The sequence below is a fragment of the Rattus norvegicus genome, chromosome 13, assembly GCF_036323735.1.
Source record: "Rattus norvegicus strain BN/NHsdMcwi chromosome 13, GRCr8, whole genome shotgun sequence".
Lineage (NCBI taxonomy): Eukaryota > Metazoa > Chordata > Mammalia > Rodentia > Muridae > Rattus > Rattus norvegicus.
The window spans coordinates 63,179,827-63,756,542 of NC_086031.1; the positions used below are offsets into that span (position 1 = coordinate 63,179,827).

Consider the following 576,716-nt stretch of genomic DNA (forward strand, 5'->3'; position numbering starts at 1 on the left):
AATGGATGAAGCAAAGAAGTGCAGGCCGACAGGAACCGGATGTAGATCTCTCCTGAGAGACACAGCCAGTATACGTCAAATACATAGGCGAATGCCAGCAGCGAACCACTGAACTGAGAATGGGATCCCCATTGAAGGAATCAGAGAAAGGACTGGAAGAGCTGAAGACCCCATATAAACAACAATGCCAACCAACCAGAGCTTCCAGGGACTAAGCCACTACCTAAAAGACTATACATGGACTGACCGTGGGCTCCAACTGCATAGGTAGCAATGAATAGCCTAGTAAGAGCACCAGTGGAAGGGGAAGCCCTTGGTCCTGCCAAGGCTGGCCCCCAGTGAACGGGATTCTTGGGTGGAAGGGCAGTAATGGGGGGAGGATTGGAAGGGGAACACCCATATAGAAGGGGAGGCGGAGGGGTTAGGGGCATGTTGGCATGGAAACCGGGAAAGGCAATAACATTTGTAATATAAATAAGAAATACCCTATTAAATAAAGATGGGAATAAAAGAAATATAATAATTTGATAAAAAATAAAAAAACAACCTCTATAGTAACACATGAAAAAGTTGTTCCTAGTAGTTTCTCTGGAAATAAATAGTACTTTTTATTTACTTTGTGTATGTGTTTACATGGCAACCATAATGTTCATGTTTGTAGACCAGAGGACAGTACTCTTCCTCTATTATGTGAATTGCAGTATTGAAATCAGTTCATCAAGGTTGGTCATAAGCGTCTGCATGAGTTTGAGTTTTACTGCTGGAAACAGACACCATGAAGAAGGCAACTTTTTAAGGATAATATTCAATCGAGGCTCACTTACAGGTTCAGAGGTTCATTCCATTATCATCAAGGTGTGAGCTTGGTACCATCTAGGCAGACATGGGACTGAAGTAGTAGAGAGTTCTACATCTTCACCAATGGCCTCTCCTGGCATCTCACAGTGCTAGCCTCAGCTGCTCTCCAGGACTCACACATACTTTCAAAGCCAGTACCACCTGAGTGATCCCTACATATTACCAAGTCCAGGTGTGGGATGAGGTATAACCTTGGCCATCTCTGGAACACAGCTTATTGTATTTTCAGAAAATTAGTCCCAGAATGTTTCACCTCAGTGATGCTGGTCAGTCTCTTCATAACCACTTCTAATTTTTTCTTTTCTTTTATTCCATATTTTCTTTATGTACATGTATTCCTTTACTCCATTGTGTAAATGTACTCCATTTTCTGTATTCATTCCTCTGTTGAAGGGTATCTGGGTTCTTTCAGCTTCTGGCTATTATAAACAAGGCTGCTATGAACATAGTGGAGCATCTGTCCTTGTTATATGTTGGACAATCTTTTGGGTATATGCCCAGGAGTAGTATAGGTGAATCATCAGGTAGTACTATGTCCAATTTTATGAGCAACTCCCAGAGTGATTTCCAGAGTGGTTGTACCAGTTTATAATCCCACTAACAATGGAGGAGTTTTCCTATTTCTCCAGATCCTTGCCAGCATCTATTGTCACCTGTGTTTTTGATCTTAGCCATTCTGACTGGTGTGAGGTGGAATCTCAGGGTATTTCCCTGTTGACTACAGATGTTGAAAATTTCTTTAGGTGCTTCTTGGCCATTAGATATTTCTTAGTTGAGAATTCCTTGTTTAGCTCTGTACCCAACTTTAATAGGGTTACTTGACTCTCTGAAATCTAACTCCTTGAGTTCTATAGTTCCAGCTAACCACCATCAATTTGTCCCAATAGTACCTTCATTCTGGATCCTAAAGTCAGAGTTATGCAGCCAAAACTGCCAAGTTCTAATACTTACTGGGCCTGGTACATGTCCCCCACTGCTATTCTATTATCAGCTTTCTGTTTTCCAATTCTCACACTGCCTGAGTTTGACTTTCCTGGTACTCCTTCTGTAAATTTGCTCTGTCGATTGATCTTGAACTCAGGGATATGCATAGCTCTTCTCTTGGAATTAAATGTGTATACCCACCACCATATCTGAAACTAAATATAGCTGGGTGGGATCTTGATCAAAAGTCCCACTCCCTTAATCTATTATCTTCTAGGGATTCAGTTCCATTTTATTTCCATTGCACCTTTAATATTTGAGCCATATATTTTGTATTTTTCATTCCTCAACTTGCTTCTTTTCACCAAATTGCTCTTCTTTTTTTCTTTTTTGCATTTTTATTGGATATTTTATGTGTTTACATTTCAAATGTTATCTTCTTTCCTGGTTTCCACTCCAGAACCTCCTTATCTCATCTCACCTCCCACCCACCTGCAGCCAACTCACTGCCCTGGCATTCCCATACATTAGCCTTCACAGGAGCCTCTCCTCCTACTGAAGCCAGGCAATGCCATCCTCTACTAAATATGCAGCTAGAAGCATGGGTCCCTCCATGTGTACTCTTTGGTTGCTGGCTTAGCCACTGGGAGCTCTGGGGGGGGGGGTCTGGTTGGTTAATATTGTTGTTCTTCCTATGTGGTTGCAAAACCCTTCAATTCCTTCAGTCCTTTAACTCCTCCATCGGGGTCCCTGTGATCAGTGCAATGGTTGGCTGTGAGCATTTACCTCTGAATATGTCATGCTCTGGCAGAGCCTCTCGGAGACCGCTATATCAGGCTTCTGTCAGCAAACACTTTTTGGCATCTGCATAAGAGTGAACCTTAGTAAACCCAAAACAGTATTTATACTAGGCTATTTTGAGACATCATTTTTCAAATAAATTAATCTAAAAATCTTAACCTTAGTCTCAAGCAGATTCCTCTGTCAATGGCAAAAGCAGCCACATTCTTCACCAAACTACCACAAAACACTCTCTTGATCACATATTGAAATATCTGTCCACTGAAACCTCTTGGACCATGTCTGTACAGTTCAAACCATTCTCACCAAAAAAAGTTGTCCACATTCTACTAGGATAGTCCATTAAACCCCACTTAAATGTTTCCATTGCTTTCCAAATCCAAAGTCCCCAATCTACATTCTTCTAGACAAAAGCCTTGTTGGGCATATCACATCAATACCCCACTCCTATTACTAACTTTTGTCTTAGTTTGTGTTTTACTACTATGAACTTGATACCATGGCCAAGGCAACTCTTATAAAGATAATATTTAATTGGGAGTAGCTTAGAGGTTCAGAGTTTCATTCCATTATCATCAATTTGGGAGCTTGACAGCATCTAGGCAGATATCAGTCTGGAGGAGCTGAGAGTTCTGTCTCCATCCAAAGGCAGACAGGTGAAGGCTGGCTTCCAGGGAGCTTGGATGTGAGTCTTAAAACCCATGTCCTTAATGACATACTTCCTCCATCAAGAGCATACCTAATCCAAAAAGGCCTTAATACCTCCTAATAGTACTATTCTCTGGGCCAAGCATATTCAAGCCATCATAACATCTTTATTGCTAACTCACCTCTCTAGCTTGGAATGAGGCCATAATGGATAATAAGTATGGATACATAAATAATAACTTAAAATAGGTCATAGATTTGAAGACTTGAGGAGAGACTTCTAAGGAAGAGAGCAAGGAGGTGAAAATTATGTAAATAGGTTACTCATGTATATACTTCTCAAAATTAAAAATTTTATAGTGTTTAATTCACTATATGAGAGAAATAGAATAACAGTACTATGAGTGCTTATTACTCATAGCTAAAATGCATATCTAAATATCAAATTGAACATCTAAAATTATTTTCTGCTAGTTACAATGTGATTTTACCCCCAATTTTTGTCATCACCTTTTGAAGAAAATGTGTTTATTAAATCTTTTACTGATTTTTTTTGTGTTTTAGTAGTAGTGATTTTGTATATTGTATGAGACATACTGTTTGCAGTATATATTATATGCCTTGCCATATCTGCATCTAAATGTTAGTTATATTTTATACAGTAGAGTGTTGCAAAATAAGTAATTTGAAACAATGAGAATTCTACAGAGGTTTTTATTCATCCACTGTAGCTATGGGATACTGGTCATCATCACATTTCAATGGTTACATTTAAGATCTTGAAATAATAAGATTAAAGGTCGTTAAAAATGCTGTAAATACCTTATATCTTTCTGAGGATTGTATCAGATAGAAATACATCAAATATAAGCCTAGAGTGCAGAAGAATAACTGGAAGCTAGCTTGGAGAATAAACAAGGAAGAATTTTGTGAATGCCAGGCAATCCTGAGTGGCACAGAGAGTTTCAGGCCAACTCTGATCACCTATTAATACACTGTCTCAAAAACACAGAAGCAACACTGAGAAACTTATTTGGAATTTATCCACTAGGACTTACTCTATATGATCTCTTCTGATTTTTTAGCCATTTACCATATTTCTCTATTGCAGTAAAATTAAGAGTATTTCAATAGGGATATGTGATAAATTTCAGGACTGCTTAGGCAAGTAGAATATTTTCAAAGCATCAGCACAAGCATGAATATAGTAATGTATTCCTCCCTAAGACCATAGCCCACTTTAATTAATTCCCATAAACTTTATTATATGTGGTCAGGAAACATAATATTCTATGACACCTTGGATATATATATATATATATATATATATATATATATATATATATACATATATATGTATATATATATTTGCCATATGATATGAGGTCATGTATTTATATGGTTTGTTAACAATCAATCACATAAATATTTGCAAGGGCAGTAAAATTTTAATACTAGTTTTTTAAAATAGAATTTCAATACCAATGAAATAATTCCAGAATTTAAATTTTATCCTTTATTTTATATTTCTAATGTACATGTAATCTTTTTAAGAGTCTACATTTTACAGTTTTTTAACATAATCTATACCCTCCACAGAGCATGTAGTCATATGTACAGAAACATCGCTTGATTGCCCATATTTAAAACTCCAGAAAAGCTAGCACGCCTTTGTACTATGTCATATTCAGTAAGATTTTAACTGTTCTATAAATCAGATATATTCTAGATAGAACCTGTCAAGCATATAAATTATCAAAAATAGTGTTTTAGCAAGGAAGTAATAACTAAGCTTTTTTTTCTGACTATGAAGTAAATTAAAGCAAATTTTGCTAATTAAATATAACATGACCCTCCCACCCAGCATTAAGAATGCAATTACTACTCTAGGAGACAAGCAGAATGGCATCATTTATTGAATCAGAGTAAGGAAATCTATGTTGCTGTAAAATAAATGAGAAGCATCAGAGGGTTAATAACCTTCCACTGCTTCGTATGGACTTATCTAATATGGTTAATAAGAACTTTGTTTCAAGATTTCTTTATACCCTCAAACTGCTCCACTGTGAACTTCATGAATGGTTGATGTAGTCACTAGAAATAGAAAGGAGGTAAGAGATTTTCAAAGAGGATGTGTACAGAAGTTTCTAGAAAGCGAGTCTTTTTCTCACTATACCTTACTGGCCAGCATGCAGTCACATGACCTGTTTGCAGTAGCCTGACAAGTCAAATTGTTTCTAATAGTATAAGAAAGAAAGTGACATAGATGGACTAATACAAGACTGTGCCATTGTTTCTGCAGGTGACGTGGCTCTTGCCGTCAAGATGAAGAACCTTCGCTGATTCCTAGTGCACACAGGCTTACAGTGAACCAATGGCTGCTCCATTACTTATTTTGCAACACTCTACTATATAAAATATAACTAACATTTAGATGCAAGAAAGAAAAGTTACTTGAACTGTTAGGACTATGTCCTATCTAAAGAGAGAAGGCCAAAATTTGTGGAAAAAGAAAGTAGATTTTTTACATGTCAATACGGCAGGGGTAAAGGACATGCACAGACATTGGGGAGCTTCCTCTCAGACCCCCAATTATGCAAATATCACACTCAAACATCTATCTCACAAAGAGTTCCATTTATTAATCAAGAAAAAAAGTAAAAGCAGCTGCTTTCTGACTTGGGCAGAAAAAGAGCAGCAATGACCTTGCCGATTTTCTTATTAATTATTTGTTCTTTCATTTTTATTGGATATTTTTTATTTACATGTCAAATGTTACCGCCTTTCCCGTGTTTCCTGTCTGTAAACCCCCTATCCCATCTCCCCTTCCCATTCTTGTGTGCGGTTTTCCCCCACCCAACCACCCACCACTTTCTGCTTCCCTGCCCTGACATTCCCCTACACTTGGGGAGTTCAGCCTTGGCAGGACCAAGGGCTTCACCTCCCTTTGGTGCCCAATGAGGCCATCCTCTGCTACATATGCAGCTGGAGCCATGGATCTGTCCATGTGTACTCTTTGGACGGGTTAGTTGCCTGGGAGCTCTGGTTGGTTGGTAATGTTGTTCTTGTGAGGTTGCAAATCCCTTCAGCTCCTTCAATCCTTTCTCCAACTCCTTCAGTGGGGACCCCGTTCTCAGTTCAATGGCTGGTTGCAAGCATTTGCCTCTGTATTTGTCATGCTCTGGCAGAGCCTCTCAGGAGATAGCTATATCAGGCTCCTGTGAGCATGCACTTCTGGGCACCAGCAATATTGTATGGGTTTGGTGGTATTTGGGCTGTATCCCCAGGTGGGGCAGGCTCTTAATGACCATTCCTTCTGTCTCTGCTCGAAAGTTTGTCTCCATTTCACCTATTATGAGTATTTTTGTTCCCCCTTTTATGAAGGACTGAAATATCTGCACTTTGGTCATCTTGAGCTTCATTTGGTCTGTAGATTGTATCTTGGGTAATTCGAGCTTTTGGGCTAATATCCACTTATCAGTGAGTGCATACCGTGTGTGGGTTTTGGTTTTTTTTTTGTTTTTTTGTTTTTTTTTTTGTTTTTGTTTTTGTTTGTTTTTGTAATTGGTTACCTCAGGATGATATTTTTTAGTTCCATCATTTTGCCTATGAACTTCATGAAGTCATTGTTTTTGATAGCTGAGTAGTATTCATTGTGTAGATGTACCACATTTTCTGTATCCATTCCTCTGGGTTCTTTCCAGCTTCTGGCTATTATAAATAAGGCTGCTATGAACATAGTGGAGCCTATGTCCTTGTTATATGTCTGAGCACTTTTTGGATATATGCTCAAGAGTAGTATGAACTGGTCCTCAGGCAATACTATGTCCAATTTTCTGAGGAACCTCCAGACATGGGTGTTATCTTTAAGGGGAGAAAAATTGGGGCGGGGCCTGTGTTAGAATGGGCTAGAATATAATGATATATATGATTGGACATGTTAATTATGTGAACTAAAGTGGGATTTTGATTTGTGGACTTTATTAGTCAGCCTCAGGAATGAGTCTGGCATAAGAAAGAAAATTTCCAAATAAGGAAGAGAGTTCGATGGATGGCTGTATGGATGCTTTTCCTGATGTAGATGACCTTTTTGTCAGATTATGGGAGGTTCCTTCTATGCAGAAATCCCTTATGAGATCTGCTTTTTAAGTAAACAGACACTATCTTTAGACTTGTTTATCTAATACATCACAAACGAAGTCTCTCTGTTTGGGACAATGTCACCAATGGCTGCCACTTGGGATCTAGGAGGATTTTAATTAACTCCTACTACCCACAAAATAGAGAGACACAATTCCCATAGGAGTCTTCAATATCCAAACGCATCCCATGGTATGCACATGTGCATACACATAAACAGGAGCAATTAAATAAGTGCCAGCCCTATATATGCAATAGAAAAAATTGTGTTGTCACTGTCAAAATGAGGTTTAAAAAAAAGTGACATTTTCTTTTAGTAAAGTATACCTGAATTATACTTTCATTATAATAGCAAAATATTAATGTTGTAATTATATATCATTTGAATATCACACATAGACTCAGGGATTGAATACTTAATTCTAAGCAGGTATTACTATTTTGGGAGTTCTATAAACTTTAAGATCTGGAGCCTAGTTTAACAAAGTACATAACTGGAGATGGGGCTTTGAAGGTTGTGCCTGGTCCTTGGCCTCTTCTTTACTCTCATTCTAGTGTTTCCCTGAAGTGGAGCTCTACTGTCTCACACTGTGACTTACCATAGTGTTCTATTGAATGAGGACCCAGAATTTATACAACTAGGACTGCAGGCTGAAATATCTAAATGTATGAGACAAAAAAAAATAAATCTTATTCCAACTGACATCTTTTCCTCAGGTATTTTTCACAATGACACAAAAGTAACATAAAAAAGCTTTGGGTTGGAAAGATACTTCACTGAGAAAAGGAGTTTAGCACCAAGGGGAAGGATGAGAGCTGGCTCTGCAGGATGCACATCACTGAGGAAAAGCACTAACTCCATGTGTTGCTCTCCTACCTCCACACATGTAATAATGAAAATAGACCTGAGGTGTTTGTTTATTTGTTTGGTTGTTTTCAGTATATTAGAGTTAAGATTTTATCCTGAATTTCAATGGAAATTTGAACATCAACATTTGAGCATTGGTTGGCTTTTTAATTATTTTTTTTTATTTAAAATGGAAACAGAGTTAGACTGTTGATCTGACATTGGGTTTGGTTTGCAGGGAGGAATCTGAGAAATGCTGAAGTAGCAGTCTATAAGAAGCCCAAAATGCTACAGAGTTTCTTGGCTGATCCAAGAGGCTGTTCAGAATCCAGAATGCTGACAGAAATGCAAGGAAATGGAGCCTGGCTCATGGAGTTACACATGAGAGAAAGAACTCCATTAGAAATTATCTAGAGGCCATAAATGTTCATTTCTGCTAAATAATGTGCTTGCATGATGTCTAGGACTTGAAGGAAATGGAAGAAAAGGTCACATGAAGTAATCAGGGAGGTTAAAATTTTCATGCAGTCCAAAAGTCAATGTGCTGTATGTTTGTCCTTACTTCTTAATGTAGATATGTGGGGAGAATTACGGACAAGAATGAAAGTGGAAAGACTTTAAAAAAATTGTACGTGAGTCCTAAAAGGTTTTATCAAGTTGGAGCTATGTAAGTTCAGGTTTCTGAAGAGATTGACATTATTAAAAATAAACCACAGAGATTGCATTGGGAAAAGAGAAGAGATACCTTTAGGGCATCTCATGTACTCTCTAGACCCTCCTTGACTATGGCCAGAGCTTATTAAATAGTAAATTTGTGAAATACTTTCCCCTGATAAAAGCTTCTTAACACCAGGCTGCCTAGGAAAATCTTTTCTTCAAGATGCATTTAATCACTTTCAATTATAAAGGTATACAGAAATATGCAAAGATAGATAAATAAAAATAATCATGTTTCAAGGCACTTCATTACTATACGACTTGGTGTCAGACATTGACCTGGTGCATGCAGTGCTCATCTTCTAAGCTCTAGAATGCAAGATACAAATTTACAAAGAGGTGAACAGTCTGTGTTACATACAGTTCTCCAGATGTCTACCCATATTTCAGTGAACTATCTGGGAGATGAGTCAATATATAATTGCAACACATAAAAGCACAAAAGTGTAGCGTGAGATGACATCTATAATGTGAAAGATTTGGAGTTTCAAACAATGAGGAATATCTGTCAAGCAAGGCTGTACGCAGTAAGAAGGTCAGCCAGGAATCTTGGCCATATGGGTGTAGCAAAACCGTAGGGACTTCCTTGGTTGAGAACTAAAATTAAACAAACTACATCAACAGGATGCTTGACATGGGTTTAATGTTTGACCTGCTGGTTTTCAGTTCCATTCCTGGCTTTACCCTTCCTGACTATTCTCTTATAACCCATGTTTGCAGTGGAAGTTCTATTTGGGAAGCATGAAGATTGACGTTTTTATTTTAAAATTTCTCATCTATAAAACTTAATGTTTGATTTACTTTGAACTAAGCAACTAAGAACTTAAAACTAAGAGGTTCTCTTTTTTTTTTAATTTCAAGGTAAATTTTAGATTTAAACCACTGACTCTTAAAATACAGGGACTTATGGAAATGGACTAAATATCCTTGAACCATGAAGCAGCCATAAAACTTTTGGGACTGGGATGAAATTATATTTTAATTATTAAAAATTACCTAAAGGCATATAACTGAACACTGTTTGCACGTGATGGCACTTTTTAGAAAGATCTTGGAATCTCTAGGGACATTGGACTTAGTAAAAAGGTGACTGGCGGCATGCCTGTGATGATGATCGTTCCTCTTAAGTCTATTTTCAGTCATCTGTGCACAATCTATCAAGAGGAGAATAGCCTCAGCCACAAGTTGTACCCACATGATGTGTCACCATACCGTGAACTTAGATTTAGTGCAATCAAGAACTATAGACTGAAGTCTCTAAAGACTTAAAGGTAATTCAGTCACAGACTTAGCATACATAAAGCAGAAAGCAGTAGAGTCAGTTTCTATCAACTTCATGTATACCTGCCACATTCATGCACTATTTATATATATGCACATATACACACATACACACAAATTATATATATATATATGCATATGTACATGTACATGTATATGCATATGCATATTCACACACAAAGTATTATTTTTGTATGTGAGTGTGGATAATTTTTATAATTTTATAATGTCACTTTGATCGCTACAATACTTTTCATAAAATGAAACATTTTTTTTTTGCTCACAGTCTTAGGAAAGAAGAAGGAGGGGGAAGGATAAGAAAAATGAAGAAAAAACATAAGCGAAATGAAGTTGTCACATAACACCACATTGTAAATGCATATTTGAGAAATGAAGCAGAGAGAGACAGAGTGTTGTGTGCTAAGAAAGTGCCTGTAGATACAACCATATGTCTGAGACTGATTCTATAATGAGATTTCAGGAGTGTGAAGAAAAGCACATGGGTGAGCAGAGCTCTGTTACAGTACACTATAAAACGATGAACTGTTAATTTAAGAGTTTTGCATGAATGTCTACTGTTTTCCTGAAAGACTAGTTTTTCCTGAACTAAAATGATAGATAGGAAATCATTAGGGAGGAAGGTAAGCTAATCCCTATCAGATACAAGGTATCTGCACACCATATTGCACATGAATAAAGATAGCAGGCTTAGTTTCTACAGGAAAATATTAGCACTTTCACAAGTTAACTAATTCTTAAAAGATAAAAGAATCAAAGGAAAATCTTTCTTAGGAGTCAGGAATTCAAAGTTGAATATAATACTGACTTGATTTTTTTTTTTGTAATGAACTAATAGGAGATAACCATCTTACCAACATGAATTGCTTCATATTTAATTACTCATTATCGTGATTTTTAGTTATATTCTCAGGGGAAAGACTGTTGAAAGTGGCTTCTGTAGCGTATTGAGCTTTTGGAATGCAAAAATATTTTTTTTTTTTGTTGACAGGTGGAATAAGCAGTCAGATTCCTTTTAATGAAACTAAAATCCCACATTGCTGAGTCAGAGACATGATTACATTGCGTATCTTCAGAAAGGAGAGAAAACAGCTAGGAAATGTATACAGATAAGGGGAGGCTGTTCATTGTTGATGATACATTTCGATATAGGAGAGACTCAAAGCTGGGAAGCCATTTTTCCCTTTAGGACATAACTAAAAATGCATTTTTCCATTTATTTGTTAATTAAAATTTAACAACATTATACTTTATGGTTTTTTTGGTTTTATAAAATAAAATACATGAGGGAAATAATAAAGCAACTTCCACAAAACTTGCCATGGTCTGCAGTTGTGATAAATGTATAAGTGCCATGGTGGAGGAGAATCACCTGCTGCAGCCTCTTTATTCCCAGCTCTGCTGGGAGGCTGTGGAGGGGAACACAGACATGGCACAGGAAAGCTTTGATCAAACAAACAGACAGAGAATTTGTAGAGCCAAGCAAGATTTAATGCCTTTGAATCTCAGTAGAACTAACAGTTGTTTTGAGTTTGACTTGAACTTAGCAAAATGGGGTTGGAAGGGAATCTCGAACTTTCTCAGGGAACTGCCATTGTGTTTATTAGGTAAGTGGCATGTGTCCTGCATTGAGCCATGATTCTCACAACTCCACCCAAAGACACAAAGACACCCAAGAACTGTACGTTGCTTCCCATCATGTGTTGAGAGATTGAACTGTATGGAAATGTGCTGCACCACCTCAGTCCTTTGGAGAGGAACAGATCAAAACATTGGAAAAGTAAGATTACTAGTTGACTCTTAACAATTGAGGACAATTGAGATTGTGGAGAAATGAAAATATCTGAGGACCGCTGTCAAGAAAGCAACACAACACTGTTGTCAAATTTTTTTTGGTTCTTTTTTTCGGAGTGTTGTCAATTTTTTAAACTACCAGATACGTATCCCAATTAACTTTCAAATGGTCATGTACTTACTTCTACATGTATAGTCACAGCTGCAGTGTTTTATGTAAGCAAAAAGTACAAACAAATTAATTGTCTGTCAGTAAATATATTGGTAAACAATGTTTGCACATGTGACAGAATATCTTTTAGCTATAACATGAATTAAAAACAGAAGTTGTGCTTAGGATGAACAACACCAATATTATAATTGTGAATGCAGACAAAATTAAAGATTATGTCTTATACTATGTAATTTTGATAGACCTGCAATACATAGTTTTTCTTATAGATGAAAATCATATTAGTGGCTGTCCCATGTCTAAGACTTTCAGTTGTGACAATACTGTGAGTATGAAGTCAGGAAAATTATGTTGTCTCTTTGGTAGCTATGAACTTATTTGAATACTGCTACTAGGAAACTCCATGAAGCATAAGAAAGGCAGTGCTATATGAATATATGTTTTGTACAGCTTGGACATAGGCAAAGTGAATGAAGTTAACTTATGACAATATATCCTGAAGTCACAGAGAAGAGGATTGATGTTAATACTATGTATCAATGGGATGTAAAAATCCAATCTGTGTGTGCAAACATGTGTATATATATATATATGCATTCCTATTATTATTGTAGAAATTTAGATAAAGTTTCTTATTCATACTAGGCCAGAGTTCAGTCCTGAAGCCATCCATGGTTATAAACAATATAGAGGTTTACCGAAACTTTCTAAAGGGGAAAAAAAGTAACATTTTTAGCAATTGATCAGAAACTACTTGTCAATATAATCTCATGCCTAGATAGACAAGATCACTGATAGTATCACTAGATCACTATAACTAGTATTTATAATAGGCTGAGGGACCTTTGATTCTGATTATATATGTAGAAAGTAGACATACAGATGAATGTAATTCTTTTATTTTGTTTGTTTTAGTTATTGCTTTTGAATCCATTCACTTTTAAGTTTTTATTCTTCATTTCTCAGTGATTCTTTTATTTTGGTTCATATGTGTGAAGAATTATCAATCATGTTCTTAGTGGCTTCATATAATCAAAACCTCCTGCATCTGAGTCTGTGTGACCTACATGCAGACATTATCATTCTGATTTGCAAATTTGTTCAGTATTCCATTCAGAATATGGTTATGCAGACTTTCCTTATATCTCAGTCTAGATTGTCAATCTATCTTCCTGTCAAAAGAACAGTGGATCTGAACTTGTTCTCTTAGTTACAATGTGAAATACTTGAAGTAAGTTTCTGTCAGTTAATTTGAGCAATATAAGGCACAATGGGAGCTCCTGTTTGTAGGTTTCAGATTCACAAGCTATTAATTTTTGAACATTCAAGTCAACCAGTCTATGATCTGTTGAAAACTCCTAGAAGGTTCCTTAGTGGCTATCAGGAAAGCAGTTCAACTTAAGGTTTCTGTTTGTGTGTATGTGTCTGTTTGTGTGTGTAAACAATTTATGCAAAGTCTTCTGAATGGCATAGGGAAAAAGGCTATGCTTGTGCATATTTTCAAATGAATCAGTTATGGTTCTTGGGTCCTCAGGTCAACAGCAAATTACCAGGCAGTGAGGGAGAAATAAGGGAAGCACATTCTTTCAAAACAGATGAGTAATAAGAGCAAGAGGAAATGATTCACCCAACTGAAGGAAGTGTAAATAGAAGCATCAGGTATCAAGCAAACAGCTTTGAATATAGAAGACTTGGTTAGAACCTCAGATCCATTGTGCATAATAAGAAAGACCTTATTGAAACCTATACGTCCATCCATTTGAAGACATGTATGTAAAATAGGCCAGCTCACAGTTATTTCAGAAAAAGTTTACATCTTTGTTACACTTCTACTGCTGTGAGGAGACACCAGAACCAAGGCAACTGTCACTTTTTTTATGTTTTTTTTTTTCTAGTCAAGGTTTTGTCTATATAGTTCTAGCTATCCAGGAACTCATTCTGTACACCAGGCTGATCTCCAACTTAGAGGTACTCCTGTGTCTCTTCCCCTCAAGTCCTGAGGTTAGACGTGTACAACGAATGATGCTATACTTATAAAATATTGGTACATGTTGACTATAGAAAATTATTCTCTTTTCAGTTCATCAGATTAATTTCCTATGAATTTGATGTGAATATTGAAATGATTGACATCAACTATCATATACTCCAATGAGTTTTATATTAAAAATAAGTAAATACGATTTTTATGTCTGACAAAATTCAGATTTTCATTCTAACATTGCAACTGTGCAAGGTATCAATTTAAAAATGGACATTTTTGAAAAATCTTTTAAAATTTCCAAATAGATATTTTTCATAAAATTTATATTTTTCCTAAGATCTTAAGTCCTTCTTTTAAAAACGTCTATCTTAGAGCACCTTTGTGGAATTTTATGAACCCCTGTGTTACTTGAACAATTTACAATGGCCCAGAAGAGATTGTAGTTGAAGTTGACATTGGCCACAACAGAAAGCACAGTAGAGTAGGTTCACCTGAAGTAGCACATAAAGGAAGTTCCTCTCTCCAATAACAGAGCTGCAGGAGGAAACCTTTAAAACAGTTGCTCTTCAATTAGGCAAAGGAAGAGAGAAGGGTTGTAGATAACATGGTGATATCAGAATCAGAGGCATACACAAAACCTGCTCGTGCCAAGTTGGCTGAGGTATTCTGAGGCAGAAAATCCTCTACAGAGATGTGTCTCTGAAGCAAAATTCAGGACAAGTTGAAAAGGGATAGTAATTAAAATCTGGGATCCAGTCCAAGGTTAAAAGGAAAAAAAAGATTGATTATTATTAAAATTCATATGAAACACATGGATGATATTTTGCACCAAAGGTTTAGTATTGTATCTATTGTATAAACTAGCCTTTCCCCAAAATATTTCTCCCTGTTTCCTCTTAAAAATCTGTTTTGTATAAGCTATCGTAATGTTGTAATTGAATCATAATAACAAATACTAGGGGAACAATGAATGCAGATGTAAAACCCTAGATCATAAAAAGCAAACAGTTAATGTAACAGTCATTAAAGAGACCAAATGGCCATTTGTGAACATTTATATTCTGGGTGCAATAATTTTTAAAATAGAAAAAACAGAAGCTATAGTACATAACAGCCAATGAGTTGTATCACTTAATAATGCATAAGTTAACTGTGAGAGAAATAGATGAAATATAGATAGACAGACAGACAGATAGATGATTGACAGACAGACAGACAGACAGATAAATGTATTGGTGAATTGTTAATCTGCTCTGAGCTCCCGGTGGTAGGCAATCTCAAATGAAAAGATATGTGCCTGCGCATGTGCAAGTACACACACACACACACACACACACACACACACACACACACACACCCTTTAATTCTCTACATTTCTATATTCCTTGACTAGCTCAATGACTGGGTACCTCCAAACTTCCTGGCAGCTAGCAAATACTCCCTTCTGGTATTCCTTTTTTAAAATTTTTTAAATCGATATTGTGTCTTTTCTACCCTGTTACCTTCTGGCAGCCCTCCCACAGGGATGCTTTCCCTTTGCACGTACATTTCTGGTTGATTTCTCTCCTGCAACTCTTCACAGTCAGAGAAACTTCTCTAGTAACGAACTATAGAAATGATCCCTGAAAGTATAGTCTTCTCCTGCAACTCTTAACTCTGATCTCTCCTTCCATGTTAAGGTGATTCTGATTCTTTTCTCCTCTGTGTTTCTTGCCTGGGAATCTCCAAATCCCAGCCCTTTCACCCTGCCCTAACATTGACCATTGGCTCTTTATTGATCAATCACAAACCAATTAGGAACAGGGACCCACACCATCTGGACATGCAGATTCTTATGTAATCTTGGGAGACAAATTAAGACAAAGCATTGGAACCAATTCCAAACACATAGATTAGATACACAGACAGACAGACAGATAGGTGATAGAGAGATAGACAATTGGAAACATACATACATACATACATACATACATACATACATACATACATTTCTGGATAATTGATTAGAGTTTCAGAGAGAAATAGAAGCTGAGTCCATACTCTAATTATCTGTAGCAGATTGAAGTGTGATAATAATAGATTTTATAAAACAGAGAGAGGATGTCATGAATTATCATTCTGTAAATCAATTTTCCATCAAAGACAAGTAGCTGCATTGTATATCAATAAAATTCTAATGAAATTATTATACAGCAAAGTTTTCTCAAAAACATTTTTCTGGTTAGAAAGGACATATCAAAGGTGTATAAAAGTATGTATCAAAGAAGGTTTATGTCACAAATAATAGACACCTTTTTTGTATAAAAAAGAAAACATTGGCTGGAAAAATGGCTTGGAAGTTAACTAATCTTACACAGAACTGCAGCTCACAAACACCTATAATTCCGTCATAGGGGATCTAATGCCTTTTTCTGGCTTCAGCAGACGCCACACTTATGTTCACAAACCTGTACATAAAACACGAACACTCATAGGTAAAATTTAAAAAAAAATAAAAGAGGTCAAATTTCTCAAAAGTCTGCCCTGTAAAATTCAAATTACCTATAATTTCCTTATTGTACATTAATTTTCCGTTATAGTTCTGGGATAGTGAAAATGTTGTTTATTAACACCACCCACTATATTATGGTTATAACCCACAGTGTAATAAAATGACATCAGAAAACAACCGCAAGCAGATGCAACATGGAAGCCTCCCACAATGCCAGGGCTCGGCTTTCTTCACTTTACATGGGAATTGCCACCTGCGTTCCAACAGTTGTAATTAATGCCAATAATCACATACAAATCATCATGCCTGCTGCCTTTTCACCTACATGCTGATCATCCTGTGATCTGTCTTGCTGTTTTGTCAACCTGATAAGTGTATTGCCCTCCAGATACCCTGCCCACCTGTTCATAATATATTTCCAGCATTTCATCCTTGACTATTTGAAATAAAAAAAAAACTGTGAAAATGATCACTTTTAATCCTAGGCTTATACTATTACACGTACTTTGACTGGTTTGTCCTAATTCACTAATGATGGCCTTTAGTTCTTTCCCTTATTTCTTTTTTTACAAAGCATCCTTTCCTCTTGTGTGAAAAGACTAATTGTTCTTACCAATGTCCTTCATAAAGTACTTCAAGAGTATATTCTCCAGATACGAAGCTGCTTCCTCTCTGCAAATGCTTCTGGGACTAAGAACAAGAAAAATGTAGCAGGTGCACTGAGGGCCAATTAAAAATCAAATCTGCACTAACTGATGGGTAATCTGCAGTCAAGTCACAAGTGACAACACCAGATGCCTGGGGAAAATTGACATTGACCAGATCTGTTTATGGCTGGAGGGCTTTGATTCATCGGCACCACGCAGCTGCTGTAAAGGTGAATGCCTTGTGCTCCCATTTTCTGCCTTTATGAGTTTGTTTTGTTGTAGCACTCTCAGCGTTGCCCTTTTTCTTTCATCCAGGCTTCTAATAGGTCAGCTGTTAGAATTTTCAAATAGCCCTACCATCTTTCATCATTTTCCAGAGGCCCGAATTTACAAGTAGATAAACTGCTGCATTTGTGTTAATCACACTGCAGATTACTCAATGGTTTGAATGGAGTTAATGAATGCACATTTACCTAAAAGAAGGAAGAGGCAAATTAGAAGAACATGAGCCTTTGACCTATTCTCCCCAACTATAAAAACGTAATTCCAGTACAAGTTGCTTTTCATATTTGAAGTTGACTCTCTTACATGCTTTATCTTTTACGTAGGTCATAGGTCATGGCCAACACACTGCCACATAGACTGTTACTTATTGGTGTAAGCAGACACTGCAATATTTATTTCTAATATGTGCCCATGTTAATGCATTACAATCAATGTCCTTAAAGTATAATTCCTTCTATTGTATTAAATATAGTATCATGTATCTGCGTCTCTGCCAAATGTCGCATCTGTATACTCGGTGTAGTATCCAGATTGTATAGAAATCTAGAATGCTACAGTAAGTATGCTGAAATGTTCAACACAGCTTTTAATGAACAGTAAACTAAACACCATAATGAAGCCTGACTGAAGTGTTAACTCTAACGGTAAATTCAAAACAACGGCATCTATTTTAGTTTGAATGTGATGAAGATGCAGCCCAGGCAGCCCAGGAAATCTTTCTCATCTAGCCGTTCAGAACACCATTAAATGCAATCGATTCAAAATTGTGTAGATTATTACATTACATAACTTACAAAATCCATCTTGGAAATTCGACTCTCAAGTCATCTTCTGTGATCCTATAGCTCATGGGATCTCAATTGCAGTACGAATTATATAAACCAGCATGAGACTTTCTCAATGTGAAGAGCCAATTTTTCTAAATTTCTGTAGCTTTGAGATTTTGATTTTTCTAGCTGCCTCAGCCCCACAGGATCTCATTTCTAGACCAGGTTAGGCTGCCACTAACAATTCACCACTTTAATCTAGTTTCTCAAGTTTTACCATCAAATCTTAAAGGATTTTGTTTGGTTAAGAAATTTCCCCATAAGAAGAATAACAATATCAACCAACCAGAATCCTCAGAGCTCCCAGGGGAACCACCATTCCAAGAGTACAATGGGATGGACCAATGGCTCCAGTAGCATATGTAGCAGAGGGTGGGCCTTGTTGAGCATCAATGGGAGGAGAGGGTCTTGGTCCTGTCAAGGCTTGATGCCCCAGTATAAGGGAATGTGAGGGCGGGGAGATGGGAGGGAGTGGGTGAGTTGGTTGGGGAGAACCCTTATCGAAGCAGAGAGAGGGGAGATAGGATAGCAGGTTTCTGGAGGGGAACCTGGGAAAGGAGATAACATTTGAACTGTAAATTTAAAAAAAATCCAGTAAAAATATCAAGTATGGTAAAAACAAAAGTTTCTATTGATGGTCACCTAAATGATCCATGCATAATAATTGGAAACATTGAAGCATACCTTTCTTATTTCCTGATGCTTTCTCCAATCTCATACAGCTTAAAGGTATTTATGTATTTTTCTTTATCATAAATCCTAAAAACGCATCATACTTTCTTTTCTTTCTTTCCCTTTTTCTTTTTTCTGTAAATACATATATATGTATATGTGTGCCTATAATATATATACATATATACATATATATGCATACATTTATGTGTGTGTGAGTGTGTGTGTTTGAGTGTGTGTGTGTGTGTGTGTGTGTGTGTGTGTGTGTGTGTGTATTGTCCTCACCGATAGGCTTGTCTCAAAATCTCATTTCTTCTGTCTCAAGCATTTCAGTTCTAGAATTAGAGGTGGACACCACGGCATAAGACCTATCCTTGTACATTATACACTCCAATAACCATCCCAGCCATTTCTGAAAGCTTTAACTCTTACTATTCCAACACGTCAGTTATGCTGTACTATTCTTAATAACCACTCAGTACTCATTGCCATGTTCTTTTTGTCAGAGTCTCTCCACTCAGGCTCCCATTAATCATCAGGGATACTTCATTTTTTTTTCAGGTTACAACATCTGTTGTTCAAACTATCTGATTTCCATAACTAATTTGATGTAAGTTTTTATCCTTATTATTAGAAATATACTCATATTCATTTTATAAATAATAAATATATCTAAATAATAGTATTTCTTCATTTGATAATTGAATTAATTTTGACCAAGTAATAGACTATTAACAATAATAGCTTCTTTATAAAGCAGTTAAAACGTGAGTGCACACAGTCCCAGCTATAGAGGAGTATAATCTCAATGATACTTTAAACAAAAAAATATACATGTATTTTACAAGCATTTGTTTAATGCAATACCTTGTGTTTTAGACTTCTTGGCAATGTTTTCAAAAAGAGCATGGATTCTTAAATTGTCTTTCCCCTCTACTTTTATGTATTTTATTTCACTGTTTCAGTTCATTCTTATATGAAATAATAAATTATGATAGATAAAGAAGACACCAATGACTTCCAGTTCTGTCTGTGCCCAGAGCTAAACTGGTCCCACAGCTCTCTATACTCAAATCCTGTAGGGGAGAGAGCTGGACTTTCAGATATGCAGACAATCCTGAGAGCTCAGAAGAGACAAATACTTCTGCTTACATTCCTGGCCCAAGAGAAATATTCCTAATGCCCTCTGTGCCTTCGGGGCACAGAAACCTAGGAGTAGTCAGGGGCAGGACCCTTCCAGTTTCTGTCTGTGCCCAGAGCTGAAATGGTCCCACAGGTCTCTGTACACAGATGCCACTGTAAGAAAACTACAGAAGTGCTGACACACAGGCTTACAGGAGGGTGAAGGCACTGTCACAGACAGTAAGACAAGCTAACACTGGAGATATCCTGGTGGCAAGAGAGAAGTACATTAAATTAAGCAACAGAAACCCAAACTACTTGGCATCATCATAGCCCGGGTCTCCCACCAAAGCAAATACAGGATTTCCAAATACACCGGAAAAGCAAGATTTAGATTTAAAAACATATCTCATGATGATGATAGAGGACTTTATAAAGGACATAAATAATTCCCTTAAAGAAATACAGTACAACACAGTAAACAAGTAGAAGTCCTTTAAGAGGAAACATAAAAATCCCTTAAAGGATTACAGGAAAACAACAAAACAGGTGAAGGAATTGAACAAAACCACCCAGGATTTAAAAATGGAAATAGAAACAATAAAGAAAGCAATAGAAAAAAATAAAGAGAGACAACCCTGGAGATAGAAAACCTAGGAAAGAGATCAGGAGTCATAGCTATAAGCATCACCAACAGAGTAGAAGAGATAGAAGAGAGAATATCAGAGGTAGAAGATACCATAGGAAACATCAACACAACCATTAAAGATAATGTGAAATGCAAAAAGCTCCTAAACCAAAACAGTGAGGAAATCCAGGACACAATAAGATCAAATCTAAGGATAATAAGTGTAGGAGAGAGCTAAGACTCCCAACTTAAATGGCCAGAAATATCTTCAACAAAATTAAAGAAGAAAACTTCCCTAACCTAAAGAAAGAGATGCCCATAAACATACAAGAAACTTACAGAACTTCAAATGGATTGGACCAGAAAACAAAATTCTTCCTGTCACACAAGAGTCAAAACACTAAATGCACAAAAAATAAAGAATATTAAAAGCAGTAAAAGAAAAAGGTCAACTAACAAATAAAGGCAGACCTATCAGAGTTACACTAGACTTATCACCAGAGACTATGGGAAGCCAGAAGATCCTGGACAGATGTCATACAGACCGTAAGAGAACACAAATGCTAATCCAGACTACTTTATCCAGCAAAACTCTCAATTAACATTGAAGAAGAAACCAATATTATTCCATGACAAAACCAAATTTACTCAATATCTTTCTACAAATCCATCCTTACAAAGGATAATAAATGGACAACTCCAACACAAGGAGGGAGACTATACCCTAGAAAAAGCAAGAAATTAAATCTCGTTGCAAGCAACAAAAGAGAGCCATACATACAATTTCACTCTAACAATGAAAATAACAAGAAACAATAATCACTGTTCTTTAATATCTATTAACAATGGACTCAATTCCCCAATAAAAAGACATACACTAACAGCCTGGATATGTAAAGAAGAACCAGCATTATGCTGTACACAGGAAAATACCTTAGTGGCAAAGACAGACACTGCCTCAGAGTAAAAGGCTGGAAAACAATTTTCTAAGTAAATGGTCTGAAGAAACAAGGTGGAGTAGCCATTATAATATTGAATATAATCGATGTTCAACCAAAAATTATCAAAAAGATAAGGCAGGACACTTCACATACATCAAAAGAAAAATACACCAAGATTAAATCTAAATCCTAAATATCTATTCTCCAAATATAAGGATACCTACATTCATAAAAGAAACCTTACTAAAGCTCAAAGCACACATTGTACCTCACACAATAATAGTGGGCAATATCAACACCTCTTATCAATAGGCAGATCATGGAAACAGAAACTAAAAATAGACATAGAGAAATGTACAGAAGTTATGAACCAAATGGATTAAACAGATATTTATAGAACATTCTATCCTAAAACAAAAGGATATACCTTCTTCTTGCCACCTCATGGTACCTTCTCCAAAACTGACCATACAATCAGTCATAAAACAAGCCTCAACAGATACAAGAAAATGGCAAGTATCGTATGCATCCTAACAGATCACCATGGACTAAGGCTGGTTTTGAATAATGACAAAAAGCTACAGAAAGCCCATATATACATATATGGAAGCTGAACAACTCTCAACTCAATGATAACTTGGTCAAGGAAGAAACAAGGATGCTAATTAAAGACTTTTTAGAATTTAATAAAAATGAAGGCACAACATACCCATGTTATTGTAAAATTATAATAAAATGAAGCTGTCTTTTACTCTACTAGATCCAGCACCACAGTGCCCCAAAATATCTGCTAGATATCTTAAGTTTCATTCAGCAAAGCCTCTCACCCACGTTGCTCCATCCCATATCATACTGGTGAAGGCCTCTCTCTTGGCCTGGTAGCAATCTATCTACCTATCTACTTCCCAAGGCAGGTTTCCATGCCAGAAACACACATCCTAATTCCATAGTGGCCCAGTGTCTCAGCCTGCCGCACACTTTCACTTAAATCACTACATGAAAGACAACAACACAACACAATAACTTTTTTTTTTTCGGAGCTAGGGACCGAACCCAGGGCCTTGTGCTTGCTAGGCAAGCGCTCTACCACTGAGCTAAATCCCCAACCCACACAATAAATTTGATCCAATTGATAAGATATAATTGCCCACCTAAACTTACAAAGCCCTGTAGACATCCATCCTTTAAGAACATTTATAACAACCTGTATAGGTACAGTGTGGAATCTTAACATCAGCTTCCATATTGTCTCTCACTGCCGCGGCTTCTATGCCTTCTTCTTTCTTCCTCCTTTCCATTCCTGTCTCCTCCCCTTCTCTCAAACATTTCTCCTGCCATCTTTCCTTCTCATCCAATGACAGGTCTCATTCTATCTTATACCTGTCTCACCTCTGATATCATCCCACATACCTAAACTTATGGGACAGAATGAGAGCAGTGCTAAGAGGAAAACTCATAGCTCTGAGTGCCTCCAAAAAGAAAGTGGAGATAGCATACATTAGCATCTTGACAGCAGGCCTAAAAGCTATAGAAAAAAAAAAGAAGCAAATACACCCAAGAGAAAGAGATGGCAGGAAATAAACAGTCACAGGGATTAAATCAACGAAGCAGAAACAAAAAGAACTATACAAAGAATCAACAAATACAGGAGCTGGTTCTTGAAGAAAGTCAACAAGATAGATAAACCCTTAGCCAGACTAACCAGAGGGCACAGAGGTTATTTCCATATTAATAAGATCAGAAATGAAAAGGAAGACATAACCATGGAATCTGAGGACATTAAAAAAATCATCATATCCTACTACAAAATCCTATATTCAACAAAACTGGAAAATCTGGAAAAAATAGAAAATTTTCTAGAGAGGTACCAGGTATCAAATTAAATCAGGATCACAAAAACATCTAAATAGTCCCATAACGCCTAAAGAAATAGACGCACTTATCAAAAGTCTCCCAACCAAAAACGGCAGAAGGCCAGAAAGGTTTAGTGCAGAATTCTATCAGATCTTCATGGAAGACCTAATACAAATACTGTCCAAATTATTCTACAAAATATAAACAGAAGGAACCCTATTCAATTCCTCTTATGAAGACACAACTCCTCTTATAGCTAATCCACACACAGACCCAACAAGGAGAACTTCAGACCAGTCTCCCTTATAAATATCAATGCAAAATATTCAATAAAATTCTGACAAGGTGAAAGCAAGAACACATCAAAAGTATCATCAATTATCCTCAAGTGGGCTTCATCCTAGGGATGTAGGGAGGGTTCAATATACAGAAATACATCAATTTAATCCATATGTAAACAACTCAAAGGCAAAATAAAACACATGATCATTTTATTAGATGTTGAGAAAGCATTTGACAAAATTCTATACCCCTTCATGTTAAAAGTCTTAAAAGCATCAGGAATTCAAGGCCCATACATAAACATTTTAAAAGCAATATACAGCAAACAGGTAGCCAACATCAAACTAAATGGAGAGAAACTTGAAGCAATCCCACTAAAATCAGGGATTGAACAGAGAGCTGCCCATTCTCTTCCCATTTATTCAATATAGTACTTCAAGTCTTAGCAAGAACAATCAACAACAAAAGGAGGTCAAAGGGATACAAATTGTAAAGGAAGAAATCAAAATATCACTATTTGGAGATGATATGATCATATAGTTATGTGCCCCCAAAAGTTTCACCAGAGAACTACTAAGCCTGATAAACAACTTCAGCAAATTAGATCAATATAAAATTTACTCAAACAAATCAGTAGCCTTCCACTTCTCAAAAGATAAACAGGCTGAGAAAGAAATTAGAAAAATGACACCCCTCACAATAGTCGCAAATAACATAAAATACCTCAGTGTGACTTTGACCAAACAAGTAAATATTGGTATGACAAGAACTTCAAGTCTCTGAAGAAAGTATTTGAAGAGGATCCCAGAAAATGAAAAGTCTTTCCATTCTCATGGATTGGCAGGAATAACATAGTAAAAATGGCCATTTTGCCAAAAGCAATCTACAGATTCAATGCAATCCCAGTCAAAACTCAAATTTGATTCTTCATAGAGTTAGAAAAAGCAATTTTCAAATTCATTTGGAGTGACAAAAAAAAAAGATAAGGAAAACTATCCTCAACAATAAAAGAACTTCTGGGGGACTCACCATCCCTGCCCTTAAGCTGTATTACAGAGCAATTGTGATAAACACTGAGTGGTATTGGTACAGAGACAGGCAAGTAAATCAGTGGAATAGAACTGAAGACTCAGATACTCATCCACACACTTATGGTCACTTGATCTTTGACAATGGATCTAAAGCCATTCAGTGGAAAAAAGATAGCATTTTCAACACATGGTGCTGGTTCAACTGGAAGTGAGTATGTACAAGAATGCAAATTGACCCATTCTTATCGCCCTGTACAAAGCTTAAGTCCAAGTGGATCAAGGACCTTCACATAAAACCAGATACACTCAAACTAATAGAAGAAAAAAGTGGGGAAGAGTCTTGAACACATGGGCACAGGGGAACATTTCCTGAACAGAACACCAATGGCTTATGCTCTAAGATCAAGAATCAACAAATGGAACCTCATAAAATTGCAAAGCTTCTGTTAGGCAAAGGACACTGTCATTAGGACAAAATGGCTACTAGCATAATGAAACAATCTTTACCAATCCTATATTCTATAGGCAAATGGATTGAACTCGAAAATATCATTCTGAGTGAGGTAACCCAATCACAAAAATCCACACAAGGTATATACTCACTGATTAGTGGATATTAGCCCAAAAGCTTGAATTACCCAATACACAATCCACATACCATGTGAATCTCAAGAAGAAGGATGACCAAAGTGCAGATGCTTCAGTCCTTCTTAAAAGGGGGAACAAAAATATTAGTAGGAGGAGATACAGAGACTCATTTTGGAGCACAGACTGAAGGGATGGCCATTCGGGCCTGCCTCACCTGGGGATCTAGCCCATATGTATAAAGCCACCAAACCTAGAAAATATTGATGAAGCCAAGAAGTGCATGCTGACTGGAACCTGATATAGCTGTCTCCTGAGAGGCTCAGCCAGAGTATGAGAAATACAGAGGCGAACGCTAGCAGCAAAACATTGAACTGAGAACAGGATCCCCACTGGAGGAGTTAGAGAAAGAATGAAAGGAACTGATGGGGCTTGCAACCCCATAAGAACAACAAAACCAACCAACTAGTTTTCCGAGGGACTAAACTACTTCCCAAAGTGTACACATGGAGAGACCAATGGCTCCAGCTGCACATGTAGCAGAGGATGGCCTTTGGTCCTGTCAATGCTAGACCTCCCAGTATAGAGGAATGTCAGTGTGTGGAGTTGGGAAGGGGTTGTGGCTTGGGCAGGGTAACAACCTTATAGAAGAAGGACGAGGTGAATGGGATAGAGGGCTTATATATGGAAAACTGGGGAAGGGAATAATAATTTGAAATGTAAATAAAAATATCCAATAAAAATTAAATTGAAAAAAAAAGAAGGCACTGATTCCAAAATTTCAAGACGCAAATGAGTCTTATAAAAGCCTATGTATGCAATGCCCCAAATGGACTGTAAAAGATGTTCCCACAAACTAATTCTCACTCATCTGGTCAAGAAACACTGCCTTTACAAGTGAAATCATGAGGGTGCATGCTGTTGGCTTGACTATCAACTTCTCAATACTATTTTATAAGGAGTTGTAAATATTTACAGAATATTTACTATTCTATAAATTATTTAGACCCCAAATGACATTGTCAACATAGCTTGTATATGGCTGTCATAATTTACCTCAAAATGTGCCAGTCTTCATTGTGTTAGGCTTTTACATTTTTTTTTTAATTTTTTTTTTAAACATTTTTTTTTTTATTAACTTGAGTATTTCTTATATACATTTCAAGTGTTATTCCCTTTCCCGGTTTCCGGGCAAAATCCCCCTCCCCCCTCCCCTTCCTTATGGGTGTTCCCCTCCCAACCCTCCCCCCATTGCCGCCCTCCCCCCATAGTCTAGTTCACTGGGGGTTCAGTCTTAGCAGGACCCAGGGCTTCCCCTTCCACTGGTGCTCTTACTAGGATATTCATTGCTACCTATGGGGTCAGAGTCCAGGGTCAGTCCATATATAGTCTTTAGGTAGTGGCTTAGTCCCTGGAAGCTCTGGTTGCTTGACATTGTTGTACTTTTGGGGTCTCGAGCCCCTTCAAGCTCTTCCAGTTCTTTCTCTGATTCCTTCAACGGGGGACCTATTCTCAGTTCAGTGGTTTGCTGCTGGCATTCGCCTCTGTATTTGCTGTATTCTGGCTGTGTCTCTCAGGAGCGTTCTACATCCGGCTCCTGTCGGTCTGCACTTCTTTGCTTCATCCATCTTGTCCAATTGGGTGGCTGTATATGTATGGGCCACCTGTGGGGCAGGCTCTGAATGGGTGTTCCTTCAGTCTCTGTTTTAATCTTTGCCTCTCCCTTCCCAGCCAAGAGTATTCTTTTTCCTCATTTAAAGAAGGAGTGAAGCATTCACATTTTGATCATCCGTCTTGAGTTTCGTTTGTTCTAGGGATCTAGGGTAATTCAAGCATTTGGGCTAATAGCCACTTATCAATGAGTGCATACCATGTATGCCTTTCTGTGATTGGGTTAGCTCACTCAGGATGATATTTTCCAGTTCCAACCATTTGCCTACGAATTTCATAGACTCGTTGTTTTTGATAGCTGAGTAATATTCCATTGTGTAGATGTACCACATTTTCTGTATCCATTCCTCTGTTGAAGGGCATCTCGGTTCTTTCCATTTTCTGGCTATTATAAATAAGGCTGCGATGAACATAGTGGAGCACGTGTCTCTTTTATATGTTGAGGCATCTTTTGGGTATATGCCCAAGAGAGGTATAGCTGGATCCTCAGGCAGTTCAATGTCCAATTTTCTGAGGAACCTCCAGACTGATTTCCAGAATGGTTTTACCAGTCTGCAATCCCACCAACAATGGAGGAGTGTTCCTCTTTCTCCACATCCTCGCCAGCATCTGCATTTTAAGAAATACATTTCTTTGGTTTGCCTTAGTCCTGGATGTCTATCCAGACTAATGCCCACCTTGGTGTTCTCTTCTCCTCCTAACTTAAAAACTCTCTCCTTTAAAACAGCCATGGTTTTCAGAATTACTTTCAAATATTTAACTATTTTACCTGTGCTGGTTTTTTGGGGTGGGGGTTTGTCTTAAGTGTTCTGTGATGTGAGTGTGGAGGTCTGTGAAAACTTGTGACAATTGGTTCTTTCCTTATACAATGTGGAGTCCAGGGAGTATGACTAATGGTCATTCTTTGTGGCAAGAATTCTTAGCCACTGTGTCATCTCACAGTGCCATAGTTAATTTGAAAACTGGCTTCTAAATCACATGTTAAATTTTCCTCAAGACAGTACTTTTTCAGAACACCAAAAGTTTTGGTGAGAAAAGGCAGCATGGGCATGGGAGGCAAAATATAGTCTCAGCTCTAAAAAGAAATTACTTTGTGATCATGATGGTTACACACACACACACACACACACACACACACACACACACAGTATAACACTGTATAAAGTTGTTTTACAAATGCTGGATAAAAGTTTTAAGTTTATTGTTTCCTCATCTTGAAACTATTCTTTGTGGTATATTTGTCTCTCTCTGTCCTCTCTATGCAGCACACAATTTTTAGTTTCTCATTCTGGTTACAGAAGGTGAAAACTAAGTCTCTTTCTTCTTTAATCAAAGCAAGCTTCAGCCTGGAAAACTCCTGATATGTTATTTTAGATGTTATCCCACCCTCACCCCCAGGACTATAGACTCTGTGGCCTAGGGGGAGAGTGCTGTTAATTGAGAATGACCAAAAACTACTGCCAATTTGATCCAGCAAGTCCGAGAACTTGGAAAGAGCTAAAAAGGCTATTCTCCTTTGTATTGATCCTTCTATGAAGCACATTTACAGGTCGCCAGCAGTTTTTCCTTCTCTTGTTTAAAATCAGATGTAATTTACTGTTGACAAACAGCAGTGTAAGGTCTGTTCGATTGGAGGTCACTTTTCTCCACTCTCCACTTTGATCCTATATTGAACACACAACAAATGCTCAGTTATTTTTAGCTGACTCAGATTGTACCAGCTTTCCTTAGGGACTTTCAGCTTTACCTGGAACTCCATTTAATACCTACCTGTAAATAACAAAAACACAGCTGCAACCCGAAAGCCTTTCAAAGATAGCAGTTTCTATTATGTTCTTATAAAGATGGGAACATAGGTATTGAAGATTGGGGGAATTAATTTAGTGTTTAGGATTATTTCCTTAAATGCCTCTTACATTAGGAAGAAAAGTTTAGAAGTTAAATGAAGAAAATAAATAAAAGAACACCTTTGTAAAAGGGTATTATATAATTTTCATATAGGAGACAATTTAGAAATTAAAATAGATAAATAAAGAAAAAGGATCATGTGGTAGAGCTATCAAACAAAGATAATGCTGTCATTACAGTCTTCATGAGGATAAACAAACTTTTCCTGATTTAAGAAAGAAATGGCTTGTTGAATCAAAAGACTCCTGAACATTGAGTTTTTAATGACAATGTTATAAATGCAACTTTGTGGGGAATAGGTATGGGTGCATCATATAGTCAAAGTTTGTCTTTAGGAGTGGAGACCAGTTAAATACAGGCAGCGTATAAAGTAGTCAGTGTAATTCACTGAAGGAAAACGTACAAACATCTAGGGAGAAAAATACATTCGAAAGTGTATTTAGAGTACACACTGCAAAAGCAATAATATATGTCAGGAGGACTGAGGAGACACATAATATGTTATTGGATAATAATAATAGTCAAATATCTCAAAAGCTTATATGAACACCACTCTTTTAAGTACCTTCCATTTATTATCTCATTTAATCCTCATATTAACCTTATGAAGCAGTCACAATCATGAGTTTTATTTTATGAAGAAGTGAACCAAGACTTGGAAAGGTGAAATAATTAACTTGTCAAGGCCTCAGAGGTAATAAGTGCAAGAACTCATACCAGAAACCTTTAGTCCAGAGCCTGCACATTATTAATCCCGACTTGTTTCCAAAGACAAAATATAACATACTAAATTTGTCTTTGATAAACATTACATAGGTGACAATAGAAATCGGATATTGATTAAAGGCATCTGGAAACATAGTGAGGCAGTTAGAATGAACTGGTATTACATAAATGCTAGATAATGAAGACATAAAATTGAGAAATGACTACAATAAGAGATATTATAGAGAATATTGAGAAATGTATGTGACAGTTGATTGAATATCTAATCCTCTACTAAATTCTTCCGTTGAAGTCTTAACTTATATCTTGACACTTTGAAGACAGGCCCTGTGAAGAGGGTACAGAGGCTTAATTGCTGATAAGACAGATGATCTTATAAGAAGAGGAAGAGACCTTGTTCACTGACTCAGGCCTTGTGGTGCTGCACAGCATGAGGACACTGCAAGAATCTGCAATCTGCAGCTAGAGTGAGAGTTGCTATGGAACTGAGTTGAACTTTACCTTGATCTTGGAGCTTCCAATCCTATAGAAGGTGACCAAATGCATTTCTATCATTTCATCCACAAGGTGCATAATGTCTATTATGATGGCAAAACAACTAATACACCAATTAATTTCAAACTGTAAAAGATGAGAGACAGCAGTGTTCCTAGATTTCCAGGTAGACTAGTTGCATGTCCTACAGTATGAACGACAAGAGATAAACCTATTACATGAGCAGTGTTGCTCTTGGAGATTTCTAATAACATAGACAGCTCTGGAAAAATCTCTTTAGACAGTTTTCTGATGGGAAAATACAGGTATGTGAATTAGGAAGGTAAATTTTGCATTCTTATGGATGAGTGATACTCATAATCATGTCTTTTTAAAGGTGCAAGATACTGCACCTTTGATATGCATACCATATGTGCATTTGATATACACATATGGACACACACAAACACATACACACCTTTCTTTACCATGTGTACAAAGATGATAGAAAAAAGTAAGAAGAGTATAAAATAATTTCCAGTTTCTATTGAATAAATATAACAAATGACTAACACAAAACTGATTTGTCATAATTTAGACCGGGATTTTAAATAGTTTGGTAAATTTTCTGCCCACTTTATCAATGTTTTAAATATAATCACTTATTGATAGACTGTCCTCAAAATTTTCACTGATGTCATAAAATTATGGTAATTTCTTTGGTAATTTATCTTTAATTCACCTCTCTTAGTTCCATATCACGAATATGATTTCATCAATGGTTCACGAAGCAAAGTGACCGTGATGTCATACCAACTTCTGACAATATGGGAAATAGCAGCTGAGATTCATGTCATCATGGTTGGACTACCCCAGTGTTTCTGAGTACTCAGTGAGGAGTTCCAGCGAGAAGTTAAACTATTTGCCAATTCTCCCATATTTCTTTCATCCATTTTTTTACACTGCTCCTATAACTTTCTGAGAAGCAAACCTCTATGCATTCTAGTATTTCATTATGAGAATTGTGTTTTCTCATGTTGATGAAATAGATTATTACCAGCTTTGCCCTCAAATTGATGCCACGGCTTTGTAGTAAATATTAACATTTATAAAGTTCTTTTCTGGTACTAACTTTTCAAAATTTTAAGAATAATTGTGGCTGAAATTTTAAAATTTAAAATTAAAATTAAAACTTTAATTTTTATGAAAACTGGAGGGGATAATATGTATTCAGTGCTTTAACACTGCAGAACTGCTCTTCCCTACAGAGAGAGCAACAAAGGAAAGGAGGTAAGTCACAGCAGGCAACTTCTTAGTATTGAGAAAAGCTCTAATGTCTCTTAGGTTTATGTGAATTTGGAAAATAGAGATCCCAAGGGCCAGAAAAGTGGCCAGATATCAGTAGAAACTGCATATTGTGATCCAAACTACAAAGATTAGGCCAGGTATCCCAGTCATTGAGAAGAGGAAGGAAAAAATGACTGGTGAGTTAGAGAGTTCCTTCAGTTACAGAGTGAGAGCTTGTCTAAACAGAAAATAAAATAAAATAAATGAATGAGAAAATAAAGGAAAGAATAAATAATAAGTTAGTATACTGAAGGAAGACAGGATATTACTACTATCTTGTTTCAGTGGAGACAAATTATATCAAAAGCTTCCATGAAGTTAAAGGAGTAGAAACCTAAAAAATGATTATTGGTCTAAGTGACAAATGAACATGCAGAAATCCTTGCTAAGTATGAAAGGCTTAGACTTGAAAGTGACAAGAGGATGTAAAATAGAAGAAACATGAAAGAATTTTAAGAAGCTCCTAGGAAAGGGGAAAAAGATTTTGCCATAGAAATATAAAATATATACTCCAAGTGTAACGTTAGAAAATAATAATAATAATAAATGTCAATAAAGGAGTTGCAAGTTTAAATAATATGAGAATGCTTCACAGATGCATTCTGTATTTACACAGGATGAAGCTGAAATTCAGACAGACACTACTCACCCCTTTGATAGTACATTATTATGATGATTCACCTCTCTTAAAGAGAGGTGAAACTTTGCAATTGTAAATCAGCACTTGCTAATCATTCATAAAAATAAAGAAAGCTCATGGGCTGGAAAACAGCTTACAATGTAGGAGCATTTACTGAAAATTTGAGGTCCTAAGTGAAAAATCTCTAACAACTAGTATAAAAGCAAGTAGGGTAGTAGTGTTCAAATGTATATCAATAATTCATGTAGGACTACATGTGTAGGACTAAAAGGAAAACTTATAGATCAAGTTTGGAATGATTGGAAACATAGAAACTATCAAGCCACACTAGAGAATCATAATTCAACAATACATGAAAAAAGCCAATGACAGAAAATCTACCACATCAGAGATGGCTTCATTGCTGTTATTCAGGAGTACAGCACACACATATATTTAAAAAATAAATCACAAGATCATAACATTAACCAAGTGTCCCTTCATAACAAAAAAAAAACTAAAGAAATTAGGAATTAGAGAAATGTATCTCAAATTAATAAAACAGCACTTGATAAACCTATATCTAATGTAACACAAACAAAGGAAAAATGAATGTAATTTCTACTAAAGTCAAGGAAAAAAAAACAAATGTGATAACTGTACTCATTCATTCAATATAATACTTCAAATATTAACCAGAGAAAGAAGGGAAGGTGAGAAAAAAAAAGAACAAATCTGGAAAGGAAGAGGTTAATTATTCTCATTTTGTACCCAATATTCTGATCTGGTGAAGAAACACTCAAAAATTAGGTTCAGTTCACAGTCTGGTGACTGTAGACACCAGTATTCTGGGGTGAGCATCTCATTTCAATGGGAAGTCTCCAGACAAGGCCAACCACTGCAGCAAACCACTCATCAAAAATAAGTAAGCAGCATTGAAGACAGCCATGAACTACTTCTAGGGAACATGTGGTCCATCATGAGATCTGTTTGGGAACTTAATAACAAAATTTAACAAATTTTGATAAATGATGGCTCAGAATACAGAGTTCAACCCAAGTGGATGGTTTAAATAAATCACGAAATGTATAAACATATGCATGAAACATTTACAGGTCTGTGCTCCAATAGTAACCATGTCTCTTCAACAACTTCTGCAATGAAAATGCTGAGCAGGGAGCAGACACAAGAGGAACAGGTAAAGAATAAAATGGCATATATGAAAAGGCAGAATATTTTGTTTGGCAATATTCCATTAAAGAAAATGTGGATAAAGTCTCTGGAGGCAAAAGCCTTTTGAAAGTAGACTACCCAACCTGAAAACAAATCAAAACAAAGGTACACAATAGTACCAAAGACAGGAGGTTAATACTGACAACAGTTTCTTCCAGGAGATTTAGTAAGGGTGATTTCTAAAGGGAAAGTGTTTAACAACATGCTAAACAGTTCGAGGAATATTCCTCATATGTTTTAGTTACTAACAGACTTAAGTGGTTCAATCATATCATAAATGTATTACCCTGCAGTGTGTCAATGAATCTAATTTTTTGCAGTACACAAGATATACAACATATACAACATCAAGGCAAAGAGTACAAGGTCATTTTATTATACATTCAATATAATATTTCCTCAGAATCTGCATCAACACATCTCTGGGCATTACTTAAAGCACTGGTGTGAGATGGCGGGATTTTAATCTTCACCCCGTCCTTCAGTGACTATGGATATAGTTAACTGTTTAAGTTTTCCAAACATAATTTCTTAAAAGAAATTAAAATCATCAGGATTTAAGGGTTTCTGGAAACTTTGTAAATTTTATCAGATGATCTAAAAGAATAGCTATATTAGAAGCATTTTAAGTATTTTGCAACTTTTATTATGAAATGAGGTATTTATTACATAATTAGAAAATGATTCTCAGGTCATCTAAAAAAAATAACAAGCTTAAATCTGACTTCAAAGGAAGTAAAAGTCAGTTCATTCTAGAGTCAGATGTTAGTGAATGCAAAGCAGAAATACAAATTCATGTTTCCTCAAATTTCATGTTCCCACTTGATAGCAGTTTTATGAAATTTTATACTAACATAATAAAGAAAATCATACATAAAGTTTTTTTTCAAGTTGTTGTTTGAAACATTATGTAGACAGGTTCCAGAACAGTGGAGTGATCTCAGCTGAAGACTCAGATGCTATGTCACCTCATTCTTAGTCTTTTGATTTATACATTCAAAAGTACTTACCTAATAGTCCCACGACAGTGGGTCACAATCAGAGGAAAGTAAGAAGTAGATAAAAGAGGCTTAAAGGAAGCCCAAATATACATCTGAGGATGCATGATTCTCACTTCGAAGGTGGAACAGAATGCTTAAGAAAGTTGTTGCAGGCAAGGAACTGGGTGGGAGGCGGGATCAGATCAGGAAGAGAATGGTGAGTATTCAGTGTCAGTGGAGAGGGACAGCAGGGATGGCCAAATGGACATTAGAAGTAATGGAAATCTGCCACTGACTTGGCAGGGTGGGGGTGGGGAGACTCTAGGAAGAGAAGGAGATGTGGGATAGGGGAGGCACCTAAGAATCATTGGAGAGTGTCCTTACCCAGAAACTCACAGCATTGGGGATATAGAGCCTAAGGAGGCTGCCTCCTGCAGACAGACAGGATCCCCAGTGGAGTGAGAAAGACACCATCCCATCCACAAAACTTTCGACCCAAAACTTATCCAAAAAATGCAGGGATTGGGGATGGAGCAGAAGCTTAGGGGACAGCCAACCAATGTCTGGCCCAACTTGAGAAGCGTCTAATAGACAAGCACCAATCCCTGACACTACTAATGATATTATGTTATGTTTGCAGACAGGAGTCTAGCATGCATATCCTGTGAGAGGCTGACTCACACAAATGCGGACAACCACAGTCAAATAGTGAATGGAGCATGGGAACTCATATAAAAATGGAAGGTTTGCAGCCTCTAAGGGAATATGAACTCCATGGGAAAACCAACATATTCAACTAATATGGACATTTGAGGCTCTCAGAATCTGAACCACCAACCAAAGAACATACACAGACTGGCCCTAGGCCTCCCTGCACATATGTAGAAGTTCAGTTTGGTCTTCATTTGGGCACCTAACAACTGGAGCTAGTGCTATCCCAAAACCTGTTCCCTGTATGTGGGATATGTTCTTCTAGCTGGACTGTCTTGTCTGGCCTGAGTGGGAGAGGATGCACTTAGCCTCATAGAGACTTGATGTACTAGGTTGGGGGATACACAGGGAGGTTCCAAACACTCAGAGGAGAGGGAAGAGGGATGGACAAGAGATTTTGGGAAAGGATGATGGTGGGAGGACAGTGAACAGAATGTAAAGTGACTAAGTAGAAACAACAATGATAATAATCATGATAAAATAATAAATAAACAAACATCAATAACAACAAAGATCACCCAAGATAAATAATAATTAGACACTGGACCTGCAACATTCCACCCTCTCTACAATCATTAAAGTTCTACTCAATCAGCCTTGTAAAATGGGCATTTCTTTTCAGGAACCTTATTCAAAGAAGTCTCTTTATTCAGCTGTTTCCATTATTCAGCGTTCAGACAAGAAAACAACTGTGATAGAATGAATGAAGCATTTTCAGAGCATGGAGAGAAAGCTCCCGTGCCTTTGACTTGCCTCAATAAATGCCCACTACCTCAAGCAAAGCAACAGAACTCTTCGCTTTGTTAACACAAGCAGGAAAAGAATGGAAGGAGTCTATGAATACATGATGAGAACAAAGATGAAATTTCATTAACTGGATAGTAATTGGTTTCACTGATTAAAAAAGAAGAAAAAGAAAAGGTTTTCCATTTTAACTTTCGCCTACACTCTAAAGAACCAAGAGGTTTTAATCATAATCGCTATTGGAAAGCACACAAAAACTAATAATCTGGCTAACTCAAATCCTTCATTTTGGTGCTACGATAGAACGCATCAACAGAATAGCAGAAGAGCATTGGTGTATGACGTCCTCTGCCTGACGGACTGTCGCATTTTAGAGTCATGTTATTGCTCTCTGCATTTCAAACACACCCAGAGAGACATCCACACAGATAGACACACATGCATAAATGTTTTCATCTCAAGGGATTTTAGGCTATGATATGATAAAAGCACATTTATGAGATGTTAAATTCAGTTAGATTGCAAATGTTTTATTCAGTTAGATTAAAGTAAACTTAGACATTGAATATTCAAATCAGGACAGTTTAAATTGATGGTCACATTTCCTGTGGCCAGAATTCTATTTTTCAGAGGATCATTTCTTGAATACTTTACACTGAAACAACAATAATATTTAAGGAGTATTTACGTCTAAACAACTGTAGCAAATTACACATGATTTATCTTAGAAAAAACTTAGAAGCACATCACTTTCATTTTTATTTATAAATATAATTCAGTCATTGGCTTTGGCATTTTTGCCAATAATAGAATCATGTAAATTCTGTAGCAGTTGAGAGCACACTAGATATTTATTTATTTGGGATTTTGCTTGACATGGTGATGTGCACTTTGTAATTACAGGTTGTTTTCAACTGGAAAATTCTTATCAATTAGTCCAAAAAATATGTCAGCCAGAAACTTCTTTTTAAAAATAGATTCTCTTCACAACTCATGATTAAATACAGATTAAGCATCACTCTTTATCCCATTGAACATGCTTTTATTTGTGGTCTATTTACGCTTCAGCCTTTTTGTTGTGATAGATTTTTGAATATAACATATACAGAATAGCTTTACCTATCATTTCCTTGGAAGATATTAGAATAAACAAGGACAGGCACCTTCATCACAAGGAGAATGTTTTTTGTTTGGCTCCAATCAGATAAAAACCAACCAAATCATTTAATATACAATGGCTGATACTACAGAATGCTGATCTACAATTGACTACAAAGGGAATTTTAGAGGAAAAAGGTAGAGCTTTTAAAATTGTTTCTTTTAAATAAAATTAAAAATATTAACATTAATCTGAGCAAAACCTAACACACAGGTATTAAGAACCAAGAAAAGGCACAAGAGTTAGAGATCCATGTATTGGCACACTCAGGAATCCCATAAAATGCTAAACTGGAAGCTATAATAAATACTCAAAGGCCTGCTGCAAACCAATCCAGGCTCTGTGTATCTGGGAGTTCACATGAACATTAAGCATGTTGACTCAGGGGGCCTTCTTTTCTTGGTGGTGGCAAATCCTCACATTCTAACATCTTTTCTGCCTTCCCTTCTTTGAGGTTTCCTGAGGTCTGAAGACAGGACTTTGGTGAAGATCCTCCTGTCTAGGGCTGTATGGTTGAAGGTCTTTCATTCTCTGCATAACGTCTGGCTATGGATCTTGGTCTTTGTTTCCAACTGCTGCAGAAGGAAGCTTTTCGGACTATGACAGAGTAAGGCACTGATATGTGAGTGTAGCAGAATGCTATTAGGAATTCTTTTATTGCTACCTTTTATTATCATTATTACTATCATCATCATCATCACCATCACTACTACCACCACCACAACCATCATCACCACCACCACCATCATCATCACCACCACCACCATCATCATCACCACCACCTCCATCATCATCATCATCATCATCACATTTATTACAGTAGTAATTTTTGTTACCCTATGTCTATGTGCTCTGTAGTCTCAGGTTCTTGGCCATCTAAGTAGAGCTGGATATGGATAGCATCTCCTGTAGTGGGATTTAAATCATTTTACATATCCACTGGTTACTCTTGCAAGTTTTGTGCCACCCTTGTCCTAGCATAATGTCCAGACAGAAAACCATTGTAGATTAAAACGTTAATATCATCACAGAAGTGAATTCAGTTCATAGTTATCTTCATAAGTCTAGGATGCCATTTTATCATGCACTTACCTATGAATTTAATGTTATGTTTTAAAATTGCTGATTAATAATCCATTGTATAAATGTACCAAAATTTCTTCACTCATTCTCCTCTTTGAAGAAAATATAAGTTGTTTCTGAATTCTGGCTATTATGAATTGAATAGCACTGAATATCTATGAGTTAATTTCCCTATGGTAGGGTAAGTATCCTTTGGGAATAAGTTCAGTAGGGTAAAGCTGGTTCTTAGATTGATTCCCATCTTCCTAAGCAACCAGCACATTGAAAATTGTAGTGACTGTAAATTTTACAGTCCCAATAGGAATGAATGAATCTTTCCCTTACATCACATTTTCACTCGCATGAGCTGTGACTTGTTCAATTGGTTTTAGCAACTCTTAAAGGTTTTAAATGGAATCTCAAAATAGTTTTTATTTCCATTTCTCAGATGATTAGCAATGTTGAATGCTTCTGTAAGTGTTTTAGGACCATTTAAGTTTCCTATTGAATTGAAAATTCTTGGTTTAGAACAACACCCCATTTTTAGCTGGATTATTGGTTTTCTTGATACTTGGTTCCTTAAAGTTCTTTATATATTTTGGATATTACCACTCTATTGGCTGTGTAGTTGGAAATAATCTTTCCCAATTCCATGGATAGCTTCTTGGTCCAAATGACAGTGTCCTTTGCCATACAGTAGTTTTTAATTTTCATTTAGGTCCTACTTATAATTGTTAATATTAATATCTGTCCTAATTGTGTCGTGCTCAGTAAGTCTTTTTCTACACTAATATGTTCATGGCTATTTCCCAGTCTCATTCCCATCAGTGTATCCAGTTTCATGTTGAGGTTTCGGGGTACTTGGAATTGAGTTTTGTGATAAGCATGACTATATTTGGATTCTACACATGACCACCAAGCTTCACCAGGAACTTTTGTTGAAAATGTCATCCTTTATCCAGTGTCTATTTCTGGCTTCATTATCAAAAATGAAGTACCCTTATGGGTGTGGATTTAATGGCTGTGTTTTTAATTTAATTCCATTTTCAATGTCTGTTTTTTGCCAGTTTTTATTAGAGTTCTGCAGTATACCTTGAAATCTTGTATTGTGGAGCCTCCAGCAGTCTTTTTATTATTCTGGATTATTTTATGTATATATTGAGTATTGTGTTTTCATATGAAACTGAAAAATGCCCTTTCAAGATTTATAAAGACTCAGTTGGAATTTTGATGAGGATTGCATTAAATCTGTAGGTTGCTTTTGGTTGAATGGCCAATTTTACTATGTTAACGCTACCAATCCGTGAGCATAGGAGATCTTTCAATTTTCTAATAGCTTCTTCAATTTCTTTCTTCAATGCCTGGGAGTTTTGAGCATAAAAGATTTCACTCATTTAGTAAGGGATATCCCAAAATATTGTATATTATTCTGGGAATATTGTGAAAGATGTTGTTTCCCAATTTCTTTCTCAATCCATTGCCTTTTGTGTGTAAAGGGTTCCTGAGTTTTGGGAGTTAATTTTGTTTCTAGCTACTTTGCAGGAAATGTTTGTCAGCTGTAAGGGATACTTGGTAGGATTTTTTTTTAGGGTCATTTAGATATACAATCATATAATCTGGAGAAAAAGATAATTTGTCTTCTTTCTTTCCAATCTGTATACCCCTGACCTCCTTCAATCATCATATTGCTCTGGCTACTTATTTTAACTATTAAATTAAATAGCTATGCAGAGAGATGACAAGTTTGTCTTTTTAACATTTTACTGAGATTGCTTTGAGTGTCTCTTACATAAGTTAATGTTGAGTATTAACTTGCTGTAACTGTTTTGTTATGTTGAGTCATGTTCTTTTTATTCCTAATTTCTCCAGAATTTTCATCATGAAGTGTGTACTTTGTCAAAGATCCTTTTTGTATATAATAGCATGCCCATGCAGTTCTGTCTGTCAGTTTCCTTTTGTAATGGATTACTTTTATTGATTTACACACGTTGCATGATCCCTGCATCAATAGGATGGAGTGTATTTCATCATGGTGAATCATTCTTTAATTTGTTCTTTAATTCAGTTTACCAGTGTTTTGTGATATTTTTGCATCTATGTTTATAAGGGAAGTTGGTGCATCATTCTCTTTCTTGGTGGGGCCTTATGTAGTTTGGGTATCAGGGTAACTGTGTCCTTGGAAAACAAATTGGACAACATTGTTGGTTGACTACATTCTAGTTGATGGCTTCATGCTCAGAAATGTATAGATATAACAAATTGGAACTAATGAGTTATTGATTTATGTTCAAAAGACAGGAATGTGAGTCATAAGGAAGATGTAAAGAGATCTGTGATCCCACTAAAATCAGGGAATAGACAAGGCTGCCCACTCTCTCCCTACTTATTCAATATAGTTCTTGAAGTTCTAGCCAGAGCAATCAGACAACAAAAGGAGGTCAAGGGGATACAGATCAGAAAAGAAGAAGTCAAAATATCACTATTGGCAGATGATATGATAGTATATTTAAGTGATCCCAAAAGTTCCACCAGAGAACTACTAAAGCTGATAAACAACTTCAGCAAAGTGGCTGGGTGTAAAATTAACTCAAATAAATCAGTAGCCTTCCTCTACACAAAAGAGAAACAAGCCGAGAAAGAAATTAGGGAAACGAAACCCTTCATAATAGACCAAATAATATAAAGTACCTCGGTGTGACTTTAACCAAGCAAGTAAAAGATCTGTACAATAAGAACTTCAAGACTCTGAAGAAAGAAATTGAAGAAGACCTGAGAAGATGGAAAGATCTCCCATGCTCATGGATTGGCAGGATTAATATAGTAAAAATGGCCATTTCACCAAAAGCGATCTACAGATTCAATGCAATCCCCATCAAAATACCAATCCAATTCTTCAAAGAGTTAGACAGAACAATTTGCAAATTCATCTGGAATAACAAAAAACCCAAGATAGCTAAAACTATCCTCAACAATAAAAGGACTTCAGGGGGAATCACTATCCCTGAACTCAAGCAGTATTACAGAGCAATAGTGATAAAAACTGCATGGTATTGGTACAGAGACAGACAGATAGACCAATGGAACAGAATTGAAGACCCAGAAATGAACCCACACACCTATGGGCATTGATTTTTGACAAAGGAGCCAAAACCATCAAATGGAAAAAAGACAGCATTTTCAGCAAATGGTGCTGGTTCAACTGGAGGTCAACATGTAGAAGAATGCAGATCGATCCAATGTTATCACCCTGTACAAAGCTTAAGTCCAAGTGGATCAAGGACCTCCACATCAAACCAGATACAGTAATAGAAGAAAAACTAGAGAATCATCTGGAACACATGGGCACTGGAAAAAATTTCCTGAACAAAACACCAATGGCTTATGCTCTAAGATCAAGAATCGACAAATGGGATCTCATAAAACTGCAAAGCTTCTGTAAGGCAAAGGACACTGTGGTTAGGACAAAACGGCAACCAACAGATTGGGAAAAGATCTTTACCAATCCTACAACAGATAGAGTCCTTATATCCAAAATATACAAAGAACTCAAGAAGTTAGACCGCAGGGAGACAAATAACTCTATTAAAAAATGGGGTTCAGAGCTAAACAAAGAATTCACAGCTGAGGAATGCCGAATGGCTGAGAAACACCTAAAGAAATGTTCAACATCTTTAGTCATAAGGGAAATGCAAATCAAAACAACACTGAGATTTCACCTCACACCAGTGGAATGGCTAAGATCAAAAACTCAGGTGATAGCAGATGCTGGCGAGGATGTGGAGAAAGAGGAACACTCCTCCATTGTTGGTGGGATTGCAGACTGGTACAACCATTCTGGAAATCAGTCTGGAGGTTCCTCAGAAAATTGGAAATTGAACTGCCTGAGGATCCAGCTATACCTCTCTTGGGCATATACCCAAAAGATGCCCCAACATATAAAAAGGAAATGTGCTCCACTATGTTCATAGCAGCCTTATTTATAATAGCCAGAAGCTGGAATGAACCCAGATGCCCTTCAACAGAGGAATGGATACAGAAAATGTGGTACATCTACACAATGGAATATTACTCAGCTATCAAAAACAATGACTTTATGAAATTCGTAGGCAAATGGTTGGAACTGGAAAATATCATCCTGAGTGAGGTAACCCCATCACAGAAAAACACACAAGGTATGCACTCGTTGATAAATGGCTATTAGCCCAAATGCTTGAATTACCCTAGATGCCTATAACAAATGAAACTCAAGAAGGATGATCAAAATGTGAATGTTTCACTCCTTCTTTAAAAGGGGAACAAGAATACCCTTGGGAGGGAATAGAGAGGCAAAGATTAAAACAGACACAGAAGGAACACCCATTCAGAGCCTGCCCCACATGTGGCCCATACATATACAGCCACCCAATTAGACAAGGTGGATGAAGCAAAGAAGTGCAGGTCAACAGGGGCCGGATGTAGATCGCTCCTGAGAGACACAGCCAGAATACAGCAAATACAGAGGCGAATGCCAGCAGCAAACATCTGAACTGAGAATGGGACCCCCGTTGAAGGAATCAGAGAAAGAACTCGAGACCCCATATGAACAACAATGCCAAGCAACCAGAGCTTCCAGGGACTAAGCCACTACCTAAAGACTATACATGGACTGACCCTGGACTCTGATCTCATAGGTAGCAATGAATATTCTAGTAAGATCACCAGTGGAAGGAAGCCCTTGGTTCTGCTAAGACTGCACCCCCAGTGAACTTGGTTGTTGGGGTGGGGCGGCAATGGGGGGAGGATGGGGAGGGGAAACCTATAAAGAAGGGGAGGGGGAGGTATTAGGGGGATGTTTGCCCGGAAACCGGGAAAGGGAATAACACTCGAAATGTAAATAAGAAATACTCAAGTTAATAAAAAAAAAAAGAGATCTGGGGTGAACAAGTTCTCCAAACAAAATTCTCAAAAAATTAATAAATTTAAAGTGAATGTCTTGATCAATCATTGCTACTACAATAGTTTAAATTATAATAAATACGATTTATCAGCACAGGGTACATGCATATGATTTTACACGGAGAATGTGAGTTTTTTTCTTTTTCATTTCTGTCTGTGAGAGGAGAGAGCATGTGAATATGCATTATGTAAATTTTTCAGTGTATGTGTTTGTGTGTATGTGTGTGTGCACACGCACGCACACACACCCACGCATATGTGAACCTTTGTGTGTTTATATGCAGGAAAATGTTTGTGTGCAAACAAATAGAGACCAGAGCTCAATACCTGGTGTTGTCTACTACTCCCAACTTTGTACTTAGAGACAGAATCTCTCTGTGAACCTGGCGTTCCTGGATGACTAGAATGGTTGTCTGTGGAACTCTAGTGACACCTATGCCTGTTCCTTCCAGCATCACTATTGCCATAGCTCACCATCTGGTTTACTGTTTGCATGCAGACATAGGTCCTGAACTCACATCCACATACTCATGTGTCAGCCACTTTGAACATATCCCCAGCTGCCATCTATTTTGGAAACTCTTTTAAAGCGACAACTGTATCATGGGATTTGATTTCTCTTCTCCATAGATAAAATATGATTGAAAAGAATACATATAAGGGAATTTTGTATGTACTTCCTGATCTATTAGTTTTTCACTACTGTTTCTAAGTGGGAAACAATACTTGCTTTGCTTAACATAAGTGTTGTGAGGCCACATGCATCGCCAGATACTGATGGCGCACTTCTGTTCAGTGTGTTCGAATGTGGGCAGGAGGAGATAAAACGCAGCTGGAGAAAAGAAAGGGGCCCATTCCTACTGTGTTATTTTCACGGAGCTATACAAGTTGACTCTTTTTTTTTCAACACTGCTTCCTAATTACTGATTTGAATGGTTCTGCAGATTAAAAATAAAGTTCTTAATTGAGTATAAATGAGTTTGGAAAATAGCCAACTAGCAAAGCTCTCCTCTTCTAACATTTATTAGAATCAAGATGCTTCCCGTTTGGAGAAGCTTTGCATCACAATAGGTTGTCCAGGCTTACATGTTTACATTTCGTGAGAAGAAGCCCTGAGATTTAGTGTGTCGTTTGGTAATTAAAGCAGAGTATATGTAAATATACCAAGATACTCTCAGAACAGATTTTTTAAAATCAAATTAACTACTTCAGTACTTGAAGACTCCTGAGAAATTTCTCCCTTGCATGACAACAGCTGTTAGAAGGTTTTCATTCTTAAATACATTTAAGACAAGTAATCAAAATGCCTCAGTCAGCTTCAGGCCATATGTGTACACGGCTGTGCAATAAGTCTCACTACAGAACCAGAGGCATCTACTCTCTACTTCTTTAATGGGACAGGCAACCAATGCTTTTCACTTTGATGCTTGAGTATGAAGTTCAGCCCCCCTTTTAAATAGGAAAAGACAATGTCAAGGAAATGGAGTTGTGTGTCTAAGTACTATCATTACCCAGTGACTAATAATGAAACTAGTGGCAGAAGCATTAGTTAATCTTGCTTTCCTAAGCGTATGTTTCCTGTTGTACCTGTTTATTCTCAGCAGAGGTGTGATGACAGGAAGGCTCTCGATGTCTTTCCCTAACAACTTTTTAGACATTCTCATTTATGAAATGTGGTCTCTAGTCAGAGCTTCAAGGCAGACCCTTTAGTTGTTAGATTGTAATTAGGGTAGATTATTAGACTGTTTAAAGTTATATTTTAATTTATTTATCACCTGTGTTTGCACACACAGGTGTGTACAGGTTCAAGCTTCAAAATGATGGAAGTCAGAAAATAACCTGTTATCTCCTTGAAAAGTACTGGTCCCATATGTCAAACACACAACTTCAGATTTCACTGAAATTGTCTTTCTGTGTTGAGCAATCTCACTATACCCAGACTTTGTTATGCATTTTTTTGAGAGCACATGCTGTAGTCCCATTCAGATGTTCATGTTTATAGAATTAAATGTGTGAACAGTGATACAAAATAAAGTGAAAGGTAAAGAATGTGCTCCAGAAATTATGAAAAAATGAAACAAATAATATGCTTAGGAGTCCGTCTTCAATAATTGTCACAGGAACAGAGTATGGGTTACTAACCTACTAGTCTCTTATCAATGGGGCATTTAATGAAGAGGAACAGTTAGTGCTTGTAATCATGTGGAGGTACAAATCCATGACTTATCTGACCTCATCAAGTCATCTTAAAAGTTCTTTGAATAATAAGTTCTTTTCTGTGGATTGGCATTGAGTCTGAGTGGTGTGAGAGTTCCATGGTTATTATCATTAGCTTACAGACTGCAAGCATCAACATTCACACACCATTTTGTATACTCATGAATATTGTAGTCATATATTTACTCATTTGAAAACAACTTGGCAAGTCCCAGTCTCTATTCACAGCATTTATAAATGTGAGCAAAAGTGGCCTTACGTTGAACTCAAAGTAATCTGTGCATGCTAGAGATTAATTTGTGGCATGGAAAATGACCCAGCATATTTGTAAACTTTATAGTATAAGTCTGTCTTTCCGATGATGTCATTAGACAGCACTTTGTCAGTCAGGCATTTTCAAAGACATGTTCCCACTAGAATCTTTTGTTCTTTCTCAGATAAAAGCATCCTTTTAAATTCCATCTAGTTAACATTCTAAGTAGAAAACTAGGTGTCATCCCTAATTAAATTCAGTTCTTGCAGAAGCTTTACTCAATGGCTTATTTTAATTCTTCTGTTGTTGTATGAGTGAGTGAGATTGGCCTCAAAGCCAGAATCCAAAGCAAAGTACCAGAAACTGCACTGTGTATACAGAAGAAAATTTCAAAAAACATGTTATATGATTAATTACCAGCTTTTAAAGCTTAACTCAGTTGCCAGAGTTTACTGGTTAGACTCCTGTTTCCCCAATCCTATTTCTGTAAACTTACTGGCATATTGTGACATTAATAGGCATTGTTAATTATAACTTAAATTTTTATTATAAATGATGTTTCAGTGAAATGTACTGTGCATGCTCCTGTGTGTATGGGGCGGGTCCTTATGGTCTTAACATTTCACCTACAGCGAAATCTGTATTAAATTGTAATACTGGAATAGGCTAGAAAATCATCTGTACCATTACCATTATTATTTTGTTGTCTCTCGTAGGGACATCAGACATCTGGTTTCAAAGATAATGGCAGTAACAATTATTTGCATCATAACCCTAACTAACTAGACAGGTGAAAGCATCTGCTATGATCTTCAGTTTCTCTAACCTGTCCCTGGGGAGACTTTCAGAGCCAAAATATTCTGTTTTTTTTTCCCATTTCTATCTGCAACAACATTTTGCACAAGATGGCTACTTAGGCATATTGACTATATTGCTTTTTTCTATCTATGAGTTAAACTAGAGAGGACTAGTAAAAAGAAACTTCCTGAAAAATATTTCATGACAGGTAAACTTTTAATCTTGTGGTTGTGCTGAGTTATCCCTTAAACCATGGCTATCATTTTCTTCTGGTATTTTTAAAGAGAAATAATTTGCTTTTATTGGGATCTGAGTTTATTTAATTAATAGCTCTACATTTGCATAGATACATAAAAACCTAACCCTTCCTTTCTATACACTGCACATGAGTCTGTTTGCAATTTGAGTGCATGCCTTATGCAGATGAAATTAGAAATGACCATTTCTATTTTATACTTGAAATATAATTTTTCTACTCCTTACATTATTTCCTACCTTATGTCATTTTCATTTTTATGACAGTTTTACTCATTTGTTGGCTTTAGAGTACTCCATTTTGTTTCGTAGGCCTCTTCTGTCCTCTGGTCAGACACCTATGCTGTCAACCATCAGCTTCTTACTCTATCAACTACTACCTCTCAGAATAAATGTGGGTATAGTTACTTATTTCAGCCTGACTGAGCATTAATAATTGATAAATAATTATTCAGGGATCCATTCAATCTACGAGGGCCATGGAAACTTATGGAAGAAGGTATGCTTTAATCTCTTCAAAATATATTTTAGCAATATAATTAAGTTCTTAAGCATGAAATCTTTCTGGCCTTACCCTATATTCTCACTGGACTAAGCTTTGTGCTTTTGAGGGAAAATAAATATGTAAGTCATGTGGTTTATTCAAATGCATGGATTCCAATATTACTGAAGAATACTAGGCCATCGAAGTGATTAGTAATCAAGATAAAATGCAAATCTCAACTCTAGAATATTAAGTAACTGTCCCCAAAAATAAATCTGTGCCAGCCAAATAAATTTGTATCAGCTAAGTTGATAGAACAGAATGTTCATTCACTGATAATAGTACATTTCATGAGGATAACAAATCAGCTTGACCCACAGGGGCAGACATTTAATATTCTGACTGAACCACCCCCCCAAAAAAAACAAACAAAAAATAAACAACAAGAATGAAGGACTAAGGGGAACATAGAAAAAAAAAGGCTCCATCATCTACTCCTGCTCTTCAAATGGGCGAAATGTTTGTAGTTGAAAAGGAAGAAATACAAGGTCAATGGCCTTTATCATGCAACAGTTAACAATTCAAGGAGAGGTTCAGATTCTCTTGAGGATGGGTGGGAGGTCCGGTTGATAAAAGAAGAAGCAATACTAGCCTAGAAACAAAACTTGTGCAACATGTAGTAAGAAAAACTGTTTATACTAATTTGGGGACATTATGTAAGTCTAATATTTTGAGAATTTCAATGCTATAACTGAAGTCAGAGAAGATCCAAAAAGCACTGAGAAAAACAGACTGAAGCCTGTCCCATACTAGCAAAATCTGCAGTATAATATCCATGAATGATTTTTATGACTGACTATGAAGAAGCAGAGAAAGAAACCTGAGATATTCACACTGTGCAAGAAAACTTTGCTTAAAGATCATTCTCAATTTCTCCATCTGAAGTATGAGAATTAATTATTAAAGTGACTTATTATATTAGATATTTGTCAATTCAGTCCTATACTTCAATTAAAAATTATATCAGAAGACACAGACATTATTCAGTCACAAGTTGTATTGAAATAAAAAAGAAGGAATCATCTTGCAGCATAATATTTGTTTTCTATTTGAGTTATTAGTTATATTTGGGAATGTTATCACCAAATTTTTGGTTAATTTCCAATTATTTTTTTTTGTTCGTGGACAGGTTCTGGATATTTCATTGTATTAAAATATTTTTTTATTAACTTGAGTACTTCTTATATACATTTCAAGTGTTATTCCCTTTCCCGGTTTCCGGGCAAACATCCCCCTCCCCCCTCCCCTTCCTTATGGGTGTTCCCCTCCCAACCCTCCCCCCATTGCCGCCCTCCCCCCATAGTCTAGTTCACTGGGGGTTCAGTCTTAGCAGGACCCAGGGCTTCCCCTTCCACTGGTGCTCTTACTAGGATATTCATTGCTACCTATGGGGTCAGAGTCCAGGGTCAGTCCATGTATAGTCTTTAGGTAGTGGCTTAGTCCCTGGAAGCTCTGGTTGCTTGACATTGTTGTACTTTTGGGGTCTCGAGCCCCTTCAAGCTCTTCCAGTTCTTTCTCTGATTTCTTCAACGGGGGACCTATTCTCAGTTCAGTGGTTTGCTGCTGGCATTCGCCTCTGTATTTGCTGTATTCTGGCTGTGTCTCTCAGGAGCGATCTACATCCGGCTCCTGTCGGTCTGCACTTCTTTGCTTCATCCATCTTGTCTAATTGGGTGGCTGTATATGTATGGGCCACATGTGGGGCAGGCTCTGAATGGGTGTTCCTTCAGTCTCTGTTTTAATCTTTGCCTCTCCCTTCCCTGCCAAGGGTATTCTTTTTCCTCATTTATAGAAGGAGTGAAGCATTCACATTTTGATCAACTGTCTTGAGTTTCGTTTGTTCTAGGGATCTAGGGTAATTCAAGCATTTGGGCTAATAGCCACTTATCAATGAGTGCATACTATGTATGTCTTTCTGTGATTGGGTTAGCTCACTCAGGATGATATTTTCCAGTTCCAACCATTTGCCTACGAATTTCATAAACTCATTGTTTTTGATAGCTGAGTAATATTCCATTTTGTAGATGTACAACATTTTCTGTATCCATTCCTCTGTTGAAGGGCATCTGGGTTCTTTCCAGTTTCTGGCTATTATAAATAAGGCTGCGATGAACATATTGGAGCACGTGTCTCTTTTATATGTTGAGGCATCTTTTGGGTATATGCCCAAGAGAGGTATAGCTGGATCCTCAGGCAGTTCAATGTCCAATTTTCTGAGGAACCTCCAGACTGATTTCCAGAATGGTTGTACCAGTCTGCAATCCCACCAACAATGGAGGAGTGTTCCTCTTTCTCCACATCCTCGCCAGCATCTGCTGTCACCTGAGTTTTTGATCTTAGCCATTCTCACTGGTGTGAGGTGAAATCTCAGGGTTGTTTTGATTTGCATTTCCCTTAGGACTAAATATGTTGAACATTTCTTTAGGTGTTTCTCAGCCATTCGGCATTCCTCAGCTGTGAATTCTTTGTTTAGCTCTGAACCCCATTTTTTAATAGGGTTATTTGTCTCCCTGCAGTCTAACTTCTTGAGTTCTTTGTATATTTTGGATATAAGGCCTCTATCTGTTGTAGGATTGGTAAAGATCTTTTCCCAATCTGTTGGTTGCCGTTTTGTCCTAACCACAGTGTCCTTTGCCTTACAGAAGCTTTGCAGTTTTATGAGATCCCATTTGTCGATTCTTGATCTTAGAGCATGAGCCATTGGTATTTTGTTCAGGAAATTTTTTCCAGTGCCCATGTGTTCCAGATGCTTCCTAGTTTTTCTTCTATTAGTTTGAGTGTGTCTGGTTTGATGTGGAGGTCCTTGATCCACTTGGACTTAAGCTTTGTACAGGGTGATAAGCATGGATCGATCTGCATTCTTCTACATGTTGACCTCCAGTTGAACCAGCACCATTTGCTGAAAATGCTATCTTTTTTTCCATTGGATGGTTTTGGCTCCTTTGTCAAAAATCAAGTGACCATAGGTGTGTGGGTTCATTTCTGGGTCTTCAATTCTATTCCATTGGTCTATCTGTCTGTCTCTGTACCAATACCATGCAGTTTTTATCACTATTGCTCTGTAATACTGCTTGAGTTCAGGGATAGTGATTCCCCCTGAAGTCCTTTTATTGTTGAGGATAGTTTTAGCTATCTTGGGTTTTTTGTTATTCCAGATGAATTTGCAAATTGTTCTGTCTAACTCTTTGAAGAATTGGATTGGTATTTTGATGGGGATTGCATTGAATCTGTAGATTGCTTTTGGTAAAATGGCCATTTTTACTATATTAATCCTGCCAATCCATGAGCATGGGAGATCTTTCCATCTTCTGAGGTCTTCTTCAATTTCTTTCCTCAGTGTCTTGAAGTTCTTATTGTACAGATCTTTTACTTGCTTGGTTAAAGTCACACCGAGGTACTTTATATTATTTGGGTCTATTATGAAGGGTGTCATTTCCCTAATTCTTTCTCAGCTTGTTTCTCTTTTGTATAGAGGAAGGCAACTGATTTATTTGAGTTAATTTTATACCCAGCCACTTTGCTGAAGTTGTTTATCAGACTTAATAGTTCTCTGGTGGAACTTTTGGGATCACTTAAATATACTATCATGTCATCTGCAAATAGTGATATTTTGACCTCTTCTTTTCCGATCTGTATCCCCTTGATCTCCTTTTGTTGTCTGATTGCTCTGGCTAGAACTTCAAGAACTATATTGAATAAGTAGGGAGAGAGTGGGCAGCCTTGTCTAGTCCCTGATTTTAGTGGGATTGCTTCAAGTTTCTCTCCATTTAGTTTAATGTTAGCAACTGGTTTGCTGTATATGGCTTTTACTATGTTTAGGTATGGGCCTTGAATTCCTATTCTTTCCAGGACTTTTATCATGAAGGGGTGTTGAATTTTGTCAAATGCTTTCTCAGCATCTAATGAAATGATCATGTGGTTCTGTTCTTTCAGTTTGTTTATATAATGGATCACGTTGATGGTTTTCCGTATATTAAACCATCCCTGCATGCCTGGGATGAAGGCTACTTGATCATGGTGGATGATTGTTTTGATGTGCTCTTGAATTCGGTTTGCCAGAATTTTGTTGAGTATTTTTGCGTCGATATTCATAAGAGAAATTGGTCTGAAGTTCTCTTTCTTTGTTGTGTCTTTTTGTGGTTTAGGTATAAGAGTAATTGTAGCTTCATAGAAGGAATACGGTAGGGCTCCATCTGTTTCAATTTTGTGGAATAGTTTGGATAATATTGGTATGAGGTCTTCTATGAAAGTTTGATAGAATTCTGCACTAAACCTGTCTGGACCTTGGCTCTTTTTGGTTGGGAGACCTTTAATAACTACTTCTATTTCCTTAGGAGTTATGGGGTTGTTTAACTGGTTTATCTGTTCCTGATTTAACTTCGATACCTGGTATCTGTCTAGGAAATTGTCCATTTCCTGAAGATTTTCAAGTTTTGTTGAATATAGGTTTTTATAGTAAGATCTGATGAGTTTTTGAATTTCCTCTGAATCTGTAGTTATGTCTCCCTTTTCATTTCTGATTTTGTTAATTTGGACACACTCTCTGTGTCCTCTCGTTAGTCTGGCTAAGGGTTTATCTATCTTGTTGATTTTCTCAAAGAAACAACTTTTGGTTCTGTTGATTCTTTCTATGGTCCTTTTTGTTTCTACTTGGTTGATTTCAGCTCTGAGTTTGATTATTTCCTGCCTTCTACTCCTCCTGGGTGTATTTGCTTCTTTTGTTCTAGAGCTTTTAGGTGTGCTGTCAAGCTGCTGACATATGCTCTTTCCTGTTTCTTTCTGCAGGCACTCAGCGCTATGAGTTTTCCTCTTAGCACAGCTTTCATCGTGTCCCATAAGTTTGGGTATGTTGTACCTTCATTTTCATTAAATTCTAAAAAGTTTTTAATTTCTTTCTTTATTTCTTCCTTGACCAGGTTATCATTGAGTAGAGCATTGTTCAATTTCCACGTATATGTGGGCATTCTTCCCTTATTGTTATTGAAGACCAGTTTTAGGCCGTGGTGGTCCGATAGCACGCATGGGATTATTTCTATCTTTCTGTACCTGTTGAGGCCCGTTTTTTGACCAATTATATGGTCAATTTTGGAGAAAGTACCATGAGGAGCTGAGAAGAAGGTATATCCTTTTGCTTTAGGATAGAATGTTCTATAAATATCCGTTAAGTTCATTTGGCTCATGACTTCTCTTAGTCTGTCGACATCACTGGTTAATTTCTATTTCCATGATCTGTCCATTGATGAGAGTGGGGTGTTGAAATCTCCCACTATTATTGTGTGAGGTGCAAAGTGTGTTTTGAGCTTTAGTAAAGTTTCTTTTACGTATGTAGGTGCCCTTGTATTTGGGGCATAGATATTTAGGATTGAGAGTTCATCTTGATGGATTTTTCCTTTGATGAATATGAAGTGTCCTTCCTTATCTTTTTTGATGACTTTTAGTTGGAAATTGATTTTATTTGATATTAGAATGGCTACATCAGCTTGCTTCTTCTGACCATTTGCTTGGAAAGTTGTTTTCCAGCCTTTCACTCTGAGGTAGTGTCTGTCTTTGTCTCTGAGGTGTGTTTCCTGTAGGCAGCAGAATGCAGAGTCCTCATTGCGTATCCAGTTTGTTAATCTATGTCTTTTTATTCGGGAGTTGAGGCCATTGATATTGAGAGATATTCAGGAATAGTGATTATTGCTTCCCGTTATATTCATATTTGGATGTGAGGTTTTGTTTGTGTGCTTTCATTCTCTTTGTTTTGTTGCCAAGACAAGTTTCTTGCTTCTTCTAGGGTATAGCTTGCCTCCTTATGTTGGGCTTTACCATTTATTATCCTTTGTAGTGCTGGATTTATAGAAAGATATTGTGTAAATTTGGTTTTGTCGTGGAATATCTTGGTTTCTCCATCAATGTTAATTGAGAGTTTTGCTGGATACAGTAACCTGGGCTGGCATTTGTGTTCTCTTAGGGTCTGTATGACATCAGTCCAGGATCTTCTGGCCTTCATAGTTTCTGGCGAGAAGTCTTGTGTGATTCTGATAGGTCTGCCTTTATATGTTACTTGACCTTTTTCCCTTACTGCTTTTAATATTCTTTCTTTATTTTGTGCGTTTGGTGTTTTGACAATTATGTGACGGGAGGTGTTTCTTTTCTGGTCCAATCTATTTGGAGTTCTGTAGGCTTCTTGTATGTCTATGGGTATCTCTTTTTTTAGGTTAGGGAAGTTTTCTTCTATGATTTTGTTGAATATATTTACTGGTCCTTTGAGCTGGGAGTCTTCACTCACTTCTATACCTATTATCCTTAGGTTTGATCTTCTCATTGAGTCCTGGATTTCCTGTATGTTTTGGACCAGTAGCTTTTTCTGCTTTACATTATCTTTGACAGTTGAGTCAATGATTTCTATGGAAACTTCTGCTCCTGAGATTCTCTCTTCCATCTCTTGTATTCTGTTGGTGAAGCTTATATCTACAGCTCCCTGTCTCTTCTTTTGGTTTTCTATATCCAGGGTTGTTTCCATGTGTTCTTTCTTGATTGCTTCTATTTCCATTTTTAATTCCTTCAACTGTTTGATTGTGTTTTCCTGGAATTCTTTCAGGGATTTTTGTGACTCCTCTCTATGGGCTTCTACTTGTTTATTTATGTTTTCCTGGAATTGTTTCAGGCATTTTTGCGATTCCTCTCTGTAGGCTTCTACTTGTTCTCTAAGGGAGTTCTTCACGTCTTTCTTGAAGTCCTCCAGCATCATGATCAAAAATTATTTTGAAACTAGATCTTGCTTTTCTGGTGTGTTTGGATATTCCATGTTTGTTTTGATGGGAGAATTGGGCTCCAATGGTGCCATGTAGTCTTGGTTTCTGTTGCTTGGGTTCCTGCGCTTGCCTCTCGCCATCAGATTATCTCTAGTGTTACTTTGTTCTGCTATTTCTGACAGTGGCTAGACTGTCCTATAAGCCTGTGTGTCAGGAGTGCTGTAGACCTGTTTTCCTCTCTTTCAGTCCGTTACGGGGACAGAGTGTTCTGCTTTCGGGCGTGTAGTTTTTCCTCTCTACAGGTCTTCAGCTGTTCCTGTGGGCCTGTGTCTTGAGTTCACCAGGCAGCTTCCTTGCAGCAGAAAATTTGGTCTTACCTGTGGTCCCGAGGCTCAAGTTCGCTCGTGGGGTGCTGCCCACGGGCTCTCTGCAGCGGCAGCAACCAGGAAGACCTGTGCCGCCCCTTCCGGGAGCATCAGTGCACCAGGGTTCCAGATGGTCTTTGGCTTTTTCCTCTGGCGTCCGAGATGTGTGTGCAGAGAGCAGTCTCTTCTGGTTTCCCAGGCTTGTCTGCCTCTCTGAAGGTTTAGCTCTCCCTCCCACAGGATTTGGGTGCAGAGAACTGTTTATCTGGTCTGTTTCCTTCAGGTTCCGGCGGTGTCTCAGGCAGGGGTCCTGCTGCTCCTGGGCCCTCCCCCACGGGAGCCCAGAGGCCTTATACAGTTTCCTCTTGTGCCAGGGATGTGGGCAGGGGTGAGCAGTGTTGGTGGTCTCTTCCGCTCTGCAGCCTCATGAGTGCCCACCTGACCAGGCGGTTGGGTCTCTCACGTCTGGGAGCAGAGAGCTGCTGTGGGCCGGGATCCGCGGGTGTGGGACTTCCGGTAAACACAGAAAGTGCCCAGTCCTAGAGGAATTCTGCTTCCGTGTGTCCCAAGCTCACCAGGTAGCTTTCTTGCAGCAGAAAAGTTGGTCTTACCTGTGGTCCCCAGGCTCAAGTTCGCTCGTGGAGTGCTGCCCACGGGCTCTCTGCAGCGGCAGCAACCAGGAACTTAAAATATTTTTATATGATCTAAACTCTAAAGTTAAAGCTATATTCTCATCAATATTTATGTATATATATTGTATATGATATTATGAATTTAAGGACTGATTAGCATTAAAAGTAATGTTAAATTGTTATATAATTCTTTCATATCACAATATTTTAAATGTTAAGGTAAAAATGCAAATAATGTGTTTAATTAAACAAATTACCTTTTATTTCCTCTCTACCTACATTCATGGCTCTCTTTTTTAATCTTTTAATGCTGTGAGAGTTTGATGAAGCTCGTTCTCATTTTATAAATGTTCCTGCGATTCAACCTGATGTGAGCTTAGGTGAGTATAATTGAACACAAGAGGATATTTTAAAGTGCAAGAAAAAAATAGGGCAGAGAGAAAACATATGGTTTCTTATTTATGCTGAACATTCTTTTCATCTGTTTTTCTCTCTCATGTTTTTCTCTCACAGCCTACTTGTATCACATAGCAGGCTTTATACATGGAGAAGTAGTGACATGACTGTCATTGTGGAAAATGGGCACATCAGTTGTGCATTCTTTTCCATAATGGAAAATATGGAAGTTCCATGAAATCTGGAAGTTTCACCAAAATTATGTCAGCTGAAGGTTATCTGATAAGTGGCCAGACTGAGGCTAATTTAAGGAGTCTTAGTATGAAGGATTGGCTCCAATAGAAATAGTTGTGCATAAGCAACATGATTTCATGGGGGAAAGGTCTAGAGTTAGCACAAAATCGAAATTGTAAAGGGCTTAGAGACACATCAGTGTGTAAAGGGGGTTGGCATGAAAATCTGGTGACCTAAATTCAGTTGTAAAATTCACGTCAAGGAAGGGAGAGATCATAAAACAAAATTGTCCTCTGATCTATCAATTGTGACTGTGGCACACACATTTCCCATATGCATGTGACATGCAAACACACATACACGCACACACACACTCACACACAGACACTCACACACACATACACTCACACACACACAGACACACACACACTCACACACACACACACACACATACACTCACACACACACACAGACACACACACACTCAGTAACAATAAATAAAATAGACCCATTAGAACTTTTTACTTATTTTACTAATGTTTTATTTTCATATAAAATGACTGAACTATTACTTTGTTTTATAGACTTGTCCTTCATGAATCTGTAATACTGTAATATTTTAAACTTCACAATAGTAAAATTCAAATTTAAATTGCTGAATTCTGTATGTCCACTGTGTGAGTACAAGTTATCTATAGATTTTTGGAGTTTCCACATAGGTCATTTTCCCAAGTTTTAAACTTAAGAGAACATCTTTAAAATCACAGGGAAAAAAATCGAGTGGAGACTGAAGGAAAGGCCATCCAAAGACCACCTCAACTTTGGATCCATCCCATCCACAGACACCAAATTCCTACACTATTGCTGATGCCAAATAGTGCTTGCTGACAGGAATATGGTTTGGCTGTCCCCTGAGAGGTTCTATTAGCACCTAATTAAGACAGATACAGATACCCCCAGCCAACCACTGTACTGAGACCGGAGACCCCAATAGAAGAATTAGGGGAAGGACTGAAGGAGGTGAAGGAGCTCCAAGAGACTACCCTACCAAGCGAAGAATACAAACGGGTGGGTCCATGGCTCCTGCTACATATGTAGCAGAGGCCTGCCATATCAAGCATCAATGGGATAGGAGGCGCTTGGTCCTGTTCGGGCTTGTTGCCCCAGAGAAGGGGGATGATGGAGGGATGACACTCGAGTGGGTAATTAGGTAGGAGAGCAACCTCTTAGATGCAAAGGGGAAGGGAGGAAGGAATGGGAGTTTTGCTGAGAGGAAAACAGAAAGGGGTATAACACTTGACATGTAAATATATAAAATAATTAATTAAAAAAGAAAAGAAATAAAGAAAGCACACTCTAAAATAAAAAAAAACAGGAAGATATAGGATTACAAGGTATAAGGTGAAATATCAGTCTGTACAGTTGACTTTCAACCAATTTACCTTAAAATATTATGTATTCTAATACTATTTCTTTTTCTTTTTATCTGTCAAAAAGTGGTTATACTTATCTATGTATGATGAGATTTTTGACATAGCACTCATAAAACTGTGGATACATTACATATCCACAATATGATACAAATTAATTAAATGACAGCAAAAAATGTGTCCATAAAAGACATTCCTTAAAAGAGAAATTAAGTAAGTGAATGGAACATTAAAAACAATCCTATACAAACCTTAAATATAAATGATATTCATATGAATAATGGGAATTGAAAAAAATCTTGTAATTTATATCACATTCTCTTTTTTTTAAACAATATTTATTGATATGTGTGCTGTCCTCACACCTTCTATAATCAATAATATTTACAATGGGATGTGGAGAGCATATACCAAACCAATGTAGTTCAGAAGAAAAAAAATCTTAGGAGACCAGAGTCACTAATTGCCATCTCTACTGATTATAATATTTTGTTCATATCTTTAATAGTTTCATTAGGCACTATGACTTAGAAATCCCAAAAGACTAGAAGAAAATATTTCTATTTGCATTGGAGGGAGAATTGCTTTTCTGTATTTGTATTAACCCACACACATTAAACAGAAATCAACATGAAGTGTGTCTTCTACCAAAGTGTCCTTATACTGCCCTTCACAGCTGTATAAGCATTAACTGCTCTGAAACACAGAAACTGAGGTGAGAAATAGAATTATACTCAGTGTACAAGTTTGTTCCTTAATAGTTAAAACTAAAGATAGCTGTATAGAGCATCTAGGGAAATCTTCTGATTTAAAGATAGAAATTATGATTAAAAAAAGATAAATGATTGTGCAGGGCTTAACGTTATATAACGAGCATCTTGATTGCAATTAGAGACCAGGTCTCATTTTTATCTAGGTCTTCTTTTCAGCACAACTTAAGACTATGCTTATTTATTGTATAAATCAGCAGCAATGTCAGGAAGCCATGCAAATTGAAGTTGTTCTTGTGATAGCTATTCGTTTTGTCAACTTGCATACGTCTGGAATTTACTAAAAACCCAAGTTCCTCAACGTATTTGCGAGGAAATTTTAGTTAACTGGGTTATCTGAGGTCAGAAGACACACCCTAAATATGGGCCATACTTTCTCATAAAGCCCATTTAAAGGACATTGAAGAAAGATGTGTTCAGCTGAGTCAGTCAGTCTCATGGACTGACCTATACTGGATTCTTGGACTTCCTGGTGGGAAATGCACATTGTTAGAGTAGCTAACTGGAGCACAGCATTTAAGCCAATCTAGTAAATGCCCCTTTTTAATAAATTCATTCTATCAGATCTGAACCCTGACTAATACACACCAGGTCTTATTTTTGTCTAGACCCTTCTTCAATACAATCTAAGACCGTACTTATTCACTGAATAAATAACAATGCCAAGAAACAAAGTTAAACGAGGGGCTCTGAATATCAAATGTATAATAAAGTTTGAGTGTAGTAAAAGGGTCTACACAGAAAAGTTCCTTTACATACATAAATGGTTCTCCCCAACTTTAACTTTCTGCTCTGTTATGTATGAGAATGTAGGAGATTTAGAATGGAGGAAGCAATATTGCTAGTCTAACTGATTATTTTCTGAGTTATATGACCTCACTAGCTCTGGTTAAAGTGACTAGCTTTAGAGTACCGGAATAATTTCCCTCTTTGGAGTGGGACTTAAGTCCAATTAGGCAGCTGTTGGTTGTGTCTGATAAGTAAGTGCCACTTATTGCACCTTTATGCATACTTTGCCATGCTATTAATTATTATGGTTCATGCATGTAACAACTGGGTAGGACTGCTTAATTGCTTTCCTCCCATAGCAGCTTGCATAATATTTTTATGCACAATTATTCTCAATATTAAGAACTCAAGAGGCGACTTGTGTTTACAAGTATTCTCCAGAGGACCTAAGGTAAGTTCCCAGAACCAAATCCTCTGTAAATCTAGCAATAGATGATGCGACCAATTTTTCTGGTGCATCGAGCATGCACAAACACATGGCCAATACACAGGCACATAAACACAAATAATATAGTTATGAATAAAATATTAATGATGCTGCTATACATTGGAGAATAATGATTATTCTATTGGGCATCTTTGTGTTGATTGTGAAAACCGAGTTTTGGTTTAATTAATATTCATACATATATTAAATTTAAACTTTCATCAAACTCCTCTGAATGTAAAGGTTTTTGGACATTCCCACCTCTCTGTGTCTGTCATTCACAGCAAATATATTTCATCTCACAAGTTCTACCCCACAACTGCTGTCCTTGGTGGACACCCCACTTTCAGATACCTCCAATTTCTCAGGACATTGCTGCAATTTAGGCTTCTTCTCTTTGCTCCTGCCCTCTCCTGGCCTGACCTCGGGTATCAGAAGACAGTCCAAGGTCCTCTCCTGACCTGGCATCAGCTATCAGAACATGGTCCAGGAAGGTATTCCCGTGAGGAGGATTCTGAGAACTAAATGTCCTTTTCTTCACAACATAGAATTGTTATTGAAATGTATTTTCGTGCTCTTTCTAGGTATAGTGGATAGGAATGAGTTTATTTCTGAGGCTCTGAATAAAGTTGGCTACTACATGAGACTTTGGTGCTCCTCATTTATTGCCTCCATTCTCGTAGGTTCTGCCTTCTCTAAAGCAGTAACACTCAGGGAGACTCCAGCTCTGCCACAGTGTGTCAGGCTTCAGCAGCCCTTCATGACCCTTTCATATCTTCAAAACAAGTACCACCAGGGATACTCTTACACATGACCAAGGCTTGCTGCCACCTCGAGATACAGCCATGACCTCTGTGACTACAGATTCTGTGTGCTGACCCTGAGAAAATACAACCCAGATTTTTACCACAGTAGTGCTGCTCTTGATCTTTTTTTTCATTAAATTCGTTTATGTATTCACTTTACAACCAATATTATTCCTTCTTCTCCTCCCAGTAACCCCTCACATAAATCCTGGAAACCTGTCTCTGGGTAACAACCTCCCCATCCCCTCCCCTTTCCAGTGCTAGCTTCCAGTTGTTTATAGTATTTTTTATTTTGTGACCTTTTCCTAACATTGTTTGGGTCACATTCTGATCACTTGAAATGTTTAATATAATCTCCTAGTGTTTATACTTGATCACATACTTCAAAGTCACTTTTGACAAGAACATAAAAGAGCAGTGAATTCTTGTGTACTTTTGGGTGTGAATATAAATTGCTTAGTCACATGTAGGAAAAATAGGTATAGACTATGGAGGCTCTTAAAAATGATAAAAGGAAAATTAGCATAAGTTTGAGTTTTCCTACATCTGTTGTGATTTGGCTCTAAAATGTCTCCCACCGGCTAATGCTTTGTTTGTTTGTGTTTTTTTTTTCCCAGCTAATGGTACAATTTTGAGACACTGAGAAAACTTTAATAAGTAGATCCTCATTGGTACAAACTAGTCCCTATAAGTGGTCCTTTAAAGGCTACAGGTGTCTCCTGGTTCCCCCATTTTTCTCTGATTCCTAACTTGTTATATTGAGAACTGTCTTGCTGCCATGAAGCAGGCTGTCTTATCATGTCTAGCCCATCATGGTGGATTCTCTAAGACCACCCTGGAAAACATGTTATCCTCTCTTAAATTCTTTAACTTATGGGCCCCCCATGAGATGTAGAAATAACTAACAAGTAGCTAACAATAGACCTAATTGTGTGACTTATAACCCTTGGAAATGGGTTTGTAAAGCAATTTGCAAAAACATGGAGAGTCTTTGTATAGAATTCTTAGAATGTTAAGAGCAGACCTCAGTGAGAATTAGTGTGAGAGTTCAGAAGGCTGTGATTCCAGAAGAAACGTTGCCAATAAAGCCTATATTCCTGTGTTTTCTGATGAGCGCAATGATTCTACGTTAAATTGGCCTAAAAGTATTTTTGTGCTGCATTCTGGCAATTTTAAATATTTTGTTCATATTGTAAAGATGTAAGTTTTGAAGGAATAAAGTAATTAATTTGGGGAAGAAGATTTCAGAGCAGATTAGTATTGAAGGTTTGACATAATTATGACTGAATTCATTTAGCAAGATTTACAACTAGCATAGAGCACAAATTGGCTCAAATATTTCTAGAAAACATCCTTGCCACCAAAAGGAACTTTTTTAAAGTTGTGAACAAAACAGCTCTTAGCAAGATTAAATGGCACTATCAAAAAGATATCAAAAACTTTGCAATAGAACTGTAAGAAGGATACATTAAGGTCATATTAGGAATTACCCAGAATATACCCCAAAGGCTCACATTATAAATCTGCAAATATGGATGATTGTCTTTAAAAGGCTTTCCCCTTAAAGGTGTCATGTTCAAATAGAACCCACTATGGAAATCTTTTTTCTGATAAAGATATTCAGAGTAACAGAAGCCAAGATTGATAAAATTGAAGGAAACTTTCTTCTTTTCTAACTACCATCAACCCTTGGTTTTATCTGTGTTTGTTCTCTCTGCAGGCATACAGAGTTAAAGTGCCATTAAAGCCTCTACCAAATTTCTTGAGAGGACTAACAAGCAAGTTGTGTAGAATCTCGGTTAGGAACTCCTGATAATATAATAAAAAGATTTTTTATGGATGTTGTTTACATTGCAGTGGCAGCAACAGAATGATGGAGAAGGCAGGGAAATGAGCCATTAGTTCAACAAAACACATTGCTACAGATGACATTGCAGGATATATATATATATATATATATATATATATATATATATATATAATCTGTGTGTGCCTGTGTCTGTGTGTGTATGTGTGTTTGTGTGTGTGTGTGTGTGTGTGTGTGTGTGTGTGTGTGTGGTGTTATGTGCCAGGTATCATACAAGTTTGCAGTGTTAAATTTCAAGTATTTTTTGTATTAATATTTAATACATTGTGCATATTTATAAGTTATATAAAATGTAGAATGAAATACTAATGATGTTACAATAGAATATCAAATATGCACATTGGCAGCAGTATATGTTTTTAGAGAATTGAAATACCCAGAGATCATACAAATGTAGACTCATGCCAATTGCAGTAAAATGCCTACCACTTTAAGAAACAAAATATTCACACTGTAGCTAGGTTCTGATATATACTTCACAACCATAAGTGTACACCATAATACTGAAAGAGCTTTTCAGAAATCAATGCTTATTTATCTTCATGAATTTTCTCAAAAAATTTACTCTATTAAAAGGTGTTTCTCAGTAGTATGTTAAGCTTAAGGTCTAGTCATTATATCTCCCTTCCTTTTTTTGATTAGAAAAGAGGAATCGTATTAAAAATCAAAATATCATGCTCACAGTGATTGAGACATTTAGGAATGCTGCCTAAGTGTATCATTGGTATATTTAATACACTGATACATTTAAATGGCTTCATAATTATTGACAAACATGTAACCCCCAAATATATGGAATATTGCAGTCAATCTTTTGACCATCTTTCAAAGTCAATTGTTAAAGTTAATAAGTTTTCAAGAAATTAATCAACAAAGCTTACAGTTGGCTTAACAATAAGCAACAGTATATGATGTGATAAAACTATAGTGCAAACTAAATTTTATAAAACAGATTTATTAAGTATAAGAAAAACATGCAGTGCTATGAACAGAAAGAAAACCTCTATTTTGAAATATAATGCTAATACTATAGAAAACATCTAATTCTCTCTTTAATATTTTGTGTTGAGTTTTAAATCTAAGTTTCAAGCATGTCAGCACATTTAGCGACATTTGCTTGTATATGGCATTAAGGTATTAAGTCAGCATAAAATATAACCTCAGAGAATAAGGAGAGGGAAAGAAATCACTTATTTTCTACTAAGTAGAGTAAAATGTCCTTTTTAACCTTCTTAAAAGCACCCTCCCTAGTTTTAAATTGAGTCATTCTGAGTACCTGAGTTTCATGTTTTATAGTTTCATAATTTGTAACGTCTGGCAAAGATCAAGGATTCTCACTTTCCACCTCACAGATGTCCTTGCAGCCTGGAACACTATTTAAATGGTTTACACACATATATTACTCCATTAGTGCCTAATTAAAAGTATGTCTGACAGCTGGCAGACAACGAGGTGTTTCAGATAATCCAAGGGAGCTGATCAAGGAGAGAAAATTGTTCTTGTTCTATTTATAAGATGAATAGAAAAAATTTGGGGTTAATTTTAGAAATGTCTTATTTCTCCAAGTTGTATTTCGATCCAAGTTGTCAGTGACACATTTGTGCTACATTGAGATTAAAGGCAATTTTTTTTCTGCAGAATTATATGCTTTGTTTTTCGATTCTCCTTAGGTTGAAAAATAAAAGGATGAAGAGTCTTTTTATGCAAGAAAGGAATTTTGATCCTTTGTCTACATAGGTCTGTCTTCTGCACATGTCACTGTTGTACTTGGTCCTTGCCTTTGAGTATTTGTCTAGCTGCACTGCTAATGAGATAGGGCATTGCCATGGTCACCGTGTTACACAGGATACTCCAGAGAAATGGAACAACAGGATGTGCCAGTGCATACATTTAGAGATTTATTTTAAGAAATGGCTCATATGATTGTGGATCTGGCAGATACAGTGTTGGCTTGGCAGGCAGGAGACCACGGGAACAGCACTGGGGCAGTGGAGGCCCAAAAGCAATCTGAAGGCAGACTTTCCCCTTCCTCCGGTGACCTCATTCCTTGCTCAGACGGCCTTACATGAAGGGATGCTACATTATGGATGATAACATAAATATTTTTAGCTCCACAGATATAGGATTTAAATGTTAATCCCACACAAATTATAATTTGGCAACAAAATCTATACCTGCATTTAGACAAAATCCAGGTACATGAGACTACCTAGGTTGACATCACATTAACATCGCACAAAGAAGAAAATAAACATGTCAAAATTCAGAAGCAAAATATATAAACTATGCAGTATAGAACATTTATGTAGTTAGATAATTTTGGAGTCAAATAAATTGGAGAGTATGGAAAAATCTCTGTGTGGTTCAGAGATGTGAAAGCAACTCCTTGTAGAGTTTACATAAAGTCAAGAATGCTCTAATACTCTCCTACGTCATACTGCTCTTTCTCCCAACATCTATTTAGATCCTCATTCCAGAAATATCTGTTATCCCAGAAGTCACTTACAGACAAAATGTCTTCATCTATATACCACAACATGCACTGAAGATAAGAAGGTAAATTGTCCCTGGGAACTTTGTGGGGTCTGATTGGTTGATACTGTTGTTGTTCCTATGGAGCTGCAAACCCCTTCAGCTCCTTCAGTCCCTGTCCTAACTTCTCCACTGGAGTCTCGGTACTCAGTCCGATGTTTGGCTGCCTGCATCCGCATTGTCTTGGTTCCACTCTAAACCACCAACCCAAAAAGTACACATGAAGGGACCCATGGTTCCAGCTAGATATGTAGCAGAGGACTGCCTTATAGGCGTCACTGAGAGGGGAATCCCTTAGAGGTTCGATGACCCAGGGAAGGAGAATGCTAGGGCGCTGAGGCAGGAGTTTGTGGGTGGTGAGAGAGCACCCTTTTAGTACCAGGGGGAGGGGAGGGGATGGGGGTTTTATGGAAGGGAAACTGGGAAGAGGGTGAACATTTGAAGTGTAAATAAATAAAATAGCTAATAAAAATGAAAAAAGAATATAAATTCTACAGTTAATATGGGAAAAACCCTTCTATATAAGGTACAAGCAAACTCAGTGACTTCAACTAAACTCTAAATATCTAGAGCTCTAAGTTCATTTTTAATATTCCATGAAAAGAAGCTTGATCTTATTATAGATGCTACTTTCCAGTTTTATTATTGCAACACAGAATCTGAAATATTCACTATATTTTTCAAAGTGGTTAAAATCCAGCTGGATCATAAGTGTTAGTTAGAAAGAAAATGACTGGGTTAAACTGCCTGCAGATTTGTATCCTTTTGTGAGTATTAAAATAGGCATTGATTAAATATCTATGTTAGTTTCATCATTGATATGTATCAAAATATAGGCATTGCATATTAAATTATGTGCAGTAGTTATGTAATGACATGGTTCAGAGAGCTGAAAAAAAAGGAGAAAGAGAAGGGAAGGGAGAGGGGATGGGGAGGGGTAAGGGGAGAGGGAGGGGAAGAGGAAAAGGGAGGAGGAAGAAGAAGAGGAGGAGGAGGGGGAAGAAGAGGAAGCAGAAGTAGCAGAAGCAGAAACAAAAGCAGAAGCAGAAACAGAAACAGAAACAGAAGCAGAAGCAAACCGCCACCCTAAGAAATCACAAGCATCTTTTTCCCCTCTCCCTTTAGGAGTAAACATATTTGTACTATGACAAGTGACAAATACATATTAATTTATAGGTGCTGTATTAGTACTCATCTCGTTGTTTGGACAAAACAAGTGATGAAAACAATTTAAGGAAGAAAGGGTTTATATTGTCTCAGAGTCATAGGAGATATACCCCAGCATGGCAATTATGGCCGCAGGCATGAGGAAGCTAATCACACTGCATTCATACATAGGAAGCTGAGAGAAATGGATAGATTTCAATATTTATTTTTTAATGCACTATGGAACCTCATAACTTGGAATGGTGCTGCTCACACTGAGAGGACCTCTTCCCATCTCAGTTGAACTGATCCAAATAATCCCTCACAGATACTGCAAGAGGTTTGTCTCTAGGGATTCTAGATTCTGTCAAAATTATCCATCAGAGTAGCCAGGCACAGTGAGGCAAGCCTTTAATCACAGGATTCAGGAGGCAGAGGCAGGTGACTTCTGTGAGACCAGGACCAACCTGGTTTACATCCTGGGTTTCAAGAGAGCTTGAGCTACATAATGAGACCCTAGTTTACAAAACAAAAACAACCAAGTAAAGAAACACATAGAGTCAATGTGAACTATTGCAAATCTACCAGGTTTAAATGAAAACACATACTGAGAATTTAACATTACATAGTATGATGCATATTGATGATTTCTCTTCCACATACATTGTTAACAAATAGAATCTGAAATTTTTGATGAAGATGTAGTTAGGTCAAATAAATATTTCCTTGTTACACAAGTAACCACTGTTTATGGTTTTGTCTCCAACTTAAAAGCTACATTGACAGATTATTCTTATTCCTCAAATTTGGCTCCTTGATCTACTCTAGCTATGCTAACTAATGTCTCAAATTAAGGATTGTAAATATCAGAATAACTGTGTTGAGGGTGTAGGTTGTGAACCCTGTGAGATCAGTTTGACTTTCAAGACGGAGAATGAGGGGAGACTGTCTAAGCCCAAGGACCAGTATATTATATCAATCATACCTGTATAGTGAAGCTTCACTGAAATCTCTGGCAAATGATGTTCATAGTAGGCTTCCTAGTTAGCAATCATCATGCCTTTTCCTCTCTATTGATTTTTTTGGAGAGTGACACATCATGAGTCATAGATAGCAGAAGTTGAATGTTAAATCTGAAGTCCTATGAGATCTCACCCTATAGTTCTCATTTTTTAGGCATGCCTTTCATTCTGTTTTAACTATAATAAAACCTTAATCACTAAGTATAGTAGTGCATATGTACTGAACCCACAGTTGTTCTAAAAGACAGTCAAACCTAGGGGGAAAGTGTATAATGTGGCAGAATTCACATTTTTCCTTATCTATTGTCAAGCCTAGGGAAAAACTGAGAATAACCTTACTCAACTTTTTGGTTAGTTGGTCCAATATGTTCAGTCTTTGGGATATCCCAAGCTCCTCTCTTTGGGAGATCTTTGTGATTAATTCAGTCAAATCATCTGGATAAAACATGAGTATCCAGTGTCATAATTCCATTACAAATCATACTCTTGTGGGTAACAGAACATATATATTAGAATTATGTTAACATTAATTTTCAATAGTAAAGAGTAATATTTAGTAATATTTTTGCATTTAAAATATGTTCTCTCCATTTTCTATGTAAATTCATGTAGTATATTCATTTAAAATGTATAATCAATAATTAAGTCGAGTTGGTATTGGTTGTACCATGACCTTTATTTTGTTGTTGTTGTTGTTACTAAGAACATTCTGTCATGGATAGCCTTGAATCCTGAATTTTTATCTTTTATTAGGCAAAGCATGGGGAGTCTTGTTGCAGACTCAAGATTAGAAATGAGAAGACACAGCCAGAATACAGCAAACACAGAGGCGAATGCCAGCAGCAAACCACTGAACTGAGAATAGGACCCCCGTTGAAGGAATCAGAGAAAGAACTGGAAGAGCTTGAAGGGGCTCGAGATCCCATATGTACAACAATGCCAAGCAACCAGAGCTTCCAGGGACTAAGCCACTACCTAAAGACTATACATGGACTGACCCTGGACTCTGACCTCATAGGTAGCAATGAATATCCTAGTAAGAGCACCTGTGGAAGGGGAAGCCCTGGGTCCTGCTAAGACTGAACCCCCAGTGAACTAGATTGTTGGGGGGAGGGCGGCAATGGGGGGAGGATGGGGAGGGGAACACCCATAAGGAAGGGGAGGGGGGAAGGGGATGTTTGCCCGGAAACCGGGAAAGGGAATAAGAGGTCAAGGACACCACAAGAAGGCCTAAAGAGTCAACCAATCTGGGAACATAGGGGCTTATAGAGCCTGGACCACCAACCAGGGAACATATATGAACTGAACCTAGACCGCCTACACATGTGTAGGAAATGTGCAACTTGGTCTTCATGTGGGTCCCCTAAGAAGTGAAACAGGAGCTGTCTCAGTCTCTAGTCTTTGCCATTGGATCCCAAACCCCTACCTGGACTGCCTGGTTGGGTCTCAGTGGAAAAGGATGTGCCTAGTCTTCCTGGGACTAGATGTCCCATGTTAGGCTGGTACCCAAGGGGGCTCCCCTTATCCGAGGAGAAGAGATGGTAATAGTGGAAGGAATTTGTAAGGATACAACTTGGAAGAGAGGATAGGGAAGGTTTGTGATAGGGATGTAAAATGAGCAAAAGGAAATAAGAAAAAAAAGAGGTCATGATATTCAGAATATACAAGATAGGGTATCTTGGCAGTATTAGAAGGAAAAGAAGGAAGGAGGCAAAATATGTGATTTTAAAATTAAAAATTAGCGCAAGGCCCTAGGTTCATTCCCCAGCTACGAAAAAAAAAAAAAGAAAGAAAGAAAGAAAGAAAGAAAAAAAGAAAAAAAATAGAAATAGATATTTTTAAGTTCCTTTTTTCTCTGTATACTAAAAAGTTATTTGATGAATTTTGGATACAATGTTAATAAACGATTTCTTTTTCCATTTGACTTTCATTAGAATGCCTCTTCTGAATTATCTGATAGAATACCATTACCAAGCACAGACTTGCACATTGAGGAAATTTTCTGTAAATGATTTTCATTTGATTACTGTATTTTTACCTCACAGAATTGGCAAAGCTATGAATGAGTTGAATGTCATAGAGGAACTGCACCAAACGGACAGAAGTTCTATAGCACAAGGTGTTACCTAGGACTGCACAGGTGATGCAGAAAGAAAGTGCTCGAAGGAAAACTTAACCACTGAGGCCAATGTGGAAGGTACCATTAAAAATTGACTTTTTTTTAAATGAGACTTTAAAACTATGAATGGATTTAAAGATATGAAGTAGTACTTTAATTCAGATGAGAAAATGTAATTTTATTTGGAGTTTAATATGCACATTTCATAGTCTACGAATGACTTCCTTTGGCAATGTAAGCCTAACTGTAGCTGGACCCGTGATTTATACCTTATCAGGCCAAATTAATTGCTGTACTTTGCCAAGTTCAAAAAGAGTTTCCTTTTATTTAGCTCTCAAGTGGAAATATTAACCTGCTCCAGGTATAGCTACCTCTCCCCACAAAGAGGGATAAAAATGTGCAATTAAGTTCAAACATTTTCTTAGAAAATGTGTATCCTACTGGGCAATTTCAAGGCAGCAAGTGCCCGATACATTTCTTCTCACCTGAGTTTTAGTTCCTAAAAACATTCTTGGAGCTTTTCAAATCCTTAAGTAGAAAGGTGCCTCTCTCTGTTAGAAAGACTGTTAATGTAATCTCTGAGACGAAAGCTTATAAATGTTCAAGAACTGGGGCGTGCATGATCAGGTTCAAAAGCTTATCCTACTGTTGAACTAGCCCTACAGATTTGCAGCTAATAGAAACTCCTGGATCCATGTGTAAGGAACGGCATAAGAACGGGACTGAAGCAAGTTTCCAGAAGAAGATTTTTAAAAATGTTCATTTTTAACGGTCATAAATATCCCCTTATGCTTTAGTTTAAAATCACTAGGTTATGGTGTTTTTTAATGATTTATTTATAGGTTTCACATTGCTTACATGTACATTAAAGATAATTGAGGAGAGTTATACTTAGTTACTTTATGGGATTTAGCTGTTTATTTGATGTGAATGGAGGTGTTTCTTTGTTTTATGTTTCGTTTTTGTTTTTGTTTTCTTTTGTTTTGTGTTTTCTTTTTGCCTGCAGGGATGCCTGTGAACCACATGTACTTAATGCCTATAGAGACCAGAGGAAGGTATGGGAATTATAGCATTGTAACCTGGATTCATTGGCAGAGCAGGTAGCTCTTTATCATTGAATCTCACAAGCCCCTTAATTTATGTTTATTTGACTACTGAAACCATTTATCATCATAGATAATTTGAAGCAATGGCTATATTTGTTTTCTGTGACTTTGAACTGACCTCTAGTGAGCAAGAGTAAAAATGACACAACTTTATAATCATTGATACGTTAATGAAGGCCATCCAATTCTCCTTTTTGATAAAGATAATAAACATTGAGAGAAATTCCTACACATTTTTGGCTTATCCCTCTCTAAAAGGCCTTCCAGCCGATCACCATGCTGGACAAAGACCTGTAGAGCAGGGCTGAACACATGTGAGCACTCTGTTTAATGTCTGAGGCTAATCCTACCAACATTTGATTATCACTCACATGATAGCATATGTATCAGACTTCCCAATGCACAGGCATAAAATACTCTAATTCCCAGTCTGCCAGCCTGAGTCCCAGGTATCTTAAACTACAGAACACTATCTCCTCCACAATATCCCACTCCACCCCAAATGCAAACTCTCATTTGTTAACATAGCATCTTGGAATTCTATGCACCTCAGTTCTGTGGTGATATGAGCTATAGAATCAAGAGTGAAGACAAGTTTTATCCACTGGCTTTTTTATGACAATCTTGTGGTGCATAAACTTTATTGAACTTTTTTTATTATGTATCACTATAAAAACAAATCTCTGAGGCTATCGATGAGAGCTTATTTTATTAAGTTAATTAGGATTGAATAAAGCAAATGAATTATGGTTGGAAAGCCACACTAAATATTGTCAGCACTACTCTTTGTTCTAGTGTCTCAAACTGAGTAAAATTGATAAATCAAGATGACCAGACCTGTCCATCTCTCTCTCTCTACTTCCTTTCTGTAGACACATGAGATATTCTCTTTCTGCTGCTACATCTTCCCTAGGAAGCATAGCATAATCAAAATAAACTCCCTTTCTACAATTACTTTCTCCAGGTATTTTTCCATAGTACCAATTCAAGCAACAAGTATAGTTAAGAGATAGACTATTTATCCACAACCTAGGCAACAGTCTCCCAACATCTTTTAATCATCTGTGCTATTCTTTGGTCAGTTTATTTTTAAGTTCTAAATTCTACTATATTTCAGCTAATGCAATTTGAACATAGTTAGATATTTAATATTTTGCATTCTGTAATATTAACCAATATATTTTGTCTCACACAATTTTGCTGTCTATAAGAATATGACTTTCTCTGAATAAATATTACTATTGGAATACTGCATCATTGTATGATATCTCAAGTGTTTTAATGAACAGACTAAAATTCTCTAAACTGAAGCTACTGGGTTGAGGTAGCTTTGTCCAATTTGACTATACAGTCATTGGCTCCTAACTTGCACTATTGTGTTAGCTTTAAGGTTCATATACTATACATATGTTATGTATAACATATATTGTAATCTCTCATGTAAGTTCACATTTTTTTTTCTCAAAATGTTTTTTTTTTATTAACTTGAGTATTTCTTATATACATTTCGAGTGTTATTCCCTTTCCCGGTTTCCGGGCAAACATCCCCCTCCCCCCTCCCCTTCCTTATGGGTGTTCCCCTCCCAACCCTCCCCCCATTGCCGCCCTCCCCCATAGACTAGTTCACTGGGGGTTCAGTCTTAGCAGGACCCAGGGCTTCCCCTTCCACTGGTGCTCTTACTAGGATATTCATTGCTACCTATGGGGTCAGAGTCCAGGGTCAGTCCATGTATAGTCTTTAGGTAGTGGCTTAGTCCCTGGAAGCTCTGGTTGCTTGGCATTGTTGTACATATGGGGTCTCGAGCCCCTTCAAGCTCTTCCAGTTCTTTCTCTGATTCCTTCAACGGGGGTCCTATTCTCAGTTCAGTGGTTTGCTGCTGGTATTCGCCTCTGTATTTGCTGTATTCTGGCTGTGTCTCTCAGGAGCGATCTACATCCGGCTCCTGTCGGTCTGCACTTCTTTGCTTCATCCATCTTGTCTAATTGGCTGGCTGTATATGTATGGGCCACATGTGGGGCAGGCTCTGAATGGGTGTTCCTTCAGTCTCTGTTTTAATCTTTGCCTCTCCCTTCCCTGCCAAGGGTATTCTTTTTCCTCATTTAAAGAAGGAGTGAAGCATTCACATTTTGATCATCCGTCTTGAGTTTCGTTTGTTCTAGGGATCTAGGGTAATTCAAGCATTTGGGCTAATAGCCACTTATCAATGAGTGCATACCATGTATGTCTTTCTGTGATTGGGTTAGCTCACTCAGGATGATATTTTCCAGTTCCAACCATTTGCCTACGAATTTCATAAACTCGTTGTTTTTGATAGCTGAGTAATATTCCATTGTGTAGATGTACCACATTTTCTGTATCCATTCCTCTGTTGAAGGGCATCTGGGTTCTTTCCATTTTCTGGCTATTATAAATAAGGCTGCGATGAACATAGTGGAGCACGTGTCTCTTTTATATGTTGAGGCATCTTTTGGGTATATGCCCAAGAGAGGTATAGCTGGATCCTCAGGCAGTTCAATGTCCAATTTTCTGAGGAACCTGCAGACTGATTTCCAGAATGGTTTTACCAGTCTGCAATCCCACCAACAATGGAGGAGTGTTCCTCTTTCTCCACATCCTCGCCAGCATCTGCTGTCACCTGAGTTTTTGATCTTAGCCAATCGCACTGGTGTGAGGTGAAATCTCAGGGTTGTTTTGATTTGCATTTCCCTTATGACTAAAGATGTTGAACATTTCTTTAGGTGTTTCTCAGCCATTCGGCATTCCTCAGCTGTGAATTCTTTGTTTAGCTCTGAACCCCATTTTTTAATAGGGTTATTTGTTTCCCTGCGGTCTAACTTCTTGAGTTCTTTGTATATTTTGGATATAAGGCCTCTATCTGCTGTAGGATTGGTAAAGATCTTTTCCCAATCTGTTGGTTGCCGTTTTGTCCTAACCACAGTGTCCTTTGCCTTACAGAAGCTTTGCAGTTTTATGAGATCCCATTTGTCGATTCTTGATCTTAGAGCATGAGCCATTGGTGTTTTGTTCAGGAAATTTTCCAGTGCCCATGTGTTCCAGATGCTTCCCTAGTTTTTCTTCTATTAGTTTGAGTGTGTCTGGTTTGATGTGGAGGTCCTTGATCCACTTGGACTTAAGCTTTGTACAGGGTGATAAGCATGGATCGATCTGCATTCTTCTACATGTTGCCCTCCAGTTGAACCAGCACCATTTGCTGAAAATGCTATCTTTTTTCCATTGGATGGTTTTGGCTCCTTTGTCAAAAATCAAGTGACCATAGGTGTGTGGGTTCATTTCTGGGTCTTCAATTCTATTCCATTGGTCTATCTGTCTGTCTCTGTACCAATACCATGCAGTTTTTATCACTATTGCTCTGTAATACTGCTTGAGTTCAGGGATAGTGATTCCCCCTGAAGTCCTTTTATTGTTGAGGATAGCTTTAGCTTTCCTGGGTTTTTTGTTATTCCAGATGAATTTGCAAATTGTTCTGTCTAACTCTTTGAAGAATTGGATTGGTAAGTTCACATTTATATGAACACCTAGACCTAATCTAATAGATTGGAAAACATTGATGTCACATTTACCCTTTTCTTTCTTCATCATTTCAACTTTTTAAAAATAGATCAATTCATTTCCTTTTATAGTTGTCTGTTATACCCAAATCCTGATAGAAGAGAAGAAGAAAATATAAACAATAATGAAAGTTGTATCTTAATTTTACAGGGCACAAAGAATGTGGAAATTTTTAGCAGTGCAGGATGTAAATGTGAATTCTGTGTATATGTGTGCACACACCTGTGTTTCTCATATCCAATCAAAATAATGAAATCGTGTATCTATGAAAATACAAACAACTAACCAAAATTTCTCACCAAACTTACTGGCCTTGATAAATATGGCATGTTCATGCAAAATTTAAAAACTTCTTAGCAAATCTATTTGAGTGATATAATTTCTGAAATGTTATTTGATTTTCTAATTCTTGTCTGGTCCTCTCGTTGTTTATGATCAGATAGCTATTTTCTCATCTCCTTTTTGACAAGACAGTTCTTTGACAAATACAGTTGTTCATTCTTTCTTCCAAATGTCCCAGAAACAAAAGCTGTAAACATACTGACAAAAGTAAAGACCAACTCTGTCCTGCTGTTAACGGCCCTTGATGTCGGCAATAAACTGATTAAAATTGTTTTACTGCTGAATCAAGAAACAAGCTATTTAAGGACAGACATTATTTCAGCACCAAGAGTTTGCAAATTTGCAGTTCTGGTTTTTCACATTAATATAATGTAAACAGCTACTTGGATTAAAAATGACCTGTCATAGCAAAAAACAATTTAGGAAAACAGCATGATTACATGAAATTATAATGACTTGTTTCCTCCATTACCAAAGAACTTGGGAATGCAGTAGTTTTTAAAGAATATTATGTGAATCTAATGGAAATAGTTTCTAAGAAAGATTCTTGGCTTTTGTTCATTATGTTTCCATTTTATTAGCCGTTGTTTCTAGTTAGAAGGCAAATTGAAATTAGTTTATTCTGTTTCGGGGAGGGAACAACCTACTGTTCTAAATAATGAGTTGTAAAACAGTGTGTGGGTTACACATAAAATGATAAATACATGTAGCAAGCATTAAATAGAGAGCTGGAAACCATTATTGCAATTTGCCAATCTGCAAACAGTTTTCTTTGTTCTATTCATTAGGGTAAATCTAGAAATAAACATAAACATGATTTAAAAACCATCAAAGGAAAGCTATTGCTTCAATTAGTATCGTTATTCTAGGGAAAGAAAAATGATCCTCTTTTTACTGCAAGCCTAAAATCTCACAGCCCTGACATGTATTTCAAGGGGTTAAGAAACCAACAATAGCAACAAAAGCTAACGCAAATGCAGAATAAAAATGTAAATGTAGTAGAAAGGACCACATGCATTCATATATATTATAAAATGTTAATAAAAGATGAATATACCACTAGATGAAATATAAAGTGACTTTAGAAAGACACAAATGAATCTAAGAACAGTAACTGGAGATAAGAAACTATATAAAAGAAAATTTTCAAAAGGGCTCATATTCTTTAGGGGAGGCAGCTGAGGAATCAGAATGTAAATAAAGCATTGTCCTTTAGCATTTATTCCACTCTTAAAAATGCTAAGATAATCAAAACATTGTATCTATTAGATTAAGGCAGTTAATTATCTCTGAAACTAGTCTACTTAGAATGCATTTCACATTCTTTAAGAGAAAATAACCATGAACAGAAATAATACAACTCAAACTCCACAAAATGAAATTTTATGATAAGAAAAGTTTATGATCAATTGCTGAGGCCAGTGAAATGTAGGAGAGATAAGCTTGACCTATAGTTTAGAACATGGATTGAAGTTGAAGAAAGGGTTCTGCCTTCTTTCTCTTTTTCATTTTCTTTCATTTTATCTACTTGAACTACTGGGAGATAGATTCTAGATCCCAGAAAGACAGGGAGGAGGACCATGAAGACACAATAAAGAAGGCAAACTTCTGACTTTTCCTCATATTCTTTTTTTTTAAATTTAGAGAATACTTTATTAGTTTTTGTAATCAAACCCACGTAGATAAGACCTTACATATTTAATACAGTGTGTTACCCCTGTACAAATGGAAAAAATTTAAGTTCAACATTTCTAGACCAATATGGCTGTTAATTTCTGTACAGTGCCAACTCAACACAGTAAACGGGGATACTTTTTTCCAAAGTTGACAGCACAGCTAAAGTTTCAAAAAATTCAAATTATATATCTGTATATATATATATATATATATATATATATACTTATATTTATATAAAAAGACCAATAATAGCAGTGTGTTATGCATCAACAGCAGCAACAGCTTTTCCAGGTTCTGCAGTCATCTGAACAAAACTGTAGAGACATCCTGCACACTCCATTAAAAAAAAAGTAAAAAAACAAAACCCGAGAAAACAGCACAGTTCTGTTACTCTTGTGGTACCTGGCACCATTTTTTTTAAATTAGCTTCTCAATCATCATCTGGAAAGAAAACATTCTGAGCAACATCATTAAAAACAGCTCTGATAAAGCACGGTCACTACTACGTATCATAAAGCAGGTACAAGCTATTTTACATCCACAGAGTTATGATACAGTACTGTCCTACATCTATAATACTAGAGGATACAATTTAAAAGGCATTATTTGAGACTTGATTCTACTTTTCCAGCAGAGGGCCCAAAGGATGGTGTGACACAGCTTTGTAAAGAAACATACTCTAGACAGGATTTCCTTTCACTAGTGGCACAGTTCTAAGGATTCATTCTCTCCATGAATGTCAGCTAAAACCGTTATTAAAAAAATGAAATATCCCTAGAACAAAACCGTATAACCACCGGATGCACATGAAGATGACCTAGTGGAGACAAGCTGGACCTCACCTTACCAACAAGCTATCAAATCTGTTATGTTTAAACAGTGAGACCTCCAAGGAAGGAGATGCCAAGTAGTGCTTCAAAGCTTCGGACCACAATCAAACACAGCATCCTTTTCAACAGAAGCAGAAGCTCATCTGAATATGCTCAAGGATGCTGACATCAACATTTAATCATCTCCTCACTCATCCAGGAAGAAGGGGAGATCAGTTACTACTGTACTTTATTGTGTTCAACCAAATCACCATGTTACAAAAATAGCAAGCTGCCATAATAAAAAATAAGGCTCCTCTATCCAGCACCAGATAGCATCATTTTACTTTCAAGCCTAGAAATTGCACACTTGTATATAAACCAACCGAAGATGAGGATTGAGAGTTCATCTTGGTGGATTTTTCCTTTGATGAATATGAAGTGTCCTTCCTTATCTTTTTTGATGACTTTTAATTGAAAATTGATTTTATTTGATATTAGAATGGCTACTCCAGCTTGCTTCTTCTGACCATTTGCTTGGAACTGACTTTTCCTCATATTCTTTACCTGAGAAAAAGGCCTGTTGCAGGATATTTGATGACACTGTGAACCTCGAGATTGTATACTGAAAAAACTTGCCTCTCATTGTGGTGTGGCTTAGCTCTATCACACAACTTTAATCTAAGAGGTTTCTGTTTATTGTAAACAAAGTTAAATAAAGTCATCCATAGGTCAAGAGGCAGAGCAAGCAACTAGTCAACAGAGAGTAGGCATAGGAAAAAAAGCATAGAGGAAGTCAGGAAGATGGATAGAGAAATACACAGGAAGTAGAACATGCAGTTGAAAGGATTTTTAAAACAATGTGAAGACGGTGAACTCTCTCTTTCCTTGTGGAACATCAGTTGAGGATGAAGGTCAGCTGAGTGCTTTCTCTGCTTCTGACCTAGCAAGCTTTCACCCCAGCATCTGACTCTTCAGCTATCACTTGGTAAAATCTAACATGATTTTGTTTGCTTTCTCTGCACCCAGTAGTTCCCAACTGAGAGTGGACTGGTGCTAACATTCAAGACCAGGTCAATATGAATTTATGCCAGAGTTGTGGGTGTGTTATCAGTTTAACAGTCTTTGTTGAAACGGACAAGCCCTAAAGTAGGGAAAGAAGACACCTCAAAGACTTAAACCATCCAGTCCTCAATGAAGGACTGTACCTGAGGCTACTGAGTCTCCCATTCTATTCTCTCTCTCTCTCTCTCTCTCTCTCTCTCTCTCTCTCTCTCTCTCTCTCTCTCTTTCTCTCTCTCTCTCTCTCTCTCTCTCTCTCTCTCTCTCTCTCTCTCTCCTCTCTCTCTCCCCTCTCTGCATTGCTGAGTGGCTGAATATGTTTTTTTTTCTTTTTTACCCCTCTTAAGTGCCCTCTTTTCATAGCTCGATTCTGTCTGGTATGCCTGAGATTTGTCCTGTAGATACCCAATGAATCCGAGATTTTCTTTTCATCCTTTCAATGCATTAACTTGAAGAGATCATGAACATGATCAAAGATGTTAGACCCTAACATCTGTATTTCCTTCCAATTCCATTTAGTCTTTTCCCCTTCACTTGCCCTCATGACCCCTCCTTGTCTTCTTCCTTTTTTAGAGGAAGTTGAAATGAAGCAAATGCCACATATAATTATTCACCATTTAGTACACCCATCTGACATTTCCCCTACTTATTTGCAATGTGGCAAAAAGTAGAAGCAACATTTTATACACATAGAATAGTCTTGCTCGTCACATTCCCAACACATGACATGCTCAAATAGATTGTGTAGTTGTTGAGGAGAAAATTAATTAAAGCCCTAGAACAACACTCTGGAGGCAGCATTCATGCCACCAGATAAAAACTGATATGGCTAAAGGATGCTATTTATGAATGTTCTAACAAGAAACAAAAAAGTTTAGCACTTTATGCATACAATAAGATGTGTTTTTCAGTATTCCAATTATTTCTTCCAATCAACCTTATTTTGTCTATTGAACAGTAATACATTTCATTGTATAAAATACATGTAATTATATTTTTCAACAAAATCAAAATATCATGATGGGAGAGAGGAAGATTTATTATGATACAGTGGACAAGTATAAGTATTAAAAGGTAATCACATACCTTTAATTTAATTAATCACATAATTTAATTTAATGTGGTCTCTACTATACAATATTAATTAAGCAATTGACCACTTTTCTCACTCATAAAATGATGCTAAAGAAGTATATTTCACAGAGTTTCTATATTAACTGAGATAACAAATACAATAACCTACAGAGTCTAAAAGGCTTGCTTAGAATCTAGGTCTAGGACTGGATTTGTGCGTGTGTATAAATCATGGAATACTTTCTATATACCAGAATTGTTATGAAATATTGTGTGTAAGGACTTTATAAACTTATTGAACAGAAACAAAGTTGTAGTAGATGAATGGCAATGGTAGAAGGAATAACAAAACCTTTCCAACTGTACCTATTCTGTGAAAGTGTTCCTCATAAAGCATGATGACATATTTTCAGTAAATTTCATCTCCCCTCATTATACACACAATAAAGGTAGAAAGTGCTTTAACTCAGGATGCTGCTAGAGAAAGAATGTGATTCCTAATACTCATCCTGAGGATCAAGCATAGTAACTTCTGTAGGTGGTCTATCGATGGGTGTTGTTTTGAAACATCACAGCTATTTCTTTCTGAAAGTCCTCATATTCCAGCAGAAAGAGTACCAGAGCCCCCAGATCATAGTTACCTTTCAATGCAACACTCTCATCCATTGTATCCCTAGAGGGGATATGAATAATTCAAAGTGTTTCAGAGGCTGTATAAAGCAAATATCAATTGTAAAAATTGGGGCTTTGAGTCACAATGTAGGTAATCTCTCTAGGTCTGCAGCATTCCACTGTGAGGAAACCAGAACCTAATATATGGACAAATATTTAAACATAATAAATAAATTTCTGGAACTTTGAATTTTAAACTGCTATATCTCTCTTGAAATATGTCATTCATTTTTTATTGATTGATTTTTATGTTATGTGTATGAATGTTTTGTGTACATGTTTCTCTGTGCACGACATGTGTGTCTGATATACACAGAGACCAGATAAGGATATTTTATTTGTCAGAACTTGAGTACAGAGGGTTATGAAACATCGTTTGGGAACTGGAATGGCCCCACTGAACTACTATTAACCTTCTTTCTCCCATACTTATGGTCAGTGGGATAGAAGGTAGGTTGAAGTGTTTAAGAACCCTAAATAAAGTAGGTTTAAAAAAATTCTAAGTCTATATGTACATATCTCTTTTGGTACCTGCACAGTATCTTAATGTGTCAAATACAGTAGAGCCTAGGGGTGAAAACACCAGTTTGTTATCTGTTATGTGGGTGTTTTCTTCGCCAATAGCATCTTGCTGTTAGTTTGTGAAGTGCAACCTAAGCCATATTTACAGCACCTAATGTGTGTGTATGAGTGGTGTGTGTGTGTGTGTGTGTGTGTGTGTGTGTGTGTGTGTGTGTGTATGTTTACATTACCTATGGAAACCACAAAAGGATACTGGACACCCTAGTGATAGAGCTACAGGTAGCTGACTGTGAGCTCATATATGGGTGTTAGGAAATTGAACTCAAATTCTCTACAAAAGCAGAAGACCCTTTACCACTGAGCTGTATCTCCAGCCCCTTAAAGGTTCGGATAATATAGAATATGTGTATATTTTTTCTTATTGAACATTTCCGTCAATCATAAAACAGAAAGCAACTTATAAAATGCAGGATTGGTGGTCCATATACATATATATCATGTCAGCTTTGGGGTTTATACCATCTGCAGTTACACACTGACTTGATGGCCATCCTACATCCTAAACTATATGAGACCGAGATCTCAGAAAGTCCACTTGAGAATAAGCAGAAAGAAAGAACTTCAGTGGCACTCATCAATTTCATTGAAGCTGAAATAATTTAATTAAAATATTAACTTGAGGGTTTGGGGATTTAGCTCAGTGGTAGAGCGCTTGCCTAGGAAGCGCAAGGCCCTGGGTTCGGTCCCCAGCTTCGAAAAAAAGAACCAAAAAAAATATTAACTTGAAAACGAAGGAATAAAGGAAGAAGACAACTACAATTGAGGTATATTTGAGAGATGGTATGAAAATCTAGTAGAATGAAAAACTTCCTAAAATATATTAAGGCTATCCTAATGAAGTTGAATCTTCTAGTACCTGGACTAGGATACATCTAATTAATTTATTGGCCAAAGGGATCTCCTAGAAGTTCCCTTTCCAAATTGAGGCTGTTGCCAAGGCAAATATGTTGCCCTTCACAAACTGACAGCAGGATTCAATCGGTGAAGAAAACACCCACATAACCCATTGAGCACAGTGATAACAAGCTGGAGCTTTCATCCTAGGCTCTACTGTATTTAGCACAGTAAGATACTGTGCAGGTACCAAAAGAGATATGTAAACGTTAGCCAAGCCACAAAACTTTTGATCTTTATTTCTTTCCAAACTAAAAATTATACTAGGGCAATGTTGGCAGAAAACTTGGGAACATGATATTTGACTTAAAGCCAAGTCGATGAAATGGAAAATACATATTTCAATGCTTGAGTGACAAAAACTAGAAACTAAATAGCCCAAAGACCTATATTAAAAGCAATACTACTGGTACTACAAACAAGCAAAAACATTAACAATGAAAGGACCCCTAAATATATTTTACTATACTCGTAATCAATGACTTATTCAGACATCAATAGAGGAGCTTTTTTTTTACAGCAGATGAGAATGAATACATAGACCAAATATTAAGCAGAGGGGGGGAGGGAGGGAAGGAGGTAGGGAGAGACAGAGAGAGAGAGAGAGAGAGAGAGAGAGAGAGAGAGAGAGAGAGAGAGAGAGAGAGATTGGAACACAAATCTCTAAATGAGATATCTCCATTAATTCTCTCTCCTCAGACTTCATTGACCTCCACAGAAGAAGATGAAAAAGTGTGGGATTCAGAAGGGACAGAAGGGATTCAGAAGGGCCTTTTAAATCAATTGAGCAAAGCTCATAGGAACTCACAGAGACTGAAGCAGCAAGAACATGGAAGGTTCATCAGGTTCTCTATAGGTATTATGGTTTTCAGTTTAGTATTTTTATGAGACTTCTGAGAGTATAAATGAATGGGTCTCTAATTTTTTGTTCATTTCTTGGGCTCTTTTGTTTTGTTGTTTTGTCTTGTCCAACTTCAGTATAATGGTGTTTGTTTTACATTATTATTTTTATTTATTTATTTATTTTTTGCTGCTATCACTTGGAAACCTGATCTTTTCCAGTGAGAGACAGAAAGAGAGTAGGGATGGATAGAAGAGCTGGGGAGGAGCAACTGGGAGTAATAGAGAAAAGGAAAACTGCAATGAGGACATATTGTATAAGAAAAAATCTATTTTCAATTAAAGAATTAACAAAATAGAAATTATATTCTAAAGTATGACATACAGTGAAAGATATTTTTGATGTGATGTGAATAAACCCAGTGTAAGGAGTCATATTAATGTCACAAAATACAGAAAAGTCTTAAATACTATTAAAATGAGAATATTGGTAATGGCTTGACTTAAGTAGCCTCAATCTATTAAGTGAACATAATTTTGTGGTGCAAAAGAAAACTCTATAACAAAAAATAAATTAGCTTTCCAGGAAGTTTATTATTTCATTACTTCAGAATGATCTTTGGAACTAAACTGTTGGCTGACAACTTTGGAAAATTATTTAACTCTGAATTTGATTATTTTTTGACGGAAATTAAGTAGTAATGTTAAAATATTTTCTTCTTACAGCTATTAAACATTTAAAGTAATCAACCTAAATTCATATAGCTCACACATATTTATCATTAACAGCACTATTCATCATTCTTTTAATAAGAATTTTAACATCAATATGAATAAGATGTCCTGAAGTATGTATTGACCAAAATGAAGAGGCTCACAATAGTTGGTAGAGTTGACCAAATACAAAAGACAGAATCAGTAATGATTTTGAAATTCACTAAAAAATGCTTTGATAGTAATTTGAGAATTATTAATAGCTTTGTGTTGAAGAAATATTTCATGATCTCATGTAAACCATCCTCTAAAATCCAGCAATGAGCAAGATTAAGATTTTCATTCATGGAAGGTGTATCTAAATGAAATTAATAGCATATTTTAGAAACAAAGTGAAATCATATAGAATGTCCACTTTTCTAACAATAGAATCAATAGGTTGAAGGGAAGAGATGAACCAAGAAAACATCTTTAAATAACGCAATCCAGAAAGAATCCTCTAAAGAGATGACATTAGGGCTTTCAGATGAGGATGAGATTGAGACATCCAAACAGTTAAGCTGAAACTGTTGAAAATGAAGGACGCAGATACCCATACACATGGAAAACATACTCAATTGCCATCATCCACAAAGAGGAAGGAGAGCTGGCATTTTTAGGTGAAGAATAATCCCATAGTAACTAGAGTACAGGGATGTAGATCATTGTCAAGAGTTTTGATTTAATCTTCAAAGTGTCAAGCAATCTTTGTAAGACAGAAGCAAATAAAAGTGAAGTAGTTGGAATTGCTTTCTTGAAAATGAACTGGTGATGTACACATTGGAAGACCTGAGAATAATCTACCAAAGCTTCTGATCATGATAAGGCTGTGAGCAGGAGTGTTAGATTTGACATGGAAGGAAATGGCCTTGTGAACTATTTAAGGAAGGTGGGATTAGCAACATCACTCAAGGACTTTTGTTTGGGTAGTGAAAACAAATATCTAAACTGTTCCTAGTATGAGAAATTGGTGGATGTGGATGAGCTTTATTGTGATAAGATAGGATAGAGAGGTGAGAATGAATAGGCCATTTATGGTCTATTACATTGAGATGATCGATAGACACTCAAGAGGAGATAAAAAACTGAAGGTTATTAATTCTAGATGTTTCATCTTTTATACAAGTAGAGAGGTGACTACAACCAGTTCTTTTGAGGAAGGGGGCACTGCTTACTGAGAAGATATCTTTCTTTTCAATGTAATGAAAATGAGTCTCTGCTTTTGTATACTTTCTGAAGTTAACAAGTCAGTCAGCATTCATTCCCTAACAAAATAAGAAGTCAGTGCCAGGCATGCTACTGCAAATCCTCAAATTTTGCCTGTGAAATAAGATACAATTATATTAAAATTACAAATATTGTTTGAAATCAATGTTAATCTTTTATCATTTTGACAACTCAATAATCACTAATATTATTATTTAAATCATAATTCTAGTCTCTATTTAAATCATAAAATACATAGTCTCTTGTATTTATGCTCTTTAGAACATTACTAGATAATTATAACTCAGAAATAATTGATTTGAAAAATAAGCATTTTTTCAGGGGGCTAATAAAACCACAAAATATTCAGTGAATTTTAATGGCTAATTAGAAGTAGAAATTCTACATCTAAATCTGACTTACTTTCCTTTAAGATTTAAAGAACATATATTTCCTTTTTTTCCTTTTGTATGTTTTATGGAGCATAAGAGTCAGATATTATCTAAGGTCTGGTAGATTAACATACAAGCTCATGGAATTCATTCATGCTATAAAACTTGAAGATATAACACTTTTGTCCTTTTTACTTAGGAACTGTTTCTTATTAGAAGAAAAGTATAAATGGACTCCTCTGTACTTGTTTCATATCTTTAAATGATAGTATGAAATTAAAACTCTGAAGCTGCCCAGGAAGTACACTTTCTACAAAACTTACTGCTGAAAAAATTGAATTTTTCAATGAACTTATATTCCCTAGAAACTATAAACTAATATTTATCTATAACCAAGGAAAAAAGAAATGTGTGAGAGTGTTGTTCATGGATGTATGCTATTTAAATTCAAAACATTTCTGGCTTGCATATTGACTATAAGTAATTGCCATTTGTCCACTTTATACCTTAATAATCATGGTAAAAACAAGCAAAACATTATTTTTATTTTTATAACAACTGTAAAATGGTATTTGCTTTATGCCAAATGATTCTCCGTATGATTCTCAATTTTCAATCAGAAGTATTGCACAGAAGTACAAATAATTCTTCCCTCAATGTAATATTAAGAAAACTCAGGGATGTTTGTAGAGGTGAGGGTCAAATTTGATCACATTCCTCACTAACGTATGGGTTTCTTACAAAACAAGGTAAGAAGATGAAGATATGCACAATGAAATGGAGATTAGGAATGATACTAATATTTTCAACAAAAAGCTCTAGTCTAAAAAAGAATATTAGTCATGAAAATGAAAGTCAAGGCCAATGGGATGGTTCTGTGATAAATGCTCTGGTCACCAAGACTGACATCATGAGGTCAATCCTGGGATACACGATGAAAAAAACCAACCAATTAACTAACCAACAAACACCCAAACAAACAAACAAACAAAAACATCCTGTAAGTTGTCCTGTGAGAATTATATACACATAAGAAAGCTTATGCAGCTCCCTTGCACATACACACCAACAGAGAGATGTGGGGAGAGACAGAGTAAGAGCACAAAGAAGAGAAAGAAGTGAACAATTTAATAATTTTCCTATTAAACTGAAATTCGGTATTTTTTGTTTTGACTCACAATGAATAATCTCAACATTTGTAATGCTAAAGGAAGATGATTACCAGGAATTGGAGATCATCCTGATCCACACAAAGAGTTCATTCCCATATGGACTGTAGAGTAAAACTCTGTCTCAATCCACAGAAAATAAGTCAGATAGACAGTCAAGAGAAGAGTGCTCATACAGTTGATATTCTGGTAGATATTTGTACTGAAACAACAACCAATGGGCGATAGACCAAAAGCACACCACAACGTCTGTGATAAACAAGTGTCTCTTAAATGCTGTTTAAAGGTAATGCCAATGGACGTGTGAATGTGGGAGGGGAAAATATTCATAATGCCCTCCTGGACCAAAGAAGGAGAAGCAACTAATGACTACAGGGGAAAGAAGCTCTCTCAGGAATGAGCCCCCTTATGTGATGTCCAATGAATAGTGGTTAGGCAAGAAAATATAGACACACAAATAACAAATATGACTCAGTGGACTTTACACACACACACGCACGCACACACACATGTGTGTGCATGCTCGTACAAGTATATATGTATATACACAAGTTTATACGTATATATGTGACATGCATACATATGTAAAACAATGATAATCAAAGAAAAAGAGTCTATGAACTTTAAGCTAGAAAGGGATATCTAAAGGATTGGAAGAAAGGTACCTGAGAGGGGCTAGAGGGATGAAGGGAGAAAAGACAGAAGGCAAAGAGATATAATTCTATTTCAGTTAAAAAATATAAAAGTAAAAAATTAATGGTACATGATAGTTGATTAAATATTATTCTTTATTATTTCTATAGAAAAAATGAGCAAAACTGCATGGAAATAACACTCTCTGGCTTCAATGTAGTACTTTGAGTTATCCAAAATCTGTGCCATATACAGTAAACAGAAATAAAACCATGATCTCTGTAGTTAATTTCTTTATCAAAGAAATACAGCAATTTCTTTGGTTGATGAATAAAAATAATAAAAAAGATCAAAAGATTTCTCTTCCAACTATGGACCCAATCTATTTGAGAAAATGAAAGAAACTTAATGTGACACTCTGAATTACATCGTAGGTTTCTGTGTGGCAGGATTGTTCCTGGGGAGAATTAATACAGACCTGTATTGACTGCTGATAGGCACATGATAAGCCAAACTGTGGATCACACTAATATGCAATACATAAATCAATGAATTTTATTGGTCTTACTAACAGAAACATTTATAGCACCCTGAAGGTAAGAGTCAGTTTTTGTTTATATTTTTCACAGTGGTGTGATTTATTTTTTAAATTTAAAATTTTGTATTTAATATTTTATGTGGCCCAATGTGATAATGCATTGTATAATATGTAAAAATCAAATCAGGCCAAGTAGCATTCTATATCCATAAATATTTATTGTTTCCTTTTGTTTGAAGACACTGAAATCTTGTCGCCTAATATTTTATAAATTACAAAGTAATTTATTATAAACCATAATCATCCTACTGTACCATCTAACACTAAAATGTTTACTTCCTATTTAACAGTGTTTAAAACCTTTTTTCTCTTTCCTCATACATCTGGAGTAGCACCTAGGGCAAACTCAAGCATACTTAAGACATAGATTTCTACTCCATATTGAAACTATTCCCAATATCTCTAAGCCTTACAATCACAGGTGCACTGTGGAGTATTTTCCAGCTTGCTAAGTACTCTACATCCATTTCACCAAATCTTCAGAACTCTCTAATATTTTTGATTATTTTAAAAATAACAAGTTTCATACACACCACTTTTTTTATTTCTTAGGAGTAGGTGTCTGGGAAGAAAGAAAACCATAATAAAAATGTACTGAATGCATGTACAAAATTCCCAAAGTAAGTATTTATTTTGAATATACATATAAGTATTTTAAGTTACCAGAATAACTAAACTAAAATAACATAACTAAATAAATAACTAAAATAACATAAGACATAGAAACTAATTTTTTCCACATTTAGTTGCAGGGATACATAAATGAATAAAACTCTGAATTGGTATTAGAATTGCTTTTTCTCTTTCAGTTAAGCATGAAATTTACCAAATACTCATCTGTTGAATAACATTTATCTCAAGTTTGAAAGACTCCATCCTTCAACGGGAGTGCTTGTTAAATGAGAACTTAAGCAACTCAAAGTACATATTGGAAGTCACCGGAACTGACCAGTTCACTTGGTCCATCCTTGCCAGAATAACCAATAAAGGGTGAGCTTCTTCTTCCGAAAAACAAAGCTAAAATTACGACTCTAAAGAGACCAGATCAGCTGCCTGAAGAAACAGAAACCAGCTGAGCTGCCTGAAAGAGGGTGAAATCAATCCAGGAACTTCAACAGAACATTCTCCAACCTGTTGAGCTATCTACAGACTATGCATTGTTCTCTAGATTCTCAGCTTTATGAGCTGCCATCTGTCCTGAATCTCTTGTTAATGCACCTGTCGATGAATCATTTTTGGTCCTGTAAGGAAACTCTCACCATATTCACTAGCTAACTATAGGTAACCCCGATAAAACTCATGGTTCATCAAGTTCAGACTATGGTGGTATCCATACTATAGTGAGCTCCCTACCTGGGGTGAATAGATGTTTGTGTTACTTAAGCTCAGGAAAGGTTTTGTCACATAATAATCTTGTATGCTGTCCTTTGCCTAGAGTACCAGTGTCCTGCATGCTCAGGTTCTTTTTTAGGCTGTCTGTGTAAGAGAAGCTTCAAACCTATAGAAGCTTGGGAAACTTGTCAATAGTTAGGATATCAAAGATTTCTTATATATTTAAGAAATTCCTCCCTAAAGTGCCAGTAAATAGAAGACCACAATTTCTCCAGTATCTATTGTTTTACCTCCCATCTGGAGTTCCACACTATTTAGACTGACAGTTTTAGAGAACTTTGGGAGCATGAATGAAGACAAGTCACTTAATGTCCCTGAGCATCACACTCTAACTTGTAAAATGGAGTATCAGTGGCAGTTGTGCCATTGGCTTGTGAGTAATTAGTGCATAGCATTTAGAATGGCTTTTAGAACCTAGTAATTCTTACTAGGCATTAATTATTATTTTTCATTGAAAAATAACATAAAAAATGTTAGTCTACTGCAAATATTTCCTCTGCCTAGAATATCAACCAAGTACCATGACAGGGAAAGTAATCATAATCACTCACTATGTTGTACTGGCATTTGGATAAATGTTAGATTCCCATCAGCACTTGACTGGAATTTATCATTGTTGAGTAATAAGCAGAGTAAATTGGATCAAGTTAGAAATCAAACCAGGTTGAAGTATACACTAATTCTACTCAGGACTGTTTCAATTCAGTAGTTCCATATAGGGGAAAAAGTTAGTTTCATAATGTCAAGGTTCTGAATGTGGTAAAGAAAAATGGAAGCAGATAATAGACAGTGCTTAGGAAACTATTAAGAGGAAATACCCAAGACAAGAGATGATATTCAGGCCCAAAGGCACAAATTATTCCTCCTGAAGTCAGGCAAGCATCACCAGTTCTTACTATATAGGGAGGTGGTATATAGAATATAAAAATACATAAACATATGCCAAGGGCATTCTGACACCAAAATTGTGGTTGCTGCATTGTAAATCATCAGGATCCCAAATAAAATTGAGCAAGACAGAGATGAAAAGAGAATCCCCCAATCTTCGCTCAAATGAAAAAAAAAAGATTTCAAAAAAGATGCACAGACTGGTTAATCTTTAACACAAACACATACACACACACTTCTGAGTATATCTCACTAGAATTTTCATTGTGTATATTCATGACTCATTTCTTATACAAGACTTAGCTCAGCAAAAAGAACTTTGCACACATTAGGTAATGAGAAAAAGAGAATGGACATGAAATGGTATTTAAAAATATTGTAAGCAACAATTAGGATAGAAAAATATTTTCTCCCTAACAACATGTTCCCATGGTGTTATTTGAAAATATTTTCACCTGTGTTGATAAGAATGTGTGGATTGTTTCTCCAGAGCAACAGCAAATGGAAGAGACACAACAATGTTGTAGTCTGTGTCAGCACATCATAAGATGATAACAACATGTTCTTGGAACTGACTATAAATTAGAAGGGTAAAAGGCAGGCTCCTTCAGACGTGACAAGGAGAGTGATTAAAAGAAAGCTCACAGGATGCACATGCCAGAGTCATAGATACAGAGGATCTTAAAAAGATCCCTTTAGGACAGGAACTAGGGCCTAAACAAATAAAATGTCTTCTTTTGGAAATGGAGCCATCTCTGGGTATTTGAAAATATTTCATAATTGCTTCAGTATCAATCACTGCTGCTGTGTGATTTCTACCATCTATTAATTTCCTTTCCAGATAGGAGTAGTCCATGCAGGGATTCTGCCTCACTTTCCTTACTGAACTTTCCTGTGCCATTTGTAAGTCTTCAGAACAGGGAACCTATGTCTGGTCATAAGGATGAACTCCTGACTACAAGTTGCTAAAGGTTATACTTGAGTTCACAGTACATAAAATACTTGTGGTAGTTTTCCCTGGGAGGAAAAAATATATATTGCAAATATAATTGAAGAAAGAAATTGTGGTTATTTCTTGACAAAGAAAAATAAATGAGTAAAATGCTTTAAAAACAATAGAACAACAAATAAATCTAGTAATCATTCAACTGCTACTGTAAATGAAATAATTTAAAATTGTAAATGTAATTTTTATTCACTGATTAGGATTAAAGGTGTATGCTAAGAGTGTATCTGTATTCCAGACAGATCACACAGACATGGAATGTCTTTTAATGTATCTCTTACAATAGCAGCCATGTTTCTGGATTAAAATTTGTCTACATCTTCTCCTTTTCTTTTGAAGCTAAAAAGAGTACAGAGTTCCACTTTTACTACTAAACCAGTTACCGATTCAATAAATTTAATAGTCCAAGTATCCTTTTGAGGATCTGTTGATGCAATGATTCTTCATAACTGTAGTCCTGATCATCTGTCCTTCTGCAAATGTCCATTTCAGCATGAAGATTTTCAGTCTGTCAATCTGATGAATGATCTATCCTTCTTCAGCTGGTGTGTTAAGGTCTACACGTGCAGGGAGATGAACTTTTTATGCCATCAGCATTGCTGTCTTTCTGTGTCTCTTTCTTCCTTGAGTGGTGCCTTTTATGTGAAATCTTCTTTTACTTAGATCAGATTTTTATGAATTTTGATGAAACCCATAGTCTTTCATCACAAGTGGAAACTTAGAGAAAACTTCTTCCCCAATATAATACATTCTCTGACTTACATTCTGATATTAAAACATTTTTAAAGCATACAGGTGGATCTCATTCTACAGTATTTTTACAATCCAGTGTCATTGCAGTAATCTTATTCCCTTTTTCATTTATTGAGGTATACATAGGTATTTGAAGCCACACATAAACTAGACACTTAAAAACTAGCATTATCTGCTTGAATCCATGCTAGTGTTCTGGGATCCTCACATATTTAAATGCAAAAACAATTATACCAAATTAAACAAGGTTTTAATATACAGTGTCTCCAAAGCCTAGTTTAGTTTTCTCTACTTGCTCCGTGGATTGCTGACAGGAAATGTGTATCTCCTGTTGTTCGCTGCTGGGATAGGAACTAACACCTTAAGGGATTACCTAAATATCTTTTGCTGATCTGCATTCAATAGTCTAATGCCCACACTTATCACACCTTCTACAAACCTGGAAAGTTGAGGTCTTCTAGAAAAGTTGCTACAAATGGTTTTTCTTCAGTGCCTTCTCAAATGACATTGACTCCCACAGTCAAAACAACGGTCATTCTGATATCTAGGAATATTGGAAACTGCTTGTCTAATTACATAGTCATAAGGGCATCATCCATGTGTATTGATCAAGCTTTTAAAAATTGAATAAAATTGACTTTCAGCCAAGACTTATCAAGTATAAAATTAACTCAAAGAAATCAGTAGCCTTCTTCTACTCAAATGGTAAACAAGCTGAAAAAAAATTAGGGAAATGACACCCTTCACAACAGTCACAAATAACATAAAACATCTCAGTATGACTCTAACCAAGCAAGTGAAAGAACTGTATGACAAGAACTTCAAGTTGCTGATGAAAGAAATTGAAGATATCAGAAGATGGAAAGACCTCCCATGCTCATGGATTGGCAGGATTAGTATAGTAAAAAAAAATGACCATTTTGTCAAAAGCAATCTACAGATTCAATGCAATCCCCATCAAAATTCCAACTCAATTCTTTATAGAGTTAGAAAGAGCAGTTTCCAAATTCATTTGGAATAACAAAAAACCTGTGATATTAAAAACTAACCTCAACCATAAAAGAACTTCTGATCTCCAGTTGTATTACAGAGCAATAGTGATAATGACTGTATGGTATTAGTACAGAAATAGGCAGATAGATCAGCGGAATAGAATTGAAGACCCAGAAAGGAACTCATACATCTATGGTCACTTGATCTTTGACAAAGGAGCTAAAAGCATCCATTGGAAAAAAGATAGCATTTTCAACAAATGGTGCTGGTTCAACTGGAGGTCAGCCTATAGGAGAACGCAAATCAACCAATTCTTACTGTCCTGTACAAAGCTCAAGTCCAAATAGAACAAGAACCTCCACATAAAACCAGATATACTCAAACTAATAGAAAAAAATTAGGGAAGATTCTTGAACACATGGGCATTGGGGAAAATTGCTTAAAAAACATCAATAGCTTATTCTCTATGACCAATAATTAATAAATGTGACTTCATAAAACTACAAAGCTTCTGTAAGGCAAAGAGCACTAAGAAAAAACAACAACCAACAGATTGGGAAAAGATGTTTACCAATCCTACAATAGATGGAGGACTAATATCAAAAATAAACAAAGAACTCAAGACATTAGACTCCAGAGAGCCAAACAACACTATTAAAAATGGGGTACAGAGCTAAGCAAAGAATACATAGCTGAGGAATATCAAATGTCTGAGAAGCACCTAAAGAAATGTTCAACATCCTTAGTCATCAGGGAAATGCAAATGAAAACAACCCTGAGATTCCACGTCACACCAGTCAGGATGGCTAAGTTCAAATACGCAGGTGACAACAGATGCTGGTAAGGATGTAAAGAATACTTCTCCATTTTTGGTAAGATTGCAAACTAGTACAACCATTCTGGAAATCAGGTTGGAGGTTCCTCAGAATTTTGGACATTCCACTACCTGAGGATCCAACTATACCTCTCCTGGGCATATGCCCAAATCAGGCTGTAGCTTACAACAAGGACACATGCTTCACTATGTTCATAGTAGCCTTATTTATAACAGCCAGAAGCTGGAAAGGACCCAGCTGCCCTTCAACAGAAGAATGGATACAGAAAATGTGGTGCATCTACACAATGGAGTACTACTCAGCTATCAAAAACAAGGACTTCATGAAATCCATAGGCAAATGGATTGAACTAGAAAATATCATTCTGAGTGAAGTAACCAACCCAATCACAAAAAAGCACACATGGTATACACTCACTGATAAGTGGATATTGGCCCAAAAGCTCAAATTACCCAAGATGCAATCCATAGATCATAGGAAGCTCAAGAAGAAGGATGACCAAAGTGCGGATGATTTACTTCTTCTTAAAAGGGGGAAAAATATTCATAGGAGGGGGTATGGAGACAAAGTCTGGAGCAGAAACTGACAGAATGCCCATTTATATACAGCCACCAAACCTAGATAATATTGATGAAGCCAAGAAATGCATGCTGACAGTATCCTAATAAGCTTTTCCTGAGAGGTTCAGCCAAAACATGTCAAATGTAGAGGCAAGTGCTAGCAGCAAACCATTGAACTGAGAATGGGGTCCTGTCGGGGGAATTAGAGAAAGGATTGAAGGAGCTGAATGTTCTTCCAGCTCCATAAGAACAATACCAACCAACCAGAACTCCCAGGGATTAAACCACTACCATAAGAGTAAACATGAACAGACCAATGGTTCCAGCTGCATATGTAGCAGAGGATGGCCTTGTTGGGCACCAATGGGAGGAGAAGTCCTTTGTCCTGCCAAGGCTGGACCCTCCTCCCCAGTGCAGGGGAATGTCAGGGAAAGTGGGAAGGAGGGATGGCTGGGGAGGGGAAAACCTCATAGAAAGGGAGGGTGATGGTATAGGGTGCTTACAGCTGGCAAACCAGGAAAGGGAATAACATTTGAAATGTAAATAAAAAATTCAATAAAAAACAATAAAGATTAGTTAAGTAATAATAAAAAAACGTTTTTACATTCTGCATTTACATTTTCAAAAGCTGGTGTTTCAATTAATTCCTGTCTCAAATCCTGATTTAATGCTGCCTTGTTTACAGCAAAGTTTAGTCTATATAAGAAGTTAGTCAAAGCCTCTCTGGGATGTTGTGTAATCTTTCTGAAGGTCAGAGACCATTTTCCTGTTTCTTCCACCTTAGCACAGGTTCGTAGAGTTACTAAAGAACATTGTTTCTAATAGAGTCATCAAATTGCATCTGCTGTCTTAAATCAGCAAATTAACCTTCACCTAACAACTGCTCTTTCGTGATATTAACACCTTTAGACCTATTACCGTTTTCCATAATTGCAGGTTATTTTGGCCACAATGTCAACCACTGTAATTGAGAACCAGCTTCTAGTACAGCTGCTACTAAATCTTTCCAGTCTTGGGAGATAATCTTGCTTTGGGTAGATGAGGTATTTAACATCTGTCTCACATAGAATGAGTATATTCTATACGTTACTACTTAATTCATAAAATACTTCAGATATTTTAACAAGATTCCAGACTTGTTAATTTTTCTAATTTTCACCATTTTCTGGATTTTCCCCCCATATTACTAGTAAAGTTAGTGAAGGTGGTTGTCTTTCTTCATTGTATTAAAATGTAGGGTTGTGGGTTTAGTGGGCTATCTTGATTTTTCAATTTCAGTAGATGGTATAGGTTCACAGTTAGAAACTTGATGTTCTATTTCCGTTGCCTCTTGTCTCTCAAGCCCTTTTATTATTACAGCTAATTCTTGCTGTACAGTTATTTTTAATCATTTAAAAAGGAAATACGTAAAGATTGCAATTAAAGTAGGGGGGGTTATTCTGGTTTTCACAAATGCATTATGCACCGCAATCTTTATTTCAAGAAATGTTTCTATATCCTCAACTCCTTCTTGGTCTTAAGGGATCTGAAATCGAGTTTTCTAGTTTTTAATACATAAAAAGTCTGTCTACATAATTAACATTGTGTTTTGGGGTTACTTACTATTATTCTCTCTCAGAGGCTCCTGCTTACTTCCTTTCTCTATTCATGAGGCTCCTACCACTTGGGAGCCTCCTGAGTGTCTCTGGGCATCAAGCCAAACTTTAAGAACTGATGCTTTCTCTGGAGATGATTCCAGGCAAATTTTCTCCTCTTCAGCTTTCTGTCAAATGCCCTCATTTTTCTGCAATGTCGGTGGCTTTCTACTTCTCCAATCATATTAGGCACCCTACGTAAAAGTAACTACGTAAAAGTAACTACTTGCCAGATGTATTTGTCATCTCAGAGGGTTGCTGCTGAATAAGATCACCCTTCTACTTCTTTTTGAATTGTGCATAGCTCTTTCAATCGGCTGTTCTGTCTCCAGCTCCTTTTATTATTATTATTATTATTATTATTAACTTGAGTATTTCTTATACACATTTCGAGTGTTATTCCCTTTCCCAGTTTCCAGGCAAACATCCCCCTCCCCCCTCCCCTTTCTTATCGGTGTTCCCCTCCCCACCCTCCCCACATTGTCCCCCTCCCCCCAACAATCTAGTTCACTGGGGGTTCAGTCTTAGCAGGACCCAGGGCTTCCCCTTCCACTGGTGCTCTTACTAGGATATTCATTGCTACCTATGAGGTCAGAGTCCAGGGTCAGTCCATGTATAGTCTTTAGGTAGTGGCTTAGTCCCTGGAAGCTCTGGTTGCTTGGCATTGTTGTACATATGGGGTCTCGAGCCCCTTCAAGCTCTTCCAGTTCTTTCTCTGATTCCTTCAACGGGGGTCCTATTCTCAGTTCAGTGGTTTGCTGCTGGTATTCGCCTCTGTATTTGCTGTATTCTGGCTGTGTCTCTCAGGAGCGATCTACATCCGGCTCCTGTCGGTCTGCACTTCTTTGCTTCATCCATCTTGTCTAATTGGCTGGCTGTATATGCATGGGCCACATGTGGGGCAGACTCTGAATGGGTGTTCCTTCAGTCTCTATTTTAATCTTTGCCTCTCTCTTCCCTGCCAAGGGTATTCTTGTTCCCCTTTTAAAGAAGGAGTGAACCATTCACATTTTGATCATCTGTCTTGAGTTTCATTTGTTCTAGGCATTTAGGGTAATTCAAGCATTTGGGCTAATAGCCACTTATCAGTGAGTGCATACCATGTATGTCTTTCTGTGTTTGGGTTAGCTCACTCAGGATGATATTTTCCAGTTCCAGCCATTTGCCAGCTCCTTTTTAAGCTGACTGAATCTAACTGGCTTCTCTCAGCTCCTCATTGATTTGTTCTGCTTGGCATCAAACTAACTCTGGCATGTAGCAATAAATATCTATTAATAAATTAATCCTAGTTCCCCAGTGGTTTATGTTCCAGAATGAAAAACATACACACACAGCCTTTACATTTTAATATGTCTTAATCAGCAAAATAGGTGGGCCACAGACTAGTCTTCATGCAGTTATTCTGAATTATTAATTAACGATTCTATGTTCTATCTTCGATGCACTAGACCCATTTGGGCAGCACTCTAGGTCACACCCCTTTGGCTCTGTCACATGGCAGCTATGCCTCTCTTTACTGTACTCTTCTTAAGCATAGTTTCTCTTCCCTCCTCCACACTCTCCAGGCACTGTGGATCTCCCTTCTTTCTCCTCTTCCTGGTCCTAATCCCAGGAATCCTAAAATCCCTCCTCTCTGTCTCCTCCAGTTATTGATTGTTGGCTTCTTTATTTACCTGTCTGAACCAATGGAGGGCAGGTTCCCATAAGCTATGTGCATTCTCCTGCAAACAGTTTTTTTTTTGGGTACATAATTTGCATTAGAATCGAAGCAACTACACTAGCAATTTGTTCTAATCTTCTGGCTTTTCATTCTCTGGCTTCACCTGCCTCTGCTGATCTGTCCTGCACAAGCTGCACAAACTGAACAGAATGCACAAATGAACTCAACTGCAGTGCATAAACTACACTGACTGATCAACTGAACTCTAGAGCAGCGATTGAATTGCACTCACTAAACTACCCTCTTCTCTGTCTCTCTGTTTCTGTCTTTGTCTGTCTCTGTCTATCTCTCTCTCTTTCTCTTTGCACTACTCTCTTAAGTCACCTCTCTTTCCTGTGCTATTCTTTTAACTAGCCTCTCTCTTTTGTGCTGTCCTTATGAGAGTGGACCATGTCCTATCTCTGACTCATTTTGTCAAATCTTTCTCTGATTCATCACTTTGTGTGCCTCTTAATTAGACTTTCAAACAGAGCTGTTTCCTTGTACAAACTAAGTTTACCTCTGTTTTCTGTAACTAAATGTGTGTACTAAGGCAGCATCTGTATTCCAGTTGGTTCACACAGACCCAGAAGGTCTTTGGATCTGATCCCTTGCCAGAGAAGCCATGTTATATTGATGGATTAAAATTCTGCTACATACATTTCCAAGTTCAAAATAAAATTTATGAAATTGTGAGGTCATTCTCATTTGAAAGCAAAAAATAAATAAATATTAGACTATTTAAAGTTTAAATATAGAATAAAAATAAGTTACATATACAGCCACCCAATTGGACTAGATGGATGAAGCAAAGAAGTGCAGACCGACAGGAGCCGGATGTAGATCGCTCCTGAGAGACACAGCCAGAATACAGCAAATACAGAGGCGAATGCCAGCAGCAAACCACTGAACTGAGAATAGGTCCCCTATTGAAGGAATCAGAGAAAGAACTGGAAGAGCTTGAAGGGGCTCGAGACCCCAAAAGTACAACAATGCCAAGCAACCAGAGCTTCCAGGGACTAAGCCACTACCTAAAGACTATACATGGACTGACCCTGGACTCTGACCCCATAGGTAGCAATGAATATCCTAGTAAGAGCACCAGTGGAAGGGGAAGCCCTGGGTCCTGCTAAGACTGAACCCCCAGTGAACTAGTCTATGGGGGGAGGGCGGCAATGGTGGGAGGGTTGGGAGGGGAACACCCATAAGGAAGGGGAGGGGGGAGGGGGATGTTTGCCAGGAAACCGGGAAAGGGAATAACACTCGAAATGTATATAAGAAATACTCAAGTTAATAAAAAAAAAGTTTCTATAATTTAGAAATATAGAACATAAGAATATAGAATATTCTATAATATTGAATATAAAATATTTGGAAAAAATTTAAAGAAAGGAATATGTAGTGGAAATTGTGCTATTCCTTACTGATTTAATTTTTAAAAGAATATAGTTCTTGGTTGAGAGTGCATTCAAGGACTTTAGTTATTTTTTCTTCAGAGATGGCCACTATTGCATAAGGTCATCTAGCTTAAGTCTCACATTGCCACATCTATTGACTGGCAGCTCTAACTGTCTAAGTGATTGGCTGGCTCAACTATGTTGGAATGACTCTTAAGAAGGGGATAGGGGAGTTGTGGAGGGAAAATTGGAAAAGGGGATAGCATTTGAAATGTAAATTAATAAAATAACCATTTTAAAAAATGAGAAATAAAAGAAAAAATAAAGAAAGAAACATTGTAGCTCCAAACATCTAAAGTCATCATTCTTGCCTGTTACTGGACTCACGGCAAATCTGCTTCTTTTTTTATTTAACCTTGTTCCCTTTCTCTCACCCACACAAACATGAAGCACAGTGTTCTTCTTAATGACTGTTTCATGTCCTCACTGCATGTCAAAAAGTGATCTCTGATAGAACATTACATAGGAAGCCTGATGGCTAATGTTTGTCAACCTGACACAAATTAGACACCTAGGAAGAGGAAACCGGTTTAGAATGGCCTCCACCATTCAGACTGGCATGTCTGTGGAGGAATTCTTTAGTTCGTTTTTGTTTATTTGTTTGTTTTTGATTAATGACTGTAGGTGTTGTTATGTCAGTGCAAATGGTGCTGGGTTTTATAAAAACAAAACAAGCAAGCTATGAAGAGCAAGCCAGTAAGTAGCAGTATTCTATGATCTTTATTCAGCTTTCATCTTTAAATTCTTACCTTGAGTTCCTTCCTTAGCTTCCCTACGTGATAAAAAGTCTAGGAGACTAGATCCTTTCTACCCCAATTATTCTTACTCATTGTCTACACATCGCAAGAACAGAAATGCAAATTGTCATTACCAAGGAATGTCACTGTCATGAATCTGCTTTGTTTGTTTGTTTTTTGTTTTGTTATGTTTGCTGGAAAGATCATGGAAGGATTTTTGGAGCTTTGGGCTAGAATAGGCCATTGAGTGCTCAGACCTTACTAAACTGTTATGGAATATGGAAAACATAATGTTCAGAGATATTCAGGTGGAGTCATATTATTGTAATTTTCAAAGGGATATATTCATTATCAGTGCCATTTATGCTCTGTGTATTTTTGATTATGAATCTATTTAAGTAAAATCTTTGCCTCTATGCTTCTGCCTTGTGCTACTGGCCTGGCTTCAGTAGATAAAAGACTGTAACTTGTAAGGTAAAAGGCACCTTTACCTCCCTGTGGTGTTCACTACAGAAACACAAAACCAAACTAAGCAGAAGATAAAACAAAATGAAAGTATTTTGTTTAGCGAAGACTCATCAAAAGCAGAAAGGGACTATTTATCAGAAGAGCTGACATGTCCAGTAACAACAAAGGCTGAGGTCCACAGAGATTGAAAAACACACACACATAATCATCATCCACATCGGTGGTATGTTACAGGAGAAATAATAAAGAGTTAATAAATCAAGAAAATAGCTCAGAAACAGAGCTTTCTCCCAAGACTTTTGTCTATTAGACACACACACACACACACACACACACACACACACACACACATGCATACATACACATACACACAGACACACATACACACACACACATTCACAAACAAGCATACACACACACATAAATACATATATGAGAGAGAGGGAGAGAGAGAAAGAAAGAGAGAGAGAGAGAGTGAGAGGGAGAGGGAGAGAGAGAGGGAGGGAGAGAGAGAAAGATTTGTACATTTTGCACATGGTATTTTGTCTCAGGTATTGAAAGAGAAACTTTTGTTTTTGTTTTTTATTTTTTTTTTCTATTTTTTTTCCCGGAGCTGGGGACCAAACCCAGGGCCTTGTGCTTGCTAGGCAAGTGCTCTACCACTGAGCTAAATCCCCAAACGAAAGAGAAACTTTTGTAAGCATAAAGTAAGAGCTGATGATATATCTCCATGATAATGCTAAAATATTTTATGTAGATTGGATTTTCAATGAACTCATAAGTCAAAGTTCTTGCGGATCCTACATATGTTAATAAGCAGACCTCAGATATTCTGCTTAAAGTGTTATGGATAAGGACCACATAAAACTGTTTTCAGCAGAAACGCTAGAAAGTTTACCAGGAAAGGATTTAAGTTATTTCTTTATATTTAAGATGGCCAAACCAATGTCCTTGTACAATTCCCATCACAGAATTTATTTACATCTCTTCCATTCAGGTAGAACAGGTAAGATTGTAAGGATAAAAGGAGGCAGGGAAGCTGAAAAGTCTAATAGACTGTCTGAGAATTAGTGAGGTGATGGATTAGAATTTCTTCTATGTCATAGAAAGATATCTAGTACAAACCTAAAAATTGTTTTTATAAGGAAAAAGCATGTGTGGATAATTGAACAATGGTTCTTCTTCTAATATATTATATCATGTGTGTGTGTGTGTGTGTGTGTGTGTGTGTGTGTGTGGTCTGTCATGGGTTGTGGGTAGTTTTAGTGCCACATCAGTGTGCATGTGAAGGTTAGACAACAGTCGTTGTGTGACTGTTCTCTCTTTCTACCATATGGTGCCTTTAGTGCTCCCCTCACCATGCTAGATAGCAACTATCTTTAACTGATGAGTCATCTCACAGGCTCTCTACTTATCTTTCTTATAGTCATTGGTTTTAGTTAACTTAACAATATGTTACCTGCATCCTTGGAAAGAGAATGCTCAGAAACCCAGAGAAGTGTGTAGATGAATCAATTTAAATTTATCCCCATTTAGCTTACAAATGAATGAAACTCAGAGTATGGCTATTTTATTTGACTCTGACAAAGTAGGGGGTAATCCCTAGTCTACTTTTATAACTGTTAGCCTGGCTACTTCCCCTGCAGTATACCCCCCCACCCCAATACCTGCTGTTTCTCCTGGCCATGTGCTCATGGTCCATTTCCTGTCAAGACAGCTTTCTTCTTTCTCCTCCATCCTTCTGCTCCATCTCATCTCTGCAACTCCTCCCCCAAACCCTCCAATAATTCCCTGTATGATTTTTATTTAGCCAGTAGTTTTAAATTAAGGAACAATGATTCCACAACAAAAGATGGTAAACTTCAGAATTCATCCATTGGTCACTAGACATTCAGGTACAGAATTTAGCACTACAATACATAGCAACGGATCAAACATCAGCAAAACAGTATTCTATACAGAAATCAGATACTTAGTATTTCTGGATCAGACTACCATTACTATTCATTTTCCATTGATGCTACGCTAAATTCCATAATCAGACAACAGGAGATAGACAAGAGAAGAGAGACATTTGTTACGCTGCAAAAAAAAGAAGAAAAAATCCTGTTACTTTTGCCATAGAATATCAATGTAAGCCTTTTAAAGTGAAATCAAAATATGACCAGCAAGCACATGATCAGTAAAATGGTAAAGACACTGCCTATAACCAAGCTTACAATTGTAGGGAACCAGAGTAAATGGTGGGACTAATTAAAATATAACTAAAAAAAAACATTTTAAATGTCCTAAGTCAGAAGATCACTGTTATGTTAATAAATTGAAATAAAGGACTTATCTTTATCATATGCAACTGTCGAAAGCAATCTGATCATCAGGTGAGACAAATAAAAAAATAATGAGTAGGGAAGTCTGACATGTAACACCAGAAAGGCAAATATTTAAATATGAAGCACTACAGATGATCAGGGTGCTTTGTACAATTCAATACTTAATTTTTATATGAATATACTTTGAATTTATACACTTAGGAGAGGAAAAGAACACATTACAAATGCACAGGAGACATTGAATATATATAAGTGAAGCCACAAACAAAGCTTAGTTTCGAAGGCAATAATTCATTAAAAGTGTGATCCTTTACCACATTAGAATTAAAGAATTAAATCACCAAAAGGAGAAATAGGTGTCTCCAATTTTCACCAAGCCAATCAATGGAATGTGAAGCATCTGAGAGGCAAGTAATAAATGTCAATGATACAAATTCAATAATTTTTGAATTTAATAAATATGTCACCTGTTCATCTTAAGATTTTATATCTTTACATTCAAATACATATATAAATTCTTAGAATCTAAATTAAAAACATGCAGATTTTTTAAATTTTCTTTATATTCTCTTCTGTCTCTGTCTCTGTCTCTGTCTCTCTCTCTCTCTCTCTCTCTCTGTGTGCGTGTGTGTGTGTGTGTGTGTGTGTGTGTGTGTGTGTGTGTGTGTGTGTGTGTATGCATGCCTGCCAAAAAAACAAAAAAAAAAAAGAAAAGAAGGTAATCAATCTTTTATACCTGGTCTTACAGGCAATTGTGTGGTATCTGATACAAGTCATTTAAACGACATTTGATTCTCCTGAAAAAGCAACATTTGATCAAAATCAATAAGTTATCTTTCTATGGCCTGGGAAGATACTATTTAAGTTGAAATACACAAGCATATACTCCCAATTCAATGATTGTCAATACAATTTAAAATGAAAATATGATTGAAGAATTTAAATTTAGGTACTTAAACTATCTTTTATCACTAAAAATCATGATGAATAATGATCATATAACACATACAAAGATTATTATCAACACACACATACACACATATAAACACAATATTTTATACAGGATATAGAAACAGGGATGCTTAATTACTGCTGGTGAGGCTAGAAATTAGTACAAGCATAAATTGTGTTTCCTTGAAAATATAGTAAGAATGCAATATAACATAGCTGTCCCACTACTGAGCATAAAAATATAAGGGGGTGGGGAAATGGTTCAGTAGTTAAAAGAACTTCTTATGCAAAGCATGATAATGAGAAATAAAATAACATGTTTACATACATTCAGGCAATTATGGCGGTCTGCCTCCAACCTATTCTCAACATTAAAGTATTTCTGGGGGAATAACTATTACTTACTTCAAGCTGTATTACAGAACAATAGTGATAAAAACTGTATTGGTACAAAGACAGGCAGATAAAACAGTGGAATAGAATTGAAGACCTAGAAGTGAGCCCACACAGCTATGGTCACTTGATTTTTGACAAAGGAGATAAAACCATACAGTGGTAAAAAGACAACCTTTTCAACAAATGGTGCTTATTCAACTGGCAGTCAGCATGTAGAAGAATGCAAATCGATTCATTCTTATCTCTTTGTAAAGTCCAAGTGGATCAAGGACTTCCATATAAAGCCAGATACACTGAAACTAATAGAAGAGAAAGTGGGGAAGAGCCTCAAACACATGGGTATGGGAAATTTTCCTGAACAGAAAAAAAATCGCTAATGTTTTAAGATCAAGATCAACAAATGGGACCTCATAAAATTACAAAGCTTCTGTAGGCAAAAGACACTGTCATTAGGACAAAATGGCAACCAATAGAATAGGGAAAGATCTTTATCAATCATACATTAAATGAGGGCTAATATCCAATATACACAAAGAACTCAAGAAGTTAGACTCCAGAGGATCAAATAACTCTATTAAAAATAGGATACAGAGCTAATCAAAGAAATCTCAACTGAGGAATATTGAATGGCTGAGGAGTAACTAAAGAAATTTTCAGTGTCCTCAGTCATCAGGGAAATGCAAATCAAAGCATTCCTGAGATCTTACCTCACACCAGTCAGAATGGTTAAGATGAAAAACTGAGGTGATATCAGATGTGGGCAATGATGTGGAGAAAGAGGAACACTCCTCTGTTGTTGGTGGAATTGCAAGCTGGCACAACCACTCTGGAAATCAGTCTGGAGACTCCTCAGAAAATAGGATAGGTACTATCTGTAGATCCAGCTATACCACTCCTGAGCAAATATCCAAAAGACGCTCCAACCTAAAACAAGGACACATGCCCCACTATGTTCATAGTAGCCTTATTTATAATAGCCAGAATGGAAAAAACCCAGATGACCTTTGACAGAATAATAGATAAAGAAAATGTGGTACATCTACACAAGTGATTGCTACTTAGCTATTAAAAATAATGATTTAATGAAATTAATAGGCAAATGAATGGAACTAGAAAATATCATCCTGAGTGAGGTAACACAATCCCAAAAAACAAACATGGTTCACACTCACTGAGAAGAGGATATTAGCCCAAAAGCTTGGATTACTCAAGATACAATCCATAGACCACATGAAGCTCAAAAGGAAGGAGCACCAAAGTGTAAATGCTTCAGTCCTTCTTAGAAGGGGAACAAAAATATTCATGGGAGGTGATATGGAGACAAAGTTTGGAGCAGAGACTGAAGGAAAGGCCATTCAGAGCATGCCCCACCTGGGTATCCAGCCCATATACATAGAGCCACCAAACCCAGATAATATTGCTAATAACAAGAAATGCATGCTGACAGGAGCCTGATATACCTGTCTCATGAGAGACTCATGAGAGCATGACAAATACAGCAGCAAATGCTCACAGAATACGGTCCCCATTGGAGGAGTTAGAGAAAGGATTGAAAGAGCTGAAGGGGCTTGTAACTCCATAAGAAAAACAAAGCCAAACAACCAGAGCTCTCAGGGACTAATCCAATACCACAGACCCCTGGCTCCAGCTGCATATGTAGCAGAGGATGGCCTTGTTGGGCAACAATGGGAGGAGAAGACCTTGCTCCTGCCAGGGCTGGACTCCTCCCCTCCCCCCTGTGTAGGGTAATGTCAGAGTGGGTAGACTGAAGGGGTGGGTGGTTGGAGAGGAACACCCTCATAGAGGAAGGGGGTGGGATGGATAGGATAGGACGTTATTGGATGGGAAACCATGAAAGGGGATAACATTTGAAATGTAAGTAAAACTTATCCAATTAATAAGAAAAAGGCTGAAAGAACAACAAAAAAAACCTCCAAAAATAATGCCTTGATTTTAGCCTGAAAATATATGTAGAAAATAATAACACATTTTAAGGCAATAAGTAAATAAATAAATAAATAAGTATCCCAATCCAAAAAAAAAAAAAAAACAAAAAAAAAAAAACAAAAAACAAAACAAAACAAAACAAAACAAAAAAAACCAAAAAAACAAAACAAAACAAATAAAAAGCCAAGGACCAGATATTTTAGTACAGAATTCTATCAGACCTTCAAGGAGGACCTAATAACAAGACTCTTCTAACTATTCCACAAAAGAGAATCAGAAAGAACACTGCCTGATTCATTGTATGAAGCCACAATTATGTTTATACTTAAACAACACAAAGAAAAAGGACCTCAGACAAATTTCCCTTATGAAAATAGACACAAATTACTCAATATTATTCTCACAAACCAAATCCAAGAACACATCAAAACAATCATTTATCATGATCAAATAGGCTTCATCCCAGGGAAGGAGGCGTGATTCAATATATTGAAATCCATCAATGTAATCCACTGTATAAACAAACTTAAAGGAAAAAAGGTACATGATCATCTCATTAGATGTTGCAAAGGCATTTGACAAACTATTGATCTATTCTTACTGCCTTGTATAAAGTTCACATCCAAGTGGATCGAAGACCTTCACATAAAACTGAATACATTGAAACAAAAATAGGTGAAAGTGAGTGAGAGCGTTGAATACATGGGCACAGGGGAATGTTTCCTAAACAGGACCCCAATGTCTTCTGCTCTAAGACCAAGAATCAACAAATGGGACCTCATAAAATTGCAAAGTTTTTGTAAAGCAAAGAATACTGTCAATAGGACAAAATGGCAGCCAACAGATTGGGAGAAGATCTTTACCAATCCTATATCTGATAGAGGGCTAATATCCACCATATACAAAGAACTCAATAAGTTAGACTTCAGAGAGTGAAATAACTCTATTAATAAAGGGGTACAGTGCTAAACAATGAATTATCAGGTTTGGAATATTGAAAGACAAAGAAGCACCTGTAGAAATGTTCAACATCCTTAGTAATCAGAGAAATGCAAATCAAAACAACCCTGAGATTTCACCTCACACCGCTCAGAATGGCTAAGATCAAAAACTCAGTTTACACCAGATGCTTGCTAGGATGTGGAGAAAGAGGAACACTCCTTCATTGTTAGTGGGATAGAAAGCTGGTACAACCAGACTGTGCAAAAAAGTCTGGCAGTTCCTCAGAAATTTAAACATAGTGCTACCTGAGGACCCAACTCTTCCACTCCTGAGCATATACCCAAAAGATGCTCCAACACATAACAAGGACACATGCTCCACTATGTTCATAGCAAACTTATTTATAATAGCCAGAAGCTAGAAAGAATCCAGATGTTCTTCAACAGAGGAAGAGACAGAAAATGTGGTACATCTACACAATAGAATACTACTCACCTATTAAAAATAATGACTACATGAAATCCTTAGGCAAATGTGTGGAACTAGAAAATATCATCCTGATTGAAGTTACCCAGTCACAAAAAACTTACATGGTATGCACTCACTGATAAATTTATATTAGCTCAAAAGCTTGGAATACCCAAGAAACATTTCACAGACCATAGGAAGCTCAAGAAGAAGGAAGACCAAAATGTGGATGCTTCATTCCTTGTTAGAATATGGAACAAAATATTCACAGGACAAAATACAGGGACAAAGAGTGGAACAGAAACTGAATGAAAGGCCATCCAGGGACTGCCCCACTTAGGGATCCATCCTTTATGCATCCATTAAACCCAGTCACTACTGCTGATGCCAAGAAGTGTGTGTGCTGACAGGAGCATGATATGGGTGTCTCCTAAGAGACTTTGCCATAGTCTTACTGATACAGATGAACATGCTTGCAGCCAACCATGGAACTCAGAATGGGGCCACAATGGAGGAGTTAGGGATAGGATTGAAGCTGAAGAATTTTGCAACCCCATAGGAAGACCAACACTATCAATCCACCAGACATCCCCAAGACCTGCCAGGAGCTAAACCACCAACTACATGGAGTATACATGGAGGGACCCATGGCTCCACCTGCAAATGTAGCTGAGGATGGCATTTTCTGGCATGAATAGGAGAAGCCCTTGTTCCTATGAACAAGGTTCATCTCCCCATTGTAGGGGAATGCCAGGGTTTTGAACTGGGATTGGGTAGGTGGTAGGCACAGCATCCCAACAGAAGCATGGGGAAGTGGAAAGGTGGGAACTGGGAAAGGGTATAACATTTGAAATGTAAATACATAAAATATCCAAAAAAATCCTACATGTGCACCACACGAACACACAGACACACACACACACACACACACACACACACACACACACACACACACCACCTGTACATACACCCATACATACCACACAAACTTAGAGATGCAAAACAAAATATTCAATAAAATCAGTGTGTCAGAAAAATCTCTGCACACATATTTACTACAGTGCTGTTTATTTTTGCTGTGGCATGAAATCATTTTCAATGTACATGGACTCATGTAGAAACATACAAATATGTAAGGATAAGTGAATAAAAATTGTTACAATTTGAAAAACTTAGTGCAATAATCAGCTGTAGGCTTATGTGGCAGGGGGCTGGATGGTGAGGGGAGCATCTTATAGAAAGGGAGGAGAATGGGTTAGGAGGTTTATGTCCAGGAAACGGGTAAAGGGAATAACATTTGAAATGTAAATAAAAAATATTCAATAAAAGAAAAAAAACAAAGTTAGAGTTGAAGAAATGGATCAGACTCTGTAGGAACCCACACTCACATGTCACTTCTCTACGCACAGAGAGGGGGGGGGAGAATCAAGACTAAAATATATAAATACTGGCAGGTTATTCAGCTGTTAATTACAAAATTGTTTCATTTTCAAAAGCTTTTAAAGGAATACAAAAGATATGAGTTAGTGTTAAGGACACATTGTTTTGCCAGAAAATCTGCTTCAGTTCCTAGCACATATATGGTGGCGAACAACTTCCTCTAGCCTGGATTCCAGCAGATATATTGCTCTCTATGTCTTCTGTGGACAACTGTATACAAGTAACGTGTATGAACTCATACAGAGTCAGATAAGTATACACAAATAAAAAGGAAAAAATGGTTAGAACCAGAAAAAAAATTAGTGAAATAATCAGGTCTAGAAAAAAATTATAGACATTCTCTCTTATAAGTAGTAACTAAAAACTTATAAAAATTAAGGACTTGCTGGAGTGGCTCAGAGAGAGAGCAGAAGGCATAAATGCAGACACAAATGGTAACAGAATCAGGGCTACAACTGAAAAAGAAGGACTTTTAATATTTCCTGTCATGGTAAGGAAACTGTGAGGTACAATAAATATATTTTCCAAAAGAGCAAGTGTGGACAATTTTTATTATGTCAAACAGGAAAAAATTATAAATGGTTGAGGTAGTAGACACACTAACTATCTTGATATTATCATAAGATATTGGGTACATGGTTGGAATATCACAGTGCTGCACAAAAACATTGAAGTTAAATGCCAATAAGAATTTCCACGCATTTTAACTATTACTGGGAGAATACAGTACTTGACAGTATGGCATTCATACAGTGAAAGAATAGTGACCCAGAAAAATAGAGGATGAAGTGCCCCACCTAATTTAGTTCTTTGCAATGCTCTGGTGAGAACATAGAATTTTCAGTATAATTCGACTGTTAAGTCTCCATATTAATGGCAGAACAATATTATTACCTTGAGATCAGTAATGACTTTACAAACATGTTCTAAAAGAATCAGTGCTGAAAGAAGAACTGATAAATTGTACTTCATTAAAGTTAATTGAATTTCATTCACCAAAATGCATTATTGAAAAGACTATAATAAGTATAATTTCATTATTTAGTTATCAAATTTATTGCATGTGTTCAGCAACTTCAATCTGATTGCTTCATACGTTGTATGGGCAATAATGAATCATGATACAATTCTGACATATTTCTGTTATATTACCATGACTATAAATTCTTGACAGCTTGAAAGGGAAATTAATTATCTTAGAAGTATACGTTGAGGAACACAGAAGAAACTAGGGCACTATGTTAGCTGAGATAACCTAGGCAAAGTAAGAAACACCAATGTTAACAATTCCCCTTTGTTTGTGAAACTTGAGTTGTCCCAAATGAAAATTGTTTGTGATAGTTTTTGTTGGATTTAAACAGAATTTTCTGTAGGTAGGAAGTGTGTTCATATCAAGCAACTTCATTTATGTGTACACTTAATATATATTATAGAAATATTAAAATAATAATGGGATAAAATGTGAACAATTGGGGAAGGGTCCCATGTGAAAATATAGACAAAATCTAAAACAGAAATTGAACCACTAGAAATAAAAATTGGAACTAGCAGTTTGAGGGAACAACCATCTCCAAAAACTATTTGCATTCCCCATCATGATCTTAAGCTTTTAAGAAAAAAACTCCTTAAAACCAGTGTCAAGATTTTAATAAAACACTTTAAATCTTTATAAAAGTGTGCACTCAATTCTCAACAGAGAATACTGGGCTTCTAGGGTGCTGTGTTGCTGGTTGTCTCCCACTACAGAGTATAGCACTAGGTTCTTAAAATATAGATTTCAGAAAGGCTCCCACAGGAGAGCACAGAGAAATCCAGGGTGAGTGAGATAAGAGGTAACAGCCCATTTCTTAACAAATACAACAAGAAATCCAAGTTTAGCTGTTTTCTTCCTCCTCCTCCTCCTCCTCCTCCTCCTCTTCTCCTCCTCCTCTTCTTCTTCTTCTTCTTCTTCTTCTTCTTCTTCTTCTTCTTCTTCTTCTTCTTCTTCTTCTTCTTCTTCTTCTTCTTCTTCTTCTTCTTCTTCTTCTTCTTCTTCTTCTTACATATTTAGATCAAGTATGACTACAAATATTGCCAGAACTATTACTTAAAAATTAAAAACATTGATGACTGTTCAGGGCTCTTCTCCACCAAACCTGTCCTGTGGGTCCAGGGTGGGCTGAGCCCAAGTTCAAGCTTGTTAATAAAGATTCTTATGCAATTACATCGGATGCACTTCTGACTGATGATTTGGGGTTCAACACCTCCTTAATATTACACACTAAAAGTTATAGAAAATTAAAGCTTCTATTCCTGTTATTTTACCTCACCTTAATTATTTTTCATGAAATACACACATACACACACAGTGTGTGTATTCTGATATATATATATATATAATATATGTATATATATAATAAAACTGAACAAAAATCTTTATGGATACAAACAAAGATACATTCAGTGCATCTAAAGGATTTCAATATAATTTACATTAACAACAAAGAAACAAGGAAGATCTCACATGGTGTGTCTCTGTCTTTCTTTCCCTCACACTGTCCCAATCTATTTGTTTGTGTGTGTGTGTGTGTTAAATTGATCTTAGTAAAATGGTTTTAAAATGTACATGAGTAGATATAATAATGCAAAGCATAAATTCAGCCAAGTTTTCCCAATACTATACAAACCTTGCAGTGTACAAATTAAAATACAATTAAGTACATAACTCTCTCACTGGACAAACAGATTATTCTGCTGACACCAAATGATTCTATTTCAGGATTTCTATGGGAGGTGTCTTGAGAATTCCCACTTATGTCAAAGTTCAGTTTAGCAATTTTAATCTCAGATGATTCAAGGACCATATTATAAGCTCACATCTAGATACTGATGGCTCCCTGAAAGTGGTAAGAGAAGGTGGTGTATTAAAGAATATATATAAGGTGTACATTATAAGAAATGTCAATATTAAGATAGCCTTTTATACTTTAATTTACATATTTTGTATTGGAAACAGTGGGCTTGGAACACTGCAAATGTTGATTCTTGTCCTGGGAGTGTAGTGTAGGACAACAAGATTCAGTCTTCGATCTGGACAGGAAAGTGATGCATATACTGACTTAAAACTACATCTGGATAGGAAAATAATGCAGATGTTGACTCAAAAGTACCTAGATTATTAAAAACATGTTTTAGTCAGAGGAGAGCTTTCTTTTGGAATAGAACAGGTTACAAACCAGAGTTAGAAACAGTTGGAACTGTCTCAACTGTTGCTAATCTTACAAGGACACATGTAAAAAATAATATATATATATATATGTACACACATACATAAGCATAAATGAATTTAGTATATCAAAGAATCTAAGAGCCACAGAGATCTTTATGTCTTCATATTTGTGTGTTTTTCTATCTTCTGTGAATGTACACTGTGGTATGTGTACATATGTGTGAGTGGGACTAAAAGATGACATGAAATCATTTATTTTTCGGTTTGTTTGACTTTTTTTAAAATAAACTTTCGGTTATAATTGTTTTTATGTATTTCTGATTTTCCCTCCCAATATTACTAATTAAGAGTCTTGGTACATTGATAAAAAATTCTACTTTCTTAAGAGAATAATTCATAATTGTTTTTTCCCAAGACACTCCCAAACACACACATTCACATTTCACAGATTGTCAGTATAATGATCAAGTTTATGGACTCTAGAGTTATGGGTTCTGAATCCTAGAAGTTCTAATTGTCTTATGACTTTGGACTAGACTTAATTATTATAAAATTCAGCTTCTACTTTCTGTGCAGAGTGGTCATAATAATAGCTTTTTTGAGACCAAGCATTGTCAGCTTACAGGCAATTTGACTAGAGACCTAACAACAGCTTACATCATCACATGCCATCACCACCTGCTGTTGCAGAGTGTACCAGGTGTGAGCTGTGTATAAAAAACACAAAACAACAACAACAACAACAACAACAACAACAACAACAACAACAACAACAAAAAGCCTGAACGACCTGCCCACCTGCCTCCATTCTAGGCATTCTATCTTCCTTTCTGTCTTCAGAGACCCTCTTTTGGCATCCATAGCTTGCTTGCCTGCCTCTGATCTTTCCCATGTCGACACTCCTCTCCCTTCCCCCAATACATCCCTTTATATCAGGTCCGTTGTATGAAGTAATTACTCAGGGTCACACTTCGCACGGCTGCACCAGTTTCCTTCCCTCACGATATAATATTTTGAAACAGGTTTATCGCTGAACCTGGAGCTCATTGATTAATCGGGATTAACTGGCACAAATAACCTTAGGTTTCCTACCGCCTGTCTCTACTTTCTCAATATTGGTATTTTATGTTCACATTCCCACACCTGGCATCATCATGGATATTGGAACTAACTTAAATCCTTATGTTTGTGATGCAAAAACGTCACATATGTCTCTCTCTCTCTGTGTGTGTGTGTGTGTGTGTGTGTGTGTGTGTGTGTGTGTGTCTGTGTTTGTGTGGTGTGTTTGTGATTGTGGATATTTGTATTATATGATGTGGTTTACTGAGCTGGTGTTTCCCAAGTCAAGTTTTAAAAAAAATAATTGTCCAATTATGGGTTATATTTCAATTTTGATATCATTTCTAGATGTTCTACTTTGGAGCATCAGGGTTGACTATGATACAAATTTGCATAATCCCTTTATACATCAATTTTTCATGTGTAAAAAAGTAGAAAATTTCTCCAGTGCCATAACGAAGACTATGCATCCTTCACATAAAATATTTAATTGTGTGATTATTTCAAACCCAGCACTTATATAAAGAGGGAAATAGTAAATGTTTTATAGAACTTAGCTATCTAAACACCTCTCCCTCTGACGTGACTTAGAAACATCCTAAGGCATCCATGGAATCCATCTGTCCTCCTGATTTACTCACTAAATAAATATGATGATTTTGTTCCTTCTAAGAGAATTACTTGGAGTACTTTAAAAATTATTCTTTAATTCTTACCTTCTTATAACACGAATGTTAGATTTTACTAAACATACTTTAACCTCTTCTTTGCTTCCAGAAATTTATGAGATATCTAAGTTGATTATTCACCAGTTTACTTCATATTTTAATGTATTTCAACTGTTTCCCACTTGACTTTACACATAATTGTTTTTATATTTTTATTTTAAAATTGGGTATTTATTTCTTTACATTTCAAATGATATACTTTTTCTTGATTTCCCCTCCAGAAACCCCCTATCTCCACCTCTCTCCCTGCTTCTATGAGGGTGCTCCCACTAACCACCCACTCGTGCCTCCCTGCCCAGACATTCCACTACAGTGGGGCATCCAGCCTTCACAAGATCAAAGACCTCTTCTCCCATTCATGCCATACAAGGCCATCCTCTGCTGTATATGAAGCTGGAGCCGTGGATCCCTCCATGTGTACTCTTTGGTTGTTGCTTTAATCCCTGTGAGCTCTGGGGGGTTCTGGTTGGTTGATGTTTTTCTTCCCATGGGGTTGCAAACCCCTTCAGTTACTTCAGTCCTTTCTCTAACTCCTCCATTGGGGTTCCAGTGCTCAGTCCAGTGGTTGACTGCTAGCCTCTGACTGTCTTTTTCAGGCTCCTGTCAGCAAGCACTTCTTGGCATCTGAAATAGTGTCTGGGTTTGGTGACTGTATGTGGGATGGATCCCGAAGTAGGGCAGTCTCTGTATGGCCTTTCCTTCACTCTCTGTTCCACACTTTGACCCCATATTTCCTTTAGAGAGGAGCAATCCAGGGTTAAAAATTTGGAGATGAGTCAGTGGCCCCATCCCCCCACGAGGGGCCTTGCCTACCCTATGAATAAAGCCTCTACAGGTTCTGTACCCTTTGTCAGGAATTTCAGCTAATCTCATCCCTGGGTCCTGGGAGCATCTTTCTTTCTTGGCATCTGGGACTTGCTGGTGGCTGAACCCAGTTCCCCATTCCCCATTGCTACCTACCTCTGTTCAAATTCCTGACCTTCTATATATCATCCCCATCCTACCATACCTATCCTGCTACTCCGCTTTCAGCCTCCCCCTCCTCTCTTCCTACCAAACCCTCCCATCCTCTACCTCCTTTGAATATTTTGTTCCTTTTTCTAAGAAGGACTGAAGCATCTACACTTTGGTGTTCCTTCTTCTTGAGCTTCATATGGCCTGTGAATTGTACCTTGGGTATTCTGAGCTTCTGTGCTGATATCTACTTATCAGTGAGTATATATCATGTGTTCTTTTGTGACTGGATAATCACAAAATAGCACTCAAGATGATATTATTTAATTCTATCTGTTTGTCTAAGAAGTTCATGAAGCCATTGATTTTAATAGCTGAGTAGTACTCCATTGTGTAAATGTACCAATTTTTCTGTATTCATTTCTTTGTTGAAGGACATTTAGGTTCCTTCCAGTTTCTAGCTATTATAAATAAGACTTCTATGAGCATAGTGGAGTATGGGTCCTTCTTGTATGTTGGAGCATCTTTTGGGTATATGCCCAGGATGGATCTAGCTGCATCAGGTAGTACTATGCCCAGTTTTCTGAGGAATCACCAGACTGATTTCCAGAGTGGCTGTACCAGCTTGTAATTCCACATTGTTCTTTCTCCACATTGTTGCCAGCATCTGCTGTTACCTGAGTTTTTGATCTTAGCCATTCTGACAGGTATGAGGTAGAATCTCAGGAGTGTTTTGATTTGCATTTTCATGATGAACATTTCTTTGGGTGCTTCTCTACCATTTGATACTCCTCAGTTTAGAATTCTTTGTTTAGCTCTGTACCCCATTTTTAATAGGATTATTTAATTCTCTGGAGTCTAACTTCTTGATTTCTTTGAATCTATTGAATATTAGATCTTTATCAGAGGTACGATTGCTAAAGATCTTTGCCCAAGCTGTTAGTTGCTGTTTTGCCCTATTGACAGTGTCCTGTGACTTACAGAAACTTTATAATTTTATTTGGTACCATTTGTCTATTGTTGATCTTAAAGCATACAACACATTGTTGTTCTGCTCAGGAAAATTTCCCTTGTGACTGTGTGTTAGAGGCTCTTGCCTACTTTCTCTTCGATTAGTTTCAGTGTATCTGGTTCTATGTGGTGGTCCTTGATTTGCTTGAACTTGAGGACCCCATTTTTAAAGGGTTATTTGGTTCTCTGGACTCTACCTTTTTTATTTCTCTGTATATATTAAATACTAGTCCTTGTACTGGATGATGTCAACTTGACAATAGTTGGAATTGTCGCAGAAAAACAAGCCTCATTTGAGGAAATTACTCCATGAGATCCAGCTCTAAGGCATTTTCTCAACTAGTGATTAAGGGGAGAGGGTCCAGACTATTATGAGTGGTACTGTCCCTGGGCAGGTGGTTCTGGGTTCCACAAGAAAGCAAGCTGAGCAAGAGAGGGGAAGCGAGCAAGTAACTAACATCTCTTTCTGACCTCTACATCAGCTCCTGATTCTTGACCTGCTTGACCTCCAATCCTGAGTTCCTGTGGTGATGAACAGCAATGTTCAAGTGTAAGCTGAATAAACCCTTTCCTCCCCATCTTGCTTCTTGTTCATGATGTTTGTGCAGGAAGAGAAAAGCTGACTAAAACAGCCTACTATTGGATATAAGATTAGTAAAGGCCTTTTCCCAATCTGTTGATTTCCTTTTTTTCCTATTGACAGTGTCCTTTGCCTTACAGAAGCTTTGCAATTTTATAAGATCCTATTTGTCTATTGGTGATCTTAGAGCTTAAGGTATTGGTATGGTGTTCAAGAAATTTTGCCCTGTGTCCAAGTGTTCGAGGATCTTCCCCACATTCTTTTCTTTTCGTGTCAGTGTATCTGGTTTTGTGTAGAGGTTTGATCCACTTGTACAAGGAGATAAGAATGGATCAAGTTGCATTCTTCTACATGCTGACATGTAGTTGAAGCATCATCATTTGTTTAAAATGCTGTCTTTTTCCCCCTCTGTATCAATTTCGCTTCTTTGTTAAAGATCAAGTGACCATAGATACGTGGGTTCATTTCTGGATCTTCAATTCTAATTCATTTATCTACCTGCCTGTCTCTGTGCCAATACCATGCAGTTTTTATCACTATTGCTCTGTAATATGTCGAGTTCAAAGATGGTGTTGCCCCCAGAAGTTATTTTATGGTTGAGAATAGTTTTTGCTATCTTGAGTTTTTTGTTATTCCAAACGAATTTGTCAATTGATCTTTCTAACTCTATGAATAATAGCATTGGAATTTTGATAGGAATTTCAGGGCTTCTGTAGATTGCTTTCAGTAAGATGGCCATTTTTACTATATTAATCCTACCAATGAAGGAACATGGGAAATCTTTCCATCTTCTGAGCTCTTCTTTGATTTCTTTCTTTAGATCCTTGAAATTCTTTTCATACAGATCTTCCAAGTGCTTGGTTAGAGTCACGCTAAGATATTTTACATTATTTGTGATTATTATAAAAGGTGCTGTTTCCTTAATTTGTTTCTCAACTTGTTATCCTTTGGGTAGAGGAAGGCTACATATTTGTTTGAGTTAATTTTATTTCCAGCCAATTTGCTAAAGTTGTTTATCAGATTTAGGAGTTCTCAGGTTGAATTTTTGGTGTCACACTCTCATATCATCTGCAAATATTGATATTTTGACTTCTTCCTTTCCAATTTATATCCCATTTACCTCCTTTTGTTGTCTAATTGCTTTGGCTAGGAATTTGAGGACTATATTGAATAGATAGGGAGAGAGTGGGCAGCCTTATCTAGTCTCTGAATTTAGTGGGTTTACTTCAAGTTTCTCTCCATTTAGTTCGATGTTGGCTACTAGTTTGTTGTATATTGCTTTTTCTATGTTTAGGTATAGGCCTTGAATTCCTGATCTGTCTAAGACTTTTATTTTGAAAGGGTATGGGATTTTGTTAAATGTTTTTTCAGCATATAATGAGATGATCATGTTGTGTTTTTCTTTGAGTTTCTTTATATAGCAGATTATGTTCATAGATTTCCATATATTGAACCATCACTGCATCACTGGAATGAATCCTCCTTGATCATGGTGGATGATCATTTTGATCAGTTCTTGAATGTGGTTTGAGAGAATTTTATTGAGTATTTTTGCATCAATATTCATAAGAGAAATTGGACTGAAGTTCTCTTTCTTTGGTGGGTCTTTGTATCATTTAGATATAAGTGTAATTGTGGCTTCATAGAATGAATTGGGATGTGTTTCTTCTATTTCTATTTTGTGGAATAGTTTAGAGAGCATTGGTATTAGTTGTTCTTTGAAGGTCTGATAGAATTCTGCATTAAACCCATCTGTTTTTGATTGGGAGAGTTTTAATGCCTACTGCTATTTCTTTCTGGGTTTGGGATAATGTTTAGATGGTTTGTCTGATCCTGATTTAACATTGGCACCTGGTGTCTTTGGAAAAAATTGCCCATTTCATGCAGACTTTCCAGTTTTGTTGAGTATAGGCTTTTGTAATAGGATCTGGTGATTTTTTGAACGTCCTCAGTTTTTGTTATTATGTTTCCCTTTTCATTTCTGATTCTGTTAATTTGTATATTCTCTGTGCCCTTAGTTAGTCTGGCTCAGGGTTAATCTATCTTGTTCATTTTCTCAAAGAAACAGCTCCTGATTTTGTTGATTCTTTGTATCATTCTCTTTGTTTATACTTGGTTGATTTCAGCCTGAATTTGATTATTAACTACTGTCTACTCCTCTTGGGTGGATTTGCTTCTTTTTTTTTTTTTTGTATCAGAGCTTTTATATGTACTCCCAAGCTGCCAGTGTATGCTCTCTGTAGTTTCTTTTTGGAGGCACTCAGCTATTTTTTTTATATGAGTGTGTGTGTGTGTGTGTGTGTGTGTGTGTGTGTTCCATAAGTTTCGAGTATAGTGTAATTTCATATTTATTAAATTCTAAAAAGTTTTTAATTTCTTTTTTATTTCTTCCCTGACACAGTTATCACTGTGAGCTTTGTTCAGATTCCATGTATATGTGGGCTTTCTGTTGTTTTTGTTGTTATTGAAGACCATCTTAAGTCTATGGTGATCTGATAGGATGCATGGGATTATTTTTATCTTCGTGTATGTGCTGAGGCCTATTTTGTCACCAATTATATGGTCAATTTTGGAGAAGATACCATGAGATGCTGAGAAGAAGGTATATTTTTTTTGCTTTAAGATGAAATATTATATGATATCTGTTAAATCTATTTGGTTCATAACTTCTATTAGTTTCATTGTGTCTCTATTTAGTTTTTGTTTCCATTTTCTGTTCATTGATTAGTGAGGTGTTGAAGTCCCCCACTATTATTGTATGAAGTGCAATGTGTGCTTTGAGCTTTAGTTAGGTTTCTTTTATGAATGTGGGCGCCCTTACATTAGGAGCATAGTTATATTCAGAATTCAGAGTTCATCTTGGTAGATTTTTCCTTTGACAAGTATGAAGGGTCATTATTTTTTTTAAATCTTTTGCCTGAAATTTGATTTTATTCTATATTAAGATGGCTACTCCAGCTTGTCTCTTCCCACCATTTACTTGGAAATGTTTTTCCACCCTTTTTCTCTGAGGTAGTGTATATCTTTGTCACAGAAGGATGTTTCCTTTATGCCGTCAAATCCTGGGGCCTTTGTATGCATCCAGTCTGCTGGTCTATGTCTTTTTGTTGGGGAATTATGTCCATTGATGTTGGGAGATAGGGACCAATGATTGTTGTTTCCTGTTATTTTGGTTGTTAGTGGTGGAATTATGTTTCTGTGGCTATCTTCTTTGAGTTAGTTGTAAGATTACTTTCTTCCGTTTTCTACGGCATAGTTTCCCTTTTTGTGTTGGAATTTTCCATCTATTTTCCTTTGTAGGGCTGAATTTGTAGAAAGATATTTTATAAATTTGGTTTGGTCATGGAGTATCTTTGTTTCTTCATCTATATTAATTGAGAGTTTTGCTGGATATTGTAGCCTGGACTGACATTTGTGATTGCTTAGGGTCTCTATGACATCTATCCATGATCTTCTGGCTTACATAATCTCTGGTGGTGAGAAGTCTGATGTAATTCTGATAGGTCTGATTTTATATGTTGCTTGACCTTTTTTTCTTACTGTTTTTAATATTTTCCTTTGTTTTGTGTATTTGGTGTTTTTATTATTATATGATAGGAGGAATTTTTCTGGTCCAATCTGTTTGGAGTTCTGTAGGTTTCTTTTATGTTCATGGGCACCATCTCTTTCCTTAGGTTAGGAAAGTTCTTTTTTTAATAATTTTGCTGAAGATATTTCCTGTTCTTCTAAGTTTAAAATCTTTGCTCTCTTCTATACCTAATATTCTTAGGTTTGGTCTTCTCTTTTTGTGCTGGGTTTCCTGGGTATTTGGAGTTAGAATTTATTTGCTTTTTGCATTTTCTTTGATGGTTGTGCCAATGTTTTCTATGGTATGTTCTGCACCTAAGAGTCTCTCTTCTATTATTGTATTCTATTATTGATGCTTCCATCTATAATATCTGATCTCTTTCCTAGGTTTTCTGTCTCCAGGGTTGTCTCCCTTGTTATTCATTGTTTCTATCCCTATTTTTAGATGGTTTTGTTCAATTCTTTCACCTGTTTGGGGGTGTTTTCCTGTAATTCTTTAAGGGACTTTTGTGTTTCCTTTTAAGGGCTTCTAACAGTTTACTTATGCTCCTGTCTTTCTTTAAGGGAGTTTCTAATGTCCTTCTCAATGTCCTGTATCATCATCATGAGATGTGACTTAAAATCCAAATATTTCTTTTCCAGTGTTTTGGTGTATCCAGGGCTTTCTGTGATGGGAGAACTGGGTTCTGATGATTCCAAGTAGCCTTGGTATCTGTTGCCTAGGTTCTTCACTTGCCTCTAGCCATCTGGTTACCTCTGGTTTTAGTTGATCTCACTGTCTCACACTGGACTTTGTCCCTGATGTGAGCCTATAAGCCTGTGATCTTTGGCATGTCAGCACTCTTGGGAGACCAGCTCTCTCCAGGCTGTAATGGGTGCTAGTTGCTGTGGTCTTAGGTGTGCCAGCACATCTGGGAGACTAGTTCTCTCCAGACAGGATTTGGGTTTGGATAGTTGTGTCACAGGGTTAGCTAGGGACACTGTTGGAAACTGGAAGGATCCCGTCCCTGGTTAGTATGTGGATCCTGTGCCCTGTGGGCTCCTGGAGGGTCCCTCTTTGGTCAGTTATTAGAGCAAAAGTGGTGCTATCGCCTTTGAATTTAGGAGTGACAACACTTCTCAGAGACCAGCTCTCTCTGGGTGGGGTTTGCATAGGGAGAGCTGTGGCACAGCCTTAGCTCTGGTGAATAGATGGAGACCTGGAGACTAGAAGGAACTTTTTAACCTTTTTTAAACCTTCTTTTACTTTTCATTATTTCTTTAATAATTTCTTCTCCTATATTCAATCCTTAATTGATGGGTTGCCTCTGGATCTAGTCTTAGATAGTTTTTTTTCTTTCTACATTAAGTCATGAATGATTCTATTCAAGACCACCATGACTTTAAAAAATAAAAACCTAAATAAGAAAATATAATTTTCATTTGTTGATTTATTTCAAGATTCCAATTTCAGTCAGAGAAGATGCACCTAACCCTGAAGAGACTGCAGGCCTCAGAAAGCATAGGGGTCTGTGTGGGAGTGGTCAAGATATCCTCATGGAGACAGGGAGGGGGTAGTTGCCGGGGGTGGGTGTGGGTGGGGAAGATACATGGGATGTGGAACATTCTGGTGGTAGACCAGGAGGGGAATAAAATCTTGAGTGTCAAAATAAATAAATAAATAAATAAATAAATAAATAAATAAATAAAAGTTTAAAAAAGAATATAATTGCATAGTGCATATTTAATTTTTCCTACTTCAATATCACCCAGTGCTAATATGAAGTATATTATATGACATACAAAAATTATGCCAATCTTGATAAATGTTTATTTAACTTATTGAATTTTATTTTCAATTTAAAATGTTATTTCAAGATCATTTTTTTCTTTTGTTTTTTTTTTTGTACTACAACTGAATGCTAGTTCTTCATTGTTAGGTCATGGTCCAGCCTATTAAAGGAGCCATTCAGTGTAAGTGGCTAGATCATATGACCTTAAATATCAGGTTTTCACTTTGCCTATTCTCTGTATCTGAAAGAAAGAGTTAAAATGTCATTTCCTTGTCAAAGATTGGAGCTTGGTGGTCACTAGACTTAAAGTGTATCATGAGATCATTTTTCAGTGAGGGGACTAATAGATGCAAACATGGCAGATAAGAACATTCATCCTAAGGATAAAATCATCATGAATAAGTATAACATTTCAATGTCTATATGACAAATATGGCATCTTTAATCTGACACATATAATAGATGCATAGAGGACATGGTACAGACCAGGATAGGTCCTGTGCTGTGACTTCAGACTCTGAGATCATATGATCAGTTGCTTTAAAAGGCTAGTTATCCTGATGTGTTCAATCGACTCCAGCTCTTATACTTTCTCTGCCTTCTCTATTGTGGGGTTCATGAGCTCTGCAGGGAAGGATTTAATGGAAACAGCCCATTTAGGGTAGAGTGTCCCAAGCTCTCTCTCTTTAGCTAGTGTCTTGCTATGGCTTCTATATTTCTTTTTATCTGCCTCAGGATGAAGTTTCTCTGATAATGGCTGAAAAAAGCAGTGATATATGAATAAAGCAGAGTATCATTAGTAGTCATTTTATTGTTATTGTAAAAATAAAAGTAGTATTTGGTTTTACCCTTGGACTCTAAACTATTTGGTCTGATTCTTGATCACCAAAGGGGCAGGATGGGTCAGGTATGGATTGCATCCCTGCGGAGTGGGCCTCATATCAAATCAGATATTTTTTGGTTACTCCCCTAAATGTTGTACCTCCCCTCCATTGCCCTACTATATTTTACAGGCACTACAGATTGTAGGTCAAAGATTTTGCGGCAAGCTTGGTATTGAGATTTCCGTTTTAGGAGCCTAAGCGTACTTTCCTGCACCAATGATAGTAAAAGTTGGGGTAAAAGTTCTATGTGGGCTCTACTCCCAAGTTCAGTGAGTTGTGTTGGTGTTTTCTTCATCAATGGATCCTCTCATTGGAGGAGAAAACCTATCTTTTTGGTAATTTTTTGGGGGTAGTTTGGGGGTTTCCACGAGAACCCTTGACCAACAACTCAATTGCTTGTAATCTTGTCTTGGTACTGGAAGTTTGTGTTGGTACCCAGAGATAACAAGTTGGGACTCTGTCTCCTTCATTAGTTGGAGACCACTAGAGTCATCTTCGTATAGTTGACTGAATTTCCACTGCACTAGGTTTTCATATCATCTATAATATGTCCCTTAATTCTATCTCTTTCTCCCTGAATTTCTTCTTTCAACACCATCTCCATTTCCAGCATCTGGTATTTCTTTTCCTTTCTCCCCTTTATCAGCAGTCCACCCACAAAATCTACTGTATTTGTCCCTCCCAGGATGATCCATGCATGCTCCCCAACCCTTCTTCTGTACCTGACATCTAGGGTAGGGCAGATTGTCATTTATTTAACAGCTTATAGTACATATAAACAAACACATAAGTTATTTATCATTTGGGTCTTGAGTATCAGGACAATTTTTCTATTTTTATTCATTTACATGAAAATTTTACTACTGTAAGTTTTAAAATAGCTCAATAATATTCCATTAAAGAAACATACTATACTTTCTGTATTCATTACTCTGTTGAGGGGCATCTAGGTGTTGTCCAGTTTCTAACTATTATGAATTGAGTAGCAATAAATATGGTTGAGCAAATTTCCTTTCAGTAGGATGAAGCATCCTTTATTATTCCCAAGAGTAATAAAGCTGTGTCTTGAAAAAGATCAATTCCTGAAGAACCATCACACTGATTTTCATAGTGAATATACATGATTGCACTCCCATGTGCAACGTATGAGGGTTCTCCTTAGTCCACATCGTTGCCAGCATTCCCTTATGATCATAAATGCAAAAATGTTCAATAAAGTACTCCCAAATTGAATCCAAGAATGCATCAAAAAGATCATCCACCATGATCAAGTCATCCTAGAGATGACAGTTCAATATATTAAAATTGATTAATTAATATAATTTATCATATAATCAAACTGAAAGAAAACTAAACACATAATCATCTCAGTAGATATAGAGAAGGCCTTTAACAAAATAGAACACTGCTTTATGATAAAAGTCCTGGAGAATCTAAGGGCATAAGGGACAAAACTAAAAGGAGGTTTGTAGCAAGCAGATAGCCAACATCAAATTAAATGGAAAATAACTCAAAGCAATTTCACTAAAATCAGAAAGTACAGAAGGCTACCACTCTCTCCTTATCTATTTAATTCAGTACTTAATGTTTTAGCTATAGCAATAAGAAAACTCTAGGAAATCACCGGGATACAAATTGGTAAGAAGTCAAAATAACTTTATTTGCAGATGATATGATAGTTTACATAAGCAACCCTAAAATTCCATCAGAAAACTTCTACAGTTTACAAAAACTTCCAGTAAAGTAACTGGATAGAAAATTAACTTACAAAAATCAGTATCTCCCTATACAAGAAATGAAAATGGACTGAGAAATGAGAGAGAAAAAAACATAGAAAAAAGAAACAGCATAGATGCCAGTGATATAAAATATTTAGTATAAGTATAACAAAGAACATGAAAGACTCATATGATAAAAATTCAAGTTCTTGAAGAAAAAATATATCAGAATTTATTGGAAGATGGAAAGTTCTTGCATACTCATGGACCAGTAAAATTAACGTAGTAAAAATGGTCATCCTACCAAAAGTAATCTACAGATTCAATGTAAATCCCACCAAATTCCAACACATTTGTTCACAGAACTTTAAGGGACAATGTTCAGGTTCATATAGAAAAAAACACTAAGGATAATTATTACAATCCTGACCAATAAAAGAACTGCAGGAAGCATCAGCATCTTGCATTACAATACTACAGGAATAAAAACAGCATGGTATTGGCTTAAAAGCAGACACATCGATGAAGGGAATCAAGTTGAAAACCCATACAAAAATCCACATACCTGAGTGAGGTAACCCAATCACAGAAAAACACACATGGTATGCACTCATTGATAAGTGGCTATTAGCCCAAATGCTTCAATTACCCAAGATGCACAGAACACATGAAACTCAAGAAGGATGACCAAAATGCGAATGCTTCACTCCTTCTTTAGAAGGGGAACAAGAATACCCTTGGCAGGGAATAGGGAGGCAAAGTTTAGAACAAAGGCAGAAGGAACACCCATTTAGAGCCTGCCCCACATGTGGCCCATACATGTACAGTCACCAAACTAGACAAGATGGATGAAGCAAAGAAGTGGAGGCCAACAGGAACCGGATGTAGATCTCTCCTCAGAGACACACCCAGAATACAGCAAATACATAGGCGAATGCCAGCAGCAATCCACTGAACTGAGAACGGGACCCCCGTTGAAGGAATCAGAGAAAGGACTGGAAGAGCTTGAAGGGGCTCGAGATCCCATATGAACAACAATGCCAACCAACCAGAGCTTCCAGGGACTAAGCCACTACCCAAAGATTATACATGGACTGACCCTGGGCTCCAACTGCATAGGTAGCAATGAATGGCCTAGTAAGAGCACCACTGGAAGGTGAAGCCCTTGGTCCTGCCAAGACTGAACCCCCCCACCCCCCGTGAACGTGATTGTTGGGGGGAGGGCGGTAATGGAAGGAGGATGTGGAGGGGAAGCCCATCTAGAAGGAGAGGGGGAGGGATTAGGGGGATGTTGTCCTGGAAACCTGTAAGAGGAATAACAATCGAAATGTAAATAAGAAATACTCAAATTAATAAAGATAAAAAAATCCACATGCCTATTGATTCCTGAGTTGTTTGAGAGGGAAAAAAAGGTAGAAATACATACTGAAAATCCGAAGAAAACAAAAACCAACCAACTAAAACCCACATCTTCAACAAATAGTGCGGAGCAGAATAGATGTCTGTATGTAAAAGAATACAAATAGAAAGAGAGTCACCCTTGATCTCCTTTTGTTTAGTTATACCTTTGCTGTGTCTTTGCCAATTTGCATTTCCTTGATCTCTTTTTGTTGTCTTGCTGTGCTAGCTAGCACTTTGAGTACTATATTGAATAGATATGGAGAGAGTGGCATCCTTGTCTTGTCCCATATTTTAGTGGGATTGCTTCAAGTATCTCTCCATTTAGTTTGATGTTGGCTATTTGTTTGCTGTATATTGTTTTTATTATATTTGTGTATGGACTTTAATTTCTGATCTCTCCAATACTTTTAACATGAAAGTGTATTGTATTTTGTCAAAGGATTTTTCAGCATCTAATAACAGGATCATGTGGGGTTTTTTTTATTAAGTTTGTTTACATAGTGGATTGGGAGAATTTTTGATACAGAAAATATGGTACATTTACTTAATTGAATACTACTCAGTTATTGAAATCAATGTCTTCATGAAATTCACAGGCAAATGGATGGAACTAGAAAACATCTTCCTGAGTGAGGTAGCCCAGACACAATAGAACACACATGATATGTACTCACTCCTAAGTGGATAATAGCTCAAAATGTCAGAATACTGATTGTACAATCCACAAACGATACGGACCATCAAAAAAAGGAAGACCAATCCCACACAGAAGGGGGATACAAAATAATCACAGGAGGTAGGAAGAAGGGACATGGTAGGTAGAGAGTAGAGGGAGGGAAAATGGAGGAAGCACCAGGTATTGGAAGGGATAGGAGAGAATACAGAGGGTCAGGAAATCAATAAAAATATATAGCAGTGGGAGATGAGGATGTGGGTGTAATGCCAGAAAGCAAGAGGTTCCAGGACCAATGGGAAAGACTTTAGTCAAAATACCCAACAAAAAGGAGATAGAACCTGTAAAGATCACCTCCAGTAGTCACAAATCCCAGTTGAAGGAATGAGCCACCCACCCATTTTTAATTCAGCAATGTTCCTGCCCAAAGACAATACAGGGACAAAAACTGGAACTGAAGGAATGGCTATCCAGAGACCACCCCACCCAGGGATCCATTCTATCTGCAGATATCAAACTCTAACACAATTGCTGTTGCCAAGAAGTGCTTGCTGATGGGAACTGGGTATGGCTCTTCCTTGGATGCATATATTCACAGTCAATCATCAGACTGATCACAGGGACCTCAATGGAATACCTAGGGGAAGGTCTGATTGAGATGAAGGGAATTTTAACCCCATAGGAAGAACACTATCAATTAAGGAACAACCAGAGCTCCCAGAGACTAAACAACCAACCAAAGAGTATATTTGGAGAGAGTGATTACTTCAGATACATATTTAGAAGAGGATGACCTTATCTGATGTCAATGGGAGGGGAGACCCTTGGTCCTGTGGAGGTTTGATGCCCCAGCATAGGGGGATGTTAGAATGGTGAGACAAGAGTGGGTAAGTGGTTGGAGGAGCACTCCCATAGAGGCAAACAGGAGGAGGGAGAGGGCAGATGGGAGGAGGATTGTGGAAGGGTAACCAGGAAGTGGGATATCATTTGAAATGTAAGCAAATAAAATGATTAATAACGTTTAAAAAGAGATAGAAACAGACAACCTCAGGACATAGGAGGTGGGGGACCCTCTAGAATTTACCAGAGTCCTGGGATGTGACTCACTCTCACAACTCAAAGGGAGAAACATAAGATAAAATGCCCTACAGTAGAGAAAGGGAACTTGAAAAGTCTACCTCCAGTAGAAAGACAGAACATCAAGTGGAGGGACAGGGTTGCTACCCTACAGTCAAAAACTCTGACCTAGAATTGTTCTTGTCTAAAAGGACTGCAGGAACAAAAATGAAGAAAAACCTGAGGGATAGGAGGCATGGTAACTGGTCCAAATTGGTTTCCAGGTAAAGGGGAGGCCCCAAGGCCTGACACTATTACTGGTGCTATGCTATGCTTGTAGACAGGAACCTAGTGTGGCTGCCTGCTGGGGGAAGAACAGGCAGCTGAAACGATCAGATACAGATACTTAGTCCCTACCAATGGACAGAAGCTGAGGACCCCTTTGGCTGAATTAGTGAAAAGCTTGAAGAAGCTGAGGAGGCAGGTGACCCCATAGGATGTCCAGAAGTCTAAACTGAACTGGACCCCTGAGATCTCTCAGACTCTGAGCCATCAACTAAGCAGCATACACTAGCACGTATGAGTTCCCTGACACATATACAGCAGAGGACTGCCTGATCTGGTTTCGGTGAGAGAAGATGCACCTAATCCTTGAGAAACCTGAGACCCCAGGGAGTGGGGAAGTCTGAGGGGTGGGTGTCTGGGATTAGGTACATCCTCTTAGAGTTGGGGGAGGTGGTATTGGCTGAGGAGCAGTTTGAAGACAGACCTGGAGGCAGATAGGAACTGGATTTTTAAAAAAAGGTTAAATACATACATACATAAATACATACATACATTTATACATACATATATACATACATACATACATACAGGTATTCATACTAATTATAATTTAATCTTGAAATAAAGATACCACACTTGAAAATGGGTCTCAGTGATAGAGTAAATCTGGTTATCAAGGATAAGGTAATTCTGTTTGAATTATTCCACACAGTCTTAACAAATGCTTTTAATAATTTATGTTATACTTACTTAAAATATTTTTTAATTTAGGCAAGTTATTTTAAAAAAAACTGTGTTGTTCATGAAATCTTTCTTATGTTAAAATAATGAGGGATTGGACAAATATCTTAATGATTGAGAGTGTGTATTGCATTTGGATATGATCTGGGTTGGTTCCTAGCAAACATTTAATGGTTTATAACAGTGTGGGACTTCAGTTCCAAGGAGTTCAATGCCCTCTTATGGCTTCTAGGAACTCGAGGAATACAGCAGTGTTCATATATACATGCAGGTATAACATTCATAGATATAAAATAAAAATATCTTAAAAATAAATAAAAAGGAAGATATGCTAATAAAGCTATACAAACTAGCCGTATCTGCTATTATGTTCTCCCTAAGTAATGTATCTACATTTGGGGAAACATTTGATATTAGATATTGTACACTTAGTTCTAATTCTAGGTTTGCTCAGTATGAAATAAATGGCTATTTTAGTTAGTAACTTTCATAAAAGTTGCTAGATAGGAGATTTTCCACATCAAAGTAATTTCAGGACTTTGATTCTTCATATTAATAAAGCACATAAAATTTTAATGGGAGCTTCATACCAGATAGTCAGTAGAAAATAATAACAAAGTTAAAATAATGAGTTAACAAACATTTCCTTCTTTAACATTTTTAAATGGAAAAATATATTTATACTCCAAATTCACTATTATTTAAAGTTGTAAAAAAAAAACTGAAAGAAGCTTGCAGTGTTTTACATATCACATATTACATAATTTCTAATTCTTCTTTTATGTGAATTGTTTATAACACTGTATTACTTCTGTATTGCAAAGTTTCATAATTTTACAAATTTGGCAAGAATAGCATGATACTTAATACAATTACATCATAGCATTGTTGTCAATGATGACAAAGTTTCCTACATGTGAACACCATGGTTTTCAGTGAGGTGTAGTCTGGAACTTTACAAAATTACTCAAAACTCTTAGAGCAAGAGTGTATATTTAGTGTAAGATTTATTTTCTACTGCTTTGTTGATTAATTTATTCCTGAAGCAAATGCTCTCTTGGATTAGTTAGTTGAGGATGAATAGGTCAAGCTAAGGAGGGAAGCCAGAACAATGAAATTCCTTATCATCTGTAACACAGAAGGCCACAAATCCCTCTAAAAAAAGAACTGCTTAAAGATTCACTGGAAGCATTTAGTATTGCCTTGAAATAAATGTTTTCTAGTGCATAGCACACACTGAAATTCAAGTGTGTTATACTACAGTGTGCGGCTCTTACACTAAATTATTCATTAAACTTCAATTTCAATAATTCCTGAAGGCAAACAAGTAAAGGAATGAAATAGGATTTCATCTCTTGACTGTCTCAAGAATTACAGAAAAAAAAGTAATTGTACAAAGAGAACTTGATATGATTGGAAAACAAACTTATAAGTGAGAATATAATCAATGTTAAGTTTACTATGATAATTACCATTAAATACACCGTCAAACATTTCATTCTTCTAAATTTAATATTTTAAACAATCAATGCTAGCATTTGTTAAGCCTAAGCATATATGTTTCTTAAATATACTCATATATGTATTTTCAATAAATACTGAGGGGATTATATGTTAAACTTGTTAAATAATGCCAAGGTTTCAATAAGCACCTAGTAATAATATAATTTTATATATCAAGGAAATTACACCATGATAACAAATTAACTTGAAATATGTTCATATGCCTGTTAAAATCACACTAACAAATCATTTATTAACAATTTCATATTAGCTCCTTATATATTTTAACTTTTATTTTGCTGGATATTTTCTTTATTTACATTTCAAAAGTTATCCCCTTCCCACTTTCCCCTCCTGAAATCACCTATCACATCCCCCATACCCTATTTCTATTAGGGTGTTCCCAGACTACCCAAACACACCCTCCTGTTTCCCTACCCTGTCATTTCCCTACTGAAACATCTAGCCTTCACAGGACCAAAGGCCTCTTCTCCCATTGATGCCTTACAAGGCCATCCTCTGCTACACATGTAGCTGGAGTCATGGGTTCCACCATGTCTACTCTTTGGTTGGTGATTTAGTCCCTGAGACTTCTGGGAGCTCTGGTTGGTTAATATTGTTGTTCTTCATATGGGGTTACAAACCCCTTCAGATCCTTCAGTCCTTTCTCTAACTCCTCTTATGTATTTGTCAGGATCTGGCAGAGCCTCTCAGGAGACAACTATATCAGGCTCGTGTGAACATGCACTTCTTGGTACCCTCAATAGTGTCTGGGTTTGGTGAATGTATATGGGAAGGATCCCCAGGTGAGACAGTTTCAGGATGGCCTTTCCCTCAGTCTCTGCTCCATACTTTACATCCATATTTTCTTATGTGAGTATTTTGTCCCTGCTTCTAAAAAGGATTAAAGAATTCACAATTAGGATTTCAATCTTCTTGAACTTCATATGGTCTGTGAATTGTATATTGGTTTTCTGATGTTTTGGGCTAATATCCACTTATCAGTGTATACATTCCAAGTGTATTCTTCTGTGATTGGGTTACCTCACTAAGGATATACTATAGTACCATCTATTTTCCTAAGAATCTCTTGTAGTCATTGTTTTTTAATAGCTGAGTAGTACTGTATTCTGTAAATGTACCACATTGTCTGTACAAATTCCTCTATTAAAGGACATCTGAGTTCTCTCCAGTTCCTGGCTGTAATAATAAGGGTGCTAATATGGGTCTTTGTTATAACATCTTTTGGGCATATGCCCAGGATGGTGTAGCTGAGTCCTCAGGTAGTAGAATGTCCAATTTTCTGAGGAACCTCAAGACTAATTTCCTGTGTGGTTGTACAAGCTTGCAATACCACCTAAAATGGAGGAGTGTTCCTCTTTCTCTACATCCTTGCCAGGACCTGTTGTAACCTGAGTTTTTGATTTTGGCAATTCTGACTGGTGTGAGGTGAAATTCCAGGGTGGTTTTGATTGGCATTTCCCTGACGACTAAGGATGGTTAACTTTTCTTTAGGTTCTTTTCAGTCATTCTTTATTCTTCAGTTGAGAATTCTTTGTTTAGCATTGTACAGTATTTTAGTAGGGTTATTTGATTCTCTGTAGTCTAACTCCTTGAGTTCTTTCTATATATTGGATATTAGTCCTCTATCAGAGATGGGATTGGTAAAGGTCTTTTCCCAATCTGTTGGATGCTTTTTTGTCCTATTGACAGTGTCCTTTGCATTACAGAAGCTTTGTAATTTGATGAGGTCCCATTTGTCTATTGCTAGTCTTAGAGAGTACAAAACATTGGTGATCTGTTCAGGAAAATTTCCCCAGTGTCTATGTTTTCGAGACTCTTCCCCATTTTCTTTTATTAGTTTCGGTGTCTCTGGTTTTATGTGGAGATCTTTGATCCACTTGGACTTGAGCTTTGTACAAAGCTCTAAGAATGGATTGATTTGCATTCTTCTACATGCTGATTGCCAATTGAACCAGCACCATTTGTAGAAAATGCTATCTTTTGTCCACTGGATGGTTTTAGCTTCTTTGACAAAGATCCAGTGACCATAGGTGTGCAGATTCATTTCTGGGTTTTAAATTCTATTCCTTTGATCTGCCTGCCTGTCTCTGTGCCAATACCTTGCAGTTTTTATCGCTATTGCTCTGTAATTATCCTGAGTTGAAGGATGGTGATTCCTCCTGAAGTTCTTTTATTGTTGAGAATAGTTTTCACTATCCTGAGTTTTTTGTTATTCCGAATGAATTTGCAAATTGCTCTTTCTAACTATATGAAGAATTGAGTTGGAATTTTGATGGGGCTCCTACATTCATAAAAGACACTTCACTAAACCTCAATGCACACATTGATCCTCACATAATAAAAGTGCCAGACTTCAACATCCTAATCTCAGCAATGGACAGATCATAGAAACAGAAACTAAACAGATAAATGGTGAAATTAACAGAAGTTATGGACCAAATGGATTTGACAGATATCTACAGAACATTTTATCCTAAAACAAAAGAATATATCTTCTTCTCAACACCTCATGGTACCTTCTCCAATAGTGAATATGTAATTTGTCACAAAACAGGCCTCAGCAGATACAAGAAGATACAATTGAGCCTGTGCACCCTATCAAATCACCACGGAATAAGACTGGTCTTCAATAATAACAAAAACAACAGAAAGCCCACATGCACATGGAAGCTGAATGATGCTCAACTCAATGATAACTTGATCAAGGAAGAAATAAAGAAAGAAATTAGACATTTTAGAATTTAGACATTTTAGAATTTTAGACATTTTAGAAAGACATTTTAGAATTTAATGAAAGTTAAACATGATGTACCACAACTTATAGCACACAATGAAAGCAGTTCTATGAGGAATACCCATAGCTCTGAGTGCCTCCAAAAAGAAACTGGAGAGAGCATACACTAGCAGCTTGACAACACACCTAAAAGCTCTAGAATAGAATAAAATAAAATAAAATAAAATAAAATAAAATAAAATAAAAGCAAATACACCCAAGAGAAGAAGACAGTAGGAAATAATCAAACTCAGACCTGTATTCAACCAAGTTGAAACAAAAAGAACTATAGAAAGAATTAACAAAACCAGGATCTGGTTCTTTGAGAAAATCAACAAAAAAGATAAACCCTTAGCCAGACTTACCAGAGGCCACAAAGACAGTATACAAATTAAGAAAATCAGAAATGAAAGGGGATACATAAAAACAGTAACTGAGAAAATGCAAAAGCAATTATCAGATCCTATTACAAAATCCTATCCCCAACAAAACTGGAAAATCTGGATGAAATGGACAATTTTCTGGACAGATACCAGATACCAAAGTTGAATCAGTATCAGATAAACCATCTAAAACAGCCCCATTATCCCTAAAGAAACATAAGCAGTAATTAAATATTCCCCAACCCAAAAAAGCCCAGGGTCCAATGGGTTTAGTGCAGTATTCTATCAGATCTTCAGAGGAGACTTAATACCACTACTCTTTAAAACTATTGCATAAAAAAGAAACAGAAGAAACACTAACCATTTTTTCCATGAAGCCACAATTATGCTTATAACTAAACCAGAAATGGACCCAAAAAAGAAAGAGATCAATTCCTCTTGTGAATATCAATGTAAAAATACTCAATAAAATTCTTGCAAGAACACAACAAAATGTCATGATCAAGGAAGTTTCATCGCAGTGATGCAGGGAAGGTTCAATATAAGGAAATCGTTCAAATTAATACACTATATAAACAAACTCAAAGGGAAAAAATACATGATCATCTCAATAAATGCTGAGAAAGCATTTGGCAAAATTCAACACCTCCTCTTGGTAAAAGTCTTAGGAAAATTAGGAGTTCAAGGCTCATACCTAAACATAGTAAAAGCAATATATAGCAAACCAGTAACCAACGTCAAACTAAATGGAGAGAAACTTGAAGCAATCCAACTAAAATTGAGGACTAGAAAATTCTGCCTTCTCTTTCCCTACCTATTCAATATAGTACTTAAAGTCCTAGTCAGTGTAATTAGACAACACATGGAGGACAAATGGATACAAATTGCAAAGAAAGAAGTCAAAATATCACTATTTGCAAATGATACGGTAGTATATTTAAGTACCCCAAAAATTCCACAAGAGAACTCCTAAGCCTGATAAACAACTTCAACAAAGTGGCTGGATATAAACTTAACTCAAATAAATCATTAGTTTTCCTTTACTCAGAGGATAACGGTTGAGAAAGAAATTAAGGACATGACACCCTTCTCAATATTCACAAATTATATAAAATACCTCAGTGTGACTCTAACCAAGCAAATAAAAGATCTGTATGACAAGAACTTCAAGTCTCTGAAGGAAGAAATTGAAGAAGATCCCAGAAGATGGACAGACCTCTCATGCTCATGGATTGACAGGATTAATACAGTAAAAATGTCCATCTTGCTGAACACAATTTACATATTCAATGAAATTCCCATCAAAATTCCTACCTCCTTACAGTTTAAGAGATTTTTGATAAAATGCATACCTATGGATATATGTTACTCATCTAATTAGAGATCTGTGGTCTTCTAAGTTTATCATTAATTTTTTGATACATATTCTACTTCAATTATCAGGTATAAAGAATGCAGTTCTGGAAATGATGGAAATTCTGTTTAATCTTAGCATAAAGGATTAAGCATGTTGGTGCTAAGTTCCAGCTTGGAAAAGATAGTAAAGGAAACAAGGTATCCAAAAACAAAGAAAAAATATCCATATTCTTATTCATATCAATACCCTAATGCATGTTTAAACAATACAGGTCCTTTAGTCTCAGTTATTAACCTAAAAACAAAATAATTTAAAAAAATAACATAATGAACAGAGGAAAAAATGGTTCTTGAATGATATCAAGACTAGAAACAAACTAAATGTTCCTGGACCTGATCTCCTCAAGAAGGGAGATAATGGAAAGCTCTGAAGTTCTTTTTTTTTTCACATTCTAAACTTTAATGAAGGAGTAGAACAGATACTTTATGAAAACTTTCAGTTCTAAAATGTTATGCTGTGTTAAGTGAAGCGAAGTGTTTTAAGGTGTGACTTCATAAGAGCCATTCTGGTTGAATATGATATTTGGAAATGTCAAGAGAATCAAAGTAATGTTTCTGTCTTTTTTTATTTACATTTCAAATGTTATTCCCTTTCCCAGTATCCTGGACATAAGCCCCCTCTCCCCTCCCTCTCCCCTTCTTCTATATGGGTATTCTCCTCCCCATCCACCCCCTCTTCCCTATATTCCACTACACTAGGGGCTCCAACCTTGGTAAGACCAAGGGCATCTCCTTCTATTGTTGTCCCCAAAGGTCATCCTCTGCTACATATGCAGCTGGAGCCATGGGTCAGTCTTTGGGTAGTGGTTAAGTCCCTGAGAGCACTGGTTGGTTGGCATTGTTGTTCTCATGGGGTTGTAAACCCCTGTAGCTCTTTCAATCCTTTCTCTAATTCCTCCAACAGGGTCCTGTTCTCAGTTCAGTGGTTCCCTGCTAGCATTCGCCTCTGTATTTGACATGCTCTGGCTGTGCCTCTCAGGAGACATCTATATCTGGCTCCTGTCAGCATGCACTTCTTAGCTTCATCAATCTTATCTAGTTTTGGTGGATATATATATATATATATATGTGTGTGTGTGTGTGTGTGTGTGTGTGTGTGTGTGTGTGTGTGTGTGTGTGTGTGTATTCAAATATATATGTATGGGCCACATGTGGGGCAGGCTCTGAATGGCCATTACTTCAGTCTCTGCTCCAGACTTTGCCTCTATGTCCCCTCCTATGAATATTTTTGTTCCCCCTTTTAAGAAGGTGCGATGCATTCATACTTTGGTCATCCTTCTTGAACTTCATGTGGTCTGTGGATTGTATCTTGGGTAATTTGAGGTTTGGGGCTAATATCCACTTATTAGATAAGTATGGATATAAAGAAGAACAAACACAAGGAAAGGGAGGGAGAAAAGCCTTGCTGTTCTTGAAATAGTTCACACAATCTCTGTGATGAGAAAGAAGGATCAAGAATAGAAAGAAAAACCTTGGAGTTTAGGAAGTGTAGCTTAGACTGACACAGACAATATAAGGCTATGGTGCTGTCTGAAATTTGAATAGGACATACTAAAATTTTCATGTATTTTGAAATTTAGGATGAACTGGGAAGTGAAGAGAAGTATAAGTGTCCACCCAGAGATCATCACTTTATCCAGGTATAAAAAATACACTTTGTAGTGTTGGTAGTTAGAGCAAAGAATTAGGAAATTGCAAATCAATTTAAGGAATTGAGCTCTGGAGAAAAGTTGCTTATCTATGAGCTGAACAAGACAATAACAATAGAAATGCCAAAGTTAATGAAGGAAAGATATCTGGGCCACAACACTGTACAAAGAATGCTAGGGAACTAAGGAATGCTGAGAGCTGGTGCAAAGAATTTTCCAGGGAGGAGCAAACCACTTGATTATCCAATACCAAGTGATCAACCCTGAAAGCACACATACAAGTAACAATGCATAAACTGTGCAGATTATATTTAAGAATATAAATGTATACACGTATTATGAATATAATGACAGTCAACGAAAGACTGCTCATGAATTTGAAAGATGGCAAGGGCAAGTGTAAAGGAAGGTTTGGAAGTGGAGACGGAAGTGAAAATGATGTCACTATAATATGACAAATTAAATTAAAGAATTAAACTTTCTCCACTTAGTATAATTCTATCTATTAGTCCAGTATTAATGACCAAGTAAGATCCAAGACAACATTAAAATATGATCCAACTGAGTTTACTCTCATAAATGATTAACTGTGACTCTTGGACATGGACCTATTTCCACTTGAATCAGACTTAAAGTTTTCTAGCAGGAAGTCAAAATATTACTCATCGAAAGACTAAGGGAACAAAGGAACTTAGTCTCCTGACCCTAAAATTTTCTCTCCTATAGCATGGTCTTAGTAGATAATAGTAACAAGTTTTGGGGCTATGCATAGAATGCCTGTTGAAAAGAAAATTAAAAATGTAAGTATCTATCTGTGAATACATATATTTTAATTGCATAAGGATAAGGTGAATTCACCTTATGAGAAGATGATTGCATTTGAGACTACTACGTACTTGTAAAGAAACCATTTAACATTTATAAAATGATCTATTCACCTGACATAATTGTCATCTTCAATGCTTACTGATGAATAAGTTGACCCTTTCTAATTCTTTCTGAACTCTGTCTGTCTGGTTCAACTCAAATGTTCTTGCATAAAACTCTCCTGCTGAAGGGATGAAATGAGTGTCATACTCGGCTTGGGTTGAGACTAGAGCTTTTATTTCTCTGCTCTAATTATTCCTAGGCCTTGGAATGGAAGCTTCCAGCCATCATACAATTTAATCTTCCAAGCTGACTGTTTCATTCTAACTTCTCCCAGATCATTATTGAATTGTTCTGCTTGAACAAATTGGCTCTGAACTCCATGAACTGTGACTATATGAACCAAACAGAACTAAATGAACTGAGATCAATGCATTCAACTGAGTTCCTACAAACTGAATTCAACTGACCCATGTTGTTCTTTTAAGTCTCCTCTCTTTCCTATCCTTTCTCTTGAAAGTTAGGTATATCCTATCTCTGACTCATTCTGTCAAATCTTTCTCTGACCTGTCACTCTTATCTGCTCCTCAATTAGGGATCATTGTTTTGAGTTAAAGGTGTGTATTAGAGGATTCTAGTCAGAGGGATTAAAGGTATATGCTAAGGATGTATCTGCAATCTTGCTGAATTAGGATCTCACAAACCTATAAGGTTTTGGAAATAATAAGAGAAGCCATGATGCAGAAACAAAATTTCTCTACAAAAATTTAACTAAAAACATAGTGTTACCCAGAAATAGATTTACAAAGCAAAACAAGTCAAAAGATAGGGAGAAAATTCCAAATAATAAAAAAACCTATAAACAGTTATGAGAGTAAAGTAGAAATAACAGATTATACAGTTATTTTTTGATCAGAAATAATTTTAGAGAATAAGACTATTATTATAGGAGTGCTGGTGTCTTAAATGATCTGAAGAAGATATCAGAAATTGTTGAGAAGAGAATGAAAATAGTAAGAAAATAAGTGAATATTAAATTCTACTAAAATGGAGACTGCATACAGGTTGGAAAGACTAAGAGAAGAAGCATATGAGATTATTTATTCATAATATAAAAAAGCAAAAAATTGAATTATGAGTTTAGTTCTGATTTGTGAAATCCTTTATATGATATAATAATGTTTCTGCATTTCTGACAAAGTAAACACATTTTTCTGAATGATGCTTATGAAGAATCTACCAGTCTTTGTCTTTTTGATGATCTTTCATCTTTGTAATGGATTTGATTAATTTATAGAGTTCATAAAGTGTTGTTTGCACGGTAGTGCACATACACACCAAGTTAACAGAACCTGTCACCTATCCTTAGTGGTTTTCCTCCAGCACTCTCTAAAACAGGAGGGTTAGCTTGGTCTGCTTCGGCATCTGTCGTGTTATTGGCATATTTATTTATTATTATTTTCAAGGAACATTCTTCACAAAGTTAATTATAATTTCTCTAATTGACAATTAAAAATACCTGGAGTCTAGTTTAGGCATCATAATTATGCATCATATTAGTCTCATCAAGCCATACTCTAAAGTCCTCCATCCATATAACCTAACTCATAACAAAACAGAAATATATAGATATAGATTGATATATTAGCTATTGCATATGTCTAAAGACTGTTCTTTAAAGAAATCGGGGTTACGTTTGAATCCAAGGAGCTTTTTTTAAGAAACAAGAGTCTATAATTTTGTGAAGACTTGCAAATGAGCAAAAAAATCCACTCCTAGTGTATTTAATCTTATACCTAAATGCATTAAGATACATCCATTTAGGAAGTATTTAAGTTAATATAAACATCTAAAGGTTTTATAAATACAAAGAATATCATAGAAATGATGGTGAGGACAAACAAAGGGAGAACAAAGAATCACATAAACACAAAAATGATGTCATAGGAGAGAATCTTCAGTTAGAAAGCTTTTATTTGGCAAAGCACTAAGGTCAAAAAATAAGTGGAAATGTACCCGTCCTGAGGAAATATTTATCATGATTGAGCTATAACATTGTGAAGATACAAAACCCATCAATCAGAATTTAAAGTGTCAATAATGAGAGGATTATTTATCCATGTAAACAGTAAGAAACCTTGCCTCTTGGAGAAGCATCACATAATGAATGCCAGGGATAAACACGATGCTAAAAGATGTACCAACACCTGACAGAGATAAATTCCATCTCTGTGACATATTTGATTACTGATTATACTGAAGGAAGAAAAGCAGCCCAGGCATCTGGGGAACTAGCCTATTGCGCTCAGCACTTGATGATGTTACAAGGTCTCCTGGCACAAATGAGCTTTGCTTTCCTTCTGTTAAATATCAACCTTCCCTCCACAAACTAACATCAGGTTAGTGTAACCGGTGATTGTGATGAATCAAGACAAAAACAAGGCTACTTTGTCATAATCCAAATTCAATACACAAAGAAAACATAGCTCAAACATAGAAATGAGCCAAACATGTTCCTCCTGTGGCTAACATAAATGACAGGTACTTTTAAAAATAGCTTCATATTTGCCCTCTTATTTTCTCATGAAGAATTGATAAAAGAAGCAATGACAGAATCACATCTATTTCCTGGCAATATCCAGCTCAGAGCAAGGCCCTGATATCTTTTCCCTTCTTCAAAATACCCTAATCAAAGAATTAATCTTAGGTTGTTTTTCTAATGTGGTTTGCTGACCATCTCTCTCTGTTAGTGATACACAGCCCTCCTTGGGAAAGTAAATAACCCCTCTGGCAACGACATGTATTGCTCATAGTGTGGTAAGAGCATTGAAAAACATGCAGTCATTTTCTCATATAACATTCACCTAGTATGGTACGTTTATGATCAGTGTAGAACTGTCTTACAAAGTCAACTTATTTTCATCTACTCATGTGGAAATATTTATATACAGAGCTTGAAAGATGATCAGGGTACAGGCCTTCCAGGACCACAATGTTGCTGTCTAAAGACAGTCTCACAAGACCATGGAGGAATATAAACATGAAAGATAGGTGCTAGAGCGAAAACAGTAGTGAAATTTGGCCAAAAAGTTTATGCTTATAGATCTTGGCTAGACACTATACAGTACAGAAGCTAGCCTTGTTAGATATTAAACATAACGATGACAAGTAGCCTAAACTTACTTGTGTTCTCCTCTGACTGAAACCTACATACCATTGGATTGCTCTTGTTTGTTTTTTTTTCTCCAAAAATTTAACTACTGATCCACAAGTAGCAATGTCCTTAGTGTGTGTGTGTGTGTGTGTGTGTGTGTGTACATATGTGTAAGTGTGCATGAGGATGTGTGTATGTGTGTTTGTAGAGAAGGAAGTGTAAAATCATAATCAATAATTATTCACTAACGTGATTTCAGTAACTATCAAATAATGTTAAGAATTTTGTAAAGAACAGTCGCGTTCCATGTTTGATCATGTGAGTGACCATTTTTTCTACTGAAGACTATATTGACAGCTTCCCTGTTGGAGGAATTAGAGAAAGGTGTAAAGGTGATGGAGGGGCTTGCGACCGGGTAAGAACAGCAAAGCCAAGCAACCAGAGCTTCCAGGGACTAAACCACCACCCAAACGCTATACAAGGACTGACCCCGGGCTCCAACTGCATAGGTAGGAGTGAATAGCCTTCTAGGCACCAGTGGAAGGGGAAGCCCTTGGTCCTGCCACGGCTGGACCCCCGTGTAGAGGAATGTTGTAGATGTGGGCGGTAATGGGGGTGGATGGAGAGGGGAACACACATAGAGAAGGGGAGGGAGGGTTAGGGGTCTGATGGACAGGAAACCAGGAAAGGGAATAACATTTGAAATGTAAATAAGAAATACCCAATTTAATATAAATAGAAAAAATTTCTCTACCTGTTCCAAAAAAAAAAAGAAAGAAAAAGAAAGAAAAAAAGGAATTATAGTATTGCTATTAGGTCTTCTCTGAAGAACTGATACAATTCTCCACTACACCCATCTGCTCCTGGGCTTTTTGTTGTTGTTATTGTTGGGAGACTTTTAATGACTGCCTCTATTTCTTTAGGAGTTATGATAATGTTTGGATGGTTTATCTTATCCTGATTTAACTTTGTTACCTGGTATCTGTCAAGAAAATTACACAGTTCAACAACATTTTCCAGTTTATTTGAACTTAGACCTTTGTCGTAGGATCTGAGGTTTTTTTAAATTTCCTCAGGTTCTGTTGTTATATTTTCATTTCTGATTTTGTTAATTTGGATGCTCTCTCTGTACCCTCTGGTTATTCTAGCTAAGGGTTTATCTATCTTGTTGATTTTTTAAATGAACCATCTCCTAGTTTTGGTGGTTCTTTGTATAATTAATTTTGTTTCTACTTGGTTAACTTAAGCTCTAATTTTATTATTTCCTGCACTCTACTCCTCTTGGGTATATTTGCTTCTTTTTGTTCTAGAGCTCTCAGGTGTGCTGTCAAGCTCTTAGTATATGTTCTCTCCAGTTTCTTTTTGGAGGCACTCAAAGCTATGAGTTTTCCTCTTAGCACTGCTATCTTGGTGTCCCTGAAGTTTTGGTATATTGTGCCTTAATTTCCATTAAATTCTAAAATGTCTTTAATTTCTGTCTTTATTTCTTACTTGATCAAATTATCATTGGGTAAAACATTGTTCAGCTTCAATGTTTATGTGGGCTTTCTGTTGTTTTAGCTTTTATTGAAGTCCAACATTAGTCCATGGTGATTTAATAGGATGGATGCAATTTTTTCTATCTTCTTGTATCTGTTCAGACCTGTTTTATGATTGATTATATGGTCAGTTTTGGAGAAGGTACCATAAGGTGCTGAGAAGAGGGTATATTCTTTTGTCTTAGGATGAAATGTTCTATAGCTATATGATAAATCCATTTGGTTCATAACTTCTGCTAATTTCTCTGTGTCTCTGTTTAGTTTCTATTTCTATGATCTGTCCATTTGTAAGAGTGGGGTGTTGAAATCTCCCACCATTATTGTGTGTGGTGCAATCTGTGCTTTGACCTTTAGTTAAGTTTCTTTTATGAATGTGGGTGCCCTTGCATTTGGCACATAGATATTCTCAATTGAGAGTTCCTCTTGGTGGATTTTTTTCTTTGATGAATATGAAGTGTCCTTTCTTATCTTTTTTGATAATTTTTGTTTGAAAGTTGATTGTATTAGATATTAAAATAGCTTCTCCAGCTTCTTTTGGGGAACTATTTGCTTGGAAATAATTTTTCCATTTTTTTTCCCTCTGAGGATGTGTTTGTCTTTGTCACTGAGTACAGTGGACTGCTAGGTCCAGTTTATGTTTCCAGTCTCTTAGTCTATGTCTTTTTATTGGGGAATTGAGTCCATTGATGTTGAAAAATGTTAAGGAATAGTGATCATTGCTTCCTGTTTTTCTTGTTGTTAGAGATGGGATTATGTTTGTGTCTCTCTTCTTTTGATTTTGTTGCAAGAAGTTTACTTTCTTGCTTTTTCTAGTGTGTAGTTTCCCTCCTTGTGTTGGAGTTTTCCATTTATTTTCCTTTGTAAGGCTGGATTTGTAGAAAGATATTGTGTAAATTTGGTTTTGTCATGGAATATCTTGGTCTTTCATCTATGTTAATTGAGAGTTTTTGTGGATATAGTAGCATTGCCTTGCATTTGTTTTCTCTTAGTGTTTGTATGACATCTGCCCTAGATCTTCTGGCTTTCATAGTCTTGGATGGGAGGTCTGGTGAATTTCTGATAGGTCTGCCTTATATGTTTCTTGACTTTTATGTGGCAGGAGGAATTTCTCTTCGGGTCCAATTTATTTGGAGTTCTGTAGGCTTCTTGTATGTTAATGGACATCACTTGCTTTAGGTTAGGGACGTTTTCTTCTATAATTTTGTTGAAGATATTTACTGGCCCTTTAAGTTGTGAGTCTTCACTCTCTTCTATACCTATTATCCTTAGGTTTGATCTTTTCATTGTGTCCTGGATTTCCTGGATGTTTTGGCTTAGGTGCTTTTTGCATTTTGCACTTTCTTTGACTGTCTTGTCAATGTTTTTTATGGAATCTTCTGACCCTGAGACTCTCTTGTCTATCTCTTGTGTTCTGTTGGTGATGCTTGCATCTATGGCTCCTGGTCTTTTTGCTAGGTTTTCTATCTTTAGGGTTGTCTCCCTTTGTGATTTCTCTGTTGTTTCTATTTCCATTTTTAAATCTTGGATGGTTTTGATCAATTCCTTCACCTGTCATGTTTTGTTGTGTTTTTCTGTAATTCTTTAAGGGACTTTTTTGTTTCCTCTTTAAGTGCGTCTACCTGTTTACTTGTGTTATCCTATGTTTCTTTTAGTAGTTATTTTTGCTCTTTCTAAAGTCCTCTAATACCATAATAAGATGTGATTTTTAAGTCTAAATCTTGCTTTTCCTGTTTGCTGGGGTATCCAGGACTTGCTGTGGTGGGAAAACTGAGTTCTGAGATGACAAGTGGCCTTGGTTTCTGTTACTTAGGTTTGCACATGCCTTTTGCCATCTGGTTATCTCTGGTGTTAGCTGGTCTTACTGTCTCTGACAATGGCTTGGCCCTCCTATAATTCTGTATGTCTGCAGTCCTGGAAGAACAGCTCTTTTCCAACAGGTTCCAGGCCCAGAGAGCTGTGGTCCAAGATTGTCTTTTTCAATATAATTTTCCCATTATGTGCATAATTGACTTTTTGTCACTCCTGCCACTAAAATTTACCAACCAAGAGGAAGATCAAGTAAATACAAAAAGACAACATTAATAGGTGCAGGTTATATTTTTTGCTCTAGATTGTTTTAAAAATAACTTTAAATATCAATACCATGTATATAGCAATGAAAGAAGATCTTTTAGCACTATTCTCTCAGGGACATGGTTTAATGGCAATGAGTAATTTCTCATGTCCAGGGTATCTAAGTTCAAGTCCTGAACCCATGTCAGGTGACTCACAACCACCCCGTGATCTGTTATCACTGGCCTTTGTGTGGTTCTCTTAACACATACATATTCATATCCACATGCACATATAAGTTAAATAAAAACACCTTTAAAACTATGTTTTATACAGAAAATATAAAACTGGACAAAAATGAGAATCAGTTCCTTTACAATTCTGAAAATTAAACAAAATCTTGTAATAAATCCCCAAACTTTTAAGGGAAGTGTTTTAGTCTTGTGACCAAGACAAAACTTTGTATAGTTGCACCATATTTTATTTGAACAGCAATATGCATTATTAAAATAAAAATAACATCCTGACATCCTAGTTGTGAACCTTGATAAGATACTACACACACACACACACACACACACACACACACTTACCAAGGTATACCATTTATGTATTCTTAGTAATTTTCTTATTGCTTTTTCAACCTTGTAAAAGTATTGCTGGACTTCTGTGTTATTAACTAAGTTATACTGAAAAGCTCAGTAAACTGAAACAATAATGATAGAAAACATATCAACTGGAATAATTTCTCCCATTTAAAATTATAGACTATCAAATGAAAGAACAGAACTAAATGTCACATGAGTTACAGAAAAGATAAACAAGACCATGCTGTAGGCTTACTGCTTTAAAGTCCAGTTAAGCTCCTGTTCCTTAGCCAATACAGACTAATAAAATCTTCACAGTATGATCAGTATATGAAAATCCAAGTCTTTTTACAAAGGCAGGTGCTTGCAGTCAACTACTAAACTAAGAAGTCCTTAGTAGAGGAGTTAGAGAAAAGACAGAAGGAGATGAAGGGGTTTTCAACCTCAGGAAGAAAAACGATATCAACTAACTAGATCCCCTCAGAGCTCCCAGAGATGAAACCACCAATCAAAGAGTAAACATGGAACAACTGATGTCGTCAGTCACATATGTAACAGCTGATGGCCTGATTGGGCATCAATGAGAGGAGAGGCCCTTGGTCCTGTGACAGCTCTATGCCTCTATATAGGGGGAAAGCCAGAGTGGAGAGATGGGAGGGATTGGGTAGGTCAGTGGGGGAATGTTCTCATAGTGTCAGGGGGAGGAAGGAAATGATAGGAGAACTCCAGAGGGAGAATTGGGAATGGAGATAACATTTGAAATTTAAGTAAAAAAAATTTCCAACAAAAAAAATTAGCTAAAACTCACATCTGCATACTGGGCATACTAGTAAAATAAAATGATAAAAGTTAAAAGAACATCTTTTATGATGAAGATTTTTCTTATTCATTAATTGAACCAAGGTATTGAATTATGCAAGCAACCCTACTCTGTAATAAAATTTGGGAAATAAAAAAAATCAGAATATTGATCTTCAGCACACAAGTGGCTTGCTCAGTGAGGAAAACAAGTCCAGAATGGTATAACTGCACTGGAGAGAACATGTCTCAAAACAAATGAAACTTTCCCATTCAAATTGCATTATGTCACTTAAGAGACTGGTTCGTTAATTTTTTTATGTCGATGTTTTTCTCTTTTCTGGTATCCCTGAAACAATCGCTCTGTCAATGAGATCGTGACTCAGTTGCTGCCTAGAGCACAGGTTCAAGTCTTTCATTTTTCCTTACATTTAAATTGTGGGGTCATTCAAGTTCGTCCTTCATGTGTACCTTATGTCTTGCTCTTGGCTCTTTCATTTGCCCGTTCTTACATTTAAAATTCTCTCTGAAAACGAAATCATTCTTTCTCACTTTTGTTAGTGTTTATATGCTTGCCCTTGTAACACTTATCACTTGAATGATTCTATTTATCTATATGAATATAGGAAATATATATAGTCACATATAAATATAAGAAATATCAAGAGTATTATCATTATGTGTGGTAGCAATAAAAGACTATAAGTTGAATACCCCTTTTACATCTTTAGCTTGCTTTAAATTTCAAAGACCGAGCACTGTAGGTGAACTTCTCCAGAGCCACTCTTAGATTTCAAAAGTCAAAGTCCAGCTGCAAAATCTTCCAAAAGGTCTTTTATGAAATTTCTGTTTTTGATAGCTTGAAATCATTAAAGGAAATGAATAAAATGTCACTTCGGTCTATTTTCTCCTCAAAGCAAAAGAAAACCTAATGACTTTTCAAGTAAGTTCTTTTATAGAGGTAACTCAAAAACTTTAAAAAATGGTCTGGGAAGTGTCAGAATTTTTGACAGATCATTACAATGTTTAATAATCTACAGAAAATAGCATAGCTATACAGAAAATGAAACAAACATTTCATTAAAAAGAAAGCTGTGCTTTTCATTCTGAAAGTTATCAACACCTAATCAAAATTAAATTAATAAAATTAAATTTCATTTTGTAAATATATTATGCCCTACAGAAACATGACACTTATAACAATTTTCTTTCAGATGAAAAAATGCTGTGAATTTTCTGATAAAACATTAGAAAAGATATTTTGTTAAAATTGTATTCCTTTATTTTATATTTAAGAACTGCATTTTTCTATAAATTAAAAATGGAATTGATATTCTTGCAAAGATAATTTTACAAATATTTTTGATGAGTTAATGTATTTTGCACTGGTGGATTCAGAGCAAAGATAATTACATAAGTGGCTAGCACCTCGGGTTTTACAAGAAGAATAAAATAGATTATTTAATAAAGAATAAGATAGATTATATTGGCCTTCAACTAAATATAACAATAAACAAAAGCTACATTCAGCCTTAATTAGAACATCATTTAATTGAATGGCAGAAAAGTTAACGGAGGGGAGGCTGTAGACTTCAACATGAAAAGCTACTTTTGTCAATGAGACAGTTGCACATCTGATCTCAAAGTGGTTGTAGCATCTTGTGCAAAAACTGTGTAAGATCAAGGTAGACAAACATTCCAGAATGTGGGACTAAAGTTTTGGCATGAATACTTACCAGCCCTTAATATTTCACAGGTACTAGGAGAGGAGGTGTTAGGTTTTCATAACAGTGTAACTCCTGGTAAGTCTTCCACAATCCCAAGTATGGCCACACACACAGGAATACTTAAGCAAATCAACCTGGAATTGAAGGGTTACGGAACGAAATAGTAGAGGCAGTAGTTAAGACATAGACCAGGAAACTGGAGATAGATCTGGATTTAGATAGTGAGGTACAACCATGATGAAATGCATTATATGAAATTCTCAAGTAATAAGATATACTTGATGTAAAGTGAACAGAATATTAAAATACATCTTCAAAAGTGCAAGGGTTTTGATATTTGTAATTTGTATTAGACTTGATATTTTCACAGGTGGAATTCAAACACATTTGAAAATTCATATGCTTAAAATGCATCAGTTTCATTAAGAACATTTCAAAATTTATAAATAATACAGAAGATTTATAAATCATTTTCATAATTTCATTTGTAATACATTAGTAAATACACTGACATTTAAATGCATTTAGTATTGTATCCAGTAGTGTCTATATGGGAATGTATTTACTGAAGGTACCACTTTCACCTAACGAGTGAGATTCTAGAGAATTATATTTATGTGAAATATATTTCTTCCTATTTTATTTTATCAGCTTCCACAACACCAAATTTTGAACAAATATTTACAGAATTTTTTGTGAATTTGTATTTGTAATGAGTAAATTAAGAATCACACAGATGGGTTCTTTTTTATCTTAGGTCTCTGGAAAAAATTTTGGATATGCATACTTAAATATGAAATTAGAAAATTTATAGTATCACTCAGGGTTGTTTTAAACATTAGTTTTAATAACTATACCATTAACAAATTATGAAAGACTGTGACCTAATGCATATGTACTAAAAATAAGGTTTCTGTGAATTGTAAAATAAATAAGTAAATAAATAAACAAGGGAAAAGTGAAAGACTGTGACCTAATGCATATGTACTAAAAATAGGGTTTCTGTGAATTGTAAAATAAATAAGTAAATAAATAAACAAGGGAAAAGGTGACAGTATTATATCAGATTGTTCTATAAGACTTTTGTTTCTTAAATCATAATGATTAATTTTATAGTGTGCAATGAGCAGTAATGGAAGGAAACACAGTTATAATTCAAAGGTAATAATACTATATGTTAGTTTTGTGAAACCTGCAGTCCAAGTGTTAAGGACATCCACATTTGGCCAAGGAGGACTATGAATGAAGCCCAATGTAAAATTGTAACATAATTAAATACTGACAATTTTAAGATTGATTTTTTTTTATTATTCATCACAAGGTTCTCACATAGTAACTTTTCAACTGACAATGTTACATCACAACGTCAAAAGGTTCATCACCCTTTTAAGTGCTAAATTCTCAGGAAGAGAAGAAAATAGGTTTTTACTTCTAAAAATACTGTTTTCTTACACGGTGGTAGTCAAGTGTTTGAAAATCCACCTAGCAACCTGCTCAGAAACAATGAATAAGAGGTGTAATATATTCTAAGTGCATCTGGGGATCAGATAAAGCAGACAGTCTGATGTGCTATGAGAATTAAGAAATAATTCTTGAGCTGAGACTTAGGGAATGAACAAAAGCCAAGTATTGCAAGTGGCAAATGACATTATCATAGTTCTTCCCCACTACTCCCTTGTCCCTCTATTGTTGTGAGAGTTGAAAATTGTTGCTAAGCAAATACATAAGTGTATTCTCTTCTGGATAGCAAAATGGTCATATTCTAAACTTTCATTACTTTGTCAAACTTTGCTGACCCTTCTTTTATATACACCTTGGTTATTTGGTTGTGGACTAGGAAGAAGAAATAATTAGATAGTTTTTCTGTTTACTTATCATGATTTATTGTAATTAATGTGGCTATTGTTCATTTAAAAAATTAAGACCATGTAAGGTAATCATAAACACACACATGTATTGTTTTCTAATTTATTTAAATCATCATTTTATTAATCATAATTTGTTTTATTTAAATCCAAAATAATCTCTTTAAGTGGACTTGTAACTTCTGATTTCATTAAATGTTTCATTTTTACATACTCTTATTTTTTTATCATTTGATTTTGTAGAACTAGTGATTGACCATAAAGCTTTACACAGGCTGGACAAGTGCTCTGTCGCTAAGCTGTATCTGTGTTTTTATTGTTCAGAGATGTTCTAGGATTCTCTTATAAAGTCTCTAGCTCTGAAATAAGCTAGTTTGATTGATTTTTTGATCGATCGATTGACTGATTGATTGATTTTAAACATGGTTTCCATTAGAAACAAATATCTCAAAGTCTTAATGTGCATAGTGGGAAAGTTTATTATCTTTACAACCAACTACTTCTTTGAAAGAGTTGCAATATGCACATTCAATTTTTTAAAATAATGGATTTCATGTATTATTCATACTTATATTTATGTTCAAATCCTCCCCTTGGTTGGACCTCAAGTACAACCAAACATTGGTGACCACTCCCACATGTTCAGCACAGCTGACAGGGCAGATTGTAGGTAGAGGATTTGTGTCTGGGGAAGTGTCCAGGCTTTCCTCTGGTTATGGAGTACTTTATCACTCCAAAGAGACTAGAATATAGAGGTGGAGGATCCATGCCTTCAGCAGCTGTACCTTTCTGCATTCAATATGCTGAGTGAAAGTTGTACTCCACTATGGACCCTTTTTCCTGCTTTCAGAAGATGCCCTTCTGTCCTGTTCAGCCTGGGTTGTTGTCCCTGTAGGACTTCCTCAACCAACAACTCCATTTAATGTAACCCAATCTTACTACTGGAAGCTTTAGCTGGCAATAAAAGATGGCCAGTTCAGACTCTGTATCCTTTACCATTAGGAGGCCTCACTAGGCTTACTGACTGTCATAAATTCTAGAAAACTTCCACTGGACTAGGATTCTACACATGCTCCCCAATTCCAGCTGTCTCTTTCTCCCCGCTCTCCAAATTCTCTACCTTCATTCCTCCACCTGATTTTTCTTACTCCTTCCCAATCCCCCACCCCAAGTCAACCCTCTGTTTCTATCTGATTTCCCCTTCCCAGGGAGAATCTGGCTTCCTCCCTATAACATTCTTCTTTACCTACCATCTCTTTTCTGAAGATTGCAGCTGATTATCTTCTACTTAATGTATTATATCCATTTTAAACGAATACATACAGTATTTGTCTCTCTGGTCCCAGGTTACTTCATCTATGATGATTTTTCTTTATTTTAATTAATTAGTTAATTAATGAATTTACATCCCAAGTGTAGTTTCCTCTTTGCACGTACCCCCACCACACCTCAACTCTTCCATTCATTCCTCCTCCATATCTCTGCAAAAAAGGGGAGGCTACGCATGGATATTAACCAGCCTTGGAATATTAAGTTGCATTAATACTAAGCATGTCTCCTATTGAGGCTAGACAAAGCATGCCAGTAGGAGAAATGCATCCTAAAAGTGAACAACTGAGTCAGAGACATGCCCTGTTCCTGCTGTTAAAATTCCCACATGAAAACCAAGCTACTCAACTATAACTTATGTCCAGAGAGTATAGGCACTACCCTGCATGCTCCCTGTTTGGCAGTTCAGTCTATGTGAGCCATAGTAGGCTCAGTTTAGTTGATTATGCAAGTTTTCTTGTGGTGTTCTTGGCCCTTTATGCTTCTACAATCCTTGCTTCCCTTTCCCCCCAGGATTCCCTGAGATCCATCTAATGTTTGGCTGTGCATCTCTACATCTGTTTGTATCAGAGATGGATGAAGTCTCTCTGATGATGTTTATGCTAGACTCCTGTCTCAGCACATCTTGTAAACAGGACTATCACAACTGCAGCCACTTACAAGTAGTTGTAAAGAGCTGGGAAACGTAACCACTTGATGTGTGTTTTTTGTCTTATGAAGAAAATTCAATTAGAAACGATCTAAATCACACAAGCTCAATGAATACACTGACAGGAGGATACATGGACTAGTTTTTGAAACACTAACCACTGATCATACTAGAATAGCACTTTTGTATTCCCAAGAAGGAAGGGTTTGTGGCTTAGACTATACATTTATAAATTGAACCAATCACCTCATGACAGCTATGAGGAGGGACCCATGGCTCTGTCACATATGTAGCAGAGGATGTCCTTATCTGGCACCAATGGGAAGAGAGCCCTTGACCCTGTGAAGGCTCGATGCACCAGTGTAGGGAAATGTCAGGGCAGTGAGGTGGGAATGGGTGGGTTGGTAGGTGAGAACCCTAATAGAAATAGGGAGAAGGGGGATAGGATAGGGAGTTTGCAAAGAGAAAGCAGGAAAGGGGATAACATTTGAAATATAAATAAATAAAATATCAAAAAAAAAAAAAACCCAACCAAACAAACAAACAAAAAACCGATCTGCTCCCTTAGAGTTCTGTTTTCAATACCAAAAGAGACATGTGGATGTTGTTCTTATTTTGTTAGTATTCTTTCTGCTTACGTTGAACAAAAAACATTTGGTTATTGAAACAGTATTTAACAGTTAAATAAATCTAAATATATAAATAATAAACATTTATTTTAAATATTAAGTAAAATGCATTCCTAATTTCTCTTTTCTCAATTTACTGACTTCTATTTTTAATAAATTGCTAGATTTATCAATATTTTATTTCCACATTTAAACAATGCAACTATACATCAAACAGAAAATAGAGACATATTTTCATTTTTAAAAATATTACAAGATTCAGAGGTAGAGTAGTGAGAAAGATAAATCTTTCTAACCTGAATCAGGTATAAGAAATGAGGATCATCATAAACAGTAATAATTTAAGACAATGGTTTTATACTTATATTAAACTATTTCCTATTTATGGTCAGTATAAATTAAACATATTTCAAAATCAAATTTTATAATTCTTATTATATTGTTATTACATTTCTAAATTATATCGAATGATAATCACTAACCTTGCTCTATCATTTGCATCCACAGTTAAAATAAAATTGAAGTTGTTCCAGTCCCCCTTTTCCAGATACAAACACAATTAAACATTAAACAAAAATTTTATAACCTTTTGGAGTTTTTACCTATTATTGTAAAAATGTTAATTTTTCCTTTACCATTATTCTCTCCATTCTTTTATTCTTCATAGGCATACTTGCTAGGAGCATCTTCTTTAAAGTTATACCTAAAATGAATATAACCTTAATGGGCACACTGTGGTTAAAGTTTCTAATAGTCCGTTATAATTGTTTTATGATTATATATTGTTTACTTTCATGCATTAGCATTTTATTTATATCATTTTCATTCTTTCTTCTTTCTCCCCAAGGCCTCCTAGCCCCTAGTTCCCCCCTAAACTCATGACAACTTCTTATTTAATTATATGTTTGTGTGCATATACAGATACATAAATATAGACTCCTCAGATCATCTATTAATTTTAAATTCTCAAAAGATTTGAGTGTCAAAAATTAGATTCTGTCTTATTTCATAACAGTTGTGATGCATGCTTCTTTTCATCTTGTATGGAATTTAGAATGGCACTTTACTTTTCAGATATATACTGAAGAAAGCTTTGTGTTGACGAAGGAATGAATAGCTTGTAAAGATGCTGGAGAGTGATTGTGTGTGTTTATTGCATAGAAATATGTAGTTGCTCATGACACACCAAGATGCCAATTATTATTCAAGCTTAACAGCATAGAATATTGATCAATGCATGGTTAGTAATAACAAATAATTTCAAGAATTTTGATTTTCCTTCAATGGGATAATTCATAAATAAAGAAAACATGTTGGGCGCACATAAGAACTAATGTTGAAAGCAATAAAATGAGTGCATGAGTAAAGACAGCAAAAATTGTAGTAAATGTACAATAAAAAGAGTGCGATTAGAAAATTAAAATCATAAACATATACTAGGTAAACTGACAGCTAAACACACACACACTCACACACATACACACACACACATATGTCCACTACAGAATAATCTGATTGAATGGAATGTCATGGCTCAAGCAAGCTATAAATGTCAAATTACAAAATGAACACAAGTTTTGCACAGGTCTGCCTAAAGGAAAAGGAACAGAGCCTTAACGTGAGGAGCTGAATTGTCTTGAAGGGGGATGTCCAGTGGCTTTTCAGCTGTCATTGACTTCAGGGAGAGAAGAAGCTTCATATTAATTTCAGAAAGCAGAAAAGTGGATTTCCTCATTCACATTTCAGGGTGTTACATAGGCTTGCCAACCTCCACACATAGTAAGTTTTCTTCTGGAAAAGTGATGTCAATTGAAAAATAAATTCTGACATAACCTATTTTTTTAAGATTACCAGTTGTCAATCACTGAACTTCCTTAGTTCAAAGTTACTTCAGTGTTTTATTTAAAAAAAAATGTTGCCTCAGTATCTGTTCTGTAACGAAATTCTGTGTCAATGGCTGTTTGAGTTTTGGACATGAGAGTTGTTGCTGGAAGTTGACGTTCAGTGAGTTGTATTATCTGATTTAAGGAGATTATAAAGCTTTGAATAAATGATGCTACTTTTCAGTGCAAACAATTCAGTTCCCAAGTATCCTATATTTTGTCCTATCATAAACTGCATCACTAGATATCCCTAAAGAGTTGTTTTCATATTACTTAATTAAGCCGTGTTATTTTGGTAAACATTACAATTATTGTACACTTGATCTTAGCCAAAAGGCCGAGAAGGGAACATTACAATTATTGTAATGCACATTAATTATATTTCATATTATTTTGGTGTAAAATTATTAATTTAATAATTATGAATTTTCCTTGTTTTTCTCTCACCCCAAATTCACCAAAATTATAGGATTTTTCCCTTCAAATTCAAAACTAACAGGACTAATTATGCAGACATTAAAAAGCTGGAGCTTACTGTCTTTAACTGATCTGTAATCATATCTAAGTCTTGCTTCTACACTTTAATATTCCTAAAACTGTCATGAAATGTATAAATTATATCTAGAGGTATTGTCTTAAATCCAAATTAAACTCAGTAATAAGAGTAAAGCAAGATTCATTCTATTATATGCAGTGAGTTTCTAGTAAATTTGTCAGATCCTTCAAGCGTTGTTACATTAAACTTGCTTTATGTGTTATTATTTGTTGACATAAGAATATTTGATTGTACATGAATCAGAAATCCCAAGGAGGAATTTTTACTAAGTTGGACTCTGAATAAAGGTGAAACTATGATTGAGGAAGCCAGCAATACTACCTGATCATTCAAAATCAGTAAGAAAGTGTGCACCGTAACTTACCATTAGTCTTGGGGTTGAACACCACGAGGACAAAGCTGTAAAGCTAATTTTGACAATGCTAGCGTGTCCTAACATATTTATTTCAAAGTGTTTAAATGTGAATGCATGTCTATTGGTATTATCTTTTTATGAAAGCAGACTTCTGGATTATTGATCATGTATGTACTGCTTAGTCCTGACAAATTGTGTATAAGGAACATATTATCTTCTGGCTATACTACCATGCCAATATAAATTAAGCAAATGTATAAATTTATATTAAAGTAAGTCCACAAGGGTTTTATTGATCATTTGAGAATTTCTTACACATAGATAACGAGTTGCAGTTATATCAAAACATATTTTTTTATCTAATTCCCTATAGATTCTCTAACACATTTTCTTCCCAGTTTCATGTTCAGGTATATATAGATATATACGTATATGAATATATACACACATATACATATTTATACATATGCACATATATAATGTATGTATTATATACATATATGTATATCTGAATATATAACTAAAATAATAAACAACTATATTTAAAGAAAATAGGTATGATCAAGGTTTTAATGTTATGTATCAGTAATGTTTTCGTGAATTAACCAACCAAATGTTAATACATTAAAATATATAATACCTAGAAAACTCTTTGGAAATCCTTTCTAGAGTCAAAGTTTCCCTGACATTATTGCTGCATTTCTTTCTATTGTTAAAAGGCAGAAGCAGATCTTCAAGGAAATCAGATACAGAATGAGTTTGTCTCTTTTATTGGTTGGACGGCCCTGTGAGCTGTATCTAGTCTGTGGAATTAAGAAGCTGTATTCTGTTTCCCTTGGTTATCCATGAATTTCTGTACTTTTTCTACTACCTTTTCTTCCAAGTTAGAACTGTTATTGGTTGCATAGAAAATAATACTTGGGAATTTTTAAATGCTTACTTAAAAAGAAAAATATCACAAGAGAGAAGAAGAGAGGAACAAGAGAATGATAGAGGAGAGAAGGGGGAGGGGTAAAGGGAGTGAAGAGGAAGCAGAGGGGAAGAAGTGGGAGGGGAGAGGAGGAAAAAGTCTAATCTTCATCATTTATAAGCAGATGTCTTTAATTTGGGTCAGATATTTTGTATGTGACCCACTGTACTTGTATATGCAATTAACCTTGAGTGCAGTTTGCTTTCAAGAACATTTCTAATCAGGAATAATTATGTACTTTTAAGTTGGTAGTTTTCTGTTGTTGATGTTATTATTTTGTTTTATTTTTCTGAGCAGCAGATCTTTATTCATTTGAGAGTGCTTCCTCACAACTATATTTGATAACTGTGACCTTAAAATAATACAACATCTTAACTATCAGTTATGCAGCACTTATCGTATTCTATTTTCTTATGACTGGCCATATTACATTATAGTTTGCTATTGTACCTCAGGGGACAAATTGCAGTTACCATGAAACATGAGTGGATATTTTTATTTAAAAATCTAACCTGTACTCAAATGAAACAGATTCTGCTCTACTGAATAAATAAAAGGAAAATTGGTGCCCACAGTCTGTGTTACAGATTTGGTCAAATGCCACTGGCTATACGCCTAGACTTCTAGTTCAATAACTTATTTCAAGTCAACTGATATTTTTGACAGTTATTCTTTATAAAATCTGAGACCTTACCAATGAGATTTGCAAAGGCATGGAGCATATAAAATTGAAAAAAAGACATTTATGGTTCAAATACATTACAAAAACCTCGACCAGCAGGTCTCAAATAGTAAGAACAGATTCACAATATCAGAGCTTATTATCCAGGCAAGAATCCTGCATCTAATACTTGATTAATGTCACCTGTGTGAGCGAAGAAGAAATGGAAAGAAAAAAGAGGATATAGAAATAATAAGTTTAAAAAGTTGGATTATTGAATCTGTTAGATTAAAGACTATTAACAAGTCATGTATTTTACATTTGATATAGAATACTGTATATTGATGCAATATAGTTATTTTTGCTATAATATATTGCATATATGTTTCTATACTTGCTTGAATATTGTACCTATACAACTCAATTAAAAATGCAATGGGAAGTTCTAGTCCTTTTATAAGCTACTGTTACAAACTGTTTAGGATAATTAGGAAATTCACATTACTAGTCAATCAAACTTGCTGTACTTGTTTAGTTATTTACAGAGTAAGCTTTGTTTAGTGTCATGTAAAATTTTCAAAGTTAAACAGTTACTATATAGAATAAGCAATATTTGCCTATTTAGATAGATGATAGATGATTGATAGATAGATAAGTAGCCTTCAAAAACCTCAGAGATATAGAATGTAATATTTAAGAGGTTTTAAAATAATCAGACTTTTATTTTTTTTACTGTGAGACAACTCAGCTCCTGGAGTCACCCCATTTACTTTGAAGAAGTCAATGGGCATCAAAGAACCTCTTTATGGAGTTTGCTTCAAATGTGGCCATCTAGCTACTGGCTGAGAAATTGCCTTTTCCTCAAATACAGACAGTATGCTCTATAATCTGCAGACAAGCTGGAGATAGAAAGAAATCAACTGCTGGACTTTGCAAGGACAAGATATGCAAATCCTTCTTAATTCCTGCTTCATAGAGAAGAATCTCGTAATCTGGGCCAGGAGGGCAAAGATGGATGCGCCAATGTTGGAGCGAAAGCTGAGAAAGTCTAGGCACCTAATTGTCTCTGGATTTCTATAGTTTTGGATGGTGCATGCTCTATAGTTCCTGTTTACACATGTAATATTTATTCCCTTATAGTCTCACAATTAAGCTTAAATTGTTGAGGATTTAAAAACACATTTTAATATCTAAAAGAGGTATTTATAGGTTAATAAATGCAAGTTGTGATAGAAAGTGATTTAAATACAGAACTCCGAAATCACCAAGATAAATAGATAGCTGAGTATTTTTCCACCAAATACAAATAGGGATGTTTTGGGTGTAATTTTACCTGATAGTATTTATTATTGTTCTATTATATTTAATTTATTAATGTAACAGAGAGAGATTTTTATTGGACTAAAAGTGGAAGATGTTGATAGATGTTTTTATGCACTGGGTATTTGAATTCTGAATTCTGTACCAGGAAATTTGGTTTTAGTTTGGCCTTCAGTATTGTCATTATGATGCATTTATTGACTCAATATTTTGTAAAATATTGTTCTCCATTATCTTCTGTTTGGCCTATATTTGGACAAGAGATGCAAAGGTAGTCAGGGAGAAAGTCTCATGTGAGATATGGAGAGTTGCACTTGGGCACAAATGAAGAAGGAGACCAGGGTGAAAGCAAGATAACTGGGCAATGCAGTTAGGATGTAGACCAGGCCATCATAGTTGTGCTAGCATAGCTCAATCTTATTAAGACATGTAAAACACTCTAGTTCCTTTTTCCAGAAAAAAGAGAGGTCCCAGAAAGGCATCATATTTTACAACCAATGGAAAGCATACACACACACACACACACACACACACACACACACACACACACACACATATATGTGTGTATATATATATATATATATACATATATATATATATATGACAGTTTTTAAGTACTGGAGATTTGCTTTGGAGCATAAAAGTATATGACCAATGTTGAGAATATGCTTTTATGATGGTTTAAAAACAAACTTGGGAAAATAAAAATTAAAATAAACCTTACACTTTAAAAATGAGTTGGTCATTGAAAAGAAAAGGGAGGGTTGGGAGGGGAACACCCATAAGGAAGGGGAGGGGGGAGGGGGATGTTTGCCCGGATACCGGGAAAGGGAATAACACTTGAAATGTATATAAGAAATACTCAAGTTAATAAAAAAATATAGAAATAAAATAAAATAAAATAAAATAAAAGTATTCTACTAGACATAGTGATCCCCTTCTGTATTTTCAGAGCTATGGAAGCTAATGCTAGGAAAGATTAAGTACATAAGAAGACCTTATCACAGATAATCAAGACCGGCAGCAGTAGTATTGAGGGTGAAGTATTTATGTCTTGAAAACTTTTCAAATATTATTTTTAATTTAAAAGATGATACAAACAAATGAAATGTAGGTTTCAGCTACCTTTTTTTCTGTTTCAGGTAATTACAGCTTCAACCCATTAATCGTAACAGAAATACAAAATGTGTTTAGTGGACTAAGAAGGCAAACCAGTATGAAGCTTCTTTCTTTCCTCATGAAAAGCAGTTTGATAAACTATAGTTGTTTAACCAGCTCATGTTAAACATAAATCTATTATCTGTATCTAAATGCTTGAATGACATCCAGCATGCTTGGTCTTTCACTTCTTTTAACATGGAAGATAAGTATATTTTAGACACTAAAAATCAATTGACATTGCTGATACTATCATCAAATGCAAATGATTTCTATGGACTAAGAAGGAACTCTTAAGAATCAAAGAGTTAGACAGAACAATTTGCAAATTCATCTGGAATAACAAAAAGCCCAGGATAGCTAAAACTATCCTCAACAATAAAAGGATTTCAGGGGGAATCACTATCCCTGAACTCAAGCAGTATTACAGAGCAATAGTGATAAAAACTGCATGGTATTGGTACGGAGACAGACAGATAGACCAATGGAATAGAATTGAAGACTCAGAAATGAACCCACACACATATGGTCACTTGATTTTTGACAAAGGAGCCAAAACCATCCAATGGAAAAAAGATAGCATTTTCAGCAAATGGTGCTGGTTCAACTGGAGGGCAACATGTAGAAGAATGCAGATCGATCCATGCTTATCACCCTGTACAAAGCTTAAGTCCAAGTGGATCAAGGACCTCCACATCAAACCAGACACACTCAAACTAATAGAAGAAAAACTAGGGAAGCATCTGGAACACATGGGCACTGGAAAAAATTTCCTGAACAAAACACCAATGGCTTACGCTCTAAGATCAAGAATTGACAAATGGGATCTCATAAAACTGCAAAGCTTCTGTAAGGCAAAGGACACTGTGGTTAGGACAAAACGGCAACCAACAGATTGGGAAAAGATCTTTACCAATCCTACAACAGATAGAGGCCTTATATCCAAAATATACAAAGAACTCAAGAAGTTAGACCGCAGGGAAACAAATAACCCTATTAAAAAATGGGGTTCAGAGCTAAACAAAGAATTCACAGCTGAGGAATGCCGAATGGCGGAGAAACACCTAAAGAAATGTTCAACATCTTTAGTCATAAGGGAAATGCAAATCAAAACAACCCTGAGATTTCACCTCACACCAGTGAGAATGGCTAAGATCAAAAACTCAGGGGACAACAGATGCTGGCGAGGATGTGGAGGAAGAGGAACACTCCTCCATTGTTGGTGGGATTGCAGACTGGTACAACCATTCTGGAAATCAGTCTGGAGGATCCTCAGAAAATTGGACATTGAACTGCCTGAGGATCCAGCTATACCTCTCTTGGGCATATACCCAAAAGATGCCCCAACATATAAAAAAGACACGTGCTCCACTATGTTCATTGCAGCCTTATTTATAATAGCCAGAAGCTGGAAAGAACCCAGATGCCCTTCAACAGAGGAATGGATACAGAAAATGTGGTACATCTACACAATGGAATATTACTCAGCTATCAAAAACAACGCCTTATGAAATTCGTAGGCAAATGGCTGGAACTGGAAAATATCATCCTGAGTGAGCTAACCCAATCACAGAAAAACACACATGGTATGCACTCACTGATAAGTGGCTATTAGCCCAAATGCTTGAATTACCCTAAATGCCTAGAACAAATGAAACTCAAGACAGATGATCAAAATGTGAATGGTTCACTCCTTCTTTAAAAGGGGAACAAGAATACCCTTGGCAGGGAAGAGAGAGGCAAAGATTAAAACAGAGACTGAAGGAAAACCCATTCAGAGTCTGCCCCACATGTGGCCCATGCATATACAGCCATCCAATTAGATAAGATGGATGAAGCAAAGAAGTGCAGACCGACAGGAGCCGGATGTAGATCGCTCCTGAGAGACACAGCCAGAATACAGCAAATACAGAGGCGAATACCAGCAGCAAACCACTGAACTGAGAATAGGACCCCCGTTGAAGGAATCAGAGAAAGAACTGGAAGAGCTTGAAGGGGCTCGAGACCCCATATGTACAACAATGCCAAGCAACCAGAGCTTCCAGGGACTAAGCCACTACCTAAAGACTATACATGGACTGACCCTGGACTCTGACCTCATAGGTAGCAATGAATATCCTAGTAAGAGCACCAGTGGAAGGGGAACCCCTGGGTCCTGCTAAGACTGAACCCCCAGTGAACTAGACTGTTGGGGGGAGGGGGACAATGGGGGGAGGGTGGGGAGGGGAACACCGATAAGAAAGAGGAGGGGGGAGGGGGATGTTTGCCCGGAAACTGGGAAAGGGAATAACACTCGAAATGTATATAAGAAATACTCAAGTTAATAAAAAAAAAACAAAAAAAAAAACAAAAAAAACAAAAAAAAAAAAAGAATGATCTCTATTTTATAGCTCTTTTTGACTGATAGTGTGGACTGAATGATCATTTATCCTTTAAACCTGTACTTTAATTCATACATAGAAAGATTAGAAAAAGGCAATATGTAAAGTTGTATCACTACTTGTCAAGAGACTGAAAATAAATTCAGAGAAATCTGATACTTAAATATAAAATTATGGGTGTCCTAATTAGAAAATAATTACTATAGGCAGAATATGATTGCATAAATAATTGCCTGGGGAAATGAAGCACTGCAGTGAGAACTTGGCCCATCGAGACAACTCAGATTTCCTAGGAACCATCCCAAATTGAGTTAGAAGAGAGAATACAGTGGCCTTTCCAGAACACGCCCTTAGGGGATGAGGTCTTTTTTTTTTTTTTTTTTAATTAACTTGAGTATTTCTTATATACATTTTTTTTATTAACTTGAGTATTTCTTATATACATTTCGAGTGTTATTCCCTTTCCCGGTATCCGGGCAAACATCCCCCTCCCCCCTCCCCTTCCTTATGGGTGTTCCCCTCCCGACCCTCCCCCCATTGCCGCCCTCCCCCCACCAGTCTAGTTCACTGGGGGTTCAGTCTTAGCAGGACCCAGGGCTTTCCCTTCCACTGGTGCTCTTACTAGGATATTCATTGCTACCTATGAGGTCAGAGTCCAGGGTCAGTCCATGTATAGTCTTTAGGTAGTGGCTTAGTCCCTGGAAGCTCTGGTTGCTTGGCATTGTTGTACATATGGGGTCTCGAGCCCCTTCAAGCTCTTCCAGTTCTTTCTCTGATTCCTTCAACGGGTGACCTATTCTCAGTTCAGTGGTTTGCTGCTGGCATTCGCCTCTGTATTTGCTGTATTCTGGCTGTGTCTCTCAGGAGCGATCTACATCCAGCTCCTGTCGGCCTGCACTTCTTTGCTTCATCCATCTTGTCTAATTGGATGATGAGGTCTTAAAGTTTCAGTTTAACTTCAAGAATACTAGGTTTGGGAGGGTTATTAAATAAGACTACATAATAACTATGTGATCAGGAATTTATGACTGTGCAATGGTGTTTCCTTTGGAAAATCCGTGCCTTTTATATAGTTACAGTGAGTGAACTAGGGAGGTAAAAAGCCTGAGAGAGCGAAGAGCACTGATTTTCCATTGACTCTTTTTTTTTTGCTTTTATTTGTTCTCAACATCTCAACATCATCTTGAAATGCATACCTTTGGAAGAGTTTTAATCCACCAACAATGTAGCTCTGGCAAGAGATTCTATCCAAAGTCTGTGTAACCTGACCGGAAAATAGACATGCCACACACCTTTAATCTCTCAAGCTTGAATACAGACATACGTTTAGTCCACACCTTTAAGGTAAATTTAGTTGGTAGAAGGAAGAAGACATCTTTGAAGGTAATTTAGTAATTTTTTCTTTGAAAGCAAAATGATGAATCAGAGTAAGATTTAACAGAATTATTCAGAGATAGGATATGCCCAAATTTCACAAGAATAGCACAGGAAAGAAAAGCTATTTAAAACCAGTGCAGGAAGAGAGATTTGGTCTGCTGGGGGTCAGCGCAGTGAGGGCTGTGCAGTAGAGCTGACTTCATTTGTGAGTTCCTGCAGGTTACTGCAGATCAGCAGAAGCAGTTGAAGCAAGAAAATAAGAAGGAGCCATAAGAAAAGAAAAAGTTGCCAGAGTTAGTTTGAAACCAAACAGAATAATTCAGTGAGAAGCTAGAATAAGCTACAATGAGTCAGTCAGCTTGGAGGGGAATTTGAGCCGTAAGAGCTAAATTGAACCAGCCACCCAGAATTCAGAAAGAACTCAAAATGGTGAGCTTATTCAGCAATAAGCGTCCCAGATGCCACGAAGGTAACTTTATAGAACGCTGGAATTTTAGTTCTTGGAAAATATTAAAACCTCATGGAAAAGTATGGTAGCATATATGTTTATCATAATTAACCCCTGCAACCACATTTTACAACAGAAACAATTATCAATCCCACAAATTCAACAGTTTGACTGTTCTAAAATTAACAGAGCAAATGTCCTGATGAAGATCTGTTAATTGGTGATTCTTCATAACTACAGTCCTGATCATCTGCTACTTGGGAAACATCCATTTTCCAGTAAGCCAGTCTGATGAATGAATTGTTCTTATTCAGCCACTTTCTTGATCTTATCCTATGCATGCGAGGTCAGCTTTCTGTGTCAGCTGTGTTGCTAGCAGTTTGTGTATTTTCCTTCCTTGTGCTGGTTTGTGAGCTCCAAAAGACCACCAAGGAGCCAAATCGGATGCAATAGCGATAGGGTCGTTTTATTCAAGCACAAGCTCACTCACTACCTACTTGGACACAGCAGTAGATCCGGTAAAACCCTGAGCCCTCAGTGGGACAAGGTTTTATGGGAAATGGTGAGAAAGCAAGGGGGGTTTCCAGCCTAGCAAGCATCTAATTGTATGCTGACAGATGTGTGCTATGAAAGAAAATGATGAACTATCACAAAGAGTCTGAAAGTACATTTGAAAATACTAGTCGAATCTTGATTGGCTGTTGCTAGGAAGTAGCTAGAGAGTAACTCTGGGATATGGCCAAGGACAAGCCATAGAGTCCTTCTTGGTAATTGGATGAAGCTTGGTAATTGGGTTCAGCTGCTTGTCAAGTTCTTAGGTTCTTTTTTTTTTTTTTAAGATGGAGTAAGTTTGATCTACCAGAGTCATACCTTTCATGCAGAAGCTTCTTTTTTCTGATTGGATCTTTATAAATTTTGATGGAATCCACAGTCTTTCATCAACTGTGTAAATATAGACAAACTTATCCCTGAATGAAACGCATTTTTTAATTCAATTTTCATGTTAAAACTTCTTAAAGTATACAGATTAATCTAATTCAGCAGGGTTTTTTTTTCTAAAATCCATTGTCTTTCAACATAATCTTATCCCATGTTTCTGTTAATCAATACATAAACTAGACACTTAAGTATTCCTATTCCATGCCCATTGCCATGCCAGTAAGCTGGGATTCTTACCCATTTAAACACAGAAACAATCAAGTCATAATACATAAGATTTCAAAATATAGTGTGTCCAATTCCTACTTTAATTTTCTCTATTTGCTCCATGGGTTGATGACAGGCCCTGCCTTTATTGTGTTGTTTGTTCCAGGGAACCAGCTAGCCTCCTTAAGGACTTTCCCATATTTATAGGATTATCTAATAGGGAGTTTCCTATCAGTCAGGGATTACCTTGCTGGTGTATCTGAATTAGTACAGAACCCACTCACCACATCTACAGATCTCAGAAGGCTAAAGTTTTCTAGAGAAGGACTATGAATACCTTGTCTACAATCCCTTTGCAAATGACCTCATCTCCTGTAGTCAAGACAACGTACATTTCGATATATGATTACTGGCCATTGCTTATCCAATTACATAGTTATTGGTGTCACTATCAGCACGAATTCTAATCCATTCATTCACAAGTAATAGAGCTTTTAAAAGTCTAAGAACTATTTTACACTCTGCATTTAAATTTTTGAAAGCTATGTTTCAATTAGTACCTATATCATATCTGTAATAACTTTTTCCAGTTTAAAGCAGATATCAATCTATGTAAGAAGTCAGTAAAAGGCTCTCTGGAGTCTTGCATAATCTTTGTGAGTGGTATAGACCCTTTCCATTTTTCCTCTATCTTATATCGAGCTCTGAAAGCTACCAAGGTGCATTGTGCAATAATAGAGCCATCAAATGGCATTTGCTGTCTTAAATCAGCAAATTTACCTTCACATAACAATTGGTCTTTCATAATTTTAACACCTTTTGCCTATTATAATTTTCCATGATCTCAGCTTCTTTCTTACCACCATGTCATCCATGAGAACCAGCTTCCAGTTCAGCTGTTGCTAAATGTTTCCTGTTTGGGGAGACAATTCTGTTTTGGATGACCAAGGTATTTAACATCTGTCTCACATTGCTTGTGTGCATTTCATAAGTTACTATTAATTTTGTAAATTCTTTAAGATCTTATATTTTTAAAAGATTATAGACTTGCTCATTTTAAAATTTCCACCATTTTCTGGCATTTGATCCTAAAGAAACTGGGAAGACTAGTGTGGGTGGTGGTCACCTTTCCTCAATTTCATTAAGCAATAGTTATGTATGTGCATCAAATTCTTTGGGTACCATGGGTTCACATGTGCTACATGTATTGTTACTTTCTCTGTCTTTTGCCCACAATCTTTTCTACTAACATAGCTAATTTTTCAGGTTGTACAGCTATTTTCATTCTTCTTTGAGAGGAAATATACAGAGATTTCAACAGAAAGTAGGTAGGGATTTACTCCAGTGGTCACAATTACAGTAAATACTGCAATGGCTTTTCCAAGTAACATTTCTATCCTCTCAACTTTTACTCTTGATGCTAAAAGATCTGAAATGAAGTCCCCCATTTTTAATGAGAAAGTGTCTCTCTATATAATTGAAACTGTCTTTGTAGGGTGGCTTGTGGTGATTTACTGTCTCAGAAGTTCCTTCAACATCTCTTGCTCTGGCTTTCAGGTTCCCACTGGTTCCAAGATTCTCAAGTCTCTGTGGGCATTCAGCTGGAGGTAATCCCAGTCGAATTTTCCCCTTTGCATTCTGCCAGATGTCTCCTATCTGCTGGGATATTTCTGTCAGATATCCTCTACTTTCTGAAACATTGGTGGCTTTCTCCTCCTATCACATTGCATGAAAGAAGTAAAAGTGTCTTTATCAGAGATGTAATTGTCATGTCAGAGGCTTACTGCTGAAGAAACTCACCCTTTCTAGCTCTTTCTAACCTCTACCTGGCTAGTTCAACTCAGCTGTTCTGTCCCAAACCTCTCCAAGCTGATTTATTTAGGCTGGCTTCTCTCAACTTCTGACTGAAATACTCTGCTTGGCCTCAAACTACATCTGATCTAATCATCTGGCACCGTCTCATTCTCTAGCTTATTCTGTTTTCACCTGCAACTGGTCTCTTTAAAGATGTACAAGTAAATATTATCATGAATAAGGTAACCAAGAAAGATAAACATGGGATACCTGACTCACTTATAAGTGGATATTAGTGATAAAGTATAAGATAACCATGCTGTAAAACATGGGACCAATGAATCTGAGTAACAAGAATCATCCACAAGGAGAGGGTCTTTGAGTCTCCTTGAGAGGGGTAAATAGATTAGACATTGGGAATGGCTGGAGGGAGACATATGGGTGTGAATTGTGGGAATGGGAACACGAATGATGAGTTGACAGAATTGAGAGAGAGGGAGATTAGGGTAGCATCTCTGAGGTAAACTAGAAATCTATGACAATGGAAAGTTCCAGAAATATATGAGAATGACCATAGACAAGACTCCTAGCAATGGTAATATATGGAGCATGAAGGGACCTTCTCCTGTAACCAGGCAAGACTTCTAATGGAGAGATTGGGACACCAACCCAGCCATAAAACCTAAGGCCTGCAATTGATCTTGCCTATAAGATGTGCAAGGGTAAAATATGGAACAGAATTTGCGGAAAGATGCATTAAGATTGGCTCAGCTTGAGAACTATGCAATGAGAGACTGTCCATTCCTACACTATGATATACTGAAATACTTATTGACAGAAACCTAGAATAACTGTCATCTGAGAGGCTTAACTCAGGAACTGATGGAAACTGATGCAGAGAACCACAGCCAAGCTTTATTGGGACCTTGCAGAAATCTGTGGAAGAAGAACAAGGATTGATGAAGCCAGAGGGGTCAAGGACACCATAAGGAAAACTACAGTATCAAGTAACCTGATACTGTATATGAGCTGATAGAAAATGAACTGTATGGCAGTTTCTCAGAAACTGAGACTCTGAGGACCCAGATATATCACTTCTGGGCATATACCAAAAAGATGCTCAAACATATAACAAGGATACATGCTCCAATATGTTCATAACAGTGATATATATAAAATGACTTCACACAATCTACTCCTCTTGGGTATATCTGCTTCTTTGTGTTCTAGAGCTTTCAGGTGTGCTGTCAAGCTGCTAGTGTATGTTCTCTCCAGTTTCATTTTGGAGGCACTCAGAGCTATGAGTTTTCCTCTCAGCACTGCTTTCATTGTGTCTCATAAGCTTGGGTATCTTATGCCTTCATTTTAATTAAATTCCAACCATCATTAATTTCTTTCATTATTTCGTCTTGACCAAGATATCATTGAGAAGAGCATTGCAGCTTCTATCTCTATGTGGGCTTTCTGTTGTTTTTGTTTTTATTAAAGACCAGCCTTAGTCCATGATGATCTCATACGATGCATGGGATAACTTCAATATTCTTGTATCTGTTGACACCTGTCTTTTGACCAATCATATAGTCAATTTTGTAGAAGGTACAGTGAGATGCTGAGAAAAAGTTATATCCTTTTGTTTTATGGTGAAATGTTGTATAGACGTCTGTTAAGTTCATTTGGCTTATAACTTCTGTTAGTTCCATGTGTCTCTGTTTCCATGATCTATCTACTGCTGGGAGTGGAGTGTTTAGGTCTCCCATTATTATTATGTAAGGTGCAATGTGAGCTTTAAGCTTTAGTAAAAATTCTTTTATGATATGGGTGCCCCTATCAAAATCCCAATTCAATTCTTCACAGAGTTAGAAAGATCAATTTGCAAATTATTTGAAATAACAGAAAAACCATGATATGGAAAACTATATTCAACAATAAAATAACTTCAGGGAAATCACCAACCCTGACCTCAAGATGGATGACAGAGTTTTAGTGATAAAAACTGTATGGTATTTGTACAGAGATAGGCAGGTAGATCAATGGAATAGAATTGAAAGCCCAGGAATGATCCCACACACCTATGGTCACTTGATTTTTCACAAAAGAGCTAGAAACATTCAGTGGAAAAAGATATCATTATCAACAAATGGTGCTGGTTCAACTGAGGGTCAGCATGTAGAAGAATGCAAATGGATTCATTTGTTTCTCCTTGTACAAAGGTAAAGTAAAAGTATTTCTTGGACCTGCACATCAAACCAGATACACTGAAACTAATAAAAGAAAAAGTGGGCAAGAGTCTTGAACACATGGGCCCTAAGGAAAATTTCCTGAACAAAACATCAATGGCTTATGCTCTAAGATCAAGAATCAACAAATGGGACCTCATAAAATTGCAAAGCTTCTGTAAGGTAAAGGACACTGTTAATAGAACAAAGCAGCAACAGACAGATTGGGAAAAGATCTTTACCAGTCCTACATCTGATAGAGTGCTAATAATATCCAATGTATACAAAGAAGTCAAGAAGTTTGAATCCAGAGAATCAAATAACCCTAATTAAAAAATGGGGAGCATACTTAAAAGAAGAATTCTCAAATGAATATCAAATGGCCTAGAGCACATAAAGAGATGTTCAACATCCTTAGTCATCAGGGAAATGCAAATCAAAACAACACTGGGATTCCACCACATACCAGTCAAAATGAATAAGATAAAAAAAAAAAAGACCTCCGGTGACAACAGATGCTGGTGAGGATGTAGAGAAAGAAGAACACTACTCCAATGTTGGTGGGAATGCAAGCTGGTAAAACGTCTCTGGAAATTAGTCTGGTGGTTCCTCAGAAAATTGGACAGAGAACTACCTGAGGACCCAGCTATACCACTCCTGGGCATATACTCAAAAGATGTTTCAACATATAACATGGACACATGCTCCACTATGTTCATAATATCCTTATTTATAATAGCCAGAAGCTGGAAAGCACCAAGACGACCCTCAACAAAGTAATGAATACAGAAAATGTGGTACATTTACATAATAGAGTACTACTCAGCTATTAAAAGCAATGACTTCATGAAATTCTTAGGAATATGCATGGAACTTGAAGTTATCATTCTATGTGAGGTATCCCAATCACAAAAGAACACACATGGTGTGTACTCACTGATAAGCAGATATTAGCCCCAAAGCTTGGAATCTCTAAGATACAATTCACAAACCGCATGAAGCTAAAGAAGAAGGAACACCAAAGGGTAAAGCAGAAACTTACAGACCATCAAAGACTGCCCGACATGGAAATACATCCCATATACAGTCATCAAACTAAGAGAATATTTTGGATGCTAAGAAGAGCATGCTGACAGGAGCTTGATATAGCTGTCTGCTGAGAGACTCTGCCAGAGCCCCAAAAATGTATAAGTGGATGCTCAGAGCCAACCATTGAACTGAGAACAGGATCCCCAATGAAGTAATTAGAAAAGGATTAAAGTATCTGAAGGGGTTTGCAACCCCATAGGAAGAACATAATATTAACCAACCAGATGCTCTAGATCTCCCAAGGATGAAACCATCATCCCAAGGAGTACACAGGAATGGACCTATTGCTCCATCTGCAATCTACAGACCATAAGGAAGCTCAAGAAGATGGATGAACAAAATGCAGATGCTCCCACTCCTTCTTAAAAGGGGATATGGAAGCAAAGTTTAGAGCAGCGACTCAAGGAACAGCCATTCAGAGCCTGACATAGATGTGGCATACATATATATATATACAGCCACCCAAACTAGATAAGATTGATGAAGCTAAAAAATGCATGCTGAAAGGGACTGGATATAGATCTCCCCTAAGAGACACATCCAGAGCATGTCCAATACAAAGGTCAACACTAGCAGCAAACCACCATCCTGAGAATAGGAACCCCTTGGGGGGAATGACATTTGAAATGTAAGTGCAGGCCGACAGGAACCGGATGTCGATCTCTCCTGAGAGACACACCCAGAATACAGCAAATATATAGGCGAATGCCAGCAGCAAACCACTGAATTGAGAATGGGACCCCCGTTGAAGGAATCAGAGAAAGGACTGGAAGAGCTTGAAAGGGCTTGAGACCCCATATGAACAACAATGCCAACCAACCAGAGCTTCCAGGGACTAAGCCACTACCCAAAGACTATACATGGACTGACCCTGTGCTCCAACCTCACAGGTAACAATGAATAGCCTAGTAAGAGCACCAGTGGAAGGAGAAGCCCTTGGTCCTGCCAAGACTGAACACCTAGTGAACGTGATTGTTGGGGGGAGGGTGGTAATGGGGGGAGGATGGGGAGGGGAAGCCCATATAGAAGGGGATGGGGAGGGGCTAGCGGGGTGTTGACCTGGAACCGGGAAGGGGAATAACAATCGAAATGTTAATAAGAACTACTAAAGTTAATAAAGATTAAAAAAAGAAATATATCTAATAAAAAGTACAAAAAGTGAAAAAATAACAAATGGAGTGCAATGCTAAACGAAGAATTCTCAACTGTGTAGTATTCTAAAGAAATGTTCAAAATCCTTCATCATCAGGGAAATGCAAATAAAAATATCCCTAAGATTCCACCACATAATAGTCAGAATGGCAAAGATCAAAAAGTCAGGTGACAGCAGATGCCGGTTAGGATATGGAGAAAGAGAAACACTCCTCCATTGTTGGTGGGATTGCAAGCTGGTGCAACCACTCTGTAAATCAGTCTGGAGGTTCCTTAGAAAATTGGACATTGCACTACCTGAGGACCCAGCTATACTATTCCTGGGCATATACCCAAATGATGCTCCAACATACAACAAGGGCACATGTTCCACTATATTCACAGCAGTCTTATTTTAATAACCAGAAACTGGAAAGAACCAGATTTCCTTCAACCGAGGAATGTACAGAAATTGTGGTACATTTAGCATTACTCAGCTATTAAAAACCAATGACTTCATGCAATTATTAGGCAAATGGATGGAAGTAGAAAATATCATCCTCAGTGAGGTAATCCAATCACAAAAGAACCGAGGTGATATGCACTCACTAATAAATAGATATTAGCCCAAAAACTCAGAATATTCAATATTCCATTCACAGACTACATGAAGCTCAAGAAGAAGGATCACCAAAGTGTGGAAACTTCAGTCCTTCTCAGAAGGGGGAAAAATATACTTACAGTAGGAAATATGGAGACACATTGTGCAGGAGAGACTGAAGGAAAGGCCATTCAGAGACTGATACAACTAGGGATCCTGTCCCTTATACAGTCACCAATCACAGACATTATTGTGAATGTCAAGAAGTGCATGCTGAGAGGATCCTGATATAGCTGTCTTCTGAGAGGTTCTGCCAGAGCCTGGCAAATACATAAGTGAATGCTAACAGCCAACCTTTGGACTGAACACGGTTTGCCAATGGAGGAATTAGAGAAAGTGGTGAAGGAACTGAAGGGTCTTGCAATACCATAGGAAGAAGAGAAATATAAAATAACCAGACCCCCAAAAGTTCCCAGGGACTAAACCACCAACCAAAGAGTACACATGGAAGAATAGCACCAGGTGCATTAGTAGCAGAGCAGATGGCCTTGTTGGCCATCAATGGAAGGAGATGCCCTCGGTCCTGTGAAGGCTTGATGACTCAGTGTAGGAGAATGCCAGGGCAGGGAGGCAGGCTAGAGGGAGTGGGTGGGTGGGTAAGGGAGCACCCTCATAAAAGTAGGGAGAGGGAAGATGGGATAAGGGATTTCCAGAGGGAAAACAGGGAAAGGGGATCAGATTTGCAATGTAAATAAAGAAAATATCCAATAAAAGGAAAGAAAAAAAAACCTTTCTACCAGAAAGCACACGTGAAAGTGACCTCGGCCTTCTGCACATTTGTACCAGTTGAGCAACTGTCTCCTCCTAAAGCAGGAGAACGGACCGTCTCTGACTACATTGCCTACCTTTTCATCCCTTTCCCCTCCCTGGGCTACCTTGTTTAGCCTAAATGAAGGAAGGTACACCTAGTATTGCTGAAACTTGATGTATGCCGTTTAACCATGTCAAGGTTGGTTGATATCCATTAGATGCCCCCCATTTTGTGAGAAGTGATGGAAGAGTAGATGGGGTGAGGGATACAAGAGGGAAAGACTGGGAGGAGACGAGGGTTTGGAATCTGAGTTTGGAATGTAAGGTAAATAAACAAGTTAGTTTTTTTTTTTTAAAGGAGGCCATGAATAACATACCACTATGGTACCCCTCCCTGAGCTATCCAGGTTCCCCCTCTTTCTTTGTTTCTTTCTTTGATTCTTTGAGTCTTTTCCTTCCTTCTTTCTTTCTTTCTTTCTTTCTTTCTTTCTTTCTTCCTTCCTTCCTTCCTTCCTTCCTTTCTGTCTGTCTGTCTGTCTGTCTTCTTTCTTTCTTTCCTTTTCTTTCTTTCCTTTTCTTTCTTCACCTTTCTTTCACTTCTCAAAGTTCATTCAGTTTGTTTTACACATAATCCCCAGCCCTTTCACCTCATAATTGGTAGGTAGAAGAGAGAATAACCCCCAAAATTGGAACTATAATGCTATAGTGTTTTATAAAACAAGGTAAAAGTTCTTTCCTTTTTTATGTTTACCGGAACAGATGAAAAAAAATCCCCAAGAAAATTGAGGTATACTACTTTTGCTTACTTTTTCAAAAATGTTTGAAATCTAATTATCCTCAGCAACTACAAAGGACACTGTTCCCAATGTCCCATTATTGCTACTGACATATGACTGCTCATTTCTCTTTCTAGCAAGCCACATTTCATATTTCACTGTCGCATAAGGATATTAAATAAATAGATTCCATCTATCCCCCGGGCAATCTAGACAGAATAAGAAAGTAGGCTATTTTTTTTCCCTCTCTTTGCTGACTTTGACCTGCATGCTAGTAGAACCAAAGTCCTTCTATGGCTCCTGCATTCTTCCCATTAGTATTTCAAAAGGAAAATGCCTGTGATATTTGAATGCCTTTCCATCTCCATTCATTCTTCTGCTCAATTTAATGTGCTTAACCTATGTTTCTCTCTCTGGGGGCTCTTTTTGACAGCTAATTATCTAATTGAAACTGATATGACACCGGGTTGTTAAACCTCCCAAGTCATTTACTTTGATTTAACAAAGAATTTTCTCAAGGCCATGTAGTAACTCAAAGGAATTTTAACAGAGACTTACCAGGGACATAGCCAAATACTTGGCTTTTTTTTTTTTGAGTTGTTAAGGACAACAGTTTTTTACTCAAAATCTCCAATACATTAAAAATAATGCTTTTCATGTCTGACATGGCCCCCAAGAATGATTGTTTTCAGTGTCATTGACCCAGTAACTGGAATTTGAGGGAAACAATAGTTCATTTGTTATCATAAGCCTCATTATGCTGTTATTGTTGTGGTTTTATCATTAGTGAGTTGAATATGTAACCAAAATTCTATTTAATTTTCTTACTTCATGATGGTAATGCTGTAACTACCTTAGACTGTATAAAGAACCTCCTTGATATTAAAATAATCATCGACCAAAACATTGTTCAGAGTGCACACTATTACATCATAGGGCTTATAATGAGTCTATAGTACTTAAAGAACAGGTCACTAGCAGCAAAAATGTAACCCTATGTTATTTTACATTTTTTCTTACTTTACACTAAGTTGTTGCTAAAGTCAAGTCTCCATAAGTGGGACTATAAAAATTTTCATGGAGAAAAAAATATATGATTATTTGCTTATCTGACTGCAGTCTGCTAAAATAATCTAATTCCACTTCCAATTTTCTTAATCGCAAAGAAATACATAAATGGAATTACAGTAGGGGAAAAACATATAAAGAAGCAAAGTAACAGACAAGAATCTGTTTTTTTTTTGAAAACAGAAATGTAAGATATTAGATGAAAAGCTGTTCACTTTATACCTGTCCTCCCTTTAGCATTAGAAACTCTCTCCTTCCCTTTCTCTTCTCCTGCTTCTTCCTTTCCTTTTGTCTCTGTTTTCTTTTATTTCTTCCTTCCTCTTGATTGCCCTTTCTGTCACAACACTAGGCTTAAATCCGGCTTTGAAAGAAAAGTCTTGTACTATGATCATTAGTAACACAAACCATAAAGGAAAATAAGAGGTTGAAGCCGCATATTTTATCTAATTAACAGTCTGTCAGACTCTTGCACAGGATATGGTGCCAACTTTCACTGTATCAGGATTTAGGCTCTACACAATTTTCTTAACTCCATTTAAGTGAGCGTGGATACTTGTACATTACAGAATAATTTCAATTCCTCATTAAACTTTCTTTGTTGAATCTGCATCTATCATAGCAAGGAGCTATGCTTTAATGGTTTTTACAGTGAGCAACAGTTAAATCTGAAGTCCATTTTAAAGACCAAGGGAATAAGATTTACAGAGTCAAAGTTCCTGTAAGTCACAGACATAAGGTATATAGATTGGAGGGAATCAAAAATTTCTGGACTTGTTCCACTAGATCTGGATGCTTGACCAACTGGAGAATGGTGGCAAGCAAGGATTGTAGAAACACTTTTGAGAGCCTTTCTGATGTTCAGTCTTAAATTTATAATAATGAAGTCAGCTAAGTGTTTAGACCTGTCAATGTGATAAACTTGTCAGGATGATAAACTTGTTACTTTCACGCTTTTCTTCATTCATAGTTGTTTGTGTTTTTATCTCTCCCTCTCACTAGAAAAAACACAAGTAAAATAAGGGGACTCAGTTCAGCCCACATGTCAGTATCTTCAGGTTGCTTATATTTAAGCAAGTAGACAGATCAAATTTAACCATCGAAAGTAATTGGTTAAGAAGTGTTTATGGATTTCATTATCTATATTTCCCCACAAATAAAAGTCAATTATAATTGTATAAAAATCCTTTATTAGCTTCTTTCTGTATTCTTTCATCTATTTATTTACTTATCTATTTACCCATTTGTTTATTTATTTATTTAGAACTCCATAATATTTCTTTCTAGGTAAACTGAAATATTTTAGACCATCTCAACATGGGTTACATAAAATCTATAAATGACATTGTAGAGTAATTTTAATCCAGCAACATGGCTGCTCTGGCAAGTGATAACATCCAAAGACCTTCTAGGTCTGTGTCATTCAGCTAGAATACAGACAAACCCTTACTATACACTTTTAATCCCTAACAATAATGGGATAGTTGATTTATAGAAGAACATAGCTATGTTTGCAAGTGACATCTAATTGAGAGACACACAAGGTAGAAAATCAGAGAGATTTGACAGAATGAATCAGAGATAGGATATGCCCAACACACAGGAGAACAGCACAGGAAAGAAAAGGTACTCCATATAAAACAGAGAAGAGAGGAGAAGAGAGGAGAGGGAAGGAGAGGAGCGGGGAGGAGAGGAGAGGAGAGGAGAGGAGAGAAAAAGAGAGGAGGGGAGGGGAGGGGAGGGGAGGGGAGGGGAGGGGAGGGGAGGAGAGGAGAGGAGAGGAGAGGAGAGGAGAGGAGAGGAGAGGGGAGAGGAGAGGAGGGGAGAGACAGAAAAGATAGAGAGACAGAGACAGAGACAGACAAAAAGATAGACCCACAAAGAAAGACAGAGAGACAGAGAGACAGAGCAGTTTTAAAGGGAGAGCTTTACAGAGACAGTTCACAGGTGAAGACAGAAGGAGCCAGAGAATAATGAGCCAGAAGATTAAAAGCCAGTTTGAATCAGTCAGCTTGGAGAGGAGTTTTAAGCCAGAAGAGCTGAGCTGAGTCAGCCAGACTGATTTCAGAAAGAACTAGAAAGAATGAGCTTATTCAGCAGCAAGCTCTGAGATGACAACTACATCTAGTGAATAAAAGTTTCTTTCACTTGAGTGTATGATGTGATCAAGAGAATTCCAAAGTTAACATTTTATGTCAACATTTACTTTAAATATGAACTCATCCTTTTAATAGAAATGAAATAGCATTTTTGGATTGACTTCTAATTTATTCTACTCATTTTTTCCTACTTTTGTGACTTTAGAATTAGCTACAGAGATCATTTTATTTAATTTTATAACAGCTACAAGAGGCAGTATTTTTTAGTTTTTTATAAAAAATAACTCATTCATATATATTGATGAATGTTATATGTACAATTTAATAATATAGTCTGAAAAGACTATCTACATGGCTACTAATATAAATAAATTAATTAAATAAAGAAAACATTATTATTTGAATATTTCATCACAGTTTTTCAACTTCTTTATGCTCAATTTCAACATTGTTGGTATAAATACAGATTATAAAAATCCTTACCATTTACAGATCAAATTAAACTAAAAAATACAGGTTTTAAATCTTATCTATTTAAAAAGAGTATAGTCAGTCTATGCTTTCTGCTTTTTAAGGGTAGGAAGTGGCAATGGCCATTTCAACTCTCTTAGAATATAATAATAACTCATTATAACTGAAAGGTCATTTCATGAACAAAGATGCTAATATAAATAAACTAATAACTAATTGCAGACATTTAGCAAGTTAAATCTGCCATCTTGGTAGAAGATTTTTTTATGGTCATTGAATTGCAATTCCAAATAATCGATTGCATTGTTTATTTAGCCACATCTAATCATTGGTGTACATCACATATTCCCACATATATTCAAGAGAAGTATAGCTAACAGTGTAAGCATTGCTTCCCTCCAAGACAAGACACAGTTCACTTCCAGTTTTTATAATTTATGAATGAAGCCAGCCATATTCATGATGCAATAAACATGATTCCTGGATGCAAGTTTAGCAGTGTGGATACCATAAATAATAGCCTTTTTATATTTATAAAAAATCATGAGAGACTTTTCATACTTATAAATGAAGGTATAAGTTACTTTTCAAAGAATAAATGAAATAAATGTGTTAGTAATAATATTGATAGAATACTTCACTGGTCTTTCACTCTAATCTACTAAGTGTTTCTGGAGGTAAAAATACTAAAAAGATACAAGAAGCTAAAATGAGTCACTTGTGGTATTGGAGAAATACAGTTCATTTCCCCTGTAACCTGTTTCTTTTTTTTTCTTTTTTAAGTCAATAAATTCTTTTTATGAATTGGTTCTGCTTTGACTCATGCAAGTTATCTCTTTCATGAGCACTTCCAATACAGTTTATGAAGAGTGGCTTTCACATTATTTGTTATACTATACAGTATTATTATAGAGAAGTGATTGAATGCATGTGTGCATGAGTGTACATGTATTTTCTCTTGAGTATTATACTTTAAAACTTATGAGTATAAACTTTTATTCATTAATGTTCATTTTATTTCTAAGGTACATGAATACACACACACACACATAACTTGGCTTGGCTTATGTCAAAATCTAATTCTTCTTTGTATTAAAATTTTTGAGAAAATCCTGCAAAATATAACTTCTGCTTTTCATGATTTGTCCATTTAATAATCTGCTTTCTTAACATTATACTGAAAAGGTTATAGTAAAATAATTTATAACCCAAGGAGGATATTTAACTCATAATTCTGGAAGTTCAAGGACACAGTACCAATAACCACTCAGTTATGGTGAGGTCCTTGGGGTGGAGAATGCACAATGTCAGAAATCTTACCCAGATAAAAATATGGACAGAATTTAGGGCTTAACAAGACATTACTTAAAACACAACAAACAAAACAACAACAACAAAATACATGTACTTATGAGAAAGAACTCAAAGGCACAAGAACTACCTTAATCCTTTCCAAGAGAAAAGACCTTAGTGATATAAGCAAGCCTCACTTACTGAACATTATGAACTTTTAAAATTTTTGATAGAAAAAATCACACAATACATAGAATAGGGAATATGAATTATAGTTAATTAGCTTCTGAGTTATATTGCACTCAGGATGTTTACTCTAAGAATAGATTTTTATTAAAATCATGATATTTTAGAACTCTCGCTTCTCGGCCTTTTGGCTAAGATCAAGTGTAGAACTCTCTCTTTAAAAAGTAGCAAATTACAGCTTCAGTAACTAGAGGGGTGATAGCCTTAAAAGAAAGTTAAGATATAATTCTTAGTTAAGAAATTTTTGTAGACAAATGCCTATTTACAAATGATAGTGATCAATGATTATTCCTCAGTATCAAATGCATTATTTTTATTTTTCTGTATATTATATTTATTTTTTGAGATTAATAATGTATGGTAGTAAGGTATAGAAAAGCCATATAGAGCTTCATGAAGGTTAACATCACAGAAAATATGCAGTATGCACATAAAACTGTTACTGTGCAATGAAGACATGGAAATTCAACCCATGCTTCATTTATTAAACTGGGTATAGTAAGGAGACTATAAGTTTCCACTTTAAAGATATGTTATAGGCAACAAAAATTCAAAATGACTTACATATAATACCTATTAGTATCTTATCAATCTTAAATACATTATATAAAAAATTGTACTAATTCTTGAGACTATCTATTATTACCTGTATAAACTGTTAGTGTTTTAGCTTTGTTGTAGTTGTTTATGTCATTGTGACATACATGAGAAAAGTCGTTTGAAAAGAAAGGTTTATGTTGGCCCATATCATCAGTCAATATGAACTTATTTCATTGCTTTGAAGCCTGGGATAAAGGAGAGAAACAATAATAGAGAGGCACTAAAGAAGAACTGATCATCAAAACAATCAAGCAGCAGAATGATTTAGATGGGCTTGGACAGGTATAGTCTACAAGAGTGTGACTCAAGATAATACTTCGCTAACTATGTCTAATCTTCAAAAGTTCTTTAGTATGCCATCCAATTTGAGTCCATCAATCTGTTAAACTGCTAATGAGGTTAAAGGTCAAATAGTTCATGAGGAATCACCTCTCAAAGATTGGATTCACTATTTAGAGGTAATGTTTCAAAGATGAGTTTTGCAAGGCACTTTACATTAGTGAAGGAAAGTTCTAATTTTCAGGTTGAGTATTAGGAATCAATTGGTTCCCAAGCTTCTGGGAACTGGCAAGAGTGATTTTATGTAAATATGTATGTATGTATGTATGTATGTATGTATGTATGTATGTATGTATGTATGTATTAATTTATGTATTACATATTTTTCTCTTTCCATTGGGAATAGATTTTTTTCACCAGATACACTGAATCTAATAGAAGAGAAAGTGGGGAAGAGCCTTGAACTCATGGGAATGGGTGTAGGGCAGGTGGAATTTACTAAACAGAAATGTAATGACTCAGGCTAAGATAAAAAAACAGACTTCATGAAACTGAAAAGTTTCTGTAAGGTGAAGGACAAATCAGCAACCTACAGATTGAAAAAAAAATCACTAACCTCACATCCAATAGAGGGCTAATATCCAAAATACATAAAGAACTCAAAAAGCTAACTTTCAAAACACCAAACAATTCAATTAAAAAGTGAGAAATAAAACTAAACAGAGAATTCACAAGAAAAAAATCTCAAATGGCCGAGAAGCACTTAAAGAAACGTTCAAAACTCTTAACTATCACAGAAATCAAAACAACCCTGAGATTCTACCTTACCCCAATCAGAATGATTAAGATATAAAACTCAGGTGACAGCACATGTTAGCAAGAATGTGGAAAAGAGGACCACTCTTCACTTGCTGGTGGGATTGCAAACTGGCACAGCCACTCTGGAAATCAATCTGGAGTTTTCTTAGATCATTGAAAATAGATCTACCTGAAGACATGGCTAAACCATTGTTGGCATATATCCAAATGGTAAAAAATGCCCCAACATGCCACAGTGGCACATGTTCCAATATGTTTATAGCAGCCTTATTTGTGATAGCTAGGACTTAGAAACAATCCAGATTTCACATAACAGAAGAATGGATAGAGAAAATGTGGTTCATTTACACAGTGGAATACAGCTATTAAGAAGGACATCGTGAATTTGCAAGCAAATGGATGGAACTAGAAAATATCATCCTGAGTGAGATAACTAAGACCCAAAAGGACATGCATGTCATATACTCACTAAGTGGATATTAACAAGCAAAGTACAGAATACACAGGATAAAATCCACAGAACTCAAGAAGGTTAACAAGCCAAGGGGACCAAGTGAGTATGTTTCAACCCCATTGGGAGGAAGAAGAAGCAGAGGGATGGAGGTACCTGGGTGGCAGAGGGAAGGGGCAGGAGGAAAGGGGAACATAATCAGGTATTAGTGGTCAGGGGACAGGACTGAAACCTTGAGGGCCAGCAGAATGAATGAAAATATGCAACCTCAGGAGATGAGCCTGAGGGGTTGGGTACTCTCTAGAGTGTCCCAGAGACCTGAGAGGTGAGAGAATCTCAGGACTCAAAGGAAGGAGCCTTAGATGAAATGCCCAACCACGGGAAAAGGGAACTAGTAGACTCTACCTCTAGTAGAAGACAGAACTTTACATGGAGGCAGGGTGTGGCCATCCCCCATTCGAAACTTCTGACCCAGAATTGTTCCTGTCTAAAAGAACTTCAGGAACAAAAATGGAGAAGAGACTGAGGAAAGGAGATCCAGTTACAGGCCCAAATTGGAACCCACTTCAAAGGGACACTCCAAGGCTCGACACTACTACGGATGCTGTATTATACTTACAGACAGGAGCCTAGCATAGCTGCCCTCAGAGAGGTCCAATAAGCAGCGGACTAAGACAGATACAGATACTTACACCCAACCAATGGATTGAAGCCAGGGACCTCTGTGATTGAATTAGGGGAAGGCTGGAAGAAGGTGAAAGGATGGCAATCCCATAGGAAGACCCTCAGTCTCAACTAACCCCAACCCTTGAGATCTCTGTCACTAAACTACCAACCTGGCAGTATAAACTATCTCGTTCAAGGTCCCCGACACATATGCAACAGAGGACTGCTTGGTCTGGCCTCAGTGAGAGAAGATGAGCTTAACCATTGGGACACTTGAGGTCCCAGGCAGTAGAGAGGCATGACAGGGCGTGGGTTGTGTGTATGTGTGTGTGTGTGTGTGTGTGTGTGTGTGTGTGTGTGTGTGTGTGTGTGTAGGGGCCTCTTGGAGATGGGGGAGGAGGAATGGGATGAGGAATTGTCAGAGGGCAGAACAGGAGGGGATAAAAATTGGACTGAAAAGAAAATTAAAGATCATAATAATAGAAAAAAATACATTTTTTCACAAAATATATTCTGATTATAGTTTCCCCTCCCTTTACTCCTCCAAACTTCTGCCCAATACCCCTCCCATCTAGATATACTTTCTCTCATTAGAAAAGGAACCCCTCCTAAAAAGCAATATTAAAATACAACAAAATAAAATATAAAACAAACACCATCACATCAAAATTTGGCATGACAAGTCAACAGAAGAAATATAGTTCAAGAGAATGCAAAAGAATAAGAGATACATTCACTCACAAACTCAGAATTCCCATGTCGCTAAACTGGAAACTATAATTATATAAACACGAGTACAGACTGGTGCATTCTGTCATTATGAGATTACATGAGCTATGCTCATGCTGGTTTAGAAGATGTCTTGGTTTTGATTTATTTTTTATTTTTTTCTTTTTTATTTGGCATTAGCAATTTTATGAAAAATAAAATGTACTAAAAAATAAATGCTTGAGTGGCATTATTGGTAAATGATGCACAAAAATAGGTTCTTTTTCCCTTCAAGACAATCAGTAAGAAAGCAGTGTTTTCCTTCTTCAAAACCATTCTACCTCATTAGCATTCAAGCTAGTTGTGGCTCTGATGATCATGTAGCAGAGTGTGAGAGCACTGAGGAGGCCAAAACTGGCAATAATAAACCATTCTTTTCTTACTGCAATGTAGATTTCACCTGTTCGAGGAGTGAGCTCCCCGGATCTTGAGGAAGAGGCAATATCCCCAAAGTTCTCAGTGGCTCAAGGCCAAGGGAACTGTCACTGGCAAGGTCACGGAGGGCTGATCTTCAGTTAACTGCCTGGGTTCTGGTGAGCCTCAATCCCTTCTGTCTCTCGCACTCTTTCTGCCCCCTCTTCTGTGGGATTCTCTGAGAGGAGGGGTTTGATGGAAACATTTTGTTTAGGTCTAAATCTTCCAAAGTGTCTCTGCGTAGTTTCTGACTGTTGGTTTCTGTATTCGTTTGGATCTACTGTAGAAGGAAGTATCTCTAATGATTTCTCAAAAAGAAAATGATCTACAACTATCTCAAAATACCATTCAGAATTACCCTAGATCCCTAGAACAAACGAAACTCAAGACGGATGATCAAAATGTGAATGCTTCACTCCTTCTTTAAATGAGGAAAAAGAATACCCTTGGCAGGGAAGGGAGAGGCAAAGATTAAAACAGAGACTGAAGGAACACCCATTCAGAGCCTGCCCCACATGTGGCCCATACATATACAGCCACCCAATTGGACAAGATGGATGAAGCAAAGAAGTGCAGACCGACAGGAGCCGGATGTAGATCGCTCCTGAGAGACACAGCCAGAACACAGCAAATACAGAGGCGAATGCCAGCAGCAAACCACTGAACTGAGAATAGGACCCCCGTTGAAGGAATCAGAGAAAGAACTGGAAGAGCTTGAAGGGGCTCGAGACCCCATATGTACAACAATGCCAAGCAACCAGAGCTTCCAGGGACTAAGCCACTACCTAAAGACTATACATGGACTGACCCTGGACTCTGACCTCATAGGTAGCAATGAATATCCTAGTAAGAGCACCAGTGGAAGGGGAAGCCCTGGGTCCTGCTAAGACTGAACCCCCAGTGAACTAGACTATGGGGGGAGGGCGGCAATGGTGGGAGGGTTGGGAGGGGAACACCCATAAGGAAGGGGAGGGGGGAGGGGGATGTTTGCCCGGAAACCGGGAAAGGGAATAACACTCGAAATGTATATAAGAAATACTCAAGTTAATAAAAAAAAATACCATTCAGAGTCATTTTATCATTATTTGTTTTTCATTTATTTTTCAATCCAGCAGTGTTTGGTTTTATCTGGGTGTCTGGGATATCTAGTCTCTGTTTTTGCCACCTAAGCAAGGTTGGGTGTTGGTCCCATCTCATGGAGCAGACCTTAAGTACTTAAGTAAGATCAGTTCTTAGCTGGTTACTTTCATAAACTTTATCCAATCATTGACCTTGTATAATCTTGGAGGGAGTACAACATTGTAGAACAAAGGTGATGTGGTTGGATTGTTGACTCCATTTTTTTTTTTAACTTTCGGGAGCTTGCAGAGTACAGTCCTGTATGAAAGAAATTAGGATATAGGGATGAAGGCTATATTTAAACAACAGCTCTATTTCTCCCTGTTTAATGGATTGTGTAATTGTTGTCTTCAGCAATGGGGTTTTGCTATCAGATTTTTGGAGAGCGACTTGTAGTCTGGGCAATAGCCTGGGTTATTTGGAAATTCACCTGTGACCCCTTGGGCCAACATCTCAATTAGACATAATTAATCCCTGGAAGGAAAATTTTCATTTATTGATGAGAGATGACACTCTGGGACTCAGTCTCCCCCTACATTGGGTGATGTGATTTAGATTTTCTTCAAATATGTATATATTTTAGAAAATTTCTATTATATTTTTTCCATACTCTTCCTCAGTGTCCTGTAATGTTAGCTACTTCTCCCCATTTTATCAATTGCAAACCCTCTCCCTGCCCCCTCAAAACTCCAAACCAGTCACCATCTATCCATCCATCCATAATTATATCTTTATTTCCATTTTCTAATATATCTATCTCTTCTTGAGGTTTGAATGTAGAATGAATATCAGCAGCTTGCCAGGAATCTTGATGGAATCCACAACCATATTGGGACTCTAAGGCATCCTGCCTTGTGGTCTCTAGAACAACTCTAGAAGTCTCAAACAGTTACTGTTGGACTATTCTGGCCACATTCTGGAGCCAGTTTAATAAGTCTCCTCCATAATATAGGGAGCAAACCTTTATTCTTCAGTTCTATTCCTTTATAGAACCCTAATACTATATCCAAATTATCATGTTTAATGATTATTAGATAATTTTAGTAGCATGTTAAAGGAGTTTTCATTGGAAGAATATATTAAGGACCTAATGACTTTTGAAAACTACCAGAAGAAAAATATATATAGTTATATAAATTTACAAATCACAATTTTATCATTAAAAGTATTTAATGATAATTTTAGTACTTAGACATTAAGAACAGTAGAATCATTAACAAATGTTTTTGTATAGTATTTTGTTTATAATATGATGAAATCATAATACTTTAAGTATAATATGTCTCAAAAATCTTCACATATACCATATACATACATCATATTTGTAATACAAAATGAAATGTAAATTGATTAACTAAAATTTATTTGAAATGATAAAAATAGCTAAATCTAACAAAAATTAAGTTAAAATATCATGGCTCAATTAAATTAGCAAAAGAAATCTTCAAAATATGACACTGCTTCAATAAGTAATACTTAGCTTTCATCTTTATATTTTGTATGATTAATGTCTAATGATTTATGCCCCTCAAAAATTCATAAAACTTTGCATTTCAAAATTATTAAAACAATTTTACATTACTAATGACTAAGCATGAAAACTGAGTAATAAGAGATGATGAGAATCAGAGATATACTTTTTAGTAGAGATTCATGAATTGTGTAAGTTCTCTTTAGTTCATTATTCCTAAAATAGATAGAAAATAGCATAGACCACGTTTCTGTTTTTTTTTTAACTTCTATTTTCGTAGACATGAAAACCATCCATCCCTGAAGTGTTGGCAAAGCAAAGATGCAAAGAACTTTTGAGGCCTACCTCCATTAATCTTCATGGCATTATTCTTAGTACACTTTATTATTTATACCTCTTTGTAGACAAGACAGCTCATAAGTGAAGCAATTAATTAGACTTGCCAAAGTCACATAGTTAATAAACATCAGACATAAAACCTGAAGCCAGGCAATGCAACAGACACCATGCTTTTATCTCAATTTTTCTGACACTAGTAGTAATGCTACCTTAACAACCAAAGGGTAAGGCAGGTTGGCTTCCTGAAATATTCGCATATATGAACTTAATCTAAATGAAATTGTCAAAAAACCGGGAGACAAAGCCCTGAGGGTACAACTCTTCTCACCAAGTGAAACTCTGAGTACCAGGGCTGTGTTGCAAATACTTGTATTGTTGGCCAAAGTGGTGAATGCAAACCTTCAAATGCCCAGGAGCTTTCAAACAACCAAAGTTACCATGGAGACTATCATTTTCAGGAGCTGGTCCAAGGCTCTTGACACATATACTGCAGGGGACTTCCCGGTGTGGCCTCTGTTAGAGGAGACATGCCTAAACTTCAAGAGACCTGAGGACCCAGAGAATGGAGAGGACTGGCTGGCAGTTGAGGAAGAACAACCTTTTGGAGACAAAGAGGAAGAGGATGAAGAACTGTGGGAGGTTGGACCCAGAGGGCAGTAGTGACTGAACTATAAAAAAATAAAAGTTAAAAAAATGACTATAGGTTTCAATACATAAATACCAAGGCCATGTTGCTGAAGACATCTACACATATCATTGAACACAGAAGTTGAACTGGTGCCTGTATAGAACTTTCAACTTTATGCACTAGTGTTGGAGGAAGGAAGGCACTATGCGGCGAGCTGCCAAAGTTAGAACATAAATGCCAACCAAAATAGAGAGAACTACAGTCAGACAGTCTGTAGATAATTAGGTCTTCCAGGCAAATGGTCCAAAGAAACAAGCAATAGCTGTCATCCTAATATCAAACAAAATAGACTTTCAACCAAAAGTTATCAAACAAGATGGGAAAGGACACTTCATATTCATCAAAGAAAAAAAAATCCACCAAGAGAAAGTCTCAATTCTGACCATCTCTATCCCAAATGCAAGGGAACCCACATTCATAAAAGAAACTTTACTGAAGCTCAAAACACACATTAACCTTCACACAATAATAGTAGGAGACTTCAACACCCTACTCTCACTAATGGATAAGTCATTGAGACAAGAGGGAGAGAGAGAGGAAATAGGAGAGGGAGAAGGAGAGGGAGAAAGTAGAAGAGTAGATGCTTGCCATGAGCACATGGAGAGTGAGGGGAGAAGAGGATTGGGAGAGAGCTGGAGCTGGAAGGCAAGAAGAGCAAGAGAAAACAATTGAGTGGAGGGGGCAAGTAGCTCCTTTTATAGGGGCAGAGCTTAAACAAAATGCTAACAGGTTCAATATATGAAAATCCACTAACATAATCCACTATATAAACAAACTCGAGGGAAAAAAATCACATAATCATCTCCTTAGATGCTGGAAAAAGCACTTGACAAAATACAACACCCCTTCATATTAAAAGTATTGGAAGTGATCTTAAAACCCAGCACCCATGTGAAAAAGTTGCTTATTGGGCTGCTTACTTGTAATTCTAGTACTAGGAAGGTGAGACTGTGGTCCCCGGGGCTTGTTAGCCAGTTAGCCTCATCCCCACACATGAATTGCCAACCAATAATTTGTCCCACTTGCTGCCATTTGTGGAAGAGTGAACATAATTTCTATTGACTACATTCCAAATATTAGATGTATCATTATTTAAATGTCTCATTCAATAGTATCTTTAGGTTTAATTGGTCAGCTATCTTTTATTATAACTTCGCTAGTAGTTTCTTTCTTCCAACACACAGAAAAGAAGGAATATTGGAAATGAAGTCTATGGATAACCAACGGATTCCTGCTCATATTTGTTCACAATAACCTCTAATAACCTACCAACATGTCAATAGAAGCATATATTGGTGTTCATAATAGAGCCAATGACCATAAACATTTGCAACAGGTATCCACATATAAAGGACTGGATGGAGGGTGATTTCTATGAATTCAATGGCTTGGAATGGCTTTACCTTCAATGCCTCTCACTATATATCATCTCTTATCTGGATCTCCTTTATTTATAGGTTATGACACTCAGAAAGCTACTCACAATCCCTATATTCAGATGAAGTATGATAACACATAATGACATAATTAATCTCAATACTTCAGAGGAATTTTGATAACTGTATCTTTACTTAAAAGTTTAAAATACCTTCTTATTTCTGAGAAAAAAAATACCAAATCTCCCTTGCATTGGATTTCACCTAATTTAGCAAAGGAATTTTTCATTTTATATACATATTAAATTAAGCTAAATTTAGCCTGGGGCAATCACTGCATTAAACGTTCCTTTATTAAAACTAAACATTATACTCTCGGACCAGGTAACACCGTTTCATCTAATTATTAACAACGTTCAAATTCAATTTTCCTTTAATCCTCTAATCCTGGGATGTCAGCTGATCAGAACTCATTCACATTAAGCAAGCTCCTGAGAACATGGCACACAAATTTCGGAATCACCAAATTATACCAGCTACATTGTGTTACCACCTGTTCGTCTAAGAATACTACATATCCAAGGCTGGGCCAGGCTCTCTGATCCTCAAGTTCTGACTGGTGCCTGCTACTTTGATTACTGCTTGCTCAGATAAACTGCTAAAGTGTTCCTCTTAGCACACTTGTTGAAACAAAAGTTTGGGAGAAGCCACCAAGTCTCCATTGACTGAATCCACTTCTCTCTTTCTCTCTGTCTCTGTCTCTGTCTCTCTCTCCTTCTCTATCGTTCTCTTTCTCAAATAAATAAACAGTTATTAAAAATAATAAAGGAAGAAACCTAGATAAGATGAACAGAAACAAAATTTAACAAGCCAAAGTAAATTAACATCTCCAGAAGGAACCAAAGAAAAATTAGATACTAACACACACACACACACACACACACACACACACACACACACACACATATACACAAACACATTCAAACATGTACATATTCTCACATACACTCACTCACATACGCACTCATAAAGATACATATTTACACAGATACACACACACGTACAAACACCAACACATGAACACACATTAACACACACAGAAACACTGCCACACACACTCACACACACACACACACAAAATCACACATACACACATCCAAACACTCACACACATACTCACATATGCACACACACACACACACACACACACACACAAACACACACACACACACAAACAAGGAGTATATAGATGCAGAGACAGACAAAATCACACACACAGAAATCCATATTTATTTTCAAAATTTAAAATGGACTTCATTAATTTCAAAGTACTGGTCCCTCCTTGTTCTGCAGGTGAAAGCTTTTGGAAAATGACAGCCCTAATTAAATAAAAAAGGAGACAAAGAAACCTACATGAATATTTCATTGAAAGTATGTCAGTTACATTTCCTAGCCATCAATCTATCATTTGACTTCCTGTTAAATTTCCTCTAATATCTCTGTGTTCTTCTCATGATGCCCACTGAGCTTCATCCTTCTTCCCAGAAACAACATTTGCATTTCCTTTGACTTATACTATGTGCTTCCATTTCTAAATGTTAAATACACAAGTCAGTCATTATATTGACACGTTCTTTGGTCTTTTTTGATGAAACGATTCCTGCTTTTTTTCAATAGTGGCCAGCAGCCCTTGTACAAAGCTAATATCTGTCCTTTCTTTGAGAAAATAAATGAGAATGGCTTTTATGCTGAAGTGCTTTTATGCAAAGGACATTATACTAAATACTTTAGATGTGATAAGTGCTTCATAGTAGCAGAAAAGAGAGAAGATATGGGGCTATCTCTTTGATGGCAGGATGAGTAATTCCACCCTCAGTTTGATACTATTTTTTTCAATGTACCATTTACTCAAATTAATAGTTTAGGAATGCATACTATCTTCAAAGAGAATTAAAATTTCTTAAAAATCAAAAACAAAAACAAAACCTCAATCTGGTAATTTGACTACTAAATTGTTTATTCAGATTTATTCTTTGCACTTCTTTTCCTTATTTATATTTATATTTTTGTTCTTTTATTTTGACTGTAGTTTAGAACCTAGTTCTCTTACTGAATTAAGAGATTAAGAAACACACACACACACACACACACACACACACATATATATATATATATATATATATATATATATATATATAGGCTAAGAGACAGAATAATTTGGCTTCCATTCGTTCTTCCAGTGAAAATTGTAATTATCTTTCATGGTCCAATCATAAGTATTAGTAAGTAAAAAATAATCTAAAATTATTGCCAGGATGAACATTTTTCAAATCCTGAATTTTTGTACTTGGATTAGGGTTGTAATGTTTATGTTGTTTGCAAGTTTTTGTTCATAAGCCAAGAAATAGTACAATGTGAGATTTGATTTATGAAGCCAGTTTTGATATTTGAATACATTCAACAATTGATTATTCTATTAAGAACAGGGAGTTCAAATGCCTAGAATAAGTGTTTAATTATGAGTCAAAAGTAATTTAGTGGTGCCTGAGTATAGAGTTTAATAATGGCACACCAATTTGCATTTAAATATTGGCAAGAGCACTGCCTTATGAGAAAGTCTATTGAGCTATAAAATGAGCATTTGAGGAAACATGTCTCGTTGATTAATAACTGGCAGTGCTCTGAACACTGTAAAGATTATCTGCTGACACTATCACACATGGCCTTGCACAAAATTTATTTTGCCAATTTTCAGACCATCTAAATAGTTAATTCAGAAAAGCTTAGAAGAGCTGAATCAATAATTTGTAAGAAGTACAGTAAAATTCTCACTAAATGACTCACCTTGTGAAAGTTAAAATAGAATAAAAACTGAATATACGCCAATTAAAAGAGAAATTTGAAAATGTTTCTGAGATATAATAATCTATGATATAACAATATAGGAGACATGCTGCTTTTATCCTTCAATGTTTTCAAGTAATGCAAAGGACTTTAGTTCATTGTTTAAAACTAGCAAAGCATATGAAGTAATTTTTTGCCCTGATGCTTATAATTGATGTTTTCAACTCATTCCGAAAGCCTGTAAGTAAAACGCCACTGTATTAGTGTTGAAAGCATATCCATTTCATGCCAATGAAAAATCAGACTTAATGGAAGGAAAGGAAATGATTGCTTCAGTCAATACAGTTTTGTGTCTCTGGGGGCACTGAGCTTTATGAGAAGATTTAATAGGAAAAATAAATAAATTACCAAACAGGAAAAATAAATATCAGTGACATGAAGTACCAACTTTAGAGATATATAATGTATAAACTTTAAGACTACTCTAAGAATGCAGTTCTTTTAAAAAAAATGAGAAATAGAGTTTTCATTAGAAATCATTGCTATCAGATTTACTATGAATTCCATCTCCTATCATTAAGAATAAAACATAAGTTGCAAATTAATCTAAGCTGTAATATTATTCATGATGAATCATTAGCATTTTGCTTATTGACCTCTTAATGTGATCATATCTTAACCTCGTACATGTATAAATCTATTATTTGCCCTGAGCAAAGTGCAGCCGTACCTGATGGCGTTATATCTTTACTTTTCGTTCTGGGTAATGTCTTTTTTATATTAGCATGATTAAATACCATGACCAAAGCAACTCATAATACAAAACACTTAGTGTGAGCGTCACAGTTCTAGATGCTAATGGAGTCCACAACATCATGATATAGAGCTCGGCAGCAGGCAGACAGGCAGGCATGGCAGTGGTGCAGTAGCTAGGACCCTGCTTCTGAAGTCAGAGTGAGAGGGAGAGAGGTGTGGTTGGTTGAATATGCTTGACCCTCAGAGTGACCCTATTAGGAGTTGTGGCCTTGTTGGAGTAGGTGCTGTCTTGTTGGAGGAGTGTGTTAATGTGCGGGTGGGCAATGAGACCTTCCTCCTAACCACATGGGAGTCAGTTGTCTCTTGTTGTCTTTGAAACAAGATATAGAACTCTCAATGCCTCCCCTATCATGTCTGCCGGGACACGGCCATGCTTCTGCCTTGTTGATAATGAATTGAACCTTTGAACCCGTAAGCTGGACCCAGTTAATCATTGTCCTTTATAGGAGTTGTCTTAGCCATAATGTCTTTTCAATGCAGTAAAACCTTAAGACAAGAGGTAGCTGGGAATGGTATGGGCAATTGATACCCCTAAGAGAACCACCACTGGCATGTCCCTTCCAATAAAATCATATCTCCTAATCCTTCTGAAACAGTTCTACCTACAGAGGCAAATACTCAAATGTAAGAGTCTATGGGGGTGGTCATTCTCATTCAAACCATAGCAAGTAAAGGTAAATGTAATATTTTGATAATGCATAATGTTTAGTATTAACTAAATTTTTCAGTATTTTTGCTCATATTTTGCATTTTTGATTATTTTGTATTGTACATAATTATTTTTTTTGTAGCACTAGAACTCTGGACCAGAGCACATGAAGAATTAAAGTGGCAGGAAACATCCCTTACATATTTAAATTGTGGTTCCTAACTCACAAACTGACTTTTGAGCCAAAAGTTCTTTGCTTTGTTGAACACACTATAAAAGTTTCAGTTAACAAGAGTCTATCTCTATAATCTTATCTAATTCTCCACAAAGAATAGATTTTAATTTTACAGCTCAATTCTGTGTTGATGTCTACGTACAGGCAGATATTTACCAAGATGATTATCAAGAGTGTCTTAGTGTGGTATTTCATAACTGACTTAGTCACAACGAACACATCATCTTAATTGATATGGAACCCAACTCAGTGGATTTACTCTTGTGTAAGTGTATTGTCAAAAAATACAAGCATGAGGCAATGCTGAAGAAGAGTGTGTTGTTTGTACAAGGGAAGGAATGTGAATAAATCTCAGAGCAATTGCTCAACAAATAGAGAGCTAATAAGCTTATATGGGGAACTCACAACAATTCATGTGAAAAAGACTTTCCCTCTTCATGTGCACAAGGGCACATTCCTCAGTATTAATGTTTTTTTCAAATATCCAGTTTTCAAAATTTAGTATTACTCATCAATTTTAGTTGATTTGTTTTAGTTTTCTATAGAGAGAATTTTCTGGAAGAAACAAACACAACAAAATAAAAATATAAACACAAAGAGATCTTAGCTGTCTTTATGGATGATGGCTTCACTTTCCCACTAGCCCAGGAGCTGACTGCCTGAAATTTATGCCAATCTGGCCTATCTGGTAACTGCTGATTCTTGAAAACTTTACACTAGCCCATAAAGTAATGATGGGAAAAGAAAAATCTCATTGTGCTTTGAAGTTCTGCAGAAATGAACATATATCTCATGAGTAAAATAAGAGTGACTAATATCTATGAAATAGATGATATGGCAATATGGGATCAGGTGTAAGAGATAATACAACAGAAGCAAATATTACTTAATAAAGAGCATAAACATACCTAAATATACATCAGAAAATATCCATAAAGTTTTTTCGATTCAGGCTAAATGTAACAAATACTTCTTCACTTATTAACTACATTCAACATTAAACTATTCTTAGCCTTAGTAAAGGTAGAATTACAGAACTCTGTATTTTGATTTATGATACATAAAAATTAAAACAAAAATTAGAGAGCTACTCCACGTGTTGTTTTAATATGGCAAAAAAATTCAGACATATGATAAGAAAACAAAAAATTAAACTATCAATAATACTGCTGAAAATACTATTCATTCATTCAGAGATGCTTATAAGCTGTACTGTTTAGTTTTATAAATCAACTTACAGCCTAGAAAAATACTTGAGAAAGGACCTTCAATTGAAAATCAGATCAGTTAGTGGGCATGTCTGTGGGGGTTATCGTGATTGCTAATTGATAAGGGAAGAATCAGGCCATTACTGGTGGCACCATTCACTGGCTTTTGGATGAGTATAAGAGTAGATTTGATAAGAGTAGGGGGAGAGGTATGTGAACATCAAGCAAATTTTCCATATGCATGCATTCATTTTCACTCTTTTAGGACATGAGTGCAGATGTGGTATAACTAGCTGCCTGAACTTCTGTTTTGGCTTTCTCTAAATGAAGAACTGTCAGCTGGAATTGCAAATTAAATAAAGCCCCTCCTCTTCCAAATTGTTTTCTTAGGGTGTTTTACTTCAACAATATAAATGAACCTAGGATATGAATGGATAAACAATTTCATATTAAATTTAGTAGAAATTCTTATATATACAGTAATGTGTACTTGTTTTAACTAAGACTTTTGAAGACAAAAGCCATAATATCCACATGACAGAATTTCTTAGCTACATTTTCTTTTTCTTAATACTTTAAATATATTTTTTAAACCTAATCTATAGGTTATTTTAAAAAGTGATTTATTTTTCTTGGTAACTAATATATTTAAAATTTTGGAAATATTATTATACTTTAAAAACAATTTTTGATGTAGTAAATTGCCAAATGTTACCATTTCCATGTCATTTCAATTGGACTTTAGTACTTTTATAATACAATTCCTCTATTTAGGATAGCTGGCATATTGTCTATATTACTCTGAAACATCTCTTTAGATGAGTTAGTCAAAATGAACAAGCACATTTTGAAGGTTAAATTCGTCACTCTAGTATGTCTTTAGTAGCTTTAAATGTAATATAATCTGAATCAAACATATAAAAGATTTTGTTGTGTATCTGAAAAAAAAATCTTCAAAGAAGAATTCAAGAATTCTAGAAAGATATCAGTGGATATGAAAAGTAATTGAGTTCTTGACATCTAACTTTGTAGGTCAAAACCTAAAAGGCAACACCTGAAAATAACTGATATAAAGTTGAGGAATTTTTGCTTGGCATTAGATTGGCAGTTTCATAAAACAAATTGGGTATGTGACCTGGATTTCAGGTAGTGGAAAGAACAAAGGGAGAGTTAGTAAAGATGTAGAAGCCAGTTTAGGCCAGGAATCTGAAAATACTGGATGGATATGACTAAGGTCACCACTGAACACAACCCATATAGCCAAGGAGGAGACAAAAACATGAAACAAATTAAGTTCTAGTTTTCTAGTTATGAGGAATGGCCATGGAGGGCACTGGGGTCTTTCAAAGCCAAAACCAAATAACAAGGTTAAGCCCATGAGCTGGAAGACTAACATGGTGTGTAGAAAATGCCACCCTGCACTAATAAAATCAGTAGTCTGAGTCTTCTCCCACTTTTAATTTAACTACTGAATGTTGAACAAGGAGGCTATGAAAAAAGGTCATTAGACATAATATAGCTCAGAGTTTCATGCTATCAGTGTTTAAAAATATTATGCAGCGTACAATAAATGTCGAAGAAAAGTGTACTTGTAAATAAAATATATTATCAGTGAAAGAAGCTATTATATATTACTTGTATTTAAAAATGGACATTTATACTGATAACATTGTCATAAAATTTAACAATGAGTAAATCCCAGAACACTATGGCAGAAGTGTTGTGTGTGTATGTCTGCATGCGCGTGCATGTGCGCGTGTGTGTTTGTGTGTTTGTGTGTGCGCATGTGTGTGTGTTCATTTGTGTGCTTGTGTTTGTGTGTGTGCAGATTCATGTGGAAGCATTAGAATAGTGCAAGACTATACATAGCATGTGATATATGTGGAGCAAGCATATATGCATGTATATATATATGGAGGTAAAAAGTCAACCTCAACGGTCAACCCTTCAGTGTCATTCACCTTTTGGCAGAAAGCATCTCTCTCAGGATTGAAATTGCCCTAGAGACTGATCTTGGAGCCCCAGGATTCCACCTGTCTCTGTTTCTTCAGTACAAAGTTATAAGCTACTACAGCCACATAATAGAAATTCTGGGAACTCAATTTACTCCCTAGTCCTTTTCAGGCTTGTGGGTTTTGCTTATTTTCATTTTGTTTTGTTAACACACACACACACACACACACACACACACACACACACACACACACAATTCACTTAACTTTATTGTTTTAAAGGAGAAAAATATTTTGGTAGAAAATTGAGTAGTGGTTGAAATAGTTTCCTTGATGTTTTCAATAACTTCAGGTTTGGGGAGAACAGGCCTTGATTCTTTTTGAAGATAGTCAGGATAGAATATATCAACATACGTTCAAGTTTCCCTCTGTTACTGGGAGCCCTCATGACCTGCATTCCCTAACAGATTAAAGAAAGCTATATCATAAAGAGTGTATATAGAGACTCTGTTGCATAGCTTACCCAAATCATACCTCTGTCATTTGCTTCTCCTGACAGGATAAAAATGAGAGTATTGTAAGAACAAAATAAAGAAGACAGTCTGTCATTCTTTCTTGAGAAAACATTTGTCAGAAGCCCTTCAAAAATAATTGGGAAGAAAATATGTTATGTTCTACAGACGAGCGAGCCATCTCTGAAGCACTTCGGAGCATGTTAAAAATGTAGTTTTTATCCCCTTTCCCCTTCAATGCGCAATTATGAATTTCATGATTTTCTGAAACTAGTTATAAGAGAATTATTTTCCTCAATTTCAGCTTAAATATTTATTTCTTTAGAAAGTTTTAATTTCCCTAAGGCAGATTCCCATTTTTCTAAATGGTTTATTTGTTGTTTTTCTTAAATCTATTGCAGTACAATTCACTTTCCTGAAAATTGCTTGAAGACCAATTCCGTTTTAGACAAATACACTGTAGATTTAGTTTTTAATTTCTATGCTAAGTAAATTCATATTTTCCTATGAGATTATGATATTGATGTGCATAATTTCCTATAAAAAGAATAATGACACTTCCATTAAACAACACCACCCATGAAGTTCCCTTGTTAATAACTTATTATCTCTCTGTATTCATTGCAATCCACAGCAGAACAGCAGCATATCTCTCTCTCTCTCTCTCTCTCTCTCTCTCTCTCTCTCTCTCTCTCTCTCTCTCTCTCTCTCTGTAAACGCAGTACGGATTTAAACCCAAGCCATGTTACTTCACTACTTCAAGTGCTTTTTTATCACAGCCCTGATTAGTTTGTTGAATATAAATATATAGGATTATAAAGTTGGTTGTTTTCGTAACAGAGCTGTGACTTCAGATTGAGATGGCAGTTCCACAAGGATGGAGCAACATTATTAGCCATTGAATTTAAATGAGGAGTAAAAACATGTTAAATTTGAACTATAGAATTTTATTAAAAAGTGATATTTTCAAAGAAATGGAACTTTAAATTTTTCCAATTTATTTTCAATCTTAATTAATTAATTATATCCCTAGCCAATGCTGGCCTTACGCCCTAAATTAGTAGTAAACATCCTCTCAGAATAAGATATTTTAAATTTGAGTTTGATTATAAACTCCATGATCTTAGCTATTAAGAGAGTGGTTGATTTGAAGAGAGATTCAGGGTAGAATTTTTTTTCTCATTTTTGAATTTAATTCTCTGTGGTAAGTGTGGTAACCAGAAGCCTTTGCTGTTAATGTGATTAGCATTTGTTTCTTTTTTCCATGGAACTGTGACATTTAAGCTTCTCATGCCCTCTTGTTGTCTAGGATTATGGAAAACACATGCCTTGCAATTTGAAAGAATGGACATGCCTGTCAGTGACACACCATTTTATAATGTTTTATCAGAACCTTTCTTCCCACACCCTTATTGTGCTTAGTGGCAAAGCTTGCTTACATAAAAGAAAGCAAGTCGGGAGATACTTTAGAAATCTAAAGCATCTAATCTAAACCAAAAACTAAAGTAAACAGAATTATATTGTATGAGTATTGTATAATATAATTAGTGAAATAGAAGAGTCTGAAAATTATGGTTCAATGTATAACACTATTTGAATATGCTGTGAAGTTATTTCATCAGAACTGAATCATTCTCTTCTGAGAGTGTGGTGCTAAATTTACAGGTTGAAATGAAGCACAAAAAAAATCACAAGACTCAGATTCTTCATATGTTAAAAGATTCCCAAGGTCACTTCCAATATCATCATAGTTCAATAATTGATTTACTGCAAAGGAAAGAAATCTTGGTCAATGGAGCAGCTTGTGACTGGCACATGGCTCTCTAGGAATGTATTCTTTCATGAGGACACACGCTGAATTATAGATTGTTTCTACAAATACTTTTAATTTATTTATATTTATTTTTACACTCCAGATTTTATTCCCCTCCAAGTCCACTCTGCCCCCAACTCTTCCACATCCCATAACTCCTCCCTGCCCACCCTCACTCCCCACAACCTAGTCTCCACAGGATGTCCCCACCCCACCCACTCTACCAGACCTCTAAACTTCCTGGGGCCTGCAGTTTCTTGAGGGTTAAGTGCATCTTCTCTGACTGAACCCACCCCGGGAGTCCTCTGCTATATATGTAATGGAGGCCTCATCTCAGGTGGCATATATTGCCTGGTTAGTGATCCAGTATCTGAGAGATCTCAGGGGTCCAGGTTAATTGAGACTGCCGGTCCTCCTACAGGGTTGCCCTCTTCCGCAGCTTCCTCCAGCTTTTCCCTAATTCAACCAGAGGGGTCAGCAGCTTCTGTTCATTGGTTGGGTGCCCATATCTACATCTGACTCTTTCAGCTTGCTTCTTGGTCTTTTGGAGAGCAGTCACGTTAGGTCACTTTTTGTGAAAGCGCCATAGCTTCAGTAATGGTGTCAGGACTTGGGACCTCCCCTTATGCTGGATGCCTCTTTGGGCTTGTCATTGGATCTTCTTTTCCTCAGGTTCTTCTCCATTTCCATCCCTGCATTTCTTTCAGACAGGAAGAATTATGAGTCAGAGTTTTGACTGGGGTTAGCAACCCAATCCCTCACTTGATGCCCTGCCTTTCCGCTGGAGGTAAACTTCAATAACTTTCCTCTCCCAATGTAGGACATTTCATCTAGGGTCCCCTCCCTTCCTTGTGTCCTGAGAGTCTCTCACTTCCCAGGTCTCTGGTACATTCTAGAGTGTCCTCCCAATCACCTTTCTCCTGAGGTCATCTGTTTCCATTCTTTTTGCTGGCCCTCAAGGCTTTAGTCCTTTTTTCCTACCCAATACCATATCAGCATATACCAGCTGTGATGAGGGCCCCAACACATATACAGCAGAGTACTCCCCTGTACCCCCTTCCCTCCCCCATGGTGGTTGATTTCTTCTCCTGCCCAAGTGACTGAGGCATCCTCACTTGAGCCCTTCAACCTGTTGAACTTTTTGAGTTCTGTGAACTGTATCTTGGGTATTCTTGTAGGGTTTTTTTTTTGGGGGGGGGCGGGGGGTTGTTTTGTTTTCTATTTTCTGTTTTTGGGAGTTTTTTCTTGTTTTTTGGCTAATATCCACTTATTATTGAGGGTTTTTGGGTCTAAGTTACCTCACACAGGATGACATTTTCTAGTTCCATCTATTTGCCTGCAAAACTCAGGATGTCCTCGTTCTTATTAGCTGAGTAGTTTTCCATTGTCTAAATGAACCACATTTTCTGTATCCATTCTTCTGTCCTGAGACTTCTGAGTTCTTTCCAGCTTCTCCTATCACAAATAAGGCCGCTATGAACATAGAAGAACATGTGCCCCTGTGGCATAGTGGGGCATCTTTGAGGTAAAATCCCAGGAGTGGTATTTCTAGGTCTTTATGTAGGTCTATTTGTAATTTTCTGAGGAACCTCCATATTGATTTCCATCGTGGTTGTATCAGTTTGCAATTCCACCAGCAATAGAGGAGCGTTCTTCTTTCTTTACATCCTCGCCAATGTGTGTTGTCACCCAAGGTTTTAATCTTAGCCATTCTGACTGGTGTAAGGTGGCATCTCAGGATTGTTTTGATTTGCATTTCTCTGATCACCAAGTACTTTTCTTTAGGTGCTTCTCAGCCATTCAAGATTCATCTGCTGTAAATTCTCAGTTTAGTTCTATAATCCATTTTTTAATTGGGTTGTTTGATTTTGTGGTGGTTAGCTTCTTGATTTCTATATATTTTGGATATTAGCCCTCCATGAGATATGGAGTTAGGGAAGATTGTTTTCCCAATCTGTAGGATGCCAATTTGTTCTATTGACTATGTCCTTTGCCTTGCAGAAGCATTCCAGTTTCATGAGATCACATTTATAAATTCTTAATTTTAGAGAATGAGCCATTGGAATTCTGTTTAGGAAATTTCCCCTGTGCCAATGAATTCAAAGCTGTTTACCACTTTCTCTCCTATTAGATTCAGTGTATCTGGTTTTATGTTAAAGTCCTTGATCCACTTGGAATTGAGCTTTGTACAAGGTGACAAATATGGATCTATTTTCATTTTTCTACATACATACTGCGAGTTAGACCAGCATCATTTATCGAAGATGCTTTCTTTTCCATTGTATATTTTTTACTTCATTGTCAAAGATCTAGTGTTTGTAAGTGTGTGGTTTTATTTGTGGGTCTTCAATTCTATTCTTGATCAACCTGTCTGCCTCTGTACTACTACCATGCAGTTTTTATCACTATTGCTCTGTTGTAGAGCTTGAGGTCAGGGATGGTGGTTTCCCCAGCCGTTCTTTTTTTTTTTTTTAACTTGAGTATTTCTCTTTTTTTTGTGCCTTTTTTTTCTTTTTTTTTTTTTTTTATTAACTTGAGTATTTCTTATATACATTTCGAGTGTTATTCCCTTTCCCGGTTTCCGGGCAAACATCCCCCTCCCCCCTCCCCTTCCTTATGGGTGTTCCCCTCCCAACCCTCCCCCCATTGCCGCCCTCCCCCCATAGACTAGTTCACTGGGGGTTCAGTCTTAGCAGGACCCAGGGCTTCCCCTTCCACTGGTGCTCTTACTAGGATATTCATTGCTACCTATGGGGTCAGAGTCCAGGGTCAGTCCATGTATAGTCTTTAGGTAGTGGCTTAGTCCCTGGAAGCTCTGATTGCTTGTCATTGTTGTACTTTTGGGGTCTCGAGCCCCTTCAAGCTCTTCCAGTTCTTTCTCTGATTCCTTCAATAGGGGACCTATTCTCAGTTCAGTGGTTTGCTGCTGGCATTCGCCTCTGTATTTGCTGTATTCTGGCTGTGTCTCTCAGGAGAGATCTACATCCGGCTCCTGTCGGTCTGCACTTCTTTGCTTCATCCATCTTGTCTAATTGGGTGGCTGTATATGTATGGGCCACATGTGGGGCAGGCTCTGAATGGGTGTTCCTTCAGTTTCTGTTTTAATCTTTGCCTCTCCCTTCCCTGCCAAGGGTATTCTTTTTCCTCATTTAAAGAAGGAGTGAAGCATTCACATTTTGATCATCCGTCTTGAGTTTCGTTTGTTCTAGGGATCTAGGGTAATTCAAGCATTTGGGCTAATAGCCACTTATCAATGAGTGCATACCATGTATGTCTTTCTGTGATTGGGTTAGCTCACTCAGGATGATATTTTCCAGTTCCAACCATTTGCCTACGAATTTCATAAACTCGTTGTTTTTGATAGCTGAGTAATATTCCATTGTGTAGATGTACGACATTTTCTGTATCCATTCCTCTGTTGAAGGGCATTTGGGTTCTTTCCAGTTTCTGGCTATTATAAATAAGGCTGCGATGAACATAGTGGAGCACGTGTCTCTTTTATATGTTGAGGCATCTTTTGGGTATATGCCCAAGAGAGGTATAGCTGGATCCTCAGGCAGTTCGTTGTCAAATTTTCTGAGGAACCTCCAGATTGATTTCCAGAATGGTTGAACCAGTCTGCAATCCCACCAACAATGGAGGAGTGTTCCTCTTTCTCCACATGCTCGCCAGCATCTGCTGTCACCTGAGTTTTTGATCTTAGCCATTCTCACTGGTGTGAGGTGAAAACCCAGGGTTGTTTTGATTTGCATTTCCCTTATGACTAAAGATGTTGTGCATTTCTTTAGGTGTTTCTTAGCCATTTGGCGTTCCTCAGCTGTGACTTCTTTGTTTAGCTCTCAACCCCATTTTTTAATAGGGTTATTTGTCTCCCTGCAGTCTAACTTCTTGAGTTCTTTGTATATTTTGGATAAAAGGCCTTTATCTGTTATAGGATTGGTAAAGATCTTTTCCCAATCTGTTGGTTGCTGTTTTGTCCTAACCACAGTGTCCTTTGCCTTACAGAAGCTTTGCAGTTTGATGAGATCCCATTTGTCGATTCTTGATCTTAGAGCATAAGCCATTGGTGTTTTGTTCAGGAAATTTTTTCCAGTGCCCATGTGTTGCAGATCCTTCCCTAGGTTTTCTCCTATTAGTTTGAGTGTATCTGGTTTCATGTGGAGGTCATTGATCCACTTGGACTTAAGCTTTGTACAGGGTGATAAGCATGGATTCTACATGTTGACCTCCAGTTGAACCAGCACCATTTGCTGAAAATGCTATCTTTTTTCCATTTGATGGTTTTGGCTCCTTTGTCAAAAATCAAGTGCCCATAGGTGTGTGGGTTCATTTCTGGGTCTTCAATTCTGTTCCATTGGTCTATCCGTCTGTCTCTGTACCAATACCGTGCAGTTTTTATCACTATTGCTCTGTAATACAACTTGAGTTCAGGGATAGTGATTCCCCCTGAAGTCCTTTTATTATTGAGGATAGCTTTAGCTATCCTGGGTTTTTTGTTATTCTAGATGAATTTGCAAATTGTTCTGTCTAACTCTTTGAAGAATTGGATTGGTATTTTGATGGGGATTGCATTGAATCTGTAGATTGCTTTTGGTAAAATGGCCATTTTTACTATATTAATCCTGCCAATCCATGAGCATGGGAGATCTTTCCATCTTCTGAGGTCTTCTTCAATTTCTTTCCTCAGTGTCTTGAAGTTCTTATTGTACAGATCTTTTACTTGCTTGGTTAAAGTCACACCAAGGTACTTTATATTATTTGGGTCTATTATGAAGGGTGTCGTTTCCCTAATTTCTTTCTCGGCTTGTTTCTCTTTTGTATAGAGGAAGGCAACTGATTTATTTGAGTTAATTTTATACCCAGCCACTTTGCTGAAGTTGTTTATCAGCTTTAGTAGTTCTCTGGTGGAATTTTTGGGATCACTTAAATATACTATCATGTCTTCTGCAAATAGTGATATTTTGACCTCTTCTTTTCCGATCTGTATCCCTTTGATCTCCTTTTGTTGTCTGATTGCTCTGGCTAGAAATTCAAGAACTATATTGAATAAGTAGGGAGAGAGTGGGCAGCCTTGTCTAGTCCCTGATTTTAGTGGGATTGCTTCAAGTTTCTCTCCATTTAGTTTAATGTTAGCAACTGGTTTGCTCTATATGGCTTTTACTATGTTTAGGTATGGGCCTTGAATTCCTATTCTTTCCAGGACTTTTATCATGAAGGGGTGTTGAATTTTGTCAAATGCTTTCTCAGCATCTAATGAAATAATCATGTGGTTCTATTCTTTCAGTTTGTTTATATAATGGATCACGTTGATGGTTTTCCGTATATTAAACCATCCCTGCATGCCTGGGATGAAGCCTACTTGATCATGGTGGATGATTGTTTTGATGTGCTCTTGAATTCGGTTTGCCAGAATTTTATTGAGTATTTTTGCATCGATATTCATAAGGGAAATTGGTCTGAAGTTCTCTTTCTTTGTTGTGTCTTTGTGTGGTTTAGGTATAAGAGTAATTGTGGCTTCGTAGAAGGAATTCGGTAGGGCTCCATCTGTTTCAATTTTGTGGAATAGTTTGGATAATATTGGTATGAGGTCTTCTATGAAGGTTTGATAGAATTCTGCACTAAACCCGTCTGGACCTGGGCTCTTTTTGGTTGGGAGACCTTTAATGACTGCTTCTATTTCCTTAGGAGTTATGGGGTTGTTTAACTGGTTTATCTGTTCCTGATTTAACTTCGATACCTGGTATCTGTCTAGGAAATTGTCCATTTCCTGAAGATTTTCAAATTTTGTTGAATATAGGTTTTTATAGTAAGATCTGATGATTTTTTTGAATTTCCTCTGAATCTGTAGTTATGTCTCCCTTTTCATTTCTGATTTTGTTAATTTGGACACACTCTCTGTGTCCTCTCGTTAGTCTGGCTAAGGGTTTATCTATCTTGTTGATTTTCTCAAAGAACCAAATTTTGGTTCTGTTGATTCTTTCTATGGTCCTTTTTGTTTCTACTTGGTTGATTTCAGCTCTGAGTTTGATTATTTCCTGCCTTCTACTCCTCCTGGGTGTATTTGCTTCTTTTTGTTCTAGAGCTTTTAGGTGTGCTGTCAAGCTGCTGACATATGCTCTTTCCTGTTTCTTTCTGCAGGCACTCAGCGCTATGAGTTTTCCTCTTAGCACAGCTTTCATTGTGTCCCATAAGTTTGAGTATGTTGTATCTTCATTTTCATTAAATTCTAAAAAGTTTTTAATTTCTTTCTTTATTTCTTCCTTGACCAGGTTATCATTGAGTAGAGCATTGTTCAATTTCCACGTATATGTGGGCATTCTTCCCTTATTGTTATTGAAGACCAGTTTTAGGCCGTGGTGGTCCGATAGCACGCATGGGATTATTTCTATCTTTCTGTACCTGTTGAGGCCCGTTTTTTGACCAATTATACGGTCAATTTTGGAGAAAGTACCATGAGGAGCTGAGAAGAAGGTATATCCTTTTGCTTTAGGATAGAATGTTCTATAAATATCCGTTAAGTCCATTTGGCTCATGACTTCTCTTAGTCTGTCTACATCACTGTTTAATTTCTGTTTCCATGATCTGTCCATTGATGAGAGTGGGGTGTTGAAATCTCCCACTATTATTGTGTGAGGTGCAATGTGTGTTTTGAGCATTAGTAAGGTTTCTTTTACGTATGTAGGTGCCCTTGTATTTGGGGCATAGATATTTAGGATTGAGAGTTCATCTTGGTGGATTTTTCCTTTGATGAATATGAAGTGTCCTTCCTTATCTTTTTTGATGACTTTTAGTTGGAAATTGATTTTATTTGATATTAGAATGGCTACTCCAGCTTGCTTCTTCTGACCATTTGCTTGGAAAGTTGTTTTCCAGCCTTTCACTCTGAGGTAGTGTCTGTCTTTGTCTCTGAGGTGTGTTTCCTGTAGGCAGCAGAATGCAGGGTCCTCGTTGCATATCCAGTTTGTTAATCTATGTCTTTTTATTGGGGAGTTGAGGCCATTGTTATTGAGAGATATTAAGGAATAGTGATTATTGCTTCCCGTTATATTCATATTTGGATGTGAGGTTATGTTTGTGTGCTTTCATTCTCTTTGTTTTGTTGCCAAGACGATTAGTTTCTTGCTTCTTCTTGGGTATAGCTTGCCTCCTTATGTTGGGCTTTACCATTTATTATCGTTCGTAGTGCTGGATTTGTAGAAAGATATTGTGTAAATTTGGTTTTGTCATGGAATATCTTGGTGTCTCCATCAATGATAATTGAGAGTTTTGCTGGATACAGTAACCTGGGCTGGCATTTGTGTTCTCTTAGGGTCTGTATGACATCAGTCCAGGATCTTCTGGCCTTCATAGTTTCTGGCGAGAAGTCTGGTGTGATTCTGATAGGTCTCCCTTTATATGTTACTTGACCTTTTTCCCTTACTGCTTTTAATATTCTTTCTTTATTTTGTGCATTTGGTGTTTTGACAATTATGTGACGGGAGGTGTTTCTTTTCTGGTCCAATCTATTTGGAGTTCTGTAGGCTTCTTGTATGTCTATGGGTATCTCTTTTTTTAGGTTAGGGAAGTTTTCTTCTATGATTTTGTTGAAGATATTTACTGGTCTTTTGAGCTGGGAGTCTTCACTCTCTTCTATACCTATTATCCTTAGGTTTGATCTTCTCATTGAGTCCTGGATTTCCTGTATGTTTTGGACCAGTAGCTTTTTCCGCTTTACATTATCTTTGACAGTTGAGTCAATGATTTCTATGGAATCTTCTGCTCCTGAGATTCTCTCTTCCATCTCTTGTATTCTGTTGGTGAAGCTTGTATCTACAGCTCCTTGTCTCTTCTTTTGGTTTTCTATATCCAGGGTTGTTTCCATGTGTTCTTTCTTGATTGCTTCTATTCCCATTTTTAATTCCTTCAACTGTTTGATTGTGTTTTCCTGGAATTCTTTCAGGGATTTTTGCGATTCCTCTCTGTAGGCTTCTAATTATTTATTAATGTTTTCCTGTGTTTCCCTAAGTGTGTTCATGTCTTTCTTGAAGTCCTCCAGCATCGTGATCAAATATGATTTTGAAACTAGATCTTGCTTTTCTGGTGTGTTTGAATATTCCATGTTTGTTTTGGTGGGAGAATTGGGCTCCGATGATGGCATGTAGTCTTGGTTTTTGTTGCTTGGGTTCCTGCGCTTGCCTCTCGCCATCAGATTATCTCTAGTGTTACTTTGTTCTGCTATTTCTGACAGTGGCTAGACTGTCCTATAAGCCTGTGTGTCAGGAGTGCTGTAGACCTGTTTTCCTCTCTTTCAGTCAGTTATGGGGACAGAGTGTTCTGCTTTCGGGCGTGTAGTTTTTCCTCTCTACAGGTCTTCAGCTGTTCCTGTGGGCCTGTGTCTTGAGTTCACCAGGCAGCTTTCTTGCAGCAGAAAATTTGGTCTTACCTGTGGTCCCGAGGCTCAGGTTCGCTCGTGGGGTGCTGCCCAGGGGCTCTCTGCAGCGGCAGCAACCAGGAAGACCTGTGGCGCCCCTTCCGGGAGCTTCAGTGCACCAGGGTTCCAGATGGTCTTTGGCTTTTTCCTCTGGCGTCCGAGATTTGTGTGCAGGGAGCAGTCTCTTCTGGTTTCCCAGGCTTGTCTGCCTCTCTGAAGGTTTAGCTCTCCCTCCCACGGGATTCGGGTGCAGAGAACTGTTTATCCGGTCTGGTCTGTTTCTTTCAGGTTCCGGTGGTGTCTCAGGCAGGTGTCCTGCTGCTCCTGGGCCCTCCCCCACGGGAGCCCAGAGGCCTTATACAGTTTCCTCTTGGGCCAGGGATGTGGGCAGGGGTGAGCAGTGTTGGTGGTCTCTTCCGTTCTGCAGCCTCAGGAGTGCCCACCTGACCAGGCGGTTGGGTCTCTCTCTCACCGGGTCTGGGAGTAGAGAGCTGCTGTGGGCCGGGATCCGCGGGTGTGCGACTTCCTCCCCAGCCGTTCTTATATTGTTAAAAATTGTTTTTGCTGCTCTGTTTTTTTTTTTGTTGTTGTTGTTGTTGTTGTTGTTGCTGTTGTTGTTGTTGTTGTTGTTGCTGTTTGCTTTTTGTTTGTTTTCTTTGTGGGTGAATTTGAGAATTGTTTTTTCCATGTCTTTGGAGGGTCGTGTTGGGATTTTGACAGAAATTGCATTGAATCAGTACATTGCCTTTGGTAGGATGGCCATTTTTACTATGTTAATTCTACCAATCCTTGAGCATGGGAGATTTCTCCATTTTCTGAGATCTTCCTTGATTTCTTTCTTGAGAGACTTGATGTTCTTATGATACAGATTTTTCACTTGTTTGCTTAGAGTTACTCCAAGATATTTTGTATTATCTGTGGCTATTGTGAAGGGATTTGTTTCCCTAGTTTCTCTCTGAGCCTGTTTATAATTTGTATAAAGGAAGGCTCTTGATTTATTTGCGTTAATTTTATATATGGCCACTTAGCTGAAGTTGTTTATCAGCTGGAGAAGTTCTCTGGTAGAATGATTGGGGTCATTAAATATACTATCACGTCATCAGGAAATAATGATATCTTATTTTGTCTTTGCGAATTTGTATCCCCTTGATCTCCTTTTGTTGTCTTATTGTCCTAGCTTCCACTTTGAGTACTATATTGAATAGATGTGGGGAGAGTGGCATCTTGTCTTGTCCCAGATTTTAGTGGGATAGCTTCAAGTATCTCTCTGTTTAATTTGATATTGGCTGTTGGTTTGCAGAAAATTGTTTTTATTCTGTTTAGGAATGGCCTTGAATTTCTGATTTCTCCAATATTTTTAACATGAAGTGGTGCTGTATTTTTGTCAAACGCTTTTTCTGCATCTAAGAAGATGATCATGTGATTTATTTCTTTGAGTTTGTTTATACCGTAGATTACGTTAATGGATTTTGTAAATTGAATCAACCTTGCATCCCTCAGATGAAGCCTACTTGATCGTGGTGAATGACGGTTTTGATGTGTTCTTGGATTCGGTTTGCAAAAATTATATTGAGTATTTTTGCATTGATATTCATAAACGTGATTGGTATGACATTTTCTTTTTTGGTAGGGTCCTTGTGTGGTTTAGGTTTCAGAGTAATTGTGACTTCATAGAATGAATTAGGCAGTGTTCCTTCTGTTTCTATTTTATGGAATAGTTTGAAGAAAATTGTTATCAGGTCTTCTTTGAAGGTTTGGTAATTCTGCACTAAATCTATCTGGTCCTGGACTTTTTTTGGTTGGGAGTCTTTTAATGACTGCTTCTATTTATAGGGGTTATGGGACTGTTTAGATGGTTTAATGGTCCTGATTTAACTTTGGTACCTAGTATCTGTCTAGAAAATTGTCCATTTCATTAAGATTTTTCAGTTTAGTTGAGTACAGGCTTTTGCATTAGTATGTGATAATATTTGAATGTACTCAGTTTCTGTTGTTATGTTTCCCTTTTTATTTCTGATTTTGTTAATTTGGATACGCCTCGTTTGACTAGGAGTTTATTTATCTTGTTGATTCTTGAAAGAACCAGAGTTTGGTTTTGCTGATTCTTCGTATTCTTCTCTTTGTTTCTTTTGGTTGATTTCAGCCCTGAGTTTGACTATTTCTTCTGCTCCTCTTGGGTGAGTTTGCTTGCCTTTGTCTAGAGCTCTCAGGTGTGCTGTTCAGTTGCTAGTGTAAGATCTCTCCAACCTTACCAGTTCACTGAGTGTTAGGAATGTTCCTCTCTGCACTGCTTTCATTGTGTCCCGTAATTTTGAGTACAATGTGTCAATATTTTCTTTAAGTTCCAGGAAGTCTTTAATTTCTTTTTTTTTATTTCATCCTTGACCCAATTATCATTGAGTAGAGAGTTGCTCAGTTCCCCTATGTATGTGGGTTTCCTGTTGCTTTTGCTGTTATAGAAGACCAGCTTTTGGCCACGGTGGTCTGATAGCATGCAAGGGATTATTTTAATCCTTTTTGTATTGTTTGAAGGTTGTTTGTGACCAATTATATGGTCGATTTTGGAGAAGGTATCATGAGGTGCTGCAAAGAAGGTATTCTTTTGTTTTTAAATTAAAATAAATGTGTAGTGATCAAAAAGAGAAGGGGAAATTTACCTTTCTTTGAGTAAATGTAATTGCAAAAAGCTGTTAAGAACTTTTATAAGCTGTATCTTTAACTTGTACAATATGTAACACATAGAATAAAAATATATCGAGTGAGTCTAAAAAACAGTGTAGAATTTTATTCAGTATACATAGTAAATTTAAATATATATCCATAAAATGAATAGACAATATACTTCATTTATTTAAGCAATAATACAAAATATATTCTTGTCTTTGGATAAATATAGTGGCTAATATATTAATCATATCTGTTTTTCAGTGTTTGCTTATGAAAAATTCCATATGTTTTCAGGAGATGTATCTATATTTGATAAACCAATTTTATAAGAAAAACTTCCTATTAGTTTTAATTTTATAGAAATAACTTTCAGTTAAATATTTTTTAGTGTAGTGCTGTTGATATTACAGATGTCTTTAACACTAATGTGCATATTCTAAATAGTCAAATAGTAAAAATGAGTAGAGAATATACAGGCTTGTATCACTGACAACTTTTAAAACAAAGAAGTTTAAATGCAGTCAAATTTCCTATTACAAGGAGTGGTTGTATGATCTGTAGACAGATGTAACAAAGCTAGATTTTACAGTGTTACTCAACTGTGAATTGTTGCTGTCTGATGGACTGTACAACTCAATCAACAATGTGAGCAAGTCAGAAAATGTAAAATCCATATCAGTTATTAGATGAGGCACCATGGTTACCATGCCTGACAAAGAGCCATCTCTGCCACACTACAAAGTGCACCTTAAAGAAAATGTGAGTTTTATTCTTGATTAAGAAGGAAAAAGATTTCCTGCTTACATGATGAATTTCCCTGAAACAATAAGGACAAGTTCTTTTGTTATGACAACAGAATGGAGTATTCTCTTTACAACATGCATAGGTCATTGACAGATGGATAGAGCTTCCCCAGAACCATGTTAGATTTCTTCCTGAAGACCCAGACATTTGGCAAGAAAATTCATGTTTGTACTACAAGGTTAATCCCATTACTTTAAATTAATTTAATTAAAACACTAAATTATGTGTGTTAATATAATTTAAATGAATGTAATTTAACTGATTATATTACTCAAGTGTATATATATGCTGAAAAATATATGTGTAATTTTCTATGATACCTATATCATAAGCATTTATTCAATTGTGCAATAATGACTGAGATTCTTCTCACTTGCTATCAATATATTATTCTTAGGAAAATTAGTGATTATAGCTGCAATCATACTTATTAAGTTATTTTCTATTTAGTAACAATATGATTCATTAATAATTAAGATGATAATCATTTTGTGTTAAGTAGAAAATATACCTCATTAAAAGGTTATAAATATACAATGAAAATAAATACAGAATAAAAATCATGAGAATCTATAATGCAGTTCAATATTACAAAATATTTGAATATTTCCTATATTAGCATAATATAAATTTCAACATTTATTGCTGGAACAAGATGCTTACTTTGTTTACTATCTTCAGTAGTCATAAGTCATAAATAAAGCTGACTAATTACAGCTAATTCAGTTTGGTCCTCCTCTAATCAATCTAAAGATATTGACAGTGCATACTTGTCATCATATTGACAATTCACTTAGTCAAAGCTTACACTGTGTGCTATTATTCATTTCATAAAATTGAAATCATTGACTATGTGGCAAGCACCACTCTATTATGTTAAAACAAAGTGGCAATAAAGTCAATATTCCTGTTTTTTTTCAAGCTTTTTCTCTTGAAGAACATGATAAGAAGTGTTTCTGTGTGTCTGATAAGTTAGTGACTAATAACCATTCCACAAATAAAAATGATATGAAATAATTGTGAGAAAAGATTTGTGATAAGGTGAAGAACAAAAAGATTTTCCTGAGAAAACTCTATTTGAGAAATAACGTTATCCACTATTTATACTGAATGGTGGAAGTGAAAACCATGTTGAAAAGTTGGACTGTAGATGAGAGGCTACATAGTAGGACAAGAACATCTTGGAATGATTCAGCCAAGGGCATTTTGAGACATGGAAGTTCAAATTCAATTATTATGACAAGAAAATTACTTATGTAATTAGAAAGTAGTTTGTGATTTGATATGCATGATGATTGTTCCCCCAAATTGTTCATGTGTTCATATGTGTGTGTGTTCCCCTGTGTGAATGTTGATTTAAATATGTAAGCTTTGACTAACTGAGATCTGTGTGTCATGACTTCATCTGTACTGGGATTACAAGAGTACCACAACATATAATTATGGATTTTTGTTAGTTTGTTACCTAGTTTTATTTTTAAAGTGGTTCTAATGATCTCACTTAAGTTCATACTGTAAGGAAAGTAGTTTACTGGCCAAGAATCCTGCCAGCCTTGTCTATAGGATTTGAAGAGATGGAATTTTTAAACTAGTTTCTGATAAAGATTGCCAAAATTTTATTAAATGCTTGTGAGCATTTTTCATTTATCTGGCACTGGATTCAATCATAGGATCATAATCTCTAAGTATAAAAAAGAATAAATGCAATTTGTTACAGAAAAATATTGGGGGATCAGTTATAACTGTCAATTTTGTATCCACAAAACTGATAAAGTGATTAAGTGATAAAGGGCAATAAAAGACATAATATGAAATGGACATAAATAAGAAAAAACATATTTAGGAGATTTTTCATAAGTAGTAGATGAAGACTGTATTCTTTAATTGACGAAGATGCTAATAAACATTAAATAAAATGATAATCGCAAGGGGATTACAACAACAGTGATTAGGTAGATGACATAATTACTTTCAGTTTTTAATATGCTATGATCCTTTATTTTTATTGATTTTACATATATGTATCTAATATCATTGGTCACACTCCCCTTCTCTAACTTTTCTACTATATGCCATAAAATTTTCCTCACCAAACTTCACATTCTCAATGCCTTTTTTAAAAACTCACTCATTTCACGTAGTTCTGCCTATACATGTAAGGGTGCATGACCATCTATTGCAGCATGAGTAGCCTTTCAGGATTTATATTCCTGAATAGTTTTTCTTCTTTTACTCAGCACCTATCAATTGTCAATAGTTTGCTATCCACAGGTGAGTCTTCAAGAGTCCTTGTCCCACTGATTCTACAATTTTGGTTGGCTTGATATTATGGAGGTCTTATGAATGCTGGCACACCCACTGCAGGATTATATACATAGCAATATTGTCATATTAGCAAATAGTGGTTCACGGCACATATCCATTTTACAACGGTCTACCCTCATGTGTCCTAGGCCTTGTGGGTGATAGCAGGACACAGACTTCTCATTTAGAAGGGAGAACTCCACAATCACACTCTCCGTCTGTTACCAGCTATGGGTCTCTGTATTAACTGCTACCTACTGCAAAAAGAAACTTCTCTACTTAGGGTTGATAGATGTCCTAATCTATGTTTTATTTTCTTATAGTATGTTGGCACCCACATTGTTAAATGAGAATAGCCCTGTTACAGAGTGATATCCACATGAAAATATCTGTGGACGAGCAACTTATGAAATTTATAAGCAAATAAATAACATTTGTAAGTAATCCTAAAAACAAGTAAGAAATTAACAGGAACAATAGAATATTCATGGTGGCTAGTGTTAACTTGGAGAACAATAGAATTTCAGAATTAGCCTAGGAAGAAGGCATCTGGGCATGCTTTAGAGGGCTATTTTATTAGATTAATTTAGGCAGGAAAACCTGTTAATTTTGGGCATCTCTGTTTCCTGTTGTGACCCCAGCTGTATAAAGGGAGAAAAGAAACATTGTGTACATTGTTCTCTGATCCTAAATGTGATAAATTCAAGGTGACTAAGTGAAATTTCTTCTCACATGCTTTGTGTGTGGTGAGACGCTGTGCCCTAGAACTGTAAACCACACAAAGTGGCATATCTCGAAACTTATTTTTGCCAGACTTACAAGAAAATATATTAGAACATTATGTAAATCACTTATACTTAGTATGCACTTAACTGTTGATATCAAAAATTTTAGAATGCAAACAGATTCTTAGATATTTGTATATTGCTGGTAATGGCTATTAACAATTAACAAGTAGTTACACTTAAAAAAAAAAGTGGGTTTTAAAATGTTCCACTCGGTGAGCATAAGCATCTACTTTTCTGCGATTCATACAGATTTATACACCTGAATGGTGTATAAGAGCAAAAGTCGTGAAAATCTTCAATAATTTTTATTAAGGTATTAAAATTTTGTATTTGTAACATATTTATTGCCTTATAGCGCACAGGTATTGTTTTGTTGAGAAGAAAGGGGCTCATCCAGAATAAGGAGGAGATAAGGGGAGGTAATGGTGGCTTCAATTCTGTAAAATGTTAAACTATGGCAGAATAAAAAAGAAAAGGAAATTCAGCTAAAAATTCCACATCTAATTTGACTAAAATAACAGGACACATCAACTACTTGGACGACCCTACAAGGCAATTTCAAAATAAAATTTTCATTACCTAGTAACATTCACCCCACTCTCAGTTTTGAATAAGGAACTCACAGCCCTCATTTTACCCTAAGCTTCCTAAGTTGTGTACCAAAGCTGGGAGAATTAATCCTATTTTGAAGAACGGTTAATGCGAAAACACAGGCACATCTGTTTGTTGAATTGTATTACACAGATGGAATCAAGGAAAGATAAACCTAGTTCAGAGATTTACGCAGTCAGATGCTTCATGAATTTAAAACTGAACCAAGTCCTGGAACTAGATTAATACCGTGGGAAAAATGAGTATATAAACATTGTGAGACAGAGCTCAGGAGTTAGGAAATACATTGAGAACTGTGTCATTTGTTAATTTAAAAAAATCTGAAGAAGAGAACATGGTCTCCAGAAGGTGTGAAAGCCTGGGCAGGCTTCCATTGACAATGTTAAATTAATTATTATTCAGTGTTTACTCATATTTACCTAACTGTCTTTACTTGAGGGATGATTTACAGAATTAACAAGAGCGTATAATAAAGCAGTCAGTGTTACAAGCAGAGCTAGGAGGGTGTGGACGGGGCTCGGGGCCAACTCCTCACAATCATTACAGGAGCCGATTTCTCATTACTCACTCTACCCATGTTAGAGAGAAGGGCACATTCCCAAGAGTCAGATTTGTTAATTACTAAAATTATCAATTAGCAAATGAAGGCAAATGTGTTTTAATGCAGGTAGTCTCAAAGGAAATAGGCAGATTGTCAAATGAAGTACAGTGATTTCCTTTTTTTTTTTTTTTTTTTTTCGGAGCTGGGGACCGAACCCAGGGCCTTGCGCTTCCTAGGCAAGCGCTCTACCACTGAGCTAAATCCCCAGCCCCCAGTGATTTCCTTTTGCCCGATTCCATCATGTTGAAGTGACTATATCTTTAGGCAATTATTAATTTTGCTTCCTAGGAGTTTGTGTATATTTCAGTGAGTACGCTGGATTTAGTTAAGAGCTGATGATTTTAAGAAGATTGTGACTTTTAAAAATTATTTTTGTGAAGCTACTTCCTTATTTGTGCACTTGCATTAGTCTAACATTTCTTGGGGGTTTTCTGTTTCATTTTATTTCTTTCTTAAAGATGGGCTCAAATTTCATAGCCCAGGCTGACTTAGACCCACTAGGTAGTCCTGACTAGACTAGAACTCAACAATTTCTTGTCTAAGCCTCAACGATGTTGAGATTATATGAACAAGACATAATTACTGATTGATAAACTTCTTATTAAAACTATTTCTAAAATACAGACACTCCTGAACTCACAGGTCTCAGTCTTAACTTACAGTAACATGATCATAGTTTGTCACTGGACTTACTATTACCTTAGCAGAGTGTTGAAACACTTCAAATTTTCCAAGTCTTTTCAATATCATATACATGTTTGAAATATAGATACTGGCTGTTGTATCTAAATCTATTATTAAGCCTGTTAAGGCCATATTTAGCTTTTTTAAATCAAGCTTTTCGTTTTCGTAATCCCTGCTTTATCATAATTTCACATGCTTCCCACTTCCTGCTTAAGTAATCTTTCTTATTTTTCTACCCTCCTTGTAGCAAAGCCAAAGATAAAACTTTTTGATTTCCTTTTCAAATTTATTCTTTGGGAGTTAAGCACATGAGTACAATTCGTTATGACTACAGTCATCCTCCATTTCCCTAATACTGCTTCCCCGGCGCTCCCAACACACCCCAACTGTCATCCTGTCTCCTCTTCTTTCCCCTTTTCTAATTTTTTTTTTATTTAACACTGCCATTAGAATTTCACATATGACCACAGGTACGGGCCATCCCTGGGCCTACCTGTTAGTAGTGGTTAGTAGTTACAACCTCAAAGAGCCAGCACATAATAGAACTCCTATTTATTCTCAATTTCCTACGTATGTTGAATGCTATCCTTTGATGCCCCTTGGATTTCTCTGGAGTTAATCGAAAGGTTAATGTGATTGGCCAAAGTGATGAGATTAACCGACTGTGAATGTACACCTCTAACTGAGCAAATTCTAATTCCTGTCTGACAATTCCTATTATTTATCTGTTTATTCAATAGAAAATATATTCTTATCACATAAATTCATCCCAACCATATTTCCCCTCCACCTAGTCTTCCAGCTCCCCTCACTACCTCTCCTTTCCCCAAGATCCACTCCCCCTCTATCTCTCTTCAGAAAAGAAGAGGCCTCCAAGAGAAAACAATCAAATACTAGACAAGATACAATTAGACAAGGCAAACATCCTCTCATATCAACCTGGATAAGGCAACCCAATAGGGTGCAAAGAGTCCCAGTAGCAGATTAAAAAGAAGTCAGATACACCCACTCCCACTGCTAGGAGTCCTGTAACATTATCAAGATAAAAGCCATAACATATACACAGAAGAACTGATGCAGAGACCTGCTCGCTGCTTCAGAATCTGTGAGCCCATAGCAGCCTTGCTAGTTGATTCAGTGGACAATGTTCTCCTGGCGTCTTCCATACCCCAGAGACCTAAGGTGGAACCAAACAACTGGTTTCGTTTGCTTGTATATGTGTGTGTGTGTGTGTGTGTGTGTGTGTTAGTCTGATTAATATTTTAATTATTTCTTTTAATTTTTACATCTGTAATATAATTACATCATTTCCCCATTTCACTGTTCCTTAAATAATCCCTTTACCCTTCCTTATTTTTTAATGACTTTTTATTAATTGTTGTAACACACACACACACACACACACACACACACATCCTGACTCAGTTTGGATAATGTTACTTGTTTACATGTTTGCAGACCTAATCATGTGCTATTTGGTATCCAGTCTGTGTCCAGTCTCGTCTCTCAGGAAGACTGCTCTTCTGCTCTCAGCATTCCTTGATTGCTTGTAGTTCTTTCCAAAATTGAAGCCCCCTGGGCTCTCCCACTTACACTTAAGTATGTCTACTGTTGTTTTGTTCCATTTATATGTACGAAGTCCTGTTTTTGAGCCTACATGGGTGTATTTTCTGACATTCCTAGATGTCACAGTCTCTCAGTAAACTCAGTTTCTTTGGCCTTTACAGTCTTTTCACTCCCTCTTGTATAGTGTCCCTGTGCTTTAGGAGCAGGAATTGTAGTACTGTAGGTGTATCCATGCATTGGGATAGTCATATACTTCCCCAATGATATATTTTGAATGATTATGATTTTCTGTAATGGTCACCATCTGATGTAGAAGCAATGTTATATGGTAAAGGGTAAGGATTTCTTACCTAAAGGTATTTCTCTAAAATTCATGATGTCTATCAATGGAATGGATTCCTAGGTGGGGGAGTCTCTGGATGACCTTTTCTTCAGTCTCTGCTCTACTACTCTTTGTCTCTGCATTTCCTTATGACAGGAGAAATTCTCAATTATTATTTTTGAGGTGGGTAACCCTGACACTCAACTGGGGGTCATGTCTATCCACTGGCTATGGTCTCTACAGGTTTTATTTCCCCTGTGTTGGATATTTCGGGTTATGTCATCTCTGTTCGGTCCCTCTCCCTTTCATCAATCTGCATTTTGTTCTTTCTCCTTGAGTTTCACATAGTCTGTGAGTTGTATCTTGTGTATTCCGAGCTTTTAGGCTAATATCCACTTATCAGTGAGTGCATATGTTGTATACTCTTTTGTGACTGAGTTAACTCACTCAGGATGATATATCAAATTCCATCCATTTGCCTACAAATTTCCTGAAGTCATTGTTTTTAGTAGCTGCACTGACACCAAACCCAGACACTTACTGATGCCAAGAAACACTTGCTGACAAGAGCCTGGTATAGCAGTCCCCTGAGAGGCACTGCCAGAGCCTGATAAATACAGAAGCTAATGCTCACAGCCAACCATTGGACAGCATACGGGGACCCCAAGTTAGGGGAAGGTCTAAAAGTGCTAAAGGGGTTTGCAGTGTCATAGGAAGAATAACAATATCAACTGACCAGATCCTCCAGAGTTCCCAGGGACTAAACTAGCAACCAGGGTACACATGTAGGGACTCCGTGGCTCTAGCCTCAGATGTAGCAGAGAATTGCCTTATCTGGCATCATTGGAAAGGTAGGCCCTTGGCCCTGTAGAGGCCTGATGCCCCAGGATAGGGGGATGCTAGGGAAGTGAGGTGAGAGTGGGTGAGTGGGAAAGCACCCTCATAGAAACAGGGAAAAGGAGAATGGGATAGGGGTCTTATAGAAGGGAAACCGGGAAGAGGGAAAACATTTGAAATGTAAACAAATAAAATAACAAATAAAAATGTTTTTAAAAAGGAAATACATTAAAAACATTGAAAAATTCATGATGTAGCTCTCCCTGTGTAGTGGGCATAACTTCCATTGTGTTGAGTTGGTCTTCAGTGCAATTAGGAAGTAATTGGTAACCATCAAGAAGTGTGTAACTGGATTGCATCCTTAGGGTTATTATGCCATTATGGATATTGTGATGTTCCATAGGCATTAGCTGAGTAAGAATGTTGTTTGCTTCTCTCTTTAGGACCATAAGGATGAAGTAAAGAAATAAATACAGAAGGAAGGGGAAGAAGAATAAAATCACAATAAAGATATGTGAAAAATTATAATGAATGACACTAATACTTAACTATCTAAAAATATCTACAATGCATGTAACTTGTCATATGAATAAACATATATAGTTTAAATGACACTTTCCTATCTAGGCTGACAATTCATTCAAGAAGCCAAAATCATGTTACAGAAACTGGAACAACAGGCAAGAGAAGCTCTATTTGGAGTCACTGTTCAGCATTGTCCAAGACATCTCCACAATATTACGTGCTAGTGTTTTTGACCTTGGTTGCCCCACAGAGATGAAAAGTGAACCCCTAATGCTTCAGATAGCAGGCACTAAAGGAAGGGCTCAAAGTCCTGAAATCTTCCTCCCTGAAGATACCTATCATAGTATCTGGGTCACTTTGGAGACTAATGATGGGAACTGGTGGTCTCTTGAGTGTGTAATTCATTTTGGTGTCATCTACTGTTCTTACTGTAAACTAATATATTCCAGAGAGCAGTGAAGACCAAAATAGTCATTTTTCTCTCAGTAGCCATCCCTCTTCATGGCAGGCTAAATGCCTGAATCCGTTTAGTGTCTTGGTCTGACTCGGAGCTGTATCATTTATACAGCTGCTATGAGCCTTTCTGTGCACCCTTCTTCCTCTAGGGTCACCTTGTTCTTAGGGGGCAAATTTTTTCCCAGGATTTTTGTTGTTGTTGTTTTGGTTTTATTTTCACAGTAATGTTTCTATCTTTAGCACAAATCATCGTTTTTGTTTGTACCTAAGCCAACTTTTCCCTCTCTTTTCCTGTCCCCAATCTCTGGAAAGTAGAGGGAGAAAGGGATCTGAGGGGGACCTGGGAGGGTGAGAGGCTGGGGAGGGAAAAAGACAGGGCCAGTTCAGATGTGGAAGGAGATGCTGGAGAAGTACAGAGCTTTAGGAATTTGAAAGTAGGCTTATAGCAGTGAGGGAGTGGGAAATAGGGGTAGTTACTAGAAAGTTCCAGATGTCACAGACCCAAGAGGTTCCCCCAATCCAACAGGGAAGACTCTAGCCAAAATACCCAAGAAAGAGGAGAGAGAACCTGTAGAGACCATATCCAATGAATAGGCACAACCCCTAGTTGAAGGATGGGACAACATGCTCACATCAGAAATATTAATCCAGAAGTCCTCCTGTCAAAATGGAATGGAGACAAAGAGTGGAACAGAGACTAAATGAAAAGCCATCCAGAGACTGCCACACCTAGGGATCCATCCCATCTCCTGACACCAAACCCAGATACTATTGCTGATGGCAAAAATTGCTTACTGGCAGAAGTCTGGTAGAGCTATCTCCTGAAAGGCTCTGCCATAGCCAGACCAATACAAATATAGAGGTACACAGCCAAACATTAGACTGAGCACGGGGACCATAATGAGGAAATTAGGGCAAGGGCTGTAGGAGTTGAAGAGGTTTGTAACCTCTTTGGAAGAACAACGATATCAATCAATCAGCACCCCCCAGTGCTCCCAGGGACTAAACCTCCAACCAAAAAGTACACAGGGGATACCCATGGCTCCAGCTGGATATGGAGCAGGGGATTGCCTTATCTGGCATCTCTGGGAGGGGAGCCCCTTGGTTCTGTGAAGGCTTGATGACCTAGGATAGGGAAGCCGTGGGTCAGGGACAGAAGAGAGTGGGCAGTTGGGGGAGCACCCTCACAGAGGCAGGGGGAGGGAGAATGGGATAGAGGTCTCGTTGAGGGGAAACTTGGAAAGGGCATAGCATTTGAAATGTAAAAAAAAAATAACCAATAAAAAAGAAAGTAAAAAAATCTGAAAAACATAAGGGGAGCCATCTCTTATCTCTCAATATCCTCAAATCTTTTTCATATAGCATATGATTATTATATAACACCTGTTTTGAATTCTCTTATTGACAAAACACCAGCGTGTACATTGTTCCAAGTATTAGCATGCTGACCCCTGACAACTTTCAGTGTTATGTACATGTATCGAGATTTTAAATCACTTTTCTGACATGCAATGTCAGCGTTTTGATGACTGTAATAACAATAATTGCAATTAGATGACAAATTAGGGGTAGTTCTTTACTCTCCTAGTTTTTAATAAGTGTTATGGTGAAGTACACAACCTCTTTTCCCATTGATATTTGTATGCTAAAGCTTTTACAAAATTGTCCCTGATGTTGGTGGCAAGGACAAAATAGATACATTTCTTTCTCAGGTATAATAGAATTCCAACCTAAAGAATCCTCCTCATGGTGCTATTTCTGATGTTCTAAGGCATTTCCTTTCCCTTTTTCCTGCAAACATCCAGGAGCTCTTACTGTTTCTTACTTATTTCACATGAATGTGGAAAGAAATCCTTGCTTATTTGATTAAATTCAGTTGCTTCTGGAAAAAAATGTAAAAAGGTATCCTGTAAATGTCTCTTACCATGAGAGTTAATTTTTTAAGGTAAGGAAATTTGTCTACATCCATAATATATGAAATCCTGTTTTAAAAGAGCTACAAAAGACACCAGTCTTCACCAAATGTTAATATTCTATTTATTGAAATAAAAATGGTTTCAATTACTTAATGGAGTGATGGAACAAAACTTTTGTTTTCATGTCTTCTAGATTAAATGACCTCAGAAATGGTGATCGTCTGTCATGACAATAAATAGTATTCTTCCTTATAAACATGATGTTCTAATTATAGCTGCACTGACATCACTCACATCTCATTCTGAAAATGTTATTCGTTATATTAATACAAAATTTCTACAAGAAAACAAGACATTAAAGAAACAATGTAAATTAACATTAAGGAAAATGGTATGAAAATGAAGGCAGAAGGCAGCTTATGAGTATATTGAATATTAATGAAATATTGATCTCAAACTTTTGACCGTAAGTTTTGTAAGTATAAACTTTTATAATAGGTAATTATAACACGTGACACATGAAGCAAGAATTCTGATATTTACCTTTCTCAGTGTTATACAAACTTCAGTGAGGTTTATACAAACCGAACATGCACACATATTCTGCATGTAGAATCAACATTTCTTGTATAATGAAAGTAAAGAAATTGCATATCAAATTTCTTAATAAAATCAACTCCTGTGTGAAAGTGACAGATTACTTAAGTAGTTTAATTCTATAAGAGTCTTCATTTCTTAGTTTTTAAAATGCTTGTTTCTCTGTGATGACTGATAGATTCCTTTGCATTTGACGTCTGCAGCTGGTCTGGAGCTGGATCAGCATTTGCAAATGTAAAACATTGCAAATATGATTGAAGGACTTTTTATTCAAATAGAGTGGGCCAGAAATCTCACACATTATTTATCTTCTGTGGCCCTGTAATCCTTCTCTTCTATCTTTAGAGATGAAGACCTAAGTTCCAGAATAAGTTCAAAATTGAGAATGACAATACAAAAATAAGTAAATGTAAAAATAAATGAGTAAAAAGTATTTGGTGTCAATGCATTTTCTAGCCATAAACTGATCATTGCATTTCGTAATGCTTATATTGCTTACAAAGGCCATACATAGCAGAAAAAGTAGATATATTGTCTTGAATTTCTTTTTCTAAAACAGTTTTATTCACATTCATTTAATATAAATGTATGTTTTACATGCATACACATATGTGTACTGTGTGGATACCTGGTAACCTCAGATTTCAGGTGAGCACTTTAAATCCCCTCAAATCAGAGTTACATATGATTGTGAGCTGGCATGTGAATGATATTACCTGAACCCGATTATATTTAAGAGCAGTGTGCAACTCTAACCACTGCTCAGTGATCAGTCTCTCCTTCCTTGTCTTTTATTTTCCTCTCTGCTATTCTCTTTCCCTCCCTTTTTCTTTTCTTTCCCTACTTCCTTCCTCCTTCTTTTCTTTATTTCTTTAAAATAACTATTATATTTTTCATTACAAAGGCATTTGAGCCATATTTAGGCTACTCATTGCATAATTACCTGAGTTAAAAGAAAGTTATTCAGATCAGTTTTATTTCATATGAAAACTGAAATGTGAGTTCGGAAGACATTTCATTTCTTAGATAAATCTTCAAAGAAAATTTCAATTAGATTTAATTTTTGATTGATTAGTATCCTAGTGCTCTATTTACTATTTCTTCAATAGTATAAAGTCCATTTGAACATTTTCAACACCAAAATTTCTAGCCATGTGCTCACATGAATATTTCATTACTGAAAAATATATTGTTGAGAAAAGTAAAAATGAATAAATAAATCATCATGGACCCATGAACACTTTCTTTACCTTTCTTTCTTTCTCTCTTTGTTTCTTTCTTTCTTTCCTTCTTTCTCTCTTTCTTTCTTTTTTGTATATTTTATTTATTTACATTCCAAATGTTATCCCCTTTCCTGGTTTCCCCTCTAGAAACCCCTGTCCCATTTTTTAAGGAAATGTTAGGAATTTTTTAATGCATCAAATACACTTAAATTATTGATTATTTATCATCATAAATCAAGAAATGATTCAATAATTCATGAATTTTGGAAATAGTCACTGGAATGTTCGTCATTAGTCATGTGCATGTCTTATTAGTTTACACACTTATTATGCCAAGAGCAATGAGCATAGGCTTTTGGCTTTACATATTATTATATACTTTCAAAGACTGAAATTCAGTGGCTGACAAAGATGAAAATCAATCTCTAATTACTTTGGCAGTTATGCAGGTCCAGTGATTAGACAGTATTCACTTCACTACTGGGGGCAAACTATCATGGTTTGGCTGAATAATTAGTAAACTAATTAAATAAGGCAGTGTCCCTTGTGAAGCTAAGACATTGCTGATTTTAGTAAGCAGGTTTTAACTCCTGTTATCACCCTTGCCTTTCTGACAGTCATTATTTCCATCATACATGCAAGCGCACACACTCCCATGTGAGCTCAACCATGAACCTTTCGGTCGCACTTTTCATCCTCAGTCCCTATGTGCTAAACTCTAAGGTCATACCCACTTACTCTCTCCTATTATTTTAAATTTCTTGTCTATAATGATTGCTGTTTTTCCTAACCTATAATTTTGTATGTGGATTCTTAATGTTCTCAGCTCATGTATTAAAATATGAGGAAATTATCAGTTTGCCTTTCAGGGGTTGTTGTTAGTATTTTTTCCTAGACATCAGTTTCCTGGAAGCTTTTCATCTCTGCAAACTTAGATCACATTACTGAAAATCTGTTCTTAATCATCTTAGGATTTCTGTAGAATGAATGAATAAATAAATAAATAAATAAATAAATAAATAAATAAATGGATGAATAAAGAAGAAACTAAACTGAAGACTAGGGATATAAAACCACTACTGAGCACAGGTTTCTTCCACTCCAAACCCTCTTTAAGTCACCCTGTGTTCATTCCTTTCTTCACTGAAGGAGCTGCCTTAATTTCTGATGATGAGAATTATCTAAGCTATAGGTTCCCTGTGGCAGCCACTTTCCATTTTCTCTTCTTGCCTCACTCCTCTGGGAAATGTGAAGTAATTTTCAGTCTTCTATTTTCCAATTATGTTTGACAATGAAACACAGTATTGGAAAAACAACTCTTTAATGAGTTCAATACTTATCTCCAAATGCTTTTGATCTTGATTGCTTTTTCCTGTCTGGCTCCATAAACTATTCCAACTCGAAAAAATTTTAAATTTTATTTCCTTCTATGAAGAAAAAAATATTCAAGATTTTACTCTAATTCTGCTTGAGTAAAAACAAAACTGAATCCTAATTAATAGCCACACTGAGAAGGAAGACAAGAGTAAAACTAGTTGCTAACACATAGAGACTTCAAATTCTCAAATAACATACGTATTTTTGACAATATAGGTTCAAAGCCTTGTCCATGTATGAAGGTCACTCCACTACATTTGGTGATTCTGACATCAATACATACACTAGACCTACATTGATTTTAATTCAAGCTTTGCCAGCCAAAGTATGGGTGGTGAACCTAAGTTTGATAAAACCCTTATTCTGTTAAACCTGACATTTAACAGTATGGCTGGCTACATCTTACTAGAAGAAGAAACAAAGAAAGACTAAAATTCTAATTCTGTTTCTATTACTGCACGCACAGAGGCTGTAAACCATATCAATTTAATATCTAATTCTCAAGGTTATTCCTATCATGTGTAAGTAGAAAGGTAAAATTGGGGGATCTGTTATCTCTATCACTAAGATTTTTTACTCTAGCCAACATCGCTACAGTTTTACATTTCTCTTGAATATGCACAGCTCCTGGAAAGGTGCTGCAATTCTCAAAATTGGCTCAATACTTTTTTTTTAAATCTTGTCATTACCACTATTATCATCCTTTGCAGTAATAGATGGCTGAAAGCACATTCCACTGAACAGGGTTTCTGACACTTTTTTTTTGAAGAATGGCTTATAAAACTAAAGTTTTCAAGGAACATTTTAACAAAAGGATATTTGAAACAAGAAACACATTATTTTTTTTCCAATATTTCTGAGGATGTTTAGTTTTCCCTAAATGTTATTTACTTTTCGCAACATAGTTTTCAGTCTTTAAAGATTTGTGAAACTGTATTTCCAGACAGCAGCATCAAGGTTGAATGTGATAAGTTACAATTCACATGACACCTTAACATTGGAAACACAGTGGAAGGGAGAAGAAATAAGGAAAGTAACTTTAAACCAAACATATCCCATGAAGGCAAGACAGGGCTAGGAAATGGCTGGGGCCAACTCTGACCTATTTCCCTAAAACAAATCAAACAACAAATCACCGCAGCGCCTGAGCATTACCCTCAGTACATATATTGGAAACAAGAGAACAACAAAGTTAGATACTTTGTACATCTTTCATAAATACGTTCTTCTACTTTGGATAAATTATATGACGCCAAGGTTGAGCTGTAGTGATATATATTAATTAGTTCTCATCATTGCAATCCTACCTAGTATTTGACACAGGTAGAAAACATGTTTAATAAATATTTAGTGAAGTTCTGTATGGATTGAGAATAAATGGATTCATATATGAATAAATACTCCCAGCCCAGCTGCCTATTTTACAAGCTGAGTACGTAACCAAAATTATGTTAAAGCCATATCATTTTTCCAAGGATACACATGGTCAGAATAGACTCCTGTCATTCTACTCTTTCCTAAAATCTTATCATTGATACTGTAAAATAATAAGAAAAGTGTGTTTTATCTTTTACCCAGTTCCTCTAGAAAGTTCTTAAGACTTTGCATTTCCCAAATGAAAACATTAAGAACAACATATTTCCCCAGTGTGGCCTTTGCCGAGGTTATACTTACAGAGTAGGTCCTGAAGATTCGGTTGTTTTGTTTTTAGCCACATAATTAAAGTGTTGGATAGTTCAGTCTTACCTTGGTTCTCTGTGGAAGAAAGTTGTGTTAGAGAAGGTGGATAACTATGCCTACTAAATTCAACCCCATAAAAACCTTAAAAGATGAGATTTGGAGGGTTTATGGATTAGTAAATAATCTAGCAATGAGAATGGTGATAAACCTATAAAGAAAAGGAAGACCCCAACCCCTACCACTTCCCCACAAGCTTTAAGCCATGAACTTCCTCTATGTGACTACCTATTAGTCTTTGTCTTATGGTAAAGCAGCCACTGTAAATGATTTCACTCTGTAGAGTTATTACAGTGAACCAAGAGATAAAGCAAGTCCTGATTTCTGTAGCTGGTTATTGAATATACATGAGAAAATAGCCCAAGGGTCTATAACCCTTCACAAAGAAGTATAGGCAATGGAGGAATGCTGGGAGGATGAGTGGTGGTCTATCCCATGTAGGAGCACACCGATTGTGCCCAGTATCAAATTGTCAACCCTAAAATCAGATATAGAAATAACTTTATAAGAACTCAACAGGTTATATGCTGAAATTTATATGCATATACTCATATACATTTAATAAAAGTTAATGAGAAAGGAGGCCACAAATTTTCAGGAGAGTGGGGATAGGTATGTAGAAAGATTAAAGACAGGAAAGGGAAGGAGAAATGATGCAATGACATCATATTCTTAAGAAATCAAAAATAAAATACATGCAAGTATATACGGCGTGATCTAGAAATTAGCATATGGAGGAGTGTGAACTTTTATTGAGTGGCTCTAATGTAAGCAACCTCAGGACGATGGTATCAGAACTGCCTGTAGGACACAGCATTTGGAGAACTGGGAAATCCTTATTATGACACTAACCTCATTTTCTATGAGAACAGGAGATTGCAAAAAACAAGACAATAATTTTCTGTATCTAGATTCAATTTCATGCAGTGACATCTAAACTCGCAGTGTATTTAAATCAAACAATATTTATATCTTATTCAAAGTTATATCTACAACATTCAGTAGTTTGGACTATATGAAACATGTTTCTAAAATACTTGTGACCTTGAATTGGAAGATGCCAACATGAGAACTAAATAATTAATTCCATCGATTTCTCAGAAGAAGGTCTCCAGAATCCCATCCTAATTTCTAAGTTGGGTCAGAGGTCTGTCATTAAAATAGAAAAAAAGAAGAAAATATAGTGAATAGACTTGGAATCTTATTTATATCAGGAGAAGAACATGCACACTAAATATTTAACATTAATTATCAGACATGGAGGCATAGACCAAATTTGAGAGCTGAAACGGTCACATTTTTTTTAAAAAAAAATTGAAACTAGAATTACACCTAGAAGTGTTTATTTTTTTTTTTTAATAAAAAAAAACTTTTTTTTTTTATTAACTTGAGTATTTCTTATATACATTTCGAGTGTTATTCCCTTTCCCGGTTTCCGGGCAAACAACCCCCTCCCCCCTCCCCTTCCTTATGGGTGTTCCCCTCCCAACCCTCCCCCCATTGCCGCCCTCCCCCCATAGACTAGTTCACTGTGGGTTCAGTCTTAGCAGGACCCAGGGCTTCCCCTTCCACTGGTGCTCTTACTAGGATATTCATTGCTACCTATGGGGTCAGAGTCCAGGGTCAGTCCATGTATAGTCTTTAGGTAGTGGCTTAGTCCCTGGAAGCTCTGGTTGCTTGGCATTGTTGTACTTTTGGGGTCTCGAGCCCCTTCAAGCTCTTCCAGTTCTTTCTCTGATTCCTTCAATAGGGGACCTATTCTCAGTTCAGTGGTTTGCTGCTGGCATTCGCCTCTATATTTGCTGTATTCTGGCTGTGTCTCTCAGGAGCGATCTACATCCGGCTCCTGTCGGTCTGCACTTCTTTGCTTCATCCATCTTGTCTAATTGGGTGGCTGTATATGTATGGGCCACATGTGGGGCAGGCTCTGAATGGGTGTTCCTTCAGTCTCTGTTTTAATCTTTGCCTCTCCCTTCCCTGCCAAGGGTATTCTTTTTCCTCATTTAAAGAAGGAGTGAAGCATTCACATTTTGATCATCCGTCTTGAGTTTCGTTTGTTCTAGGGATCTAGGGTAATTCAAGCATTTGGGCTAATAGCCACTTATCAATGAGTGCATACCATGTATGTCTTTCTGTGATTGGGTTAGCTCACTCAGGATGATATTTTCCAGTTCCAACCATTTGCCTACGAATTTCATAAACTCGTTGTTTTTGATAGCTGAGTAATATTCCATTGTGTAGATGTACGACATTTTCTGTATCCATTCCTCTGTTGAAGGGCATCTGGGTTCTTTCCAGCTTCTGGCTATTATAAATAAGGCTGCGATGAACATAGTGGAGCACGTGTCTCTTTTATATGTTGAGGCATCTTTTGGGTATATGCCCAAGAGAGGTATAGCTGGATCATCAGGCAGTTCAATGTCCAATTTTCTGAGGAACCTCCAGACTGATTTCCAGAATGGTTTTACCAGTCTGCAATCCCACCAACAATGGAGGAGTGTTCCTCTTTCTCCACATCCTCGCCAGCATCTGCTGTCACCTGAGTTTTTGATCTTAGCCAATCGCACTGGTGTGAGGTGAAATCTCAGGGTTGTTTTGATTTGCATTTCCCTTATGACTAAAGATGTTGAACATTTCTTTAGGTGTTTCTCAGCCATTCGGCATTCCTCAGCTGTGAATTCTTTGTTTAGCTCTGAACCCCATTTTTTAATAGGGTTATTTGTTTCCCTGCGGTCTAACTTCTTGAGTTCTTTGTATATTTTGGAAATAAGGCCTCTATCTGTTGTAGGATTGGTAAAGATCTTTTCCCAATCTGTTGGTTGCCGTTTTGTCCTAACCACAGTGTCCTTTGCCTTACAGAAGCTTTGCAGTTTTATGAGATCCCATTTGTCAATTCTTGATCTTAGAGCATAAGCCATTGGTGTTTTGTTCAGGAAATTTTTTCCAGTGCCCATGTGTTCCAGATGCTTCCCTAGTTTTTCTTCTATTAGTTTGAGTGTGTCTGGTTTGATGTGGAGGTCCTTGATCCACTTGGACTTAAGCTTTGTACAGGGTGATAAGGATGGATCGATCTGCATTCTTCTACATGTTGCCCTCCAGTTGAACCAGCACCATTTGCTGAAAATACTATCTTTTTTCCATTGGATGGTTTTGGCTCCTTTGTCAAAAATCAAGTGACCATAGGTGTGTGGGTTCATTTCTGGGTCTTCAATTCTATTCCATTGGTCTATCTGTCTGTCTCTGTACCAATACCATGCAGTTTTTATCACTATTGCTCTGTAATACTGCTTGAGTTCAGGGATAGTGATTCCCCCTGAAGTCCTTTTATTGTTGAGGATAGCTTTAGCTATCCTGGGTTTTTTGTTATTCCAGATGAATTTGCAAATTGTTCTGTCTAACTCTTTGAAGAATTGGATTGGTATTTTGATGGGGATTGCATTGAATCTGTAGATTGCTTTTGGTAAAATGGCCATTTTTACCATATTAATCCTGCCAATCCATGAGCATGGGAGATCTTTCCATCTTCTGAGGTCTTCTTCAATTTCTTTCCTCAGTGTCTTGAAGTTCTTATTGTACAGATCTTTTACTTGCTTGGTTAAAGTCACACCGAGGTACTTTATATTATTTGGGTCTATTATGAAGGGTGTCGTTTCCCTAATTTCTTTCTCGGCTTGTTTCTCTTTTGTATAGAGGAAGGCAACTGATTTATTTGAGTTAATTTTATACCCAGCCACTTTGCTGAAGTTGTTTATCAGCTTTAGTAGTTCTCTGGTGGAACTTTTGGGATCACTTAAATATACTATCATGTCATCTGCAAATAGTGATATTTTGACCTCTTCTTTTCCGATCTGTATCCCTTTGATCTCCTTTTGTTGTCTGATTGCTCTAGCTAGAACTTCAAGAACTATATTGAATAAGTAGGGAGAGAGTGGGCAGCCTTGTCTAGTCCCTGATTTTAGTGGGATTGCTTCAAGTTTCTCTCCATTTAGTTTAATGTTAGCAACTGGTTTGCTGTATATGGCTTTTACTATGTTTAGGTATGGGCCTTGAATTCCTATTCTTTCCAGGACTTTTATCATGAAGGGGTGTTGAATTTTGTCAAATGCTTTCTCAGCATCTAATGAAATGATCATGTGGTTCTGTTCTTTCAGTTTGTTTATATAATGGATCACGTTGATGGTTTTCCGTATATTAAACCATCCCTGCATGCCTGGGATGAAGCCTACTTGATCATGGTGGATGATTGTTTTGATGTGCTCTTGAATTCGGTTTGCCAGAATTTTATTGAGTATTTTTGCGTCGATATTCATAAGGGAAATTGGTCTGAAGTTCTCTTTCTTTGTTGTGTCTTTGTGTGGTTTAGGTATAAGAGTTATTGTGGCTTCGTAGAAGGAATTCGGTAGGGCTCCATCTGTTTCAATTTTGTGGAATAGTTTGGATAATATTGGTATGAGGTCTTCCATGAAGGTTTGATAGAATTCTGCACTAAACCCGTCTGGACCTGGGCTCTTTTTGGTTGGGAGACCTTTAATGACTGCTTCTATTTCCTTAGGAGTTATGGGGTTGTTTAACTGGTTTATCTGTTCCTGATTTAACTTCGATACCTGGTATCTGTCTAGGAAATTGTCCATTTCCTGAAGATTTTCAAATTTTGTTGAATATAGGTTTTTATAGTAAGATCTGATGATTTTTTGAATTTCCTCCGAATCTGTAGTTATGTCTCCCTTTTCATTTCTGATTTTGTTAATTTGGACACACTCTCTGTGTCCTCTCGTTAGTCTGGCTAAGGGTTTATCTATCTTGTTGATTTTCTCAAAGAACCAACTTTTGGTTCTGTTGATTCTTTCTATGGTCCTTTTTGTTTCTACTTGGTTGATTTCAGCTCTGAGTTTGATTATTTCCTGCCTTCTACTCCTCCTGGGTGTATTTGCTTCTTTTTGTTCTAGAGCTTTTAGGTGTGCTGTCAAGCTGCTGACATATGCTCTTTCCTGTTTCTTTCTGCAGGCACTCAGCGCTATGAGTTTTCCTCTTAGCACAGCTTTCATTGTGTCCCATAAGTTTGAGTATGTTGTATCTTCATTTTCATTAAATTCTAAAAAGTTTTTAATTTCTTTCTTTATTTCTTCCTTGACCAGGTTATCATTGAGTAGAGCATTGTTTAATTTCCACGTATATGTGGGCATTCTTCCCTTATTGTTATTGAAGACCAGTTTTAGGCCGTGGTGGTCCGATAGCACGCATGGGATTATTTCTATCTTTCTGTACCTGTTGAGGCCCGTTTTTTGACCAATTATATGGTCAATTTTGGAGAAAGTACCATGAGGAGCTGAGAAGAAGTATATCCTTTTGCTTTAGGATAGAATGTTCTATAAATATCCGTTAAGTCCATTTGGCTCATGACTTCTCTTAGTCTGTCTACATCACTGTTTAATTTCTGTTTCCATGATCTGTCCATTGATGAGAGTGGGGTGTTGAAATCTCCCACTATTATTGTGTGATGTGCAATGTGTGTTTTGAGCTTTAGTAAGGTTTCTTTTACATATGTAGGTGCCCTTGTATTTGGGGCATAGATATTTAGGATTGAGAGTTCATCTTGGTTGATTTTTCCTTTGATGAATATGAAGTGTCCTTCCTTATCTTTTTTGATGACTTTTAGTTGGAAATTGATTTTATTTGATATTAGAATGGCTACTCCAGCTTGCTTCTTCTGACCATTTGCTTGGAAAGTTGTTTTCCAGCCTTTCACTCTGAGGTAGTGTCTGTCTTTGTCTCTGAGGTGTGTTTCCTGTAGGCAGCAGAATGCAGGGTCCTCGTTGCGTATCCAGTTTGTTAATCTATGTCTTTTTATTGGGGAGTTGAGGCCATTGATATTGAGAGATATTAAGGAATAGTGATTATTGCTTCCCGTTATATTCATATTTGGATGTGAGGTTATGTTTGTGTGCTTTCATTCTCTTTGTTTTGTTGCCAAGACGATTAGTTTCTTGCTTCTTCTAGGGTATAGCTTGCCTCCTTATGTTGGGCTTTACCATTTATTATCCTTTGTAGTGCTGGATTTGTAGAAAGATATTGTGTAAATTTGGTTTTGTCATGGAATATCTTGGTTTCTCCATCAATGTTAATTGAGAGTTTTGCTGGATACAGTAATCTGGGCTGGCATTTGTGTTCTCTTAGGGTCTGTATAACATCAGTCCAGGATCTTCTGGCCTTCATAGTTTCTGGCGAGAAGTCTGGTGTGATTCTGATAGGTCTCCCTTTATATGTTACTTGACCTTTTTCCCTTACTGCTTTTAATATTCTTTCTTTATTTTGTGCGTTTGGTGTTTTGACAATTATGTGACGGGAGGTGTTTCTTTTCTGGTCCAATCTATTTGGAGTTCTGTAGGCTTCCTGTATGTCTATGGGTATCTCTATTTTTAGGTTAGGGAAGTTTTCTTCTATGATTTTGTTGAAGATATTTACTGGTCCTTTGAGCTGGGAGTCTTCACTCTCTTCTATACCTATTATCCTTAGGTTTGATCTTCTCATTGAGTCCTGGATTTCCTGTATGTTTTGGACCAGTAGCTTTTTCCGCTTTACATTATCTTTGACAGTTGAGTCAATGATTTCTATGGAATCTTCTGCTCCTGAGATTCTCTCTTCCATCTCTTGTATTCTGTTGGTGAAGCTTGTATCTACAGCTCCTTGTCTCTTCTTTTGGTTTTCTATATCCAGGGTTGTTTCCATGTGTTCTTTCTTGATTGCTTCTATTTCCATTTTTAATTCCTTCAACTGTTTGATTGTGTTTTCCTGGAATTCTTTCAGGGATTTTTGCGATTCCTCTCTGTAGGCTTTTACTTGTTTATTAATGTTTTCCTGTGCTTCCCTAAGTGTGTTCAGGTCTTTCCTGAAGTCCTCTAGCATCATGATCAAATATGATTTTGAAACTAGATCTTGCTTTTCTGGTGTGTTTGGATATTCCATGTTTGTTTTGGTGGGAGAATTGGGCTCCGATGATGGCATGTAGTCTTGGTTTCTGTTGCTTGGGTTCCTGCGCTTGCCTCTCGCCATCAGATTATCTCTAGTGTTACTTTGTTCTGCTATTTCTGACAGTGGCTAGACTGTCCTATAAGCCTGTGTGTCAGGAGTGCTGTATACCTGTTTTCCTCTCTTTCAGTCAGTTATGGGGACAGAGTGTTCTGCTTTCGGGCATGTAGTTTTTCCTCTCTACAGGTCTTCAGCTGTTCCTGTGGGCCTGTGTCTTGAGTTCACCCGGCAGCTTTCTTGCAGCAGAAAATTTGGTCTTACCTGTGGTCCCGAGGCTCAGGTTTGCTCGTGGGGTGCTGTCCAGGGGCTCTCTGCAGCGGCAGCAACCAGGAAGACCTGTGGCGCCCCTTCCGGGAGCTTCAGTGCACCAGGGTTCCAGATGGTCTTTGGCTTTTTCCTCTGGCGTCCGAGATGTGTGTGCAGGGAGCAGTCTCTTCTGGTTTCCCAGGCCTGTCTGCCTCTCTGAAGGTTTAGCTCTCCCTCCCACGGGATTTGGGTGCAGAGAACTGTTTATCCGGTCTGTTTCCTTCAGGGTCCGGCGGTGTCTCCGGCAGGGGTCCTGCCGCTCCTGGGCCCTCCCCCACGGGAGCCCAGAGGCCTTATACAGTTTCCTCTTGGGCCAGGGATGTGGGCAGGGGTGAGCAGTGTTGGTGGTCTCTTCCGCTCTGTAGCCTCAGGAGTGCCCACCTGACCAGGCGGTTGGGTCTCTCTCTCACCGGGTCTGGGAGCAGAGAGCTGCTGCGGGCCAGGATCCGCGGGTGTGGGACTTCTGGTAAACACAGAACGTGCCCGGTTCTAGAGAAATTCTGCTTCCGTGTGTCCCAAGCTCACCAGGCAGCTTTCTTGCAGCAGAAAATTTGGTCTTACCTGTGGTCCCGAGGCTCAAGTTCGCTCGTGGGGTGCTGCCCAGGGGCTCTCTGCAGCGGCAGCAACCAGGAAGACCTGTGCCGCCCCTTCCGGGAGCTTCAGTGCACCAGGGTTCCAGATGGTCTTTGGCTTTTTCCTCTGGCGTCCGAGATGTGTGTGCAGGGAGCAGTCTCTTCTGGTTTCCCAGGCCTGTCTGCCTCTCTGAAGGTTTAGCTCTCCCTCCCACGGGATTTGGGTGCAGAGAACTGTTTATCCGGTCTGTTTCCTTCAGGGTCCGGCGGTGTCTGTGGCAGGGGTCCTGCCGCTCCTGGGCCCTCCCCCACGGGAGCCCAGAGGCCTTATACAGTTTCCTCTTGGGCCAGGGATGTGGGCAGGGGTGAGCAGTGTTGGTGGTCTCTTCCGCTCTGCAGCCTCAGGAGTGCCCACCTGACCAGGCGGTTGGGTCTCTCTCTCACCGGGTCTGGGAGCAGAGAGCTGCTGCGGGCCGGGATCCGCGGGTAGAATTGTTTAATATCAGATCATCCTCATCTACTTCAAAAGCCTTAAATGTTCAATGCCAAGCATCACTATATATTTTGTTTCATCAAGTTTTTGGCTGATTTTTTTTTTTACAAAATAAAAGTATTTGGGATTTTTTTTTTGTTCACAAAACATTGCTTTATCAGACTTCCCAGTCCATTCCTAATGTACATGGTCAAAGGAAATCTTAGGGTCCAGTCAGGCAAAGGTTAAAATTTTATGCAAATGGGACTAAAAAGCAAAACGAATGCTAAATTCAAGATAGCAAGGGGAAAGCAGAAAATCAGGAATTCTTCAGAGGCTTTCTTTTCATGGAGTGGATAAACACAGCTAGCCCAGACAGGGTGATGGTTGTCAGATCTTGAAGTGTTGGAGGACATAGTTACAGCGTTAGTCTAAACCATGTAAATAAATGCGCCAAAATTGAATCTCCCAAAAATGTGTATTTGAAGGAGTGGAACACAGGGAAGAAACAAGAGCCAAAGACAGAAAATTCTCACATTATGTAATATCTTCAGTATCATAAGGCCATTAACTATAATGGGGAATAAAAAAAATAGGATTCCAACCTCCAGAGAAGCTGAATTGGCCTTTTATTTAGAACCCTTGAAAGCAGCAGTCTCTTCACAAGAGAATAAGGGCTATGCAAATGTCACTCAAGGGGCTTGAGGGTTTTATAGGTGGAAGGGGGACATTTGGGAATGGAAGATTCCATCCACAGATCAGTTCCCTTGCAGTCTCAAATTGATAAATACCCAGAGGGATTGGCATGTTGATCTTACTAGAAGTCTACAGTATCCTATCAGCCCATGGATGTTTATCAGTAAAATCACCTTCCACAGGCTACCTGACTTTCTTAGGTTGTTCAGTCTCCAAATGTGGCCTTTACTATACAAACACAACTGCATTTTTTGATGGATCTGATATATCTTGGTTGGAACAGTTCTAGCATATGAGACATATTGTTACTGAGGCTAATTAGACAACCAGTTACCTGCTCAGTGAATCTTTAAAACTTATGTCCAGAATTAGGCACAGTTAAACCACTAATCTCAGTCATTGTAACCCAAGGTTCAGTACTTGATTACTATGGGCAAGTGACTTCCCTATGGTTTTGATTGACACCATACTAACTTACCTTAAAGTTTTCTAAACACCCCATTTGCAGCCTGTGCTGTTAAATTTGTCTCACCAAATGTGAAGTGCTTTATCCTAATGTAAGAATGATTTTTAATTTAAAACTTATTTCCTGCAAATTATAATTTTGATGCCTAAATCAGAATATTACTCCTCCATGATATAAGATTGGATGAGGCATCACTTGTAAAAGTTGGGCATTTTTAAACTAAGTTTATTTCGTAATTGTGCTTTTGCTAATGAACTATTCATCATCCTCTTTGGTTCTTTTTTTTCTCAGCTAATGGAATTTGAAAGTTTCCGATGCATCACATTGCTTTAGCTTCAATGTTCTTGCTAGGTCATTTCCATTATTGATGAATTCACCTCAGAGTGAGGTTTCCACAATATACCTCACCATTCCAGACAAATAAGGCATTTCCTATGTTCCAACGTGAGGTAGATTGTCCTAAAACAGGATAAAAACACACATACACACATATGCATGCATACACATGTATGGAAGATTAAAGTTAAGTTGTGTTTTATATCAAGCCAATTTACCTCAATTCCTTGCATGTTGCTTTACAAGAACTTTGCTGCCTAGCTAAAAGTGCCTCCCCCACCATGCTGCCTTTTTCCCTGAGCATTTTGTATTTTTTAAGACACCTTACATGTAAAAGTAAAATGCTACAGATTTGTCACCGCCTCAGCAATAGTGTATTGATCTATTTGTTCTCCCTTTGCTCACTTTCTGTGACTCTAAATTGCTTAAGTACTAAAAGCTCTCAAGGTAGTGACCTGGAATATTAGCAGGTTACATCACCTCATTAAGCTAAAGAAACTGCTCTTATTCAAAGTTCATACAGCTGACATTGCATTTATCCAAAAAATTATTAATGTTTGCACAGTAGTATAGGAAGGATACACTGAACCTGAAGACTGAGTATTATTTAACTTTCCATGGGCTATAACAATTTCACCCATTAGTTATTGCCTTTGCAAAGTAAAGATTAATGATGCTAAAATGGTACATTTTAATGCAATCAAGATCCACTTCTTTCTAACTATCTCATATGTTGATGATCTGGCTCTTTTTTTTTTTTTTTGTCAGAAATAGCACAAGTTCATTTCAAGGAGAAAGACACCCCTTAAATAAGAGGACAACCATTATTTTAATCAATAGCAATATTATATTTTAAATTAATCTTCAAAAGTCCCTGAGGCTAAAATTCCAAAAGTCATTAATCAATTAAGCAAAATACTACACAGTCTTTCAAAGCAACCCATCTATCTCATGAAGGCTGTCTAAATTGCCTTACGGAATGAAAATGTAGCACTTTTCCTTTCCTTTCATTTTCCATTTTGTTTTCTTTTCACTAAATACAACTGCATATGAAGATTTATTTCAGCATCTTTCCAAAATGTAGGAAATAAATGTGATTCTATAAATATGAATATTTTCATATTTTTAGGTTGTTCTACTTTTCCCTACAAATTTATAGCTATGTAAAGAAAAGAAGTTTTGGAGAAAGTGTTAAAACTCTTTATTTTCTAAAAAACAAGTTCTCCAAAAATTTGGTGTGAAGTCATTTAGGAGATGTGTCTTGTTGTCTGATGTATCTGTGACCAATGTGTTATTTTTTTATACAAAACTGATCATGATCTCTCATTTCTTTCTTATTATGGCTTTTTAAATGTATTACATGTTTATTTTTCAAGATAATGACACATAAAGTGATCCTCTCTGAATCCTAGCCATATCAAGACCTTATCAAGACCTGAGACTTGGATAATGAGACCCAACCATTGATATATACACGTTTCTTATTTTGTAATGCTGCATGAATACTATTTCCTTTTTCTAGACCTCTCATTGGCAGAGATGAGGTAAGACCCTTTTAAAAATTCCCCTTTCTTCTTAAAAACATCAAGTCCATAATTCCTGATAGTATGTGCACTCCTGTATCCAGCAGTTAATGATATAACTGATCTTCTGTTGGTCTGTATCTTCTCTTTAATATCTTTATCAAAACTCTTAAGTAGCCTATGAAGCTTATAATTTGTCTTTGAAATGACAAATATAAATAATAGGAGAAAGGTTATCATTTAAATGAAACTGGTTGGGAGCAACTTATACATGGTAAACATTAAGCTAAACTATTCTTTTCAAGTAATCGAGGAAGATTTTGAATCTCCACAATGGGTTGTTAAGTAGGGAGCATTTCTGCTTTCTCACATCCCTGCCACAGATCCTCTATTTTGATACCGTTTTTACATAACTTTGGATTTCTTTGGTTGATTCTGAGTTATTCTTCAGCATGAGCCATGGACCTGCTCTACAGATAATGCATTTTGCTCCAAACTTTATTCTACTTATTCAAATATTACCTCATTATTCTAGAATCTTCCTCTATACACAGATTAATTGAGTTGGTGTTTCAGTTTGGTTCATTTTAAGTCCCATGGAAAAGGGGAGCAGGATAATCATATAAATAGACACCAAGAGAAAAATAATGACAATTAGACACCCTCAGTGAAGAGAACGTTGTTGTCACTCCAGGCAGAGTTAAGATAATGTAGGATTCAATGATTTTCATGTTTCCTTGGACAGAGTAAGTACAGTTAGAGAACAAGAATCCACTTTCTGCAGCTAAAATACTGGTAGGTGTATTAGAGCAAATGATAGAGCTTGTCAAAGAATTTCATCTCATCAGACACAAAAGTATATCAGCTAGCTAGCAGTGGCCCTTTGATTCTTAGAGCTCTAAGGCATGAGAATGTTAATATGCAATACACATAATTATTTTAGAAAGCTGTTGCTGAAGTAACGTTTGAGATTACAATGAATCTACTAAATAAGACTTTATGCTGTGCCTTTTTGTCTCCCATTTTAATCATCATCGTCATCGTCATCATCATCAAAGAGGATTTTCCTTTTCATTTCCTTTATTTTATTTTCCTTCTATCTTTATGTTTATTTGTCTGTTGATTAAAATAAATTTTCTATTTCCATATGGGTATCCCATGCCTCTAAATTCACCTCTTCAAAAACAGCTAATACCTACCTTTCTAAAAGGATATAGATCTTACTAGACCTTTGGGAAATTGTATAATAAAGTGGCTGAGCTGATGACTCAGTTGATAGGGTGTTAGCATGAGAACATAAGCACCTGAGTTTACCTCCCTATCCCAGTGTAAAAATTCAGCCATGGCAGAGACCAACAGATGCCAAAGACTCGTTATGCAGCCAGTAGAGCTGAAATTGACCAGATACATATTAAGTAATGGATATTTTCTCAAAAATGGCCTCCACGCTCCGCTCCCCTATTTGCTCAACATTGTACAAACGCACACTCACACAAGAGTGGGGAAGCAAAGATACATAGAAACACACAGACAGAGAGAGAAGAGATAAAAAGCACAAATGCAAATATGAATAAATAGTTCTAAGCATAATTACCTAAATAGATTTAAATTTCCTTGAATGTAACAAAACTGGAACAAGATTATACCTAAAATTAATGACAATTCATTAGGAATTAGAATAGCTACACTTTCAGTTCTAGGAAGTTTGCCTTCAGTGATCATTAGTGTTAATGCCTTACCTCACCGTCCACAGTTATCCCGGTATCATCCCTATTTTCCTACTTTCTTAGATAATTCCAATTTTTCAGTCTCACTTTTCTGATAATAAAATGACTTTCCCTGTTTTTGATTATAACTAGTCACTTGTATTTTTTCTGATTTAAAAATTCTCTTATTTTATGATAGAAACCATTGCAGAGGTATAAATAGAGTTAAGATACTATGACGTTGGAATGTTTAAACAAAAATTTATATACATTTTTTCTTAGAGTAAAACTATGATTTTGTTTCTTAAATCAAAAATACAGGATACACACTAGTTGAATCATAAATCTCTATGACTCTATGACTAGCTAAAAATCGTAGCTTATATCTGTAATTACAATACTCAAAGGTTATAATGCAATCAATTATTACACATTTATATGTGTATATATTTATAAACATGTCTACATTTTTATTTATATATTACATACTCATATAGACACATATTGATATATTTGTTCAATACAATTTAATATATTATAAATTATATGACATGTTTATATATAAGTATATGAATATAAAGATATACATATACATGCATGTATGTTTTCTTTGTATATTCAAATATATGTATAAATATATACATATATATTTATATTTATGTACAACCCATTGTAGTAATGCAGTCATTTAAGAGAAAGTTATAAACATGCAATCATAAAAATTAAGAAATATTAAAACACACCTTTGTACTATAGATTTTCACAAAATAAAGAATATGAGTAACTGCTAATGATTGAGTTATAATACTCTCTACAGTGCACATATATACTACATATTAAAAATGTTGAATTTTACTTGGACAAAGTGAATACTTGTTTAGTTTCTGATTAGTTAGAACTTTCTTAATCTATGTATGGACCTTGTCATTGTGTTACTTTATGAAGACATAAAGGTTGATATGTTCATGTGAAATGTTGAATCTATCATCAAGGACACTTGACTTTGGCTTAGAAATCCAACTCCCTTAGTGAACAGCTGAAGTATCAGTGTTTTCTACCTGTCCCCAGCTAAAGCCATGTTGTAGAGCGCTCAGATATGGAATCCGATGCTCTATTTCCATTTGAGTGACACAAACCAAAGAATCAAGCAACAATAACAAACCCCTAAAATGTTTGACAAAACCAACATTTTTAACTATCTAATATTTGTCAGTAAAACTCAATCTGTTACAATGGATTAGCGTTCTTTGAAAACAGGATTTCTTCAGGGAGGCTATGATTACAAAGTTATTACTATCCAGTATGTGACAAAACAGAAATATTGCTCTCCCAGATAGTACAAATAAGTGTCACATACATCGATCTATTTGGAAACCTCGAGTCATATTTATGATAAGTTCCCCATGGGAGTTATGAAACATAATGATTATGACAAATGTATAAAAATATGTCAAAGGTGAATAATTCTAAGAGAAAATGCTGAGATCCTTAAGAGCAAAGGAATAAAATATAGAACATTCCTCTTTACTCAGACTCCACAGCAAAGTTTAGTTTATTTATTTGTCTCCAGATTTTCCTAAGGCCAATTACATAGTGTGCTTTTCTTTACTATTATAAGCTACTAAATTCCATTTTCTCATAACAGTGCAACCTCAAGACAGAAATACACACTGCACCTGTAGCATATGATGTCTTACTCAACTAGAATTCACATCTTAAGAAACCTTGGCATGTTATACAGATGACCAAGCTGAAGATAAAGAAATAAGCAAACAATAACAACCAAAAAAGCACTTTTTTTTGCATTTGATGTTTTGACTATTATGTGACAGGGAGAAGGTTTTTTTTTTTTTTTGGTCCAATTTATTTGGAGTTCTGTAGAATTCTTTGTAATTATGGACATCACTTTTTTTTTAAGTTAAGGAAGTTTTCTTCTATAATTTTGTGAAGATATTTACTGGCCCTTTAAGTTGGGAATCTTTGCTCTCTGCTATACTTATTATCCTTAGGTTTGACCTTCCCATTGTGTCCTGGATTTCCTGGGTGTTTTAGGTTAGGAGCTTTTTGGTTTTTGCAGTTTCCTTGCCTGTCTTACGGTATCTTCTGTCTCTGGGATTCTCTCTTCAATCTCTTGTATTCTGCTGGTGATGCTTACGTCTATGACTCCTGATCTCTTTCTTAGGTTTTCTATTTCCAGGGTTGTCTCCCTTTGTGATTTCTTCATTGTTTCTATTTACATTTTTAGATCCTGGATGGTTTTGTTCAATTCCTTCACCCGTTTGGTTGATTTTTGTGTTTCCTCTTTAAGGGCTTCTACCTGTTTACCTGTGTTGTCCTGTATTTCTTTACAGGAGTTATTTATGCCCATCTTAAAATCCACTAACATTATCATGAATTGTGATTTTAAATCAAAATCTTGCTTTTCCTGTATGTTGAGGTATCCAGGTTTTGTTGTGGTGAGGGACCTGTGTTCTGATGATATCAAGTGGTCTTGATTTCGGTTGCTTAAGTTCTTGCCCTTGTCTCTTGCCATCTGCTTATCTCTAGTGTTAGGTGATCTTGATGTCTCTGACAGTGGCTTGCCCCTCCTGTAAGCCTATGTGTCAGCACTACTGGGAAACCAGCTCTCTCCCAGCATGATCTGGCTACAAAGAGTTTTGGCACATGGTCAGATCTGGTCAAAGACAGGAACCAGAAAGTTAAAGGGCAATTTAAAACAAAGTGACAATTCAGTTTCTCAAAAATTGACTATACATGTAAACTATGTATTACTACTGTATGAAAAATGACAAAGTAACTTTTTACAACTTACTAATTATACAAAACAAAGTAAACACACAAACTCAGTAACCCAGAAAGTATGTTTTCCATTGAAAACATTCTTGAAGTATTACTAATAAAGTAACCAGTGCGTATCTTTCCTTTTCTATAATTATGTTAAACAAATGAGTAGATATTTAGCTGCTAGAGGACTGGGCATGTTTGACCTATAAGCCTTTGTTTTCACTGTAAACCAAAGGGGAAGTTTTCTGATCTGGAAATCAGCACTCCAAGGTTGACTCTGGAGAAATGCTATTGGCTTGTTTTCTTTGACAACATCATGGCACTTGCAACATTGTGCTTCAGACTCTACAAGGGACATTTAGTATTAATGGAATCAGTTGTGAGATCACAGAATTCTTTTCAATGCCCTATGTTTTCTCACAATCACACCTACCAGTTGCCTAATTCTTTGAGTTCTGCTTTTAATGATTCTTGATTCTGAATGTTTTTCTTCAGCACCACTACCACAATGTTAGTAGCACCAATATCCACCACAACCTCTGAAGTAGACTATAAGCAGTCCTACCTTAATCTGTATAACAAGGGTAGTTTTATTTAAAAACACAGATATAGTGTACATGCTTGCTTTGTTTCTTCCTTCATTGTGATCATTTTCTTTGGCATTGCTTGATATAAAAGATTTTTTAAGCATTGCTTTAGACAACCTAAATGTTTAATTTCCCAATGTTGGCATTTACCTTAACTGTGACATAGATTTCATGTTATCCAGATTCTGATTAAATAATGTTTTGAAATAGTCACACTTGACCTATGAAAAGCATTAGAGATTAAGTCATTTATCATTCTCAGATAACTTTTATTGCACATAAAATAGATCCAGGGTAATCAGTGGAAAAGACATTAGTGTTTAATGTTTGAAGAACATATCTAGCAGTTTTAAGATAAGCATGCTCTGCAATCCAGCATTTAATTTTTACATTAATGGCATATCTGTTTCAATAAATGCAGCCTCCTGCAGTTTCTTATTCCTTACAAATTAAATGGAGGGACAAGATCTGCCTACCCTACCTGAGATTATCTCTTTTACCTTATGTCATGAATATACCGGTGAAGAGGAATTTCTGGATTCTTCTACCCCTTTTCTCTTTCATCTCATTTCCTTATTTATTTTAATATTGACCACACAGGCTGTACATGTTTTTAATCAGAAAAATCACTAAGTTCACTATTATAGCCTTATCCTTATTTGTGGAATAGCTGAGCTTTGTTTTGCTTTGTTTAACTTCATTTCTGCTTGATATAATAGTAGTATACTATATTATTTATTAACAGTTTTGTCTTAATTCTTGTTTTTTATTAAACTTAATTTTTTTTACTTATTCACTTTAAATCCTGCTCACATCTCCTCCCAGGCATCCCCTCCCACACTCCTTCAATTCTCTCTTCCCCTTCTCCTTTGATGGGGTGAGGCCCTCTCCCCTGGGTACACTCCCACCTTGGCATTTCAAGTCTCCTAATTCCTGTTTTCTATTAATTTATTTCCAGTACGTAATCACATTTTGTGTCTCTTCCCTCTTCAACTGGGTACACTTGTGATGAAGACTTTCTAAAGAGAATTTGGTGATATGACTTACATTATTTTAAAATTTGGCTTTTTTCTGATTATTCCTTTGGAATATTATGAGCAGTCTTAGAATTCAGAATGGGCTACTCGAGTGAGAAATTTGAAGTTGGATTACCTCCAAAATAAACAATCTGATAATAAGGTCAGTTTTCAGTACAGTATTTTATCAACTGAAGTTTTAAAAATGGATTAGTTATTTGTATTTTATGGGAATGGCTTTTTTGGCGTCCACTGGGTCTGTGTATCACTTGAGAGCAATAATTGCAGAAGTCTGTAAAATTGGGTCCCCTGGAAACAGAGGTAAGGATAGTTGTAAACTGTCACATGGTTGTTGGGAAATGGAACCCACGTTCTCTGCAGAAGCCGTAAGTGCTTTCAACTGCCGCCTCATTCCTCAAGCTTCATTAACTAATTTAAATTCATATTTACAGAGAGTTGTAAAGCAGGTGACACAGAAAAACCTTTTCATTTCATTGGATCTACCCAAGGATACCATGCCTTTTACCCACATCCCACATGAGTTTTGTGCTGCTGCCCAATGCCGGAAAGCAGTTTATGGCACAGTAGTCCTGTATTCTGAAACATTCATACAATCCCATGCTGGAAGCCATCCTGCACTTTCCAAATGCAGGTGCAATTTCACTGATAATCGGGATTCTCATTCTTGCTGTTCATGTTGATTCTAAGGAGATAATGTTTTGGGAGAATGCAGAACCATGCCATAAAGAACATTGTCAACTACAATCAGCAAATACACAATTTACACAATATTTATTATATTATGTTGAAGTTAAGTAAACAAATTAAATTAGAGTTAAAACAGAAAATGAATTGAACTGTTTAATAAATATAATTGAAAATAAAACTTTAAATGTGTTTACATTCAGTTTAACATTTTTAATAATTCTAGAATAAAATGTAATTAATTTATTGTCTGCTTTCCTTCCCTTCATCCAAACTTCTATGCATTTCCTCTCACTTTTCTCTTTCAAAGTCCTCATTTTTTAATTGCCATATTTCTTTTCAGGGTCAACCTTTTATAATTGGGTTAAAAATTGCTATGCTCCTCCTGGAAGATTATTTCTCCTGCTATATCGTCAATCTTTACTTGCCTGTAGTCAATTATTTATGGTCCTCCCAAGCTTCCCTCCTTCCTGTTAGAAAGTTTACTGTTGTCATGTTTAAGCAGTCATGGTGGAGAAATGTTATGGATATAACTTCTGACAGTTCTGAAAGAAACATGCTCAAGAAAACACCCTCTCCTCTGGAGCTCCTCCATAGCACCTGGACTGGGATCAATAACTTCAAATTCAGATTTTTAGTATCTCAATAGACAATGTTTATAAATTTGGATTATTTTTATTTATTTGTATATGTGTGTGACAGTGTATATGTATTTATATATGTGTGATATGTGTGTAGATGCCCAGAGAGATCAGAAGAAAGTCTCTTATAGAGTTGTATTTAAGTGTAGTTTTGAGTAGTTTAACATGGGTTCAGTGAACCCATGAAGTGAGCACTCTTTATTTTCTGAATCATCTCCTATGGTCCCTGGATAAACATTTTGTTCTTTGAAATATTCCTATGTTCCTCCAATTCTTATAGATACAATCTATTCATAAAAATTGTGTAATTAGACTACATATACTGGCAAATCTTTATGCATGGATGATCCTGCAAAAAATACTAAAATCCCTATCATCAATCATTAACATTTGAAAATGTGTTTTATGATACGGATAGACAGAGAATAATCTTCCAAGTAAAGATGTGTGAGCAAACTAAAAGGCTCATTAGTCAAGGAAAGTTAGATGGGCAAGGCCCCAGTTATCTACTCACGCATAGCCACCATCCCTAAAAGTTGCCATACTAAACTAATGATGATTTTATTACATTGCATAATTTCATATAGGAAGAACTCAAATCAAGCTGTCTGCATAATTCAGATCCATGCAGCATTGAAGAGGTCAATGGTGTCATTCAAATTGGCAGAGTTTGGGAGGCAGTATCACTAAAATGTGTGGCATTTTGTAAAAATGGTTGAAGGCTATTATAATTCGGGTATCATTAGCATTTTGTGAAATAAAAACGAATATTTTTTGACTCAAACTTCCCACATGAAAGAAGTGTCCCACAGCCAATGTTTGCAAACATAATGTTAGAGACACCCCTTTATAATTTGCGCTGAGAAGACAAACTTAGTGAAAATACAACATAACTGGAAGAAGTTGCAAAATTCCTTATGTTTAAACAGGAAGTACAAGGATGACAATTTTTGTGAGGAATGTGCACTAGAAAGTCTGGCCATATTTTTGAGCATTAATGGGGACATTGTGAAGAAATGACCCTCTTGTATAGAATCTAGAAAACATGATCCAATACAGAATCCCCAAATCAAGAAAAGAGTATGTAAGATTCTGTAGTCATGTTCACTTACTATCTACTTGGTAGAGTGTTATGATTAAAATTGCACAATCTAATTTCAGCTAACCATATGACTCACCTGAAAGAATTGGTTAGTGATATTAACAAATATCACTACAAATACTACTTGTAGTAGTAAATAATTTTAAAAAGTAGTAATATAAATAATGAATGCCTGCTACAAGTAAATATTTCATTAACTCAGATATATAAAAGAAGCCTAAAATTAGTTAAATGGCTTATTTTCTCATTTTGTCATTTTCACATATCAACTAACTTTTCCAAATATCACTTAAATTCCCACATACTATAATGCATACTATAATGCATCAAAAATGTTTGTGAATGATTGAAAGGATTTGTAATATTTTTTCTAGTTTTTTTTTAAAGTAGCAAATGTGTTTATATTTATAAAAATGGAAAGTCTCTATCACTCAGTTTTATAAACTATGCCTTTATAATTTATAAAGAGAGATTGTCTTGAAATATCTGATGAAGTTTCAAGAACAATGAAGGACAAAGACGGATCCCAAAATGATTTGGGGGAGAATACTCTGTGGACATATCGACCTAACCACAAATTAATTAAATAGTTTCCTTTCAGTGAAACCCACAGCTAATAATATTCTCAGAGCGATATAATTTGAAAATTTGAGCTTTTTGAAAAAAATCTTAAGGTGAAGAGATAACATTAGTACAAAATGGTTAGGAAAAAAATCATGCTAACATTTTGTACAAAGAAGCCACTGAATGTATGCTGTGGATATTAAAAATATGCATAAAATAAAGACACATGTGGATATGTATATTTATAATATATAATGTAATTGAATGTTTGACATGAGAAGTCGTATATTTATAAAATGTGTACTTAATCCCACTACATAGAGAGTAGAGATAACCGCAGATTAAGAGTTTCCTCTGACTATATTTCAGTTACAAAATGTTGCCCACCACATACTAGGACTCAGTATGTATTTATTAAATTGAAAGTGAATCTCCATTTATGAAAATGTAACCACATCAGGTCATTAAGTGAATGTATTTGTTTTCTACCTAGGAGGCTCACTCAAGTGAAATAGGAATATTTCTAGACTAATAAATACCTGGCCTTTTCTTTTTCCTAGGCACTTAAAATTTCTATCTACTCTTCTTCTGCTAAGTCTTGGTCATATTACATAATGGTTATTCTTCTCATAGTAATGCTAGAGAGTGTACAGTTCAAGATTATCTTTCTTTCTGCAAACAATTTAAATCCAGCCGCTTATTCTATTTTGTAAATGTGAAACAAATGCAATTTTCTGAATCAATGATGGAGAACCCGTTGGCTTCCCAAGACATTTTATCTATGACGACAGGTGTACAAAGAAGTGAATTAAAATAATCTCACTAAACTATAGCCAGCCTTGAATCATTAACTTCGTATCTGCATGCCATTAGAGCATCTAGTCAGCCAGGTTGTTAGTGAGTCTCTATGAGCATCTAACAATGCTTTTGCCATTAATTCAAGAGCACACATAGAACACTGAAGACCTCACAGACTTCCAATGACCAGAAACCAGTGGAAGATAGGACATAGAGATCTGACTGCATGATTTAGAGAATGCAAACATGACTAAATCCAGAGCCTAAGAAAGATTTCACTGAGGAAAATAGACAACAGCACATGTATGGAAAATGGCAAATGAATACTAATATAAAGCCTCAGTTTAAAATCTTTTTATGTCATTTCACCAAGATCTTTATGTCATGACTTATGAAGAATAAACACTGAGTGTGTGTGTGTGTGTGTGTGTGTGTGTGTGTGTGTGTGTATTTCAAAACATTGCTAAGAAGTGTTTAGACACATCTATACATGACCTCTGGTGAATATGGACTTCTCTATCTTTTCCATTTGCCTCTCTGCTGGCACATCAGATCCTTCAGAGCCTGTAGGTGTTTCACCACTACTCAATTTTTATTCATATATGTTCATTGGGTCACCTATTGTCCATTTCCTTTCCTGAAAGACTGTCAGCTTCAGGTCTTGTTAGAGAATCAATATTTCTTTACCTTGAATTCATCACTTGAAAGATTCTTACCACAATGAGTTTTGCAACAAATTTTAGGGAAGAACCCTATTTTCTCTTTTCATCCCTTCCAGATGATTGGCAAGTTGAAAAAAAAAAAGAATGAGTTTTCTTTTAATTGATGGCATCTGAATATACTGCCAGTCCACCCCCACATAGCTCCTAACATTTCCTGATAAAATCCATCATTATTTGACTTTTTTGCCTATCTGAATTTTAACATGATAACCCAAATAAAAAGGACACCATGTCCATGTTTGGGGCTTCAATTTTCAATAAAGTCATCTGATCACTGGGCACTGTTCTGAATTCTGGATTCTCTGGTGCCATCAGCAGTTTCAGGAACTTTGTAGTTCTTTAATTCTTCTAACCTCACTTTAATGAACATTTACTGCTCTTCCCACTTAAGAGATGATCCTTTTTATTCTAATTTAAGTCAAACTCTTATTCCATTATATAAGTCATTCAGCTGCTTACTTTTCTTTGGGTACATTTTATTTGTATAAACATATTGACTTCCTGTAATGCCGAATTTTGTTCCAATGTGTAACGTATTTGCCCTCTTTTCTATGCTGAATGATAACCTTCTCTTATTTACTAGACATTTCCCCCCTGGTAAATAATAGTAATTCCAAATGCCTTATGAAAACTCAACTATGATTTCAATTTCCTCATGGTTATCTTATTACGGCTTTGTCATTGATACTGGCAGAAAAGTTGTATTAGTTAAATGTTTTCCTCTAGGAAGATTCTGTGGCCTAATAATAGTCTTCTACCACTTTTAATATCCATGATGTTGGTAACCATCAATATTGTTCTTAAAAACCACATCAAAAACAGATCATGGTGACCAGCCTGGTCAACAGTACAGTGAGATCCAGGATAGCCAAGGCTGCATACAGAGAGAGACCATTTTTCAAACAAACAAACAAACAAACAAACAAACATATCCTTAAGAAATATTAAAATAATCATCTTATTTAATGCAAAGTACTCCTTCTTAGCAGTCAGGAGGGATATAAACAAAAATTCTATCAACTTTATAATTACTGTATTAGTCTTTCTTTACTGTTCCCCTTCCGTAGGGGAAAATCCATCAATGTATTTCGAACAGATGTTTTATAAAGCCCCAGAAGCCACATGCATTCACGTCTTCTCCTGTGTCCTATTCCCTAATGTCTAAAGCAATTTTTTTCAAAGAGCGCATCAAGAAGATTAAAAAGATTAAATATTAATAATTTTTCTAACAGTCCTTTCCATCATATTTTTTTAATTTAAGTTTCTGATATATGATTCAACATTTTATAGATTAAAGAATATCATATTTGGAAACAATTCATTAAAATTTACAAGTCATTACTGTGAGAGTTTAACACTGTCAGGAAATGGTTATAGAGAAAGGTACACTGGTGGGTTGATCTACAGCACTGCCTTTTAAAGCCAAAAGCTATGCCAACAATACCAAACCACGGCACTTACACAAAGCATCAAATCTGGTACATCGAGTCTATGTCAACATATGAACAACCCAATCACTTCATCTTCTAGCTTCTTAAATGTAGATTTGGGATTCTGAGTGTCTTTTTCTGTAAAAATATGCACAGAATATATTATACTTTCATTTTGTGTGTAAAAACAATATATGCCCCTATTTACACATTAAAATCTCATTGATGTACTTTCTCACTCATTGGCAAATCAAGGAAATTAAATCAGCATTTGTTCCTAGTTCAGCTCAGTGACATTAAACTTTCTTCCAAGGATGTACCCAACAAGTACCCTGCTCAGGTGGGAGTCAAAGTCCCTGCAATCAGCATTCTGTGTTATTTTTTGCAAAGATCATCTACTTATGTAGACTCATTAAAGCATGGTGAGTCAGATATGTCTGAGGGCGTATTTTAAGTTAATTATGTTATGAACTCTTACCTTTGCTGCTTCGGGCATAAATTAAAAGGGTTTAAAGCGGTTATTTTTTATTCTTCAAAAACGATCTTTATGAACTTCTTTTCTGGATATTTTCAGAGAATCACAACTGGTTTAATACCTAGATATAAAAATATTACATTTCAACAACTTCTACAAATAAACAGGACCCTATTTGCTGGTAAAGGTTCATTCCAAGGTGACTGCTTTGTTTGTTACTGTGAGTTCCTTAGCTGCTGGGAGGAAATGCAGAGGTTCAAATGCAGCTTTCTTTTAAGTGTTTGATCAGAAAGAAAAGCAGAGATTCTGTCTGGGAAGCCATGCAATCTGAATTTGTAATGCTTGACAACAAAACACTTTTACTGCAGAGTAAATAATATTATGCAAACAACTTTCATTTTTCTGTCACATTCCACCATTTTTATTGAAGGTAGAATAACCAATCAAATACAAATTCTACACTGAAACTCAAGTCATTCCTATTTTGAGAATACTCTAAGGTTTATTGTCCTGTTGTCTATTTGGTTCCTGTCATCTCTTATGCACAGAAAACGCAATGACTTAATATTTAGCAAGAGCACTAAAGTCCTTCAATCCCAACTCTATCATTTTATCTGCATCATTGTTGTTGTTCTTTGAGACATCGTCTCGAAATGAGTTCAACATGTAGTCAGGGTTTGAGCTCCTGATGCCCTGCTTCCAATTCTCAGCTTCTGTAGTTTACACATGTCCTACCACAGCCAGTGCCATACTCTAAATTGCATTCAGATATAATGTCAAGATAGATAAATTCACCAAGTCTGAGTCGTAAACATTTAGGAAATCATTCACACAAATAGAGCTGGGATTGTAAGCATATGCTCAGACCCCTACAAACAGGAAAAATTATTCTAACCAGAAAGCTTTTTCTGATAGCATTAGGGTAAAAAACTATTTTCTACATGTTATGACTTTAATGACTGTTAGTAAAAATATATACTTCCCCTTCCAAAATGCCCCCAAAATCATTATAATATCTATATCTCTGTGTGATCTTTTTATACATTTAAGATATTAAAGAATAGCTGTGGAAAAACTTGTTAAATTGAATCAGTGACTCTATCCACAACAATCAAGAAAACTGTATATTATTTTATGAGATAATCATTAGGAATGCACTTTGAGCTACGTTATTCTAAATATGTTGTTTGTGGTTATATTAGACAATATGGATAACAACTTTAGCTGTATATATTGTGAGCCTGTGATAAGTCTAACTGCCCAAGACTGTCACTATACAACAAGACTGTATGATTATTAGCAGGGAAATCCTGGTCTTCTTGAGAATTCGTTGTCTCCTTAAAATTAAAAAAATGTACTTGGCGTTGGCTTTAGTACCATTTTATTAGACTTTGAGAGAAAAAAAAACAAAATGAGAGAGAGAGAGGGAGAGAGAGAGAGGGAGAGAGAGAAGAGAGAGGAAAGGGAGAGAAGAGAAAGAGAAGAGAAAACAGGGTTGGCAAGCTGTAAGTTTTTACAACTTCTGAGAGAAGGGAAATGTAAAATCAGGATATCATGCCTTGTTGATTTAAAATCCAATGAAATGGATTTTAAGCAATGGAAGTAAGTGACCACCTCTAAGGTCAAGGGAGATCGACTCCAGAGAATAGTCATAAGCCAGGAGTACTTACCCTAGGGTAAAGCATGTATAACAATTCTTCCCTCTGTTTTAGCATATCTTTAGGTAAATCATTTCCTGTGAGGTGATTGGCAGCCTCACCAGGTTATTTGCAAGCCGAGTTGAAAAAACCCTTAGGCAAGAGAAAGCCCTATGCTCTGTTTTAATCAATGGGTCAGAGCAGAATGTCCTGTTTTCACTAAGGAAGTCTCCATTTATTCAGCAGTCTCAGTCTGGCACTAAGGATTACAGGATTTCTGGAGAAGTTCAGGTCTTTAATCCATGTTGGATAGCTGTGAAAGGAGATTTCATTCAACAAAGTTGGAGGCAACAGTAGCCGCACCAAATGGGGCGACAGGGTTGAAATTGTCACCAGTAAGGGAAAGAGATAGGTAAGTAATAGAGGCTTTTGTTTCAGATTTCATTGTATTTGAGCAACCTTTGGCTTGTTCTGCCCTTGCTAGGAAAGAGTCTTTTCAGTTCACTTAATCCTAGTTGACTATTTTACAGACAGACCCACTGTTACTTGATTCTACAGGCAAGATTCGCTATATTATACAAGGTTGCAAAACAGCATATACTTAATTTGTTTGAAAGGCAGTAAATTACAAAGGACTACAACCTCTTCTATCTGTAACTGGGCCACAGAGTGAAGTCACAATGAGCTACAAGTTTCTCTTCTAAATGTACTCTTTAGACTAATGCTTAATTTTGAGACAGAACCATATAAAAGACAGAGAGAAAATATTTCCATATTTGGTACATTTCCAATGTCCTATTTCCATGTGCTCATATTCAGAATCAAATGACAAGAGCACCCCAGTGCTCCTATCCCGGTCATTCAAATCTGCTAGAAGACAAGCTACAGTTTTCAAGTCACTCTTTTACCTGTGTAGCCTGGTTACTTTCCCCATGGAACATAAGTGAACAAGGTCACTCTTGACATCGTGTTCACACAAAGTCAGAAGTCTGAACCGAGAGTGAATTAATTCATATTATTTTAGCCACCTTTCATTTGGTCCCTCATGTTTAAATAAAGGCTCAATCTTACTCTCTTTTATCTTTGATATCTCACTGCTTTATGCAAAAATTATCTTCTTTTAAAATGGGAAAGTGCACATAGCTATATTAGAATATAAATTGTCAAAACGTTCTATTTTCTACTTTCTATAGTGTTCCATTTGGAAATAGCAAAAGAAGTCCTTTTTCTTACTAGGTTGTTTCATCTGTTTAAAGAAAATGCTCTTTGTATCTCTTGCTTTCTTCCCCCTTTCTCCCAGGGAAATACTACCTTTTGAAGCATGCAGTTAAGGGCAGGTTTTCTTGTGCTTTACATACTGAGCACATGTCTTCCAGCAAGTTGCACATTTTGTTCTTTTTTTTTAATCACTTTTATGCATTGTTATTCCATTAGTACAAGGCTAGCTATTGCTACCAATGTCCCACAGAGAGACTATTTCTGTGTCTTCTGACAATGTTGAAGCCTTTGTTTAGCCTTTGTTTAGCCTTTATTCTGCCTTCTAATTCCATGGTCTTTATAACACTCTCCATGCCAGTCTAATTTAGATTGGCTTCTGCTTATTCGTTCAGCTTCTAATCAGGAGCTTTTGCCACTTCCAATTAGAAAACTCTAAGAGCAACTTCAGTCTGCACTTGAATGACTTCCATCTGGAGTTCTAGGGAAAGTAGTTATTGGTGTTCTTTTCAACCACTATTTCTTCTCTTACATTACCTTGTATGAAATTCGATGCAAGCTTTTATTGTTTTACCAAAAGTTAAGTAAATTTTATTGGGAATAGAAAAGACGTAACTTTTAAGAAAATTGATTTGATAATGATGGGTTTCAAGACATGCCGCGCATAAAATGTGTTATGTTGATATTCAGAAAACAGCAGAAACACATGATTACAAACAGTTCCCCAAGTACATTCTCTTAGGCAGATTATAAAGTCTGGGACATGCACCACCCTGCCCCCCTCTTTTTCAAAAACACGCTGTGAAGTCTCGCTCTGAAGGATCCCTTCCCATATTCATTCATAACTCTAAAGACTGGGAAGTGACTGAAATATATGAGCAAAGAAGACATCAAGGTCCCCAGGAAAATTCTCACTAGATGGAACTTTGTCTGCCAATCCAAGTACTCACAATTGTACACACATCACTAAAACTAAGCATAAAATATGCAAACGTAGTGTTTCTTTGGGTTTTCATTTTGTGAAATTCCTCTCTTGCATGATGTTAGCTGGGATTGGACACAGCACAATATTCTCAACTAGAGAATCTCCAACAACAAATATGTGATTTTATGTCACCTAAAACTGTTTTAACTAATACCATGTATGTTAAATGATTTGTATGCTTTCTTCTTATAAAAGTGACGTTGCTGAAAGAAATGTCAGCCATTAGGCTAGCATGATAACAAAACATCCTCTCTATAATAAAATGCACAAATATTAAAATTTGTCACTGTATTAATAAAATGGCTTAAGTGTAATAATGCATCACAACACTGTTTTGAAATGCGGCCAGCCTCTATATGAGGGTTTTCTTCATTGTCTTATTGTTTCTTATTTCATTGTGTTTGTTTGCTGTCTCATGAAGGCCTACTCTTCTCTGTGTTAAATTTTTGCTGGAAATTAAACAAAAGTTTCATTCATACTAGGCAAGCTCCCTCCTAACCTAGCTATACTCCAGGTTATTCAGAAAAAATTTATAATTATAGGCTAAACACAATGACAGTATTAATCAGTCAATGATACATTTTAGTTCATGTGAAATTTATGCTGCCTTTTAAAAAAGATTTATTTTAAAACTACAACATTAATGAAAAAATAATTCTAATATGTGTCTGTATTATAATGACCATTCTACAACCATCAATTTACAAGGGAATGTAACATTTACTATACATATCATGAAGTAGAAGATAATGGCTCTCATATAAATAAACTTTAAGAAACTAATTTCACATATGCTACAAAAAGTAATAATCTTCTCTTGTTGTTTAAACTACCCTGTGTATAAATTTTTGAAATTTTAATTCATGTTTTTGCAGTGTAGCACTTAAGTAGATTTAGAAAATCCAACTGCACAGTTGTAGATCTTTTTCTTTTCATTCCTCTCTCGTATTTGTTGTTTAGCTATTATTCCAGTGGCCTCTTTCATCCGAAATGTTTTTTCCCTCAAAAATATTGTGTTCTGGTTGTTGCTTGAATGAGATGTTTGGAATAAGTCTGTAGGCTGAAAGTCAGGCAAAATTGCAAAATTTTATGCTTATTGCATTCAGTACTTTTATGAATAACTGCATTATGGACAGTTCAGAGTTTGATAATAGTCACATGTGCGATCTACAATGTGTTAATTGATTATTATATAATGAGGAGTCTGGTCCTAGTTAATTTCTCATTATTGGGCTTCTTCCCTGACTGACAAAAACACTTGTCACTTTGGTCTAAGCAGGTCTGTCCTGCAGGATAGGGCCCTAGACATTGTATACTCCAATGCCAGATGGATTTTGTTTTGTTTTGGCTTCTTTCTTTCTTTTTTTAATTTTTTTATTATATATTCCTTTACTTACATTTCAAAGGTTATTCCCATTCCGTGTTTCCTATCCATAAGCTAAGACATGAAGTCTCAACAATGGTTGGAATCTCCACCAAAACTGGGGCTTTGTCTTGCCAAGCCTGGGGTCACATGACATAAGAAAACAGGACACATCTTATCCTACCCTGATGTTTGGAAACCCAGCAGACTTGCCCAAGGACACTGATGAGATCACTGCCACTTCTCTCATCTATGTTAACATAAAATCTAAACGGAAATATTTATTAATTTGTATTGATTTAGTATTCATTTAGTAAAAGAGATTTTCATTGCACATTGGTAAACTTCAATGCACAGTAATTTTAAAAATACCCTGGATTTAGCCAAACAGAATGATGCATATTTGTCATCCCAGCACAAAGGTGAGCCCAAGGAGTCTGAGTTTGATACTATCTACAAAGAGAGACCCTGTTCAAAAATAAATAAGTGCTTAAAATCATAGAGATATGCTGTGTGTGTTCATGTGTTTGTGCATACAATTGTGGGTGCCTGCAGACACTGTAAGAGGAAGTCAGGTGCCTTAGACTATAATGATGAGCAGCTATGAGCCACTGAATATGAGTGGTGGAATCTAAAGTCCACTCTTTCTGAAGGACAGAAGATGCTCTCAGGCATCAAACACTCCCTCGTAAACTTGTTTGAAATCTTGTACATATACAACATTAGGTGAGATAAGCTAAGTCTTCCTAAGGATATAGATGAGCTGCTTCTAATGTCTCTAGATACATAACAGTTCTCTGAGTTTCCCCACTTGCCTTATGCTAGTATGGTACATTATTCTCAAAGCTTACAATGGGTTCCTTTGAGGGTTGTCTATCTGATCAGTATGCCCATCAGAATTTTGCCAGCCCAAATTTCTCCTAAGACTCCAGAAGCCAATTTGTAAGTCTTCAAATTCCTCTTCCTATTGAATTCCTTAGGATTTAAGAAGTGGCAAAAGTATGGCAAAGATATGGCAAAGCTATGCCATGCCACCATAAGACGGAAGTGATGAATGAATCGTTTCCCCGGATATAATGGGTTTTGTGTGTCACTTAGCAAAGTTAAGGCAGCTAACTTCTACCGAATCTTGCTCGTTAATATTTATTTGGGAATTATTTTGTTGTTCATGGATGAATGAGAAGTTCTTGTGTTTAGCCAATGATTTCATTTGGTTAATAGACGTCTGAGGAGTTAAACATTTTCCCTCAGGTTTTAGAGTAAGCTATTGACTTATGTACCCTGTTTGGGGATGCAATGCCTCGTTTACAATTACACATGTTACCATTGATTCGACCGTCTAAAGAATTTTCTTAAACAGGATCAAGGCAAAGAAATGATAACAGTCTCAAAAAGGGGTTCTCAGAAATTTAAACGGATGAAGAGAAATTGGGACAAAGAAATTCTTAGCAGAGGGATCAGCTATATATATAACAATATATAGGAAATGATGAGCAATTGCAGTAAACAGCATCAGTGCAAGACTTGAAAGAGAATGCGGGGAGAGAATTTCAGAAGAAGAGGAGTTGAAGAATGAGAGGAACTGTAGCCTAAGAAACAAAGGCGGGTCAGAGCACTCCAGAACAGAACGTTCAAAAGTGAAGACTTCTGTCCTGCTCTTCCATTTCCTGTCATTGATTTCCACTGGACAAGCCCGAGTGAGGTCTGCCTGTAAGCCCTGTCCCCTCCCAAGAAGACAGTCTTTCTGAAATCAGAGCAGAGAACAGAGAGTAGAAAGCAGAAAGTGTGTGACTATGTCAGAAAATGCACAAATCTCAGTACCTAAATCTGTGCCCTATGTGCAGTGTTAGCCACTGAATCTTCTAGAAATGTGTATCAGAGCACCCTGCATAGCAGACATATCTGCTGGCATGGGGAGTCTAGCATTAGACCACAAATGAACGTTTTTATCTGGAGCCTACATTTGACAACCTAAAATAGGAAGAGAACAAGATAAGCAGGGAGAATTATATTATGTTAAATTGTGGCAAATCCTAACCAAATAACGTCAACATAGAGAGATAGGATGATAGACAAAATCAGGGTAGTATCATAATAGAATGGACGCACAAACCTCACTAGGCATTAGCATTATATAATGTAATGATTGAAGTATGTAAGCATGTGACACAATAAAATGTAGACTATTTTAAAGAGACAGTAAGCATGAGTAGAGATTTTAACATAGTAGCACCCACAAGGAGGAGCAGGGCAGAGAAGGCACTTCCCACAGAATGAACATAAGGCAGCCAAGGGGGTAAGGAGATGAAATAGAAAGGAAAAGAGAAATCAGTTGGTTATTTAACATGATATGGTATGATCCAACTAATATTTAATAGGAAAATGCCACTTGAGTTTAAAAGTAGTGGAAGACAGGCAAAGTTACTGTAAGTGAAACTTTATCAAACACTATCTATTTTATAGACTTTTGGAAACAGTGACAATTTGTCATGAATTTAAATAGTAGAAAAGGAGATCCACAAAAGTGCAACAGATTGAAAATAATTGAATACATTAAAGTAATTGCATCTTGATTTGGACACTGTGCGTTTAAACTTCTTCCATAATATAAATTTTAAGCTTTATAATAAATATAATGTTCATATTTTTCATATAATTATCACATTCCATAATATAAATGTTCATATTTTAAGATGATATCATCTTTTCAGATTACAATATAATCGCTTCATTTCTCCCTTCTATTTCTTTCCACAAACCTTCCCATGTATGATGCAATGCATTCTAAATGGGGCAGTAAATTACAAGACATAAGTGTTACTGTCATACTTAAGAACAAGGAAAAAGATACATTATTTTCAAAGCTATGTGCTATGACTCTCTTAGAGGATTACATAGGCAAGTAGATAAGGTTGCACAATTCAGAATTAGATCAATTCATTAGCAGTTGTGTTCTGTGAGGACAGTTTGGGTTTTATTCTATAAGTTAAAATCTATGCCAATATTCCTGAAAAAAATTGTTTACCACTGCCAATGGAAAGTTTATTCATTTGATTTAGACCTATCCCCTGTGAAAATATTTGCATCTGGGAAATTTTCCAGGATAATCAGCCCAATGGATTGTCCTCCAAGTAATTTACTATGTTTTGAGTATATTTTGTAAATTTCAGTCAAAAAATTAGAAATTAATTGCTACGCATTTTACTGTACTGTGAAAAGCCCAGTACTAGACTATCTGGAATGACAGTCACTGTGAATATTCATTGCAAAGTTGACAATAGTGAAGTCAGTTTGTAAGAAGAATAGGAACCAGCCAAGTGCAAAGACATCAGCTCTGTTCAGTAGTCAGGTCTCTGAGGCAGTTAAGAATGGTTAATTTTAGAGTCCAATGGAAGGAGGTAAACAGGGGGTGTTTATTCTGCCGTTAGCTTCACCTGATGTAGACTTAGTAACAGAGAACCGAATTAGCCAGAATTCAATAGCTGACTCCTGGTGCACACTCATCCATTTTAAACGACCTCCCTCCTACTTTCAGATTAAAAGTAGTATCTTATTGCACTGTAAATCTAGGGAATTTCTCACTGGAGAATTTCATGTAGTGTACAACCTCTTTAGAATGCAATAACCTAAACTTTCATTACATACTTTGATTACAGCATGCACTTCATAAAAGTGCATCTTCTTATTCTTAGTGTGCTGCTTGGTTTTTATCAACACACAAAAATTGACCTTTCTGGAAAGATGGCATATCAATTGAATAATTACCCCCATCAAACTGGCCTGCATGCTTGTCTCTGGGGCTTTTTCTTGATAAATCTTTGTTGTGTAAGAACCCAGTCTGGTGTAGGATCTGCCGTCATGGGGAAGATTGTCCTGGGTGTAAGAAAGCAAGCTTAGTCATGCATAAGGAGCTGACCAGTAAGTAGCATCCCTCGGTAGCTTCTACTTAAGCTTCTTTCATTAAGTTGGTGCCTAGCCTTTCAGCATTGGACTGTGACTTGGTAGAGGCAAGTCAAAACCACACTTTCCTCCCGAAGTTGCTTGTGGCCATGACCTTTATCACAGCAATGGAAATCTGATGACGAAAATATTCATAAACTTTCTGAGTGCATACTCTCATGCATTTTTATCATTAACAATGGTACTGTACTTACCTTCCTTCCTTTCTTGAATCAATTTATAATTCCAAACACAATCACTAATATTTAATTTTTGTAATTTTAGTAATAAATTTCTACAAGTAAATTTTCTTAACAATATTTTCTTTACAGTACACAATTAAGTTAGCGCACTTGTATTTAAGAAACATTTTTGTTTGGGAAGGGCTTGCTGATATTGCTCAGTTGGTAACGTGCTCACCATTCAAGCATTAGGTACTACAGTATGTCCCTAGTACTCATATTAAGGTGATGGAGCACATGCATATGATTCTAGAATATGAGAAAAGTGGTCCTTGGGTGCTAACTGGTGAACCAGAGTAGCAAAATTGATTAAGTCTAGGTCCAACAAGAAATTCTGCCTTATAAATTAGATAGAAAGTAATAAAGGAAGACACCTGAGATATGGCTCTGACCTCCACACATGCATATGTGCTTAAATATGTGTTCTCACATATGCACATATGCACATATGTACTAATACATGGATACATATATAGATGTAGATAGATAGATAGATATAGATATACCCCTACAAGTTGCGTTAAATTGTTTTTCATTTTAAATTATATATAAAACATTAAAGAGTACACATATAAATGCCCATATATGGCATTTCTGACTCAATGCTTTATGTGTATATTGTGCATTACATCAAGTTACTTATGTAGTCACAGCGATGTGCAGCAGCATATCTGAGTATCTTACTTCTCTCCAGCTGTGATGTTTGTTAATTTCAAAGCTAATGGCTATTATTCTCTATTAAATTAGCAGCACATAGAGAAGCATAATTTATTTAAGAGTAGACAGGACAGTATTTCTGAAAGCCCTTCTTGAATTTGTAGTCGTTTGTAGAAAAGCATGTCCTACTTGTTAATTTATCTCTGAAGAAAATTTCACACGCACTATTTGTAAAAGTGATCAGCCTTTTTATATCTTTAAGAACAGTGATGTGTCCACTTAATGGTTGTATGAGTTTTAAGTGTTCTCTGGCATTTCACATCTAGATCCTTGGCTGCTGGCCTCCAGAAAACTGACAAGTGTTGGAACCTTTAGTTGTGAGCTTGTGAAACCACTTCACAGCAGTAGATTAATTTCCTTGAAGGGGGTGGAGGTATTTGGACCCTTCTTCTTCCTGCTTCTCTTTCTGGCTTCTATTTAGGAGCAGCTTTAGTCTACCATACTATCTTGCCAATAGCTTCCTGCAGGTTGTGTCTGGAAACTACTAACCCCACAGGCTTTGAGCTAAGAAGCCTTAATCAATCAGCTGTGTTGTTTCCCACCTAACACAAATATTCATCCACACTGGAGTTAAATGTGAAAAGGACCATACTATAACCATTTATTATTATATTAAGTAAGTATAAAGGTGTTAGTTGAATCCTTGTTCTTAATTATTCTGGTTTTTAACAAACAAATGCATTACTTTTTCACTATAATTCTACAATTTCACTAAACTCTGCAACACCTTATTAGAATGGAAATATAAACATTTAAGTGGATATGTTGCTGGTGAAAATGCACTTCAGTGACTATTTCATGTAGCTCATAGTTATTATAATGTATTTCATAAGACATAAAAATTGATACAATGTGGCAGAATTAATATTTACATTGTTCCTCTATGGTTATTAATATTATAATATTCAAGTCATTTTATTAATTAGTTTGGGAACGGCAACACAATGTACAGAGTACCTTTTTTCTTTTTCCCAGGTAGAGCAAAGTAATTAATAAATTTAAAACATTTAAAATAAAAATGAGGGGTTGGGGATTTTGCTCAGTGTTAGAGAGGGAAGGCCCTGGATTCAGTCCTCAGCTCTGAAAAAAAAAAAGACAAAATAAAATAAAAACAAATCTGAAAGATTCAATTAAAAATTAGAAATATAATAGAATGGATTTTCAATATTTTACATAAAGTGTTATGGCTTATAACATTGTTATAATGTACAATCAAATTTAACAATAAATTTAACTTTTAAACTTTTTAAATAATTTAGCTTTAATTTAAATACATTGGTCTTTTGCCTGCATGTATGTCTGTATGAAGCTGTTGGATCTCCTTGAACAGGAGTTACAGACAAATCCGAGCTGCAGTATGGGTACTGGAAATTACAGGTCCTCTGAAAGAGTAGCCACTCCTCTTAACCCCTGAGCCATGTTTCCAGCCCCAAACATTTGGTTTTTAATGTGGATATACTACCTTATATTCAGCTTATTGAAAGGAAAAAATGAAAACTTGAGGAAAGGTTTAAAATGTAATTTTAAATCACATACTTTTAAGAGTACCTTTAAAGTGGTTAGGTTAGAAACATGGACCTTTTGCAATTCTAACTAATTTTGATAATACTTTTATTAAAATTCTTTATTTTTAAATCTGATATATTTATAAAAACACTTAATATAATAAGTATCATGTATTTTAAACCTTAATTTATCAAAGTTTCTTATTCATTGAAGCAGTATTATTAGCTCTTATCATGTTATATCAGATCTGTATAACGTTGACACTTATTCATGGACCCTGAGTCTATTCTAATGAACTCTAGATTGTTTTAAATGACTTTTAATGTAAAGTGTCCAAAATTATCACAAAAATTAGGCTGCCTCACTCTCCCTGTGAGACTATGGTTTAAGCGCCCATCCATCACAGGGTATCTAATTAAGAAACTAAGTTAAGAGGTATTTGAACAAGATATCTGAAAATATCAGGAGACCAGACAATTGAATTGGTATTTCAGACGTATCAAATTAGTTAATGATTTGGGAATCTTTATTCTGCGAGACTATGTAAATTAAAAAGGAATAATGAAATTCATTAAAGCTCCCTATCAGGGAGGAAGGAGGACCCTGAACACCACGGCATGTAATTATAAATACCTGCTTCATTCAGATAGAAGGACAGGCGGCTAGGGAAACAAAAAAAGCAATTTGGATAGATTAATTTCATATTGAACACAGATAATTGCAATTATTTTTCTTTATAATTTTGAGGTATCTTTCTTACAATTGACAAATCCATATTTAGTCACCAGGCTTGTTTTCCATTTTCATTTTACCATGTGAACTTGTAAGATAAATGTCTTGCCATTCAAAATGACAATAGATATTGAATTTTCTCTTGGAATTTAACAAAGTATGTTATTTATTTTGTCAGCCTATTTTGATACTGAAGAAAACAGGAGACTAACACTATAGTGCTTTATTCAAAAGCCTGGAGTGCTGAATATTGCATCTCATGTTACAAAATGCTGGAGTGGAATATGTATCCAGTCTCTAAGCAATGCCTTGTATTACTTTCCAAAGCCATATACCCACATGCATTTTATTAAAAATAAAAGTAAAATTATAGTTTATATTTTAATAAAATAAAAACAATTTCTTACTCATTGGGCCTATTTCTGGATGTGTACTAAAAAGCAATTTTTCCATGTGTCATTTTAAAAGCTTAATTTCTGAGAAATTATAAAATATGTTTTGAGAATTTAGATGAATAAAATATGTCCTGGTAATGAAATTTTTTTCTATTTGATTTGAATATAGATTAAAAACTGCCAGAATATACAACCAAACTACTGACATGAACTACTGATACTAAATTTCATGTAAATTATTAGAGATTTGTAGAGTATTACCATATTCTCTCCCAATTGTACACTGCCCAACATATTCTTCCATATTCACCCCCAAACAATTAGATTCTGTTGTAGCTATTTGATTCATAAGGTTGGCTGACATTTTTGTTCTCAAACCATAGTAAATGATATATGCCTTTGAAAGATACCTCACTTCATATCAAAGTGTGACACCTGAAATCATCAAGTTTTTGTATCTCAGAACCAGGAAGAGCCTGGGGGTTATAGGAAAGTGGTAGAAAGTTTACATAACATCTCCAAAGATCTGGATTCCATTACAAACTCTAGTTAAAATAAGGGAAAGATGGATTCATTTAAATACAGAGTATTCAGAGCAACACACTGAAACTAAATCTAGAGAGATATATTTTATATTGCTACAAAAATAAAGTTCTAAAATAACGTACAGTCAAGGACAAGGGAAAGACTTACAGTGTGAGTGATAATTGCAGTGAGAGGACGATCACTGAAGAGTAAAAGAAACTGTAAAATACACGACAGCAAATCTATTATAAAATGACTAAGGAGACTCTCAAGAAAAATGTGACCTTATCATATTTACGATTGTTCCAACTAAAGAAAACATGGCTTGAGAAAAGATAAACTGTATGTTCATATATATTGGTTTTAATATTTATTTCTAATACAAGGGGAAATAATAAATACCTTTTACCGTATACTCATAATTAAATTACAAAAGTCTAAATGAACTCTGACATTATTTGAATGTTACTGGTGCCTGTATTTCCATACTGCCTTAAATTAGTTTGCATTATTTTAATTGTAATGTTATTTAATAAAACAGTGCTTGCAAAAATTTTTCCACATAAAGTACTTCATTTTTCAAACAGCAGAAAGATGAAATTTAATAATGCTAGCCATTAAAATCATATTTTAATAAAATATATATGTTTATATTTTATGTTATATGTTTTTTGACTTCTTGCATTCATGTGCACTCACATTGCTAGGGCCTGTGATGCCCAAAGAGAACAACAGATCAGATCCTTTAGAACTGGAGTTAAACATAGTTGTGAGCTGCCATATAGGTAAAGGCATTCAATTATGGGTCCTCTGAAAGAAAACCCAGTGTTCTTAACTGCTGAACCATCTCTCTCTATTTATAGTTGTACCAGAACTTATAGCACACCTCTTAGAATGTTCATTTTTGTCATTGCACAAAAGTGTAGATATTGAGAGTAGTATTTAATAATTTCATCTGAACCACTCCTCAGCCTCCCATAGGTTCCTTGATGTGCTAAGTCTGCTAAGACAATGACATTTCCTTAATCAAGAAGCTTAAGGAAGGAGAGTCCTTAAATTCACCTAACTTCTAGTCAGCAGTGCCTGCATAGGCTGAACTGGTTTGGAAGGAGTAGGACTTTAGCCAGATGTTTTGTAGGACAGCATGAAAATCTTCCCCGCCTCTCTGTAAATATGAAAAACCCTAGTATTTGTGGTTCCAATCTCTACTAGCAGTCAGTCATGCAGAAGAGCAAAAAGCACTTGTCATCACTCTACTCACCTGCCTAGATCTCAGGACTCCTTTATGTGAAACCTGGGACAGTTAGTTCTATCAGTCTAATATAAATGTGGGTTGCTTATGTCATCTTAAGTTTGTTAATTCACTTTCATGAGATGACTCAAACAACATACATTTAGTGTTAGAGTGAAGTTCTTAATTTCCATACCTGAATTTATTAAGCTGTGGTTCTGTGATGCATGAAACCCTTCAGGTCACTAACGTAACTCCTGTCAGCACATGCAGCAGTGATGTAGCACAGATGTATCTTAGCTTGGGTTTCTATTGCTGTGAAGAAACACCATGGCTCCTGCAACTCATAAAGGGAAACATTTAGTTGAGGCTGGCTTGTAACTCAGGGGTTTAGCCTGTTATCATCATTGCAAGAAGCATGGCAGAATTCAGGCAGAAATGGTGCTGGAGAGGTAGCAGAGTTATACATATTTATCCACAGGCAGCAGGAGACTAATACACTAGGCTTAGCTTGAGCATATGAAGGAGATATCAATACCCATCTCCAGTGACACACTTCCCTCAACAAGGCCACATGGGCCAAGCATTTGCACACATGAGTCTATGGGGGCCATTCCTATTCAAACCACCACAGTGTGTTATGACATATTCACCCTGCAGTATGACATGTGCTCTATCGAAGTAATTTATTTGTCTATGTAAATTTGAACTACAGTCATCATTATTTTTTTGAATCATGTAATATAGGTTAAAAGCTCTATGTTGCACAGGTCATTAATTTGAAATGCTATGTTTTATTTGAGGAAATTAATTTATAAATTTAGTCCTCTACATCTGAATATAAACTGTTGCTGTAATTTACATTGAAGGTATCTCCTTTCCTTTGATCACAATGATGTGTATCTGATAGAGTGTAGTTCAATATTTAGTATATCGAGATGAAATTATTCTCACATAAACATAGTGGAAATGTGGATTTTTGCATGCAACTCTAGGAAATACTGCCCATGACTCAAATGACTTCTGAAGTGTATCATAAACAAAACATGTAACATGGGGATGTCAAATGTCCCCACTGTATATTTTTATGACTTAGGAGAAATAATTCTAAACTGTTAGATCAAAAAGAAATGTAATAAGACATTTTGAGTATATCTTGCAAAAATATCACCTTCTATAATTAAATTAGCAAACTAAAGGTAATGTAAGGAAAGATGATTAAATATCCATAATTATAAAATATATTTACTAGGAAAATATTTAAAAAATAACCAAGCATTGACTAATTTTACTGAAAGCAAAATTCAAATAAACCAGTCTTTATATTGCAACATTATACATGTCTATTAGGTATATAATAGAATGTGTACTTCCTACTATTATAAACTATGTGATATTTGATAATATTCAATATTCCTTTACCACATAAATAAATATTACTTACATGATGAAAGGAACAGATAAGCAACAATGACAAAACCTAGAATTCCACATGTATTAGTTGGAGTTCAGGTACTTTACCACTGCTGTGCTCATCAAACAGAGGGAAATCATACAGGATTTGTTTGTATATTCACTCAAAAATTATTTGAAGACATGGTATTGTTTTTGAAATTGAAATTCAATAGTAAGTGCTATCTTGATAGTCGGGAAATTCAAGAAAGCTTAAGATGATGAAAGTAACACTGTCTCCCTTCACTCTGTTCCCCTCAGAAGGTCCTGTGAATTAAAAAGTTCTGTCTTATTATAGGGACCAACACAATGCCTGCTTATCCCTGTCAGTGAGCCTGAGCTCTCTTCATGGCAGACTGTAAAACTGTTCTAACTAACGGTCGCTTAAAATTCATTTCCCTTTACTGTTTCTGAGTGAAAACATTAAGTGTCCCTGCATGCAGTATGCTCGTTTTCCAGGCTGTAATAGAACAATACACTGCTACACATCTCATTTGTCTGATGTTGGGTATTGTGTGCTCGCATATTTGGCACTAGCTCTGAGGATCTAGTCTGTACCCATCAAATAAACAGAACACTTTCAGATGAAAGGATTTACCACATTACGGTAATATTCATCATTAATACCATGTAGCTGCTTCAGATACATTAAAATGTATTACCACATCGTTGTCCATGTGTCTTAGATTAAATTGCTTTTATTGTCTGTTTGCACATTGCAACTTAGGATGTTTACACTTTCATGGCCTGTGTTCCTTCTCCCGACTCGCACCTTCCATGGAGTTGCAAGTCTCACAGAAGGGCACGCTGACAGGAACTGGATATAGATGTCTCCTGAGAGACACAGCCAGAGCATGTCAGAATACAGAGGCAAATGCTAGCAGCAAAACATTGAACTGAGAATGGGGTCTCCATTGGAGGAATTAGAGAAAGGATTGAAAGAGCTGAAGGGGTTTGCAACCCCATAAGTAGAACAATGCCAACCACCCAGAGCTCTCAGGGACAAAACCACTACCCAAAGACTATACATGGACAGACCCATGGCTCCAGCTGCATATGTAGCAGAGGAGACCTTGTTGGACACCAATGGAAAGAGAAGCCCTTGGTCCTTCCAAGGTTGGAACCCCAGTGGCGGGGAATGTCGGGGGGAGAAGAAGGGGATGGATGGAGAGGGGAACACCCTTACAGAAGAAAGGGAGGGGGATAGGCTGGGCTTATGTCTGGGAAACTGGGAAAGGGAATAACATTTGAAATGTAAATTGACCCGCAGATCCCTGCCCGCAGCAGCTCTCTGCTCCCCGACCCAGTGAGAGAGAGACCCAACCACCTGGTCAGGTGGGCACTCCTGAGGCTGCAGAGCGGAAGAGACCACCAACTCTGCTCACCCCTGCCCATATCCCTGGCCCAAGAGGAAACTGTATAAGGCCTCTGGGCTCCCGTGGGGGAGGGCCCAGGAGCAGCAGGACCCCTGCCTGAGACACCGCTGGAACCTGAAAGAAACAGACCTGATAAACAGTTCTCTGCACCCAAATCCCGTGGGAGGGAGAGCTAAACCTTCAGAGAGGCAGACAAGCCTGGGAAACCAGAAGAGACTGCTCCCTGCACACACATCTCGGACGCCAGAGGAAAAAGCAAAAGACCATCTGGAACCCTGGTGCACTGAAGCTCCCGGAAGGAGCGGCACAGGTCTTCCTGGTTGCTGCCGCTGCAGAGAGCCCCTGGGCAGCACCCCACGAGCGAACTTGAGCCTCAGGACCACAGGTAAGACCAAATTTTCTGCTGCAAGAAAGCTGCCTGGTGAACTCAAGACACAGGCCCACAGGAACAGCTGAAGACCTGTAGAGAGGAAAAACTACATGCCCGAAAGCAGAACACTCTGTCCCCATAACTGACTGAAAGAGAGGAAAACAGGTCTACAGCACTCCTGACACACAGGCTTATAGGACAGTCTAGCCACTGTCAGAAATAGCAGAACAAAGTAACACTAGAGATAATCTGATGGCGAGAGGCAAGCGCAGGAACCCAAGCAACAGAAACCAAGACTACATGGCACCATCGGAGCCCAATTCTCCCATCAAAACAAACATGGAATATCCAAACACACCAGAAAAGCAAGATCTAGTTTCAAAATCATTTTTGATCATGATGCTGGAGGACTTCAAGAAAGACATGAAGAACTCCCTTAGAGAACAAGTAGAAGCCTACAGAGAGGAATCGCAAAAATGCCTGAAAGAATCGCAAAAATCCCTGAAAGAATTCCAGGAAAACATAAATAAACAAGTAGAAGCCCATAGAGAGGAGACACAAAAATCCCTGAAAGAGTTCCAGGAAAACACAATCAAACAGTTGAAGGAATTAAAATGGAAATAGAAGCAATCAAGAAAGAACACATGGAAACAACCCTGGATATAGAAAACCAAAAGAAGAGACAAGGAGCTGTAGATACAAGCTTCACCAACAGAATACAAGAGATGGAGGAGAGAATCTCAGGAGCAGAAGATTCCATAGAAATCATTGACTCAACTGTCAAAGATAATGTAAAGCGGAAAAAGCTACTGGTCCAAAACATACAGGAAATCCAGGACTCAATGAGAAGATCAAACCTAAGGATAATAGGTATAGAAGAGAGTGAAGACTCCCAGCTCAAAGGACCAGTAAATATCTTCAACAAAATCATAGAAGAAAACTTCCCTAACCTAAAAAAAGAGATACCCATAGACATACAAGAAGCCTACAGAACTCCAAATAGATTGGACCAGAAAAGAAACACCTCCCGTCACATAATCGTCAAAGCACCAAACGCACAAAATAAAGAAAGAATATTAAAAGCAGTAAGGGAAAAAGGTCAAGTAACATATAAAGGCAGACCTATCAGAATCACACCAGACTTCTCGCCAGAAACTATGAAGGCCAGAAGATCCTGGACTGATGTCATACAGACCCGAAGAGAACACAAATGCCAGCCCAGGTTACTGTATCCAGCAAAACTCTCAATTAACTTTGATGGAGAAACCAAGATATTCCATGACAAAACCAAATTTACACAATATCTTTCTACAAATCCAGCACTACAAAGGATAATAAATGGTAAAGCCCAACATAAGGAGGCAAGCTATACCCTAGAAGAAGCAAGAAACTAATCGTCTTGGCAACAAAACAAAGAGAATGAAAGCACACAAACATAACCTCACATCCAAATATGAATATAAAGGGAAGCAATAATCACTATTCCTTAATATCTCTCAATATCAATGGCCTCAACTCCCCAATAAAAAGACATAGATTAACAAACTGGATACGCAACGAGGACCCTGCATTCTGCTGCCTACAGGAAACACACCTCAGAGACAAAGACAGACACGACCTCAGAGTGAAAGGCTGGAAAACAACTTTCCAAACAAATGGTCAGAAGAAGCAAGCTGGAGTAGCCATTCTAATATCAAATAAAATCAATTTCCAACTAAAAGTCATCAAAAAAGATAAGGAAGGACACTTCATATTCATCAAAGGAAAAATCCACCAAGATGAACTCTCAAACCTAAATATCTATGCCCCAAATACAAGGGCACCTACATACGTAAAAGAAACCTTACAAAAGCTCAAAACACACATTGCACCTCACACAATAATAGTGGGAGATTTCAACACACCACTCTCATCAATGGACAGATCATGGAAACAGAAATTAAACAGTGATGTCGACAGACTAAGAGAAGTCATGAGCCAAATGGACTTAACGGATATTTATAGAACATTCTATCCTAAAGCAAAAGGATATACCTTCTTCTCAGCTCCGCATGGTACTTTCTCCAAAATTGACCATATAATTGGTCAAAAAACGGGCCTCAACAGGTACAGAAAGATAGAAATAATCCCATGCGTGCTATCAGACCACCACGGCCTAAAACTGGTCTTCAATAACAATAAGGGAAGAATGCCCACATATACGTGGAAATTGAACAATGCTCTACTCAATGATAACCTGGTCAAGGAAGAAATAAAGAAAGAAATTAAAAACTTTTTAGAATTTAATGAAAATGAAGATACAACATACCCAAACTTATGGGACACAATGAAAGCTGTGCTAAGAAGAAAACTCATAGTGCTGAGTGCCTGCAGAAAGAAACAGGAAAGAGCATATGTCAGCAGCTTGACAGCACACCTAAAATCTCTAGAACATAAGGAAGCAAATACACCCAGGAGGAATAGAAGGCAGGAAATAATCAAACTCAGAGCTGAAATCAACCAAGTAGAAACAAAAAGGACTATAGAAAGAATCAACAGAACCAAAAGTTGGTTCTTTGAGAAAATCAACAAGATAGATAAACCCTTAGCCAGACTAACGAGAGGACACAGAGAGTGCGTCCAAATTAACAAAATCAGAAATGAAAAGGGAGACATAACTACAGATTCAGAGGAAATTCAAAAAATCATCAGATCTTACTATAAAAACCTATATTCAACAAAATTTGAAAATCTTCAGGAAATGGACAATTTCCTAGACAGATACCAGGTATCGAAATTAAATCAGGAACAGATAAACCAGTTAAACAACCCCATAACTCCTAAGGAAATAGAAGTGGTCATTAAAGGTCTCCCAACCAAAAAAGAGCCCAGGTCCAGACGGGTTTAGTGCAGAATTCTATCAAACCTTCATAGAAGACCTCATACCAATATAATCTAAACTATTCCACAAAATTGAAACAGATGGAGCGCTACCAAATTCCTTCTACGAAGCCACAATTATTCTTATACCTAAACCACACAAAGACACAACAAAGAAAGAGAACTTCAGACCAATTTCCCTTATGAATATCGACGCAAAAATACTCAATAAAATTCTGGCAAACCGAATTCAAGAGCACATCAAAACAATCATCCACCATGATCAAGTAGGCTTCATCCCAGGCATGCAGGGATGGTTTAATATACGGAAAACCATCAACGTGATCCATTATATAAACAAACTGAAAGAACAAAACCACATGATCATTTCATTAGATGCTGAGAAAGCATTTGACAAAATTCAACACCCCTTCATGATAAAAGTCCTGGAAAGAATAGGGATTCAAGGCCCATACCTAAACATAGTAAAAGCCATATACAGCAAACCAGTTGCTAACATTAAACTAAATGGAGAGAAACTTGAAGCAATCCCACTAAAATCAGGGACTAGACAAGGCTGCCCACACTCTCCCTACTTATTCAATATAGTTCTTGAAGTTCTAGCCAGAGCAATCAGACAACTAAAGGAGATCAAGGGGATACAGATCGGAAAAGAAGAGGTCAAAATATCACTATTTGCAGATGACATGATAGTATATTTAAGTGATCCCAAAAGTTCCACCAGAGAACTACTAAAGCTGATAAACAACTTCAGCAAAGTGGCTGGGTATAAAATTAACTCAAATAAATCAGTTGCCTTCCTCTATACAAAAGAGAAACAAGCCGAGAAAGAAATTAGGGAAACGACACTCTTCATAATAGACCCAAATAATATAAAGTACCTCGGTGTGACTTTAACCAAGCAAGTAAAAGATCTGTACAATAAGAACTTCAAGACACTGAGGAAAGAAATTGAAGAAGACCTCAGAAGATGGAAGGATCTCCCATGGTCATGGATTGGCAGGATTAATATAGTAAAAATGGCCATTTTACCAAAAGCAATCTACAGATTCAATGCAATCCCCATCAAAATACCAATCCAATTCTTCAAAGAGTTAGACAGAACAATTTGCAAATTCATCTGGAATAACAAAAAACCCAGGATAGCTAAAGCTATCCTCAACAATAAAAGGACTTCAGGGGGAATCACTATCCCTGAACTCAAGCAGTATTACAGAGCAATAGTGATAAAAACTGCATGGTATTGGTACAGAGACAGACAGATAGACCAATGGAATAGAATTGAAGACCCAGAAATGAACCCACACACCTATGGTCACTTGATTTTTGACAAAGGAGCCAAAACCATCCAATGGAAAAAAGATAGCATTTTCAGCAAATGGTGCTGGTTCAACTGGAGGGCAACATGTAGAAGAATGCAGATCGATCCATGCTTATCACCCTGTACAAAGCTTAAGTCCAAGTGGATCAAGGACCTCCACATCAAACCAGACACACTCAAACTAATAGAAGAAAAACTAGGGCAGCATCTGGAACACATAGGCACTGGAAAAAATTTCCTGAACAAAACACCAATGGCTTATGCTCTAAGATCAAGAATCGACAAATGGGATCTCATAAAACTGCAAAGCTTCTGTAAGGCAAAGGACACTGTGGTTAGGACAAAAAGGCAACCAACAGATTGGGAAAAGATCTTTACCAATCCTACAACAGATAGAGGCCTTATATCCAAAATATACAAAGAACTCAAGAAGTTAGATCGCAGGGAGACAAATAACCCTATTAAAAAATGGGGTTCAGACCTAAACAAAGAATTCACAGCTGAGGGATGCCGAATGGCTGAGAAACACCTAAAGAAATGTTCAACATCTTTAGTCATAAGGGAAATGCAAATCAAAACAACCCTGAGATTTCACCTCACACCAGTGAGAATGGCTAAGATCAAATACTCAGGTGACAGCAGATGCTGGCGAGGATGTGGAGAAAGAGGAACACTCCATTGTTGGTGGGATTGCAGACTGGTAAAACCATTCTGGAAATCAGTCTGGAGGTTCCTCAGAAAATTGGACATTGAACTGCCTGAGGATCCAGCTATACCTCTCTTGGGCATATACCCAAAAATGCCTCAACATATAAAAGAGACACGTGCTCCACTATGTTCATCGCAGCCTTATTATAATAGCCAGAAGCTGGAAAGAACCCAGATGCCCTTCAACAGAGGAATGGATACAGAAAATGTGGTACATCTACACAATGGAATATTACTCAGCTATCAAAAACAACGAGTTTATGAAATTCGTAGGCAAATGGTTGGAACTGGAAAATATCATCCTGAGTGAGCTAACCCAATCACAGAAAGACATACATGGTATGCACTCATTGATAAGTGGCTATTTGCCCAAATGCTTGAATTACCCTAGATCCCTAGAACAAACGAAACTCAAGACGGATGATCAAAATGTGAATGCTTCACTCCTTCTTTAAATGAGGAAAAAGAATACCCTTGGCAGGGAAGGGAGAGGCAAAGATTAAAACAGAGACTGAAGGAACACCCATTCAGAGCCTGCCCCACATGTGGCCCATACATATACAGCCCCCCAATTAGACAAGATGGATGAAGCAAAGACGTGCAGACCAACAGGAGCCGGATGTAGATCGCTCCTGAGAGACACAGCCAGAATACAGCAAATACAGAGGCGAATGCCAGCAGCAAACCACTGAACTGAGAATAGGTCCCCTGTTGAAGGAATCAGAGAAAGAACTGGAAGAGCTTGAAGGGGCTCGAGACCCCAAAAGTACAACAATGCCAAGCAACCAGAGCTTCCAGGGACTAAGCCACTACCTAAAGACTATACATGGACTGACCCTGGACTCTGACCCCATAGGTAGCAATGAATATCCTATTAAGAGCACCAGTGGAAGGGGAAGCCCTGGGTCCTGCTAAGACTGAACCCCCAGTGAACTAGTCTATGGGGGGAGGGCGGCAATGGGGGGAGGATTGGGAGGGGAACACCCATAAGGAAGGGGAGGGGGGAGGGGGATGTTTGCCCGGAAACCGGGAAAGGGAATAACATTCGAAATGTATATAAGAAATACTCAAGTTACTAAAAAAAAATGAAATGTAAATTAAAAAATCCGGGGTTGGGGATTTAGTTCAGTGGTAGAGCGCTTGCCTAGCAAGCGGAAGATCCTAGGTTCGGTCCCCAGCTCCAAAAAAAGAAAAGGAAAAAAAAATCCAATAAAAAGTCACAAAAATAAAACAATAAGAGGAAAACATGGGATTTCTTTTGTCTTGGGCATCTACTTTTGGGGATGAAGTGTGCTGTGGCATATGATTGATAAGAGCTCAGTACATGAAGTGAAGGAGACTCCTTTCCCAGCAGATATTGATTGCATATAATTTCTTGGTTAGAGGTGGGACTTTGCATCTAATTCTTCTCAGAGTTAGGATTTAGTCTGGTTTGAGCTTGTTTCAAGTTCAAGGGGACATCTCAAGGATATGTCAGCAACCTAAGATAAGGGTGGCTCACAAGAATCAATGGGGATGACCTTAGCCAAGACATTATAGTGAAGATATGGAACCCAAAGAGATTCCCTCCTGTAGTCATGTAGGAACCCCAGTGGAGTGATAAAGACACCAATCACCCAAAATTATCCTGTGTACAAAAAATGCAGAGAGAAGGAAGGGAGCAGAGACTATGGGAATGGCCAAGCAATAACCAGCCCAACTAGAGACCCATCCTATGAGCATAATCCCTGACACTGTTAGTAATACTCTCTTAGCTGGCAGACAGGACCCTAGCATGGCTGACTTCTGAAAAACTTCATCCAGATGACACAGATGAATGCACAGACAAACAACTAAACACTGGATAGAGTTTGAGGACTCTTATGGAAGAGTTGGAATAAGAATTGTGGGTCCCAACTCACCCATAGGAAGACAAACAGAGTCAACTCACCTATACTCTTGGAGCTCTCAGAAGCTGAACCAGAGAACACACACAGAGTACACCTAGGTCCCCTGCACCAATGTAGCAGATATGCATGTTGGTCTCCATGTGGATCCTGAACAACTGGAGCAGTCTATCCCTAAAGCAGTTGTCTGTCTGTGGAACCTGTTCCCTTAACTCAACTGCCTTGTCTGGCCTCAATAGAAGTACCTAGCCCTGAAGAAACTTGATGTGTAAGGCTGGTTTGGATACCCAGTGGAGATATGGGATAATGACACAGGTGAGTCAGGCACAACAAAGAATGAGGCCTGTCATTGGTTGAGAAGGAAGGATGGCTGGGAGAAAAGTTTGAAGGACGAGAAAGAGATGGGAACGGAAGAGAGGAGGGACTGCCGAGTAGACGTTGAGAGAGAACAAGGGGGCTGACGTTAAGATTCCATGCTGTACCTTTATAGGTTGTTATGAGTGTTCTTAAGGAAGGGATGTGAACAGGACTTTGTATGTTTAGGTGGGCAATTATATCTTATCAATTGGATCAGAGGTTATTGGGTTGTGTGTTCTTTCTAGTGAAGAATTGAATTTGGGAGAGTGTGTGGGATGCCACAGAGTTGGGATGTGTGTTTCTGGCATGGAAACCAGCCTTGGGAATGAGATAGGTCAAGAGACTGCTGTCAGCCTCAGAGAGAGGCCTTTGGCTGTGTGATATGGAATGTAGCAGAGCAGGTGAGACGCTTTGCTGACTGAGATTAAGATATCAATTAGATATCTTGGGACACTGCAGTGCCGGATCTAGAGTGGGTAGACTTTTATTTTTTAATATTTCTACAACAACATGGAGGCCTCCACTCTCAGAAAAGAAGAAAAGGGGGGTTGTAGTGAAGGAGGGACTGTGAGAGGGAGCTACAGGAATTTGGAGAGCAATCTGGATAAAAAGTGAATGAAGGATTGAATAAATAAATAAGCAAGCATATTTAATGCATGTTTTCAAGCCCTCTGTGAACTTTTATTTGCTCAGGCAAATATGTCTGAAGACATTGTTTCCTTGGAATTATCCACCTCAATATCTTAAAAATCTTCCAGCCACCCTGAGCCTTGAGGGAAGCTGTTTGATAAAGGGATCCTACTTATGTCTGAATATTCCAAAGTCTCTCGGCCCCTACATATTAGTCAATTGTGGATCTTTGTGTTACTACAGTCTTCTGCAAGAAGAAACTTCTGTGATATGGACTTGAGTGATGCACTTAACAATCAGTAGTCATTTTATTCCTGTTTTCCTTTGGCACATAATAATAAGTTTTCCCATAGCATCCATGGTCTACTTATTTTCCGATTCTTTGTCCCTATGCCCGTGTCAGCAATGAGCTTCATCTTACTGAAAGATCATAAATCCAATTAAGAACTGAATGATTACTCCCATAATATTTGTGCCACTATTGTAGCGATATATCTTGCAGGCATAAATGATCACAGGGTCTATAAATAACATTTCAAAGGTGGTTTTAATGACTAAGGATCTTGGATAGTTTTGTGTTTCCCAAGCATTTGTGCTTCCTCTTTGGAGAACTCTGTTTAGTTTTGTACCACAATTTTAAATTGGCTTATTTGCTTTCTGGATTGATGTTCAGGTGGTTGAGTGCTTTGTAAATTCTAGATAATAATCTCTCACGTGTATTATTGATAAAGACATCTCTGCCATTAGGTGGGTGCTGCTTTAATTGAATGATGTTGCCTTTGCTTCATAAAAGCTTTTTAACTTCATTAAGTTCCATTTATTAGTTGTCCATAAGGCCTTACTGTCCATGTTCAGAAAGTTTTTTATTGTCACACCGAGTTTAAACACATTCCTTACCTTCCCTTAGATCAGATTTTGGATATGAGATCTTGAAGTGGAGGCTCCTAATCCTGTTGGAGTTGAATTTTCTGCATTAACATAGAGAGAGAGAGATGTAGCTATTTTCACTTTTCTACGTGTACATACCCAGTTGGAACAGCACCATTTGTCAGAAATGCTGTTTTGCTTTGTGTTGTTCTTCTGCTGTGTGTAATTATGGTTTTCTTTACATTTGTACAGTTTTAATTAAAATCTTATTATATGACATCGCCCGCCTCTTTCCTCTCTCCTGCTATCCTGCTACTTCCATACCCACTCTCAAACTGGAAGCCTCTTCTTGTTTGATCATTGTTACATGTATCTATGTATCTGTATATAAATATATGAACAATATTATATGAATGCTGACTGCTAGCTCTTTTTGGATTATATATGTATGTATATATGTATATATATGAAATGTCACATAAATTTCATATATATACATATAGTTTCAATCGTATTATGCATATATATGTGTATAATATGATTGGAAATATATGTATATTTTTCTAGGCTGACAGCATTTTATTTAATACCAAATTGTGGGAATTATTCCTGGGGATAGGCTAATTCTCCATCTCTAAGCAGTTATTAGCTGTTTGTTGTTTTTTGAGCCTTTGGGTTTTTTTCCTCTTCTGTATTAGCATGTACATTTCTAAAATAGACAATTATACACCAGACTTTCTACTTCCTATTCTTCTGGTCTTAGAATCTTTTATTCCTTTTTATTCGATATACCCCTCCCCAGGGATATCTCCAGGAGCTATGCTACATGCAGGGTTATTTATTTGGTCTGCTCTACCTGCACTCTGTTAATCACTGCGTTATGTACTGTTGTGGTTTTTCTGTAATGCTCTCCATTTCCTGTAGATAGAAATTCATTTCAGAAGGACTGATAACTACCTAACCTATCTCATATGTTGGGGGTAACCAACAGATATCTAAGTCAACTTCATGCTCACTCACAAAGACAAAAATTATGCACGTTACTAGAAACCTACCCAACATCCCAGGGCTAGTTAAATAAGAGATATTAGAAGAAAGTACATTACTACTACTTTCCTACACCAATATAATTTTTACTACATTATAAATTATATCTTTTTATCTCTAGTCCCACATTTTATGGAACATAATCATGTGCATTTAAAATAATAGGTAGAATGCCTGTGATACGATTCAAGAACTCATAGCATAAATTAATCAACTTCTAAGGTGATAACTTAAAGATTTGGATTCAATTCTAAGATTTAATTTTCAGCTAATTAAGTTCCTTCTAAAGAACTGATAAGGAAGAGAGTTTAGCTTTACAGAATATGTACAGAGCAAACCATATTAACATAAAACACTTGACATAAATACTATGACATCTTGAATACACATAGCTTTCCATTATGTTCTCTTTGTTTTGAAGAAAAGTTTCTTGATGATGGTAAAGACTAAACTTAAATATGGGTACAATGCCAAATATTTAGAATATAGTTAATGGTTATTCTGGTTTAGTAAAGTGACAATTGTAGATTCTTCTCCATGATTTCACTAGCTCTGGGTAGTTGGCTGGGCTCACAGTACCAGACATGGTATTCCTGCTGTTGAGCAGGTCTTAGTTTATTTAGAACTCTTTGGTTAGGCCATGGCATGTGTTCTACTACTATACCCCTGGAATTATCATAATATGCTAGTTGTTGTTTTGGTTCACAGTCTAAGCATCAGAGCTGGGTGGAACTCTTGGTTGCTTCCTTTATTTAGAGGTTTGCAAGGGGCTTTGGGGTTAGTATTCAAGATAAATGATTTAAGGTCAATTCTAGCTCAGTGGCCTCCACGCTTTGTGTCCGATGTGTATGGTGGCTTTATCAATAGAGTCTAAGCTTACCTACTGGGGACAAACCAAGAACAATAAAAATACTTTAGCATGTTTTGTCTGCCCCTTCGAATACCCTGACCAATAACCCAAAAGAGAGTTTCTCCATTAAGTATTGGATTTTTTAAAACAGTCTTCATCCCTTATATGGTATTTTGTTAGAAATAATGGGAAAATTTTGCTGAAACTACATAGGTTATTTTTACCCTGTCCTATCTAGTGCAGGTATTTTTAGGTAGATAGTATTAACCATTGAGTATAGTTCCTTATGATATTTTTCCAGTAAACCATAACCCATCAAAATGCAGAGTTATGAAGCACAGTCAACAATGATACATAGATAGTATAACTCCTCTTCTAAGACCCAGGGACCCGTGTAAAATAAAACGAGTGAAGATTGCAGGAGTCAGAGGAATATGAACTTTGCTATAAGATAGTGCCTTCTAGAGACATGTATTATTACACCCATGAGTATCATGAACCTTGCTGCCTAGAAAGCAACTGAATATGGATACCAGCAATAGTCATGGCACAGTACATGGAGGAAAGTCCAAGAGTTTCACCTACACAAAGAGTGGCAAGCAACTAAAGAACTCTGAGAGTGAGAAATATAATCTTTGGCTAGGGAACTCCTATTGGAGATACAATACCAACTGATCAGACCTAAAAATATACTACAAACTGTACAGGTTGCATGCGTGCACGCACACACACACACACACACACACACACACACACACACACACAAACACTTAATATTAAAAGGACATGAATTTGAAAAATAATGAGGGAGGTTGTTTTGAAGAGAGTAATTTAATTCTGTTGCATTATAATCTGAAAAAAATGAAAAAAAAAAAACCAAACACGAATGGTTCACTATGTTCAGAAGTCAAGTATTTTGTTTTAATATTACCATTTTATTAATAGTAATTGGAGAATCAAAGATATAATTATAACCATTGCTTTGTTTTTCTTCTACTTTTATAGGAAACTTCTTCGCAAATTATAACTGAGGATTGCAGACTAATTACTTTCAACATTGTTTTTCACTGAAGACTCTTAATCAAATGTGGATGTTAGATATTCCATTCTTTCTAACTCATATGCATGTGTGATTATCTGTGTGTGTTTCTGGGTGATGCGTGTATGCACTTACCCACGGAGGGTAGAAGGTGTCAGATCCCCTGGAACTGGAATTACAAGAAGATGGGAGAGACCATTTGTGGATAGTAAGAATCATACTGTGGTTCTCTATGTGAGCAGCAGCATTCACTCTTAGCTGCTGAGACATCTCTCCAGCTCCAAGTATTGCACCGTTATCAACAGCTCTCCAATGCTAATAGTCTTTCTTCTTTTACACAAGTATTTCTAAACTAAGAAAGTTAATGGATACATAAATATTGAAATTTTATATAACTAACACAGACTTAATTAAATTATATTTGGCTGAAGTAGAGTCAAGCATGTTTAAACATCAATGATATTTTATTAACATATTATCTTGTTGTAGATATTCAAGATAATCATATAGTCTTAGCAGCTGGAACCTATCTGCTCCTGTTATTGCATGAATGCTGGCTATGCCATCACAGCATCTCTTTTAATAAGATATGTGGCAAGACTCCTCCTTAAGAAATCAGAGACCCATGTCAACACCCAGTATCGAATCCTTACTGATGCTGTAACTCTTTTCATAGAATTGATTTTTGCTTGAGTCCATAGAAAACCCCTTACCCAGCACAATTCTCAAAATGAAAACATACCCATCTCTCAGCCACAATTTAAAATGTGAAGTAAAAAATAAATGGAACACTCAACACACTTACTGGATACTGTCGTATACTGTTTGTTCGTGGTGGAATGGTTTAAACATCGAGTCTGTTCAAAGAAATGAAAGACATCTTCATGGATCAGTGTCATAAACAATGAATGTTGAAAATGGGACATGGGAGTACATTCAAGTTTGTAAACCTTTCTTAGAAGCTGCTTCAGAAGTGGAGGAAAAGGAGAGGTGATTCAAAATGCTGGCAAACAGAAGAATACCAGCAGGTAGAATTGCTGATCATTATAAATACAATAATCTATTAATTAGAGGATCAGGAACTACAGAAATTTCAATCAGTTGTGCCTCTGAGAGAAAGAGAGAAACAATTTCAGTGATCATACTGTAGTAACGGAAGGTAAAGAATGTGCACACGTTACTTTGGTAGTCAGGTACTGCATAGTTTGGCTTATATTTGCTAAATAGCAAGAATTAGTCTTAGATGCAATGCCCACCTTGCTAGTACAGTTAATAGTAGTAGATTTGAAGTATATAAGGGGTTTGAATTATAGACCTTACAGAGACTAAATGGAATTGGTACAGGCTTTGGTAGTAAGAAGTGTTGTCATATAGGTGAAAATGCTTTTCTTTCTCTCTCTCTTTCTTTCTTTCTTTCTTTCTTTCTTTCTCTCTTTCTTCCTTTCTCTCTCTTCTCCTTTTTTCTTTTCTTTCTTTTACTGTCTTGACAAAGATTCATTAAAGACTATAAAAGCAAGATAAGAAATAATTCAAATAAATGACATAAAGGATGCAATTTTTGATTTTTAATTCATGGGAAAACTGAAAAAATATAAATAGTGCATCCAAAATTATAAACTATCATCAAAAAATTATAAACTCTTAAAACCTTCTAAAGAATCTCTACATAATTTATAGTAGATTTTCATTTTGTTGTAATCATCCTCAAAACAGAATTTCTCTGTGTAGTCCTGGCTGTCGTGAAGCTAACTCTGCAGACCATGCTGACTTCAAACTCAGACGCCTCCCTGCATCTGGCTCCCAAATATTGAAATTGAAGGCCTGTGCCACTACTGCCCAGGTAATATTTAAATTTTATTAAAGGAAAAACAAACTAAATAAAAATATCTATTCTTTAAATGTAATAATTGCATCTTTTTCCTTACAAAATTAAGAGGACTTCAAGGCATTGTTGAGAAATAATGATTGTTGGGGGGAGGGCGGCAATGGGGGGAGGATGGGGAGGGGAACACCCATAAAGGCAAAGATTAAAACAGAGACTGAAGGAACACCCATTCAGAGCCTGCCCCACATGTGGCCCATACATATACAGCCATCCAATTGGACAAGATGGATGAAGCAAAGAAGTGCAGACCGACAGGAGCCGGATGTAGATCGCTCCTGAGAGACACAGCCAGAATACAGCAAATACAGAGGCGAATGCCAGCAGCAAACCACTGAACTGAGAATAGGACCCCCGTTGAAGGAATCAGAGAAAGAACTGGAAGAGCTTGAAGGGGCTCGAGACCCCATATGTACAACAATGTCAAGCAACCAGAGCTTCCAGGGACTAAGCCACTACCTAAAGACTATACATGGACTGACCTTGGACTCTGACCTCATAGGTAGCAATGAATATCCTAGTAAGAGCACCAGTGGAAGGGGAAGCCCTGGGTCCTGCTAAGACTGAACCCCCAGTGAACTAGACTGTTGCGGGGAGGGCGGCAATGGGGGGAGGGTTGGGAGGGGAACACCCATAAGGAAGGGGAGGGGGGAGGGGGATGTTTGCCCGGAAACCGGGAAAGGGAATAACACTCGAAATGTATATAAGAAATACTCAAGTTAATTAAAGAAAAAAAGTAACTCTATGGATTCTATGGAATGGGAGGAGGATGTAAGGGAAGATGATCACGGCTGGAGATCCTTGGAGTCCACAATATCACTGAGCCCTATTAATAGTCTCTAGTGTGTGGTGGCAGCTGCAGGCTTATTTCAAGACTCTGGTAAAATAATTTTAAAAATATAACTGTTTGAGATAACTACCTCAAACCTGAAGCTCATACTTCTCAGGCCTAACCCTGAACATATCAATTTATATATTTATAAATTTATAAATACAGACAAACATCATTATGACTCTTCTACCCAAGAGAAACAACTCTAAAAAGGAAATAGTTTGTGCTCCACAGGGAGCAATGATTCAGGTAGCCTTGACGATGTACAAGAATCTGAAAGGAACTGATAATTTATAAGTATCATAAATGAATAAACTGTGATCTCACCGGTGACTTATCTAAAGTAAAGCAGAATCTATCAAGAATTCCTTCATGTGTTTTCAAGACTTAAGACTGACAGGATGGATGCACCACTTATATTTTCTCTGCCAATCCTTAACTCTGACCAACATGAAGTCACTTTAAAAAGTTCAATAGATAACATTAAACACTACATAAAAAAGTAAAATGAGGATTTCTCAGAAAAGCATTTTACCAATGTGTTTAAGCAAAGAAAGAAGTCGAAAGAGAGATTTTTCATTGGAAACGATACCTAAGAATCTGTCTCTGACTTTTCCCTCAAACATAAAGTTTGATCAGCCATGCTAACAAGTGGCAATGATCTTTGAAAGTGCCTATTCTATCAGGAGTCTCTGAGACCAGAACCAACAACTCATCAGACATTCTGATGCTGTGCATCTTTGCCTATCAAGCACAATAAAACAAATGACTACAGCAAAACAGAAAATGGTTTTTAGAAATTTAAACTCATCAGAAGAGACATGGATTTTAATATGGTGTCATGAAGCACATCTATTTGCATAATAGAAAGGCGATGAAGGAGAATTGTGGATTCAGTTCTGACATGGAAATAACTTGAAAGCTGTTCCCGATATCCTTTGCACAGAAAATAAAAAGACTGAACAATCTAATATTCAATAATTTTTCTTATACCTGTCAGAAAATTATACTTATAAAGTAAAATGCCACTGCAAAATTAGAAGAAACTGGTAAATCTGAGAAAATATATCCCAAACCACCTCACAGCTTACTATGAATAGAACATGCTATAACAAAGAACTGCCAAGAAAAATTTAAAACTTTTTAAAAAATAATTATTTCATTGAATAGCTAGAGGCTCGGATTGATTAGTTTGGGAGTGAGAAACTCCTGTGGGGCCACCACTAAGTTGAGTCCCAAATGTTCAAATATTTTCATTAGATGAAGTCTCACTGTATCCCCCCCATGTTGAGCTTCATTGAAAGTCCCACTAGGTCTTTTTGGACAGCATCCTAGAATAACCCCACATATACCAATATGTGAATGTCCTCAATAAGTACCTCAGGCTTTTATTCAAGGAAAAATATCAACTCTTAAAATGCTTAAAGTATTTCTTATATAGTCCTACTATCCATAGACAGAGAATTGACCAACTCCTATGTAACTTAATGGAAGTCAATTGCCAATTTTAATGAACAATAGCTTTCCCATGTTACCTAGGAATGAATCTTACTGGGTCCTCAGAAGACCACACCCAAAGGAGGGTATAATATCTAGATTCAAAGATATATAGTTGAAACTTTATAAATTAAATTTACAGAGAATCAACTGTGGGAAAAACAGAACATTCTAGAATGCCGGGAAAATTTCAATAGATGTAGACATGAATGCACTTATGGAGCAATAAGAAAGAGCAAGAAGAAACCTGAAAACTAACAACTGCTAAGATTTTCCCAATTTAATCCCTGACATTCAATCACACATATAGGGGATTCAGGATAGAACACCAAACAGACAATATAGATGACACTTACCTAAGCATAATTTTATATTAATAAACCAGAAAACACATGAGACTGTCCACAAAGAAATAAGGATTCCAGGAAAAAATGTGTATGGGCAGCATAATTCTTATCTCAAAAGAATGATATGATTCATAAAGAATTCACAGAAACCATGCAAACTAGCAGGAAACAAAGAACAAAATATATTGATAATGTCAGGGAGAATTATATAGTAACACAAATGTTGATTATTCAAGAGGTTCTAAGATTCCTTAACATGCATAATACCAACCAAAAAGAATAAAAGGAGGAAGGTCATCTCAACAATATACAGAAAAAGAGTAGCTATACCCCAGCTGATGGAAGACTTGAGCACCTGTTCACACATCAAGCAGGCAAAAAATGAGCAGCCAAGCAGAGTATAGAAAGCACATTATTTGGAAAAAAACATTTATGATGTTTATTACTTTTGGAGACAAAAAGAGAAAAGATACAAATGTCTCATATTAGGAACAAAATAGGGTTATCATAGGGTTTTACTGCTGGGAACAGAGTCCACAGCCAAGACATCTTTTATAAGGGACAACATTTAACTGGGGTTGACTCACAGGTTCTGAGGTTCAGTCTGTTATCAACAAGGAAGGATATATGGCAGTGTTCAGGCAGGAATGGCGCTGGAGTAACTGAGAGTTCTACATCTCGTTCTGAAGACAAACAGAAGATTGCTTGCCAGGCATCTGTGAGGAGGGTCTCTCAAAGTCTCTCTACAATTCCAGACAAAGCTATACCTCCTCATAGTGCTACTCCCTGAGCCAAGCATAACTAAACAACCACAAGGGTACACCCTCTCTAAGATAAATCTCATTCAGACAAATACTTGAAATGCTCCTGAAATTCTCCTAGTCTTAAGTATATATGAACTTCCTGTTAAAATTAATTTTAATAAAAAACACTGAGTCAGTTCGGTAGTAACCCTTTGCCTTTGATATTCTTGATACACTTCATATCTTGTTGTAGGAAAATGGATACAACTAGAAAATATCACCCTGAATGAGGGAACCTAATCACAAAACAAAACAAAACAAAACAAAAATACACACATACACACACACACACACACACACACACACACACACACACACACACACACTATGCACTCACTGATAAGTGGATATTAGCCCGAAACCTTGAATTACCCAAGATACAATCCACAGACCACATGAAGCTCAAGAAGAAGGACGACCAAAGTGCAGAGGCTACAGTCTTTCTTAAAAGGGGGAACAAAAATATTAATAGGAGGAGATATGAAGACAAAGTTTGGTGCAGAGACTGAAGGAATTCAGAGTCTGCCCCACCTGGGGATTCATCCCATATACATACAGCTACAATACCCAGGCATTATAGCTGATGCCAAGAAGTACATGCTGACAGAAGCCTGATATAGCTGTCCCCTGAGAGACTCTGCCAGAGCATGACAAAAACAGAGGCAAATGCTAGCAGCAAACCATTGAATTGAGAAGAGTAAATCTAATTGTGTTGCACAGCAAAGTCAGAAGCTAACACATAATGTTTCAGCAGTATGAACGGCTGTCCAAATGTCAACTGAACAAAGGGAATACCAATGAATAAGCCAAACTGCAGTAAGCCAAGTGGTAATATTCATGAGGCTCAGTGTTCAAGCCCTAAAAAAACTAGACCCACCACGAACACATAATACCCCAGTAACAGTGAGAACCATCTGTCAGAAAGGAAAAATATAATCCTGACAAGATACTCTCCAGTGATTGATTTTTACTATTCATAGTAAGACCTCATCATTTATTCAGGTAGATTATAGGATTCAGGGAGATTAAGTTTGAGGTATTTCATGTAATAGACTTATTATTATTTCAAATTAAATTATAGGTATACATGATGTCAATCCAAAAGAAAAACAACATTATGGAAAATCAAATTATTTTCCATAGGCAAGACTATCAGTATTTACATTTGCAAAGAACTGTGCAAAATTACAACAAAAATAAAATTGAAAGAAAATCTATTTTACCAGCATCTATTCTAAAATTAGTAGAGACAAAAATACATATTTATAACACCAATACAATAAGAAAAGTCATAAAAGAAATATACTTGAAATAATACAGTAAAATGAAAAGCAAAAAATGAAATAGATTTCTGCATGAAAAAGAAGTCCAGATATCTTCCTTGGTTAACGGTAACATTTGTTTTAAACCATTGTTTAAGTATTAAAAATGAGTAATATGAATCTTGGTTTTATTTTTCACCTCCAATATTATTATATCAGTAGTTCAAAGTTTTTATGTATTATATTAAAAACCATTTTAAACCAGGAAATAAATATATATGAGTGGTAGTTTTGATTCATTGTAGAGTACCTAACAATATTTACGTAATGATTCACTCATACTTCACAGATTGAAATTTTTGGTGACCCCAGAATTCTTTAATAAGCTGTGTGTGATCTTTATCAAAGTCAGTGTCACTTATTTCTGCAGTGTGTAGTTATGATTTTGTGGGCTGTTAATACACTAAGTATAGTTGATTGACACAGGATAGCTCCATTCCTTCGAGCAACTGTTTGGATGGCATTCTTCCATTCCATCTCTGATTTGTACCTCTAAGTTATTTTATCCTTTGTACTTGGTAGTCTTAGGAGTTGAAACTTAGTAAGAAAAGGACTTTAATATCTGAGTAAGAACGTGTGCAGGTGAGAATGTGAATGTGCATAAGTGTTGAGTTATTGTGTCACGACTTATTATTAGTTTCTTTTTTTGAAATTTTATTTTTTTATTAGATATATTTCTTTACTTACATTTCAAATGTTATTCCATGTCCTGGTTTCCAGTCTATAAGCCCCCATTCCTTCTCCCTCCTCCATACAAGTGTTCCCCTGCATGGACCACTCTTACTGTCCTCTGCCCCCGACATTCCTCTGTACTGGGGGCCCAACTTTGGGAGGAACAAGGGCTTCCCCTTCCACTGGTGCCCCAACAAGTCTATTCTCTGCTACATATGCAGTTGGAGCCCTGGGCCAGTCCATGTATAGTCGTTCAGTAGTGGTTTAGTTCCTGGAAGCTCTGGTTGATTGACATTGTTATTCTTATGGGGTTGCAAGCCCCATCAGCTCTTTCAATCCTTCCTTTAATTCCCCCAAAGGGGGTCCTGTTCTCAGTTCAGTGGTTTGCTGCTGGCATTCACTTCTGTATTTGACATGCTCTGGACGTGTCTCTTAGGAGAGACCTATATCTGGTCCCTTTCAGTGTGCACATTTTAGTTTCATCAATATTATCTAGTTTTGGTGACTGTATATGTATGGGCCACATGTGGAGCAGGCTCTAAATGACCGTTCCTCAGTCTCTCCTCTAAACTTTGCATCCATATCCCCTCCTATGGATATTTTTGTTCCCTCTTTTAAGAAGGAGTGGGAGCACCCACATTTTGGTCATCCTTCTTCTTGAGCTTCCTGTTATTATTATTATTATCATTATTATTATTACTTAGTCTTTTTTAAATCTAGTCATTGTATCCTCCTGGACCACCCTCCAACAGTTCCTCATCCTGTATCTCTTTCCTCCATCTTCAATAGAAAGTCCCCATACCCACCCCACCAGACCTCCCAACTGCCTGAGGCCACAAGTCTCTCAAGGTGCTTCTTCTCTCACTGAGGCCAAAACAGGTAGTTGTCTGCTGTCTCCGTGTCAGGGGCCTCGTATTAGCTAATGTAAGCTGCCTGGTTGGTGGTTCAGTTACAGAGAGGTCTCAGGAAACCAGATTAATTGAGACTGCTGGTCTTCCTCTGGAGTAGCCCTCCTCAGCTTTATCTAGTCTTTCCTAATTCAACTACAGGGTTCCCCGGCTTCTGTCCATTGGTTGGGGGTAAGTAGCTCTGCATCTGACTCTGTCAGCTGCTTGTTAGGTCTCTCATAGGGCAGCCAATGCTAGGCTCCTGTCTGGAAGGACACCACAGCATCCATAATACTGTCAGGCCTTGGAACCTTCCCTTCAGCTGAATTCCAACTTGGGTCAGTCACTAGTCACTTCTTTCATTCAGCTTTTTCCCCATTTTTGTTCCTGCAAGTTCTTTCAGACAGGGACAATTCTGGGTCAGAGTTTTTGACTGTGGGATGGCAACCCCATCCTTCTACCTGATGTTTGGCCTTTTTATTGGAGGCAAACTACAATTCCCTCTTCCCACTGTCGAGCATTTGATCTAAAGTCCTTCCCTCTAGTTCTTGAGCTTCTCTCACCTCCAGGTCTCTGGGACATTGTAGAAGGTTACCTTACCTCCTACCTCCAAAGGTTGCCTGTTTCCATTCTTTCTGCTGGCCTCCAGGGCTTCAGATCTGTGTCACCTCTGCCCCAATACCTGATCATACTCCCCATTTCCCTTCCCTGTCCCCCTTCAAACCCAGGTCCCTCTCTCCCTCCCCCATCCTGTGATTGCTTTCTTCTCCCTCCCAAATGTGATTGAGACATCTTCACTTGGGCCCATTGGTTTGTTAAGCTTCTTGAATACTTTGGATTGTATCCTAGGTATACTGTACCTTTTTTGGCTATTTTCCACTTATTAGTGAGTATATACTATGTATGTCTATTTGGTTCTTAGTTGCCTCACTCAGGATGATATTTTCTAGTTCCATACATTTGCCTGGAATTTCATGATATAATTATTTTTAATATGAGTAGCTCTCCATTGTGTAAATGAACCATATTTTCTGTATCCGTTCTTCTGTTTTGGGATATCTGGGTTATTTCTAGCTTCTGGCTATCAAAAATAAGGCCACTATGAATATGAACATAGTGGGACATATTCTCCTGTGGTAGGTTGAAGCGTCTGCTCCAGGATATACTCAAGTGTGGTATAGCTGGGTCTTCAGATAGATCTATTTCCAGTTTTTAGAGGAACCTCCAGATTCAATTGCAGAGTGGTTGTACCAGTTTGCAATCACACCAACAATGAAGGAGTGTTCCTCTTTCTCCATATCTTCACCAACATGTGCTGTCACCTGAGTTTTTGATCTTAGCCTTTCTGATTGGTACAAAGTAGAATCTCAGGATCATTTTGATTTGCATTTCCTTGATGACTAAGGACTTTGAACATTTCTTTACATTTCTGAGAAAATTCAAAAAAGCCATCAGAAACTACTACAAAAGCCTATATTCAACAAAACTGGAAAATCTGGAAAGAAATGGACAATTTTCTAGACAAGTACAAGGTACCAAAGTTATATCAGGATCAGATAATATCTAAACAACCCCATTACTCCTAAAGAAATAGAAGCAGTTATTAAAAGTCTCCCAACCAAAAGAGCTGAGGGACAGTTGGGTTTACTTCAGAATTCTATCAGACCTTCATAGAAGACCTCATACCAACACAGTCCAAACTATTCCAAAAAACATAAAAACACAGAGCACTACCCAATTCCTTCTATGAAGCCACAGTTCTGATTATAGCTAAACCACACAAGACCCAAAAGAATGAGAAATTCAGACCAATTTCCCTTATGAAAATCAACTCAAAAATACTCAATAAAATTTTGGCAAACCCAATCCAAGAACACATCAAAATGATCATCCATCATGACCTATTAGCCTTTGTCCCAGGGATGCAGAGATGATTCAATATATGGAAATCCATCAATGTAATCCTCTATATAAACAAACAAACAAAAAAAGAACCCACATGATCATTTCTTTAGATGCTGAGAAATCATATAAAAAATTCAACACCACTTCATGATAAAAGTCCTGGAAAGATCACAGATTCAAGACCCATAACTAAACATAGTAAAAGCAATATATAGCAAACATTAAACTAAATGGAGAGAAACTTGAAGCATTCCCACCAAGATCGGGGACTAGACAAGGATGCCTACTCTCTCCCTACTTATTCAATATAGTACTCAAAGTCCTACCCAGAGAAATCAGACAACAAAAGGGGGTTAAAGGCATAAAAATTTGGAAAGAAGAAGTCAAAATATCACTATTTGCACATGATATGATAGTTTACTTAAGTGAACTACTTAGCCTGATAAACAACTTCAGGAAAATGACTGGGTATAATATTCACCCAAACAAATTAGTAGCCTTCCTCTACTCAAAGGATAAACAGGCTGAGAAAGAAATTAGGGAAATGACACCCTTCACAATAGTCCAAAATAATATAAAATATCCCGGTGTGACTCTAAGCAAGCAAGTAAAAAAATCTGTGTGGCAAGAACTTCAAGTCTCTGAAGAAAGAAATTGAAGAAGATCTCAGAAGATAGAAAGACCTTTCATGCTCATGAACTGGCAGGATTAAAAGATTCCTAAGGTCACATGCCAATGTCATCATAGCTCAGTAACTAATTTACTGTAAAGGAGAGAAGTTTTGGTCAATGGAGCAGCTTCAACTTGCCCATTGCTCTCTAAGAATTGAGTCTTTCCTGAGCACACAGGCTGAGTAAGAGCTCGTTCCCACAGTTACTGCCTCTGATTTACCCATAAGCTGTAACCTCCAACCCATGCTCTTAGAAGAACTCTCCACCACAAATTCACTAAGCTACCCTTAGAAGTAATCATCTTTGGTCTTCTATTGGTGGACATCTGAGGCAAACTGACAGTTACTGACATCACCAGAAAGAAATTACACAACAAAAGATGTGAACAAATGCATAAGTGAGAATCATATTAGAGAAGTAGACAGATGGACTATGGTTTCAAAGCATGCTGTGAATTACAAAACAATCTGTTTGTGTGATCATTCATCAGGTAGGGGCATTTTAATTCACCTTATGGGGAAAAATATCCAAGGAAGATCATCAAGAACTCTATACCAGGTAGTTATTAAGTATGGCATATGGATTTTTCTCTTTTAAATCTCATGATATACCTGCAATTTCAAAAATAAGCTTAAGTAAGCATGAAGCTAATATTTGTATGAAGAGAGGTCACTGAGATATGTCCTTGCCTTTTTTCCTGTTGAATAAGTTTTACTTTCAGATTTTTAAGATGGTCCTTACTATGATGAATAAGTGCTTGACCCATGCTTGACTTCTTAAAAGGCTTATCATGTTCTAATTTAAAAAATTATAGAAAGTATTACATTTTTACAAAAATATTTGGACCTAATAGTCTCTGTTAATTAGAATCATGTTTTTGAATTTTTTTTAATTTTATTTTTATTGGATGCTTTATGTACTTATACTTTAAATGTTATCCCCTTTTCCCCCCTCTCTCATGGTCCCTCCATCCTCCGCCTCCTTCTATGAGGATGCTACCATTCCCACCCACCCACTCCCATCTCAATGCCCTGGCATTCCCTACACTGGGGAAATGAATCTTCATGGGACCAAGGGCTTTTCCTCATATTGATTCTGGACAATGTGATCCTCTGCTATATATATGGTTGGAGTCCTGGGTCCCTCCATGTGTACTCATTGGTTGGAGGTTTAGTCTCTTGTTGGTTGACATTGTTATTCTTCCTATGGGGTTACAAGTCCCTTAAGCTCCTTTGAACCTTTCTCTAACTAATCCTAGCATTCACCTGGCTCTTTGTCATACTCTGTCTGAGCCTATCAGGAGACAGCTATATCAAGCTCCTGTCAGCAAGCACTTCTTGGTATCATCAATAGTGACTGGGTTTGGTTGCTGCATATGGGCTGTATTCTCTGGGTGGCCTTTCTTTCAATATCTCCTGCAAACTTTGTCCCTCTATTTCCTCTCCTGAGTATTTTGTTCTCCCTTCTTTTTTTTTTTGTTTTTTTTTTTAATTTTTTATTAGATATATTTCTTTACTTACATTTCAAATGTTATTCCCCTTCCCAGTTTCCTGTCCATAAGCACCTATTCCCTCCCTTCCCCCACCCCCATACAGGTATTCCCCCTATACATCTCCCTTATTGTCCCCCATATTCCCCTGCACTGGGGGGTCCAAACTTGGCAGGACCAAGGTCTTCTTGAGCTTCCTGTGGTCTGTGGATTGCATCTTGGGTAAGTTCTCCCTTCTAAGAAGGAATGAAGCATTCACATTTTGGTCTTCCTTCTTCTTGAGCTTCATAAGATAATGTGAATTTCTCTTAGGCATTCTAAGATTTGGGTGTAATATCCACTTATCTGTGAGTGCATACCATGTGTATTCTTTTGTGACTGAGTTACCTCACTAAGGATGACATTTTCTAGTTCTATCCATTTGCCTGATAATTTCAGGTAGTCATTGTTTTTAATAGCTAAGTAGTATTCCATTGTGTAAATGTACCACATTTTTTGCATCCATTCCTCTGTTGAAGGGCATATAAGTTCTTTCCAGATTCTGGCTAGTATAAATAAAGCTGATATGAAGATAGTGGAGCATGTGTCGTTGTTATATGTTGGAGCATCTTTACTGTGTATGCCCAGGAATGGTATAGTTGGGTCCTCAGGAATTACTATGTCCAATTTTCTGAGTAATTGCCAGACTGATTTCCAGAGTGGTTGTATCTGATTGCAATTCCAATTCCACCAACAATGTAAGTGTCTTCCTATTTCTTCATATCCTCACCAGCATCTACTGTCACCCGAGATTTTTTTAACTTTTTTTGTATCTCTTTGACCTCCTTCCATTATCTGAGTTTTTGATCTGAGTTTTTGATCTTAGCTATTCAGACTGGTGTTTTGATTTGCATTTCCCTGATGATTAAGAATGTTGAACATTTCTTTAAGTGCTTCTGAGCCATTTAGTATTCCTCAGTTGAGAATTTAATCTCAGCTTATTGATATAAAATAATTATGAGGGACTTAAATTTAGTAAATATAGTAGTATGTGTATGACTAAAATTACATATAAACTTACTTGCAAATCAATTCAGTATTTAAATTCATTAGTTGTATTTGTTTTTATTTCCAAAGAAAACAGACATTCATATGTAATTATATTGTGATTCTCGCTTCTTGCTGCAATTATGCCTAGATACATAGGAAAACAGCATCGGCTCTGCAGGAGGAACCCCTGTGCTTTGTTTAAATGCTGTGGCAACTTTCTGGGGAAGTGAAGGTAAGGGGGTTTGCTTGTGTATTTTTTGTCTGTTTGTGGGCTTGAATGAGTTCAGTGAAAGTCATTGTGAAAAACTGTTTAAGACTGGAAACTTACAATGGAAGAAAGTACTACCATTGAAAGCAGAGGTCACAGTAGTGGTGATGTTTATGCAGCTGAGGTAGAAGGAACTTTGTAGTGCATTTTGAAGAATGAAGGGAACGAAGTTGAAGGCAGTGTAGGGGACAATATTCCCACAGTAGAGCTGTATTTTTCCTTCCTTGCCTTCATGTCATATCAACTCTTATTTTTGACACAGAAGAGATTAGAATCTTCTTGAGATAATAGATTTGAAACCTGGCTGCAAATACAGGGTTTTTATGTGATTCTTGACTGCAAAAGAATGGGCCTCTGTTTCTTGGTATTTTTCCTTCTTTTGTTTGTTTTATCATAATCCAATGTGCTAGTTTTTGTTTTGTCTTTTATATCATAAAAACATATATCATTATTATTATTATTATTATTATTATTATTATTATTATTATATGTTTGTTTTTCAATGAGAAACAGAAAGAGGAGAGGAGGCAAGGAGAAACTGGGAGAGATAGAGGGAGAGAAAAGTGAAATCAGGATATATTATGTGAGAAAAATATATTTATTTTCAATCAAAAGGAAAAAAGACAGATGCTTTAACACAGTAAACTACAGATAGATATGTGATTTATATTTGCCCGTAGTTTATCTCTATTGTGCTTTTACCTTTTATTTTGCGGTTCTGCTAGAGGTGATCTCAAATTTTGAAAATTACATGTTTTTTGTAACTTGTGTCCCTTGTTACATGTATAACTTTCCATCAGGATCATTAAGAAGAGGGAGCAATGGATCATGCCACCAAAGAAACACTGAGCCCACATAGCAATAAGGTCTTGGAAAACCTTATATCTAGAACATGAAGTTAAATTTTTAAGTAGTAATGTTTTCTGGCTAAACTTTTCTCAACTTTAAAAGACACTGAGTTTTAATGATTAAATATCTCCCTATTCCCCAAGAGCATCTATTATCTCCTCTGGTCTATGCCAAAATTATGGTTGTATTTTCTATTCTAAAAGTCAAATATCTACTGTGGTTAATGTTTTATGGGCTTATTTCTAAAACCTTAGTTTGAATCTTACTCTGAAAGAACAGTGGAAATCTGTAGACTTCTGCTCTGCATCAGTGTGCTTTTCATATTTATGTTTATAATGAGGCACACTATGAGTGAGAAGTCAAGAAAATTGAAAACTAAAAAAGAAACTGTGATTTGGGCCTTTAAGCTCAGAGAAAGTCTTGGTTGTCCCTCCACATCCCTCTAAGCACCCAACTCTAGAGGTCTAGAATAGAAACCAACCTCTAACAAGACAAGGATATCCCTTTGACAGTTGCAATGATATCTTTTTCTGTTATGATAGACAAATGTCTAAACATAGATTAATATTCATATACCAAAAATAAATTCCTAAATGGAAGTATGTGTTAGACTCATTCTTATTTTATTAGGATGAATTTTAGATTAAAATATGAGTATCTCTGCTTACTATTGGCAGAACTTGGTAATGTTGACAGGATTTCAGCACCATATTCTCAGTAGGAGATTCTGTATGATTATTTCCATATCTTCTATTTCTGTGATTTCTCTGGGAAAAATGTAGCTAACTCTCACCTCTTGATACTCATGTCAACTGTTTATCCTAAGTGAACTTGAGATTATGTCCACTTATGTTTTGAATTTTAGAGAGTAATATTAAAATAGAGAATAATCCTAGTACTTTAAATTTTATTTGGAAAATATAGAATATAAATAAGCCTTTGAGCTTTGGACTACATATCATATATATTTCATAGAATTCATGCTTCTCATTATTTTTATTTTCACACTGACAACTTTCTGGCAGCTCAAGTGTTGGAAACACTAATTGCTTTTTTTTAGTAGTTTCATTTTGCATGAATCACATCGGAAATAAAATCTGTGATGACTGCACAGAACCATAGACATATTTTAAATAAAGAAAAGACAGCATAGAAAGTGCCTCAATGGGGTTCTCTTACATTATTGAAGCCAATTCCTTCAAATAACACAGTTTCATTGTCTTATGTCTTAATTGCAGCACCTCTCATAGAGAATGATATAGTGAGTCCTTTCCCATGTTCCTGCATTGTGACAGTAGTTACAGAGTTACAAAGGACAGTTACAAGCATAAAAATCATAGTGATATGATCCATACCAACTCTTCTAATATATGTGTCAGGTTTCCTTCAACTATCCAGTCTCTTCAGTTGTTTATTAATTGAAGAGTAATAATGCAGGCTTTCCCAAGGACAAATACTGCCTCAGGATGATTTTCACTATCATGAGCTGACAAGTTCTCTTATGAACTATCTGTAGAATTTCCATTTCCAAAGGTATATTACACAAATCTCCAAGGTTCCATGCTCTCCAAGGCACATTAGTAAATATCTGCAAGGTTTCCATTTTCCTGACAGAAACAATTACAAATGCCATGCAAGAATGATTTCACACAGAGAATCAAGGCAGCTATCAGAATTCTCTTAGGTCACAGTTGCAAATGTTTATGCTAATATTATTTGGCTTTGAGCATTTTACTTTAGAAACCGGTTTTCCCGTTTCAGTATGTTTCTTTTGTTGTCAGTGCAGCTCTGAAGGAGGAAAAACTATTAAACAAAGAGAAAGCTTGTTCTCGCTATAAAACTATATGTTTTAAAACAAAATACCCAAGCCTGCTTTCTCCAGGGAACTTATCCATTAACTATTTCATTTTAGCCATGAATAAAATAGCTGCCATCTGGCCATTTTAAATGTATAGAGTTTCTTCTTCTAGATACAAATGACAGCATATGGAAAGGGAGACTTGTCATTGAATATATATTCTTAGAAATGCTTAGAAAATTGAATCCTCAGCCCAATTCAATATGTTCCTTGTAACTCACAAAATATAAGTGAATATATGAAGTCTTCTTTGTATCACTTTTTTATGTAAACCTTTGTCCTCAGTAGGACAAGGGTATACACATAATAATATTAGTTTTTTGGAACTTTCTTTTAAAAAAGCAGCTCATCAAAGTGTTCTACCTATAATCCTAGAATTTGGGAGACTGGGGATCAACCCAGGCTATTTAAACTTATGTCTTGTTTCAAAATAATGCAAAAACCTATTTATAATTTTATACCTTCTTCTCTAAAGTCTAATGCTTCTGGACTGGGTAAATATGTTTAATGTATAGTTAAAGACATATTTATACACAGTATCAAAGGCAGAAATATGGAAGAGGAGTGGAAAGTTATTTGAAAACAAAGGAAGGTACAATTACAATCCACAAAGCAAACAAGACAGCCAGAGAAGATTCCCCCTTCCCCTAGTTGTAAGTCTTGATACTTCACTCACTCACAGAATGAATGAGCAGAATTCACTATGGCAATATGGTTAAGGCAAGGAACTGAGGATGGTATTCTAAGAAACATGTACTGGAGGGAAAGGATTGGAAGTCTGCGTGGTCACTTGATGTTTTCAATCCCTATGTATATAATCCTCGCTCTTCCTAGTTGGTCATAGAATCTGCCTACCTTTACACAATTGTTCTTAGCAGATTCAGTGGAAAGAAAATCAAAGAAATTACTCTACAATACTTAACTGGCTGAAGATCAAATATCTAAATATCTAAATATAACCCTATGGCATATATGAGACGTTCAAACCACAGCAATGTCATGTCTTCAGAAAATACTTCCAATCTTACAAACTAAGTAAACATTTGATACAGATTGGCTATATGTGGTTTTAAAAATAATGTATTATATTTATTTTTGTGTCTGCAGTGTAGTAGTGAACATTCACAAACCTCTGTATGGAGGTCGGAGGGTAACTTGTAGAACTGAATTTTCCTTTCAGATTGGGACTCCTCAAGCTAGAATCTAAGTCACCACAGTGGCAGCAAGCCCCTATAGGAGCTGAGCTGTCTCATTGGCTTAAGATTGGTTACATTTTTAATATCAAATAATTTATATACAATTGTCAAGAAAGTGATGTTTGAAGTCGGGGAAAAACCTAAAAGATTAGTAAAACCTTTCTAAGAAGGTAAAATTAACTTCCTCGTGCCTCATATAAACTATTACAGACTACTACTTATTTTAAGAAATAATTTTTTCAAATGAAAAACTAAGTAAAATACTACAAATGTCAACAAGTTTATTAATTTTAAAAACTACAGTTTGTGCCTTGACCATAACCTCAAAATGTTACTTAACTTTTAGGTTTGTGGATCTGTGTCATCTACCCAACTCATTGTGATCAAAATGTAGTTTACTTTTGTTTATTTTTCTCATTCATAACACTAAAGTTTCCTAAACAGAAAGAGTAGTAATATAACGGGTAAAGGAAGTCTTCCTTTAAGTGAGAGGATGAAAATTCTTGACTTGATAAAATGTAGTATCCTGAGGGCTTTAAAATATAGAACAAGAGGAAATCTGTGAAGTTGTGAAGGAAATGAAATTTGTGCTAGTTTTGCCGACACACATCAAGTAGAAGAAATGAAATCTACTCCATGCGTTCAACCTTATATAAAGATGTAAGAAGCATTGAACGTCCCATGCGTTTGTGGGTCTTTGTGTGGGGAGCAAGTATCACATACAGTGCTGTGCTTAGAATAGCGTTTGAAATATTTCAACGATCTTGGAACGTATTTACAATTAATGATGGAACACTGCTAAATAACATAACTCTTCCATCTAAAATGCAAGTGGAAGAACTAAACCCAAAAGCAGTGAACACATTGAGCGCATGTGTGTAGGTATTACATAACTATGCATGTAACATGTAATGGTATTTGTGAACAAATTGCAATACAGCTGCCATGCTTAGGGTTTTATTGCTTTTATGAGACACCACGACTATGACAACTGTAAAAATAAATAATAAATAAATATATAAATAAGAACACATGTAATTGGGGCTGGAGAAGAGTTCAGAGGTTTAGTCCATAATCTCATGGTCAGAAGTATAGTGGCATGCAGGTAGACCTGGGGTAGGAGAGGTAGCTGAGAGTCCTACATCTTGATCTGCATGCAGGGGAAAAATAATGAAACATATTTCTTTTAATACTACATCTACTCCAACAAGACCACATTTCCTATTAGTAGTCCTTCATACAAGCCTATGAAAGCAATTTTTATTCAATCCAAAGCAGTGGTCCACATATTTTTCCATATCTTCTTAGGTTATTTGATGCTGTGGAATATAATTATAATCACTTAAAATGTTTACTGAGGTTCTGATATATCAATTGCAAGTTTATGAACATAATGAATTCACTATGGAAAATTAGTCTTTCCTCAATCCTTGTTTTCTATTAGTTTCTTTCTTTTATTAGACATTTTTATTTACATTTCAAACTTTATTCACTTTCCTGGTTTCCCAGATGCTTCAAGCCATGTTTTCTAGGTCAAATATTGTTGCCAGGTAAAGACATGACGTATTCAATGTATTAAACAGATAAATATTCCATCATATATTGTTTACTACTCCAGAGGCAGTAGGACCTGGGAGAATAGGGCAAATGAAATAGTCTAAAGTATCACGTGATAGTCAACTGTATTCAGAGCATCAGACAATTTATGCATTGAATGTTAAGAGGATTTACATGTGTAAAATATATAAAATAAAGTATAAAATCAAAAGTGCAACCTGAACATGGTAGACAAGCTGTATATGACAAAACATGTTTCTTTTTATTTTTAAAGGCATATAAGCAAATAACAAAAGTCAACTGTAATAGATAGTCTGAAGTAAACCCCCTCCTATCTGCTACACCTATAAGAGATGGAAAATATATATTCCAAAATTATTCCCATGTTCTAGAAGGAACTGAAGTCACTAAACGGTTTTCTTGGTTTCTTGGAGATTTTGGCGCAAGCAGTCAGATATTTCACATGACTCCATTCTTGGATCATGATCCAAAACAGGGGATATTGATGATACTCTTTATTATTTTTGTATTAGTATATGTTAGAGGTCACATGCACGATGGGACTTCCATCTACAGGTAAGAAGACAATGTTCCTGAATGAGTTGCTCAATCTCAGTTTGTGAGGCTTATACAACCAGGAACTTTACACACTGAGCATTTAAGAATGTTCACATATATGCTTTCAGGACTAACCCATTGGTATCAGAAAACTGGTTTTTGTGCTCTGCCTCAGAGAAAGTCATTTCTCCTGCATCACCATTCTTTAGATACCCAGAGTTATTTGTCTAGGGATAAGTCTCCCTGAACTTTATAAGGGGGAGGGTATATGAGAGCATTTAGAAGGAAGAAGTAAATGGGAGAAATAGTATATTAAACTTTCAACTATGTAATTATTAAAAAATAATGAACAAATACTCTTGATGAACCCTTAGGTAAGGATTATTAAGAAGTTATACTGGAATTGGTTAAAGGATTCACACATGAGGTATCTTCTACAAATATTAAAGAGAAAGAAAAACTGTCCATGCCATAAATAACAGATATGAATATTTTTATTAAAGTTTAAAAGTTTAGTAAAAATTTACAAAGGAATTGGGTAAGTTATAAATAGATGAAGTATAATGCTTAAACATAATAACAGATGTTATGTTGAACTTTATATAACTTCATATTTCTGGAACATAATATTTAACTAAATACTTACTAGAAATCAAAACATTTCCAGCTAACATATTTTAAATTTTACAGAGAAGCTTGAATTTTTTCCTATAGTCAAAATGAAATTGGTGCTGTTAAATATTTAAAATTGATGAATGACTTAGTTTGAGTTGTGATCCACACTAGGATCATACTATAGGTTCTCATGGAAGTCCCAGTCTAGTAGGAAGACTATGGCAAAATTTAAAATAGGGAAGAACTGATGGGCTCACTGAGATAAGATGTTGAAGATGAACCAACATATTTGATTTTAATGGGCTATCATGGTAGGAATGCAGAAGTCTTTGTCACTGACAGTGGTTTGAATTGTGCAGAAATGGCCAAAGTGGAAAGTAGAGAATTTTAATATGTGGCCTAGAGACTGTTTTTTGGTATTTTGGTGAAAATGTGGTTACTTTTTGCTGGTATCTGAAGAGCATGCCTGGGTCTAAGGTGAAGAGATTCAGATTAATTGCACAGAAAGCCTCAGAAATACCTATTATAGACTTTGTTCTCTGGTTAAGTCTCATGAGGAGCATTTTAAACAAGTTTGACAAGCTGAGAAGAGAAAATATATATATATATATATATATATATATATATATATATATATATATATGGTTCGAGTAATTATGGGATATCAGGAAATGAAATAGAGCTGAATCCTGTGTCCAAGAAGATAACAAAATAAGGGAATGGCACTTTGGGTCTGGATTCTACCCATAAAAATTTAGATACAGGCATGGTGTTATGTACTTTTAATCCCAGGAGACAAAGTCAACAGATCTCTGAGTTCAAGGCCAGCCTGAGACAGAGCAAGTTCTAGGTGAAGAAAAGCATAAACCCAGGCATGGTGGTATATACATTTAATCCCAGGAGACAGGGTTGCAGATCTCTGAGTTCAAAGTCAATCTACAGAGCAAGATCCAGGACAGTCAAGTTTAAGCAGGAAGGAGTCAAGAAAGAGAAAACTAGTGAAAATAATAGAACTAGGGCCCCATGTTCCAGCAAGCAAACAGCAGAACTCAGCAGCCTCAACCATGTGTCTCTGGCTTTAGAGTGAAACAAAGAAGGGACTACTGAGACAATTGATGCTGGTCTGCTGGAGCTAAGAAATTACTGGTGATTAAGAGGAGACCAGAATTACTGAGGTGAAATCTTTTGGGAAGTGTTTCCAGAGAGCACAAAAAAGGCTATGTTAGAGAGATAGCCAAGGCTGTACCTCATGCTCCAGCTGTAGTTGGTAATGTGTAAACATCACTCAGGTGGTGCTGGTTTTAAAGGCATGAAGAACTCAGGAGATAAACTGAGTCTTGGCACTGTGAGGGGCCATGGAAGGCCATTAGTGAAGGTCCAGCCTTAGCTGCAGTTGACAGCCCCTGACCGAAGGGGTCATGAAAAGAATTTGAGGCTTGGCACTATGAAGAGAACATATGAGAGGCTATTGGTGAATTCTAGTTGCTTCAGAAGTCCCCAATATATTGGAGATGCCCATTACCATGGGATGATCACCAAGAACAGCAGCAGCAATGGAGTGGATCAACCTGAGCTTAGACCGATACAGAGGGCAGAGGTAGAGAAGTGATGCCAGCCCCTTGGAGGAGCTCAGAAGATCAAGTGTGGATCCTAGACATTGAAACAAGAAGCTGTAACATTGAAGTTGCCTTAGAGACTCCATGATGTTTGAGATGCCAAAGACATGGGCTATCTGCTGAAGAAAGCTGCTAACAAGGAGCAGAATGAGCCCAGGAGAAAGAGCTTTGTTTCAGTCAACAAAGATGAAAAAGGAGTTGGAGGCCTGAAGAGCACTTTGACATCAGACATGGAGATGTAGAGGTTAGACTTTGTCCAGCTGGTATCCTGTTTTGCTTTCAGGATTACAGTTAAGTGGATGAATCTCAGAAGAGACCTTGAACTTTGGACTTTCAACACTGTTAAGACTGTTAAAGACTCTGGAAGTTGGACTATTTATGCATTATGCTGTGTTTAGGTATGGTCCCCAAAGGCTTGTTCAAACATATGAGTCTATGGGGGCCAGGATGTGGAATGCGATGGTTTATACATGCTCAGACCAGGGAGTGACACTATTAGGAGATGTGGCCTTGTTGGAGTAGGTGTGTCACTGGGGTATGAACTTTAATACTCTAGTCCTAGCTGCCTGGAAGGGAGTATTCTGCTAGTAGCCTTCAGATGAAGATGGGTGTAGAGCTCTCCACTCCTCCTTCACCATGCCTGCCTGGATTCTGCTGTGTTCCCGGTCGTGATAATAATGGACTGAGTATCTGAACATGTAAGTCAGCTCCAATTACATGTTGTACTTGTTGTATATGTTGTATATGTATATGTTGTATATGTATATGTTGAGATGCCTTGGGAATAATGTCTGTTCACAGCACTTAACCCTATTTAAGACACCTAGTGACTTTCGAAAGAAGGAATGACTGTAAACTAGGGAACAATATCTACTTCAAAAGGGGAATCAAGGAAAATTGAACACAAATGTATTATTAGAGTCTGGCTAGGAGATAACTATAGTTATGCTGTACATTATTTAGAGAATAAGGCACAGATTTCCAGGAGTCAATAAAAAAGTATACTCAGGATGTGACCTCCTAGTTTATGTAGTTTATATAAAAGATGAGGAAATGTAAGAAAACAAATATTTTAAGTCAAATTTTGTCTAATTATTACAAAATTAGTTATATGATCTTTCCAGATTTTAAGAACCATTCACTCTATGTATAATCACATTAACTTGAATTGTACATCTCACAGAAATATTCATTTGAAGATTGAGTTTGAAAACATAGTCATGCACACAGACACAGACACACATCTATGGTTTTGAGAAGAAATTTGTAATTAAATAATTACATTTTACAGTTCTATGTTCTTATTTATCTATTTATATACTTACATATATGCCAAAGAAAAACAATATTGTATCAAATATATTTCTAAAACATATATAACTTTTTTCATTTTTATTAATTTAAAAGTAATTCTTATTTAATATATGTCAAAAATAAGTTGATATTTTGGAAACAGTATTTTTGTGCAAATTTTTTTATAATCTGCTCATTTGAATATTTATAGTGTGAGGTCTTTGATTTGAAAAGTAGAAAAAGACAAACATTAAGACAGTCAACATGTACAAACAAATCTTAAAACATTGCTTGTTAAAAGTCATTGTTTTATATAACTTTTACTGGAAAGTTTTCAAAACTATACATAGCAACTCAAGTTAAATTTCCCCTCTAGTTTTGCCTGAGGACTGTAAGCACAGCTACTTTCATTTCAGTTTTGGTCGTCTGCCCAGATGTTAACTCCCAAAAGTTAAATAAATCAATATGAGTTCACCTTAGTAGCTTAACTTGAGGTCATCAAGAGAGACACAAACTAGATAAGATTTGGTCCCATGGGGAATATTTTTTTCTAACATAGATTTCTGAGTCTTCAGTTGTCCCTGTGTTTAGTTAAAATTCTACCTTAAAAGTCTTTCAAAGATGAATGCTATTAAGATTTCTATACTTACAACTTAACTGAGTTTGTTTCATCAGATATTATATTGAGTTATACATCTCCTCCTTTCTCTATTTCTCTAGACCCAGTGTTTTGACCTTGAGTTAAATTTTCAAGTTATCTGCCATACATTCTCCATACATCAAAAAAATAGTTAAAATTTTAATAGCAATCTCTATCACAAGAGAATTTTATAACTTTTCCCTCAAGAGTTAAATTAAAAAATAATAAAATTTCAATGTTCTTATAGAGAGGATAATAGCTTTATATTCCAATGCTCTCCTGAAGAACATGTTGAAGTCAATGCATTTGTAATATGGAGTGAAACTTCATCTGTGTGCTGCATAAGTGCATCTCAGTTTTAGATGATTGCATCGTGGGATGTGAGAAGAAATTCTGAAATGAGCAGTCTGTCTCCCTCAGATAAGTTTCTGTGCCTTTTTATCATCAAGGGGAAAAAGTTAAAATAATAGTTGCTCTATAAACAGAATACAAATTTCAATCCCACTCTAGCTCCCAATGCCTTTCCTTCATGTTTCAAGATTAAAATCCTGCTTTGTTTAATTCTATGTTGCAATAACTCTAGACAAATCTCTTGAAATATTTTTAATAATGACATAAATATCAGTGTCTTTACAAGTATCTTTGTGACTCATACATGTGGCTGTTGACATCTAATGGTGCTAAGGTAGATATAATTCTATAAAGTGCTCAAGCCAATGAAGTTCAACATATTAGTCATGTACATGAGCACTAGGCATTTTCATATCCAAGAGTTCTTCCAACTGAGCCATGCAACTTAGTTCAATTTAATAAATATGGGAATGTAGGATGTAGGGTAGTGTGTGTGTGTGTGTGTGTGTGTGTGTGTGTGTGTGTGTGTGTGTATTTAGAACATATAACAGCAAACAATCCAACTTCAACTTTGTTCTGCCTTCATTATATTCACATTTTCATGCCTTCACCTGTTTGTATATTCAGTGTTAAGTAGAAAAGTCAAACACTCATTAAAAGATAGAATCAATGAGAAGGAACTGGAGTGCATAACTGTGTCAATAGTGTAGACTCTGATTTGGAACCACATAGGCTCTCACTGAGATTCTTTCTTATCAGTTATCCGGCACTATGCCTCCCTCAGAAGGGCTTTGAGATCCAGATTTCTTAAGACCTGGCTTCACTATAGAGTGCATTCCTTGATTTCAAATGGAAAATAGTATATTAGAATTATTTCTGTTTTATTTCCTCGATGTGTTTATCCTTGTCTTGGTATTCCAGATTTAGATCTCTTATATCACGAGAGTTCAAATATGCTAAATATATTTTTGGTGATAATCATTATATGTAATGTTAGATATTTTATCTAAAACATTCCTAAACAATAGGAATCCAATAATTGTTTTGAAAATGATTCATTTTTCTTTCAGGTAGCTTTTTATATTAAAATGTGAAATACATAATCTACATGTTATATTGTGTTAAACACATCTAGAGAACTTCAACAAACATTAAATTGTAGAAGAATGGAAGAGGGAAAGGAGTTGCCTGGGATAAAAAATGCTTTTAAGATCTGCTGGTCAGTCAGAAAACATGGTATTTTGATCTTAGAGATCTGAAGGGTGAAAGATGAAGTTGAAAATTGTGCTTTCAACACCCAAGTGACAGCACATGCTGTTGAAGATATGGAGCAAGGAGAGGGCTCCTTCATTGCTCGTGGGAGTGCAAACTTGTACAAACACTTTGGCAATCAATCTAGTGGTCTCTTAGAAAATTGGAAATAGTTTTACCTCAAGACCCTGCTTTACTACTCCTGGGCCTAGAACCAAAACATGCTCCATTCTTCTGCAACGATACTTGCTGAATTATATTAATAGCAGTTTTATTCATAATAGACAGAAACTGAAAATAACCCAGATGCTCCTCCACCGAATAATCAATAAGAGTATGTGGAAATTTACACAATGGGTTACTACTCAGCTATTTTTAAAAAAAAGGTTATCATGAATCTTGCATGCATGGAACTAAAAAATATCATTCAGAGTGCAGTAACCAGACCCGGAAATGCATTCATGGTACTAGTGGACATTAGACTTAAAATACAGATTAACCATGGTATAATCAACAGACCCAAGGAATCTAGGTAACAAGAAGGGTCCAAAGAAGAATTCTTTAATATCACTCAGAAGAGGAACTAAAATAGGCAGTGATAGTGCATGGAGAGAAGAAACTTGGTACAAGAGTGGGTAGAGAGGGGAACAGGGGTGGGAATGAAGTATGGCGAGAGTGACGGTGGGTGAGAGGGTTGGGAGAGAGAAGGGAAATTGGTGATGGTGCTTCTAAGGGACAAGCAGCAGACATGGGACTGTGGAGGCTCTAGGAAAGATATGGGCATGACCCTAGCTGAGACTTCTAGCAACTGTGGATATGGAGCCTGAGGTAACCACTTCATGTAGCCCGGCAAGACTTCCAAGGAAAGAGGGGGACACCAATTCCCTCACAAAGCCTTCAACCCAAAATTTGCCCTGCCTTTAATATATGCAGGGATAAGTGTAGAGCAAGATTGAAGGGATGGCCAGCCAATGATGGCCCAACTTGGGCCCCATCTCATAGGAGAGAGCCAACTTTTGACACTGTTAATGTTACTTTGCTATACTTGCAGACAGGAGCCTAGTATAACTGTCTCCTGAGAGGCTTTGTATAGTAGCTGATACAAATACAGAAACCCACAGCCAAACATAAGGAAGGGTTCTTTGTGGTGGTGATGGTGGTGGTGGTGGTGGTGGTGGTGGTGGTGGTGGTGGTGGTGGTGGTGGTGTTGGAGTCAAATGGGGTCAGGACATCACAAGAAGACTTACAGAAACACCTAAAATGGGGCCTTGAGGGTTCACAAAACCACCCAAAGGAGTAGGGTTGAGGTCCTATTTCAGAATATAACTTATCTAACTAGTCTTGTGCTAACATCCCTGTGATTAAATTTCATAAGAAATTTCCATTTCATCTTAAATAAAAACTTAGATTTTAAAGTATTTTTAAATAGCCTAATGACTTATAATAATGATCTCTTTTACTTCATTGGCTTCTGCTCATCCCACACTCCTTCCACCCCAATCCTTCTCTCTACAACTTTATTAAATGACAATCATTAAATAAAACCAATTCTGAAATCTCTCTTGAAAATTCACAGGTCTTTTTAAGAGTGCTATACTAGCTAGATTCCTCTAGTTAACAAGAACTGAAATGAGGGGGTGGGGGGTTGTATCCATAGATATCTGAGGAGAACTTTCCTCAGACACTTGGCTCTAGAAATTGAGCGGGCTGGAAAGCTCCATTCACTTTGGTAAGGAAGGTCGCCTCAAGGGCAAAGTCTGAGAACTGGGCAGCCCAGGAACCATTGTCCCTGTGCCTCACTTGATACTGAAATCCTGAGGATCTGCAGCCATTAGCATAAAGTCTGTAAATGTAAGACCAAATTTTCGAGTTGTAACATCCAATTAGGAAGAGTGAAATGTCCAGACTCAGCTGGGGCAGGGCAGGAATCATTTCCTTTCTTTGCATTACCTGAGAAACCAGGCTTTTTCCCCCTTTATTCTTTCTTATATATTACAATCCAACCCTGGTCTTTCCCTCTTCACTCCCCCTATTCTCTTACTCCAGTTCTGCAATTTTAAAAGGTGGCTCCCCATATTGAGGAGGTGATGCCCCACGTCAGTGCACTCACATACAAATCTACCCTGGAAAAAACTTCCAGTAGATCTACTATAATATCTTACCAAATTGCCTTATATATCCCTAATCCAGTCAACTTTAAACTTAAAATTGACAATATTTCCCTTCATTCCTTTTTAAATTTTTATTCATTCCCTTAGAGTACTTATTATTGGTTCTCTGATGCCATGAATAGAAAGAACATAGCATCATGATGTTCTCAACAGAAATTGAAGTCTCGAAACAAAATTAAATGTTCAGAACTCTGTGTTCAATAATCAAATACACCGGCGATGATGCCATATTGTTCACTTTGGGTGCTGTGGTTTGATTTAGAAATTGTCAAGTTTTGAGATTTAAAAATTTTATACTGTTCCTGTTTTCTCTGTAGGCTTCATGCTTGCAGCTGAGGATCTGAGCCTTTGGCTTCCTTTTTCTGGTTACCTTGCTGCCTGCTTGCTGCTGCCATGGTTCTCTCCATAACGGACTCTTATCCCTGTAAAACCAGAAGCTAACATAAAGTCTTTCCAATACAACTGTACTTTACCATGGTGGTGTCTCACAGCTACAGAAAAGTAACTAATTGCTATGAATTACACAAAGTAACTATTTGGTATGAATATTATGAGAATTCCTAAGTTGTGACAATAAATAGAAACACGTGCCTTTAAATTGACTGTCAGAAATTCTTGGGCAAGTAAGTCACTGGGCTCTGCTAAAAAGATATTATCAAACCAAAGTGCTCTGTATGGGGAGAATGTCAGGCAGAGTCTGCTGAAGGGACATGCAGTTTCTCTAGGTCACGTGCAGTATCATATCCTATTAATTATCTGCACCATTCCCCTTGCCTCAGAACAAAAGCTATGTAAAATAAGGACTTAGAGCACTTTGTTGTTTAATATTGTGACACTGAGAAGTATATATTTTGGAATCAAAGATCAATAAATATTTACTAAATTTGACATCCTTTTCCTCGCTGTATGGTTCACTATTCTTTTATCTACATCTCTCTTATTGCATGAAACAAATGAACCCATGATTAGCATCACATGTTACCAGTGTATTTTTTGTTTAAAAAATCAGTGACTTTACATTGACATCAGAGAAATGATCAAAAGGGAAGAGATGCAAAAATATTGGATCTTGGCTTGCCAGACTAATTTGGCAGTCCTGTGGACTATACCAGTAGCCTTTCCTTACATAATTTGAGCATAGACACTGGAACATATAAAGGCAAAGTATGTTCAAGAAGAATAATGAAAATGTGATAATGATCAATATTCCTTAGTATCTGCCTATTTGTAGAAAATGGGTATCCACTTAAAGCTAGTTGAGAAGGGAGAATTTAGTATCACCCAAAGAAATCCAGGGCAAATGCTGTATTAACAAATCACAGGAATTCCATAGTTCTCCCTCAGCCTCTCTGACACACCACACACACACACACACACACACACACACACACACACACACACAGACACATTTACAGACGTATGTAGGATGTGAGGACTGCATCATGTGTCTTCTTCCACTTTGAGAAAGTATAAATTTTATTATTTACCTACTGCATATGCGAAGTGCCAGCCTATGCACTGCTAAAGAATCTACTCATTGAAACACTGAAGTGACAAGCACTCATAACATATGTCCAGCTTTTAAATATCCATGCTTTCATATTTATTTTCCTAAACCTTTGACCCACTCATCTATCTCCCCACCCACTGGTTCAATGTGAAATTCTACAAAACAGAAGGAAAGACGATACTCATCCCAGTCTATACACAAAACACACACACACACACACAAACACACACACACCACACATGCACACACACATACACACACAGAGCTCAATTAGTAATTCTCAACAAATTTCATCAATTTAAATCCCATTGTATTTTCTAGGTCTGTGATGAAAATTTCAATTTACATCAGGGCTGTAAGAATCTCTTATCCCTGAATGTTAAATTGTTTTTTATTGGAAATTACATAAAATATCCAGACTATTTAGAAGCAGTTCTGAGATATGTAGTGTCTTTAAAAATAACAGGCATTTAACTATTACTATTATCATCATCATTATTATTATTTAATAACATTAAATAATTAATGATCACCAAATATCTTTATGGCCTTTTAGTACATCCTTTCTCTATAGTGATGGACTAAAATACAACAAACTCTAGTTACCTGTAGGTGAACTATAACATTTTGGAAAAATGCATTTAAATGGTGCTAGCACATGTTACCCTGAATTGCTGTCAAGAGAGCCAGGACTTGCAGAGCTTCGTCTGAGGACTTGATATTTTAAAACCCCTATGGCTAAAGGGTCAAAGAAGAGACAGTATATATTTATCATGAGGCACTTTATCTGCTTGGAAGCAGGATCACTTGATAATTCGCAGCAGTGTTTAAAAGGATAGTTTTAAAAATTAATTATCTGGAGGTCTTTGTTGTTAAGACAGTATAATAGGTTTTGATTAAACTTTGCAAGATCAGTAACAGAATTCCCTAAAGTGCTGCTGTGCCTAAGATGACTTGCAGCAGAGACTGGCTGCTTATTTATCAAAGTCATTTTCCTCTTCTCTTCCTGGAAAGGCTATTACACAGCCAGACTACATCCCAAGCTTTCTCTTACAGGTACGTATGGCAATGTGCTTGTGTAGTAGCTTGCAGAGTGAACATGGATAAAGGGTCCCCACTGAGAAACTTAGCTGGTGACTAGATCCAGCCTTCTCCTATGTCTGATAAGATGCAGAAGCCCCAGGAGACAACACTGGCCTGCAGCATCCAGAAGGACTACACATTGGGAGGATGCAGGAGATCTTGTCATTTGCATGATAGTTCATGTAAAAAAAAATACAATGCTATATAGCTAAAAATAGGCTTTTACTATGTAGCAAGAATTTTGAAAAACACAGAAATGTTTTTACAATATGGTTTCCTCTTAATCCCAGGTGTGTGATAGGGGGCTGCCTTAGATTGTCCACAGCAGCTGACTATGATTGGCCTTGGGCTCTAACAGGTTTTTGTGATTTTTCAAATCTGAAGGTAGTTTCTGTGAGGGTGTGATGTTTGGATGCTGTGCACTCTTCAGAAAGTATATCGATGTTGGGGCTCTGGGAGCGTGGTTGGTTGTTTGCTGTTGGTCGCAGTTTGTTAAATAGAGGCGCATGAAAAAGGAACAACAAGATGAAATTAGATATCATGACAGTGAAAATCAAATATGCCCCCAAACTCTAAGCCCCTAATCAACAGGAAGTAGTCGAAGGATAATAATTGCCCCTCCCCCCCATCCTTTTTTTCTCTCCCATCTAGTGTTAAGGGGTTGAAAGGGTAGAAAGGGAGTAGACAAGGGTATAAGAGAAAAGAACACAATGTAGGAAAAGTCAGCTGTAATGCTATAATAGGCTTACAACATTTTCTGATTCTTTTGCATAAAATTTAAATGTACATACATTTTTCATTCTAGTATCTACTAACAGATCTACAGAATATAAATTATATAAAATGAAATTATTTATTTTAGGTGGAAATCTGTAAAGAACTGATACACATGGAAAGAAGGGCAAAGCTGAAATGGAAACATAAGGCGTTTTTTTTTAATTATTGGGAATAGAGATCAAGCGTATTCTCCCGAATGATTCAAGGGCTTGGACGCTTCTTCTGCTCAGTAACTTGGTGTAAAAACGATGAGTCATTCCTACAGAAGCAGCGGTTGTGGGAACTAAGGAAGTATGTGCTGAGTGGGTATTTATAAACATGTTTATGTCACATTTAACACAGAAAAGATGAGGGTCCTCGGACTACTGGTCAAACAGTAAAAGGACCTCACTTATAACATTTGTTGCCAAACAGGGAGAAGTGTGTCCCTGCGGCCATGGAGTTTGGAGACTTTCCATGTGGATAAAGATTTATTCTAGTGCACTTTACTCACTAAATCATGAAGAGGACAGATCCAGTTGGAATAAACTCGAATTTGGAATATTGCATTTATGTGCCTGAAGGCTCATAACCTTGGACTCTGGAAAATCTCAACTCTCTTGAGACACTAAGCACACTCTTTTGAAGAGAGAACAGAAACATTGTCTATAGGAAAATCCCAGTTTTATATTTGAGTTTAGCCTAGACTACCCTGATATTACAGCCACTTGCCTTGTGTATCCACTCCTTTCAGCTACCTTTCTAGAGGTGTCACTAGAATTCCGAGTTTCACTCTTGAATAGTCTCAGAGCACAGCATACACATATCACATCCTTCTTCTTTTCCTCCTAGGGATAAACAGACCAGAGTTAAAGTTTTCATATTTAATTCCTGACACTCAACCTTCAAATGACAAGATTTCTGACAACTGGGTATTTATAAACATGTTGATGTTATGAAACAATCACTCTTTTAGAGCAATGGTCTATTCTGCATATACATCCTCAGATAACTCTGAGCTTATGTTTTTCAACCTCTCATCTGTCATATAAACTGCAAAGAGATATATAATTATTCTGTTCTTATCATCAGCTTTATTTTAAAGGTAGATTCTGCTGCTTATATGTAAAAACTTGACTAACTAAATTAGTCAGAACAGCAATGAGTCAAAGCAATCACCTCCTTGGCTTAAGTTATTTCTGTCAGGTTAATTTAATCATTGATACAATAGCTCACTAACATGCAGTACAATTTCCAAGACTGTAATGTTCATTTTTATAATTAATTAATTAATTTTTACACTGCAGATTTTATTCCCCTCTCAGTTCACACCCCCTCCTGATTCTTGCACATCCCCCAGATCTCTGCCCCTGCACCAGTCTCTACAAGGATGTCACACTATCCTACCCACCCCACAAGACATCTAAACTTCCTGGGGCCTCCAATGTCCTGAGGTTTAGGTGCATCTTCTCTGACTTAACCCAGACCCAGGAGTCCTCTGCTGTACATGTGTTGGAGGCCTCATCTCAGCTGGTGCATGCTGCCTGGTTGGTGAACATGTGTCTAGGAGATCGAGAGGTCTAGGTTAATTGACACTGCTCATCCTTCTACAGGGTTGCCCTCCTCTTCAGGTTCCTCTAGCTTTTCCCTAATTTAAGCAGAGGGCTCAGCAGCTTTTGTTCACTGGTTGGGTGCACATATCTGCATCTGACTCTTTCAGCTGTTTCTTGGGTCTTTTGCAGAGCAATCGTGGTAGATCCCTTTTTGTGAATGCCCCATAACCTTAGTAATGGTGTCAGCCTCTGGGGACACCCCTTGAGCAGATCCCACTGTGCCTGTCACTGGACCTTCTTTTCCTCAGGCTCTTCTCCATTTCCATCCCTGTATTTCTTTCAGACAGGAAGAATTATGGGTCAGAGCTTTGACTGTAGAACAACTCCATCCCTCACTTGATGCCCTGTCTTTCTGATGGAAGTGGGTTCAATAAGTTCCCTCTCCCCAGTGTAGGGCATTTCATCTAATTCCCACCCTACTTGAGTCCTGAGGATCTGTCCCTTCCCAGGTACATTCTAGAGCATTCTCCCAACCTCTTTCCTCCTGAGGTCATCTGTTTCCATTCTTTCTGCTGGCCCTTAAGGTTTTAGTCCTTTTTCCCCATCCCATACAAGATCATGTCCCCCTCTCCCACTATCCCTATCCTCTTTCTCTCCCCGCCCCTCTCTCTCCCCCTTTGTGGCTGTGTTCTTCTCCCTTTTAAATAGGACTGAGGCGTCTTCACTTGGGCCCTTCAGCTTGTCACCCTTTTTGAGTTCTACGTACTGTATCTGTTTTTATTGGTGTTCTGTGCTTTTTTTGACTAATATTCACTTATTAGTGAGAACATCCTGTGTATTTCCTTCTGAGTCTGAGTTACCTCACTCATCTATTTTCTAGTTCCATTTATTTGCCTGCAAATCTCAGGATGTCCTGCTTCTTAATAACTGAGCAGTACTCCATCTTGTAAATGAACCACATTTTCTGTATCCATTCTTCTGTTGTGGGACATCTGGGTTGTTTCCAACCTCTGGCTATCACAAGTAAGGCCGCAATGAACTTTCTGTGTTTGTTTAGAAATCCCTCTGATATATTAAACTCTAATCTCTAAAGATAGTTTTGAAAATGTTCGATTTCTTATTACTTCTCTGAGAATATTTGTGAACCCTTTTTTTTTATTAACTTGAGTATTTCTTATATACATTTTGAGTGTTATTCCCTTTCCCGGTTTCCGGACAAACATCCCCCTCCCCCCTCCTCTTCCTTATGGGTGTTCCCCTCCCCATCCTCCCCCCATTGCCGCCCTCCCCCCACCAGTCTAGTTCACTGGGGGTTCAGTCTTAGCAGGACCCAGGGCTTCCCCTTCCACTGGTGCTCTTACTAGGATATTCATTGCTACCTATGAGGTTGGAGCCCAGGGTCAGTCCATGTATAGTCTTTGGGTAGTGGCTTAGTCCCTGGAAGCTCTGGTTGCTTGGCATTGTTGTACATATGGGGTCTCGAGCCCCTTCGAGCTCTTCCAGTTCTTTCTCTGATTCCTTCAACGGGGGTCCCATTCTCAGTTCAGTGGTTTGCTGCTGGCATTCGCCTCTGTGTTTGCTGTATTCTGGCTGTGAACCCTTTTTTATATTTCTTCCTTTTGTATGCTTCACTTTTAAGGCAACATTATAGTTACAGAATAAGCAAGAATCAGAATTTCTCTCTACTTTTCTCCTGTGTTCAAGGAGTTAATCTATTTTGTTCACATCACACTGATATGATATATTGTTAACGTAATTTGAACCCGCACTTTTGAAATATTAAACAAAGTACATACTTTTGCTGGATCTTATTCTTTGTGTTTTAGAAGTTCATGTAATGTGAGAATGTATTACACAACTACTAGTACATCCTAATATAAAATAGTGTCCCTGTCCCTGTCCCTGGTCTCTTGGGCACCACTTAACTCCTAATCCTTGGAAAACTTTTTTTTTTTATTTTTCTTGGTTATGCTATTTATTTACATTTCAAATGTTATTCCCCTTCCCAGTTTCAACTCCACAACTCCCATCCCCCTCCACCCTACTTCTATTAAGGTGCTTCCCCAGTCACACCCCTCTCCTGCCTTGACTCAGAGCCCTAGAATTCCCCTTGGGATATAATTCCCTAGCTAGTTCTGGGGCATTGAGCCTTCACTGGACAAAGGACCTCTCCTCCCATGTTTTGCTTTAAGCACTGCTTGCACTGTCTAGAATGCTATAGATGTGAAACAATACATTACTTAGTCTTGTTTTCTACTATAAGAAATACCCAATTTAATAAAGATGGAGGAAAAATATTATAAAAAATTAATTAACATTTTAAAACAAAACAAAATAAAATCAATTGGCACAGGAAAGGGTTCCATTCATACTATACTACTAGGTAATAAATAGTTCAATACTAAGGAAAGTCAAGGCAGGAGGGTAAGTCAGGAATCTGGAGACATGGTGCTGAAGATGACATGGAGGAAAGCTACTTACTGGATCACACCTAATGGCTTACATACCCTGCTTTCCAATATAGGTAGGGCCACTTGAACAAGGCTGGCACCACTCAAAATGTACTGGACCCTCTGGTATAAAAAATTAGTCATGCAACTGCACACATGGCAAGGGGTAGGGGGAGGCAATATTTTATCAAGGGAGTTCTTCACTTCCCAAATAAGTCTCACTTGTATCAAAGAATTAACCAAGAAATATGAAAAAAAAACCCTTTCTGATACGAATTTTATCTCTCTCCCTCTCTCTCTTTCTCTGTCTCTCTCTCTATCTCTCACTCTTTCTTACTACTTCATTTCCATTAATTGAAAATATTAAAATGTGTTCTGGATACAGCTCTTTTGCCATTTGCATGTGTAAGGATGTTTGAATGATTCTAATTTCTAGTAATTATTGATAAATCTGTTATGCCTATTTGTAGACTTTTAAAACAGTTTTATTTTGTGACAGTCTCTCACCCTGTATTCAGTCTGACCTAGAACTCACCAGCCCAGGCTGGTCTGTAAATTGAGGTTCCTCTTGCCTCGACCTCAGTGATGGAATTGCAGGTATAAGCCACCATTCTAGGCTACTTGTGGGTTTTCTTTAAAGGTAAGATTTCAGCTATTTGTGGTAAGTGTGCAGAATCACAATTGCTACACGGAGGTATTCAGCTTTGTAAGATGCCATTTTTTCCTTTCTCTTGTGAGCAATGAATGATAGCTTCAGTTGCTCAACGTCCTTCTATGTCTTTGATATCAATAAAGAGGATCATTGCAGGTGTAATAGGTTTATGGTGATATATCATTTTATTCTGATTTTAGATCCTCAAGGATGTAAGTATGTTTTTCACATAATTTTGTGCTTTAGTTGTGTTCTTCAAGGGCTATGTGTTTAGACTTTAGACTTATTTTTGCTGTAGTTATTGTCTTTTCGTGATGAATTTTAAAGAAGTTAATTATTTTATATTTTGTCATCTTTCCTTTTGTAAGACATATATTTTGCAAAGTCTTTTCTAGTTTCTGAATTTATTTTCATTCTATTCCAATGACTTCCATATAGCAGTAGTATTGAATTATAATGTTAAGCTTATAAGGTCTTTATTCTTATTTAGACTATTTTTCCATATTATTCCTAAGTAAGCAGCAAATTGTAAATCAACTTTATTACCTCTTTTATTATATTGAGAGATATTCTAGAGTTTTCTGTTTATTAGTTCTAACCCATTTGCCTTTTGAATTAATTTTGTAAAAAGTGAAAGAGTGCATAATAGTTCAAGTTTTAACACTCAGATTTGTGCTGAATCTAGTTGTTGAAGAGTCTTTGTTCTTTAATAAAGCATGTATACTCTCCTGTGAACAATCATTTGACCACATTAGAAATAATTAGAATTAATATAGGGGGACCTAGCTCACTGTGGTGTCAACAATGTGCTGGTGGTTCTGGGAACGATACAAAATTAGGCTGCATGAAATGAAGGGAATTTAGTAAGGAGCTCTTTGTGATTGTTGCTTTTTCAGATCCTTCCTTAACCTTATTGAAAATGAACCATGATATGGAACTGCAATCTGAAATAGACACTTTAATCTCCAAATTGCTTTTATTCTATCACATGAACAGAAATTAAGCTAAGACATTGTCTTCTAATGTTTTAACTCTCAGTGTTTGCTTGTTCAGAGTAGCTTTGGTTAATCATAAAAAACATTATTCATGCCAATCACCAAGGTTCTTTTGAATGTGCCAATTTCACAAAACTGAATGATGGCCAATATCAAAATAATATTTTATGTACATATATTTGTATGCAATCATAGTGTGTTGATGCACATGTATATGTATGTGTGAAGACTAAAATTCAGTGCTGTAATCTTCCTGGATCACCCTCTACCTCATTCCACTGAAACTGGAGCTCCCTAACTGGACAAGACTATTTAGCCCACTATGTGCAGAGATCTTCTTTTCCCAACTCAGGGATTAAAGATGAGTGAAATTGTTCCACACAATTATTTGGTTGCCGTGGATCCAAACTTAATTCCTCATCCTTACACACACACAAATATTTACCCACTAAACCCCAAATCTAACCCCTAGTCAAAAATATTTTAGAACTTTTCTTATAATTTTATGTTTGATCACCACATATCTTTAGATCTTAAGGTTATACTTGAATTATGTATGACTTGTATGTATGTATTTATGTATGTTTGTTTGTCCCATGCTCAAGTAGCTTTTACATGCATTTTTTATTTCAGAACTTTATCACCAAGGATAATCATGCTGTCTCCAGCATCTCAATAGCATGAGGATATTTCATTTTTAGTGTTGTGTTACTGGCTCATTTTTAAGTTCATAAATATGGTACTTGTAGGTTAGTGGACTATATTCCCTAAAGCATATCTATGTTTATACAAGCTATGAACTGGTTCCTATCAGAATCAGTGAAATACATTGAATATTTCAGCAAGTATGTCTACCACCAAAATCTCTGATATTTTTCTTTTATATTTGAAGTCAGGGAAAGTGAAGAATTAAAAGCATTTGCTAAATGAGCTTTTATTTTTGTGAAGTAATGTAGAAATTATATAATAATCATAATTTCAATATTTTATTAGAAAATATTTTTGATGTAAAATAGATTAACAAATAAATAAGAATACATAAGGATATTTCCCATGTCTTATGAAACGTAAAATTAGACGTATCAATTAAAATTATAGTTTATTAGAAAATGCATTCATTTTATTCAGATAGTTGGTTATTCCTCCATATCTAAATTTTATGCTGACATAATTATTTTTTAAAAGATTCAGCATATTTTTCCAGTATTTCACTTGTATAATGCCATGCTACATTGTCAGTATAATAATTTAAGAAAGTAATTTTAATTCTATGAATTTAAAGGGATATTAAAATCATCTTACAACCTATATCATCTTCTTATTGTGCTACATTCTCCAACGTTATAGTCTTTTTTTCTACTATATTGAAATACGTTACCCTATAGGTTCTTCTTTAAGCTTACAGTTAATGTTCTATAAAATGCAATTACATGAATAAGGACCTGGTCAAAAAATCCTCGTTGGTCATATGAACTATTTTAGCATATTATACCATATATCTTATACAATATTTAGTAGTGTCAGTATAAGAATCCATTAGTATAAGCTACTATTATTTGGTCCTCATATTTTTTTAAATATCCTCATGAACGAATTTCTATAGCATGTTATTGACCTTGTTTAAGCTAAACATTCACTCGAATCTGTTCAGTTAGTATTTATTGATGCCTGATAAAAGTGGTATTTATGAAGCTCCAGACAGTAAAAGAAAGATAACAATGTATTCTATTAGATCCTCAGAGTTTAAACAAATATTTTCAGGCTTGCATTTTATTACGTTTCCTCCTTTGTGCTTAGAACCACAGTGATTATGAGTAATTGAATTATTAACTTCCCAAATCATATACAGGTGTGAGGATGGACTTCCATTGTCTAAATAGGATTCTCTCAAATTAAACCTATACATAATCAAATTTAAAGTTCATACATAATGTGTATACTTTTAAGTCCTCACTGTAGACCTTTATATATTGATTTAATATGACTTAATGGAGAGAACTGAGAAGACAATAAATATCACTTTGATAACAGGATGGTTACCAACAAAGACAAAGTAATGACAATCTAAAATAGTATTACAGAGTTACAAAATCACACAATGCATTTGAGATATTTTTCATTCATTTTACCAATTATGTACTAAAACATTGCACCGGTTTTTGAGAACATTAAAAGGTGTTTGCCCAGAAATGCAAGGTGTTGTTCAGAGTGCATGCTTTGGGGCTATCCAAGCCTAAGCTTTAGTTTTGTTTTTTGTGTTTATTTTCATAATCTTTCGGCTATGATGCACATAATGTGCTGTGCACACAATCAAACAAGGAAAAAAATGTCTAAACCTCATTCATAGTATAGCATATGACTCTTTATCCTAGACATTCAAATTTTAAAATTTCAAAACAAATCTTTCGAATGTTGCACCCATTTGTCCATTCACCTCTGTAGCCATAACATGATGGTGAAAAGGACACCTTACGATTACCTTTTGTAACAATTAAGTGAATTCTACTTAACTGAATTAAATCATGTATTTTCAGTGTTTACTTGATATTTGAATTTAAGAACATGTTTTCCATTATCTTTGCATATATGCATTTCTTTGCAGATCTGAATGTGAACCACAATGGTTTGCAATGCCTTACTATTGTGTGCATTCTACAAATGTCAGTATACTGAGTGCCAGGGACTGTTCTCTGTATTCACTAAAACTTGTATTTCTGGAAATGAATTCTCAGTAAAAAAAAAAAAGTTGAAGAAATTCATTTTTCTCATTCCGTAGAAGACCATTCAAAAATCAACATCACGTTTTGCAGAGGACAGAATGTAAATTTTTGTTTTCTTGACTACACGAACTAAACTATTACCTCATATTACTACAACTCTGTCATAAAAGCTTCTAAAATCTAGAAATATAGATCTTAAGAAGAGGCATCAGAGCTACTGAAAATGTCACATATCTTTATTTTAGTTATCAGAAGAGAAAGTGTTTCTTTGTATTGGAAAAAATATGGTAATTTAAATTGGTGTTTATTGTATTTTTCGATTTTTCTGAAGCATTAATGATAGTGAATTGATATAGAGGTGATATAGTACATGGGAAAAGTGTCTACTGTCATATGACAGAAGAAAGAGTTCTACAAATTGTCACTTGTTAAGTGTTTCTTTTACTAAGTTGCTAAAATGGTGTAAGAGTAGGAGTGTCTCTCCTCAAATCACATTACACACATACAGATAATAAAACTAAGAGAGATCTACACTCACATATACTCCTTTGTACCTGTCCAGCCAGTACAAAGGTAAACAGTTCTTTGAGTGGGAAGAGATAATTATAGAAATGACAGAAAATAAGACTGAGACCGGTTAGACATAGGGAGGACTGTCCAGACAGTACTGCAGCAGCACCATGTTCAATACTTTTAGATGTTATATACTTTCAGTATCGTGGGAAACAAAGTCACAAGGCCGCAGAGGCAATGGGTGATGGACATTTCATATCTCTACCCATCTTTTTTTATTACTGTTTTTTATTAACTTAAGTATTTCTTATTTACATTTCGAGTGTTATTCCCTTTCCCGGTTTCCGGGCCAACATCCCCCTAATCCCTCCCCCTCCCCTTCTTTATTGGTGTTCCCCTCCCCATCCTCACCCCATTGCCGCCTCCCCCCAACAATCACGTTCACTGGGGGTTCAGTCTTAGCAGGACCAAGGAATTCCCCTTCCACTGGTGATCTTACTAGGATATTCATTGCTACCTATGAGGTCAGAGTCCAGGGTCAGTCCATGTATAGTCCTTAGGTAGTGGCTTAGTTCCTGGAAGCTCTGGTTGCTTGGCATTGTTGTTCATATGGGGTCTCAGGCCCTTTAAGCTCTTCCAGTTCTTTCTCTGATTCTTTCAACAGGGGTCCTATTCTCAGTTCAGTGGTTTGCTGCTGGCATTCGCCTCTGTATTTGCTGTATTCTGGCTGTGTCTCTCAGGAGAGATCTACATCCGGTTCCTGTTGGCCTGCACTTCTTTGCTTCATCCATCTTGTCTAATTGGGTGGCTGTATATGTATGGGCCACATGTGGGGCAGGCTCCGAATGGGTGTTCCTTCTGTCTCTGTTTTAGTCTTTGCCTCTCTATTCCCTGCCACGGATATTCTTGTTGCCCTTTTAAAAAAGGAGTGAAGCATTCACATTTTGATCATCCTTCTTGAATTTCATGTGTTCTATTCATCTAGGGTAATTCAAGCATTTGGGCTAATAGCCACTTATCAATGAGTGCATACCATGTGTGTTTTTCTGTGATTGGGTTACCTCACTCAGGATGATATTTTCCAGTTCCAACCATCTTGATGCCTCCCTCTTCCTCCTTGTTCCTTCCACCAATGTTAGCAGAACCTTCAGTCCCTTGCTTTGAGTTTCAAGTGTATCCCTTCTTATTCTTTCAAGCATCAGCAGGCCAGGAAATCTGCCAGCAGACCCTGGCTTGACTCTGCCTAGCAGGGAAGCTGTCACAGAAGCAGGCAAAATGGCTCCCGACACTCCATTACACACACACACACACACACACACACACACACACACACACACACACACATATATAATGTAAAATAAAGAAAATGCATATCCAAGTATAAATGACTTTGTTTTGTCATCACAGATATAAATTTTACTTACACTTCTCAGTAATTATTTAACAAAATCTGAGAGATAGTTTTGTTTTATGATCTTTATATTTGTTGACAGATTTTCAACCATGTGAAAATTCCATTCCTACTGCTCTTATGTTCTAAATACAGCTGCACTCTGTTGGGTGGAAAAATTCAAACTTTATACCAGACAGATTTTAAAGATGTTTCTTTCCTCTTTGTATTTATGAATTAGTAAAATTGTCACAAGTAATCTTTCAGTGTTAAATATTTCCAAATATTTTGTTATCTAAATTAACATTCATACAGTGTTCTTTGGAAGATGTTTTGGGAAAAAAGCCTTTAAAAATGCTAATTCAAATTTAAAATAAATTCCTTACAAATATTTTGAACCTAATCTAGAACTTATCTGAACATACATGAAAATTCTACTCACACCTAGTCCATGCATGGCTTAATAAAGCAGGTATTCCATTTAATATTGGAAGACAGGCAATGTTAACACAATTTTCAATGTTGCATTATCATATTTAAACAGAAAAGACAGAGTAAAATGCAGCACAAAGCCAACACCAAACAAAACAAAGAGCTACAATTGCATAAAACACTTACCACAATGCCTTGGTGAATATGGCAGTTTTTGGGACTCATTGAGAGAGAGTAAGTGAACATGAACGTGGATACGTGAAACTCAAAAGTTTGAAGCCATATTGAAATAAGACCCTTTAATAATATACCGTGCTTAGGTTATAACTTTTTGCTTTATTAAGATTTTAATTTCTTTGTGATATTGGGTTGAATCAAATATTCATTACACATCCATACAAGCATATTTTTGACCTTATTTTAAAAGATTTTTTCAATTTTATTTTAAAGATAATTCCAATTTCATTTATTTTTATTTCATACCCAACCACCATGGTTATTACATTTATTCTTTTCTAATTTTTATATTTTCTGAGATTTTCATATAGCATATTTTGGTGATATTGACTCTTCAATCCGTACTACTGCTCAAAACCATTCCTGATACTTTTTTTTCTTGGATATTTTATATACTTACATTTCAAATGTTATCTCCTTCCTGCCTCCCCCTCCCCTGCAACAGCCACTGTCACATTTTTTTATTTTGATCTCACCAAGTACAGTTCATGTTATTCATGCACATTTAGATGCATGGTCTTTGCTGGAGGATAGTCAACCCACCAGGACCGTGTCCTTAAAGAAAACTAGCACTCCTCCCATCCGCTATGCAATGCCAATAGTTCCTTATCGAGTGTGGAACTTTATTCCCACCTCCTCTGTCCATGTTGGGATTTTGTCTGGCTTGATCTTGCACAGGTTTTATTCATGTTGTCTCAACAGTTATGAGCATTTAGGTGCAACTGCCCTGCTGTGTCCTGTAAACAGTTTCTTGCAGTCATTCACCATCCCTATCTCTTATAACTTCTCCTCCTTTCTTCTTCAATGCCCCCTCTTGTATGAATTGCCTTAACTGGCCTATTGTGCATTCTCCCAAACTACCTGTAGTTAATATTATATTCTACAGAAAGAACTTATATATCTTTGTTATTTATTTAAATGGAATCTTGAGTAAATATAACATTTAAATACCAGTGCTGAAGGAACTTAAAACAGGATAACCAGAAAAGAGAAAGAAGTATCTGAAGATAAAACTTCATACAGACCATGAGTAAAATAACATAAGCATATCCAACAGCTGCTAAATGAAGTGATATGTCAAATTGGATAGATTAGTCTAGATTGATTAACTTTACAGTTAATGAAAATGCAAATGAGCAAACATGACTTGAAGACATGTGGTAGCATCATTTGTTAGACAATCCCAATCATCTTCTAAATAGTTTATCCATTCCATGGTTCATTTGTTTTTCCCCCTTTAAAGTGAATGGCAAAAATTAACTTTGAATTTATAAAAAAAAAAAAAAACTTAACATCTAATACGTATATATCCATGCCTTCCTTCTGGAGTCTACTAAAAAGAAACCAAAACAAAACCAAAAGTCCTACATTATAGACATGGAAGTTTGTCCCCATCCGTATTTACTCCAACTCTGGCTTCCTTCTTATGCTTCCTAATCTTGACTTCTTTCTGTTTGGTTTTTCCAGCTTTCATTGAACATTCACATTTGATTTAAATATAAAAATAAATTAAGGTTGATTTCTTTTTTAACTTTTTTTACATAACAAATGTTTTCCCCTTTTCCAGTTTCCCTCCATGAATCCCCCATCCCTTTCTCTATCCCCTTTGCCTCTAAGAGGGGGCTTACCCATCCACCCACCCACACACTGCTGCCTCACCCCTCTAGCATCTCCATTTTCTGAGGCGTCAAGCCTCCACAGGCCCAAGCAACTCCCCTCCCACTGATGTCAGATTAAGACAGTCCATTGCTACATATATAGAAGAAGCCATGAACTTGCCCATGTATACACTGGTCGGTGGTTTAGTCCCTGGGAGCTCTGAGGTTAGTTGATATTGTTGTTCTTCCTCTAGGGTTGCAGTCCCTTTCAGCTTTTTCAGTCCTTTCCCTATTCCTTCTATTGAGGTCCCTGGTTTGAGACCAATGTTTGGCTGTGAGTATCTGCATATATCCTAGTCAGGCATTGCAGAGCCTCTCAGAGGACAGCCATCCAAGGCTGTTGTCTGCAAGCACATCTTGGTATCTGCAATTAAAACAAAATAGTGTCAGAGTTTGGAGTCTGCAGATGGGAAGATGAGATGGATCTCAAGGTAGGGAAGTCTCTGGGTGGCCTTTCCTTCATTCTGTGCTGTTTTTGTCCCTGCATTTTCTTTAGACATGAACAATTATGAGTTAAAAATTTTGAGATGGTTGGGTGGCCCCATATCTAAGGTTAAACTTCTAAACCATCTTGTGTCATGGAAGTCCCCATGATGCCCTTTTTCAATACCACTTCATAAAAATAGAGCTCACAGAAATACATAATTAGGCGTTGATTTGTTCCTATCTTCATTAGACTTATAACTTGTAGACATGAATGGACTTTCACTGAGTGGGCTTGCATAAGAAGATCAAGTTTAATGCCCTGTACATATTTGCAAGTAAAGCATGTTTGCACTCAACTGTGCTCACCAGTAAAGTGCATTCGAATCCAAAGATACTTTCTTCCTTTTTTTTTTTATATAATACAACTTTTACAGTTGATGCTACATGCACTGGTATGTAAAATAATTAAATGTTCCTTACACTCTTTATAAAACTTCCCAATGTACACTGGGAATGTTAATAAGGATAGTTGTCAAGCAAATGATGAGTAGGTTTGACATTGACTAAAACAACTGTCTCAGACTTATCCCATAACTTGGGAAATTGTAGAAAAACACTTATTAGGCTCAAGCCATGAAGATCTGAATCAATGCCCAAGGCTGACAATTGAGCATTTACAGAATTATGGGTCATTAGTTTATAATTATGAACATGAAAGTGAAAGAAACAGTGTCCTAGAAAAATGTCAGGTTTTATCACCATACTTATTCCTGTATATTTGTTAAGTAAACCTTGTTTGTAACGTCTGGGCATGGTTCATAAGCATCAATATCTTACAAGAAAGAATTTTCGATGACTTAATGCAAGGAAGAATTTTATTTTCAGTGCGTAGAAACCAAATGAGTAAAAATATCAGTATATTAATTAATGTTTTATATAACTATTTGTCCTATATTTCCCATATCATCAGTTGGTAATATTTCTATCAACACAATATAGACACTGTAGGCTCTGGTCTAGATTTACTTTTCTCTCCAGTAACTATACAGTTGAGTAATCATAGCTTTAAATTTTTAATGATTTATCAAATTTATCCTACAATGAATACTATTAACATTGTATCCTTGGTAGCTTTTACTTGTTCTGCTAAGTATTTGGCATCACTCTAAAATTAGAAAGAGAAATGGAAACTACTGGGAGAATTTTAATACTAAAACTTTTATATATATATATTTTATATACATATATATGTATGTATGTATAATGAAACTAGAAAAAATTGACACATTGATCTCATTCCTGATTGTCTAGGAAACATTTCAGTTTTACTTCATTTAATATAAGTTGATTGTATGATTTGCACAATAAGTCTTTATTGTGATAAGATATATTTCCTCTACTGTCTTAAAAGATTTTTCTTACTGTCTTAAAAGATTTATTCCTTTTTTGTAATTTATTTTATATTTTATATATTATTTATTTATTGCTGACTTTCAAGACAAAATTGGTATCTTGACCTTTGTGGATTTTTTTCTTTTTTTGGTTTTTGTTTTTAATTTTATTTAAATTTAAACTTACATCTTGCTTGCTCACTTTCCATCTCCTGGTCACTCTCATGCAATTATTTCCCCCTCCCCTTCTCCGCTCAGCAGGTCTCCCCCTCTCCCTTGCTCCACACTTCCCTCAGGTAGCCCAATTCTGGCACTTCAAGTCTCTGCAAGGCTAGGTTCTTCCTTTCCCACTAAGTCAGGCAAGGTATTAAAAGATATTGAACTTTGGCAAAGTACACTTATTGATACGACTGCACGATTTCTGTTTGATGTCTACAGATTGTGTTACATTTAATTGACTTGTGTATGTTGAGCCTCTATTGCAATCTGTAATGATATCAGTAATGGCATTGGATATAATGTTTGTAATTTGTAGTTGTTATTTGGTTTATAGGCATTTTACTGAGGATTCCTTTATCAATCTTCATTAGATGCCATTATCTAGGTGTTTTTGAGGGGGGGTGATATTTTCTTTATTTGCATTTCAAATGTTATTCCCTTTCATGGTTTCCCTTCTAGAAACTGCTGGCTGTCCTATTCCCCCCTCCCACTGCTTCTATGAGGGTGCTCCCCACCCACCTGCTCTCTCCTGCCTTCTGCCCTAGCATTTCCCCTTCACTGGGGCATCAAGGCTTCCCAGGACCGAGGGCCTTTCCTTGGTCCAGCAATGCCATTCTCTGCTACGTATCCTGCTGGAGTCATGAGTTGCTCCATGTGTACTCTTTGGTTGGTGCTTTAGTCCCTGGGAGCTCTGGTGGATTTGGTTGTTTGATAATATTCTTCCTATTGGGTTGCAAACCCCTTCAGCTCCTTTGGTCCTTAACTAACTCCTCCACTGGGGAACCCCATCCTCAGTTCAATGGTTGGCTGCAATCTGCCTCTGTAATTGTCAGGCTCTGGCAGAGCCTCTCAAGCAACAGCTATATCAGGCTTCTGTGAACATGCACTTCATAGCATCTGCAGTATTGTCGGTAATTGGTGACTGTATATGGGATGAATCCCTATGTGGGGCAGTCTCTGCATGGCCTTCCCTTCAGTGTCCGTTCCACACTTTGTATTTCCTCCTGTGAATATTATTCAGTTCAAAGAATGAGTTGAATAGCATTCCTTTCTTTTCTCCAATATGGAATTGTATGAGGAACATTGTGTCGGTTATCTTTAAAGATCTGGCAGAACAGCAGTAGGAATGATGTCTTTGTTTGGTGTCTGCAGATGAAATGGATACCTAGGTGGGGCCGTCTCTGGATGGCTTTTTCTTCTGTCTCTTCTCCACTCTTTGTCCCTCCATTTTCTTTAGAAAGGAGCAATTCTGGGTTAATATTTTTTTTAGATGAATTGGTGAACCCATCTGGATGCTTGCAGCCAACTGTCAGATTGAGCACCAAGACCCCAATGGAGCAGTTAGGGGAAGGATTGAAGGAGCTGAAGGGGATTATAACCCCATAGGAATAACAACAATATCAAATGCCAGAACTCCCAGAGCTCACAGGGACTAAACCACCAACCAAAGAGTACAAATTAGAGAGACCCATAGCTCCAGCTGCATATGTAGCAGAGGATTGCCTTATCTGAGATCAATGGGAGGGGCTGCCCTTGTTCCTATGGAGGCTTAATGCTCCAGAGTAGGGAGATGCTAGTGCAGTGAGGCCAGAGTGGGTGGGTGGTTGGGGAGAACCCTCATAGTAGGAAGTAGAGGGGTAATATAATAAGTGTTTTGTAGAGGGGAAAACTGGAAGGGGGAGAACATTTGAAATGTGAATAAATAAATAAATAATAAAGAAAACTTTAAAAAGAAAAATCTGTCAAATTTGGCAGTAAGTCTGGACTCTACTAGGCTATCCATTGGCTGTTGCTCTTCATAAATTGACAGCAAAACCCTCATTCCTGAAGACAAAATGTATGTAACCCATTGTACATAGAGATATTTTGCTGGTTTCTACATAGACCCTTTACCCCTATTTGGGAGTATCTTTGTGACAGGAAAGTACTCTGCATGGTATGAAAAGAGAATGTGTATTGCCTTCATGCTGTGCTAGGGCAAAAGGACCAAAGTTTGTGAGATTAACCAACCAATAACTGATTTGGGTTAAGACACACTCAACAAGTATGTAGAATACCTATCTAGCAGTGCTTATGTGACCAAGAGCCTGAAACTATATAGGCCAGGGATCAGAGAGGAGTTAAAAATAAATAATAATAAAAATAACAAGATATAATAATAAAAGGAATAAAGGTATAAAGGTAGATTCTTTTAAAAAATCATAAGGAAGTAAAATATCATAAATTAAATCTATACATGCAAAGGAATGTGTGAAGTGTGATATAAATCATATGGAATACCATGAACCACATAAGTAAATACAAGAAAGAAAAACAATATTTCTAAGAAACACTTCTATTTTCTTTCTTAAATAGACTTTTTCATTAATCTTATGAACCAAGACATTATGGAAGAATAGCCAGTGCTTTTAACCATTGAATGAATCTCCCCAGCCCCTTTTCTTTCTTTGCTTTAAGCATTTGTTTAGTGTGTGTGTGTGTCTATGTGTGTGTATGTGTGTGTGTGTGTGTGTGTGTGTGTGTGTGTGTACAGGTGTTTGTGTGGACTATGAAAGTGTGCATGTGCCATGCTATGCACCTGAAGGCCAGAGGACAACTTTATGAGTAAGTTCTCCTTACATACTGAGGTTTGCCGAATGCCCAATGAGGTCTTCATTCCTGACACAAATGTTTTTATATATTAAGCCATCTCATTGACCCTCAGAAGAGCATCTTTTCTGTGTAGAGCAGAACTGTAGGAGCAGTAATTAGTACTGTATTAAGATGCACAATACCAATTATCACCTTTGTTAATATGAAAATCAATGAAAATCCGTTTATTATCTGATTAAATTTTGATGTGTTTACCTTTGACCCTTTAATCATTAAATTCTGTCTTAGTAGCAGTATTTTAACATTCACTTTTCTGTTTTTGGAAGAAAGTATAAAATGAAAATATGAAGATTTAAAGAAGAAAAAAATCATGACTCTCACATTTCTTTCTGCTGCTGTTCCTTAGAGCTCATTACCATCCTATAATTATGGACTCTTCTCAGAGATTTATATTCTTTACCTTTTATATTTTGAGAAGCTCTTTAGTAAAATTATGCAGCATCTGTAAAGCTTAATGTACTAAAATAAATAACTTTGCAGAAGCAACTATCAGCACATTGTGCAGAAATTATGTCTATTTGTGAATCCATTTGAATATCCTTTCATCTGCAACTATCATTTGACATTACATTACATATTTAAAGTTTTAAATTAACAGGGATTTGGCAAATATGCTTAGAAACCATGATGTTAAATGTTCTAAAACAGCAGAGGAATTCCTAAAGATGCCTTTTTTATATAATGTATTTTATCAACTAAGCACTTCAATAAAACTATTTAGCAATGCATTCCTTAGACAAGTATACCTGTCCCACATGGGTATATAGCCCATATATACAGTCACCAAAACTAGTTAGGATTGATGAAGCTAATAAGTGCATGCTGACAGGAGCTGGATATAGCTGTCTTCTGAGAAGCACAGCCAGAGCATGTCAAATACAGAGGCGAATGCTAACAGTGAACCATTGAACTGAGAACAGGATCCCCGTTGGAGGAATTAGAGGAAGGATTGAAAGAGCTGAAGGGGCTTGCAACCCCATAAGAACAACAATGCCAACCAACCAGAGCTCCCAGGGACTAAATCACTACCCAAAGACTGTACATGGACTGACCTATGGCTCCAGATGCATATGTAGCAGAGGATGGCATTGTTGGGCACCAATGGAAGGAGAAGCCCTTGGTCCTGCCAAGGCTGAACCCCCAGTGTAGGGAATGTTGAAGGGCAGAAACTGGAGGTAGTGGGGAGGGGAACACTCTTATAGAAGACAGGGAGGGAGATCGTTAGGGGGCTTATGTCCAGGAAACCGGGAAGGGAATAACATTTAAAATGTAAATAAAAGAATCCAATTAAAAAAAAAGAAAAAGATATCAGGACAGGAAAGGAAAACAATCGAGAGAGAGAGAGAGAGAGAGAGAGAGAGAGACATCTAATACTTAAAATTTTTCTAAATATTTTTACACACAAGTCAAAACTTTATTTGTCCACAGCAGAATTCAGTGACATAACTAAGGAAAGCAAAGGTTGGAGGCTAATATACACAGAACCTTGTTCACATTGCAGCCTCAAGGAAGCATTGATCCTGTCATCACATGACATCTTTTTACCAGCAATGCCATGTCCAACTTCTCCCTAAGGGTCTTACAGTGATCAGGGCACCTGGTTTTGGCAACACCAGTTCTCAAGCCCCATGGGGTCCTCTTCCCCACTCCTGGTACATTCCATAGTCAACTGGTCCCTACAACACCCCTGTGGGATAGGTAAGATGGACAATTACCTCTTCCCACTTTAGGTGAAGAACTTGAGTCACAGAATAGTGAAAAGCTGTTTGGAGGACACAGCTGGTAATCCCAAAGATGTGACAGGACCTCCAGTCTGCCTTCCTGCACCAGGCCTCCACCATGCACTGTCTCCTCTGCTGTTTTGTGTGTCTTCTGGTTAACTCTTCAGGACCCTGAGGTCTATCTAATTTTTTGGCTAGTCTTCCCAATCAGGGTTTTCAAAATACCTCAAGTTTAATTCCACTTCTGTTCCTTAACATGTCTCCTCTGTCAACCAGGTACTTATCTATATTCTGTCACCATGAGATCCATATGCCATAGGTCTAGGTTTCCCTAAAGTTTTTTTTTTCAGAAAACTAATATCTACATTAGCTTTATTTGCTTACAACAGATATTCATCTTTCTTCTTTCCATGTCATGGTCTAAAATAAGAGACATCACACACTTAAATACCCACTTCAGTGAAAGAAAGCCATCCTTGGATGTCTAGTATAATGCTTCGAACTTTTCACCAGTATACTGATGAACACCAATCTATACAGGGCCCTTAAATACAATCGTAAACACAATTTCAAACAAATTATAGTATAAGAATACTATGGGTAGCTAACCTCCATTTTTACCTTGTTATTTAACATTTTACCATGTTATTTAAAATTCTAGAACTGATAGGTATTATAAAAAATTATCTAGTAATAATTACTCAACTTAGATATAAAATAAATCGAGGCACATAAACAGTAAGTGGTTTGCCCAAAGTAAACAGTTCAGACTGGCCCGGAGTTGTACGGGTATGAGAAGATCCTAGTGTACTGCACAGCACACTCTGCTCATTTAACCAGTACTCATTCTTACAGCAGCTGGCTCTGTGCCACTTATTCCTGGTCCCAGGAGATTCGATGTTTGTTTTGTCTTTTTATTGACTAATTTACATTGCCACCTTCAATGTAAGTACCTTCCCCTTCCTCCCCTCCCCCTAAAACCGAACCCCTCCCAGTGCACCTGTTCATTTTCTCCCAGGATCCTAATTGAAGGAGTGCATTTAAAGCCCTCAAATTCGTTCTTGTGTGTTCTAGAGTACTATAAGACACACTCAAATCAGTTCAGTGAAGGCCAATAATCTTGAAGTGTAAAGGGTTCCTTACTTTCCCTCAAGGACATGAGCCTGTGTGAGGGATGCACCCTTGTTCAGGGCTTATTTTTAAAGAAGCTGTCTCTGGACAGAGTTCTTTATTGCCTTGCTTTGCCCTCAAGCAGAAGGGCAAAGGAAAATGATCTTTTCCACCGTACCCACTAATTCTAAGAACTCTGTTTCTATCACTTAAGGAAAAAAGTTACCCTGAATCTAGACTTACTCTCAATAACATGTTAGGCCCCAAACCAAACACCAGCTGATGGAAACAAATGCAGTCAGCCACCGATTGGAAATGGATATAATCCAGGCTATGTCCATGTTCAAGTGGCAAGCACAATTTAAACACTCAGTTTGTGCATCTAAGGAGGCTCAGATAATACTAAATGCAAATAATTTACTCAACGCTTTCTACTTTATAAAACAGGCAATATATGACCATATCAAAGTCTGCCAATAGGAAACGTTTACTTCCCACAGTGCTGAATTAGAACCACAACTCTGTAGAGACCAGGAACTAGTAAACTGAAGGAGGGGAAGCTGGTTGGACTAAGTTTGCTGGTCAGTAAGTCAGGGATACAGTAGTGAAAATGTAAGAGGCAAAGACACAAATGCAGTTGTGCCTACACTAGTGAAGCCACAGAGAGCTGTGAGAAGTTGAGACCCCAATCTAAGAGGCAAACAAATTAAACTGATAAAGATTCAAACAATGAGGTCAGGGGATACCACTCCCTTTCTGTATGTTGTAAACAATGAATGTGCTTACCCCAGGTCACCTTAGCCAAGGGCAAAGGCAACAAGAACTTCCACATCTATAAGCCACTTGATCTTCAAACAACCTTATGTTGTAGCCAGGGTAGGAATAACTACTGATTCCCTTGAACAGATGAGGAGACTATTATAGAGGTAAAGAAAATTTCCTCACCATAGTGAGGAACCCAGGACAAGCTAACTCATGCATTTGGTTCCTTCTGGTTTCCACTAGGGCACCCTTTCCTTCCCCAAAGGCTTTTCCATTGGTGGAGGATCTAAGGGAAAGAGATTTACCACTCTTCTGCAAATTAGTTCATCTATTTTTTTTCCTGAAGACACAGAGCCAGGGTTGTACCAGTTTGGGGAAAATATGCATTCAATCCTCTCCTAGCTTTTGGTATTTGAAAGCAACCTCTGAAGCAGCTTCTCAAACCCTAGCTGGAAAGCCCCAGTTGCTTCTTTCACTACTGTCACCAAGGCTCTGACAATGATAACAGCATCACTGCACAGCTCATTAGCAGTGTCTTGCAGGGCACTGGCCTCCTTACAAATAACAACCAGCTTCTCTTCCTCTCTCTTGCAGAGTTCTCATGCTAACTCAGTTGCAACGGTTATGGCCACTGAGCATGCACGTTCTTTGCCTTGCCCACCGTGAAGGAGGCTCACTGGTCAGTGTTCTATCTCCGCCAGAGAGCAAACCAACTGTGGAAGAGAATTCTGGAGGCTGTGCTCTGGAGGCCATCCAGAGATGGTTCCGGCTGGTGCTGGGTCAGGTACTGCATACCCTGGACACACCCAGTCTGGTCATGGGGTTGCTCTGACAGGGAGCAACTGTGCCTCTAAATGGATGGTGGGAGCTGCTGTAGCTGGGGGTCTCTGGAGAGCACCCTGCCAGCTAAGATTAATCCCAGGAGTTCTCAAAGTTACTTCTCAGCTGACAATTCTCTTCTGATTCCTTAACTATTAAAAACCACACTAATGACTAGCTGCCTGAGTACTTTTTTGCTTTCCAAATATTGGTTCCTTCTTCCCCTAAGTTGTCATTAGCCATTAAATTCTGATCACAGTGCTTGACCCAAGCAGTCCTTTTTAAAGTTGTGTGAGTCAGACACTATCTGATATCCAAGAAGCTGATCCAACAAATGATAAAATTGACAGGGCAGTGGATGCCCGTATTTGTGGCATAGTCAACATAGACCTTCAGAACGTTGAACCTGGAGCAGCAACTGCATTTTGTGTGGCAGAATCCTTGTTGCTGCATCTGCTTAGACTCGTTCTGATAGACATCTGTGTTATGATCCATAGTCTGAAGGCATTGGATGTACTCTACATTGCGTAATATGGAGAGAAGAGTTTCTGTTGCCTGTCTGGACCAGCAGATGCCTGCACTGCTCTTGGTGATGGGCCACAGTAGGCAGAAAAGGAAGGCTACTGAAGCTAGTTCCTGGACAAAAAAGGATGAGGTTTGAAGGCATGAAGAAGTTATGTGTGCTCTCAGCACATTTCCAGGATCCAGCCAATTTTTCTGCTCAGAACTAGTTGCTTAGAACACAGGTCTGAGGACCACACTTTTGGTTTCTCGCTACGATCTGTTTTACTTTCATTACTGTGCTTGAGACAATTTCTTATTCTGCTTTCTTTTGCTGCAGGCCCAACTACCTATTCATTTTCCAAGTGAGCAATGATGTCTGATCTGAGTCTATCCCCTGCATAATGTGCAATCACTTCTGCACCGCCATCCTTCTAGACATCTACATAGACTGATGTGTAGCCCACTTAAACTCCAATTGCAGCCATGAGATAGTGGAGACCAGGGCAACTCAATGAAGGAGCTTGCAGCAGCCACAGCTAGCCTCATCAGAATAAGCCCACCCATTAGGCACTGCACATTTTCTAATTTTCAATGAACATCTTCAAAAGCAAATTAATTTCCAAATCACAGTGTACTTACATAACCTATACTAGTACATACAGGCACCAAACTATTGCAGATGCCAAGAAGTGCTTGCTGACAGGAGACTGATATGAATGTCTTCTGAGAGGGGTTCTGCTAGAGTCCTACTGATACAGATGAGGATGCTTGCTGCTGGCCATCAGACTGAGCACAGGAACCCCAATGGAGGAGTGAAAGAACTTAAGGAGATGAAGGGGTTTGCAGCCCCATAGGAAGAACAATGTCAACCAACCAGACACCCCAGAGATTTCAGGGACTAAAACACCAACCATAAATTACACATAGAGGGACCCATGGCTTCAGCCACATATGTAGCACAGGATGGCATTGTCTGTCATCAATAGAAGGTAAAGTCCTTGGTCCTGTGAAGGCTCAATTCCACAGTATAAGGAAATGCCAGGGTATTGAAGTTGGAGTGGGTGGATGGGAGGGGGATCATCCTCATAGAAGCAGTGGAAGGGGGGATAGGAGATGGGGAAACCAGGAAAGGGGATGACATTTGAAATGTAAATACATAAAATATCTAAAAAAACTTTTTAAAAGAAATAAACAATCCATAGACACAATCATATATATACTCAGCACAAAATAAAAATTCATTGTGAGCCATCTGGTTGAATTCTAACAAAATAAAAATAGCACAAGAATTAAAATGCATATAATGGCTTGAAAGATGGCTCAGTGATAGGTACACTTGCCACAAAGCATGACATTCTGGATTCAGGCTCAAAGACTCTGATAGGGGAACGAGAAAGCCAACTTCCTTGGTATCCACATGAATATGATGGGACATGCACACATACACATGCATTCATATACAAACAAAAAAGTGAATGAATACACAAAATTAAAATTAACAGCAGGATAGCTTGTAATTTTTGTTTACCTGATATGGTAAATAAATTGCTTTCATATATGTTATCATTTGAAATTTTAAAAATAATAAACTTCCATAAAAAATTAGCTCTGCTGGGTGGTAATCTGGAAAAAGAAGAATAGATTTAAAAAGTACCAAAATTTCTAAGATAGTGACTGTTCTCAGAATAAATGGAATCTTAGAAATTGTCTACAGAAAATGTGGTACATCTACACAATGGAATATTACTCAGCAATCAAAAACAATGACTTTATGAAATTCATAGGCAAGTGGATGGAACTGGAAAATATCATCCTTAGTGAGGTAACCCAATCACAGAAAACACACATGGTATGTACTCATTGATAAGTGGCTATTAGCCCAAATGCTTGAACTGCCCTAGATGCACAGACCACATGAAACTCAAGAAGGATGATCAAAATGCGAATGCTTCACTCCTTCTTTAAAAGGGGAACAAGAATACACTTGGGAGAGAATAGGGAGGCAAAGTTTAGAACACAGGCAGAAGGAACACCCATTCAGAGCCTGCCTCACATGTGGCCCATACATATACAGCTACCAAACTAGATAAGATGGATGAAGCAAAGAAGTGCAGACCGACAGGAACCGGATCTCTCCTGAGAGACACAGCCAGAATACAGCAAATACATAGGCGAATGCCATCATTAAACCACTTTACTGAGAACGGGACCCCTATTGAAGGAATCTTAGAAAGGACTGAAAGAGCTTGAAGGGGCTCGAGACCCCATATGAACAACAATGCCAACCAAGTAGAGCTTCTAGGGACTAAGCTACTACCCAAAGACTGACCCTGGGCTCCAACCTCATAGGTAGCAATGAATAGCCTAGTAAGAGCACCAGTGAAAGGGGAAGCCCTTGGTCCTGCCAAGACTGAACCCCAATGAACGTGACTGTTGGGGGGGGAGAGCGGTAATAGGGGGAGGATGGGGAGAGGAACACCCATAGAGAAGGGGAGGTGTAGGGGTTTGGGGAATGTTGTCCCGGAATCCGGGAAGGGGAATAACAATCGAAATGTAAATAAGAAATACTCAAGTTAATAAAGATGAAAAAAAAAAAAAGAAATTGTCAATAAGATAAATTAAAGAGATACGACATTGTTATAAGAAATAAATGTAATGTTTACTCTTTTAGAAAGACATTCATTAGTGAACTGACATGTAAATTGATTATATTATTAGATTACATTTAAACCGTTGAACCCTAAGTGTTCATGCAAGTTCCTATGCATATAAAAATTAATTGTTGTCAAATATATTTTCATAGAATGACATAAAAAACTTCACAGATGCACAATTCCCAGAGAAAATAAGTCAGGTTGGTTTGCCATATTGCAAAAATCTGTACTGTTATCTAAATTTTAAAAATCAGGACAAGTAAACTGCTACATTAACCTTTTGTAATTACAATTTAATTACTCTCCACATGCCAGTTCACATTTATGTAACATTTTCTTCCGAATTATTTAATTGTTTCATTTAATTCCTCAAATGCTGTTCTAAAGTCTTTTCTTATGAACACATTTTATGTAAGTTTATTTTGGATAAATTAGCTAATACGTTACTAATAATTATGTGCATACATATACACATATATGTGTGAACATGTGTCATGTGAGTAAGGTCCTTCATACATATAGAAAGATAGAGACTGAGAGATAGAAGAGAGCCAAAAACTCATCAGAGATAATGATAAACACACCATAATGTTTTATAGTTTGATTATAATATACACACACACATACACACACACACATATATATACATATATATATTCAAACTAAATATTGGACAGACTATTTTTCAACAATTTATTCCTTATACTTGAGGGTGTTGTTACTCTTTTAGTAACCACTTTGCAATCTCTTCATTTTGCTTAATATTTTTAATTTTTGAAAAGTACGGCTGTTTGCATTTTTACTTCTACATACTGTTATGGATGTGCACTTGAATTTTGCTGATATGTTGCCTTAAACAATAATTTCAGCCAACAAGTATTTTGTGTACTGAATATCCTTTTTTTCCTGTAAACCAATCATTATTGTTAAGGTTAAATACAGTAATACAATTGTACTCTACCCATGCAAATAATTATATAAAATTATGAGGTCTCTACCCATGCAGGACAAATAGTCACTCTTCACAACAAATTTCTTCTGTTTTCATCCCTAAACAGTTCAAAAGTATGTTAGATAATATTTGGGCGGGTGTGGAGTTTTATACAGGGTTTGTTCTGGAACTCACTGTATTCCAGAGATTAAAGGCAGGTGCTGGCAACCCAGCTGATAATATTCTCATGTGTGGAGTCATTTCCAGAATATATCTTCTATTCGTGACTGTTACTTGAGAATTTTGTCTCTTGGGGATTATAATTGTCCATGTCATAAACACAACTGTATGAAGTTGTTTGAAAAATACACAAATCACCATATTCTTGAAATCAATTAAAATTATATTTAAATCATGGCCCTGTGCTCATTTCCAGTATCCTCATTGCCTAGTAACAAGCAGCTTTGTTATTCCTGCCCTTTAGTGTCACTTTTGAAGTGATGCTAGTTAGTAAAATAGAGCAGTGTTAGTGATAATCCATTTCCATAATTGTTTCACTTAAATGAGTAACTTCTGTAATAGTATCTTAGGAGGAAAGGGCAGCAGTAACACTGTGAAGAAAGAGGTGGTTAACAAAATCAGGACGCCAACTATGCAATCAACTGTGACTTAGCAGGTCTCAATGTTACAGGTCCTTCCTTGATTTCAGAGAGACCTGTCAACCCTGCATGCTGTAGTTCCTTGATCTGACCATAGAGATGGGGAGATAAGAAAGACCTAAATGGCCCGATTTATATGAGGCTGAACATTGATTTTAAATTATTTATGACCAGTAGAGCAACTTGAATCCATAAATGAGAGTTAGTTGAATTTATACATTTTCAGATGGGATGCCTTTGTTTTATCCCCCTAAGAAGTGGCAACTCTAAAGCACTCAAGCTCATAGACGATCATGAAAAAAAGCATAGTATATGTAACGAAGGCTAAGTACCAGAGGCTGGGAGGAGTACTGAAAAATGCTATCCTATGGACTTAATATGGTCTTGTCACACATGAACTCACAGCATCTCCCATTACTTAAAGAATGCTTGCATAAGACCAAGCCAGTTAAAAAGCAAAGCAAAGAAAATTAAAGATCCCTTGAGGCCCATTCCTAACTGAGTAGCACTAAGCAACTAATGATGTAAAAAGGAAAGAGTCACTTTTATTTTATGGTGTGGCCAATGCAGATCCATGTGAATATGAACAGAATAACTATACTTGTTGTATAAATACATACATACATACATACATACATACATACATGCATACATACATACTTACACACACACATATACAAAGGAAGAGGTGAACTTTAGAGGGAGTTGATGTGGGGTACTATGGAGAAGATTAAAGAGAGGATTGGAGAGTGAATACAATCAAGATATATTATATACATGAATATACAATATCAAAAAGTATAGACAACATCCAACAATAACTTAAAATATAACTTTTAAAAAGTTTACCTGAGATCTGTCGAAAGCACATATTGTTTCTATATTTCTTAACTCTTAATACATATTAGATCTACTTCCATTAGATTAGTAGGTATACTTGAGGTGTCTGTTTGAAATAAATTTATTCAAAGGTATCTCCTAATTTAGAGAGGAAGAAAGGATGTTTTCATCCTAAGCATTGCTTGAAATATCTTTGTTTATTGCTTCCAAATATTTGTGGTAGTTTCCACTAACGTCTAGTGAATTTTGATAGCTAAATTTGCCTTCAAAATTTTGAAAATTTGTAATATCATAACAGATCCTAAAGATATTTTATTCTAACTCATCAAGGCCCTAGAACCTCAGATTTGGTAGAAACAGAATAAAGAATGAGAACATCCTTGACATAAAGCTACATCTTCATGACTAAAATTCCTGTAACAAAAGTCAAACTATGAATACGCACACAATGGATTGATGGCTTCTGGACTGCCAGATGTCTCTGACCTACATACTTTCTCTTTGAATTTGCAAGTTTTTAAACAACTTTTGATAAGACAATTTTATTCTGTTTCAGAATTAGAGTTACCCTAAGATATTTTTGTGAGGAGATTGTGAAAGGTATTATTTCCTGAAATCCTTCTCAATAATTTGCCATTCGTACTTCGAAAGTTTACTCATTTTTCTGAGTTAACTTTGTATTTTGTCACTTTTCTGAAAGTGTTTATCAGCTGAAGAATTTTCTTGGTGGAATTTTTATGGTTTCTTATTTTAACAAATATATCAGCTGAAAATAAGAATACTTGTACCTCTTCTCATCCAATTTATAGCAACATTTTCCATTTAGATTTTCAACTTGGTAGAGTATAAGTTTTCAAACTATGTTCTTAGGAGTCTTTAGGTTTCCTTTGTGTATGTTGTTATGTCCCCCCTTTTTGTTTCTAAATTTCTTAACTTGAATCTTTACTCTCTGTTTTCTAGTTAATATTGTTGAGTTTATCAAACTTCTTGGTTTTTGCTGTTTATTTATTGTTTCCATTTCTATTTCATGTTTTGAACAATATTTTTCTTATATAATTACTCAGGACCTACTCTAGTATGGTTATTGAACTCTAGATGGACATATTATCCTGTTATTGACTGTATTTTATGCTAGTTTCTAGGCATCTAGGGTTGGGGTAATTGTAATTCTAAGTGCTACTATCCTGTCTGGTGTTTGCTGTGTGAGTGTTCTATTCCTTGTCTTTTTGTTGCTCTCTCTGAGTTTTAGGAAACTTTGGTGCCTTCTTGTTGCCTAGTAAGGAATGCTCCTGAATATTGTCAGGTATTACTGGGGGTCAAATGCAGGATGTGCTTCTAGATATTGGGAGCTGAGACCTAGGAATAAGGATGTGCTAGAAAGAAGGGGCTGAGAGATGGAAGGATATCTGGCCATTACACTATGAATTGCATAGATTCCCTATGTATTAAGAATCAGGAAGAAATGTGAGATCACAGCAGATATTCTGCAATAGTGTGGAGGATTGTCTACAAATGAGGATTGGAATTACGGAGGAGAAGGGAGGGTGAAGATTTCCTACATGATTCACTGGCCACTGCAACTGCCTGGCAGATCCCCAGAAGGAGTTTCTGAGGGAGTTTGGAACGGAAACAAAGGGAATGTGGTGTAATTGAAGAAGACTGTAGGAAAGTTTTGTGATCCACTAGATACAGTGAAGAGAGGTTAAGAGTGGCCACAGTAAGTGGTCCTCTATAAAACTGGGAATAAGACTTGTGTACTGGAATTGTATGAGAGGAAGAAGATACCTTCTTTTTTCTTTTCTTTCTTTTTTGATAAGTTTGTTTCTTTTCTTTTATTGGATTTTTTAAATTTACATTTAAAATGTTTTCCCCTTTCCTGGTTTCCTGTCCATAAACTCCTGTCCCATCCCTCCTTTCCCTGCTTCTATGAGGGTGTTACCTCACCCACCTACCTCTTCCCACCTCCCCACCCTGACTTTCCCCTGCACTGGGGCACCCAGCCTTGGCAGGACCAAGGGCTTCTCCCATTGGTGCCCAAAAAGTCCATCCTCTGCTACATATGCAACTGGAGCCATGGGTTTGTCCATGTGTACTCTTTGGATAGTGGTTTAGTCCCTGGGAGCTCTAGTTGGTTGGTATTGTTGTTCTTATGGGGTTGCAAACCCCTTCAGCTCATTCAAGCCTTTCTCTAACTCCTCTATTGGGGACCCCATTCTTAGATCAATGGTTGGCTGTTATCATTTGCCTCTTTATTTGTCAGGCTCTGGCAGAGCCTCTCAGGAGACAGCTATGTCAGGCTCCTGTGAGCATGCACTTCTTGGCATCAGCAACGTTGCCTGTGTTGGATCCCCAGGTGGTGCAGTCTGTGGATAACTTCTCTCCCTCAGTCTCTGCTCCAAACTTCATCTCTGTATTTCCTCCTGTGAATATTTTTATTCCCCCTTTTAAGAAGGACTGAAGCATCCACACTTCGGTCGTCCTTCTTCTTGAGCTTCATGTGGTTTGTGGATTGTATCTTGGGTAACCTGACCTTCTGGGCTAATATCCACTTATCAGTGAGTGATTGGGTTACCTCACTCGGGATGCTGTTTTGTTTCTTTTTTCAGATCTGGATTAGAGTGTGAGATTGTTTCTAAATCTCCTACCAGGGACAATGTACTTCTCGGTGCTAAGTATTTTCTGTCTAATCAAGTCAGAAATGCCATGATGAGGAAAATGTGAGTCACAGCTCATATCCAACTCAAGCTTTCATAGAGAAAAAACATGTTCAGAGAGGTTCAAAATGTTAAAAAAAAATGGACACTTGGAAGGGTGAGCTTCTGTGAAATAAACACGCCATGCTGTCCGGCTGTGGTTATTTACAATACGCACAGGCATTGTCTTCTCAACCTTCACACCTCAAGTCGTTTCAATAAGCCCATACCGTTTCTGTGAGAAGTAATTACAACTAGAAATGATAGCAAAACCATATTCTCAAAGGACATTGTTGTATGGTAACCTAATGATGCAGATAGAATATCATTTAGCACATTTTAAAAAGAATTATGAAGAACATTGTCAATGACATTCTGTTATGTCCTTTAACATATAACATAATTTTTGAATGGAAAAGAACTACGATGCCTTTAAAGGGTTGAAAAAAAAAAAGAAACCTAACTTTTCAAAATTAATATAATCCATCAAAATACCCTTCTTATGTGAGCCATAGTTTACATAAATCAATTTCCACAAGATAGTGTTTTTGAATAACAAGAAATGATGTTATAACAATAATCATAACTCAAATATCGTATATTTCATTTTGTATTTTTAAGGGATATACATAATACATTTTTTTTCAATTTAGAGAATACTTTATTAGTTTTTGTAATCAAACCCACGTAGATAAGACCTTACATATTTAATACAGTGTGTTACCCCTGTACAAATGGAAAAAACTTAAGTTCAACATTTCTAGACCAATATGGCTGTTAATTTCTGTACAGTGCCAACTCAACACAGTAAACGGGGATACTTTTTTCCAAAGTTGGCAGCACAGCTAAAGTTTCAAAAAATTCAAATTATATATCTGTATATATATATATTTATATTTATATAAAAAGACCAATAATAGCAGTGTGTTATGCATCAACAGCAGCAACAGCTTTTCCAGGTTCTGCAGTCATCTGAACAAAACTGTAGAGACATCCAGCACACTCCATTAAAAAAAAAAGTAAAAAAAAAAAAAAACCCAAGAAAACAGCACAGTTCTGTTACTCTTGTGGTACCTGGCACCATTTTTTTTTAATTTGCTTCTCAATCATCATCTGGAAAGAAAACATTCTGAGCAACATCATTAAAAACAGCTCTGATAAAGCACGGTCACTACTACGTATCATAAAGCAGGTACAAGCTATTTTGCATCCACAGAGGTATGATACAGTACTGTCCTACATCTATAATACTAGAGGATACAATTGAAAAGGCATTATTTGAGACTTGATTCTACTTTTCCAGCAGAGGGCCCAAAGGATGGTGTGACACAGCTTTGTAAAGAAACATACTCTAGACAGGATTTCCTTTCACTAGTGGCACAGTTCTAAGGATTCATTCTCTCCATGAATGTCAGCTAAAACCGTTATTAAAAAAATGAAATATCCCTAGAACAAAACCGTATAACCACCGGATTCACATGAAGATGACCTAGTGGAGACAAACTGGACCTCACCTTACCAACAAGCTATCAAATCTGTTATGTTTAAACAGTGAGACCTCCGAGGAAGGAGATGCCAAGTAGTGCTTCAAAGCTTTGGACCACAATCAAACACAGCATCCTATTCAACAGAAGCAGAAGCTCATCTGAATATGCTCAAGGATGCTGACATTAACATTTAATCATCTCCTCACTCATCCAGGAAGAAGGGGAGATCAGTTACTACTGTACTTTATTGTGTTCAACCAAATCACCATGTTACAAAAATAGCAAGCTGCCATAATAAAAAATAAGGCTCCTCTATCTAGCACCAGATAGCATCATTTTACTTTCAAGCCTAGAAATTGCACACTTGTATATAAACCAATCGAAGATGAGGATTGAGAGTTCATCTTGGTGGATTTTTGCTTTGATGAATATGAAGTGTCCTTCCTTATCTTTTTTGATGACTTTTAATTGAAAATTGATTTTATTTGATATTAGAATGGCTACTCCAGCTTGCTTCTTCTGACCATTTGCTTGGAAAGTTGTTTTCCAGCCTTTCACTCTGAGGTAGTGTCTGTCTTTGTCTCTGAGGTGTGTTTCCTGTAGGCAGCAGAATGCAGGGTCCTCATTGCAAATCTAGTTTGTTAATCTATGTCTTTTTATTGGCGAGTTGAGGCCATTGATGTTGAGAGATATTAAGGAATAGTGATTATTGCTTCCTGTTATATTTATATTTGGATGTGAGGTTATGTTTGTGTGCTTTTCTTCTCTTTGTTTTGTTGCCAAGATGATTAGTTTCTTGCTTCTTCTAGGGTATAGCTTGCCTCCTTATGTTGGGCTTTACCCTTTATTATCCTTTGTAGTGCTGGATTTGTAGAAAGATATTGTGTAAATTTGGTTTTGTCATGGAATATCTTGGTTTCTCCATCTATGTTAATTGAGAGTTTTGCAGGATACAGTAACCTGGGCTGGCATTTGTGTTCTCTTAGGGTCTGTATGACATCTGTCCAGGATCTTCTGGCCTTCATAGTTTCTGGCGAAAAGTCTGGTGTGATTCTGATAGGTCTGCCTTTATATGTTACTTGACCTTTTTCCCTTACTGCTTTTAATATTCTTTCTTTATTTTGTGCGTTTGGTGCTTTGACAATTATGTGATGGGAGGTGTTTCTTTTCTGGTCCAATCTATTTGGAGTTCTGTAGGCTTCTTGTATGCCTATGGGTATCTCTTTTTTTAGGTTAGGGAAGTTTTCTTCTATGATTTTGTTGAAGATATTTACTGGTCCTTTGAGCTGGGAGTCTTCACTCTCTTCTATACCTATTATCCTTAGGTTTGATCTTCTCATTGAGTCCTGGATTTCCTGTATGTTTTGGACCAGTAGCTTTTTCTGCTTTACATTATCTTTGACAGTTGAGTCAATGATTTCTATGGAATCTTCTGCCTCCGAGATTCTCTCTTCCATCTCTTGAATTCTGTTGGTGAAGCTTGTATCTACAGCTCCTTGTCTTTCCTTTTGATTTTCTATGTCCAGGGTTGTTTCCATGTGTTCTTTCTTGATTGCTTCTATTTCCATTTTTAATTCCTTCAACTGTTGGATTGTGTTTTCCTGGAATTCTTTCAGGGATTTTTGCGATTCCTCTCTGTAGGCTTCTACTTGTTCTCTAAGGGAGTTCTTTATGTCTTTCTTGAAGTCCTCCAGCATCATGATCAAATATGATTTTGAAACTAGATCTTGCTTTTCTGGTGTGTTTGGATATTCCGTGTTTGCTTTGGTGGGAGAATTGGGCTCCGATGATGCCATGTAGTCTTGGTTTCTGTTGCTTGGGTTCCTGTGCTTGCCTCTCGCCATCAGATTATCTCTAGTGTTACTTTGTTCTGCTATTTCTGACTGTGGCTAGACTGTCCTATAAGCCTGTGTGTCAGGAGTGCTGTAGACCTGTTTCCCTGTTTTCTTTCAGCCAGTTATGGGGACAGAGTGTTCTGCTTTCGGGCATGTAGTTTTTCCTCTCTACAGGTCTTCAGCTGTTCCTGTGGGCCTGTGTCTTGAGTTCACCAGGCAGGTTTCTTGCAGGGGAAAAGTTGGTCCTACCTGTGGTTCCAAGGCTCAAGTTTGCTCGTGGGGTACTTCCTAAGTCCTCTCCGCGGCGGCAGCAACCGGGAAGATCTGTGCTGCTCTTTCCGGGAGCCTCCGTGCACCAGGGTTCCAGATGTCGTTTGGTGTTTTCCTCTGGCGTCTGGATGTGCACAGAGTGCAGTCTCTTCTGGTTTCCCAGGCGTGTCTGCCTCTCTGAAGGTTTAGCTCTCCCTCCCGTGGGATTTGGGTGCAGAGAACTGTTTATCCGGTCTGTTTCCTTCAGGTTCCGGCAGTGTCTCAGGCGTAGGGGTCCTGCCGCTCCTGAGCCCTCCCCTACGGGAACCCAGAGGCCTTATACAGTTGCCTCTTGGGCCAGGGATGTGGGCAAGGGTGGGCAGTGTTGGTGGTCTCCTCTGCTCTGCAGCCTCAGGAGTGCCCACCTGATCAGGCGGTGAGGTCTCTCTCCCACGGGGTTTGGGAGCAGAGAGCTGCTGCGGGCCGGGATCCGCGGGTGTGGGACTTCCGGTAAACACAGGAAATGCCCGGTCCTAGAGGAATTTTGCCTCTGTGTGTCCTGAGTTCACCAGGCAGGTTTCTTGCAGGGGAAAAGTTGGTCCTACCTGCGGTTCCAAGGCTCAAGTTTGCTCGTGGGGTACTGCCTACGTCCTCTCCGCTGTGGCAGCAACCGGGAAGATCTGCGCTGCTCTTTCCGGGAGCCTCCGTGCACCAGGGTTCCAGATGACGTTTGGTGTTTTCCTCTGGCGTCTGGATGTGCACAGAGTGCAGTCTCTTCTGGTTTCCCAGGCGTGTCCGCCTCTCTGAAGGTTTAGCTCTCCCTCCCACGGGATTTGGGTGCAGAGAACTGTTTATCCGGTCTGTTTCCTTCAGGTTCCGGCGGTGTCTCCAATACATTTTATATTAAAATATTTTCTTAGTTACCATAAGTCAAAATATAGACTTTCATTTATTTAACATTCATTAATTTAAATATAAAATAATCACTGCACTAAATGTTAAAGACAATAAATAAAAGATAATGTCCTTGTAACGAAACACAACATTTTAATGTCTATACAATCTAGTGTGTTTATTGTTGTACTGACTGCTGGATCAAAATGAGCCTCCAACATGAGTTCTACCCACACCAAAGTTGTATTGCCTACCATTTCAATTCATTTTTTATTTAAAAAGATAATTAAGAAAAGGAAAATTTTAAATGTGCATATGTATATACTATATATTCCAAATATGATTTAGCTCTACCTTTGCTATCTGCATTGAGAATGATTTTCTACCAATGTGTGCATATATTTAATTAAACACATTTAAAAAATAGAATTCATCAATATTGTTCAAGAACTAAAGTTGTCTCAAACATATGTTTAGCAAGCCATATGTATTCAGTATTAAACAACTTGAGTCAAAGCAGAGCACTTTCTAACTTAAGGTCACTTTGGTTTCTGTTCCAGATTTGACGTGAATGTAAGTTAGTGTCATCTGTTTACAATTTGTTGGCCAAACTTCGTGGCATTGTTGTCCCAGTCAAGCTCACTTCTCACTAACTCGGGTCACACTAAAAATTGATTTATATTAAATTAGAACTAATTGTAATCCATGGTGGTCTAAGACAGGGATAACAGTTGTTGGACCATGTTGTAAAACCAGCAGGTCAGACAACATGTCAAATGTTAAGTGAAATTCCATGGAAACATCACAGCGTTAATGCTTGGCAACTTCAACGAAATTTTGGAAAAGGAAAATATTCTTCTAAAATATGCACCAGAGACACTTTCAATTGTATAAAATATTAATTTGCTAAATATTGGGATGTGTAAAGCATGCTAAAACTGTGGTGCTCATTTTGGCACAGGCTGTTATAATAGAGAAGAGACAATACAGTCATCTCTACTCTCTCCATTATTATTCCACTCATGAAGAAATGTATCCCACTCACGCCATGGTTTTCTTTTAAATGTCTTTCACAAGTAAAGAACTGGGTAATACATTAAAATTTTGAGTACTTCTTAGAAAGTAATTCAATTATTCATACGTCAGTACATAATGTATAGTCACTACACTTAGAAGTGATTATTAGATACTTTCTTCAATTTCGCCAACTAATATGTCTGAGGTTGTGAGTGAATGTGTGTATGAGTGTGTTTATGGATGCATTCGTGTGTGTGTATGTGTGTGTGTGTGTGTGTGTGTGTGTGTGTGTGTGTGTGTGTAATATCACTGTATGTATTTTCTTCAGTGGAGAATTCTAAGCTTTCAACCCATAAACGGTGATTTTAAGCACCACATTACTTTATATAGTAACACTAGTTAAAAAAATATTATTAAACAATTCTGTCATGCATTCTTCAGCTCTCTTCTGACTAAAGTACATGTGTTCCTGGCAGAAAGGCTTCAGTAGCCAACTATTTTGGAAATAGTCAACCCACATTCTTTTGTTGTTTATACATACTTATAAATCCCTAGGCTTTCCTCACAACTCTAGACAGCTCTGGAAGACCCTCCCTCTTCAGAGATCCTTGTGAAATGGTGTGAGCCTTAATCAAGTCTACATCAATTTTACCTTTCCTTCTCGTTCACTTTTACTCCTTTTCCTGTCTTTTTTCCCTCCTTTCATGAAGATAGCAGAAACACTGTTGAATAACCTTCCCTCTCCCAGAGAAATATCTACCTGAACCCATTCTCTAGAGCACTGGAAGACTGTTAGTAACTCAAGTTGCCAAGAATGTCTGTTGTAAATAGCTCTCTCAAACTTCACCTACATCAGATAGGTTCACCACCTCTCAAACTAAATAGGCTAGGGTCATGACCTCTCAAACCTCTCCTACATTGGGTAGGTTCATCACCTCTCAAACCTTTCTGACATAGGGTATGTTGACCACCTCTCAAAACTCACCTGCATAAGGTAGGTTCACCACACTTTGATTATTCTCTTTTGAAAGTCATGTATTTATACATATTTTAGAGAGTGGTTTGAAATAGTTGGTTAGAGACATGATTTAACTTGTAATCCCAAAGTCACAAAAGCAAAAGCACAGTGCTACATTAGATCAATAGACGTGCAAGTCAATTTCCCATCTCTAAAATCCTTAGGTAAAGTCACTGACATAAATGAATTAAAATGAACTAAAGATTTATAAGAATTCGTTGAGATCATGGTACATATCATATTCATAAGTGCATCAGTTCAATATCTTAAATGTGTTGGGAATTTGAGAAGGATCAGAAGATGGGCTAGTGAGTATTGTTGGAATAGGATCACAACGTAACTCTGCATTCAAACCCTGCAGTTTACTGAGTCTGCCCCCTATTCATTTTGTAGAACTGTATTGTCTATCCTGAAAAGTATCTCCCATCTTTAAACAACTCCAAAAGAGGCTTGAACATGATAGTATCACAATAATCAGTATAAAAAGGGGAATTCATCCATGACACTACTGAGTGATAAATAGTCATCCCATTTCAACATCTGTCAACTATTAACTTCCTAAAATAAAAAAGCTATTTCACTATATATATATATATATATATATATGTTGTTTTGCACAATATATCATTGTTATCATTCTCTTTATATAACACAGTACAGTCATTTGTTGAAGCATTTTTTTTCCAGTAAAGATGGGTTTGAATGATGCCAAATTGAAAGACACTGTGTTCTTCCAAAAACACCATCTGGATTCTTGACAGACAATTGGCAGCTAGAAACTCAGTTCTTAAATGAAACAGTTCTCTTGGGACTGTACTCTGGTTAATCCATTGATATGTGTGTGTGCCTGAATAAAATGATTCAATACTTTGAGTTTGTAGCCTTCTTTCACTCTTATGTTCAGTAAGCTAGTTACATTTCAAGATCCAATAAATACATAGAGTTCTTTATCACAGATCATATTATAAAAATAGATTCCTTTAGTTTAATATCAGAATCTTACCATACTAAATATTATTAATTCAATAAAGTTTATTGATCTCACAAAGCTTGTAAAGACTCATATATAAGGCCACTGAATTTTTTCTCAGTACTGTCACATCTCTAGCAAAAACAGAGCCCAGACTTATAGTATTTTACAAATTAAACCTATACATGAAAAACAATGAATGGGTAAATTGCGACCAAGGAAATAAATTCATGTATTATCTTAGAGTCAGAAGGCTTTCCTTTTCCTATTCATTGATATATCTTTTATTAAATAAATAATTTATTCAGTAAATCTTATTGTGCTGGATAGTTTTATGTAACTTGACCGGAGCTAAAGTCCTCTGAGAGACTTGAAGATTTTAAAAATGCCTTCATGCTTGGACTGTAGGCAAAACTTTAAGACATTTTCTTGATTGATGGTTAATATGGAAAGGCCAGCTCACTCACTGGGAAGAGCGTCACCCCAGGATATGTGGCCATCAATGATAAAGAAAGCTGATTGAGCAAGTTATGAATAGATAGGCAGTATCATTCCATGGCCTCTGTAGTAGTGCTCTCTTCCAGAGTCCTGCTCTGCTCACGTGCCTCTCCTGACTTCCTTCAAAGATGAATCGCAATATAGAAACCAAATAAATCTTTCCTTGTCAAATTTATTTTTGCTAGTGGTACTTCATAACAAAAATAGATCCCCTAAACAGAACACTTGGCAAGCCCATAAATATTTGTTCATTAAGTGTGAAGAAATGCCTTCAGCTAAAGAGTAGGTGAGTGGCTCTGGTTGAGTGCATCACACATACACATAGGTTTCAGCTTGAAGAGCCTAGAAGGGAACAATTGTCTGTTATTCACATTTAAAAAGTGTGAGTAGCCATAGCAAAATGTCTTCGCTAGACTGATACCATCACCTACAACAAACCAGACACAAACAAACAAAAATACCAAACTAAAGCTATTTCAATGTAGGTTTTCTTCAAGAGAAAGGACTCTCGAATGGAATAAACCTTCCCAGATAGACATTTCTTGGCAAACGATTATTTACCACAAGGACATAAAAACAATTTCATGTTCAGGAACCATGTTTTGTAAAAGGATTTTCCAGTTCTGGGTAACTGGGTGGCTTGTAACTTTACACTGTCAAGACATACCTCATAAAGAGGCAATTTACTCTTTGTCCCCTGAAAGAATAGTCTAAAACCACAGTCTCCAGGGCATCCTTAGGGCAAGAAGTCCCAGTGTTTGCCTTCCAATTGTAGGAACTTATCCTGTTCTCCCCAACTTGTTCTGGTCAACTCGTCTCACAACAGGATTACTATGTATGTTAGTCATAATGACAACCAATTGTATTTCATTATATACATGCTAAGTAAGCTAATTATATTTTTGTGTGTATTTGTGTGTGTGTGTGTGTGTGTGTGTGTGTGTGTGTGTAGTGCATATACATGTGGCAGAACTGTTAGACTCACCTGAACATGGAATATAGGTGCTTGTAAGCAACCTAATGTGGATGCTGGGACTTGAGGTAGAGCCTCTGATAGACTAAGCTTGCTCTTCTCCACTGACTATGTCTTCAGCCCATTTCTTTAGTCATAGAGATGTGATTTTCTCCCATCAGGATAGTTTTAATAACTACAAATTAAACATAATTATATGAGTAATAAATAACATATGGTTCTTTAGTTGTATTCATGTGTATGCATATGTGTGTTGAGGTTTGCAAGCAGATGCATCTGAATGTGGCATCCAGAGGTTAATATTTAATACCCAGTGCCTTTCTCTGTCACACTCTACCTTGATTTTTAAAACAACAGCTCTTAGTGAGCCTGGAGATCACCTTTTGGGTAGACTGGCTAGCCCAGAAGGCCCCTGAATACCATTAATTCTAATTTCCAGCCTGGAGATGACAGGCTAATACCACCATACTTGGCTGGCTTATTTGTTTTGTCCTTTATTAGGGGGCCAATGATATAAATTCAAACTTTCATTGTTGTACATTGAACGCTCTACTCATTTAACCAACGGTCCAGTCCCATATCTAATAATTCTAAGTGGAAAATATAACTAATAAGAAAAATCAATATAAAAAACTGATATTTGGGGACAACTGTAGTCTGTACAATCCCAGCCTATTACAAAGAATTGTACTATACTGATATTATTCCCTTGGACGAAATTTCAGTGTGCATACATCTTTAATTGTCAAATATTCTAGATCATTTCTAATGTGAAATTGCTCTTGCATTCAAAGAAAGCAATTAATACAATTTTCAAGTGAAAGATAAGAATAAATAAAACATAGCTTTGAAAGTGGGGTTTTATAAATGTCAGGGTTTCTTTTCTGATTCCAAGTATGCAAGTGCAAAGACACCAATTTTATATATGTTTTTTTGCAGTAAAAGACAGAATTGAATTTCACCACTCATTGAAAATTACAAGCAGCGTGTCCATGAGACCTCTTGGTAACAAGCAGCCAGATAAAACTCCGTAGGCTCAATTAAGATCATTGAAATTTCAGCAGAACCGCGCAGATCTGTAAATAAACAAATCAATCACTGGTAGTTATTTGGTGACTTTGAAATGCTTCTAACTGAGCTTAAGTGATCTAAGACTTTACAAAAAATTTAACAGCAGGGTTCAAACCATTGTGTTTCTCTATTTCAAACCGAGCTATAGATCTGCATAACATCTTGGTATTATTTTTACAACAGGAAACTAAGTGTGCTTCATATTTCCTATTTTACTTCAAAAACATCATCAAGATTCTATTAAACTCAATAGAGTGCTGAAGACCCACAAGCACAGAAGTGATGCCGATGATCATGATAATAAAGCCCCAAGTGTGCTTACAGTTTTAAGCCAGCAACAAAATATTTAGCATTTATGCCATGTATAGTCCAGAAATGGCTAACACCCTATAAGCTTAGACATCAAGTAATCATCTTACATCCTGTTAAATAGCGTTTCACACTGAGCCTTTGAAAGCATGACGAATACTAATCTGAACATTTCTGGACATTTTTTATTTCTCTTTCTTATGTTTCAATTCTTAGATTTTTTTCCTCTTCAATCATATGTTGTTGGATAATTTGTCAAGGGAAATATTTGTCTCTTCAAATGTTTGCACACTTTTTTTGGATAGAAAACTTTTTAAAAACTTCCATTGAAGATATAAGTCTGTTTAATATCATTATAAAATAGATTTATCTGTAGAGGGGGAAAAGGTAACCTCTTGTAATTCGAGATAACAGTAACTTCTTAACTTCATATTGATTTTTCTGCAGAGCAAAAGAAAATGGAAGTTAGAAGAAAAAGCCTTTTAAGTAAGTTCCAGTAATGTTGAAATTGAAGCAAGCTCAAAATATCTACTGGTGTGAAATCCTTTGTAAACGATTTGGACTGAATCCTTGAAAGGTTAGATCATTAACAAAACATGAACGAATAGACTAAAAGCATTGTTTTGTAAATCAAAAAATGAGATTAAGTGCATTTAAACATGTAATGTAGTTAACTCCTAAGTGATAGATTCAGTTATATACACACTGCGTAATGGACCTCTTCTTTTTATATATTGTGTCTTCTATTCTTTTTAAAATTAAATTAATAATCTAATAAGTTTTAATTATGCTTAAAAGAATATAAAACAACAAAATACTCATATTCATATAATAAAATCAAGATTCAGAATTTGATGATAGCTTATCAACCTTGTTCACTATTTCCACCAAAACACTTTATGCATATTATAGATATAATATTTCCTCTATACAGAGTTCAGCAAGTAATTCACAGGAGGATATTACCAGCCTAGATCACATACAATTTTCACAAACAGCAAACTTAAGAATGAAAACCCCCAGCCCATTTATTCCCATTTGGATGCAATTAAGGGCAAAAGAAATACTTTATTCCATTTTTTTGTCCTGTCCTTTTAAATCTGCAGTCAGTCCCTCCTTTCTTCCACTTTCAAATCTTACAGAAAAGATTACGAAGACTTGTATTAGACAGCATCAATTGCTGGACTTGTTATATTGTTTGGTTTTGTTTCCAATTAGCAAGGTTCACTCTGCTTTCACGTTCTATATACAGAATTGAAACAAGATTTATCAGCTTAGGGGCTTGGCTGTAGCTCACTGACCAAATGCTTCCTATCAGGTTCAAGACCCTGGACCACTCCAGTCACCAAAGCATTTTACGTGAAAACTTTATGTTAAAATGTAATGGAAAAATTATATTTTAGGTGAATGCAAAAGCCATAGGTGCTATAGGAGGAGGGAAAGAAAAGCTTCTGTCACTTCTAATAAGATATCTGGACTAAGTCAGTCCTGTAATAACAGGTGAACTAAGTAGTCCTAAGGAAGTACCTGGACTAGGTCAGTTATGAAGAGACATCAGATGAGTTAAAATGTAAAAGTCTATAACAAGGTAAAGCTTCCTCTACTAGACATCATCGGCTACAAATAAACAACCTGTACTCTATTGCCAAAGCTCAACATCCAAAAGTTGTATCACATTTATATGATTCTTTTTATATGGCCTTCCCTATTCAAGAATTCATTAATTCTTTGAAACTTTTCTCTCTCTTTCTCTCTCTCTCTCCTCCCTCCCTCCCTTCCTCCGTCTCTCTCTCTTCCTCTCTGGGTTAGCTTTTGTTCCTTCTCAAAAGTTTTAAGGATTTTCTATTGGCTCTTTTGCATTTTTCCTAATTTAAACATTTGTTTAAATATTTGTTCTGAGCAAAATTGTACCATATGTATCTATGTTCATATATCATCACAGAATTACTATTAAGCAATTGAGCAATATTTTTAAAAAACAAAAGTCATCATTGTTGTGGAACAATGCTCTCGGGGCATGGCATGCTTCTGCTCTCTTGAACTCTCGTAACTCTACTGCAAAAGATTGGGCCAATTAACTTTCTGTCATCAAGAGAGCCCACCACTTCCTAGGGATTTATAAATAAGTAACAGTTGCTAGGAGACACAAAGACCTCTCTTCAATGTTTTAGTCATGCATCACTTCCTATGCTCCTACAAATAACCCTTCACCCACGCCTTGTAATTCACTGCGATTAAACTTCAGCAATTTCAGCATGGTTGAAAAAAATCTCTCAATTCATTTGTTGCTTCCCCATTTAGAAGGAATATAGATTCAGATATCCTCTGAAAAAGTTCACATTATAGTCATCGGTTCATTAAGTCACTCAAAGTCTTTACTTAGTAGTTTAGGTACACCCTTGCATCCTGTCCTCCCATTGCATCATCATGTAAACAGGACTGTAATAACAGTTCTGATGCCCTCTCCCCATGCTTCTTTGAGGACATGGGGTTTCATTGTGATGGATATGATCAACTTTACAGCCCTCAAAATAATCTTCATCGAACCACAATGTGCTTTATCAGGGTGAAAATGCTCACAAGAAAAGACGCAACAATGTCCATGTGTCTGCTGATAATAGGCTTCGACTGGGCTCTATATGCACAACTGCTAAGACATGTATCAAAGTTGTAAACAATTACTGATTGGATGAGAAAGTTAAAATGGAACGTTTTAAGGGAAATACATAATTTGTAGTCTCGGCTCTCTGCCTGCTTGTTTTCTTATCAATCAAAGCTCTATTCTCAGTCACAATTGCAAAAGCGATGCTACTATGCACCACTGGTGCTACACCCCAAAGCGTGGGTCCTCCCATGGAGTGTATGGTTCATATACTTAATGACACACTATTGGTGAAAACTAATTTCCTTTTTTCCCAAAAGGTATGAATTGCAAATATCTTCTTAGTTAGGGGTGGAACTTTGACTCCACTGTACACCTTTCTGTATGAGTTATTATCTGGCTTGAGCTTGTATAGGACTTTGTCATCCTGTATAGGACTTGTCACCTGTCCACTGTTCATGGACACCTGCCTGATGTCCAGATGACATTGCTTCCTTGGAGTCATCCAGCACCCCTGATTCCTACACCATTTCTTCCTCCTGTGGAGAGGAAATTCTTAAAACTATAAACTACTTCTAATGTTCTTTTCAGTTTCATTTCCTCAACAGTGCCATGGGCAAAGGGTTCTAATATCCCGAAAGCCATCAGCTACAACATAGCAAAGCATATGAAAAGTCCTGAGTCTGTAATAAGCCTTAGCTTATTTATGCAATAGAAAGAAGCATGTAAGGAACAGCAAATGATCTTGACAGCTCCTGGGCATCTCCTGGGTAATAAACCTTTTACTCTTATCCTCTCCAGATAACCAAGAAAGGGGATAGCATTTGAAATGTAAATTAAATAAAATATCCATTCTTTAAAAAAATACCTGAGCCCTTGTAGGTAGGGTACATTTTGTTTGGAAGGTTTTGTGTCTGGGAGGTTGCCCTTATCCTTCCACAGGGAGTCCTGCCTGATTACAGAAGTTGGTTACTTCAGGATCCATATCGCCCCTGACAGGAATCTCAGCTAGTGTTGCCCCTCAGACCCAATAGTGCCTCTCTCCATTCCTGATCTCTGGCAAATCTTAGAGATTGCCTCCCTCCAGTCGATCTCCCTCTCTGTCCCCTACTCTTCCTACAGATGATCATACCTCCCTGCCCTGCTCCCTTCCCCATCCCCTTTTCTACCCAGTTCCCTCCTTCTATTGTTCTTGGATAACTGTTTTATTTCCTACTCCGAGAAAGATTCAAGCATCCTCCCGTGGTCCCTCCTTGTTATTTGTCTTCTTTGGGTCTGTTTATTATAGCACGGTTATCTTGTTCTTTTGGGCTAATATACATTTACAAATGAGTACATACAGGGAGAAAGAGCAAAGACTGAGTGAATGTCTGACCAATGACTGCCCCAAATTGAGCCCCATTCCATGGGCAGGAGCCAATCCCTGACACTATTAATGACAAACCCTTATGCTTGCAGAAGGAAAACTACCATAACTGTTCTCTGAGAGAATCTCTCCAGCAGCCAATGAAAAGACATGCAGAGATTCACACTCAAACATAAGATGGAGCTCGGGAGTCTTACTTTCGAGTTGGAAGAAAGATTGAGGGACCCGAAAAGGACAGGGATTCCATAGGAAGACCAACAGAGTCAACTAACCATTAGGGACCAGAGTCCCGACCGATGGGAGCTGCCAGAGACTGAATCACTAAACAAAGAGCAAGACAGGGTGTACCTAGAACCCATGCTCATATGTAGGAGGCGAGCAGCTTGGTCTTCATGTGGCTGTCCCAAACAATTGGAGCAGGAGTTATACCTGAGACTCTTGTCTGCCTGCCTGCCTGCCAGTCTGCCTACGGATCGCACGCTCCTAGTCTGGCCTTGGTGGGAAATGATGTGCCTAGATAAGCAGCGAGCTACAGGGAGGGGAGTGTATACCCAGAGGGGGGACGTCTACTTCTCAAAAGGGAAGAGAAAGGGGGAAAGGGGAAAGACTTGTATGAGGGCTACTGGAAGGAAAACAAGGGCTGATATTGGTTGTAACTTTAATGTATATATTGCCCCAACCTGCTGGGGATTCAGTGGAGACCTGAGAAGGGAGTGAAAGAATGGGGGCCAGGAGGCACAAAGAAGGAGAGCAAATTGTTGTCTGATCAAGCTCTCAAACTTAATTTCAGGGCAGTGGCCTATAAAGACAAGCAGGAAGGCCACACAGGGCCCAATACTGTCACCACCCTCCCTTTGTTTATTCGTTTCCTGTGACCTTAAACTGCAAATTGCAGGTATACTGATAAGAACAGATAACTGGCTAGGTTTCCCAGAAACAGAGCCTCTATAAGTGGGCCTGAAACATTCCTGAGAACATTCCTGAAATAGAGGGTGTATAAGTGGGCTTGGCTCCTGGCAATATATGTATTATGTGCATATGTGTGTATATATATATATATATATATATATATATATATATCAAACAAACAAGCAAAACAGAACAAAAACAACAAAAACGAACTCTGTATCAAACCCTGAATAAACGCCTGATTCTATCAATCCTCACTAACAATGTAAACACTCTGCTGAATCAACTGCATCCTTAGACATTTTATCTCAAAAATCTTTGATTGTAGCTTTTGACACTGAGAGCTCATGTGTATACGAATTTCTTGGGTATTTCATCCCCTCTGTGAATGCTTAATTAATTTTGATACCTGATTCTTCTGAGAGGGCCAGAATCCCATTATAACCCTCTCAATCAGTGGTTGCTTTCTTGACCCAGCAGAGCTAGGATTTCCATTGATGGATTTGACAACACCATTTCCTCCAACGTCATCCACTCTTCTCATTGAAAAATCCCAAATTGGAAAATCAGACCCTTACATTTCCTAGATCACTATGCACAGTATTTAAAATACTGTACTTCGTTTTAGTCATATGTAGATTTCTTGCTGTTTTTGACTCATTCCCCAAAACTGGTACTTAAGTGTTTCTTTACTATTTATTTATTTATTAAATTTATTAATTAAAATAATATTTGTTTTTAACAGTATCTCAATCTGAATTCCAAGTTGATCCGGTGCTTATGATTCCACTGTCTGAGGCTCCAGAGTATTGAAATCACACATTTCAATATGGGCATTATCATCCCTGACTTGTATGTTTCCGATGATGATGATGATAATTATGAGTATAAGAATAATCTCTTAATAGAGAAAATGCCCATGTTCTAGTGGATGCTCCTAATCCATACACTGACTTGCTCAGTTAATTTTTAAATGTATTAATAGGAAGAGGATGAAACAAATATGACAGAAAATTTGTTACTTGGGCTTTTCATAACTTTGGAGGATTAAAAACTCTTTTATGCTTTCAGATCAGTACTGAGGGCAAATGATTCCTGAATATTATTACTAAACTCCAGATGTTCTGGAACTGAAAAGTATTTGGTGACATAATTTATGGATTAACTCCCTTTAAAGATGTGGCAGTACAGCACAAAGCCTGATATCTGCCAGGCTGACCCTGCTTCTACTAGTGTCAGTTGACCTTTCCCTCCCTGTCACCCCACAACCTCCATTTTAATTGGGTTTTCAGCCCTGACAACAGGCATCTGTTTCACAATCTGCCAGAATCTCAGGGCTATGTGCCTTTAACTGATCGCATCTAAAGCTCATCAAAGTGTTACATTTAGATGAACCAACAGAAAAGCTTTTACTAAATCAGGACAGGAGGGATCACATTTAACAGATAATAAAGCTGTCAGTTTTCTCCGCAACTAATGTACATTGTTATATAATCTGAATTGAAATTATACTATATTGACAAACCAAGTGAAGTAAAAGCATGTATTTACAAATTTATTCCTATTACTGAATTACCTTACTAAATGCTTTGTTCCATAGTGTTTGCAGAGTAATTTGCACATACAACTTTGACTCTTAGTGGATTGTCTGGTCTAATGCATTTGAATTAAGTCAAATGAAAAATGATTATTTAATTCTAAAACATTAACCATAGATAAAGAAACAAATAGATGAGAGTCAGAGGAATGAAAATCAAGAAACTGAGCTCAAATTGTTAGACCATTTTAAGAAATTTGGTTTTTAATTAATAGTACTGTGTTAGCCTAGAATTCCTTCAATAGGCCCACACTAGACTTGGAGCTAATCCTGCCTTGATCTGTAAGTAACAGAAACCTTCAAGAAACAAGGGTTGTGCCTTCTTTTTCTTTGTCGTCTTCGTTGTCGTCGTCTTCTTCTTCTCCTTCTTCTTCTCCTTCTTCTTCTCCTTCTTCTTCTCCTTCTTCTTCTTCTTCTTCTTCTTCTTCTTCTTCTTCTTCTTCTTCTTCTTCTTCTTCTTCTTCTTCTTCTTCTTCCTCTTCCTCTTCCTCCTCTTCCCCTTCCCCTTCTCCTTCTCCTCCTCCTTCTCTTCCTCCTCCTATTCTTCCTCCTCCTCCTTCCTCTCCCTCTCTCCTCTCTCCCTTCTCTCCCTCTGTCCCTGTCTCCCTGTCTCCCTCTCTCTCTCCCTCCTCTCTCCTCCTCCCTTCCTGCTCCCCTCTCCTCTGTCAGCTACTTCCCTCATCCTCTCTCCATCTGTCTCTCTTGCTTTTCTCACTACCATGAGGTTACAAACTTGTAACATTTGTTCTTCCTACTATGATGTTCTGAACTTCGAGATGCATACTAAAGGCGTCAACTTGGCCATAACTAAAACTATGAGCCTATACAACTTTCTGCTTTTAAGTTGATTATGTAGGTACATCGATACAGTAACTGAAGCATGGCTAGCCTGACTCTGAAGATGAGAAACACTGGACTAGAGCAGCAGCAGGTCCTTCTTCTAATGCCCATTGTTCTTACCAGGCATAATACTGCCTTTGGGCATCAATGTGTCAATATGAGATTTATTATGTGGGGTTAGCTATCATTTAAATCTAAACATTAAGCTATGAGTCTTCTATTTTCTGTTAATGGTCCCCTTCAGAATTACTCATCATTGAGACTCCTTTTGATTTTCCTTTGCTCTATGTAATTTCTTAATATCTGCATTTCGGCCAGCTCAGGGGTTATGTCCAGCACCTTCTGGCCCTTATCTTTCTTCTATTTATGTCTAGGGTTTCCAATTGGCAAATGATATAATTTTCTTTCTGAACATATTTTTAAATGTTCAGAAACATGTTTTGGTTATTATACTGAAGGAAAATAATTGTTACTGTGTTCCCACAGTCCTTCTTTCTGGGGACTGAATGGAGGATTCAAGAATTCTACCACTGAGGTCAACCTGTAGACTGTAAATTTCATATTAATATTTCATCAAGTTGCGTAAACTGCCCTTGAACCAGCTCTGTATTCCATTTTCATTTCTTTTTTTTTTTATTAACTTGAGTATTTCTTATATACATTTCGAGTGTTATTCCCTTTCCCGGTTTCCGGGCAAACATCCCCCTCCCCCCTCCCCTTCCTTATGGGTGTTCCCCTCCCAATCCTCCCCCCATTGCCGCCCTCCCCCCATAGACTAGTTCACTGGGGGTTCAGTCTTAGCAGGACCCAGGGCTTCCCCTTCATCTGGTGCTCTTACTAGGATATTCATTGCTACCTATGGGGTCAGAGTCCAGGGTCAGTCCATGTATAGTCTTTAGGTAGTGGCTTAGTCCCTGGAAGCTCTGGTTGCTTGGCATTGTTGTACTTTTGGGGTCTCGAGCCCCTTCAAGCTCTTCCAGTTCTTTCTCTGATTCCTTCAATAGGGGACCTATTCTCAGTTCAGTGGTTTGCTGCTGGCATTCGCCTCTGTATTTGCTGTATTCTGGCTGTGTCTCTCAGGAGCGATCTACATCCGGCTCCTGTCGGTCTGCATTTCTTTGCTTCATCCATCTTGTCTAATTGGGTGGCTGTATATGTATGGGCCACATGTGGGGCAGGCTCTGAATGGGTGTTCCTTCAGTCTCTGTTTTAATCTTTGCCTCTCCCTTCCCTGCCAGGGGTATTCTTTTTCCTCATTTAAAGAAGGAGTGAAGCATTCACATTTTGATCATCCGTCTTGAGTTTCGTTTGTTCTAGGGATCTAGGGTAATTCTAGTATTTGGGCTAATAGCCACTTATCAATGAGTGCATACCATGTATGTCTTTCTGTGATTGGGTTAGCTCACTCAGGATGATATTTTCCAGTTCCAACCATTTGCCTACGAATTTCATAAAGCCGTTGTTTTTGATAGCTGAGTAATATTCCATTGTGTAGATGTACCACATTTTCTGTATCCATTCCTCTGTTGAAGGGCATCTGGGTTCTTTCCAGTTTCTGGCTATTATAAATAAGGCTGTGATGAACATAGTGGAGCACGTGTCTCTTTTATATGTTGAGGCATCTTTTGGGTACATGGCCAAGAGAGGTATAGCTGGATCCTCAGGCAGTTCAATGTCCAATTTTCTGAGGAACCTCCAGACTGATTTCCAGAATGGTTTTACCAGTCTGCAATCCCACCAACAATGGAGGAGTGTTCCTCTTTCTCCACATCCTCGCCAGCATCTGCTGTCACCTGAGTTTTTGATCTTAGCCATTCTCACTGGTGTGAGGTGGAATCTCAGGGTTTTTTTGATTTGCATTTCCCTTATGACTAAAGATGTTGAACATTTCTTTAGGTGTTTCTCAGCCATTCGGCATTCCTCAGCTGTGAATTCTTTGTTTAGCTCTGAACCCCATTTTTTAATAGGGTTATTTGTTTCCCTGCGGTCTAACTTCTTGAGTTCTTTGTATATTTTGGATATAAGGCCTCTATCTGTTGTAGGATTGGTAAAGATCTTTTCCCAATCTGTTGGTTGCCGTTTTGTCCTAACCACAGTGTCCTTTGCCTTACAGAAGCTTTGCAGTTTTATGAGATCCCATTTGTCGATTCTTGATCTTAGAGCATAAGCCATTGGTGTTTTGTTCATGAAATTTTTTCCAGTGCCCATGTGTTCCAGATGCTTCCCTAGTTTTTCTTCTATTAGTTTGAGTGTGTCTGGTTTGATGTGGAGGTCCTTGATCCACTTGGACTTAAGCTTTGTACAGGGTGATAAGCATGGATCGATCTGCATTCTTCTACATGTTGCCCTCCAGTTGAACCAGCACCATTTGCTAAAAATGCTATCTTTTTTCCATTGGATGGTTTTGGCTCCTTTGTCAAAAATCAAGTGACCATAGGTGTGTGGGTTCATTTCTGGGTCTTCAATTCTATTCCATTGGTCTATCTGTCTGTCTCTGTACCAATACCATGCAGTTTTTATCACTATTGCTCTGTAATACTGCTTGAGTTCAGGGATAGTGATTCCCCCTGAAGTCCTTTTATTGTTGAGAATAGCTTTAGCTATCCTGGGTTTTTTTTATTCCAGATGAATTTGCAAATTGTTCTGTCTAACTCTTTGAAGAATTGGATTGGTATTTTGATGGGGATTGCATTGAATCTGTAGATTGCTTTTGGTAAAATGGCCATTTTTACTATATTAATCCTGCCAATCCATGAGCATGGGAGATCTTTCCATCTTCTGAGGTCTTCTTCAATTTCTTTCCTCAGTGTCTTGAAGTTCTTATTGTACAGATCTTTTACTTGCTTGGTTAAAGTCACACCGAGGTACTTTATATTATTTGGGTCTATTATGAAGGGTGTCGTTTCCCTAATTTCTTTCTCGGCTTGTTTCTCTTTTGTATAGAGGAAGGCAACTGATTTATTTGAGTTAATTTTATTCCCAGCCACTTTGCTGAAGTTGTTTATCAGCTTTAGTAGTTCTCTGGTGGAACTTTTGGGATCACTTAAATATACTATCATGTCATCTGCAAATAGTGATATTTTGACCTCTTCTTTTCCGATCTGTATCTCTTTGATCTCCTTTTGTTGTCTGATTGCTCTGGCTAGAACTTCAAGAACTATATTGAATAAGTAGGGAGAGAGTGGGCAGCCTATATGGATTCCCTTTCTTTGACCTTCTAAATAGGTGGAGTCACATGCTTGCCCCTACAAGTCTTGTTCTGACTCCAAAACTTGAAAATCACATATGGCCTGGTGACGTCCATACACAAACTATAGGGTAGGTCCCACTTTGAAAAATTATCTGAAATTCTAAAGCTCTTTTATAGCCTCATATCAACCATCAGTCTGAGTCCCATTAGGCACCAAGACAGGCAACAGTCTCCTAAATCTCCTTTGCTTTCCATTCCTCTCAACTGAAAACTCCATGATTGTTTTCATGATAACTTAAAATAATAAGTAGAACTTGCATGTTTTACTTAAGGACAATGGAAAGTGATTACCATGGCCTCACACTTTAAATAACATCCCCCCTTTACTAATGCATTAATCCCATAATGCATATTTGATGCTGTGACTAGTAATCTAATTACAGAGATTGCATAGCCTCTCACCACTAGAGCGCACATTCAACATCTTTTCCTTCATCTGTTAACATCCTTATTCTTTAATATTTATCAGTTTCATTTTTAAATAAATGTACATTAACATACAATTAAAGATATTTAGAGCAGCTCACTCATTTGGCCTTTTGTGATGGCTCCTCATAAGAATTCGAAGAGGTGTCTTCCAAACAAGAGAGATTTTGTTGCTCATCTGCTCCAACAATGCTTTCTCATATCCTTGCAAAATTTCCAATCCTTCACTATCATATGTACGGCCTAGCAGGTCAGGTCCCTCCCTGTGTCTAGCAGCCTGTTTTGTGGCTACAACGATTCTTACTTTAGACCCAAATACCTAACTCAAGAGTTTTGTCTGGGAATCCTTAATTGTAGTCTTCCTCTGACAGGTACCCTTTCTCAGAATATCTGCATGGATTACCTCCTCATCTCACTCCAGTGATCTTCACATCTACGACTGTCTCTCAAACCAGCAGTCCATATTCCTGAATCACTGCCCTGTTTCCTTATCTTCCCAGATTTCTTTCCAATTTCCCTCCTCCCAAGTAGAAGGTTGATTTTAAAAAGCCATACAGATCTCTTATCCCTTGAATATATTCCAAGAACCTAAAATAATTAGATCTTAACAAATTATGGAACACAGCGAATATTTGTCAAATGAAAAAAAAGTTAATGAAAAGACATTACTTCAAACAATTGCTGGTTTTGCATATGAGTCATTTATTTTCTAAAAATAGTTTTGTGTCTCTCACCTTCCATAATTTAATGTAGGTAATGTTTCTGACTAAGTATGACTCACAGTAACTTTATTGCATCTTTTCATCACTGGAAATACAACAAAGAGGTTATAATTTATATAACTTTAATCTATTTCTGCCATTTCTCTCCCTGCAGGTGGGTCTCTGATAGTTTGCACAGAAGATGGCAGATGCTATTTTTGACCTCAAATCAGAAACTATTTTTTAATACATTCTAGCAATCAAATTAAGTAAGAATCATTTAGAATATAATTCAACTCTCTCATGAAAAATATTTTGTTATGAAAATTGAATGTTCTTTCGAATACAGGCTATGACAGTTTCCTCTTAACTTTCCCTTATAGCAAGAAATTCTTATATACTAGATCTATACATTACCCATCATAATCATCACAGCAACATACATTTAATTTCGAGAAAGACAAATAGAAATAGTAGATATAGGGGGTTGGGGATTTAGCTCAGTGGTAGAGCGCTTGCCTAGCATGCGCAAGGCCCTGGGTTCGGTCCCCAGCTCTGGAAACAAAAAAAAAAAAAAGAAATAGTAGATATAGATAGATGATTGTGAGAGAGAGAGAGAGAGAGAGAGAGAGAGAGAGAGAGAGAGAGAGAGGCAATAGATAACTAGATACCTAGATACACGGGTACATAGATATAGATTGGTTTAGGAAGATAGGTGATAGAGATAGAAGGAAAGATAGTTGATAGAATGATAAATAAATAAGTGATAGACTAATTGACTAATACATAATCCATTTCTAAAGACTGTCTTTGTTACAATTTATAGGATGGTAGCCACCACGATAAGATGCTTCAGAGAGAACCTCAACTCCCAGCATAAGGCCACCTATGTCCTAAAGTTAAATTTTAATGGAGAAAATAGGAGAAAAAGTCAGAAAGTGAAGCAATGCTTCATGTACTCTTCTGTATTCGTGAAAGTTGTATCTTTGAGAGTACATCGGGAAATTTTTTCTGGTAGGTTCTAATTTCCAAATTTTAGTTCCCATTCTTCTGGTGAACTGACAGATCACCAAATAAAGACTCTGAAAGAACAGGGAAGTGCAAAATGGCTGTATTCACACACTGCAGCTGCTAAGTCCTTTCTGTTTTCCTGAAGATTAGATGAATAAACTGTTCTCCTGAATTTGACAAGAACTTTTAGACAGAAGTTGACAAGAAAACATCAGTTTCTACAGAAGATCATCATACATATTTCTTCATATATGTCATTTGATATTTCCGGTTGTCAAATTCTTTCATCTAAGTAGATTCTGGGAGTTCTTGTTTCAGGTTGAATCTGAAATATTAGACAAGGAGAGTATCCCACAGGGCAATTTGCTATGAAACCAATTGCCAGAAAAGATTCATGAAACTTTTTAAAGGTTAAGGTATTACCGTTATCAGGAGCACTCTTTTTTTTTTTTTTTTTTGGTTCTTTTTTTCGGAGCTGGGGATCGAACCCAGGGCCTTGCGCTTCCTAGGTAAGCGCTCTACCACTGAGCTAAATCCCCAGCCCCTAGGAGCACTCTTACCCGAAAGCAGAATGAATCAGTTTTTCAGATGATACTTCAACTGAAACATATGATTATCTCACATAAACTTACATTCATTATGGGAAGGATAAGACCAAACTTAGTTTTAAAATGCAGTATAAATCATGTAGTGATAGATTCAAATCAAGATAAATAAGATTTCTAACACCCCATACCTCATGGTCACAGAAGGCTTAGATCAAGATCTATTTCTTTCCTTAACAAACTCTTGGTTTGATAAAGAGATAGAGCCACAAGATAGTGTCCCTAACATTACCAGTGAAGAATGCCATCATTACTTAGACATTACCCTAACATTTTAAGAAATTAAAGGACACTTAAAAGAACAAGTGATTTTTGAAAATGCTACACGCTGATTTCCTCAGTCGCTTCCTTGTTTGCAATATTACCAACAGTGAATGGAGGTTTCCCTTTCCCAAAAACCTTGCCAGATGTTGTCAGTAGTTTTCCTATTCTTAGCCATTCTGACAGGGGTAAGATGAAATGTAAAATGGTTGGAATGGAATTAATCTAACTGCTGAACATGTCAAACTTTTTTTTTTGAGATAATGCTTAAACACTATTATTTCTTCTGGGAACTCTGTTACTATCCATGCTGCATGTATAATTAGGTCATCTTTGCTGTTGTCAGTTATTTTGGGTTTTGTTTCGTTTGTATCTTTGTGTTTTTAAGTTCCTTATATATACTGGACATCAATCATCTACCAAATATATAATTAGCAAAGATTCTATCCCACTCTGTATACTTTCTTTTCTCTATTCTCTTTTATTATACTTTTGTACAATTATTTAAAGTACAACAGCTTTTTGTAGTTTTATGAAGTCTTATTTGTCAAGTGTGTGCTTTTTATGAGTAAACTGAGTTCTATTTTGAAAGTCCTTTTCCTACACCTATGGATTTAGAAAGTATCGCCTATGGTTTCTCCTACCAAGTTCAGTTTTTGAGGTTTCATACTTTCCTTACTTAGTATTTTTGATACATTTGGAGTTATCTCTTTTTTTGGGTGATAAATATGATTTTGATTATTCTGATTTCATTCTTCTACCTATTGACATCTTGCTAGCACCATTTGTTTTAGATGATGTGTTTTCTCCAATGTCTATTTTTTGCATCATTGTCAAGTATCAGGCCTCAGAAGTTATATGAACTGATGTTAGGTCTTTCATTTTGTTCCACTGATCTATATGTCTGCTTTGAGGATAATAGTGTGGTATTTTCATTACTATGGCTTTATATCTTACATTGAAATCCAGTCTAGTAATCCCTCCAGCATTACTTTATTTTTAAAGATGGTTTGGGCTATTGGGTATTTGTTATTTATGAATTTTACTTTTTTCCTATTTCTTTGAAGAATTTCTTGAGGATTGATTGTGATTATGTTGAATCTGTAAACTGCTTTTAGTAAGATAGTCTTTTTCATACTATTAATTCTACTAATCAATGAACATGAGAGAGTTGTTCCATTTTCAAGTATCCTTAATAATCTCTTGATTCAGAGATTTAAAGTCAACATTGTAAAGGTCATTTTCTTTTGTCTTATTTTAAAAGGACAGAATTTAATTGAGGCTGGCTTACAGGTTCAAAGATTCAGTCCATTATCATCAAGGTGGAAACATAGCAGCATTCAGTCAGGCATGGTACAGGAGGAGCTGAGAGTTCTATATCTTTATCTGAAGCAGAATGTTGGCTTCAAGGAAGCTAGGATTAGGGTCCTAAAGCCCATGCCCACAGTGACACACCTACTCCAACAAGGCCACACCTCCCTGGCCAACCCATCACACCATCCTTTCAAATCTAGATCATCTTCCTTCATCCTCCTTAAAGACAAACAATGTACACTTGATTATAAGACTATATAACTAATCTTCAATCCCATCAGAGATATGAGAACAAATATAACACCACCCTAATATAGAGAAAGGACAAAAACATAGCTTCCAAAACTTAAACAATTTGTAAAGACAGCTTACTGCCTGGACAATCCCTATTCCTCAAAACATTGGAGCATCTATCTTCAACCTTCTGACCCAGAGCCATCTGACAGTCCTTAAATGAAACAAGAATTATGAAGAACTAGTTTACCCTGTGTTGGCAGAGAAAAGCTGTCAACTATCCCTCCTCATGTGTCCTTTCCTAGACAGTATTTTATTTTTTTGTTTTTGATCTGTAGATGAATTAGGGCAATTCTTGCCCAGTGGTTACCTAGCCACAGTTGGAGCAACTCTATATGGAGTTTATGATGCTGAATAACTTCTTTCAACTGTGAAGGTCGTACTTTCAGGATCAAACATGTCTTTTAGTCAAATATCTATTAATAATGAAATGATTTTGAAATGCCATATTCTGTGGCTTTCTGATGTGATTGAAGAATATATATCTGAACTGCCAAACCTTAAAAGTCATTCTCACTCTTAGATTTATTTCTAAATTATTTTTTCAGGCTATTTTGAATGGGAGAGTTTATATGCCCTTTATCATTATGTTTCTATATGAAAAGACCAAAGATCTTTATAAGTCAATTGTGTCCTACCAATTTGCTGAAGTTGTGGATAATTCCAAAAACTCTGAGAATCAATCTGTTATCTGACCCGGCTCCCCCACTCCATGACATATGTCCAATGGATTTGATATCCTACCCCATAAAGTCTTGAAGGTCATGTTCAAAACAGCTAGGAAACTGAAGCAACTTAAATATCATTGAGCTGAGGAACAGATGATGAAAATATGGAACATTTTTCACACAATGAAATAACATTCCACTAAAAAGAAAATAAAATCATGAATTTTGCTGATAAATGTATGGAAGTAGAAAATATTATCCTAAGTGAAAGACCCTAAAAACAGACACTGTCTCTCTTATTTTGTGAACCTTAGCTTTGATTATTTACATATGAGTATATTAACTGGAGTATTGGAATAATTATAGAAACTAGGAAAGTAAAAAATAACCATGGTTGGTGAGTTTGGGGAGAAGTTTGGAGAGTAAATAACTACAAAAATATTTCCATTATTTCTTCATTATGTTTTTAAAAAACACCACTTTTTGTAATATATATATAATAGTAGTAGTAGAAGTACTAGTAATAGTAGTAGTAGTCATTGTCATAATAGTAATAGTAGTACTAGTAATTTATGTTGTAGGTTTCATGTACACCAATTTGCCCTCAAACTAACTACATAGCTAAGAATGACAGAGTGCCCATCTTATAAGGTGCTAAGGCTTCTTGGGTCTATGTCTGATATTATCAAGTACTCTTCTAACTGATGTACTCCTGCCCCATATTTTTCTTTTAAATTTAGATTTAATTTGCTTCTAAAAGGTAACTTAGATCATCATTTGATGAAAATAAATAAGACAATTTGATGTATGCTGAGTGAAATATCCTTAATACAGTTTCATTAAAAGGGATGCAAAATGTGACTGTGTTCAGAAAGAATGAATTACTCATGTGAACATGAAGGATGAGTTGTTTTACAGCAGGGCTAATATGGTGAAGTAAGGAGAAAAGAAGACCTTGATTAAGGAACAAAGGATGAAAAGGGTATGCTGGTTAAATAAGTGAAGGCATTTCCCAAGAAGTGAAATATAGCCATCATTGCTAGAAACCAGAAAGTAAGGAAGAACTTGTTTCCTGTCTGAATTCAAGTCTGTGCACACTGTGTCTTGGCAGCCTCTAGCCTCCTCCCCTCTCATTACTGTTCATTACGCTGTCAGCAAACCCAAATACATTCTGTTCCCTGAGTGCTTTGTGTGCAATTCTTCCAGACCTTTGAATTTATTTGTTTTCTGCTTTGAAAGTCCATATGGTGCATCCATTATCTGCCTTAAGATTTTTGTATTTTGAGTTGAAGGTGAGTGTGTCATAGAGGCTTTTGTTTCTGGTAATTACCGTATATATCCATTATCTTCCCTGTTTCCTTACCCTCCTTTGTTCATCTTTATATAAACTATGATGTTTGCTGCTGTTGTTGCTATTGTATATATTACATAACTACTATTAACAAGGCTTTATTGGGAATTATTAATATCACAATTTAGCTAAATCACCAAGGATTTAATTAAACCTATCCTATCACAAAACACATAAACCATAAAAAACAATTTAAATAAACTCAATTATTACTGGAGAAAAATATCAAGCAAATATATCAGTGATGGGGATTAGGACTTTATTCATAATCTCTATTGTTATAATTTATGTTTGAAAAATTGAAACCAGAGATAGCTCAGCATTTATGAGCATGTACTATTCTTGTGCATGGTGTGGTATTTTTTTCCCTTAAATCAGAACACACCTAGTAGCTCAAAACTGCCTCCAAATCCATCTCGAAGTGAATGTAATTCCTCTGGCTTTCCCAGTTATTTTATATGTATTCAGATACACATAAATCATCTCCAGATAAATATACAGTGCTAAAGTACATATATTTAAAAATAAATTCTAAAAATACTGAAAATAAATAAAAGTGAGTTAAAAGAGAATGAGAGCATCATTGATTAGGTATTAAAATTCACTCTTTGCTAACTTGATTCAGGAAGTGTAGAATAAAAACTCTTAACTGATACAGAACTCATGAGCACTGTTTTGAGGGTGAACAGAAGAAATCACTGTGCTGTTGATAAATATGTACATTAATCTTTATGTCTTAGCATATTTAATCAGAATTTTCTTTCAATTTTTAACCATAAGAATGGTTCTATATGTCTTTCATTGTACCAGACCTAGGGCCTTCCCTGAAAACAATCATACAAGCTCAGCTGCCTTCTTGAGAATGGATGGCTGATGGCAAAAACCCTTCTTTGATAGTGTTTGTCATATTGTATGTTTAGCAATGTAGTTAAAGAGATAGATCTAAAAATGATAGTTAAATTATAGTCACAAAAATAATTTTACATTCTCTAACTTCTAATTCTTAGTGTTCAAATTCAACATAAATATGTATATTTATTTGTCTTACTATATTATATATTGCTTTCCATAATTTTCTTTATGCATTGGAAGTCTTTCTTTAACCTAGCAATTTGTACATATAAAATTTAAATTATTCAATGTGTCTGTTTTAGGATTCGGAAGAAATTTGGTGTTAGATTCCATGCAAAAATAAAATGTAATTATCTCTATTTAATAATAGACTTTTGGGATAGTTTTAATAGTTTTCATTTAAAGACTCATTTATTTCCCCTGGGTATTTTTGAATTCCCAGTTATTGCTACTACAATGAAGATTAATGTAGAGAGCTCCAGAGTCATAGCTAGGATGAAATTATAAATGAACTATTTTCACAGCATTAGGGTTCATAACTATGGAAGTATAGACACTTTGAACACTATAGCCTGATACTCTTCATAAATGCATCCAATATATATTACATACAATGTGTTATTTCAATAATACAATGTATTATTTCTTGAGCATTTTATTTTTATATTTACTGAACTTTGAATGGTCATGTAGTGTGTTCATGTTTTATGTTGTAGCCTTGCGTGTGAGTGTGTATAGTGTATGTTCATCTGTGAGGGAGGTATATTTACCCAAGCATGTGCAGAGTCCGGAGGAGAACAAGTAACATGCTCAAAAATCTGTACAACTTAGGAAAGTTTCTCACGGAACTCAGTTATATATTGATGATCATAGAACCACAATGAGCCTTCTAATTTAATCCTGTTTAACTTATAGGGATATGCCTGGCTTTTTATTTAGGTCCTGAAGATTTGAAATCACATCTTCATTCTTCTACAGCAACTGCTCCTATTCACATAGCATACCTTCAGCCTTCTGAAGTTTTTAAAGAAATAGAACAACTGCTGTTTCTAGCAGTGTATAGTAATTCCAAAGACCAGTATACTAGTAAGTTATCTCTGGAAGCTCTATGACGATGATAACTACAGGTATGATATGACAGTACACTATTCAGTCTGATGAAGTCTCACCATAAGCAGAGGAGGGACCCAGAACCACCAGCTGACAAGGGACCATCAAAACTGCCCAAAGATAAGGAAAAGCAAGAAAACGTACATCCTAGAGGAAGTCTATGAAAAGTCTGTCACCAAGGTCAGGAAGCACATAGTAAAACATAATTTCCTGGACTATATGTGTCTTTATACATAAATTATGTTTGTATAAAGGTCCAAAGAAATTAAATGTTATAGCTTAGGGTCAGAAAATTTTGTAAAATATGATTTATTTCTCTCTTGCAAATCATTATACTCATTATCTGTTAGATTACTGGTTCAGCATTAGTTCCCTTTGAGAGGGAAAAGAATGCATATAAATACGTAAAAGCACTGCTTATATCAAATTATTAAAAAAAAACAAGAGGCAGTCGACTGACTGTATAGGAATGTAATACTGTCAAGTATAAATAATGCCTTAAGTGTGTGGCTAGAAGCTATACTAGAGTACTGAAATAGTTAAAGGACTATCAAACCAATTGATGACAAGCAAGACAGATGTGGGTAATGCCTACCCAGTATTAGTATCAACAGCTTGCAGAGAAGGAAAGACACTTCTTAATCTTGATTTCAAAGAATCCTGAATAGGATTTATTTTTAAATTCTTATAATCTGTTTAAATCTGACAGCTTTCTTCCATTATGGTTTCAAAAATCACTCATTTTCTAAGGTTAAATTTTCTTCAAAATTGTTCTTCAAAAAAATGTGCCTTTTGTGACTTGAAAAATCAGGATTTGGGTTTAAATTCACTTTTGGCAATATTAGTGTTAGTCTCAAACTTAATAATCCTATGTACCACTAGAAACCAATCTTACTGGAACAGAAGAGTAGCTATAGTATTCCCATTTTATTTATCAGTTAGCTGTCTAATTAAGAAGTCCAACAACATTAAATGTGTTTTTGAAATTCTTTCAGCAAGAATAAGGAGATATTACAAAATAAAATGATAATTGAGTATTCTTTACCTGGTTGTATACTCAATAAACTCTTTCTTGTCTGGGACAGAGACCTTGAAATGGAAGTTAAGGAAGTAATTGACCAGTAATAAGTATGTGTCAGAGGGCTAACACAAGTTTATGTGTACTCAGAAGCTTTTTATGGTGTGAATGAGCCTACTTCTTTTAGGAATCAATTTAATTCTCTCCAAACTCAATACATTATATATTACACCACACACACACACACACACACACACACACACACACACACACACACACACATACACACAAAGAGAGAGAGAGAGAGGGATAATGAGAGAGAGAGAGAGGGAGAGAGAGAGAGAGGGAGAGGGAGAGAGAGAGAGAGAGAGAGATTCTAATTTAAATACAAGGTTAGGCAATTTCAAGAGGCAAACACAATATCGTTTGCGTGATTAATTACATAAAAATATCTTGGTATAAAGTATTTTTAGCAAACACATTTTTGTTTATTGTTAAAATCTCATATGTTTATATATTTTATGTTGTACATAAATATGTTTTAAAAGCATCAATAGAAGGACTCAAACTACAAATCAAGAAATCAAAAAACAAAGGAATGGGATACTCGTTAACAAATTTATTACTTTAAAATGCAATTATAAAATGTAAATTAGTGGCTAGGGAAAATGCTTGCCTCAAAACACTGTCCATTGTCTACATTAAAAAAAAAATCTGGGTATAATGATTGTGATCACAATCCTAGGATTCAGAAGCAGCTTGAGGGTTCTCTGGGCAAATTAAATACCTAAACGTGTTAGTTCCAACCCTATGAGAGATCATGTCTGCACAAAGAAATAGATACTTGAGGAACTGTTGCGTTATACCCTCCAACACACACATTTGCAAACTTCCACATGACTATGCACATATATACATTTCCAAGAAATCAAAATATAAAATTAAACTGTCCTGTATATTAACAAAATAAAATAAAAGGCAAATTTAACAGAGGTAATTCACACTCTGTACATTTAAGATTTCTATCAATAGCAGTACTGGCAACTTATAACACAAATTTCCTCATCAGTGTCACAGTATTTCTCAGCTGTATTTGACCACTTGAAATGGTTTAAGGAAGCCTGGGGCAGGAAAGACACAAAATTAAGTCATTCATCCTTTTCCTAATCTGGTCATAAAACAGATGGACTCATAAAGGACTCATCACAAGTAAAACGCATCAAGAGCTTTCCTAATGTCCAAAGTCATTTAATTTCAAATGTTCCTGATTAATAATTTAACAATCAAAATATTGACATTGCACACTGAGAAAGAATGTGTTAAGTATTTATTTTCAGAAATAATTACAAAATACCTATGATGTGTCTAACGCAATATATTTTAATTGTACATATTTATGGAGTACAGTATTTTGCTTCATACATTTATGTTTTATGCAATAGTCAAGTCATACTGAATATGTACCTTTTGAATCATTTTTAATTTTCTTGTAATAATATCATTCAAAGTCAATATTGAAATTAAATCTGCACAGTGTTGACTAGGCTTAATACTCAGAATTATTTATTATTTAGTGTAAAATCAAATCTGAAGCCACACACATATACGCACATACACATACAAACACACACACACACACACGAACATACACACACACACACATACGCACACACACACACACACACACGCACACACACATGTCTTTGGAACTGTAACTCTAGGCATAAATGTGCACAAATACAAAATTTAGACTGAGGTGTAGTATCAAATTTTGGAAATTTGTTTCCGTTCCGATATTTTTGATCATTGTCATGACCTCAAAAAAATTTTTAAAAAAGGAGAAAAAATGTGCGCCATGATATACAGAATACATTCTTAAGACATTTATTACGACTGAAAATAAATTAGGAAGTATGAGCAAAATTGTGTAATGTGAACTCTTAAATAATATTGGAAAAATATACGTGGGGCATCAAAAGCTTAACAGTTACCAATTACCTGTATTTTTTAAAAATTTGGCATAAAATTTTTTCTTCCAGCCATCACTGGGTAGAGAGTTCAGTGGCAACTATAATTTTCACATTATCGTATAATTAGTACTGTTGTATTTTCAGGCCTTGAGGAAATATTTTTCCCCTAAATTTAGTGAAAGCAGCTATGGAACAGACAATTTCACACCCATGCTCATATAGCATTATTATAATAACTGAGTGGAAGAGTCAACTGATAGCTGGATGGACAAAAAGCACAGGTTAAAGAAAACCACAAACTATGATGCTTAGGACAGCGAAGGGGACAGATATTCTGAATCATTGTAACCACAGGAACAAGCCTTAAAAATATATGCTAAATGAAATAAACCAACCAGAGCAGGTTACATATCATATGACAACTATTAGAAATTTCCTGTAAAAATCAAATACGAAATAGGACAGTATTCACTAGAAAATGAGTATGGGAAGAGCGAGAAGTTAGTGTATGATTTACCTAGACTGTCAAATGGAGATGACATAAATATTACAGAAAGGGATGATAAGAGTTACATAATAACATGAAAGCTGTTGCTACTACAAAACTGATGCACTAAAAACAATCAGTAAAATGATAAAGTTTCTATATTCTTCCCAGAGAAGGTGACAGAAAGAAGAATGGGCAGAAAAGAAAAAAAACTAGCAAACAGCTTTAGGATTTGCTTTGTTAAAAAAATAGGCAAAAAGTAACTCTGTTATCTTAATAGAAACTTTATTGTTTTTCCTTTTTTTAAATTTTATTGTGGTCAAGACTCCAAATACTGTCTTTAAAGGAGCTTAACAATATTAATCTGCTTCTTGACTCAGATGTGTGACTATCTCATTGGCAGTAATTGTTCAAGTAACCAGACAGCCCATAAATAAAACATGTTCAACCCTTCACTGGTGGTGCTCGCTTGAAATCTCAGTTATTCAGGAATCTGAGGTAGAAAGACCACAAGTTCAAAACCAGACTGGGATACATACATACACCCCCCACCACACGCACACACACACACACACACACACACACGAAGAAGACCATTACACGGGACTAGTGTAGACCATGTATAATGATACAATCTCAAAGCACAAAGGGGAAGACAGCTTACATTGGAACTGAGTATCATGGCACTTGTCAATTACGGACAGACCATGGGCTCAATCCCCAGTATTGAAAACATAAAGAAACATGTTTTGTGTTTTATTTTTATTGCATGATTAGTCCCTATAGGTAGGGATCTTGTGTGCCTAAAATTTATATTTTCTGTTTTCCAGGAAGGTAATTTTATCTGAATGTCTTTCAAAAATATATTAGGTATGTTTTTAATTTATAATGTGAACAACTGAAAAGAAAAACACATTGCATGATAAGAAAGCCTTTTCCTAGCAAGCACATCTTGTTGCCTGTTAGATGAAAAAAATCACATATTTTTTCTTTCAAATTGCATCTTATTTTTCTACATATCATGAATAATGAAATCAAAATAAATAAACACATGATGAATAATTGGCTGTCTCCTCTCCCTATCCAATATAAACTATGCTTTTAATTTTCCCTATTCTTTATTCATCTTTTAATATAAGTGTTCAATAGGGGTTTAAATCCTTTCCCCAAGCTTCTCTTTTATCTTGTTCCTAATTACCAAGCCTAATTGCTCTAAACCTGTAGACGCTCATGAACTTTTTAAAAATTGTTTTCTTTAATTATGATTCTTTCATGAAAAAGTGCTGCCTGATGAAAATTAGATCTGAATACTGAATTATCTTTCTTAAAGAAACAACATGAAAGAAGATATATTATCAAAATCATAACCTTAAAGTATGATTATCATAGGGATTATATATGTAAGTCATTTGCTACTGTGACTAGATTCATAGTGATCAGACTTATGAGAAGAGCCATACAATGTACAAATATTAAAGTATTATAGAGCCTGAGGTTTTTTGAATTTTCAAACCATACATGTCCAGATGGTGTCAGAGAATAAATAAGAATCATTGAACATTTTAGATGCATAATTTCTTCCCACATCACAGGTGAAACTCTAATGTGGATGTATTTTTTGTTACTAGTCATTTTATTTGTTTACATTTCAAGGGTTATTCTCCTTCCCATTTTCCCCTTCAAGGACCCCCCAGCTCAAACCCCTCCTCTTTTCTCTAAGACAGTGCTCTACTATGCATCCACCCACTACCACCTCACTACTCTGGCATCTCCCTTCACTGGGGCAACAAGCCTCCACGGGACCAAGCACCTCCCACCCACTGATGCTACATATGTAACAGGAAACATGGACCCACCCATATAAAATCTTTGGTTAGTGCTTTAGTCTCTGGAAGATCTATGGAATCTGGTTAGTGGATATTGTTGTTCTTCCTATGGGGTTGCAAATTTGGATCTTAAGTTGACTTTAGTGATCAGCCACTGAGAGGCATGGTTGGTCTCCTTCTAGAAGACAAGCTTCTGTCCAGTTCTGCTCAATTTTAGGCAGTAAAAAGTGAAGCTAAGCAAAATACCCACCAAAATCGATAATGTAAATAAACATCACTTTATATGTGTGTGTCTTTATATTGATTTTAATGAGTAGAAATAAATTTAAAATGACTTCATCAGCAATGCAATCAAAATGATGGCTAAAATTAAGCAATGGGAGCGAAGTAGTTATCTACTTTTCAAACATCTAATGATATGTGAAACATCAGAAACACAGGTAAAATGACATGATTAACCTCAAATATTTAAAGGGAAGTATTTGTTAAGTGCTTACAGAGTGTTAAGGGGGTTCCTAATGTTGCCTGGCATGTGGTAAACCCTCAGATATGGATAGAATCTAAATTCAAAATGGCCTATATAGTTCAGAGGGAACCATGATTGCCATCAAGCTGAATGGCTAATTTTTTTTCTTATAGAATACAGCAACATGGACCCTCTCTCAATGGGAACAATTTTAAATGACGAGCTTTGAGTGTCTGTTTCACTGAAATTCAAAGCAACAGCGGCCATTGTCTTCACAGCGATGAAGTTACCCCCAGAAGGCTTTGGTAATGGGCACACAGGCTTATGTCAGCAAATTCAGAAGTATTTTTCTGAGATGCTAGTGCAATGTCCATCAAGTTCTCAACTGTTTGTGTCTGCTAGCCTCAAGCACATGGGGCTATAAATAGGACCAACAGATAGAGGTGCAACATTTCTCCTTCAGGTTTTCCATTAAAGACCTATGTGACAAACACCTGCAGGTTAGACTCCGATCCAGACAGTAAGTATTCAGATGAAGAAACATGTCAACAAGCAGATGAAGAACTATGTCAAGAAGACAAGAACAAGTAGGCGCATCTGAAATTCCAAAGGATGAATGATCAGGCAATTGAGTTAAAGGGAAGTGCAGGTTTATCTAGCACCATCAGTAAACCCATAGACACTTTATATTAAACATATCACTGTGGAATATTAAAACCTGTTTCAGAATGAAAGAAAACTTGGCATTTGACAAATTCTGGGTAGAAAGCCTGTGTCACATTTGAAATGCACACCAGTCACTCCTTTGCATGACCTTATTAAGATAAAGTGTTAAATAGTAGATACTAATCTAGTGCTAGATACTGTTTGATGGTTCACATAGAAACACGATCCTTAGTTTCATCATCTTGGAGGTGAATATCAAGTTTCTTTCTGGTTCAGAGGTTTTTCTCAAAGTACAGTTTTCTGAACTCTAGGTGAGAGGGGACACTAATATAGAACTTGCCATACTGTTCTTGGCACTTTGACATAGCTGCATATTTAAGCCCAGAGAAGTCCCGAGAAAGCACTATTCTATATGGCTTCCTTTAGAAAATGCTTTAAATTGTAATAAATAATAGAGAAAGATTTTATATAATGACTATAAAGTAACAGAAAGACTGGCATGGGGTAACCTGTAATCCCAAAATGCATAAAGCAAACAAACGAAACAGCCAACTAAACAAACAAAATCCCCATGTCACCCAAAATGTCACCTTATGGAAAAGTAGTTGGAACTGCCTCAGTTAAACAAGGAATATTGGGGTGGGAGGAAGAAGTCTGGGTTACCGGGCTTTCTCTTCTGCCTCCATATTTGTTCCTTTCTATTTTTTTTCTCACCTTCCAATTCTCCCATTTGGAAAACAGATTTAAAAGAAAAAAAAATAATGGTTTGTAGTTCAAGTTATACCATGCTGAGTCCATAATGTTCGGGAGTATGCATGTTAACCTTTGTTTAAAAGCATAATTATCTTTCATACATAACAAGATGGCAAAATTAATAAATTCTCTTTAACATAGAAAAGATAAATTTGCAGATTCTCCTTGTCAGAATGAAAGATGAGTGCTATTCTGTAGCCGTGCTTGCTACATTGTAATTACTTTCTCAGCAGTATATTAATTAGTCACCTCCAGTAGTCTAGAACTCTTTGATGCTAGGTAATGAGATTAATAAAAGATCTCTATCAGCCCTCCGGAAGCTCCCACAGGCATCAAGTATTCTAACCTGTATTGCCTGTATATGGACATGAAAAGCCTTTCACGTGTCAGGAGCTAAGCCAAAACCCTGGTCAGCATTTCACGGTGACTAGTGCTTATAAGACGAACATCTGTGAGAGTAGCAGGCCTGTAAGCCTGGCTATCACTGGTGGGGTAACTTCTCTATGGGAATAATCTGATACCAACTATTGCCTGAAGGGTTACAACTTCCAAGGGACAGTCTTGAATTTAGATGACACTAAGCTGAAGGAAAGCATATAGCATTCATTGAGGAGCATATTTTGTAAGAGAAAAACCTCTCAGAACATTGTCATCTGCAAATAGCCCTAAGTTTTTGAAAATATTACTTTATATATGGTGATACTAATGATTCCTATAAATATTAACTGAAAGTTAAACTTGGACGATACACTGTGACTTATCAATATGTACACATAGTGTGAATTTTTTTATTCCATTACTTTTATCCATTTGGATCTGCTTTTTGCTTTTTGTTTTTCTTATATGTCCCTTAGGAAGTTTGAACAGCTTGTGGAAGGGAGAATGAATATGCTAATCAGAGTGCCAGAAGCCTGTGTGCTTTTCTTCCTCACACACACACACACACACGCGCGCACACACTGAGGAAGGAAACCACGCCACGATATAGTTTTTCAACGATGAAAACAATGTTCCTGAGGAAGTATCTGAACAGGATTGGAAGCTGATTCTAGTAACCATTTGTGTTGGGGGACGGTTTCGTGTTCTGTGAATTCATACGCCGAATTCTATGCTTAGACATCTGGTTTCAGTGTGAAGATGGCTGGGTCAACTAATGCCTCTGTGTTATGCAAATATTATGTTCTGTTACCTTTGATTGGTTAATAAAGAGTTGACTAGTCAAGGCAGAAGAAAATAGGACAGGACTTCAGATCTGAGTTGAGGCAGGGTTGAGGGATAACCCAGAGACAGATATAGATGAGAAGCAGCATGTGGAGAGGAAGGTGGAGAGTCCATGAGGAGTCTCCATGAGAAAGATGCCAAGGGAGTCTCCCTGAGGACACACATGGACCAGAGTAAACCAAGGCAACACTCAGATTAAAGGGAAAGGATAAAGTGGCTGGAAAATAGGCAGCCTTAAAGGGTTAGACTAGCTTAAGCTGGTAGTTCCTAAATAAAAGTAGCAGTTGTCTGGGTCTTTATTTGGGGGCAGTAGAAATGCCCAGAAGTTATTTGAGAAAGGAGGGGTATATAACCCCCCCCAAAAAATAATTTACACATATGTATGTTTTGTCTATAAAAAAATCAAATCCATTCCAGTAAATGGAAGGTCAAATTTCTACTTCTGGTTCTCATTTGTCACAAAAGTAATGTATTATCGAACCATTTCCTTTTCAGATAACAAAAGAAAAATGTAACAATTGTGTGCATCTTCTATTATTTTCATTATTGTACCACATTTTTTTTCTGAGTTAAAGTCAATTTTCGTACCAAGAGGAGCAATTGAAATTTGCAAAACTGCAGATAGAAATGTGTTCTGAGCATGTTCTATGCTACCACTGATTCTGCAGATACAGAAACCAGTACAGTAGACTTCCTCAAAAAGCTAGACCAGTTATGATTGGCCCTTCCTGCTGTCTAAGTATCTGTTTCCTAGGAGAGGCTACAGAAGGAATGTCCCCAGTCCGAGAAGTACCGTGCCTCAGAGTACACTGACTGTTCCACTAAGAGGTTCTTGAAGCCAGTGTAATTTTGTCTGAATGGCATGTAAAATTTGTATTTGAATACAGCAGATCGATAAATATTCAATATTTATGTCCCCTAATGCTCGAAAGCACTGGTATTACTCTTCATTATTAGGCATGGAAACAGAGCTGGGCCAAGGGAAAGAGAAACATTCGTTTTTAATCAGTAGATTAAAATGTTGTGAAAGTCTCTGCATTGCCTTGAGTTGCACTGGAGTCTTCTGTAAGACGTACTGGGGACCAGAGGGATTGCAGGACTGGGCCGTAGGGATGCAGTGCAATTGAGTGTGTCAACAGCATGTTACAGTGAGTGCACATGGCACATCCACGGACTTTGGGTGATACTACTATTACAATGTACTAGCCCTGGTTGTTTTGTTTTTGTTTTCCATTTGTTTATTTGACTTTTGTTTTGTTTTACTTTATTTTTTCCCTATAATCTCCTTTTGACACAATAACCACAGCGCTGTCATTCACTGATAAACAAGTCAAACTAAGTCAATGACAAAACCGAGGTCACCGTTTTTTTTTTCATACTTCATTTCTCCTTATTGAAATTTTTTAATTTTAATCATTCAAATTATTGAAACTTGAGCATATATACACTAAATCCATACTGCTTCTATACTGTCCTAAGGGTCTGCTTTGTTGGCAATTAATGGAACCTAAAAGACAATCTAAGCCCTGAGCGTGTCACACTTACATAGCACAGAGGCTAAGATCATCTCGTGCTGCAGTGTCTTGAAGTCAACTTGTCTCTCTTACAGTGATGGCTGATTCTCTTTGCACATTCCCAGTATGAATGATGACCTCAGCTGACACACATCACTTTACCTGCTCCCTTTCCTATGCTACACGGGGTTTCGTTCACATAACTATATCTGCACTGTTCTTAAGTACTTTGCCTAGGACAGTTTAGACATAGAACTTTCCAGTACACATTGAGAGCAGAGACGCAGCCTTACCTTCAGCAACTCTTACCTATTACGAGATGAGGTTTCTCAATTAGATTTGATAATTTGCCTTAGGTAAAACTTTGTATTCAAAAGTCTTTGAAGGAAATATGCCCAACTGTCTACATTTATTTGAGCAGGGAGTTCTCTGTGTTACAGGAAATACATGTTGTTATGTTTTATGGTTTGAAGTATTAATGTGTTTAAATGAGATCGTGCAATCAGCTATAATCCATTGTGCTTTCCCATAGGAGAAGTTTGGGATGTGGACAGAGACGTAGCTATACGAAGATGCACTGAAGAAAGACCCTTTGTCCATTCTATTTGTCACGGCAGCTCCAACACATAATTTTATCCTGTGTCCATCAGGTTGTTTTCCATTTGACCCTCCAGATATCTTTTCTCTATTCCTACTCTGCCAATAACTGATAAACCCTGATGCAACATTTCTACTACCCTGTGCCTTCCCCTCTAGGTTAACATTGAGGCCACTAAAAAACCAAATTTAGTAAAAGTTCTGGATGTAGCCAGAGGATAGTTACTAACACGATGTCTCGAATATCATGCCTCCATGTCCTCTTTTGGTCAAAGCGGGTAAGATTCCCCAGAGGGTGTTTCTGCATACCTTGATTGCATTTGGGCATGATCTTTCCTCTCATTCTCTCCCTTGAATCCTTTCGAGCTTCTCAGCTGCTCCTGCCAGAATATGAAGACAGCAGCCAAGCCGATGGGAAGAAAACATTCTAACCTTAGAAAGACAAGATCAGAAAGTCAACATCTCCGGGTTGGGATATGCCAATTGTAATCCTGCATTGTCTCTTTCTCCTATCCCTTTAATGCTAAATCCGAGAGTGCCTTAAATAGATTGTATAATCAATGAGTAATTAGTGAGTAGCTATTTTACAATACTTTTAAAGGTGTTCATCTGCTAGAGTTGATGGTTTTAATCTCCTAAAAGTAATTATAGGTTGCTGAGAGGAATCAGAGAGGCAGAATTAATGTTAGGATTTCTTAATTCACAGGATCTCAAAATGTTTTCTCACTCAACTGCACCTCTGAAGTTCAGCCCTTGTCTACTTCTTTCATGGAGTATTTTAAAGTGTTTGCAAATGTAGAAACTGAGAAAATTGAAATTTGGGCATCGGTATACATAATACATATTACATTTATAAAGTTATTGTTTATATTGAAGTTTTTTGAAGAAAACATTATACTATATCATAAATAGTGTGAAATTGTTATCTAAAATATTCAATATGCACAAAAAAACTCTCACCAGATTAAACTTTATAAAACTTCATTATCAGATTTCTAAAGTTACGCATTTTTCATTAACAGCTTGTCAATATAGTGGTCTAATAAAGTTTAAAATTGTACCTCTGCTGCCATCTAGATGTAGAGGGGGAGAATTTCATGCACTCTTATTTCTGGATGTATCGATGTATGGAAACAGTAGTGGTACAGAAGAGAATTAGCTGACAAAGTCTGAGTGCATTGATTTTAACATGCTTTTCCAAATGTGTGTGAGAGAACCTTTCAAATCTATATATTTACTGGGCAATATAAAATACACATTTCATTAATTAATTAATTAATTTTTACTTCAAAAGACAAAAAACGAAAGTGTATATATCTAATAAAAGTTCATATTATTTTAGGACATCTAAAGCAGCACCAGAAACACTAAATTAGTATATTTAATTAAAGTTTAATGTGTGTTTATTTACTCTTTTAACATTGATCCTTCCAATTAAAATTAATCTCCACCCATTAACTTCCCTTTTATATTATATCTATTCCTACCTATTACATATTCATGAATTCCTTTAGGGTGTAGCAGTGAAGTTGTTACATGTCAAGATCTGCAGAGACCCAGTATGAGGTTCCATACCCAGTTCTGAGACACCCAGGCCATATGAACTTAAGCAAGCTGTTCAGTCTCTCAATGTGCCATGTTTCTCACTGGAAACACGGAGATAGTAACAATGGCCAAGTGGTTTTGTTTTAAAGGTTAAACTTAATGACCTAATACCCATGTTGGACACTATGTTCAGGATAGTCCACTTAGCTGGACTATAGTCTTCCTTAGCTCCAAAAACAGCAATCTCAGTGAAAATCCACAAAGCTCGCAGCCCTTCCCCAGACACCTAAATAAATGTTTACTATTCGCCAGATTTCATTTTTGTTGTTTTATTTCAGTCACTAGAAAGTTAATACAAATACAAAAGTCAAAATTCAAATGCTGAGAAAATATATGCAAAGAGATATTATCTGTTCCCTGTAGTTCCCGCTTCCTCCTAAAACAAAATCTTCTGTGCAGATCACTGTGCATGCGATTCTTGCTTTCTTTTTCCCACATATCCACTTGCATACACTTTATTATTTTTTCACCCTAACAAGATCATCCTGTGCATTGTGTTGTAAGTAGACACTTAACTGAAATTCCTTTAGCTGAATTCCACTCAGCTTGACTCATATTTCAGCATGTTTCCACATTTGAGAATTCAATTTTGCTTGAGATATACTAAAAAATAATTTAAAACATTGCTAGAATTTTCTTAGAAAAATGGAGATCACTCCAAAAAGTCTATGTTTTTGCAGTTCCTGCCTTTCCTTTGTCCTTCTGTCTCTCCTTCTTCCCTGCATGCCCAAGACTTTGGCTGTCGCATGCCTCATCCAGGACTGTCCCCATTGTTCACAAATGTATCCATTACTTTAAGAAATGCATCCGTCTCTTTATTGACCTCATGAGCAAGAGATTCCATTTGGATTTTTTAAAATAAGAGAGAAGAGCTAAGGATTGAGGAGAAAAGGAAAGATAAGCGATTAGACTTCTTCGTTTGCTTGTTTCTACTATGTCAGCTCATTTAAAATACCCCTTTGCTATCAAAGAAGAAACATCAGGTGCCAACCCAGCCACATCCCTTTGCTCTACGAGTATACTCCATACAATGTTTGCTAGTGCAAGGGCAGCATGGAGCTTGTGAGAAGAACACATCAGGGTCTGATTTTTCTTAAGGCCTATTCCACAAGAGAGAGCTCATAGCTTCCACTGTTTAGATGACTAAGAACCTGACACTAGATAGTCCAAGAAATCAAGATAAGACCAAAAGGCTTGTTCTTCCAGGAAAGGAAGACTGGATAGCCGTGAGACCTAGGGTAGAACTAAACACAACATACTATCTATCTATCTATCTATCTATCTATCTATCTATCTATCTATAAATACAAACTATATATAAATATAAACTATATAAATGCAAACTACATATAAATACAAACTATATATATAAATACAAACTATATATATATAAATACAATATATATCATCGGAGAAGCTTCTTCCTGCATCAGATGGGAACAAACACAGTGACTCGCAGCCAGACACTATGAAGAGAGTCACAGACTTTGGAAAACTCGGCCCTAAATGGAGTGTCTCCATCAAATTCCTCCCCTCAGGGCCCAGGGAACATCTCAGAAGAGGAGGCAGAAAGTGTCTCAGAGCCAGAACAGGTGGCCGTCTATGCAGGAATGAAGTCACAGAGATTGAGGGAGCACACACAGGTCCTACATGTGCCCTTTTCACATGGGATCCTAAAGCTCAAAGGAGAAATATCACATGGATCTAACCCTATCCCAGAAGATATCTCCAATTGATATACTGCTTGCAATTGAAAGTTGAGTTTTCTCCAAGCCAGCATTACTGAGGAACAAGACACTCTTAAGGATCGGCTGAATACCCAGCAGTAGCTAACCAACAGAAAATGAGCTGAAGGGCATTGTTGAAGGTTTGTTTTAGCATAGTGATGTGATAGGGCTGTTCCGTTATCAATTTATTTATATATTTCCCTGTTTTTACCCTATAGGTCCTTTGTGTTTACATAATTCAGTGGTTTTTGGGGGAATTTCTATGTGTGTGAATAATTCTTATACCTTCTTATGGTTCTTTCCTCTTATGTTTGTTCTGTCCAATTCTAAAGTGTTAGTTTTTTTATCATATTTTACTTTATTTTATTATTATACAATAGAAGTATGTTTGTTTGCCAAAGAGAGAAAGAAGGGGTGGATCAGCTTAGGAGGGCATGTGATGATGATGATGATGATGATGATGATGATGATGATGATGAGACTCCTCTGAAATCTGTATATATTATCTGAGGGGGAAAAACCTATTACCAGTAAAAGGAAAAGATGAAAGAGAAAAAGTGAAAGAAAGTATTCCTTATGTGTTGCATTAATCAGGTCTCAGCAGGAAAATGGGCTCCATGTGATACCATCTCTGCTGAGTGTTGTGAAGCAATTGTACTCAGCTGTATCCCTTCCAGGGCACGCATCGACTTCTACTGAGTCTTTATTAAGGGTTTAACTGACCTAAACGAGAAGTATCGATCATTTATATTCAGAGTCCGTTGCATAAGAACTGCATTTCTCTCTGTGTGCCTTAGAATCATATGGCTTGATTTCAATTTAAACTGATATTTACTCGGCAATGTGAAAGGACTCTCACACTCTAATAACATGATCAAATTTAACACTTTTAGAGAAAAAGTGTGCTTATTTATGCCACCTAGGTAGAATAATAATGACCAGATTTTAATAGTTACTATGGTCCCCTAGGCATTTATGTTTCTTTGTGTTGGGACCACTCAAAATTCTACTAGCTATTTTGAAATATACAATTATTCTTATTATGGACTATTGGTACTGTAGGGTTTTTGTTTGTTTGCTTTGTTCTTGTTTTTGTTTTTAATGGGTTATTTTATTTACATTTCAAATGCTATCTCCCTTCCTGATTTCCTCTCCTCAAAGCCTATCCCATCCCCCTTCCACCTTGCTTCTATAAAGATGCTTCCCAGGCATGCACCCACTCCTGCCTCACTGCCTTAGTGTTCCCTAGTTCCCTGTGCTAGGACATCAAGCCTTCACAGGACCCAGGGCTTCCCCTCCCATTGATGCCAGACAAGGCCATCCTGTGCTACATATGCAGCTGGAGCCATGCAGTCCCTCCACGTGTACCCTTTGGTTGGTATTTTAGTCCCTGGGAGCTTTGGGGGTGTGTGTGTTTGGTTGATATTGTTGTTCTTATGAGGTTGCAAATCGTAGTTTTTAATATTGATAATTTTATCCAAGCTTTAACGTCTTACCTGTTAACCATCTTCTCTATGTCATTGTTTAACTACTCAGAACTAGAACAGGTAAATAACAAGGGCAACATTTCTCTTTAGTCATCATAAGAGCCTCAAGCAACAAGATTTCCCTTTTGTCGTGGTTTTATATTTTATTGGTCATCTATAGCCACATTCATTCATTCATTCATTCATTCATTCATTATCCCCCTTATGTCACCCTGACACACTGGCTGCTTTAAATAGTGATGTAATAAGTGTGCGAGGAGTTTTCTTACATACTGATTACTGGATCATTGGTAGTTCTATTTTTACATAATCTCCATATTATTTTTTATTATAAGAGCTGTACTATTTTATATCCCCAAACATAAAAAAGTTTGTGAACTTGCTTGTTTTTATTGCTGTGACCAAATACCTGGCAGGAAGCGACTTTAGGAGGAAGCATCTACTGTACCTTACAGGGATAGAGACCATCACTGAAGGAAAGAAATGGCAGCAAGCATACAGCAGCTCTTCTCACACCACCTGTTGGAAGAAGCCAGGAACAGACAGGAAGTGAGATGGATAGAAAACCTAAAGTGCCCAGTTACTTCATCCAGTAAGGTTCTACTTCCTTCCAAACAAGAGCAACAGCTCTAAAACCAGCACTTACGCATATGAGCCTGTGGGGAAAAGTCACTTTCAAATCATGATAGTATGTTAAATTCTATTTTCCCAATAGCCTCACTGTCACATAACCCTTTGTCTGCTTTGGATGTTGTTTATTTCCTTGTGGATTGTATTGTGTTGTATTGTGCTGTGTTGTACTGTACTGTACCATATTGTATTTTATTTTATATAAGGTCTTACTGTGTAGCTCTAGCTGTTCTGGAACTTACTCTGTGGACCAGGCTACCATGGAACGCACAGAAATCTATCTGTTTCTGACTCTGAGTACTGGAATTAAACTCAAGTTCCACTATAATTTTAACTTTTTTGTTTTTATTATTTTATTTTGGTACCAGGCATGGTAATTTGAGTATCTCATGGGTCTTATTAGCATTTTTCTAATGATTAATGGTGTTGTTTACTTTCTCATTTCCTTGTAAATTTAAATTATTGAAGTTCACATCCTGTAGGTAGATGTTTCACTAGATCTCTACATGAGGCTTCTGTTGTTGCTCTAGTTGTCTGTACCACTAACATCCTCGCTTTCAGAAATACAGGTGAAAATTTGGGCCTTCTGTTCCCTGTGAAGGACCAAACCTGTGGTCACCATTAGCCCTTAGATTATAGTTTTGAGGGTTTGTGAAGGATGGGATTTTCAAATACTGTGAGAGAAACACAAACCTTAGTTTTAAAATATTTTTTCTTTACCTAAGAGTTTTACCTGCATGCAAATCTGTGCATCATACGTGTGCCTGATGCCAGTGGAGGAACGAGAACATGGGATGCCTTGGAAGTAGTATTATAAATATCTGTGAGCCACTGTGTGGACACTGGGAATCAATCTTCTGTCCCCTAGAAAAGAAGCCATCACTTTTAACCACTAAGTCATCTTCTAGTTCCCCCAAAATAGAGTGCTTTGAAATGCACCTATTAAAAGGAAAAAGATAAGGAAATAAACAGGAAAAGTGAGAGGTCTGATAAAATAAAATAAAAACAGAAACCTACATACAGAGAAAAAGTAAATTAAAATAAAAAAAACTGATATAATAGTCCAAAACCAGGTAAAATTAGAAAACTTGAATTTAAAAGAAAATATAAAGAGAAATATTATTATGAGCATTTATACAAATAGATCTTTAAATCCCTTTAAGATATGCTAAAATTTATTAATTGTTAAATATCCATGCATTTAATTATTTTTGGATCATTATTCAGTTACACTTAAAGTTGCACTAAAACGCTGCAAATTTTGAAGGATTCATTAAATATCAAATCGAAAAAGACAAAAACAGAAACCAAGTAAACATATTGTTATTTTTCCTAAATCATCCTGAACATATGACCTATAAATTATAATAGTAGTTGTCATTGGTCAAGTATCAAATTAAATCCTTTCCCTGAACACAATCAATTGCTGTCAATCTACACCCTGGCTTCTAGTTCAAGTAAGTAGCAAATACTTCAAATATTAACTGATACCTGTTTCCCAAAATAGTGATTCTTTTCCTCAACTATACGACAAGAGGCATTTCAGTTCTTCTCATTTCTAAAGCTTAACAGGTTTAGGATTGACTACCACTTGAATGGGGATAAAAGAGGTGATTTATCCCTATGCTGAGAACCCAACATGATATTTTCTTGTTTGTTTGTTTGTTTGTTTGTTTGTTTTTATTGGATATGTTATGTATTTACATTTGAAATGTTATCCCTTTTCCCTCCTCCCAGCCCCTTTCTCTCACCCTGCTTCTATGAAGATGCTCCCACTCCCACACACCCACTCCCATATCACTACACTGGCATTTCCCCTGCACTGGGGAAAGGAGCCTTCATAGGACTAAGAGCTTCATCTCCTATTGATTCTAGACAATGCCATCTTCTGCTATATATGCGGTCATGTGTTCCCCCGTGTGTACCCTTTGGTTGGTGATTTAGTCCCTGAGAGCTCTGGGTGGGTCTGGTTGCTTGATATTGTTTTTCTTTCTAGGGGGTTGCAAACCCTTCACGTCCTTCAGTCCTTTCTCTAACTCCTCCATTTGGGTCCCTGTGCTCAGTCCGATGGTTAGCTACAAGCATTCTCATCTTTATTAGTAAGGCTCTGGCAGAGCCTCTCAGGAGACATCCATATCAGGCTCCTGTCAGCAAAAACTTCTTTGCATCAGCAATGGTGACTGGGTTTGGTGGCTGCATATTAGACATGTCACTACTTTGATGCTGTGGTCTTACACATTCATTCTCTCATACTCAAATTTACTGAAATTTAAAACCGCCATCCTCATTAAGCCAGGAATTGTCTAGTAATGATTTTTAATAATGCAATTGGGTAATAATTTGTTTTGTTTTAATTTCAGCAATATTTCAGATGTAATTTTTCCTCATCCACATAAAAACATGATTTATATTCACCCAGATAATCTCAGACATTGTAAAGGCTTTGGAATATCAGCCTGAGGATTCAAATAGGTTGGGTACAACTTTCTCAATGAGAAATTTGCATATGTGCATTTTCCTGTGGACATTTATTTGATAGACAAATACATAATTAGCCATTCGCATATAATTTATGATGTGACCCCTTTAGTGAAATATGAGCAAGTTATTTGGATAGAAGAGAATTGTTCAATTTATAAAATGTCAAGAAATATCCATTAACCTTCTTAACTCCAAAGTTTAAACACACAGATACACACACACACACACACACACACACATACACACACACACACACATACACACGCAAACGCACATGCACTTGCACACGCACACTTTTTTTAATGGTCTACAGCAACTTAAACATCATCTTAAGAAATGACTCTGTTCTCTCTGTGCTATTGTATGTAATTTAGTCCACACCATATTGTATCAAGACACATCAAAAAATGTGTGTGTGTGTGTGTGTATGTGTGTGTGAAGACTCACAACATAAATAGAACTCTAAGCTCACAAACATGCTTTAAGTTTTGTGATTTTAACTAATTTTTATCATACCTCCTGGAAACTCTGGACCACCAACTATGACCTGATGTGTGAAACTACTATTCTTTCCACTATAGTGGGTACCATCAGGGCAGTAACTTCTGGGGAAATGTCAAGCTTCCCTAATAATGCAGGGCTATTCTCATCTATACATTACATATTAGATTAGAGAAACAATTTTGTGTGAACAACATGGCCATTGTGGTGATTGTGTTAAGGCTAGGCCCAAACCTGGTGTGCCATGCCTGCAGCAGAGATAACCGAGCTCCGGGGCAGACATGACGCCTGAGTGGGAGCCGGTTCGAGGGTTCGCACCACACGTGGTTAAGCCCCCTGCTTGCATGCGGCGGACTCCAAGAAGATGTGCACCTGGACTTGCCCCCTGCTGCAAACTTGGCTCTGGGCTGATGGGCATCTGGGTCATGGGAAAGATCGTTGTCAGCACTTATTTCTTTATTTTTTCTTTGTTTGATTCTGAATATGATCTTGGCAAGACAGAGACTTCCTTTAATAATAGGGCAGAAGGTCGTGATCTATTTTTGATCACTAATACCACAAGCTTTCCTGCTTCCTCTTTACAGCAGACAGAGCCTCTGATGACAGGGACTCCAAGGTTGCAGATTATGTCTTCTCTTATAGATAAGGAAATATAAGATTTAGCAAAGAATTATACTTATAAGGATAGTGATGCTTCTTCTATTAGGTGTTGGTAGAACTGTTGAGAAATGATTCCTTGAGCTTTGGGTCGGCTATGAATATTTTACAGAGTATAGAAACAGGTGGTGGCAACCAGGTACTTACAGGGGACCATATGTGCATCGACCAACGGATGCTCCATTACCATATACTGGAGAATATGATTTGAATTTTGATAGGTGGGTTACTAAGGATGGATATAGGGTCAGGTATTTGTCACTGCCTTGGTCAGAAAGATTGGCAAGAGCCCGTCCTCCTTGGTGTGTGCTCTCAGAAGAAGAGAAATGGGAGGTAAGGTCACAGATCATCAGATACTTTAGACAGGGATCAGGCATGCAATATTATTGCCCCAAGCCTTGGATGTACATCTACAGGACTAACAAAGATGGGATCAAAGGGTTAACTAGAGCGATAGAACTAGGTGCACAGACCTGATGGCGTAAGATATGCCAGACTTGCGGCCCCCTGAAACTTCCTCCTTGATGTGACAAACGGAAAACTAGACTAGGCTGGCTGACTGCGGCTCGTCTGAAAAAAAAAAAAAGCAAGCTATACCTTTTTGCAGAAAAATCAAATGTTCTTGGCCATGGTCCAAGATTGTTATGCAATGAAAATTGTGTATAAATGTCTGATGCTCTCTCAGTAAAGTTGCAACAGCTGACCACACTCTCTCTGTGTCTGTGTCTCTGTTCGCCATCCCGTCTCCGCTCCATGCGTGTCCTCAACAGGGGTCCCCCCGCGGATCCTTGGAACCTCCAAGATTGCCGACCGCGGCACTGGTGCTTTGCAATAACACCCTTATAAGAGCCTTTGGCCCTGTCAGACGCTGTATTGTTAAATAAATCTGTGATTCTCCTTCACTTTCCAAGAGTCTAGGAATCCCTTGGGTAAACTAGATGGGTGGCAAGGACAGTTTCCTGAAAATGTCACTGCCATTCTCACTCAAAAGCTGCTTCTTCTTCTTATGATAAAGGACAGAAACAAGAGTCAGCACAACCGATCAAGTGTCAGGCAATCATCCCAGCACCAATGCCCTTAGAAACAATTAGTCCAGTTACCAGCTCTTGGGCTGTTGCCAAGGTTCTTGCTCTCTGAGATGAGTAATGGAGATAATAATGGCTCTCTTTCTCTCTCTATTGTTTTTTCCCCAGAGGTGCCCACTCTAGTGCTCATTACATTACCTAAGTGGTGAATCTAGATTACCAAATTGTCTGCATACATTAAAATCACAGTCAGGGGCTGTCATGTAACTTCTTATTCTTTCTGACATTCCACACAATACTGGGAGTGACTGAGGTCTTCATTCACTTTCCAAAATATGCAAGGCTTGTTCCTGTCATAATTAATCTTGGTTGTCAGCATGATAAGATCAGGGTAAGTACGAGTCTTCTCTAGAAGGATTAGCTGAAGGGGAAGACGTCAAGCTGGAATGAGCTGCAGCTTCTGACAGCAGTCCAGAACTAAGAGTGTTGAAGGCTCAACAGGGCTCCTTTGGCCTGCCTCCTGTTGGTGAGTGCACACACTTTATTGTTGCTGGTTGAGCAACTAAATGGAGGTTGAGTAAAAAAAAAATCATAAAATTATAATTTGAAATACTAAAGGATGATACCAGCCTTCATCAAACCCTATGAATAAGAAACAAACAAACAAACCATTGCATTATCTTACTATGTACATAATCCTGACTCTATGGCTTGCATGTTTAGAGAGAAACTTCTAGACTCAATTTCCAAAGTAGGTTGATACAGTGAAACAACAGAGCCTTTGAAGTGAGATTTGTGTTTTATACCTGATTCTGCTATATCCTTGGCAAGTAAGCTTTGAACGTGCTGCTTAGTAAATGTCTCAAGATCAGGTTTATGAGACATGAATAAGTATTTCCAAGATCAAAGAATGTAGCCCTGATGGGAAATGAACATTCATGTAAATAAGAAAAGGCTCAATCATTTTCCCATCAATATGCTTTCTGCATTTGTTTTACGTTGATGTCTGAGCTTTTATTCAGAAATGACTAAAATCTCACTGCTAAACCCAATAAGATATCATGAAAAAAATATTCCTATTTTCCTCTGGTCATCATCCTTGAAATATTTTTCCTCTTCCTAGACTTACATGGCTTTCTCTGTTCTGTTTATTGTTTGTATCTTGTTACGAGGGATAGCTTTTACTTATATATTCCATTTTCTTCCAAAATACAGTGTGTATGTTTCTTATCATTTTAGGGTTTATTAATTAAAACACACATATCAGGCAAAAGAATAGGCTTTACAGTAACTGGTACTGAAAAATTGAATGTCACTATGTAGATTAAAATCAGACTTCATATTTTTTCAATTAAAGGCACAAAACAGGTAGTGGAAAAATCCAAAAAGTGAGTATTCTAAAGTCTGAGGAAAAAGAGAATTCGTGGATACCATTGGTGGAAAATCAAACTAATGTAACCATCGACTATTACAAAAGACAGTATCAATGTTTCTCCAAAAGCTAAAATGAGACTTATCATATGATTCATTAGTTAGTTTGATGCTAGCTGACATGAACTACCTGAAAAAAGGCATTTCAATAAGGAACAAGTCTTCTTGGGTTGCAGCATGGAGATGTAATCCATGGTGCAGAGAAGGGACACCCCTAGGAGCAAAAAGCCAGTGGTCCCATGCATGCACAGCCACGAAGAATATGGAGAGCTGGTAGTACTCAGCCAGATTTCTTCTTTGTGTGGTCCATCAACCCTTGAAGTGATGATCTTATCTAGGGGATCATTCTGTAGACAAAACACTTTGACCAAATACACCTTCAGGAAGGAATTAGTTTGGATTTTTTTGTTTGTTACTTGGTTTTTATTGTTGTTTTTGTTGTTTGTTTGCTTTGGGTTTTTTTGTTTGTTTGTTTCTGTTTTTATTTAGTGTTGTTACTGCTGCAGCTGTTTTATTTTGTTTTGGCTTATACTTCCAGGTTCATTATTTTGAGAAAAGTGTGATAGTTTAAATGAGAAAGGTTTCTATAAGCTAATGTGCTTGAATATCTCTTTCTCAGTTAGTGGATTATTGAGGAAGGATTAAAAGGTGTGCCCTTTAGGATGAGGTCTGTAACTGAGAATGGACTTTGACGTTTCAAAAGCCCAATCCAGGTTCAGGCTTGCTCATGTTCTATCTCTTGCCTGCATACAGTTCTCTATTTATGGTCTCAGTAATAGTCCCATCATTGCTTGTTGCCATGGCCTCTGCCATGATGATCATGGAATAACCTTCTGAAACTGTAAGCAAGTACCTGATAAATGTTTTCTTTCAAAATAGCCTTGCCAATGATATACTTTCACAGAATTAGAACAGTAACTAAAACAGGAATTCAGAGAAGAAACTCAAGAAGTGAGCAAAATAGAAAACATGTTTGAATGCTACCTACTAGCTTACTCATTCAGGAGCAGATTTAGCTATGCTTCTCAAACATCATAGGACCACCTTCCCTGGGAAAGATGGTTCCTGCTACAGCCTTCCTACATAAATTGGTAATGAAGATAGTTGGTGACAGATATGCTCACAGATCCATTTGACCTCAGTCAAGGCTTTCTTCTAAAATGACCCTACGCAGTGTTAAGTTGTCATTTAAAGCTAACTATGCCAGGAATTTATTAAGAGCTTGTAACTCATTTGAATGAAAGAAACACTAAAATGACCAACACAGGGAACATCATACAGGCTTAAATGTAAGTTGTCATTCTTACTAAGTTAAAAAGTGTAAACAGATTTTGAATGTTTAATTTTTTTCTAAATTACTTACTTATTCTCCCTTATTTCTTGTAAATATAATACAAGCATTCATTTTTCTCCTATATTTATGATGAATCAGAATGTAAAAGTAAATATATTTTGAGTCCTTTAGTTGAATGAAATACAGCTTATCAATATATAGGCTTCATGCCAAAAAAGTTTGATACAATGAAAAAGAAGAACATCTTTGGAATGGTCAAACCATGTGATTCGAATGGCGTATTGATTCCATGGCACACAGGACAGATATGTGAATTTTGAAAATGTATTAAATATAATAAAGTATTTTACATTTATATTATTTTTTCTCACTGTTATAAGGAAATAACTGACAGAATCAGCTTAATGGCACAAAGATTGGAGGCTCACAAATTCAGGATATCACTTCATGATGGCAGGCAGGACATAGAGAAACACAGCATCTCACCTCATGGTAGAAACAAAACAAACCAAAACACGAGGAATACATCAAATCCCCAGTGCAATTAATGAACCCGAATACCATGGTGACAGTGACTCACTTCCTCCAGTTAGGCCCTACTTTCTACCCCTGCTGTATCCTCATCATTTGATATTTTTAAGCCCATCCACAGATTAATGAAGTCATTGTCAGAGCTCTCAATATCTAAGCATATCTGGAAATTCTAGCAGACTCAAACGGCCTTTGCTTCATTAATCCCATAGGAGTGTCCCACACTATTAATTAACAATGGAAAGCACTGACTACACATTGAAATATGGAGGTGTTTTCTCACAAACATTTAATCAATTTATGACTAGGCTCTCATATAAAGAATAAAACAAATATATTTTTATTATTTATAAAATTAGTTGGAACAAACACAGTGAGTCTTAACCCTGGGCTTCCTTGCTTTTGCATACATCTCCTCCTCTGGGGAAGCTCGTCCCAACTCATGTCAGACATCGTCTAAGCCCCATGTGCAAGCAACTTAAGTCTACAGGTAGCCAGAAAGGATTGAGGCTTCGAAGATCTTTGGTTCTTTCTATTAATCCACATCTTTTAAGAGTCTGAATCTATACATGTCCAGTCAAGATAGCCTTGACTCTGGTCCTTGAAAGCTGGTGAAATAACTTCATTACTATCTTCACCTACTGTGATAGAGAGTTTGTTACATAAATGGTGATAAAAATTTTAAAAAGGACAGAGAGAATGGAAAATAAACTTTAATATAGTTTAGAGATAATCAGCATTTATCATATCTATGACCAGAAATACTTATAGGTGTTTATGGTTTAAATCCCTTAAACATATGAAAAGAACACAGATTGCCTACTATGTGTGTTTTAATAATTTTATTGGTTCACAATTTCTATACTCATAAATAAGAGACTCCATTGACATAGAAAGGAACTTCTCTAATATGTGTTAAGAATAACACCACAGATACCAAATTACAACCATTTTGAATAAATGTGTTTTATTTAATTATGAAATTTGGTTATGGTATTAGTGACAGTACATTTTAAAAGACATATTACCATAAAGCTCTTGTATATTTTAGACAAAATTCCTGGATATTAAATGACAATGCTGTTGCCATGTGTAAAAGTTATAGAAAATTTAGTGTTTAATGGTTTTGACGCAAACATTTAGGTTCTATCAGGACATATATGGTAACTTAACAATAAAACTATAAAATGATTCATAAAACTTTAAATGGGGTAACTTCTAATGAGGAATGGAATAATCAGTTCATAAATTTTATGGTTTCGCAATTAAGTTTTGGTTGATAGAGCAGCTAAGTTTAAATGTAGGAGCTCATGACATCTGATAAATGAGAAATTGCGTCTAGCATTTTTTAACTAGCGAAAGTATTCTTTTTAACATACACAAACATAAAATGCTCATGTTCACAAAACCAGAAGTTATCGCTTTCTGATTTTTCATATAAAGTTAAAACACAATAGTGTCTTTGTTATAGGAATTAACTCTGAATACCACAAAAGAAATATAACCACCAAGTAAACCATAAATAATTGGATTTATTATTGTGTCTTTTCTGCAAGATAAACTAAGACAAAGGTGCCACAAAGTGTGTGGGAGTAGCCAACTAATATCTGATATGACTTAAGGCCCACTCCACAAGGAGATGGAACCCATACCAAACATTGCTTGAGTAATGGAAACCAGAAACTAGCAGAGTTGTTGACTCCTGTTATTTGTCCTTGTGGTGCTTTCTGTTTGATTTTTTTTTTGTTTCTTTATTTGATCTGCTGACTTTAAATTAAGTATTTCCTAGGTGTGCTTAAGTTCTTTAGGTTGAAGTTTTCTTTCTAGAGCATTCTGAAGAGCTAAATTTGTGTGTGTGTGTGTGTGTGTGTGTGTGTGTGTGTGTGTGTGGCTTATATTTATCTAATTTAATATGTATTTTGTTCTCCATCTGTAATGGAATGTTTTTCTGGGTTTAGTACACTAGGCTGGCATCCATAATCTCTTAGAGTCTTTACAATATCCATTGAGAAAGCATTTTTCTATTTCTATTATTCTTAAATTTGGACCTTTCAAGTGCCCTAGATTTCCTGAATGTCTGTGCTTCTGGGATCCTGCTATGTGTGGACACTGAGGGTTCCAACTAGAACATGTTTCTAGGTATTGGGTGTTGATATTTAGCAATGAGCATAGTCAAGAAGTGGGGACAAGGCTGAGGCGATACACAGAAGGTTAAGGAAGCAGGATGTTCTACCAGAATCTTCTCAGTCATCTGAGAATGGGGTCAGAGAGTGAAGAGAGCCCAGCACAGGTTATCTGCCACAGATCCTGGTAGGAGACGGGGAACATTGGATTTGAAAGTGGGAGACCTAAGACCCAAAACTCACCTACCTAGTTTCTGGCCAATGTGCTTCTCTGTCAAGCTTGGCTGCCAGGTTCCCAAGGATTGCCTGTTTCAGTTGCACGCTGGAATGTGTTGTGAGGAATGTTGGAGAACTGTGTGGTCTGCTGCAGATGGGGCCTGGAGGGAGGTGAGGCCACACAGCTGGTTTGATACAGAGCTCTGGGTAGCTACCTAATATTGTATTTGGAAGAGAGGAGGGAAAGTTGGTAATCTGGTGTTAGTTTACTTGCTTCCCTGGATTTTTGTGGCAGATGGTTTTCTAGGGAATGCCTGTTGGAGCTGGGAACTAGGATAAGGGGATGATTGTAGGGAAGGAGGATAAGAAGAGATGATCTGTGTGATCTGCTAGACATGGGGCCTTTCAAAGTTTATAAACACGTTGAGACCTTGAAAACATAAACAGGTTGGTGCTGACAGAATTTCACTGTGATTTTTATTTTTTCCTGATACAAAACTCATGCATACATAACACACACACACACACACACACACACACACACACACATGTGTATATATATATATATATATATATATATATATATATACACATTACTTTCTCTCTTTGTAGAGGCAGTATAAAATATATCAGTTTGCCAGTGTCACGCATCCTACCCATGTTGAGATTGTCATAAACTTTGTATAATAATAATAACATAATTGTCTTCTAACAAGATGGATTTTAAACCAGCCTGAAGAGTGACCAGGAAATTAACACAGGAATACTAGCTGTCAGCATGTGTATGTATATTATACCTATAAAGACAGGAAGAATGACAAGAAAGATAAGCCTATCTTGCACTGACAACATAGGCAGTATTATGAAAGCTTTAAAAATCCAGAAGATATTTATAATCATCTTTTTCACCATCTGTCTCCCAAGTGTCAGGCTTGCTTAAGTATCTGCCATTCTCAGCTGGTGATAGGCTGCTGTGATCCATCTGTATATATGCCACATGCCAGTTGCTTGACTGATACTAATTTGAGCAGTCCAATGTCTAAAAATATCCATGCACGGGCTTCTAGGTATTTCTCACTGCTGTATGTGTGTTTAAAGATGACTCTAACGCCCAACGATGTAAATCAAGCAGCTCTTCAAAGCAGGCTCTTAAGTTTGTCATGCATCTAGGCCATTGTGTTCTACCTCCATGTGGTGTGGATTGCCTATGAATGGAACTTAACGCTTAACTGAATTTTATTTAGGTGTGAGGATTTGGTTACAATGACAATTTTTTTCAAAGTAGAATAAAGGGTAACTCTCTTTTGTCAGACTCAAAGGATATCAAAAATCAGATGTTGAAAGATGACATGAAGGAACAGAACTTAATAATATAGATAATAAATAGATGACGTACACGTGAAAATCTAAAACAGTGCTTTCCGGGGAAAGAGTGAGATCGAGATAGTCTTCTACTTTAAGACTTATAGAGGATTTATAATGATGAAATATATATTTTATTTGCAAAATAGTAATAGCATGCTTTCATTTGAAGTATCACATATCTGCCTTTTCTCAAAGTACAATAGACACATAAGATTACTTTAAATCATTGCCCTGTCTATTAATTATACAGATGTAATTATTAATACATTTTTGTTTCTTTCACAACAATTAAATAACTACACACTCTATAATAATCATAAGACTGATTTTTATTGTGTTGTAGCTACATATAATGCTGAGCTTATAAACTATTCAGTCAATACTGGCCTGTCACAAGAATGTTGTTTGTTAAAGGTACTTCAAGAAAATCAAAGATAATGAATAATTAATGTTCAAATTCTCATTGTGAAATTAGCAAAACTCTATAGCTTTATTCGAATGAGTAGCCAGAAGCAAGGACAGCCTTGGCCGGTATATACATCCCCATTTGTCTCTAGGGAGGCTCAATTCATCTGCAGCTTCAATGAACAGGGAACACCTATTTTCTTACAGAGAAAAATGAAAGGAAATCACTGACTCCCCCTTTTTTCCTGTTTCTGAATGCTGGCATAATGAATTGCTTGACTTTAACATGCTACATTGTACTTATACAAAATGAAAAACTCCAATGTATCTCAAGATTGGCTTCAGGTGCTGCAGCTGACTTGTAATAGAAAGAGTCAGAAAAGAGAAAAGTTTCACTGTTCGAAAGGATTACATGTACCAAATGATTAGAACATCTTAAATCCGGGCCACTCATGTATGGCCTTACTCTCTGCTGAAGATGCATTCTTTGTGGCATGGTTTCCCTACAAAAGGAAATGTATACTAAAAAAAAACAAAAGGAAGGCAATTTAAAGATACATTTCTTATAAGGAAAGACTGTTATCACTTTTTTAATTAGGAGCATTTAATTGCATTGGTGGGGCTAAAACGGAGAATTCTAAAGCATTCTGGTAAATGAAAGCAAAAACAAGATGTTACTTAAACAAACATATTAGCAGCACTGAGGCAAATCTTTTTGTACTTTTTGAAATTTTAGGGAGAGACTTATATACCCACACACTGCAAATATGCTCAGACATGTAGATATTATATTCTTTGATGTGTATATTTGTTCATGGCTACCGATATGAAATGTTATGTCCATGTGCTAACTTGTGTTTCTTTTATTCATGCTAAGAAAAATGCTTTGTTCTATAAATCTATGAAATACATCATTGTTTATTCTCTATGGAATATAATGATATAATAGATAAAATATTTTAGAATTGTGAAGTGGTGAATTAATTTTAAAATACAATTCTTTATTATTTATTTGCATTATTTTCCTTATGAGACTGATAGCATACATATAATGTTGATATTTGGAATCTAAGTAAAATGTCCTGTTGATAATATTTAAGAAGTATATTAACATGAAACTACTAAGTCTGTATAACCACTTACATAAGACATACTGTTATTTACATAGTGAAGTAAGTGATAGGTAAAAGAAGATACATTTTTCTTCTTTAAATTTTAAATATTCTCAATTGTACTCAGTGACTATCTGTGGAGGTCTTAGCATATTCTACAATTTGTCTAAGTTTATGAAAGGCTAACACAGAAGTAGTATATTTCTCATACTAATTATTCACTTCATTTCCAGATGCTTCGTTTGAATTGTGTAGAAGAAAGAGAATATTAATTCTGGTCAGAGGCAAATGTGAAAACTTTTTCATCCGTGTCCATAATTTTTTTATGAATGTAGAATATCCAACTGTAAAACACTCAAGGAAGTATGAGCATCTCTTTCCTTCCTGTTTCTTCATCTTTTTTCCCTTATATTTATAATAAATCTCTTGGTAGATGAATAAATCGATTACTAAGTGACCATTTTAAAGTCATGAAAATATCACTATGTAGCATGTATCTCGACCTTTAATATGTAAAGAGACAGTGTTTTTCTGCTGACAAATGGGCTGCTTTTAGGCTGCATTTGTGTTTTTATAAAGGCTAAATGTAAGTTTACTTAAATATTGCAACAAGGGTTAGGAGAATTAAAGCATTTAATATTTAGTTTTACTTTTGGTTTTATTTATAATTTAAGAAGATCTTCCCAAATCCTAATCTATCTAGTAAATTTTTGAAACGGAGTTGGTAAAATCCCCTTTTCTAAGATGTGATCATTTATATTAAAGACTACATCACATATTACAAAGACTGGATAGTGTGAGCCGTGGTGAAATTAGGGTTTCTGTGTTAAGCTGCTTTATACTAAGTTATAAAGCAGGTTCAGTGCAGCAGGGGAATGTGAGCAAACACCTGAGGGAACTGAGAGCTTAGGCTCCATCTCCATCTGAGCAAATGCCAGTGTGGGAAAGGGCAGGAAAGCTGTCAAGCCATCAATGGAGGGTTCTCTCTGTGTTCAGATGCAGCAAGAGGGCCATCCTGAAACAAAGAGTACAAGGATGAAACTGCACGACAGGATATCAAGGACACAGCTGCTGAGGATAAAGGTCCAACACTGCTTAGGTTGTGTTGTTTCCAGCACTCTGACTTTGAACGGATTGGCATGGAAAACCACTGGCACTTTGGACGGAGACTGGGTCTGTATGGAAAGAATTAGTCAGAGTGATGTTCTGAAAATGTTGAATTCATGGACACTGGATGGTCTTTTGATAACCATAGATTTAGAGGTAGTCTTTACAAGTAAGAGGTAGAAACACTCTTTGTAGTTAAAGGATGATGTACAAAGTAGCCAGTAGATATCATTCTAAGGTTAACAAAGTGATACATAATGAAACTATGTAGATTTTTGGTTTGTATCCTTCATAGTGATGATATCTAGACACCATAACTGGATTGTTTCACTTCAGCAGACTTGAACATGCATGGGAATTTACCATAGCAAAATTTCTCCAAAGGATAAATAATTAATAGCAAGAAAGAGGTTGATATTAGATTCCTTTCATACATTCTGAAGCACTTGAAGGAGAAAACAAATGGATTTAAGACCATGGTATATAACAGTAAAAGATTAATCATTTTTGTTTAAGATGAGAAACCACCCATAGTGTTTACTTTAACACAAACATTATTTTTATATCAACTTCTAGACAGTGTACAGCAGAAATTTTAACAAAAGATTGGAAAGTTAAAGCAAAATGTTTTGATTTCTGTGTATAAATTGTTCACATAGAAAGCTAGAGTGTACCAATCCGATTCACATTAATAAACATCTTTGCATATCTTTAAGAAAAAAGAGCAATATAATACCTTCCATAAAATAAAATAGAATGTAAACAAAATAATTGTACTTAATATTAATAGCTTAAATATGAAACATCCAGTAGCAAATATAAGTAAATGTAGCACAGTGCCACTATAGTAAAAACTATCAGTGATGTTGAAAAATGAAAAAGATCCAAATACACAAAACATTATGTAATACCAAATATATACAACTCAAATTTCACCTCATGAATGTGAAGAGAGCAGAATTTGTTAAGTTTTTATTTTCTAAGATTTGTTTATAAATCAGGCAACTATATCAATTTAAGTAGAGTTACATTTCTTTGACGAATTTTACAGGTGAATTCTAATGTATGTGTTGAAAATGAAGAGGAAGGTAGTATCTGAAAGTACAAAATAAAAAATACAGATTTGGTAAATAATTTTAACTTTATTCTATGGTTATATGGTTAGCAGTCTGCAGACAAATTTGTTAACAAAATATCAAGACTAGAGTATGTGTAGCTAAGGCAGATCCACGAATCAGGAAAGAATAAACTCAGTCAGTAGGAAAACAGGATTTATTTAATCATGTGAAAACTACAGGGATGATAAGTATATTCAGTTCGTTCTGTATCATAGAACCACTCCTGGCCTTAACTTTCTCATCATCCCAAATTGTGACACTGTGTCCAGTAATATTGTCCAACCCCTGGCAACTCCAGTTCAAAATTCTATCTCTGCAACTTAGATAATAAAATTTCAGAAGGCTTAATATAAATGAAATTATAAAATATATCCTTTTGTGTTATTAATAGTCTTTCCTTCTCTCTCTCCTTCTTGGCTCAGTTACATAGAAGCATCCTCCAATGATAAAAAGCCATCTTAATATGAGGCCCTACCATGTTTAATATTGATCTTGGCCTAGAATGTCCAGAACTTTGAACTGAAGTAATTTTTTCTATACTTCATAATTAATGCATTGCAGGTTTTTTGTTCTACACATTTGAATATGAAGTAATAACTTGATTATTTTTAAAAATCCATTTATTTTCTTCAATAATTCAACATTTGGTACTTCTATTAGCAATAACAAAGGTCCCAATTTCTCCATGCCCAACAATATCCACTAATTGCTGTTTTTGCTGTTATTTATTGTTAAGTTTTACAATTATTTTTTGCTCACTCTTTTCTTGATTTCTTTTGAAACTCTTGATACTCTTAGCTGCAGTTACTGAGTGCTAAGATTACAATGTGTTCCAGCATGTCTGGTTTATTTGGGGCAGAATGAAGATTAAAGAATTAACAGGGAAGCCAATTCTCAAGAGAAAACATAAACACAGTGAACAAAAGCGAACAGGACCAGCAGTTGAAGAAAGGCTTTTATTGGGAGTAAGGAAACATATACAGTGAGCACACAGTGGAAAGACTACACAAAGTAATTTCAGGAAGCCAGCTCCTGGGTTCTTTTTGAGGACTGGGAGCCTAAAAATCTTTTTTTTCTTTTTCTTTTTTTCTTTATCGGATATTTTCTTTATCTACATTTCAAATATTATCTCCCTTCCTAGTTTCCCCGCTGGAAACCCCCATCCCATCCCCACAAACCCTCCATGAGGGTGCTCCCGCACTCACCCAGTCCCTCCCACCTCCCCGCCCTGACATTCCCCTACACTGGGGCATCAATCCTCCACAGAACCAAGGGCCTCTCCTCCCATTGATGCCGGACAAGGCCATCCTATGCTACATATGTTGCTGGAGCTATGGGTTGCTCCATGTGTATTCTTTGATTGGTGGTTTAATCCCTAGGAATTCTGGGGGTTCTGGTTGGTTGATAGTGTAGTTCTCACTATGTAGGTGCAAACCCCCTCAGCTACCTCAGTTCTTTCTCTAACTCCTCCACTGGGGACCCAGTTCTCATTCCAATGGTTGGCTGAGAGCATCTGCCTCTGTATTTGTCAGGCCCTGGCAGAGCCTACCAGGACACTTTCATATCAGGATCCTATAAGCATGCACCTCTTGGCATCCCCAGTAGTGACTGCGTTTGGTGACTGCATGTGGGATGGATCCTCATGTGTGGCAGTCTATAAATGCCTTCTCCTTCAGTCTCTGCTCCAAACTCCTGTGAGTATTTTCTTCTGTCTTCTAAGAAGGAATGAAGCATTCACACTTTGGTCTTTCTTTTTCTTGAGCTTCATGTGGTCTATAAATTATATATTGTGTATTCTGAGCTTTTGAGGTAATATCCACTTATCAGGGAGTGCATATCATCTCAGTTCTTTTGTGATTGGGTTACTCACTTAGGATGATATTTTCTAGTTCCATCCATTTGCCTAAGAGCTTCATGAAGTCATTGGTTTTAATAGCAGAGTAGTACTACATTATGTAAATGTACCATATTTCCTGTATCCATTCCTCTGTTGAAAGACATTCCAGCTTCTAACTATTATAAATAAGGCTGTTATGAACATAGTGGAGCATGTGTCCTTGTTATATGCTGGAGCATCTTTTAGGTATATGCCCAGGAGTGATATAGCTGGGTCCTCAGGTAGTACTGTGTCCATTTTTCTGAGGAACCTCCAGACTGATTTCCAGAGTGGTAGTACCAACCTGCCCTAATTTAGGGTTGGTCTGTTTGAAGAAAGACAGGATGACTACTGAGTCCACAATCATTGTGTAAACACGTCAAGATCTATCTTTGAACTTTTTTGAGCCATTCCATTATCTAGAGTCCTATTGACCAGAGAAAAAGCACACTAGACCTTTGTTTTAAAATTTCAGGTTTTTGTATCAGGTCATGAGGATGAGAAAAACCACACCATCTTAGAAGGTCCCAATCTTTGTCATGGCTCCTCCTCCTAACTACCTACCTCACAGAAAATCTAATACCAAGTACCAGTAGACACAGAGGCAAACAGAAATAGTGACCAGGCTACAAAACCTGCCCTATGTTGCATTCTTCCTTCATCAAAACCCTGTCTGCTAAGGTTACATAGCCTTCTCACACATCACAACTAATTGGGGACCAAGTGGTCAAATGCATGTACGTTGGTATGAGACAGTCTCTTTGCTTTCTTGCCATAGTTTACAAGAGAAGTCTTGGCCTCTGAGTTCTTCTAGGTCTACTGACACTGCCTCCCAATTTCAGTTCTTGAACTCTGTGATTGTACATGTCCTTGCCAATGTGCACAGGTTTACATGGGAACTGGGACTCCAAATTCAGGACCCCAAACTCAACTGCATTGTCCGAATTTACCCATTGAGATATCTCTCTGATCTTATTCATTTAATTAGAACAATTCAATATTTCTGGCCCTTTACTGAGTTATCAGAACCATGCCAAAATTATTTATTTAACTTTATTTTCTGATATACATACATACACACACACACACACACACACACACACACACACACACACACATATATATATATACACACACACACACACATATATCACAAATGTCAGAGCAAATTTCTGGCTATTTGGGTATGTGTAACATATAATTAAAAAACAATCTACAGTCTAAGCTATGTCCAGCTACATGCAGGCAGCTTCAGTCTCCCCACCTGCTTGACTATTCCCAATCAGTGATCTGCCCAGTTTACGTTACTGCGATTCAGTACTGTAGAACTGCTTGCAATTCCCAAGCCATCCATCCCATGCAACTAGCCTGTTGAGACTGGCTATGGCTGGCTCTAAGCCCCCAGCCCCATAAAATGAAAACTCCAGAGGCTTGTAATTTAACAGCCAGATATATGATAGTAAATCCTCAACCCCCTCAAATGCCCACACAAAGAACTCAAAACTCAGTTGATATTGATACAAGCTGCAAACCTAGATTGGGCAAATGTGCCTTACATTATTCTATTGCCCTTCTATAATATCCATAGCTACCCGTGGCTACTTTAGGCCATGTGGATCTGGTTCATCTTCTCCTCCAATTCCTCTCCATCCATCTCTGTGTTTCCCTCTCTAAAACTTACAGCTGACTTCTTTTTCCACTGCCCAATCACAGGCTCTAGCCTAATCTGACTAAACTTACCTGTATACAGCATCAATCTATAGGTATGTGTTCTATTCCATTGGCCTATTTGGCAATTTTTATGCCACTAACTATACTTTTGGATTATTTATACAACGATGACTATCAAACCCTCCCTTTCTCTAAGGCAGGGACATATATACAAAGGAACCCATTGTATTTTACATCACACTCTAAATATTCTAATAAGGCAAGGGAAACCAGTCTTCAAGAAGTAAAAATGTACAAATAAAACCCTCCTATAGTTGATGGGAACAAATACAGAGACCCACATTTTACTGAGAGTGAGAGACCTTGCAGCACTCAGTCCTTAATGTATGTCTCCTCCAATTCCTACCATTAGAGCTCAGGTAAGTCTGCAGGAAAGGAGGAAGAAAGATTGGAAGTGTCAGCAGGAATCAAAGACAGCAAAGAAGCAAGGCCTTCTAAACACAAGAAGACTGAACATGTGTGATCTCACCGAGTCGAAGATGGAATTCACCGGACCTGCACAAGTCTAAGCCAGATCGGGTCTCGGTGCTGAAAGGGAAAGCAGACCCAAACCCTGATCCCTAACCTAGAAACTATCCCCAATTGATAAGCACTCGCAAAGCAAATATTAGCTTTCTTCAATGGAGTGTCATTAGGTATACAAACTACTCTTTAGAGTTCTTAAGAGTAGGTCCATGCCAGATAGCAGATGACCAATGAAAAGGAACTCAACACTGATTTTAGAGAGTATTTTGTATTTGCTTGTTTTTAATATTGTTTTGCCAGGACATTTTTTTTTGCTAATGTAAAATGGTTTCTGAGTTGGATTCTATGGTTTTTCTGGGTGTGTGAATGGCTGTATGTCAGCATATGTCTATGATTCTTTGGTTATATTTTTCATTTTTGTCCTATTCTGGGTTATCATTTTCTTATTTGATGTCTCTTGGTTTTCTTATAAAGGAGAGAAAAATGGTGTGAATTTGAGTAGGTGAGGATGTAGGGAGAAGTTGAAGAACTAATTGTAAGAGCAATCAATTTTTAATATTTTATATGCAGATGACATAGTTTCTAAGTAAAAATTTTAACAAGTATATCAAAATAAAATTAAGCATATGTATCATACAGTCTTATTACAAAAATGATTTCTGTTTATAGTAATCAAGTAATTATCAAATAAAAGTTATGTAATTTAGTTGTTCATTGGATTCAAAGCAGAAAATGAGAACAAATTTAATATATCTAAAAAATGTCCTTAATGAACAGTGCCGTATTGACCAAGTAGATGGACTATGTTCAATTATGACATTGATCTTTAAGATATCCATTTTCTGAAATTGATTTTCCAAAACTTTCAGATAAATCAAATTCACATTAAATTTTATTTCACCATGTCGAAATGGGAATTTGATTAGAAAACAAAAATGATTTTTAAAGAAAATAAATAGAATAAACATAAGTAATTGATTTTAAGGCTTATTTTAAGTCTATAGTAATCAAATGAGCATAGGGACATTTAATATAAATACATGTACTTTAGTGGAATAGAACCAATAATATAGAGTTCAATCCGCACATATGTTGCCAGTTGAACTTTCAATATAGGTACTGAGTATATAATACTTGACATTTCTATATTGATATGTGACTTTGTGTGTGTGTGTGTGTGTGTGTGTGTGTGTGTGTGTGTTAATCTAAGTCCCCACTTTGGAGAAAAAAAAACCTGTGGAAAAATATGGAAATACTTGTATATTAGTGCATTGGGATGAACATAAAGATACATGAATTACATGATGATATCTACTAACATCAAGTCAAAAGAGATTACAGAAAAGACAGCAGCAAATATTGTTAACTATGGCCAACATCCTTTGAACTGGATCCAGTACATGCAGTAAGAAAGAAGAGAGTTGGTAGAGTTAATGTTAATTTTAATTGTTACGTGAAGCTACCAGTTATCATCATTGCAATCCCAGCTAACTTTGCTAGTTTAAAGTCTGGTCTTGTGTGCTTTTGGAAAGTCATCTGCCTGTTGTTCCAAGGAGTAATGTCCTTTAGGAGAAACATAGCTTCTATTTGACAATTGACAAGAAATTATATTAATATTATTAATCTTTCTCAATTGAAATGTTACATTGCCCAACAGCCATCTAACTGAAGCCCACTGGTAGATTTCAGTGTTTGACTATACGTCACAGGTTAGAATTATTTGTGATTATTTTCAATATTTTAAAGAAAAATGTCTTTGTTATGGAATATTATGACACAAAATGAGTAACTGCTCTACTTATCAAAGTCAAAGCAGGGAAAACGGAGTGTAGTTACAATATCTAACTGGAAAATGCGTCTATGTCTTTTGAGAAAACTTACCTTTGTTTTTTTCATGTGGCCCCAAGTTTTAACAACATTAGAATGTGTGTATATTCCAGATGGAAATTTTAGAACATCTGACAAACATGTAGTCAGGAAAATAAATTAAATACATCTCCCCAAAAAGAAGGATTGACTTCCATTCAAGGATTGTGAAAATTAAAAAAACAAAACAAACAAACAAAAAAAGCAAAAAAGCTGAATGTATTTGTTCATATTGCTGGAATATAAATGTAGTCTCTTCTTCATTGGTGCATATGTGTTTAGATTTCAAGGTATGACTACACTGTGTTTGTTTGTAAGAGAGAAAAGCCTTATGTATAAATATCAGTGATTTCATATTCTGGTGATTGTCTCATAATGTACTACGCTGAAGGTATAGAAAACAGTCAAAATCCTCACACTACATTCCTGTGGTGGCTAAAAAGTAATGTTGTCTACCTACTGCTATTGCTATAAATACCAAACTGGACACTGTCCCTCAACCAGAATTATTCTATCTTTTGATAACATAGGCAGCAATTACCCAGATAATATTAGATAGTCAACAATCTCATTTTTATTTCTCAAAATATAAATCAAACATGAACTCTGGCATTCAAGTTGAAGATTCATCAGAATATTTTTATTTAAAAATACCCAAAGCAAACAGAACCAAAAATACTTAGATGCTTCACCTGAAGACATTGGTACTCTGCAAAATCAAGTTAAACCACTTTATAAATTATTGTTGACAAATGACAAAATTGGGGTGGAGACCTGAGCATATGATTTAAGATGACTGAGGTCATTAGTGGTTTAGCAATAGTGTCCTGGGGTGGCAGAAGACAGGAAAGCAGAGTAGAATTTGCTTAGTAGGACTAGTTTCATGGGTGAGTAGTGATGCCAAGATCTTCTAACCCTGTCACCTTACATCCTTAATGTTTTACACCATACAGCCTACCAGAGTGTTAGCGCTGTCAAGGTCTTAATTTTCTTGACAGATGACAATTAGAAGTGATTTGAAAATTAATAACAGTAGTTTGCATGATGATTTAGATGGACTTTGTATTGGCTAGCTATATGTTTATGCTAATGAAGGTCTATTAGATTTCGAATGAGGACTGGGTGATTTACATTTCGATTGACACTGAGAATTTAGGATTTATTGTCTTGGGAAAGCCCTAATTCTCATATATTATGATTGACTGCTCTCTTGTTATGAGGACATAATTTGATTTTAGCCAGGTCTGACAATAGGGTTTAATTTTTTTTCTCCTTAATATTTTTAATGGAGTGTTTATTTTGGTCTTTGCATAAATTATGTGCCAGAATGGCTTTCCCAAACCACACAGCTGCTCTCCAATTCCAGCGAATTTTGGTTAATGCACCATTGGCCTGGTCCATCTTGTGCCTGCCCATGTATTAATACCCAGCTGTGCACAGCTCAAAATTCTCTCAAGCATGTAATACATAAGTTCCAATGACTTAGAACCTTCTGCTTCAGTTGATACATGAGAATTTTCTTGTTTTGTTTTTCACTTTTAGCTAAGGTTTTTCCTTGTTCTCTCATAACATTTTAATTAATCAAAACTTAAGACAAATTTTGAGTCAGTTTCATTTCTATTTTCTAAAACATTTTCAGTAATTATGTTCAAAGAAAAAAAGTTTTTTTGAAATACTTGCAATGCTAGTAAGTAAAATATTGGTTATAGGTCCACTAGCTAAAAGCAGTTATTTTTTCATTGAGTGGAATGTATTTTATTAAACTTACTATAGGAATTAAGGTTATTATACGTCATTAAATATATATTTTTCTTTCTGTACACTTTAGAGCAAGTAAACATAATACTTACATTTGTTTGATGTTCCCTTAATGAAAATTTTATGTGGAGACATACATAGAAACAAAAGTTAATCATAGACACCACTGGCTTTTATATTTACATGTACAAGAACATAAATATTATATTGCCAGAATGACTTACCAACATACCAACTTCTGCTTTGTTCCTATCTTAAAATCTCCTTTTTTACTGAGAAATAACATTTTTTTGTATATTTTGATCACACTGCTTCCTACCCCAGTTCTTCCTAGCTCCTGCCCACCCACCCACGTCCAAGCCCTCTCGTTCTCTCTCTTTAGAAAACAGGCAACTCTTGCACATCTCTTAATTCATGTGAATTTTTGTGATAAAGCTTGTTGTCTCAGGCTAAAAGCCAGAACTAGCACTGAGCAGTCTCATCTGGCTTGTATATTCGTATTTTCTCTGTAACTTTATGGTACTGCATTAGATGTAAGAGGTGGCTGCTTAAGACTTTCAGGGGGAAGAAAAATAACTTGTTAATCATTTTCAGTACCACAAGTTAGTGGCAAATACATCTGAAGCAATTAAAAGAACTGACCTCTGAGTATGGAGAGTATCAACTGTAAGGAAAGTTCATAAGACAGCAAAAAAGTGAAGGGCAGACTCAACTTCAAGCAGTCAGCATGTGAGTAAGCAAGCTCCTTCTATAAATTCAGAGGGTGTAAATGTGTCCCAGTCATAACAGGCAGAATTTCAATCCCCTGTAAAAAATAACGGCCAAGTCTGGTGTGATCAGACATCAGAAAAATAAATTTTAAATAATTTCTTGTATAAAGAATATCTAACTTTTAAGCAAAAACTTTGATAACCTAACTAATCTGAAAAATCAAATTGTACACATTAAATCTTTCATAGAATAAGTCCAAGATTTCACTCACATCATATATCTGTCACAATAATCATATATCCTAGAGAAGACCATTCTTCATTTTCAGAGTTTATGCAAATGCTAAATTGTTTGCCTAAGAACTTAAAATGTTAGATTCAAATTCTGTTTGATTCCAGTATTTCCTCAATCTATGATCCAGTGTCAAGAATGCCTGTATTTTAGAGAGTAAACAACACATGACTGTCTTTGTAAGGTTTGACTGAAATAATAATACTGGTTATTAGTCACTGTAGAAGTAGGCAGAGACAATCTTGGATTTTGATTTGGTTGTGGTTATTTTTCCATATTTGTGAATATGTCTCCAGTTCAAAAAGGAGGAGTCCATATAATCAGCTAATAACAGTATTGCTTTTTGCTGTTGTTGTTTTCTTTAAAAATTAACCTTTCTGTGTCTGTGCTTTAAAACTGTGTTCAATGGTTACTCATGGAGATAAATGTTCCCCTTCTCTGCTATGATATTTCACCAAGTGTGCTTGAAAAGCAATTTTCAGATTCTCGTCCTTAACCGTTTTCTCAAGCTCTTCACAAGAAGCCATTTGACTGGAAAAGACAGAGCCTGAATTTAAACCTAAACTTGGTCAATAGGGCAAAGATAAATAAGCAACCATTTTAAACACAAATATCAATTTTTAGAGCAGATATCCCAAAAAAATGGGAGACTGGGTTTTCTTATATTAAAGTCTACTCTTCCTATATAAATTAAAAATAAAGTGCAAACATGGTATATGTCCACAATAAGGTTTTCCCCCTCCTTCCTTTCTGCATAAAAAGACGAGGGTTATAAAAGATTGAATGTAAAAAAGTTGTTTTCTTGTAGTAAACAATAGCTAAGTCAATTATAAGTTTAACTTAGTAAGTATAAATATGAGTCTGTTTAGATATCAAGTAGTTAAATATTAAGTGTGTTAAAAGTACATTAAATAATATTGGGTAGTCACCAGCTTTATAGTAAGAATTATTATTTTGTAATTAATAATAATAATAATAATGTCATTATTTTGATCAACTTTAAACTGACAGAAATAGTAATGGAATATCATTTTAAGTTGTCCAGAAAACCAGGAAAGGGAGTAACATTTGAAATGTAAATAAAATAATATCCAATAAAAGAAAAAAAAGAATTTTCTTTATTGACTAGTATAAACTCATGTATTCTATGCTTAATGGACAGTTGTCCTGGCTATGGAAGAACATATTTTTCATTTATCTGTTTGTTTGCTTGTTTGTTTGTTTCTATGTTCATATCCCAAATTATACCTCCACTCCCAACACCCTTTCACAGAATCTCTACCCCTCCTTCTCTCCCCTTCTCTTCTGAGTGGGTGGGACTCCTTGGGTATTCCCCAACCCTGTTGACTCTAATTCTTTTGTTTATTCTGCACTTTAATTGAATAGTTATTTTATAATTAGTACTAATTTAGAGTAATAAGCTACATTGCCAATAAATGAACTATTTCATAAAGTATTAACTGATAGCATATGTTAATGTATAATTTGAGAGAAATAATCAAGGTCATGCTCATTTGACTTGGGAATCAAGTACATCACAAAGTTTGATAAAAACATGTTTTTTAATGAAAAATCTTTATATTTTGATGCAAAATTGAAGTTATATTTTGTTACCTTGACAGAGGATTTTGTATATTAATATAGGTTTAAGGTTTTATCAGTATAAATTTTTTAATATTGATACAAAATTTAAGATTGATTTTGTTACATTTATATATTTTTATAGAGCAATTATATTGCATTGCAAAAATCAAAAAGAGAAATATTTCCACTACATAATCGAAGGGTATATTTTTCTATTGATTTTATAGGGTCAAGCTTCATAAAACTAACAGGACAAATATATCTACCATCCAATGTAGTTAATGTCTTTAAATTTTACACAATTTAAAATATGTTTAAAGCATATCTTTATATTATACTGATTCAATTACTACAATTCCACTAGTCAGGAAATGAGTATTTTAAAAAGCTTACTGGAAAGTTTTGGCTTAAATGGACATTTTCTTTTACTGGGCAGAAATAAATTCTCATCAGATTTGTTAAATTTGTGAATTTACCAGTCTTTAGATTATCATAAGTATGTTTTATACACATGAGTGTTTATGTTTTCATAAAAGGGGAGCTTTAATATGGTAAACTAAACAATGACTGGCAAGTGCCCTGTAGAAAACAGACTTCCAAAGGGAATGAATGGGGAAGGAAAACATGTGCATGTAATTGTGCTCTAATTATAAACAATGGTCCACAAACACTTGGGCAAATGGAGGGTCATTATGTATTTGCAATGTTGATGTTGTCATAGAATATTGCAGTCTTTGCAGTGTCTTCAAAGGGTAAAGGAGTGTCACAGGATGAACAAGGATACTCCTCCACACACTGAAAAACATCCAAATAGTGAGCAATAACCAGGGCTTTGAGTATCACTCACTAATAAAAATATAACGCTGGTCACAATGAATCCCATACAAATATGACTTTAAATTTTGTGACCATGTTATGAAAATAACAGCAGGGAAGAAAAATTAAAAATATTGTGATTTGCAGATGTTGTAGATACAAAGTTGTTTGCACACATTTCATTTCACGCTGTTCCTAAACTATATGGTATAGATAAAATCTACATAATATAAACTATATGCTATATGCTATATTTTTATCCATTTAATGTAAACTAAGAGTAGTCTCAATGTTTCATATCCACATAGGCTTGGATAATTCTTTAGGGCCAGCCTCAACTCTTCAGCTCAGGTCGTCTAGACCTGGATATTTTCACCAGGGAGGCAGGGAATCCCTATTGGAGTACATAATATGTTCACTTTATAAGCAGAAATATTTTTAATTTCATAATAACATGTGAACAACACAAAATCTAACATAAGTGGCACTTTGGGACTCATCTCATAAAACAGTCTGCTCTGTTTGCCAGGATAACTTGTCTTCCCCTTATCACGCCTGTCCTGACAGTTCTCTCCCTTCTCACTGTCAAGTTATACACTTGATTCCTGGATCCTTTTCCTATAATTTCCAGAACTTGTACTCTAAAGAGTTCTCCATTTTTCTCACCCACATTCTACTCATTCCACAAACTCACTCTTCCAGGATTAGCTCATTCTCTCATGCTTATGCTGAGACCAGCTACATCTCATTTATGTATGGTACTATTTCTTGTTAACTTTCACAAGCCCATCATTTCTACTCCACATGTAGTCCTCCAGCCCATATGTGGTGCTATGCCACCACTCTTCCCTGAAGGGAAAACGTGATGTAGAACCTTGACACCTAACACTATATTATTAATTGGCAAATCATTCTGATATCACCAACTTCACAGGTTCTAGAGGGCCTTCCCTTTCTTTATACTAAAATCAGTTCTACACACGTGCCAACTTCCTTTGCCTTCAAATAAGGTAGGAGGTTCATTCCTTCTTTTTTTTTCTTTTTTTGGTTCTTTTTTTCGGAGCTGGGGACCGAACCCAGGGCCTTGCGCTTCCTAGGCAAGCGCACTACCACTGAGCTAAATCCCCAACCCCTCCTTCTTTACCATTATTCTATTCATACATTTTCAACTTTATGCCCCCAAACTCGAAGAAAATAGTAGCATAAAGCAATGAAAAGTTTTAGTTTTTACTTAAATTATTTTGGGATCTCTCATCACCTCGTATATAAGGTTTCATCTGGAATCCTTATATATTGGTTGTTTGTTCACTTTCACTTCAGAGTTGAACCCAGAGACTGGAAATTTTTAGGCAGAAGCTGTACTAAAGCCTACATCCATGGCTCTGTCTTTTTTCATTTCTTTAACTATCTTATTCGTGAAAGTTCACATTTAACCAACACAGAACTCCATGAATTTCCTTGCAAATCAAGCTGAACTGTGCCTACAGAGCAGTGAGTCATGCTCATGTCTCTTTTTCCCATTCAGTTTCTGCATCCATTATGAAGACATTTGCCTGGTACCCACATATGAATCACCTCATACCCTTAGAGTGGCACAACTGACTAACATCACAGGCCACTTTAGAAGGGATTGGATTCTCAGAGTCTATACAGAATTTTGTTACAGTAGTATTCAATTCATTAAGTGTGTGTGTGTGTGTGTGTGTGTGTGTGTGTGTGTGTGTGTGTGTGAACTATCAAAATGGACATGAATAAAATAATTGTTAATCCATCCTTACACTTCTGTTACCTTTCCTAAGCTTTATCCGGCACAAACTGCAGTAAGGCTAGAAATAGTCCATGTGGTACAAGCACACTGACAAACATCTCTGTGGATTTAAGTCCAGCAGAGTCAAGTATACACATCTGAGAAGTACAATATTTTCAAATTAGAAGGTGAATATTCATGAAAAATATATGTAACCTTCATAAGGCTGATTCATGTTTAGAAAGTTTTATCTGAAATAAAAAGGACGTTTTCAACCTTTGCCTTCTACATCTACATCTGATGAAAGAGGAAGAAAAAAGGGGTATGAAGCTTAGTGTGGGAGTGTCTGCAAATGATACATGCCATACTAGGGTACTCGTGATACCTCAAGTGTGAGCTGATGGGGAAATTAGGACACAATAATCTCTCTATACTAGAACTCTAACTCCCAAAATTTTATATGAAAGATTGATACAAGAATCAGAGTGAGAAGAGATAGCCTTACACTGCCACATAGGTCTTTGCACCTATTAAAGGACAGAAATATTTAGATTAAAACAATTCTAACTCTCAGTTTTTAAAAATCAACACTTATACTAAATATCATAAATATATAGTTTTGAGGGTATGTGTATGTATCCACATATGTACAAATGCATGTACAAAGAATATAACAAATTTCATTTTTGTCTATGTGATATATATACTGTCATTATAAATTATTAATTTACTATACTGAGTCCTATATAATTAAAATAAAATCTTAATATTATAATTACAAAAGTAAATAAGGAATTCTTTAACTCATAAAACATAAGTGACAACACGTGAACTAATAATGTATATGAATTCTATGATAAAGTAAGATTAGACACCTTATTACTTATCATTCACTACAACTATTTAATAAACCATAAAAGTATCAGGCAGTAGATTATACAACCATGAAAACTGATTGTAATGCTTTATCTGTTCTTCCAAAGTAGTCAATGAACTCCAGGACATAATATTTTGCAGATTACCACTGCTGCATAAAAGTCATAGATATATAGAGAAATATATGTTTTAAAAGTAAATAGTTATAATTACCTTATAAAGTTAAACTTTTCAATATCTTTCATGATCATCACACCATTTCATTGTGTGTATCTGTCACAAAGAAATAGTGTGTGACAATGGAAGTGTGTGTAACAGAGGAAGCATTTGAGCACTCGCTCTCTCTCTCTCTCTCTCTCTCTCTGTGTGTGTGTGTGTGTGTGTCAATGTGTATGTGTCTATGTGTGTGTGTGTGTATTCAAAGAGAAAGACAGAGAAATTGAGAAGTTTAGCAATTATTTCTTACCATCTGGTCAACTAGGAGTGAAATTTTATACGTAAATTAATGGTTCTTATCTCAGTCCTTGTGAACTACTAAAAAATATAGCTATTTATGTGGCTTACAAATGACCAAATTTCTTAGAGTCAGTTGGGGAGATCTTAGGTCAAGATCCCAGCAGATTCTCTGTCTGGTGATGCTTTTTGACATTTAGACACTGATTTCTTGTTACTTCATTGTAAGGACACTAATCTGAACCACAAAGGAACAGTCTTTATGACCTAATGACTTTCCTAAGGCATTACTTCATCATGCCACCACCTTGAAATCTTGGATTTTATAATATGGTTTTTATAATGACACAACATTCAGTCTTCAGCACAGTTCTAAATACATGAGAGAAGATGGGGTAAAGTATTCTTGTTCCAGTAGTTTCTGAAATCTTTAATCTTGAGTGTTTTCTTGCCTTAGGTTTTTTTCTCATTGTTATTGTTTGCCTATTTAATTGTTTGTTCATTTTAAGTAGTATTTCCTAATATGCAAAAGCCTACACCTGACTAGAACAATGAATTCTAGTTCAGTGCCCCTTTAAATTAGGAGCACTGAGGAGAAAATGCTTCCCAGCTCTATAGGAATTAATTATTGGATGTGTATAGAAAAAAGTCATGTCCTTTCCCTCACTATTCTTCAGCTCCATGCCACTAATGCTGGCCTGCCCTCACTAAGGGCTGATCTGTAGAGAATTCTATGGATCATGTGGATGGTAATGGGTCCAAAACACCTCAAAACATCTGCCAGCTATGACTGTCATTCAGTGGGAAATAGGGGAACTTGTGATGATTGGAACAGGGAACTCATTAACCAACCCGTAACACCCTGCCCCCTTCCAAAACAAAAACCCCAAACATACAAACAAACAAAATAACAACAACAACAGACAAACAAAACCCAAGATGAATACACCAAAGAGCAGACAATAACCAAACATGTGAGGATCTGAAACAGTCAGGTCCAGCTTCCTTTCCTTGTATCTAAAGAATCAAAGGATGGATAAGATGTGGAAGAATTTGACTCAGCACTCACGTTAAACAGGAAGGGGATTCTGTACCAATATGGAAACTGCAATTAAACAATATTTTAACGTTTAAAACAAAACAAAAAAAGAATCATAGGTCCAGACGGAAAGGAGCAGCACATTGCCCAGAGATACCAGTTGGTTTCTGTGGTTTGGAGTGAAGGGAAAGTCAACATCCACAGGGAAGCTTATTTCTGAGTTAAGGGTGCCAGGAATCATGTGGGTGTTGATTGATCTTGAAACGTTTCAGTGCTGATGGGGAAACTGGAGGATTTGTAAGTGAGACTATGTGAATAAAGCATCAGAATGTTTATTGTCATTTCCGCTGCTATTTTATGTTTGTTTTGTTGTTTTGTTTTGATTTTGCTTTGTTTTATCCACTCTTTTCACCTCATTCCCTCTCATCTTCACATTCCCATGAGGTACCTCTTCAATGCCTGCTATCCACTACAGATCCAGTAATTGTCTGCCCAGTCAATGCAATGCTGATGGTCACTGTCAATGACAGGATCGCTAGAACGATCCTGAAGTTGGCGAGGCAGATTTCTGCTATCACTTAGGATGGACTGAACATTGCTGTAGCAGCCAGACTTCACCTTCACTGTCATCTCCTAACCTCAGGCAGAGTCAGCAAATCCAAAGCAGGACACCATAGAAGCCTGCAGGACAGAGGCCTAGGGGTCAGCAGTTCTGAGGCAGGACTTCCACTGCTGGCATCTGATTGCTCCCCCCTGACACCAGCACTCAACCACAGGCTATTTGTATTTTATTTTTCTATCAAAGTAAGCATTAAAAACTATTGAGCACTGCATTATATTTTCATAGTTTGATATTGGCTAATGCTTCAGATACTCTCAAATGCATGAGAAGCTAAAAGTTCTATTATCCTCATACAGCCAAAGGTGACGTGGAAGATGCACAAAAGAGCTGAAAAATGTTTTTAAAAGCATGTGCTTTCTTCGATAATTTTTGTTCCTAAGGTTGACCTGAAACTCTGGGCTCTATAATCTGGCTAATGTTTAAGTGCATTAATGCTAAGCCATTAAACCGAGAGAGAAAAAAAATCATTAGGAGTGATAACTCCCAAATCAGACTGTGACCTACTGGACCTCGGTGGATTAGGGAACCTGATCTTCTCACACTCTGGTATAACCTCAGACTCCCTGCCTTATTTAATTCCTTAAAGCTTAATTAAAAGCAGTAGGAAAAGCCAAAAATAATGATGATTAAAGTTTCCTTTATGGTCTATCATGTAGTGAATACCCGTTTGAGTCTAGAAAATGTTGTCTCAGGTGTGAACATGACACAAGAAGATTAACTTACTCTAAACTACCATTTTGTAGAATGAAGCTATACCCATCTGTTGTTTGTTTTTCTAGAAATACCAGGATCAAGCAGCAAAAAAATTACATATCAGACCCACAATGTTATTTTATCTGCCTCTCTCCCACTACTTGGCTGTGATTAACGTGATGAATTGAATCTATTGTGCTGTCAGATATGTAATTGTGCATTGTGGTTTTCATGGATGATGCAGGCATTTCAGTAATGTAGCCAAGATAAGAGAACTCTACTCTCACTATGTTGAAGGGCAGATTAACCTTGAAGAAATCTATACAGTAGAGAAATGGTGGGATGAATTTACAGATCAGTGGTAGAAATCCTACTCAGCATGTATGAGGTCTTTGGTTGCACCTCTGCTACTGCTAAAAACAAACAAAAATACACAATGTTATTTGTAAACTAACTGTAACCTGAGTTGAGAGCCAGTGGTTTATAAAAATTGATGCAGAAGAGAACTCCAGTATCCTATGTATAACATGCATTCAATAAATATTTTTCTTCGATCAATAAAAAAATGTATGAGTAAATGAATGGGAAGTACAGTAGGAGGTAGAAAAATAAGTTGCAATAATATAATTTATTGAAAATTATTCCAGAAAACACATTAAATAAAAACCCACCCCTTTAAATAAAAACCCACACCTTCCTTTATTTACATTGATAAATAATAGTATGTTTAAATACTTCTTTATTTGTGATAGACCTATAAATATATAATCATATATATTTGATTAAATTAAATTACTTTTGAAGCTAAATGCAGTTGTAAACTATCACAATAAAAGCGTTTGACTCATTAGACTGATTTGGAAAATGTGATTTGTTTATGAGACAGAGTCACTAAGTACCCTTGGCTATTTGTACCAGGTAAGCTTAGAATTCTGAGAGATCTACCTGCATTTGCATGTTGGGCTTAAATGAGCCATCACCTATGTAGGCACCTAGTCTACCTAGGGAGAATTTTTTCAGAATCAAATGTTTCCAACAACCTTATAATCTAAAGAAAAGAGAGACTCAACTATATACAGCATAGAGTTAAATGCATTCAACCAGGGTATGCTTTGTACTTAACCTCACAAGTCAATAAAGTACCTCCCTCCAGTTCTACTTTGTGAAAGTTTGTGCCATTTGTGTGGTCTCAACCAACACACTCATCTCAGAAGTTGGGCTTCATTTTCCTTACATATTATATTTACTGCTTTAGTGTATCATCAAACACAAATGTTGGTTTAATTTTCATATGCAATAAATACAGTTTGTTGGGTTTAAAATATCAATAATTCTTATTATAGTACTTCCCTTTCTGAAAGTAATATTCATCCACGTAACCTTGCCAGACTGAAGTCCAAGTCTTTCCCACAGGTAGACTTTCCTGATCTTAAAGCACAGGGTTCTCTATTCTATCTATTCTCCTGTGATAATCCCAACTCTCGTCAACCATTTTTCCCTCCCTACACATTTCATGACATGTAATTCTCTGGGATTTACCTAAGACACAGTTCCTTGGGTAAACTTGATTTAAATATCAGAATAAATAGGATAATAGCCTCTCAAAAAACACAATGTTAGAATTAATAAAATAGGGGCCCAGGAGCGGCAGGACCCCTGCGCCTGAGACACTGCCAGAACCTGAAGGGACAAACCAGATAAACAGTTCTCTGCACCCAAATCTGGTGGGAGGGAGAGCTAAACCTTCAGAGAGGCAGACACGCCTGGGAAACCAGAAGAAACTGCACTCTGCACACATCTCTGACGCCAGAGGAAAAGACCAAATGCCATCTGGAACCCTGGTGCATGGAGGCTCCCGGAAAGGGCGGCGCAGATCTCCCTGGTTGCTGCCAGCGCAGAGAGCTCGTAGGCAGCACCCCACAAGCAAACATGAGACTCAGGATAACAGGTAAGACCAACTTTTCTGCTGCAAGTGAACTGCCTGGTGAACACCAGACACAGGCCCACAGGAACAGCTGAAGACCTGTAGATAGGAAAAACTACACGCCCGAAAGCAGAGCACTTTGTCCCCATAACTGGCTGAAAGAAAACAGGAAAACAGGTTACAGCACTCCTGACACACAGGCTTATAGGACAGTCTAGCCACTGTCAGAAATAGCAGAACAAAGTAACACTAGAGATAATCTAATGGCGAGAGGCAAGCGCAGGAACCCAAGCAACAGAAACCAAGACTACATGGCATCATCGGAGCCCAATTCTCCCACCAAAGCAAACACGGAATATCCAAACACACCAGAAAAGCAAGATCTAGCTTCAAAATCATATTTGATCATGATGCTGGAGGACGTCAAGAAAGACGTGAAGAACACCCTTAGAGAACAAGTAGAAGTTACAGAGAGGAATCACAAAAATCCCTGAAAGAATTCCAGGAAATCATAAATAAACAAGTAGAACCCCATAGAGAGGAGTCACAAAAATCCCTGAAAGAATTCCAGGAAATCATAGATAAACAAGTAGAAGCCCATAGAGAGGAGTCACAAAAATCCCTGAAAGAATTCCAGGAAAACACAATCAAACAGTTGAAGGAATTAAAAATGGAAATAGAAGCAATCAAGAAAGAAAACATGGAAACAAACCTGGATATAGAAAACCAAAAGAAGAGACAAGGAGCTGTAGATACGAGCTTCACCAACAGAATACAAGAAATGGAAGAGAGAATCTCAGGAGCAGAAGATTCCATAGAAATCATTGACTCAACTGTCAAAGATAATGTAAAGCGGAAAAAGCTACTGGTCCAAAACATACAGGAAATCCAGGACTCAATGAGAAGATCAAACCTAAGGATAATAGGTATAAAAGAGAGTGAAGACTCCCAGCTCAAAGGACCAGTAAATATCTTCAACAAAATCATAGAAGAAAACTTCCCTAACCTAAAAAAAGAGATACCCATAGGCATACAAGAAGCCTAGAGAACTTCAAATAGATTGGACCAGAAATAAAACACCTCCTGTCACATAATAGTCAAAACACCAAACGCACAAAATAAAGAAAGAATATTAAAAGCAGTAAGGGGAAAAGGGCAAGTAACATATAAAGGCAGACCTATCAGAATCACACCAGACTTCTCGCCAGAAACTATGAAGGCCAGAAGATCCTGGACTGATATCATACAGACCCTAAGAGAACACAAATGCCAGCCCAGGTTACTGTATCCTGCAAAACTCTCCATTAACATAGATGGAGAAACCAAGATGTTCCATGACAAAACCAAATTTACACAATATCTTTCTACAAATCCAGCACTACAAAGGATAATAAATGGTAAAGCCCAACATAAAGAGGCAAGCTATACCCTAGAAGAAGCAAGAAACTAATCGTCTTGGCAACAAAACAAAGAGAATGAAAGCACACAAACATAACCTCACATCCAAATATGAATATAATGGGAAGCAATAATCACTATTCCTTAATATCTCTCAACATCAATGGCCTCAACTCCCCAATAAAAAGACATAGATTAACAAACTGGATACGCAACGAGGACCCTGCATTCTGCTGCCTACAGGAAACACACCTCAGACACAAAGACAGACATTACCTCAGAGTGAAAGGCTGGAAAACAATTTTCCAAGCAAATGGTCAGAAGAAGCAAGCTGGAGTAGCCATTCTAATATCAAATAAAATCAGTTTTCAACTAAAAGTCATCCAAAAAGATAAAGAAGGACACTTCATATTCATCAAAGGAAAAATCCAACAAGATGAACTCTCAATCCTAAATATCTATGCCCCAAATACAAGGGCACCTACATATGTAAAAGAAACCTTACTAAAGCTCAAAACACCCATTGCACCTCACACAATAATAGGAGGAGACTTCAACACCCCACTCTGATCAATGGACAGATCATGGAAACAGAAATTAAACAGAGATGTAGACAGACTAAGAGAAGTCATGAGCCTAATGGACTTAACGGATATTTATAGAACATTCTATCCTAAAGCAAAAGGATATACCTTCTTCTCAGCTCCTCATGGTACTTTCTCCAAAATTGACCTTATAATTGGTCAAAAAACGGGCCTCAACAGGTACAAAAAGATAGAAATAATCCCATGCGTGCTATCGGACCACCACGGCCTAAAACTGGTCTTCAATAACAATCAAGGAAGAATGCCCACATGTACTTGGAAATTGAACAATGCTCTACTCAATGATAACCTGGTCAAGGAAGAAATAAAGAAAGAAATTAAAAACTTTTTAGAATTTAATGAAAATGAAGGTACAACATACCCAAACTTATGGGACACAATGAAAGCTGTGCTAAGAGGAAAACTCATAGCGCAGAGTGCCTGCAGAAAGAAACAGGAAAGAGCATATGTCAGCAGCTTGACAGCACACCTAAAATCTCTAGAACTAAAAGAAGCAAATACACCGAGAGGAGTAGAAGGCAGGAAATAATCAAACTCAGAGCTGAAATTAACCAAGTAGAAACAAAAAGGATAATAGAAAGAATCAACAGAACCAAAAGTTGGTTCTTTGAGAAAATCAACAAGATAGATAAACCCTTAGCCAGACTAATGAGAGGACACAGAGAGTGCGTCCAAATTAACAAAATCAGAAATGAAAAGGGAGACATAACAACAGATTCAGAGGAAATTCAAAAAATCATCAGATCTTACTATAAAAACCTATATTCAACAAAACTTGAAAATCTGCAGAAAATGGACAATTTCCTAGACAGATACCAGGTACCGAAGTTAAATCAGGAACATTTAAACCAGTTAAACAACCCCATAACTCCTAAGGAAACAGAAGCAGTCATTAAAGGTCTCCCAACCAAAAGGAGCCCAGGTCCATACGGGTTTAGTGCAGGATTCTATCAAAACTTCATAGAAGACCTCATATCAATATTATCCAAACTATTCCACAAAATTGAAACAGATGGATCACTACCGAATACCTTCTACGAAGCCACAATTACTCTTATACCTAAACCACACAAAGACACAACAAAGAAAGAGAACTTCAGACCAATTTCCCTTATGAATATCGTCGCAAAAATACTCAACAAAATTCTGGCAAACCGAATCTGAGAGCACATCAAAACAATCATCCACCATGACCAAGTAGGCTTCATCCCAGGCATGCAGGGACGGTTTAATATACGGAAAACCATCAACGTGATCCATTACATAAACAAACTGAAAGAACAAAACCACATGATCATTTCATTAGACGCTGAGAAAGCATTTGACAAAATTCAACACCCCTTCATGATAAAAGTCCTGGAAAGAATAGGAATTCAAGGCCCATACCTGAACATAGTAAAAGCCATATACAGAAAACCAGTTGCTAACATTAAACTAAATGGAGAGAAACTTGAAGCAATCCCACTAAAATCAGGGACTAGACAAGGCTGCCCAGTCTCTCCCTACTTATTCAATATAGTTCTTGAAGTTCTAGCCAGAGCAATCAGACAACAAAAGGAGGTCAAGGGGATACAGATCGGAAAAGAAGAAGTCAAAATATCACTATTTGCAGATGATATGATAGTACATTTAAGTGATCCCAAAAGTCCCACCAGAGAACTACTAAAGCTGATAAACAACTTCAGCAAAGTGGCTGGGTATAAAATTAACTCAAATAAATCAGTTGCCTTCCTCTATACAAAAGAGAAACAAGCCGAGAAAGAAATTAGGGAAACGACACCCTTCATAATAGACCCAAATAATATAAAGTACCTCTGTGTGACTTTAACAAAGCAAGTAAAAGATCTGTACAATAAGAACTTCAAGACACTGAAGAAGGAAATTGAAGGAGACCTCAGAAGATGGAAAGATCTCCCATGCTCATGGATTGGCAGGATTAATATAGTAAAAATGGCCATTTTACCAAAAGCAATCTACAGATTCAATGCAATCCCCACCAAAATACCAATCCAATTCTTCAAAGAGTTAGACAAAACAATTTGCAAATTCATCTGGAATAACAAAAAACCCAGGATAGCTAAAGCTATCCTCAACAATAAAAGGATTTCAGGGGGAATTACTATCCTTGAACTCAAGCAGTATTACAGAGCAATAGTGATAAAACTGCATGGTATTGGTACAGAGACAGACAGATAGACCAATGGAACAGAATTGAAGACCCAGAAATGAACCCACATACCTATGGGCACTTGATTTTTGACAGAGGAGCCAAAACCATCAAATGTAAAAAAGATAGCATTCTTAGCAAATGGTGCTGGTTCAACTGGAGGTCAACATGTAGAAGAATGCAGATCGATCCATGCTTATCACCCTGTACAAAGCTTAAGTCCATGTGGATCAAGGACCTCCACAACAAACCAGACACACTCAAACTAATAGAAGAAAAACTAGGGAAGCATCTGGAACACATGAGCACTGGAAAAAATTTCCTGAACAAAACACCAATGGCTTATGTTCTAAGATCATGAATCGACAAATGGGATCTCATAAAACTGCTAAGCTTCTGTAAGGCAAAGGACACCGTGGTTAGGATAAAACGGCAACCAACAGATTGGGAAAAGATCTTTACCAACCCTACAACAGATAGAGGCCTTATATCCAAAATATACAAAGAACTCAAGAAGTTAGACCACAGGGAGACAAATAACCCTATTAAAAAATGGGGTTCAGAGCTAAACAAAGAATTCACAGCTGAGGAATGCCGAATGGCCGAGAAACACCTAAAGAAATGTTCAACATCTTTAGTCATAAGGGAAATTCAAATCAAAACAACCCTGAGATTTCACCTCACACCAGTGAGAATGGCTAAGATCAAAAACTCAGGTGACAGCAGATGCTGGAGAGGATGCGGAGAAAGAAGAATACTCCTCCATTGTTGGTGGAATTGCAGACTGGTACAACCATTCTGGTAATCAGTCTGGAGGATCCTCAGAAAATTGGACATTGAACTGCCTGAGGATCCAGCTATACCTCTCTTGGGCATATACCCAAAAGATGCCCCAATATATAAAAAAGACACATGCTCCACTATGTTCATTGCAGCCTTATTTATAATAGCCAGAAGCTGGAAAGAACCCAGATGCCCTTCAACAGAGGAATGGATACAGAAAATGTGGTACATCTACGCAATGGAATATTACTCAGCTATCAAAAACAATGACTTTATGAAATTCGTAGGCAAATGGTCGGAAGTGGAAAATATCATCCTGAGTGAGGTAACCCAATCACAGAAAAACACACATGGTATGCACTCATTGATAAGTGGCTATTAGCCAAAATGCTTGAATTACCCTAGATGCCTAGAACAAATGAAACTCAAGACAGATGATCAAAATGTGAATGCTTCACTCCTTCTTTAAAAGGGGAACAAGAATACCCTTGGCAGGGAATTGAGAGGCAAAGATTAAAACAGAGACAGAAGGAACACCCATTCAGAGCCTGCCCCACATGTGGCCCATACATATACAGCCACCCAATTAGACAAGATGGATGAAGCAAAGAAGTGCAGGTCGACAGGAGCCTGGATGTAGATCTCTCCTGAGAGACACAGCCAGAATACAGCAAACAGAGGCGTATGCCAGCAGCAAACCACTGACTTGAGAATATGACCCCTGTTGAAGTAATCAGAGAAAGAACTGGAAGAGCTTGAAGGGCCTCGAGACCCCATATGTACAACAATGCCAAGCAACCAGTGCTTCCAGGGAGTAAGCCACTACCTAAAGACTAAACATGGACTGACCCTGGACTCTGACCTCATAGGTAGCAATGAATATCCTAGTAAGAGCACCAGTGGAAGGGGAAGCCCTGGGTCCTGTTAAGACTGAACCCCCAGTGAACTAGATTGTTGGGGGGAGGGCGGCAATGGGGGGAGGATGGGTAGGGGAACACCGATAAAGAAGGGAGGGGGGTGGGGGATGTTAAAAAAAGAATTAATAAAATAAATGTTTATATTTTGAAAGATAAATTCTGGCATGATTTACTTCCTCTATTAATGCACAATAACAACATGATCACCATTATTAGATGAAGTAGTACTGCTCAGAATATTGTACGCAGATTTTTTTTCTTTCTCATCATATTCTCCTGTTGTATTTTTTCTTTTTCTCTCTTGGTCTGCTTTCTACTTTCATGTCCTAAAACTACCTGGGCATGAGCACGCGCACGCACGCGCGCACACACACACACACACACACACACACACACACACACACACACACCATTACACATTCATACATACAGCTATTAAAATCAGATTATGATGCATGTGAGAGTAAACAATATCTCCTCATAAATGGACTCTATAACAAGAATTAACCAGATTCTCAGCAGGTTTTGTCTCAGTTCGCCTCCATTTGGGTAATGAAGAGTGAAATCCAGATGAGTTAAGAACTCTTGTGGAGTTCACTGCGTGTGATTGGTGTGCTTATGAAACTAAGCAGCTAGTTAAGTCATGATGATCTTGAATACCTTACCTGTTAGTGTCTTGCTTTTATTTATGCTGCATACATTATGTTCCTCCTGGGCTCCATAGTAATTCCTGTAGAATTGGCTATAACAAATATTTTTCGACATTAATGATAAGATACAAGAACACTCTACAGAGATTTGTGGCTGCAAGAGAAACGAAGTTTCTTAAGGAAACAAAATAATAAATAACCAAACAAACAAACACTTTGAAAGTCAATTCTTTTTGTTAAATATCTGATATTTAATAAGTTATAATATTTACTGGCAACAAAATATGACTTCCACTCTGAAATATTTGCCACCCATGCTGGGAAAATAGGTCCAATTGCCATGAGACAATTTCATGATACATGACAAACAGGGATAATCTGTTTGTTAAGAACAGAGTAGTTACACTTAAATATCAAGCTTCCACTTTAAAGTGGCTGAATGCAGGGTGATCTTCCTAGGTAGAAAAGAGTAAAAGAACATATTATCAATCTGGGCACCCAGCACTTGTACAAGATTGCTTCTGTACAAAGTATGAAGTGGCAAGGGATCAAAACTGCTTAATGGTTCCAGACATCTTCAAAATTATAAGAATTCTCCATAGCTCCAATTTAGAATTGCATCCTTCTCACTTGAAGTATGACATTCAACCAAAATGTGTTTGTCCAATGAATGCTGTGTGTTGGAAATGTCTTAGACTGGGGTTTAGCAAGATCCCGAGTTGACAGTGTGAAAGCATCAGTTCTTCTTTGTTAAAGAATATCATGAGCACAGAGGGGAATTCTTAAGTTTCAGAACCAGACATCCAGAAAGAAGGAGATCTTATGAGGGCACAACTCAAAGATGTTGCAAAACCTGTTCAATTGTCAAAAGGTTTTGGTAGAAAAACTGACTCATAATATTTGTTGGGAATGACATCTGTAAGTCAGGTGTGTGTTAATCTCCTACAACTGCTGTCAGTACACACAGATTCCCTATATGACTCCCTATGATTTCATATTCATAGCTTCCCCTTTATAAGTTCCTGCCTATGGAATATTGTTTATAGCTGATGACCTAAGCCAGCGCATCATTTTCACCTACATTTCACTCCCACTAGAATTCTTTCTTAGTATTATACATCGTATGGATTTTGAGAAATGTGTGAAATGTGCATGCACTGTTTTACCGAAAAGAATATATTTCCTATCCTGCAGTGCATTTCTATTCCTTGTTCTCATGCTTTCCTCCCACGAACCTCAGACACTGATTAAGCTATTTACTGTCCTAATAATTCTGCTGCTTCGTAAGTGTCAATCACATAGCATGTGGCACTTTTCAGACTGATGTCTTATATGTGATTGTATGCACTTTAATTGCCACCGTATATTTTTCTTTGTTGTCCACTCTTTCCTTTGTACTAAATAATAGCCCATGTACAGATGAACCACAGGATATTTAACTCCTCACAACTTTTGCTTCCAAGTTCTGACAATGAAGAACAAACCACTGTGAACATCTCCATGTTGATTTCTTGTATAATCACAAGTTTTAAAATCCTTTGTGTTAATTCCAGGTTGTGTGGTTAAAATCTAGTTCTTTATGAATGTGCCAAGCTATTTTTTCAAGAACTTGTACTTTATTTTCTGATTTAAAAAATTTCTTAAACTGAAATATTTATATTAGTTATATATTGCTTAGCAAAGAGCAAATTAAACATATTTACACACTTGTATCTCTCTAGAGGAAATTAGAAAAAAAATAAGATTTTTAACACATGTTGTCCTTGCTTTTTTAATTTTTTATTGGTTATTTTATTTATTTGCATTTCAAATATTGTTCCCCTTCCTGGTTTCCTCTCCGCAAACCCTGCATCCCATTCTCTCTTCCCCCTGCCTCTATGAGGTTCTCCTTTACCCACACAAGCCTTACTGCTCTAACATCCTCCTGAGCTGGGGTACTAAGTTTCCATGTGACCAAGGTCCTCTCGTTCCATCGATGACAGATAAGACAATCCTCTGTTACATAAACACCTGGAGCCATGGGTCCCCCCCCCATGTGTACTCTTTGGTTGGTGTTTTAATCCCAGGAGCTCTGGGCAGTCTAGTTAGTCGATATTGTTGTTCTTCCTATGGGGCTGCAATCACCTTGAGTTCCTTCAGCCCTTCCCCTAACTCCTCCATTGGGATCCCTGTGTTCAGTCTGATGGTTTGCTTTGAACATCCACATCTGTATTTGTCAGGCTCTCTCAGAGCCTCTCAATGGACAGCTATACCAGGCTCCTGTCAGTAAGCACTTCTTGGCATTAGCAATAGTGTCTGGGTTTGGTGTCTGCAGATGGGATGGATCCATAGGTGGGACAGTCTCTGGATGGTCTTTTCTTCAATCTCTGCTTCACTCTTTGTCCCTGTATTTCCTTTAGATGGGAGCAATCCTGGGTTACAATTTTTGAGATGGCTGCAAAGTTTTACAATCAGCTAAAAGCACTGGCGAGAGTGGCCCAGGACTGGCTGAAGGCGACCTGAAGATCCCTAGAACATAAACAGCTAATGGAGGTCCTGACTGCACAAGCCAGGACCATAGGGATAGGGACTACTCAAGTGCAGCAACTATAAGGCTTAGGGAGACTTGTGTAATGTCATCTCACATGAAATGAAGTCAGCCGTGGTGTTGGCAGGGTTTGCAACAATGGTCCCAGAATCATCTAAAAGTGAAGAGGTTCAAGTCTTTTTTCAGATACTAACACCTGTTGCATTTCCCTCCCATATACTGCTATCATAGCAGTGAACTTCAGCAGCCTTTACTTGCAACTTGTGTAACATTTCCTGCTTTTTAAGTCTTATTGATCAAGCTTGTGAGCCACACTCACAGTAATGGTTGTGATACCTACTATAGTTTCTTCCTCTGGAGTAAACTACATAAAAAAACGACACAATGAAAATGAATGTTAAGGTTTGTACACATGTATACTTCAGGTAGAGCATAGCACCCTAACCTTACCTTCTATTCTGCCTTTCTGAACATCCCCCTCTTTTCTCCTCTCTGCCACATCAATAGGTTCACATCTACTTCCAGATCATAAATGATTGTATATATCATAAGTCTCTGAACTACACATGAGATAAAATACTCCCTTTGACTATGAGACTGGCTTGATTCGTTAATGTGATGTAGAAATACTGGTTTAATGCCCTTGGTAAAGTAAAGTAAGGCAGATGTGACTTCCCATGGACACAGAGAAGGTAATGAGAAAGTGAGCTAAGAAGAAGTTAAAAAATACTGGAACAAAAGAACAGAGTATTATAGCTACATATAAGAATGTTTGAGAGGACAGGATAGATCCTCCCAGAGACCCTCCATAGTAATCCTAGTCTTATTCATGCCTTCATTTTCTTAGAGGGATACCACCCTTCATGCTGCATCTTTGGATTCTCAGATGTGTGTTTCCATAATATCACTTTTAAATCATATTTATATATACATATATTTATTCCTGTGATGGGGCTTGCATGTGTGCTACAGCAATATTGATATCAGAAGACAAATTTCATAACTTAATAATCTCTCCCTTGTTTTGAGGCAGTATCTTTTTAAAAATAATTTATTTATGAAGATTTTATACATAAAAACAAAGTATTTTGACCATATCTATCCTACACTGCCCCCAACTTCAACTTTTCCCAGACACAGCCAATCATTTTTTTCCCAACCTGACACTCCCCTTTTTAACTGAGATAGTATAGTCAGTGTTTCCATTACATATTCTAATACATATTCTAGCTAATGGACAACCTAGCAGAGGCCATACACGTGAAGAAATTTATTCTTTCTCTTCCATATGCTGTATACTAATATGCCTCCTCTAAAATGGGGGCCCTCATGAAACCACTCCTCTCTCCATGCTGAAACTTTGATTGGCTTAATTTAGTGAAAGCAACTTTCACCACTGTAAGTCCACGTGTGTTGCAGCCTTGTTTTGTTAAGAAAACACTCCACTGCAAACTGTGTTTGTTAAGGAAACACTTGCAGCCATCCTCCCAACCTTAGGCTCTTACAATCTTTCTGCTCCATCTCTTTTATATTCCCTGAGCCTGGGTGGTAGACAGTGTGATACAGATGTCCCATTTAGCATTTGATACTCTATCATCATTTCTCTGTACTTTGACCAGTTATGGATCTTTTTATTAACCACTACTTCCACCAAAATAAGTTTTTCTGATCAGAGATCAAAGCATAACTAATCTATTTGTAGAAAGACACATAATTAGACAATGGTTTGATGCTAAGGCCATTAAGCAAATTAATGGAACTAGGTTAACCCTTAGGTCTACTACCTTCCCTACCACAGGTTCTTGGCAATTTAGGACAAAGTTCTAATGTGTAGAATGGGTGAGATCCAACCATAAGGCAAATGTTTACCTTTGTAACACCTATTACATTGGTCCTATCTTTACAGATCCACCACTATGGTATTTTGTAGGGGTCACAGGCTGGGCAATACATTACTCACACAGCAGCCTGTGTAGCAACTTGTAGAGCTAAGGAAACTAGACAGTAGTGAGGAAATTTCCAAACCTGTATCATCTTGATTTTACCATACCATGTTACTCAAGTATGGGGTATTATTATCAAATACTGGTGAGTAATCAACAATGACAGTATTCTATAATCTGTCAATCTGTGTGATCCTCCCTCCTGACCATGAACTTTAAGGGAGGTATACCATAAATTGTACTCAACTTTATATGTGATACTATAGTACCTACATCGCCCCTTGTCTGGCTGACGGGCTGTTCGTCCCAATTCTCTGTCTCTATGCATTTTTGTGTCTGTGTTAACTCTGTATTTACCTATGTGTGTGTGTGTTTTTCTGTCTTTCTGTCTGTATCTGTCTAATCTGTGTCATCAGTGTCTGTGTCTCTGTGTGTATACCTATGCCTGTGCTATCTGTGTCTCTCTGTGTGTCAGCTGTATCTGTTTCTGTGTGAATCTGTGTCTGTCTGTATGTATGTGCCTATGTGTACATCTCTGTGTCTGTGTTTCTGTGTGTGTGTGAGTGTGTGTGTGTGTGTGTGTGTCTGTGTCCATATCTGTGTCATCTGTGCCTGTGTGTGTCTTCTGTGTCTGTTTCTGTGTCTCTGTGTCTGTGTGTGTGTGCCTGTGTGCCTGTGTGTCTGTGTGTCTGTATGTCTGTATGTCTGTTTGTATGTATCTCTGTGTCATCTGTTTCTATACCTCTGTCTTTGCCTGTGCCTGTGCCTATGCTTGTGTCTGTCTGTGTGCCCCTTCTTCAGCTCCCAAATCCCTGTAAAAGTGCTAGGATTAGACATCCTTGCTATGACTTTCAGCTTTTAATGTGGGTTCAAACTCAAGGCAGTGACCAATACTTTCTATCCCCTGAGTCATCTCTCCTTATCGGTGAGCAAATTTACTTACTTTCTATCCAGTTACCAAGTTTGCGATTGTTTTCTACAATAGTCATAGGAAAGAAAGACACATGAGCTTTAACATGCATTTCATGTTCTTCTTTCTCTTTTGCTCACCATTTCTATCCAGTTGGTCTTTCTCTACTTATAAGACACTACAAAATTGTTTATGTAAGATTCAATTGCAAGAGGCTATAATATAAAAATCATGTCTGTACTTTATTCCTTCCAGTTACAGTACTCAGGGAGATAAGTAGAAAGACAAAAGCAAGGGGGAGGGATGGTTTATCCTCATGAAACACCACATTAACAAAAAACAAGACAACAAAAATAAGTATGTATTTTTAAAAAGTAAAACATTTTACTCATTTTCTAGCATTTTCAGGATAAAAAAGTTGGTGTTTTAATAGGATGGCAATGATTCTTTACCAATATTTTATTCATTATGTCGTGATGGTGTTAACTTTCCCCAGAGGTACTTGTTTTTTGGACATATACTGTGACAGCTGGGAAGTCAGTGAGGAGAGATTTGTGTGGCAAGGTCCCTGATATTTGACATAAAGTTCTTATTTCCCCGTCACACATTTACTGGAATTCTTTCAGTTAAGTCTGCTCATGTCACCACTTTCTCTCCATAAATAGAGCAGATATGACAAATGTCAGTCCTTCCCTGAGCCAGGAGGGCCCTTCTGCCGGCATTCACCTTTGCAGTCACCTCTTGGAGGCCCTGGCCTCCTGCAACATAATACAGTATCATCACATGTGACTGTGGATTGTCTGGCCTGCAAGGATGTAGTGTGAGACAGTCCTATACTTGTGTTAAACTATCAAGACTTCTGTGGCATTTGCTGCAATGCATTTAAGGTCAGTAAAGCCTTAAACGGAATTCCTTCTTCATCCTATGTTTCTGAATTGATGTAGCTCAGAAATTAATCTATTAAATGTGACTATGATGTTGCAGTAATTTTCCATGAAAGAATTCAAACTTCAGAATTCCCTTTAAAATTGAACACAGACGTAAAGAGAAAGAGTCTAATTTTAAGGTGGAGGTACAGAAACAGGCTGTCGTAGCTCGCACTTTCAATGGCGGCACTTGGGAAGCCAAGGCAGGAGGGCTGAGAGTCGAATGTTTTTCTCAGATACTTGAAAAATTCAAGGCCAGTTTGGATTATAGAGCCTGTTTGTGAAAACATTACCAAAGAACAAGTTTTTAAAAAGGAGCACATATTCATATGTCATATACACATACCACTTTCTTTCTCTCCACAAATTTAGGGTTTTTCTTTCGGACACTATTTTTATTAATTCTCAGAGGACAGTTAACACAATATTTCTTGATTTTTTTTGTTCCCTGATATCTCCAAATCCTGACTGCTTCCTGATCTTTAAATTTGTATATGAACAGTTTAGTTGGTCAAAGCCAGGAAATATGTGTGTGTGTGTGTGTGTGTGTGTGTGTGTTTAGTAATTTTTCACTTTAAGTTTCTTTCTCTTAAAATGGAACTGGCTTATTTGTCCCTTCTTCTTCCCCCTCCCATGATGCTGCTTCTCCCATTCAAATTCATGTCCTCTCCTTCCTTCTTTAAAAGTTATTGATTCCCTATTCCGTTCTGTCTCTCCCTTTTGTCCTAGTAAGTCTGTTATGTTATTCAGTTCTTACCTAGGCATCTGATCTGTTTGGTTATCATGGGTGGAGCCTCACTGACATGGTAGGAGGCACAGTGTTATGGAAGTCCTTATGCTTCTCTGGCGATTACAATCTCCCAGCCTTCTTTTCTGTGATGTTCTCTGAATGTCTTATTACAGGAGTTGTATTGTAGTTGTACGCATTGAACTAGGTCAGCTCAAGGTCAGCATTTCTCTTCACTTTGAAGAATTATAGTTTTGTATAATATTTTTTTCATTGTTGAAAAGAGAAGCTTCTTTGATCAGGGAATGAAATCTACACTTACCTGTGGTTATAAAAATAAGTATATAGATTGTAGTTATAAATTATACTAGTTTATTTAATTGCTACTAGTAGGTTCTACTCTAAGATCTACAACTTTGCTAGACCTGGGTAGTGGTTATGTTTAAGTGGATAGCTTTTGGTTATCATCAAGATATGAGTGTTACTATTGCAATACTAAGCATATCTTACCCTGTAGGCCATGGTTGTAGTTCAGAGATGTCATATCTAAGTACGACTTTTTTTTTTTATTTCTCTTTCTTGGCAGCTTGCTTACCACCTTGCAGTACTATATAAACTAGTCCTTCGGTAGGAGCTGTCAGGTCATATCCAGTTTGAGTTCCCCAAGTCCTGTGTCCTAACTCTATGTTGTCTTCAACAATGGATACTTACATTTATTGGGAGGCGATCAATAATAATAGACTATATTGTTTGGGGATTCTCTCAGCCTCTTGGGGAGACAGTTTTCAGCCTATGTGACACAGGTTCATTTAAACTATATGTGCATGCACATATGTTTGCATGTATTACATGTACTATTACATAATAAAGTAAATTAGTTTGTCCCTTATAGCTTCTTAAAAGTTCCCTGGTGTCATATATTGAACACTGTCTTAGTCACTGTTTTGCTGCTGTGTAGGACTCCATGAGCAAGAACCCTCTTATAAAAGAAACATCTAATTATAGAGTCTTGCTTACAATTTCAGAGGCTTGGTCCATTGTCATGGTGGGAGCATGACTAGCAATAGCTGATAGCTATGTTGTGATCTGCTGCCAAGAGACTCTAGGCCTGGTGTGGGTTTTTAAGACCTTAAAACTCATCCCCATGGCATACTTCTTCCAACAAGGCCTCACATCTTAATCCTTACAGTACTTTTAACGTGTTTGCTCCCTGGTAAGTAAGCATTTAAATAAGTGAACCTATGCAAAGGTTGAACCAACACAACTTCTAATTAAAGTCTCTCCATTTTGTTTTTCTCGTTTTTCCATTCACATTTTTTGGATCCTATGCTTCTTCTCTCCTGCACTATCTCTTGTCAGCTGTGCTTGCCTTCCAGAGATTGTTAAAGAGTTTTTCTGTCCCTGCTTTAGCCATATTACTGGAGTCTTATGTGTAGGAACTGTGTTGTAAATGTATTGATTGAGGACAGCTACCCTATGGGTGCCCCATCTCTTAATTTTGAGTAGTTGTAACTCTGAAATTAATTCAGTCACAAGAATAAAAGCTTCTTTGATAAAGTGAGAGATACATTTGTCTCTAGATTTAATAATGGGTGTTTAGAATATAGTTTGCAGATTATATTTGTCTAGGAAACTGGCAGTTAGAGGCTCTCTGCTCAGTTTTGCAGCTTTACCAGTCACTTCAGTTGCCTCAATATACAGTGTAAGACCTACATCCTCTTCTACTTGTGGACCTTAAAGCCACCATGAGTGTTGGAAACCCCCAGTAATTAAGTGCACTCTTCCTCCTAACCTCATATCTTGCCATGCTGTCATCTCTCTGTTGTGGTGTGCTGGTGTATTGCTGGATAGAACTGCTAAACACAGCACAGTTCAATGTGGCCTTGTTGATAATAGCTAGGGAGTGCTAGCAATTTTAATATACTTCAGGTGTTTATAATGGTAATGTGGCACATACACTACGCAGCTAGGAAAAATTGAAATTATGCATTTTAGACTTTTAATCTTCCACTAAAAGCAGTAGTTAAAAGTATTTGTATACACACAGACACACAGACACACAGAAAATGACCATTTGATGAAATATCACGAGTTGTAAAATGTTATTTTCTTCAAATGGAGATCCTTATGGAAATATTTATTTATAAAAAAATACTTCACAGTGTTCTCATGAAAAATAGCATGATTTTAGTAAAGCAGTTCATGATCATGGTTAATAAAGTATGCATTATGAAAGAATTGTGTCACAATGTGTTAGAAAAATAGCTATTATACCTTAACTATTTGATCAGGTCTCGTGCTTAAGTCAGCTGCTAAAGTTTCTGTCACTTCCCCATATGTTGAGATTGACATTGTATAAAATGTAGTATTGACTAGCTTGGCAAGTCTTCTGAGAAATACATAATCTGTAATTTCTTGTTTCAAGAATTCCTTTTAAAAGATGTTCTCATAGGAATTCTCAACCAGATGTGAAGCATAATAGAATTCTCCAGAGAGGCTTATCACAATCGTACCACTTGGAAATGTGTCAATACTCAAGTCTTTAATGATAAAAATAGAATGCATATCATTGAAGCAGAAAACAACAAGAGTACCAGTCTTAGAAACAAGGAGTTTCAGGATCTTACAGGAGAAGAAATTAATAACCCATAGATATTCAAAATTATACATACAGAAAGTTATTAATATAAAATAACAGAAATACTTAGAGATACTAAGAGTGTGAAGCAAGGTAAGCTGTTCAGATAAGTGAGTTAAAACATTATTTTGGGATCAAAAATTTATATATTATGTGAAAATATGAAAGCCATATCTCAAAGTTCTTCCTTTATAGTTTCACTGGAATATTGATCCGTGAGCTCTTTGGAGACATATTTACACCAATGTACCATCTAGTTCATTATGAAAATTATGTTTAAGAATATTACAAAGAAGGCATTTATTTTTTTAATAACCCTTAATTTATTAGGTGGCAAAACTGAAGCATTGGAAAAGAATTTAGAAGATCTGATAGCTTATTTAAGTGAACCACATGGAAGTGAGAAGAAGATACCTCCTTGATTCCCTTCATCTTGTATTTAGAAGTAACAAATCTAAAGCATTTAGTAAAACACATTTCTAGACCAATGAAGTTTATCATCATTTTCACTTCTGTGTGATACTTCTTACATGCAGTCAGGTTATCGACAATTGTTAAGTGACATTTGAAATCCTTCATTACTCACTGAAAATCTATGTAAAATAAAACTAAGAGCTATACTCATTAAAATGCCAGAAATAATTTTCAAGTCTAAACAGTAAGACATTTTCAATGAATAAAAATAATATAATAATAATAATAATAACAGCAATAATAATATAATTACCATCATTATTACCATTATCCTATCAGGAGGATACAATTATCAACCATATAAGTGAACAATTGCTCTAATTATTCAGGTTCTTTGTGTTTCCCATCTTAAGAAGCAAAACTGTTTCAAGGTCATCTATAGGGAACCAGAATATAAACTTGGAAGAAATGCAATGAGCTTATTTGATCTTTTATACATAACAGAGGTGACACTGTTTTGACAGTGCGACATCAAAAATCACTAACCTTGACAGAACATTATTGCATAGAATTTTCAAAGGGAGCATAGAGGTCTTCTACGTGGGTCTTCACCGCACTTATAGGGAATACAGAAGTATTTTACAGCCATATTCTGATTTATCTGTGTTACTTTTAGCCCTGTTCTTGAGTATAAACCTCATATTTTTCATCACCAGACTCTACTCCAGGGTCCTCACAGAAGCTAGAAAGATCATTCTTAGCACCATTGTAGCCAAATAGATGTATAGCTCTCCTCGGCAGCGATATTCATGGGTTTGTGATGAAAAAGACAGAATCAGTCCAGACACCAACACACTGAGGTCAGCCAGCAACTTCCATTTCTGCCTAAATCATGGCAGACTGGAATTATTCACATTCTGTCTGTCAAAGAACTAGCCTCTTTTAGCAGACCTTCTTAATCTAGAAAGAAACTTTTCTACCTAACTGAGGTGAATTTGGAAGTGATTAGACTAAGTTTAGGGTCACCAAAGTGACACTTATGGACATAAGTGGATAATGCTACAGAAAAATAAAAATAGTATCAAAACTCTGGATAATTTAAAAGCAGAAGATTGGTTTATTTGTTGTTCATACAAAATAGAAATAATTTTAAGACAGTTAATTGTAAAGATAAAAAGAAAATCTAGGAACGAAAACATGTTAAACAGATTTACAAAGAAAGAAATCTCTGTTAGTGAGTAGGCAAAAATACCAATCAGGAAGTCTCCTGGCCAGTTTTGTGTTAACTAAAAACAAGCAAGATTTAAGGAAACCTAAGTTAGAAAATGGCCTCTCTAAGAGCTGCCTGTGGAAAGCAAGCCATAAAAGCATGTTCTTAATAAGTTATTGATCTGGGAAGGCCCAGCACATGATAGGTGGTGCCACTATTAGGAAAGTGGTCACGGGATGAATATGAGAGCAGGCTGAGCAACAAAGAAGAGCAATGCAGAAAGCAACATTCTTTTACGGCTTTGCCATTAGACTCTTCCTCTATGTATCTGCCCTAACTTCCTTCAGTAATTAAATTTTACCTGGACTTGTTGAGATATATGATGCCTCATCAAAATACAATGAAAGGAAGTCAACCAATTCTGAAAATAATACAGATATTGAAATAAAATATTTATCAAAAGAAATGTACAGTAAATATTAAAATAATGTATGGTCAAACAACTTGCACACCAACGACAAGCACACTGAGAAAAAAGCTTATGTATTCAATCTCATTTTCCAGAGAATAAAAGATGATAAAATAGTTTGAAAAACACCTAAGAAAGAAGGTGAGAGACATTTACAGTAATAACTTCAAATCTCTGTGGAGACTAAGAACAATACTAGAGAATAGAATGACATTCCATGTTCATGAATGAGTAGAATGTACATTGTATAAATGACGATCTTACCAAAGAAATTTATAAGTGCAATCTCAATCAAAATATCCACAATTATTTACATAAATAGAAAATAAATTCTTATAATTAACATAAATAAAGACTGTAGAGAATCTAAGCATTCCTGAGCTGTGCACCCCCCCCCCAATGTACTACTGGAATGATTTATATTCCAGATTAAATAAAAACAAAGCAGTACTGTCACAAAGACAGAAATGTTGTCAAATGCAATAAATTAGGAGACAAGAATATGCATACCTGTAACTACATTCACCTAAAATTTGATAAAGAGATTAAAATTTGCTGGAAGAAAGAAAAAAACTTTAAAAAGATACTGAGAAGCCTGGACATACAGAAGAATAAAATCAAATGAACACACACACATATGTATACATGTATATATACATATATGTACACGTATGCATATACTGAGTTCACAATGGAAGAAATAAAACTGGCTAAGACAAACCACAGAAAGTGTTCTTTATCCTTAACATTAGAGAAATGTACATAAAAATGAACTCAGATCACATCTCAACCAAGTAAGAATAATGACTATCAACAAAACCTGGTTAGGTTGTAGGAAAGGGGGAACCTCTTTCTCCTATATAAACTGATGCAGCCACTAGAAATCAGTATGGAAAATCCTTAAAACCTAGATATAAATAACCATACTCCCCAGATATCCACCCAATCTCTCTGATATGCCCAAAGGACTCGATATCCTACCACAAAATATTGCTCAGTTATGTCTGTTGCCACCCTTTTGACAATGGCTTGAAAATGCAAACCTAAATGTTCTTCAAGCAATAAATGTATAATTAAACTGGAATACATATACACTATGGAATATTTTTATCTGTAAATTAAAATGAAAACATGAATTGTGCAGGTAAATGTCTAGAATTAGAAAAGACCATTTTGAATAGAATAACCTGGATGCAAAGAGACAAATGTCACATGTTCCCTCCCAACTGAAGCTTCTACCTTGGATACTTCAGATGCAACTACATATCCTGAAGTAACTATGAAAAACAGGAAATTAAAATGGAGTATTGCGGAAGGAAAGCAGGGAAGGTGGATAGAAATATATATATTCATAAATGTCTACATATATGTATAAACATATGTATATACACAAACACATACATATATATTCTTACATATATAATCATATATACATGTATACATATGTATATATGAAAGGCACATATATATACACAAACATATATATATATATATATATATATATATAGAGAGAGAGAGAGAGAGAGAGAGAGAGAGAGAGGGAGGGAGATAGGGAGAGAGAGAAAGAGATGATATCAGTTTGAGGGTAGGGCATAAATAGACCTGGAGAGAAAACAAGGTAAGCAGAGGAGAGATAATTATTTTATAATTAGAACTGTTAAAAATTAAAAATAAATAATATATCAAATAAAATATAAAATTATTATATATGAAAAGAAAAGGTATGAATAAATAAATATTTAAAAGTGCTCAAAGGTATAAATGTTCAAAGGTATATGTGCTCAAATAACTAAATATGTACACATTTATCATTACAAAATTGTACTTGTGGAGGAAATTAGAAAATGTCCTAAGCCAATAGTTCAGGTTTTAAGGTGAACAATTAAAAAAAATGTTAGCCCCTTTTCCATCCTCTCCTATACTCCCTCTCCCTCCCCCTGCTTCTGTGAGGAAACTTCCTCTTGAACCCACCCACTCCCATCTCAATGTCCTGGCATTCCCCTACATTGGGGAAAAAAGCCTTCAGAGAACCTAGGACTTTTCCACCTATTGGTGCTGAACAATGCCATCCTCTGCTACATATGTGGCTAGAGTCATGTGTGCTCATTGGCTGGTCATTTAGACCCACCTTGGGAGCTCTGGGGGTCTAGTTGGTTGTTATTTTTGTTCTTCCTATGGTGTTGCAAACCCCTTCAGCTCCTCCAGTCTTTACTCTAACTCTTCCATTGGGGTCCCCTTGTTCAATCCAAAGATTAGCTGCAATCATCCTAATCTGTATCAGCAAGGCTCTGGCAGAGCCTCTCAGGAGACATCCATATCTGGCTCCTGTCAGCAGGTACTTCTTGGCATCAGCAATAGTGACTGGGTTTGGTGGCTGCATATGGGATGGATCCCAAGGTGAGGCAATCTCTGGATGACCTTTTCTTCAGTCTCTTTTCCACTCTTTGTCCCTGTATTTCCTCCTGTGAATATTTTATTACACCTTCTAAGAAGGACTGAAGCATCCATATTTTGGTCTTCCTTCTTCAGCTTCATATGATCTGTGAATTTTTTCCTAGGTATTCCAAGCTTTGGGCTAATATCCACTTATCAACGAATGCATACCATGTGTGTTCTTTTGTGAATGAGTTACCTCTCTTAGGATAATATTTTCTAGTTCCATCCATTTGCCTAAGGATTTCATGTAGTCATTGTTTTTAATAGCTGAGTAATATTCCATTGTGTAAATGTACCATGTTTTCTGTATCCATTTCTTTGTTGAAGGAAATCTGGGTTCTTTCCAGCTTCTGGTTATTATAAATAAGGCTTCTATGAACATAGTGGAACATGTGTTCTTGTTATATGTTGGAACATCTTTTGGGTGTATTCCAAGAGTGCTATAGCTGGGTCCACAGGTAGTTCAATGTCTAATTTTCTGAGGAATCACCAGACTGATTTCCCCAGTGGCTGTACCAGCTTGCTATCCTACCAACAATGGATTTTCTACATCCTCACAAACCTCTCTTGTCACCTGAGCTTTTGTTCTTAGCCATTCTGACTGGTGTGAAGTGGCATCTCACTTCAGGGTTGTTTTGATTTGATTTCCCTGATGACTAAGAATGGTGAACATTTCTCTAGGTGCTTTTCAGTCATTTGGTATTCCTCCACTGAGAATTCTTTGTTTAACTCTATATCCCATTTTTAATATGCAAATACATAAATTGTCCAAGAAAAATAAAATTAAGAAAAAAGAAACACAAAACTGTGGATATCTCAGTATTTTTTTAAGTAGCCAAGTTGGTCTTGATTTACAGCATTTGAAAATGATGTACAAGTGGCCAGTTAGGGGTGTTTCCAGGGCAGGGAAGGGTGAATACAAGAAGACAACCAAAGTTCCTTCTAGACTGAGGATGCATTTCTTTATAAACAGAGCAATTGCAGTAGCCTGTCCTGTCCACTCACAATGAGCATCCCTGGGAAGAGCAGTCCCACAGCAGCAACAGATCACACCAGGCAGCCTTTTGCTATAGAAGCTTCCTCACCTGATCCTTTCTCTGTCCTCCTCACTGCTTTATGCTTCCCTCAGGGCCTTTGTCCCAGAGTAACTTCACATTAATTGACAGCTTATTATATATCAAGGTTTGCCTTCTAGTCTTCCCTTGAGATCCAGAGTGGCTGTTCAATGTACCTTCTCTAGGACCTAATCCATAGTAGGATCTCAATTATTACATGAACATCTACTTTGGCTCCATTGTTTTTCAAGACTGGACATTTTATGAAGGCCTTGTTTTTCCATGACCATTTCACATGTTTTTGAACTAGTCCTGGCTTTCTGCAAGTCACCTGAGTGGCCAGAGATCAGTCCTTTGAGAAATCCTCCTTCCAGAAAAATTGACACTTGAAGAACTTTCAATGAACTTGTTCCTTCTGCTGTAACTCCAGAATCTCAGGCTGCCATCTCCATTCAGGACAGGGTTACATCCATAATAAATATGTATTCTCTCTGCTACATACCAAAATGCGTTTGAAGAAGCCCACATGTTATTCAACTTCCAAAATTCTTCAAATGATATTGTTTCTTGGGACTATGTGTATCTTTCTGATACCCAGTGTTTGCAGCAGGAGAGATTTATCCCAAAGATCAGCTAGTGTGCAGTGAACAGAACTTTTGGAGTTAGGATTGGACTCACTGTGATCATCAATGGGCTTTTTCTTCACTTCTTCTTTTTTTAATAGGATAATTTTATTTACATTTCAAATGTTATCCACTTTCCCAGTTTCCTGATCATAAACTCCTATCCTATACCTCCTCCCCCTTTTTCTATGAGAGTGTTCCCCCACCCAACCACCCACCTCTTCCTGCCTCCCCGCCCTGGCATTCTCTTACACTGGTGGGGGGGGAAGGGGGTGAGCCTTGGCAGGACCAAAGGACTTCTCCTCCCATTGGTGCCCAGCAAGGCCTTCCACTGCTAAATATGCAGCTAGGGTCATGGGATTGTCAATGTGTACTGTTTGGATGGTGGTTTAGTCCTTGGGAGCTCTGGTTTGTTGATATTGTTATCTTTAGGGGGTTGCAAGCCCCTTCAGCTCCTTCAATCCTTTCTCTAACTTCTTCAATGGGGACCCCATTCTCAGTTCAATGGTTGGCTGGGAGCATTCATATTTCCTGGCAGAGCCTCTAAGGAGGCTCCTGTCAGCATGCACTTCTTGGCATCAGCAAAATTTTCTGGGTTTTGTAGCTATATGTGTATGGGCTGGATGGAGCAGGCTCTGAATGATAATTCCTTTAGTCTCTGCTCTAAACTTTTAGCCCCCTATCAGATGTAGGATTGGTAAAGATCTTTTTCTCATCTGTTGGTTTCCATTTTATCCTAATGACAGTGTCCTTTACCTTACAGAAGCTTTGCAATTTTCTGAGGTCCCATTTGTGGATTCTTGATCTTAGAGCATAAACCACTGGTGTTTTGTTCAGGAAATGTATCCAGTGCCCATGTGTTCGAAGCTCTTCACCACTTTGTCTTCTATTAGTTTGAGAATATTTGGTTTTATTTGGAGGTCCTTGATTCACTTGGACGTGAGCTTTGTACAGGGCTGTAAGAATGTAAGCGATTTGCATTCTTCTATGCTTCAGTACCTCTTAGAAGGGGGAACAAAATACTCACAGGACGAAATACAGAGACAAAGTGTGGAACAGAGACTAAAGGAAAGGACATCTAGATCTCATACCACACGTAGGGATCCACCATGCAGTCACCAAACTAGTCACTATTGGGGATGCCAAGAGGTGCATGATGACAGGATCCTGATATAGCTGTCTCCTCAGAGGCTCTGCCAGAGCCTGACAAATACAGTGGTGGATGCTTGCAGCCAACCATTGGATTGAGAACATGGTCCCCAATGGAGGAGTTAGAGCAAGGTTGAGGTAACTTAGGGGTTTTCAATCCCATAGGAAAAAACAACAATATCAACCAATCAGACACCCCAGAACTCCCAGGGACTAAACCACCAACCAAAGAATACACATGGAGTGACTCATGGCTACAGCCATATATGTAGCAAAGAATGGGCCTTGTTTGTCATCAATGGTAGGAGAGGCCCTTGGTCCTGTCAAGGCTCAACCCCTCAGTGTAGGGGAATGCCAGGGCCGGTAGTCAGGAGAGTGGGTGGTTTGTTGTGGGAGCACCCCCATGAAGGCTTGGCCTGGAGGAATGGGATGGGCGATTTATGGAGGAGAAATGAGGAAAAAGGATAACATTTGAAATGTAAATAAAGAAAATATCCAATAAAATAGAAGAAAAATTGTGACCTCATGAAACTGAATAGATTCTGTAATGCAAAGGATACTGTCAATAGGACTAAATGGCACCCTATAAAACTGGGAGAAGATCTAGACTAAGCCTACATCTGATAGAGGGCTGATATCCAAAATATATAAAGAACTCAAGAATATAGACTCCAAAAGGTCAAATAAGCCAATTAAAAAACAGTGTACAGAGCTCAACAGAGAATTCTCAGCATAGGAATTTTGAATGCCCAAGAAGCAATTAAAGAAGTATTCAACCTCCCGAGTCATAAGGGAAATGCAAATAAGTGATCCTGACATTCTCCTTACACTAATCAGAATGGCTAAAATGAAACCTCAAGTGGCAGCACATGCTGGCAAGGATGTGGATAAAGAGGAACACTCCGCTATTTCTGGTGGGATTGCAAGCTTGTACAACCACTCTGGAAGTCAATCTAGTGGTTCCTCAGAAAATTGGAAATCGTTCTACCTGAAGACTCAGACTTACCCATCCTGGGTATATATACCCAAAGATGCACCACCATATCACAAGGATGCAGGCTCTACTATGAACATGAAATATGCAGCCATATTTATGAGAGCCGGAATCTGGGAGCAACGCAGATCTTCCTCAACTGAAGAATGGATACAGAAGATGCAGTTCATTTATACAGTAGATTAGTACTCAGCTAATAAAAATGATGACATCACGAATTTTGTAGGCAAATGGATAGAACAAGAAAGTATCATCCTGAGTGAGGTAGCTCAGATCAAAAAGGCCATGTTAAGTGTTTATTAGCCAAAAATAACAAAATACCTATGAAACAACCCACACAAAATGAGAAGTTTACCATGAAGGAAGGTCCAAGTGAGGATGCTCAAATTCCACATAGGAAGGGTAAACAAAATAATCATGGAGAAAGAAGAAGGAAGAGACCTGAGTGTGAGAGGGGAAGATAGGTAAAAGTCAAGGTAGGATGAGGTATGGGTATGGAGGGCACAGGAAAGAAGCCTGAAGGGCAAAGAGAATGAATAGAAATATTCAGCTGGCAGGGGTGTGGGGCTGGGGGATCCTCTAGAAAGTCCCAGAGAATTGGAATATGAGTAGTATTCAGGATACAGTGGGGTGACCTTAGATGTAAGGCCCAATAGTGGGGAGATAGAACCTGAGGAGACCACCTCTAGTAGATATGCACGGCCTCAAGTGGATGGGAATGGGATCACCAAACCTTCTTCAAGATTTGTTCCTGTCTAAAGAAATGAATCGACAAAAGATGAATGGAACACAGACTGAAGGATAGGCTGCACAGACACCAGCACTTGGGATCCATCCCATGCACAAGCACCAAACAGACACTATTAGTGACACTATCTAGTCTTTGCAGACGTGAGCTTAGCATGGCTGTCCTCTTAGAAGTTCTACCAGCAGCTGACTGAGACAGATACAAATACTTACAGTCAAGCATTGGATTAAGACTAGGGATATCTATGGAAAACTTAGGGGACGATTGAAGGAGTTGAAGGGGTTGCTACAGCATAGGATTTCCAACAGTATCTATTAACCTAGATCTCTGGAAGACTCACAGAGACTAAGTCACCACCCAAAGAGCCTACACAGGCTGCTTTGAGGGTCCTCAGTACATATGTAGCAGAGAACTGCCTTATTTGAACACAGTGGGAGATGATGCACCTAATCCTTTAGATACTTCATGTGGCATGAAAGGTAGATGCCCATGAAAGGGATATGGGGTGAAGAATACCAGGAGAGGAAACCAGGAGTGACAGTGGGGCAATATTTGGGATGTAAAAAATAAAATAAAATAAAACTGCACATAGTATGATGGCAGTTATAATCCTCGTGTATTATTCATGATGATACTAGAAGCCAATAGAACAACTGCTAAATTGTGAATATAAAATTATAAGCTTATATCAGTCTAAGACTACTGTATAGTATTCATAAGAGTTTCCTTAAGAAAGAGCATCATATTTTAAATACTCACATACCCACTGCTATATTAATATCAAGGGGTCATTTTATTTTATTTCCCATAATAGTTAATTTTTTAAAGATTCATACAATTATACAATGTATTTTGATCATTTCCATTGAGTGTTATCTCTCTCTATTTTCACTTTTATTATCAAGAGATGCTTTTGTAGATTGGCCTGGGTACCTAATAATAAAGGTAGTATTCTCAAGAAAGACATATTTCATTTGATACATTTCAATCTGAATGTATCAAATTATGTGTTCTAATAATGCAGGGCAGTGCAGGTATTTGCAAGGTGATGTCTGTGAAAGCATCTAAGAGGATAACGGGTGAAATATAAGAATGGTTTGCTCACTTACACACACAGGATTAAAGATCAGAAGCAAGGTTTGCCTCATACTGTTACCATGTTGCTCCTCCATTTTCTCATCCAAAAATGAGTGATTAAATTCCATTCAGCCCTATATTATCTTGTGATTCTAATGAAAAACATACTAGTAATATTACAATAAGATGCATAGAAAGAAACCTTTGATTTCTACCTTAAAAGCCCTGCATCAGGAAACGTGCAGGGTCGTGAAGGCAGAGAAATTATTGTTTGTATTTCCATGCACACAATAGTTTCCATTTAAAATGAGTCCTTTTTAAAATTTCAACTGCGCTTTTGAACTGAAAAATATACATTAAATTTTAACTGCTATTGTTCATTAAATGCATTTAGCAATGGCAAACTACAATTCCATCATCAGATTAAATAATGTGAACAGCAGTCAACTGGCCCAGTACCTAAATGATAGGCTTCTGTGTTTTGTCTAGGTTTCAGAGAGTATTACAAAACACAACACAATGAAAAAGTTTATAGATTTGCAGAGAGAGAGGAGGAGGGAGGGAGGAAGAAAGAGGGAAGTGGGGAGGGAGGGAGGGAGGGAGGGGGAGCAGAAGAGAGAGAGAGAGAGAGAGAGAGAGAGAGAGAGAGAGAGAGAGAGAGAGAGGGAGAGAGGGACAGACAGAAAGAATCAAGTTGCCCTGAATAATGTCACTTGAATTTGTCAAGGTGTAAATTCTTTTCATAATTATATATTCAGTTATTCAGAATAAAGTTAGCAATCATGTTTTGTTTATAGGAGAAAAAAAGGATAGTGTATCTTAGGAGAGATTCAACAGCACAGGTTTCATAGACAAAAAATGACTAAAGGACTACTCTTGTATATGTACCAGTGGAAGTTCTCAATGTAGTTTTTATATTAGTAATAACACTGGAGTGTTTAAAACACTTCACTTGTAGTCCCAACTGTAAGTAGATGTGGAGAAGGAGCACTTCTAAACTAAAGTTGAACTATATCTTCAATAAAGAAATTACTTTTCAAGGACAAAAAGAAAATTTTAGGATCAATGAAAGCAAATATATTCAAATGTTTTCTTTGATGTGTTGTTTTAACAAAAAAAAAAAAGGATAAACAGGCTGAGAAAGAAATTAGGGAAACAACACCTTTCACAATAGTTACAAATAATATAAAATACCTTGGTTTGACTCTAACCAATCAATCAAAAGATCTGTATGACAAGAACTTCAAGTCTCTGAAGAAAGAAATTGAAGAAGATCTCAAAAGATGAAAAGATCTCCCAGGCTCTTGGAATGTCAGGATTAATATTGTTAAAATGGTCATTTGGCCAATGACAATCTACAGAGTCAATGCAATCCCCATCAAAATTCCTACTCAATTCTTCATAGAGTTAGAAAGAGCAATTTGCAAATTCATTTAGAATAACAAAAAACCCAGGAAAGTGAAAACTATCCTTAACAATAAAAGGACTTCTGGAATATTGATTCTACTCCCTCCTCATCCTCTGTTCTATTATTAGTGGGATATAGCACTACTTTTTATTTAGTTAGTGCTGGGGGTCAAACACAAGCACCACTATCCGTGTTTCAAAGACAGAATTATGGCTTGGGAGTAAGGCAAAATTGGTTAGTACAATCACTGCTTTAGCAGAGGACCCAGGTTTTTCTATGCAGATTTGAAGATTTGAAACCTTTTATTTCTTTTCTTACTTTGCACTTTTAAACATTAGCGTACACAATATTAGTTTTCAGAAAAACATTTTTTATTTTATTTATTTATTTATTTATTTTATTAACTTGAGTATTTCTTATATACATTTCGAGTGTTATTCCCTTTCCCGGTATCCGGGCAAACATCCCCCTCCCCCCTCCCCTTCCTTATGGGTGTTCCCCTCCCAACCATCCCCCCATTGCCGCCCTCCCCCCACCAGTCTAGTTCACTGGGGGTTCAGTCTTAGCAGGACCCAGGGCTTCCCCTTCCACTGGTGCTCTTACTAGGATATTCATTGCTACCTATGAGGTCAGAGTCCAGGGTCAGTCCATGTATAGTCTTTAGGTAGTGGCTTAGTCCCTGGAAGCTCTGGTTGCTTGGCATTGTTGTACATATGGGGTCTCGAGCCCCTTCAAGCTCTTCCAGTTCTTTCTCTGATTCCTTCAACGGGGAAAACATTTTTAAGATAAAAGGTTTTTGTTTGTTTGTTCGTTCGTTCATTTCTCCCTTCCTTTTCCTATTTCCTGCTGAAACCTCATGTAATTTTCTGCCCTTACCTTTGTCTATGTCTTAAACTGTTATATTGTTTTAGCTATAAAAAATTAAATTTTGTGTTCATGAACCAAAAAAAACCAAAACAAAACAAAGAAAAAAAAACCCCAAAAAAATCTTCTGGGGAAATCACCATCCCTGACCTCAAGCTGAATTACAGAGCAATAGCGATTAAAAAGTGTATAGTATTGATACAGAGACAGGGAGGTAGATCAATGGGACATAATTGAGGAGCCAGAAATAAACGCACACACCTATGGTCACTTGATTTTTGACAAAGGAGCTAAAAGAATCCAGTAGAAAAAAGAACACATTTTCAACAAATGGTGCTGGTCCTGAAAAGAACACCAATGGCTTATGCTCTAAGATCAAAGAATCCACAAATGGGATCTCATAAAACTGCAAACCTTCTGTAAGGCAAAGGGTGTTGTCATTAGGACAAAACAGCAACCAACAGATTGGGAAAAGATTTTGATCAATCCTACATCTGATAGAGGGCTATTATCATTATATATATATATATATATATATATATATATACATATATATATGTATACATACATATACACACACACACACACACATATATATATATATATATATATATATATATATATATATATATATATATATATCAAGAAGTTAGACTCCAGAGAATCAAATAACCATATTTAAAAATGGGGTTCAGAGCTAAACAAAGAATTCTCAGCTGAGGAATGTCAAATGGCTGAGAAGCACCTAAAGAAATGTTCAACATCTTTAGTCATAAGGGAAATGCAAATCAAAACAACCCTGAGATTCCACCTCGCACCAGTCAGAATGGCTAAGATAAAAAACTCGGGTGACAACAGGTGCTGGCGAAGATGTGGAGAAAGAGGAACACTCCTCCATTGTTGGTGGGATTTCAGACTAGTACAACCATTCTGGAAATTGGTCTGGAGGTTCCTCAGAAAATTGGGCATAGTACTACCTGAGGACCCAGTTATACTACTCCTGGGCATATACCCAAAAGATGTTCCAACATATAACAAGGACACATGCTCTACTATGTTCATAGCAGCCTTATTTATAATAGCCAGAAGCTGGAAAGAACCCAGATATCCCTCAATAGAGAAATGCATACAGAAAATGTGGTATATTTACTACTCAGCTATTAAAAACTATGACTTCGTTAAATTCATAGGCAAATGGATGAAACTAGAAACTATCATCCTGAGTGAAGTAACCCAAACACACAAAAAACACACATGGTATGCAATCACAGATAAGTGGGTATTAACCCAAATTCTTGGATTATCCAATAATAAAATCCACAGATCACATGAAGCTCAAGATGAAGAATGATCAAAGTGCAGATGCTTCAGTCTTTCTTAGAAGGGGTAATAAATATACATAGTAGTAGATATGGACAAAACGTTTGGAGCAGAGACTGAAGGAAAGACCATCCAGAGACTTCCCCACCAGGGGATCAAGCCTATATATAGCCACCATACCCAGACAACATTCCTGATTCCAAGAAGTGAATGCTGACAGGAGCCTAATATAGCTGTCTCCTGAGAGGTTCTGCCAGAGAATGGCATACACAGAGGTGGATTCTCATAGCAAACCATTGAACTGACAATGGGGTCCCCGAGGGAGGAGTTAGAGAAAGGATTGAAGGACCCGAAGGGTGTGCAACTCAACAAGAAAGATATGAACCAACCAAAGATTTCAGGGACTAAAACACCATCCAAAGGGTACACATGGACAGACCCAGGACTCCAGCTGCATATGAAGCAGAGGATGTCCTTGTTTGGCACCAATAGAAGGAGAAGCCCTTGGTCCTGCCATGGCTTAATACCCTAGTGTAGGGGAATGTCAGGGTGGGGGGTGGGCAGGAAGAGGTGGGAGTAGTGGAATACCCTCATAGAATCAGGGGGTGGGATGACAGGACAGGATGTTTATGGTTGGGAAACCTGGAAAGGGAATAACATTTGAAATGTAATTTTAAAAAATCCAATAAAAGATATATACGATCTTCTAAACTAGTTACTATTTTCTGTTTTGTTCCTAACAGTTTTCTTTATTTTCACAATACACTCGATGCTGACATACCATCATTTGATAATAAATGTTCATCCAAAATAAAATACATTTCTAGGTTGTTTTTCGCTAATAGCAATCCTCATGCTGTGAGAACAAGGAACAGCTGTCTATCTCTCCTTTCCTAATTTATTATCTGTCTGGATATTTGTTGATGATGTTGTTGTTGTTGTTTTGGGTGGTGGGTAAGGTGAACTTTTAGAAGTCTTTAATATATGGAAGCAGAACCTCAAGCTATACACACTTGTACATCCAGAGAATAGCATGTCCACTGAACTATTCATGAGGTAAGGGTGATGTGGCGAGTTCATGGTAGTAATATGGACTGTTTCTTTCATACAAATGCCTACACACTCGCTGACTTTTCAAATTGTAATAATTTCACTTCTAACATACTTTATATAATCTGCTTGGAATCAAATCATTAAATCAGGTAGGATTGTTGCATGAAAAATAAATGAACAGAGAAAATGGAGCCATTTAATTTTCTTTAAAATGTAAAGCAGTCTGGATAAATTTATAAAATTTTTTGGGGAGTAAGATTCATTATTTGTGTCAATTGTTTTCCTATTTATGATCTTCCAAGGCACCTACAGGGAAACAACATATTAAAATGCAATAAAATTAGTTTAGCATGATAAATAGTAAGTGCTTTTAGAAAAAATTCTAAGAACGTTTATTTTTCTAAGACATGAATTAGAACGTAATCACACTATACAATAATCGGTATAAAATATTTTATTTAAATTCTAATTGTTTCAAATTTGATATTAATATAAATATTTTTATAATGCATGAATATAGCATTCACAAAATGCTCAAGTAAAATAATCCATATGAAAATTGGAAGACCCCTAAATATAGACTCATTGAGTAAATATATTAGTTTTCATTTAACAAATGGAAACATATTTATTAAAATGATTTTATAGATCTACAGAGAACAGCTAGGATTATGACATAAATATGTGGATTATATTTATTTTGTTTGCTGATATGTAGACTTACTAAATATAGGTCTTATAAACTGATATCCAAAACCTTAATAATCAGTTATATCTTTTGTCAGTCAGTATTTCCTAGGCAAAAAGAATGAAAAGATCGTGTGTGTGTGTGTGTGTGTGTGTGTGTGTGTGTGGTGTGTGTGTGTGTGTGTGTGTGTCTGTGTCTGTGTGTCTGTGTGTCTCTGTGTCTGTGTGTGTGTGTGTTTACCCACACGTGCTTTATGGGAACTGTGTGTAGAGCAAGGTAGAGCAACGTGAATATAACTACAAAGCACTGGCTTTCATAATTGGGGGAGCTGTTTCTATGGATGTAAACATTTTAGGGAATTGAATCAAGAAAGAGGAACTCTCAGCAGGCTGAAATCCTCACGATTGGCCAAGTTTGGTTAGCCTGCTCTGGATTTAGGATACCCTCTACAATTACAGTGAACAGGGTAAGGTTTGGTAACATTTTCAAAGTTTCCTCACCACAAATTTCTAAACTAATTACTTTTATTTATTAAATTACAGAGGACCAAATGCAAGCCAAATAGGTAGATAAAGATATCATGACTTTGAAAGCTCCATCTCTGGCCATTGAAGCAACTAGCCAACTGGAGCCTTTGTTTGTTTGTCTCATTCAGACCTTTTCTAAAAAAAAAATAAAATAGCCAAAATAGGGTAGGGAAGTTTTATCCTCTCCTTCTCAGCCCAAGCAATAGGGAAGAAAGTGGGGTAAAGAAAACCTTACAACATGTAGAAGAATGCAGATCGATCCATGCTTATCACCCTGTACAAAGCTTAAGTCCAAGTGGATCAAGGACCTCCACATCAAACCAGATACACTCAAACTAATAGAAGAAAAACTAGGGCAGCATCTGGAACACATGGGCACTGGAAAAAATTTCCTGAACAAAACACCAATGGCTTATGCTCTAAGATCAAAAATTGACAAATGGGATCTCATAAAACTGCAAAGCTTCTGTAAGGCAAAGGACACTGTGGTTAGGACAAAACGGCAACCAACAGATTGGGAAAAGATCTTTACCAATCCTACAACAGATAGAGGCCTTATATCCAAAATATACAAAGAACTCAAGAAGTTAGACCGCAGGGAGACAAATAACTCTATTAAAAAATGGGGTTCAGAGCTAAACAAAGAATTCACAGCTGAGGAATGCCGAATGGCTGAGAAACACCTAAAGAAATGTTCAACATCTTTAGTCATAAGGGAAATGCAAATCAAAACAACCCTGAGATTTCACCTCACACCAGTAAGAATGGCTAAGATCAAAAACTCAGGTGACAGCAGATGCTGGCGAGGATGCGGAGAAAGAGGAACACTCCTCCATTGTTGGTGAGATTGCAGACTGGTACAACCATTCTGGAAATCAGTCTGGAGGTTCCTCAGAAAATTGGACATTGAACTACCTGAGGATCCAGCTATACCTCTTTTGGGCATATACCCAAAAGATGCCCCAACATATAAAAAAGACATGTGCTCCACTATGTTCATCGCAGCCTTATTTATAATAGCCAGAAGCTGGAAAGAACCCAGATGCCCTTCAACAGAGGAATGGATAGAGAAAATGTGGTACATCTACACAATGGAATATTACTCAGCTATCAAAAACAATGACTTTATGAAATTCGTAGGCAAATGGTTGGAACTGGAAAATATCATCCTGAGTGAGGTAACCCAATCACAGAAAAACACACATGGTATGCACTCATTGATAAGTGGCTATTAGCCAAAATGCTTGAATTACCCTAGATGCCTAGAACAAATGAAACTCAAGACAGATGATCAAAATGTGAATGCTTCACTCCTTCCTTATAAGGGGAACAAGAATACCCTTGGCAGGGAATAGAGAGGCAAAGATTAAACCATACACAGGAGGAACACCCATTCAGAGCCTGCCCCACATGTGGCCCATACATATACAGCCATCCAATTAGACAAGATGGATGAAGCAAAGAAGTGCAGGCCGACAGGAGCCGGATGTAGATCACTCCTGAGAGAAGAAAAAAAAAAAGAGGGAGAGAGACAAAGAGAAAGAGCAGATGAAGCAGTCTTTCATCTTACAATGTTCAAGCCTGGTGAGATTAACAGTTGATTCTTTACATGGAGGGTTAAGGTAACAAAGTATACATTAAAAGAAAACTAAGATAAGTCTTTAAAAGGATCTTCCCGAAGACTAGGGTATATGATGTCAAAGGAGACTATTGGAATCCACAAATGAAAATAAAAAATTATGGACATTATGGAATATATATTTAGTGTATATATTTAGTATATATATATATATATTTGCAAAAAAAGTTTTGTCTTGCTTCATTTGTTAAAAAAGACAATTGATAATTGTATATGAATGAAGGTCCAAGAGTTGTAAAACATATATCATTTCAGAAAGCATTGTAAAAGCTATGTAACTGTAGGGGAGAAGATATATATGAAATATTGTATTCAATATTTTTGTGAACCCAGGACTAATCTTAAAATAAAGGCATTACGTTTTAAAAGATAATAGGCTGTTTAAAGTAAATAGCATAAATTTATAGCACAAGACAATGAGCATTTATACTTTAATACTAAAAATGATAGGAAGACATTACTATGAAATAATCAGATTAAGGAGAAAGAGAGGAGGAAGAAGATGGTAAGGAGACACCAAGCAAGGGATAATGATACAGAGGAGGAGGAGGATAAGGAAAAGAGAAAAAAAAAGGAGAAAATGAAACAAAGAAACAAACAAACAGACATAGGGGACATAGCAGATTCCACAATCATGAAATCCACAAATGAGAAAAAAATTGAACAACTTTAACACCACAATCTTGATTTCCCCTGTGAAAACTCCCTATCCTCTCTCTCCCCTCTGATTCTATGAGGGTGACCACCACCCATCCACCGACTGCCTCACCACGCTAGCATTCCCCTATACTGGAGTACTGAGCCTTCTCAGAACCAAGGGCCTGCCTTCCCATTGAAGTCCTCTGCTACATATGTGCACCCAACCAACGAACAGAAGCTGCTGACCCCTCTGGTTGAATTAGCGCAAAACTGGAGGAAGCTAAGAAGGAGGGCAACCCTGTAAAGAGGATCAGCAGTCTCAATCAACCTGGACCCTGGGATCTCTTAAACACTGGATCATGAACCATACAGCATATACATATGAGGCACCCAACACATGTATAGCAGAGGACTCCCAGGTCTGGGTTCAGTCAGAAAAGATGCACCTAACCCTCAAGAGACTGGAGGCCCCAGGAAGTTTAGAGATCTGGTCGGAGTGGGGAGATCATTGTGGAGACAGGGTAGAGGGTAGGGGGTAGGGGAGGAGCTTTGGGATGTGGAAGAGTCGGGGTGGGGGCAGGGAAGGGGAATAAAATCTGGAGTGTAAAAACAAACAAACAAACAAACAAATAAATAGGCAACTCATAAAATAACACTTTTATTTGAACCTATTTCAGAAGGTGACAGTGAATGATGAACTTGGTAGCAAGACAGGCATTCATGGACCTGAACAGTAAATTAGTGTTCACCTCTTATGAGTGCAGGGACCCCAATGGAGGAGTTAGAGAAAGGACTGAAGGAGCTGAAGGAGTTTGCAACCCATAGGAAGAAGAACAATATCAACCAACCAGACCCCTAGAGGTCTCAGGGACTGAACCACTAACCAATGAGTACCCATGGAGGGACCCATGGCTCCAGCTGCATATGTAAGGTAGGATGGCCTTGTCTGGCAACAATAGAGGGAGAAGCCTTTGGTCCTGTGAAGGCTCCTTTCCCCAGTGTAGGGGAATGCCTGGCTGGTGAAGTAGAAATGGATGGTTGGGGTGGGGAGCATCCTTATAGAAGAGGGAAGGGGAATGGGAGAGGGGGGAACCAGGAAACAAGATAACATTTGAAATGTAAATACTCCAATAAATGTAAATATACAATAAAAAGTAGTAAGCAAAAAAGAAAAGGCTTTGAAATCAGAAAGTCAGTTCCCAATGGCATAACTCCTGATAATCCTTGCCAAATAATTCTATAAAGAGTGAAATTTCAAAAATCCGAACTAAATCGAGATAGGTGTTGGTAACAATGGTCTTGCCCATCCCCCATGGCTAGCTCTAAGCTAACTAAGCCAGTTGTTCCTGGAAACAACACTCCTCCTGTTCCTCTGGCCATCAATAGAAATGGTCTGCTGAAAACCGATGACCATTCTGGTTTCACTCAACTCTCTCTAGCCCCATGAAAGGAAAACACTAGAGACTTATATTTATACCAGCCAGATTTATATAGGTAATCTCCAACCCTGATATGCCTGTGCAAAGAACACACAACTCAGTTAGCATATTTATAAGCTGCATGCCTAGATTGGGCGAATACACCACAACACTACTGCCCAGCTATGAAGTCCCTGGCTACTTCTGGCTCCTGAGGCCACACGGGTCTGCTCCGTTTTCCACCTCTTCCTCCTCCATTTTGTTCTCCCTATGTCCTCCAACTCTTCTCTTCTTCCTCTTTCTCTCCCTTCTCTAAAACTTTCAGCTCTGCCTTTTTCTTCCACTGTCCAATTGCAGGCTTTAGCCTTTATTTGACCAATTAAGATTTCACCTGAAATCACCTAAGTGATCTACTCCTTGTGGGGCACCACGCCTGAGGGAGCAGAAAATGCAAACAGTAATGCACAATAGTTCTATCAAATGGGTCCCGAGTATTCAAATATATGACCCTGGGGGGTACATTTTTATTACAAATCAACCCAAACTATGTCTGAGGATACTTGCCACAAACTAACAATAGACAAAAAGAATAAAAGAGAAAAAAAAAAGAAAAACAATTTAAGCCATAGCAAACATTCACAAACACACAATAATAAAGATAAATACATTATTTACCATATGCTGTTATAAAATAGTCACTTTCCTCCAATAATTTAAAGAAAGAAAGTTTCTATTAAACATGGTGAATTCAATTGTTTGACACCAGGCAACTTGATGAGATGCTATAAAGAAATTAATTGTGTGCATGCTCAAATAAAACACTGAATGTTTACTCAAAATAGTTACAATATACTACTATACTTCCTGTCAGCTTACCATACAAGATAAATGACTATTTAAATGGTACCAACATCCATAAAATGCTAGATATTAATATGTAATAAAATATGTTCAAGTTCCATTGGCTAGGAATTATAAAGCAGTGATACAATAAATTGAATGAAACTAAATTAAAATATATTTCGTGTAAATGGACTAGAAGAGCCAATATTTAAAAGATATTCATTCTCTCTAACTGCTACAGAAATTCAATGTTTTCAGTAAAATCCTGACTATGAGTTGTTCCCACAAGGATCAGTGGGGAAAGATATTTGTCCCCAGTACAAGGGGCCTGATTTCAAATCCAAAACCCAGGAGGTGGAAGGAGAATCAAGTCCCAGAGGATGTTTGTGGTCACCACACATATACAGTGGTGTGCTCACACGTGAGGACACACACACACACACACACACACACACACACACACACACACACACGCTCCCCCATACGCACAGACAGAAAACTATAACAGCAAATTTAAAAAATAGAAAAAAACTTTGAATGTAAAATTACCAAACTTCACAATTTATATTTAGAAAGTACCTGTAACAAAACATAAAATGTTAAGATGTTTTAATCAATATTCTAACCAAAATTCAATTACATAATTTTTCTATATTCTCTTTTTTTTTAAATCCTCATGCCCTCCCCTCACTCTCTGGCCTTCTCCTCCTTAACAGCTATTGTTACACACACTCATGCATTCCTCCTCACTGCAGACATATATACTGCATACATATATACATACATGCAAACACATACAACATACATAATATGTACACGCATACATGCATACATACACAAAGAGAAACACATACACATACACCTTAATGCACACTCATACTACATACATACGTACATACATACATACAAACACATACACAGATATACAGCACACACATACACACACACACACACACACACACACACACACACTCTCTCATCTGTCCTGCTGAGTCTGATCTATGCTGCATCTACTAATGTCTTTGCATTGGATTACCAGTTAAGGTTCTCCTCACTGTAGAAAGAGTACAACTCCCACTCTCAGAATGTTAGAGATTAATGATTTGAAAAAAGAGAATAATAGCTATCAGTTATTATTAGACATACATCTTATACTTCAAAGATTTGTGACTATTTTAGAGGATTGGTCTTTTCATTTAAAACCACTGTTTTTCCAATCTAATTAGTCTGTGCCATATAAAAATAAAACCTTTTTGAAAAGTCATGACTGTAGTTTGTAGGTTTCTTTGAGATGAGTAATACTGCAATATGATACAAATTTTTGTTCAACCAGTATATAACTGTTCTCAATGAAGGTCAACAACTATAACAAATGTTCATGCGATTTTAATCAATCTTTAGTTCATATTAATAATTACCAGTGTGAGGATAAGTTGAGTTGATATTTGCTATCATATCTGATACGATATGATTACATATTACGACACTGTGGCTCTGAGTCAATTCTTTATAATAAACACATAGGTACATACAGACCACACCACACCAAACCACACAAACACATACATACACACACACACACCAAACCACACACAAACACACACACATACACACACCAAACCACACACAAACACACACATACACACACCAAACCACAAACAAACACACACACATACACACACTAAACCACACACACACACACACACACACACACCACATACACCCACATACATACACACACCACATACACACACACCTACAAACACACACACACATACACACCAAACCACACACACACACACCACACACACACAGACACACACACACACCACACACACACACACCACACATACACACACAGACACACACACACACACACACACACACACACACACACGTCTTCCTTTAAACAGTGAGAATAATTCACCATTTCCTGGTCCTTTTCTTTTCCTTAAGGACTGTACTTCTTCCATTTCCAATTAAAGCGTGTTAGACTATCACTGGGACATTCAATTCTCAGACGAAAATTTATTATATAAAAGAAATTCAAGATTGATTAGGGCTTTATTAAAGCACCAGCTTTAGAATGATGATTGCATCGGCTTCTGGCGATGTCAAGTTTTCGTTAGGAAATGGAATGAATAATTTAAGTAAAGTGCATGCCATGCTTAGTGATGCTGCAGTCAATCAGCCTCTGCTCTTGCAGTCTCTGCGTCTATTTTCATCATTGTAATCTTGCAAATTGTTTTTTTTTACTTGTGCCTTTTTAATGAATGCTGACATAAAGATTTCCATTTTAATACAAGTTTAATAAGAAATCCATTTTATTTTCTGGTCAGCATGATAGTTAAAATGTTGACACTTTCAACTATGATGCTTCTGAGTTATGTAAATTAACTAATGAAATAAGTACATAAAATTCCTCCTTACTTATGTCCAGTGCATGACCAATGGTCCTCTTAACTTACTTTAGAATGCTGAGATTCATTCTGCACTAGTAACGTGTTTAAAATACTAGAGAAGTGGATTTTACAAAAGACTACAGTGATTTAAACTTCTCAGGAACTCCCTCTATACAAGGGCTGATCTTGAATTCATAATTCTTTTACTTGATGCTCTCAAATGGTTTGCATTACTGGCTTAGTATTCTGCACACCGGCTGGAACTCTATTTTAGTTCTAATTGATTTATTTCATTATTTTACTGTTTGTTTTCTAGATTTTTTTTCTTCTAGCATATGATTTGACTCACTTGGTAAAGCTAGCTTAGGATTTATGATCCTCCTACTTTAGCCTCTTTAGTACCCGAATTGAAGACCTGCACCATCAGAAGAAAGTATAGTTAGATATTTTTATGAAATATGAATAAATTCAGAACTCTGTGGGTATCAAAGATTAAACAGCCAGATAACATTAATGACTATTGACTAGAGAAAAATACTCTAATACATATTTTTAGAACATGAAATCTACTTATGACTATACATGGACTGACCCTGGACTCTGACCTCATAGGTAGCAATGAATAGTCTAGTCAGAGCACCAGTGGAAGGGGAAGCCCTGTGTCCTGCTAAGACTGAACCCCCAGTGAATGGGATTGTTGGGGGGCTGGTGGTAATGGGGGGAGGATGGGGAGGGGAACATCCATATAGAGGGGGAGGGGAGAGGGAGAGGTTAGGGGGATGTTGACCTGGAAACAGGGAAAGGGAATGACAATAAAAGACAATAAAAATGTAAATAAGAAATGCCCAAGTTAATAAAGATAAAAAAAAAGAAATCTACTCATGGCCTGAAAAACATTAAAAAGTATACTAGAAAAAAAAAACATTATCTTTTGCTATTTGATAAAACCAATTATAGATTACTGCATTTCATTTTAAAAGTTAAAAATCAATTCAGTAAAATATGAGTTGTATAAGTGCCTAATCCTGATATTTGGTTTCAAGAGGATTCGGGCTTTCTGTCAATCATCTTGTGCAAGTGAAAGTTAAAGAAGCACAGACGTTTTAATAGGCACACACTGTGCACAGAAATGGATGGGGAAATGGGGTTATGACGCACAGGTGTCACTCTCATTCTTTTGGACATTCTGTGAGGCTCACCAAAAACAATTACAGATTTCAGAAGAAATTTCTGATACTACATATGTGCCTATAGTATATGAGTGGCCATATGTGGCCTTAGGCAGATAGGAATTCAAATTTCACACACAGAACCACAAGACAGAGACCTCTTACTGGCTGAAATTTATTTTTCCCCAAATCTGTGTACTGTATGACTCATCTGTGGAACTTCAGAGTGTCTACTGTGTTTGGACACAGAACATTTACATGTGTGATTAAGCCAAACTGAGGCAATTGAGACCAATCTAATTCTTCTGGATCATAACCATACTACAGATAGAGATTGTGCAGAAAGACACTTAGGGTGTGTGAACCAAGGAAAGACCTGGGAACACCATAGAAGATTACCCAACCTGCTAAGAGAATTTCTTAACCAAAATTAATTAATGGAACAAACAAAAAGCCACACTTGATCATCTTGCTCTGACACTGTAGGACAATGTTTCTCTCCTTTAGAAGGTTGTCTGTGCTGTACCATTAGGACAGTCCCAGCAAACTGCTAGAGGTATCCTGATTGCAGCTGACTCTTGACCTCCCCTTATTGCCATAAGAACAATCTGACCTCAGAGCCTCCATTAAATAGGTTTGCGTACAGTGGTCATGAGAGTACCTCTAAAGTTAATCATAAGGGAGTAGGGGATATTTTGAGAAAAAAAAAAACTTCAGCAAAAAATATATTAGACTGTGGTAAATGCATTCTGAACTTTCAATTATGGAATATATTAAAATGTGTTTAAAAATCATTTTAAAATGGATACACATGTGCTAAACGTTGAGATAGGTAAGTCAAATGGTTTCTATCTTTTCCACATATGATTTGTTATCAGAATTTTAATGAAGTCGTGACTCTTTAAAGAGATTCTACTGCAGCCACTTTATAATGCCAGCGTGATTCCTACCTACATTCTAAAATTTGTCAACATGCCAGCAGATATATGTGACATTTACTATCAAAGAAGCTTCTCCACCCAGTCAATAGAGACTGTTACTAAAAACCATCCTGACAGAACACAGATCTCAAGAAATAGCATGGACCCAACTGCAACACCTACCTCTACAACACAACTTCTGAGGCTAAGACTCAGGGATAGGAAGGGATTGAGTATACAAGAGCTAACGGGGAGACTGTTAGATTGCAAATGGCAAAGGAGCAGGAAATCAGTTGTGAGACTGTGTCTCCGACAAATGGTTGCCTTAACAAGACATAAATAACGACAGTGTCAATATTAGATATGTTAACATGGAAGATAAAAGTCTCAGAGTCCCACCCCTAGAAAAGAAACTACACTTCACTAATTACTCCTAAGAGAGTCAAAGTTAGCCTTTTGCTGGGATGATCTCGCCAGCTGCTTTTTCAATACAAAATGCTCAGTACTGATATCACATATGTGCTAGCAACAAAATAATTCAGCAGATTCTGTTTATATATTTGCTCATATGAGCATACAGCGATAATAATCATTTCATTTTCAAGTAGTTAGCACTAGAAAAATATGCATGTAATTATACATGTGTATATGACAATTTTCATAAGTTTAATTCAGCTATGTATTTCTCTGAAATAATTTTATCATATTAGATAAGACATCTATGTTTTGTGTATCTTATATGTTGAGGTGTATTCTCTCACACAGTAGTAATTAGTGCACAATTTCATTGTTTTTAATGCACTGTGATCCACACCTATACATTTCTAGCAGGCAGGTGCTAGTTTCTTGTTTTACAGGAAATGCTACTTAATTACTTTCCATGTTTCCTGGTGGGAAAAAGCTAAAATTGCTCTGCCACAAATTTAGGAATCCAATTGTCAGACAGAGAGCAATTAATTTTAGTGACATGTGATTTTCTCCTGCAGGACATAGTGTTCTATCTCTAGACACAGTACTCAGAAACTAAAAAGTAGATTAGAAGGATATTATTAGCCTTCCGTGAGCAAAATCCATATAGGATATTAAACATCATACTCTGTACACTGTAGATCTCCACAATAATGTATTATGCATCTCAAATTCATCAACAGTGGTGTGGTTATAAAAAGGTAAGTGACATTCACATTCAGACTTGTTTCCAGGGGTTTGTGAGAAGCTCAGTATTATAAGAGATTCTTTTCAATATTTTTTTTTGTTATTCACTTTAAATCCCATTCACTGTTTCCCTCCCAATCACCTCTCTCACAATCCTTCTCCCCACTTCTCCTCTGAGATGAGGCTCAGAGATTCTTTTAATCCACTGCCTACTGTTATATTGATAGAACTTTTATTCTTGGAAACGCTCCTCATTTCTTAAAGCGTCAGGAGTCTGATTGCTACTGCTTTGCTGATAATCACCACTCTAGGCAATTTATAGGTTTTACAGTTCTATACACATGCATAAACAAATGTTCTTCTGTTGAATATTTCTTGTGTTAAGAAGATGGTTCTCAGTTGATCATGGTCTCCTGATGGACCTCCCATGAGGTAGAATTTAGGAAGTTTTTAAGTCATTGGAAGATGTAGCCCTATTTTGTAACTTTTTGGGGGGCTATTTAGAAGGAGATCTTATGAAATGTTGAGCCTTCTCTCGCCCAATATTACTCGAGTTTCTTTCTTTTTTTTTTATTAACTTGAGTATTTCTTATTTACATTTCGATTGTTATTCCCTTTCCCAGTTTCCAGGCCAACATCCCCCTAGCCCTTCCCCCTCCCCTTCCATATGGCTGTTCCCCTCCCCATCCTCCCCCCATTACCGCCCTTCCCCTAACAATCACGTTCACTGGGGGTTCAGTCCTAGCAGGACCAAGGGCTTCCCCTTCCACTGGTGCTCTTACTAGGCTATTCATTGCTACCTATGAGGTTAGAGTCCAGGGTCAGTCCATGTATAGTCTTTGGGTAGTGACTTAGTCCCTGGAAGCTCTGGTTGCTTGGCATTGTTGTTCATATGGGGTCTCAAGCCCCTTCAAGCTCTTCCAGTCCTTTCTCTGATTCCTTCAACGGGGGTCCCGTTCTCAGTTCAGTGGTTTGCTGCTGGCATTAGCCTATGTATTGCTGTATTCTCTCTGTGTCTCTCAGGACAGATCTGCATCCGTTTCCTGTTGGCCTGCAGTTCTTTGCTTCATCCATCTTGTCTAATTGGATGACTGTATATGTATGGGCCACATGTGGGGCAGTCTTTGAATGGGTGTTCCTTCTGCCTCTGTTTTAATCTTTGCCTCCCTATTCCCTCCCAAGGTTATTCTTGTTCCCCTTTTAAAGAAGGAGTGAAGCATTCGCATTTTGATCATCCATCTTGAGTTTCATTTGTTCTAGGCATCTAGGGTAATTCAAGCATTTGGTCTAATAGCCACTTATCAATGAGTGCATACCATGTGTGTTTTTCTGTGATTTGGTTACCTCACTCAGGATGATATTTTCCAGTTCCCTCCATTTGCCTATGAATTTCATAAAATAATTGTTTTTGATAGCTGAGTAATATTTCATTGTGTAGATGTACCACATTTTCTGTATCCATTCCTCTGTTGAAGGGTGTGGAAAGCCGCAATAACATTCGCCATTGCAAGATGGCGCTGGCTTCCGCTGTGCCAGCCCGACTTCCTTTCAGGAAACTAGCTGTGTGCGCATGTGCAAGAGTGTGTTCAGGCCAAGTCTTTGCCCACCCCGGGGCGTGCCAGTGAGATCATGGGTAAGCGACCAATCAGGCGTGGATGCGCAGTGCTAGGGTTTTATAAGCAGTGCCTTTCTGGGCCCTGGGTCTCTCCTCTTCAAGATGTAATAAACGCTTTGCTGCAGAAGGATCCTCTTGTCTGCGTGTCATTCCTGCTGGCAAGACGTTGGGCACGCGATATTTGGTGTGGACCCGGGACAAACGCCTCACCATCGCTGGCGCCGAGGAGAGCCTCCGCTCGCGGAGAGGGTCCCGAACTGCAGGTTGAAAGGTAAGCTCTGAGAAGCATGTTTGGTCTTGACCTCTCTTGTCTCTCTCCCCCATTAGAAGATGCGGTGAAGCTTTTGTTATCGTTTTGGCAGCTCTCATTCTTTCTCTTTTGGTTTTCAATTTTGCGGCTGCCACTAGGCACAGTCAGAAATCGTGCTTAGAAGATGAGAAATGCCGCCCAACAGAGATAGCAGGACAGGGAGCACTAGGGGAGTTACAGGACAGCATGTCAGAAACAGAGCGGGATGAAAGATTAAAGAGCTCAAAGAGAAAAGGTGCATCTAAGAAAAAAGACCCTTCCAAGGACATTAGATCCGAGGAAGCGAGAGATTAGGGAAAGGATGCCCTGGGAGAGAAAAAAGGGAGGAGATAAAAGGAACACAGTATTTTGGGAGAAAAATTTTGTCTTTGTGCTTGTAAAATGTATGATTAGGCTCTGGAAACTTCACAGAGTCATACTGATCAGATTTGATAGAGGTAGACCGCCTGAAAAATTTATTCAGGAGAATCAAACAAAAGGATATCTCAATTCTAAACTTTTGTCTTCAAAGTTGTAGTGTTTCACTTCCATACCATTTGTGAATGTCAGTAGTGCTGCTCAGATATCCCATAATATATCTCAGTATCTTACAGGAATTTGGTTTCAACATGTTGATGGACTAGTTCAGGAATTGAGACAATCCATCATCCATATCAACTCCACTCTAGTGGATGGTCACTGTAGAAGTGGTGGGAAAGGGGAAATCCTACCTCTCTGCTGACTCCTATTGGAATCTGGGTCCCTTTGGTGGGACACCATCTAGTTTTTCCTCTATGTCTATTGTCTGTCCTTGGTGCACCAAGCTGTCCATGTCTGTCAGTTTATGTCTGTGGTTTTTGTTTCTTGTTGCTTAAATGTTTTATGTTTCATGTTCAAAAGAGAAAATGGTGAAAACTTTATCTGTCAATCGTTCACATCTTGATTTGGTTTTAACTCATTTCAAAAAAGGAGCAAATGAATAAAAAGCAGTTTCAATCAGTCCTTGGAGCCCTGTACCTGTAGCCAGGAGTCTAGGTCAGCTGGAGAAGCTGCCCGGGGGCTGAGTGTCTACATGAGCTGATCTTAAAGGCACCAGCAGCTCCTCAGCTTCTTTGGTACAGGAGCTGATGGCTGTTTCTCTTTAAAAAAATCCCTGACTTATTATTAGACTTAGCAGGTGACAAGGTGCTTCTCTTAAAATCCCAGCTAGAAAAGTAAAAATGGTGTTTGGTCTAAATATTAAAGATATGTGTAGCCACTTCAATTTTGTTTCTGATTGGTTCTAAATGTATAAATATGCTCTACATGCCTTGGTTATGGACTATTGGCTTTTAAGTTATTAGATATGGTTAAAAAGGTATAATTTTGGTAACAGAAAGTTGACATAAAACTGTTAATTTGGATAAAGTCATCCTAGACAACATGTGGCATGAGCCAACCTAAGGAAACAGGTCTAAATTGGGACAATATGTTTATGGAACTCTTATTTTAGAAACCAGGCTTCTAAAAGATTTTAAGGCAATGTCTCTTTGTTGAGGTATTGGAGACCGCACCATCGTGCATTCATACGTAGGGATTGGCAGTCAAACTTAGTAGCATGAAGGATTGACTCGGTGTTTTGGAGACTGAATTTTGGAGACTAGTTTGTTGGAGGTTTTGCTTTCCAAAGTTGTGGTTTTCCCTGAAGTTACTGTATTTTGATGCTAATTCCACTGCCCCAAGAACAGCTGCCTAGTCACATACTCAAAACTCAGGTGACTTTCCAAATTTGTGGCTGTGCTCTGGTGTTACAAGGAGAACTTAAAGATTGTGATTAAGGATTTCCAGTGTTACATTGACTAACTCAAACTTATTTGTAATTGAGAAAAAATCAAACAGGTAGAGATTGTTACAGGATTTACAAAGGATTGATGAGGTTTTGGAACTTGTGAGAGCATTGCAGCCAGTTTGTTTACTCCAACTGCCATTTCAAGACAGATTTAGAGGATTGATTTTATGCACTTTGTTATGTCCTGGCGATTGTGAGTTTTCATTTCGTGAGCTTGCTTATAATTTTAGAGAGCCCATGAAGTGATATCATTAAAAATTTTTTACAAAAGAATGGCTAATAGCCTTATATTATGCAATTTTGTTGCTTCTTCAATGTAAGAAGTTAGAACTTTGAATCTTTCAGTGTATATGGAAATTTTTACTACAAAACTTTTGCTCTCAAAATGAGCTTTAATATTTGGGGAGGAGCTGTTACACTACTCCAGAAAAGAATATTTGAAACTAATTTTAAGCTTCTAAGGATATGTTAATTGCCAAAATACCTCACCTTACCAGAGGACTTAAGCCTTTGTTATCCTCATTGGAGATAAAGCTTTTGTCGTATTAGTACAAAATTGTAGGCTAGAGTCATGGAAGTATTTTCAAAAGAAACCTGGTGAAACATACCTTATTCCAAACAGCAATCAAACTGGTTATTACAAAATACTGATATTTGGCCTATCACTTATACAAATTTTTCAGGCAAAGTTGATAATTTTACTCTTTGCATGCTTTTGTATTTACTGTAAATTTGTGCATGCAACCCATAGGTGGTTCATCTAATGAAAAGGCTACATGTATGATTGGATCACTTGTTTATTCTCTTGAGTTTCCCCTGCTTCAACACAGACTATTAAATTCTGTGCTTTAGCCACTGTTTTTAAAATTTAAAAAAAAAATCAAGCTTTCAATTCATATACTGATAGCCAATGTGTAGCTTGCGGTTAACAATTGATTTCAATTACTTAATGCTTTACTAGAGGCAAGTTTTCTACATAAAATCAGTGAGTGATGATTTCAGTGTGAATGTCTGACAACTCACTGTCCTTTCAGTGCTCTGGCTCAGACAACTAAACAAAACCAGAGACCCAGCTCTTTAAATATGGTAATGGAGTTGATATGAAAAGAGGGAGACTCCATTTGCTTACTTTCAATTCCCAGCCTCGCCCTGCCAGCTCAGGAACTTCTAGTACAACTGAATTTAGGCAATATTTACAGGATTTGACATTTCTAATTAATGCTTATGTTTAGGTAAATAAAGTTTGTGAGGTGCTAGAGAGATGGCTGAGTGGTTAAGAACACTAAGTACTGTTCCTTTATAGGACATTTAAGAACTCAAACTAGATTGCCTGGACCCCTTAACGAGGGAGGACAATGATACTAGACAGTTTATATCTTAGTAAATAAAAAGGGGGAGTTATATCCCTGTATGCTATGTATGCTATACAATTATTTAATAATACTCCTTTTATTTCAATTTTAAAATTTGGATGCCAAGGAACTCTGAGTGTTTATGGCACCCTACAACTAGGCATACTTCTACATTGGCATGATCCTGTCCAGTTATTTTTATATGGGGAAGAGGGAATCTTTGTGTTTTTTCTACAGGATGCTACAAGAGTATGCCAGCTGCCAGAGGTGGCTGGTGAGACTTGCTGATCCTGGTTACATGAAGATTCAGCTCTCCTGGTTCGGGTCAATGGAGTCATTCCTCTGCCCTGAGAGGAAGATGGAAGATCCCACCTCATCTTTTGTCATCACAGAGATTTTGGCGTTGCTGCAGTCAGTGTTACCACTGTGTGTGTCCCGTCCCACTGTGGCCTGCACTCCAACGCTCTGTGCACTGCTGCTTGCTAGAGAAGATTGGACTTCAGCTGTTACCCCTGCCCCCTCATTCCCCTGGTGACTCTTGCTGCCATAACTGGTGTTGTCATCTTACAGTCTGTAGCTTCAGAGGAATGCCATCTGCGTGAAGCTGCTGTGGACTGGAGAACTCTGCCCTCGTTGTGCAGATCTCAGACATGGTTCCATTGCCTGCTGGTTGTTCCAGAGAAGAATGACCGATCCTAAACTGTCCTGGGAAAGACCTTGTTACTTTCGCTGCTATTGTAGCAGCCATTACTGCTGCAGCCATTGTGTCTGCAGTGTCTAGAGTTACCCTCCCCCAATCTATTGTTAGGCAAGCACAGTGGGTGAACTTTCTGGAGTAGTTGCTAAGAATTGGGAATTCTAAATTTTATTTTAGGAGCTGCTTGACTACGGCCCTTGGTGGTAGCAGCTGAGGAGAACCAGATGAGGTGCCCACTACTTATTGGGAGTGGCTCTCTTTGGTACAGCCCTATGCTGTGGATTAGTGTTCATGCTATGGTTGGTTTGCAAACTCAGATCTCAACAGAAACGTGACAAGGTCATTGTCACTCAAGCACTTGTGGCCATTGAACAAGGGGCCTCCCTGGAATTTGGTTATCTATCCTCAAAAATTAGTCAACATCTGAGTCCTCTGCTCTTGCACCCTATGGATTTGTGGATCCATTGCACTGGGATGAGAGAGACTCAATGATTCTTTGATCAGCCCTTCTACATTGCTCAGGTTTTCTCATTGCACGTGATAGGGTGATCATGATTTCCCCACTAACTCATTTTCTGGCTGGCCTCTTTTGTAGAGTTCGCCCTAGGTCATTTAGCAGTTGCTGTCACACAGCACTGCGGTATCCAGAGACGGGTAACTTTCCTCATGCACAGACCAATCTAAGACACGGGGCCCGGTGGCGATAGGGTTACCCTATGATGGATAAGGCTGTGACATTAGAGGAATGACCTAAGACAGGAGCCACTGCAGACGGACGTAACTGCAGAGGCCTAGACCAGCCCCATTCTAGTAAAACAAAAAGGGGGAGATATGGAAAGCCGCAATAACATTTGCCATCGCAAGATGGCGCTGGCTTCCACTGCGCCCCACGTGGAAAGCCGGGATAGCATTCACCATTACAAGATGGTGCTGGCTTCCGCTGCTCCAGCCCGACTTCCTTTCAGGAAACTAGCTGTGTGCGCATGTGCAAGAGTGTGTTCTTGCCAAGTCTTTGCCCACCCCAGGGTGTGCCAGTGAGATCATGGGTAAGCGACCAATCAAGCGTGGACGCGCAGTGCTAGGGTTTTATAAGCAGCGCCTTTCTGGGCCCCAGGTTTCTCCTCTTCAAGATGCAATAAACGCTTTGCTGCAGAAGGATCCTGGTGTCCATGCGTCGTTCCTGCTGGCAAGACGTTGGGTGCACGACAGAAGGGCATCTGGGTTCTTTCCAGCTTCTAGCTACTATAAATAAGGCTGCTATGAACATAGTGGAGCACAGCTGAGAAACACCTAAAGAAATGTACAACATCTTTAGTCATAAGGGAAATGCAAATCAAAACAACCCTGAGATTTCACCTCACACCAGTGAGAATGGCTAAGATCAAAAACTCAGGTGACAGCAAATGCTGGTGAGGATGTGGAGAAAGAGGAACACTCCTCCATTGTTGGTGGGATTGCAGACTGGTACAACCATTCTGGAAATCAGTCTGGAGGTTCCTCAGAAAATTGGACATTGACCTACCTGAGGACCCAGCTATACCTCTCTTGGACATATACCCAAAAGATGCCCCAACATATTACTTGAGTTTCTTATACTATCTACACAATGCTCATGTTACATAAGTTCCTGCCATTACAACTCAGCATATGAATGCAATTCTGATGAGATGGGGTCTTGTTACAGACTATTTCATATGACTCGGACATTAAGAATCAAAAGCATGAGCTCTCTGCTCCCAGACCCGGTGAGAGAGAGACCCAACCGCCTGGTCAGGTGGGCACTCCTGAGGCTGCAGAGCGGAAGAGACCACCAACACTGCTAACCCCTGCCCACATCCCTGGCCCAAGAGGAAACTGTATAAGGCCTCTGGGCTCCCGTGGGGGAGGGCCCAGGAGCGGCAGGACCCCTGCCACAGACACCGCCGGACCCTGAAGGAAACAGACCGGATAAACAGTTCTCTGCACCCAAATCCCGTGGGAGGGAGAGCTAAACCTTCAGAGAGGCAGACAGGCCTGGGAAACCAGAAGAGACTGCTCCCTGCACACACATCTCGGATGCCAGAGGAAAAAGCCAAAGACCATCTGGAACCCTGGTGCACTGAAGCTCCCGGAAGGGGCGGCACAGGTCTTCCTGGTTGCTGCCGCTGCAGAGAGCCCCTGGGCAGCACCCCACGAGCGAACTTGAGCCTCGGGACCACAGAAGTCCCACACCCGTGGATCCCGGCCCGCAGCAGCTCTCTGCTCCCAGACCCGGTGAGAGAGAGACCCAACCGCCTGGTCAGGTGGGCACTCCTGAGGCTGCAGAGCGGAAGAGACCACCAACACTGCTCACCCCTGCCCACATCCCTGGCCCAAGAGGAAACTGTATAAGGCCTCTGGGATCCCGTGGGGGAGGGCCCAGGAGCGGCAGGACCCCTGCCACAGACACCGCCGGACCCTGAAGGAAACAGACCGGATAAACAGTTCTCTGCACCCAAATCCCGTGGGAGGGAGAGCTAAACCTTCAGAGAGGCAGACAGGCCTGAGAAACCAGAAGAGACTGCTCCCTGCACACACATCTCGGACGCCAGAGGAAAAAGCCAAAGACCATCTGGAACCCTGGTGCACTGAAGCTCCCGGAAGGGGCGGCACAGGTCTTCCTGGTTGCTGCCGCTGCAGAGAGCCCCTGGACAGCACCCCACGAGCAAACCTGAGCCTCGGGACCACAGGTAAGACCAAATTTTCTGCTGCAAGAAAGCTGCCTGGTGAACTCAAGACACAGGCCCACAGGAACAGCTGAAGACCTGTAGAGAGGAAAAACTACACGCCCGAAAGCAGAACACTCTGTCCCCATAACTGACTGAAAGAGAGGAAAACAGGTCTACAGCACTCCTGACACACAGGCTTATAGGACAGTCTAGCCACTGTCAGAAATAGCAGAACAAAGTAACACTAGAGATAATCTGATGGCGAGAGGCAAGCGCAGGAACCCAAGCAACAGAAACCAAGACTACATGCCATCATCGGAATCCAATTCTCCCACCAAAACAAACATGGAATATCCAAACACACCAGAAAAGCAAGATCTAGTTTCAAAATCATATTTGATCATGATGCTGGAGGACTTCAGGAAAGACCTGAACACACTTAGGGAAGCACAGGAAAACATTAATAAACAAGTAAAAGCCTACAGAGAGGAATCGCACAAATCCCTGAAAGAATTCCAGGAAAACACAATCAAACAGTTGAAGGAATTAAAAATGGAAATAGAAGCAATCAAGAAAGAACACATGGAAACAACCCTGGATATAGAAAACCAAAAGAAGAGACAAGGAGCTGTAGATACAAGCTTCACCAACAGAATACAAGAGATGGAAGAGAGAATCTCAGGAGCAGAAGATTCCATAGAAATCATTGACTCAACTGTCAAAGATAATGTAAAGCGGAAAAAGCTACTGGTCCAAAACATACAGGAAATCCAGGACTCAATGAGAAGATCAAACCTAAGGATAATAGGTATAGAAGAGAGTGAACACTCCCAGCTCAAAGGACCAGTAAATATCTTCAACAAAATCATAGAAGAAAACTTCCCTAACCTAAAAAAAGAGATACCCATAGACATACAGGAAGCCTACAGAACTCCAAATAGATTGGACCAGAAAAGAAACACCTCCCGTCACATAATTGTCAAAACACCAAACGCACAAAATAAAGAAAGAATATTAAAAGCAGTAAGGGAAAAAGGTCAAGTAACATATAAAGGGAGACCTATCAGAATCACACCAGACTTCTCGCCAGAAACTATGAAGGCCAGAAGATCCTGGACTGATGTTATACAGACCCTAAGAGAACACAAATGCCAGCCCAGATTACTGTATCCAGCAAAACTCTCAATTAACATTGATGGAGAAACCAAGATATTCCATGACAAAACCAAATTTACACAATATCTTTCTACAAATCCAGCACTACAAAGGATAATAAATGGTAAAGCCCAACATAAGGAGGCAAGCTATACCCTAGAAGAAGCAAGAAACTAATCGTCTTGGCAACAAAACAAAGAGAATGAAAGCACACAAACATAACCTCACATCAAATATGAATATAACGGGAAGCAATAATCACTATTCCTTAATATCTCTCAATATCAATGGCCTCAACTCCCCAATAAAAAGACATAGATTAACAAACTGGATACGCAACGAGGACCCTGCATTCTGCTGCCTACAGGAAACACACCTCAGAGACAAAGACAGACACTACCTCAGAGTGAAAGGCTGGAAAACAACTTTCCAAGCAAATGGTCAGAAGAAGCAAGCTGGAGTAGCCATTCTAATATCAAATAAAATCAATTTCCAACTAAAAGTCATCAAAAAAGATAAGGAAGGACACTTCATATTCATCAAAGGAAAAATCAACCAAGATGAACTCTCAATCCTAAATATCTATGCCCCAAATACAAGGGCACCTACATATGTAAAAGAAACCTTACTAAAGCTCAAAACACACATTGCACCTCACACAATAATAGTGGGAGATTTCAACACCCCACTCTGATCAATGGACAGATCATGGAAACAGAAATTAAACAGAGATGTAGACAGACTAAGAGAAGTCATGAGCCAAATGGACTTAACGGATATTTATAGAACATTCTATCCTAAAGCAAAAGGATATACCTTCTTCTCAGCTCCTCATGGTACTTTCTCCAAAATTGACCATATAATTGGTCAAAAAACGGGCCTCAACAGGTACAGAAAGATAGAAATAATCCCATGCGTGCTATCGGACCACCACGGCCTAAAACTGGTCTTCAATAACAATAAGGGAAGAATGCCCACATATACGTGGAAATTGAACAATGCTCTACTCAATGATAACCTGGTCAAGGAAGAAATAAAGAAAGAAATTAAAAACTTTTTAGAATTTAATGAAAATGAAGATACAACATACTCAAACTTATGGGACACAATGAAAGCTGTGCTAAGAGGAAAACTCATAGCGCTGAGTGCCTGCAGAAAGAAACAGGAAAGAGCATATGTCAGCAGCTTGACAGCACACCTAAAAGCTCTAGAACAAAAAGAAGCAAATACACCCAGGAGGAGTAGAAGGCAGGAAATAATCAAACTCAGAGCTGAAATCAACCAAGTAGAAACAAAAAGTACCATAGAAAGAATCAACAGAACCAAAAGTTGGTTCTTTGAGAAAATCAACAAGATAGATAAACCCTTAGCCAGACTAACGAGAGGACACAGAGAGTGTGTCCAAATTAACAAAATCAGAAATGAAAAGGGAGACATAACTACAGATTCGGAGGAAATTCAAAAAATCATCAGATCTTACTATAAAAACCTATATTCAACAAAATTTGAAAATCTTCAGGAAATGGACAATTTCCTAGACAGATACCAGGTATCGAAGTTAAATCAGGAACAGATAAACCAGTTAAACAACCCCATAACTCCTAAGGAAATAGAAGCAGTCATTAAAGGTCTCCCAACCAAAAAGAGCCCAGGTCCAGACGGGTTTAGTGCAGAATTCTATCAAACCTTCATAGAAGACCTCATACCAATATTATCCAAACTATTCCACAAAATTGAAACAGATGGAGCCCTACCGAATTCCTTCTATGAAGCCACAATTACTCTTATACCTAAACCACACAAAGACACAACAAAGAAAGAGAACTTCAGACCAATTTCCCTTATGAATATCGACGCAAAAATACTCAATAAAATTCTGGCAAACCGAATTCAAGAGCACATCAAAACAATCATCCACCATGATCAAGTAGGCTTCATCCCAGGCATGCAGGGATGGTTTAATATACGGAAAACCATCAACGTGATCCATTATATAAACAAACTGAAAGAACAGAACCACATGATCATTTCATTAGATGCTGAGAAAGCATTTGACAAAATTCAACACCCCTTCATGATAAAAGTCCTGGAAAGAATAGGAATTCAAGGCCCATACCTAAACATAGTAAAAGCCATATACAGCAAACCAGTTGCTAACATTAAACTAAATGGAGAGAAACTTGAAGCAATCCCACTAAAATCAGGGACTAGACAAGGCTGCCCACTCTCTCCCTACTTATTCAATATAGTTCTTGAAGTTCTAGCCAGAGCAATCAGGCAACAAAAGGAGATCAAAGGGATACAGATCGGAAAAGAAGAGGTCAAAATATCACTATTTGCAGATGACATGATAGTATATTTAAGTGATCCCAACAGTTCCACCAGAGAACTACTAAAGCTGATAAACAACTTCAGCAAAGTGGCTGGGTATAAAATTAACTCAAATAAATCAGTTGCCTTCCTCTATACAAAAGAGAAACAAGCCGAGAAAGAAATTAGGGAAACGACACCCTTCATAATAGACCCAAATAATATAAAGTACCTCGGTGTGACTTTAACCAAGCAAGTAAAAGATCTGTACAATAAGAACTTCAAGACACTGAGGAAAGAAATTGAAGAAGACCTCAGAAGATGGAAAGATCTCCCATGCTCATGGATTGGCAGGATTAATATGGTAAAAATGGCCATTTTACCAAAAGCAATCTACACATTCAATGCAATCCCCATCAAAATACCAATCCAATTCTTCAAAGAGTTAGACAGAACAATTTGCAAATTCATCTGGAATAACAAAAAACCCAGGATAGCTAAAGCTATCCTCAACAATAAAAGGACTTCAGGGGGAATCACTATCCCTGAACTCAAGCAGTATTACAGAGCAATAGTGATAAAAACTGCATGGTATTGGTACAGAGACAGACAGATAGACCAATGGAATAGAATTGAAGACCCAGAAATGAACCCACACACCTATGGCCACTTGATTTTTGACAAAGGAGCCAAAACCATCCAATGGAAAAAAGATAGTATTTTCAGCAAATGGTGCTGGTTCAACTGGAGGGCAACATGTAGAAGAATGCAGATCGATCCATCCTTATCACCCTGTACAAAGCTTAAGTCCAAGTGGATCAAGGACCTCCACATCAAACCAGACACACTCAAACTAATAGAAGAAAAACTAGGGAAGCATCTGGAACACATGGGCACTGGAAAAATTTTCCTGAACAAAACACCAATGGCTTATGCTCTAAGATCAAGAATCGACAAATGGGATCTCATAAAACTGCAAAGCTTCTGTAAGGCAAAGGACACTGTGTTTAGGACAAAACGGCAACCAACAGATTGGGAAAAGATCTTTACCAATCCTACAACAGATAGAGGCCTTATTTCCAAAATATACAAAGAACTCAAGAAGTTAGACCGTAGGGAAACAAATAACCCTATTATAAAATGGGGTTCAGAGCTAAACAAAGAATTCACAGCTGAGGAATGCCGAATGGCTGAGAAACACCTAAAGAAATGTTCAACATCTTTAGTCATAAGGGAAATGCAAATCAAAACAACCCTGAGATTTCACCTCACACCAGTGCGATTGGCTAAGATCAAAAACTCAGGTGACAGCAGATGCTGGCGAGGATGTGGAGAAAGAGGAACACTCCTCCATTGTTGGTGGGATTGCAGACTGGTAAAACCATTCTGGAAATCAGTCTGGAGGTTCCTCAGAAAATTGGACATTGAACTGCCTGATGATCCAGCTATACCTCTCTTGGGCATATACCCAAAAGATGCCTCAACATATAAAAGAGACACGTGCTCCACTATGTTCATCGCAGCCTTATTTATAATAGCCAGAAGCTGGAAAGAACCCAGATGCCCTTCAACAGAGGAATGGATACAGAAAATGTGGTACATCTACACAATGGAATATTACTCAGCTATCAAAAACAACGAGTTTATGAAATTCGTAGGCAAATGGTTGGAACTGGAAAATATCATCCTGAGTGAGCTAACCCAATCACAGAAAGACATACATGGTATGCACTCATTGATAAGTGGCTATTAGCCCAAATGCTTGGATTACCCTAGATCCCTAGAACAAACGAAACTCAAGACGGATGATCAAAATGTGAATGCTTCACTCCTTCTTTAAATGAGGAAAAAGAATACCCTTGGCAGGGAAGGGAGAGGCAAAGATTAAAACAGAGACTGAAGGAACACCCATTCAGAGCCTGCCCCACATGTGGCCCATACATATACAGCCACCCAATTAGACAAGATGGATGAAGCAAAGAAGTGCAGACCGACAGGAGCCGGATGTAGATCGCTCCTGAGAGACACAGCCAGAATACAGCAAATATAGAGGCGAATGCCAGCAGCAAACCACTGAACTGAGAATAGGTCCCCTATTGAAGGAATCAGAGAAAGAACTGGAAGAGCTTGAAGGGGCTCGAGACCCCAAAAGTACAACAATGCCAAGCAACCAGAGCTTCCAGGGACTAAGCCACTACCTAAAGACTATACATGGACTGACCCTGGACTCTGACCCCATAGGTAGCAATGAATATCCTAGTAAGAGCACCAGTGGAAGGGGAAGCCCTGGGTCCTGCTAAGACTGAACCCCCAGTGAACTAGTCTATGGGGGGAGGGCGGCAATGGGGGGAGGGTTGGGAGGGGAACACCCATAAGGAAGGGTAGGGGGGAGGGGGATGTTTGCCCGGAAACCGGGAAAGGGAATAACACTCGAAATGTATATAAGAAATACTCAAGTTAATAAAAAAAAAAAAAAAAAAGAATCAAAAGCATGTGCAGCACAAACCTTTTTTGATTTTTAGTAGTCTGCCTCTGGCATTTTGGTGTAATAATGCAAGAATAGACTATACTCATTGAATATTACTACAAGACAACATGCCATTTCCCAGGTTCCCTAATTTACCTCTTATCTCATGTATGGGATAACTGAATAGAAAACAAGGTCCCAGCCTTACCAGTGAAACTGGCCACTAGCTGCCGTATTTGCTTTCTGATTTATACTTTTTTCCCTTCCTTTCTATTAATGTACTTTCATATCCAATATTAAATATATTTTGCTTATCTGCAGCTACATAACAATTTCCATGGATTGGAGCATTGCATCTGAGAAAAGCTAAATAAGAACCGGGAAATTACCCCTCAGGACAAATATCCTTTCCCCTTTTCCCTTGTTCCAGTTCCCTTCTTTTTCTTCCTCTATCTCTTGAATTTGTCTCTTATTCCCTAGCCTTTGTTACTCTGGAGCAAATAAATCTCCCTAGTGCTAAGAACTTGGTCTCAGGAGCCCTGAGCCACTATCAATCCAGGGACCCGTGGATTTCCTTCCATCTGAGGCAGATATACTGGGAGTTATACTTTCCCTCATACCCTCCTCCTAGAAGAAGCTACTCAAATTCTTGGCTGGTTCGCTAAGAGCACAGCACTTCCTGGGCATTTATTAACAACTGTCTTTCTGTGAACTGGTTATTCCAACTCTGCAGGGTAGCTTCACCAAAAGCAAGGTCCTTAAATCTAGTCTTCTTTTGACATTCTGGGTGCAGGAAAGAATAAGAATCCCGTGTGTTTCCTGACAAGGCTCCTATCAACTATTACTGGTGGTAGCTAGGAAAGGAGCTTGAGATGGCTCACGGAGCCACCGTCTGCCTTTCTGTCTTCCAGGATCTGCCAAGTAGGCAGGCTGCTTCTGCAAGAGTTAACTTAATAAATGGGTAGCAGCACTGTGTTCTGAGAAGCTGCCTCCTGCACAGTCTTCTCAGAACCCAGGCATGGAGAAGCAAGGACTTCAAAGTCTGAAGTCTAGCTCAGATCAGTCTAGGAACAAAAGGAGTAATGTTGGACCTTGCCCACTGAGCCCCGGCCCAGCAGACCAGCAGACAGGTTCAGGGTTTCACTAAAGTCTCTAGACAGCATAAAGGGCGTTGACCTGAGTCCACATACTGCTCCCTTCACCTACTTTCTTTCATAATCACAAGTGACAAACCCATGCATGGATCTCAAAACACAGCCCTTTTCTATCCATAGCAGGGCTGAAGTGAAAACTTATAGGTTCTTTGGAATAATTGGTTGTGTTGCATGGTGTTTTGCCTGGGAAAACACATAAAGGAGTGTTTTCCTGAAGTGGACACAGGTAATAGACTAAGGCATACTTATGAAGGAAAGCTTAGCTGAAGCCAACACAGGTGAAAGGATGTACCATATATTGGTCTGACTTACATTTGCACAATTGAGCTGCATTTATTGTGACTCCATAAAACGAAAATGCACCAAAAACCTTCTGGTGGTGTGCTGCAGTTTCTTGCCACTTCTACAAACTATGGATGATTGGCAGAGTGTTGTCAACTGAGCCAAGACATGCGATGTTTCGAGAGTATAAATAGGACTCAATAGATAGTGACGGAGACTGAGATAGGCTTGCATATAGAGCTAGTTGTGCAACTCTTGTGGATCTCATGTCTCCCCTGAGAACTTCTCCTGTTCCCTCTTGGTTCCTCCTGCTGACTTGTGCAGAGGCTGAGTCCTGGCTTTCTCTGTTAGGTAGTACCACCCCTGCTGATTCCTGTTTGCTATCCTAACTCTAGTAAACTGGACTGCTGACTGCTGGTGTATCTGTGAAGTATTTACGAGTGGATCAAGCTACTGCTACTAACATGTGAACTGAACTGCCATTATTCTAGACACAGACCAGAGTTGCTCTAAATAACCTTTCTAAACAGGTCTACTCCCCATATCCTTTCTTTTCCACGACCTCTGGTGGGTGGTGGGCTAAGACAGAGGTTATAGTGTTTAAGAACCATCATTTTAAAAAAGGTTTTGAAATAAAGAGTAAGAAAACTCTAAAAGAAAATTCTTTGAGATTCTTGTGGTAATTATAACACAAATCTCAGGAATTCCCTGAAACTGAAGATGCTCATGGCCACTTCCTTCTCAAAGTTAAGCAATAAGAATTGCTGAGGAAGTGAGACTACCTTTTGTGGTATAGGATCCCAAGAAAATTACACCAAGAGTTCCATTCCTTACTGTCATCACCCATGCTAGGGTAGGTTTTCAGTGAGGCGATGGCTTTGGGTCATGTGTTCTCTTGTGCATCCTATCACCCATGCTCATTTATGAAGTTCCAAAACCTCATTCTATGTCCAGGCCTTGGTTCCCCAAGACAGGAAATTTGGTGATTGTTTAAATCTTACCAGGAATAGTATTATACTAAAGTTGTTTTAATACTTTTTGACTAAGTATGCTTCACAAGATATTTGACCTAAATAATAATTGTAATCTAAGTCTATTCTTCTATTTTATGATTATAATTTAATTTTGTAAAATTCAAAGTGATATTTTATTATATTTCACAGAAATTATTCTCTTCCATTCTATAGCATTCAAATGAAAGTTTTATATGTCAGTCTTCAATTCCCTGATTATAAGTAATACATAGAAATGTTGATATTTGTTATATGGCAACCAAATTTCTCATTTTACTATGTTATTCCTACTCCTGCATATTATAGAATCTATTTTCATAGGAATTTTATGGTCATTTGGTATATTTTCTCTATATTTTTACCTGAAAACACTTTCATTTTGGCCCTTACCAGCTCTCTTTTTAAGTGTGTGTGTGTGTGTGTGTGTGTGTGTGTGTGTGTGTGTGCATATGTCTATTGTGCGTATGTGTGTGCATGAAAGAGACAGACAGACGGAAACAGACACGAATGAGTTGGGTGCATAGAACGGTAAAGTGATATCTTAGGATTGTTATTGCTGTAAAGAGACATAATAACCAAGACGACTCTGATAAAAGAATTTGAGAGCTTGCTTACTGTTCAATATTATCATGGCATAGAACAGAGCAGCATGTAGGCAATGATGGTGCCAGAGCAGTATCTAAGAACTTTACATCGTGATCCACAGGCAGCAGGTTGAGAGCAAGCATGACCGATACAAAGCCTGGTGTGTCTTTTGAAACCTCAAAGCCCATTCAGAGCAATACACCTCCTCCAAAATGGCTGTCTCACCTAATTCTTCCCACCAGTCTACCATCTGGGAACAAGTTTAAATATATGAGTCTCTGGGAGCAATTTTTATTCACATCACCCTAGAAGACAATGCTTAGGAGTCAGTTCTCTGCTTCCACAATGGGATCACAATCAACCCCAGGTTGTCAGGTTTGAGCAGCAAATATCTCCACTCACTGATTCATCTAAGAAGCATTTAATGCATTATTTTTCTGGTGTTTCAAGAGGCTGATTTTCTATCACTCAGCACTTGAATCTCACTTTTACTCTTCTATTATTATCTACAAGATGTAGCTTTACATAGTCTGATGCATGCCAGCCTAAATATCTTTGCTTCATCACTTGCCTTGCTGGTTTTAGCTTTGTTTCTTCTTTAGCATGCACAATGCAAGCTGCTTAAAATGAAGTTGATACTCTCAGAACATGCTTGACTTTTAAAGATAAACTATCATACTTCACAGTTTCTTAAGTATAATTAAGTATAATCAAGTATGACTTTTATGAGTTTTAAAGGAGAGGACAAAGATATGGTTCAGTAATTAAGTACATTGCTGTTCTTCTAGGGGACTCGAGATAAATATCCAGAACCACCTCTTGGCTCACAGGTATATGTTCCTGCAGACTGTGGGGAGGCAGTGTCCTCTTCTGACCTCTATGATTGACAGGTACACAGCGTTGGAGACATACATGCAGACAAACACCTGTATATGTAAAATAAATAATAAATATTTTAAAATTAAAATGACATTTAAGGGACTGCATATATATTGTATACTTCCACAGCCTACAATTTAATATTCTGGAAAGTCATCTGTATTCCCTTCATACTCACCTGAAGGTGACCTCCTTCATGTAGCCTGCCTCTAATCTGATCTAATGGGATGACTTCCTGTATTAGGTCATGTAATATTTTGATTCTTTGAAGTAGCATTTATCTCTTGCTCCTATGTTGGTATTTAGAGGATTATTAAATATCTGTCTTCCCTTACAAAAACTATAAATTCCAGGACCCACTGAAGGACTACAGGAGTTAGTCAATGAAAATCAAGATGTCAGACTTGCTGTGAGTAAATATAATAGATTAACTGGCTTTTGGGTTTAGATAGCCCAAGAAAATTCAGCATTGACCATGGTGCCTTGAAGACAAGCAGACAAAGCCTAGCATTTCAGCCAGGTGACCAGCTCTCAGAAACAGAGAAGAGAGCCTAAGACATTGAACTTCCGTGTTGAAACTCACCCAGGCAGAGGGGAAGCAAGAACATAGATACACAGAAAAAAAAAGCACAAGGAAAACATGCTTATTTTTTATTTTCTTACTAATATTCTGTTTAATTTCTTAAAGCAGGTCAAACTGTGTTGTCATTGTACATGCCAGAAATAGAGTAATTAGAGGACTGTAGCAGGAGAGTCTTGAATTTGAACCCATCATGTGCTGCACACTGTGACCATGCCAGAGAGAAAGAGCAAAAGAGCGAGAGAGCAAGAGAGAGAGAAAGAGAGAGAGAGAGTATGTGTGTCACAGACACAGAGATAAAACACTGAACAAAATCTTCACTTTTTGTTTTACCGTCTATATAAATTATTCATTCAGTATTTTCTAAGATAATAGGTTTTAAATTTCATTTTCTTATGTATAATATAAATGATACAGGATATTTATGAGTTTTAAATGAAAATATAAAGACAGTTTATTGAATACCACATAATGAACCATCAGTTAATGGAAGATAAAGTTTTTTTTTTTTTTTTGCATTCTACAGCTGATGGACAAGGACTTGCTTTCTGTCAGTATCCTTTGATCTTCCCCAAATTTTAAACTACCTGAAATGTGAAATGGTCTTCTTTTTTTCAGGTTGTCATCTGTCATACAATTATTGAGGTTAAAAATAAGAAGCTGAAGAGTGAATGTACTCCAAAGTAAGCATGGAAAGGATTACAAAATCTTCACTTCTCTGCCACTGAGAAATGAGGTATGCTCCTTACGTAAATTTCCAAAATGCCTGGAGCTAAATGGATGCCCTCCAAGGTTGTTGAAAAGCTTCTCAAGCCCTCAGTATGCTGTTCTTTGACCCTCTCCAAAAACACTGATCTCTGAATGGCTCTGTGCAATTGACCCACAGTCAAAGTAAATCATGGACGGTTAATTGGAATCCAAAGTTCATCATAGTTGTTTTTCCTTCTTTAAGCAACTTATGCCTTTATTTGAAAATACTACCTATATCAAAATAGAACCTTAAAGAAGAGAGCCATTTATTTCACATGTGTGACCTTTGTTTGTTTTTAAGAGTTAGATAGGCAGCACACTGGTCAAAGAACCAGGTAGACTGCTGTAGATCTTTGCCTCTCCATTCTCTCTGAATCCAATTCCCTAGTCTCATCTCCAGTCCTGTAGGAGACTACCTTTTGTGGCCTTTTCTCACTCTGTCTCTGTTCTGAGGGAACCAATTAGATACTGATGGAACATCCTCAAACTCCTTCAGCTACACCACCCTTCTAGTCCATCCCCATCCCTGAGTGTCAGCTCTCAGTACCTAGAAATGCACTGCACTTGGAGTACCTAGTGGCCATATATGGCAAGATATGAGAAGCATTCTTTACCAGGCAAAACAAAGCCACCACACTCTCCTAAGAACTAGAAAATGCAACAGAAACCATAGAACAAAGCACACATACCCAACAAAGAGAAGACCACGTAACAGCACCTAGAATGAGAACCAAGCCAAACCCAAACGCTTAGGTGACAGGTTAAAAACAAAACAAAACAAAAAACAGTAACAATCAGCACAACATGTGTTAAGTAGAACCCAGTAGCCCTACTACAGAAGGCTTTACACGATGAAATATAGCTGAAACACAAGAAAAAGACTTTAACATAGCTCTTATGTATATTCTAGAGTTTGTTAAAGAGGAATGACTAAATTCCTTAAAGAGAACTATGAAAACACACACACACACACACACACACACACACACACACACACACACACACACAATTATGGAAGAAAATAAATCAAACAATTGAAGATTGATGTGGAAGAAAAAGAACAGGGAAACTTGGAAATGAAAACAGGAAGCTGAGAGACCAAGCCTCCTCACAGAAAACAAGACATAGAAGAGAGAATTTCAGCCTGAAGATAAGGCAGAAGAAATGGTTGCCTCAGGCAAGGAAACACTAAATCTAAAACACATCCAGGTACAAATCATCTAAGAAATTTGGGATACAATGAAAACATCAAATCTATGAATAATAGGAAACTATGAATGAGAGAAAGAATTTATGTCAAAAACACAGAAAATATTTTTAGAATGTATAATGTTAATGGTATACATGTTTTATTTCTTTTCTTCATGATCATTTGATATTGGATGACCAAAGAATAAGAACAGAGAAAGACCAAGAAAATAAGGGGTCATGCCATGCCATTAAGCAGCATTTGTAGGCTTTGTCGTACAAGTATAATCTGAGAGTATATATGTATATCTTATGAGAAAAAAGTTCTGGGCAAGATTTATATGTTAACTGATATTTGTGAGTTTTCCTGTATGAATGATTTTACTTTGTCATTAGCTTTGCAGTTCCATAAAAGTGATTTATAAGGGGTTGGGGATTTAGCTCAGCAGTAGAGCGCTTGCCTAGCGAGCGCAAGGCCCTGGGTTCGGTCCCCAGCTCCGGAAAAAAAAGAAAAAAAAAAGTGATTTATATTGCATTCTGGATATGGTCAAGGACAGATGTGGGAGACATGATTTGGTTGGTTTTTTTCCAACAGTTAATGAATGCTTTACCAAAGTTGAGGGAGGATAACGAGCTTCAGACACAAAGATACACAAAGATGTTCTCTGGAACGCACAGGTGCAGGCGTTCTCATGTTTTCTACCCAGCTGCTGCTTGCCTCCCAGAAAAAGTGAGTTGAACCCAACTCACTTCTCTGTGTTTAAGTGAAATTAGCTAACAAATGGACATTCATAAAGTAAATTTTCATGAACATTATAGATGAGACTACCTTTTCTTTTCTTTTTTTTTTTGAGCCAAATTTTCTTAAGCAAATGTTTAAATTAATATTGAATATATTGAAGCTACATTTTAGGTAAAAATCTGAACTGCATAGCATTTGAAATTCCTAAAATTTAAATATTAATATCCTATAAATTACTGCCAAACCTTGCGCTAAAGCCTAATAAAAAAAATCCCAAAAGTTTTGTCTGAAATCAAAAAGTTGCTGTAAATTATGTCAAATTTAATGCTTTTCTCAATCGTATTTCAAAAAGTAGAACTCATTTCCTCTGCATTCCTATAATGTAAAGAGTGTAGGAAATAGCCAAATAAAAAAATCAGCAATATTGAGAAAATTCAATCTCTTTGTGTGAAGTATGAATTAGGAAAGCTTTGTTCGCCAGCATTCGCTTCAGGTTTAAGTTTAGATAGAAGAACTAGACACTGCTCATTGTTTTCAAGAGGAGGTGACCTGAAGGAGTTGGGCAAAGGGCAACCAATGTAACTAAGAAAGAGAGAGAAAGGCAATTGCATTAATTTTAATGGCACAAGAGAAGTTTTCAATAAGCTTTATGACAGCAGAAGAGATTGATTTTTTTTTGTTCTTGGTGTTAAACCTGCAGTGTCCTAAACTGCATTTTACCAGAAATCTAATACCTATAATTTGTCGTACCACATATTCTCAATGTTAAACGAGGAGAGAAAGTAGAAGTCTGCGAGCTTAATATAATACACTATAGATTCATTGCTAAAGAAAAACTGGAGCCCTAAATTTTCTTTTTAATTTTAAAGTGCACTTAACAAAAATTAAAAAGCATAGGGATTGCCATAAAATGGTGATGGAACACTATGTTCTTTGTGTTCTAGAAGAATGATGTGAGTTTTCTAAATCTAAAAGGAGAACTTAAGGCCCTCAAACTTAACATGAAGACATCATTCCTTAGAAAAAACAAAACAAAACAAAACAAAACAAAACAAAACAAAAAAATCCCAAAACACACACACACACACACACACACACACACACACACACACACACACACGCACACACACGCACACAAACATAGACTTTCCAGGCTTTTTGAGGCATTTTACTAAGCTATCAAAGCACAGGGACCATATTTCCCCTAGACAAATTTCTAGATCTGAAGTTAACATCAACACAGTGTTCCCAGTTCTTATTTGTAATGTACAGTAAGCATCTTACTAAAAGGATGCTCTCTTCTGTGAATTATGTCCTTGGACAGTACAAATATATTTTCCTCTTGGGGGGATATTTATTTATTTATTTATTTATATCTATTTCACTAATAATTTCACTGAATATTTTAATATGGAAAATGTAAAGTTACTTATTGGTAGTGACTTCAAACATTTAATTTTCTTCACACTTACAATCATCCATAAATATTGAGTAGCTACTGAAAGGTGTTAAAGGATGGCAATAGAAAAAATTATTGTCTCGTTGAAATTTCTGTTTTAAAAGAATAGTAACAGTTGTTCAATGTAAATTGGGACTATGAGAATAAGAATACCTTTCAAGTTAATAAGGAGATGAAAGTTAGATGCTGGGAAATGTAAAGACCCTCATGGAAAACTTGTAGAGAACCATTGTGAAGAACGAATTGCTCTGGTGGATTTGGGAAGTGTGAGCTGAATGTTCTTCATTCAACTAGCTCTCATCCCAGGGTTGTCTTAGCATTCTAGGTAGGTACCACTGAGTACGTGAGATAAAAGGATAGAGTTCTAGTGGGTAAATGGTTACTAACTGAGAATGATTATTTAACAACAATATTGTTTTGAATAGATGGGTGTCAGTTTCAAAAGTGATACTCTGCCTATCACTAAGCAACTTCAAAGAGAAGATATGTGTCCTAGAGGAAAAAGTAAGTCCAGAAACACAACCACATATAACAATTCACTTATTCTTTATCCTTGGGAACTTAATACCACTTATTTTGTTGCTTTACCTTACTTAAAGGAAAGATCATAGCGATGCATGTGGAAGCCCAGAGGTGGATCCTGAAGGTGAAAGATCTCGTTTGAGGTTAGCCTAAGATGCACAGTGAATTCTGTGCTACATTGAGATTCACAGGAAGAAATGGCTGTCTTGTGTAAAATGTGCCTAATTATAAGATGTCTTAGATGTTTATCATAGAACTTGTCAAATAGAAAATGCTATGAATGCATAGTATTTACTCCATTTTTGTTTTCAATGGCTCTAGTATTCCACATATTGTACTAGACTTTGGGATAAAATAGAATACGAGATAAAGTTCTGATGTTATAAGTATTATTTTCCTCTGAAAGTTCCAGTTTGATAAACACTAAATATACAAAGTAACCATGCTCAAATGAGTTTTATATATACATGTAGCTTATGGGATTTCTGAATTATTTTTCTTCCTGAAAATATGCCATTTAAGATGAGTCAGATGGGATCCATAGTTCTTAACTAGATACCTGCAGCCTATGTAAGTACCAAATATAAAAACAAATGAAAATAAATATCTCATGTGATTGATAAAAATCAAAGAAATACAACTGAAAAGGAATTACATTGCATGTATTTCAGTGCACTAGTCACATATCCATCTTCCTGATACTATGCATTCCAGTGCTCAGAGCAAGAGATGCTCAATAAGTTATGTGTGTATCATATAAAGATGAGGTATATGCATATCTTAATCAATATTGTGTGGTGGTGAAGAGATACCAGGACATTGTCAACTCTTACAAAATGGAAGGATTTTATTGGGACTTGGTGTTATTTCAGAGTTTTAGTCATCCTCATGGCAGTGAACATGATGACACGTGGGCAGACGTGGTAGCCATACAGCAACATCTGGATCCAAAGGCAGAGGAAGAGAGAGAGTGACACTGGCTTGAGCTTTTGCACCACTAAAGCTCATCCCCAGTGTTGTACTTCCTATAACAAGGCCACACCAGCTCCCACAAGGTCATACTTCCTAACCCCTCTAAAGTAGTGCCACTCCAAAAAGACCAAGCATTCAAATATTTGAGCCCATGGACACCTTTCTTATTTCAACCATAGCAATGAACTTTGAATGGGTAGTTGGTGAGAATGAGAGCTACACAAAAGGTTTAAGCAGGAAAAAAAAAATCACACAAGTCCTAGTGAGTCATGTTAACAAGTTTTTCTTGATTCTAAGAGAAACCATAGCACAAGAAAATACCTTTAATAATGTAACCAATAAAAAAGTATTTCAGTAGAGACATGTAAAAAGAATTTGAATATCCGTCATAGCTTGTCATAAGCTTTCTTCCAACATTATTCCCAGAATCATACTCAAAATATGTGTATCTGATATGAATTAGAAATAAATGTGTAAAATTGCTTTTATATCCCACAGTACAAAGAGTGTGGACTAAGTGTTTCGTTATTTCTAGTTGCTTTCTTTGTAGATATTCGCCTGCTTTTGACTACTAAAAAAATTAAAAAAAATTGGTTGAGCTCCAATTTATTATATGAGATAAATATCATTATTTAGCTTTATTTTTAAAACTGACATTCAGGTTTGGAGAAATGACTCACATTATAGAGACTGGCATATGTAGGCCCCAGGTTCAAACTCTACTAACACACACACACACACACACACACACACACACACACTCTCTCTCTCACACACACACACACACACACACACACACACACGTGTGCATGTCTAGGATCATTAAAAACAGAAACACCTTTTAAAACAATAAAATTCTATAAAGAATGAAAGTGAAGAAAGATGGACTACTTCTGTTCAATAACATGGAAATTACTGAGCATTTTAAGGGCATGAGGTTATCATTTCAAGCACAAAGAGACACCATTTACTAAATGACACCCTAGTGTCTGGAAGAGTTAATTTACCTTGCATGGGTGAACAATAGTCTTACAGGGAGTAGTTTTCCCCTTTCCGATCTGTGATGGTATTTGAATAAGTGACAGAGTAAAATAAATGGACAGAAGTAATCTGTCTTCAGTATATTGATTATAATTAATATCAATCTCAGTGATTGCCACTGATGAAGACAGATTGATCCCAGCTAAAATGGTGGAGACTTTGTTTCCAGAGTTAACTTCTTATTTTCTTTTTACATATTTATTAGTCTTTCACAAAGTATTCAATTAATCTTCAGAGTCAAATTATGAAACCCATCAAACATTTGTCTCATCAAGCACAAGCCATGGCAATTCTACAATAAAGCAGTGCTTCACCAAATTTATTCTAGAATCAAAACCAACATTTGCGTTGACTTAGTTTAGCCAAGCATGTTTTATATTGTATATATACATATAATTTTCATAATGTTCATGCCATATACTTGAAAGAAATACTTTTACTAGTTCACAATTCAAAACATACCTAGAATGAGAATATCTTCTTTGGTCTGCCAGTAAAACTACAGATAAGGACAGTTGAAGGTTGATATCTTTATACAGGTGAGGGCTGGCACAAGTTAGGTCAAGGCCCATGATTGGACAGTAAAAAGTAAAGTGTAGGAGAGAAGTTTTTGTAAGGTGGGAGAGAAGAGGGAAAGAGGAAAATCAAGATGGAAACAGAAGGATGAATCATATCCGTATGGTCTTGAATGGCCCTAGGTAATTATGTATATTCCTTAAGGGATGGGTTTCTATAGGTCAATTTACGTTATCTAGGTGGTTGGTTTATCTCTTTATCAATTGGTTGTGAGTTTATTGTGTGGATGTATTATGGATTGAGAATTTAATATCCAAATCTGATTGTTGGATTGCAGTTTGTTGAGTGTTGATTTAACTGGGTGGCTAGAACTAGAGAGTTTGAGGTTACTAGAGAGCCACTGGGAGAGATACTAACGAGACATAAATTATGGTTAGTTCCATATAGCCCTCAGGTGCCAGAACTAACTCTAGGGGCCAGCATGGCAAGGTGCCACTCTGGAACAGCTCGTGAACTGCCTGGGTCTGAGAGTACTTAGGGGCAGAGTGGAGCTGCTAAGGCAAAGATAGCCCACAGTGCCATGTGGCCCTATAGGTGTCAGTGTTAGCACTGGGTAAAAGGTTATCCATATTAATTGAATATTTACCACAACAGACAGTGTCCTGAATAGTATAGTAAAGGTAGCACCAACAATTTAAGTGGAAAGTAGATTCAATTCCTAAAAGGTGAAATGCTTACATGGTCAAGGAAACTGAAAAAACAGAAGCTGGGCTCCCTGAGAGGTGTGGCTGTAGGTAATGAGATGGGAGACAATATGGGATTTAGATTCACCATCCTGAGTCTGCCACTATATCCATTATTCCCTCAAAATCTCCTATAACCTCAAAACTACTTGGGAAATTGCAGTGTGTGTGTGTGTGTGTGTGTGTGTGTGTGTGTGTGTGTATGTTTAGGAAGTATATCCAGCCTTCCTGTGGTATGATGGTTTGTATGTGCTTGGCCCAGGAAGTGGCACTATTATGAAGTATGGCTTTGTTGGAGTAGGTGTAGCCTTATTGGAGTAGGTGTGTCACTGTGGGTGTGGACTAAAGACCCTCATCCTAGCTGGCTATTCTTCTAGTTGCCTTCAGATGAAGATGTAGAACTCTCAATTCCTCCTGCACCATGCCTGCCTAGACACTGCAATGCTCCAGTCTTGACAATAATGGACTGAACTGCTGAGCCCGTTAGCAAACCCAAATTAAATGTTGTCCTTATAAAAGTTGCCTTGGTCATGGTGTCTATTCACAACAGTAAAACCCCATTTAAGACACGTGGTATTACTATTCCTGTTTAATTCATTCATTCAAGCCAAACTTACCAGTTAGAATTTGGAAGATATAATTATGGGTTTCTTACAATGAGTTGTTAATGATAGAAGACCATCTCCTCCTCAATAGGACAGGTCTCCTGGAAGAAGTAAAAAGCCTCCACTGAAGAGGAATGGTGCTGAAATTTCTGCAATTAGAACTTGCTGCCTTTTCATGGCTATGGACTCTCTCAAAGAGTTGCCTAACTGAGTGAGTGTTCAAGTTCACATGGAAAGTCGGTTGTTGTTTGCTTGCTTGTTTGTTTATTGATTTGGGGTGTGTGTGTGTGTGTTGTGTGTGTGTGTGTGTGTGTGTGTGTGTATGTATGTGTGTAGAAAAGTAGGCTTCAGTTTATATGGTATTAAATCTGGGTGGCACACAGACCTCCAAAGAGAGAGAGAGAGAGAGAGAGAGAGAGAGAGAGAGAGAGAGAGAGCAAGAAATTGGTCAATCGTTCTTCCATGATTCAGTTTCCATTATTTGTGCAAACATGCATTTATTCCTGGAACCCTCTACCACCTCATCTCTCTTTTTTTTTTTTTTTGCATGTTTTTTACATTTCAAATGTTCTCCCATTTCCCAGTTTCCTATTCATGAAGCACCTATCACATTTCCCCTCCACCTTCTTCTTTGATGGTTTTCCTCAACCCATCCACACACCCCTTCCAGTCTCCCCACCTTGACATTCCCTTAAATTGGGATGTCGAGCCTTGGAAGGACCAAGGGTTTCTCCTACCATTGGGTGCCCAACAAGGACATTCTCTGCTACATATGCAACTGGAGCCATGGGTCTGTCCGTGTGCATTCTTTAGATGGTTATTTAGTACCTGGGTACTCTGGTTGGTTGGTATTGTTTTTATGGGGTTGCAAAAAGCCCTTTAACTCCTTAAATCCTTTCTCTAACTACCCCAATGGGGGCCCCATTCTCAGTCCAATGGTTGTCTGTGAGCATCAGCCTCTCTATTTGTCATACTCTGTCAGAGCCTCTCAGGAGACAGCTATATCAGGTTCCTGTCAGCATGCACTTCTTGGGATCAGCAATATTGTCTGGGTTTAGTGGCTGTATGTGTATGGGCTTGATCCCCAGGTGAGGCTTTTTCTAGATGGTCTTTCCTTCAGTCTCTGCCCCAGACTTTGTCTTTGTATTTCCTCCTGGTAATATTTTTGTTCTCCCTTCAAAAAATGACTAAAGCATCCACACTTTGGTAGTCCTTCTTCTTGAGCTTTATGAAGTCTGTGGATTGTATCATTGGATAATCTGAGCTTTGAAGCTAGGACCCACTTGTCAGTGAGTACATACCATGTGTGTATTTTTGGGTTAGTGTTACCTCACATCTGATTCTGAGTATTTTCTTTGTTTAGGAGACTTTTCATTTTTGCTTCTATTTCTTTAAGAGTTATGGAACTGTTCAGATGGTTTATCTCTTTCTGATTTTAATTTGGTACATGTGGTATCTGTCTAGAATATTGTCCCTTTCATCTATATTTTTCAGTTGTTTTGAGTATAGGCTTTTGTTATAGAATCTGATAATTTTTTGAATTTCCTCAGTTTCTGTTGTTATGCCTTCCTTTTCATTTCTGATTTTGTTAATTTGGATATTCTCTATGCCCTCTAGTTAGTCTGTCTCAGGGTTAATCTATCTTCTAGATTGTCTGAAAGAATCAGCCCCTGTTTTTGTTGATTCCTTGTATACTTCATTTTGTTTCTTTGTGTTTCATTTCAGCCCTGAGGTTGATTATTTCCTGCCTTCTAGTCCTCTTGGGTGTGTTTGCTTCCTTTTGTTCTAGAGCAAAAGCTCTAAAAAGGTGTGCTGTCAAGCTATTAGTGTATGCTCTCTTCACTTTCTTTTTTGGAGCCACGAGATTTCCTCTTAGCACTTCTGTCATTGTGTCCCATAAGTTTGGGTATGTTGTAACTTCATCTTCATTAAATTCTAAGAAGTCTTTAATGTCTTTATTTCTTCCTTGAACAAGTTATCATTGAATAGAACATTGGTCAGCTTCCATGTGTATGTGTGCTTTCTGTAGTTCTGTTTTTTTTTTTGTTGTTGTTGTTGTTTGTTTTTTTTGTTTATTAACTTGAGTATTTCTTATATACATTTCGAGTGTTATTCCCTTCCCGGTTTCCGGGCAAACATCCCTCTCCCCCCTCCCCTTCCTTATGGGTGTTCCCTTCCCCATCCTCCCCGCATTGCCGCCCTCCCCACAACAATCTAGTTCACTGGGAGTTCAGTCTTAGCAGGACCCAGGGCTTCCCCTTCCACTGGTGCTCTTACTAGGATATTCATTGCTACCTATGAGGTCAGAGTCCAGGGTCAGTACATGTTTAGTCTTTAGGTAGTGGCTTAGTCACTGGAAGCTCTGGTTGCTTGGCATTGTTGTACATATGGGGTCTCGAGCCCCTTCAAGCTCTTCCAGTTCTTTCTCTGATTCCTTCAACGGGGGTCTTATTCTCAGTTCAGTGGTTTGCTGCTGGCATTCACCACTGTGTTTTCTGTATTCTGGCTGTGTCTCTCAGGAGCGATCTACATCCGCCTCCTGTCGACCTGTACTTCTTTGCTTCATCCATCTTGTCTAATTGGATGGCTGTATATGTATGGGCCACATGTGGGGCAGGCTCTGAATGGGTGTTCCTTCAGTCTCTGTTTTAATCTTTGCCTCTCTATTCCCTGCCAAGGGTATTCTTGTTCCCCTTTTAAAGAGGGAGTGAAGCATTCACATTTTGATCATCCGTCTTGAGTTTCATTTGTTCTAGGCATCTAGGGTAATTCAAGCATTTGGTCTAATAGCCACTTATCAATGAGTGCATACCATGTGTGTTTTTCTGTGATTGGGTTACCTCACTCAGGATGATATTTTCCAGTTCCAACCATTTGCCTCTGAATTTCACAAAGTCATTGTTTTTGATAGCAGAGTAATATTCAATTGTGTAGATGTACCACATTTTCTGCATCCATTCCTCTGTTGAAGGGCATCTGGGTTCTTTTCAGTTTCTGGCTATTATAAATAAGGCTGCTATGAACATAGTGGAGCACGTGTATTTTTTATGTGTTGGGGCATATTTTGGGTATATGCCCAAGAGAGGTATAGCTGGATCCTCAGGCAGTTCATTGTCCAATTTTCTGAGGAACCTCCAGATTGATTTCCAGAATGGTTTTACCAGTCTGCAATCCCACCAACAATGGAGGAGTGTTCCTCTTTCTCCACATCCTCGCCAGCATCTGCTGTCACCTGAGTTTTTGATCTTAGCCATTCTCACTGGTGTGAGGTGAAATCCCAGGGTTGTTTTGATTTGCATTTCCCTTATGACTAAAGATGTTGTGCATTTCTTTAGCTGTTTCTTAGCCATTTGGCGTTCCTCAGCTGTGAATTCTTTGTTTAGCTCTCAACCCCATTTTTTAATAGGGTTATTTGTCTCCCTGCAGTCTAACTTCTTGAGTTCTTTGTATATTTTGGATATAAGGCGTTTATCTGTTGTAGGATTGGTAAAGATCTTTTCCCAATCTGTTGGTTGCTGTTTTGTCCTAACCACAGTGTCCTTTGCCTTACAGAAGCTTTGCAGTTTGATGAGATCCCATTTGTCGATTCTTGATCTTAGAGCATAAGCCATTGGTGTTTTGTTCAGGAAATTATTTCCAGTGCCCATGTGCTGCAGATCCTTCCCTAGCTTTTCTTCCATTAGTTTGAGTGTATCTGGTTTCATGTGGAGGTCATTGATCCACTTGGACTTAAGCTTTGTACAGGGTGATAAGCATGGATTCTACATGTTGACCTCCAGTTGAACCAGCACCATTTGCTGAAAATGCTATCTTTTTTCCATTTGATGGTTTTGGCTCCTTTGTCAAAAATCAAGTGCCCATAGGTGTGTGGGTTCATTTCTGGGTCTTCAATTCTGTTCCATTGGTCTATCTGTCTGTCTCTGTACCAATACCGTGCAGTTTTTATCACTATTGCTATGTAATACAACTTGAGTTCAGGGATAGTGATTCCCCCTGAAGTCCTTTTATTATTGAGGATAGTTTTAGCTATCCTGGCTTTTTTGTTATTCCAGATGAATTTGCAAATTGTTCTGTCTAACTCTTTGATGAATTGGATTGGTATTTTGATGGGGATTGCATTGAATCTGTAGATCGCTTTTAGTAAAATGGCCATTTTTACTATATTAATCCTGCCAATCCATGAGCATGGGAGATCTTTCCATCTTCTGACGTCTTCTTCAATTTCTTTCTTCAGAGTCTTGAAGTTCTTATTGTACAAATCTTTTACTTGCTTGGTTAAAGTCACACTGAGGTACTTTATATTTTTTGGGTCTATTATGAAGGGTGTCGTTTTCCTAATTTCCTCCTCGGCTTGTTTCTCTTTTGTGTAGAGGAAGGCTACTGATTTATTTGAGTTAATTTTATACCCAGCCACATTGCTGAAGATGTTTATCAGCTTTAGTAGTTCTCTGGTGGAACTTTTGGGATCACTTAAATATACTATCATATCATCTGCAAATAGTGACATTTTGACTTCTTCTTTTCTGATCTGTATCCCCTTCACCTCCTTTTGTTGTCTGATTGCTCTGGCTAGAACTTCAAGAACTATATTGAATAAGTAGGGAGAGACTGGGCAGCCTTGTCTAGTCCCTGAGTTTAGTGGGATTGCTTCAAATTTCTCTCCATTTAGTTTTATGGTAGCAACTGGTTTGCTTTATATGGCTTTTACTATGTTTAGGTATGGGCCTTGAATTCCTGTTCTTTCCAGGACTTTTATCATGAAGGGGTGTTGAATACTGTCAAATGCTTTCTCAGCATCTAATGAAATGATCATGTGGTTTAGTTCTTTCAATTTGTTTATATAATGGATCACGTTGATGGTTTTCCATATATTAAACCATCCCTGCATGCCTGGGATGAAGGCTACTTGATCATGGTGGATGATTGTTTTGATGTGCTCTTGGATTCGGTTTGCCAGAATCTTATTGAGTAGTTTTGTGTTGATATTCATAAGGGAAATTAGTCTGAAGTTCTCTTTCTTTGTTGGGTCTTTGTGTGTTTTAGGTATAAGAGTAATTGTGGCTTCATAGAAGGAATTCGGTAGGGCTCCATCTGTTTCAATTTTGTGGAATAGTTTGGATAATATTGGTATGAGGTCTTCTATGAAGGTTTGATAGAATTCTGCACTAAACCCATCTGGACCTGGGCTCTTTTTGGTTGGGAGACCTTTAATGACTGCTTCTATTTCCTTAGGAGTTATGGGGTTGTTTAACTGGTTTATCTGTTCCTGATTTAACTTCGGTACCTGGTATCTGTCTAGGAAATTGTCCATTTCCTGCAGATTTTCAAGTTTTGTTGAATATAGGCTTTTATAGTAAGATCTGATGACTTTTTGAATTTCCTCTGAATCTGTAGTTATGTCTCCCTTTTCATTTCTGATTTTATTAATTTGGACACACTCTCTGTGTCCTCTCGTTAGTCTGGCTAAGGGTTTATCTATCTTGTTGATTTTCTCAAAGAACCAACTTTTGGTTTTGTTGATTCTCTCTATGGTCCTTTTTGTTTCTACTTGGTTGATTTCAGCTCTGAGTTTGATTATTTCCTGCCTTCTACTCCTCCTGGGTGTATTTGCTTCTTTTTGTTCTAGAGATTTTAGGTGTGCTGTCAAGCTTCTCACATATGCTCTTTCCTGTTTCTTTCTGCAGGCACTCAGCACTATGAGATTTCCTCTTAGCACAGCTTTCGTTGTGTCCCGTAAGTTTGGGTATGTTGTACCTTCATTTTAATTAAATTCTAAAAAGTCTTTAATGTCTTTCTTTATTTCTTCCTTGACCAGGTTATCATTGAGTAGAGCTTTGTTCAATTTCCATGTATATGTGGGCATTCTTCCCTTATTGTTATTGAAGACCATTTTTAGGCCGTGGTGGTCCGATAGCACGCATGGGATTATTTCTATCTTTCTGTACCTGTTGAGGCCCGTTTTTTGACCAATTATATGGTCAATTTTGGAGAAAGTACCATGAGGAGCTGAGAAGAAGGTATATCCTTTTGCTTTAGGATAGAATGTTCTATAAATATCTGTTAAGTCCATTTGGCTCATGACTTCTCGTAGTCTGTCTACATCTCTGTTTAATTTCTGTTTCCATGGTCTGTCCATTGATGAGAGTGGGGTGTTGAAATCTCCTACTATTATTGTGTGAGGTGCAATGTGGGGTTTGAGCTTTAGTAAGGTTTCTTTTACGTATGTAGATGCCCTTGTATTTGTGGCATAGATATTTAGGATTGAGAGTTCATCTTTGTGGATTTTTCCTTTGATGAATATAAAGTGTCCTTCCTTAACTTTTTTGATGAATTTTAGTTGAAAATTGATTTTATTTGATAATAGAATGGCTACTCCAGCTTGCTTTTTTAGACCATTTGCTTGGAAAGCTGTTTTCCAGCCTTTCACTCTGAGGTAGTGTCTGTCTTTGTCTCTGAGGTGTGTTTCCTGTAGGCAGCAGAATGCAGGGTCCTCGTTGGGTATCCAGATTTTTAATCTATGTCTCTTTATTGGGGAGTTGAGGCCATTGATGTTGAGAGATATTAAGGAATAGTGATTATTGCTTCCTGTTATATTCATATTTGGATATGAGGTTATGTTTGTGTGCTTTTTTTCTCTTTGTTTTGTTGCCGAGATGATTAGTTTCTTGCTTCTTCTAGGGTATAGCTTGCCTCCTTATGTTGGGCTTTACCATTTATTACCCTTTGTAGTGCTGAATTTGTAGAAAGATATTGTGTAAATTTGGTTTTGTCATGGAATATCTTGGTTTCTCCATCTATGTTAATTGAGAGTTTTGCAGGATACAGTAACCTGGGGTGGCATTAGTGTTCTCTTAGGGTATGTATGACATCTGTCCAGGATCTTCTGGCTTTCACAGTTTCTGGCGAAAAGTCTGGTGTGATTCTGATAGGTCTGCCTTTATATGCTACTTTACATTTTCCCTTACTGCTTTTAATATTCTTTCTTTATTTTGTGCATTTGGTGTTTTGACTATTATGTGACTGGAGGTGTTTCTTTTGTGGTCTAATCTATTTGGAGTTCTGTAGGCTTTTTGTATGCCTATGGGTATCTCTTTTTTAGGATAGGGAAGTTTTCTTCTATGATTTTGTTTAAGATATTTACTGGTCCTTTGAGCTGGGAGTCTTCACTCTCTTCTATACCTATTATCCTTAGGTTTGATCTTCTCATTGAGTCCTGGATTTCCTGTATGTTTTGGACCAGTAGCTTTTTCCGCTTTACATTATCTTTGACAGTTGATTCAATGATTTCTATGGAATCTTCTGCTCCTGAAATTCTCTCTTCCATCTCTTGTATTCTGTTGGTGAAGCTCGTATCTACAGCTCCTTGTCTCTTCTTTTGGTTTTCTATATCCAGGGTTATTTCCATGTGTTCTTTCTTGATTGCTTCTATTTCCATTTTTAATTCCTTCAACTGTTTGATTGTGTTTTCTTGGAATTCTTTCAAGGATTTTTGTGACTCCTCTCTATGGGCTTCTACTTGTTTATTTATGTTTTCCTTGAATTCTTTCAGGGACTTTTGTGATTCCTCTCTGTAGGTTTCTACTTGTTTATTAATGTTTTCCTGTGTTTCTCTAAGGGAGTTCTTCACATCTTTCTTGAAGTCCTCCAGCATCATGATCAAATATGATTTTGAAACTAGATCTTGCTTTTCTGGTGTGTTTGGATATTCCGTGTTTGTTTTGGTGGGAGAATTTGGCTCCGATGTTGCCATGTAGTCTTGGTTTCTGTTGCTTGGGTTCCTGTGCTTGCCTCTCGCCATCAGATTATCTCTAGTGTTACTTTGTTCTGCTATTTCTGACAGTGGCTAGACTGTCCTATAAACCTGTGTGTCAGGAGTGCTGTAGACCTGTTTTCCTGTTTTCTTTCAGCCAGTTATGGGGACAGAGTGTTCTGCTTTCGGGCGTGTAGTTTTTCCTATCTACAGGTCTTCAGCTGTTCCTGTGGGCCTGTGTCTGTTGTTCACCAGGCAGGTCACTTGCAGCAGAAATGTTGGTCTTACCTGTGGTCCCAAGGCTCAAGTTTGCTCGTGGGGTGTTTCTCATGAGCTCTCTACAGCAACAGCAACTAGGAAGATCTGCGCCGCCCTTTCCGGGAGCTTCAGTGCACCAGGGTTCCAGATGGCATTTGGTGTTTTCCTCTGGAGTCAGAGATGTGTGCAGAGTGCAGTTTCTTCTGGTTTCCCAGGCGTGTCTGCCTCTCTGAATGTTTAGCTCTCCCTCCCACAGGATTTGGGTACATAGAACTGTTTATCTGGTAGGTTCCTTCAGGTTCTGGCGGTGTCTCAGACGCAGTGGTCCTGCTGCTCCTGGGCCCTCCTCTACGGTAACCAGATCTGTTGTTTTTGAAAACCAGCCTTAGTTCCTATTGATCTGATGGGATGCATGTGATTATTTCAATCTTCTTGTATCTGTTGATCTGTTGACACCTGTTTTGTGGCTGATTATATAGTCAGTTTTGGAGAAGGTACCATGAGGTGCTGAGAAGAAGGTATATTCTTTTCTTTTAGGAAGAAATGTTCTAAAAATGTCTCTTAAAACCATTTGGTTCATATGTTCTGTTAGTTTCTCTGTGTTTCTGTTTAGATTCTGTTTCCATGATCTATCCATTGATGAGAGTGTGGTGGTGAAGTCTGCTACTATTCTTGCATGAGGTACAATGTGGACTTTGAGCTTTACTAATGTTTCTTTTATGAAAGTAGGTGCCCTTGCATTTGGAGCATAGATATTCAGGATTGAGAGTTCATCTTATATTTTTCCTTTGGTAAATACAAATTGTCTTTCCAAATCTTTTTTTAAAACTTTTGGTTGAAAGTCAATTTTATTGAATATTAGAATGGCTATTCTAGCTTGTTTCTTGGGACCATTTACTTAGAAAATTGTTTGCCAGCGTTTTACTCTGAGGTAATGTCTGCCTTTGTCACTGAAGTGTGTTTACTGTATGCAGGCAAAATGCTGGTTCCTCTTTACATATCCAATCTGTTAGTCTGTGTCTTGTTATTGATGAATTGTGTCCATTGATATTAAGAGATATTAAGGAACAATGATTGTGGTTTCCTGTTATTTTTGTTGTTAGAGATGGAATTATGTTTGTGTGTCTCTCTTTTTTGGTGTTTCCTGTAATAAGATTAATCTCTTGCTTTTTCCTTGTGTTGGGGTTTTCCATCTATTATTCTTTATAGGGCTGGATTTGTGTAAAGATATTGTGTAAATTTGGTTTTGTCATGGGATATCTTGGTTTCTCTGTCTATGTTAATGGAGAGTTTTGCTGGATATAGTAGCCTGTGTTGGCATTTGTTTTCTCTTGGAGTCTGTATGACATCTGCCCAGAATCTTCTGGCTTTTGTAGTCTCTGGTGAGAAGTCTGGAGTAATTCTCATAGGTCTGCCTTTATATGATACTTAATGTTTTCCCTTACTGCTTTTGATATTCTTTCTTTGTTTTGTGTATTTGATGTTTTGCCTATTATGTATGGGAGGAATATCTTTTCTGGTCCAATCTATTTGGAGTTCTGTAGGCTTCTTGTAGGATTATCGGCATCTCTTTCTTTAGGTTAGGTAAATTTTCTTCTATAATTTTGTTGAAGATATTTACTGGCCCTTGAGTTGGGAATATTTGCTATCTTTTATACCTATTTTCCTTAGGTTTTATCTTCTCATTTTGTTCTGTATTTCATGGATGTTTTGGGTTAGGAGATTTTTGTGTTTGCATTTTCTTTAATGGTTGTGTTAATGGTTTCTCTGGTATCTTTTTCCCTTGAGATTCTCTCTTCTATCTCTTGTATTCCTTTGGTAATGTTTGCATCTATGACTCCTGATCTCTTCAGGGTTTTCTTCCTTTGTGCTTCATTTATTGCTTCTATTCCCAGTTTTAGATCCTGGGTGGTTTTGTTCAACTCCTTCACCTGTTTGCTTGTGTTTTCCTATAATTCTTTAAAGGGTTTTTGTTTCCTCTTTAAAGGCTTCTACTTGTTTACCTGTGTTGTCCTGTATTTCTTTAAGGGAGTTATTTATATCCTTCTTAAAATCCTCTATTATCATCATGAGATGTGATTTTTAAACCCAAATCGTGCTTTTCTAGTATGCTGTGATATTCAATATTTGCTTTGGTGTGAGAACTGGGTTCCGATGAGGCCAAGTAGTCTTGGGTTCTGTTGCTTAGGTTCCTGAGCTTGCCTCTTGCCATCAGGTTATCTCTGGTGTTAGCTGGTCTTGCTATCTCTGACAGAGGCTTGACCCTCCTATAAGCCTGTGTGTCAGCCCTCCTGGATTCTGGCTCTCTCCCAGAGGTATGTGGGTATACAGAGCTATTTCTTAGTATCAGCTCCAGGCACAGGCAGAAACTGGAAGGATCCTGTCACAGACTCCTCCTCAGTTCCTGTCTCCAGAGGGCTCTAGGATGGTTTCTCTTGGGCCTGGAATATGAGCAGAAGTGGTGGTCTTACCTGTGCTCTCAGGATTGTCTGAACTTCTGAGAGTCCTGCCTTCATCCCATGGGATCTGGGTATAGAGAGCTATGGCACAGGTCAGCTCTGAGTGCAGGTGGAAACAGGAAGCAACCATCTCATCTCTTAAGCTGTTCCTTTGCAAAAGGTTCAAAATAGACTCAAAGCAGCAGCTATAAATTTTGCAGAAAGCAAGAGGTCAAAAATTGAACATGGCTAGCAGTTTTCAGAAGGACACTTCTATAGTCACAGTGCTGAACATTTATAACTTGCCCCACAGAATCCTTCCCCACTACTCTACAATGCCACAGAGAGCTGGAAAAAAGTCCATTTGCTGTTTCAAGAAAAAGTGAAATAGACTTAAGTAATGTGATAGAAAAATTTCTTACAAGAGTAACAAAGTTAGTAGAAAGCCAAAGTTATAGCCACACAATGTTTTCCAAAGGAAGTCAAAGGGACCAATAAAAGAGAGAAGCCACCATTCAATTATAGTTGCCCAGTAAACTGTGATGTAATCTCTGTATAGGATGTAGAAACCTCCAAAGTGAACTTAGAGCATGACACAGAATATAATGTTATCTGTTATAGAAGTACAACTGTTTGATATTCTTCAAGATACACAATATCAGGACTGATGAGCAAATATATATGTTCAAGGAGCTGCTAAGACAATATGACAGTGTCATCCAGAAAACTGTCATCTTATGTCTGATTACAAGTAATCTTTTCCATTAGGCACTCTAACAATGGAGGCACCTTATGCCTAGTTGAAATATTTGATACATAGTGCCAGTCTATGTGCTAGGTGCTGTCTGCAGGAATCTGCAGGGTTTTAGCCTGGCTGCAGCTCTTCAAGGGGAATTAACGCAAGGTAGGCTGATGTTCTCTTCTGCAGATGTGTCTCTTTGACAAAGTCAATGGCAGGCAGCAAGGAGAAGCAAGTGGCTAGGAGCCAAGGTTTGGGCCACTAAGCAGGAAGTGGCTATGGTAGGCTTGAGTTTCCAGTACCAAAAGTTTTGGGATAGAATATACTTCTTTTAGCATGTTACAGCTAAATAACTCTTGCACTTCATTTCTTATAGATAGGATTTTATATGTCCCACGCTACGTCTCACCAGCAAGAATGATGCAGGACACAAAGGATCCTTCTGCAGAAACAGCTTTAATGCATCTTGAGAGCGAGAGCACAAGCTTACAATACAGAGACCCTGAGTGAGGGAAAGACCATCCCTTATATAGGAAACTATCCTCGCCTAGGACGTGTCACTCTCTGGCTGGTCGCTGCCAAATGTGCCAGATGACGTACCACAGCATACGTGTCCCCCTGAGTGAGGAATTTACCAGGCACTTGCATATTGCCCTTTTATTAGGTGCATCCTGCCAGATATCGGCGCCATCTTACAATGGAGAATGTGAGGACGGCCCTCCACATCTCCCCCTTATCTGTTTTTAAGCAAATAGGACACCCATAAATAGGAAGGTGAAGGCAGAGGTCATATCCTCGCACAAAGTTGGCGAACCTGTACAAGAGAGATACCCTTAAGCTGTTGTTGAGACCCAGGGCACTCCCAACCCATTGCACTGCCATTTTTCGAGGGAGGGAAAACTGGGGCAGATACCCTCATGTAATATGACATGCCTTCCAGGGAGCGTGTTTGGTAGAACTTCCCTGTGCGATGCTAAGCTCGTCATTCCTCATGGGCTGCTCAAGCTGGACACTCTAATCCTGTGCAATGAACCGAGGTTCTAGGAGTGCAAGAGCTGTCCAGCCGGTGACCTATTGCTTGAACATGGTTAACCAAATATCAGCTGACGCTCCTTGTTCAAGGGCTATAAGCGCCTGGGCGATCATAATTTTGTCCCTCTTTGTTTGAAATCTCAATTTGCAAAGCAACCAGAGGAGTAACACTAATCCGCAGCAGAGGACTGCTCCAAACAGTCCCACCCCCACCCATTCCTTAAAATAAGAGACTGCTGAGGTGATCCAGGATGACAATCCTTCTGTCAAAGACAGATCCAGTCGGGTAGAGTTTACTTGAATGATGGCCGCTCTCAATTCCCTGAGTGTCTGCTCAAAATCCGAGGTCCAATTCTGTAACAAATGCGGCATCGGGAGGGGGAAGGTTGACATTATTCCCCACCGTAGTTCGCTCTGCACTTTTATTGGCACTCCCTGGATCAGCATGAGGATCACCAGAGTTGTCATCTTCTTGGTTCTCTGTCTTGATATTCCTAGTAAGTCGTCCCGGAACCCAAACTGGATTTTCATTATCCTGTGGAAAAACGCAAACAGCTCCCCTGGATCTTATCAAAACAGGATCCGGGCCCTTCCATTCGTTTGTCAATACATCCTTCCATTTAACTAATTCTTTTGTCCTTTTGGGCTCTGAGCAATGTCGCTCAACCGCTGTTTGCCCAGCTTCATCAAGATTTAAAAAATTTAAGGTAAAAAGGGCCAAAGCAGTGGCCACTCGGGGTGTTGGGGGGAGTTCTATCATAATTCCCCCTCTTTGTTTTATTAAATATGATTTGAGCGTCCGATGAGCGCGCTCTATGATTCCCTGTCCTTGAGGGTTGTAGGGCAGGCCCGTCAGATGGGTAATCTGCATCTGAGCACAAAACTGATGGAATTTTTGAGATGTATAGGCGGGGCCATTGTCAGTTTTTACACATCTTGGCTTTCCCCAAGCACTCCATGCTTCAAGGCAGTGCTGAATGACATGTGTTGTTTTTTCTCCTGTAAGTGGGGTGGCATGTAGAATGCCAGAACATGTATCTATAGATACATGCATATACTGTAATTTTCCAAAAGTAGAATTATGAGTAACATCCATTTGCCAGATTTGCAATGGCTGTATTCCTCTCGGGTTGACCCCGATGTGAGGAACTGGGAGGAACTGGCAGCACTGTTGGCATTGGGTGACTATATCACGTCCCTCTTTTCTAGTTATAGAGAAGCGGCGGCGTAAAGTTTCCGAGGTAACATGGAAATTGCCATGAAAAGTTTTAGCGGCCTCTAGAGGAGAGGCCAGGGCCACAGCTATGATTTTTGTGGCTTTGTCAGCCAAATCATTCCCTGAACTCATTGGACCAGGGAGTCCAGAATGGGCCCGTATATGAGTAATATATACAGGGAATCTCCTATTTATTAAAATAATTTGGATTTTTTGGAAAATCTCTGCTACCTTGCTAGTTGTCTTAATTACGCCGGCGGTTTCAAGGATATTAACAGCATTGACCACATAGGAGGAATCTGAAACAATATTTAGAGGCATCTGGAATTTTTCAAGGACCTCCATGACCACTAGGCATTCTACCATTTGGGGTGAGGTTTCAAAATATTGTCGTGAGAACACTTGGGAATTTACCACATATGCTCCCACCCCTGTTTTTGACCCATCCGTATACATTGTTATCCCTTCTTTTAACGGTCTGTGGGATGTGACGCGAGGGAAAACAACAGGTTGTGATCTAGCAAAACATAATAGGGGGTGTTTAGGATAATGATTATCTATCTGTCCAGCAAAGGAAGTAACTAACACTGCCCAAGCATTTGAGGTAGCAGCTAGTGTTTGAACCTGAATGGCTGTATATGGTACTATCAAAGTTTTGGGTTCTTTCCCAAAATGAGTAATAGCTGCCTTCAACCCACGGAGTGCAAGCTGAGCGACCGCATCGGGATACCAGTCAATAATCTTATCAGGAGATGCATTGGGATGGATCCATAATAAAGGCCCATCCTGCCACAAGACAGCTGTTGGTAATTGCATAGTTTTGAAAATGCACAAATCAAAAGGTTTGGTTTCATCAATGCGCTGCAATTGAGCATCCTGTAAGGCCTTTTCTACAACTTGTAAGGCCCGGTTTGCGGCTGGGGTCAATGCTCTCGGAGAGGAGATATGAGAGTCCCCTTCCAAAATATCAAATAAGGGCTTCAACTCAGCAGAGAAAATCTTTAAAAATGGTCTCAGCCAATTTATATCTCCCAATAACTTTTGGAAATCATTTAAGGTAGGCAAATGATCTCTGCAAATCTCTAATTTCTGGGGAACTATTTTTTCAGGATAAATGACCGATCCCAGAAATGAGCCAATTTCTGCAATTTGAACCTTTTCTACAGCGACTTGTAGTTCCCATCATCCCAATGTTTTGATTAAGATGGGATATGAGGTCTGTAAGGTTGTTAAATCTTTATCACATATTAAAATATCATCCATGTAATGAGCCAGAAGCAAAGATGGAAATTGCTTCCTTATAGGTTCAAGGGCTCGTTGCACATATAGCTGACAAATAGTGGGGCTATTGGCCATGCCTTGAGGTAGGACCTTCCACTGAAATCTCTTATCAGGTTCAAGATGATTAGTAGCTGGTATAGTAAATGCAAACCTCTGTCTGTCCTGTGGACACAAGGGGATGGAAAAGAAACAATCCTTAATGTCTATAATTATTATCTTCCATTGCTTAGGTAAGGCGGAGAGTAAGGGTAGGCCTCGTTGGATCGAGCCAAATAAACACATCTGTGCATTAATGGCTCTCAAATCATGGAGAAGTCTCCATTTTCCTGATTTTTTCTTTATCACAAAAATAGGAGTATTCCATGGTGAAATGGACGGTTCTAAATGACCAAGCTGCAATTGTTCATTAACCAATTTAGTGGCAGCTTCTAATTTTTCAGAGGATAGATGCCATTGAGGAACCCATATAGCTTCCTCTGTAAGCCAGGGTATGGGCATAGAACCCTCAATGGCACCTAGGAAAAACCCAGGCCTTGTTTATGGGGGTTTGCGACTGGTTCAATGGGCGTGAGACAGCCCTGTTCTAATCGCCCTAGGCCTTTCCCTTCCTTATAGCCCATCCTGGACATCATGTGGGCCACTTGTGGGGGGTATTCGTTAGATAAGGTTAGTCCCATGGTCTGCATAACATCTCTCCCCCAAAGATTAACAGGTACGGGAAGTACATAGGGAACAAATTGTCCCTGTCGGCCATCGACAGTCGTCCAAGTTAGAGTGGCAGAGCTGATTTTAGGGCACGACTGGTAGCCTAAGCCTTGTAGCGAGTGAGAAGATCTTATGGTAGGCCATGATTGAGGCCACCATTTTGAGGAAATTATACTTTTATCAGCCCCAGTATCCAGAATGCCTTCAAATTTCTTTCCATTAATTTTTAAGCTCAATTTTGCGCGGTTGTTAAGATGAACCACCAAATATGCCAAATCATTACCAGTGGACCCCATGGGCCCCTTGATATACTGTATTGTGGTTTGGGAGCACGGAAGGAGTAATAACTGTGCTATTCTATCTCCTTCACTTATGGAAAAAAACCCCATCGGGACTTGAACAAAGAATCTGAATATCAAGAGAGTGCTGAGCTTCAACAAGGCCTGGATGGACTATCAGTCCTTGTAGGGCGAGAGATCCTCTCCCAAGGACAAGGCCTATGGTTCCTGGGGGCAAAGGCCTCACAGTCTGAGCAGGAATTGGCTGAATGCCCATCTGGGGCATTAGAAAGAAGTCGGAGGCGGCACACAGGTCCAGTTTTGTGTCACCTCTTGGGGAGTCTCCTCTGTCAGGGTCATGGCTTTCTGAAAGCGGTTCCCATATCTTTGAGGGCCCTGGGACTGGGGGCCCAACGATCCGTTTTTTGACATCTCATTAGGCTGAGCTTCTAAGGGAGGGAGTAGTTTGCCCTTAATATCCCTCACTGAGCGGCACCGGTCAGGCCTATGGTAGCCCTTGCCACATCGGACACAGATAGTTGCAGGCCTCCTGTCTCCCTTGGTTATCCTACAGTCTCTTTTTAAATGGCCCATTTTTCCACATTGAAAACATGATCTTGTATCTGTCCCTTTAAGGGGGCGTGGCTGGGACTGGAGAATGGCGGCCGCCAAGCCCGCGTTAGTAAGGGGCCCGCCGAGCTCTCTGCAGACTCTGAGCCAGTCCTGTAATCCTTTATTTTTTCTGGGGGCTATAGCTGCCCGGCATTCCTGGGTGGCTTGCTCGAAAACGAGCTGTTCTATAAGAGGTGCTGCTTGCTCCGCATCGCCAAATATTCGTCCCGCAGTTTCTGTCATTCTGGCTACAAAGTCTGAGAATGGTTCCTGAGGTCCCTGGATGATACGAGTAAGTTGATTATCGGCCCCTCCTTTCTTGGTGAGTGCCTTCCAGGCCTTAATGCCCGAGCTGGAGACTTGAACATAAGCGCCCCAATGGTAATTAGCTTGGTCTGCTGCGAAGCGACCCTGTCCTGTCAAGAGTTCAAACGTCCATTCTCGCTGCTCAGGCGTTAACGCCGTGGGATTAGCTCTGGCCTGTGTTTGAGCCGCCTCATACCAAAGGGCCTTCCATTCCATATATTGGCCCATGTTCACAAGGGTCGCTTTTGCAATCATCTGCCAATCGGCGGGTGTCAAATAATTTAGGACCAGCCTTTCAAGAATGGTTAGGGTGAAATTGGCTGTAACTCCGTACTTTCTGACAGACTCCGCCAGCTCTTTTATTTGGTTATATTCGACTGGGGCATGAACCCGCTCACCCTCCTGCGTCTCAAAGACTGGGAACATCATGCGCAGCTTCCTTCTCACCCTATCGGGGACTAAGGAGAATGCACAAGAGCGCGCCTCATACGGAGGGGGCACGGTTGGCGACTGCCGCGGCAGAAGCTTTCTATTATCTACCTTTCGTTCCTTGGGGTGATATCTCTCTTCCTCATATTTAGCTGCTTCCTCATCTAACTCGGCCTCCTCCTCTGAATCTAAGATTCCATTCTCAGAGCTATCAGAACTGTCGAGGTTCAGCGCTTCTAGCTCTTTCACAGGGTATATGCTGGCTCCCCCTCCCGGTTGCTGTGTAGAGAGGGAAGTGCTGGAATCTGAAAGCTTTAACCCTTCCTTGTCCGCGGATTTAACGGGAGGGCTCTTTTTCTTTTTCAGGACGTCCTTTCTCTTGCACGTGCCTAATCTCTCACTACGTTCAGTTTCTGACATCCCATCCTGGACCACCTCGAGTACGGTCTGACCTCCTACCACTGCTGCCTTACACACGTCATCTACTAAGCAATTTTTGACTAGTTTCCATATGGCTTTAGTTCCTAGCCGCAGATCTTTCTCCGCCAATTTTCTGTCTAGGTCCCTTCCAAGTTTGTCCCATGAGGCGATTGTAAACGATCCTGAACAGGCAAACCAAGGCGCCACCCTGTCCACTTCTTTCACAAAGTTTTTAAGTGTTCTTCCTCCAATTTTAATGTCCCTCTGCTTTAGCACCATTTCCAAAGCCGTGATCACAGACTGTGAGGATCCCATGAGGGAGCAAGAATGCCCGGCGGCTTATCTACGTCCCTCTGACAAGGCGTGAGTAGAAACAGACACGCTGCTCTCTTATATACGGGAGTCTTACGTGCACTTCCCGGGTGGTGCTATCGCGTCCCTGCTCCCCAACAGTAAAAGGGAGCTGCGCGAAGCTCACTTATTTACGAGAGACTGAGACGCGCCTCCAGCTGCTGTCCTTTTAGCAGCGGAAACGGTGAAAACAGTACATAATAATAAGAAAGAGTAGGGTGGCTCCGAGAACAAATACCATAGCCTCAACAAATCCTTCCCAAGGCGGTGACAACCCCAGACCAAAATCCAAGAAAGGCATGCCTCTCTGAACATATTTTTTTTTACCTGCAGTTCTGAATCCTCCTTGTCACCAAGGGGTCTCCGGAGGTGCTAATGAGGTCTTTTTCCCGGGTTTCTGGCACCAAATGTCCCACGCTACGTCTCACCAGCAAGAATGACGCAGGACACAAAGGATCCTTCTGCAGAAACAGCTTTAATGCATCTTGAGAGCGAGAGCACAAGCTTACAATACGGAGACCCTGAGTGAGGGAAAGACCATCCCTTATATAGGAATCTATCCTCGCCTAGGACGTGTCACTCTCTGGCTGGTCGCTGCCAAATGTGCCAGATGACGTACCACAGCATACGTGTCCCCCTGAGTGAGGAATTTACCAGGCGTTTGCGTATTGCCCTTTTATTAGGTGCATCCTGCCGGATATTGGCGCCATCTTACAATGGAGAATGTGAGGACGGCCCTCCACATTTATATACATTTTGGGGTGGGTTGGAGGTCTGAAGGCAGATGCTTTCTAAGTGCCTTAGTCTAAGATGTGAGTGATGCCTCAACTGCATGTCGAGGGTCTACAGGTTTCGCCCTACTTGACTAATGACTCTCACAGTTCTCTCAATGGAGTGTCATGGTCATGTGCTCCAGTATAAGAACTTGATCAGGAGAAGATTTAAATGCCTACCACTCTCAAATATGAGAATTGCCAGGATTTTGCTTGACATTACCAAGTTTTCATTCTGGTGGCATGGTCAAAGCATATTCTATCTCTGGTTGTGAATTCATACTTCAGGTTATTAGGACAGCTTAAACTACTGTAGGCAGTACTGATGAACTCAGAAGAATTAATTTTTTTAAATGCCCAGTCAGATTAAAATAAAATGATAAATCATTTATCCAATGTAAAATGTGATAATGCTCTTACAACTTTGATATTATCTTTGTCATATGACATAGATATGACAAATCAAATATACTGACTTGTCCTTATAAAGATCCTTAATGCAGTGATTTCAAATATATTTCAAAGACCATCTCTATGCTACATCAATCATTTTCTTTTTAGCTTGTATCATTTTTTGCTCCCTCAATTTTAACTATCATATCAGAATCTTGGTTCTCCATAGTCTTGATTAATTTACATATTTACATATGTACAATATAAAACAGAGTACAATATAAAACCTTTATATGAAGTTTTTTTATACATACAATGACTTTAAACAGAATTATTATCAGAAATTAGAAAAATCCCTGAGTGTAACCATGAGCCTTTCTATATCTGCCCCAGCTCCTAAATGATGACGCCAAGGCTATTTTTATTATAATCTTTTGACCTTATGGTAGGCTTGTTTCCCAACTAGCTCATAATTCAATTATTTAGTTTATACTAATCTAACTTCTGACACATGGCTAATTAGTTACCTCTCCTCCATTTCATACATTTGCCTTCCTATGAGTCTGTGTAGTAAAACACCTGCTTCTCACTCTTTTCCAGAGTTTCTCTCTCTCTCTCTCTCTCTCTCTCTCTCTGCCAATGTCCCATCTTTTTCTATAGGTTATAGGCATTTTATTTTTAGCAATGAGAATGTGTCTTGGCTAGGCATGAAAGTACAAGCACACATCTTAATACTGTATAAAACATCACTCGAACATATGATGGTGGGGAAAATGCTGCACCATAAACAATTTTCTTTATATTTGAAGTATTATATTTTAATAGCCTAAATATTATATCTGTGATGGTTAGTACTATGCAGTATCTTCACCCCTATTTTTAGTTATATCTTAATCCCTATCGTTCATTATATACGGTTCACTGTAGAAGCCACATTTTGTCACAGAACATTAAATGTTGAGTTTGGGTTTATTTATTGCAGAAATATGATGAGTGGGTGGGAACCGAGATCTAAGTACCATAAGCTGTCACATGGCCCTTCATGTGATGCCCAACTGAGATCTACCTACTTAAAAAACAAATAAGAATCACAAAATAGCAAGGAGTTAACTCACTGGTTAAGCACTTGTGGTATGGCATGCAACCTTTCTGCTCTTCCTGCTGCATGTCTACTTCTGCTGCCAGGGTTTCCTGACATAATGAACCCTTGTCTTTCCACAACTGTAAACACAAATACACTCTTCCTCTTGGAAGTTGCCTTGGCCACGATTCATTATCACAGCAGCAGTGGAATATCTAGTATATGGACTTAGAAATATGACTATTCTATTGTTACCATAAAAAAGCTAAAGTCATTCTTTAATATCATACAGTTTCACGTTCACTCTAATGAGCAGCTGAAATAGTTTCAACACATTTTATTGCATAGTGATGCCTCAGAAACACTTAAACCTAGTGAAAAATATCACTGTTCTCTTGCTCCAAACTTCAATTTATTTATTTTTCTCCTTATTGTATAGAGTCAGTTGCCTTGTAGAAAACATGGTAGGATCTTTTTATTTGTTTCCTTCTGGTGCTACTCGACTTGACCCCCATTACCTGCCATTTACATTTTATTTCCTGTAACTATAAATTGATTTTATTTCCATAGCCCTTATTAGGGGTTCAAGTACTGCACAGATAGAAGAACTTTGAGAAATTCCTGTGTCACATCAAGTCTAAATACTGTCCTAACGTCTGTTGGTGTTCCACAATATTTCTTCTGGCACCCAACCTTCTAAACTCCCTGACAGTATTTCACCTGGTGATTTTTTATCCCTTGATAATTCCTATTGATTTTGTTAGCCAAACTATAAAAAACAGTTATTGCCTAGTATTTTTAGTTCTTCAAGAGTTTAACTTCTCAACTACCTTGATTCCATGAAGACAAGTTGCTATAAAAGTATTCCAATGGAGAATACATTTTATTGATTTTTACGTATATACCACTTGTGTTTCTCTCACTGATATGAGAGTCATAATGAAGTTTTTATGGTTCAAAATTCAACATGTTTAGGCACTTGCATTTATTATCATTTTGATGCCAAATAAAACTTTCCTTCCTCTCAAATTCCTGTGATTTGAATATGTAATATCACCCGGTGTGGCTTTTCTCTCTTCCTTGTATAGATACCTTTCTCATAATGTTGCCATTATCATTAGACATAAATAAAAAACACTTTATTCAAGATCAAAAGCTTAGCTAGCCCTGAAACCAATAGTCTTTGGAATGTCAATAATATTACAAACCATCAGGGTATAAAAGAGGTTATAAGAATGAACCAGTAACTCATGCCCTCTGGAAAGTAGTATTGTTCTCTTGACCATGGACATATACAGTAAGAAAATCATATGTAATCTTTATATATAATCTTGATCATTTATTAATAAAAATTAACTAAAAAGATTTCAAGTTTGTTCCCTGAACAACATCGAAAGTATCCATTTTGCTAGACTATGTTGCAATGCAACAGAAATAGTACCAGTAAAAATCTCATATCCCTCAGAAATTGAGATGCTCTGAGGTATAGAGAAACTCCTTCCTGTAGGAGAAATGGAGACATCTGATGATCCTGTACTGTTAGGAAGCACAGGGATCCAGCAGGTGAGAATTTATTTCTTTTTCTGACTGTTATATGTGCTGCTTCTCAGTGAAAAAGGGAACTTAAACTGAATGTACTCTCAGGTTTTCATATCACTGGAATCTACCTTTAAAATGCCTTTAATATTTTTAAATATTAAAGCAATCTAATGGTCTTTTTACTTTTTAATGTAGCTCTCGAAGGGACTGATACATGGATATGTGAAGACAGTATTCACTCGTATGCATATGTGCATATGCATAGATCTATACATGTATAAGGTAAAAATTATAAATGTTTCATTATAGCCATTGCTAATATTTTTGTAACATAAAAAATATGATTTCTGCTAACTAGTGATTTCCCTTTGAGGCAGTCACAAAATTGTATTAAGTTCTTCCTCAGAAAAGTGAGCGAAAACATTTTGGTTTTTTTATTAAACAATTTGGAAAACTGACCCAAATTCAATCACTGAAATATGAAAAAGAAAATTACTTTCTAGATATCAGTCTGACTTTTATCCTTCAAATAATAGCTCGACATTAGATGCTGATATTTTAGCAGAAATTCTGAAGCCTGGGGCTGCTCTATGGCAGCCTGCTTTATTGATCCGGATCACATTCAGTTATTCGTCATGCTCCTTTCTAAAAATTCAACTCGCTGGTGTTCAGGGGTAGAAGAAAGAACAACAAATTCTTGTTGTTGCCTCATAGCAAAATAAAGCGCAAAGTCTGCCATAATCAAGGACCTGAGATGTTCACCATCCTCGGTCCCAATACTTCAGACAGAAGGATTTTTCAGAATTACTCGGTGGAGATGCACTATAAAAACAGTGTGTTGTTGTGGTTAATCATATGACTTCTTACAGATAAAATATGCTTTTAACTATGTGATTTAAGGAACATTTCTTAGCATCTGTAGGCTTCTATTTTGTCACTGCTAAAGTCAGTATTACAATACTTTCTCTGTAACAATGTTATTTTTGAGGTGATACAAATGCTAGTTTAGATTTCAGAGAATGTGTTATTCTATAGCCCAGGGTAGTCTGGAACTCCTTATGCATCCCAGGGTGACCTCAAACCCATGATTATGTTCCAGCCTCTGCTCTCTTGGTACAGGGACTATAAGTGTGAGCCACTGTGCATGGCTTGTTCAGTTATCCATCAATTTTTAGGAGTTTACATTCATGGTTAGAGGTAATTCATTCTTACTTCTTCTACAGAAAAGCCAGCTATAAGGAGAAAAATAAAGAAGTATTACATAGCTGCTTATTTGAAAACTTATAAGACACACCTCTCAACACTTAGACTCCAATGTACAACAGTTAATTACACTGATGTAACTTTCTGAGTTGGTAGATTTTCAGGGCTCCTCTACATAAGTGATTTGATTCTGGTAAATGGAAAAAAATACAATTGGAATTAAGAAAGGTTAACGTACATTAGTCATTTACTTAGTACTCTCTGACATATACTAAGGGGGATATAAGATTTCTCTAGCTTTGTTATAATAATCTTCTTTGTCACAAGACTGTCTTTAATTCGGTTAAGATTCTGACATTATTTTTATATTAAAAGAAAGTTGTTTGGTCCAGACACTGAAGACATGACTTTGTCTCTACCTTAAATATATGTTTACCTTCCTTTTTTGAGACTCCTTAAATATACAAATATGTACCAAGGGATCCATCAAATGTCCATTTCTGATTTTGAAAAATAAATAAGAAGTGTTCAAATTCATCAAGGAAACAATTACCAAAAAATAAGGAAAATACATAAGGAAATATAGTATGGCTCAAAACAACATCATGTGAGAATAGTTCAAATGAGTTGAAATTGATAACTTTTACATTGCTGTGAAGGCTGTAATTTTCTTTAAAATAAATATAATTTATTCATTTTTTTCTGTATCTTCAGTCCTTTTAAATACCACATTGATATCTCTGCTAGAAAGCTCAATTGCTGTAATTAAATACTTTTTGTTTACAATTTTGGTATATTAAAATAATTAAAATTTTAAGGCCTTTATTTTAATCTAGATTCTGAAGGTTAACAGTAAAATCAAGGTGAAAATTAAGTCAAGTGGTGCTTTGGGAAAATGAAGAAACAAACCTAATCAAATCTTTATACCTACTTAATCTTGTGTTGTTGCTGTGTCCTATATAGTAAGATATATTGGAGCTAGTTATACCGTCTGCATAAAATAACTCTATTATTTAGTTTCTACCCAGACACTATTAGAATATCTAGCCTTGAAGATGATGCTAATGCAATTTTGAAATTTAATTTTGACATATTGATTTTTCCCAGGGGATTAGATGTATTTCAAATAGAAAGTATGATTTATAGTTTTATTTTACTAACCAAAAAAGCCTAAAGGTAATTATAATAAAAATAACATTTAAGTATAAGTGGAAATTAAAAGCAGAATTAATTTTGGGTTCTAATCTTGCCTTTTATTGGAATTAACCACTCAAGAACTCTTTGTCGACATATTAGTGCTTAAGGGAAGTGGATACTGACCCACTTTAGCTTGGGATACCATAAGGAAATTCTTCCACCCTATAAAATTACTCAGTCCTTTCACTAAGTGAATTACTTAGCAAATTCTATGGCATCGTAGGAAAGGTAAATGAGTTTTTCAAATTATCTTTTACAAGTCAATATAGCTAGTCATGAGGAAATAAAGCATGTTCTATAAATTTGTTTATTTTAAACAAGTGAGGTTAAAGCCAGTATTTCCAAGTGATAAAAGATACATGATCATTTCTTGTATGTCCACATACACATGAATTTCTCTGCATGATGTCTCATACAAAGACTTTTCTCTGTTTTTTCCATGATTCTCTTTACACAAAAAGCAATAATGGAAACATTTTTGGTACTCAGTAGTGTGCATGGGATTGAGTATGTTTATATATGCAAAGAGACTTCATTGAAATCATTACTTTTCACAATATTTTCTAAGATAAAATTTACATTTTACTTATCCTATAAATAATACTACATATGTACATTTTATATTACATATATCATAAATATATTTCTGTAGTTTTACTGAGGCCTAATATTCTTATATTTTTAAGCCCAATTCAAATTGCTTTCTCTATATGTCTTCTAGCAAATACAGACTCATATTTTATTTATATTGATTTTATATTTTCATTTAAACCTGTCTTCCTGTAATCTCTGCTTTTCTAACACATGGGGGTGGTCCTCTCCCCTGTCTTCTGATTTTTTAGAATCATCTCAGCTACATCTTTTCTAATGAGTATAGTTTCCTGTAATTTTTTTCTGAATCCATGCTGTCACCACAATCCTGCACAGAGGCCAAGGACTGCCATTCTTCTATTCACATCACTTTGCTGTGCCGGGCATCTACTTAAAAATGGTTCTGGAGATTACAAAGACGGTAAGTCATAACATTACATTGTTTATATCACAACATAGGCAGTGCTTATCACTCAATTTCAAGAAAGCCCAGGAAGTCAATATAATTTACAAGGAACAAAGACAATTTTTTGGACTTTGCAAAATTGCTGGATCCCAAACTATCCTTGACAATGTGCTCCCTGGAAATTTGACTGTGGAAGTGCACACTATATGCTGATTCTCCAGTTCTTCCTTTGTTTTACTCTCAGTAACATTGCACAACCACATTGATAACAATGTATAATTTTTGACCTTGTTAAGAACTTACAGTGACCTTGAAACCTATTTTTTGAAAGAAAGAAAGAGGAAGGAAGAAGGAAGGAAGGGAGGAAGGAAGGAAGAAAGAAGGAAGGAAGGAAAGAAGGAAGGATAGGAAAATATACAAAAGGAAAAAAGACAGAAAGGTGTCTGTGATTTCCTTAAACTAGTGAGCTGATGAACTTATATACCTTTATTGCTTACAAGATGTAAATAAGACATTCATGTGAAAATGATGGAAATAATTGCTTATTTATACAGAAATTAACATTGCATTATAACATTTTTATAGACTGAAAAAATTCAATGAATATTTGATTCAACACAATTATTTGAAGATCAACTTTTTATATCATGAAAGATCAGATTAACTTGAACCATGCTGTTTATAACTGATTTTCTCAATTATATAAAACAGCATTTTCAAATTAAACTTTTTTCTCTTATTAGGATATCTAGATTCCATCCATGCAATTTTTCTAATGGTTCACTTATCCTGTTTACAGGATATAACACATCCCTGTTTCTGAATTTCACATTGGAAGATACATTTCATCAGTAGTGAATTTTTCACACAAAATCAACCAACTGATAAAACACTTTTTAGATATCCTCTGTCATCCTGGTAAGTAACTTGTCTGGAAAGACTATGATTAATTCTTACATATAGCCTTGTTTCCATTGTGTCTTTGTCACGTGAACAATCCTTTTAATTCTATCTCTAGATTATCCCATGCATATCTTAGAAGCTAAAACTATAATTCTCAAAATGGAAAGTTTTTAAAACTTAATTAAAATGTGCCAGTTGTTTTCCAAAACTATTTTTAACTCAAGTGGGTTAACTTCTCTGTCATAGTATAAAAACTTAAGTGACACCATGTAAAACAATACCAAAGATGCAATAAATGCTAGAGAGGTTAGAAGGCTAAAGGCAGATCATAATCTTTCTGTACACTGTAATTTAGAACTTGAACTTCAGATGGTTTTTGTTATGCAGTTTTCCTGGTTGGGACTTAGAGCATGACCTTGTTTTTCCTTTGTGCTGTATCATACAACCTAAGCCTGTTTTCCAATTGATCTCTATTTTTTTTCTCTCTCAAAATATAGCTTTTTGGAAAATATTCTTAGCTTGCATATATTCTATTACTACAGCACCAAAAAGTCAAAATAAAATTTTAAGAAAATGAGAGAGACGAGGAGGAATAAAGGCAATCATACTACTATTCCATCTCAGTGCAGGAGCCAACCGAGAGTGTCAGGATTCTATTAGATTCACAATCACCAGCTTGCTCTAGGAGACAGGCTCACTTTTAGCTCTCTGTACAGCCATTTGCATCCACATAATTTGTGGTATACAAGTCCAAAATAAAATGCATTATCTTTTATTCAGAAAGCCAAAGGTGGTGCATTTACATTTATCTATGTGTTCTATCTTTTGCTAGGATGTATTTCAGTTGTTTGACATTGCCCCAGGAGCAAGAAAACCTACAAGATGTATACAGAACCTTCCTTAATTCCAAGGTCCCACCCAAAGACCAGTGTCTAAAGTGTGGGCCCTGAGACTGGCCATCCTGATACTCCAGACTAAGCCTCTAAAGAGAGTGTTTGGTGGCAGTGGTCCTTAAGCGTCCTCTAGAAGTTGGAGCTGAGAAACCATACTGAGAGACCAAGATGCATTGTGGGGGAGGGGGTGCACCACATTTCAGCAGAGACTCTGCTGAACACTTCAGAGCTTAAAACTTGTTAATGGTTTCACCCAACATAGACTCAAGGATAAAGTTGTTAAAAATTTCAAAATGGTATGAACCCCAAGTCTGGAGCAGTAAAAAGTGCTGTGTGAAAGCCTACGAATCAGTCCTGACTGTGAAGATGTGGGAAACTCAGTCGAAAAATTTGGAGAGGTAAATAGAAAAGATTGGAGTACTACTCAGCTGTCAAAAACAATGACTTCATGAGATTCATAGGCAAATGGAATGAACTAGAAAATATCATCTTGAGTGAGATAGCTCAATCACAGAAAAACACATTTGGTATGCACACATTGATAAGTGGATATTAGCCAAAAAGTTCGACTTACCCAAGATGCAATCCACAGACCACAGGAAGCTCAAGAAGAAGGATGACGAAAATGCAGATGCTTCCACTCCTTCTTCAAATGGGGGAAAATATGCATAGGAGGGGCTATGGAAGCAAAGTTTAGAGCAGTGACTCAAGGAATGGCCATTCAGAGCCTGCCCCACAAGTGGCCCCTATATATACAGTCACCAAACTAGATAAGATGGATGAAGCTAAAAAATGCATGCGAAAAGGGACCAGATAAAGATCTCTTCAGAGAGACACATCCAGAGCGAGTCCAATACAGAGGTCAATACTAGCAGCAAACCACCAAACTGAGAACAGGACTCCCATGCAGGGAATTAGAGGAAGGATTGAAAGAGTTGAAGGAGCTTGCAACCCCATAAAAATAACAATGCCAACCAACCAGAGCTTCCAGGGACTAAACCACTACCAAAAGACTATATATGGACTGACCCAGGGCTCCAACTGCATGTGTAGCAGAGAATAGCCATGTTGGGGCACCAAGAGAAGGGGAAGCCCTTGGTCCTTCCAAGGTTGGACCTCCAGTGCAGGGTAATATGGGGGGGGGGTGTCGGGAAGGGGAATGTATAGGAGGAATACCCGTACAGGGGAGGGGGAGGGGAGGGAATGGGGGCTTATGGACAGGAAACCGGGAAGGGGAATAACATTTGAAATGTAAGTAAAGAAATATATCTAATAAAAATTTGTAAAAAAAGAAAGGATTAAAATTAGAGTAGTTGTAGTTTTATTTTCCCCTTCAATTTGTGTTGTTTTTTCTAATTTAGATAATATAGTCATTCCATTCTGTCCCATAACAGCAATACCCTCTCACTTGTACCCGGTGCCTGCCTTAAGTAATGCAATCAAAGGGTGTCCCCAGAATGGGTGACTGAAGCCATGATGACTGGCTTTTCTCAATGTTCATAAGTAGTTCTTCAGAGCTATGAAACTCAAAATTGCCACCTTCAACCATTCTTATTTTATTACCATTATCTGGATTGGGAAGATCCACTCTTGGCCATCAGTACTGATCGTTAGACTTTATACTTCAAACGAACTGCATCTTAACACTGAACGTGCTGGAAGAGTTATTTTCAGATAAAATGGTAGAGGGTTTGTTTTCAGTATTTACCTTCCTATAAAGATCTAGTCCTTTCATCCATTTAAGCTTTTTAGTTTCCGTTATTTCTGGAAAAGGGTACATTCAATCTTTACAGATTGATTTTTCTTTCCCACTTTTACAGTATGAGAGACATTCTGTCTTATGTGGCTTCATCATTTGCTCTGTGTGTCAAAGCCCTCAATGATGACAAAGTGTCTTTTACTTGTATATGTAATTTTTCTCTTTGGTAACATGGAGTTCCTTGAAAGGAAAAGTATTCTCCTATTTATGGCTGAATCCCTAAATCTTCAGAGTCCTGGTTATAACAGAAGCTCAATAAATATTAGCTGATTAGATGAATGTTGACTTTAGAGCTTTGCCTGTGAATGAGCAGGTAGGGGAAGCTGATGATATCTTGGAGAAAAATAGTACCAAGAATATTCTTTGCTGAATTAAATTCAGGCTAACCCCAAGAGCAGCAGCTGGCACCGCTCTTTCCCTCATCTTTCTTTCCACCTGGCACAAGAGTATAGAGAGGATTGTGATTGGATTTTCATCAGCCCAGCTTCACGGTCTTTTGGAGTTATTTAGACTCTTCAGCAACCCCTATCCCTGGAAGGTCTCTGTAGCCTCAGCTGTGGCACTCTCCACTATAAATGCTGCTTTCAGTGGCATCAGGCTGGATCGCAGAGGTTGCACTGGAAAGCATGAGTACAGCTGCTGTAACATCTGCCACCACCTAATGGTGGATCATTCCCAAGATCATTTTGCAGAAAACTCGGAGCAGAACAATAGACTCTGATAGCATATGTGGGTCTTTATGCATGACCCAAGTCTTCTCAACCTATTCCATTTTGTTTTGGCATTACGTTATACCTGGAGAAAAGTGAATTTATTGAAGAGCATCAGCAGCCTCACTTGTGGCCATAATCTGTGTTTGATTGTTCTGGTTGGTGTTCCAGGGGACGAGAGAGAATGAGTCTCGCCAAACTGAAATTTCAACTGCTCTATTTCTTTGCTTTCTTTACTTGTCCTGTCATTAAATAAATCTTTTATTTAAGAGATATAAAAAGAAAATCTTAATCCCTAAAATTATCAGAAAGATGGTAAAATTACCATGAATAGAAACTATTACAATGTCTAGAAACAAAAGAGATGCATTCAATTAAAATAAAAATGAATTATAAAATCTAAATAAAGTTTTCACAGGATTAAGTGCATCCTCTCCCATTGAGGCCACACGAAGTAGTCCTCTGCGACACATGTGCCTAGGGACATGAACCAGCCCGTTTATGCTCTTTGGTTTTTAGCACTGTCTCACTGAGTTCTGAGGGGTAAAGGTTAGTTGACACTGTTGTTCTTCCTATGTGGTTGCCATCATCTTCAGCTCTGTTAGCCCTTCCTTAAGGATTCCATATTCGTTCCTGACATCATTCAAATGGTTGGTTGTGAGCATCTGCATTTGTCTCAGACGACTGCTGGTAGAGCCTCTAAGGACAGCCATGCCAAGCTCCTGTCTGTAAGCACAGCATGGCTTTAGTGAAAGTGTGAGGATTTGGTGTGCACACGTTGGAGAGATCCAAGTTGGGCCAGTCACTGGGTGGCCTTTCTTTCAGTATCTGCTCCATTTTTGTTCCTGCATTTCTTTAGATTCTGGGAACAATTCTGGGTTAAAATTTTGAAGATGGGTGGATGACCACTTGCTTCAACTGAGGCCATGTCTATTTACTGTAGGTAGTATCTTCTGATTCTGTCTCAGCATTGTTAGGCATTTTGGCTAATGCCATCCCAAATTCAGTCCTGGTAACCTCTCACATTATAGGTCTCTGGGACTCTCTAGTGGTTCTCCCATGCCCACAAACCCTCAAAGCTGCATATTTCAATTCATTCTCCTGGCCCTCTGTGGGTCTTTCCTCTATCAACTCATATCTTGCTCCTCCTTTTCTCCTCCCTTTCCCCTTCCCACACAGTTTCCTCCATCCCTCTGCCTCCTGTGACTATTTGTTCCCCCTTCTAAGTGAATTATAGGTATCCACACTTGGACCTTCCATCTTGTTAAGCATTTTGTGGTCTGGGATTTTTATCATGGGTATTCTGAACTTTTTGGTTAATATCCACTTATTAGTGAGTACACACCAGCTATGTTCTTTCAGGTCTGGGTTCCTCATTTAGGTTGATATTTACTAGTTCCATTCATTTGCCTGCAATATTCATGACATCCTAGGACCTCCAGTGAGGTGGGGGTGAAAGTGGGAGTTGGGGAGCAGGTGAGGAAGCACCCTCTCAGATGCTGGGGAGATGGGATGAAGAACTTGAGGCAGGATTAGGAAGGGGGCAACTTTTGTGATGTAAATAAATAAAATAATTTAATAAAGATTTTTTTACTGGCGACATATGTAGTAGAGGATGGCATTATCCAGCATCAAAAGGAGGAAAAGCCCATGGTCCTGTGAAGATTCATTTCCTCAATGTGGGGTAATGTCAGGGCATTGAGATAAGAGAGGGTGGGTGGGAGTGGGAGCATCCTCATAAGAGCAGAGGGATAGGGTAGGGGATATAGGAGAGGGGCAAAGGGGATAACACTTGAAATATAAATACATAAAATATCCATGAAAAATAAAATTAAAAATATAAATAAAGAAATTTAAAATGAGGCCAATTTAATCATTTTAATTTAATGTCCATGAGAAATTCTCTTTCAAGAAAATAAAGCTATTTTGTGTATATTAGCTTGATCTGAAAATTGTGACTTACAAGTGTGTCTTTCTGGAAAAGGTGACATGTATGGACATGTCTTTGGGCAGATGTGGTGAAATAGAAGATGTATCATCATTATTATGAGTAAATTTATAATAAAGAGAGGCTGGTCCTAGATGTCTTTTAGCCTCTCACCTCCTCCCCCCAGCATTCATTACTCTAGGAGCATGACCCAGTGGAAGTTTGTAAGAATGACCTTGGCAAATATTATGTTGCTTTTTGTTTCCTTCTTGGGAGTAGATATACTCTTTAAAATGTCACCTTCTCTACTATAAAAACTCTTTTCCAGAGAGAAAGTAGCATCAGACCAGTAAAGCCTCACTTTGTCAATATCTGTAATGCTTGCTACCTTCAAGGAGAATCCTGTCTTCTAGTGTAACTTTTTTCAGTTATTTCATTTATTCATTTACATTTCAGATACTATCCCCTCCACAAACTCCCTATCCCATCCCTCTCCTTCCTGTTTCTATAAGGAACCCCCCAACTCCTGCCTAACCACCCTACTGTTCCCCTATGCTGGAGTATCAAATCTACACAGGACCAAGGACTTCCCCTCTCATTGATTCCACATAGGGCAATCCTCTGCTACATATGAATCTGGAGCCATGGATTGCTCCATGTGTATTCTTTGGTTGGTGGTTTAGTACCTGGGAACTCTAGGGGTTCTGTTTGGTTGATATGGTACTTTTATTTCAGGAGAAAATTTAAATTAGCCTCATTTAAATATTCTTATAAATATAGCCAATTAGCTAATACCTCTTAAAATCATGTCTTCCAATCTCTAGTAATAAAGTGATGGGTAAATTTTTCAACACATTGTTCTCTTATTTTTCAAGTTGTTATGAGCCAGCATAAGAATTGGGATCATTATTTTTGAAAGAAGCCCTTTGTGACTCTCAATTTAAAGAACTTAACAATTAATTCTCAATAAGTATTACCGTATTTCATTGAATTTTTTGTTTGCCAACAGTTCAGGTGAAATGATTTGTTGTTTGAAAAGTATCAGTGGGTACCTCTAATGAATTTTAGTCACAACTATCTAACATTAAAAAAAGTTAGGGGAATTTATCAAAGTGGTATAGTAAAATTCTCATCATTGACAAAATACTCCCAGAGGATTTTGCAGATGATGTTGAAATGAGATGTTCTATTCTTTGTTAAAGAGAATTATACAACTCTTTTGGTTGATTGTCATATAAAACAGTTAAAGAGTCCATAATGTCTAATACACAGTAGCAATTACTCCACGTCTCATGGATTAGCAGCTGTCTGAAACCTAGGATATCTCTTTTAAGTTTGACTGTAAACTATAAAATTGATATATTTTCTTTCTAGTGTATTAAAGGCAAACTTGGATATGTAGAGATTGACCTAGATTGTACAGACTGCTAAAGAAAGAACCAGTTAAAGTCTTGTTTAAGCCTGAAAGATCCTGGTTGAATCTATAATTGCTGCATTTTCATCCTCAGCGAGGATGGATTATAGTCCATGACAATACCTTGGACTTCTCAGGCACAGGGTGCAGAGAGGAGTTAAATGATAGGAAGCATCTAAGAAAGAGCCTGGCAAGTTCTGGAGGTCAGGCACCAAATTCTGTTTATTTCCCTAACATGAAAAGTAATTAATATGATGAAGTTTCTGAGACTCTAGACAACAGAGCGTTATCCATTGACACAGTCAATGGGAGGAGTAGGAAACACAATGGCATTGGATGGATATCTTCCATGAGTCTAGACTGTGCCAGGACATTAAAATGATGATGCTTTTAACTCTGCTGGCACTAAACCAGAGAGACATGTTAGGCTCTATTTTAGAAGTAGACAAAGAAGGACACATGTCTCTGTCCCTAGCATTTTAGAAGTAGGAATAAGATAATGAGAAGCCCAAGGTCAGTCTCAGCTACACAGGAAGTTCCTCACCAGTCTGGGCTTTATAAGATCTCATTCCAGAAACAAAAACAAAACACAGAACTGGAATAGTAGTGTAATAATCACTCAGTGTCATTAAATACATAATAACTGAACACTTAAGTTTAAAACATGCTTCTATTACCCTATTAAAATAGTGTAATTAGAACCAAAAGTTAGTGAACTGACTAGTTTGGATACATTTCCATTCACAATAGCAACGTGAAACCTGGAATAATTATTTTTATTGGTGGCTTTGAGATCTTTAGTGATGTTCAGGGTTTACAAGTATATTGTTGACATGAAGTCTTATAGCCCATGTACATATACATACTTCAGGAGATTCATTTTCTGGTCCCTGCTAAAATCCAGAAGTTCAAAGAACCAAGTCTAACCTTGTTCCAGGCCTTCTCTGCCTCTAAGGAATCCTTGTCTCTATTGCCACAACCATAGATTCTAGAATGAATCTATTTATGGAGAACCCATACAAAATGCTTGGGTTCGCCGACATGCCTGTCAATATAAGAGTGCAAGTAGTTTATCTATAAGTGTGAGAAGCTGCTACCCTCAAGTCTTTCCCCTGAGCTGTGAGCACAGATCCCTTTTCTCATTTTGGCTTGTTTATTGTTTATTTCATTTCAGCTATCGTATCATAGAGAAATCAGCTGGAGAACGATGCTATCTCTTAATTCACTCAATGTAAATATTTAGACTTTCTTAGTTAATTATGCCTTTAGATCTTACAAACTCATTGCTTAAATCAATTTAAGCTTGGTGGGATTGCTTAAGCCTGCAATTTTAACACTTGGGAGGCTCTGGAAGAAAGCTTCCTAGGTTTAAGGCTACTCTAGGCTCTCCTGTGATTTTAAGGCCTACAATGGGGTACAGAACTAATCAATTAGAGGCTGTGAAAATAGCATAACAGATGAAATAAGGTAAGGTAAGATGATAAGATGATAAGATAAGAGGAGATAAGAGGTATAGGACTAGAGTTGATCATTACTTAAACACACACTTAAAATGCCAAGAATAGTGTCAAGTGTTTATTGTCTAGCAACTTAGGAAGCAAAGACAGGTATAAAATTTGCTAACAGACAATCATAACCTAATTGTCAAGGTCTATACCTAGAGAAAGATCATATACTAAATACTTTGTGTTTTTCTCTGCTCCTTTGATATGTATTTTCAAGTCTCCTTCCAGATTTGCCTTCCAGAAATATTGTTCTCAAGAAAGCTGGAATGAATCCTTCCAAATATAAACTTAAATAAGATAATCCTTTTATCTCTTAAGAAGGAAAGTAAAGAAACAGCTATCAGTCTGTATCTCCCCATAATGTCAGAATATATTGAATAACAGAAAATTCACTCACAATGTGGGGTGGTTTCAGTTACAGAGGTTTGCTAGATGTTACCATTTTCGTTGGTCATCTTGAAAGGCATTGAATACAGGACCTTAATTGCCAATATGGTCTCTGTAATCACTTCACATCTAATCAAGATGACCTGGTCCAGATGAAGAAAGAGGTGGAAACTTGGGCAGCAGGTTCTGATGGACAAACAGGAGGACAGGCTGATAGCAGCTATGTATCATCAACAGCGGGGACCAAGTTGAAGCCCTTCTGACAGTCAGAATTCTTTGGCCCACACATGGTCATCCAGGTGACAGGCTGTTAAGATCCATCTCCCCTGTAACAACAGTTTCCTATGTCTTTATGGTACCTAAATGAGTGTGCAACATCTTTTTTATTCCAATTTGTTCAATGAATTCTTGGGAATTTTTCGATATGCTATTAGCAGCCTCGTCTATGTATCTCTAGACTCCCAATTCATCTCAATCGCTTTATAGAGTCATGCCCTTTCTACTCTGAGGAAGAAGCCATCTATCAGTCTGTGTTGTGTGCATGCTGAAAGTCAGATGATGTGCAAAGTGATCCACTGTTCTCCAAACAGAATCCAACACTGCTTGTAAAGTGAACATACTCACGGCAAGACATAGCCTATTCTGACAAAAAGAATCATTGTTTTTCACAATATGCAGTGGAACAAACACAACAACCAACAGCTCAACCAAAGGAAGCTCTTACCATAGAGATGAGGAAAGCATATTCTTCCCTTAGGGAAGAGTATTCATCACACACAGATGAAATGTGACACCCGTCTTCCACCCTTCAGCACCAACTCTAAAATCTTACTTGATCTGTTTTGCCTAACTGTGTGGAACTCTGATCTACTTTCTCTTCTCCATTGCAGTAGCTTTCAATATACACTTCCTTGTTCACTTAACTTTGGTGCATTTTTCACTCTGACACCAGTCACTGAAGTCAGCAAGTTTGTTAGATGGTCACATAAGTTTTAATGAACCCATAGCCTATTAGCCTTCGTATTCAAGAGAGCAGCGCTGGGAGATTTGACAGCGTGTTTTTTGAGGATAATTGAGCATGTTAGCTATTTTGCGCATGTTTTAGTAGGGCTCTACTAGAAAGTAGCATACTTACTTTGAACCTAAAGCCTGAGAAATAATGAAATATGAAATTGCGGTGAGATCTTTCCTGCCTGAGGGCTGTAATTCAAGGTGATCCGTGACCATTAATTTGGAGACCTGGAGACAGGAAAGCAAATTTTCCAGAGCAAAAGTCAGATTTGTGTGAGGTAGAGGGGTAAGATAGAAGACGAGATGAGCTTGGACCCTGGGAGAAAACTGGCCTTAGGCCTCTCCTGAACCTTTAAAGTATTATTTTGGCTGACAAAAGAAATAATAATTCAAGCTTCAGTGAAGCCTGAGGGGGAAGGACTGGTTAGCTGTGTCTCTCCTACCTGGAGCTTTACTTCTAAGCAAGAAACTATGTATTTGTTAGATACCAAAACTATACTAAATTTTGATCTACAGAAATCGTGAAATTTTGTAATTTCATTTTCTATTGTTCTTGTGTTCAGTCTTGGTCACAATATGAAAGCCTTATTGAGTTTGTATACTCACAGCACTATTCCTATTTTAACTCACATAATTGCAACTAAATTGTCCTGTGTTAATTATGCATTATAAAACCCCGACCATGTTATTCCTCAATGAAGGGTCTGAGTATTAGCGTATTAAAGGTTCTGCGTGTTTAATTATAAAATACCCAAGTCATTTATTCAGCTATAATCTATTATGGGTGGAAAGTATATAATCTTCTTGATGATTTGCTTGATAAATGTATTTGTCTTTTTAATGAGCTTCTTTGTTGAGGTGGTTAGAATGATTAATGTGCTGGAACACATCATCAGTAACCTTGAAAACCAAAAGTCAATATTTGGGAAAAATCCTTACATAGTGAAATGTAGTGCTTAAAACTGCAGAAATCTCCATGGGATACTAAGCCAGCTGATTAGCAGACATGTTTGACATGTTGCTATTTAAACTAGATTAAATGTGGGTAAGTGGTGAGGGGGATGCAGGGATGGGGAGGGGTCCAGAAAAGCAATTATAACACAAGACTCCATAAGCTCTATTGTTTCCAAACAGATTAGGTAGTTGAAATCACTAATTGCCCTGCTTACAAAAGTACAAAAATATAGAAAAGAGCTATAATTTTATCAAAGACAAAATACTTAAATGTGAATATGAATTCTAAAACATAAATGTAGTTACTTTTTATTGTTAATCAACAATCTGACCAAAGTATGACCTAATACATTTTGTGTATTCCACAGATGAAAGATATTTATTCTAGAATATAACCATCACATATCTTAAGAAATTACAAGAAAGAGAATTCATAAAACAGAAAAGCAATAAAGCAGAGTGAGAAATTCATATTAAAAAATGAAGATTAAATACTTCCTGTCAGTTGCTTTGCAGATTTCTCTTGAGAGCACAATAACTCCGTTTAGTTTCCCAAATTGATTTGACATCACTCAGATTCACTTTTGCCAACCTTTCATCACCCTTCCTAACTTTTCTTCCCATTCTGTTCCTAAGTTAGAGTCAAACAATTCTCTGATAAATAACATTTTTATAAAGATAAGAGAGAAAAGAATTAGAAAGATAAGGTATATTCATATTATAGTAAAAGCAACTTCCTTTACATTTATAGTTTTGTTTAGACCTCAGGCAGTAGAAGGGATTGTAAATCCGTGAATAGGATACATGATCATAAATGTTTAGATAAATCAGTGAACTCTTCTAGCCCAACTATTTAGAAGTTACAAGGTATCTTTTTCTACATCTTTTTTTAAGTGTATCATGCTCTTTGACTTCCTAGCATCATTAGTGTCCGCTTGGATATATATGCTTTGTCTTAGTTACATTTCAAAGCCCATCATTCCTGTACAACATAAATGTGAGAACATGAACGCTTGGGCCAGTCTCCTCGTGCTTATGATTTGAGCCCTAACTAGCCATCTGACCAAAGCAGAATGGTTAATATTGTGTCCCAAGTTCTGTAAGTGAGTAGCTCATGGTCCATGCCAAAGCTAAAAGTCATTAGAAAGTGTATCTGTTTTGTTCAGGAAAATTTCCCCAGTGCCCATGTGTTTGAGACTCTTCCTCACTTTTTGAGTGTATCTGGTTTGATGTGGAGGTTCTTGATCCACTCGAAATTAAGCTTTGTACAGAGTGATAAGAATGGATTGATTTGCATTCTTCTATACGCTGACCTCCAGTTGAACCAGCACCATTTGTTGAAAATGCTATCTTTCTTCCATTGGATGGTTTTAGTTCCTTTGTCAAAGATCATGTGACAATAGGTATGTGGCTTCATTTCTGGGTCTTCAATTCTGTTACACTGATCTATCTGTGCTGGAACTACCCAAGATGCAATCCGAAGACCAAGGGAAGCTCAAGAAGAAGGATGACCAAATGGCAAATGCTCCCACTCCTTCTTAAAAGGGGAAAAATATCTGTAGGATGGGATATGGAAGCAAAGTTTAGAGCAGTGACTCAAAGAATGGCCATTCAGAGCCTGACCCACATGTGGCCCATATATATATACAGCAAGCAAAACTAGATAAGATTGATGAAGCCAAAATATGCATGCTGAAAGGGACCAGCTATAGATCTCTCCTGAGAGACACATCCAAAGCATGTCCAATATAGAGGTCAATGCTATCAGTAAACCACTGAACTGAGAACAGGACCCCATTGTGGGGAATTAGAGGAAGTATTGAAAGAGTTGAAGGAGCTTGCAACCCCATAAGAACAACCATTTCAACCAACCAGAGCTTCCAGGGACTAAACCACTACAGAAAGACTATACATGAACTGACACAGGGCTCCAACTGCACGTGTACCAGAGAATAGCCTTGTTGGGTCACCAGGGGAAGGGTAAACCCTTGGTCCTGCCAAGATTGGACCCCCAGTGCAGAAGAATATGGGGGGGCACTAAGGGGGATGAATGTGGGGAATACCTTTTTGGGGGAGGGGAAGAAGAAGGGGGGCTTATGGACAGGAAACCAGGAAGGGGAATAACATTTGAAATGTAAATGTAAGTAAAGAATTATATGTAATAAAAAATAAAAAAAATTAAGGTAAATTTTTTAATATTTGACTAATTCAGTATCTGATTTCACTAGAGAAAGTACACTATGTGATTATAGTTGTTAAATATACTGTTAATGTACATTTTATTCAACTGAGTATCATTCACATGTGTGTGTAATGTTTACTGTTCCATGAGGTAGTATTAATATTATGCAAAAAGTTTTACTTACTGTTAAAATAAAAAGTATAATTGTGTTAAGCAAAAAAATTTTTAAAAATTAAAAATAAAAATAAAATTGAAAAGGGGCATAATAACCAAGGACATTTAAAAAACCCAGAGAATCATAAGGACATACTTCAAAGTCTGTTCTTCATCAATTGGAAAATCTAAAGCAAATGGGTGGATATATATATGTAAATAAAAAGAAAGTGAATCTGAGAATAAAACCTCGAAGTTAGGTTTGTTCATTCTGATGCAGCAATGAAGTTGTCTTGCCCCCTCTGCTGAAATCCAGACGTATTTGAAACCCTGAGGAAGAGGAGATTTATGTTTACAGGATGTCATCTGGAGGTAGTTGGCATGGAGCAGCCATGTTCTCTGTATCGGGTATTGCCAAAATATAAAACATTTTGATGTTTGGGGATATTTTCCTAAGTCATGGAAACAAAGCAGGGATGTAGTTGTCTCTGGAGAACCAGCAGTGCTTCCAATAAAGCTGGGAATGAAGGATTTCCAATTACTGAGAGACTGTACCTCTGTTTCATTTGTTGTTCAGACATGGATTGGTCCAGATCCTCACAGTCACAATTCTCATTAAATGAATGGTGACATGGTGTGCAAATTCCGAGGCTCTGCTAATAGTGGGGCCAGCTGCAAATAAAAGCTATCAAAGGACCTTTTTACTTTATTTTTTACCTACATCTTTCACTCTTATGAGTTATATTTCCTTCCTTCATTTTTTGTTTCTAGTTAAGCCAAGATACATATATAGATACAGATATAGAGATAGATAGATTCTCTAAATGAGATCGATGCTTAGTTTACCATTTTCTTTCATTTAATAAGTTATAAACTAATATGATAACAAGTTGTTAACTATAAGGACATTGTGCAGGCATCGTCAGTCAACTTCACTACAGAAACTTACCATAAATTATTATTATTTCAGGTAATATGCAGACATTAAAACCGAGATTGACATAGTTGTATCACAAAACACATCCTAACCTTCACATGGATCTTCATCAATTAACCATATATATAATCTGTTTTATGTATGTATATATGTTTGTATGTTCGTGTGCCTGTGCGTGTGCGTGTGTGTGTGTCTGTGTGTGTGTGTGTGTGTGTGCGTGTACTGAAGTACATAGTAGCATCAAGATTTTGCTCCAGCAAATCATCTAACTCTGCTAGAGAAAATGACACCAATATCTAATAATAAGATCCATTACTATATGAATAATATTTATAAAATGTTATGTTGGTCTCCATGAAAATGAGTATATTGTTCACTTACTCTTGCAAACAATACAATGTTACCCACTTGATAAGTTACATGGATTTTTCTATAGCTCCCTCATTAGAGGTGAAGAATACACGTCCCCGGTGCCTTTTTGACAGTGTCATATTCAGGCACTGCAGAGCATAACAGCAAGTAATGGGCAGCACATCTCCCCACCCTCTAATATCTCTCCCTCTTTTTGTTAGTTTGCCAGGGTGCAGACATAGAAGAAACACACACAATGATCGCTTTGTCAAATCTTAATCACCTTCCAAAGCCCCAACCTCTAACTCTAAATGCAAATTAGGTTTCTGATTTCTGGTTACGATGATTATGACGTTTCAACACATGAAACTTTGAGAGAAATGTTATCCAAACTGAAGCACACTTCAGTCCCTGACAAATGGTTTTGTGGGAAACAGAATGTATTAGGAACTTGACTGTGAGCTAAGGCAACAAGAGTGAGGCAGTGTCTGACTGGTTAAGGAGATTTGAGTGAAGTTACACAGGATCTTCAAAGCACCCAAACGAGTGCTGTGCAAAGGAACTTTCCTAACGGTGTTTATGTTCCTATCCACAGAGCTACCTATCAGCAACTGTATAGAGAGTAATACACTTATAACTCTCACAGGAAGTCAAAGTGTCAAAGTCTGCTTGTCTGACTTTCTTGTTTCTATCTGTGCTCGCTCCTTCCTTCCTTTTTATTTATTTATTTATTTATGTATTTTTTTTGTTTCAGAATCTTCTAGTCCACCCAGGCTGGCTTCAAACTTGGTCTTCTCTTACATCAATTTCCTGAGCATTGGGATTGCAAATGTGTGACACCATTCCAGACTTCAATGTCCATTTTTAATAAGATTAAAAGGTGAAATGGTGACTAGAGAAAATGTAAGTAATTAGATAGACATGACGGAAGAAATAAACGTTATGAAGAAATTGAAGAAAAGGAGTTCAATTTCGATCAATAGGATCAGGAGGAGACTTAGATAGCAGGACTCGTTAGATTTATTTGTTACTATGATCTGGGGAAAAAGAAATCTCACAAAATGTCATATTTTTTCCTTAATTAGTAGTTGAAAGATTATTATAAGGGGGAATAGAAATTATATAGAAAATACATTAAATTATCATTAGTTAGCAGAGAGCAATAAAAGAATTTGTAATATAAAAATAAAATAGGGAAGATAATTAGAGAATCAATATTTCAGCATATTGATTGAAAATTGCCAAAATTAGTTTAGTCATTGAAGAAAAGCATATTTAGCCAGGTATGTAATGTTAAGGAAGGCTCATATGGGACAAGATCAAGGACTATCAATTACTGTTATTATTCTGTCACTGCTAGAAACAGATAAGAGAGCTCAGCCCAAGCCTATACATGCGACTCTGTATGTATACACAAAAGACAAAAATACGGAGAGGTTTTACTTACCAGTGCACTGGTATCTCAGACCATTTAAGTATTAAGTGATCTCACCTAAAATACATGGAGGAGTTATTGTATAGCTTATACCTAGAAGAACCAGAAAAGAGAAAGGCACCTCTTTTTCCACATTGACTAAAAGATTATCTAATTTCTTCAGTGACCGCATTTCAAGGAAATGGCCCAAAGTGACTGAGGAAGTCTTTTCAACCTTGCAAACTGCCAAAGAATTTTAAAAGAGTTGAACATCAAAAGAGGAGGAAAAATATGTTATAATTACAAGCTTACTGAAGTCAACATTATAATTAGGGAAGAAGATATCAAATAAATTTTCTCCTTCCAAAACAAACATTAATGAAGTATTTCTATCTACCTCAAATATTTGCCAGCAAAGGATCCTGCCATGAAGTCCCAGTGCATCAAAGGAACTAGTGCAAATCAACAGGTATTGCAAAAGGAAAGGTTGGTGTATTCTGGGACTTCAAAAACCGAACCAATACCCATTTCTTTGTAGATTGTCTTACACCCAATTACACTTGTGCAGCACTATTTTTTCAATAAAATCAGGTATTTCTTTGTTATTGGTTTCCAAGAGTTCATGAAGTTGGAATGGAAAAGTGGTGGAGGATATAAGGACAGTTTTGGAGTGAATAAAATAGATGACATACTGGATCAAAGCATATGATATACATATATAAAATTTTCAGTCAACAAATTAAAAGAATTCCCAAGATATCATTTTAGTCATATTAAGCTCATTTAAGATATATGCTTACATGGAGGACAAACAGATGGGATTTACTTTATCTTCTATACAATCTACTGCTTATTAGAAGTATTTTTCAAGAGGAACTCATCAAGATTTTAAATCAAACATTCCTTCATTTATACAGAATCACTGTTAAGTGCCAAATTCTCATGTAAATTTATTTCACTATTAACACATAACTAAAAAAAAGAGTTATACTGGGTGAACAGGAAGCTGTTTCCCTCACATACCAAAAAGTCCCCATTCATGATTCACTGTTATTGTATGTAATGTCCCTATAATTTACATGTTGTGGTTTTCAATGTTCATAATAGATCATTTCTTTTGCCTTTTATATCCTATCCTACACATGCCTTGGGTCACTACCTCCTGTTTTTCTTGCGTCCATACTTTCTTACTGCGTAGCATTTCTGCTGTCTGTAACACTACTGATTTATTGATGACAGCTGTAAAGGAAGACGGAGGTTGACACCTCCCTGTTTTGAGACTGGCTCTGCGTCTAGGAAGACAGCAAGCTGAAAACTGATTCACACGTCCTAGACCACAGATGTTTTCCCTAGCAAAGTCTCCTTCCTTTTCTACACGTATGTTAACACAATCTCCTATACCTGAGGTGCAATTTGTTTATTATACATAACGGCCCACCAAAGGATTAAAATCATCTTTTCTAAACTTTAAAACAACCTTACGATTTTAATTCCACTTACTGCTATTATACGCTGTGAATATACACATATAAAAGATATGCAACGGATGTGGATGTACCCGTGCCAATGGGCATAGGATGTGGTCGGAGGAGAACTGTCATGCTGAGCCTGGCCAAATGAAGAGCTAAGATTTTATTTTGCTTGGTTTGACTAATTAAAATTGAATTGAAATAAACACACATCCCTAAAGAGTAAATATTGAAGAATTCAGTTCTAAACTTCTTAAAGCTTTGCTTATTTTGGTCTTAAAATACCATCTGCCACTTTCCTTAGAAGATTGGGGAGAAGTAGAAAAGAGCTTGAGAGTAAGGAGATCATTTTTTAATGAAAATTTTAGTAAAACCAAATTGCAGGTAACGTAAAGTCAAAGCCAATGCCAACTATAAATTAAATAAATGAATAAATACAAAACAATAACCAAACAAATAAAACCAAGGCATTCCCCAGCACTACTTTTTTTTTGTCTGTCTTACTATGTGGAAAGAATGTCCATTTGAAAGCAATTAACCAAGTCATATAAGTTGATTTAATTCATCTGAGCTAAGAACAAGAAAAAAAATAGGATTTGTGATAACACTGCCTTTTGGACAATTTCCAATAATTGTTTCTCATTGTACACCATTACCTAATAAGAGTAAGTCAAAAGGGAAAAAAAATCGAGTCATTCTAGGTTCAGTTTACAGTATAGATCTATTTCCAAAAGCTAAACCAACATAAAGATTTGTGTACGATAACTAGGGGAAGGACTTTGCTGGCTAATTGCTATAGTGGTAGCTATCTGGAGGATATTGGTTGCTAATATTTATGGACTTTTATCTGTAATACAGTCTGCCTGATAGATTTATATCTGGGAAATAAATGTGCTATATGAAGTTATTGTAATGGTCCATGCACATGAAAAGTTTGTATAAGCATATAAATATTAGAGAAAAAAAGTCTAGCTAGCTATTTTCAAGTAAATAAAAGGCAGACAATACAAAATCTCCTTCTATAAATAGGAAAATGCAATAACTAGGTGGTATTGGTACCAATCGTGCCCAGAAAAAAAGCAGCACAGTTTAGACATAAAAAGAAATCTTTATATTTTATTAAATTTTTATTTTAAAAATGCCATACAATATATTTTGATCATCTCTCCTCAGCTCCTCCCAAATCCTATACAAACCATACCTAAATTTCTCTCTCTCAAACAACAACAACAACAGAGAAAAATGGAAGAAACAAAACAATTAAGACAAATACTAAAATGAAACAGAAAGGCCACAAGCAACAACCACAAGCCATGGAATCTGCTTTGGATGGCCCAACTACTCCTGGGCATGGGGCCTGCCCTGGAATGTGATTGATACACTCTAAACTTGAACCTTTTAGTATTCCAAACTTGAACGCAAATTTAGGAAAGCCAATACTACCATTTGTCGGAGGAAACAGGATCTGAATAACAGCCATTACTAAATTATTACTGACATTACTTTGAACGTAGGCTTCATCAGGACAGGATGCTTAATAGGTACTTTTGTCTTACAAAATTAAAAAGTTAATAAAATATTTACTAAGAGAATTGTTTTTCATAAAGAACATGCATATTTTAATATCTGTAGGGAGTGCAGCTAATGCAACAATCTGCAAATGACAGACATTGCATTCTGCTTGTACATGTGTAGATGTAGGCACAAATGTATAAATATGCAAAAGCCTGTGTCTGTGCCACCCTCCTCTTGGATACTGTCCTTCATTACTCTGAAAGGGAAACAGCAGCCTTGTCCCTCCTGCATACTCCCCACTGTACAAAAGATCTTCTTTATAAAGGAGAAACTGGGACCTGTACATACTAATTCTATTTATTTCTCATTGTCAACAAGTCAGTCACCTAGTTTAGGCACCACGGAGGCTGGAAAATAGCCTCTTTCTCTTACCCTTCTGGTTAGCAAATGAAAACGAAAATGGCGTACTGATAGGACTCAGTTGGAAAATGGTAGTTTGTTGTATGTGATTAAAGAGCATAGCTACTGGGACTAGGGGCGAACTTCTGCAATAGCAGCACTTAGAAGGCCGAGGACAATGAGTTCAAGTCAGATTGAGCTATATCACATTTTCAGTGCCTCATTGGGCGACATCTGAGGCTTGTTTAAAAATCATCAACAAGATGCATTGCTACGCATTCATATGTCTGTATATTTTTATATATGCCTTTCATAATTTCATCATACATGTTGTTGACTGATATTTCCCTGTAAAAACAACTTTTCTTTTCTTCTTTATCTGTTATGTCATTATGTGGCTCACTGTGAGCAAAATGTAGGTCCAGCCATAAAACGAGGCGTACGGGTGTGTATCACAGCTTCCTCACACACAGTAAGTGCTGAACCATATGCACTACTGAGGTAATTAAGGAAGCAGTGGCAAGCATGCTGGGTCGCTGGGTAGCAGCTTGGCTTTCAGTGCTATCATAACATTCCCTGCTGGGCTAAATAGACTCTAGAAAACAAACGTGTTAGTGGGCAGCATGAGACTTCAAAGCCAGCTTGACTCTTTAGTGTTCAATACCCAAGCCAACACCCTGTCTAAGTGTCTCTTTGGGAAAGCACAGCTCTATCTTGGGAGAACGTTATATATTTTGCAAGTGAATTTCCAAAGTGAAAACCTACTGGAATATTGCTTTAGAATCTATCTCACTTTTTCCTGGTGCTAACAAAGAATTTCCTCCTAGAGGGAATAGTACCACAAAGAAATTTGATAGCTGACACAAATAAGCAAATCTCTCCCATATAATTTTTGGTTTTAAGATTGCTTTTTAAAAGATTGTCAAACAAAACCATTTCTCCAATCTTATTCTAAGTGTAGTTCATTATGAAGGCTGCCAGAAACATCCTTCTTCCTTTCTTATGTTTAATAACTGCAAAATTGGCTCTCAGCAAAATATCTAAAAATAAACATTTATATTTTATAAGAGCAAATAACCTAAGTAAAATAAATGTTTAAGCTATAACAACCAAGAACATGAAAGAGTTTTTGTTGTTGTTGCTCATTACCTAACACATATCTGAGAATACTGCTTTGCTTCTAGTGAATGTGCAAATAGATTTAAATGAATAACAGAGACTATGCAGGTAAAAGACAGCTCCTGTGTAGAGTGAGTAGAGAGACTGTGTCTCGGGCTGAACAACTTCTGAAATATATCTGTTAAGAAAGCTTGAGTGATGAGTGCTCCCAGGGACTAAACCACCAACCAACAAGTACACTTGTAGCAGCCAGGGCTCCAGCTGCACATGTAGCAGAGGATGGTCTCATCAGGCATCAATGGGAGGAGGGGCCCTTGGTCCTGTGAAGGTTCCATGCCCCAGTGTAGTGGAATGCTGGGGCCTGGAGGCCAGAGTAGGTGGGTGGGTGGGGTGAAACCCTCATGGAAACAGGGCAAGGAGGGATGGGATATGGGATTTCCAGAGGGGGAAGGAGGAAAGGAGAGAACATTTGAAATGTAAATAAAGAAAATATCCAATACAAGAAAAAAGAAAGCTTGAGGGGATAGGAATGAACTTCAAGAAATAAAATAAAGGGGTGGGTAGAATGGAATAGAATTCTGTACATTGGCTGCTCTTTTACAATAAACTATTGAAAACTTCCAACCTATGAGAGGGGAGAAAGTAATGTTGGCATCAATTATGTCAGCATGCTTTTCTGTAAGATGAATAGCTCTTCTAAGCAGGGCCTCTCAGAAATTATGAGAGTCTGGGCTTATTCCACTTCCTGAGACTCCTACTATATAAAAAATGGTGAACATTTATCAGCAGGATTCAAAAAGTGGTATATTTACAACATTACACTGAATGAAATAAAATATTTGAGAAACACATTCATACAAAAAGACATGCATAGTTTTACACATATACTTCATTTAAAACTCAGAACGCTGTTTTCCTCTGAGGTCTGTTATGTGCATCCCAGACCTGATTCCCCTTTGGGAACATCTTAGGGGAATGTCACTCCTGCCAAACACCTAAAGCTACCTTCCCAGCTCTTTGTATGTTCTCTTGAAGCTCTGAGCAAAACAAAGGGCAATTCAAACCTTTCTCTTCCCTCCTGCTCTCCCTAACCCTCCATTCTTTCCTGGTTCACTCCTATCTCTCCCTCTCTTACCCCTCCCCTCCTCTTCTTTCCTTTAAAACATGTTCTTTATCATATCTACAAATTTGTTTCTATAGTAATTTTATCTCTATTACCTTTTCTTCAGAGATCAGAGAGTCAAATAAAACATTCCTCTCTCAAAACTCACAAATAATAAATTATTAGATGAATTGATGAATCCTTATTTTATGTCTTCTTTTCATTTTGTCTCTAGAAGATAATGTTTTTGCCTACGTTGTCAAAATACACCTTTCCTACGTAATTCCTTATCTTCATATAAAAACTTATTTATACTACCATTCTCAGAGAGGAGAGAGATGGTGCCTTATTGTTATAGGATGCAGCAGGGCATGGTGTACCACACCTATAATCACAATACATAGGAGGCAGAAGAAGGAGAATCAGGAGTTCCAGATCATGTTTGGTTACATACTGTGTTCAAAGCCAACCTGAACTATAGGAAACCCTGTCTCAAAAAACAACAAAAAATAATAAAAAAATAAAAATGAAGCAAACTAAAACGTGATCCAATTTGATAAAAAGGAATAACTTTGTTTTAAAAATATTTTTAGAATAACTTACTTTTCAAAGTATTTTCTGCTGGGGAAATGTGCCAGTTCAGGCCAAACTAAAGTATATAAAGGCAGGTTTATTGGGAGTCCTGAGAGGTCTCAGAAGGATCCACTGGTCCCATGCAACTAGACAAGGGGAGTGACCCTGGAGAGGGAGATAGAGGGGAGGAGGAACAGAAACAGTATATACAGGCTAGGAGAGAGAAAACAAAAAAGAAAAGGGAAGAGATGGGAAGAGAGACCAAAAAGTCTGGGTTTTAAAGGGAAAGGTTTCTATGGGATGAAAGCCCAGTCCCTGGCCTGGAAGGTTCAGGGTACAGAGGATGGTGGACCAGCAATGCCCCATAACAGGGAGGGACTGAGGAATTCTCCAGAACCTGGAGGCCAAGTCATCTTCAGTATGTAAAAGATGCACCTCACCTGTTGGACTCAGATCTGAATCCCAGCAATTTCTATCTCTTAAATAAACATACAAGTAAGGGATTTCATCATGACATCATCATACATATGTTCCTTCTTTTGTGGGAGAAGAAGGGAAGGGAAAGTTAGTAACGCTGTAGCACTGCAGGAGAGATAACCACTAGTACCAGTTGACCACAATTACATTGTATCCCATAGCTAGTGTTGCTGAATATTCTTAACAGAAAGAAAGGTAACAGATAAATGCTTTTGAAGTTTGACATTTCAAAATATAAATAAGTTACAAAATGTCACACTCTATTCAACAAATACAATGTGTCAATGTGAGCCTGCTATAGCTGTCTCCTGAGAGGGTCTGCCAGAGCATGGCAAATACTGAGGCTCACATCGAACATTTGACTGAGCATGGGGAGTCCAGTGAAGGAGTTAGAGAAAGAACTGAAGGAGCTGAAGGGGTTTGCAACCCCTATAGGAAGAACAATTTCAACTAACCAGACACCACAGATCTCCCAGATACTAAACCACCAACCAAAGAGTACACATGGAGGGACCCATGACTCCAGCAGCATATGTAGCAGAGGTTGGTATTGTCTGGCATCAATAAGAAAAGAAGCCCTTGGTCCTGTGAAGTCTCAATGCCCCAGTGTAGGGGAATGCCAGGGTGGGGGGCAGGAGTGGGTTGGGGAGCACCCTCACAGAAGCAGGGGAAGGGGGGATGGGATAGGAGGATTTCCAGAGGGGGAAGTGGGAAAGGGGTAACATTTGAAATGTAAATAAAAAATATCCAATTTAAAAATAGATTAAAAAACACAAAAGTAAAAGGGCAAGGAAGTTAAATATCAACAGAGTCACTTTAATGTCATAGTACAAATTGACATTAAAACCTCATCATTTTTACCATATTTACCTAATTGGTCAAAATGGTCCTTTTGCAAAAGTAAAGGACCTGAACCTGTATAGCATAAATGTACTCTGAGAGGCTCCACCAAGCAGCTGACCAAAACAGATATAGGGACTTACACAGCCAAACGTTAGCTGGAACTAGGAGTCTTGTGGAAGAGTTGGGAAAGGATCAAGGAACCTAGAGCTGATAGGGACTCTACAAAATAACCAATAGAGTCAACTAACCTGGATCCTTGTGGTCCCCCAGGTGGAGACTGAACCACCAATCAAAGAGCATACGTGGGCAGGAACTAGGCTCCCTGCACATATACTTCTTACAAGTTTGTAACCAACAGCTTTGGTGGAGAGGGGGACAGGGGTGTTTTCCTGGCTTTTGTTGCTTACCTGTTGATCATATTCCCCTAATGGGCTGCTTGGTTTAGCCTCAGTAGAAGAAAACGTTTCTAGTCCTGCATAGACTTGATGTGCCAAGATGGGTTGGTACCCTTAGCGGGCCTCCCTGTTTTAGAGAAAACTGGGAGGGGAGGATGAGGGAGGAGCTGCGTGAGGGGAGGGTCTTGGAGGAGGATGGGGAGCTGTGGGGGATATAAAGTGAGTAAAGAATTAATATAAAATTAAATTAAAGAAAGTTTTGCTCTTTGTTCTTCCTTTCTCTGCTCTCTTCCACTCTGTCCCTGTCCCTTCTCTCCCATTCCCCCACTTCCCTCCATGAGCTTATGACCAGCCTTTCCTCTCCTCTCCTCTTCTTCTCTCATTAAACCTCTCCACATGGAAAAAAGAAAGAAAGAAAGTCTAGCCGCTGTATGGAAGGTAACCTTAAAGGCTGAACACCCCCCAAACCAGCTGGCTGACTAAGGAATGTGGGTTCTTGTTTGTTTGTTTGTTTGTTTGTTTGTTTGTTTTTGCATAGCAAAGAGCTGGTGGCTGGAGCAGAGTGGGCCCTGAGAGGTTGGAAGAAGGGAGACTGTAGGAGGTGAGAAGTAGGCATTGAGAACCACAACCACATGGAGAGACACAATGGGAGAGAAGTTGGGTTAAGTTAGAGGCTAGCTGAGAGACTGCCCCAGCAAAAGGCCAACAGTCTTAAAATATATTGATTTCTCTGTGTCTTAATTACTGAACCTGAAGCCTCAGGATACATACTCATTCACACACAATAGTTTGGTAAGTTCGTGAATTTGTAGCCTCCCTTGGCTCTAACTTCCACACTTGGTTGTTTCATCTCTCTTTCACAACTTTCATTTACAACAAAACACTTAGAGGATCAAAAAGAAAATTTATGAGCATTATGAGAAATCCCTTTTCTTCAATATAATAGCCAGTGTACACAAAGCCTGTGTTTGTAGTTTGTGTTCAATCTACCGAATCCATTGAGTCTAAGAGTGATTTCCCACACCTTTAAAGGGAACAGAAATCAGAAGGGCTCAGTTTCAATTTAAAAACCAGGATGCAAGCAGTTTAAATTGACATTAAGTGGAGTAGAAATGCTTTCTCTCATTTATCCTGTATTTGTTTTTATTTGTATCCTAGCAAAAGAAAAGGGCATGATCGATTTCTCCTCCATACCACGATGATCAGATATTGCTTCAGTCAGCAGGTGAGGAAGAGAGCAGTTTTTACAAAATGGCTTTATGACCATTTCTATAAATATCTTCAGTCTATCTTTCTTAGCACTGCAATGTTAAGCTCCCTAGCAAGGCCTAATAAAGGCAGTGTGGGGCTCCATGAATGTGTACTCATGTTAACAGTTTGTTTGGATTCATTTTTTGTAATATTCACATACCAAGTGGAGTAATACAGTTTGCCTATTTTGTGCTCTTGACTACAAAAGCTTAGAAAAATGTAGGGACATAGATATTTCCCATAAGAGATGAGCTTAGAATGACTTTAGATTGAGGCTTCTAGAATACTTTTTTTTTTTTTGTAATTATTGATTGATGAATGCTTTTGTTTATATTCTTATCTACTAACAGATTAGGCTCATGAAAAGGAAAGGAGAGCGTTAAAGCACATTTTTAGCAAAAGAATGACAGCTTATTATGTACACATTTTAACTGGAACACTATTAATCTTGCGTATTTAAGGGGATTTCCCCAGGTAACATTCTATATAATGAAAATTAGACTTAAATTTTCTATGGAAGGTTCAGCCTAGGAGGAAAGAAGAGGGAAGGAGTAAAATGGAACTTGGGGAAAGTGTCTGCTGAAGACTTCTGAGCTTCCATGGAGGTTTAGACACATTTTCAAAAAGGAGCAGGACTCAGAACTTAGTGATAATTGTTGATGGATGAGGAGTGCCTTGGGGCAGTAACTCTCTGAGATTATAACACTGACAGGGCTAACTTCTGAGGGTCCCTTCTCATCAGCTCTCCCACAACTAGGGAAGTGTGTTTGTAATTCAGGAAAGGGGAGTTTGGGTGGCCAAATGTCCAACCACAGATGGCCTTGCCATATGCAGCAAATCAGTCATGCTAGCTTTCTCCAGTTAAAATGAAAAGAAAACTTGTTCGAGACTTTGTAATGGTAGCTTGAAACTGATTAAGCAGCATAAATAAAATTGTTCATTACATTATTCCTATTATTCTTGTTAGACTTTTTCGAATATTTTGGATAAGCAATAAACTTATATTTATGCAATAAGCAAGTTGGAGATTAAGGAAATAGAACCATGAGAATGATAAGGACACAATGTTCTTTTTTGTTTTATTTCTTTTCTTTTATTGGATATTTTCTTTATTCAAATTTCATATGTTATCCCCTTTCCCAGTTTCCCCTCTGAAAGGAAACCCCCATCCCATCCTCCCAGCCCCTACCGCCATGATAATGATCACCCACCCACTCACTACCTCCAAGTTACCACTGATATAGAAATTTAGATGACAAAAGACAAAAGACAGTGATATGAAGAAGTACCCCTAATGATGAACATTTTATGTAGGGTCAGACAAAGTATGTAGAGGTCAGAACAGTTCGGAATTAACTGAGCAAAAAATAACTTTTTCAGTGCAGTCTGGGACTGGAATTTAAATACAGAAGATTTGTTCAGTAGTAGATGACACAAAACACTGTAATTTGGTTTATGAGTGAATATCTATTGAGTAAGAACTGGCTGCATATGACAAATGAAAACTTAATCAATATTGTGAAATTAAACTGTGATTGATGTCCACAAGAAAATGATACAGTGATCTAGTCAAAGCGGAGCAAGCTGAAGCAAGATTACCTGCCGGAACTAGAAATTTTCTATTGTAATCAATCAAAAATATAACTTAAAAAACAGTCATGTGAGACATGCCTTCCAAAAATATTATGTAAACAATAAGACCATATAATTGTAGACTCTGATAAGCAGTCACTAAGACTTGGTTTCCTTGCTGGAAAACTTACTAGAGAAAGAAAAAAATAAGCAAGGTATTTAGGCTAAAGGGAAACAATTTTGGAGGTCAGGAGAACCAAGAGCTCACTTCACTAGTAAAAACAAGCAAGTCTTTAATTTTTTCTAAGTTTATTCATAAGGTTATTGATGGTCAACAAATAAAATATGAGTTTACCATATTGGTATAAGAGGCTTACATTGAAATCAAGTAACACATGGCATACGAGAACTTTGCTCCCTAGCAAGCTGGTTCAATGCAAAGTGAGCCATTGGGATCACCTGGGAATGTGCACATTGTCAGGGCTTAATTTTACAAAAATAAGTTGTTACTGCAAAATAAAAAAGATGTTCCTCATAGGTTAGTTGTAAATATTCATATTTTCATAATCAAACTACTAAGTTTTATAACAAAAAATGGGAGTTAGCCACATACTGGCATACATCATTCAAGAGTATTTTTGTTTGTTTTAGTGTACTAGATAGTCAACTTGTAATTAATAAATCTTGTCTAAAAATTTGTTACCCATGATTTTATCAAACTGTAGTTTTCAGGGTATTCAATAATAAGTACACAGAAATATTCACATACTTTTATAGTCAAATAAGTGGGGACTGTCCTTATTCTCAACAGAAAGGAAAACATCTTATCAAGTAAAATACCATTAAGTCATTCTGCTATTAAGCATTGATGTTGGGATCACTAAAGAAATGACTCCGTGATTAGAGTACATACTGATCTATCTAAGGACCCAAGCTATGTTCCCAATAAAGAAGACTGTGTGCTCAAAATCAATTGTAATTCAAGAAAAAGGGACTCTAAGTCCTTCTTCCACCCTTGGCAGATACCTATTCTTACATGCAAAATCCCACACGTAGTGAATATATATATATATATATATATATATATATATATATATATATATATATATTTTAAGACAAAGAATGTTGAGTCTGTTTGGTAGACAGTAAGAATTTCTCAAAAACTCATTTTAAAAGCCTTATTGTAAACAGTATATGTAGAATAAAATAAATAATAGATAAATAAGAGAGAGAGAGAGAGAGAGAGAGAGAGAGAGAGAGAGAGAGAGAGAGAGAGAGACAGAGAGTAAAAACAGTTTTAGGCTTTTTGAATGGACCTATTTTCCTGCTCACTAGCCAAAACTCATTCCTAAGAGTGCCTTCACTTTCTTAATAAACCGTGTCTATTTCTATTTCTAAAGTAACCATATATTTGAAGCAGGCATTAAACACTTTGTTAAAATACTGAAATATCAAACAGTTCAAGATAGCATAAAATTACAGTTGTCAAACAAATTATCTGGTACTGCATTTCTTTCTCCAAAGCCAAACACTTTAAATTATTCTCCTATTAAACTTGGTGTCATTATTTGTGCAGCATAAACAGTAAACAGGATATAGATAGATATAGATATAGATATAGATATAGATATAGATATAGATATAGATATAGATATAGATATAGATATAGATATAGATATAGATATGTTAATCAATTTTATGCAGGAAATATTAACTCTTTACTTTGAAATGTGGCTTAGCTTATCTGTATTTGCATTCCTCTAAATCTGGTTTCCTCATCTTCTAAATTTACATTCTTTATAATCATTACATCTCAATTGAATATCTTATGACTTTTAATTCTTCACTTAAACCTTTGGTAGGTGAATTGTAGAACTAACTCTCCAATAAATGAGACATATTGTAGCTTAACTCCTGATTTCTTCTCTGTAACATTCCAATTGCAGCTGAATTTTATATCTAGAGATTGGTAATTGGGGCACGGGGATGGGATAGTTGGTTAAGGACAGGAAACCAGGAAAGGGGATAAAATTTGAAATATAAATAAAAAAATCAAAGAAAAAGTAAAGAAAAAGGTAAACAAATAACATTTAACACATTAAACTTATGAAATTTATTTTAAAATCAATTAACCTGTATTCCCATTAGGCTGAAGTGACACTCTACCTTCTATGATATTCATCTTGTATCCCATAAAGAGAACATTCCATGTATAACTCGATATGCAAGGAATTTTGACTTGCTAAAGGCTTTAGTATTCACATTTCATTGAACAACTTTCTAATTTTTTCTTGGTTTCTAATTTCCTTGTTGTTCCCCAAGCACCCCTATTATTGCACCGTTGTATAGCTGCTTTTAATTAAACTACTTATTGAATGTAATCCATAGTTTGCGAAAGGGCATCCTTGTTAGGGGTTGACACTTTTCTGGTAATCACAAAATATTTACTCTAGGGAATGACAGCACAATTAGCTGTTAGTCTAGGATTTCTTTTTCCTCCTTTATAGTTCTTTGTTTTCTATTATATATTTGTTGGGAGATTATTGCTTTTCTTTAATTGTCACTTTTTTGTTTTGCAGAAAGAACTCATGAAAGTTAAGTTTTTCTTTACACTGTGAAGGTCTGAAATTAGTTGGTCATTAACTCTAACATTTATGCTGATGTTTCTGAAGTGCTAGGTGTGCTAAGCTTAAAATAATTTTGCCAAGTAAACTAGAGATGTGGTCCTGCCATGTAATAGGTGTCTTAATGCCAATGAATTTTAGCTTTGTTTCTTTGCAAATATAATTACGTCAGTTGTGCCTAAAGAATCATGTCTATTTGATGCATTTACTGAATTTTTGGTAGCAACCATTTAGCTGTAAAAATATTTAGACTTGGTTTGTCCAGGAACATCTTTCTAGCTACTTTCTTCACCTCTTGAAAGTTTTTGAGGTCTGTATGATCAATTTTCCACTTAGTTTGTTATTTATAAAGCTGATAGTATTTGAGGATATATTTACCTGTCAAAAACATCACTCTACCTCATTTTTATAATGTCATCATCGTCGTCGTCGTCGTCGTCGTCATCACCATCATCATCATCATCATTTTAATGCATGTTTCATTTTCTTCTTAATTCCAACGGGTTGATGACTGGATTTGAAATTAATCAGATTTGTCACTTTATTTTTCTTCTTCCCCCTACTCCTCCTCCCCTTCTTTTTCTTCAATATTTTAGGGTTACTTTTAAACACTATTTTGTTTGACATTTTTTTTATTTTATTCTCACATTTTCTGTTGTGACAATATTTGTAATGATTACATTTTTATTTTAAAGAAACTTACTTTTGATTTTTGCAAGTAATTAACTATATGCAATACACATATGATGTAAGGTTCTTTATCTCATATGCATTCACATCCAAATGATAGCAATAAAGTGCTGTGTATATTGTTTGTTCTCCACTGAATTCTGTTTGGTCATAGTCCTGTTCTATATTGTTTTATCCTTTGCTTTAATATTTTTAAATATCTGTTGTTTTGGGTTCCAATTTACATTTATTTCTGTATTTATTGTTTGAGAATCTCTTACAGGGTTATAATACATTTAGTTCATAACCGTAGTCAGGAAAATGTAAACATCCTAAATGTCCATCAATGTGTTAGTGGATAATGAGAACAAAGTACAATGCAACTGTGTTCAGCTGTAAAGGAAAGGAAGTAATAGAATTTGAAGATATATAGATGGGCTAGAAATAATGATTCCAAGTGAGGTAACCCAAAAAGACAAAAGCTGCATATTCTCTCTCATAAATGAATAATGACTTTGAATATTTAGATTTGTAGATGTATCCTAAAGTTCTCATAGAAACCAGGAAACTAAAAAGGGGTCATGAAGGTATTTCAAGACAGGGAGATGTCCAGGCTATGGTACATAATTAACCACACAGGTAACAAGAAGGTGAAAGGGACGATGGGACAGAGACAGATAAGTAGGGCAGACGATATGAAGACAGGACAATTGAGCTCGTGCACGGCTAACTGATGAAAAGACATTTGAAGAAGACCTTTTAAAATGACTAAGTTCATTCCTATTATCAGTCAGTATGTCTTTTTTTCCACAATATTAGAAAGACTTTTTCCTATCAACCTGACATAAATTCACTTATTAGACATTTTACAAGAAACTCTATATGTATGACCCACATTTAAAATTTCTCTTAAGTTGTACATATGACTATATGATACAGACTTGTATTCTACAATGTGCTGGGTTTTCTCAGGAGCACTGGCACTATAAAAGGCCAACCTCCCTTCCTGAAGTAATACACTGTTTTTCCAACTTTTGCCAGAGAGAGACTCCACTGTGAGTTGCACTACACAAAGAAACAGAAAACAATGTTAGTCAGAAAGACCCTGCTATCAACAGACACCGAGAGCAGGTATTTCTGCCACAAGACATACGTCTACAACAGATTAACCTGAATTATTATTAAGTTGGCTCCCCAACACCTTCCATTCTGCCTATAAATTACTGTCTTAATGCTAATTGTATAGCCACATCTTCGCTTCTGTTTTCAATTTCTACAAATCCATGTGCACACCTATGGTAAAGCCATTGCACCTTATATCTCTACACTGCTGTACATTTAAGATCCTTCCTATCTTCGTTAATATTACTGTGGCATTGTGAAGGAAAATCAAAACTAGTTGCTTTATTATTTCACCTGAAACCAATTATTGCTTTCCTATTATTTATTTTATTAATTAATTTCTTTAGATTTTTCAAAATAAGGTTTCCTCTCTGTACCTCTCAATGTCCTAGAACTTGCTCTGTAGACTAGGCTGTGCCTGAATTCAGTGAGCTGCTTGACTCTGCCTCCTTAGTGTTGGGATTAAAGGCATGTGCCGCCGTGAGATAACACCAATTTCTCATAAAAGATAAAGTTAATAGTTTGAGAAAAAATTTTAAGAAAGTATTTTTGTTTTGTTTTGTTTCTTCTTAAGGAGGTAGGACCACAATCACACAGGATTAAAATCACACAGGGCAACCTGTAAGCCACCAGGCCAGCCCTGATTCAACTTCCCAAGTCAGTAGGTGTACATACAAGTGCACCCATGTCTGACTTCCCCCCAACACACACACACACACACACACACACACACACACACACACACACACACTTACTGAAACAAAATACAGCATTTTTAATGAAATCAGTTAAAATAAATATAGATAACCCACAATGAAATGATTGTTTTAAATAATAAACCAAACTTTGGTGTTCTACTTAAACTCTTATGTGCCTTTGAGATATGGTGAAAGTACTTCCTCCATGAGATTTCTGCCTAGGTTGGAAATTCAATGAGAAAACCTGCTTGACAGTATTTCAACATTCTGAGCTCCTGCTCTGCTTATTATCTGAAAGCACTGAGGGATCAACAGAAAAAAAAATAGTGAAAATGGAATTTTGATCTAACTTTTTTTGAAGTTCTAAAGGGTTGTGACTCCAGGCAAAATTGGAGAATAAGTTGAAAAGTGTTTTTCGCATATGTCCTTAACTTTTATGGATCCAGTTGCCAAAAAACAAAAAAGCAAAAAACCAAAATAACAACAACAATAACAACAAAAATCAAACAAAAAAACTCAGAAAAAACAAAAGTAGCATAAACAAAGTCCCATAACTATTTTTCTGTAATTCACCATAAATCAATGAAAATACTAAGATTTAATGTTACTTCTGTCAAAACAATGTTAATATAATGTAATATGCCAAATATTTTGAAAGAAAGTCGTCTCTAAAGTTTGATGTATTTCTTTAAAATCAGGTTTATGGACTTTGTTCATTCCGATTTCAAAAAGGCTACCTTTGTACATGTAGAGTTAATACTACACCACTATCTTTGGATGTCAGGAGGTTATTTGACCCTATAACATACTTTACTATGATTACATCACAACTAATTGTTGCAAAATGGTAGGTTCATTATTTGTTATCGCTTGCTAACTCACAACACATACAAACTGTCAAATTGTCTTCGACCCTGGAAGCAAAATTCAACCAGGAAAAATTCAACTAAGAAGAGTCTAAAACGAAGCAGAGAATCTAGGCCAGCTTACTTTTCCCCGTGTTTACAGCTTCTGCAAATCAGACCGAAACAGATACCACACACTGTCCTAGTTGAAACGGATGCTCATCCCCTCAATGGAATTTGTATGTGCATGTCTACTTGTGTTACAAATTTCCATAGAATATTTCATTTAAATATTAAAGAACTCTGATGTATTTTACTATTTTAAAGACCACAGGATCACTAAGATAACATAAAGTTCCTTGATGTACAAGTCAAGAGACCTGAGTTCAAGCCTCTGAATCTACATGAAATGCAGAGAAAGAACCCGCTTCCCAAAGTTGTTTTCTGACTTCCACATGTACAGCATTATGTGCTCACTTGCAGACACACATACATGCTGCTCCCTCCTATAATAATAATTTTATGAAGAGGCATTACTCTTAAAGTATAAATACCTCTTGAGTCAAAGAATTTTGTATTCAGAAACAGACATCTCAAACTGGGGTCAAAACTAGGTTTCACACAAAGGTGCCCTGGCCGTCCAGTTTTCACTATGGCTTTAGCTGTTGTGAATGAGTGACTATGGATCTAAAATTCCATTTATTCTTCCTGCGTTGATCTTGTTTAAAAATTCCTTGAAAAAGCAGTATGGCCTGCTGGATGTGCTTCTGTAAAGGTAATTGGAAGAAAATTATCTTCTTTCATTTAAGTGGAGATGCTCCATATTTTTGGGTATGGGTTTCACAAGAAGAAGTAACTATTGTTAACCAAATGCAATCTGACATGGCTAAAAAGTAACACAAGAAAATGTCTGAACAATATTGCTGAGCATAGAGTAAAATTTAGAAAATGATAGGAATTATCATATCCACATCCTATTTTCTCATTTATTTCATATGATTAGGTAGGAAGGTAGAAAGCTTAAGTCTAAGGAACTAAGACATGTCTTAATAAGTTCCAGTACTCTCAGATTGTTTCTAAGTGAACTATGATAGGTTAAGGGTCAGCCTTAAATGGAACAATGTTACAAGGGATGGCAATTCTCTAACCTCAATGTAACTGAGGACACTTTAGAAAGCTTTTAAAACATGAATTCACTAAATTCTGGGAAAAAGATAAGTAAGAGGTTCCCTAACCTAGACTACAGTTTCCATGTCAGAATCAGCTTGATGTGACTAGGAATTCTGGAGTTTGTCAAAATGTAACTTCTGGCAGAAGGCTTACAAGGAAATCCCAGTTAACCCTGGAGCACTGTGAGTCAGAGTAGAGGTGCTATCCACTTTCCTCTTTGGTACAGTGTCAGCGAGATGTACACTTGCTCCTAGAATAGTTTGCATACAGTTCTCAGGAGATGGAATATATAAATGTATTTCTATAAATATCAGAAATCTTGGCTCTTCTGGCCGCCTTGACCTATCGCTCAGAGCCAAAGAAAGAGGTGCTACAGAGATCCTGTAGAATCTTCTTGTTTTTAAGGCTTTTCTTATTTGCTGATGCTTGGCCCATGTCATACCTGAACTTTACTCTCCTGTTTTCATTCTGAGAGCCAGACCTTAAAGACTATGATATTCAGCACCAATTACATACCCATATTAAAATCCACAAAGTGATCACACAGGCCATTGAATAGTTATATGTTCAGGAAAGGTCTCAGGGCAATTTGTGCATTGATAACCTATGAAATTTTGGATATGAAAATGAGACATAATGAAAAAATGAACACAGATTATAATAGAATGGACAATGCCATATGTAGTTCTACATTGGCACATACAAATGCCTACTACTCAACAAAACGTCACAAGGCATACTCACAACTTGAAAATGCGATTAATTCAAAGAACAAATAATTCAACAATCAGTTAAGTGTTCCGTAAAGACCCACTAACAGATATGTTACACCATCTTCAGGATATTGTTTTAAAGATATTGAAAGGTTTAAAAAAATATGGGAAAAAGCAAGGGCATAGAAAAAAAAGATAAAAACATACACATAAAGCTAAAGTAAAAAAATTCTAAAGCCGACAAAGTAACTGAAATGAAAATATTACTGGTGGACTGGAGAGATGGCTCAGCAGTTAAGAGAACTGGTTACTCTTGCAAAGGTTCTGAGTTCAATTTCCTGCAACCACATGGTGGCTCACGACCATCTGTAATGAGATCCGATATCCCTTTCTCCTGTGTCTGAAATCAGCAACAGTCTATTCATATACATGAAATAAATAAAATAAATCTTTTGTTAAAAAGAAAATATTACTGATAAGTATTAGAGGCAGATGTGAGCAGAGAGACATGTTAAAAGTGATGAAGAAAAGATAAGAAATTAGATTGTGAATATCAGAACTGAAAAAAACCAAGTATGATAGATAGTTTATGCCTGAAATACTGAGAAGGCTGAAGCGTGGGGATTTATAAATTGAGGTCAGCCTAGGCTCAAAATAAGTGAAAAATTAATTGAATAAAGCCATGACTTTATCTTGCAATGATCTGTCTAGCTGTCCTCCTTTGAAAGTATTCTCTTTTCTGAAGAGAAAATGAAGGGAGGTTGATTGGGAAGAGTAGAAGTGGGGAGCTTGAAGGAGGGGAGAGAGGGGAAATTGTGGTTGGGAATGTATTGTATGAGAAAAGAATCTGTTTTCAACAAAGTAAGACTAAAGAAAGAAAAAGAGAATAAAAACAAAAGTGCTGAAATATTCTCTCCATTGACATCTCATAGAGTAAAATATAATCTGACAGTTCTTCAAACTCAGGTTTTGAAAAGAAAACATCTATGCATATTAAACATATATATGTACATGTAGATAGATGTGTTTGTGAAGTTATATGATGAATTAGTAGGAATAAACTACCTTTAACAAGTAAAGAATATTTACAACACACTTTTCATTGCATATTTTATTTATGTACATTTCAAATATTATTCCCCTTCCTGGTTTCCCTTATAAAAACCCCCAATTCCATCCCCCTCCCCTGTTTCTGTAGGGGTGCTCCCCCATCCACCCACTCCACCTGGCCACCCTGGCTTTCCCCTGCACTGGGGCATTGAGCCTTCACAGGACCAAGGGTCTCCCCATGCTTGGTCAGTGGGCTAATATATTTGGCAGAGGCCACAGTCCTTTTGACTGGATTCCCTGATTACTCTTCTTTCACCTGAAAGCTAAGATATGATCAGTGAAAAGTAGAATAAGCTTTGTAATATTTTAAATCTGTACATCAAAAAGAAACCAACATAAACCAAATAAAAGGCAATCTAATACACAGAAAATATTTGCAAAGTAATATATAAGGGATTTTCAGGTATAAACATACAGAATCTCTGAAACTTAGGAGCCACAAACCTAACTCACCCAGTAAAATGAGCAAAGGACTTCAGTAGACAGGTTTCAAAGTAGACATAACAATTGTTAATACACAGAAACAAAATAAACACACTGAAATGTACACATTGTTAGCAAGAAGAAACCCAAAATACAGCAAAACTCTACACTATACATTAAGTTGCTCAGTATAGGAATTTGTAAATATTTTTGAACTAAGGCAGACTTTGCAAACTTTTTCATCATTAAATGAGTTTGTTAAATGACTTTGTACCTGTGGAAACTGATTATTCCTCAATAAATTGAAAGTACAATTAGCACGTTTCCCCCAAAGTTCAACTGCTCATATACTTATTATTTTTAAATTCAAAGTTATCTGGAGTACATATTCAGACACTTGTGTTCATAACAGTATAATTATAGAAACATCTGAAAACCATTCTTCGGAACTATGGTTGGGTAGCACGAAAGCTGAATTTGTATATATATGATATTGTTGGTTCTTTAAAATGAGGATGGTCCTGAATTTCCCTGTATATCATCATGAGTATATCTTATACCATTGAGTACTATATCTTGAAAACATAACATTGGAATTATAACACAGTGTAGATTTTATTAAGATAAAAGCTTTGAGAGCTGGTCATTTTAGTGTCTTCTGATAACGTCATCATTTGCTGGGGAGGATGATGCAAGATGCATTAACTCCACAGTAAATGATAAGCTAACCAGGGTTACATAGGGCTTTGTATTGGAAAGCAAGGCAATGGTAAAATAATAAATAAAATGAGTCACATCTACCAAAAATATGGTTCCAAGTATCACCAGAGAAAGAGAATATGGCTGCTATATGTGTTTCTACCAAATTGTATAAGTAATTTGTGGGTACCAAGCAATTCTCTGCAGACTATGCCTTTGAAGCTATCAGAATTTTGAAAAGAAATATTTGCCTTATCTGACGATGGAATGTAATGTGTACAAGAATGAAATTAAAGATTGAGACACAACTGATGGAAATGAAAAAAAAATGTTTCTGTGATGTATTGTTGTGAGTCAATCATGACCAAAGCAGCAAAGTAGGAATGTGTTACTTAAGCAGACTACACTGCAGGTAGAATACGCTGTAGTCTGCTCTTTGAGGACCTGTCTCTACTTCAGTTTGGAATCTTTATAGTCATAGTGTAGGATGTTGAAGAAGTACTTTAACAATTGGGCAAAGTAAATTTAAACAGTTTAAATTTGATAACTCACTTGCTAAATTCAGATCTCAGCTTTAATTCTTCAGCTGCCATAATTTTAGGAAGTTTTAAATTTTCGTTTCATTTTTTTAAAATTGACTTTTGTGTTTTACTAAAAAAAATTCTGTTTATTATGGGTGGAACTATGTCTGAGGAAACACATGGCCCATTCCAATTCCCTAAAGCTTATGAAAGTTATTTTAGCATAAAATGTTTGGAAACACAATGAGATTTTTCCTAAATTATTTAGATGCTTCATAAACTAAATGATAGGTTTCTGCATATGGAAAAAGCATGCATCATTTTATCTGGAGAGAGGGTAAGAGTAGAATAACAGAGTAAGGATAAAGATACACAGAATTCGCTCTGACAACATTTTGAGGTCTCATGTCTCTGTTTACACCTTGGATTAGGAATTCTTGACTCCAGAACTGAATGGAAGGATGTTTATTATTCTATACTTCTGTAGGAATAAGTGCTGATACATTATAGTACTTACTAATACTATTTTCACATAGAAGCCTGTAGAAAAGCGAAAAATTATACTGCTATTGAAAGTATTTTTAGGGCTTGTGTCTTAGTCAATAATGTACCTGCAGAGTAAGTACAAATACCTTGATTTGACCACAAGAATACTCATATAAACCCCAGACATTGTGGTTAATTGTGAACAAAATTTCAGAGAAGAAAACAGGCAAAAACATGGAAAAGCAAACCTAGACTTCTCAGAAATTTCTAGTTCAGTAACAGACTCTGTTTCAACAAAACAAGGGAATGAAGTTCTCTGATGAACAACAGGCAGTCAAGAGTAACATTTGTCCTCCACATGCCTTCACATATATGTACACAATACTCACTAGACTACACACACACACACACACACACACACACACACACACACCCCACATGCATAAACATTCAGTCCATGATGAATTACCACAAAGTCATTTACTCTGATTTATAATATGTCAAGCATTTTCAAAGCTCAGATAGCATCACAATATTCTAAAGATATTTTTCAAAACAATTGTTAGTCATTACCATCACAAAATTCTGCAACTCTATGATGCCACAAACAGATGCAAGAATATATACTTGTCTATTTCCAAATGAATAATTTTACTAGTAGAGGCAGAGAAGGTGAAAGAGGAAAGGGAAAGACATGATCCAACCTGAGTGGAGGAGAGGAAAATGATAAACCCTCCTATAAATAAAACATCTTATCTAAACATAATACTTTGTACTTGACAAGTTATTCACAGGAATGAATGTCAAAGGGGCTCTGGTATAGCGACCATAAATAAGGGTTTTTTTTATAACATTGATTTTTTTTTATTCTCACTTGATAGCTAGCTATTCTATTCTATTCTATTCTAGGAGTATGTATAAAATGTTGACTCTGTTCCAAAAAATCCTAATTGCAATTTTGGCTCCATCTATCTGTTTGGCACTAGTCCCTTTAATATCTCCAAAATTCAAGATCATATAAACATCAAACTCATGAATATTTATGAACTTGAATTTTAGCTTTCTGATAAGGGTCATGAACATATTTTTCACTGTGTGTTAGCCTACTCATCCACTCAAGAATATGTTTTAGTCCTACTATGTGTTAACCACTGTCAACATGTAATATTTTCAGTATACACTATAATGAATAAATGAATTTAAAGTTTTTATTTTTAGATAAATATTAGGTAAATATTATACTCATTCATTAAAAGTATGGTATCTAAATGTTAGATAAGTTTATAAAAACATGTATATGATATTGAAACTTACATTAAATATTTTTTGAATATTTTATGTATTTACATTTCAAATGTTATCCCCTTTTCTGGTTCCCCTCTCTCCTATCACCATTACCCCTGCTACTATGAGGATGCTCCCCCTACCACCAACACACTCCCACCTCAGCACCCTGGCATTTGCCAGTACTGGGGAAAGAAGCCTTTACTGGACTAAGGGCTTCTCTTCCTATTGATGCCAAACAATGCCATCTTCTGCTACATATGGAGCTGAAGCCATGGGTTCTGCCCGTGTGTACTCTTTGGTTGGTGGTTTAGTCACTGGGAGGTATGGGGGTCTGGTTAGCTGATGTTGTTCTTCCTGTGGGGTTGCAAACCCCTTCAACTCCTTCAGTCCTTTCTCTAACACCTCCAATGGGGTCCTTGTGCTCAGTCTGATGGTTAGCTGCAAGCATTCTGATCTGTATCAGTAAGGCTGTGGCAGAACCTCTCAGGAGACATACATGTAAGGCTCCTGTCAGCAAGCACTCCTTGGCATCAGCAATAGTGACTGGGCGTGGTGGCTACATATGGGATGGACCCCCAGGTGTGTCAGTCTCTGGATGGCCTTTCCTCTCTGCAAAGTTCCATGAGAATGAATTACAAGCACTTAAATAATTTAAAATAAGATGTTATATCATAGGGATTCTAGATTATTCAGCGTAAAATTTTAAAATGTTAATCTTCAAGTGTGAAAGTATTTCAATTAAGTTTGAAAGCCTAAGAAGCATAAGTAAGTGTATTTAATACATCAAAATTTAAAACTTACTTACTTCTCAAATGATCAAATCTATAGAAATGAAAGTCATGATTAATAATATGACACTGAAAAGTTATAAAGTGAGTTGCTGCTACACACTTACTGGATGAGTCCAAGCAGAAAAAAAAAAACAAAAACAAAAACAAAAACAAAATACAATAAGAGAAATGAAAAAAACAAAACAAAACAAAAAACTAACAAAAAAACAAAAACGAAAAACCGCAGATAGTCCATGTTTCAGATTAGAACTCTGGTAACATGCAAGTGCATTTTAAATGTGTATGCCCATTTTAAGAATGGTGCTATTCTTGATTTTTAACCAGACATATAATTTTGCCACGAAAATGACCTCCAAGGTTGAACCAACAGTGAAATGTAAAACATATTCAACATAGGATACGTGACAAAGAAATGAAGTGTACATAGATAGGAATTATTAACATAGTATTATTGCTAATAGCTCAAAGTGTAAACCAATGAGGGATTATAGGTTTTTACATAGGCATGGATGAGATGTTACTTACAGAAGCACAGACAACTCAAAGGTGGTTACATAAATTGTAAAGCTCAGCCCACACTGCGGGACAGTGTCACAAAGTCTGCATGCGGCAGTCACTACGTACCATGCAGGCAATTCTATCTGGGATCTCTTTTCTCCAGAAATTCTTTATTGCTCTGACACTGTTCCATGCAATTCTAATACCTTTATGAGCTTTCTAAATATAAATTTTACTAGTACCTGAGTCTTATGGGCCTTACTCTGATGAGGAAGATCTTCATTTGGGAGGAAATGCCAAAAACAAGAATAAGGATGAATGAGTTGTAACCTCATATAGTAGGACTGGTGAACTCATGAACTCAGCGCTGAGCAAAGAAGCCAAGCATGGCAGCATGTGGCTTAGGAAGATCACGAAGTTCAAAGGTATCCTAATCCATGGAGTGGATAACACTGTATAAATTAAGTTAAATTATTTTTTTAAATACAAATCCAAGCTCAGAGAAATGCATGATGAGGTTTTTTTGTTTTTGTCTTGTGTTTTGGTTTTTTGGTTTGTTTGTTTTGATTTTTTTAATCTGAGAGAGCAGTGTTCTGTATGAGAAACAGGGATGTAAACCCTTCTGTTGTGCTTGCCACATTCCATTACTTGGCTTGAATATTGGTTCTAAAGGTGCATTTACTTTTGCTTTCTAACTATTCTTTGAGCTACACAAAAGGTTTGTGAACTTTTATTTGCATATATGTTTAGCTTTCATTAAAAGTTTTAAATGAAATCGCCTTAGGTCAGAAACAGTGTTGAGAGAACAGGCTATAATGACTCTTGCCCCACTTCACAGTTTACAAACACTTTACACAGTTTGTAAAGTGTTTCTTAGTGAGACTTCATCGGAACCAATCCCTAAATAGTAATGATACTGTTAGACTTACGGACAGGAACCTAGCATACCTGTCCTCTGAGAGACTCCTCCCAACAGCCAATGGAAAGAGAGGCAGAGGTTCACCTTCAAAGCTTAGATGGAGCTTGGGAGTCTTACAGAAGAGTTAGGAAAAAAGGTTTATGGATCTGAAGAGGATAGGTACTACACAGTTTTTATCACTATTGCTCTGTAATACTGCTTGAGGTCAGGGATGGTGATTTCCCCAGAAGTTCCTTTGATGAATATGAAGTGTCCTTCCTTACCTTTTTTGATAACTTTTGATTAAAGTCGATTTTATTCACTATTAGAATGGTTACTCCAGCTTGTGTCTTTGGACCATTTGCTTGGAAAGTTGTTTTCTAGCATTTTACTCTCAGGTAGTGTCTGTCTTTGTTTCTGAGTTGTGTTTCCTGTATGAAGCAAAATGCTGGTTCTCTTTACATATCCAGACTGTTAGTCTATGTCTTTTTATTGAACAATTGAGTCCATTGCTGTTAAGATATATTAAGGAATAGTGTTTTTTTTATTTTTGTAATTATATTTATGTACAGAAAACTTAAGTGTACATTTATCCCAGTTTAGTGGCGAGTTCTTTAGCCTTTGCCTTTTCCAGCTTGGCAATGCAAGCCACAGACTTAGGACCCAGCAGGAATAGTGATTTTTTTGCTTTCTGTTATTTTGTTGGTAGAGGTGGAAATATGTTTGTGTGTCTCTCTTCTTTTGGGCTTGTTGCAAAGAGATTATTTTCTTGCTTTTTCTATAGTGTAGTTTCCTTCCTTGTGTTGGAGTTTCTGTCTATTAACCTTGGTAGGCTGGATTTGTAGAAAGATATTATACAAATTAGGTTTTGTCATGGTATATCTTGCTTTCTCCATCTATGTCAATTGAGATTTTTGATGGTTATAGTAACTTGGGCTGGCATTTGTGTTCTCTAATTCTCTGTATGACATCTGCCCAGGATCTTCTGGCTTTTATAGTCTCTGGTGAGAAATTGGGATTAATTCTGATAGGTCTAACTTTATATGTCCTTTTCCCCCTTTCTGTTTTTAATATTCTTTCTTTGTTTTGCACATTTGGTGTTTTGACTATTATGTGACAGGAGCAGTTTCTTTTCTGGTCCAATCTATTTGGAGTTCTGTAGGCTTCTTGTATGTTTATGGGCATCTCTTTCTTTAGGTTAGGGAAGTTTTCTTCTATAATTTTGTTGAAGATATTTACTGACCCTTTAATTTGGGAGTCTTCATTCTCTTCTATACCTATCATCCTTAGGTTTGATCTTCTCATTGTGTCCTGACTTTCCTGGATGTTTGGGGCTAGGAGCTTTTTGCATTTTACATCATCTTTGACACTTGTATCAATGTTTTCTATGGTATCTTCTACCCCTGAGATTCTCTCCTCTATCTCTTGTATTCTGTTGGTGATGCTTGCATCTATGACTCCTGATCTCTTCCCTAGGTTTTCTATCTCCAGGGTTGTCTCCCTTTGTGCTTTTTTTATTGTTTCTATTTCAACTTTTAAGTCCTGAATGGTTTTGTTCAATTCCTTCACCTCATTGGTTGTGATTTTCTATAATCTTTAAGAGATTTTTGTGATTCTTCTTTAAGTGCTTCTACTTGTTTACCTTTGTTGTTCTGTATTTCTTTAAGGAAGTTATTTATGTCCTTCTTAAAGTCCTGTATCTTCATAATAAGATGCGATTTTAAATCCAAATCTTGTTTTTCCCGGGTACTTGGATATTCAGTATTTTCTTTGGTGGGAGTACTGGGCTCTGATGATGCCAAGTAGTCCTGGTTTCTGTTGCTTAGTTTCCTGCCTTTTTCTCTCTTCATCAGGTTGTCTCTGGTGTTAGCTTGTCTTGCTGTCTCTAACAATGGCTTGACCATCCTGTAGGCCTGAGTGTCAGCACCCCTGTAGACCTGTTTTCTTTCAGCCGGATCTGGAAACAGAGAGGTCTCATCTCAGGTGCGTAGGTGCTCCTGGCCACTGGCTTTCAAATCTTGGCATATGCAGAAATCTGAAGTGTCCTGCCTCTGATTGCTCCCTGGTTCCTGTGCTCAGAGGTCACAGATGGTACTAGGCAATTTCTTCTTGGGTCAGGAATGTGGGCAGAACTTAGTTGTCTCCTTTGAATTCTCAGTATGCACACTTCTGTGGGTTCAGCTCTCTCCCCCACAGGATTTGGGTGCAGGGAGCTGTGGGACTTGTTCAGTTTAGTTCTGGGTGCAGGCAGAATCCAGCAGGTTCCTGCTGCTTCCTGCTCTTATATTCCTGTATCCAGAGGCACTATGCATTGGGCCAGGAATGTGGGCAGAAGTGGGCAGAAGTGATGCTCTTTCCTGAGATCTTAGAACTGTCCATACTTCTGGGAGTTAAGCTCTCTCCCCCAAGGGACATGAGTGCAGGGTAAGATTCTTCTTAAAGAGACATTTTTTTTACATGAAAAACAAACAACAACAAAACACAATTTCTTCAAAGCAAGGGACAGTCATTTGGACCCATAAGCAGCTTCCATTAAACATTTGCTGAATGAATGAATGATTAGTGAAAAAATGAGTATCAAAGATTAGAGTGCATCACAAACCTGAAGGGAACACCTAAGAAATTATTTAAATAAAAACCAGAAAAAATTCTAGCCTGTGCTACAATGGAATAAGAACGTAAAAAGTACTAGTGGGCATGCCAAAGTCCAAGCTTATCTGTGAAGTCAAGGTTATAACTCACTAACAAGAGTATAAGAAATGATGAATTATGGAAAAGACATCTTTTACAATGAATCCTAATAAATGTAAGTGTTCTACTGAATTTTAACTCAGTTTGTGAGTGGCTGATATGACATGGCTACTCTTCACTCTTATGTATATATTCACATAAACACTGATATTCATATATATGTACAAATATATAATTATTACATGTACACATAATTATTATTTTTGACATTTCTAATATTTAGTTTATGATATTATATTGCTAAATAACTGGAATCAGTGATCAAATCTGTAAATGAACATCAAGATATTTAGATATCCTAATCACATTTGATACATATTTTACTAATTACTCTTAACAATGACTACTGTAACCATTACTGCAAACTCTAGCTCCAAACCAATGCTTAACTACAAGTCATATTTTGACATAATTTGTTGTTATTTATATAGAGATACCATTCCTTTGCTTTCTATAAATGCTTATTTCTAGTAAATTTCAAGTCACTGGGTTTATAGAATGTCTCATGTCATGACCTTACGGCGATTTTGAATATTTGACAAAATGAAAAACAATAAATTAATGAAAGATAAAATTATTTGGTTGAGCATATTGCTGCTGAAATTAAAGTAACAGTGTTCTATATCAAGGTTCTGGGGTTTTCTTCATATAAATAAGAAATAGTTAAGTAATAAAATGAAGGGTACGGGAAGCTGCATTTCTCAGGCTGTTTCTTCAACCAACTCTAACGTATTCATATTCAAGCATATGTATGTGTTAGTCCACTTGTGTTTTACTCTCTTAAAACTTTGAATTATCCAATTGTGACAACAGAGACGTCTGAAGATCTATGGTTGATGAGCTGAAGATGCATGGTCTCCTTTGTGATGTAGCAGAAGTGTGAATGTGTGGGAATCTGTGTTATAAACTATAGTCCAAGTGGTACATATATTTCAGTGTCTGTCCAAAGGCTAAATAAAACAAATATCACAAGCTCAGATCAATCAGGCAGGAGGAATGCCTTGGACTCCTGGGAGGATTATCCTTTATCAGTTTTGTGCTTCCAATGATAAAAATTTAGAGCTCCAAACAAAAAAGATTAATAATTTAAATGCTTTATAATCTAATAATTTAAATGTTAAGTACAACTATGAATACAAAGACACACTCAGAATAATGCTTAACCAAACAACTGAGCACTCTTGGATCCAGATAGAAGGTTTAAAACTAGCCATCCTGACAGCTCTTCTAGGTTTATAACTTGAGAAAAGCTAACAGAAAGTATCACCCTTCTTTTAATAATAAAAGATGTGGGTTATGGTGTGGTGGACACAGAAACTAATCTTTGGATTTGTAAAAGGGAAAAAGGAGACAGCTATGATGATGATAACTCATGAGGAGACACATAGTTGGGAGCCAAAAAAAAAGCTGATGTTGTGTTGTTAGATGTCATCAGGATCAAAGATCATTTAAGATGATATGTTCCCTCAAAACCAGCAGCTTATGAAAACCATAAACAGAAAACTGAGGGCTATGCTAGAACCTTTGCCCTAGATCTATGACCTGGTAAATATTGAAAGACAACTTGATAAGATCTATAATTAGGAGGTAGGTTTCTCAACATACCAGGAGGAATTATCTAAATTAGTCAGTTAAGGAGGGAAGGCTCAATTTAACTGTTGGTATGCCATTTGCATGAAGCAGAATGCTAGAAAAATATATTTTTCATAAATATGTATGAAAAATATATTTAAAAAGTTCACTTTGACACCGAGCAGCAGATGCAATGTGATCAGCAGCTTCACATATCAGTTGTCATTCCTTCCAAAGGTGATGGTCTTCCCTTCAAACTGTAATCCAAAAGAGACTCTCCTTTCCTTACATCACCTTGGTCAGATACTTTTTCAGCAATGAGGATTATAACTAAGATATTAAAGTATTATATGTCTGTAAATCTCTTGGTAGCAGAACCTTCAAATATAATATAAAAGTCTCTTTAATACAAGAGATACATAACAATGGTATCTCAAGCCATGGCTCATCTTCACCACAGTGCTGTGTTTGGGCATTGTCCTAGTTCACTTTTTTTAATTAGAATTTTTTTTTATTTACGTTTCAAAATTATCCCCTTTCCTGGTTTCCCACCCATAAATCTCCTATCCCACTCCCCTCCCCTCTTCTATGAGGGTTTTCAATCCACTCCTTCCCACCTCCTGCCCTGACATTACCCTACACTGGAGGGTCAAGCCTTGGCAGGACCAAGGGCTTCTCCTCCCATTGGTGTCCAACAAGACTACCCACAGCTACATATATACCTGGAGCCATGGGTCTGTCTATGTGTACTCTTTGGATAGTAGTTTAGTCCTTGGGAGCTCTGGTTGGTTGGTATTGATGTTCTTATGGGGTTGCAAACCCCTTCGACTTTTTCAATCCTTTCTCTTACTCCTCCAATGGGGACCACATTCTCAGTTCAGTGGTTGGCTGTGAGCTTTCACCTTTGTATGTGTCATGCTCTGGCAGAGCCTCTCAGAAAACAGCTATGTCAGGCCCCTGTCAACACGCACTTTTGGCATCAACAATGTTGTCTGGTTTGTAGGTTATATGTATATGGGCTGGATGCCCAGGTGGGACAGTCTCTAGATGGCCTTCCTTCAGTCTCTGCTCCAACCTTTGTCTCTGTATCTCTTCCTGTGAATATTTCTATTCCCCCTTCTGAGAAGGACTGAAGCCTCTGCACTTTTGTCATCCTTCTTCTGGAGCTTCATGTAGTCTGTGGATTGTATCTTGGGAAATATGAGCTTTTCACTTCTTAAGATGTGACCTTTTAATGTAACCTTTCAATAAACTCCACATGTCATCTACATTACTGTCTATCTTATATGAATTTTAGTAGAGATAAGAAAAGTCAAGGGGAGACCAGAGAACATGGTCAAGAAAATTATTTTTATCTTTCATTTCTCAAAATGGAAGACTACCTATGAATGCTTAAATAATGATCAGAAGGAACGAGTAAAAATGAAAAGAATTTGGATATTTTGTGTGTGTTTTGGGAAGAGGGCACAATATATAATGCATATTTTAATGTGTTAAAAACAATGGCCTCAATATCAACAAGAAATTGTTACTTGTCTTAAGGTAAAGATCAACTTGTTTCATATTAACAGAAATGAAAGAGAAAAGACAATACCTAAGCACATGAATTTTTGGTTTTGGTTTTTGGGATTTGAGACTTCCATTCTTTGACGATTACTCGTTACATGCTTTCAAACAATGCCAAGAAAAGTGTGGGATTAAAAATTGCAGCCTAAAATTTAAAATGTCACGTGTAAATCTTTAGCTACAAAGGTATCTATTTAACATTATAAAATGATAGCACTGAAACGATAGGTAATACTCATATTTCAAAAATTGAAATAAATTATATCACATTTTTCACAAGAAATGTAAGGTATTCCTCAGAGGAGATGAAGCCTTATTACCTGATGTAAAATGAACTTTGCAATATTTACTTCTAGGTTATAACTTGAGAAAAAATGAAAAGTAAGAAAAAAGAGCTATACAGAGTAATTTGATTGTTATTTTCACTTGAGCAAAATGATGGCAAAAAACTACATATAAGATCCAACAGGTCCATAGTTTGATGTCCTTAAGTGATGTGGATTTCTGTCTTTCTCTGTCTCTCATTCTTTCTATCCTTTTCTCTATGTGAATGCACTATACTGAACTATATTATACTATGTTATGCTGTGCTGTACTTTACTACGGATCAATGAATTCAATTATATAGAAAGGAAAAGGAAATTGTGAGCCATGATTTCAGTACCAGTTGAGGAAAATACAGTCATAGAAGAATAGTAGGTATGAAAAATTTGACAAAAATCTGAAGGTACTTTAAATGTATACATTTAGTAAGTCAGGTGTATGATATCACACAAATGTCTACAGGAACATCACAAACATGCAAATGGTGATTCTTTTGGATGAGATAATTGTTAAGAGTATCCTTAAATGATGAATTCTCATGTTTTATTTGTAGTCCAAGTATGTTTCTCATTGTATAATAAGTCAAATGATCTATGCTACAGTATGAAATACAAAGCCATCTTTTTGCTCCTACACCATTAATTGTTGTAACTTCCCTGTCCTTTATTAGATAGAGAAGTAGTCTCTAACTTTATTTGGGTTTTCTAGTTATGAAAAAAGTCACAGTGTCTGAAAAATGATTAATGCAAATTTCTTCTTTCCAGTATTAATTTTGTTTCATTTCATAATTTCATATTTTACCATAGCACACAGTTCCACAGATAAGAGTGAAGACAGTGTTCATTCTTAACTTTCCCAACTCTACTAGTTTTAAGCACTTATTAGTTAGATGCTTGGTTGATGGAGAATAATTCCTTCATCATATTAAAAGAAACTGCCTTCTGTCAATTTGTTTAAGAAAAGAAAGCAACACTGAAAAAATGTTGATTTTCAACCATTATTATATTTTTATTATTCACTGATGAAACATTTTAGCATCTCCAAATATTAAATGCAACAGTGTTAGGAAAATGCAGATAATATCTTATTTTTAATATACTTCTAGATTGTAACTATATTTGAGAAATGATAGTGAGAAGCTCATGGTGGTATATTAAAAATATCATTCTTTTTTACTATATACAAAATAAAACATGTATTATAATAATTTTCTGAGTTAATTTCCTGGTGTTCTTATTAAACTGGATAAATGGATCCATCATTTTTCTTATAAAATTGCATGACACTGGAGTAGTTAGTAACCTTTGACAATTTGTTTATTTCTTGACATTTCATTAATGTGGTACAGATTAATGACACTGTTTTAGTGTTCAAATGACATCATGTACTAAAGCTATATAATGAATAGATACCAGTATAAAACTGTTTCTAAGAATGGTAGTTATTAGGGGCTTTGCAAAACTAGGAAACGAATGGGTAAATGTTGGGCTATAACTACTGAGTTAGAGAAAGAAGATATGATGAGGCATTTCATAGTAGGGTGGCTCAGTCTGAATAAGTTATTAATAATTTAAAATATTTAGAGGATTTTTATGACTACCACACCTATTGATACTAAAAGACTGTGACATTTTACATATTATATACTATTTATAAATTATATATGAGAAAAGGAATACATTTACCCTGATTAAATAATATACGGTATCAAGCTATCCCAGGGGAACCTCCATTCTCCTGCTTCCTCTCCTCCACCTGTATCAGACTCCTGAACCATACTCATAGAAGCATGTTGTGCTCTGAGTATCTCCACCCAGAAGCTCACATAGATGCACACATCCATAGGCAAATGGTAGATGGAGCTTGGGGACTCTCAGGGAAGATTAGGAGGAAGGATTGTAGGCCCCAAAGGGAATAAAAACTCCATAGGAAAATCAACAGTTCCAACTCAGTTGGACCACTGGGGCTTTCACAGTCTGAACCACAAACCAAAGAACATGCACGGGCTAGACCTAGGCCCCCAGCACATATGTATCAGATGTGCAGCTTAGCCATCATGTGGATCCCTAACAACTGGAACTGAGGCTATCCTAAAAGCTGTCACCTTATGTGGGATACGTTCAGTAAGAAAGGAAGTCCCTAGCCCTGCATCCTCTTGATGTGCCAGGGTGGGGGGATATGGAGGAGGGGCCCTACCTGCTCAGAGGAGGAGAGGAGGTGGGGGAAGGATTGTGTTAGGGGATGATGGGAGGGGACAAGTGGGATTAAAAAGGAATAAGATAAAAATAGTAAATTATATTAAAAACCTGGATGAAAACAAAACAGAGTTCTGCATATATGCCTAATTTGATATTTTTCCCTTAACAATAAAAATAGATGTAGGAAAACTATGGGTGCTCCCTATTGTAGGTCTATTAAAAACATAACTAAAATGAAAAGTTTGAAAGGAGACCCCCTGCAGGGTTGGCTAATCCTCTTCTCAGAAGTCAAATGCCATCAAACAAAACACCCCTGGTATGGGATACTTCCGTAAGATAAGCTTGTGGTCAAACAAGCTCCAGAGGAAGTTTCTAGTTCATTTTTGACTATTGCCAATGTGATAGTCAGAGCCTATTGCTGAAAATACCACACGCTTGGCTTGTGGGATATAGGAAAATCAAGCTAGGTCGATCTGAAAGTTTCCTCCTGCTTAACAGTTTTCATTGTGTGAAAAGCTCCCAGGAGGACTTGATGAGCTGCAGTAATCTATCAATGCATACCCACAATGCAATAGTCATATGACAATCATGGAAGTAACCAATGGCTTTCTAATTGTATTTAAGGCCTTAAACACAGGAAGAACTAATACTTGGTACCTTAAACCTGATTAGGGATTCATGAGTAAAGAAGTCTTGACCTGAGTTTAGACTCTACAACAGTTGCTAGACTAAAAACAAAAAACAACTTATGTCAAATTGACGTCTAAGTATTTAATGTTTCTACACATAGATTTCATCTCTTTGCCTTCATCAAACTGCTACTTTTTCTATAGTGGGCAGCAGGTAACGGGAAAGATTTACAACTTGTCAAAATGCAGAGAGTAAAAGACTACAGAGTGTTCAGTACAGTATGGACCATTTATATCATCCATATGACATAAATATCATCAAGGTATATTGAGAATGAAAGGGGAAAACAATCTAAAAGTCAGCATTGGACATGAGTAGGTAGGATGGCAGGGTTGTTGTACTCACGAACTCACTATAACTGTGATTATCAGCAAAAGATAGGACCTGTCACCATTTTCTCATGAATAAATAAGGCATGCACTTACCTTCACTCCCTTCCCTCAAGGACTATGCAACTTGGGTCATGCTCCAGTAAACAACCCATTACTCATTTCCATGCATAGAATTAGAAACAAACTCATTGGGTAAAAACTAAAACATTGTCTCAGTTTGGGTTTTATTGCTATGAAGAGCCACCATGACCAAAGGCAATTCGTATAAAGGAAAACATGTAAGTTATGCTAGCTTAGTGTTTAAGAGGTTCAGTCTTACATTATCATGGGGGGAAGCATGGCGGCCTCACAGTAGACATGGTACTGGAGAAACTGAGATTTCTACATCTTGTTCTGAAGGCAACAAGGAGAAGAATGTCTCTTGAAAGCAGCCAGAGGGAAGAGTGTGGATCAGTCACCTTCACACTGACCAGACTTGAGCATATATATATGAGAAATACTTCCTCTAACAAGGCTACCACCTCCTCCAATACGACTACGTCTCCTAATAGTACTACTTTCCATGGGCCGAGCACATTCAAACTCCCACAACTATCAAATTAAAAAGGTGCATGTTGGGAATCAGAATTCCAATGAGGAAAACAAGACAGGAAAAAGGGGAAATAGAGGTTAAATATTCATATATGCATATATTAAACATGTTTATATTTTTATATAATGTATGTTCATAAATATATGTATGTATATATGTATGTGTATATGTATGTTTGTATACATGTATATATGTATGTATGCATATATGAAATTGTCAAAGAATAAAAACAGATTTTTTAAATTAAAAATAGTCTTTTAAGTGTCTCCAGCATTTCCTAATGGGAAAACATCCCAAGAATTTAAGATTTCTGAAAGACACAAGTTTGTTTTGACAAATGGACTGATGGCTTAGTAGGCTTGTAAAGAGAAAAGGCAGCTATGAAGAACGAGACACAGAGTTCAGGGAGAACATCATTAAGTTCTGCCCTCAGTTTTACCAGGTTTATTTTATTCTATAATCTCTATATTTCATCTTCTCCCATGTCTGATACATCATGAACTCACTACCACACTTTTTCTGAATGTTCCTCAAATGTGTTCACACATGTCCATATCTAAAGACATTACGATAATTTTAAGTTTTAGCTGCTTTTGCTTGGCCCAGTATAATGTCAGAGTCCTGAACTCTAAAATTGTATCCTTAACTGGGAACATACATCCATTGCTTATAAAACCTAAGAAATCAGTGTGGAATTTCTTTAGGAAGATGAGAACAGACTCACCACTTTTAGGCAGATGCCCAAAGGATCCATCATTCTATTACAGAGACTGGTGTTCATGCATGGTCATTGCTGTTCTATTCATAGAAACCAGAAACTGGAAAAAACTTAAATGTCTGTCTATAGAAAATGGATAAAGAACATGTTCTACATTTACATAGTGGAGTGTTACTCAGCTGTTATAACATAAAATCATGAAATTCACAGGTAAAGGTGTGGGTTAGACAAACATCCTGAATGAGGTAACCCAGACCCAGAGAGATGATATGAGATGTATTTGCTTATGTGTGTATGTGTGTTAGCTGTTAAGCCAATGATAACCAAGCCATAATCTATAGGATATCAGAGGCTAGGTATAGAGTAATAGACTGGATGGGAGGAGTAGATAGATCTCCATAGGAAAGAGCAATAGATAGCTATGCATAGATGAGGAAGCTAGAATGAGAAGGTCAAGTGAAGGAACAGAGGTAAGAAGTAAACAAGAAATTCAATAAGAGGAGAGACTGTTAAGGGTCACTTCAGGTGTAGCATAGAAACCTAATACAGAAAACCCTTCCTAAAATGCTTACATATATGAATGTAATCTGTTGCTGTAAAATTATTTAAAAATGTCTTTCTTTTAGCCCACACTAGATCAGGCACTGCAGTGCCCCAAGGTATCTGATAGATAGCTTCATCGCAATCAGCAAAGCGTCTCAACCCGCTCTGCTTCATCCCATATCACACTGCCGATGGCTTCTCTCTGAGCCTGGCAGTACTCGCTCTACCCACTTTGTTCCCAAGGCAGGCTGCCATCACATCAGACACACACATCCCAACTCCGTGGTGGCCCAGTGTCTCTTGCTGCCGCACACTCTCTTAAAATTAAATCTCTACATGAAAGAACTCACAGTACAATAACCTCTGATCCAATTGATAAGATTACATACAAAGCCCTGTACACATCCATACCTTGAGAACATTCATAACAACCTGTAAAGGTGCAGAGTAGAATCCTAACATCAGCCTCCATGTTCTCTCTGCGGCTTCTCTCCCAGCCACTTTCCTTTCCAGTCTCCTTTTCCCTCAAACTTTTCTCCCGCCAATCCTTCCTTCTTGTCCAATGACAGGCCTTGTTCTATCTTTTACCTACCTTCACCTGTATGACATCCTACAGTAATCTATATGAAATTGTCAAATAATTGAGACAGAACCTTCACTAATCCATCACTTTTACAGTACCAGTTGTGAGTTACTAATTGAGTCAATTCCTAAAGGAGTCCCATGGAAAAAGCTCAAACAATTCAGTGTGTTGCCAAGACTATGGGTTACTTTTAAAAAATTACAGAAGGTCCCATTGCTGAAGGGAACCCATACATAACTCATTAAACATGGAAAAGTATGATACATCCATAGAGCTCTTATTCTACATGCTAGTGTGCTAACCTCTTTGGAACATGAAGGTACTCTGCATGCTACCAAAGGAGAGACAGAAACACCAACACAACCACAAAGCCTTTGCTCTACAAAGGTATCCCGCCCCGAAGATATGCTAGTGCAATGTTAGCACAAAGGGAGTAACCAACTAATATCTAATTTGCCATAATGCTGACTCTATGAGATTGAATTCAGACCCAACACAACACTGCTTGGGTGACCAAGAGCTTAACACTAGATAACCTGGGGAGTTAAAATACAATCAAATATTATTCTTCTAAAAAAGTTGCAATATAATAATATTTAATGACATTCTGTTATCTCATATACTCATGTCAGCACCATGCTCAGCCATCATCAGAGAAGCTTCCTCTTGCAGGATAATGGAAGCAAATACAGGACCAATGGCCAGACATTATGCAGAGAGCAAGAGACCTTGAAATACTCAGCCCTTAAAGGGATGTCTCCATCAAATTCTTTCCCTCAGAGCTCAAGGAACCTGGCAGAAGAGGAGGTGGAAAGGTTATATACATGAGAGGGGAAGGAGGACACCAGAAAAACAAGTCTCACTAAATCAACAGATCTATAGACATATGAACTCACAGAGACTGAGGCAACATGCTCAGTGCAGGCACAGGTCTTCTCTAGATGGAGTCCTCGAGCTGAAAGGAGCAGTACTCAAATGCTCCCATTCCTAAACCAGAAGAAATCTCCAGTTGATAACCACATCTTGCTATTGAAATTTTAGCTTGCTCCAAGGAAGGTATCACAGGGAAAACAAAGTAAAAGGTAGGCTGCATGCCGGGTGGTAGATGGCCAAGAAAAAACAAACTCAAAGGCATATTTGGAGGTCCTTGTCTCATAATGTCATGGCATGATGGCTTTTTCTTTTTTTCTATTTTAATTTTCATTAACTTTAGTTTTTATTATATTTATATCTTTCTTCTCTCTTTTTACTCTACCGTTCCTTTGTGTATCTATTATGGCTTCCAGTTCAGTATTTTAATGGGGTTTCTGATGTACTAATTAATGGCTGTTTGCAGCTATATTTGTTTCTTTTTTCTTTCCTTGGGCTTTTTTCCTTCTGTTTGTTCTGTCCTATTCTGAGGTGTTAATATTTACTTTATTACACATTACTATATTAGAGCACATAGTACAGTGTATTATAGCATATTTATTATATTTTTATCCCCTGGAAGCTTGTTTGTTTTTTAATGAGAGACAGAAGTGGATCCAGATGGAGGGGAGGGGAGAAGAACTGGGAGGAGTAGAGAGGGAAAATGTTATCAGGGAAAACAAAATCTGATGTGAGAAAAAAATCTATTTTTAATAAAAGAAAAAAACACAATTAAATCTCTAACTACTAAGTACCTTGAGAACAAATCCTAAACTCCAATGTTATTATGATAATTAGAAAGTATTAGTAGTGATACAGATGTGGATGCTTGCAGCCAACTATCTGACTAAGCACAGGGACCCCAATGGAGGAATTTGGGGAAGAACTGAAGGAGCTGAATGGGGTTTGCGATCCCATAGGAAGAACAATATCAACCATCCAGAACTCCCCACAGAGTTTCCCGGGATTAAACCATCAACCAAAGAGTACACATGGAGCAATCCATGCATATGTCTCCAGCTGCATATGTAGCAGAGGATGGCCTTATCATGTATCGGTGAGAGCGGAGTCCATCGGTCCTGTGAAGGCCTGATGCCCCAGCATAGGGAATGCTAGGGCTGTGGGGTGGGAGTGTGGGTGGGTAGGTGTGGGTAGGTGAGTGGTTAGGTAGGTGGGTGGGTGTGAGTGTGGGGTTTTTGAAATGTAAGTAAACAAAATAACCAATACAAAAACCTGAAAAACAATTTTGGTAGCACCTACATTTTAAATTCAAAATTTACTTAAAGCAGTGGTTCTCAATCTTTGTAATGGGTATGATCCTCTAATACAATTCCTCATGTGATGACCATATGATAATTTTCATTGTGACTTCATAACTGTAACTTTGGTATTATTAAATCATAATGTAAATATCTGATATGATGATCTTAAACCATTCCTTGTGAAAGGGTCCTTAGAGCACCAAAAGTTTAGAGTTTACAGATTGAGAATCATTGATTTAAAGCATGCAATGTTACAAAGTTGTGGCTCAGAATTTTATATGTTGTATATCAGTATTCTGAAAGAGCTAAATCCTTATGTACTAACCTCTCTCAAGAGCAATGACTTCTTTTTACCAAGAATGTACCATGAAACATTTTATAAAATATTAAGTGGGGATTAAAATGCATTCTACAATAAAATAATCATCTAATTACTCAATAGGAAGAAATGGTAACCAAATAATGGTAAATACAAAAAGAGCTAAATATGATAAAATATAATTTTGATTTTAAATTAATTAAAGTTAATTTTAATTTTAATTTTTAAAATAAAAACAAATGATATGGTAAATAAATTTTTATCACATATACCACTATTTTTACACATTTTATTCCTTTTTATTTTTACTAATTTACTTTTTTTTATATTAGTACTTATTTGTTTCTTGACTACCTTTTAATTTTTCTTTACTTTTTTATTTATTAATTTTTATTCTTCTATCATATTTGGTACTATGAAACAAACATCTAGTTACTCAATAGGCAGAATTAAAAATAATAAATAATACTAAATATATTAACAGCTAAATATGAGAATAGACATTTAAATTAAATTAAATTAAAATATAATAAATAATACAATAGAATGTTATCACATTGACCACTATTTCTGTTAGAGAAAATAATATATTGCACCACAATTATTTGGTTTTCACACCTGCTAAATGTGATGGCCATAACGTTCAATCTCAGAGCATAACTGCACACCAAAACTTTAGTGTCATAGTCACAAATATTTGTTTGTTTGTTTGTTTTTGTAGAGTATAATCAAGCATATTTTACATAGAAAGTGACCAAATCCTGTGTATGAAACATTTACATGCAAAATTTAAAATCTTTCTTTTACAATGATATTATTGCCAGCCCATAGAAAATCTCACTATACCCATTACCTAGGAGAATGAGAGCTTTTAACTGTTTATTAATATTTGAATGTTTTATATATTATTCTTGATGACTGTCTGGTAATTTACCTAGTGAGATTGTTAAGAAGAGATACTCTATATGTCTGTCAATATTATATCTGTGGGGACTACGTATATTCTGTCAAGCTGTAAAACATTTGTTATTGTGTGAGAGTATTTCACAATTGTCATTAGCCACTGCATACTTTTAAGTTAGCACACAGAGTAACATATTTCGTCATAGGAATTTTAAACATGCTTTAGCTCAACTTCCAACACTATTCCTATCCTGCATCTTCTCACACACAATGTATCCACTACTGTCCCCATATTCTTTCTAATTCTGCCTTTCCTTTTCTTATGTGCTTTATTACCTGCCCTACCCTCCTCTTTCTTACTGCTCTCACAGTTTCATGTCCTGTATACACTCCACTCCAACATAAACACACCTACACAAAAACAAGAGTTCATATAAGAAGATAACATGTTTTCTTTGTAAGACTAGTATACTTCATTTACAATTTTCAATTCCACCCATTTTTACACATTTTATTTATCATCAGATGCTGAATAAAGTCCCTTATGTTAATACGACTATTGTTAACATAATAAGTCCATTGTTGACGTATCTACTGATAGACCTATAAGCTTCCTGCATTTCACTGGGTTCCTTTATGTGTTCGTTTTGCTTTTGGTTTTGTGTTTTGTTAGAGCAGCAGGGAACGCGGACAATCAAATCTCTCTGTTGTGCATTTACGGGCAGATGCATATGAAGGAAGATGATACAGGAGGATCGTGAGTCTGGGGTCAGCCTATGCAGAATCCCGTAATTGCTCCTTTCTGCCATATTGAGGTCTAGTTGTGATTTTTTCAGATACTGTAGCTCTAGAATTCAAAAGAGAAAAAAGTATCGAATAAAGTCCCATCCAAAAGTCGACACCTTGCCTTAGTTTCTGACTGCAAGAAATACTCTAAATGTGATACTCCACTACAAACTATAAATCCTGAAATTGGGAATGAAGGGGAGTGAGAAATAATAATACCATACGCCCAAGTAGTAACTATTTTGAAGAAATTCTTTACAATTTTAGCATTAAATGCTTTATCATAGCAAAAAGAGATTGCTTCATTGAATAGGTAAAGCATGACTCTGATCTAAGACGTGCCAGTAGTTTTTTTTTTTTTAATTTAAAAATTACTGTTAATTTACTATGTTTCAAATTAAAAGTGAATCAAGTTAACTTTGAATTATTAAGGGTATTGTACTGATACCTGTTGAATCACCTCCAATTACTAAAAGGACTTCTATATAAATGGCTAAATTTAGTCATTTTTGACTGGAAGCAGCTTTTTTCTTCTTGTTGTAAATTTTAGTATTTTACATTTACAACTATTTTCGCTACTAAGTATATTATCAAATTTATTATGCTTTTATCTCCAAATGATAATTTCTGACTAATAGTACTAGAAAATGTCATTTGTATTTCAAATGGTTTTCCACTTTTAAGTTCCAACAGACTATGCCCTGCTTTAGAAAACCATTGTAATACTTAGGGGCGTTTATTTGGCACCACTAGATACCAAGTAGTACATTTATTTAACTTCTCAGCAGTTCATTGGCATTTTAGTGAAAAGAGGTTATTGAGGCTATTTAATTAACCTCAAACAGTTCACTGGCATAAGAAACTGAATCATCTGCCAGAATCATTAGCAATTTATAAGCTGAGTTCAGCAGCAAATGGTCATAAATTCAATCACATGTAACCTTTCCAGTAAATGACACCAGTCAATTGAAATTTATTATGAAGGAAATCATAGACTTTGACATTCACACTAAATATCTGGAACATTAAGATTCCGCTCTACAGAACCATAGATATCGCTTTGTAGGGAACGTACTGAATTTTAAAATAGAGGAATGATGAATAAAGACTGAGTAGTTCCTCTGTGTGTTATCAAGAGATATGAAAGGTTCAATATTTGATAATACTTCATTTTCTCCAATAGGAAAAGCTCATAGCCCAGGACGTGTAATGATAACTGTGATGGTGGAGCGGTGCATGTCATAAAACACTGGTAAGTACATTTTGGTGTGCTGCATAGCCTGCTGAGGGACCTTACTGGCACGTTTCCATGAGGTGTTCATGGTAAGCGACTGGGGGAAGTGATCAGATTTCATTTTCTGCAACTTTAATGGCAATATGATGCTAGTCCTTAAAAGAGTAGACTGTAATTGATTTTTAGAAGCTTGATTAAATTATCAATGACCTGGTTCGAATGTAGCCTGAACGATTTTGAATTAAGAATACATTTGTTTCTTAGTCTAAAATGTTTTAGAAGAGAATGTGAAGGGGATAGTGGGGGATTATGGTTATAGGCCATTAAGAGAATTCAATACACGTTATCTGATATAAACACTAAAATTATCAATTCAACCCGTTGGACAGTTTTATCAGTTCACCCCTCTAGGTAAACAGCAACAGCGAACTACGACTTCGTAACTGTGGACAAAATGCCTCCACAATCTTGACTGTAAATCTAAATTGCCTTAATAAATGCTGCAATCAGTATTGGTTGCAAAATGTTGTTTTGAAAAAAGCTGATAGAGTTTTTCAAGGTTTTCTCACATACGTCAGGTGTTGTGACAATAACTGCTTTGTCCCTGTTTAAGGACTGATATGCTCCAGTAGATAATGTCTGAATATCATCACAATGCACTAGGTTTAAGCTAGTAATTCTGAAGAATCTCCATAGTGAGTAGTCCTTAGTAAGGCAGCCATGTGCAGAATCACTACTATTTTATGTGCACAGAGTCAATAAAGAAGTTATTTTGAATACAAAAAAAATAGAATTCTACATTTGCATCCATTTTAGTCATTCTGGCTGAAGTGATCATGATTTGTATTTCAAACTTTACTTTGCTTCAATGAAAGGATTTGTGTCATTAAAAGCATTTTTATTTCAAGACCTTCCATGTCTAAACTACGAACGGTTTGAATTATAAAATGTGAGTAGGCATACTTTTTGCAAATTGAGCAGATTCTAATCAGTCATCATGAGTATGGAGTTTAGACAAAAACAATTTGTGTATCAAGTACTAATCTATCTATCTTGTTAGCAGGTTAAAAGCTACTCTAAACTTAGTAGTATAAAACAGTGGTATTTTATTTACTCTTAATTCTGTACATCAGCCAATTGGTTATTTTCATCTTGACCACCATTGCTTTATCTATACTGAGGTCATTACATGTTAACAGTCAGCTGGAGGGTTGGCCTCAGACAGCTATGAAATGACTGTCAGGAATGGTATAACTCATATCCTTAACTCATCAACCAGAATGCCAGAATGCTCATGTAATAGCTCCCATGATATAGATGTGTATATATCCAGAATATGTATATGTATATATTCAGAATTACATATACAAATACAGAAAAAGGCAAAACCAAATTACATGTATATTTAATATTATGCACCATGTGTTAATGCTCCATATATTGTAATCATTCTAAAACCTTCTATTATCTCTAACATATACAGATAAAAGAAAAAGTGATTGATAACCTTATATTTAGACTATAAACAACAATAAGAGTAATAGAAAATTACCGAATTTTTTCAAATATATTACCAGTCATAAAACTTAATAGAAGTCATATGTAATAGAATAACATTTTATATAAATATGGGTTGTTTTATTGTGTCTAACTCAATCATTCATTATTTCCAAATAAAATATGTATGCAATCACGAGAGAGAGATCACATTCAGAGTCTGAATAAAATTTAGTTTAAGTATAACATGTTTCACTGAGGAGAAATCCAACTCAATGAAAAAATATTTAGGAGTATAATAAAGTTATTTCAATGCAGAGTACATAAGGGCCTCGATTCCTCCTCTAATATCTGTTCTGTCCCATATTCTACAAGTCAGTAATTACAGAAGCTAAGGAACGCAATGACTTATACCCCTTTAAATGATTCCATCAATGTGTGACAATGTATGAGGATGGCAGTGGTGGTGGTGGTGGAAATGTTGATGTTCGTCTGTATATGATGTAGCTTGTGTTGGCTTTAAACTTTCTGGTGATCCACAGATAATGGAGAATTGGTGATCTACCTCCATCGACCTCTCAAGTTCTGGGATACCACGTGTTTACTAGTATGCCTGGTTAATGTGGTTTTGGCAACTGAATCTGGAGCTTCATAAAGACTTATACAAGTTCTCTGTGAGTTGAGCTTTGAGCTACAATCTTGAATCATGGTGGCTCTGGGGAATTTGTTTTATTTTACTCAACTTTCCTTTTTTGGATATTTTTATTTGCATTTCAAATGTTATCCCCTTTCCCCGTTTCCCACCCATAAATCCTATCTCATCCCTCATCCCCCTTCTTCTGTGAGGATGTTCCTCCTCCCCAAACACCAACCACTTTCCTCCTCCCCTAACACCAACCATTTTCCGCCTCCTTTCCCTGCCATTCCCCTACACTGGGACATCCAGCCTTGGCAGGACCGAGGGCCTCTCCTCCTTTTGGTGCCCAAAAAAGCCATCCTCTGCTACATATGTAGCTGGAGCCATGGGTCCATCCATGTGTACTCTTTGAGTAGTGGTTTAGTCCCTGGGAACTCCACTTGGTTGGCATTCTTCTTCTTATGGGATTGCAAGCCCTTTCAGCTCCTTCATTCCTTTCTCTAACTTCTCCATTGGGGATCCCATTATCAGTCCAATGGTTGGCTGCTAGCATTCGACTCTGTATTTGTCATGCTCTGGCTGAACCTCTCCAAGAAATAGCTACATTAGTCTTCTGTCAGCATGCACTCCTTGACATCAGCAATACTGTCTGGGTTTGATGACTGTATGAGTATGGACTGGATCCCCAGGTGGGGCAGGCTCTGAATGGCCATTCCTTCAGTCTCTGCTCCAAACTTTCTTTACTATTCTGGCAACTGTTTGGTGACTATAAAGCTAAAGAGCCAGGGATAACGAAGTAGAAATGAGGCTAGAATCATTCCAACTGCCAAAGAGGAACAAAACCAACCTGTGACAATGGATCATGTATAATCAGATGATGAAGTTTAGTTTCCTAGATTTTCCATTTTTTATGAAAAACCTTTAGAATTTCCTTTATGGAATGCTGGGTTAAACAATTCAGTAATCATAATCATAAATTTAGCTAAAGCACTTGCTTGGCTTCTAATAAAATTAGGGTAAAAAAAATACTGTGTGTAAGTAAATCCCATGGTTGGTCAGGGATTTGCTTGTCAAAGACTTGTCTAGGAATAAAAATGAGTCAATAAATAAACTATGTAAGTGTATTTCAGGAAGAACATTTAGGACACTACATCTCTTTAAGAACATCAACAGTGTTGAACTAGCAAAATTTTATTAACATTGTCTAATATCTCTGTGATATCTATGCCCATATTTTTTTTAATTTGAAGTGTAACATTATGGTGAAGACAAAATTTCAGGTGAGAGGCCCGATGATATCGTGGTTCCAAGATGAAGAAGAAAAGTCATGGGTCTGAACTAACAGGACATGAGAGGAGCTGCAGTTTGAACTGGTCACTGAAGGGACCTGAAGGAGCAACTCAAAGGACTGAGTTTATAGTTCACAACTCGCCTTGTTGTTTGAAGAACACATAAGAATATTCAATGCTATCATGGGAACACTCCCTTAATAATTATTAAATTACTAGATTTTTACATTTTTACATATTTGGGATATTCTGTACTCTTTTTCTTATCTTTCAAAGATCAAGGAGATTTAATTTTTAAGTTATTAAAATAAAATTAGCATCTTTCTTTAAAAAATTATCACACCCAATATATCATCTTTAAGTTAGAAAATTAATGACTAAAATTTTATTATTATTAAGAATAATGTCCCTCTCCACACTCACTTTTCTGACTTTTACAAATAGTGAGCTGTGTTGTTCAATGACAGAAAACTAAAGATAAGTCATCTAAAATATTGAAGATTTCATGATTGAAATTCTGGACCACACATATGCAGCACAGGAACCATTGACTATAAACTCAATTCTTGCTCTGAATGCCTTTATTTAAAGACTTGAATCCTTAAAATGATAGAAATTTCATCTATTTGGATATTAAATTTCTTTTATCATTAGTAATAAAATATACATAAGTAATGTGAAAGGTGCTGATGAATGCTTTGAAGAGATAGCTCTTTGGAGAATAGGCGCTGCTTCCAATACGAATGCAGTGAGTACTGGAGACAACCAAATCTAAGCAACACAGCCGATGGTTGCCTTGTGACTTTCTGTGATTATCAGTAATAAAAATGTGATAGCCACTCAGAGTATCTGAAAATCATTTTCTTATTAGTGACAATCATAGATTTAGAACTTTATTTTAAACTGGTGATTACCAAATGGAACTGTCTACTGCGGGCTTTAAAAATAAAGATCCCTTTGGTATAATCAGTAGCAATATATTCTGGAGCAAAGCATTGAGATAACAAGAATTCTCCCAAATAATAGGCTATAACTGTAGCTTTAGCATGCCATTTGAGAGAAATGTGATGCTCAGCTATGCTGATCTCAGTTTCTAGAGCAACATCTTGCTATACTAGGCATGATGGCCCAAACCTGTAATCTGTGAACTTGGAAGGCTAAAGGATGAGACAAACTCAAGGCTATCTTGTGTTCCAGAGGCAGAAACTGTTGAGAGGGGGAAATGAGGGATAGAAAGGGAAAGGAAAATGTTTGACATTCCCTAATAGTAATTGCTCAAAGAACCCTAAAGACAGTGATTTTATTCCAACCTTTTTTTATTTGTAATTTATTAAAAGTATTAAATATGCTGAACCATTTCAGTTGTTCAAGTTGTTATGTTTAATTGGCTGCTCTGTATTTAGATGCTAATTCTAAATGTTCTATACTAGTTGGCCATTGCTCTTCTCTTTTTAGAAATGATATAACTTTCTCCATTTCCTTTTCATTTCCCTCCTTCATAATCTTTTATATTTTGTGTATGTTAATGGAGATAGAACCCAGAGCTATTTCCATGATATGTGCATATTCTAACACAGAATAACAGCTCCAGCCCTTACATTGGAACTTCATCTTGCAAGAACTTAAGCTACTCACTATTGACTAATAGTTAATTTGGTTCTTTCTTTTTTAAGCATTACTAAATTACATGTGTAACATTTATAATCACTACTGTTTTGTAGCATGAGGATATGCTTTAGGAAAAAATGCATAAAACAGTGCCCAGAAATCTATTCCCTATCTGCCATCACTGCTTTCATAGGTTTTGAGGTGGAAATATACACAATTGTCAAAGGTGAGTGAAGAGAGAAATACTGTTCTTGAGAAGTTGGTTTCCAGAACTCTTTCAGCGTTTCTTTAATAATCTAGGTTGTAGAGGGCAATATTATGATGGATAGCCAAAGTCCAGATCTCTTAATTCTTGCCTGTTACCCATCTTCTCTGCAAAAAATTCAGGTTTTATAAGATCTAAGGGAAGTTAATTATGGAAAAACAACAGGCAGATCATGAAAATTATTTCATCCCATATCAAGCCCAGAGGTTTCTTGGTTTCCTATCCCCAGACTTGTACAGTTAAGAGAATGTTAAACTCCTTTATCATTTTTCACTGTGTTGTCATTATGAGCTGTATGTAGAGTCTTTTCTTTTTCTGAGTGAAACTTCAGCCTTTGAAAGACCACTTAAGTACATACCATTGTGTCTGGGTTACCTCAGTCAGGACAATATTTTCTAGTTCCATCCATTTGATGCAAAATTCATGATGACTTTGTTTTTAATAGCTGAATGGTATTCAATTGAGTAAATGAACCACATTTTCTGTATCCATTTTTAAGTTGATGAATATCTTGGTTGATTCCTGTTTCTGACTACTATGAATAAGGTTGCTATGAACGTAGAAAAGCACCTGTTCTTATGATGTGGTGGGGCATCTTTGAGTATAAGTCCAGGAATGGTATAGCTGGGTCTTCTTTTAGACCTGTTTCAAATTTTCAAAGAACCACCGGATTGATTACTTAAGTGGTTGTACCAGGTGCAATCCCACCAGTAATAGAGGAGTGTTGTTGTTTTTCATATCCTAGCTAGTATGTGCTTTCACTGGAATTTTTTATTTTAGCAATTATGATTGGTATAAGGTAGAATCTCAGGTTCATTTTGATTTGCATTTCCCTGATGACTAAGGAAATTGAATATTTCTCATTGCTTTAAGTACTTCTTGACCATTTGAGATTTGTGGGTTGTGAAATCTCTGTTTAGCTCGGAACCCAATTTTTTCATTTTTTTTTTTTAGTTTAACTTCTTGACTACCTTATACATATTAGATGTTAGCCTTCTATTGGATGTAGGGTTAGTAAAGATTATTTTTTCTAATCAGTAGGTTACCATTTTGTCCCATTGATAGTGTCCTTTGCCTTACGTAAGCTTTTCAATTTCAAGAGATTCCATTTATCAATTGTTGATATTAGAGCCTGAGCCATTGGTGTTCTGATCAGGAAATTTTCTCTTGTGCCAATACCTTTGAGTCTATTTCCCACTTTCTCTTCTATTAAATTTGGTGTATTTGTTTGTGTTGTTGTTGTTGTCATTATTGTTGTTGTTGTTGAGGTCCTTGGTCCATTTGGATTTGAGCTATGTGCAGAGTGATAAATAAGGATTAATTTCTCTTCTTCTACATGTAGACTGACAGCTAGACCAGCAACATTTTTTCTCCTACTGTATGGTTTTGGCTTCTTTGTCAAAGATCAAGTGCCTGTAGGTATGTGGATTTATTTCTGGGTCTTTGGTTCTATTCCATTAATAGAACTGTTTGCCTCTGTACCAATACCATGTGGTTTTTTTCACTATTGCTCTGTAGTATAGTAGAGAGGCTGTACCATCATCTAACTGAGACAGATGTAGATATATAAGCCAACTACTGGATTGAGGTCAGGGACCCCTATGGGAGAGTTAGGGAAGGATTGAAGGAGCTGAAGGGGATGGCAATGCCATAGAAAGACCAACAGTGTCAACTAACCTGGATCCCAGGAAACTCCTAGACACTGAGGCATCAACCAAATGGCATACATGGCTGCTCTGAGGCCCCTGGCACATATGTAGCAGAGGACTGCCTGGCCCCAGTGGGAAAGGATGTGCCTAATACTGTAGAGACTTCATGCCCCAGAGAAGGGGGAATACCCTTGAAGGCACTCCCTCAATAACCAAGCGGTGTGCGATAGAGTGAAGAACTCTTGGAGGGGCACCAGGAAGGGGACAACATTTGGGATGTAAATATATAAAATAATTATTTAAAAGAAAAAGAGCACTTGAATAGCTACCTAAGTTATTCACATTTTACTCTTCCTCTCTAGTTGACACAGTTCTCTAAGAAACTTATTTAGTTATATGTCTATAAATCATGCTATTCTACCATTCCTTCCATTCCAGAACATTCATAGCCTTTGCATCTCTGGTCGTCCCAGCCTGGAAAGTCATTCTACAAATGTCTACAACAGTCGCTCTTACTGAGTGTTTGCTGAGGTATCACCTCCTGAGGGGAGCCCTCAGACTACCTTAACTTACCCATCCTCAGCCTCATCATCCATTATCCTTTGTACCCTAATCCATTTTGTATTCACTGGCATGTGTTCTATTGTATAGTTATTCCACTAAATTTAAGTTTCTTAAGAAAATTTAGTTTATCATTTTCTTTATGATTTTTTTGTTTGTGTTTTTGTTTTTGTTTGGTCTTTTTAGTTCATTACAGAACTCTAGATACTAGAAGAAATCTTTAAAGTACATTACACACACACACACACACACACACACACACACGTGAAAAAAGACCTGAAAACTTGAATTAAAAAAATGGTGAAACCAGGAGAAAATGTCTCTTATCAACAACAGTGCCTTTTTCTCCTATGTTGAAACAGAGG

At 37.0% G+C, this 576,716-nt stretch overlaps 1 protein-coding gene and 2 pseudogenes across 1 annotated transcript; all 3 read right to left on the reverse strand.

The window, feature by feature from the left end:
- Positions 1 to 15,733: 15,733 nt before the first annotated feature.
- LOC120096436 (small nucleolar RNA U3) lies at positions 15,734 to 15,822 on the reverse strand (annotated as a pseudogene).
- Positions 15,823 to 326,989: 311,167 nt separating this feature from the next.
- LOC120096178 (uncharacterized) lies at positions 326,990 to 328,341 on the reverse strand (annotated as a pseudogene).
- Positions 328,342 to 500,610: 172,269 nt separating this feature from the next.
- On the reverse strand, positions 500,611 to 504,944 carry LOC108352618 (endogenous retrovirus group K member 113 Gag polyprotein-like). Its single transcript, XM_039091152.2, has 3 exons — positions 504,893 to 504,944; positions 502,183 to 502,442; positions 500,611 to 501,960 (listed from the first exon to the last, which is right to left on the reverse strand). Exons 1-3 carry the CDS (start codon positions 504,942 to 504,944, stop codon positions 500,779 to 500,781), a joined length of 1,494 nt encoding a protein of 497 aa, XP_038947080.1. The 3' UTR covers positions 500,611 to 500,778.
- Positions 504,945 to 576,716: the final 71,772 nt, after the last annotated feature.

Coding starts and splice junctions, on each gene's coding strand:
- LOC108352618 (XM_039091152.2), bottom strand. CDS start 504,944: ATGCAGCAGGAAGAGCAGAAAGGTTGCATGCCATACCACAAGTGCTTA. Junction 502,443..504,892: donor ATACCACAAGTGCTTAACCA/GTGAGTTAACTC, acceptor TTGCCTGTTCAG/GATCGTTTACAATCGCCTCA. Junction 501,961..502,182: donor AAAAGAAAAAGAGCCCTCCC/GTTAAATCCGCG, acceptor TATCACCCCAAG/GAACGAAAGGTAGATAATAG.